The sequence below is a fragment of the Thermobia domestica genome, chromosome 1 (genome assembly GCF_964235325.1).
Source record: "Thermobia domestica chromosome 1, izTheDome1.hap1.1, whole genome shotgun sequence".
Lineage (NCBI taxonomy): Eukaryota > Metazoa > Arthropoda > Insecta > Zygentoma > Lepismatidae > Thermobia > Thermobia domestica.
In genome coordinates, this window is record NC_137454.1 from 323,237,944 (window position 1) to 323,814,659 (window position 576,716).

Below are 576,716 nucleotides of genomic sequence, written 5' to 3' on the forward strand. Positions count from 1 at the left end.
CTCACTTATTGATACGAGCTCCTCAGCAATGGTACTAGATGAATTCATTACTTCCTTGAGATCTCTGTGGGAGTGAAAAATCATCAAGTGGGTTAAACTATATTGGATCATGGTACTATGAAGATAATATTTCATTCTTTGTAGTACCGAAAATAATTTTTTGATGTCTCTGATGTCATAGGAACGGTAAGGTAAAGATTATTAGCTTATTAACTTCCAAGAACATATCATGGATTATTTCTTTTTGCTTCAGATTTCAATAAGGCAACCAGATCTTGATGTTTCTTTTTGCTTCGGTGAAGCGACAAAAGCACCTTTAACTGTGCTTTTAAATATAAAAATGCATGTTCTTGGGTTACATTTCGATTGAAACGGGATATGAGAACAGGTTTTCTCTTAGCACTACTAATCAGGAACTCAGTATAGAGAAAGTATAACCCTCAAATAACCTGACTATGGTGTTTGAAACAAGTCGAGGGCTTCAAAGTATTTCTCATGGTAATATTCTTTCGGTACTTGGAATAATTGATTAGTGTCGGATTTTGCAGTGTCAAGTTCCTTTTTTTTTTTTTTTTTTTTTTTTTTAATTCTCTGCCGTAGTAATGTAGAGCTCAAAGTTAAATTTTCTGCGTTCTCCAATACTTTATTATAAACTTCATCAAAGTTGTTACTTTTCGACTAAAAGCCGTATTTTGTTATTTCTACTGCTCTATTCACCACTTCAGCACTGATATTACTTTTCTGCAATTGTTTGGAGTAATGTTCTGCCAAGGAAAATGTGAAAATATATACTATTGCACGTATACTTATTGTCTTCGTTAGTAATAAGGTTTCTTGCCAGCAAAGGAAATTACAATTTTTAGTATTCTCCAGTTTATTATTATTATTATTATTATTTTGAAGGCCAATGCAAGAGGTCCTATAAATCGACATAAAGTGTAGAAGAGAAGAACAGAAGCTTGTGGGGTAAGTAGGAGCTCTGTTCTAGACTATACTTGATTCTAGGGCGTCGACTCACCCAATGGACACTGAATTTTACAAGGTGGGGAAGGAGCAGAGAATCAACAAGGCGAAAGCGGAACAACATTGTCCATGTTCCTGTCATTGTACTCTAGTTAATTTGATAGAATGTAATACAGTGTTTTGCGTGGTTGAAAGTAGAAGAAAGAAATGAAAATACTATTTGGGGGTAGGGATAATGGCTGAAAAAACTAAAGCAGCACACATGGTCTTTGGAAATAGAATATTATTTTTATTGTTACATCATTGCCAATAACTGATTCCACGTAAAATTGAGAATGGTTAATCATTACATGATTCTTAATTATCATTCTTAATGCATTGTGATTTTAAAATTGATACTGCCTTAAATATTAACCTGGCAATTCTGTAATCTGGACAGCCCGGGCGGTTCTGCCGCCTCTGCTTCATAACATAATGAAAAGAAGGCTCCTCGATGGTTTTTCGGAATGCAAGATCTTAGTTTATTTTTTTGGAAATTAAATAACTAGTGAAAACAGGTAATTTTTAGCAGTACCCTTCTTCTCTGTTCTCTGGTGTTTGAAGCTCTGGTAAGTAATCAATAAATGACATATCTACACAATTATTTCATAGTTGATCCAGAAATGTTCTTTTGCTACTTTGTCTTGTTTTCCATTAAAATGGAAAAAAAGAAAAGTAGTATTCGGTTTACAGCTTTAAAAAATGGAAAGAAAGAACTTGACCTGGGCAGCATTTGGCTACGACATGAGTTAGAAAATTAACACTTGTGCGCACGGGCGGCGATTAGGGGGGCAAAGGGGGCAGTTGCCCCCTCACTTTTTTGAAGTGACCCATTATTGTATATCATTTGGAAATGTAAAGTTATTGTATATATTACTGATTCATAGAAAAAATGATGCCATATAATATTTGGCGTTACGGGAGTACGTATTGGTTGTCTTCCCGTGGAGTTATGAAAGCTGCACAATTACGTTTTAATTGCCACGGAAAATGGCCCAAAATTAACCTATTTTAGCTCCACAATTCCAGCGTATTTTCATTTCTTCTGACAAGGGCTCGATATGTTAGTCAGCCGCTTTGAAACTAATTGAGATAACATTTCGAAAAAAGAAAGAAAATGAAAAGGAAAAGTTTTCCACAAGTTATTCTTTAATTGCACAAAAATTGACAGTTCCTGAAATGTCTTTTCTTCTTTCTAATAGTAAGGAATATTGATTAAAAAGAGAATGACAAGAAACAATTTCTATCTTTTGTATTGTTTTGCAGTGTAATATACTAGTGAAGTGATGTGTTTAGGGGTGTACGAGTGTATATACAACTAAATTTAGTGAATTCAACAGAATTCTAGATTTTAGGATAATTTTGTATAATTGGAGTGTGGAGTAATTCTAAGATTGTTGAGTTTTGATGTATTCCAAGAAAGTGAAAACTGCACCTAATGGCAATGAACATGTTTCGGAAACTACAAATGTTCTTTAAATGTCGTATCATATGCTTGTAGTATTTACTGTCTTTCTAAGGGTAATAAAATGCATTTAACAGCATGTGTACAATTAAAAATATAAGATGTTCATTAATCCCCAGTTTCAATATAACTTTTGCAAAACAAGGCTCATTTATTCATTATTACGATTAATATTATCCTTTATATTTACTTGCTTTGCAAATTTGTTATTAAATAATTAGATTATACAATTTTCCAGACAGAATTTTAAGATGTTCATGAGCAATGAATCAAATTTCTTCTTACACCTTCGTTGTATAAGAGTACAAAGGGCTAGTACCTACTTGCGTTTTTCTTGTCAATTTACTTAATAAAATATGAAATACTATATACAGTATTTTAACTGAAGAAGATAGTATCCTATTAGTTATGCAACCTTTCGTCTAACGATGTGTTAGCATCAACCAGGAAAACCAACAGTGTTATACAAATATTCAGATCATGTCTTGCCCCCCCCCCCCCACTTTTAACGTCCAATCGCCGCCACTGCTTGTGCGAATTATGTTATTGTGTTTTGCCATAAAAATGAAGGTTCATTTTGTAGGCTACATAATGCCAATTCTCCGTTTCTTGTCGACATTACGGATTCCGAAAAAAAAAAAAAAAAAGGAAACCTGTAGACGGTTTGTATGTTATTTTATGTCCACTTAAAATAGTAAAATTCATAGATAGATAATTTCTTTCGCTCCCGAAAATGCGATACAAAAATTATAAATTATGATGCAAATTTAAATTCGATTTGCTAATTGCTACGTAAGAAGCAAAATCCAAAAGAAATGCTGATATGAAATTTATTTCTAGTAAACCCTCAACGAAATAATCTGGCTACGGATTTGGTCTGGGGAACAATCGGGAGAGAACGATACCATTGGGTGCTCTTGTTCCCTTGTCGCCCTCTAGCGTCATCATTGACAAAATGTGTGTGTACAAGGAGATAATTTACCCGGAACGCCGGATATTAGTGTTAAATTCATAGTTTTCAGGGTCGCTGAGATGAATACCAACACTAGCGTTCAAGTCCAGCTTTGGCCTCCATTGTCATGAAAAGTTGGAAGCATGTAAAAAATAAAATGTCAAAAATGGCCGATATTATAATAGTGCTAAATTCATAGTTTTCAGGGTCGCTGAGGTAGATAGTAACGCTCCCGACGCCGTTCTAATCAAACTTTAACCCCCATCGAAAGGGGATTTAAGGGGGCATAAAAACAGCATGTTCAAAATTATAGATATTATTCCTGAATCCATAGATCTCAGGATCGCTTAGCTGACCTGTGACAATCCTGATGACATTTTACTCCAAGTTTTGGTATCTACTTATTTCATTCACATGAGTGGGACAACACCGAAGGCGTTGCTATCCTTATTTATTTATTTATTTATATTGATACAGGCAGCGCCGAAGACGTTGCTCTTTCGTATTTATTTTACGAATTTCTTTACCTTCAAATATGATTCATTACATAAACCTTATCCTCCCCGTGCAGAGAATAGATAGGCCTGTTTCATCTAGTTAAAAATATAATATTGCAGTTTTCTTTCTCTTGTCTGACAGATTCTTTGGTAAAAAGTAATCTCGTACTAAGACATCGCCGCAAATTCTCCCTCCCTTCCCTGTCAGAGCTATGTTTCGCACCCCAGCATCGCAGAAAATTCTTTAAAAGTTGTGAAAGTTTAAAGCTAAGTAGATGCCAGTTTGTGTGTGTGTGTGTAATATTATTCCATTAGTGTCATTTCAGATTTTTCCAGAGGGGGGTCAAGATTCCCAACCGACTAAGAGTGTTTTAGTATTATGCTAGGCTTAACTCTCAGATCCTCTCATTTGCTCGGCCTACGGCCTTACACCTCATTTTTCAGGCTTTGCTTCCGTGTTTTACACGGTGAGAATTCGTTCAATAACGAGTTTATATACCAAATTTCATATCCCTAACATGCCACTTATCTTCGAGATTTCGAGATATGGTCATTTTACTATAACAGTTGTAACCCCAGGCACGTAGCCAAGGGGGGGGTCCGGACCCCCCCCCCCTTCGAGACCAGAAATGAAAAAATGAAGAAAGGATAAAACAAAATGAAATGACAAAAAGAAGGATCAGCGTCAAAAATTAAAAAGGAAACTACAGGAACCTTTTGCTTACTCTTTCTTATGAGGAGATTTGTATTACTTGCAATCTGGTAGCGAGGTAAGCGAGGTTTTCTGGAAGAGTCAGGGAATTCGAAATTTCAAGAAAAGTTATGGAATTCTCAGAATTCCTGCTACTAGTCAGGGAGATTTCAAGCTTTCGAAAGCATAAGTGCCGTTGTGTAACAGCGTGGACATTTTTAATCATAACTTTTCGTCATCGCATCTTTGCAGTATCAAACATGTTATTTCAAAGACAATTTTCTGTTGCTCCTTTAACCTGTCATTTGGAACCGACAGTAGTTGACGGAATAATAAAAACAAAAAAATTATGTTGAAAGAAAGTTGTGTTAGCATTTGATTCAACAGAGAAAGGAACGCATATACAGAGAAACCTCTACTAACGGACACCTCCCTTAACGGACATATTTTGTAATCTCCAAACACTGTAATAGGAAAAAACATATTGGCAAACCTCTCTAAAGCGGACACTCTCTAGTACGGACACGGACAGTCTTTTCTGTCTTTTATAAGTATTATTTACCTCCGTATTACGGACACTTTCTCTAGAAATAAGTTGAAAAGTGTAGTAAAAATACATTTTTAGTAATTGATACATGTGTCACCAAGGACGCATTGTGACAACATTTTGCATCCTCAACTGTCTGCTCAGCAATCCAGATGAAGCGTCTCTGTTTAACAACACTCTTATGTCCTTTGCTTGCATCCAACTCCCACCCAAGCTGTTTTAGACACAAAAGTGATTGACAGTTGCCAGACGTTAGGGATGACACGTTATGCTACTGTCCCGTTGGAGTCTCTAACCAACATGAAGACAAGTTTAGTATTTTTTGCCCTCAGGTATATATATTGTCTCAAAAAGGACACTTCAGGACTGCAATTACCCCACAAATTATAGCGCCATACTGAAAACGAAGGAAGTACTGATAAGTGTAAAGTGCAGAGAACTATAACATTTATTTCCATGTGTGTCCGAACATAGAGTATTGGATGACAGGGGATAATGCATGTAATATCCGTAAATACGTGATTGATGCAAAAAAAATTTTTTCTAATTGTATATTACCTTGCTCACTAATTTACATAACAAAATACTGAAACCTCTTGAAGGCGGACACCTCTCTATAGCGGACAATTTTTGATTCCCCACGGCTGTCCGCTTTAGAGAGGTTTCACTGTATTGTAAAACTAGTTGAATATACACATGCTTCGCACAGGGGCTGTATTTGGAAGTCAACGCCTGTGGGAGTATCACCATTGATCTCAGCGACCGCGAAAACTATGGATTTGATACTAATATCGGTCATTTTGAGCTATTTTTTACATGTCTCGGTATCCACCCTCCGCTGACTCCCGGCCCGCATACTTGCAAGTCATCACTAATGGAACTGTCACCATTGATTTCAGCGACCGCGAAAACTATGTATTTGACACTAATATCGGTCATTTTGGATTACTTTTATATGTCTTGGTATCTCACTCCCCCCCCCCCTACGGTGACCCCGGCCCGGAGCCGAATAGTGTGAATTTGAAAGTTAATGCGACTGGAGTTTCACCATTGATTTCAGCGATCGCGAAAATATGAACTCGACACTAATAGCTCAAGTGGTAGAGCGTTGGCTTCGGATTCGGGGGGTCGTGGCTTCGAATCCCGCTGCCTACCATCCTGACTGAGGTTTTCTAGGGTTTCCCTCAGTCATACCAGGTAAATGCCGGGATGGCACCTAACAAACAGGCCCTGGCCAATACCTTCCCAAATCCTTTCCATTGTTAATGTTGTTGGATATTCAATTTAAAATGGCCTCTGAGCTGTATCTGGTGATTGTTAAATAAATAAATAAATAAATATCGGTCATTTTCTACTACTTTTACATGCCCCGGTAAACGCCCCCTGAGACCCCCTGGTTCGAATTTCGACAAAAAGTTTAACTCTGGTCTGGAGCCTGGATCAAGGTATTCGTGACTAAAATTTGGTAACTCTCCGTCAATTTGTCTGGTTCCCAAGCCGGTTCCGGTAAACGCCCTCCTGAGACCCCACTGTTTCGAAATTTAAAAAGAAACGCTTGGTCTTGATCTGGGGCCTGGGCCAAGATACTCCTGAACAAAATTTGGTAACTCTCGGTCCACTCGTCTGGTCCCCATGCCGCACACAGTCAGACAGACAGACAAACACACAAACTCTTTATTTTATTTATATTAGAAGACAGTTTACAAGACAGTATTCAGTATGTACTTTTTAATAATAATTGAGGTCATAACGAAAGGAAAATTGTTATATTTGAATAAACAGGAGAAGGACGAAAATATTGCAAAATCTTTTTCGATACTTTTTTTTTAATTATTTTCCTCGAAATTTCTTCAGTTTGTTATTAAAATACCTGCCAACATATCCTCATTTTATTGTCTCAACAAACCAATATATGTTGATAGTAAAGTAGTTTAGATTGATCGAGCTCCTGGGCCTTCAGAATTTCATGTCACTCCCCCCCCCCCCCCCCGTTACGAAATCCTGGCTAAAGGAACCAATATATGTTCCAGTAAAAAGTTTAGGGTAATTGATCCCCTTTTGTGATGACCACAGTATTTCATGTCACGGACCCCCCCTCCTTCAGGAAATCCTGGCTACGTGCCTGGTAACCCCCACCTTTTCCTTTTTTTACTTCATGCCTTTTTTCTTCCCTTCTAAGGGAAACATCAGACAGAAAGTACTAAAACATGTCTTTAATATTTTAAATGAAAATCCCAATAACAAAATTCATGCCTTTAACCTTAACAGATTTCGAGATATGGCTACCTTATTTTAACAACTGCAATCCATACCTTGTTATCGTCCCGCCTTTTTTTTCTTCCCCTCTAGTGGAAATATCAAAAAATGCTGAATCACATATTTAATTACTTTAAGTGATAAGCATAAATGTCAAATTTCGTGTCTCTAACCCTAAAGGATTTCGAGATATGGCCATCTTATATTAACAATCAAAATCCCACTTTTTTATTCCTGGCTTTTTCTTCCCTTGTAGGATATATATATATATATATATATATATATATATATATATATATATATATATATATATATATATATATATATATATATATATATATATATACAGGGGCGGATCCAGGATATGATCAAGGGAGGGGCTGAACCATGTTTTGCCGTTTTATCGAGTGTAAAGCAGGATTGAAGCCAATTTTATCCAGTGTATATCTGAGCGTCAAGGGGGGGCTATAGCCCCTATAGCCCCTATAGCCCCCCTTGGATCCACCACTATATATGTATATGTATATATATATATATATATATATATATATATATACAGATGGTGATCAGAAAACTGGAAACATCTGAACGAAATTGCAACTTACCAGATTAATATGGTGTCGGCCCACCTTTCGCCTTCAGAACAACCTTGATGCGACGTGGGATGGAGGCATAGAGGTCGTGAATGGTAGCAAGTTGAATTTTACACAATTCCTCGTGCAGGGCATCGGCCAGTTTTGTGAGAGAGGATGGAGGTGGAAATCATCGCCGGAGTCGTGTTTCCAAGACGGACCACAGATGTTCAATTATGTTGAGATCTGGGGATTGGGCGGGCCAGGGGAGGTGTTGAACTTCATCCCGATGTTCCTCAAACCACGCTGCAACAACGCCAGTTGTGTGAATGGGTGCATTATCATCCTGGAAGATGGCGTCATTGTCCGGGAACAACATCCGGACCATAGGATGCAAGTGGTCTCCTAAAATTGCGAAATAATCGTTGGCAGTGATTCGTCCGCTAAGTGTGACCACAGGACCCAATGAAAACCATGATATGGCGGCCCACAGCATCACCGATCCGCCGCCATGTTTCACAGTTGGGCAGAGACACTGCAGATCATAAGATTCTTTGGGCGTTCTCCACACATAAACACGGCCAGTGGTTGGGAATAGGGTGAAGGATGACTCATCCGACCATATCACAAGTTTCCAGTCCTCAACGGTCCAAGTTGCATGGTCGCGGCAGCATTTGCGGTGTGCGAGAGCGTTATGGTCCCTGATGAGCGGTTTGGCCCGTGCAACACGACCCCGTAAATTCATGTCATGTAATTCGCGACGGACTGTGATTGTCGAAACAGGTTGGGGGAGTTGCTGATTGAGTTACTCCGTCACTTGTTCCGCAGTGGCAGGACGGTTCTGCGTGACAATGCGCTTTAATACCCGGCGTGACCTGTCACTCATGATTTTCTTTCGCCCACTGTTCCGCTTCCCCGATGTGGTTTTCCCGTGTGTTGTGTAGGCCTTCATCACCTTCGACACTGTCCCACGCGACACACCTAACACAGTAGCCACTGCCGTCACACTCACTCCACATAACCGAGCACCAACAATTTGCCCTCTTTGAAAATCTGAGAGGTCTCCCATTTTACACTACCTCCGTCTGCTGCAGCCACTGGACACTACTGTTCCACTGCGCCTGACGTAGTATGGAGACCGACCTAACACACCACCACCAGCGGTCCAGCGCTGCGGGCGCCACGACACCACTGCCAACCCATACATCTGACGTGTTGCCAACTACAGGTGTTTCAATTTTTCTGATCACCATCTGTATATAAAGCACTGAAACACATGTCTAATTATCCGGCGTTGTTCGATTCTCGGCTGGACCTTATGTGGTTCGGACCCCACGTTAAGCTGTAGATCAACGTTTCATATAGGCTCGCTTCTCAAAGAGACGCTAAATACAAAATCAAATCAAACGTGTCTAATTATTTTAAATGGGAAGTCCACATGCCAAATTTCATGACTATTGCCATCTCCATTCCCTCCTTTCGCGTCCGTTCACCTCTGCTGCTTGGGGTCCCGGGTTCGATCCCAGCCCCCGCCAAGTGAACTTTGTGGTGGACAAACACCGTGCTCGTGGGTTTTCTCAGGGTTCTCCCGTTTCCTCCCACTTTCTTCATTCCACCATTTCACTCATCTCTCATCATCACCGTCTCCTTTAGCCTAACTGGCATAACCGTGGGACGTAAAACTCAAAGATTTCATTTCATTTTCCTCCTTTCGCGTCGATTTTCTAAAAAAAAAATAATTCCTTAGTGTCCTTGCGTCAAAAACCGCATGCACTGTTAAAAGTTCCAGTTTTTAGCGGTTTAGCCTGGGCGTTGATCAATTACTCAGACAGTCAGAATATTTTCGTTTATATAGGCCTATAGAGAGAAATTCAGGGAGGGGCATTGTGGATCGGTGATAGAGTGCTTACCTCTGATGTGTTGGGTCCCTGGTTCGATAACCCGTTCAAGTAAGTTTGTGGTGGACAACATAATGTTGGGATACTCCCGTTTCCTCCCACTTTCTCCTTCCATCAAACTCGCTTTAATCATTGTCTCCTTTAGCCTAGAGGTCAAAACGTAGGACGTTAAACTGAAAGATTTCATTCTCAAATTCAGGGCGGAGGGCAAATGACCCCATACCCTCAACATATTACTCCACCGATTAGGAACACCGTTGAAGTTTACAACATAGCTAATCATGAGTGCGGGGGGCGAAAAGGTTACTTGGTTGTTGCTGGTGATTCATAAGTCTTGCCACTTCTGTGGCTAAATTATTGCGTTAACATAATTACAAACCAGACGACACTGGAGGTGGAAGGAATCTAGAACACGGGACACCGTCTGCCCACAAATATACTCTATTGTGTGTAGGTCAAATAATATATAACTTATTTTGCGGAGAACAAAAAATAGTAAATAAATAAAATAACTGGCCAAAATAAAATATTTGTGTGACCCCGCATAGCGTAATTGCCAACGCTCTAGTCTTTGGTGCGGGCGGTTCCAGGTTCGATTTCCGGTGGAGATAATCGATGGAAAAAGTGTGAAAGCATTTTCAGATCAGATACCCCGAGCGAGATTTTCCTAGGTTTTCCTCATTCACACCAGACAAATGCTGGTATGGTACAGTACCTAACATATAGGTTCCAGGCCGCTTCCTTCCTTCCCTTTTTTCGGATAGTGTGATCGCCGAGACGTCATCCTTCATATGTGTGTGACGGGCTAACATGGCATAGGTGCTGAAAGCCCAGAAATCTAATTCCTAATCCTAAGTCAAGAATATTTGTCCCTCCGCTTGCTCCTCCAAGTAATTAAAGTTGGGAGTCGTCACCATTACAAACCGATATAACATTAGTTCATATAAAATGTTTTTTTTTTTTTTTTTTTTTATTATTCTCTTATCAAAACTCAGGGGGAGCGAATTTTCGTGTATGTTCCGGGTGACACAATCCTCTTTGAGGATCTGTTTTGGTTTCTAAATTCTAGACACCATAGGCACCGACTTGAAGAAAATATTGAGGGGGTCCAAAATGAATAAATATATCATCATTATATTCAGCCCTTTTCCATCAACTGCTTGATGACAGTGGCGGATCCAGGGGGGATCGAGGCAATCGCCCCTCCTCCCAGAAGAGGAAAGTTTTTTTTTTTAATTTTATATATAAATAAAACCCATCCCAGAATTTGTAGCTCTTAAAAGTAGCTCTAAGTAGCATTATTACAACCCATCGCCGCCCCCCAGAAGTCCGTCCTGGATCCGCTCCTGCTTGATGAAGGCCCCCTCCCTCCCAGATCTCTGTCCGCTACTCCGCTGCAAAATTCACGTTGCATTGATCTTCACTTGTCATATGAGTGCTGCTAGTGTTACTTGAAGCTTCAGTGTTCTATTCAACACCGTTTTGAAAACGACGTTTTCTATCGAATAAAAAGGTTATTCCTAATATTGAATTAAAGGCACGATGAAGTTTACGACAGAAATTGTTTCTCATCTTTGTTAATTCTTCCTCGACCGGATAATATTGGGGGGCGAGGACCCCACGTTTAATATTGGGGGGGACAAAAGTGTTATGTCCCTCCAAAGTTGGCGCCTATGCTAGACACCATTAATTTACGTGATCATTTGGGTAATTAGACTAGAAACATTGATCCTAGATGGTGAATTGAACCAATCAAAGAAGCTGAAAACATTTGGAAAGGGGAAAAGCATGGGGGAAAAAGAAAGTACAGAAAAAAGAACTAATTTTAGCAGAGAATAGTGACGACAAACGTATGTTCCGGCGCTGGAATGATGGAAATAGTTGTATTTCCCGCCAGAAGAGGGTAGCAGTTGTCAGGCTCGTGTGAAAAATGAAGGGCGCAGGGGAGCGACAGAGTGAGTAGCAGACAGTATGATTTGTTTTGCTGAGTATGGCAGTGGAGCGTGTGTAACTGTAGTACATTCACTGCAGGACGTGCAAGTTTTGTGTAATATTTGGAAATGAGTAGCATCCGTAATAAGCTGGCAAGTTCGGAAACACTCAAATATCGTTAATTTAGGAGGAATCTCATTCGAACGTAAAAGGTGAGTTTGCTATCGATTTTAGTTGGTTGTCATCTGGTTTTCTTGGCAGAGGGAGTGTTTTGCCGCACAACAGTTGTTCCATGTATTCGAAAATCCTTGTGCAGGGGGTTTTAATGTAACAGTCAGCGCGATTGTTTTAACAAAGCGCATCTTAACTAGAAATTAATGTATAAATGTTCTAGCTTTTAAAAAGTAGCTCTATATCTGTTTTCGAAAGAAATTATTAGCTATTATTAAGAAAAATGATTTCTTAAAAGAAAAATCAAATAATAGGTTTAGCGACTGCAATAATTACCTAAAGCAGTAAGACAACAATGACCACGTTAAACAGGGTTGTATCAACTATAGAGGTTCTAACAATGGTAAGCTGTCTGCTGGTTACATGTGCTCAACAGGGACTCTCAAGTCACCTGAAAGAAAACAAAAATAATGAAGTGGAATGCATAAATCAGAACGAATTACCAATAGAAATAATGGTCTGGGTAGAATGTTGTTTATCAATTTTGACTCCTAACTTATTAATAGGAAATTCAACTCTTCTGTCGTCTCAGCAAAACACTGGAATATCCTTGCCGGGATGTCCAGCAGGCCCGTATCCACGGGGGTCTAAGGGGGCCGGGCCCCCCTAAAGTTTTCACAATATGCTTGAAAATGGACTATAATATGGTGATGAACTATATGGTTGGATCGCCCCCTTAACTTCTACCAGTCCCCCTCTATCGACCTGATGTCCAGAGATGCTTGTGATTCGTTCCTTCCAAGGGCGCCGATCCTGGGGAGCCGGGGGGACCGGGCCCCTATTGTATTTATGAATATACATTATTTGGCATAATTTGAATGCAATTTGTCTTAAAATCCTCATATATATGCCTTCTGCATCTGAATGCCCCCCTCCAAAAATTATAGAGAAATCGGCGTTCCTTCTTGCGCCCTTGCTTATGCATTGCAACACTTGAGGTTATAAAGGCCTCAGACAAAATATCAGTTTGGCCTTTTTATCCAAGGGATTCGTCTCCCAGCACAGTTTGAATCTGCAAGCTCACGCACTGTAAGCAAGTGTCATACGTATATTCACAGGGCCTGCCATAGGCAATTTACCGCCCCGTGCAATGACATTTTTCATCCCTTTTCTTCAGAAAGGACAAATCTTAAAAGCCACGATTATACTACCCCATTATGAACAACGAAGGGGGAAAGAGCACTCGCACTCAGAAAGGCCTAAACACCACAAATACAATCTCGTTGTCTGTTTTTATTTTCTTGAAATAAAAATGTTATGTTAGTTTAGATAAAGCAAACACACCTGACAGAGGGAAGATGGTAATCCCTTTTATATAGAATTCAGTAGCGAGCTTCACTCTGTCAGTATCAGTTTGTAATTCCAGTGTAATTAGTTCTGTATTTCTTGATTTTTCTTCGTTTAAAAAGTTTTTTTTTTTAACAAAAACTTGTTTCCACCTTCAATGATAATGAATTTGTTTGAGAAAAAGACAAAACTAGTTTTCTTATCAAAATAGTGATAACTAATTACATGGAATTGGTGTTCGTTCAAGAATTGAGATCTTGTACACAATCAAGCAATTCAGGCAGGAATATGTTTGAACATTTCCTTCAGCACTGCCTGTTTGACTTTAAACTAATGCGACCTAAACAAAATTTATGAATGTAGTGTTCAAATAGGTCAGCTTAGTAAATGTAACTACCATCATCAGGAAGTGAGTTTCCAACAAGAAATGTTTATTTTAAACAATATAGCTATGATAGATTTTGCCGCTCCGTGGAAATGCACGTTTTGCATATATTGTAGAACCTGCCCTGTATATTCACACGAGGCTGAAAGCACAAAGGGATTAAACATAAACTGACAAATCCATGACATTTATTGTAATATTGTCAGTATTTCTCTTCGCAGTATTTAAAGCTTGTTAATCGAACCGGATGTTCCATGCCAAAGGCCGCGTACGGTTTTCCACGAGGGAACTCGGGTGCCGGTTTACTGAGCGCCTAACATGTTCGTCTTGACATTACGTTCTATGTTATCAGTCAATAGCAAAATCTCTCTGTGAAGAACCTCTGTGCTTTCATCTAAGGTCTCCAATTGTTTGGACAGAAGTAGGCAGTGTTACAGGTTTCCTTTTGAATGCTATGACTGATGTCTTAGTAAGAATGGCAATGTACAGTGGCGGCGATTGGACATTCTCCTGTTTCATATATTTCATTGCAGAGTCAGAACAATTATTTTTTGCCCTTGTCTCCCATATCCTTAAGGATTTTGATTGGTACGTTATCTATCTTGGTTGCCTTTCCATTCCTAATCTGGGATATGGCTCTTTCAAACTCATCCCGAAAAATACAAAACCCTTTATCATCCTCACGTACTTCATTTTCTACTTCAGCACTAGGCCACATGGCCTATTGCTACTCTGTCCTCAACATATTCTTTCCATCTTTCTATGACCTCATTTCTGTCGCTGACGACCTTCCCATTCCTATTTTCTGCTACCATCGTAATACCTTTTTGCCTCCTCCGAAGTTCCATAGTAAAACTAAATGATATTAGTTGAACGTTCCACGATTATGGGCTTTAGGCTAAAGGAGACAGATGATTAATGGAAGTGAATGATGGTTACTTAAATTTTTGTGCTCTCACCAGGAATCGAATTCTGGAACACGTGCCTCAAAGGGACTATACCAGCGCGGAGTGTTTACCAGAATAATATTCGTGATCCAAGACTTGGAGGAAATAGTGTTACACATGAGACTGTTGAAATGTCTCGTCTCGTCTCTTCTCGAATTGAAAAATGTTCTCGGGCAACAGTAAGTCATGTAGTGGCAGTATTTATCTTGTTTATTGAAATTTTGAGTCTCTTTTCAGCGCTTAGGCTATATGAGACATGGATCTGAAGTTTAAGGCGGAATCCGAACCACTGTTCAATACTTTCTCGTCGGGACTTGAACCAGTATTGGAGGTATTGTTTCACTAGATAAAACGCAAACATTTAGAAAGCTGGAATGTCGTATCGGATTCGTTTACCTCGTGAAAGGTGAGATATCAATTCTTAAGTAACTTTTCCCAGTCTGACTCTACGAAATAGTACCTTTAAAACAAAAAGTTCTATGGATATTAGTTGTCACGATAAAGGGGATTGACAATTAGTGGTTACAGAAGAATTGATAGAAAATGAAAAGAAACGAAAACTTGCGGAGACTGTTGTCCACTACAAATTCGTGTGGTGTGGGCTCGAACCAGCGATCATCGCACTAGAGATGAGCGCTCTACTAACGAACTCTCTCTTTACTCTCCCCTCCCAAAAAGAAAGGGCATCTGGTCTCATACGTAGGGTTAGATGGTAAGGTTTTCCGTTCAAATTTCATGGCGTAAGTAAACTCTAGCTTTCAAGACGGAATCTTGTAACCTCCATTCAGCAGAAAATAGGTTGAGGGTCGTTGTTCATGAACCTTAAAATGCACAGTTATATATTTACAACCCTACTGTATATTTTTATTGAGTTTGATTGAGTTTGATTGAAATGGTAATGTGCTAATGGGCAAACATAATTATTCGCAGTTGAGCGAAGAAGTTGTGGTGGAATTGGACGTTGTGTGATTGTAATCAAACATTAGTATTCTTGGCAGCTGCCAGGAAGAAATAAAGGTGAAAAATAAGTGTCCAGAACAAAATATTAAACACCATTTTCAAGTTCCTATTCTGCATAGAATGATAATGTTTTATTTTATGGTGCCTAAGTTTTTAATGCATTCTTGCATTCAGTCTTAATTACAATCTTGTGTAAGAATTCGTATGGCATACAAATGCTAACACAGAGCATCTTAATAGAAGAGAAGTACAAGTGTTTGAGTTTCTTTGTACATATTTTAAACCTACTTGAAATTCTATCGAATATTCTTAATTTCTGGCACATAAATTTTCGGCCCATATCTACATTTATTATCTTTGATCAAAGCAAAGAGGGTAGGTTAGTGCTGTTAATTGTTGTTATTTACGTTTATATAATGGAGGGTTGAACCATCTTCCTATCAACGAGGTATGGCGCAATTTTCCTCTTGTAATCCGGGAGGTAATAACCTTTTCCAGCTCGCGGCATATAGATACGTTCCAAAGGTCACTCCAAATGTAATGTTTTACATTTTTTTCTATATACAGTATACATTTTTTTTTTCTTATAGCTGTTTGCTAATTCTTACAGGTATTTGTTTATGCTTCATAACATATTCATTTTTCAATTTATAATATCCATGTCAGCAGACTTAGGCTATTTTGGAACTAGAGCCTGTAAAGTTCTGGAAGAATGCGTCTGAGCCACTATGTATCACTGTGTAACATCTGCTGAACGGGATGTTAAACTCAAAATCCAACTGCCCGGCTTACGTCTACATTCTTTACCATTGTTTAACGTGCTAATTATTTCGGTGTAAATTGGTAGATTAGGCTATATCTAGATTTTTGTGAATAAAGAAACAGTCAGTGGATTTAAACTTCACAAATCAGAATTCCATTGATTCTAATCGCAGATGCTCTCGTCGGGTCAAGCATAGAAATTTGTCTTCTCGTAATTGGTTCGTTGTGTACATATATATATATATATATATATATATATATATATATATATATATGGGCTATATGTACAAAAGTTTTATGAAAATATTAAACACGAGACAGGCAAACGAGTAAATGCATGCTATTAAAGAGCGTGAAACTTCATAATACTTTGTCAAGGAACATCCTGCAGATAGTATAGTAAGCCTCGAGCAATGAGATCGGCGAAACATGTCGCTTACATAGGGAATATGCGCAGTGCATAGAGAGTCCTAATTGAGAAGTCTGAGAAAAATTGAATAAGAATGTAAAAGGATAATATGAAGATAGACCTTAGGCAACTCACAAGCAATAGTCCTGAGCTGGTTGGCTTAGCAAAAAGTGGGCCTCATTTGCGAAGTTGAGCTCTCTCGCGGCCAAGCGGTTAGCGTATGTGCGTTTGGCGTGGAAGATCCGGTTCAATTCCCGGCGGGAGCTCATATTCCGATTCCATGTTAAGCTGTAGGTCCACATCTCGTATAGCCTCGCTGCTGAAAAGGGACGGTAAAGTGAAAATCAAATCACTTGCAAACTTATTCATACTGTCTTCTGTCGTAGATATAGTGAAAGCAAAAGAAAGCGGAAGTTGAATAACAAGCTAAATTCATTGATCTCAAAGTCTTGAAATAGTACACTACAGTATACTCTTTCAATTACGTATTTTTTCAATATATTAATAATACATTATTTTTAATTTATATAGTTCCCTCTGTTACAGAAGTATAGAGGCAAAACGGCTAAATATGCTTCTACGAACGTCGATGGTGGCTTCGGGGAATTTTATCTGCGAGAGATCTGAACTTCTGTTCCTTTTCAGAGAATACACCACACAAGAGATTTCGGAATAAAAGAGATAGCTATTCGAAGTTTCACTTTGAATTCCTAGAAATCATCCCACTTCAAAGAAGCCTTAAAGGGACACTGTACTGCTCAATTCTTACATCTGCAGTGCAGGGAGCTCATACGTGTGATGTGTGCAGTGGCGTAATCAGACCCTTAGCCAAGCTTTCACAAACACTTGAAGTGGAGGTGGCCATTTTTTTTTCTCGAAAAAGTACTTTTCCAAAGAATTAATTTTTCGAAAAAAGGCCATCCATAACTTGAAGACCTTTCCCAAGACAGCAAAGTCATGTTTGCTAAACTGAACAGTATACAGATACGATAGACATTATTTAAGAACGTGAGAAATCACATATTCTAGACCAGGGTTTCTCAACCTGGGGGTTGCGAGAGTTTCATGGGGGTCGCGAAGATAAGCGGAAGAGATGAATATGATTAGAATCTAATATCGGAAAGTATTTTTAAATATTATTTTGACTTTTGTTCTGATAGGCATATTTTTATTTTTATACACTGTTAAGAACAACAAAAATAGGTATGTTACATATTTCAACAGGTGCAGAGTTGTTTACAGATCAATTTAATGAAAGAGGTACGATATGAAACTAATGAGAACTGCATATTGAAAAAAACTAGAAAAATACAAATGCAAGAAAACTGCATATTGAAACAGAATTAAAATTGGAACCTAATGAGATACCCGTGTTGTATTTGTTGCAAATAATTGTGTTGCGTTTGTTGATAAATCAACAATGGACAAATTATTCTGTCTGCAATAAAAAGGATTGGTTTTGTGTAGGATCCTTTGTTGTTCTTTGCAGAATTGTACATGTATGTGTGTGAGCAAATAGTCTTTTTTTTTTTTCTTTCTTTCTTTCTTCAGCAAACTGTCCATAGTGAAGGTAGAATTTTGATGTGGGATTTTGTTTGTTTCCTAGATTTTAAAAGTAAACAATTGCCTTTAGCAGTTTTTGGTGATATTGAACACATACACAACAATGTACCAAATTCACAACGATATGAGACAGCTCAGAGTGGTGACCTCTCGAAAATTAAAATACTCAATAACCTTTTTAACAACTGTCCAAGTTTTTTTTTTTTTTTTTTTAAAACTAAAATTAGAAATCAGTTTATTTTTTATCGTATGACCCAAATGAGTTTTAAAATTTTGAAACGGCAGCCATTTTGAAACAGTATGATAGTTCGCATTCGATATTTGTAATATGAATGAACTCAGGGGCGGATCCAGGGGGGGGCAATCGCTCCCCAGAAGAGAAAACTTTCTTATTTTATATGTATAAATAAAACCCATCCCAAAGTTTGGAGCCCTTAAGGGTCTTCACTACAGCGAAATTAAACTACCGCTAATTTTAATGTTTTTCTGTAATATCTTCAAAACAAATAAAAATATTCGAAAAGTAGAAACGTAGTGAACTAGACAATATAATTTTGCATGTGATACCTTTACCACAATTCACCTATCTGCTTTTCGTATGCCACTATTTACAGAATCCGCAAAAAATGCTAAATCTATCTACAGTTGCAAATCGAAAGCAGATAGATGAATTGTGATAACGGCATCACATGCAAAATCGTGTTGTCTAGTTCATTACGTTACTACTTTTCGAATATTTTTATTTGTTTTGAAGATATTACGGAAAAACTTTAAAATTAGCGGTAGTTTAATTTCGCTGTAGTGAAGACCCTTAAAAGTAGCAGTATGACACCCCCTCCCCAGAAGTCGGCCCTGGATCCGCCCCTGATGAACTGACCAAGTTTGGTTTGAATCCATTCGCTTTTAGGGAAGTTGCTGTATCCACTATATACAAGTAATGGATTTTACTGTTATAAAAATAGATTGATATCGTGAGATATCCGCAATAAGTATGTTAAAAAACCCACACAAGCTTATTACAACAAACCAGAAATTATAAGGGGGTCGCTAGCAAGAGGATGTGATAAAATGGGAGTCGTGATAGAAATTGGGTTGAGAACCACTGTTCTAGACTGAAGTGGACTGGCTTCAAGTGAAGGCTGATTTTACAGATACTGGGATTTTGGAAGGGTGCCTTACTAATAGTTCGAACAGGGAAGAATTGAGGAGGCTCAATTCTGTGTTTCTACTACGTGGGTTTGCAGCACAATGTGTCATTAGTCAAAGGTTGAACACAGCAGTGTGTGTGTGTGTGCGCGCAGTGATAAACCAGATAAAATTTTATTTTGAAATTTCGGAATTGGTTGGTGCCACGTTGGCTCTTGGGGTAGACTGATCATCTCTAGTACGTGGGGTAACTGATTAGATCCGAGCTTGTGCCATATGAACTTCGTGGTGGACAAACAACTTTTGCGTGGATTTTCTCGGTGTTCTTTCGTTTCCTCCCATATTTTTCGTGTCACCATTTCATCCATTATCATGATCATCACAATTTCCTTTAACCGCAGTAATAGTTGTAGGAGGTTTAAAAGAAATTTAATTTCGTAATTATTATTTTTTTTGTTAACTTTTTTGTTTGTTTGTTTGTTAGGGGCGAGGGAGGGTTTCGCGTACAGATATAGTGGGATGGATAAGTTTGTGGAATTGGTTAATGCCAGTTTCTGGTTTGAAACAGAAAAGCATATATTTTAGGTCACGACTAAGTTCACTTCGCGCGGAACATGACTTTGCTTTACAGAGAACCATTTCACTGAAGCATCGCATGCCATATGTTACGTGGATTGACAGGCGAACAGAAGAATGCAAGCGATTGCCGCTTTGTTACAAACACTTGCTTTAAAAAAAAAAAAAAAAAAAAAAAATGAAATATGTAATGTAATTTATAATTCTTTAGAAAATGTATTTCTTGTAATACGCCATCGCTGTAATTGGGCTTCTACCTGTTGTGATGGAAACCTAATGCATGAGTAATGACTGAGATTTTCTGATAATGAAAAACCTTCTTTTCAGTCCTTCAACTGCATTTTTTCTTTCTCTGGTCAAAAGGTTACCTTTGGCGAAAGCATGGAACAGTGGCGGTTTTAGCGAGTAGGCCGGGTAGGCATGGACCTACCCAAAAATTTGGAAAAATATATAAATGCGAAAAGAGTAAATATATTTTACACTATTTATATTATTATGAAATTGAAAGTGACTATGACTCTTCCCGCTTTATGCAGAGTCGTTTTGTAATTTCACCTTGACGGTAAAACCTAGGAGAGGGGGAGGAAAGGGTGGTTTTTATCGTATCGTTTTGACGGTAGAACTTAGGAGAGAGAGAGAATGGACGGGGAAATACATAAAAATAAATAAAATCTTATCACTCGTAAACCACCTGACTGATAATCAAATTTTCAACAAATGAAGTCCAGGACTGGAAAGTTTATATATATATATATATATATATATATATATATATATATATATATATATATATATATATATATATATATATATATATATATATATATATATATATATATTTCTGTTTAACATTAGAACGTAGGGTCGAGAGGGGAGTGGGAGATATATATCAAAATAAAACTTAATAACTCTTGAACCAGTGTTGCCAGATCTACTGATTTTGCAGATCTCCTGTTTTTTCTACGTTCTACTGATCTACTGCGAAAGAAAACGAAAACTGAACAATCTCCTGCTTTTTTGTTACTTCGAGAAGTTGAAGATTATTATTATTGAATTTTCAATGTTTCCTCACATAAAAAGATGAAATTTCTCTGTTAGAATACACAAAGCTCTGTAGAGCATATATGTGTAGTTATCGAGCTTTACTGTATATAATATGAATGCAAAGAATACAACTGTACGTCATCTTCTATAAGATTCGTCTATATTCTGACTTTCTGTAAGATTTACAAGTAAGTGTTGTTTAGATTGGGACTTGGGTTGGAAGAGTGGATTAGATCATTTCTCCACGATCGTCAGCAAGAAATCGTCTTACGCCACGATCACGTGTGACTGTACCATATAGCTACGTTATCGCTACGTGCATGAAAAGACATTTTCCCACTCCATTTTGCTCTTTCACTACGTTTTACTTCACACACGTGTGTATCAAATAATATTAATATAAATCGGAACTTTCCCTTTTATTTGCTCAACGTAGTTAATCGGAAATGAATTCTGGACTGCTTGTTTTGACTACTGCCCCCTTAATAATGGCAAATTTTATTGCCCCTCCCCCCGGATTTACATTCAAACGCCACCACTGTATGTGTCTACTGCTTTCTCCTGTTTTTTATCTTCGAATCTCCTGCTTTTCCAACTGATTGATCTGGCAACACTGTCTTGAATCACCCAACCGATCTCGATTAAATTTTCAACATAGACGATAGTTGTGTCTGGGATGATTTTTATCATTTCACTTTGACGGTGCAACTTAGGGGAGGGGAGGGGAGGAGGGAGATATATATGTATAAGTACAAATGAAAGTAACTGTCTTTCTAATTTCATCACTCTTCAATCACCTTACTGATATCGATGAAATTTTCATTATAGATGAGGTTCAGACCTGAGATGGTTTTGTCGAATCACTTTGATGGTGCAATTTAGGGGAGCGGGAGGAGAGGAATATTTATAAATGATTGAAAATTACCGATATTAGTGTCGAATCCATAATTTTCAGGGTTGCTGAGAAGAACAGTGACACTTTCGATGCTGATTAAATCCAAATTCATCATCGCAGCTTTGGGGAGGGGAAGAAAGAAGATATAAAAAATGGTCGAAAATGACCAATATCAGTGTCGAATCCATGATTTTCCCGGGCGCTGAAATGAACAGTGACACTTCCGGTGCTGTGATCCGCAACATGGGGAAGGGTGTATATATATATATATATATATATATATATATATATATATATATATATATATATATATATATATCATCGAAAATAACCTATATTAGTGCCAAATCCACAGTTTTCGTGGTCGTGAGATGAACAGTGACACTTCTGATGCCGTTTAAATCCAAATTGAGACCTGCAACTTGGGGGAGAGGGAGGGCATATAATCTTATATATATCTACTATATATCTTCTATATCTATATCTACTATATACCTTATATATATCTTCGTTGGCTCGAGTAAGGGAAAACATTACTCAGAAAGATAATAAATTTACTTCAGTTTACCTCGATAAAGAAAAATCAGACTTTGATGAGCGGTTAGTTCTTGTTTCGCTTGTTGGAATGGTGCCTTATAAGTATAAATCCAGATTGGTAGCTTCCTTCTATTCGTCTTTCCCATATTCTATTATTGCTCACTTCAGTTCCAATGTGAAATGTCTTCACAGGTGTTGACAGGAGCTATTGCTAAGTACAGATAACCAGAATGCGAGATCCAGGGGGGGGGAAGGAATTGAATAAAGTGACACTATTTTCAGAAGGTCGCAATTTAATGTCAAGAACGGGTAAACCACTGGTTAGTGTTAGGGTTATCATATATCATTTATACGAACATGTCTGCAAATTGAGAATAAGAATCTCCGTCCGCATACATTTGCCAAAATTCTGTGATTTGTCCGCATTTTGTAAACTCAAGTGGTCTATCGTATTAGTAATAGTGTCAAATGAGAAATGTAGGGGTTGGCTCTCTTGGAATGGCAATCACTCTCTTAGCACGTCGTGTCGGCTTTTTGTGTGTTGATGCTTTCGTTATTTTTCTGCCAAGATTTGCCGTTGTAGTGTTTTATGAACATATTGTCATATTAAATTGGTTAACTCCAGGGCACCGTGATTCTGTTTCTAATTACTGTCCTTGTTATACGGGGTGGGCACATACAACGTTTCTTTCCCTAAACAAGAAAAGAAATAAGCTAGCTGTCACCGAGCTTTCTTAATACTTGAACTTGACTACTGTGTATCTTCGAGTGCCTGGGACTGGAAACTGTTTGCATACGAAGTTGTGCAGAATAGTAGATGTGTTGAGCTGAATCGCAAATTAACAAAGCAACAACGTGTTTTTTAGCTACAAGCTTCCTGGAAACAACAAAAACACAAATGTGATGGCATCAGACCAGGGCCGGCGCTAGTAATTTTGCCGCCCTGGGCGGTGCTTTCCCATGCCGCACCTTTAATCCGCAAACCTTATTTTGACAGATGACGTTCAAGTGTCATTTAAAAACATGTATAAAATGGGAAAGTAAACAAAGAAAATGAACTACCTTTCTGGAATGCTTACGTAATATTTAAACGACTTTATACTGACACAATATTCAGAATGCTCGATTTCGCTGTATATCTGTAATATACAGAAGCGCATACAGAAAATAAAATTTTAAAAAATATACTTTAGTCATGACTAAGAATTTTAATTTTTAGGCTTATTTTGTATCAAAAGGAGTTTTCAATAAAGTATGGAGCAAGAAGGTAATTAGTAAATCAGATATTACTGTAAATCTAAGTAATTAGTCTAAGCCTTATAATGTACGAAAACACAATAGAGATACATAAATTTAACATACCTTAATTGAAAGAAACTTTTCTTGCTTTGATATAAGCAAATTCCTTTATCACATTCGCGTAGTCCAATGTTTTAGCCAATTTATGTTCTATTGGTATCATCGCTAGACCATTCAAGCGTGTTTCAGATATGGAAGAACGTAGATAGTTTTTAATAAGCTTAAGTTTCGAAAAACGCCTTTCTCCACTTGCCACTGTTACCGGTAAGGTTAACAAAATTCTAACTGCAATACTGACATTGGGAGCAAAATTATGTTCATTAATTAATTTTAAAGTCCCTTTTGGTGAACTTTTACGCTTAATTATAGCGGATAACACTTTCAGTTCGTCTTTCAAATCACTGGGGTTAATATCTTTCTATTCTTCATTTGTTAAAATGCTGGCAAGTTTAGTATACTTTTAAGACAAAAGTTCAGGTGGCATATCTTTAAAATTACTTATATCGTAAAGTAAATCGAAATACTCGTCGTGATATTTTTCAACCCTCTCTTATCAGCCTTCTCCTATAGCTAAGCGTTAGAACTTTGTAATAAAAATCGATCTTGTATCTTGTTTGTGGATCTTCAATAGCTTCATCCTCTGCCTCGCACTGAAACTGTCTCCTCTTCTTTCGACTTCGAGCTTGCACTGTATTACATATTCGTGGATCATCCATATCTAATGCAGATGCCAACTCTGTCGCATCAACTGAGTAAGATTGAATCTTTGCATCTTTTCTTCTCTCAAAGTACCCAGATACATTTTCAAGAAATCCTACTGCATCCAACATGAGAATCGATGCTTTGAAGATTTTTGCTTACTATGTTTATGTGGAGTAAAAAGTCATATCAGACAATGAGTGAGTAAAGGAAAGGAAAGTATCGCAGCTGGTTTGCTATACACAGAGCATCGTGGGCGACCATTCTATCTGTTTTATTGTCATTACTTGCTTGAAGTAAGGCATCATAAACTTCCCCTATTTGATAACTGAGTCAGAGCATCAATTCGTCTCTCCCACCTTGTGGTGGTTAATGATTTTAAAGTGAGACTGCTAATATGTTCCTTTAGTATGGCTCAACGTTGAACTGACGCAGAAAAAAAAGTCATAAACTTTTTTTTAACTATACAAAAATGAAACATTTCTCAAGAAAAAATGTGCTGCACGATTTACTATATTCGGAATGAACAATTTGTAAATTGGTCAAAAACTCGCTGTTAGAACCTAAATATGTCTAGATGCTACCGGCTAGAACGGCCTGTCTCAAGTGGGAGTGTACCTTTTGCATACTTGGAGCGGAGCAGTAGAACATTACCGAATAGGAAAAAAAAAATATAAAAAGACACATTAATAATCTTATGCACTCTAGCTCAAAATCTTGTCTAGCCGCTGCAAAGGAAATATTGAACGAGATACCTGTGGCTAGTAGTTTGATAATTGAAAATGAGGAGCAATGTTCTGAATTTCCTGAGTGAGTATTTTCTTGAATGTGAGTGAAGTAAGTTCAGTTACATTCTCAGGTGAACATAATTTTATTTTTCCATGTGAGCCTATTACGAAACATTATATTTAGATAGTATTCTTTTCTTTTTCAAATTTTTCCGCCCTGGGCGGTGGCACGGCTCGACCCCCCCTCGCGCCGGCTCTGCATCAGACTCCAGGAAAAGATTTCTAGGTGTGAAATCACCATCACTCTGTACCATGAGAAATCTGAACTAACGATTCGAGGCTATTGGAGTTTGTGTATGATCTATCGCGAAGCGGACGACCACGAAGTGTATCAAATGAAGGAAATTCTTAACTGCTCACACTCGCATATCTAGCCCAAAGAAGTCTACTAGAAGGCGCACAAGTGATTTGAGAATGACTCCTACCTCTTTAAGGAACATGTTAAATAATTTATAGATGTAGCCTTACAGACCAAAGCTTCTGCACTCATTGTTCAAATGTGATGTGAACCGGCGTGTTAAGTAAATGGTTTCTCATTCGGAACGAAGCTGACTTCGGGAAACGAATTTTGTAGACAGGTGAGGCCTTATTTAAGATAAATGATTGCGTTAAGCAGACACTAGTGTGTATGGTATTTGGAGTGGTGGTGTCATAGGACCATTCTTTCTTGAAGGAACTGGTACCAGATAACACACATCTTCAGATATTGTAGGAAGTTGTCATTTCAGAACTTAAAAATAACCCTCGTTACGAAAACATTCAATTCATGAGACAATATGATGAAGCAACTTGGGTGTTGGAAGGGGTTTCTTGGATCAACATTTCGATGTGTAGGTTAGCCGTCGTGGTGCGACAGATTGGTCACCCCGTTCATGCGACTTCTCCATGTGGGATATTGTCAAAGAGATACTTTTCCGGGCAATCGTAGGATTTAAATAATTTGAAACAGCTCGTTCGAAAGATTGGATTGTTATCATCAGTTTTCATTAAATTTTCAAATCAGTGCTGAAGAGAGAGACCTTGTGCATTGATCATAGTGGGAGACAATTAAACAGTATTTGTAAGTATAATAAAGATTGGCTAGCTTCTCTTATTGTTTCTTCACATATTCAGGAAAGCGACTTTGTGCCCCTGCTGTATGTTTTCAGTATATCACCCAGGTAAAGAGAACATTCTAAATAATAAAATGCTTATAAAGGACGAGTTAGCCAGGTGGAAGCGTGTCTGTATTCTGACATTACAGATTATAGTAACTCCAGGTCCGTAGCCAGACCGAAAATGTAGGGGGGAAGGCGGTCCAAAAAATATTAGTTCATCCCATATTATAGTTCATTTGCAAGCCTATCGTGAAAATTTTAGAGGGGGTCAGTAAAAATTTAGGGGAGCCCGACTCTCTCTAGACCCCCCTGAGTAACCCTAGCTAGCTATCGGTATCCCTAACTCCACATAGTTTTATAATATGGTTGTTCAAATACCTCTATGTGAACCCTCTATGTGGAAGCATTCCAGTGAGCAGAAGCTATTTTTAACATTCCTGTTTGAGTTGAATTTGAGTTTAACGTCAACTGTGATGATTTCGCAGACTGGCTACTACATCCCTTATTTGAGCCAAAGTCCGTAGACTTTTTTTTTTTCTTTGTATTGAATGGAATTTTATACAGTAATTAATTCTTTCAAGTGGTTGGCCACACGCCCGAGCGCCTCAGATAGATAGATATAAGTAATAATATCTCCATTGCGTCGGTTTATGTTCTTTCTAATGTTCGTTTAATTCGTGATTGGAAAATTCATCTTTGCAGTTATGACCATTCACAAGTCCACGGTATTCTTCAAGGTCAGACGACCATGGCGTCAATGTGGTTTCTTGCGTGGGACTGTATTTAATGTAGGAAAGATTTTAAGAAAACATAACGATGCCTTGCCTAAAGAGTGTAACTGATGTTACTGATTTGCTACGTTTCTTTAAGTGATTACTATTGATACCTTTTTTCTTAAATAAGTCAACACAAATATGCATTAAACGTTATCTAAAATCGTCTGAATGGACGATCAATGATAAATACATTTTCTCACATTTCAAAATTATGAAAGGTTGTTTTTGATATTTTTAAAATTTAAAATAGGATCATCCGAAAAGATTTCAGAATGATGTATAACAGCTTGATTTACCCCTTGAAAATTAATTTTCAACGTAGTCTCACTACACTAATACACTTCATCCAGCCTATAGCCTTTAAGCCATCGCGGGAAGCAAATTACTCCAAAACTGCAATATACTTCTCCACTGACGCTCTATACACTTCGACTGACGAAAATCTAAGTCCGAAGGAGCTGAATCTGATAAATAAGACGGATATGGCAATAAATCACATCGTTACATTGATTTTGGCCATTGCGATGATATCCATGCGAGGGCGACCGTGCAAGATGAGTTTCTTCTTCCATAAACTAGTGGTGCACACAACAGTTTTTTTTTCGGTTTCCGGTTTTTAGATAAACCGAAACCGGGTTTTGGAAATTTTAAAAAACCGGCTTTTCGTCGGAACCGGATCAGGTTCGAGTTTCTTCAAAACCGGTTTCAGTTTTTCCAAAACTGGTTCTCTTCAAAACCGGTTTCAGTTTTTTCCAAACTGGTTCTATTTCTGACCAGAATAGTGCTTCGTTGTTCTTCGGAAACCGATTCCGTTTCCACAGAAATAGTTTTTTTTTTTCCAGAACAGTTTTCACCGAAACCAGTTTCGGTGAAAACAGAATCGGTTTTGGAAAAAATCGAACCGGTTTTTGAAGAAGATCGAAATGTCGGGTTTTCAGGTTTCGGTATTTCTAAAAACCGCTTTCCAGTTTTTATAAAAAAAATCGGTTTTGCCCATCACTACAATAAACCCGGCCTTTTTACCGTTATTTTGTCATGTAGTAGTATTCAGCAGTGTTTTTACCAGTTGGAAGATAGAAAGGGGACCTTTTATATCATCTCTGAAGCTGTAATCTTTCTAGCACATTTCAGTGGATTTCACCTTTGCAGGTAGTGATTCAAAATGTTCCCATTGTTGTGATTATTCGTTCTTCGTTTGTGAAGTTTTTAGTACATGTTTCATCGATGGTTATGAATCGACGCGTAAAATCGGTTTAACAACAACAAAAAAAAAAAAAAAAAAAAAAAAGGTAGGGGCTTAGAGATTTGCATTCTGAATAGTTTTCTTTGGTCAAGTGTCAGCCCAAACTGTGAAATACTCGTTTACTATGTAGAAACTGCTACAACTTCTGCAGCAATTCACTTTCATGTAACGCCTTTGTGCTGAACTGCCATTCCTTTACAGAATTCCTATATTTGTTTGAGATATTTATCTTAAAAAACTTAATACAAGCAAGTCAAAAAGTTTTTCTTTTAGTTTAATGCCGCACAATTATGCTCCGAGGCCAAGGGAGAGTGTGATGATAATAATGAGTGAAATGAAGAAAGTGGAAGAAGACGAGGAAACCCACGGACACGGTACTTGGCCACTACAAAGCCCACTTGGAGCGAGCTGGGAGAGAACTAGGGACCCACGCACCAGAAGTGAGCAGTCTGCCACTAAACCACCGCGGCTTCAAATAATTTTGGTATATATGGTATTTGATTCATCAGCATGTAACGTTATTAACGTTAGTAGCTCAAGTGGTAGAGCGTTGGCTTCGCATTCGGGAGGTCGCGGGTTCGATTCCCGCTGCCGACCATCCTGATTGGGGTTTTCCAGGGTTTCCCTCAATCCTACCAGGCAAATGCCGGGATGGTACCTACTAAGACAGGCCCTGGCCGACACCTTCCCAAATCCTTTCCTTTGTTGTTGTTGGATATCCAGTGTAAAATGGCCTCTGAGCTGTATCTGGTGATTGTTAAATAAATAAATAAATAAATAATTTTTAACTCCTTTTAGTCTTACATCGAATGTCTGCCCTTCAGGATAAGACGATGAGAAATGAATGATAACGAAGTAGATGCGGAGAGAATAACGCATGACACTCATGCCTTGGACAAGATTCAAACTCGCGACAGACAGGTTTTGCGATCTCCAACCTAATACCTCGACTACTTGAGGATGTACTAGTAAGCACTAAGCAGACTTTAAGAACTAGTAGAGTGTGTATTATTTAAACAGTACATTACACAAGAAGTCACCGAAGTGTTTAACAAAGAATTTGCCTGTCTGAATAATCTATCTTTGAGCCCATTAATTTAGATGGCGGTTTCTTTATTTGTTCTTCTCTTCGAAAGGAAGTGGAATTCTAATGATTTCGTGTGCAGACATTTGTCCCTTACTGCGTAAAAACAGTTTAGAAGTTCTGCTTGTTCGTTCATTAAATTGAAAATGTTTCGCCATGTATAGTATCTTACTCTCCTTCCTCCTTGCTATTTTGAAACAATCTTTTCGACGAAGCTATCGAAACTCATTGTTTCTGATTTCCTGTCTTGGGAGCTATTGCATTTTCAGCAATGCAGTTTCGTGTTGAGTTTTATGGTTCAAAGTGATTTTCTAGTTTTCCACAATACTTGGATACTTCTTCTATTAATGTGATATTTACATTTTTGAAGTAGTCTTGTGCAGTGCCGCCTTTACTTACAAGCTATAGCTTAGGACTCGACTCCTTTGGGGACCCCAAAAGTTTTAAAGAAAACATTGAATGTAGGCTACATTCTCAAAATATAAGGTATAAAGACAAAATCAATATTAGCAAATGTTTTGTGGTGTGTAGGCTCCTATGATGTAAGTAGTGAGCCCCGTCCTGCTAGTCTACTCCCTAAAATATCGCTAATTTGCTAGTTTCTTTATATGATGTGCTTACGTCGTGCATGAACTGGTTGCAATGGCAACATGTGACATGCTTCTTGAGACTAGCGCAAGTTTCTATTGACACAGGACAGATGCCAAAGATCTCATTGCCATCAATAGCTTGAGGCTTCATCAAACCTAAAGCCGGCTCTTGTGTTGTGAGCCATGTTTAAATACAGAGGTTGTTTCAGTTATATTGAACTGAATTCAATGTGCATCTATACCGCGCATGCTCAATCCATCGCCGTGAAATTGCCACAAAGCAAGCAACAGCATCTAGGTAGTCACACAGTAGAGCAGTGTGGTCGCGCGTAGCCTGATGCTGCCGAAACTGAACAGACTATGGGAGAGGTTCATTGTGCTCCTTTCCGACTCTTGAGTTCATGGCGTCGCACATTGTAGGAATATGTGGAGGTACGTAGTTTTCGTTTAGGCCTGCCACTGTGAATTCATATCATACGGAATTAATGCGGCACTAAGTCCACCACGACTACACCGATGCGAGCAGCAAGAAAGCCCTACTTTGAGGAGGACTTCGCCGCTATTGCGTTTGGTTCGACGTGTGGCGACCTCTAAACCTCCTCCACCACCAGAGCGTGCGAGCCAGCAAATGCCGCATATCGCAGGCGACAATCAGCCACGCCATTCACAGGTATTTACTCCTTACAATTGTTTGCAAGAGCATTGTGCATGCCTTGAGACAGTACCATGTGGCTGAGCGAAAAAGGAACCAGGAGGCTGTATGAATAGGATTTTGCGGGTGATCGGTGGAAGTTTGTTGTTACCTTTGATGAGGCGTGGATTAACCTCAGACTATGGTAAAGTTCGTGTTATTACATACAGTAGTTTCCCAAAAGTGTTCGTGATTGCGAATTGTTTCTCGTACTGGGGCAAACAGCGTCTCTGAAAGGTGGCGCTAAACGTCAAAACCAATGCTACATATTACCCGACTCGTCCTGACTGAAATGTATTAGTATGAAATTGTACGGACAAGACGTGAAACAAGTTGAACTGCACCAGGACAAGCCATCCAACTACACGGCGAAAATATCGCTCAAATTCTATCACCGTATGGAATAGGAAACTGGAAATTGGGCAGTTTCTTTGACATCCCTGGCAAGAATCCAGGTTCGGTCCACTGGACTATTGTGCTTTCGGACTCTTCAAGTGACGCCTGTCCCATCGTCGAGTCCGCACTATCTCAGTCTGTCGAAAGCCTGTAAAGAAGTGGGATACAGTACTATGGTCCAGGTGCAACGCAAACTCCTGTAATGTAAACTTCATTACCGGGTAATACTCAGTAGAAGTTACCTGCAAATCGAACACAACCGGCGGTGGTGGGAACACGCCATTTACTAGGTAAACTTCACATTCAAATTCAGCTTCATTTAACTGAAACAACTGCTGTATGAACAGTAGTAATAAGGTATGTGCGATAACATCTTGTACTCCTAGATGTAAAGCATTTGGTTTCGAATCCAATTTTAATTTCTTTTCCCTTCGGTCACAGGTACGAATCTCGTTGGTAAGTAGTGCTTTCCTTTTTTTTTTTTTTTTTTTTTTTCCTTTCTTCATAATTAGATTGGTGCTTTAAATGTTACTTCATTGCTGAATTTCGTTGGAACTCATGTCTCACTTTCGGGTTATTAATGATTCTGGTGCAAAATGGTCTTCTGGCTGTATCTGAAACTTTCTTAAATCATATGTTATTTCTAGCTAGCTTTGAATTCCTATTAAACTACACATAGTTAAGTTTTGTGCTGTGACTATATGAATTTAAGATTATAGAAGGAAATACTGTATTGTTACTGAATTTTCAAACTATACTGCGCATAAGTATCGGAAGTCTTATAGAACGGCTATGTCCGTCCGTCCGTCTCTCGAGAGGTGTTAAAGCAAAATAGTGTCCAAAGCAGAGGGGCAAGGGGGCGGGTACCCCCAGACTACTACGTCTGCACCCACTTGAGATAATTGTAGTGTAATATAGGTCAAGTAATATAAAACTATCCTTTTCAGTGTAGTAGAGCTCCTTCAAAACTTCTCTCCTGCTCTGTTTACCGTCCCCTAAAGAAATTAAAGCTGGGGTCGTCACTGGTCGAACGGATAGGTTCAGTTTCCCTTAGCTCTCTATTAACATTTGAAAGAAGTAGAAATAAACTTTTCTGGTTACAGCGTTGATCATCATAGAATAGAACTGAGAATACAAGGCGCGTTCGGAAAGTAACCTCCAATTGGTCATTGTGCGTGAAGTAGTGGGGACAGCGCTTCATCTTTGCACAGACATGCGCAGTAGATCAGTCTGCATCCAGCTGTGGTAGAGCGAAGGTTGTCTGATCACTAGTATCACTTTTGTAGCGTCTCAAAATGTGTTCTGCAATAGGAAACCCCACAAAGTGCGAGGTGCGAGCTGTTATAAGTTTTCTTATGGCAAAACAATATTCGGTAGCATCTATTCATCGGGAATTTTGTGCCGTGTATGGACCAAGTGTGATGAATGAAAGAGTTGTCCGTGAATAGATTCGCTCATTTAAAAGTAGACGAATAAACATTCATGACGAAGTGTGACCACTGATGAACTCGTTCAGAAAATTGATGGAAAAGTTCGTGAAAATCGACGTTTCACAATCTCGGAGTTTTCTGAGCTACAGAACAGTGCATGGTGTACCATAAAAATTTCATGATAAGGAGCTGAAAGATGCGGTCACAAGCTGGCTTAAGGCACAGGCGGGAGGTCTTTATACTGACGGAAATTCTTAATCTAGTACTGAGATATGATACATACTTGAATGTTTACAGAAAATGTTGAAAAAATAGAGCAAAGCAGTAGGTTTCAGATATAATAAATTATTCTTATTTACTTTGGTATTTGCTTTCTAACCAATCGGAGGTGACTTAACGAACGGTCCTCGTAGAGAGCGAAAACAGTTTTATTTCTATTATTATTTTATTTAATGGATTTAGCATCCCAAGAATAGGTTTCAGCTCTATTCCTATTCCTCTATTCTAACCATAAGTGTAAAGATTACAAAACATTGAAGGAGGCAACTTGTGCACTCACGCATGCCCTTTTGTTCTTGAGATGTTTACGAGAGCTACAATTTAAACTAGATCTGAATCAATTTAACACGTTCTATGCCCTGCAATTGTGAATCATACCTGGGACTCCGTGCACGAAAGGCATGCGCGTACTAATTATTAACCCTTTCGGGATCCTATGGTACAATTTGTACCATATGCACTTTTCATGGTACATTGCGTTATTTCTCTTCTATTTGAGCTTTTTCGTCCGGTTTTTTTTTTTTTTTGTTTTCCAAGTCTAGAGTCCTTGTAGAAGACATTACATATGGTTTCAGACCGTCCTGCGTCCAGACATAGGTGGTGATGACGTCATAAGTCAAAAATTTCTCTTCTCATTTTTTAAGCCTATGTTCAATATTTTTTGGCAGGCTTATTTTTCTACGTAGAAGATTGAAATTTTGCACAAACATTCAGTCCACCGAGTAGTATTGACCAGATTTTTTGTTCCGATGTCAGTGCTAAAACAGGGGGGGAAATAGAGGGGAAAAGGGGTAAAAACAGGGATTTTTTTTTACCCCCAAAATCCCGTTTCTCGTCATTTTCCCGCCTCACATACATGATAGGACCACGTGAGTCATACCGTCTGAAAGGCCGTTCCATTGTAAAGAGAATGACGGTCGAATTATTATTCTAGGGTAATTAGGGACGTCTCAGGGATTTTTTGAAAAATATACTTCTATATAGGGAAATATGGGGCATTGTCGGTATATATATTTTTTGGCGGGCTTATTTTTGAACGTAGAAGATTGAAATTTTGCACAAACATTCAGTCCACCGAGTACTATTTACCAGTTTTTTTGTTCCGATGTCAGTGCTAAAACAGGGGGGGAACCAGAGGGGCAAAAGGGTAAAAATAGGGATTTTTTACTCCAAAAATCCCGTATTTTCTAATTTTCCCGCCAAAAAACATGATAGGACAACGCGAGTCATACCGTCTGAAAGGCCGTTCCATTCTGAAAAGAACGACGGTCGAATTATTATTCTAGGGTAATTAGGGCCGTCTCAGTGAATTTTTATCCAAATATACTTCTGTATAGGGTAAAAGTGGGGCATGGTAGGGAAATTTTTTCTGGCGGGCCTATTTTTTCACGTAGAAGATTGAAATTTTTCACAAACATTCAGTCCACCGAGTAGTATTTACCAGAAGTTTTTTTCCGATTTCTGCGTAAAAACAGGGGGGTCCAGAGGGGCAAAAGTTGAAAAACGGGAAATTTTGCCCCAAAAAATCCCTTTTTTCAGGAATTTCCCGCCTTAGATACATGATGGAGACATATGAATGGTACCGCCTGAAAGGCAGTTCTATTCTGAAGAGAATGATGGGCGAAACATGACCCTAGGGCAGTGTTGGGTAAGTTACTTGTAAAAATGTAACGCGTTACAAGTTACTTTACTTTCTCTTAAAATGTAACTCGTTAGTAACGCGTTACTTGCCCCCAAAAAGTAACTGCTACTTTACTTCGAAAGTAACGCGTTACTAACGCGTTACTTTTAGGTCCGAAACTTTAAAAATGTGAAAAAAGTTATGACTTCAATTTTCCGTACTGCTATTACTACCGCTATTATTATTATTATTATTATTATTATTATTATTATTATTATTATTATTATTATTATTATTATTATTATTATTATTATTGCACGTTCTGAATCGCTTTATGTAAATGCAAGGACAAATTTTTACTTGATATATGAACATTTTCATATAATGTAACACTGATAAAATGCCATACTGCGTTACTCGTAGGGATGGACACGAGCGAGTTCGAGCGAGTTTTCTTTGACACTCAATTCGACTAGAAACAGACATCTTTGAGTTCGATCCGAGAATTCGACTCGAGCCAAATCCGGTGTGTAGTTTCGAGTACATTCTTCAAGTATATTACATAGACAGTATAATTATTATCAATGACTACTACGACTACAACTTATTATTATTATTATTATTATTATTATTATTATTATTATTATTATTATTATTATTATTATTATTATTATTATTATTATTATTATTATTATGACAACATTGTATATAAAAAGAAAGATAGGTGGTTTGTATTTGAATACTAAAAAACTAGTTGATTGCCAACCTCGGTAGTCGTGAAGTCTAGGAGTCAAGGATATTTTTCACGAGCTTCTGAATTTGGATTAACGGTCTAGGTTGAGTATTCGGGCTCGAGCCAAACATTGTTAAAAGTTATAGGGCACTGGCCAAATATCTTCAAAACTGCTCGGCCCGGGTTTAGAATTGTCAACGACTGGAGCAACTCGGCTCACAGCTCATTCACTATCGACCCGAACCGAGAAGTGAGCCGAGCTAACAGCTCACCCAACCGAGTCGGCTAGAGCCCTCGGCTCTTTTGAGCCGAACCGAGCAAATGGCTCATCCCTACCAAGCCAGCTCGAGCCGATGGTTCACCCCAAGTGAGCCGGCTCGAGCCACCTTCTCAGTTGAGCCGAGCCGAGCTTAGCTTGTTATAAAAAAATCTCTTGTGGTCTCGCTATCGAGACGAGATGAGATGCGAGCAGTGTCCCCTCTCGTGAGCAACACTAAAAGTATTCCATGGCTTTCGTTTTCAAGTGTAATCAGGCCATGACTTCAAGACGACTTAAAACGAACGAGCCATTTATCAAACTCGACTGGACTCGAAACTCGACGCGAAAAACTGAATCGGCTCGGAACTCGACTCAAGGATATTACCCTTGACTTGACTCGAAGCTCGACTTGAATTCGAGTCTAGTCGAGTTTTAGCTTGACTCGTGTTCATCCCTATGCGTTAGAAAAAATGGTTGCCTATTATTATTCTGCTAAACTAATTATATAATAATAACAATGTTGCTATGCAAAATTAAAAATAAAGAATATAAAGAAACATTACACTACTCTATAATCAACGGGACTCTAGGATAAGCAAACTGATCTGAAAGAACTCCAATATTACATACCATCAGCAAACTATTTTCTAGTAATAAAGTAGACCTGCTCATCAAAACACAGTTTATTCATACACCTAAATAGTTAATTGTGGCACCCTAGTTGTTGATAAATATTTTCCGCCGGGGCAGTTCAGACACTTTACTTTTAAATTCTGTCCACCATCATCCTCACTCTTACCCAAAAAAAAAAAAAAAAAGTGTTCTTTTAAATGTTCGAACGGCAAAATATTTTCGTTCTCCATCTTTATAAAAAAAACAACACCAATCAAAGTAAAATAGACTACCGGTATCATTGCACTCCTAGTTCACTCACTGAATGTATTGATTTGAAGCTGTCAAAATCTACGACAAAATCTTCCAGGTGATGCAATCAGTGCACGTGATTTCCCTAAAGCTGTCCTCATCTTCAAAAAAACAGCAAGTGGCACTACAAACTTATCTGTTTTTCTGTATGTCTGTGACTGTCGGTCACTGACATACATAGTTCATGCTCGATTGTTTCATTCTGAGAAATTCATTTACAGGAAAGAAACATCTTTTTCCGAAAAAAAAATATACATATATTGTAGTTACTCATCCGAAATGTAACGCGAAAGAAGTAACGCTAACTAGGTACGTTACTTAAAAATTTGTAACGCGTTACCGTTACAGTTACTTTGGAAAAACTGTAACGCGTTACTAGGAAACGTTACTTAAAAAGTAACGCGTTACAAGTAACGCGTTACTTGCGTTACGTTACTTCCCAACACTGCCCTAGGGTAATTAGGGATGTCTCAGGAATTTTTTTTTGCCTGAGATCATAGTGTTTTATGGTACTTTGGGGCACTGTGGGAATTTTTGATAAAAATTCTCCCGCCCTTACTATTCAAGATAGAAACTTGAAATCTGGCACACACATTCAGTATACTATGTGCTATTTATCAGATTTTTTTTAGATGGCTACTATCACATAGGGGTGGTCCAGGGGGGGCCAAAGTTCGAGAAAAAAATTTTTCCCTCCGAAATTTTCACTTTGACATTTTTTTCCCGCTTCTGGTATATGGTATGAGCACGCAAGTTGTACCATTTGAAAGCCAGCTCTATTCTGAAGAGAATGAGGTATGAACCATGATCCTAGGATAAATAGTGACGATACAGTAGCTGCTTGACTGAAAGTCTAAAAAATGGCCCAAAAAGCCAGGATCCGGAAAGGGTTAAAGCAGTGAGAAGGATTGGTTGGGATCTCGCAAACTTTTTATATATTAGTACACAGCGTTGCTAGCGACAATCAAGTTGCTGAAAGTGGCAAATGATGGACAATCAGTAAGAAGTATATATATATTGAGTTTTATTTTAAGAGTGGGAAGAAATAGTTGCCAGTGTAATGACCAAAATGTCATTTAGCTTTTATCTTCAGTTCCACTAAATTATTTGCTGACCTTTCGCTTCGATTTTAGTTTTCTTTTCCGTTCCAAAAGAGCCAATTGGTTCCTTGGCGCTCTTTCGGCGGGAATAACAGCCTACTCAGCTTCTAATAAAAAATTCATTACCTGCTCTCATTAAAAAAAAAAAAGAAAAAAAGAAAAAAGTGGTCAAACACATTAGACCTCACCTCACCACTGATTTGCCATTTTGTTCGTGTTGGTCTGTATTATAATGGTTCATAATGAAAATTCGATATTAGTAAATGTGAGAAGTTGATGCGAGTTTTAAGGGATTCATATCAAATGAAGCAGCAGATTAAACAACTGTTGGATCTCATTGCAAGTATTTGCTGTGGTCAGTAAATCCCAAAAGTGTAGTTTCATTTATTGCGTAACTTTGTATTTAGAATATGTTATAACCTTCTCCGTTGTGAATTCATGTATCAATTCCAATATTTAAGCTCGTTCCTGTCACGAGCGTCTCTGGCGGAGGGGGGAGGGAAGAACGCCCCTATATTTTAAAGTACAAAATATTCAATATTTTATTGTAATTTAAGTTATTTGCTAATGACAGAATAACATGTAAATAATAATAATAATAATTATATTTATTTGGAGTATAATATTCAGGCTGTGAAACGATTATAACAGTGTTATTGATATACGTAAGGGGTCCGTGAAGGTAAACAGAAAGGTAAGAAATGGAATCAAAAATAAAAAAACAGGGTGGGCTAGGTAGTACCATTTAAATCGCTTTCTTTGATGCCCCCCCCCAAAAAAAAATTATATGCCAGAGCCGCCAGTGGTTCCAGTTATAAGATGTACTGCCAGAATTTTACAATATTGTTATTAGCATTTGCCGAGGGAGGATAGTCGAAAATGAAATGAAATATTTCAGTTTAGTGTCGCACGTTAGACGAAGGGAGGTGTTGATTAAGGGAAGTGAATGATGATGGAAGAATTAATTGGTGGAATGAGAAAATGGGAGGAAACGGGAGTATCCCGAGAAAACCCATGGTCACGATGTTGTCCACCATAAACTTGTTTGGTCGGCGATCAAACTATAGACTCCACGCACCAGAGGTAAGGGCTCTACCGCTGACTTATCGTGCTCTCCGAAAATAGCTGAAGATTAGACATATCAATCGATAGATCTAATCGAATTAAACAAAATGATACGGGTGATGTATATCCTGCTGCTTGTGTTTAGAGAAAATCCGGGGGGGGGGAGAGAAATGGTTAAGCTACGTAAGAATTGATGTTATACGTAACATACCGCTTACTACTCGTAAGACTAAACAGATCCCGAAGTATATACGGGTCAATCTTTTCGTTATGATAATTACAAGATGATAATGATTAATGAGATAGTCCAAAATTATAACTTCCTCCATGTTAACGTTACGTTATGGAAACTGTTACGAAATAATTTATTTTTAATAAAGAACTGCATACTCTGGTCAGAAAATATTAATTATCCAAAATTATGATTAACTCTTATACTTTATTTTTTTAGTTAACTCTTAATATTGCCCAAAGATGTCAGTTCAAAATCTCTTGTCCTAGCGTATGTTGTCAAGGAATTTGAAGCTTAAAATATATGAAACGATAATCATGCCTGTTGTTCTGTATGATTGTGCAACATGGTCGATTACTATAAGGAAAGAACAAGATCCTGAGACGAATATTCAGATTCAAGAGGAACGGGAATGGGGAATGGCAGAAGCTTCATAAGAAGGGGTTAGTTATCAAGGATACGATTAGTGGAGCAGAATCAAGGCTCAGGTGGGCAGATCATGTAGCCAGAATGGAAAAAAAGTAGAAATGATTCCAAAGCTTTGACTGGAAATACAATAAGAAAACTCCCATTAGGAAGACCTAGGCGCAGATGGAAGGACAATATTAAGATGGATCTCGCAGAAATAGGAATACAAAGTAGAAACTGGATCCAGTTATCGAAGGACAGAAGTCAGTGGACAGCTTTTATGAATGCGGCGTTGAACCTCCGGCCTCCATAGGTCATAGTTAGTTATTGCCCACAGGTGAGGCATTAGCCAGTAGAAGGCATCGAGCTGAACAAATGACATGCCTGAGGGCAAATTCCCATTCGTAGGTTTAACAGAACATTCGAGAAAAATCAATTTTTATAACGTTAAAAAGTATAAAAAATATAGCTCTGATGCATTTGATAGCTTTTATTCTACTGGAAAGTATTTTTTTTATTTGTTTATTTTAGCGGCTCTGGGGAAGATAATGTTAAGCGACATTTATTTAACTTTCGAGTATATTAAAAAAGAAAGTCCAACATTCCCCTGCAATGCAATGCAATGACACACGCCAAACAAACTTTCCCTGCCATTTGCAGGAATTTTTCCAAGCGTAAACTACGTACATAATGTTCTGTGGTTTAATCCCAACCCATTCCATCTAATAATTCAATTTCGCCCTAAATGGCGCTTACCATTATCTTTCTACCCCGAGCCGCTGGGGGCGCGGTGGATTAGTGATAGAGCGCTTACCACTGGTGCGCAGGGTCCCTGGTTCAATCTCCGACCGGTGGACAACATCGTGTCCGTTCCTCTTACATTCTCATTCCACCAATCCTTCAATCATTTACTTGCCTTAACCATCGTTAGCCTCAATGGCATAATTGTGAAACGTTAAATTGAAAGATTTAATTCCACTTCCTACCAAGTCGTTCATTTATAAGTACACTGTTGTATCTGTTGGTGTTCGAAACAATAGATACAACACAATAGCAGGGCTCATGGCGAGTCACTTTTTTAACTATAAGTTACATTTTTTCAAGTTGGTCACTAAAAGTTACTTTTTTTTTTTTTGGGAGGTAAAGTGACGTTTTCGTGTGATTTATGTTTTGCATTGGAAGTTTTGTGAGAAAAATATTATAAAAATAAATGGAAAAAGGCAGAAACTTGTTACTCATTACTTTTCTGTAAGCTTCAGTATTTGCTGCCACATGTGAAACAGTCAGCTTTATTCTTACTTCAGTTTTTATTCTTTCTAAAGCACAGTGGATGGTTGGTGGATGCTTAAGCTCTCAAGGTGGGTTTGAGAACCCTTCTATGTCTATTCTTTCTTCTATCATAATAATTAGTTTTCTCTCGTAACAGTTAACGTTCCGTTCAACGTTGTGTGGTTCATCATGTTCGTCTTGTGTTATGCTTCTTGTATGATGTTCTTAAGAGTAGGTGATGAATTTGAATATTTCATGACTTTGAGAACTCTCAATGCTAAGTTAAATATAATGTTTGGGATGAAGAAATTCGGAAATACACTACAACTGGTTCCACTTACTCAGAAGCTTCTTACATCTGCTATAAGTCTGCTTACCGTAACTACAAAGCATACTAAAAGGAGGAGGAGGAAGCCTAAACCTAAAAAGGGAGGAAGCTCAAAAAGAAGAAATAAAGGAGAAAAGATGAAATAAAACAATAAAGAAAGAGGTGATGGAGAAATTGACAAAGAGCGATGAGATTTTGGTCACTTTTTCATGTGCTTTTGGTCACTGTTTCGTATGCTTTTGGTCACTTTTCAACTATTTACAAGAGACTAGACCACTATGAGCCCTGCAATAGACATAACAGTAGCACGCATAATCCTAACAGTGATGCACATACCACCTGTAATAAGTCTCATTCATTCTTTGACTTAGCAATGATCTTAAGTCATCACCGCAGTAACTAAAGCGTGTTTTTTGACTGAATCCTGCCATGTTAATCCAATTAGGATTGTTACTTACGAGGTATCTCCACAAAATTCATCCGTACAATCCTTTCATCTTCTGGTTCTGTTCAGAAGTTATCCTATAGGTTTCCCAATTGGAAATATGTTCATACCAGCCTATCAGTCCCAATGATCGTAATAAAATTGATTGATTCTATCTGTTCAAACACGTAGTGTATCAAGGGGAGCGTGAAATCTCACATGCTTTTAAATGAAATCATCCGCGTTAGAGTATAGTGGGCACTTATACGCGCTTTGTCTTCATTTTTCTAAAGATACAACGGCGCAAATATAACGCACCATCACCTGTTTATATTACGCCAAGAAGTAGAAAAAGTACAACCTGCATTATTTACTGGCTAAGAATCCGTGCTGCATACTCGTGAGACAAGCTCAGACGGTGGAAGGGATCAACAACCTCCCCTCCTTCCTTAAAAATAATAAAATAAAATAAAATAAAATAAAGCCATGTCGGACTCGGACAGGAGAGAAACAGTAAAATCACTATGTCGAACAAGGACTGACATATGGTCGGAAGAAGTTTAATTATGGTATCATGTGACTGACATGTTGAATAAGGAATACTTTTCAATTTAATACAATAATTAATTAGTTGGTTCTTCGTACAATATTATTGCTGTGAATAAAAATAATTTGATTTTAAGTTGATCCGTTTCTGTTTCAAATGAATTCGAACTGTTGATGACTTTTAAGGCTTACGTATAGTACGACTCTAAGCTGAATTGTGAGGCAACAATGAAATATTTATCGATGTAGTATGTTATTTATTCTTTTGATAATTACTAAAGTGTATCATGTAAATAAATATTTACTGATATTCTTTTTGTTATTTACAGGTGTCATTGTGTTCGGGTGATCCATGTCATTTAGGATAGTGTAACAAGAGCAGAAGTCAGTACCTGTGAAAGACGCCTTATTCTATAAAAAATAAATAAATAAATAAAAATAAAAATAAAATAAAATAAAAATAAAGGCCTTTTGATGGGTTCTCGACTTTGTGGCATGGCTGATAATTCGTGATTACTAGAAGGACGATGCCAATTAGAATGGAATACTTTTTACCGTAGTGACTGTGTTCTCTTGGTGTCTCGCAGGAAGATATTAGAAGGAAGAGTTTACCAATTGGGACAGAACTGCCGAAATGCCATTTCCGTTAGTTAGTGCCTTGTCTGCTTCACTCATAGAAGGCAGTGGAGAAAGTGATAATCTGTGGAATAATGCTAATGTTGAAAATTACACTTATTCACCATTAACTTCAACCTCTATGAACGTTGCAGGAAATGACGATGACTCGCCAAGCGAATGGTCAGATAGAATTCATAATATTTCGTTTGTGAGCTCAATGTTTGGTGTGCATTATTGTACCGAGTGGGGTCCAGTGAACCATGTTTACTTTCAATTAGCGAATACGTTCTTCTTCCTGTCATACTTAGCGCCCAATGGGATGTATGGTATTTTGTACTTGCGTTGTACGCTGTTAGTTGGTTGTGCTTTCTTTGCTTTGTGGGGGTGGTCAGTTCACTGTTCATTTGACGCTTTTCTATGGAATGCAAACTTTGTGGGGATCAACTTTATTCACGTGTGCGTTCTTCTGTATTATCTTAGACCAGTGAAGTTTTCCAGAGAAGTAGAGGAGGTAAGTTAATGCTTTCTTTTCAACATTTATTATTATTATTATCATCACTATTATTATTCACAGGTTGCAGCAATTTTATCCTAAATTAAATTAACAGAATAAATAAATTTGCAAGTATTATGTAGTTTCTCTCCCAAATCACTTGATAGTGACTCTGGCCCACTCAGTAGAGGTTGTGGTTCTTTATTTGTAATTGTAATGAACACTGGCGCAAATCCCGGGGGGATGAGGGGGACATGTCCCGTCCAATCTTGGAACTGTATGGAGTGTCCCTCAATAATCATCCTATTTGATTTTTTTTTTTTTTAAAAAGGGGAAATGCGATTTGTGTCCGATTGCCACAAAGGAAAGTGAGATGAAATCGATGTTCTCCCAGAATAAGCCTCAAATCTGCCCGCCTCCCAATTTTCACGAAGACTCTGCTTCCCTGATCATCCACAGCATTGTTTTTCCTCATAAATATTTTGAACATCGCTTAAAAAAAAATTGTGGGAACGGTCTTACCCCCCACCCCCAATGTTGAAGATAGATTTGCGCCGCTGGTGATGAATATAAATACAGTGTGAACGTATGACATAAAAAAAACTACAATGCATAAAACACGAACAACTTGTGCTAGTGGCCACTAAAAACGAATGCTATCTAGCAGTCAGACAGGAGCGCTGCAGGGATGCTCGAGCCATAGCGAATGTGTCCCCCCCCCCCCCCCCGTGGGGAGCAGGCGCGTCAGCGATGGTATGTATACGTATAAACGAGGTCGTTTGCAACAGCTCACTGTAAGTCACAGTGCAGGCTCCGGAGCCGTTGATGGATTTGGGGAAGATACTAAATCCATCCGAATTTCCTAGCATGGGAAGATTTCAGTCACTCGTTATTCACAATTGAACCATGGTTTTACTAAACTTTTCAGCAATATTTTATAAAAGAGTGCATTGTGTAGAGTTCGTATGATTTATCTGTGTAGTGAGGGAATTACCCACAAGTGTCTATGTGGGCATAAGTCGCACAATAAATTAAGCCTTAAACCAAAAGCGAACGTTAACTTCTGTCTGCTGGACTGTCTATAAGTACTAACCTATATTATCCAAGTATGGTAAGATCTAAAGAGAAAATAGTTTAATTTGTTAGAAAAAACAATTTCTCCAGCTGTTACCAAAGACGCTGTCAATTGAAGTTTGGGAAAGGCTCAGAAAAATACTACTGGGTTCAAGACAGTATCGATTCTAAGTTTCGTAAGCTGTGGTTAACAGCTGTTCGATCAACTATCGACCAGATATTTACCATTCGCCAAATACTAGAAAAACAGTGGGAATACAATACCCCGGTACATCAACTATTTATTGATTTTAGAAAGGCGCACGACTCGGTTAGGAGAGAAACATTACACATCGTTCTTACAGAACTTGGAATGCCGAGAAAGCTAATTAGATTAATTAAGATATGTTTAAATGAATCCCAAAGTCAAGTCCGGGTAGGAAAATTTTTGTCCACGAGCTTTCACGTCGAAAATGGCCTGAAACAAGAAGATGCGTTGTCGCCATTACTATTTAACTTTGTTCTGGAATACGCTATAAGGAAAATCAAAGATAGCAACCAGGGTCTAGAGTTGAACGGTATCCACCAGGTTATGGCATATGCTGATGATGTAAATTTAATGTAGGGGATGATAGAAGAACAATAGAAAGAAATACAGAGATCTTATTAAACGCTTGCAGGTACATGGGTTTAGAAGTAAATGCGGAGAAAACTAAATACATGGAAGTGCGTCGGGACCGTAATACGGCAAATTGTGGATGCGTTAAAATATTAAATAATACTTTTGATAAAGTGGATACTTTCAAATATCTAGGATCAATATTAACAGACGAAAATCATATTCACGAAGAAATTAAATGTCGACTGAAAGCAGGTAATTCGTGATACTATTCGGTTCAAAATCTCTTGTTGTCGCGAATCCTGTCGAGAAATTTGAAGCTTAAAATATACAAAACGATAATCTTGCCTGTTCTGTATGGTTGCGAAACATGGTCGCTTACTCTGAAGGAAGAACATAGACTGAAGGTATTTGAGAACAAGATCCTTAGACGAATATTCGGACCCAAGAGGAACGGGAATGGGGAATGGTGGAAACTTCATAACGAGAAACTACATAATTTATACGGTTTACCCAACATTGTTAGGGTCGTCAAGTCTAGGAGGCTTAGGTGGGCAGATCCTGTAGCTAGAATGGAAGAAAGTAGAAACGCTTTCAAAGTCTAGACTGGAAGACCAATCGGAAAACAACCATTAGGAAGACCCAGGTGCAGATAGGAGGACAATATTAAGATGGATCTCGCAGAAATAGGAATACAAAGTAGAAACTGGATCCAATTGGCTAAGGATAGAAGTCAGTGGAGAGCTTTTGTGAACGCGGCATTGAACCTCCGAGTACCATAGGCCATAGAGTTAGTGGTTAACAGCTGTTACAGGAAGCATAAAATGAAGGTTTAAACCCAGATTTCATTGAGTAAAGAGAAACAGGTTGTGGTAAGAGAATGAAATAGCATTTAAGGACTCTAGCTTGAGTTGGGCTTGCTTGCTGTCGTGACCTGTTTATTTCCAAAATCCTGATTGGACGTCGACCGGAGTTCTTTAGCTAATAGTTTGTCTAGAAACGTGAAACCACAGGGTCTTGATGTTAGATCGGCTTTTCTTCTAGTTCTCCAACCCAATTTATGCAGATATACGTCCCGACAGTTCTGTAATACTTCTACTAATGGCCACGTAATCTCGGGCCACGTTCTATGGCGGTACGTCCCTGATTGTACACGTATTAGCAGATTCTAATCTTCTTCAGGTCTGTATAGTCCGTTAACAATTGTTCTGGGCCTGAAGACAGTGGTTCGGTATCTTCCAGAACTAATACTGCATACATTGTGGACTATTTTCGTATGGAAGAATCAACTGTCATTAGTCTCATTTTCAGTGTTGCTAACTTTCAATAATTTATTTTTCCTTGAAAAATTGTTGTCAAACTGTTGTGACATTTCAGAAAAATAGACTAGAATGTTTTTTATCACAAGAGAAGAGGAAAAATGAAAAAAGCAGTTGTGTTCGCTGTTCTTACTTATAAGTTCTTTATACATCAGATCATGCTCTTCATTAGAGATAAGGAAGTGATTAAAATAAATTAATAATAATAATAATTAATAATAAAGAGAGAAATTAAAAACTATTTCACTGATTCATCACGAGGTAGCATAATGTATAAGGTTATTTTTTCTTATACAGCGTGTCTCAAAAGTCCCCTCTATTATTATCAGAGTTACAACAAAATGTAAGAGGGATAACCGTCTCCAAATATGGGATTTCAATCTAAAATGAAGGGATTTTTTTAATCGGACGATCCGTTTGTTCTGTACACTCTTTATGCGCCCAATGTTAAATGAAAATGCAGCGTTATCATTTACCTGGATCCACAACATAGGTAAATGAAGTTACTGTCTTTTTTTACGCTAACATGTTGATGGCCAGCCCCCTTTGCTTTTCTTCTGCACTTCTGTGGCAGTAAGCTTTCGGCATATTTACTTTGATGCTGCAACATTTTAATTGTTGTTGGTCCAACTTCCAACCAATTACCCCGGGGGTAATTGGGTGCAAAATGATTGAAGTCATTATAGGTGCACATAAACCCGTGGGGGTGATTGTGTGTAAATGAAGATAAATCAGGTTTTCATTTGGTGTAGCTATACACCTGGTATAAAACTAACTAACTCCATGGCCTATGGAACCCGGAGGTTCAGTGCCGCGTTCACAAAAGCTCTCCACTGACTTCTATCCTTAGCTAATTCCATCCAGTTTCTACTTTGTATTCCTATCTCTGCGAAATCCATCTTAATATTGTCCTCCCATCTGCGCCTAGGTCTTCCTAATGGTCGTTTTCCTATGGGTCTACCAGTCAAGACTTTGAAAGCGTTTCTACTTTCTTCCATTCTAGCTACATGACCTGCCCACCTAAGCCTCCTAGACTTGACGACCCTAACAATGTTGGGTAAACCGTATAAATTATGTAGTTCCTCGTTATGAAGCTTCCGCCATTCCCCATTCTCGTTCCTCTTGGGTCCGAATATTCTTCTCAGGATCCTGTTCTCAAATACTTTTAGTCTATGTTCTTCCCTCAGAGTAAGCGACCATGTTTCACAACCATACAGAACAACAGGCATGATTATCGTTTTATATATTTTAAGCTTCAAATTCCTCGACAGAATTCGCGACGACAAGAGATTTTGAACCGAACAATAACACGAATTCCCTGCTTTTAGTCGACATTTAATTTCTTCGTGAATATGATTTTCGTCTGTTAATATTGATCCTAAATATTTGAAAGTATCCACTTTATCAAAAGCATTATTTAATATTTTAACGCCTCCACAATTTGCCGTATTACGGTCCCGACGCACTTCCATGTATTTAGTTTTCTCTGCATTTACTTCTAAACCCATGTCCCTGCAAGCGTTTAATAAGATCTCTGCATTTATTTCTACTGTTCTCCTATCATCCCCTATTAAATTTACATCATCAGCATATGCCATAACCTGGTGAATGCCGTTCAACTCTAGGCCCTGGTTGCTATCTTTGATTTTCCTTATGGCGTATTCCAGCACAAAGTTAAATAATAATGGCGACAACGCATCTCCTTGTTTCAGGCCATTTTCGACGTGGAAGCTCGTGGACAAAAATTTTCCTACCCGGACTTTACTTTGGGATTCACTTAAACATATCTTAATTAATCTAATTAGCTTTCTCGGTATTCCAAGTTCTATAAGAACGTTGTATAATGTTTCTCTCCTAACCGAGTCGTAAGCCTTTCTAAAATCAATAAATAGTTGATGTACCGGGGTATTGTATTCCCACTTCTTTTCGAGTATTTGGCGAATGGTAAATATTTGGTCGATAGTTGATCGATTTCGTCTAAATCCGCACTGATAATCTCCAATAATTTCATCTGCGTATGGGGTCAGTCTTGCTAACAGAATATTTGAAAGGATTTTATAGGATGTTGACAGAAGAGAAATGCCTCGATAATTATTACAGTCAGTTTTGTCGCCTTTCTTGTGAATTGGAACAATGATTGATTCTTTCCACTCTTGTGGCAATTCTTCCTTGTTCCAGATAAGGAGAATGAGTTTGTGTATCTTGTTCCACAATTTTTCGCCTCCAGCTAAAATTAACTCAGCCGGAATTTCATCTACACCCGGAGATTTGTGTTTCTTTAATTTCTTTATAGCGGCTTCCACTTCTATTCGATTGGGTTCTGGAATATACGGTTCTGCGGTGTGTATCTCCTTTTCTCCACGCACATTAGTTTTTGGCTGCGTGTTCAGCAAATCGTCAAAGAAATCTTTCCATCTATTTAAGAGGCTATCCGTATCGGTGAGAACTGTTCCGTCAGATTTCTTTAATATATAAGCACGAGGTTGATAGCCTTTCTTAAATTCGCTGATCCCCTTATACATGTCCCGAATATTTTTATTTTTACTATTATCTTCAAGTTCCTTAATTTTAGCTTTCAAAAAATCCCGTTTCTTTGTTCTAAAAGTTTTGGAAGTTTCCCGCCTGATATCTGCGAAATTTTGGGTAGTTGTTTCATTCGGATTTTGTAGCCACCGTAATTTTGCCTGTTTTCTCTTCTCTGCTAGTTTAATGCATTCTTGGTCGAACCATGGTTTGTTCCTACGTATTTCCGCGTGTCCCAATTTTTCTATTGCTGAACTTTTAATGCTATCTCTAATTTCACTCCAAGTATCCTCAACACTAGTGCACTCCGAGTCTTCAAAAACCGTGAATCTATTCGAAACTTCAATCTGGTATTCCTCTCTTACCTGGCTCTCTTCTAATTTCTTTAAATTAAATCTCTCCGTTTTCGGACATTGAATATTACCTTTATTCAACGATAGTCTCTCCCGTATTATCGCTACTACCAGGTAGTGATCAGTGTCACAATCAGCCCCTCTAAACGACCGGACGTCAATTATGCTAGATTGTCTCCTTCTATCTACTAAAACGTGATCAATTTGATTATGTGTTTTTCCGTCTGGTGATGTCCAAGTGTATTTATGAACGTCGCGATGTGGGAATTTTGTACTCTTCACGATTAGGTTTTTGGATGTTGCAAAGTTCACGAGTCTAACACCGTTGTCATTACTGGACGTTGTCATTACGTTGTCACCGCTGTCATACACCTGGTATTCCACTTAAAAACTAAGTGTTATGTGGCCCAGAAAAAAAAATACCTTTGTTTATGCAAAATAAGGAGTAACTTATCTCAAAAGTATTTGAATGCCGTTTCAAGCCTTCCAGTTACTGTTTCTAGCACAGTATAATATAAGTTGAACCTAATCCAAAATGTATTAGATACAAAAATAAATAAATAAATAAAATAAAATAAAAATAAACGGTCAAAACGCCGAAAACAAAAAAAAAAAAAAATCAAGAGAACAGGCCCTAATATTCAAACAAACATAGGAGAAGATAATAAGACTAACGTTAAATAACTATAAACTTGTGTTGGAACCCTGGATTGATAAACATATCCTATTTACAGTATCAGCACTATTGGCATACACAACGGCCGCTGGGAGCCCAAGTTGAACTTCATAAGCACAATGCACTATAAAACAAAAGTGTAAACCACAAAAGACAAAGATAGAACAAAATTTAAATGAACTCTAAGCAAAAAAATGTTCACTTAAGGCAATCCACCCATTTACCCCCGCATCATATGCCCAATAACCCCGTGGGGGTAATTGGTAGGTACAAATTTTAACTGCCTCACAGTGAGAATTCAAGATTGCTGCTCTTCACGGCACCATCCTTATGATGTTTCTAAGCAGCAGTAAAGAAATTGGTTCAAAATATCAACAGATGCGTGATTTATTGTGACTAAAACCAAACACACAGAGATCTGAAACTCGGTTTCAAATATGTCATTTCTCAACCAAATCAGGTTTTGGTTTTTTGTCATGATTACACCCTCTCAAAATTCATGTAATCTTTTTTCTTTTATCAACATCTACCCATCCAAACTTTTGATGTAATTAAATTCCTTAAAAATATACTGAAATGCAAAATATAACATTTAAGTTTTCCGCCCAATTCCCCTCTTCTACCCTTCCACCTGTGTTCGAACTATATTAACAATAAGGCAGTTGGTTTTCCTGTTTTTTGCTTTTCCGCTTTCTGTTGAGTTCATTGTGTCCATTCGCTAGAGTTTAGACATGAGATGTTTTTCCATGCTTGCAGTTTATCCGCCTACACCTTTCTCACATTGTCACGTGTCCACGCCTATTACGAACAAAAATTTGCAAGCGAAAGAACAAAATATTTTCTTTCGAGGAGTACAGGAGTCTCAGTTAAAATAAATGTCATATAATGTGTTAAGCGATATTTATGTCAAAAACAGAACTTTGAGCTTTGTTGTTTGAGTAACAGGGATATAGTAACCAGAAGTAACAATTTCAACCGGGATGAAAACCTTCTACATTTTCTGGATTGGTATTGGGGGACATACATTGGGGATGATCACAACCGAACACTGCGAATTCTTCGCAAAACAATGTGTTTTATTATTTATTTATTTTGTTCGAACATAAAATCTGTAACGGGAGGGGGAGGGAGAAGAGTTAAAATTGAATTTAGTTCATTGCCGATATAGATGTAAAACTTGAAAAATCACGATGAGTAAACATGTACCCAATGACTTCTTTTGAGTTTTTCCGCTAATTGTGCAGCAGCTGGTTATTTGCACTTGTATACAATGTTCTACTCAATCTGATTAGGGTTAAACGTTGAGGGAGATGATGTGAATGTACTGAGTATACTTTGCATTACTGTTTTAAATTTTCGAATAATTTTTAATTAATGCTTTATTTAAAAAATCATGGCTTCAATTTGGTAATTCATTCATTGATTTTGTTTTCACGTTCGTTCTGTTTTAAAGTAATCGAAAATATGGAAAGAAACACTTCTATAATTTGATTTACTTCAAATAAATTTTACCTGAATGTTTAAAGAATGGTTTTCTTTGTGCATACATTAAAAAATAAAAAAAAGTTTGGCAAGATATGTTCCTTCTGCGAAAATATTGAAAACTACCACATATTGCTATCATCATCATTCTGCCATTATTGGCAAATCGCTTGCCGCAACTGAGAAGCTTCCATGCTCCACGGTCTTCAGCTAATCTCTTCGTCTTCAATTAGATTTTTGTTTTGATATTGTCCTTTAATTTTAGTCTCCTTCGCCCCCTCCTCCTCTTTCCTGCCACCATACTCTCTAGCACATCCCTCATGATACGTTTATTTCTTAGCCAATGTCCCAACCAATTTCTCTTCTTAATAATATCTAAAATTATTTTCTCCTGCACCACTTCCAACACTCTCATTCGTTTTCCGCTCAACCCAGCTAATTGTCTCCGTTCTTCTGCACACCTACATTTCGGAAGCTTCCAGTTGTTTTGCGTAATGCCCATGTTTCTGATCTATACAGTACAATAATCTACATGAAGCATTTTATGAGTCTCTTCTCAACTCTTTATTCAAGGTCGAGCTACCTTGTGGCTAAGCGGTTAGCGTACGCGCCTTTGGCGTGGGAGACCCGGGTTCGATTCCCGGTGGGAGCTCATGTGGTTCGGATTCCACGCTAATCAGTAGGTCCACGTCTCATAGCCTCACTGCTGAAAGGGACGCTAAACTAAAATCCACTCCACTCCACTCTTTATTCAAGGTCCCACAAAATAGTATTTTCTTCCTCCTAAAGGCTTTATTCACCGCTCCCATCCTTGCCTAACGTTCACATTTCATATCATCTCTAATAATACTACCCAGGTATCGAAAAATAGTCACCTGTTCTATTTTCTCCTCTCCTACTTCTCTATTTGACACCGATCTCTTAGTTCCAATCACCATAGCTTTTGTCTTTCTAAGATTTATTTTCTTCCCATAACAATGCTTCTTAAAACGCTCGTAAATTCGCTAAAGATTAAAAAGGAACACGCGTATAAACGAAAACGGACGATATATAATATTAAATCTCAGATCAGAGATATCAAATCCATATAAGAGCAGCATTTCTACACACCCAGAGAAAAATGAACGAGATACACGAAAATCCAAATTCTAGTCCTTCTATTGAGTCACGAAGTTCGAGGATAATTGAAGTTGCGGTCGAACTTCAAGCATTTAGTATTGAATGACGAACATGAAAACAAAAAAAAAAAAAAAAAAAAAGTGTTGCAAAAACTGTTTTTTCTTATTTGCTGTTCGACATTTTCAAACTATATGTATGTATGGATACATCATTAAACCTTTCAAAAGACAAAACGAACCAAAAAAAAAAAATCTTCATTGAAAAGGTGTTCGTCATATAAATTGAAATATAATGAGCTAGCGTAATTGAAGTCTGTAGATCAAATCAACCTTGTGTGCATGTGTGCCATTTATAGACAGATATCGACCGAGAACAGTGTTTGTGTTCCGTCAATCTGTTCGCTGCACTTGCGCTAAATACAGAAATTGTGCAGATGACGTACGCAAAGGATAATTCGCACTTGTCAGCCTGTGGTAACACCAGTTCATTCAGTTTAGGTTCTCCTCTCTCTCCTTCTCTCTCTCTCTCTCTCTCTCTCTCTCTCTCTATATATATATATATATATATATATATATATATATATATATATATATATATATATATATTAGTACGGCTTAAAATTATATGTAATTGCAATAACTTGTAAGAACTACCAATAATTATTGGTGTAATATTATAGAAGCAGATAAAAGCAACGATCATTTTCAAAATTTCCTCACAAAGTTTAATAAAAGAGTTACATTGTAAATTTTTCATCTCATTATAATTGTTGTAACTTTTTAAAGTAATAAAAATTACTAAAACTTTGTGGGGAAAGTTTAAAAGTAACTAGCTAAACCTGCGAGCACATCATTCATATATGAACATGAATCTGTCATTCCTCATAACATCTGTACATGTCCCTTTACAGACACAAATGAAAGACATCTTGATAAAAATCGACAAGGGGTACCATAAACGAGATTTTTTTCGATTATTTCTTCAATATCACGCATCGTTTGCAAGATTGAGCCTATTTCTGGTTGGAGCTTACAATTCATGTATGATCAGTGTTTTCTTTCTTTTTGCATGTTGTATGTAAGAATTAAATACATTACATATAAATTTACAATTAATTATGTCACTGATATATAGTGTTCATTGGGCAAAACACTAAAAACAATGAAAATTCATCTTAGCGTGGAGAAATAGTTATCCTTCGTTTTTTATCATCATTTGGTGTAACGGACCGTTTCAGCGTTGTTCATTTTATTTTCAATGTTGACAGTTGAATGCTTGGTTTATGTTTATTCAATATGCTGACGTTATGTCTATCTGCGCTGTTGGGTTTAGGTTTTCTACTGCTTTGTTCATTTTATTTCAATGTTAATGTCAATATGCCGACGTTATGTATATCTGCACTGTTGGGTTTAAGTTTACTATTTGTTAAATACCTCATGTTCATATTGTAAACTTATTTTTCTGATATAAATAATCTTTGAACATTTTTTGTAATTAAGTTTAAAGAAGAAGAAAGTAAGTGAAGATATATAGTGTATTGTCGTAAAACAAGACTATTAAATAATTTTTAAAAGATAATTTTGTGCAATTTTTAAATCACAAAATAATTATCTAAAGATATAAAACTACAATTATTTATTCTTCTGCTTTCTATATTTTGTGAAAGGGATTTATTGCCAGGAAGTTTAAAGAAAAAAATGATGCATCTGTAAATCAATATTCTCCGGAATCTACAGGTAACATTAGTTGTAAGAAAATACATCGGAACACATTCTTATGAGGGCACACCGTCTTGTTTCCGAACCTGTAACCTATTAATATAAGGAGTAACACAACATTGGCCATGAAAGAAAAACGCCTGAGATATATACAACCCCTATATACACCTATGTTGTGTTGGAATATATAACTCATAGGGTATGATCCTTTTTTTTTTAATTTCAACACTTCCCGTGAGCCCCTAAAAACGTAATAAAGTAATAACTGTCACGATTTTTTAAAATATTCAATTAAAACTGGACAATCTACACAAAATTAGGAATCAACCAGCGAAAACGACGTTTCTAGCACTTGTGGCTTTCGAGATCACATTGTTGAAATGATTGGAGACAAACATATAAACCTAGCATTTAAATATACAGGGTGTTTCAAAAGAACACCGACAACACTTGGGAGGTGATTCCTGACACCAAGATAAGACAAAAAGTATAGAACAACTTGGGTGCACAAATGCTTCCTTTCGGAGTTAAGGCTGCTGTAAACGTGAAAAAATGATTTTTAAAGGTCCATAGCTCAAAAACTATGGGACCTACCGTAGTTGGGTCAAGACTTCACTTAGGAACTAGTATGTGCCCTATCCAAATACCCAAGTTTCAGAATCCTGCGGTACTTCCGAAATATTTTTATAGATATAGTTAGTGAGTACTTAAATTATATGGCCGTAGCCAAAGTCCCTCTATAAAAATTATTACCTGAGTACCTTAGGATTCTGAAACATGTATTTTTGGATAGCACACATATTAGTTCCTAAGTGAAATCTTGGCCCGACTACGATAGGTCCCATAGTTTTGGAGCTATGGACCTTTAAAGTTTTTTTTTTTTTTCATGTTTTTGGCAACCTGTAACTCCGAAAGGAAGCATTTATGTACCCAGGTTGGTCTATACTTTTAGTCTTATCTTGGTGTCAGGAATCACCTCCCAAACGTTGTTTGTGTTGTTTTGAAACACCCTGTATAGACTGCTGAACCTGCGCTCTCTACACAGCGCATCATTCACACATGCGCATGAATTTTCTTGTCATTTCTCACATCATCTTGTACATACCCCTTTACAGACACAATTGAAAGACGTCGTCTTGATAAAAATCGGTAAGGTGTACCATAAAGGGGAGATTTTTTTCAATATATCGCACCGTTTGCATGATTTGAGCCTACTTCCTATTCGAATTTCTAATTCATGTGTGGTCAGTGTTTTCTTTCTTCTTGCATGCAGTATCTAATAAGCAAATACATTACATACATAATTATAATGTCAGTGATATATGGTATTCATTGGACAAAACACTCCAAACAATAAAGATTCATCCTATACTGGAGAAATGGTTATCCTTCGTTTTTCATTATCACTTGGCCATGAAACTAACGCCTGAAAGATATACCAACCTCATATACAAATGTGTGGTGTTGAAATTTATAACTCGTAGGATATGATGCTTTACTTTTTTAAAATTTTAGCACTTCCAATGTACCCCTAAAAATGCAATAAAGAAATAATGGTTATGTTTTCTAAATATGCAATTAGAAGTGGACAATCTACACAAAATTTGGAATCGACCAGTGAAAACGGCACGTTTCTAGCACTTATGGTTTTCGAGATCTCATTGTAGAAAGCATTGGAGCCAAACGTATAAACTTTTCTTTGGGGACAAACATATAAACCTAGCATATTAATATATAGATCGTTGCTTTCATTTGCTTTTATAATATTACAGCAATAGTTTTTGGTAATTATTACAAGTATCCATAAGCAAGCGTTAAGCAAATTCGCGTTGTGCGTTGCTAGTTATTACCTTGCGAAAAGGTATCATATTGCCCTATGTTCGCAGTTTAGGGGGTGTTTACCCCCTTCATTCCCATACATTTGCCGATTTAAAAAAAAAAAACACTATGTCCTACTTTTGAATCCTTTTTTTTTTTTCCACTCCAGGAGTGTCAAGCAAATCGGAGTGTGACACTTGGAAAACCTCACTTGTCAGAAAGAAGATAGAAAGAGTGGGGGAGGAATATTGGCGCCATAATTAAGGTTCAGAATTACATATTTCTTCATAATATGCAATAATATCACCGAAAAGTTCGACCAATTTACTCTACCATAGTACTTACGTACGTTGTGAAATTGCGTTTAAGTATTGTATTGTCTTTGTAATAAGCGTTGCATTTCTATCACTTAGATAAGATGTGCTCATACCAAGGGAAGGATGTTGGTGTGATGATGACCTTTGCAGTCCAGGAAGCCTTAAGCGGAGGACAGAGGAGAGAGAGTAAAAAGGCGTTCTCTGGAGACCCATTTATCGAGTAATAAATGCTTAAAAGTCAAGAGTCAATATTTTAAAGTAGGGAGTCTCCTCCTATAATCAATCACGTAACCATCTTTCTGATGTCACGCTTTTATGGCGGCTAACGAAAATGAAGTGATTGACGAAATCTTCACTAAAACCGTTAGACATTTACATTAATGTAACTTGCATGATAAGGCAGTCATATAATTTATATATGAAAATAGATCAGATCAATAGTTACAGAATTGTTTAATTTCGTACTGTGCGTTGTCTTATAAAGTAGGCCTACGGAACGAGGCAGAGACGAATTTCGTGACAAATTACGGTTTAGGATTGCATTTGGGGTTTGATAATTAAAAAGTATCCTCTATATACCTCGCGAAGGAGTTTGGTATGTATTGAATTATATTTTCTCAATAGTTAATATTGAAACCGGAAATGCTAAGTTCTTTCACTTCCGGTTTTAGTAGAGAGAGAGAGAGAGAGAGAGAGAGAGAGAGAGAGAGAGATCAAAGAGAAGATGCAACATGTACTTGTTACTCTTAGGTGGTTGCAGAAAACAGCTTATCGCTATCTACTACGGTTTTATTCTAGTGACCAACGTTAAAACCGGAAGTGATTGATTTCCAGTTTGAAGAGATAATATGGTATCTCTATATTGTTTTACTGTTTTGAAGTTCTAGTAGATTCCTATCGCTTCCTGTTTTAGTAGTAGGAGTTTAGAGAGAAAATTGAATAAACTCTTGTTAACACTTAATTGGTTGCAGGAAAAGCCTCGTTACTTATTACTTATCCAGCTTTTCTCTATAAAACCGGAAGTAGTTGATTTCCGGTTCGACGAGAGGGTTAAGAAATGATTTGGTAGCTGTTCTTAAAACGCTAAATAGATACCATGGAAACTTCTTCTCGTTATCTTTTTTTCTCTCTCTCTGTGTGTAGATCAATATTGAAATAGGAAGCAGTGGTATGCTTCTGTGACTTCCGGTTTCAGTTAAGATTTAAGGATGGAGATAAAATGAATTCTTGGGGCACATAATCGATTGCAAGAATCCGCTTCTCGCTATCTATTACCGTTTTGGCTCTATAGTGATGAGTGCTAAAAGCGGAAATGGTTTGTTGTATTTCTTTCACTTCAGGTGAATGGATTACCATAAACAAACTCTATTCCTAACTTGTGTACATCTAAAGAAACTAAAAGAAACGAAAAGTGTCCGAGCGTTATAGTTGTGTATGATTGAATTTTGGATTTATGAAGATCCATAAATATGCAAATTACCGGTATGTGCTGCAAAAATTAGTACAATACACATTGGGCCTAGAAGAATTTTGTATTTGAGTACATTTTACACGAATTTCGAAAGGACACTTCGCTAATGTACACTAATGTCCAAAATGATTGTCGCATATCTATAACTGCCTTCTTGTAAGAATATAATTTGATAATGATTTTGCAGGGTACTTTTAATACTGATACTATGTGTATAATCGGGAAATGTATATTTGTAGTCAGGGGTGTAGCCAAGGGGAAGGGGCATCAGGGCCAGCCCCCCCCCCCAAATGACCAGCTTTTAAAACAACATAGTAAAATTATCTCGCTTCATCCATTTAAAAGTAACAAAGTTTATTGACAATTAATAATTTACGGTAAAATAGTATGGAGAAATATTGTTTTTCCATACCGATCGAAAAATAGAATAGTATCTCTTCCTTACACCGATCGAAAAATAGGATACTTTTTTGTGACAGCAGATTACACAATTAACTGCGATTTATATTTGACAGTTTGAAGACAAACGTTTTAACAAGGTACTATAAATACAGCCATAAAACAAAGGCACTAAACTGATTTGTAAGTACAGTATATTTTTGTATGCTTTAACAAGTGTTTTAAAAGGCATAGAGGATGGAAAATTTAGCGAGAAACAATGCTTTTATTCAATTTGAATTTCGCTCTCTTTTATTTCTACTCAGTGTAATAAAATAATTATTTTTTTTAATCACGAATAATAAATATTTTTTGTCAGGAAACCGTAAAGAAATTAAGTGAAATTTCAAAGAAAATCAATCTTGTGTAGATAGGTTCTGTCTACAAGGTCTTAAATTTAAATATAAAGGTAACCAAGAAAAGTTTTGTTGCTTTTCATCCACCACCTTCGATATGTCACCTATCCTGGAACATCGATATGTCACCTAACCTGGAAGATCGAAAATAGTCCCCATCAGCATCGACGACCTTCTGAAAACGTTCTGGAAGGCCATGGAATCCAATGCGGTAGAACTTGGTGGGCCGTGAAATGAAGAAAGTATCAGGTGCATTTTGGACTTTTAGTAGGGATTTGAACTGGCGTCCTCTAAGGTAATTGTCCAAAGAATGGAACAGGTGATAATCCGACGGAACAATACCCGGGGAATATAGTGGTTGCAATATTGTTTCCCATCCAAGGTCGAAAATGGTGTCCTGAGTCATCTTAGCCACGTGGGATTTAGCGTTGTCCCGTAAACGAGGACCCATTTGCAATTCAGAAGTGCTGGCTCCAGAGTTTTGAGTTTTTGTTGAGCACAGCTCAACCGCTGACAGTACACAGTTGCATTGATACTCTGACCAGCTGGTAGCAGTTCCCGATGCACGATGCACCAAACACAGAGAAGGACCTTCTTCTGGCACAGTGCTGTTTCGGCTGTTTTGAAATCGGTTCATGGGATGCTAACCAATGATGACGGCGTCGTGGAGCTTCGTATAGGACACTTTTTATCACATGTCAACGCCCTGTCCAGAAATGGCTCCGAAACAGTAAATAAACACAGGCGACTGCCGCGTTGCCTTCTGGCCCGGAGTCAAAATATGAGAGACCCATCGACCCAACTTGTAGTGCTTCACAAGTTGATGTGTGTGCTGCCGAATGGTTTCTCCACACACTGAATTGCAGTCCCAGTTCCTCTTTGTACATGTGTTGGTCTTCTGGCACGTGATGTTTTCGGGTGTTTTGTCATCGTCCTTAAACTTGTTAAACCATCGCTGCAATGTCCGCGTCGTCACGACACCCTCACCAAAGGCTTGGCATATCTTTGTCCCGCTACAGTGGCGTTTGACCTCCATTTGAACTCGTTCAGCATACATGCTCTTACTACGCTCTGTGGATGCCCCATGTTCCCTCTGTCTTTACCCAAGTTCACGGTGTGTCTGAATTGCCACAACCAGGTAGTATGTTGGATATACCCACACCAACAACTGACGTTCGCCTTATCTCCACTCGCATTTAACTTACGGTGTGAGGTCCAATTGAACACAGACCTCCACGAAAAAGGACAGAACTTTCTTGGTTACCTTTATAGTTATGCACAAAAGTATAGCGTTTGGTCCCGGGTAGTAGTTCTTGATTAAGCATAATAAAAACTATCTTGAATATAATTTATGGATAATAAAATAATAATAATAATAATAATAATCAGCAGGAGCTAAAATAGTGTTTTTAGTTTTCCAGAAGGAAACCAAAATTTTCCTTTCTTTCAGGCCTCAAAAACACTAGCAGCAACACATTTTTTTGGCTTTGTACATTGTAGCTGCCCCCCCTCAAAAACGACGGGCCTCCCTACACAAACCTGCTGGCTACACCCCTGTTTGTAGTAAATTTCATAGGAAAAGAATTATAAATACGGAAATTAGAATAAATAAAACAAAATGTTGCTAAATGGAAAAGACAGTTTTAATTTCGTTTTATTGTTCTTATTTACTGCTCTTTTGACATGAAATTTGCCACATACATGTCTTTGCCGATTATACACATGCTAACATAATAAGAAATGCCGGGCAAATTCCTTGTCAAATTATATTCTTACAAAAACATATTTATAGATATGCGACAGTAATTTTGGACATGAGTGTACCTTGTTAGACAATAGGTTACTTGCTCACGAAATACCGTTAAGATCCTGCCAGTAGTTACCGAGAAATATAGTAGTACATACAAGCAAGCAGAGCCAAGCCTGTCCCTGGTCGAATTCGGGCACCAAACATAGCGATCGTTATTCCTTAGACAAGGAGCTATTTGCCCAGCAACTTTGGTTTATAGCCAGCAAGTAGTTACCGAAAAATAAAGTACCACACACACTCACACCTACACCTGGAGTGAAACTACAAGCTCCCATATGACATATGCTTACACCGGAGCTAATAATGAAAAGTGTTTATGCCGAAATCGAAACTCCTAATGTATTATTCATTCCTCATCCTATTAAATCACTTGCTATCAAATAACCACAGTTCATACGCTTTCGTTTTTCGAACCCTGCCTGACCATTTTATTATCCCGATAGCAAAATATAATTTTATCCGTACATATGATGTTCCAAAATTTGGATTCTTCGCCGCTCTTCACATTTGACGGACGTGGGAGATCGATTAGAGAAATTATACAGAATATAATTAACATGGACACATCTTGCATGTACCCTGTACCTTCGTAGTACCCTGTACCTTCAGACATAAAGCAACAATCGACAAATGGTTGCTATTTATACTCGAGATAGACTTTGGAACTTACATGAAATGAACGCTTGTTCGAGGGAAGGGGGATGCCCTTAATTTGTTCCATTGTTTAATATATACATATACAGTTGACAGTAAAAGTGGATCATCACTTACTACTTTTCCTCAAGATCGTAAAAGAATCCTCGTTTTGACTAGACTGAAATTTTAGAAACTTCGTGTATAACCAACATGTATGATTATCGTTTATGAATGAATCAATGAATTTATGAGAGAAATAAGTTAAATACTCGAATAAGAGTCCTAGAGGGTAACATTTCTTTCTCAACTTCAAGGCTATTTGAGTCGTGGAATTACTTGAAACTTGGAGTTTAACAAAAGAACCATATAAGCTTCTCCGCTGATGTTTGAGTCCGGTACTACGCTGAAAGCATTCAGTTTATTATTATTATTATTATTATTATTATTATTATTATTATTATTATTATTATTATTATTATTATTATTATTATTATTATTATTATTATTATTATTATTATTATTTCGAGCCTCCTTTCTACATCGAGTCACTCTTTGTTTATAAGATTCTTTGCCAAACTTTTCGGCGTCAACTTTTAAAAATAATTAATATTAAACATGAATACCAGCATATTTATAATGCAATTATTTAAATATTTCTTAATACGAAATATGTATGTACAGTTGTAACGTCATAGGTTTCGGTAACGAGTCTTACTCTTAAATCAAATAACGGTTATGATGGAAGTAATGCACGTTAAATTAGAACTTTTATAGTAGCTAATTATTCCGCTGTTACTTCACGGTTATATAATCAGTTTGTTTTAATTGTTCTCATTCATATCCAGAGTGACTTTTGTATGTGCACGCTCTTATCATATTCTTTGTGTGTGATTTGATGTAGGCCAGTGCATTCACGACTCTAATAATTGTAATTGAAAAAGCTTTTCCTATTGGTTGGTTCTCACCGGCAGTTTATCGATTCACCTGTTGTTGAGATCTTTATGTTCAGTAGATTCGATAGATTAATTATATTACTGAATACGAATTAAAAATATTCGAAAGCTAAATTTAGAAATAAGATTGTTAGACTAATAGATTTTATGCAAAGCATATTTTTAATTCCCATATCTATAAACATACAACAAGCAAGTAGCAGTGTCATCGTGCACACCAGATGGAGTTTTCACAGTACCAAGTGAAGGAATTTTTACAATTTAGAAAACTAAACTCTTTAACAAGATAAATTTTACCAAAGCTAGACTTGAACATAACATTTTACCCAGGGGCGGATCCAGGACCGACTTCTGGGGGGGGCGGTGGGTTGTCATACTGCTACTTTTAAGGGCTCCAAACTTTGGGATGGTTTTATCTTATATATAAAAGAGAACGCACAAATCCTTTGTTCCCTCATCACGCTAATACGGCTGAACCAATTTCTTTCATTTTTGGGGGGTTATTAGGATTTGGACCCTAGATGGTTTTTATCATATCACTTTAATTTTCAATTACCAGTGTCTTGAGATAATTGACCATTCAAGTGTCCATAACGTACAAATCCTTTGTTAGTTCATCATAGGTAAAAATAAACGTATTTATATGCAACCCGCATGACCGTGTCACTCGGCGGGTTAACATAAATGACAGGCGATATAATGTTAACATTTACTGCAATCTACTATGGTTTTTATCATATCACTTGAAAGCGAAAAAGTAAAAATTATCTAAGTAACAAAGTTTATTGCGTTCCGGGGTGACCGCAGCGAAGCGGGGTGAACGCTGCTAGTTTATATATATAAAATAAGAAAGTTTCTTCTTCTGGGGGGAGCAATCGCCCTGATCGCCCCTGATTTTACCTCAAATACACTTTAAGATTGATGAATTTTTAATAATAGATTTCGAATATGTCATTTAGCTTCATTTTAGAGTTGTATTACACGGACAGATTAATATCCTATTATTATACTAACCCGCTAATCTAAACAATACTGCGGGTAGTCTATCAAATAAGGATGATATTCTCAATGACTCCCACAGGAATATGTGGAGAACCGTTTTTTGGTTACTCATATCTTGATGAACTGGATATGTCACATCAATCAACGAACTTTTTTCCCAACTTTCGAATCTCGACATCCTGGTCAAAATTTTTGATGGCAATCCCTCAAATAATGCTTGAGATTTTCCGTAAAGGATATAAACTTTTTTTCTGTAAACCAAACTTCTTAAAACTTCGTGTACGAGAAAATGTTTTTTAATTTCCAGTCATGTGAGTATGGTTAGCAGGCAAATGATGCAACTATAAATGGAAGGACATTATGTTGAAAAATTTGTGTGGTGAATTTTTTTTTCTTTTTTTTTTAAAGAAAAAGAAGAGATTATTTAGAAAATTACGAACATGGTATTGCCCATCAAGTATCGTCCTCGATAGTGAGCTAATGGATCATTTGCATCAGAAGTGAGTGCTCTTCTACTGAAAAATACCAGAAAGTACTACGAAAACGGGAAGAGAAGAACGTATTGAAGATAATGTACACATGTTATTCTTTGAGAAGTTTTCTCTGAGACATGTTGGAAATAGAGTAGAAGACGGAAAGACTACATTTATGGATATTACTAAAGTGGGGGATTAAATTATCCAATGTAATATTCTAGAATATTCTTCTGAAGACCATTCGAGACTTGTATGGCTCCATCCTAAAAGGAATCAGGGCTATTCTGCAGACTTACTTTGATCTTAACGCCGTATTAATCATGTAAGTTGCATCTTTAGATATTACCATTATTTTTATAACTATCTGTATGTATCAAACATCACTTTAACTTTCTGATAATCAAGTTACGAACAATATTATGGTTACCGTATATATCGACTGCATTTTGATTTTTTTTTTTTAATCAAATTAATTATTAGATATTGTATTTTGAAGGGAACAGTAACAGAGACGGGAAACTATCTAAAATCTAACGTGATATATTACTCTTCAGTTATTTATTCTACACACGTAGAATTTCATGTATAGCTTTTCAATTGGTTTCTATGACTCAGAAAGTACCAATAAAATTAGCATGGAAATTCAATTCTTTCCCATACGAATACGAGATTTCAGAAGTGTACAGCAGTCAATATTGCCTTTGTGGTCTATTTAGAACCCAACCTTGTTGGTATTCCTTTTGCGAAAATGGTCTGGAGAGCACGATTAAGAAGGTACAACTTTCCGAGAATTCACTGGAACGAGAGCACAGGATTCAAGGTTGAATTACAATGGTGGACTGGATGGAGCCAAGGAAACTAGAGTAACTTTTACAATTCCTTCTAACGTGCTCCACCCAATCAGTTTTCTCATTTCAGGTTTGGGTCGCAATGTTGCTGTATAGCTATTACTAAGCTTTGCGCATTCACCGCCATAACAGTATATCAAATAGACTTTTGGACTTCGGATAAGTATTCATGTTGTACGTATATATTTTTATTATTGTTAAAATTATTCTAGTATTAGTAGAATACCCGTTTCAATTTGGACAGAAACGGCTCCAAAACTGTCACATATCAACTTAGGGACACCAAAAACTATGAATTCGACATTAATGTCCGATCATTTGTAATTATTTTTACATGTCACCTCCCTTAGGAGTACTAATGGGGGATGAATTTGGAGTTAAATGGCATCGGAAGTGTCACTGTTCGTCTCAGTGGCCTCGAAAACTATGGATTCGACACTAATATCGGTTATTTTTGATTATTTTTATATATCTTCTCCCTTCCCCTCCCCAAGTTGCGGGGCTGACTTTGGATTTAAACGGCATCGGAAGTGCCACTATCCATCTCAGCGACCCCGAAAACTATGAATTCGACAAGAATATCGCTCATTTTCGATCGTTTTTTTATATCTCCCCCTCCCCTGAGTTGCACCCAAAAAGTGAAATGATAGAAACCATCCCAGGCCCGAACGTCATCTATGTTGAAAATTTGATCGAGATTGATCAGGTGGTTCAAGAGTTAAATCACAAACATATAATACAGATTACTTTCATATTGAGATAATTTTACTACAATTATTCAAGTAGTACCGGGTATACTACTTGTAAGTTTTCGTTTACTCACAGTTCTTTGTTATTTGAGTAAATACTAAAACTATTGTTGTTTAAATAATTACTCAAGTTGTCTGTAATTTTAATGACTTACTGAATACCGAGAGCATTTACTTCTGATGCGAGTGGATTCTGGTTCTATCAGATCATGTTTGTGAACTACATGTTCTAATCAAGACCTTTCGTTTAGTCTTCAACAGTTCTCGTCATAAAGTGGGTCTGTAAGAAAAGCTTTGGAAATAGTATCAACAAAATGCTATTAAATAAAATATCTGGCTTTACACACACTTTAAAATATTCCTCATTGTCTTCAAGAAAGTAACTTGAGATTACCAAAAATAATTTGTAAATATTGACAAACATTTTGGCAGTGGAAGAGTCTAGCACTAAAATAAATAATTAAATAAATAAAAATAAAAGCTTACGAGCTTACTAAGTGTAGTATGTGAAATGCCATACGTCTGTGTACAGTCCGCAGAAAAAAAAACTGCAACATGAGCATGTAATGTAAGTTTATTGTGAAGCTACGCCTAACAGCGCAGGGAATCAACATAACGTCTAAGTGCACGAATCACGCTAGGAGAAACCTCAGCGTCCTCCCCTGCACACTTACATTGAAGCAAAAGACTTCATCGTTTCACAATAAACTTGCATGCTCATGTTGCCGTTTTTTTTTTTTTTTTTTTTCGGACTGTATCAAACAATTATAGGGAGCATAATGAATCAGTATAGAGTTCTCACCTCTGGTGCGTGAAATCCCTGATTCGATCCCAGCTCCCACCACTCTAAGTCCAGTTTGCGTAGGTTTTCTTGGAGGTGTATAGTTTCTTCCTACTTAATTCATTCCACCATTGCATTCATTTCTCAACATCACAGTCTCTGTCAGCCTAGCCGGCGTAACTGTGGGACGTAAAACTCAAAAGATTTCATTTCAATTCTAGAGAGTGCACTGGATCAGTGGTAGAGTGCTCATCTCTAGTGCGTGAAATCCCAGCTCCCACCAAGAAGATTGGTGTTGGACAAACACAGTTTGCATGGGTTTTCTCGAGGTTCTACAGTTTCTTATCTTCATTCCTTCACGATTATGCATCTAGTCGTCGTCTCCGTTATCCTCCATGCATAATTAAACTAAACGAAGAAAAGAAGAATAATTTCTTAAAATTGGTTCTCCTATATAAATTTCTTCAGTCCAGCAGGTTGGAACAAAATCAAATTTTCCGAACATTGGAGCTGTTTAATTCGAATGTTAATCCACCTTCCCGTATTACCCTGCAAATACTTTTTGCCTTTTCTTTTTGTTAATGGGTGTAGGGGAAATTTGGATTTTAGAAACAATATTTGAGCTTTGAGACGGTGTAAGTTATGTATTCTAGCGCAGTTTATTATCCCTTGGTTTGACATCGTAATAATAGGGAGATTAGGAATTTCACTGACTAGCCTATCATGATTAAATAAGTTTTAATTGTGGTTCAACATTAAGAAATTAAATGTAACTATGCAGTATGCTACGTTCTTAGTGACTGGATGAAACATTTAAATTGCTAATACGCATGTAGTTGTAAATAAACAAGTGTGAGAGAAATTAAGTCATAACGGTGTGTATAATAATATTATGCATGATTGTGAGAGATTTTAAAATTAGAAAAAGAAAGATCTTCCTCGTTGTGTAATTATTGCATTGACCTTGACCTAGAGACACAAACGGTGCCTATCCATCCAGGAGCTCTATATTGTTTAGGTAGTGTAAGCAGCATTGCGGAAACTTGGGTAATCATGAGTTTGTGTCGGTGTTGTGATCATGCTTTCTGATCCGTGACGTAAGCACGGAGAAAAACTTCGTCGAGGGCCTTTGCCTTGCCTTGCCTTGCGTGGCGGTATCGACAAGTAACTAGCTTACTGAGCAGCGCTAGTAGTCAGTCGTTGGAAATTTATCTTTTTTTCTTCTCTGCCTATAATATATACGTGATATATTTTCTATATTGCCGTGAGCGCCACTTCCGCTACATTCAGACTCCCGTTGTATGTTTTCTTCAATATTGAATTGTAGACTTCCAAAAGAATTTTTTTTTTCTTTTAAGTTCGTAATCTGTGTTGGTAGGAGAGGGAGCTGGAAGAAACTAGCAAACATGCAACGAGGCGTCGCCAGAGATTCGAACAGTTTCTTCCTACTGCATTAAAAAATAAATAAATAAATAAAACCGTAGGAGTCCGAGAGAAACAGGAAACCTGTATCATATCTATTCAGAAATATTTTATAGAATTCTGCTGTTGTATTAATTTCCTTGTCTCATTGAACATTTTTTTTTTTTAAATAGAATAATTAACTTGATTTCAGTATTCGGAAAGATTTTTATTTTATTAGACTTGTGCTCACACTTCTCGTAGGTAGCCAACCTTTCATCCCGAGTTCCTGTGGAGAGAATACAAAGTTGAACTTCATTATTGTTGCTTGATTGAATCTATTATTGTACGTAGATATTAACTTCAACTCCTTTGAGATTCCTTAAAATGGTGGGTGTGAAGCTACGCCCATCGTCAATAGATGGCACTACGTTTTTCTGTCTACCGGACCGTAGTGGCTCAGTGGTGTTGAGCGCACACCTCTGGTGCATGGGATCCTTGATTCGATCTAAGCTCGCGCCAAGTAGATTTTGTGGAGGACAAATTTGTGTGCGTGGGTTTTCTCGAGGTTTCTGGTTTCCTCCCATGTTTTTCACTCATCCATTTCACTCATTACCATCCCGCATCTCCCTTGTCTCTATGCGTCGTTGTGGGACATAAAACTAGAAATTCCGTTTCATTTGTTTAAATTTTCTGTCTCTGTGGATCATTGTGGGACGCAAAATTTGAAATTTAGTTTCATTTTTTTCATTCCCTGTCTCTGTGCGTCATTGTGGGACGTAGAACTAGAAATTTACTTTCATTTTTTTCATTCCCTGTCTGTACATCATTGTAGGACATAGCTAGAAATTTTATTTCATTTTTTTTTTCATTTCCTATCTTCCTAAATTTCTAACGGAATAACAAATATTCACAACATACATTCATTTTATTTTGTTTCATTCATTTTTGAGGTTTTATTATTGATGACATGTAAATAAAAGTATTTTCTACAATGTCTGAAACGGGATAATTAAAAAGTACACACATTAATTTCTGATTCAATTTGCCTTCGGATGAAGTTTTTTAAGATCCATCTTTTGAATTTGACTAAATCATTCTTAATATTGTCACTCCGTCCAAAGAATAAGTTGGAAGCAGAATAATGTTGTGCCGTGCAAGGCCGTGCCGTGGAAAATCAGCGCCCGGGGCGAGAGTATACAACGGCGCCCCCATACAAATATTCCAAGCAATTTTTCCTATCTTTTTTCCTTTTTTCTCCCTAATTTTTCGCCCCTTACTTCGGCGCCCGGGGTCGTCGCCCCGCTCGCCCTTCCCCCCACGGCACGGCCCTGGTGCCATGTATTTGTAGTTGAGAAGCCTTTATTCATTTTAAAAGAATAAGAGCTTCCTTTTACCCGAATGGTTATTGTGTGCGTCTTTGACTACTCATGTAATGCACACATTCGATTCCATGTAGTGCACACATTTTACGGTGTTAATCCAGCATTGTGAGGGAATTGAAGCTACCTGAATTTACAGTTGGCGAGTTCTTGTGTTAAAAGACACACACTAGCGCATGAGAGTCGATGTGTTAACTACACGTCACGCTGTTGAATATTAACCATCTGCAAGCTCATTGTTCATGCGCTCTATCGGCAGGAAACTTTTATTTTTGTATTATTTACTTTATTAGTAGCTGAAATGCCCGTTCTTTGCAGGGGAGATAATGTTTTAAATAAGGTTTATGTAAAATATCTGGAAGTGAAGAAATGGATGAAATAAGAGCGTCTTTTTCTCTCCTGTTATGCAAGCTCCATAACAGATATATGTTGTTGATTGCATACATGCAAGGCGTAGTTAGAAACAGCCAAAGCCGTGAATGAATCTTAATCTTCCCGCCAATCCTCCTTCGAACCGAAAATCGAAAAAAAAACCTGCTTTGTACGCGCTATTACATTTTGCAAACTATCATGTACAAAATTTGGATACTCTAGGTAACTGATGCGAAAGTCTGATGATAAACACGCGAACATTAAAATTATTTTTATTATTCTTAAAGAAAAAGAGCTAATCAAGTCTAGGAGGCTTAGATGGACAGGTCATGTAGCGAGAATGAAATAAATTAGGTATGCTTTCAAAGTTTTAACTGGAAATCCAATCTAAAAACGACCATTAGGAAGACCTAGGTGCAGACGGGTGGACAATATTAAGATGAATCTCGCAGAAATAGGAATACGAGGTAGAAACTGAATCCATTTGGGTAAGGGACAGAAGTCAATGGAGTTCTTGAGGCCATAGAGTTATTTTTTTTAAAGACAAGAGCTAGGTACTGAATACCACGAGTTACTGATCAGCTTTGTGCTTAGCTTTGCACATTGTTTTACATAATGACACTGCTGTATTATGTGAAAATTAAATCATTATTCATGGGGGAAGGATATTATCCTAACCAAATTTTGACTTTTTACGGATGAATCAAATTTTTGCTTTTTTTTTCTTTTTATGTTATAAACACAACTACAACTAACTATGTCGTACTACCGCGTCATCGCAATAGTTTTGATTTGGAGGATAAATAATGTAGAGCAGTACACAATGATTTCTAAGACCGATGTTTTGCTATAGTTATTAAGGTCACTGAATTAACTATAGGGATGAAACAATGGGGGAGGGGCGGAATTTTGAAAGGGGTTCAGAAAAACGAACAAAATGGTATCTATTACGAACTCTCTTGGCTTGCTGGGACCGCGGTGCTCGGTGGTAGTGTTCACTCTAGTGCAGGGGGTCCCTGGTTCGATCCCAGCTCACGCCAGGTAAACTTTGTGGTGGACAAACACCGTGTGCATGGGTTTTCTCGGGGTTCTCCCGTTTCCTGACACTTTCTTCATTCCATCATTTCATTCATTTCTCATCACAGCCTTCTTAGCCTCAGTGCATAATCATGAGACTTTAAACTTTAAACACAAAGATTTCATTTCGTCGGCCTGACCTGTTTTTTTATTCCAGATAGGGATGGCCAGAACCGGTTCCTTGTGAAACCGGTTTTCGGCTCTGAACGGCTCCGGCTCCGGAACCAGTTTATCGGATGCATGTCTGGAACCGGTTTCCAAGATCCAGTTCCGGAACCGGTTCTGAAAACCGGATCTGCAACAACCGGTTCCGCCGGAACTTTGTGGCCGTACGCTAAACCCGAGCTGCTGGCAGGCTGTGAACAGTGTGCTAGATGAAACGGTGGAAGCGACATGCAGGCGCTCAGGTGGCGGCCGCTTGTCTCATTTGGCTAAACAAACTGGGTAACTGGCAAGTTCATTGGCTAAACTGGCAAACCTATTTGGCTAAACACCCACTGGTAAACCAAAACTTTTCTTCTGCGGGGCACAAGCGGGTCTGGGCGAGGAAGGCACAAGCGCGTGGTCCTCTTTGCAGGGTTTTGAAGGTGAACTTTGTACCTCCTTTACGGGTCTTAGGGGCTTTCGGATCCAGGTCTGGAACCGGTTCCTAAGATCCGGTTCTGGAACCGGGTTTTCGGATCCAGGCTGGAACCGGTTCCTAAGATCCAGTTCTGGAACCGCGTTTTCAGATCCAGGTTTTAAACCGGAGGTCTGGAACCGGCTTCCGGAACCGGTTCTGAAAACCGGATCTTCAAGAACCGGTTCCCCGGAATCGGAGCTTAGTGGCCATCCCTAATTTCAGATGCATCAATGAATTCTCACATCTTCAGTAATAATAATAATAATAATATTTATTTATTTATTTTAAGCAAAATTTTGGATACCATTATTTTGCAATCGTTGATAAATGCTCTTCATTGTGTTCGTACAATTACTTTATTAATTGACGGCTTTTATACCACGAATTATGTAACACTAAAACAGGGTTTAAGACTGGGGTGAACTAGTGTTGTCCACAAGACAAGAATAGTCATTTGTTTGTGATGTTGTTGCTGACGTCCCCATTAAACCTCATTCAATTTCTATCTAGGCTTGTCTCAAATTTAGAAAGGTATTTCGTCTCGTGGGCTAAACTATAGACTACTAATTTTTCCGTTATTTATCAACTATTTTTCATCTGCTAACTATTGTCTCTTTAAAATATAATCAAGAATTCTTATTCTCCAGTATTTAAATCACATACATTATAGCTTTATTTTACCTAGATATTTTGTTTTTAATATGTACGAAAGAAATTTGAAGCTTTCTTGTAATGTTCTTTATACAGTAATTTCCTAATGCAGCAGCAAGTAGGAGGAAGTTTTGACATCATTTCCATTACATATCCATTGAGAGCTAAGAGATCGATAACTGGAGCATCCTTCGAGTACTTCATCAGCAATTGCGTGTTCCTGTTATGAAATAACAGGGAAAAATCTTGTCGAGGTTTCCCGACCTCGACCTACTTTACTTACTGACTTAGATTGTTGACAGAAGAAAAATGAGCTTAGTCTTTAATACAGTCATTTGTACAAGTCAGGATACATATATACATCCCTAACCAGACGATAGTAAATCTTTTCGTGTGTACTGATAATAAATCTTCATGTACTCATATTTCACTGAAATTTTGGAAATACATATATACAGGAAGAAACAAAAGTTTTAAAATATCCAGCTGATTTATGGAAGGTAAATTTTAGCTTAATAGAAATACATTATGCCTATACGCAACGATTGTGATGTGGTTCAAGCTGACATATCGTATTTACTCGAATATTAGCGCCTCTCTAAAAAATTGTCGACTTTGAGAATCCTTTTTTCAGATACAAGCACCACCACCCCGTCGCCTCTATATATGTATTATTCACTACAAAAAATTTACACAACTGCAAAACTAAGGGCTCATTATTTGCTGCAATACTAGCGATTTGTTAGAAGTTTATTTGGAGATAGTTACCGAATATCTGTCCATTCTGAAAAACAATATTCTTAAACTTACATGCAGGGGTATAAAGTAAAATAAACTAACTTTCCTAAAAAGAGTAGATGGGATCATGCGATCCCATATCCTTTTATTTTTATTATAGACAACCACGTTTTCCTTGCTACCGTGCAGGTTGCATAGAAGCTAGGGAATGTTACAGATTTTAAACGAGACATGGATAACCACCGTTAAAGTCACTGTTTTCTGTGAATATGGTAACAAATTGACTCCCATTTAACGAACTCAGCCGAGATAAATGCGTTAGCTATCAATTGTAGATGGAAAAAAATTCAGAAACGGGTGGTCGGACGGACGGACGTACTGTACGTACATACTAGCAGGGGTAAAAGTGAATGGGAACGCGAGAGGACGTCGTCCTCCCTTTTCCAGAAAATATACATGGCGTCCCCCCACTTTCTAAATAAATTACAATGGGCAAAGATAGGGCATGCGCAGGAGACGGCGTGACGTCATGCGTCCCCCTACCTTTTCAAATCTACTTTTACCCCTGCATACTAGCAATACAATCGGATAACGTACTGAGTTATCCTAATAAACAATTGACAATAGAACTTTAAATTATCAAAACTCTCGAATGATTGTTGTTGTTTTCCTTCTCTTCTTCTGTATTTTGACACAATCGTTGTCAGTACTTCGGTATTTTATAGTGGCGTTAGCTAGGAATGCGCAGGAGACGAGACAAAATTTTCCGGACAAAATTCCAGTCGAAACATCACTTTTACAACACATTTTCGAGACGAGACAGCCTCAAATCTTGTCTCGTGCGCATTCCTAGGCGTTACGCCAAAGCAATCACTTCCCCTTCCTCTCCTTTTCGTCAACTTTATTTCTTGACTTGTATTTTGTCCAGAAACGTATGCGATCAGTTTCAAGGTTAGGATCTGTGAAGTTAAGTGGAAATCTCAAATTCAATTTTTTTTTCACGATTACCATACTTTTTCTGTCCTATCATCTCCCGAAAATAAAAATAAAAATTTGGTCTCGAAGCACTGAGCAGTGCGGCTTTTTAGACCTTTCCATGTAGAGATGGACGGATATTCAGAAATTAACTTTTCGATGTTCATGTATTATGAAACGCATAAATCATTGAAATTTTTGATGATTAAATTGAATTTTTTCCACAAATATACAGGGTGGCCCAAAAGTAGGTATACAGCCCTACAAAATATGTCATCTTAAATTTATTAAGATAATTAGTTTATTTGCTTCTGTCTGTTCCAAGTGTAAAGTATGAGTGAAGAGAGATTAAGAACAAATAATAAAGAAACTGAGTCGCTACCTGAATGGATGACAATAAGAAAATTATATAAAATGTCATGAGCCGGTCAGTACGGAACTGTATACCTATTTTTGAACCACCCTGTATAGATAGGACAGTCATTATTTTGGTCGCTGAGAAATAAAAGTAACTCCTAAGTGACGAGCTGAAATATAAGATATTCAGACTGATTTTTTTCTGTTTTATGAATATTATGGTAAAGTGCAGTTCTTTTTGTTGTTGTTTTTTGGCTTAGAAAAAAAAATCAGATCTTGATTATCTCTTTTTCTTTAAATGAAAGTTTGTAAAGAGTTTGGTTTTCTGTTGGGGAAGACTTAGTTTGCGGATGTAAGATTTCTTGGAAATGCTTTAAAAGTTTCTAAAGCCAAAACAGCGCTGAGCCGAAGTTCTCATTATTGTGCGAAATTTATCTTCGGAAGTTTTTTCATGAATTCATTAACTTTTCTTTCTCAAAAAAAAAAAAAAAAAAAAAAAAGTGAAATAAAAAAAACTTTAAACAAGGTCTTAATGAGGGAATTCCTCATGCGTTAACTTTTCGATTTCCCAAATTTTTCTCTTAAATCTTACAAACTAACTTTGTCGTTAACTTAATTTTGTTCTTTATGTTATAGTGACAGGTAATTTGTATCTTTGTATGCCTTTTAAATTATCTTGGTATTGCCTTTCATTCCTACGATGGATTACGAAGTAGTTTTGTTTAAGAGATAGTACGAAGCTTTAAGATGTTGTACTAGTTAATTTTTGGTTTAGAGCTAAAGATATCGTATAAGGTTTGAGGATTTCAAGTCGTTGACCATTGACGACTTGATGTACAACAACGGTCTTTAAAAGTTAATTTTAAGTGCTGGCTACTAGTAACTAATTGCTAGAGGTTTGTATGGATGACTGATAGAACTGCGGATGTTCGTGAAAAGACAAGAATTTCCTTAGCGTTCTAACAATATATTCAGTTTTTTAAAGTGCGGTTTCATTCCGATCAGTAGATGGGTGGGCCACAGAAGGTAATGCCTTCTCTTGGGCCAGTGACATCAATTTGTGTAGTAAAAAGGTATTAGGAGTGGCTATCAGAGATTGCTTATTTATTGATTGATTTATTTCCATCAATGCATAAGAATGCGATGAAAGACGAAGTAATGGTAGCAATCAAGTGTTGTTAACATAAGGACACAAGTTAACTAAGATGAGGGTGTTAATTTTCTGTTTTGGGGCTACTCAGAGTGAGTTGAGACAGTGGGAGTCCTCTTAGTGAGAACAAAGGAGTCAAAGGATGAATTTATGCACAATAGATCTGCGGATAGTGATGGTAGATGTGACTATGTGGTTCATGGCGTGCATTTCATGCAGTTTTTAATAATTTTCTTATTCGTGGTGGAGAGAGGTTTTCCTCTTCAGAAACATGTCCCCAATGGTGAAAGAAAACAAGATATCAAGAAACGGCACGGATTATTCTCTATAATTTGATCTTTTTTTTTTTCGCAGAGTTTTGACGTGCATCTCTTGATTTTGACTGAATTGTTGCGAATATTTTCGCTCATACCAAAGTATTTTGATGCTGCCATCTATTGGTGAGTAGCGACCCCATTAAACTCACCTGAATGTTCTTCATGGTCTACTTAGAGGTATCTTCTCCAAAGGGCTGGACACATTGCCCACGCGAATGGCTAAGTCTCACTCATTTTAAAGTCCCAATTTTATCACCCGTACGATACAGATTTGTAGTTTCGCATTACGAATGAGTATTTTCTTTCATTCGTCCGCTTGATGGTCTCTTCTCGCATCAAATATTTTCCTTAAACTTCGCTTTCGAAAATCTTGGATCTCGTTTAATGCGAATCAGCAACCAAAATTCACACTAATACAACGGTCACAATTTTATATATATATATATATATATATATATATATATATATATATATATATATATATATATATATATATATATAATTGTATAGTACTTGTGAAATCTTTTGGACCCTGATTCTACAGTGTGATCGTAAAGTTGTGCACATCAATGAAAATTCTTATGAATTGAATTGAAGTTTTAATAATCTATATCTTACGAATGCTAGATGACTTTGTAGGAGTACTAATAACGAGTATATACAAGTTATCTGTGGTGTTGCGGTCGTAAGAAGTTTTCTTCAGTTGATCTGTGATTGCGTTGTTAGGAGCATGTAGTTTTCCCGAGACAAACGAATTTTCATTGTTCAGCATCATTTCACCAGTCGTTTTTGTCACGTACGTGTGTTACGCACGTTTAGACAGAAATATTTGGATGCGACAGTGCCTAACAATCCGACGATAACGAGATTACTCGTCTGTTTTCGGGGATGCAATTCGGTTGTAGACATGAAGAGATTTAAGCGACCGGACATAGAGTAAACTGGCAAAATTTAAGGGAATGATGTATGATTCGCCTTGAAAAAGGCTGAGAAGGCTTTCAGCGTAATCAGAAAAATGTCATATTGAAGTGCTTAGAAAGTGATGGAGAAGTTACACCTTCATGTACAAGTATATCATCGTTGTTTTGCCAGAAGTTACTAACTCCATTGACTTAGGTACTTAAGGACAATATACAAGGTGTAACACGGTGTATATTACACCTTGCTATTGCTCTTCTACTAAAAGAAGTGCCAAACTCCATTTTTCTTTTTCTTTTTGGGTTAGTGACTTTTGGCAGAACGACGACAAAGTTATGTTCGCTTTGTGTAGGAACTGAAAGAGTGGGATATACAGTTTGCGTACAGAACATAGTTCCAATCATCTGATCCGTTGACAACCACGGAATAGCAGAGCTTGGATCAGGCTTTCTCCACTAGTGAAGCTTGTTCCACTTTAGTGGCCACATACAGCCAAAGCAGTAGAATTTAAACCAGCAAAATTTACTTGCTTACTTTGATGATCGCGATTTTTTAGTTACTCTGTATAGCTAATTAAGGGTATAACCGGATAAGTCGGTGAAAAGTGCCCTTACACGGATTGCTATGATATTTATACCAAAGGTACCTCACATCCAAAGATAACTTTGGCCACAAAATCAACTTCAATTTTCTTCGAATTTCGAAGTTATTGTTAAAATTTCGAAAATAAAGAATAGTTCTTATCTCGAAAACTACTCAAGTCACGAGAGTGAAATAAAATATGAATATACTTTGTTTGAAGGGCTTTACCGAAAGCGAGAAACAATGTATTTTGCTCTTCAAATTTCTAGCGAAAAGCGCGTCGAAAATATTCGAATTCAAATACGTTAGCTTTATGTTCGAGTGACCATTTCCAATTTCCCCCATAGAAACAGCACCAATCCACCTATAATAAATTTTGAACATGGTTTGATACTCGCGGTGCAACTAGGTGTAAAGTGAGAGAAAGCGAAGTCGGAGTCGCCTGGAAGATATGCAACCCGTATTACATCATATATGTTTTGGTCAGCACGAACATTGTCGGAAGTCAAAAGTGGCTGAGTTTGAATTTCTGACTCGTCATGAATGGTTCTACATGGAAATATAAATCATAATCGTACTTCTTCGAGAAACCGCATGAGGCCCTAGTGCCACTCATAATCAACTGTAATATAACTATTTTTACGTTTTTGTTTAAATTGCGAATTGTCTGACAATTCGAATAGTGTTAGTGCTGCAATTCTAGGGCTGCAAAGGAAACAATGTGTGCATCTGTCATGACGTCCTTTAAAAAAAAAAAAAAAAAAAAAAAAACTTGAAAAAGCTATTGTGACAACAAAACTTAATAATACTGTTGACCATTTGGTACTGGGCTTTGATGGAAGATATATTCGATACGGCAAGAGGTCGAATAATGAGTATAAACGAAAAAAAAAGAAGAGTTGCCTCTACAAAAATGCTCCTGTACAAAAATAAAAGTTGCCTCTATGTAAGCCATTTACTATTTACACTACGACTGGTTATATTGTAGATATGCTGGGGCCATATACTACTTGTACAATTACAAATGACGCAACAATAGTAAAATAAGTGTTTCAAGATCCAAACGGGCTAGCAATTTTCATAGCATAAAGTGATATTTATTAGAACTCTTCCGTGGCTAAGCGGTTAGCGTATGCGCCTTTGGCGTAGGAGACCCGGGTTTGATTCGCGGCGGGAGCTCATGTGGTTCAGATTCCACGTTAATCAGTAAGTCCATGTTTCATAGTCTCGCTGCTGAAAGGGACTCAACTCCTGCAATGATGAATAAAGACAATAGCATCATTCTCCATTTCCTAAAAGAAAATACCCACACCGTTATATTCGAGGTGCGATCTCGGCATATTAGTAGGAAGAAATGCAGGTGTTATATTGATTTTGTAAATACAATAGAGTATTCGGATCTAAAGCCATATTATTATGAATGTGCACATGGGAATCGAACAGTTTGATGTTGTTCATATGTCGTGCATACATTTGACTAAGATTGTTCAGTCTACACAGATTTTAAGCAAATTGTGTGTTGTCCGTCTTGTCACTCCAGTAGTAAGCGCATGTAATCGTGAAGATTGAAGGTTTCACATACCGTGTTCTTTGTTTTCCTTGTAATGTTTTCTAGTACAGGAAAGATATTGCAAAAACATTTTGAATATTTTTGTATTAATATCGTGTTGTGCATTATAATATTTTGTACGTTAAGTTAGGTATGAGTGTACATTATATATAGGGATAATCAAAATCGTTTTTGTAAACCACGATTTAAAACATTGGCATTCTTCTAAAGTAGACTGAAAATCAATGGTACTTTAAGGCGGTCTCTTGAAGAGTACGATTATCAATTATATTCCCATGTAGAACCATTCATGGCGAGTCAGGAACTCACTCAACCATCATTGACTTCTGACAGTATTCGTGCAGGCCAGAACGTTTATAGTATAACTAGGGTTGCATACTTTCGAGGCGTCTCCGACTTTGGTTTTTCTCATTTTACACCAAGTTGCACCGCGAGTATCAAACCATGTTCAAAATTTATTATAGGTGGATTGGTGCTGCTTCTATTGTGGAAAATAGAAGGTGGTCACTCAAACGTAAAGCTAAAGTATTTGAATTCGAATATTTTCGACGCGCTTTTCGCTAGAAATTTGAAGAGCAAAATACATTGTTTCTCGCTTTCGGTAAAGCCCTTCAAACAAAGTATATTCATATTTTATTTCACTCTCGTGACTTCTGTAGTTTTCGACATAAGAACTATTCTTTATTTTCGAATTTTTAACAATAACTTCGAAATTCGAAGGAATTTGAAGTTGATTTTGTGGCGAAAGTTATCTTTGGATATGAAATACCTTTGGTATAAATATCATAGCAATCCGTGTAAGGGCACTTTTCACCGCCTAATTCGGCTATACCCTTTAATGTCTGAGGTCAGCACTAGATGGCCAGCTTCAGATATTTCCTCACCTGTAAGATTGGGGAACAAAAGTGACGTAACGTGTGAGGTCTGAGTAAATATATAGGTCAACAACTAGCGTGAGGTTCAGTGAGCTATGGGGGGGGGGGGGAATGCCAATTCTGAATCGCTTTACTTCTATGCGTAAACTTCTTGCTTTATACGTGTAACCTTGTCTTGTTCTAATGTAAGTCAATTTTGTTCGTTTCTCTTAAAACAATTCTTCTTTTATTGTTTAATCCATTATAAGACATAAAACCCGTCTTGTGTGTGCCACAGGAGTAATTTTTGATTGGCTTAGTTGCATCAGTTACTGTAGGCACACAAAACAGTTACATCTTTCCTTCACCGTAAAGTGCAAGATTTCATTTTATGCGCATTAGATGGGATTCCGTGGAGAGATTAACTACAACACTCATTTATACCCTCACGTACGGAAGGGTAATATAAATCCATGTTGGAGAATGTCGGGAACGTTAATTTTCGCTGTGGCGGAAGCTCGGCTGTTACAGTATTACCCAGCACGTAGTCACGCGATCTACCTGGAAGGATTATTGCATCTTTGATCTACCTCTCGCTTCCCATCTATACAGGGTTTCTATCCATTCAAACGGTCTTGGCAGCTTCGATTTGCGTCCTAAATACACAAATATTAAACATTTTAAGCACAGTATTATCTCATTCTTAATGTCATTGCGAACAAAATATGTTACAAGTTGTAAAAATAATGTGCGATGTTGAACAGCATCTCCTAATTTTAGTCAATTTTCCTTACACATATTATTATGCTTAAACTTAAGTTTTAAAGTAGAAAAGCCACTCGAAATATTTGATGTCAATACAGAATATTCGATGGAAAAAAAAAAGTTCACATTAGGCCTACAGTACTACCTCTTCGTAGCTGAGCGGCTAAGTGCGTATGTTCTGTGAACATTGTCTAGGGCTCGATCACCGGTGTTGGTGCTTGCCTTGGATGCAAACCCTACTAGTGAGGGCACGGTAGCTCAGTGGTACAGCGTTCACCCGTGGTGCAAGGGCCTCCTGATTCCATTTTAGCCAATGAGATTTCGTGATGAACAAGATGGTGTCCGTCCGTGGATTTCTCGAGGTTTTATTTCTTCCCATATTTTCATTGCACTAATTTTTTCATAATTTATTTTTATTAATCATTAGTCTCCTTTAGCTTATAGAGCCAAACTCTGGAACTCAAAATCTAGAAATTAAAAAAAAAAAAAGTATTTGAGTTTAAAGCACATAATCGTGGGACGTTAGGGTTAGGGAGACTATGATTAAAGCAAGTGATGATGAAAAAATGGGTGGAATGAGAAACTGGGAGGAAACAGGGAAGAAAACCCAGGAGCACGATATTGTGCACCACAAACTTGGACGGAAATCAAACCTGGGACTCCATTCACGAGAGGTAAGCGCCCTACCACTGGCGTCTCTGGCATGTAAAATTTGGGGGGGACATCGAAGAAAGTGATTAAAATGGTGCTACCTAGCCCAACCTATTATCTTCGATTCCATTTGTTACCTTTCTGCTTACCTTCACGGATCCCCTAAGGTATATCAAGAACTCTGATAATTCTATAATCGTTCCACAGCCTGAATAATATATTCCAAATAAATATTATTATTTATTTATTTGTTATTCTGTCGTTAGTAAATAAATTAAATTAGAATGAAATATTGAATATTTTCTACTTCAAAATATTGGGGGGACGCGATCCCCTCGTCCCCCCGCCAGAGACGCCTATGGCTCTACCACTGAGTCACCGTGTTCCCCACTAGAAATTTAAGTTTACTATTAGCATATAATAAGAATAGATCTAAAACAAAGGAATATACACCTGGGAATATTGAATTGTACCATCTTACTCCCCCCCCCCCCCTATTTTGTGTTGAAGTCACATAGCTCCGTCCCTCGTGAGATTTGTAGTTAAATATATTGAGGATACAGATAAAACCTATATTGGCATTCTTTCTTTCTCATAAAGTATGGTGAGACAATGTAAAGGGCCGTAATGGGAGAGGTTATTCCATTCCCAAATGGGCGGATTTTAGCCTACGAGTCGTTGATTCCGATAGTTATCTCGTCCCTAATTTGAGGTAGGCAAAGCTGGGGTTGTAGTCCCCCTTCGTTTGAATAAGGTTCCCAAATAATCGGTTGTAGCCATACAGCTGACAGATTGTTGTAACCATGCTGTGGGATTCGGTACCATGCGATATCGTGAAACTATCTGGCACTAAAACTGGAGATGCTACTACAAGGTGTCTATCGGTCACACAAGTTATGAAAAAGTCACGAAATCAGAAAACGGTCATGAATGTCAAGGAAAAGTCGTGAAATTTAGCTTTTGGGTCACGATTTTTTGTCTGTATAAATATAAGTATAGACTGAAAAATTTTGTTCTATAAAATGTCAAAATTCACTACCAAAAATGTCTATGGTCGGTTTTAGACGCTACCAAATCGCAAGCAAACCACACTTCTATCGCATGCATAAAAATTCGGCCCAATTCGCACCTACATTCGCTCTTGAAAATGTTAAGAAATTTTGTTTGTTAAAGAAAAGGTCACGAAATTTCATTTTGGAATTTTAGTAGACCCTGTACTGAGACTCCGACAGGCTAGGGAATTTCCCTCCATTGGTAGGTATAACTGGGAGATTTCATTCCATCGTTGTTGATGTGGTAAGAAAGACCTTTCTTTTCACTACGAAGGTGTTTTCAAAGATTTCCAGCCTAAAACTCAAATAACGTACGTCTGATCATAAGCTATTTATAGCATATAATGCCATCTATGGAATAAACATAGTTTCATTTGCCTATTTTAGCTGCGTTATTGCGTTGGAGGCGATCATTTGAATCAGTCGCTGTGCGCATATTGCATGGCAATGCTCCAGTCCACACGGATGTTATTATTTTTCTAAGAGAGAAATCTAAGCTGTAAGATGGGTCTGAATCCAGTCTTACACTTTAGCCTTGGCAACAACAGCTGTGTGGACTGAAGCATGTCATGCAGTATGCAAGCTCAACCTCACTGCGACTGATTCAAATGACTGCTTTCAAACGCAGAATCCTAGAGGGAGCTTGGCTACGGGCATTTAATGTGAAATACTCACAACTACTACTATAAAAATTGTTGCAGAAGTACCACAGGATTCTGAAACTTGGACACTTGGATAGGACACATATTACTTTCTAAGTGAAGTCTTAACCCGGCTACGGTAGGTCTCATAGTTTTGGAGCTATAGACCTTAAAAGTTCATTTTTTCGTGTTTTCGGCAGCCTATAACTCCGAAAAGAAGCATTTGTGCACCCAGGTTGGTCTATACTTTGTCTTGTCAAGAATCATCTAAACGTTGTCGGTGTTGTTTTGAAACACCCTATACTTATGCTCAAGTAACCAACGAATCTGAGTAGATCTGAAGCCCGGGCGGCACTTTCAAGGTTGAGTCTTCATCCCGGCGAAATTAAAATACCGCTAATTTTACAGTAATTATGTGATACCTTCAAATAGATAAAAGATAATTGAAATATGGAACAAGAGCGCCCTAGACAATATTATTTTGCGTGAGGTACCGTTATCACAAGTCACCTAGGGGCTTTCGGTTTTCAGCTGTTTAGAAACGCGAAAATAAATGCCAATTTTCAAAATGCCTCCAAATCGAAAGCAGATAAGTGAGTCGTGATAACGGTTTCTTATGTAAAATAATATTGTCTAGGGCGCTTTTGTTCCACATTTCGATTATCTTTTATCTATTTGAAGATATCACATAATTACTGTAAAATTAACGGTATTTTAATTTCGCCGGGATGAAGACTCTTAACTGAAGTTCATAATATGGGGTGCTGAAGGTGAGAGCGAATCAGGGTTGCCTACTGTACGGGTTTCGCCCATATTGTACGGGTTTAACAACTCAGATACGGGTGTACGAGTTACTGTTCAATATGTACGGCCGGGTGAACTAATAATTTTGACTGGTTTTGACGCTTTCTTCGTTAAGGCATACATAAAGGGATGGTATGATTACGAAAATTCCGTATACAAATATTGGGAACCAAATTTGGAAAACTTCTAAATTGGTCTGATGTTACTGATATTTTGAATCATGTTAAAGTTAACGTAGACAATGACAAGCTATTTTAAGAAAAATGTAAAGAGAAATTGATCAGTCTTCTTCTGTTAGTTGTAAATGCTTGAAAGTTTTCCAAGCTATAACCGACTCAACAGAGTTGTTTAATTAGCTGTATTTAATTTAGTGTATTTGTCTTATCAATACCTGTATGCAATGCATTTTGTGAAAGAGTGTTTAGTATGATAGGAAATGATTGTCCTGCTGCAAGAAACTATCTGAAAATATACTCAAATCTGAACTAATGGTAAAAATTAGCTTTCACATGACCTGCAAAGAATTTTACTCTTATATAAAAAAGAATCCTGTTGTATTGAAAAGTGCTAAAAATGAAAACAAGTATAAGTTTGTCTGTTCAGAAATAAGTGTTAATTATTAATTAGTTTCAAATCAACCTTATTTTGTTTCTCTAACACACATTGTTAAACGTAGATTAAAAAAAAAAAACATAGGCCTACATGGGTGTGTTTAACTGAAATAGGTTCTAATTTAACAAAATTGAATTTGGACAACTCAAGCTGTGAATGTATGGGTGAGCACGTTTGAAAAATTGGCAGCCCTGGAGCGAATACTTTCCGCTCGACTGTCGTGAGAGCTCCGACAGTCTAAATATTGAGTTGCAGTCGCATATTGGATGAGACCTGCTTAAATTTTTCCATTTATGCAGCTCGTGTGTCTTGGCTACCAATGTGATATTTCATGCAGTCAATCGAGGATTCGAAGAGCTATCTACTGTTTTCGTTCACGCAATTTCTTGCCTCTTTCCTTCTTACCGGAGTTCCCTATGTCATATGACAACAAAAATGAAGAGTGTAAAAGACAATCCATGTGCTATACTAGACGAAAGATAGAGATTTTAGACGAAAGTGAGAATGCATCTTCAGGGGTATAAGTGGATATGAAAAGCTAGGGGGACGCTTGACGTCACGCCGTCTCCCGTGCCTGTCTTTGCCCATTGTATTTTTTTTTAGAAAGTGGGAGAACGCTACACATTTTCTGGAAGTGGGTGGACTACGTTCCTCGCATTCTGCTTCACTTTTGCCTCAGAGTCTGATAATGGAGGTATTTTCATTTGTGATGGTAATTATGAACCCCAGAAAACTGTAGATGAGAAATAGCGAAGTTTGTTTTGTCTGCAATAACAGGAAGTTGAAAGGAGGAAGAAGGGAAACTTTTTATTATTGCAAGACATGTTCCAGGAAGCCATGACTTCATCTAGGAGCGTATTTCAAGAAATTCCACTCCCTGAAAAAAAAAAAAAAAAAAAAAAAAAGTGAAAAGGTAGAAATGATCCAAGTGAAGAAGGATTACGTTTTGGAGGAAGTGCCTACCTCTGAGCGTAGCAAGCAAGGCCATTTAACTCTATATCGAACAGGGGCGGATCCAGGGGAACGATCGAGGCAATTGCCCCCCCCCCCCCAGAAGGGAAAACTAATCCCAGAGTTTGGAGCTCTTAAAAGTAGCTCTAAGAAGCAGCATTACAACCCACCGCCCCCCCAAAAGTCCGTCCTGGATCCGCCCCTGATATCGAATGAGTTAGATGTAAATTGAATGTCTTGCAGCTGCCATGAATTTACAACTATGTTTCTTACGAACAAAAATTTAGGAAGTGGTCTTGTCACATTGAAAAAATGAAATCTTTGAGTTTTACGTTCCGCGATTATGCCGGCTAGGCTAAAGGAGATGGTACACTAATGATGAGAAATGGAGGAAAGTGGGAGGAAACGGGAGAACCCCGAGGAAACCCACGCACACGGTGTTTGTTTTTGTCACATTGAAAACTGCACAGAAATGCACTACATGTTCATAGTCGTCAGATCATAGAAGTGGTGTGAAAATCGTAAATGAGTGACTACGAATCTCTTTTTCTGCTTTTATTCAGTGGCTGTCTGTTAGTGTAATCAGATGCAAGACAAACAGCATAAAAAACCATTAATGTTCCAGAATTGAAAACATTTTGTCCAATAGCCAAATGTATGTTTTAAAAAAGTTCGGAAATCGGAGAACTGGCTTTGTGAAGAACTGTATCTGAAACGTGTTTTATCAACCGTCGCGAAAACTGAAATTATAGTCCATAACGGATTGTGGACGAACATTGGCTTCATGAATAATGCTAAATGGAATTTGCCTTGGCGTACTTATGCACAGGCTAATAAACTTGTAAAACACATTTTTTAAAAAATGAAATAAAAATAAATAAATCACGATTCGCTCTAATTCAAATGAATTTCAGTGAAGCCTAGAAGTTAACAGTAGTCTATTTAAAGATTATTTTAAAGAAAAAAAAATGTGTATGTGGAACACCTTCCTTCGTTTAGCAGTAAGTATTGATTGCGTTTGCAGAAAAAGCTGAACTTGAACTTAGGGACAACACAGTACAGAGAAGGAGAAATCGAGTGTTAAAAAAAATACAATGTATGATTTTCCTCGGCTCCTTCAATAGAGGTAAACTTTATTCTCCATCCTGTTCCTTCACTGCCCAAAGACGAAGCCTTCGGAATAAAGTAGGAATCAAAGGAGATATTACCTAGGCTTCATGTGTGTCCCGTATTTTACACTATTGTCCCTTACTACGGGCGTGTGTCCTGGTGTCCCGATAAAATTCTTCGCAACGTAGAAGTATCCCGTAACATGTGGATTTGTGTTTTGCGTTCTGATTCTTAAACATAAAACATGTAGTTGTCAAGAAATCGATAGTTATCTTCATAAATATTCATACAAATTAGCAATGTCTCTTACATTGCAGATTAGTGCCACTAGCAAACACTAAGAGAGGGCACGGTGGCTCAGTGGTAAAGCTTACCTCTGGTGCGTGGGGTCCCTGATTCCATCCCCGACCAAGCAAGTTTGTGGTGGACAACATTGTGTCTGTAGGTTTTTTTTTCGGTATCCCGTTTCCATCCACATTCTCATCCCACCAATTTTGTCATCATTCACGTACTTCAATTGCCGTCTCCTAACGGGTATAATCGTGTGACGTTAAACTGAAAGATTTCATTTCATTTTGTAATAACTAAGTACGATTTACTTGATATGATACTGGTCTACTATGAATCGAATAAATTAGTTTTATTATTTCATGTGCCTTCAAAATGTGGAAAAGAATTTTTGTTTTCACAGAAACTCTGAAGACTAAATTCCTCTTGATTATACCATTTAATTATGATTGAAAAGTGTCCCATGTTGTTCATTTTTTTAATGTACGAACCCTAATCATACCAATCACTGTGTCAGAATGCTGACTACGTACATAAATGATCTCACAAGCTCCTCAATGGTGCTTTTCATTAGAGAATTTGGAACTAATTCATCAAATGTTTTACTTTGAGTGTTATATTCTGCAGGATAAACTTAAACTAACGCAAAAGCTGAAGAAAATGGCTTGAGGCTCTGAAAATGTTGGTTTGGAGAAGAATAAAGAAAATTAGGAAGATAGAAAGCAGTTAAGAAGTCCTAAGAAAGTAGGATAAAACAACATCATTGAAGATATTTTAAAAGAGTAGCTGCAGCTGGTTGGGACAGACGTTGACAAGAATTTCTATTCTTGGGAATGCGAAAGAAGATATAACAGAGAAGGAGGGAAACAAGAAAAAGATTAATAATTGAACGAAATTCAAACCGATAGCTAGCACACCAAGACAAGGAGCGTATTTCAAGAAAACTTTTCGATATTCAAATGGATAACTGCCATGTTAAAACGAGAAGCGTACTTTAAGGTATCTTTTTGATTTTAGACGTCAAGACGAGGAGCCTAATTGAAAGAACTTGATATTCAAATGGATAACTATGACAAGGATCTTAATTCAAGGGAAGCATTTTTTATATTCAAAGGGATAAGTGGTACGTCAAGGTGAGGAGCGTAATTCAAGACGAGCAACGTAGTTCAAGGAATCTTCCTGATATTCAAATAACTGGTACGTCAAGACAATGAGTGTAGTTCAAGGAAGTTTCTCTATATTTCAAGGAATGATCGCCACGTCAAGACGAGGAAAATAATTAAAAAAAAAAAAAAAAAAAAAACTCTCGATATTCCAATGGATAACGACAATGAGGAGCGTAATTCAAAGGAAACATTTTTATATACAAAAGAATAAGTGCTACGTCAAGACGAGAAACATAGTTTAAGGAAGCTGCTTGATATTCAAACTGATAACTGGTACGTCAAGACGAGAAGTGTAGTTCAAGGAAACTTTTTTGATATTCAAAGGAGTAACTACTACGTCAAGACCTGGAATATAATTCAAGAAAAATTCTGAAGTTGAAAAATGTCATTTTCTCGTTAGAGGAGATACTTAAAATTGCAAGTAGTATGTGCGTTACTGTTGAAATCAACCAATCGGCTACTAAATTGATCATCTAAAAAAAAAAAAAAAAAAAAAAAAAAACACTACATGAATTAATATTTAAAAATATTCCAGCAGAATAAAAAGCAAAATGTGCACCGTTTGGCTTATCTAGCTTAGAATATGAAATGTGGTTAATTCAAGTGCTGAGACAGTTAACCTGGTAATCCGGGAAGCAGTCAATCAGTTGGTTAGTTGGCTGCATTGGAACTTTGCAATAAGAAACGTAGATCTACAACTTAACGTGTGATGTGAATCCTATGACCTTACGTCGAGAATCAAACCTTGATCTACGCCAAAGGCGCGTACAGTAACCATATAGGCAGGAGGAAGCTAGGGAAACCAATTTACTATATGGATACAATAAATTAAGAACAGTTAATCAATGTGTAATGTGTTCGTTCTTTGTTGTAAATTCGCTCAGCTCAGTCATGAATTTGATCGGAGGCAAATAATAACGGGTATTATTTTCCTCTTAAGACTTGTAGTGACTACTAAACGCAACGTAGAAAACAAACTTCAGGGTGTAAAGTCATTATAAACACACATTCCTGTGTCTACTTCAGAAGATCTATATACATATTATTGCAATAAAGGCATATTATTATTGCCCCTTCTTCTTTTCTCCATACGAAATATATTCAATTTTTTTTAACACTGCTGTACCTTAATTCCCCAATCATAGTTACCATCTTCAATTCTTCATACAAGCATATTCTTTCCTTCTCGCGCGGTGGCTTAGTGGTAGAGCGCTCACCTCTGGTGAATGGGGCACTTGGTTCGTTCCCAGCTCGCGCCAGATGAACTTCGCGGTGGACAAACATCGTGTTCGTGAGTTTTGTCGGGGATCTCCTGTTTCCTCCCACTTTATTCATTCCACCATTTCACTCACTTCTCATCATTACCGTCTCTTTTAGCCTAGCCGGCATAACTGTAGTACGTAAAACTGAAATATTTCATTTTTCTTTCCTTCTCTTTTTATGTATTTTTAAAGAATAACTTGGAACACTTAATTCTAGTGTAACGATCCTTTTATACTAGTTTTTTTTTTTTTCGATCTGTATGAGTTTGATTGCTGCCACGTGGAGCTTTAATCACGATAGTTCCTGTTATCATCTTCTATAGCCACAGCGATTTGTAGTTGTGGGCGACCAGCTAACATTGATAGATGCGAAATACCCACAATACCAGTTCCCTGCGTTGTATTACTGAACCAAAATCGAATATCGAACTCGGGATGAAGGCTTACTTGTAAAGCGAGAGAAGGTATTCCACAGAAGAGTAATAGATTGAAGATGTTATGGTTGGAAGCAGTCTTATATGGGTCACGTTTCGCTAAGCATCGTATCTCCTTTAAGTAGCTTGATTCAGCGTATGGAAGCCAGATTTCAGATTGAACGTAAAGTTTAATGTGATGTAGAGAGATACTGCATGCGAAAAGACTGTTTAAACACTTCCTCACAGAAAAAAAAAACTTTGTTTCCTGTTAGATTTTTTGGTTTCTAGTTCAGTATATCTTTGTGTATATAATATATATACATACTATGTGATCAAAAGTATCCGGACACCTGGCTGAAAATGACAAGTTCGTGGCGCCCTCCATCGGTACTGCTGGAATTCAATATGATGTTGGCCCACCCTTAGCCTTGATGACAGCTTCCACTCTCGCAGGCATACTTTCAATCAGGTGCTGCAAGGTTTCTTGGGGAATGGCAGCCCATTTTTCACGGAATGCTGAATTGAGGAGAGGTATCGATGTAGGTCGGTGAGGCCTTGCACGAAGTCAGCGTTCCAAAACATTCCAAAGGTGTTCTATAGGATTCAAGTCAGGACTCTGTGCAGGCCAGTCCATTACAGGGGTATTATGGTCGTGTAACCACTCCGCCATAGGCCGTGCAGTATGAAGAGGTGCTCGATCGTGCTGAAAGATGCAATCGCCATCCCCGAATTAGTGAAAAGCAAGGTGCTTAAAACATCAATGTAGGCCTTTGCTGTGAGTGTCATGCAAAACAACAAGGGGTACAAACCCCCTCCAAGAAAAACACGACCACACCATAACACCACCACCTCCGAATTTTACTGTTGGCACTACACATGTTGACAGATGACGTTCACCGGGCATTCGCCATACCCACAACCTGCCATCGGATCGCCACATTGTGTACAGTGATTCGTCACTTCACACAACGTTTTTCCACTGTTCACCCCGTGCAATGTTTACGCTCCTTACACCAAACGAGGCGTCGTTTGGCATTTACCTGCGTGATGTGTGGCTTATGAGCAGCCGCTCGACCATGAAATCCAAGTTTTCTCACCTCACGCCTAAATGTCATAGTACTTGGAGTGGATCCTGATGCAGTTTGGAATTCCTGGTGATGGTCTGGATAGATGTCTGCCTATTACACTTTACGACCCTCGATCTCCGGTAAGGATAGGTGTACCCCTAGTCCAGTGCGACCTCCGGTAAGGATAGGTGTACCCCTAGTCCAGTGCGACCTCAGGGCGGTGTAGGTGATTTGATCAGTTGGACGACTGATGCTGGGTCTCTCGGTGGTCCGCCTTTTATCTGTCCTCTTCGGGTCCTTCCGTGAGGTCCGTCTTCTTTCGTCGATCCTCGGTGTCTTTCGTGTCGGTTTTTCTTCTGCTCTTATGTTTATAATCAATAAATAGCACGTATTGTATTGCCATCTGCTCTTGTCCTCTTGTGGGGATCCTTATATATATATATATATATATATATATATATATATATATATATATATATATATATATATATATATATATAATATCTTGCAATATGTGTTGCAATATCTTTTCTTCAGAGTATCTGATGTTTGTGGTGGACAGACACCGTGTGCGTGGGTTTTCTCGGGGTTCTCCTGTTTCCTACCACTTCCTTCATTTCACCATTCCATTCATTTCTCATAATTACAGTCTTTAGCCTAGCCGGCATAATGTGGGACGTAAAACTTAGATTTTCAAACATCATTAGTGTCTAATTGTTCAGTAGCCAGGAAGAAATACTATATGTTTAACCACACACATGGTCTTTTGCCATCTGTAATTGAAGTGAGCGCATCTATCCTTCTATCATAGACGTGAGTGGCATTTTGTGTCTGTCCATCTGTCCATCCTCTTGTTCCACAATAATTCTCGTAAAAGTTATCCGATTTTAATGAAAGTTGGTATGTATTTCCTTCATCTTGTAGTGCAATATGTCAGAGTGTAAGCAGATAAAAAGAGGTAATATCCACTCGATGTTGCAAGTTTGCACATATACACGCAACACGCAAAACAATTTTCCAGTAACCATGTCTTGGCGTGGGAGACTTGGCTTCCATTCTCGGCGGGAGCTCATCTGATTTGGATCCCACTGTAAGCTATAAGTCCACGTCTTATATAGCCTCACTGTTGAAAAGGACACCAAAGTGAAATCAATCAATCTAGTAAGCATGTAAAGATTATTCGATTATTACAGAGCATAGTATTATATTTCATTTAGGGCGTTCCGTTCATCCCCACAGCTTGTGACTGAAATATGCCAAGAAAGAAAAAATAATTTACCTCCTTCAGTTTTTATTATACATATATATATAATATAATATTATATTATATTATTGACATATCACCAACCTTAATTACTAACTTCATAATTCATATTAACTATTAGTAAAAAGAATGACTCCAGGGTGTATTATTTAAAATATCGGATGTTGTGAACACATCCTGGATAAAAGTCTGTGTACATCACTAGTATAAAATATATATTTACTTCTTATTTAGTTTACATAGGATGCTTACGTGTCGAGATCTGTTGATTTGGAGCTCAACTTCCTCTCAGAACCGACGTTAAAATATAAGGCGTAGACCTACAGTTTAATGTGGAATCAGAACCACATGAGCTGTTACCGGAAATTGAGCCCGGGTCATATGCTGACCATACAGCCACGATGCTACCAAGTGTTGACATCGAGTGAATATGCGTATGTCAGTACACCAAATACCGTATATTATGTTTATACGGTAGCACAAAATCAGGCGACACTTGCGACGTAAGCGTAGTTGCACCAATGTTATTTGTATAAAACAACTTGACATATCGTTTCTGTAACAACTTATGATCTGTGTATTCGAGCCGTAGGTGCTTATGAACCCAATTACCATTTTTTCAAAATAGTTCAGAAATAAAATATTACAATTCCTTTGTTTAATTTTCTAGAGAACACAAAATGCCACTTACTAAACTAACCAACAACGTTTTTGAGGTGGCCTTCGTCCTTGCTTAGTTAACTATCTTAGCCAGTGTCATATCCTTCAGAAAAGGGAACATACCGACATAGTCTACTAGAAGATAGAGAAATTATAGGATATTTTTTTCCTTCGCAATATATTGAAAAATGCGGAAGGGCGCAGACGAGACAGATCGCACTCAAACGTCAAAAGTCCACAAGGCATACATTCAGCAACTAAAAAAAAAACATAGAAATATATTCTCATCATTTATCTGTTTATCATTCGATTGTCCGTTGCTTCCGTCATAAATGACACTTGCTCAGTGTGTTGCAAATTTCCAACATTCTTCAGTTTTTCAATTATGTATTCGTACTTGTATTATTTTCGTTTTGTCGACACGAAGCGAGACGAGAAAGTTGTAAGTCTCGTCCTGTCTCATGCATTCGTGTAAGATACCCCTTGTATTCGGTATGGTTATTTATAATTGACTAATTATAAATTATTATATGCGTCACTTAATTAGCGATGGGCACGAGCGTTTTCTTTGAAACTCGACTCGGCTCGAAAAATTCCTCCAACTCGACTCGAAACTCAACTCAAATTCGGGTCGAGTCGAGCCAAATCGAGACTAATTCTGTGTAGTTTCAAGTACTCGCTTCAAGTATCCTACATAGACAATATGATTATCAATGATAGTACTACTACTACAAGTTATTATTATTATTATTATTATTATTATTATTATTATTATTATTATTATTATTAAGATTCATTGCCAGATTTTTCAGTGTCAGCGGTAAAAAAAATAATTAGTATTAAACATGAATAATAGCATATTTACAATACTATTATTTTAGTATTCGTAATACGAAATGTATGTATGTAGAGTTGTAATATCATAAGTTTCAGTATAAACATGAAAGAAAGGCCGTTTGTATCTGAATATTAAAAACTAGTTGACTGCCGATTTCGGTCGTTGAGAGGTCTTCAGTAGGCAGAAACTTCGTTCAGGGTTCTGGTTTTGAGTTCCGAAAGAGGAAGATCTCGGGCTTGACCCGACAATTGTTACGTTATAAGGCGCCGGCCAAACATGTTCAAAACTGCTCGACCCAGGCTTGAACAGCTCGGTTCACAGCTCATTCACCATCAAGCCGAACCAAGGCAGCTCGAGCCGATGGTTCATTCCAATCGAGCAGCCTCGAGCCAATGGCTCACCTGAGCCGAACCGAGGTGATGGCTCACCTGAACCGAGTCGGTGGTTCATCTCAACCGAACCAACTCGAGTCATCAGTTCAATTGAGCCAAGTCAATGGCTCATCCCAACAGAGTTGAATCTAGCCGAGGCGGTTGACATCACTACCCGGGTTGGGCTTCTGCTTGGGCTCAAAAATTCGACCGTGCAGTTTCAGCATTGATGGTAAGAACTACAGTATGTACCTACATTGGTGCCCATGACATTTGAGGCTGTCTCGTTATGAAAAATCTATTGTCTCAATATCGAGACGAAACGAGATGCGAGGAATGTCCCTTCTCGTGAACAACACGAAAAGTATTCCACATTACTGCTTACATTTTTAATGACTTTCGCTTTCATCTAATCAAACTATGATTTCAAAACGAGCTGAACGAGCGAGCCATTTATCAAACTCGACTCGAAACTCGACCTCAAAAATAGTGACCCGGCTCGGAACTCGACTCGAGAAAATTCCTTTGACTCGACTCGTGCCCATCTCTAAATATAATACAATTTCTGTATTGAGGTATCTAATTTCGGGATATGTGGAGATATTTTTGATAAAAAGACCATTGATTTTTCGGAGAAAAGGGTAAAGAATGACATTTAGATAGATACCATAATAAGATAGATTACAGTTGTTCTAAAAACGTTGTCTTTATGTAGAATATAATTCACTCAAAAGCTTTTGTTTCTGTGGCGATGATACTTCGAGGTCCTTAAATCACATGATTAAATCACAAATAATTAGCATTTTTGAAAAAAAAAAAAGTTACATATAAGACACTCCTATTAAGACACAATGGCATTATTCATTAATTTAAAACTGTTATGGCTTGTTGTGTGTGTGTGCGTGTGTGTGTATATGTTACACTTCCAATCGAAGGCTTTTATTGTAGTTGCACATCAGTGAATAAACGGAATTTTTCAGGGAGTGAGAAATGCATTCAAGGATCAGGACTTCTTTGTGTCGTCTTTTCTATATTTCACCGTCTGGCAAAGACGTATTGTTGTTGTTTCGTCCAAACTACGCTTTTCACAAGAAGTTCCTTGTCATGTATGACGACACTAACACTATCTCAATATTCTTTTCAGATCTGTCCGAAGCTTTTCTAACAACTATTTTTTTTTCTCATTTCATAATTCAACTTATAAAAAGAGAAACATTTTCTTTGAGTGGATTTGAACTTTCGATCTTTGGTTGATTAATTACATTTTCTGACCACCTTACCGCTGGCCTTTTTTTTTTTTTTTTTTCACTTGGTAGATTTTTTTTTTAATTTGTTGGTTTATACAAGAAGCTAGTTACAGAAGGTTGCTAAACATTTTTCAGTGCAAAATTTTCATGAACTACTTCTTAAATCTGTGAAACAATGTTTAGATACAATCTGTAGATATTTATAATAATTTTATGACAGGAAACTACTTGATATGATTTGATAACATTTTTCGTATGTAAGCCTGAATCTATAATAGCTTTGCATTGGGAAATGAACTTCCAAGCTTTAGTGCTGTGCAGTGTCATTTTCCCCCTAAAAAATTTCCTTGTAATACTATTGACAGTGGAAGAAATTAGCCCATATTTAATTTTTTGCGTTTAATTTAAGTATTTTACGCTTGATTGAACAAAAGTATTGAAAATAAATGTCATTATCGTTCCCTCCTATTGAAACCTTCAAACATGTCGACTATTATAAACAATGAGTGTTTCGACAAAATGTCATTTACAAGATACGCGATTTATTTGACACATAGTTGTATATGTGTACGTGTGCCAATTGAATTGTAAATAGGTATGATTCAACTTCTTCCCATTCTCTTGTCATCAGTTTGTTTTCGCTGAAGCTACATCTCCTGTGGGACTGGTACGCCATTCATTACTAACACAGAGAAGAGAGAGATTTGCAACTTACATTAAGCTTGGCTTGCCTCAGTGGTTAACTTGTTTTAACAGAGGCATTTCATTATGAATTAGATTAAGGATAGTGTGGGTCATAGCAAATGTTGTTGACTTACGAACTTGGTGTGTGATTAACAGACCATTAAACAACCTAGATGCCTGAAGAGAGACAGAGGCTCTTGTTCAATTACACGAGATACGATCTGCTTTTACCACAAACGTTCCAGAGGAAGTTTATCTTCCGCACAAATTATTGTTGAAATACTATGCATTAGAAGTTCTGAGCCCAAAACATAGTTTAAATGAACAAATATAATCGTGTCACAACTTTCCGCAAGGCTCTGGGCGAAAAGCAAATGAAAATCCCCCTTCGTTTTTTCTTCTAAATTGTAAATTTTCTAATTCAGTTGATCAAAGTTTGACAAAACTTCGATGAAACGTTAAAATCCTATTCTTCTTCGTGCTGTTTTTTTTCATCAGAGCTCCTTCGTGGCTAAGCGGTTAGCGTACGCACCTTTGATGTGGAGACCCGGGTTCGATTCCTGGCGGGAACTCATGTGGTTTGGATTCCACGTTAATCAGTAGGCCCCGTCTCATATAGCCTCGCTTCTGAAAGGGACTTTAAACTCAAAATCAACTCAACTCGTTCTTCATCATCATAATCATATTATTATTATTAACTAATAATAATCACAATCGTAATTTTGATCCTGGGAGAACCAAATCAAGTTGTACGTATTTTAAATATTTGTTACGAGAAAAGGTAGTTAATAGTTCCGCACTTGATAGATATATCCTATAAAATAAAAATAACTAAATAAGGATGGCACAGTAGAGGAGAAGGTCTAAATACGGACTGTGGTCAAAATATGGGCTAGGTGACATTCTAGACTTCAGTATGCTCTGTGTAGTACTACCACCTGATAACAAATGAATGAAGCCATTCGACGAGACGAAGGTGGTGGCGTGATTCAGTTGGCGACGAACAGTTGGGTCTGGTTGATCAACTTGGGTGTTTTGCTTATGTGCAATCATGGGAAAGTTTTATCAGGTATGTGTTTTCCATTATTTTTAACCATAAGAAAACTCAGTTTGAAAAATTGTAATACGCAGGGACAGCACATGTAGTTAGTAGAAAACAAAAGGTAAATAACTTCGTGTATGACTACTGTTGCGTGATAAAGCTAAATCTACGAATAGTCTAAATACAGGCTAACTTGCTAGGTCTAAATATAAGCTAGTAGCCCATATTTGGACAACAATTGTAGAATTCTCAAAACTATGTCTCTTTTGTTTCATGCGTATTATAGTGAGGAATTAAGGCAATGGCGTCGTCATTCGCATCGATCAGTTACACCTTATGACATGAAGATTTTTGGAAGAACATACCTTAAAGTCAAAACTGTGAAGATAGCTGTAAATGATTTTAAATCCACACGTATTTTCCCACTGAATATTTTTAGTGATGCAGATTTCATAACTTCTGAAATTGAAGCACAAAATATATGCAACCTAACCCTTTAAACCTACTGCAGCCAAAGATCCGAGTCAAAATAACAATTCCCCAGATCCTGTCCCTTCTAAATCTTCCTTTGAAGAGCTTCCCTGCCTTACATTCTCAGATACTTAAGATACAATACGTGGTACTTCAAATCTATTAAGTCCATTTCATATTTCAATAGATCCTGTAATAATAATAATAATAATAATAATAATAATAAGACCAGCAATCGAGATAGAAAACCAGCACGTGCTACTATTATAACTGGTATTCCTCACAGAGAAACAGTTCTTAACTTCCGTACAAACATGCAAGAAGATATTATCGTTGACTACCCTTGACCACAAATCCACAAAGGTAAAAAGGAAGATATCTGGACAGAAAAGAAGACAAGGAGCTCTAGAATTTGCAAGACAAGAATCGGATTCAGAAGAATCTAGGATAGTGCTTTCTGATTTAGATCTTTGTGATGATGAAGATACTAACTTAGACACTTCTGTTGGACACGAAAAACCTGACGACAAAGATGCGAATTGTATATTCTGCGATAGAAAATTCTCTGAAGATACACAAGGGGAGCTATGGGTTATAGGTGTATCATGTGTTCAATATGGGCACATCACGAATGTGCTGGTGCGGAAAAGGAAGACTATATCTGTGACTTTTGTAAATAGACAGTTATCATCTCTACATTATTATTTCATCTTAGTTTGTACTTTTAAGCATTTTTCTTAGTTCTTTGTGGAAAATTTTGAACCATATTTAGACCATAGTTTCAAATGGACTTTCTCAGAAAACAGTTATTATTATCAGTCGTGGAATTTTCAGCTATATTTGTAACTCTGTTATAAAGTAACATCTCTCAACATATTTACAGTTGTTCCTTCGTACATTCCTTCCTTTCCTTCTACCTCCAACGAGGGTTTTTTTTTTCTTAAAGGCACAGATCTTGCATCCTTGATTGCCTATATCCTGAAATTGAGATTATAAAATTTAGTATTAAGTAGGATGTTTAATTTTAAGATTGAATACTATATGATTGTTTTTTTTTTTTTTTCCTTTTTATCCATTTGCTCTTGACTAAATTCGCAGGGTTGTATGATAATATCTGATGAATTCCTTGATTGTTATTTTATCTGTCTTTTTTTTTTTTATATAAGTTTAGATTGTTCTGAATCATGAATTGGATGAGATAGCTTAATATATCAACATCTTTTGAATATAAAATCATACTAATGTTAACTGGCAGCGTTTGCATAGTTTTTACTATAGAACATTTTATTGATATTAGAAAAATAAAAATGGTAGCCCGTATTTAGACCTTCTCCTCCAATTGTCGCAACTATAAAAATATATGAAATAATGAAAATACTGTGTAATATACAATAATTGGAATTTGCTTTTGGAATGGGCTGGTCTTTGTTTGTTCCTTATGTGTTAGTGCCCATAAATATTAATAATGTCTAGTACAACATTAATGTGGGAAGTAAAAGAGCTGTTTTACGATATACAGGGTTAGCATAAATGATTAATCGGCTTTCAAAGCACTGTTTAATTAGTCAATACGACGTACAAAGACGAGTGATACATGAAAAGATAAATACAGTGTGTTTGAAAAAGAACTCCCTAGTTTTAATGTGTCCTAGAATCTGTGCAAAGTGATACACACTATTCTAGTTTGTGGTGGTTGATTCATCAACTCTCCAAGTCTGGCTACAGTGCAGTTGGGAGGTCTGCCTGAGACGGCAGCAGTGCTGTTTTTTTTGTTTGTTTGTTTGTTTTTCCTCTGTTTCCTCAGTTCAGTCCAGGCAGGCGTGCAGTGCAGAGCAACTCAGCAGCAATGTGTACTCCGCAAAATAAAGCGCAGTGTGTTATTTGGCTTGTGAAAACTGAGTCAGTTTAACAGTGCAACGTAATTTTGGACGTCAGTACAGCAAAAGCTTTGGGCGGTTGGGACAATTACACCTGAAATGTTGGTGAATACGTGGCGAGAAGTGGAATATCGTCTCGACGTGTGCAGGGCCACAAATGGATCCCACGTTGAAGTCTACCAACATTAAAAAAAAAAAAAAAAAAAAAAAATGAAGGAATTCTTTTTCATGATATGTACTCATTGATGTAAGTTTTCATTTCCCAATTAAACTTAAAACTAGGGAGTTCTTTTTCAAACACCCTGTATATTCACAAAGTTTAAAACGCCCGCATCGTGCCTCTCCTACACGCTAGATGGCAGGCCTATGACGGCACTATACAAGATGGCGGCAATGCAGAAGAAGAGTTTTTGTGTGTTAGAATATGTGGAGCAGAGGCGGCTCGTGGTTAAATAAATAGGTGAGGCACAGAGAACCAGGTCGTAGTGTTAATTGCAGGGCCGCAACTAGAGGTAGCAGGCCCCCTAAACTTTTCGTAGCCCCTCCAGACCTCAATACAAAATGCTATTATTAATACAAAAAACAATTTGTAGGAGAATTTTTAATGACTTGCCCCCCATGACTTGCCCATGCCTCCCCTAAAGCTCTGAGGCTGGTTGCAGGCTTGGTTAGGTGGCGGTGAATCGGCTCTTCACCCCCTGTTGCAGGATTTCCCCCCGATTTTCCCCGCTGCTAGTAATGTTGTGACATTCTTGTTATATTCTAATTTTCTTTGCTTTTCATGCTCATTTATCTGTTCTAAGATAGTTGCAGCTTGTTTGCTTATGTGTTTTAAACCAATAAAACTATTGATGTGCTCTTTCGATTTAGAATTTTTTCTAACCTCCGCGCCAAGTTCTTTAAATCAAAATAGCCTTCAGAACACCATACATTTTTCTTCACACTTAAAAGCAAGCACGGCCAACAAAACAATCTATCAACTACAGTACTACCGCATAGCCACTTATGAATGTCATACCAAGATTTCTTAAAAGTTCTAGCTTTCTTACCGTCTACCTGGATCAACGATAAATCAGGAGTAGGGTGTCCATTGTTAGGAATAGCCCGTTGAGCCACTTTACTTCGCCTAGAAAATGATATGTTTAACAACGAAACTATCACATCACAAGAACCAATGTCTTCCATCATGTACACATTAATTCAGCACAAGATCAATGTCCTAAACACTGTTCCAAACTCGCAAAAAGTACCCTACACCCACAATGTCGCTCGAAAACAACTCACTGTCCCAAACTCACGAAAAACACTACACGCGTAAACTTGTTACAAACGCACAGTGCCACTCGCTTGAAAACAAGATAAAACATGCAGAAAACCATGATGTTACACCCGCTATCCGTCGATTTTCGCGCTCTTACTACAAAAATGTGTTTCACAGTATTGTTATAACTGTTTTTTGGCTTTTGCCATCAACATTTTTAGCATGTTTACTAGAAATTAAGTGTAAACTACTATATATATTTTGAAACCATATATTAAAAATTCCCTTTAAAGGAAATATACTTCCTCAGTAAAACGTTCTAGAAGTTTAAATGTTGTTCATATGAAGGAAATAGTAAATGTAATTCATTACTTCTTTATAATCAAGCTTACGTTTAAATTTATTCAATTTGCTACACTGCATACCCTTGACTGGGGAACAACGGAGAGTATGACAAGTGTCCCTCTCTGGTTCAAGCATGCGCAGTGCGTGTCAGCGGCACATTTTCAACAGGCCTCCCTTGAAACACAGAACATTGGAGTAATTCCGAACCCAAGATTTTTCCCCTAAGGTTACCCCTCTCCCCTTTCAAACTGCAAGAGGGATGTTTTCGTTGCAACTGCTTCGCTGCTGAGGAGGCTCAATCTGTTTCAGGCCGCACTACAGGATTGGAATTTTTAAAACTAAAATTATCATGCCAAAGAATATAAATTTTCTCTTTTGCATTTAATTTCTCTTAAATTCTGTAATATTTTATAAACATTTTCTGCACTTGAGTAAATGAATTTTAAGAAGTCTGTTTTCTGTTATACATTAAATAATTTGAAATAAGTTTTATTTCAAAAACTACACAGTAATATTGAGTTAATTTGGAATTTATTGGAATTAGTTCATTTACTTTTGCTCAAGAATATAGGTGAGGCCAGGCCTCACCTGCCTCACCTGACGAACCGCTAGTGATGTGGAGTGTTCGGTTACGAGCGTTCAGCATGCATTCGTACGCAAATACTGAAAATTTGCACGTGGTCACCTTAAGGTGAAACTGACATTGAAATGTGCCCCCGTTACTTCTTCATTATAGCACTACCAAGACGAAAGTACACATTATATGGTCTAAAATTGTCATTAATCCGTAAATTTTAATTTCTCCTTAGCTAGAATATTGTCCAAGTGCAAGACATATATCAGTTGATAGGTCACATCTAGCTGAACAAAATAAGTTTGAGGGGAAATTCTTATGTCTAGTTTCCGAGAAAATAGAAAAAAAAACTCGTGGCGCTAAAATGTGTATAGTTTGTTACCAATAAAAACTGACAGATGCTATTTTACAGGAAGAAAATGTTATTTATGTGCGGAGCAATGGGGGGGCATGGAGGCATTGCTCCCCCCAACTTTTTGGCAAAAAATAAAAATGCCACCTATAAAATGGCCACTTACCAAGATTTGTCAACACAGGTCCGAGACCGACCAACAGATCTCCCCTCAGCAGACAATTCCTAACTTCGCGTATGATGTGCGGTATATGCAAAATACACTATTTACTAGCATAGTGTATCTATTGTTTTTTTTTCCTAACAATGACAGACATATTCTTTAAACGCATATTATTTGTACTATATCTTATAAAGCAGGTTCTTCAACTAGGGGCTAAATAACTCACAAGTAAACCTTACGTTTGGATGAATCGAGTTGCTGACTGAGACACATATGAGAAAGTAGTACTAAATGTGGTCAGTATTTCAGTGAAATTTTAGGTGCGAAGCTCCAGGGGTTTAGGAGATACAGCTACCAGAACATCACATGGAAGTACAGAATAGTCTTCATACAGTTGGAGATAAAAGCTCTGTAAGACCTCTTGTAACGACAAAAGGTGAATAACAAATATATGGGTACATATTAGGACTAGAAGAAAGTCATATAGTAAGGGTATACCTGACGGCGGCCATCTTGAAATCCACCATTTTGAATTAAGGTTAAGTTTTTAAAATAGGAATAGGGTCATGTGATACATGATTTAAGGCGCAAATTTAATCAGAAGAACAATGGTGACGTTAATTTTGATTTACGCGCAATTGGTTAAAAGTTACAGGGAAATTAAATATTGTTGCAGTATATGTATTAGTCCTTCACCCCACCTTGTAAATTTTGTGTTAATGATAATAATTAAATAAAAAGCGGATGGATAAATATTAGGTCTATGGTAAGAGTTGCCTTGATGGCAGCCATGTTCAAATCCGCCATTTTGAATCAGACAAAAGTTTTAAACAAAACGCATAACAGTGACACCTTATTAAAGCAAATTTTACCATAACTCCAACGGTATAACCATTTTTGCTTTATCATTAACCAGCACAAAATTAAATGGATCGCTCATTACGACTACTGCTTTGACGGAATTTTAACGACAAATGTGTAAAGTGTAACTCGATTGCCTTTGTCAGGTGTGCTCACTGTGAGCAGAGCATTTGTGCAAGCCATGCACTCTTTTTTCAACTACATATTGATTGTACTAATTGAGAACTTTTCTGGAAGAAAGACCCAAGTTCAATTATGACTCAATTCCACTTTGGTCATTTTTCCTTAAATTAGCAACTTGTTTATACGATAACAAATGCTGGTTAATGATAAAGCAAAAATGGTTATATCGTTGGATTTATGGTAAAATTTGCTATTAATAACGTGTCACTGTTATGCGTTTTGTTTAAAACTTTTGTCTGATTCAAAATGGCGGATTTGAACATGGCCGCCATCAAGGCAACTCTTACCATAGACCTAATATTTATCCACCTGCTTTTTATTTAATTATTACCATTAACACAAAATTTACAAAGTGGGGTAAAGGACTAATACATATGCTGCAACAATATTTAATTTCCCTGTAACTTTTAACCAATTGCGCGTAAATCAAAATTAACGTCACCATTGTTCTTCTGATTAAATTTGCGCCTTAAATCATGTATCACATGACCCTATTCCTATTTTAAAAACTTAACCTTAATTCAAAATGGCGGATTTCAAGATGGCCGTCGTCAGGTATACCCTTACTATATGACTTTCCTCTGGTCCTAATATGTACCCATGTATTTGTTATTCACCTTTTGTCGTTACAAGAGGTCTTACAGAGCTTTTATCTCCAACTGTATGAAGACTATTCTGTACATCCATGTGATGTTCTGGTAGCTGTATCTCTTAAACCCCTGGAGCTTCGCACCTAAAACTTCACTGAAATACTGACCACATTTAGTACTACTTTCTCATATGTGTCTCAGTCAGCAACTCGATTCACCCAAACGTAAGGTTTACTTGTCAGAACACCTGTGAGGATCTAATTGGCAGAAGATAATCTCCATTGGCGGATCTTTATTTCCATAGACAGTAAATCTTTAGAATTTACAACTAAGCTAGTATTTGGAAACTAGAGAAAGGGGGCCTTATGCAGAATCGTTTTGACGCGTGATTAGTGCCATATTAAAGAGATCGAGTAACATATGTTTCCTACAGTAGTCAGGCCTTTAGTATGACGCTGATCATACGTCAAAACGACTCTGCATAAGGCGGAGGGTATCTAATATTATACACTGCAAGACCGCACTGAGAGGAATTCGGGAGGGCTCGTACATCTCCGAAAGTTATTTCCGTAGCATTAAATATGTGGGCTACATAACTCATCGAGTAATGAGTGTGAATTTTAAGTACAAATAGGGCCTATGTGAAATTTCAAGGAAATAATAAATATTAGTGTTGTACCAAGGACAAAGACTCTTAGTATCGAAAAATAAGTTTTCGTTTCTCTTCATTTAAACATATCTAATTTGTTCTTTTCGATGGTAAATTTCATGTTGCATTTTACAGCCCCTTCTGACAATTTTGTTGATCTTATAGATCTCGTAGCTGACTACGGCACTGGTAATAATACTAATACACGTATTTATGCTGGTATGATCTTCGTTAATGAGGACTTGAATAGAACATTTGTGATCTAACTTCCTTCGCAGTGTTTTCAGTCAAGAAGAGAATATTAGCATCGACAATGAATGCGAACTATTTACTGTTCTTAATCCGTTGTATTTGTGCAGAGGGGAAATTGCAGTGGAAGGAACAAGCATTTTCCTCATCCTTTATCGTGCTCGAGTGAATTTGAGTTATCCTGCAATCTCCTTTCGCTCGTTGCTTTGGCGTCTCGTTAATTCAGTCCAGAAGGTTTTTGTGTGTGTATGTGTGTGATGGAAGGAAGCTTTTCTCCTGTGAGTTTTAATTATTTTTGTCCTCTGCTCACTGGAATAGGATGAAAACCCGAGATATTTCTATTTTAAGTATATTGAGCGAGTATAACGCAGAGGCATTGTGGATTCTATACTGGGCAGCATTCAATTACACATTCCTATCTGCATTCGGACATTTCCCATTATATGAGCATTTGTTACGTGAAAAGCATTAATCACATATTTTTTTTTTTTTTTTTTTCATGGAATGCGGAAAGTATCTCTAACAGTATTTTGTCTTTTGGGTTTTGCTCTTGAAATCTCGTCAATACAATAGGGGACCATTTTAAGTAGAAGGATGAAAGGAGAAAACAATGTTAGGACACTCGAGATTCAGCTTCAAAATCTTTGTTAGAGTTGCCCGCGAGACGAAACAACAGTTTTACGACAAATTTCGAGATTAGACAGTCTTCATTCTTGTCTCTTACGTATTCTTAATCTCCAGTGTTATTCGAAGTACAATTCGTGCTAGTTGATGTTCTTCAATATTTGTAAAACAGAAAGCAATATAAAAATTTTGAACACTCTAAACTATAGCAAGCACTATAAATCAGTAATTTGAATTTGGACATAACCTTTTTAAACAGACTTAAAAATGTAAACGTATTCGTACATTTATTAATTACGAGGGTGATTCAGAAAGTAATGCCTCCAAGCCCACTACTTGGCCAATAGTACTACAACCATTCTAAACTGTTTATCATTAATGCACTGACGTTTAAGCTATAGAATGTCACTTGTTTCATCTTCCAGAGTAATGCAGCAACCCATGGCATCCAGTGGTGACGTCCAGTTGAAACACAGCAGGCTGTCATTGAATTTCTGACTGCGGAAGGTTGTGCGCGCAGGAACATTCATCGCCGGCGACTAGTCGTGGATGCACCATTACGACCTGGAAACGTCAGTCGATGGAATACCGCCACTCCCCTCTTCCGCCAAAAAATTCAAAGTTGCCCCATCTGCTGGCAAACTGTTCTGCCTCATCCTGCCTATAGTCCGAATCTTGCGCCCTGCGACTTTTGGCTGAAACTTAAGGATCACTCTCAGGGCCAACACTACAGTTGTGATGTAAAGATCGAAGCAGCAGTTCAGCAATAGTGTCGCCAGCAGCTACCACAATTCTTCGCCGACAGCATGAAAAACCTTGTTTCCCGTTAGCGCAAGTATGTTGCGAATAATGGGGACTATGTTGAAAAATGATGCCACCATTCGTAGCTGACATTGCAAGCTTTCCACTGATACTTGTATCAGTGCTGTAGGTCAAACACAAATAAAGGTATCTCCTTGGAGACATTACTTTCTGACTCATCCTCGTATATAACGAAAAAGATTCATGTTTATGTTGTGATAGTCAAATTGAAATAATGAACGTCTTTTCTAACCATGTCTAATTGTATTATCTCTGTCACGTGAACAAGATGCTCAATGTCGAGCTAATTGGGTTTTCTTTTAATGTTAATAATTGTAAATTTCAGTAACAATGTTCTAAAAACAGGTCTTAGATCAGTTTGACGTGTCAATAATTAAATAATAAAATAGATGTTGGTGTAGGGCAGGGTTATCATTCGTCACGGAAAATCCGGGATCGTCACGGAATCGAGGTGTGCATCCCGGCGTCGAAAATATTTCTTGGGACGATTAAATGTCCCGGATTTCAGCGAAGAAAAGAAGGGAATGTTTGCTTACAAGGGAATATAATATAACAAACGCCGCCAGAACATTTCCCATGAATTAACCGTTTTATACGTTAAAGTATACAACGTGTGAAAGGAAACATCATATCTTGAATGAGCTGAAACTGACTTTGAAAACCACGAAACAACAGAACCTGAGGGGATTTTTTTTCTTTTGCTTACTAGAGGGAGGGAGTAAATCATATGCTTACGTTTGCTTACCTAGGGAGAAGGTCTAGTGAAATGACTAAAAATATGATAACGTAATACTTGAGCAATTCTATATAATGGAAGAAAGTAAATTAGTATATCACTTCTTTAATTTTAAGCATTTCAAAGATTTCCGTAATATACTAGCGTCCCGGATTTGCATTTTTGAAATATGGCAACCCTAGTGTAGAGGAATTTATACGTTATTTGTCATCTTACATTCTTAAGTTCATGTACTTTTAATTCATTATACTACCAGTAATACCAGGAGTACAATACTAACTAAACAATAGGTTTATTCATGTTTCCTCTTAGCGTTTACAACATCCTCTATATCATTACACAATTTGATCTTTATTATCCTAATCAATTACAGTACACGTCATAGCTCTCCGGTAGGGAATCAAGCCCCGGCCTCCTGCATGACAGCAGAGAAAGGAGGTTGATTGAAAAAAACGAGGTTGTCTACCTCTCAGTTTCGAATGTTTCATTCTGTCTTTTTAGCTGTTGGTGGGATTTTTCGTTATTTTGATTTTGCTGTGGCTGTTTAACAGTCCTGCAACTCAATTTAGTGCATTCTATGTTGGCGACGTTTGTAGCTGTGACGTTTTGTTGCTTTGAATACAACAATGGTAATTATTATGTTATGATGGGCTTCACTAGCGTTACAACTGTAATTTTCGGAAGAGGGATCACAATACCTATTTTGGGGGTATTTCCTAGACTGGGAATGAAAAATGGGGCATTTCCTAGACTGGGAACGAACCTTTTTAATTCTAGACGTATCTCATGAGCGATCAGTTGACTGTAGTCTTTTGGAACGGGAAGATGGAAGGGCATTTCATTATCTCAATATAAAAATTAAACATTTAGTTTCCATATAGTTCAGTAACGTAAGTTGTTAGCAAAAAAGAGATACCCGTTCATATATAGGGGAACGTGGGGCATAACGGGGTAGGGGGGCATAACGGGGTATCGGTATTTTTTGAACTGTAATTAACTGCAATCTAGCGATAAGTACCTAAACAAAATTCTCAAGGACGAAGGGCTGTTGCGCTTGAGCAGCGTTCTTATCAGTTGAAAAGGAACAGTGCTGTGTGTCAGTTCTTTGTTTTCGCGCTATGGCATATAACGATTGGGATTTTACTTCGGTCAAGGTAAGGCAAGTTATTTATTACACACTTTTAAACTATTGATATGTTGAAAGAATATTTCTTCTGTGTTTGTTGTGTGTTTTTGAGGTTTACGGATTGTAAGTTATAACAGAGATACTCGTTGATTTAACACTACAACTCATCTGGGGCAAAACGGGGTGGGGCAAAACGGTATTGCAATCACCCCATATTGCCCCATTACCCCATTATGCCCCGTAAGAGTATCGATTGTGTAGTTTACTATCCAGCTCGAAACATTTCTTGTTAATGCTGGGATTGCATTTGCGCAGTTTTGTTTAAGTTCTTCATGCTGAATTTTCAAAATTTGGTTATGTTGATTTGATACCAGGAAATATTAAGATTTAACTGACAATAATTCGATGTAATCTGCATAAACTTTGTAGTACAATTCCCAATGATCACATTTTTTTCTTTTTCTTAATAATGCCTAATTCAGAATGTACCTTTTGAAGTAATTATCAACATTTTTTTAAAAAAAAAAGAGTACTCATCTTTTGTTATATTTGATTATTGAGTCTAATAAATATTTCATAAAATTCAAGTTGTGTTGTATAATAGTAATCATATATTGTTGTTTTATGATAAGTCTATATTAGATCTGGATATTATAGATGTAATAGTGTACGGGGCAGTATGGGGTAGGGGCATAATGGGGTTGACTGAATCCAATGTTCCATTATGCCCCACGTAGGGGGCATAATGGGGAAAAGAGCCATTTTTGGAATAAGCTAAGCAAAAAGGTGCAAAACAATATTTTTGAAAGGATTTGCTGGTTGAAATATCACAATGAATGTCCAACGTGTCTACCGCAGAAAAATTACTGCAATTGAGATATTGGTTACCAAATTAGAAAGGCAAATATCTTAGCTTCCCCATTATGCCCCACGTTCCCCTATATATATATATATATATATATATATATATATATATATAGACAATGGCGGATCCAGGATATGATCAAGGAAGGGGCTAAACCATAGTTTGTCGCTTTATCCAGTGTATACCTGAGCGTCAAGGGGGGCTACTCCCCTTGGATCCGTGTCTAATATATAATACTTTCGGCACTGTTTTTTAAATGAATATTTACATTTGAAATTTGTTTTTTTTTTTAATTTTTTGCACTTAAAATTCCTAACTCTAGTCATAATAAAAAAAAAAAAACTTGAAAAGGGTATACTTCACTATCAGTTTAGTCGTAATAGATGCTTTTTAGGTGTTCAAAAAATTAGTTTTTCTTGATAACTACGCATGAGGATTTACTTACTCGTATCATTTTGTGCAGCTCAGTATCTATCGATTGGTGTATATCTAATCTAATAATACTGTACAATTTGATTTTAGCATTAAAATTTTTAAATCACATTATAGAAGCACTTTACGTGAAACTTCCTTATTGTTTGCAAGAGTAAACATGTTCAAAGAGAAAATAACCAACAAGAAGCTAGTTCCCAACAAACTATTAACAGCAGGGGAAACTATCGCAGTACGAGGCTTCTGCTTTATATGTAATTAAGATGATGATACCCAAGTGAAACAAAACAAGTGCTAAAACTTTCACTTTGTAGCATAAGGAGCCGACGATGTACGATGGCTTGAGAATTAAAACACCAGGACAGAAGTCTATTCCGAGGACGCAGTTGCTTTAGAGCTTCTGAATGTAATTTCGACGTAATTGATTAATCCCGGAATTTCGGGATTAGGGGCTCAAATTACGAAGTCAAAATCCCCAATCATTAACAGTTATGTCGAGTAGAAAGTATGCAAATAAATGTTATGATATAGCAATTACATAGAAGACGGTAACTTATGTCCCGACTTCGACGAAGCTAAAAATAAATACTTTTTTACGACTATGTTTGTATCCTTTGTAAATTTCTTTATTGCTACGTGAAACTTAAACATATCTATATATATAAAAGAGAACGCACAAATCCTTTGTGAACTCATCACGCTAATACGGCTGAACCAATTTCTTTCATTTTTGGGGGGTTGTTAGGATTTGGACCCTAGATGGTTTTTATCATATCACTTTAATTTTTAATTACCAGTGTCTTGAGATAATTGACCATTCAAGTGTCCATACGTACAAATCCTTTGTTATTAGTTCATCATAGGTAAAAATAAACGTATTTATATGCAACCCGCATGACCATGTGACTCGGCGGGTTAACATAAATGACAGGCGATATAATTTTAACATTTACTGCAATTTGAAAGCGAAAAAGTAAAAATTATCTAAGTAACAAAGTTTATTGCGTTCCGGGGTGACCGCAGCGAAGCGGGGTGAACGCTGCTAGTTTATAATATTGAGTTATGGATGAATGTTTATCTTATTTTGTCATCTGGAAGGTGCCACTAGACACACTCATGTTCAAAATGATTGTCGCATATCTATTACTGTCTTCTTGTAAGAATATAATTTGATAATGATTTTGCAGGGTACTTTTAATACTCATACTATGTATATAATCGAGAAATATATATTTGTGGTAAATTCCATATGAAAACAATTACAAATACGAAAATTAGAATGTATAAAACAAAATTTTGCTAAAAGGACATGAAAGTTTTATTTTCGTTTCATTGTTCTTATTTAGTGCTCCTTTGACATGAAATTTGCCACATACATGTATTTGCCGGTTATACACGTACTAACATTATAAGAAATACCGGACAAATTCGTTATCAAATTATATTCCTATAACAACATATTTATAGACATGCGACAATAATTTTGGGCATGAGTGTACATAGTGTGACATAAAGTTTAATACAGTAAATGTTAATACTATAGCTATGCTGTTAAAACTCAAAATCAAGCGTCAGTGAAACATTTTGTGTGGTGTATCAAATGAATGTTAGTATGCATTTAAGTCTCCCTGTTATGGAAAAAATATTATTATTATTATTATTATTATTATTATTATTATTATTATTATTATTATTATTATTATTATTATTATTATTATTATTATTATTATATAAGATCTTTTTACTCATCATTCCATTCATAATTCATTAATTTCCATTTTGCGTAACGATCGTAGCAAGAAGAATATATCCCTTTACGTAGATGATCTTGACAGTATTTTCATATCTGTACTTATACATAAAAACTGACACACATACAGAAGGCCTTGTTAATAAGAAAAACAAACACGACTATTTCAAATAGCTATAACCATTTATAATACACAACAAATTACATACATTAAATAAATCACTACAAACGTCTTTACAGCTTGACACAAAGAACAACTAAGTCGTGTCTCGAAAGGAATACATGCAAGTAGCCATTATAAATATCTATAACACAGTCCTTTAGCAACAGATATAGTCGTATTCGTCCTTTGTCAAGAACACACTGTGGCATCACAAACTTATGATAGAAGACAGGGACTCGTTTCTTATGTATAAAATGAAAAGTATAATAGTTACTTCTATGCACTGAACATCTCTTAATCAGACATGTGTATTTCTTCGTTTCACAACCTTTCAATGCATTGATCCCAATTTTCACCCCCAATAACAGCCATAGTCCTCTCATTCTCATTCTCTACTTGCTCTCACTACACTTGCTAAATGAATGTGAAATTGTCTGAAGAGACGCTAGTTCTACTGATATTTGAAATGTCTACCGTCTACTTTCTGGTGGCCTTTCTTTGCTACTATGGAGCTGATTCCAAATGGTCCTGAGAAAGAAAGTGAATTCTTTATTCGCAATGTCATCCTTTTGTCGCATTGCCCTGAGTATCCTCTATGGTTTGGAAACGACATCCATTCAAAGTGATTTTAAGTTTGGGAAACGGGGAAAAAAGTGTGCTAGATCCAGAGAATAGAGTGGATGGAACACACTGGAGTCTGTTTTTTCCAGGTAACTGCGGATGAGGAGCTACGTGTGACTCGGTGTAGTGTTGTGAGGCACCATTTAAGTGTAGTTTTCCCACAATTCAGACCTCTTCCTGTGCACATAATTTCTAACACGCCAAAATTTCCTGGTATAACTGTTTACCATCTGACTACGTGGTACAAATTCATGATGGATAATGCCTTTCCAATCAAAAAAAATTACAACCGACATCACTGTGATCTTTGACAAACTCATACAGTCCTGGCCATAGACCCCTATGCTTAGTTAAGCCATTGAAATGTGTGAGAAAAATTTTTGACAAGTTTGTAGCTAATTTTCACACACCTTATCTTCAAGCTCTTTCATTGTCCCTAATCTGACGAACAGCACGTGCTTGCTTCATAGCGAAACGAGGCAAATGGTAGTTTGTTGTTTACACCTGAAGCTGGATGCCTTTTAGTAGCTACAGCGCTCTCCCTATTGTGCCGGTTGACGTGCTATTACAAAAGTTCGGTTTTTCTTTGAGCACAACTTTTGTATAGTTAGAAATGTGGTTTTCCAAAACTCTGAAAATATTATCTTTCCGGAAACTATAGGAACGAAACCCAAAAAGAAAAAAACTATTGTCATTGAAACTTCCATTACAAGTAGTCTGTACATCACCGTTAGGAGAAATCAAACAGTAGATACAATCAGGCCCGTATCCAAGGGTTGATCTAGGGGGGCTACCCCCCTAAATTTTTACGGGTCCTACCCCCCTAAATTTTTACGGGTCCTACCCCCCTAAATTTTTACGGGTCCCGCTAAAATTTTCACGGTAGGCTAGCAAATGAACTATAATATGGTGATGAAACATAATATGGTTCGATCGCCCCCCCCCCCCTATATTTTTGGCTGACTACCGGTCTGAATACAATCTGCTACTTAATACTGTATATTTTTCATATGAAGTGCATAAGCAAATCTATTCCAGCAGAGTATCAACTGTATCAGATATGTAAGAAAACACACACACCATAAAAGCTTACTTTCTCGATTTTCTCGAGACTTACAAAAGACAGTTCATCCTTGATTGATACCTTATTTATAGACAATATTATAATTGAATAAAAATTGCATGGTAAGTCTAGACCATATCTCATTAACCGTACTATGTATTGTCGTCTTCCTAACTTCATAATAGAGTGATGAGGATCTACTGCAGTATCGGTTTTACATTAATGGATGGCGTGGTTCTTGTACTGTACAGGATAAATTTTAAGATTTACAAAAAATCCGATCTTCTCAAACTACGCATGAGGTCTTAACACTAACGTAGTAAAAATAAAATCTTTGTTTTACGTCCTACGGGTATGCCGGCTAGGCTAAAGGAGACGGTGATAATGAGAAATGAAGAAAGTGGGAGGAAACAGGAGAACTTCGAGAAAACCCATGCACACGGTGTTTGTCCACCACAAACTTCACATGGCGCGAGCTGGGATCGAACCAAGGACTCCATGTACCAGCGGTGAACACTACCACTGAGCCACCGCAGCCCGCTACACTGACGTAGTGCGTGTCATTTTGTTCAGGTCAGTGACATTCATTGATTGGCATATCTCACCTTTGGACATTTGTTATCAGTATTTCTTCCAGACGTGTTTTTGGGGGGCAGTGCTCCCCGGAGCTCTGAGAGTGTCCCCCGGAGGAGACCAAAATAATATGTCAATAGTATAATAATTAATTATAGTACCTGCAGTGCCCCCCCCCCCCCGAAACACTTTTTGTGAAAGAACTACTGTTTGTTGTTGTTGTTTTAAATGCTAATTGCAATATAGTGTAGAATTTTTCGTGTAATATAAACAAGATATGCTCTGCGCCATTTTGCTTTATCTTAAGTATGAGCTACATCTTTCTATTTCAGTATACATGATATTCAAATGCGTGTGCTGTTTATGCAAGTCTAAGTAAATCCTCTTGGAACAGAGCAAAGTAGTCCCAAGTGTCCTGCGTTGTGATATTATTCTTTGTGTCACGAGAAAATGAGAGTTAAAAATCAGTCTTGAAACAATATTCTGTCATAGAGCCTCATTTTAAAAACGCTGAATATGGGAAATGATCCACAGCTGGTGAGCATTTGCTCATATCTTCTACCTTTTACCATAGTTCTTTTAAAAAAAAATCCTTATTCTGACATTCTGCTGACTTCAGTGCTTTTCGTCTTCATTATTTTACATAACTAGTAGTATTATGGCGAAAGTAAACCACACTATATATTTATTTATTCAGTGGTACTGGCAGTGAGATAACGCAGACAATTTCGTGCCATTTACAAACGATGCTCTAAAAGTTGCGATTTTTTTTTTTTTTTTAAGTTGGAGTCTGGAATGATTAAAGTAGCTTAAATTGGAAGGAGATTAGTCTTATTCTCTTACATACTGCTCGTACTATGTGGGTGGGTGTTCTACCCGAAATCTAGTTCCATCTCATATGTTTAGCAGAGTTAGAGAGCATGCTATCTTACTCCTTTAGTTTTAGACTTCCAAGTTCTGCTATCAAAAAAGTATCGTAACGCTTATAGAACACTGTGTCCGTCTATCTATAGATATCAGAGCAAAAGCTGTTCCGAGAGGCAGTTTTATTTTTTATGTTTTTATAATCTATTCCTTAACCCCAAGCATAGAATCTGTTTCCTCCGTTCCTCCCTATTCAAATCATAAGTGATCGAAATCAACCCTTTCTGGTTTAATCGTTAATCACCATATCACAAAGACACTAATATAGACAAAAGACTTTTTCCAATTGATTCAGCGTCTTAAGAAAATATATCATCTAAACCAGTATCTGTACTAAGACCGGAAGTGGTAGCAATTTGCTACTTCCGGTCTCAATACTGATTTCCATAAAGTAAAACTACGAGATGTTGTAGAGTGCTCATTCAGAACCGATAGAATGTCCAAGAATAAGTCTAATTTCGACCATTATCCCTGTGTCAACCGGAAGTGGTGAAAGTCTAAAATTTCCGGTTTCAACACTGATCACAATAGTACGAAACGTTAACAGATAGGAGAAGCATTTTTTAAATATGGATTTAACATCGTAAAAATAGGTTCTATCTCACTTTATTTCTCTATTGCAACTGGAAGTGGTAAAAAAGTATTGTACTTCCGGTTTCGTTATTGATTTCCATAGAGCAAAAGCAGTAATGGCGAGTAATGACTTTCTGATATAAATAAATTCAAAGTTCCAAGAATAAGTTTTGTCCATACCTTTGTTCCTTTATTGAAACTGGGAGTAGTGGAAATAAGCAATTTTCCGTTTCAACACTAATCGCAATAATGAAATACAGGGTGTCCCACTCGTAAGAGGCCCCGGAAAAAGTGTTATAATTTTTTTTTAATAAAACAGGATATGAAACCAAATTATGGTGGATGTTCTTACGTCACTCGTCAATAATGCGTGGATTGTTCTTGTACACATTACCTTTAAGGTGACCCCACAGAAAAAAGTCAGGGTCAAGTCAGGTGACCTGGGGCTATAATCCTTTTGGAAATCACTCAATCAGGAAAAAAATGATTCCATCGCAGCCATATTCGTCTTAAACGTGTGCCATGTTACCCCACCTTGCTGGTACAATCCGCGGCAAAAAACCTGCAACATGAGGATGTAAGTTTATTGTGAAACTACGCCAAACAGCACAGGGAATGGACATAACGTCTAAGTGGAACGAATCACGCCAGGATAAACCTCGGCCTTCTCCTGTGCACACTTATTTTGGAGCAAAAGACTTCGTCATTTCACAATAAACTTATATGCTCATGTTGCAGGTTTTTTTTTTTTTTTGCCGCGGATTGTACCAGCGAAGTGTCAGTTTCTAGCCATCCAACTGGTTCACAAATTCATGAAACAGTACTTGGTACACTTCAGTGGTGACAGTAATGTCAAAAAATTTAGCCCGATGATGCGCTGCTGTGATAATGCACGGAACACACCCATCTTCTGCGAATGAAGGGGTTTTTCAACGACTGCATGCAGGTTGTCACTACTCCGTAAACGTATGTTTTGTGAGTTCACGTATTCTGACATGTCTTAAAGGAACCACTTATCCAATACTGTTCCACAAGAAACGCGCGCTCTTCCCAAAATCAAACAGCACCGGAAGAAGCAAGTCGCACGAAACATCACAAACAGTAAGCCAGGCAACACTGAGACACGAGACCCATACACAGCTCGGGGAATCTCATTGTTGCCATATTTCACAATTTTCAATGCTGCCACGTAGAAGCACTTTCAGAAGTGGATTCAGTGCCGCAAGAATAGGTTTAATCTCCTACATTACTCCTCATATGGCAGCTACAAATGATAGAAATCTGCTGTTATTTACAGTTGTAACATTGGTCCCCATAGAGTGAAAATGAAATCAGAAGCGACGAACTGTTGACCCCAAAACTGACCACAAATGTTCAGTTATGTTCTGGTCCAAGGATTGAAAGGGCCACGGAAAGGTGTTCAACTTTATCCCGATGTTCCTTAAACCACACTGCAACAACTAGAACTATGTGAATGGGTGCAGAAACATCTGGAACATAGGATATGCATGGCCACCTAAACTTGACTAATTACGGGTAGTTTCTCAAGAGACTATATACATCATTCAAGTAACTGCGAAAATTGTTCACCTTGCTCAGTATAATAGTACTGATTTTTAAGAAGTAATAGCAAGACGCTTTGGTCTAAATATGTCAAATTGAAGCTGAAATCAAACTTGTACGAGGAAGGCGCTTCAACAATCCTCCATCTACAGTTTTTGATTGGTTAAAGTGGTTGCAAGAATCCGGAAGCAACAGGGTGTATGTGAATTTCTACAGATTGATGAGAAAGTTTTGAGTGATTCCTTTTACTAGTTGCTCATACGAACGGAGTTTCTCCAAGATGAATTACGTCAAGTTCAAACTAAGATTGACTATGCTTCAACAGAAACTCAACTCCATAATGTTGCTTTCTGTTGGAAAGTCGATTTCAGTGAGCATAGATATTGAAGATATCATTAAAGAATTTAAAGTCATGGTTCCATTCAACAGAAGAACGTTCCATTCTGATATTTCTTTGATAAATCCGTAACTCACATACACGTGTATCCATGTATGAAGTTTCTTTAAATATGTACATAGAAGATTTTATTGCGTACCATGTTAATATTTTTACTATATCTTATCCCTTCCCAGGCTGCAGCCACATTTCCAAAATTCTGGCGCCGCCTATGACTGCAAATATGAGAAAACTGAAAAACACGTACGCCATCATTTTAAATGGTTGCAATTGTGTGTTGTAGAAGTTCCACTCCAGATCCCTCCTCCAAATAGAGGTACGGGGGTAAATTTGAACATTTCAAATGGCAAAGGAGATGGAGTAATTTTGAGCAGTCTCGATAAAAGATCTTTCGCTGGAAGATCTATTATGTGCTAGTTTGCCGACATCTAAATTGGTGATGAAATAAAGTTTCGGAGTGAATGCGTATTATGACTTGGATATCTATGGCTTGTGAATGTGGTTCTACGTTTTTGTGATTTGTAGGCAGGGTGTAAGTATCGTAAATACGTTTGTAAAGCGAGAAAATGATGAGTTATTGTGTAGAGACTTTGTTTCTGTGCATGTTGCCCCCAGTTTTGGAAACGAAAGAGCATTTTTGTTGTTATACTATATTGTCATGAGAGTAAGGTTTTATGAAATGGTTATGTCAAAAGTGGGAATAAAGAGTGGCGAAAATATCGACATCAGGAAAAGGGATCAGTACTACCGGAGAAGTTTACACCCGTACCTCTATTTGGGTGTCTGGGGTGGAACTTTTATAGCACACAATTACTACCCTGCAAAATAATGTTTTTGCGTTTTCTCATATTCGACGGGACACCCGGTGGCAACGGATTTTATGCACACGAAATGTGAACTTCCGCCATTTTAGATGGAGTCAACATAGCGACTTGAAACATTCGACAAAATATTTCTCTTGTCAAGTCCCTTCCAACGGTATATTACTCGAGCCCCTTTGCCATTTGAAATTTTCAAGTTGACCCCACGTACCCCTATATGGGGGTGTCTGGGATGGACCTTTTATAGCTCAAAATTCAAGCTCCTCACAATAATGACGGATGTATTTTTGCATTTTCTCATATTCGCAGTTGTTTCGCAGATACACGGGGTGACAAGGACTTTATGGACACCTTGTATATAAGTTAAACGTCCCACGTTTGTGCAGCGAGGCTAGGAAAACAAGAGATAATAATGAGATAGATGATAATGTTGGAGTGTGAAAGTGGGAGGAAACGAAAGAACCCTGATGAGACCCACGCACGCGGTGTTTGCCCACCAAAATGCCCGTGGCAGTAGCTGGGATCGAACAAACGACTCCAGTCGCTAGAGGTGGGCAAGGGTTTTGATCTCATTTTTTGTTAGGTGTATTATATTCGCTGTTAAGAACTGAACGAAACTATAGAAGTAGATCATTTCTTGTAGGTTAATGATTAAACAGTAATCTTATCTAGAGCGCAATTCGTTTTAAGTGAGTTTGTGATTATGTATGCCATATAGAAAATGACCATTGAGTTCCTACCACCGTTGGCAGTCGAAAACGATTTGTAAAGTCTGGAAATTAGAACGTTATTTCTATTTAATTTGATATTTCATTAGAATATTACTAAACTGCTAATTAAAAAAAATAATCTCAAACTCAAGAATGGTAGCAATTGTCTCTTGCGCCATAAATGGTACTCATGGTTTCAAATAACTCAGAATTGAGATTGTACGAGTAATTTGTTCCTTCGTAATAAGTTGATTATCTATTAATTTCGATACCTTCAGACAAAAAAAAAAAAAAAAAAAAAAAAAAAAAAACTAATATTTTAAATAATGGTATATGCATTGTACGACGACTACCCTATTGCAGTTCAGTTTTAAAGGGTAAAGGGCTATTTAATCAGAACTGCAGTTGCACAGCTCGTAACGACTCTGTTGAATTAGGTGAAGGTCTCTTCAGAAAATTTGCATGATAGATAATCTAGTATTGCGTTTTCATTTACATTAAATGTTTTAATGGTTTAAAATGCAATTATGTATACGAAAGTGAACTGGAATTCTGACCTGCATTCCTAGAATTTTATATCAACACAATAATTTTGCATTAATTGAGCAGAGCACTGGTGAACGTAATTATTGCTGTTCCTCCATTATTCAGATCCCTCATGGGAATAAACGGAATGTGTAACGCTGTTAAGCGGCCACCAAGTGAATTGTCATTTAACATGAGAATATGTTTTTCCTTTTGAAAACGAGACTTTGCAATAATTAAAGTCCCTTGATGTTTTAAAGCATTAGGTAATATACATACCTATAATAATAATATATTTTAATCCAAATGAGCCACTGTGTGAAAACAATGAGAAATAATGGAAGGTAAACACTTTGTAATGAATTTAATCTGTAATGCCATACTATCAATGTGACAACTATTCCTATTAGTACTGTATAGGAACAGAATTTTAAATCTATTTCCTATATATTCTTTTCATTTTTATTTATTTTTTAAAATTTGAGTCATTATCACGTTTTGTTAATTATTCGTGGCACAACGAAAGAAAAGCAGTCGTTGGTTCCAAAATAGTATAGGAATACATTGTGTAACGTGGTTTGTGAACAAAGCGGATTTTAGTGTAACGTGCTTTTTTATTAGGATCCCGCTGGTGGGAATTACAAGATTCTAGAGCTAATATTCCACACGATAACTGCTGAACGAAATCGATTTTTTTCTTTTTTCTTTTTCTTTCTTTCTTTCTTTTCTTTTTTTTTTTTTTTTTTTTTTTTTTGCAATGGGCAGCTGGAACGATTATTTCGGCCGAGTTCGTTAATGGAGCCAATCCGCTAACAATTAGTGGTGACCAGAAAAACCGGTTTTTCGGTTTTAGGAAAAACGAAAGTTTTTTTTTTTTGAAAATTGAAAAATGTTTTTCACCTAAACCAGTTTCGGTTTTCTCCATAAACCAGTTCGGGTTTTCTCCGAAACCGGTTTCGGTTTTCTTCAAAACCGGTTCCGTTTTTTTAAATTTGTTCTATTTCTGACCAGAATAGTGTTTCGTTGTTCTCCGGAAACAGATTCCGTTCCACAGAAATAGTTTACCAAACCGGTTTTTGGAGAAAACCGAAACTGGTTTCGATGAAAAAATGAACCGGTTTTGGAGAAAACTCAAACCGGTTTCGGCGAAAACCGAACCGGTTTTGGGGGGAAATTTCGGCTTTTCGGATTTCGGTTTTTCTGGAAACCGGTTTTCGCTTTTTGTAAAGACCTGTTTTGTCCATCCCTATTAACAATATTGACGGGTAACTGTGACTTTAACAGTGCATATTCATATCCCATTCATTTATAAACGTAAGTTTCGGTTATGTTAATATGCAACCCTCAAAACACTGAAGAGATGCGGATTGCATAAACATCTAGTTATCTATAAAAATAAACGGAAGTAACATTGTTTGGCGGCTAATTCCTCCTAGACTGATGCACCGATTTTAATTATATTTGGTAAAGGAATGATCGAACTTTCGACTGAATGATTGATTTACTTTTATTAAAATACGTATTCTAAGAGGAAGAGGTGCTCAAATATACAGGGTGTTTCAAAACAACACCGACAACGTTTGGGAGGAGTACTGGTATTTGACGAAACTGGAATCTTTTCTCTTATTCTTGCTGTTTGAAATTCGGTATAAATTTATGTAAAAAGTATTATAAAATACTTTATAATATTATTGTCGTTGAACGAAAAGAAAAAATGTTCAAAGAGGAGAAAGATATGAACCAATAAACCTTATTGAGCTGAATTAATGTAAAAGCTTGTGTGTAGTTGTCGAGAAAATTAAGAAGGAAAAAAAAGCAAATAGTTCGTAAATTCGCATTTAATAAAAATAAATTATGTATAAAAACTAGTCCCTTACTGAGAAAAAAGATACTATATGAGATACTTTCCCATTCCTTTTTGCCTTCCTCTTTCCCCGGCTGATGTTCTGGCAGAGGGGAAATTTTGTGTTTACGCAAATATCGCAAAAATAATTTAAGTTCCTATCAAGCTATAGAAATGAAATCTTTAAGTTTTACGTCCCACTGTTATGCCGGTTAGGCTAAAGGAGACGGTGATGATGAAAGATGAATGAAATGGTGGAATGAAGAAAGTGGGAGGAAACGGGAGAACCTCGGGAAAACCCACCAGCACGGTATCAAGCTATAGAGAAACGACAAAAAGGTAAAACAATTTCCAAGAGCAATTCATCAGAATAATACAGCAAAAATGTATTTCGATGTTCAGTTCTATTTCCATTTCAATTTATTTCCCTTTTCAGTGGTCAATTCAATGTAACCACTTACCTCTTTCCTTCTCATACAATATTGGACAATATTTTGGTTAAACACGAATTAAAATTTGAGATTTTTTTTAATTCTGAATCAAAACTCTATAAAAATTAACTTATTTCTTCCACGAAAACTGTTTCGTTGTCTTCGAATCAATATGGAATCATGTAACGATATATATATATATATATATATATATATATATATATAAAACGTTTACCGCATTCCCTGCTATTCGACTCCTAGAATATTCACTCCGTACTTGCTCTCGAAGAGTTCCCACTCAGTACACGTGCTCGTCCCATGAACGTTTACACTCAGATCGTAGACTTGTACGGTCACGAACATTAATAAATGGAGGTTAGAGCCATAAGAAATAGTGGCTTCAGCCTTCATTTATTAATGTTCGTGACTGTACCGTACACCTCCCTATACCCGACACGTCTGGGCTTTTGAAATACGCAGCTTCCATACCACTATCTCGGCATTTATTGAGGGGTTACTTAGTAGACACGGTAGTCCTGCGAGATATACGCAATGCTATCTAATGATGACCTCTGGTATTTTTGGAGCCCCTACTCTGCCCAGGGTCATCCTTATAACCGTGTCTTGCCAGGATCTTGCGATTGCTCTGCACGACGACTCTTGAAAAACCAGTTCTAGGTATTCCTTACCAGATTCTTTGGCTGAAAGCTCTTGTCTTCGGACAGCAAGCCAATAATTCAAGTTCGTATCAAGTTATTGATAAATGACAAGAAGATAAAACAATTTCAAACACCTAACTCTTACCTCAAACCGTTTTGTTCACGACCTGGGATCTCTGTAAAACCTAATACCTCGAATAGTAGACTATCCCAGTCGTTTTGGACCTAAGCTTGGCTGTGCATCTCTCCTATAGTACCACTGCCTATGAATAGTATGAATAGTGCCACTGCCTATAGGACAGGCGTTAAGATCTAACACCTAACCTTTTACATACTTTGGGCAATAACTGAATAATCGTAGAAATATCGTAGAAAATCTAACTTAATGTCTGATCTTCTTATCCTCAAAGTCTCCCAGTAATAAAAGTAGATTGCATTTTTCAAATTATTTTCAAAGACGGTTACTTCATAGGCTTTTGGAACTTGTATAATTTTACTTAAGATTTTATCATAATAACCGCAGCCAATCTGCAAGGAAATAAACTCTTTAATTTGCTTGCCTGTGGGATATGGGCAAGGTTGATTACTATAAAGTCTTCAACATCAAAACTATTACCAGCTATCTTAAGTTTAGTCTTCGCCGAGGTTAGTGCTACTGGACTGCTACCCTGTGATTTTGCTGCTCAGATTACAATTAAGTTGCAGAGACGTTTAGTAATCAGTTTCCAAAGGAACAACTTTCGTTCACTGCTAAACTTTTTGTATGAGCGTTGGATTACATTGTCATTAACTCTTTAAATTTTTAATTTCTGTTTAACTAAAACATTGTTCAAATATAAAACAGATAATAGAACACGTCAAACTGAACAAGATAACATGCTGGAATGTACATCCTCATGTATGGTTCTCGAGAAAATAAGAAAAAGCGAACTTTTTGTGGCCAGGGACGTACGCAGGGGGTGGGATTTGGGGGTCTGGACTTTCCGAAATCCCTAATTTTCTATAAATGTCGTCTAATTTAAAAGTTTATATATATATACATACATAAATACATATATATATATATATATATATATATATATATATATATATATATATATATATATATATATATATATATATATATATATATATATATATATATATATAATATACAAATTTTAGTATATTTTTTTCTGATATTGAATTTGGATCTCTGAAAAGCTTTGGATACTCCTGCAAAATAAAATCCTGTTCGTGGTCCTAAAAATGTTTCTTGTTCGTTGGAAGTAATAGACAGTTTATATTTTTGCTTAAAGAAGTTAATACACAAAGCAATATAGTATATGTAGCAAAATACACTATTAACTAGCCGATTATTGTTTCTTTTCTTAACGGTGACACGCACACACTCCTTCACGCATATACTTGTAAATGTTCTCTTCGTTATCGTTTGGTCTGATGCTGTATCTGCGTTGATAATTTTCTCAATAAATAGATAAATAAATTAAATCGCTTGGAAAGACTTTTTGGACGATAGTGACCAAATGTATTTCATATTATTTCGGTACCAATCATGTAAGCTTTTGGGTTTTGACGAACACCATCTGAATAAATTTCGGCATTTCCTCGCCTTCTATTTGTCTGTCAATTATTTCATCACTATTCTTTGCGTAATATTGTATTCTTTTGAATTGTATTTTGGTATTGTACTAATTATTTTTATCTCGATAATTTCTTTTAATATACCGTTGGGAAAAGGAAAAAATATATTTTGTCTGTAATATGATGTCCTTCTAATTAATAATTCTTTTTTCTTTTCTAGGTAAGTTCAAAGCAGTTGGATTTTTGGATAAAAATATTATAAACCTATTAATGTAAGTTCTTTCTTGTTCTTTCTTGTTTATATATTAAAATTTGTTTATTGCATGACAGTAATGTTCCAAAAATACACTATAAGCTATAATATACAATTAAGACCAAGAAAACATAAAGTAATACAAATATAACAATATACGCAACAGGAAAAAGTAACATTACTACTATAAATTTATGATAACAAAAAAATAATTCTGAAAGTTCGGAAAGTTTTCTTTTACATTGATATTCCGAGTCCCAGAGGAGATCTACATTGCTTGCTGTCACCAACAATAGAATTACATATACACTCTTACATGTCTCTGTGTAGTGTCTGTCGTATACAAAGGAAACACAGACACCAAATTTTATCCATAGATCTTGTACGAAACCGTTTAATATTTCGACTCGAGGAGCTTGCGGAGTTCAGGCTTTATAGTACGTGTATGTATATTGAACTGTTTTACCTATGAGTTAGGCAGTCCACACTAATCTGCTGTCATACAGGTTGGTGACCCCGAGAATCTGTAGGATTTTCGCATTTCTTTACTTTCAGAGATTTTGTATAAATATTATTTATCCCTTTCGGAAAACGTACAAATCCGGCTTTCGGTGAATATTTATGGATGTTAATTCTTGAAGCTGATGGGCGGAAAGCATTTACATGTTTGAAATTCCAGGTTAATGCATGAAGGCATATCCTGTCCAATAAGCAAGAAGGACACATGATTTGTGATTTAAGTATTCTGCTGCGAAAGATCAAATAGTGTGTTCAGGGGTGTAGCCAGCAGGTTGATGTAGGAGGGGCCCGTCGTTTTTGAGGGGGAACAACTACAATGTACAAAGCCAAAAAACTGTTGCAACTAGTGTTTTTAACGCCTGAAAAAAAATGGTTCCCTTGCGAAAAACTAAAAAACAATTTTCAGATTATTATTATTATTATTATTATTATTATTATTATTATTATTATTATTATTTGCTTTTTCTCCATAAATTATAGGGGGCGCGGTGGCTCAGTGGTAGTGTTCACCTCCGGTGCTTGGGGTCCCTGGTTCGATCCCAGCTCGCGCCTTGTGGACTTTGTGGTGGACAAACACCGTGCTCGTGGGTTTTCTCGGGGTTCTCCCGTTTCCACCCACTTTCTTCATTCCACCGTTTCACTAATCTCTCATTATCACCGTCTCCTTTAGCCTAACCGGCATAATCGTGGGACGTTAAACTTACAGATTTCATTTTCATTTCATTTTCCATAAATTATATTGCAGGTATTTCTTACTATGCTTAACGAAGAACTACTGTCCCGGACCAAACGTTATTCCTTTGTGAATATCTATTTCGATTTAAGCTCTTCTACACAGAACCTGTCTATATAAGACAAGTTTGTTTGAAAGGACCCCGTACAATCCTTATGGAAATAGGATTTCGGTGAAATTGTTTGAAACCGTGATATGTTGTGGATATTTTGATCCAGAGAAAGTCTTGATGAGCACACCCATTAATCACTAACCGTTTGGCCACCACAGAGCCACTTTTTTGAAAACAGCCGAACATAATGATATTCTGAATTTCGCTGACAATGACTGAAACCATGATACGTTTGTAGATATTGTGATCCTGAAAATAGTGTCATTGGGCAGAACCACCAATCACTAACAGTTTGGCTACTACAGGGCCACTTATTTGAAAACAGCCGAAGATAACGATATTCTGAAGTTTGGTGGAAATGACTGAAACCGTGATATGTTGTAAATCTTGTCATCCCAACAAGAAGTCACAGTGGTCGCAACCACCAATCCCTGACCGTTTGGCCACTACGAAGCTTCTTTTTTCGAAACAGCAGAAGACAATGATATTCTGAAATTTTGGTGGAATTTCATGTCACCATGATTAGGTTTAGATCTTCTTTTCTTAGAACAACTCACGAATGGGCGCAACATCCATCAGTGCCTGTTTGGTGAAACGTATACATAGTGTATTTCACTAGCAAAGGATTGTGTTCATTGAAAGTAAGTATGATGATTACATCGACGTATCGTTGATGTTTCTAGACTGCTTTAGCAATTGTGATGGATGCACGCGTCAATTCAAGGATACAACAATCCTAGGTGAACCCTAATCCGAATATCAACACAGGGATGTTAATGACCAGGCCTGTCGTACAAGTACTATAAGGGCATTCGTCTGTGAAAAAGAACCTGTTTTAAAAAATGTGGCCCTGTAATGGCCAAACGGTTAGCAATTGGTGGTTGTATCCATTATGACTTTTTCCTCAGGATCACAATATCTACAAGATATCACGGTTTCAGTCATTTTCACCGAAATCAAGAATATCGTCATGTTCAGCTGTTTTCAAAGAAGTGTCCCTGTAGTAGCCAAACTATTAGTGATTTGTGATTGTGTCCATTACGACTTTTTCTCAGGATCATACTATCTACAATATACCACAGTTTCAAGCAATTTTACCAAAATCTTATTTCCATAAGGATTGTGGAGGGTCTTTTCCCTTAATTTCTTTAAGATTTCCTGACAAAAATATTTATTTATTATTCGTGACTAAAAACATAATTATTTTATTAACAGCTATATCTCACTTCCTGTTTTACACCAAGTAGCAAAAAAAAAAAAAAAAAAAAAAAAAGAGAGAAAAAAGAAACGAGAAAAGCTAATGAAATCCAATCTGAATAAAAACGTTATTTTCACCAAATTTTGCAACTGATAAATTTTTTTTTTTTAAACTCTACTTACACCATATAAAAAATATAATGTACTTAGGAATCAATTTAGTACAATTGTTTTAATGCAATATTTATAGTATCTTTATTAAAACGTTTGTCTTCAAACTGTCAAATCGCAGTAAATCGCGTAATCTGCTGTCACAAAAAAGTATACCGTACTATTTTTCGATCGGTATGGTAAAATATATTTCCATATCATTTTACCGTAAATTATTAATTATGTGTATACTTTATTTTGAAATTACTGAAGCGAGGTAATATTATGATAAAATTTTAAAAACTGGTCATTTGGGGAGGCAGGAAATCATTTGAGGGGCCTGGCCCCGATGGCTCCCCGTGGTTACAGCCCTGAGTTTGTTTTTCTATTGCTCAGTGTACTTACATTTGAGTCGTTTACGTAGACTTACATAGTTGACCCTGTGATTCTAATATTGTTCTTGAAGCAAAGATACTCCTTGAATTTTTTTTTTTTTAAACAAGTTTCATATACTGTGCTTTAGCTCTATTTTACTGTACTTTATTTACTTTATGCTTCACAATACATGGTACATTCCATAGATCGATATAGATACATAATATAGAAATAACTTACTTTCGTTAAACAGTAATTGTTCATTATGTTTGGAAGTGAATAGTAACTGAATATGTTATCAATAGAACTGAATGTAAACTTGAACCAATAAATATGAAAATGGAGAGTTTTTGGTGTCTTTTAAATATTGAAGTAGCGCTCGGAGGCAGGGATTGTTCTTGCGCGTGCGCACCTATCTTTGATATTGCAGCCGCAGCTTTCACAGGCCACGAGTCGCTACTGCGATAGAAAAATTAGTACATAATTTTTATGAGTGTAGAAGTCAGTGTCAAATAGTACTAGGTGTGGTTATAGAGTTCAGAACAGACTGACTTTTCATATTAGTTTTTATTTTGCGACGTTGAGATTTAAATTTTGACGAAGCGCATTGAAAAGATGTCATTGTTGTCTATAGGATCACTTAAATATGTTGCTCGAATATTCGCTTTTAAACAAAATAGTATTACGAAAATTCAGCGAAGTCAGTCTTTTTCTTAGGACAGAAAGGGTACATTTTGAACAACACTTCAGAACCTTGATTATGCATGAAGTCCTAAGAATTCAGTAAAAGAGACTTTCCTTTGGAAAAGTCTCGCCGAAACCAAGAGTGACATTGGGGGAACCATGATGTTCATGCCCAGGGCACTATTATTGTCAAAATTGTCTTGGATATATGCATACCCAGTATTATATAAAATTGGCTACGCTTTTTATTAGTATTGTGATTATATTAGAGTACTTCTTGTTTTATTTAAAGATCTGTTTTGATGTAATGTTTTGAGTAATTGCTCTTACAGTTATTCTAAATAGTTTGTACCTATTTAGACTCTCGTATGAAGAGTCTACTATTCTATAGGTTCTGACCGAGAATGTAAAATTCAGCTAAACGTTATTTTAAAGAGCATTTTGAAGATTTTTTCTTCTCCTTAATCTCAACAATCATTTGTTTTCGGCCTTTCAAATATGAAGCTGTCCTAATTTTATATATATATAAAAAATATATCCTATTCAGTTGTTCGCACTAAACGACCATTAGGAAGACCTAGGCGCAGATAGGAGGACAATATTAAGATGGATCTCGCAGAGATGCGAATACAAAGTAGAAACTGGATCCACTTGGCTAAAGATAGAAGTCAGTGGAGAGCTTTTGTGAACGCGGCATTGAACCTCTGTGTTCCATAGACCATAGAGAGAGAGAGTTGTAAGCACTTGTATCAATTTAGGAATAATTCTGTAAACTTTTGTTCAAAATAAAACAATTTCTAACTACTTATAATACAAAATCACTGTATACAAATACTTATAATACAGTGTGAGTAACTCTAATTCCTAATAGCTAACAATCGCCGCTCCACTCCGTTCACTCTCTGCCTACCTGCTTGTCTTTATTTGAAAGTAAATAATGATTATGCTGAACATAAAACCTGCTTTGCTGTTTAATATTAAAACAAGGCCGTATTAAGTGGAAATAAGGTTGTAACATCTTATATAAAATCCACAAGCATTTATTGCATGTCATGCGGAATATTAATTAAGCAACATAAACACAATATACCTAGACATAAATTACGGACAATTGTTATAGTTCGCCTTTAGGACAGTAGTATTTAACAAGCTTTACCGGCAACTCACATGAAGCAGATTACCATTAACAGGCCTTTACCATATTTATATTAGAGCATTAATATTTGTGTAATTGCAAGTTATTGGGCAAACTTACATTAAATATGAACAATTAGAATTTTTAATTAATCACGATTTTAACCTATAGCATACAGCGAGCCGAAGGCTTGGGAGGGAACAACTAGTTCTGGTTAATACGTAGATATAAACACTGATTTCAGATGTGGCCCAGGCTGATGAAACTATAGAAGTCCTCCTCGTCATGTTGAATGTGATTATCAGTGTATTCAATGATCTGACAGCTAAAGAAGTTTCAAATTTGTCTCATTTGGTTCCGGTTGTTGACAAGAATACTCTGCTTTTGAAGTGAGGTGGGTGTGACCAGTTATTTTTTTTTAAACATGTCTGTACATAGAGGACGCAACAGTACATTACGATTATGATCTTTGCGACCATGATAATTCTGCTTATGCACAGATTAACGTGTTCTTCATTTGAGACTTGAATCTGTAGAGTAACGTGCTATCTGATTTGCATGTAGGGTACTCCCACCGGGGATCAAATCCAGAATAGTGACATCTAGTCACGAAGGTGCTATCCGGCTGAGAGATGGTATGAGACAATTCAGCAATACCATGCTTCGATATTTTTCCATCTCTTCATGACTGTCAGCAACACTTTTTGTTTTGTTCCGTGAAGCGTCGTAGAGCCTGAACATTTTGTGTGGTGGAACCTTAGAAGAGGAAGTGAGAAATCTTACTCTCAGTTGGTTTTGATGATGAAGGTGGCTTCGGCGGAAGAAACTTTTATCCCAGAGTGCGTGACGAAGGAACAGTTGTCATTTTCTGGAGGCGTGGTTGCTGGTTTCGCGTTGGTTTTTACGATGTGAAAAAGGAAATGGCCTTATCTATGCACGGCATTACACGAGCACGGAGCGTTTCTTTCTTTGTTCATTGAGCTAGGCAGAAGATGCAGTGGAAGATGCGTCGACCTTTGGTTTATTAGAAATAGAATAGGAACACCTGAGGTGAACTTATTCTTGCACCGGCCATTTCTAGTTTTGCAGTATATCCTCCTACAGTTTATTATCTTCTGACGTTTTGATGGTAAGATTATTACCTTACAGGAAAGTTGAGAAAATGGTTTTCTCCTCTTCCTTTATAAGGGCTACCAGGCGAAAACATGAACAGACCGTGTCTAATAATATTGCTTGCAAGATTCCACGTTGTTTTATAGGAACTTTAAAAAAGTAATAAATTGAGTCGTCGCGTCTGTCATCTAATTAATTCTCTCCTTTTTTCTTGTTTCTCCAACGCTGAAAACTTAGAAAAATATTAACTGATACAGAAACCGGCGGTCTACTACTTAGTAAGTACAGTAGTATGAAGCACAGTGACCAGTGTCATTGATTTAGGCGGGGGTGTCCACAAGCAGACTTTAGGACGCAGCTTTCTAGTTTGGGAGACATAATTTTTTAATTTGTCATTGAAAATGGTACTATGAAACCTGGTAAATTTAGGAGGTAAAATTGTAACTTGGGAGCAACCTTCCACATTCACCCTTCTCCCTCCAAAGTCCTTGGAGGGATATATACCCCTGGATACAGGCTCCAAATTTCTTCGGGAGGGAATTCTATGAACCAAATGGAGAAACGTCCGGATAAACATGGGTCGACGATGTGCCATTTCAAGCTACAGGGTGGTCCAAAAGTAAGTATACACCTCTGCATTGATCAAGTATAACATTCTAGCTTATATGTTTATTTGCTTCGGTTGTTCCGAGCTTAAGGTATAAGTAAAATGACATTAAGAACAAATAATTAAGAAACTAAGTCTACCTGATGGATAACAATAAGAAATATTATTTTCACCATGTATTTCATTATCATCATTCATTCGTCATACTCTCTCTTAACGTAGGCGGTACGACCATGAGACGTGAAACAAAATGCATGAGCTTGATAATCAGTTGGCAAGTTAAGGTGTTACAAAAATCGATATTTTTCGTATTTCCTGCTGAGTTTAGTTCTTAAAGGAGTTTTCCGATCCATGTTCATTTAGAACTTCTTTTCATTTGACAGGAATCGCCTGTGAAAGTTAGTAAAGTTTTTCCAAAGTCTGCATAGTGTTTTCTCGTTACACATACGTACTTGTGTCATGAATTATTTTTCGATACAGGGATTCAATTATCCTTTCTCAAAGAGATCGCTATAAATTTCAAATTTTGAATGTTTTCTATTATTTAGATTATAAAATTTAAAAATAATGCAGTTCTAAATATCAAGCAACCATGGTTGGACGGTCCAATGTTCATAATCGGAACTTTCAAGGATCTAACCCAGCAGTCAGACATCCTTTATTTTACCATAGTCACAATTTAATACTCAGATACAATCTTAAAAATATATGTGGTGTTATTGCTTTTCTCCTACGTTTCGTACTCATGTTTAGTTATTGTTTCCAGTTTAAATAACTGAAAACTACGAGGGCCGTTCGGAAAGTAACCTCCGATTGGTTAAGAAAGACACACCAAAGTAAGTAAAAAAAAATTTTGTTATATACATCTGGAAACTACTGCTTTGCTCTATTTTTTTCAACATAGTTTCCATAAACATTCAAAGACTTATAATATCTCTGTACTAGCTTAGAAATTCTGTCAGCATAAAGACATCCCGCCTGTGCCTTGAGCCAGCCTGTGACCACATCTTTCAGCTCCTTATCATGGGATTTTTTATGGGTCCACACCATTCACTGTTCTTTAGCTCCGAGATTGTGAAACGTCGATTTTCACGAACTTTTCCTTTCCATCAATTTTCTGAACGAGTACATCAGTGACCACTGATGGCCTGCCACTCCTATCTTCATTATGTTTGTTCGTTCACTTTTAAATGAACGAACCCATTCACGAAGAACTCCTTCACTCGTCACACTTGGTCCATACACGGCACAAAGTTCCTGATGGGTAGCTGGTGCCAAATATTGTTTTGCCGTAAGAAACCTTAGGACAGCTCACACCTTGCACTCGGTGGTGTTTTCTATTGCAACACACATTTTGAGATGCTACGAAAGTGGAACTATTATCAGACAACCTTCACTCTACCACGGCTGAATGCAAAGATGGTAGCGCTGCCCCCACTACGTCACGCACAGTTACCAATCGGAGGTTATTTTCCCGAATGCGCCTCGTATATCTACAACTTCTAATAAATTAGTAATCCAGTGAAGTGCTTTTTCTTTTAAGACTCAAAAAGTCATGATGTCGGAAAGCAAGCAGACTAAGTGCATAATTATTTAAATTGATAAATTTATTATTTTTTTAAACGAAATAGTCTATTCCAAGAAAAAATCGTTTGCACTCATAAGCAAGATAAATGTCATTGTGTGTTTGTGCGCAGGTTGCCATTGCAAGGCACTCGAAAGATTCAGGTTACAAGTAGTAAGAACTTAATATAATTATATTGTGTTTGTTTCTTTATGGAAATTTTAGCATCTCGTTTCAGCACCGAAGCTGTATGAGACGTAACGATCTACGGTTTAAAGTGGAATCCGAACAGCGTAATATGTTAAAATTTCAATGCTCTGCTCTTCTACCAGGAGTCGAATTCAGAACCTCGTGCACCAAAGGCGCGTGCTAGTCTCGAGCGAAGAGAGCTTTTAAATTATAATTTGGTTCGATTAGTTTGAAAACAATTGTGTGTAATACCTTTCTTTGCTAGGGATTGATGCAATAGTATATAGAAGTGATTTGGGGTCTGTTAAACTAATGCCTTGAATAACGCAGAAAAACAAATGTGTATTGAATGACTCTCTCAAACTTTGTAAGAAGCTAGGAAAACTGCAATTTTGAGGACTGTAAATCTCAGCTAACTTGTTGCATTTTCTACGTTCTCCTTTAAGATTTATTATTCTTTCGGACCATTAACAGCAGTTTATTCTCACTATGTTACCCCATATTCGAATAACTCAGTCTCTGAAGCTGGTGCTAGAAAAGACTTTTTGAGTCTGCGAAGACAAGAGAGGGAGAGGAACGGAGGGAAAGAGGAAAAAGAAAACAGTCTATGATGTCCTCTGTACTATTATGTTTAAACAGCTCTTTCATATCTCAAGGCGATCCTTGAAGCGAGTAGTAAAGTTTCAATAGAAATACATTCTCTGTTGAATTCTGTGATTTTTTTTTTTTTTTCTTCCAATGTTTGGTTTCTCAAATGCATCACTTGAAAGAGTGAGTGCGAAGTTGTATTCTCCGACTCCCGGAAAGCAATTTTGTTACAGTATTCAAAGATATTCATCTTTGAGTCAACAGTTCGAGTCGTTTTAAAGCTTGTGGTCTATATTGAAGTTTTCTTTATTATAGAAGTAAGTCATGATGATACCATAAAGAGAAAGTCGTGGTTGTTTCAAAATAATGGGAAAAAATATTAAGAATATTTTTTTCTATCACAGTTAGTGCTTTCTGGCCTGTGAGACGAGACAGAATTTTCATGGCAAGTAGTGCACACGAGGCGAGTGGGGAGAATTTTGATGACGAGATAGCTTGGAATGCCTCGAGACGAAACAGCTCTTCCAAGGAAAATATGAATTTTCGATTACCGAGATGAGACAGATCTTTCAATTAGAACATATTAGAACATATTTATGGCTCTTCCAATGGAAACATTTTCGAGACGAGACAGAACTTTCCCAATAGAAACAAATACATTTTCGAGAGGACATTTTTGAGACAAGACAACTCTCCTAATGAAAACAGATACGTTTTTGAGACCGTAGTCTCACTTTCACATTTTCACGACAAGAGAGGTTCAATTCGCAGACAGACATACAAACGAAGTCGCGAATATACACACATTGATGGACACAATGTTTCATGTAAAATAATTATTGATACACATTTTATAGTATTATTGACTACAGAAAATATATTAAATAATGTAATGGTTGAGTAAGAAAATCTAATATATTTTGATATGTATTTCGAAAAACCAAACCCATTTTCAATAATCCAGAGGGTGAAATTGCCTCCTTGTGCTGGCACTCATGCCTCAGATGTTTCGCAATATATCAAGGACATGGAGACGCATACATTTGTGTATAAAGCACGATGGAGCACACGTAGATTCACTGAATAATAATTCGTATATGTAAGTACTCAAATATATGTCATCAATAGATACTAGTAAACTAAAATTACATTGACATTGCTTCTTGTGAAACCCAAACCTAGGTGTACAGGGACTTCTCGAACATCCTGTATGTGCTTAAAAGCCAAAAGACTACTTGTGAATTCTCATTTACACATAGTGAAGGAAGTGTAAAAGAGTTGCTTTAAATGTAAATGTGATGGCTTACCACACAGGCGATATCTTCGCTTATTTTGTTTCCACACACCACACACATTATTTTAATAGCCCGTTGCGATGACAACGACAACGCCCAAAGGTACGATATCGCAGCTACTCTTACATTGAACTGTCACAAATTGAACGTCAAAAACACTTGCTTCTGTGTCTCGTGTCAATGTCAAAAGACTCTTTAGTCCTTAATCATAATAACCACGACAATTAACTTACGTGGTTGCGTAGTGTAAGATTGACACCGAGCCGTTGGTTGTTCATTAATATTTATGTGCAAATTAGAGATTTTACGAGGTGAAAGATTGTTTCTGTCACATATTTTCGCATGCTTTTATACAGGGAGTGCATAAAATAATGCAGGAAACTAAAAATCCCATATCTTGAAGGGTATATATATATATATATATATATATATATATATATATATATATATATATATATATATATATATATATATATATCATATCGTGTTATTAAATTTATTAACATAAATCCTTTTAATAGGAATCAAGCTTGCGCTCAATTATTGTGTTCGAGCCCAGTTGAGCGCAAGTCTTGGACCAATGAGTGCTTGGCTCGTGAGTTTGGACATCTCTGACCCTGGAACCAGAAGTGAGCGCTCTACCAGTGACCCATTGGACGAGCAGTTTGAAATTACCTCAAATACACTAACCCGCGATTTTTCCTTAAAATACAATATGAGAGATGTGGTCGTATATAGAAAATATAGATGGACAACCTTCCAGGCCTGATTTTAACGTCACTCACTCCCATTTCTAGTAATGAGGTTGATGAGGGTTTAACATTTTGAAGTAAAAGATTTTGTGTGAGATACCTATCTCAATATAAATAGCTTAACATTTTGCCTTTCAAATAAACGCACGCTACGAAAAAGAAGCCAAGTCTTCTTCTAATTATAGTCATTTTCAAGGAAGTATATCAGTGTTACGAAGAAGGAAACAACATTGGATAAAATCTGCTACTTAATAGTGTAATTTTTCGTATATAGTACATAATATATTATTTATTTATTTATTACAGCAGAATAGAAACTATCTACAGATTGAGAACGAACGACATAGTTTTTAACTAAATAAAAAGTGGATTTTCTCGAAACAAATTATTTTGTTCAGCATCGACTGATACATCTTAACTTTTGGACAGTTTTTTGGTTATCATCATCATCATCATCATACGTATTCTGACATTATTGGCAGGTCACTTGCCACAACTGTGAACCTTCCATGGTCCGCCAACTTCTTAAGTTTTCACGTATGATTTTTGTGTTGATATATCGTCCATTAATTGTAGTCTCCTTCGCTCCTCCTCTTTCCTGCTCCATACCCTTTAGCACGTCCCTCATAATACAGTTCCTTCTTAGCCAATATCCCGACCAGTTTCTCTTCCTCTTCTTAATAATGTCTAAAATTGTTCTTTTCTTCCCCACCATTTCTAAAACCCTCTCATTTCGTTTTCCGCTCAACCCAACTAATTCTCTCCATTCTTCTTCACACCCACATTTCGAAAGCTTCCAGCCGTTTTTCATCGTTCTTGCTTAATGTCAGTGTTTCTGTCGCATACAGTACAATACTCCACACGAAAAATTTTATTTGAAGAGTTTGTCATAATTTTTTTGCTATACCTCATTAACTATACTTCATACTGTCGTATATATTAAAATGTTAGGTTTATATGTTTGTGGTCAAGAAAAGTTCATACGTTTGTGGACGTTTATATGTTTGTGGACAGTTCTTTTGACAATGATCTGCCGGAAACCACAAGCTCTAGAAAGATACCGTTTTCACTGATCGATTGCAAATGTTGTGTATCTTGTTCGGATCTAATTATTTTTATTTAAAATGGCAGTTATTTCTTTATTACATTTTAGGGCTACACTGGAAGTATTGAAATTTTGAAAAGTAAAGCATCATATCCTACTAGATATACATTTCAACACCACACATTTGTATATGAGTCGTTTGCTTCATGGCCAAATTATAATGAAAAACGAAGGATAGCAATTTCTCCAGTCTAAGATGAATCTTTATTGTTCGGAGTGTTTTACCCAGTGAACAGTGTTGAATTCAGACATGGGGGGAATGTAAACTCCTCGGGGGAGGGTTTTTTTCTGTACTTTTGCAAGAAAGCAGCATATTTAACAAATTCCATTCACATGCACATCTTACCTAATATTAAGACTAATTGCTGATAAATATTCAATGTAAGATTATAATTTTTAAAAAATCTAATTTTATCTAAAACATTAAATAAAGACTGGCAAAAATATAACTTTAACTGCTATTTACAGTAGCTATTTTCATTATTATTTCCTATATTCAGTAGTTGCTGTTTGTTACTAATGTAGAAGTTTTTAAGAAGATTTAAATTAACTCAAATATTTGTTGTTCTACAGGGGCGGATCCAGGATATGATCAAGGGAGGGACTAAACCATATTTTGCCGTTTTATCCAGTATAAAGCAGGATTGAAGCCCATTTTATCCAGTGTATACCTGAGTGTCAAGGGGAGGGCTATAGTCCATATAGCCCCCCCTTGGATCCGCCACTGCATAGGAATATCTTAACAAAAAGTTATCATTCTTTCTCACACCTGATTCTAAATCAAGCATATTAGCCTTGGTTTCTTCACTGCATCACATCAATAGTTTAGTTTACAAAATCTTCAGTAGGATTAGTACCGCGCCGTGGAAAATCAGCGCTTGGGGCGAGAGTATACGATGGCACCCCCGTACATATGAGTGAGGTCGACAGACCAGCCGCGAAAGGTGAGAACATTTTAAAAAGTAAACCCTGCTTTTCCTTGATTTTGAGCACTTTTTATTACTTTTTTCCTTTCATTTTGTGTGTCTACATGCCCACATGTGCAAATTTGTTTCATTCTTTTTTTCTTTCCTTCTTTTCTTTTCTTTTTCTCTCCCGAATTTTGCGCCCCTTACTTCGGCGCCCGGGCCGTCGCCCCGCTTGCTCCTCCCCCATGGCATGGCACTGAGCAGGATCTTCGTCACTTCACTTCACTGAGCAAGTGTGTTTACTTTAACAATCGTAAAACGCATTTACGTCTGTTACTTCCGATGCGAGAAATGAGATTTTGTCGCTCTATTTCAAATAATGCAAGAACTGTACATTTTCAAGAACTGAAATTTGCTGACATCAGATCATATGGAATGATCGAAAGATCTTCCCTATCTCAATCTGTGCTAGTGCTATCTACTAATATATAATATAGGGCGAGAGTATAGTACCTACTAAAATACAAACCTTTCTTCAACAGTTGGCAATTTCATGTTCTGCCAAACTCGGTCATAGTGTTAAGAAATACAGGTTTTATTGACTATTTGATATTCTATCTTAGATGTTAAATGTTTAATATTTATGTAGAATAAGTCTGCGTCATTTATATGTATATTGAGAGAGATCGGATTTCGTCTGCACGTGCACAGAAAGAAAAGCAAATAATTGGGTGAAGTAATTTCTACATTTTGTGACTGAAATTTTGGGAGTTTCTCCGGGGGAGAATGAATTTTCTTCGGGGGGAGATTCCCCCGGGCTTTCCCCTGAATTCATCCCTGCCAGTGAACACTATATATCACTGACATAATTAATTGTGTATGTAATGTAGGGTTATTTGCTCATTACATACTGCATGCAAGAAGAAAGAAAACACTGATCATACATGAATTAGAAAGCCCAACCGGAAATACTCAATCTTGGAAACGGTCCGAGATATTGAAAAAAATAATTGAAAAATACTCTCCACTCTATGATACCCCTTGCCGATTTTTATCAAGACATCCTTCATTTGTATCTGTAAAGGGATATGTACAGATGCTGTGAGGAATGACAAGGAAATTCATGCTCATATGTAAATGATGCGCTGTGTAGAGAGCGCAGGTTCAACTAGTTGTCATAATAAAAAACTTAATCGCAGTATACTTCAGTGGCACTTTCATCATAATAGGGTGCGTCGTTATCCTATATTTTCAGGTCTTCAAAAATCTCTATTTTCTCGATATGTATGCCATTTTTTCAGCTCAAAGGGATCTACTGATTGATGTTTGGAAATTTTGTTTCGTTAAACGCTAATAGTGTTGTAAAATCTGTAAATAATTAAAATTTAGAAGTAAGCTTTTGTTTCTTCTTTCCTTTCGCCACAGAATCCAGGGCCTCGGTTGGAAGTTATATAAGGGTGGATCTTGTGTGAGCTCTTGCGTCTATAGCCTCCCGGGCACAATTCGAAGGAGATAAATTCGTTTCATCAACTTTTCATTGCTATAACTGAAGGCGCTGCGAAGCGAGAGATTCCATTTTTCTGCTGCAGGGAGATAGTTGCCGATGCGAGTTAATATTTAAAAAGGATTAAGGAGGCTAGGAAGGATATGTATCCACCAGCTGCTTCGTTATTCACATTTTGGGAAGAATTTTTTTTTCCACATCTGAAATCGATACGAACAATATAGTCATATCCCAAGAATAGGCGCAATTGTTCAAACTTTATAATCGTAAACGTATTCTAGATGACTTGCCACTCACATTTCTTTAATGGAAGGTCTCACACAGATGTTAATATTTTAGTATGCGGTTGGATTTATTATATACTTGTAGATTTTGTAATAAAGGAACAGAATCTAATTTTTTTTGTTCTTTTTTTCCTGTTTTCCTGTCAGTGTGTTTATTTTTAAAAAATGCTGATCTTAACTGAAGTTTCTTCTAACAGTAGTTAACAGTGAAAGAAAAGTTTGTCCCATAGCCATGCTATGTGAATTAGCTATGAAGATGGATGATTAATGTAAGTGAATGAATATGGTAGAATTAGTGAAATGAGAGTGTAGGAGAACTGGAAAACCCACGGAAACAATGTTCTCCATAAGTTTACGTGGTCTGGGATCGTCTCAGATAATAATTTAGAAGAGTAAAAGAGAATCACCTTATCTTTTGAAACATTGTAGTTTGTAACAGAGAAGAAAATTTAGGGAGGCGTTCTCCTTATCCCTCTTCCAAGAGCCTGATATGATAGTTTTGTTTGCCGGTAGGAGCATAGAATTAACTGAAATTGATTTAGTAATGTTGGACTACGTACGGCCTTTACGTAAGACCAAAATATTTGGCAAAGGCAGGGGTAGTGGAGGGTTTAAAAAGAAAGAAAGAAAGAAAGAAAGAAAGAAAAACCTTTGCAAAATCAGACATAACGTGAAAAGGATCCGTACACATTTAAATCTCCACTCACCAGCTGGCATTGAAGATGGGTATTCTTAGAAACAATCGCCGAGGAATTAGTGTATTAGTATCAGGTGTTAGCACCATGACGTCCAATGTGGAAACTTCATTTCCATAGTCCAGCAGCTGCCCGTAAGCCACACACCACACTGATAAATGGTGCATGCACCTCCTGGGTGGTGCATCGAGCAACGCTAGAGGAACACGAAATAATGGAAGTACTTGGAGTAATAAATAATGGTATACCATGTGGCGTTCCGTTGGAAGAGTGCTTGTTTGACGAATGCCCTAGAACAGCATTTTTAACAGCCTCTGTAGTACCTATAGTGGAATGTCAAGATGGATCTCATAATGTGATCCTAACACTCGTTCATCGTGAAAGTAGGACAGTGGTTTCAAACAATAATGTACCGGCAATGGACTAGCCTGATCGAAGTTCTCATTTGAACACTGTTGAACATTTATAGTATATTTGGAACACCCACTTTGCACTAGACCACCCATAGAATGACCTGTCATTCACCAATAAGCCTTTTATCAACTGATCGATAGTATGCTTACGAAATTGGAAGCTGTCGTAAGAACAAAGGGATAGGCTAATCCCACACTAGGCTCTACTACTACGTAAGAAAGACTAATGAGTAAATTTCGACTGTAATTTCAGGTTAATGTCCGGACACGTTTTGATAACACAGTGTATAAAAATTTTGACTCTGATCACTGATAAATCTCTTATGACCCGGACCCGCACGGATAGCAGTAGGACCACGCCTAACGTACTCTTGATGCCGAAAATATACTTTTAAAAAATAATCTTTTAGTTGTGTTAATAAACAATTTACATATTTTGTTCGTACACATTTCAGTAAAATTTCTTTGATTTTTAACAAGCATAATGTCATTGGAATTAAAAAGAAGATATAATGTGTTGTACTCCTTCGTGTTCTGTCTGTAGCTATGCAATCATACTAAGTGTGTACGAACGTGAGGTACTAAATCGCGAGTTGACATTATTTAATCTATGCATTCTGAAGCATCTTAATTGAACTAATGGTTTCCTAAATCTATGTTGCCCTCCTTTTCAATCTCTCTCTCCTTCTCTCTCTCTCGTATGTTTGTCTTTCCCGACAATATTCCTGATGTGTTCACTGTTGCCACGTTTTCTGGCTCTCGTGCTTAATTAAATGAGTTGCAAACAGTTGGCCTTCTTCGACATGCAATTGAATGAGCTAAATAATGAAGAGGAACTTTGGCAATTAAATTTAAAATCTCGTGTCAAATGGTACAGAAAAATCCATTCAAATTGCATAGTATCTAGACTAAAATATATGTACATAATTTAACGTGATTCACGGGTACTATTAAAATTGTACTACGCCTTTAATAGATGTGGTATTATGTTGGTTTATCCTTTAATGTTTTAGCGGCGTGGGAGAACTGAAATGTACAAAATTTACAACTGTTTTGAGCAATCTTATGAAGTTACGAGGCTAGACAGGGGCGCCACCTGGTGTTACGATCCAGCTCGATACTCCCCAGGCAAGGGCGCCCATAAGTGGGGGCAAGGAGGCGCTTGCCCTCCTCTAGGAGAAATTGTACTTCGGAAGATCGAAAACCTAATAGAATTTTTAGAATAGTTACAGCAAAATTTGAAATGTCGCTTATACTTGCCCCCTCTGGAAACCACAACATGGGCGCCCTTACCCCCAGGCATAGTGTATGGCAGTGTTGGGCAAAATCAATTGAAATCAATTGTAATTGATCAATCAATTGAAAGTAATTGCTCTGAAAATCAATTGCAATTGATTTCAATTTGTAATTGACAATTAATTTCAATTGCAATTGAATTCAATCATAACATTTGCAATTAAATTTTTGTCAATTGTTAATTGTTAATTGGTCACCAGGCAATTGAAACTTTTAATTGTTAATTGTCAATTGCAAAGGGTGCAATTGAAACATTCAATTGTTAATTGCAATTGACAATTGAAACTTGTAATTGTTAATTGTAATTGTTAATTGCAATTGAAATCAGCAATTAAAACTGAAGATAAGAAGATGTGTGTATATTGTATTGTCCACTTGTTACTGTTTTACATATTTCAAATAAGATACTTATAAGAAATGCTGGATACCTACCATCCCTTTCCCCCCTGGGAAGAAAGCCGTCAAACTAAGTATTTTTTAAATATATTATGTTTATGGTTCTATCCCCCTCGAAAGAACTATGCCCGTCATGCATACAATAGGAATGAGCACGAGCGAGTTCGAGCGAGTTTTCTTTAAAACTCGACTCGACTCGAAGCAGACATCTTTGAGTTCGACTCGAGATCTCGGCTCGAAAAAATTCCCCCAACTCGACTCGAATTCGGATCGAGTTTCCAGTCGAGTCGAGCCAATTCGAGCTAAATCCTTTGTGTAGTTCCAAGTACTACTATCTTAAAGTATCCTACATAGACAATATAATTATCAATGATACTACTACTACTACTATAACTAATTATTATTATAACACCGTGTACGTGTATAAACATGGAATATAGGCGGTTTGTATCAGAATACTAAAAATTAGTTAACTGTCGATCTCGGTAGTCAAGAAATCTTCAGGAGGCAAGGACATCGGTCACAAGGTTCTTGGTTTGAGTTCAGGAGGAGCAAGTATTCGGGCTCGAGCCAAAAATTGTTAGAAGTTATGGGACTCCAGCCAAACATGTTTAAAACTGCTCGACCCGGGTTTAGGGTTGTCAACGACTCAAGCGGCTCGGTCACAGCTCATTCACTTATCGAGGCGAACCGAGAAGTGAGCCGAGCCAACAGCTCATCCAACCGAGCCAGCTCGAGCCGAACCGAACCGAGCTGATTGCTTACCCCAACCGAGCCGGTTCGAGCCATTGGCTTAGTTAAGCTAACTCGAACCCAGCCTATGGACTCGTTTCAACGGAGCTGGTTCGAGCCATTGGCGCCAATTGAGCCGAGTCGATAACTCGTCTTTACCGAGCCGGTTCAAGCCATTGGCTCAATTGAGCCCAATCGATGGGTAATCCCAACCAAGCCTGCTCAAGCTGTACGCTCAGTTGAACCGAGCCGGGCCGGTTGACATCATCACTATTCCGGTTGGGCTTCTACTTTGGCTAAAAAATTGGACCGTGCAGTTCTCAGCCTTGATGGTAAGAACTACAAAAAATGATATGAAATCTTTAGTTTTACGTCCCACGCTTATGTCGGTTAGGCTAAAGGAGACGGTGATGATGGGAAATGAATGAAATGAAGAAAGTGGGAGGAAACGGGAGAACCCCGAGAAAATCCACGAGCACGGTCTTTGTCCACCACAAAGTCCAAACTGCGCGAGCTGGGATCGAACCAGGGACCTCAAGCACCGAAGGTGAACGGTCTACCACTGACCCTCCGCGCCCCCTGGTAAGAACTACAGTATATACTTATATTGGTGCTCACGGCGTCATTAACTTGTTCCACTACCAACGAATTTCGAGGTACTTTGTTTTGCATCTTTTGTGCGTGTTTTGTGTCGCTTTGTGCGCCTATTCCTACATTTTGTGCATCACCGGAAGTGGGTCAAAATGGGCCTACAAATATGGCGGAACAAATTATTGCTCTTCCACCACCAATGAATTTCGAGTTCGTTTCCTTCACATCGTTTTGTGCCGTTTTGTGCGTCTACTTCCGTTTTGTGCGTCATGGGAAGTGGGTTAAAATGAGTCCCCAAGGTGGGACGAAAATGACCAAGAGTTCCGCCACTATTAAATCTCGAGGTCGTTAATTTCACATCGCGTACCCTTTTGTGCGTCTATTTCGACGTTTTGTGCGTCACTTGAAGACGGTCAAAATGGGCCTCAAAGGTGGGACGAAATTGACCCACTGCTCCGCCACTACCGAACTTTGAGGTTCTTCCTTTCGCATCGACTAGTGAATGTTTCGTGCCGTTTCGTGCCCTTATTTTCACGTTTTGTGCGTCACCGGAAGTGGGTCAAAATGGGCTTCCAAGATGGGACGAAAATGACCAAGAGTTCCGCTACTATCGAATTTCGAGGTCGTTAATTTCGCACCGCGTACCCTTTTGTGCGCCTATTTCGACGTTTTGTGCGTTACTGGAAGACAGTGAAAATGGCCTCGAAGGTGGGACGAAAATGACCCACTTCTCCACCACTACCGAATTTCGAGGTCCTTCCTTTTGCATCGACTACTGAATTTTCATGCTGTTTCGTGCCCCCATTTCCACGTTTTGTGCGTCACCAGAAGTGGGTCAAAATGGGCTTCCAAGATGGGACGAAAATGATGACCCACTGTTCCGCCACTATCGAATTTCGAGGTCGTTAATTTCACATCGCGTATCCTTTTGTGCGCGTATTTCGACGTTTTTTGCGTCACTGGAAGACGGTCAAAAGGGGCCTCGAATGTGGGACGAAAATGACCCAGTGCTCCGCCACTACCAAATTTCGTGGTCCTTCCTTTCGCATCGACTAGTGAATGTTTCGTGCCGTTTCGTGCCCTTATTTCCACGTTTTGCGAGTCACCAGAAGTGTGTCAAAATGGGCCTCCAAAGTGTGACCAAAATGACCCATTGTTCCGACACTATCGAATTTCTAGGTCGTTTCGTTCGCATCGTTTAGTGCCCTTTTTTTAAGTTTTCTGTGCCTATTTCTCGTCTTGTGCATCACCCGAGGTGAGTTAAACGGGGCTTTAAAGTGGGAGTTAAATGGCTCACTGTTCCGCCACTATCGAATTTCGGGGTTGGTTCTTTCGCATTGTTTAGTGTGTATTTTGTACCGTTCTGTTCGCCTACTTCCACGTTTTGAGCATCACCAGAAATGCGTCAAAATGGTCCATCAATGTGTGAGGAAATAGAGCCATTGTTCCGCCACTTCGAATTTGGAGGTCGTTTCTTTCGCATCGTATAGTGCCTGCTTTGTACTGTTTTGTGCTCCTATTTCCACTTTAGTGCGACAACAAAAATGGGTCAAAAGGGCCTACAAGTATAGCGGAATAACATAATGCTGTTCCGTCACCATCGAATGTCGAGGTCGTTTTCTTCACGTTTTTTATGCATGATTTGCGTCGCTTTGTGCATCAGTGGGAGAGGGTCAAAATGGACCTTGAAAGTGGAATGGATATGTCTTTTTCTGCCATATTGGTAGGTCGTCTTTGACCCACTTTTGATTAATTAATTGATTTTGAGTTTTACGTCCCGTTCAGCAGCGAGGCTATATGAGACGTGGACCTACTGATTAACGTGGAATCCGAACCACATGAGCTCCCGCCGGGAATCGAACCCGGGTCTCCCGCATTGACCCATTTTTGTTGGCATACAAAACGTGAAAATATGCGCAGAAACGGTAAAAACATGCACTAAACAATGCGAAAAAGCTACCTTGAAATTCGATACTGGTGGGAGAGTGGATCATTTTTCTTCCCACTTTGAATGCCCATTTTGACCCACTACCATTGATTCACAAAACGTGGAAATAGGCTTACAAAACGGTAGAAAACACGCACAAGATGATGTGAAGGAAACGACCTCGAAATCGTTCCTGACGGAACAGCATTAACTTGTTCCGCCATATTTGTAGGATAACATTGACCCATTTCCGGTGACGCAGAAAACGAGGAAATAGGCGCACAAAACGACGCAAAAAAATTCCATGTAATTAAGCTAAATTTCCATTTAAGTTTGTAAGCTTAATTATATGGAAAATTTTATACATTTTTCCTTTACGTTGATTTTGGACTTTTAAATTTTATTCAGTTTTCCACTGAAAAGTATCTATAATTCAACAAGGAAATAATTATTAATTATAATTATTATCTATATAATTGAATTCATTGTAATTTGTTCCATAACAAACACGTTACCATTTCGTACTAGCTGTTATGCCCGTTCTTCACATGGATCAGATAAAATATCAATGTAAACGAACTGAACAATGGGAGAACAATTAAAAAACATTTCTAAAATTGGATATATTTTGTGTGAATATATATCCAACAACCTTTCCGTACATGTGTTTTCATTGGGAAGGCCGATGGGGGCTGAATTTGAACGTATACACTATCGGGGGTGTCACTATACGTCTGAGCAACCCCAATAAATATGGATTCGAAACAAATTCTACTACTTCTACATGTCCCGGTGAACCACCCCTCAGATCCCCTTGGTTCATATTGTGAAAAAATCTCCTCTGGCCCCCACCAACCCCCAACCAATACCGCGAAAACTATGAATGTGATACTAACATCTGCCATTTTCTACTACTTTTTACATATGCCGGTAAAAGTCCCTATAATCCTCTGGTTCCAATTTTGAAAAAAACAATGCCTCTGGCTCACAGCCGATGGGGCTGTATTTGGAAGTCAACGCCTGTGGAAGTATCACCATTCATCTCAGCGACAGCGAAAACTATGGATTTGACACTAATATCGGTCACTTTCCATTATTTTTACATGTCTCGCAATTCCCCACCCCCGGTGACTCCCGGCCCGCATACAATGGTGGCTAAATTTGAAAATCATCGCTAATGAAAGTATCATCATTGATCTCAGCCACCGCGAAAACTACGGATTTGACATCGGCCATTGTGGATTATTTTTACATGTCTCGTGATCCCCTTTATAATGCCCCCTTTCTTAGCTGATGGGGGCTAAATATGAAAGTAAACGCGGTCTTGAGTTTCACCATTGAGCTCAGCTATCCCGAAAACTATGGATTTGACATTAATATCGGTCATTTTCGATTATTTTTACATGTCTCGGAATTCCCCCCTCTGGTGATCCAAGGCCCGCATACAACGGTGGAAGAATTTGAAAGTCATCGCTAATGGTAGTGTCGCCATTGATATGAGCAACCGCGAAAACCATGGATTTGACACTAACATCGGTCATTTTGGATTACTTTTACGTTTCGGTATCCCCTTCCCGTTGACCCACGGCCCGCAGCCGAATACGGTGAATTTGAAAGTTAATGCGATCGGAGGTTCACCATTGATCTCAGCGACCGCGAAAACTATGAAATCGACACTGATATCGTTCTACTTTTACATGTCCCGGTAAACGCTCCCCTGAGACCCCCTGGTTCGAATTTTGTTGAAATCGCTTTGCCTTGGTGTGGGACCTGGACCAAGGTATCTTTGACCAAAATTTGGTAACTCTCGGTCGACTTTTCTGGTCTCCAGGCCGGTCCCGGTAAACGTCCCCTGGAGACCACCTAGTAAGGAATAAAAAAAAAACTCTTCGTCTTGGTCTGGGGCCTAGACCAAGCTAGCCGTGACCAAATTTTGAAAAGTTTCGGTCCACTCGTCTCGTCCACAGGCCGCACAAAGATAGACACAGACAGACACACGAACAAACTCTATTTTATTTATATTAGAAATGTCAGATCCGCCGTTATTGTATTAGTGCGGTGCTTGAGCGATTGATCGTAGAAATTCAAACTCCGATGAGAGAAAATTTTATAGGCTTGTTTTATTACAAGTTTAAACTCTTTAGTCAGTAGAGAATAGGGCGTGAATCATGGGTCAGAGTTGATGACAATGGGTTTTCGTGAGTCTGTGGGTCACAGTGGGTAAGAGTGGTTTATGATGGGTGGTGGGTCAGAGTGGGTCACGGTGGGTCGTGGGTCACGACGGGTGGTGAGTCAATTGGTCGTGGCTAAAGTTTTCATTGCTCCACGGCCTCTCTGAACTACAGTGTTGAAAATTAATCAGTGAAAATCAATTGCAATTGATCAATCAATTGAAAGTAATTGCTGTGGAAATCAATTGCAATTGAATCAATTGCCAATTAATTTCAATTGCAATTGAATTACAGAATTCAATTGCAATTACTTTCCACTGCAATTACTTTCAATCAATTGATCAATTGCAATTGATTCTCCTTTTTCAATGGCCAACTGCAATTAACAATTAACCATTACTTATTTCAATTGTTAATTGCAATTAACAATTAAATTTACAGATTAATTGTTAATTGTTAATTCAATTGAAATTTGCCCAACACTGGTGTATGGTAATGTAGATCAAATAATATAAACTATTATTTTCGGTATGCAAAAAAAGTAACTCTTCACAAAAAAATCTTTGTCCTCCGCTTGATGCCCCAAGAAGTTTAAGCTGGTATCGTTACTGATCATATGGCTAAACAATACAAAACATCACCTTCTTAAAATATAATAAGCGTCCATGTTAGTAATTTCATTTTTCCATACCATAAACTACAGTAATCATTAGAAACTCTTACTTCTAAAATCATGAGTATATAGTTAGTGTACCATATAGTGCGGGAGACCCGAGTTTGATTCTTTGTGAGAGCTCAGAGTGGTTCATTCCGTGTTAACTTATAGGTGCACGTCTCCTATAGACTCGATGCTGAAAGAGATGCTAAACTTTATCAGCCATGCTACTTTCAAAACCAAATTTAATATTTTAAATATCAAATTGTCCAGAGTAAAATCCTAAAAACACGGCAACAATATGAGCGTATCTTGAAGTAAAATGACTGACGGAACAAAGATAGGAATTCAGCACAACTAGTTTAAATTTCCAGGAACTGAGTTTTTTCCTCTTTCTCTCTCATTGAATCTGAATTATGAACAGGCTTTAAAAAGAAAATAGAAGTCGCAACATAGTCATAGTCATTATTAGAGAGCGGATTTTTAAGGTGCAGCACCTTAGAAACCTTTGCAACGTCAACTGAACTTCTCGTCCATGTGTTACAAGATATGCACCATTGGTTTCTGTTGATGTCGAGTGAAGTTTCTACACATACAGGGATCTCCTGAGCTCCAAGCTTCAGAAACTAACATTCGGAAATATAGAAATGTTGTGCATAATCAGGTATAACCAGTTTTCTGAAAACCTAGTAGAATGTAACGGTTTCTCAAGCCACAATATAGCTAAATTAATATTCTTTTAATACACCAAGTTGTTCTTAACCACAATTTGATTACAAGAATGTTGAATGTTGTGCAAGTTTGAAATTAAATAAAACAATTTTGAAATTTATATCAAATGTTTAAAGCCAAGTTTTTAACAATATTTGCTGGTGTAATGAATACAGAATGTTCACGTAACTGTATACTATAGCACTTAATAAAGATATCCTATTAGCACTTTTTTTTCACCTTTTTTGAATGATTTTTTAGCACCTTTTATTCCCTTTTTCCTGCACAATTTTTGCACCTTAAAAACCGGTCCCTAGTCATTATAGTCATTTCTTACAAGGAACGTCAGCTTAGTGATACAAGCAGATTTCGATCAAATTTGGCAAGTAGACACAACACATGAAATAAACGGATGTGTTATTATTTTCTGTGGAAAAACGGTTCTTGGGAGCAAAACCCTCCACCGAAAAATTTATAACTCGATGTTAAAAGCGCAGGAAACAGTATACCAAAACGAATAAAATTGCGCTCATACATACTAGACGTAAAATAAGGAATTTGAGACGGCTACATGTGTGTCGCCTCCAATATTGGTTACAGCCAAATTAGTAAAAAGTGTATGACAAGGTATCCGTGTATCAAAGAAGGAATCAATGCTGTGTTGAATCGCAACAAAACGGGCATTTTTGTTATTACTGGACCCTCCAATATTGACCATGGTAAGGGCCTGGGGGTACCCTTAATGTAGTGCAAAAAGTGCATTTGTTGCTGCGACGTGACATCCCACTGGATCAGATAACAACTGCAAGGGTAGTACAAGTTTCCACCGTGACCATAAATCGCACCATTACGCAAGATTTACATCTAGTAAAGAAGCATAGGGTTTGAATTTATATTCTTTGTGAAGCAAATTAACAATCAAAAGAGGACGTTACCTTTCAGTGGATGGGTGGAAATTCGTAGTGACTCTGGATGAAGCATGGATGTTTCAGTCAGAACGTGATATATATATATATATTTTAAGGGCCATCTTCTATCATCTCCGTCATTTCAGAGGTATTTGTGACTGGGTACGTGAATGTGTGTATAGTTTTTCTCTCGGCGGTGTGGTTGTTGGTTACTGTTATCATGGCAAACTTACGTTTCGCAAAAGTAGACAAAAGACTAAAATCAATGCAGGTTATTGCCAGACAAAATTTGGAACTACTGTATCGCCATGGTATTTTATCCTGTATGGCAGTGACACATCTCGCGTTGTAATTCGCCAGACAAGGTATCAGTCGTACGACAAATACGACGAAATCGACGGTGACTTACATGAAGCTGTGAATGGCAAGTAGAACGGGAATTCATTATATTTCTTTTACATACATTATGGAAGTCCCCGATGAACCCACCATGGATGTGTGTGTGTTCCTAAAGAGGAATGGGACAGACATATTCAAACTATGTTTCGCACAGTCTGCTTCAATGGAAACTGAGATGTATGGCGATAGTTAACATACAAAGCTTGCTTGTCGACCACAACTGCTGGTAGCATCTCAGTATTTTTTTTTACCTGGTAAGAGTGCCAGATTTGTTACCATAAACCTGAAACTATCTTCTGTAGTTCTCTGAGAACAGTTGTCAGTGAGCTTAGTGGGGCCACATGAATCTTCGAATTTGGGCACACCTGCTTAAAAAAAAAAAAAAAAAAAAAAAAAAAAAAGAGTTGTTGTTTACTGCATGAGAGTTTATGACTATTTTTACACAGTCCAACTGGAATTGAATACGGACTAATGAATAAAAGACGATAACATTTACAGTATGTCGTAACTCACTAACCTAATTGCCAAGGAAAGCGCAAAAAGAGAAAGAAAGAAAAGAAAAGAAAAGATTCAGCTGTAATGCAAATAAAAAAACTATCAACAGTTGAAGCGTGAATTCTTTGTGGTCGTATAATGGAGGAATGTACTCTTCCTTGTGGTAATAGATTCTAGATAGCCTGCGGATGTTTTATTTCTACTACAGCCCCAGTGGCCTAGCTATTCGTCCAGAAGAAACTTCATAATCATGGATGAACCTTCTTAGTAATACTTTAATTCATACATATGTATTGTAACAATACGACGACATAAGTGTGCTTTTCAACAAGTGCTTTTTTTTTTTTAAGACAATATTTCATTAAAACAATGAATTATATTCTTGCTCAAGCTTTTATCTGTTGATAAGTAGACCATCTAACAGTGTACATGTGATTAAAGCATTTCCGTGTCGTGTTAAAAGGGGTAACTCCATTACAGATTTAAAGTGTCGTGCTAACTTGCGTTTCAAGCAGTATATGGTCACGCAACTGTTTCTAGTAAATGAATATGATGCGTGGATTACGGAGGAACGTCAGCTTGTTACGTGTAACAAGAGTTAATTTTATTTTATAGTCCGTTCTTAAAGGTTATTTCATTATAACAACATATGTAAAATTCTTGCTTTTTTACTGCGAAAACCATTAAACATCAGGTTGGAACGTTAGAATGGAATGCATTACATTAAAATGTAAATAAGATTAAAACAAGTGAGAGAAAAAGAATTGTCAATTTTTGTTACACACTGCAATGTTGGATTAACTTGTAGGCTAATATTATCGAGCAGAAATTTAGTTGCCATTCCACTGTTTACGTAGTCTAAGTGGTCGATTCGGCCACCAAATTAACACTTAAATATGATTCACCCTCAGCCTTCTCCCCAACCCCCGCGAATAAAAGTGTCCCAGAACTCAAGCTACAGTGGGATTCAATTTCATATTAGTTACGCCGCCGTCTTTGGTGCGAGCGGTCCCGGGTTCGATTCCCGGTGGAGACAGTCGGAAAGATGTAACAGCTTTTTCAGGTCAGCCATTCTGAGTGAGGTTTTCCTGGGTTTTCCTTGGTCACACCAGGCAAATGCTGAGATGGTATCTAACATAATGGTCACAGGGCGCTTCCTTTCCCCCCATTCCTTTCTTCCTCTCCCAGTTCCACGGTTAGTGCAATCGCCAGCGGACGTTATCCCTCATACGTATATATGACAGGCTAACATGGCCATAGATGCCGAAAGCCCAGAAATCTAATTCCTAATTCAGTTACGTATTTAAATATACATAGAACCACATCATCACCAGTTTGTCAAATGTTTTACTCTCCCTTACATTTCCAGAGAACAATTAGAATTTAAGACAGCTACACACTTTTCAGTGTTTTATTTCAATGATTAATGTGTATTATAGAAATGCAACAACAGAACTTGACTGTATATGCTAGTGACGAAACGGTTCACTTGGATCACAAAATAGATTACATTTTGTTGATAGTTAACATGGAACACTGAAAGATTTTACAGCTGATGTGAATATTTCTATTGTTTTAATTCGTTATAAACATATGGCGAATTAACATTTTAGTTGTAGCTACAAGTGGCTACTTTATTGGTTGAAGCAAATAAACCAAAACAAAAAAATTGACTCCAGCGGAAATTAGGGATGGTACCGAGACCGAGACTAGTCTCGGTCTCGTCTCGGTCTCGTCTCGAATTATCGAGACGAGACCGAGACCAAGACGGACTTTTATATACCGAGACGAGACCGAGACCGAGACGGACTTTTAAATACCGAGACGAGACCGAGACCGAGACAGACCTCTATAAATCGAGACGAGACCGAGACGAGACTTAGGTCAGTCTCGAAAGTCTCGGTCTCGTCTCGAATATTGATATTGATATATACTAAAATTGGCTTCACTCAAAATTTGTGTCGTTGCTGTGTTAGGTAATATGAGAACGGTTGACTGATGTACAGTGGCGTATTTAAGGGGTGATTATCAAGCTCAAACCTTTCCCGAAATAAATTTGTGATCATTTTTTGCATTGCACGCACAATGCAAATGTTTCTTACTCGTTCCTCAAGCCTCTCCCGAAACAAAATCCACTGCTGATGCAAATAGAATTCTCTCTCTCTCTCTCTCTCTCTTTCTCTCTTTCTCTCTCTCTCTCTCTCTCTCTCTCTCTATATATATATATATATATATATATATATATATATATATATATATATATATATATATATATATATATATATATATATATATATAGACTATATATATATATCTGATATGGTCGCGGTGCCACCCAGGGCCGCCCTGCATGGTTTCCCAGGGCCCAACTTTATGAAACAAAGTTATCTGAAATGTGTTTTTATAAGAGATAAATGTCTCTGTAATGGGATAAAGTATGTACAATTCTTGTTAAATGGTATCTTCCATTTTGATTGCAGGCAATGGTTTGATGCAAAAATGAATAAACTGAAATGCGAAACAAATTTGTCGAACAATGCAATTTTAGAACAATATTTACAAACGTTGGTTTTGTTCAACAGTCGTCTGCATGATATTGGTTCGCTTCTTTTCCTTCTATGTCTTCTTGCATGTGATAGAATATGAGTTTCCACAGTTACATTCCCTGAGATGTCCACAGTTACATTCCGAATAACTTGGTAATTTCAGTTGTGATCCTTAGTAACGAAACGGTACATACTCATGCAGATATGTCCCAAAAGTCTTGCACGCATTGCGTTAAATTAATAAGGGCGAAGGGGCGACCAAAATGTTGTTAAACTTGAATTTCACCTTATTTTTATTCACCTTATTTCACTTTATTTTTATTCATTATAGTACCAGTCATTTGTACACACAAGTGTTTCAGACAAACCATATCTATTGCAAATAAAAGTGAGGTTCTCATTTGAGATTTTACCATTCATTCCCGCTTCACCTACTTACGGACAGAGATCGGAAAGATAATTTTCTATCATTTGCTCTTTTGCATCTAATATTTTTTTTCCGTTGCATTGTACTCCAACCGTGGAATGATAAATATTCTCTGTGCTTTTTACTGGTACTGGACGTTTTATCTGATATAGGCACCATGTCTTAACGGCCATTTTGAAAACGTTGACCCATATGAAAAATCTTTTGTCACAACACTCTTCAGTGTTTCAACATTTATCGAAAGACGTATCACTTGACCCATATTTCGGTTTCAAATTTCTAAGTTTGGCCCCCTTGAAAGGCAGCCCTGGGAGCACTGCGAGAACATTACTAGACGCGCCCCGTGCCTTTCCTGTTTCACTTTTTGACTGTTCGTTTATCTCCAACTGCTTTCATATTAGTGGTACTGGACGTTTTATCAGATACAGGCACCACGTCTTGGCGGCCATCTTGAATACGGTGACCGATATGAAAAATCTTTTGCCATAAAGCTTTTTACTTTTTAAAGATCTATGGTACGAGGTATTACTCGCCCCATGTTTCCATTTAAAATTTTAAAGTTTGGTCCTGGGACCCCTGGGTGGCCCCGGGAGGCACCGCGACAACACCGTTCGGTGTGCTCCATGGCATTTCCTATTTGAGTTTTTGTTCGGTTCATTTATGTTCAATCGTTTTCGAGATATCTTCGTGGAAAGATTAAAATGGGCCATCCTCTCTCTCTCTCTCTATATATATATATATATATATATATATATATATATATATATATATATATATATATAGCCACGGATCCAGTATATGATCAAGGGAGGGGCTAAACCATGGTTTACTGCTTTATCCAGTGTAAAGAAAGTAGGATTGAAGCCCATTTTATCCAGTGTATACCTAAGCGTTAGGGAGGGCTATAGTCCCTATAGCTTTTTCCTAGGATCTGCGATATATATATATATATATATATTTAAAATGCAATATCTATCTAATATCTAATTTATCAATATAATATCTAATTTAGTTATTTAACAAAACCACAATAACCCATACATTATTTAGTGTAACAAAGGACAACACAGTATCATTAACATCAACATTTTGGAGATCTCTAATAACTCAAATGGTATGGACGGTGCAATTCGCATCAACTTTTCTTAGCATCAAATACTATGATCATGGTATAGTATATTTCGAATGAATGAAGGAACAAATTTATAAGAAATGGAAAATTTAAATGTTTCTAAAGACTTTACTTCGAAAACGCGCTGACATATCACGTCTCATCATGTAAATGCTTCCAAAAGACTTAAATGTTTATAACGCCATTTACAACAATTGTTATTTCAAATCGTTTCCGAGATACCAAACACATTGGTAGTGATTGTTATACTGCTTAAAATGACGTATTTTTATTAAATTTTTATAATGATTATTGCTTTCCTTTGCTTCTATAACATTACAACAATAGTTTTTGGTGGTTTTAATTACAACAAGTCGCAGTTACATTATTTTAAGCAGTGTTGTCCACTTAAATAAATTGCTAAATATTATTCTAAATATGTGCAAATAACGTAGATAAACTGTAAAATATTTTAGCATTACTCTAATTTGTTTTATGGTGCAAGAATGCTTTCAAGAGACGACGTTTTTCATAGCCTTTGGGCTACTTATAATGTTAATGTTTAAGTCTTCGTTCCAGCAATACATGTAAATGCAAATTGTAACTGAAATTAAATGTAACTGATATATTTTCAGTAACACTAGTTGTTACCCTAAGCTTTAGGCCTGATGTACACTTCAGATTAAGACCGTGCTTAATTAAAAGTTCTAATTACACCCTAATTACACTTCACTTGCTTTAGTTTGACCACCGACCACCTCAAATTCGATCCATACCATATAGCTATATGCAATTATTCAAGGACTTATAGTTAGTAATACACAGTGTTCATTTTTGTTTTGTTTTGTTTCACGTCCCACAGTTATGCTAGGGCGGCTAAAGGAGACGTGGAGCTAATGATTATAATGGAATCCGAACCACTTCGGTCGTTCAACATTACCCCTACCGGAAATCGAACACGGGACCACGCGAAACGAAATCAAGCGTGCTATCCGCTAGACCAAATGGGGGTCCTCATATTGTGTTGATTTAAATCATTTAGTCATGTTGCCAGATCCAATTATTAAAAAGTAGCGTGTCTGTCCTCCGAAAGTAGCGAATTCGAACTATTTGTAGCCCAAATATATAGAAATGAATATTGATGGTGCTAATGAAATAATTTAATATGAGCTGGAAAATGTGCTGGACGTATTGCAAGAAGAAATTATGACCGACGGACGAAAACAATTCTAGACTGGATACCACGAGACAAAAACAGCCTAGGAAACCTTTGCATACAAGGTGTGACGAAATCATGAACCACTGAGGGGTAACCTGAAAAAGAATTGCCCAAGTTAGATAGTTGTAGAGAAGACTTGGAAAGACCTTCATCCAGTAGTGGATTGATAATGGTTGATTATGATGATGGTGATGATTTTATTATATCCTGACCTCGGAGGTAAACTAAATCAAGTCATAATTTCGTAATTTTACTGAAGCGGAAAACCGGTTCCTCAACTAAGACCTATAGTACTGTTTTTCAAACTTATTAAGTAGTTACAAAGTAGTAGGATGCTTTCAAACTTACATTATTACACTACTAGAAAGAACATAGTCTATTAAAAAAGCATTACAAACTCAATTTCGACCAAAAAGTGACAGCATAGTCTACCTTTAAAGTTCATATATATATATATATATATATATATATATATATATATATATATATATATATATATATATAATATAAAACTTTTACTAGGTAAGGAGGTAAGGTAGGGTAAAAATGGATCCAAAATTTAATGAAAGTCGTAGAGCGAAAATATATTTTTGACTATTCAATCCATTATGTTGCAGCAAAACTACGAAAATTAATACAAAATAAAACTAGAAAATTAAGAATCACTTGTTTTGGCGAGTGAGAAAAAAATAGATACAGGTAACTCGAATTACCTATATACTTATATAATATGTATGTCCATGTTTCGCAAGTAATTTTCAATCAATATAAAATTTCAACGTAATGAACACACGATTAGTTTTCTCGAATAAAGATTGCATGCACCGCCGAGAGCTCAGAAATAAGATTAATCTATGTTACGGCACTGGATATGTGCTTATGTATTGCATTACGACTTTATGAACTTGTATAAGAAACAGAATGCACTAAAAATGAGACGCGAACAATGCGAAACATCGGACTTTGAATTTAACTTGTTTTGTGATCCAACTCGAGACCTCACATAGCAAAGATGAGTGTAATAGCTCCCACCACAAGGTTCAGGACATTCGTGTTATAAAGTGTCAATTAAACACGGAGATGTGAAACGGTAATAACGCAATTCATCATTTTGAAACAAAATACGTATATTGTAGTAATAATTTACCCTATTTGTTAAGATATGAACGTTATATTCTGTTTTGAAAACGAGTCAAAGCAGAATGTATTAAATAATAAATGAGAAATTATAAAGTTTCAACTTCTGTACGATTAAATACATTCGTGCTAGTATGTGTTGCGTTATTCGTTAGGAGGTATTGAACAATTCTGATTCAAAGGAAGGAAATAAACTACTGTATAGTACTGGAGTTAATTTAATAGAGTTTAATTGTATGGGCAGTACTGAGGCTATATGAGAGAAAGTCTATTGCTGAAAGTGAAATATGGGTTACTATTAGGGTTTTAGGGTGATATACCCACTGATCATTGATCCTGGAATACACGCATGAAAACATTAGGACTAGCAAATTAGCTATGAAGAGGTACACCATACCATAATTCTAAGTCAAAAATGAAAGGAAAAAATAAGCGGAAACGACAGATTGTACGAGAATAATACTTTCACTATTTTAATTTCACACTACTTATTTCGAGACTTTCGAGACTTTCGAGACGAGACCGAGACTTGGTACTCGAGACCGAGACCGAGATCGAGACAAGCAACTGTTGACCGAGACGAGACCGAGACCGAGACGGTGATTTTTTAGTCGAGACGAGACCGAGACCGAGACCGTTATTTATAAACCGAGACGAGACCAAGACTGTACAAAGTCTCGTCTCGTCTCGTCTCGATACCATCCCTAGCGGAAATCGAACCAGGGACCCTTGGCACGTGAGTCACAGTTACTACTGATTCTCCCACGCCGTCACTTGCTAAGTTTGCGCAACGTACGACATGCAGCGAGTCGAAAACTTGAAGACGCTTTTTCTCTACTATATTAGGCCTTTGTGCTCTCCCAGTGTGTAATATGAACACTTTAAATGTGCACTATCACCTTGCAAAAAATGGCCCCGAAGTTCATTTACCAAAGTCTGCTTTATCCTTGTAAGTTCAAACACGTTTTCTGATGTAATATTGTAAGAACAGTAAAATATTCAGAAACAATGTTGAGTATAATAATTTGAACACGTCTGTAGTTAATATCCTAAACATGTAGTGATTGGGCAGTAAAGTAAAACTAAAAGAACTTTGTTGGAAATTCAATATTATCAAAACTAAACTATTTTAAGTTAAGAGTCAATATCGATATTCGTTCCAGACTGTAACTTGCGTCTGTTCCTCAAATCGAGTTCGTAATTTCGTTGATCAGACTGTAATGTTCAATAAAATAAAGTTAAAACTTAATAATCTCAGTTTGCTTTAGAGGAATATTAAAGCGTGATTGCTGTCAATAGAAGCTCAATTTGGTTACTGCTGATGAGAAATCAGAAACTTAATTACTGTTGTAGTGGAGTTTTCTTTGTGACGCAAACTACAACGTAAATCATGTTTACCAGAAGGAAGAAAATCAACAGAAGTGGCGTAGATGTAGATGAATAAAACTCTCGAAACACTTTCCTTACTTGGTGAATACGCCCTCATTCTAGATGTAAACACGCCATTATTATTATTATTATTATTATTATTATTATTTTTTTTTTTTTTCTCCATTCCTCATCTGAGCAGGCGATTTAGTAATATACGAGTTATCCAAGTATATTACTGTTTTTCTGTTTTTTCACCTTTACTCTTGAGTTTGTAGGAACTTTTCTTAGAAGACAATAACTAGACTGTGTCCAGTATTTTATCCTTCCGTTTCTTCATAGATATATAATTTTCTTTTCTTCAATTGCAGTTGCTTTAAATGCTTTTTTCAACGTCTTGAGAACCTTCCAGTAACTGATATTATTGGTATTGTTTTCACAGTTTTGGTCATCTATTGATATTTTGTTTTGGCTAGTTGTTTGTACAGTATAACACCAATTATCTGAACTCAAGTAGTTCGGATGGAACAGAAAGTTTTAAAATATCTTCTTTTAAACCTTATAAAAAATCGAGAAAACTTAGTTGTGAACTGACGCATTGATCGTAAATAAATAAATAAATAAATAAATAAAAATCCTTCAAATTTCTATTTGAACTAACGTTGACATTTATGAAAATTTTGAAATTCACATTCGGATAATTCTAAGTTGATATTTCACTAATTTCAGAGATACATGCTATATTTCTATATTCTCATATTCCAAAGAAATCCGAAATATTTGCTTGTATTTTAGTAGTTATTTTAGAGAAATTTTCATTTTACATCATAACCCTTTTTGATGATTTCCCTTATTATTCGGATTTCTACATGTCTTGATCATACCCAGAACACATTAGTCTGAATAGCTAAAGATTCACTGTACTTAGCATTTTATTTTTCTCTGCATATGTTTTCTGCCGATTTGTTGTGGCTGGTATTGTGATGTCTATTAAATGTACCTCTTTTATTTGTTGCTTATTACTGTGATGTCTTATTTATGATGCATTTTTTTTTATCAGTTAGTATTGTTCTACCCCAGTAAAGTTTGCGTTTGTTCTAGTATGGTTAAGATAAAGATATGTTAGCGTTTATGCGGACGTCTTCGCATTTTGAGAGTTCAAGTTCCCGTTCGCATACATTTTCCGAAATTCCCTGATTTGTCTCCATTTTGTAAGCTCAAGTATAGCGATGGTCAATTCCGGAATTTTTACTTTCCGAAAAGTAAAATCGGAAAAATTCCAGAATTTAAAATATCCAGTTTTCAGAAAAGTTTGGCTATCCCTAGTCGAAAGCTATGTTTGTAATATATTATAACGAGTTAGTTAGCTAGAAGTGAAAATGAAATGAAATCTTCAAGTTTAACGTCCCACGTTATGCCGGTTAGGCTAAAGGAGACGGTGATGGTGGAATGGTGAATGAAGTGAGTGGGAGGAAACGGGAGAACCCCGAGAAAACCCACGAGCACTGTGTTTGTCCACCACAAAGTCCACACGGCGCGAGCTGGGATCGAACCACTGACCCCAAGCACCGGAGATGAACGCTCTACCACTGAGCCACCGCGCCCCCCTCAGCTGGAAGTGTATTTGCATTTTGGTATTTCAGAATATTTCTATTAAGTATAGTTTCCATAATATTTGATCTTTTTAATACAATACTTCTAAGGTATTATTTTCTGTTTCATTCTTTTTTGTAACCGCGTAATTTCGACCCACGATGTTCTGGGCTCATTTCCGATGGGAGATCCCTGAATGCATTACCGTGGTTCAGATCCCACTTTAAATTCTGAAGTCTTGTTCGATATAGCCTCGCTGCTGATATAGGACGTAATACAAATCAACCAGTTTTGTCTGTAAGCATTACACCACGTTCAGAAATGAAAATATAGTATTTTCACTCATCACTTATGCAGCTCTGTCAGAGTACTTACTTTAGTACGATTGTAGGAAACAAATCCATACAATATTTTCTCATCATACCGTTGACTATTTGAATCCTTTCTTGTAGGCATGACAAAACGAGCTTCTGTCGATTACTAGTATAACTTACAAAGTTATGTTCGATTTCTTTCAGAACACGACTGTACGTAAGAACTGAATGTGGCGTAAAATGCAGGCAAAATTTGATCAGCTCTTTTATCCGATGCCAGATATCAAACGAAGGAATTTCCAATATTAACTCATATAATTTACAATTTTGTAATACTAGGTGATGCTAATAGATCAAAAATCATGAAATTGTGTGAGATAAAACTCAGCAATATTCATCTTGAACTCGAAGAATGTTTCTACTTTCTACATAGAGGTTTTTTTCAAGAGTTTCAAATTGTTTCATTTTCAGTAATCAAACATTGTATTCGTAAGCTGGGATATGAACTATGGACTTGTCTAGCTCAAGCGCCAAAATCGACCGTCTGGCTATACCACAACGCTATTCAGCTATTCAAAATATCTGCAGAATTTAGGTCAAATGTATCTGTTACTTCCCAGCAGAGTCTGAAAGGCATGCACCGCAATGAGATGTAATATCTCTCCTTTCAAATTATATTCCGGTGACGGCAGAGTTAACAAAAGGAATAGACTGAATTTAGCTCACACCATTTTACATTTACATCCTGCAGATCCAGATAGATAGGGAATTTATTGTATGAAAGTTATGTATTCACAGGATTTCCGTTTATTTTTAAAAGTTCGTAATTTTTTTCCCCTGTGTTTTTATGTTCTTTAGTCGAAAGGAAGTGGATGATAATTCCAAGTTGACTTGTGCAGCAGGATGCGAAATCCTGGGGATGGGGAAATTCCCCCAACTTAATATTCGTGGAATAAAATTCTCTCTATTAATAAGTTATTGGAGGGGTTAAATAAAATGACACTATACAGAAGTTTGCAAATTAATTACAGTAGTAGTGTGTGTGCGTTTTTCAACGTTCCATGATTGTGCTCCGAGGCTAAGGAAGATGGTCATTATGTTAAATTAAATAATAGAATGGAAAAGTAGGAGGAACCCCTAGAAAATCCAACCCAGGGTCACAGTGCTTGTCCATCTGAAAACCCACTTGGGAAGATCTGGGATCGAACCAGAGAGCTCACACACCAGAAATGAGAACTTTACCATTGAGTAGTTTAATAATTGTGGATGTGCAAATGTACTATATAAATTCTCTATGTCGAAGCGTTCTTGGGCGAAGATTTTTTCCTCTTTGTTTTCTCCCCCCTTCCCTTCATACGTGCGCACTTCGACTATGATCATTTCGTACCCTGTTGTGCCTCATAAGTGAACTGTTACAATTTTTGATTCGCAGTATGAAGGCCCTGAGTTCGAATCATTCGTCCACTTACTTAAAGACATCAGGAATGTTAGAACTAGTATCATTTAAATAAAGCTAAAGATCACCCCATTTGAGACAGGTCATGGGCGAGGTGGAAACAAAATGTGATATAGTCAGCCCAGATTTTCTCATTTTACAGAAGCTTGGTGAACCTTATTGAAACGAAGGTAGAACGAGAAAAATGTCCCATCATCCGCGGCGATCGAACTAGTGCCACCCAGTTATAAGTAGATACCTTACTGAATACTTCACCGTAGCTCACCTTACTGAATACTTCACCGTAGCCCACCTTACTGAATACTCCACCGTAGCCCTATCTCATAAGTCTAGACTCTGAAAATGTTTCACGGGAATAATTGTATTTTTTCTTTTTTTAAGATTGGGGGGACCTGTATTTAAGTAATAATTTCCGTTAAATAAGTGAATTTTACTGTCTAGAAAATAGGTTCCTCAGAAAGCGGAATATTGCTTTGTGACTACGCTCGTATATGCATGTGTATACTTCGTTCTAGTAGGAAAGCGTGTGGAAACTATACCTTGGAAAACAATAAAAATAAAAGCTATATAAAGCAAGAATAGTGTTGCCCATGAGACCAAACGAGAAATATGGTTTCCTGTCTCGTAAGTTTTGTAGAGGTCTCGTCTCGTCTCGTCTTTCTTCGATTCTCAAAACAGTTTTTCTGTCTTGGTTCTTGAGAAAGTTTTTCTCGTCTGGTTTTGTAAATTTGTGTGAAAATGGTATGCCTTTCTCCCCCCCCCTTTCTTTCATGAGAAATCCTTCCGCGTCATGAGATATCCACGAAGGGTGTGGTATAATGACATTATTTTCAACCATATTTATTATTAGAGTAAATTATATAATGACTTTCGCTTCTTTAAGCGTTAATAAATGCTCTTACATTGCATTTACAATTAATTTATAGTTTGTATACTATGAAGCAATCAACACGGAAACTGTTTTAGATCTAAGACTATGCCCTTCAGGCTAAAGGAGACGGCAAATAAGTGGTGATGGAAAAATTGGTAGAATGAGAAGTGGGAGGAAACGAGAGTACCCTGAAATAACCCACATACACGATGTTATCCATCACAAATGTACTTGCCCGTAGAACAAACCAGGGACCCAACGCAGCAGAGGTAAGCGCTCTACCACTGAGCAACCGTGCCCGCCAAGTGTTCTTTATATATATATATATATATATATATATATATATATATATATATATATATATATATATATATATATATATATATATATATAATATACCAGAATCGTGCATAAGAAGACTATGGCAGTCAGTAACTGGTTTATCGGAGTAGTTTCAGGATATCTTATTCACATGCTTTTAACTTACATTAAATCTAAATTTTAGCCCTCTTTGGCCTTTTATTTTTTATCAACATAAAATAATCTTAGGAACTATCGTAATTTACTTTGATGAAGTTAGAGATATAAATGAACTAAATTGAAAAATGTTTTAATCTAAATAGATGTGCTGTTAAGATACTCAGAACTGACATATTTTATGATATCTAATTTCTTTCCGTGTTCATGGTCATAAGTAGCCAGACAAGGATCTTCATTGTGTGTGTATATAATATATATGTATGTAATACAAAGATTTCAACTTTGGCGCATACTTACTAATGTTCTTATACTCTTTATGGAGGAAACTCACCATTCCCATATATATATATATATATATATATATATATATATATATATATATATATATATATATATATATATATATATATATATATATATAATATAATATAATATAATATTCGTGAGTTTTTACATGCGAGGGAATTTGCTTTTAATAGTTTTAATTTTCTTATAAATAAATAGCAATAAAGTGAAGATAATTCGGTCGGTTTTAAATCACAAGAAATAGTCATAAACTGCTTTTATAAAGTCTGTCACATTCAGGAAGAGAAACAAAAAATGGGTGAAGTGGTGAATGTCAGACACAAGTATTTTGTCGAAGACTAATTGAGGACCATTTTGACAAAACTCAATAAACCCCATTTTTTTCGCGTAAAATGCGTTTTTTAACGGATTCGGGTACTTCAATACGAGCCTCACACAATGCCTAATAATAAAAAAATAGGACGTAACTCAATATTTGCCGTTGTAAAAGGCGCCTGAATATGTCAAATTTTCACAAAACTCGACATCTCCCTTTTTCAAGATTCTAGAAAAACTCAACTAATCGATTTTATACGGCATGGTTGAAACTAAGAACATAATTTTTAAAAGTGAATTTTAATACTACTGCATTATGTAAGAAGACCTGAGACCAGGGCACAATGCCTTGGTACTTAATTTGCTTCACCGATAGACGTTGAGGTGCTTAAACCTGGAAAGCGAAGTTCTTCAATAACTGAAACACCTCAACTTCCATCAGTGAATCGTTTAAGTAAAAAATAAACTAACGACATGAAGTTGATGTCTTATTTTGACAATGTTTCAGAAGAAAGTAGAGTTCTATTCAAAGTTGTACAAGGGAATCCTACTGACACTGAAGACAAAATTTTGTAATATGAAGAACCTTTACATTAAAGAAGATTGTGTTCCTGTATTAGTTTTCACACGGCATTAAAAATGTCAACATTGTATTATATACTATTGTTTTAGTTGTCAATTCAGTATATGACTATGAGTTTCATAATACGTTTAAAATGTGAGAAAAGATTTTGTTATTGTGGAAGCTTATGTTCATGAAATGAAATGAAATTTTTGAGTTTTACGTCCCATGGTTATACCGGTTAGGCTAAAGGAGACGGTGATGATGAGGAATGAAGAAAGTGGGAGGAAACGGAAGTACCACGAGAAAACCCACGCACACGGTGTTTGTCCACCACAAAGTTCACTTGGCGCGGGCTGGGATCGAACCCGGGACCCCAAGCACCAGAGGTAAACGCTCTACCACTGAGCCACCGCGGCCCCACTTCTGTTCATGTGTTAACTTAAAGGAAAATATAAATTTACTAATACATTGTTAACTTCTTATTCTGATATTATCTACAAAACGTAATATATGTATTTAAGAGCCCATTGAATTTAATTATTAATGTTTATAACATCTAGCTTAATAAAATCAAGAATAAACATACACGAAAAAGATGGATATATTGAGTTTTGTAAAAATTTGTAATTTGTAACTTTTTCCTCAATAAAGGCTGTTATTGATGAACTTCAATTATACCTTTATCAATTCTATCTATGTGGATAACAAGTATTAAATTTGTGTAATCTTTTGAATCAGCGATATTGAGTACAACTTAAAAATAGCTTTCCTGTAAAATTTTGTAAATTGTTTCGTTAAAAGGGTCCTCAATTAAGTATAAAAAGATAATGCAGATATGTGGAGTTTATTTTGAGAAATCGGGAATTAATGACATTTTCACAGCCTTTGAAAAATATGATTGTTTAGATAGATAATTTTTCATCCATTGTATTGAGAAGGTAAAAATTTCATTAAGTTTGTCTGGAATTTTGAACGAGAACTTTACTTTGTTTTTTACTGAACGATCAGTTTTAGAATTATTGCTTTGTTTGTTTCTCTCTCTCTCTCTCTCTCTCTGTCATTCATTCACTCATTCATTTATTGTGCTTCCTTTTTCTCTTTTATTCCCTCCTTTCTCTCATTCACTTTTTCTTGTAATCGGATTGAATCTTCAAAACGTGAATACGTATTTTAACAAATTGACCAAGATTCTAATCTAATTGACAATACTAATCTGGTTGACATTTATTCTGATTTTATACTGCATCTTGCCCCTCTCCCCCTTGTGAAACTATTATGATACCATGAAGTGCTGAATTCTTGCGTACAAACTAGTTATAGCTGCAATAACTGTAATAAATCTTGCTTCATGTCTGAAATTCAAATCAAATTATTAAGGAAGAAACAAATAGCATGTTTGATATTTCGAAGATGATTTATGTGAAATTTATTGGGGGCACTCTGCATACGGCTGTCCATACTCTCAGGATGTATTACAAAGAACATTACATCTTGGGAAACAAATAACATTTTATGACATAATCCAACAAGGCATGTGAAAATAAAACACGTGCAGTTTTTTTTGTTTTTGTTTAATTGTTGTTTTTCCTTTTGATGTTAACGATGTGTATGGGATATTTACTTTTGTTTCCGTAAATAAAAGCATCACTTTCGTTCGTACAACATCTCGTTGGCTATATCGCCATTAATTTAACATCCCGACGCATAATATTTGCTAAGCGTTTTCTTCCTCCAGTACTTTTCTTTTTGTTTAAATACTAGTATTAAAGGAGTCCGTCAGAGTTCAATTGTTTTAACTTTCTTTAAATGTTGCTTTCGGCTCTCTTTCCGTTCTCAGTATTTCTCCACCTTTTTTCCCTAATAAATGTTGTGGAAAATTTCCTGAGGAAGTAATTGGAGGCGTAAATTAAAAAGAAATCCAGTAATATCACTTAGTGTACACTTACAGGAAGTGTGTGTTTCATTTTGTATCATTCACAAAAATAAGGAAACTGTGATACGGTAAGTCGTAGATAAAATACATGGACTGTCTACAGGATATGAATTAACTTGTACAATCATCCGTTTACACAAGCATTTCTGTAAATCTATTACGTATATATAAAGTATTTTCGTCATTAAGCTATGAACACTCAAACAAAACTCTTAACTCATTTTCAGAAAGAAAGAAAGAAGGTTTACGTAAGTCAGGAAATGATGAGTCTGTTATTTCCGTGATGATAAACTGTTTTATCCGGACATCCGAATTTGTACAATAGTTCCTTTAGACGTAAGTGTAAGTTTTGATTGATATAAAGCCGCAGTTTTGTTACTCCTTTTCAAATGCGGGATCCATCTTGAAAGATCTTAATATTAACATGGCCCATAAATTAATGCTAGAAAATAAATAAGTTCGTTATTCCAAAACCGAAATTACTCAAGTGGTCGTATGGCAATCTAATTAACGTATATATATATATAATATTTTTATCACACAATAATCAAATTTAAGAAGTCAAAATTTGATAATTAAAAAGCCGTAGTGTAAGATTATTTAAGATGTTATATAACCGTGTAACTACACGTTGCGATTTGTAGGACTCAGACTACAATTTAAATATAGAAAAATATAGTGTGAAATAAATTTTATCTCACTGATGAAAGAAACCTAATGTAAATTCAGTTTCCAGTCTAGCTTCCGAAAACAGTATTTATCATCTATTATATAAAATGGAAAGGTTGTGATCTCACCACAAGAAAACAGCTGAACAGTTTGAAATAAATTTTCGGATATAATTACCAGCTACCTTGAACTGTATCGCGTATTACGTTTACTGTGATTAAAATGGGTATCCTAAGGGGAGGAGTGGTAAGATCAATATGCGTAAAATTGAGTTTCTCATTATTCTTTCAAATCCGAGATGATTTAGTATATAAACTCCTCATTAAAAATAAGCGGATACGTGTCCGAGCTTTTTTTTGAAAATTCCACTTTTGAGGGGGGAGGTGGAGATTTTCTACTTTTTCTTCACATGGGCACAGTGGCTCAGTGTTAGAGCACTTACTTCTTGTGCGTTGGTTCCCTGGTTCAATCCCCGGCCAAATAAGTTTGTGGTGGACAACATCGTGTCCATGGATTTTCTTGCGGTACTCCCATTTCCTCCTACGTTCTCATTCCACCAATTCATTTGCCTTTATTATCATCTCCTTTAGCCTAAAAGGCATATTCGCAGGATGTTAAACTGAAAGATCTGAAAAATGAAAGTGATGTATCTTGTTTGTCATCGCACTACGGGGAAACGGTTCAACTTCTTGAAATGAATTTTGGAATGTAGTTAATACCTACCGTGAACTGAGGTTTTATCATGTCATTTTAATTAAAGGGCGTATTCTAAGGGGATTTGGTGTTCAAAATTTCTACGAAAACTAGAGTATCTAATAGGTTATTATCGTTACACTGTCATTAAAATGCGTATCCTGAGGGAGTTTATTGGGTCAATGGGTCAAGTGGATCATTTATGAATAGGTCGTGAGTCAACAGGACGTGACCCACAGCTATCCACAACCCACCGTGACCCACAGACTCACTCTGCTTAGTGCATTGTAGACAGCATCTTCTGAACACTGGTGAATTTGTCTCCATTTTACTTTCAAGGCTTCCATTTTCTTCCTTTTTCATTTGTTTCTAATTACTTATCTGAGAGAGAAAAAAAGAACTTCGGACATTTTTGGATATTGATATTTATAATTGTAATAGTAGAAATAGGACTTACTACTTGGTTTTCGACACAAAGTCGAATTCCCTCCTTTTTTGTACCTTTACGTTAGTCTACTTCACCTTGATTTGAGACTCTTAATTCCATCCTATTTTCCACTGAATCCATCAGGGACATAATTATATATGATAATTAAATACAAATTTATCGTATGACAAACACTTTACCATTTTTATATCGTGAAGGTCAAATCCACTGGTATTGTAACAGAGCGGTGCTTGAGTTACTGACAATAGAAATTCAAACTCCGATTACTGATAATTTCACAGCCTTATTTTATTACAAGTGTGAACTCTTTATTCAGTTGAGAGGAAGGCGTGGATCATGGGTCAGAGTTGATGACTATGGGTTTTGGTGGATTGTGGGTCAGAGTAGGTTACGGTGAGTGGTGGGTCAGTGGGTCATGGGTCAAGTTTTCATTGACCCACATCATCTCTGGAGTTAAATACATTCTTCTCGTGAAGAACGAGCATTTCAGCAAGTCTGATATATAAAAGAGAAAGTGATCTTGTTCGCGTTCGAATTACGTAGAAACAATTGAACCTTTTGAAATGAATTTTTGAGTAGGAGAAGTCAGTTTAATATGAGCAGCACGAAGCTTAAACCCATACAACACACGTATATCTTGCGCAAAAGGAAAACAACGAAGTTCGTAGCATTGTTTGGAGTTTCATGAATTTGCAGAGAGTAGCCCAAGTTCGTTCGCTGCAGTTGTTGTGAAATAATATCCAAGTTTACAGGTACGTAGAATAAAAAAGTGTAGCTTTTTGGAGCTATAGTTAAATCAGGGTAATGCATAATAAGCTGAAACTTGGTATCTATGCGTTATATATAATTTGTCATTGGATTTATAGTCAGATCTATCTAGGAACACAACGCCAGTCTTTTGTTCACTTCATTTCTATAAAAATATCATTAACAGTCAGTGAAATATGAGCTTTTGAATTCAGTTTAATATGGGCACACACATTTTTTTAAAGTAATGAGAGAAATGGACGTGAGGAGCTTTTGCAGGTGTTAACTAAAGTCAGTGGCGGCTAATGTTAGTGTTGCAGCGTTGCGCAACGACCAAAATATTTCAAGAAAAAATATTATTAGCAATAGTAGTAAAGAACAGAAAAAAATAGTTTCTAATACTCCCATATATACTTTAAATAACATATTTTTTTACTTCTCTGTCCGTTTCGTTAATCCGTTTTAAAAAGCGAAAAATAATCCGTCACAGAGTCTCTAATTTATATTGTGTTGCAGCGAGCATGCAACGACCAGATTCCTTCAGGGCGGGAATTGGAGCAAATGTTAAGTCTCCTTTCCCCTATCTCACAAGCAAGGGGCGCGATATCGAGACTCAAATTGCGCAATAAGAGTTACATATACTGAAAGAACATCAGGTAGTTAGTAAGTTACCAAATTATTAGCTGCAGTCCGCCAGTAGGGAAAAAGTTATGGGACTGTAAATTCAGAGCCTGGCGTACGAAAACCACTCAACACTTAGCATTTGACTCTTTCCTCTTTGTATTGACAAAAGATAATGAACTCTAACGTATTCCCATCACAGAACATGATGTTTGATATAAGAAAATATGTATGAGAAGAATTGTCAGTGTTGCCATCCATAGGAATTACAGTGTTGCCAATAAAAATACCTCGAAAAGCTTGGTTTCCAGCGAATGAAAGAGTGAACACAACTGTGTTTGTGACATCATGTTTTCGTGGTACGCACGGAACTACGTTTTACATAATACGTTATTTAGTTTGTAAGAATCAAAGTAGTTATAATATACTTGTATTGACATTACAGAATATTATTTAAACAGAAATGCAAAAGCTATCAAGAGAACACTAGTATGAAGATGCTTCGCAAATTAGACCTAACGATAAACCTGTGAAAATGTCATTCGGGTTCGAATCAGTTTGTCCGTTGGGCATTTATCGTGAGTCATACCGACAGACAAACAACACAAATGCCGAGCATCGCGAATCGTAAAACTCGGTCGCTGGCTATCGTCCGATGTGCATATTGTACTAACTATTTTTGTTTGTATCATCGATACTTTCTGCTCTTCATATCAATTGTGTGACTTAACACTGTCATTTATATAGCTCCCCTTTACATAGCACAAACAGGTTATTCCTTCTGTTTGCCATAGTCTCTCATGTTCACTTTCCAGCCCCATAATTTTGCCCTACTGGTGGACTGCAGTGGTCACTTCATGATTCATGCTCTTTCAGAATATATTTTATAACCCGTATTGTGCAACGCAAGTCCCGATCACGTACTATTTGCTTGCAAGCTTTTCGAGGTATTATTCTGGCAACACTGTAATTTCTATGGATGGCAACACTGACAATTCTTCTCATACATATTTTCTTATGTCAAACATCATGTTCTGTGATGGGAATACGTTAGAGTTCATTATCTCTTGTCAATACAAAGAGGAACAAGCCAAATGCTACGTTTTGTGTGGTTTTCGTACGCCAGGCTCTGAACTTTACAGTCCCATAACTTTTTCCCTACTGGCGGACTGCAGCTAATAATTTGGTAACTTACTAACTACCTGATGCTCTTTCAGTATATGTAACTCTTATTGCGCAATTTGAGTCTCGATATCGCGCCCCTTGCTTGTCAGAAGTTAAAGGGTCTGGTCGTTGCAGGGCTTCTGCAACACAGCACGGTTTCGAGTGAACGAGAAGGTTTTCGCGCTAAATAAGATTTCTAAATTTTATTTCACTAGCAGTTAACAAATGGAATATGTCTTTATGCATTCATATTTTTATATTGCGGTACTAATACTGAAGCAAATCAATATAATGGCAATTAAAAAAAAAAGCGATAGCAGAATTACAAAATAAAAAAGAAAATATATAGTAGAGCAGAAATCAAATGAAAGTAGATCCGCATTTACAAGTTACCGGTAATTCTTAGCTTATATAGGTAATGAAAGTTTCTTCTACAGTAATTTGTGAACCAAATATTAATAAGTCAATATGCAGAATCCCCCCCCCCTGTGGATAGTATTTTAGTATATACATATTTCTTTTATAAAATAAGTTTATTTTATACTCTTGATAGAAAGAACTGTATGGTGGGGAACGCCACATTGAATTTGGGACTAGTTAGCAATGCTCAGAGGCGTAGCCACGAGGGGGTCCACCGGGTCCGGACCTCCCAAAATTTCGAAACTCGACTAGCATTTGTAGACTTTCTTAACGAACTATACTTGTTTAACAGAGAAATGATTGATGTAAGCTAAATATTTTATTTTACGCCTCATCATGTACTCTTTCTTTTCTTATAGAAATAATCGTTCTATCATTTTTTTCTAAAAATATAGGTGACAGTAATTAAGGATTACTTATCTTTTCGGGTACAGTAAAAGACAGGTTCGTTATTACGTAGACGTATTGGACCTTCCTCAAATACTTTGGACCCCTCCCAGCTAACATGTTGTTCCTATATCTGGCGGGTTTCAATGTTGCTTTCCAGAACGTTGATAAACATTGTTTCGCCTCATGTGGAAGTATATTGTGTTCATCGTGCATTGCGTAACAACCAAGACGGATGATTTGGAATGTAGTTCTTTTTCTCTTTTACGCACAAGTGTGTGTGTGTGTGTGTGTGTGTGTTGATATATGAATAGGGTTGCCAACTCTGTAAAATAAAAAGAACCGACACTTCCTCAAAATTCTCTGTGATATAGGTCTCAGGGTGAAGTATCTCTGTTCGGACCTATCCATGGAAAGGAAATGTACTATCGTGAACGAAAGTGCATTAACACATATGTTCTGTATGTCTTTAGAACATTCACTAATAACCTTAATAGATACATTGTGGTATAAATTAGAAACTGAAATTGATCAATCGGCATTGATCAATTTATTGTATTTACCAGTAACTACCATTCCTTTAAAATTATCGAAACAGATGAACAAAAGTATAATAATCTTTACGTGACAATTTTGGATTTGGAAAATAAAATTTACTCTTTAAACATATAGTCTCTACTTCAACTATAGGAAATTGCTTTAAGAAGTCCTTTTCCACTCTTAATAAATGTATAAAATTCCTTGAAAGTAAATTTCAAATTTTCCCTGATACAGTCCCTGTCATCTCTCTAAAATTTTCTAAACAGGTGAACAAAATATATTAATCGTTTATACATGGTGAAAGGTAACAGTTTTGAGTTTACAGAATGACAGCTACTTTTCAATATCTATACTTCGTCAATACTATATGACAGCTACTTTTCAATATCTATACTATATCTATCAATTCATATACTAGTATCTCTTTTGTATCAGCTGTTTTGGTTATTAGTTATTAGATTTAATTTTATTGTGTGTGCTTTAATTCTGTACATAACCTACAAATTCTGAATGAATTGCATATCATGACTTCTGTAAATAACTTACAAAAAAAATTGCCCAGCTTTCAACTGAGGAAAACTTACAATTAAGGCTTAGACAAAACAAGCAAATTGCAATTCAGGAGAGTGTTCGAAAAAAAAAACGGTTTAAGTTTACAGGACACCTTATGGCAGTAATGTTGTATGCACTAGGTACATTTCCACAATTTATTTGAAATTTTCCTAGATAAATTGTGAATAAAGCGTGTTCAATGTACATTTTTTTATAATATTAATCTCTGCTACGAACTCTCTTCAGTCTACACTGAAGAGGAATTCGGATCACTGTCAGGGACTGAGTTTGCTAGAATGAATTGTTCACAAAAATCTATTTGGTCTAGGAATTAATTCGTGCGGGTGGACAAGAGATGGCGCAACCAACGGAGCGTCCCACAGTTCCGTGTATCCACACATGTGTTGCAAACCCCTGTCATCGCGTATCGTTCGTAGTATAGGGCAGTGGATTAAAGCGTCAACAACACCAGTTTGTAGTTAAGTGAACATGGCGCAATTTGTGCCTGATAAAGTGTTTTTGCGGGGTGTCCTGCTGCATTACTTTAACATGCAGAAAAGTTCGACTAAAAGTCATCGTATTTTGGTGGAAGTGTATGGTGACCATGCTCTAGCTGAGCGAACGTGTCAGAAGTGGTTTGCACGGTTTAGAAGTGGTGATTTCGGCTTGGCAGACCAAGAGCGAGCTGGACAGCCAAAAAAATTTCAAGACGAAGAATTGACAGCATTGCTCGAGCAGGATTCGTGTCAAACGCAGGAACAACTTGCAGCAGCATTAGGCGTTGATCAAACAACAGTCTCCAAACGCTTGAAAGCCATGGGAATGATTCAAAAGATGTCACATTGGGTTCCACATGAATTGAAAGACAGAGACGTTGAAAGACGAAAAACCATTTGCGAATTGCTGCTTCAACGACAGAGCAGAAAGGGGTTTCTGCATCGAATTATTACGGGTGATGAGAAGTGGATCCATTACGAGAACCCTAAACGAAAAAAGGCCTGGGTGAAGCCAGGTGAACCAGGTCCATCACAACCAAAACGAGATATTCACTGTGCAAAGGTTATGCTGTGCATATGGTGGGATATGAAAGGTGTGGTATACTATGAGCTGCTGCAACCGGGTGAAACTATGAATCTAGAACGTTATCGACGACAATTAATGCGTTTGAAGCAAGCTCTGGCCAGAACACGACCAGAATGGGAGAACAGACATGATAAACTTATTGTTCAACATGATAACGCTCGCCCACATGTCGCAAAACCGGTCAAAACCTATTTACAAAATGTCGGATGGGAAGTTTTACCCCACCCGCCGTATTCACCAGACGTTGCTCCTTTGGACTACTACTTGTTCGATTGCATGAACAACGATTTGATTGGACAGCGGTTTACTTCTCCAGAAGATATCGAAACATGGGTCTCTGACTGGATCGCTTCCAAGGATGAGGACTTCTTTCGCCACGGAATCCGTACATTGCCTGACAGATGGGCGAAAGTGGTGGCTAGCGATGGACAATATTTTTCTTAAGGTATTTATGTATTTTGTGTTTGTACTACAGCTTCAATGTGTGCGTACCAACCGCACGAATTAATTCCTAGACCAAATAGAAAAAATATTTAGTGAATCTACAAAGGTTCTGCACTTAATATTAACTGTACCTATGGCGTCAGTAAAAGAAGAAAAGTTCTTTTTTACATCAAAAAGAATTGACACTTTCAAGAAATTGAATGTCCCAAGAGTTCAACCAGCATGTAGGTATATTAGGCAGATTTGTTCCAATCAAAGAGAGAAGAATGAACTTACTAATTAAATAAGGTGATTAATCGGATTAAATGTTCTCCACTTTTTATTTTTTAAAAACAGATTTTTATTTAATTTAACATGTCGCATAGCATTTGCATCTAAATTTATGCTGATTAGTCAATGAGTCCACTTTATATCTTCTGTCTCCGATCGTTCGTACTGCAACACCCGAAACCACAAACCACCTTCCGCCACTGACTAAAGTAGACATTCCGTAATAACATAATTTGTAATAACATGGATAATATAAATTCTACAATATTCAAGTTTATAATCAGCTTGGATACATTTCGCGTATTTCCAGTCTATCACTCCAGCCCTGTGTGGGATAGGTGTTATACAGTTTGTGTGTGGGAAGAAGGTGAACAAGCAGACACCCATAAATAAATCTAAAGCTTGCAGCCATCCATAAATACCTAGGTAAATCTAAAGCTCAAGTGGATAATAATTTTATTGAAGAAAATGCCAGAAATGTTACGCCAAGTAAGAGGACAGTCTCATCCACACAGTGTGAGGAGAATGAAAGTATTTGCCATATTTATGAAGGAAAGTTTAGTAAAGACTCCAAAGGGGAAAAATGGATCAAGTGTGATATGTGCAAAGACTGGTATCATGTCCTTTGTGTGAATGTTCAGTGCCCTGAGTTCTTTGTTTGTGATTATTGTAGCAGATTTAATGCCTAGTTATTTACGTCACAGCAATAGACAGGACTCTTACGTTATGTTTTACGTTATGTGCAACTATCTTTTGCTCGCTACTGTAATCATTTACGTTTTATTTCTTCTTTTGTACATTTTTTTTGTATCTGCTTTGTATTTCATGTGAAAATATTAGAAATGCTGCTCATATTTGCCCTACGAAGTGCTCATATTAACCTTGTACTACGGAAAATATGAGCACTGCGCATCTACCTTATTAACCTGTTTATTACTCACGAACAAAAGTATGTATAACCGTGTAGTTTTTAGTGTTTGTAGACAAAAGATCAGGTTTTCTTTTGGTAAGAATTTCTACTTTCTGTAGTACATATATATTTATGCGAAAAATTTAATATCTCACGAGTCCTTTAAGTTAGGAAGATATAACTTAAAATATAAACTCCTCATTGAAAATAAGATTGCATTAATAGGATTGATTGGATGTAATACTTATTATCTAGGCACTTTTCGAAATAATACCTTTTAAAGAAAGTAAAATTTTCACTCCCTGGTAACTTTGTCCCTACTTGTTAGATATGTCATATCATAGTGTCATAGTATTCGACACTAAGGGAATTCAGAGGTACATGAACGCATCCGTCTCACTTGGTTTATTAGTGTGGTAGAGGCCTCCAAACTTTGCAGATATATGAATGTTTGTGATATAATGTAGTGTCCTTAGTAAAATTGAATAACAAACGTGATCTTACAAGTTTTCGTTTAACATGCAGATTTGAAATACGTAATAACCTCATATTAGTTCCATTCTTAAAAAAAAATAGTTTGGCAACACTGTTTAATGTGGTGGTATTGAAAACCATGCCAAACAATGTACCTTTGTCGATATTTGCATGTTAGAAAATTTAATCGAAGTTTATATATTAGTTAAAAATTTACACGGGCTTTTCAAAGTGTATAAACGCCCTTCACAATAACCAGAATTTTTAGGAAGTAAGGGACATTTAAATAGATTTGAAGATGATTTTAAGTAAAAAATCATCTTCAAATCTATTTAAATGTCCCTTACTTCCTAAAATCAAACTATTAAAATTTTAGTTATATATATATATATATATATATATATATATATATAACTAAAATTTTAATAGTTTGATTTTTTACTTAAAATCATCTTCAAATCTATTTAAATGTCCCTTACTTCCTAAAAATTCTGGTTATTGTGAAGGGCGTTTATACACCTTGAAAAGCCCGTGTAAATTTTTAACTAATACATAAACTTCGATTAAATTTTCTAACATGCAAATATCGACAAAGGTACATTGTTTGGCATAGTTTTCAATACCACCACATTTTATATATATATATATATATATATATATATATATATATATATATATATATATATATATATATATATATATATATATATAACCGGTATATAAAGTAACTTTCCTATATAAACCATTGCGTTTAAAAACAAAGATTTAACTATGTTAAGCTTATCAGTTTTCTGCAAGTGACCTGTCAGTAATGGTACAGCATTTGTGAAGATAATGAAAACAACATGGACGCAACTCAATATTTTCTCACCTACATCAGTGAATTCCTCGTATTACTTATGTACTACCATAAGATTAGGTCTACTGTATACTACTACTTACATATTAGACACATCTATCGAGAAGGGGGCGCGGTGGCTCAGTGGTGGAGCTTTCACCTCTGGTGCTTGGGGTCTCGGGTTCAAACCCTGCTCCCGCCAAGTGAACTTTGTAGTGGACAAACACCGTGCTCGTGGGTTTTCTGGAAATGTGTGCTGAAATTTAAAGTGTTTTTGAGGTTAACAGATTTTTTCGTTAAAGTTCAAAAAATATTGGTGAGAGTAAAACGTTACATAGTTAAAATATGAAAGAAAGGCTGTAGAAAGCGTAGGATGGTAGTGATCTTTAAAGTGATGCTAAGCGAGTTACTTCCCTGAGGTCAAAAGATTTATTATTATTATTATTATTATTATTATTATTATTATTATTATAAAACTTCTAAAAAATTGATGTTAAAATCTCACGTACTAGTAATACATACCAAGGGTTTAAGAGTGTATATGGAAGAGTAGAGTAATATTGTTTGCCATGTTTTAACCTCCAATATAAGATTTGTTTGGATTGAACCTCAAAAAAATAGTGGTAGAGTTTAAAAAAATATCACACACTTTCTGTGTCAAACGAATGTATAATATTGACCGCTTCTGCTACCAGCATAGATTCATTCATAAATGTAAGTTTCGTGCGTGATCATCTTTACTGTCTTTACCAGAGATTATTACTGCTACTTCTACAAATTAAAAAAAAAAAAAAAAAGATTTCTAGAATGCAGAAATCTTAGTGATTGGCCATCAGGGAAATGTTCATGCTATATTTTGTCTTTTGGCTTAAAATACGAGAGAAAAAGAGTAGGAAGTCACTCGCACGACTTTTGACGAGAGAGAAACATCCAGGCGCCGAAATGAAATTGAAACTGTCAATTTCCGAGAACGGGTGGTAATTTCAAAGATTGATCGGGAAATATATTCACGCGCTTGACGCATACCACAAAAAGAGTTATCGTCAGTGAAAAGTATGTAGCAGCTCAACTTTTCACTTTTTTTTCCCTTTCAGACGAAAAACAAAAAAATGCTAGTATGATTATTCCGACCTTAAATGATTGATCATTTAGATTTATACCGTAAATCAACATTCTTGTTTTTTTCTTTTGAATTCTTATTTTGAAATATCTATATTATAGCAGCTAGCTATTAAATAAAGAGTTACAGAAAACATTAATCAAATGCTACAAACGGGTGTGCCGTATAATATGGTGAAATTAGGATATCTTTAAAGTCATTGAAGTGGTTTGAATAATTCTATACATCTTAAGTATGTCCTGATAACTTTTAAGAAGTTTGGTTTACAAAAGCTCCTTAATAAAATACTAGCAGAATACTCGTTCTTTGCACGGGGAGAATACGTTTCATTTGGGACATAAAGAGATAAATTTGGATTTAAACTGCGTCGGAAGTGTCACTGTTCGGGTCAGCTACCCCGAAAACTATGGATTCGACACTAATAGTGGTCATTTTCGATCATTTTTAAATATTTCCCCCTAAGATTTATTGTCAAATGATAAAAACCATCCCTGGCCCGAACCTCATTTGTGGGGAAATTTAATCGAGATCGGTCGGTTGGTTCAAGAGATATGAAGTCACAAATATACTCACTTTCGTTCTTATATAAAGAGATTTATCCTCTCTGTTCGTTTATGTGTGGGAGTGGAGAGAAATGTGTGTACGTGTGTCCGTCCGGAAGACAAAAAAATTCAAAAACTAGTGGTTCACTATCCATTTTGGCCAGAATGTAAAGTGTCAAAAGTTAGAAATAGTTAGTTCTTCTTGGTGGCGTTCCATCAACCGGAAGTGGTAGAAATCAAACATTTCTGGTTTTGACGTTAAGTAAAAACGTTACCTGTTACCTAGAGCAAAAATGGTAACAGGTAGCAAGAAACGGATTTATCGTTCTGAGAATATATACAATTTTCTCTCTCAACCTTTGATTCAAACCGAAGATGGCAGAAAATATTCAATTATCGTTCATCACTGTAGAGTAAAAGCGATAGTAGATAGCGAGAAGTTGTTTTCTGCATTATGTGTGGCTTGGATCTAAGGCCTCTTTCACATTATCCGGCGATTTGCCGGATCCGGTTTCGGCTGTTTGCCGGATCCGGTTTCGACCCCTTTCATATTATCCGGCGTTTTGCCGTGGATGAAAAATATGCGAGCAGGGTTGCTGTGCAACTGAAGAAACAAAACTCAGTGACTCTTGTCGTGTTGTGGTGGTTGTAATGGACAGACGCAAAATGTGTTTTCTACTCGCCTTGTTAAGACACAGGCAGAAAAAAAAAGTCAGAGACACGTATGGGTTCACCCTTTTTTAGAGAAGCGGTACTTGAAGGAGATTTTTCTATACTGTTTCCACAATTAAGGGAAGACGAAGTAAAATTCTTTAATTACGTTCGTATGTCTATCGCATCTTTTGATGAGTTGTTGGATCGCGTACGGACCCAGCTGCAGAGGCAGAATTCAAAATTTAGGAACTGTATTCAACCTCCAGAAATGTTGGCTGTAACATTAAGATAAGATAATTTGTATTTTTATACACATAGATAACGTTAAATTTAATGTAATTGAATAGATGGTTGAAGAAAGGATCTGAGTCAATTTCGTATAGTCATAAGATATTGAACAAAAAACATGTTAAAACATTTCACTACAATATACGAGACGAAACACTCAACACAAGAAGTTAATTCCTTTATCAATAGTACCTTACATATATTCGCAGCTGAATTTCCAAGGTGATGGATCCAGGTCCCTTCTGTAATCAATAAAATAGTGTAGCCAGTGACGGATCTAGCCTGCGGCCAGGGGGGCCTAGGCCCCCCAGTTTTTTGAGTGATAAAAATAATTTAACATATTATTTATATATTTTTGTAAGTTTATAGTAAACTCATGATATATCTATAATAGCCTGGGTTCTGGCAGAACCCCATGTTTTCCCTTCTAGATCCGCCACTGAATTTAGACTAAATTAGTAATAAAAATAATAATGTATGGCTAGGCAGAGTATAAGATTTCTATAACATTTTTCCCGGGGTCCCTTTTTCCTTGTGATAATTTCGAATTCTAAGGGGGGAGGGGAATAATTTCACGCCAAAAAGTCTTTTTTTTTCAAAGACCATTGAAAAGGGGACTTTTTTTCTTAGGTCTACTAATTCAAAACTTCGTGACCAATTCATCCATTTTGTTTTAATTCTAAATTTTTGATTTTGTTATTTTATTATTACTTTTTTTTTTTTTTTTAAAAAGATTGGCCAATATTATTTTCTCCCCAATTCGTATTTTTGAGTTAGAAATGTTAGGCTCGGCCATTTTGGATTACTCCTGAGGGCAAAATAAGTTTCCAATCGAAAAAAAAAGTTCAAATTTGTTGAAAGTAAGCAAATACTACATGATCCTCAGATTCGACCGTAAATTGACCTGCAAAAGGCAGATTGGAAAGACTAGCAACCTCTATTTTTTTTTTTTTTTTTAATTTTTGAATATTTTCTAGAAAGACTTTTTAACACATTTTAGGTCATATTTTTTCCCCTACAATTCATATTTTTGAGTCAGCACCGATTATTTGTCCCAGAGCTCAGGTTTGTCCTCCATCAAACTTATAAGTACTTCCGTGTATATATCTATTTCATCTGATTGCCCTTGCAACGACATTTCGAAATTCGCATTCGCGTCTGCAAACTCCGGTGACTTTTAAACAATTCACGACACAACAACGAGCATATTCACCAGAACTTCAATTCGGGACTCTCCCAAACGGAGTACCAGTGTTGCCAACAGATTGATACAAAAAGTCGCTAAATGGGAGATGAAATGACTCCAATTTTGGGTGAAAAGTCGCTAAAAAAATTATTCGTGCAGTTCTCTCTTTCTCTGTCTGTATATATATATATATATATATATATATATATATATATATATATATATATATATATATATATATACAATACGCTACAAAAACGTAATTGAAAGTGTCATATGTAACTAACAATAATTTTACTTTTAGTACGATATATATTCACTCCATGATCGATATCACTCTAACGAAGTAAAAAATGTAACTTCATCACCATATTATAGTTCATTTGCAAGCCTACCGTGAAACTTTTACGGGGCCAGCCAAAGTTTAGGGGGCCTGGCCCCCCTAGCCCCCCGTGGATACGGGCCTGTTTGTTTACCGAATGAGAGAACATGCCACATACAGAAAAGATGTGCACTTTTTATTAGAGAAGCGGTATTTTGGAAGACATTTTTCTATACTGTTTCCACAATTGATAAACTTGGGCAAAATAGCGGCCCGGTTCTGGATATTTAAAATACCGTTCCGGTATTCAACTGTTGTAACTGAGAAAACCAGGCTAAAGTCCTCTCGGGATAGTCAACCGTTGAGGTCTATCCGAGAATCTCAAGCCAACATTCAGCCACTGACCCCAAGACTGGTCTGTAGGCATTTTTATTATTATTATTAGCTGTTATGCCCGTTCTTCGCACGGGTCAGATAAAATATCAATGTAAACAAACTGAACAATGAGAGAAGAATTAAGAAACATTTCTAAAATTAGATACATTTTGTGAGAATATATATCCAACAACGTACGTGTTTTCATTGGAAAGGTCGATGGGGGCTGAATATGATCGTAAACACTATCGGGAGTATCAATATACATCTGAGCGACCTCGATAAATATGAATTCGACACAAATATTGGTCATTTTCTACTACTTTTACATCTTCCGGTAAACGCCCCCTGAGACCCTTCCCTGGTTCGAATTGTGAAAAAATCGCCTCTGGTCTTCAGCCGATACCACAAAAACTATGAATGTGACACTAACATCTGTCATTTTCTACTACTTTTACATAGAAAGTAAACGCCTCTGTGATCCTCTGGTTCCAATTTTGAAAAAACAACGCCTCTGGCTCCCAGTCGACGGGGGCTCTATTTGGAAGTCAACGCCTTGGGAGAATCACCATTCATTTCAGCGACAGCGAAAACTATTGATTTGACACTAATATTGGTCATTTTCGATTATTTTTACATGTCTCGCAATTCTCCAGCCCGGTGACTCCCGGCCCGCATACAATGGTGGCTGAATTTGAAAATCATCCTAATGAAAGTATCACCATTCATCTCAGACCGCGAAAACTGTGGATTTCACACTAATATCGGTCATTTTCTACTACTTTTACATGTCCTGGTAAAGGCCCCCCTGAGACCTCCTGGTTCGAATTTTGAAAAAAACGCATCGGTTAGATCTGGAACCTGGACCAAGGTACCCGTGACCAAATTTTAGTAACTTTCGGTCCACTCGTATGGTCCCTAGGCCGCACAAAGACAGAGAGACACATAAAATCTTTATTTTATTTATATTAGATTATTATTATTATTATTATTATTATTATTATTATTATTATTATTATTATTATTATTATACTATTTCGGGTTTATTCTTTTGTTTTAAGCGTTCCGACTATTGACTCAAGTCTCTTTAAAGCACTGCTCTAGTCTCTGAATTCAGAGGACTATTCAAGAAATTACAGCCAGATAATTATAAAATATATAAAGTACGGTATATTTATCAAATATTACATCATGAATTCTCTCTCGCTTTGCGTAGCAAAATAGTACATAAATATATAGCAAAAGACTGTATTGCTGAAATATTTGATAGTGTATATTTCAATTTTGGGCCACCACAAATTTATAGGTCATTTGTCCAGTGCTACACTGAAATCTCCCAATCTTCTATTACATAGAAAAATAATAATTTGTATTGATTTCGACACTTCGGTAGTATTGGTCGTTTCCAATTAATTTTACATGTCATCTTTCCCCATATATTGTATATACAGGTTTGGTTAATTACTCCAGATGTACTGGGCTAGAATATAACCACATACACAAACACACTCCACATAACACACAAAACCACACGCTCCCATATTATAGCAGCCACTTTCTGCTCTTTCCTGGCAACACTTGCTTCCTCCCCCAACACCCATCCGGTAGTTTGCCGCGTATATGTGAAGAGCGTCATTGCTTGTAATGTTCCGCTTGGCTATACACGGCGATTTGCCGCGCCGGATTCTAGCAGGGAGATCCGGCTGTTTTTGCTCGCCGGATGAATGTCCGGTGACCGCCGCACATATGTGAAGAGCTTCATTGCTTGCAATGTCTTTCTACCTCGTCCGGCAATTTGCCGGAACCGGATCCGGCAAATCGCCGGATAATGTGAAAGGGACATAAAGGGCAAATGTCACTTTTTTGCAAAAATGAGATGTTCGTCAAATTTTAATACCTATAAATGGATATTTTCTTGTGCAAGAAAAGCAAATGTTAATATGAATGGTATATATTCCAAACTATTTCGTGTTGACATTTGCTCTTCTTGCACAAAAAAACATCCATTTATAGATGTTACAATTGAAGAGTATCTCATTTTTGCAAAAAAAAAAAAAAAAAGTGACATTGGTCCTTTTAGACTCAAGCCACAGATCTATCTCCACTCTAATCTCCGTACTAAGATCGAAAGTGATAGAAATCTACTAGCACTTCCGGTTTTAATGTTAAGAAAATATCATGCCATACAAACGAAAATTCTTCACTTAGTGTACACATGACACTGGTAGTTTTTTTTTTCTTTTTAAAGCAAGATAGCTAATTTTAATCGCAAAATTCTTTCAAAGATCTTTACTATGTTCCCGTATCAATCTTTAGAGTGCATAAAAAATTCAAGTAAACCAGATAATATCCACAATATGCTAGATATTGTACTAAATAATGGAATTAATAACTGCTTCTAGGTCTTCATATATAGGCAAAAATGTACAGAGCAATTTGAAACCGTAATTGTTTGACACTGAAATCTACTATTAGAAGATCTTTCAAACAAATGTTAGTTTAATTTAATACATTTCGTAGGAATTAAATGTGCTACTTTTCAAAATTGTGGTATTTAATCGTTGTTATTTCGTTATTTACAAAATGAAAGAACATGAATAGAAAAGGGGCCACGATGGCTCAGTGGTAGAGCGTTCACCTCTGGTGCTTGGGATCTCGGGTTCGATCCCAGTCCCCGCCAAGTGAACCTTGTGGTGGACAAACACCGTGTGCGTGGGTTTCCTCGGGATTCTCCCACTTTCTTCATTCCACCATTTCATTCATTACTAATCATCATCGTCTCCTTTAGCCTAACCGTGGGACGTAAAACTCAGATTTCATTTTCATTTCATGAATAGAAAAGGAAAAAAAAAAAACTAATGAGCCCAAAGGACCGACTGGCAAATGTATGATGTAAGAGCATGCTTTTACAATCTGAGAAAGGCAGAAAGAAACACGCTGAATAAAGGAGAAGATGGAATTTGGTAGGCGAATGAAATAAGCAAAAATTGATAGTTACGCGCCAACATGAATCCACGAGATGTAAACTTCCGAAACCATCTAGAACACTTTGATATTCTTGCTTGTCTGTCAACACTGGTTAGGTTTCCTACCTGCTCCTTTCCCCTCTTGTGTGGTTTACACTGTGACATCACAGAGTATTCATTTCGAAATGACTGCAATAAGAACACCAAAGGTCAATAGTGGGTCCTTACGTGATCAGAAAATTATTATTGCTTTCCCCTATTGGTCCATTCTGTAGAACTGCTGTCGTGTTCATTATTTATAATATACTGAGTACAACGTGGCTAATGCACTTTCACTCAGCACATGGGTTCGATTCTCGGTGGAGCGTAATGCATCCCATGGTTAACATAGCATTATGAGGACAAATGGAATTAGCAGATTTTCGCTGCCGTCAATTATTCAGTGCATCACAATCCGAAATTGAACTCGAGTTAAATCCCCGAAGGTACTACAATAATAGATCAATGATGGGGCATGTATTAGGGTACGTTTTAAGGGGGTACCATATGAAAAAAAAATGTAAAGTAACAGTTTAGGAGGAAATTCCTTCTCTGAGGGCTTCTTTATAGATAATAGCAATTTATTTTTCGAGTAATGTTATAGCCACCGACCGTATGAGTGATTCGGGGCTTAAGTATGCAGTGGAGATTTTTCATGGATGCTCAACATCCATTGATTTTTTTTATTATTATTGAAATGTGAGCTTTACTAATGAATTAATTTGTTTACACGATCCAATCTTAAAATTGTGATAAGTCGATTGGTCAACTTCTTTTTCAACTTTCTGTGCTGTAATAATAATCCGTATTCACAGGCTAGTGTAATTTTGTTGAATTATTTTTTTTAAAAAAATATCTTCAACTTTGATGTCATTATTTTTATATTTTTTTAAAAAAAACGTAAAAGAACGTTTACAAAAATAGTTTATTATATAAATTACAGGACAGTTAAATTATTCCCAAATGTTTCAGAGGTTTGGTTGTAATCAACATTTTTCTTCCCTTGGTTAATATTGCTAAATATATTTGAAATAATAGAAAAAAGAAAAAGTTCGAGTTTTGTGTAATACATGTTTAGGTGATCATGGTTGAAACGATCTGTTAAAATCAGTTAATTTTATTTCAGTAGTCTGTGGCCCCTTGATCTTGCATTGTGAATCTCCCAGTTTGTGAATCGGTGATCTATTACATCTGCTTAAAAAGAATAAAGTAAAACATGATACCTGATGCATTATCTTGTATGCATTTGAAAATGCATTAATAAATTATTCTTCTCTAATAACGCTATTTCTTACTTTGGTGTAATAGTTGTTTTGACTCATTCGTTCAGAAAAATCACTCAGACATTATAGATCGAGGGCTAGTTCTGCAGTTTAGGACGTACTAGGAACTATACAATTACCTTAAAAGGGGGTGAGGTGGGGGCGAGAATAAATCATAGTGCGTAAGAATTTATGGCCATTTTCTCAATTAGTCGGCAACATTCGCTGTTAATACGATAGCTAATTAGAGCACTTTGTGCTTTGCATTTGTTCTGTTTCTCTTAAAACTTAGTGATCAGCGGACAAACTATACCAGTATTTCGCGCTTGCTGTCGTTTACTGACAAGTTGAATTTCAAATCCTCTAATCCAATGGTTCTCAAACTTTTCGATAACGCGGACCCCTTGTTCATTCGGAAAGTAACCTGCGGATCCCTTGCAATGCAGTCTGAAATTTCACATTGTATTTAAAAATATATACTAATTAGAATTACCTCTAACAAGAAAATGATCAAGAAAAATAATGCAATAAGTAATTTATTGTAAAGGTACGTGATTGTTTCCTAATGAACGAAATTTCAATTGAAAATACAGTAACTTTCAAGACTGAAAATCAATGTCTCTTTTTAAAACATTGTTCTCAAAATATGGAGTCACTAATGTAAGGAATGAAATTCTTTGTGCTTTTCCATAATTGCATTGGAATCTGGAACAAGTTTAGGTCCGATTCCACATTAAGACGATTTCGCTTTAAGGTTTTAATACTGCAAAGAGCAGAGAAGGTGTGCTGACATAAGTAAGTAGTACGAAAAGGCGTTAAATATTGCAATACCTTTTTAGACAACTCTTCATACTCAAATCGCACATGCAACCAAAAGGTACAAATTTAATTTTCTTTGAACATATTTTGGGAGGGATTTCTCATCGCCTCTTTAGAAATCCCAGAATTCGGGGAGGAGCAGGCTTGATGTTTATAAGCATATAAATGCCTAACATTTACTTCTTTTTTTTTTTAAAAAAAATAATAATAAATCTGGAATTAGTTGTAGTGATGGTAGCTTTCCACCACTTGAAGATGAAATCTATGAAATTCTGATGCGTCATGCAGTTTAATGTATACTCATGTCCAAAATTATTGTCGCATTATAAATATGTTGTTGTAGGAATATAATTTGATAACGAATTCACCCGGTTTTCTTATGTTAGTATGTGTATAGTCGGCAAAGACATGTATGTGACAAATTTCATGTCAAAAGAGCAGTAAATAAGAACAATAAAACGAAAATAAAACTTTCTTGCCCACTTAGCAACATTTTGTTTTACTGATTCTAATTTTTGTATTTATAATTCTTTTCCTACCACAAATAATTTCCCGATTATACACATAGTATCAGTATTAAGAGTACCCTGCAAAATCATTATCAAATTATATTCTTACAAGAAGACAGTTATAGATATGCGACAATCATTTTGGACATGAGTGTACAACTGCTTTTGGAAAAGTGCCCTAACAAAGAACGAATTTCTCTCACTTGAAGTAGCTCTATACAACAATTGACCGGCTTCAGGACAGACATGTAGTAAAGTAGGAAAACATTTAAATTTACAAACGAAGGTATAATTTCTAATTGCTTTCTTTTTAGTAACTGAAAAAAATACTTCTTGCATAACAGCTGTGAGCTCCATTTTATTACAACACATTTAAATTTTTATGCGTCGCAGACCCCACTTTAAGAACTACTACTCTAATCTATATGAATAGAAATGAAATCGATATAGATAGTGTTACATCACAAGAAAAAGTTGAATCGTTTGAAATTAATTTTTTTTTGAACAAAACGGATTTTATATCTTTTTCACTAAAATGGGTATCCTCAGGTCGTCAAATGAAGGAAAAAAACTTACGAGCCCCTCCAGTTAGGGAGATATAATTTGACATATGTACTCATTAAAAATAAGAGGTCACCTATCGCAGCGTTCTTGAAAATTTCATTTCTAAGAGGTAAAGGGGTAATTTCTATATTATAATGTTTTATATTCATAAGATGTTCAATGTGCGGAAACGGTGGAATCTTTTAAAATGGTTGTTTGAATATAGTCTAGCTGGGTTTCTATAATTTTACTTTGAAATGCGTATTTTAAGGAAAGCGGGAATAAAGAGGGCTCAGATATTTTCTTGTCAAAAATAGAGTATTTCAGGAGCCCTTCAAGGTAAGGATATTAGACTTGGTATTTACACTTCTCATTGACCTGTCCCGAGTTTTCGAAAATTTCGCTTTTAAGGAACGCAAAGCAATCAGTTTCTATATTTTAGATCTTAATTTTTTGTTCGTAAAAATCCCCACTGTGAAAGAATAACTTAACAGTTTGAAATGTATTTTTGAACATAGCACTTGAGCAGGGATCTGAAGAGATAGGGGGACGGTAGGTAGCGGCATGACGTCACGCCGTCCCCCTGCCTATCTTTGCACATTGTAATTTTTAGAAACTGGGGGACGCCGTGCATAGTTTTGGAGGTGGGAAAACGGCGCCCCCCGCCTTTCTCCTCACTTTTACCCCTGCAGTTGAGTCGAACTGGACTTTTATCATAAGGGGAGTTCAAATTTACCTTTCAAATGCTTCGTATAAACCTTATTCTTCCCTAGCGAGGAACGGGTATTCCAGTTTGTAATTGATACCGATATGTGTCTACAATGTCACTAAGTCAGTGACTTAAACTACATTTTTCTATCAAGGAAAAGAAATACACTGTGACCAGCATAGATAATCAATAGGTCTTCTATGATGGCCAGAAATTCATTGTAGGAGTTAGCTTTATATCATTAAACATAGCGGTCACCAGTGGCGTATTTAGGGGGGTGGCTTCCGGGCTTAAGCCCCCCGAAATCTTACTTATTATAGTAAAGTAAATGAAATATCTTGCAGAATTTTCACATTTTCAGGCAAAGCCCCCCCCCCCCGAAAGCTAGCAAAGCCCCTCCCGAAACAAAATCGTAAATACGCCACTGGCGGTCACAATCATATACATTAAATTACTTCAGATTGTTAGAATAAAATTAACTTACCGTGTAGTTGCAAAAGTATTTGTCATTACTACAAATTGAATGCGTTAATTTACGGGGAGATACCGAATGCAATTTGGGCTTTAAGTGGATTAATTGAGAACTGGAAATGAATCAAAGATGATTCAGCTACTCTTGGAATGTCTTCGAAAATTGGGATTTAATCCCACGTTAATCGTCTTTCTGTTGCACAAAGACCTTATTGCTGTGGGTTAGAGATTAAAGGAAGAGGCACTCAAACCCTCCCTGTCAATAGAAAGCGCAAATATAACCCCAATGAGATCTAAATGGAAAGAGCTATTTTCAATAGATATTAAATACAGATGTTGACTTCTTTTCTTCGTAAAGCAAACTGGAAACTGTGTCATGGTTTTATGAAAAAGAAGAAAAAAAAAAGGTTGAAGATCAAATAATTGACATACTGCTTCGTTAGTAACTTTTAATTGGTAACACAGAATTCAGAGACAACGCTTGTTGTGATTCATCAGAGCCAATTAGAGTTCGCAATAATGTTCTGTTTGTGCAAATTAAATTAATGAACACCATTCAGTGTATACAGTTAGTTCAATTTGTCATCCATGATAGAAAAATCTATCTGCGTATTGTTTTCTTATTCTAATTGTCGTGCATTATATAGCAAATGAATATGACAAATAAATGGATTAGTTACTTGGAAATTAACGGTTCGTATAAAGTTACAAAATGCTTGTGGAAGAAAAAGATATTAAAAAAAAAAAGCTTTATGGAAATTAAGTATTGTAATCTGAGCAGGCACTCATTTGGATAATTTTCAGTAATTTAGTTCAGTTTATTCCTAGAATTTATTTAGTATGAGATGCAAATTCTTTTAAAGTGAAGTGCTCCCTATCAGCGATAATTTAGTATTTCTTTCGGCATATACGAGGATCTCTAGGTTCAGTCTTCGAACCCATCCTGCGCCTCTATACCATGAGCATTCGGAAAATGTCTTTCATCCCTTTTATTTTATTTTTATTTATGATTAGCTGAAATACTCATTCTTTGCATGGGGGAGTATCACCATTCATCTCAGCAACCGCGAAAACTATGGATATGACACAAATATCGGTCATTTTGGATTATTTTTACATGTCTCGGTATCCCCCTCCCTTCGCGCAGGTGACCCCCGACCCGCATACAATGATAGCTGAATTTGAGTCATCGCTAATGGAAGTGTCATCATTGGTCTCAGCGAAAACTATGGGTTTGACACGAACATCGGTCATTTTGGATTATTTTTACTTGTGTCCCCCCATGAGCCCTCCTGGATAGAATTTTGAAAAAACTGTTCATCTTGGTCTGCGGTCTGGACCAAGGTACCCGTGACCAAAATTTGGTAACACTAGGGCCACTTGTCTGGTCCCTAGGTCGGTCCCGGTAAACTTCCCCCCTGAGACCGCCCTGGTTCGATTAAAAAAAATGCTTCGTCTTGGTCTAGAACCTGGACCAAGGTACCCTTGACCAAAATTTGGTAACTCTCGGTCCACTCATCTGGTCCCCAGGTCGCACACAGACAGACATACAGACAAACAAACTCTTTATTTTATTTATATTAGATTTTTAAGGAAACTGGATACTTATAGAGCGGGCAAATGACGTACGGTAATTAATCCTTTTAATTTCAATTTTTGAGTGCAGTAGTGCGACACCATAAGCCTGGTCGTATATCGAGTACAGGTTAGCCGAGAAACAGTATAAGCAGGAAACTGTGAATCAACCCAACTTTGTGTCCGTGCGTTTTCTCGGGTTTCTCCCACATTCTTATTCCACCATTTTTTTCATTTTCATTCACTCTTTATTAATCATCCGTCACCTTTAGACTAAAGGTTATAACCTTGAAACGTTAAATATTTCATTTCGTTTCATTTCCTTGTTTGAGGATGAGAAATTAGAAGGGGAAAGTCTTTTGCTTGTACTTTTGCTTATTGACTACATGGATATCTCCTACTGAACTTGAGCGAGCCCTTTTTTGTCCATCCGTGTCGTCCACAAAGAATCATACTCTCCAGTCTCTGTGCTATAGCCTCATGTGTACTAAGTACCAGGACTCAATTGGGAAGCAATATGATCATTGATTTCCATATTTCATGAGTACTCTATATATAGTTAAAAGTTAATAAATTTGTGAATAGTTATCGGGAAAGAATCTTGTTACAAATTACGCTTTTATTGGCTGTATTCATAAGGAAATTATTTCAGAGGATCGGATTGAAGGAATCGATCATATCTGCCGCTTGAATGCATTTGATGAAGAGACGTAATTTCTGGCGAAAGAACAGGTCGATAAAATGTTTTGAATGGACGTTGCATGTTCGTATGTAATTGGAATCGCAAGTCTAATTTCGCCGCATTGCAGGTTAAGAGGGTGGGGGTTGAGTCTTCCGACTTATGTTTTCGTAATACGTGGATGAAATTTTTCTAACTTTTCCAATTTCGTCTTCATTGTTTAATAGCTTTTATTTTTCCATCTTCTCTTCCTCTCATCCCACTCCACTTCTTTCTTTTTGTCTCTTTCTGTTTTACTCACTATATCTCCGTGTCTAAATTACTTATCATATCAAAGACAGCATATAGGTTACAAAATTAATTTATTTATAATTTAGTGTATTCAAACGAGGAAGGATTTTGTGACGCGTGGGATTCAGTCCGTAACCTTGACTAATTTCATCACCTAGCAATATTCTAAATTGTGTTGGGACACCCAAAAAAAGAAGAAAAAAACCAAGCCATGAATCATAAACATTACTAATTTTAACAAAAGTTGTCGTTAATCATAGATATTTTAAGACGTAACGTTTTAGGTTATATAGTAGCCCTGAGTTCGTTATACTAAAATTATGGAAATATTTCGAAAATAACTCTAACATCAACTATTCAAATGATGACACAAGAAATCGAATTTATTTGAACTACTGTACTTTTAATGGATTTTATGCATTTAACTTATTACTTTTATAATTAATCTTCTTTATAAACGAATTTACTTGTATATTCAAGATGGCTTCCCCTCATACTATATAAACAACTATCCAAAAAGAACAAGTTTCTGTATACATGCTTGGCTCCAAAAAAATGATACCATACGATTCAGAACAGAGGAAATAAAATCATAAGATACAGACCATTATTCTTAATAACATACATACAGGGTGGCCCAAAAGTAGGTGTACAGTACAGTACTGATCAGCTCATTGCATTTTATATAATTTCTTGTTATCCATCAAGTAGACTTAGTTTCTTTATTATTTGTTCTTAATGTATTATTAGTTATATCTTAAGCTGGGAAAAGCCGAAGAAAATAAACTCATAAACTAGAATGTTATACTTGATCAATGCAGGGATGTATACCTACTTTCGGGCCACCCTGTGTCTCTGCAAGTTATCGTTACAATATGTCTGAATTTTCTCGGGATTCTCCAGTTTCTTCTCACATTCTCATTCGACCACTTCCTTTCATAACCGTTCATTTTCAGTAATCATCCATCTTCTTTAGGCAACAGGGCATTTTCATGGGACGGAAAAAACAAATGTCATGACTACGAAAATTGGAAACTTTTTCTTAAGGTTGGTTTAAAGGGACAAGTTTTGCCGGTAGATGGCATTGCAGTCTTTGTATCTCTCCCATGTATTATTTACCTTTCAGGAAAATTCACTATTTCTCTTACAAATTTCAACCTACAGACTTCAAATTTTTAGAAAAGGAACTTCATAATCTATCGAAGGCAATATTTTATTTAGAATTTTTTTCATTGTTAAAATGACTTGATTGTTGAAAAATATATCCAAACTTTTAACAGTGGAACTGTTTCAACAATGAAGGAAATTCGAAATAAAAAATCGACACGGATTGTTCCCTATAATAGGTTATGAAGTTCCTTCTCTTAAAAAAATGAAGTGTCTAGGTTGAAATTCATGAGAGAAATTGTAAATTTTCGTGAATGGTAAAAAATACATGGGAGAGATACGAAGACTGTAGTGACATCTATCGGCAAAACTTGTCCCTTTACACCAACCTTAAGTGATGTCAACCTTACTTCGTCTTAATTTTAATGCAATGAACAACCGCTCTGCTTGTCCGCCATTTCAGTTGTCCTTGTCAGTCCTGTCATTGCTTGAAATAATAATAATAATAATAATAATAATAATAATAATAATAATAATAATAATAATAATATAATAACGGTACCTGCAAACAGACCCGATATCACTATTATCAATAAAATGGACCAAGAAGTAACCCTCATAAATGTAGCAGTACCATTGACTCATAACATTAAGTACGAAAGTAAGCAAATATAAAGACCTGGCTGACAAAATTACACTACAATCATTATCTGAAGTACAGTAATTGTTCCTAAAAGTACGGTGACAATTTGAACAGATAAACGCAAAACGTCTAACAAATATACAAGAATCATGTGGTCAGAAAGTTCTTTGGAGAAGAATTCTTAAAATAATCTGCACTTACCAGAGATGGTTGTTAGATTACTAAGCTGAAAGTGGTTTAAACCGAGATACAATAGTAATAATAATAATAATTGTATAGTTTTCATTCAACAAATGTGAAGAGATTATAAAATAAAATGCTGAAACTGGCATTAACTCCACAGATAAGCACTTAAAACGAGGTTTCGAGGAAACTATTCGGAGGAAAAGCGGGACAAAGTATTAGCAATCTTATCTTATACAATGTGATATTTCAGAATAGCTACAGGTCACCAAATAAAAGTATTATGCAGATAATATACTCGGTTTAAGACCGTAAAGAGAATCAAGTGAAAAATATCTAAATATTTGTCTTGATGTTTATGCAACATGTAACTCTTAAATGTTTTGAGGCTTGCATATTAGTGTTACGCAAAACGTACGTTTATTAACGAATGGGATATAGCCACAGTCAGTCACCGTTACCAATGAAGTTAACGGGTTGACTCCATTAACGAACCTTTGCCGAGATAATCGCTTTAGCTATCTGGCGCAGAAAGAAAACAGAATAAAAAAAAATTGGTTTCGTTAAAGAGTTATTGTGTGGAGTAACGGACGGACGTACTAACATTACAATCTGATAAGGCCCACTAGCATGATCCTAATAACATTACAATCTTAAAAGTTCCAGTAGCGTGATCCTATTAACATTACAAATGATAAGGCCCACTAGCGTGATCCTAGTAAAATCTAGACGCCTAGGAGAGTAGGAAACATCTATCATATATGAAATTCGCGCGATTTAAATGGTACTTTATAGATTAATATTTTAATTTCCAGATGCAGTCTGCGAAAATGTCAAGATTAAAGGTACGGGTTCGAACCCAAAACTCTATTGCGAAGTAACAACGCTAAATCACTTAAAAAAAAAAAAAAACTAAAATACCGAACGTAGGCTACCCGTATCTCAATCTTATTTTCAGTATGTCTTATTCATTTCCTTGTTTAATAGTGTTTTTTCTTTCTTTCTTGCATTTTCACAGAAACCAATCCCACAGGGATGCACATACTGAACTGAACTGGTATTGGACAAGTTAATGTTTGATGAGTACCGGATTACGTTTAAGTAATCCTTGCGTCATATCTGTGATAATGATATCCTGAAGTTTATGAGGAACTGGTGCTGACATAATAGAGAACAGGAACCATTAGTGATTTTATGTTTCTGCGGTAAAACCATGGAGGTAGTAAAATATATTGACAGTTTATTAAACACATCTTTTTAAAAAATATATTAAATATGCATTTTTTTTAATGTATCTAATTGTGCATGTCGTATTGGTGCTTTTTGTGTTCGCATTTAATCTACCACCTCCGCCAGTGTGATTAAATGAGAATCTGAAAAGTTCTCTCCAGACTTGAAATTCCACATACATTCCTCTTCCGCAGGATATTGTGCATACTGTGCGTTTCTCGCTCTTGAGTCTTGAAATTGTATGTCGTAGGATAAAGTGCAATGGCCACGTGATGACACACGCTTTCGTACGTGCGACTAATCCACTGCACTTGCTTGCTGTACAAGCTATTGTTGAGATGCGAGTGAAAACGCGGTGTGAAAGACCTTTCTTTGCTGTACTTTGTTGGCGTGGGAGGTTGAAACATTGACCTACCTACCTTTGGTTTTGTAGATATCCAAGCGTTCGAATTTCTTAACATTCCTGATAGTTCTTACAATTTTTAGATATGTCATTGTGCAATTTTCTGTTTCATTCACACTCATTTAATTCACATATGTTTCATTTCTGCTTAAACTTCACTTTACTTTGTGTGTTGTGACACTCATCGATCTGAATTGATGTGGTTTTTCGTCCCTTTCAGCAGCGAGGCTATATCAAACGTGGACCTACACCTTAGCGTGGAATCCGAACCACATGACATCCTACCGAGAATCGAACCCGGGTCTCTCTACCTGAATTGATTTTATCATCTACCGCTCTCGCTCATGCTGTGTGAGATTGAGGTTTATTAAGATCAAGAAAGGACCTTCGTTGTTGTTGAGGAGGGAGGTTGGCTCAGATTGAGGAATGAGATTGGATCAGGTTAAGAATACGATTGGTTTGAGGCTGAGGTTGCGGAATGCTGAGAAAGGAATTTGCTTGAGATGAAGGAATGAGGTCGGTTGAGGTTTTGTTAGTCTTTTGTTGGGAATGGCAAAATATTAGTCAAAATCCATAATGTCCACAACGAGCGAATATAATTATGAATAAATTGTTTCCGTGCATGTGATTCACAGTCAGACCCTTCCAGGGTCAAATCTCCTGACAGACCAGCAAAGAGCTTAATATCACCAGAAAAATGATGGGATAGTACTTTTAACTCTTGTCAGGTAGCACGAAAAAATTAACGCTAAAGGTACCATAGGGTCAATAAAATACTACTATACAAGTAGATTTACTTCAATAATAATACTTTTTTTTTTTTTTTTTGTCCCAACGTCTTTATTAAACAGTAACTTTTACACCGCGTTTCAATTTCCTTTTCATATTATCTTCTTATAAATATCTTAGCGCATTGCACATCATATTTGCACATTATATTAATAATTACATAAATGTGAACATAAGAAATATCGAGGAGTTAATTCAGACTCAGAATCGCGTAATAACATAAACATTTAATTAGAAATTTTCGACGGCGAATTTGTACTAAGCATCATGATTGTGAGAAATCAAAGTAGAAATACAGAAAAGGGCTTCAAGCTATTTCGCACATCGCAAAAACAATACAATGCCGAAAATTACGTTGGGGTCATACTTGACTCCATGATACCTGACGAGGGCTTTCTTGTGAAATTTCCTGTCAACTCTCCATTTTAAAGATTTCTGATCCAAAGTAACCTCATAGACACATTTGGATCTCAACCTATTAATTTATTAATGTGCATGTGCAACATCCCACACATCACATGGATGTCCAGTAAATACCCGTTTGACGTCCAGCATGACAATATTATGTCTCGTAGATGTTAGTGAAGGAACTTAAATTGAATACCAAGTTGAACATTTATAAAATAATTAGTTTTCTTTATTTTTTAAAATTTCAAATATTCATGAACTTGAAATTAACTTCTACAGATGATGTGGATGTTCAATGGATCTGTGGTGCTGTATGGGATAAGTTTTTTATTGCTTGTTAAGTGCTTACTTCCAGAATGTGAACTATCTTGAAACATGAGACTGCTAAGACATATGCGAAGATAAAGGTATTAAATCATTATACTTATTTTGCTGCTAAAGTTGAGAAGAAGTCTTCTGTCAACCTCTTTTGTCGTACGTTTAGCTCTCTTTTAATCTATCAATTAAAACACTTTATTTCTACCTTACTTCGTAAGATATTCCTTAGCTTACTTCTTCTCAAACAGTGTACTAACTTAACCAGTGTTGTCCACGAATCGAGAAATATATAATCTGGATGATTCATAATATAAAAGCAATAAATGAATGAATTGATTTTAAATACAATAAAGAGCATTCTATCAACGTTTAACATTTTCAACCTTAAGCCCGAGTAGGTCTCGGTTAACTTGTTAATGGAAATGGACAAAGCCCAAGTCTATATCGGTAATATTGTGCTTGTAGCAATACCAATAAATTCGTTGAAGCTTTCACGACGATAGTTCAATATTGTTCTCTTTCTGGGTTTCAGGTGATAAACGTCGTGTATTTTAGATATTTAACCGGCAATCGTTTCCTGGTCCTATTGACCCTAAGGCTGGCGATAGGACCAGCGAAACTATTATCGGATTACCTAAAATAACGACATTTATCACCTGAAAATCAGAGAGAGAGAGAGAGAGGAAGGTTAATGTTGTATTAATCTTAAAATACATGGTATTTCAAAATGAATTTCGGTTTTTAAAACTTTGTAGCATTTATTACAATTAACTTACAATTATAAATAACCTATCAAATGAAAGAGCAACTCAAACAGTTTTGTACGCACGCACTGTTTCCTCTATCTGCTGTTAGAAAATGCTACTAGCAAATATGGCGACTAGTAAGCAGAAAGCTTTTTGTGCTTTACATTTTGCAAGACTGAATCTGTAGCTTCAGTACGATGTGTTTTCCGCATTACGTTCAATTGCAATCCACCAAGTAATAATAATATCAGTAGATGGTATCTCAGTTTGAAAACACCGGCTGTGTGTGCAAAGGAAAAGTACGGGACGATCAAGACTGACTAAAGAACGTGTTGAACGAGTGAATCGTGTTTACGCGTAGTCCCAAGAAATCAGTTTGGAAGGCTAGTCGTCAATTAGCAATTCCAATGACATCTGTATGGATTTAAGGAGATTGAGCAATTTAAGAAAGACAATTGAAGCAGTTGTTGTAACAATTACTCAACACACTGCTCAAGATTTGGGAAGAAGTCGCTATTGACTTGATGTGTGACGTGGGATGAATGGTACTCATATTGAACATTTGTAGCAAAAACTGTTTGAGTTGCTCTTCCATTTGATGTATTATTTATAATTGTACGTTAAATGTAATAAATAATACGAAGCCTTAAAACCCCGATATTCATTTTGAAACACCCTGTAGAATGTTTAAAGGTGATTTTTCGTGTGTTTTCGTATGTCTACCTTTTTTTCACTCTCTGATACACAACTTTTAAAAATGCACTAAATTGACAGGGAGTTAAAATTTACTATACAAGTCCAAAAGAGAAAATGTTGAAAATATGCAAGTCATCACGATATATTCCAGCAATAACCATGGTTTAATTGTAGTGTAATTTAATACATTATAATTGTAACTCGATAACATAACTTGCAAATAGATTAGATAAGAAATGAAAAAAAGCCTGAGGTGAAACCCTCGTCGTATGTCCTTACATGACTTAATGGTATGGATTTAAAAGCTATATATACAATAGCCATTATTGCAGATCTAATAGTGACTAGCGCACACGGCTTTCGTGCACGAGGTTCCGACTTCGATTCCTGGTGGGTGGGCCGTGAGATTTGAATGCATTACAGTAGTTCGAATCCCACCTTAAATTATAGGGTTACGTCTCATATAGCCTTAGTGGTGAAAGGGCACAGTAAACTTCCACAACGTATTTTTGCAATACTATTTAACTATTAAACTGCTTAAAGTAGTTACGTAATATTCAGTTATATTTTGTTAAGGAAATTTTTTCCATATTAGAAAGTGTGAATTACATTTTTATGGAATGTTTTTTTTTCTAATTGTACAGTAATTGTATATTATTTCTGTTACATTATTTGTACCTGTAGAAGTTAGAAATGTAGTCAGTATCTTTACATTTCATAGACGTACACTCCGAGAATAAGTCTTGTTAAAATCAGTTATTAATAGTTCTGTACTTTGAATTATTTTTGTGTTTGTTTGGGTATGAACATCAATTAAGGAACATCGATAATATGTATCTTCTTTAATTAATGCTAATTACTGAACAGTTATCACAATATATAACATTTGAATTTCCCTGTTAAGTGGAAAATCATACTAAAACTACTTGGAAAATTTAAGTACGTAAATTTACAAAACAGGACAAGTTTTTGGACAGTGAAAATATTTTTCATTCAGTGTTTGAAGATAACGTCAGGTTGTTCAAGCTGTAACATTTATTTTAGTTTTAATAAATAAATAAATAAATAAAAGTATTAAGCTGTGTTCAGAAACTTTTAGTTTATGTAATGAGTTCCAGAGATGTAATGGATAGTTTCACTTTAGAAAGCTGTAGTGCAGGACAATTAGTGCATTAAGTAAGCTTTCGTCTTTTGAGTGCCAGTGAGTGTAACGAGCTTCTAAAAAATTATTTAAAAAAAAAAAAAAAAAAAAAACACTTACTTTTGTTTGATCCCCATAAATCTTTGAGCTCCATTTTGTTCCTATTCAGGATAAAGTACAATACTTCACTTGCAATTTATAATCCCTTTATATTTTATTTTAACGAAAATTACGTTTTTTATACTATGACGTCCTGAATAATCTTTCTTTGGAGATCTAATTCACAAAATGTATTTCTACTACGAGGGATATCATTTTCTTTTGAATCCTCTTCTTGTCTTTGTACGCGAATCTCCGAGTTAAGCTTCACGCTTCTATATCGTTGGAAGTTCCCTCCATTAAAATTGTAAATGAGGGCACAGCTTCAAAGTCTTCGTATAAACGGATATTTAAAAAAAATGTAGACGTGTCTTTTGGTCGCTAGTATGTGTGAGTGGATGTCGACCAGTGCTTTTGGAGAAGGATGGGAGCTGGGCAGAAAAGACTTTGTAAGAACATAAGTAAGGTAATTTCCAAGGAACAGTGAAATATTAGTCTCAAGTAAAAAGGACCTACATATATAGGTCCTCGCCCTATTTTCTGTATAGCATCAGAAATTTGAATATCTTTACTAGCATTCTATAAATCTTGTGGTGCAGACCTATAGATACAGTAATGATAGTTATAAACTTTTTTTTTTTTTCATAGCCAACCGTGTAAGTCATGTTCAGAAATACTTTAAACACTCAACTTCCCTTAACTATATTCGCATCTGTTAGTACACTCACGGAATTGAAATTAAATCTTTCAGTTTAACGTCCCACGCATATGCCCTTTAGACTAAGGGAGACTATGATTTAAAGCAAGCGAATGATGGAAGAATCGGTCGAATGAGGAAGTGGAAGGAAACGGGAGTACCTATGACTATCGGGAGTAGCCCGAGAAAAACCCACGGACACGATGTTGTCCATCACAAACTTACGTGGTCGGGTATCGAATCAGGAAACCCATGCACCAGAAGTAAGCACTCTACCACTGAGCCACCCTGCGTTCCACTCAGGGAATTAATTGGCTTATCCCCGTGATGAGCATCTTGATGGGACGGAAACATTGTATGTCCAAAGTTTGTCAACGATGTAGCAGGTCTTGGTATCTTGATATAACTAATGCGTGTAACGAAGGATGTGCAGGTTTCATTTGGGTTTATTCTCAAATATATTAAAGTGATACGATATTTACTGTATTGGTATTTATAAGTTCACTTACAAAGTGACAAATTCTTAATCTCAAGGCGTGATGAGAAATTTGAGGTAGAAGTTCTATCAAAAACATAAAATAGAAATTTCCTCACTCTAGCTTGTTTGTAAGGCCGCAATGACACAATAAATGCCTCTGAAGCGTGCGGATTTAAGCGTCGGATTTGTAATTCACAGATCCATGTTCGAATCCAGGTTGTGCTCCATTCTGTTACTTTCATTTCTACAATCAAACTGGTTATCATTAATTATTTTGTTCACTTGTTTGTATACAGCTTGTTGGTCTTAAAATTGTCATAAATAAGCACAACCCCTCTTGCAGTGAGTTGCAGGTTGAATACCACAACAAGAATCTTTGCTTTTTACATCAGTCAACTGCTAGTTTGACCTAATCACTTCTAATTTTCTGCATAATGAAAGTGTAGTGAATACAGCAAGAAATGCTTCACAAAACAAATAAATAATAATAAAACCTATGAAAAATCTTGGAACGAACGTTCATCGTTAATTATGTTAAAATTTGTCAAAAATATTCTCAACTTGAAATAACTTTATTCACAGTGTATCTCGATATTTGAAACAATATGATCGCAGTTCAGTAGATTTGTTTCAATATAATAGCTTAATTAAGTAAATTGTGCTGCCCCAGGTCCTCCTAGCTTCAAGCTTGGTCTCTCTTATGTGAGCTGCATTTAGATTAGTTTTTTCATAGAAGGATGATGGTGCATGTGGGGAAATTCTAAGAATGCACACACAGAAAAGAGCAAAGATTAAATATAGACACAGGAAATGTCAAAACAACTTCTAGATCTGATTGTGGGGAAAAGTTTGCCTGGACTTATTTACAAGCCAGCAAGAACATGCCAATTGTAGAAACCAAAGAAAGCGAATCATATGTGTTTTGTCATCCTCGTATTTTCATATAATTATAACGTAATGATTATGTTGTTTTAGCATTCTGTAGATTTCCAGTTAACTCCACTAAGATCATACGATGTGAGGATCTTCACGTTAATGTGGAATTCGAAGCACATAAACTCCTAGGTCACGCACATAAGGCTAGCTGGATAGAGTTTAGCGTTCTTTTCAGTAGTGAAGCTATGAGACGTGATCCTACACCTTAACGTGGGACCCGAACCAGATGAACTCCCGTCGTTAATCGAACCGAAGGCCCTGACTATATATCTACGAGGGAGCTTTAGGATGTATTTGGAGTTATCATTCATAGAATATTTATCCAAATGATATTCGACTAGTGGACTTTTGGTGCACGAGGTGTCGAGTTCGATTCCCAGCGGAGCAGCCTCGAAATTTGAACGCATTACGATAGTTTGGATTCGAGTTTAAATTGTAAGTCTACGTCTCGTATAGCCTCGGGCCTGAAAAAGCAGACTGGAACTAGTAATATTTTATTTATTCTAACAATGATACATACAATTCTAAGAGTGAGTTGGAAAAGAATTCTGAATAACATTACATAAAAGAACACTTTTTAATGGAATGAAAACTAGTTACTTTGTTACAGACTCAGAATAAAATAAAAACCGTTTGTAGAGTTGCCAACTGGTCGGTATTTTACTGACCTGGCCGGAAATATTGCTGTTATTTTGATTAAGCCGATGATCGGTAAAAATTTCTTACCAGTCCCTTTATGACCGGTATTTTGAAGTCTCAAAATTCTTCAATAGTGCCTTTACAAATACAAATTTCCATTGTATTATACATTAAGCGATATTTTTTAATCTATGGCAGTTTTTTTTCATTTATTTAGTACTAGCTGAAATATCCATTCTTCGCATTGGTCACATAAAATATCTATGTAAACAAACTGAACAACGAAAAGAAAAAAATATCGGTCGTTTTCAACTACTTTTACATGTCCCGGTAAACGCAATCCCTGAGATCCCCTAGTTGGGATTAAAAAAAAAAAAAAAAGCTTCGTCTTGGTCTGGGGCCTGGACCAAGGTACAGTGACCAAAATTTGGTAACTTTCAGTCCACTCATCTAGTCCCCAGGCCGTATACAGCGCATCAAAAGGGACCAAAGAACATTGAGTTTGTTTCTATTTGCATTCAAATCTGAACTTCCGAAAACAATGACAGGAAAACCATATCCAATTGTTCTTTGAAGAAATTAGAAGGAAAACGTGTCAAGGGCCTATTTAGAGGTGTGCTTGTCATAGTTCTTGTAAATACTGTGCATGATCCAGTGTAGTGGTGCTATGTATTTCAAATAAAACCACATTACGTCACCGCCCAGATGGTGATCTCATCATTATTATTCGTCTCAATAACCTTCGAACATTTGTGTTCCTGGAAAAGTTAACGTGGGTGTTGCAGCGTTTCATCTTAGTATATTTCTTTTGTTTCTGTTACGTTTGGACTTGGTGTGATTGGGTGTGGTGTAAGGGTGTTCGGAATTGAGATTTCAATTCCGGAATTCGGAATTTCGATTATTCCGGAATTTTTCGGAATTCCGTTTTTCGGAATCTCGAAATTTCGGAATTTTCGGAATCTTGGAATTCCGGAATTTTCGGAATCTCGGAATTCCGGAATTTTCGGAATCTCGGAATTCCGGAATTTTCGGAATCTCGGAATTCCGGAATTTTCGGAATCTCGGAATTCCGGAATTTCGAAATTCCGAGATCCCGGAATTCCGATCTTCCGAAATTTAGTATCATGTTCTGGATTTCGGAATTCCGATCTTCAGAAATTTCCGATGGAGTTTAAAAATTCCGGAATTCCGACCTTCCGAAATTTAGTATCGTGTTCTGGATTCCGGAATTCCGATCTTCCGAAATTTCAGATCTTGTTTCGAGATTCCGGAATTCGATCTTCCGAAATTTCGGATCGTGTTCAAAGAATCCGGAATTCCGAACTTCCGATATTTGCGATGAAGTTTCGGAATTCCGATTTTCCGAAATCAAATCTATTAGAGGCTTTATATTTTAGTATAGATATGTCGGAAATACCAACTGAAAATGTTCGTTGTGTAACAACAGTAGTGCCAATATTGTAAAGGCCATTGTTGACTTGAATGATTTCCAACATTTGAGCTGTTTCGGTCATACTTTAAATATTGGAGTGAACAAAGCCCTTGAGCTACATCCAGTCAATAAAGTTATTAGGAAACTTCGTAAACTTACACAAATTACGAGTCACAGCAGCAAAATGAGACGTGCGCTGCAAGAAGAGCAAGATGCATTAGGCCTCCCGCGCAAAGTACTTTCGTCATGCACGCCAACAAGGTGGTGGTCTACTCTTCCTTTGATACAGGTAGCTTTAAGAAATTAAGAAGCAATAGCAAAATTTCTGTCCCGAACAAAACATAAAAACCTTATCCTTCAAAACAAAGAAATAGAATTATTAAATATGATCATGACCCTATTATCGCCCTTACGAATGCTTTGTGACAGTATGTCAGCTGAAACATCGGTTACAGTGTCGGGCATATGGCCATTATATAAACAAATCTTAAAAGATTTTCAAATCGAAGAATCTCAACAGATAGAAGATACATCACAACAAGACGAAGCAAGTACACAGGAAACACATTTTTCGTTGTATGACTCTTTGACTGAAGAAGAAGATAGTGAACAGATGTTAGAAGCAGCACTCAAAGAAATTGAAAGAAGCATGAAAATGGAAATTTTATCTCCGTTGCAATCCCGATACGAGGAGGATGAAGAAAGCAGAATACTGTTGAAAATGTGTACATTCTTAGATCCCAGGTTTAAAGATCATTTGGGTGAAGATACTGAGATAATAAAAGGTAGAGTACTGAATGAGTTGAGATTTATTCCAGCAGGAAGTCCTAAAAAAGATGATCGAGGGAATGTTGGTTCTAAAGGATTTGACAGTTACCTAAAACGAAGGAAATTTGGTGACAGGAACGATAAAGAAGACAGTCAAATAGAAGAATTAAACCGATACCTAAGTCTTGGGGATGCAGATTTGGAGGAAGAGCCACTTGTTTGGTGGAATAGCCATTCCCACCATCTTCCAAGATTAACAAAATTAGCGAGAAAATATTTGTGTATTCCTGCTACGAGCGTGCCAAGTGAGAGAGTTTTCAGCTGTGGTGGCAATGTAGTGACAGATTATAGAGCATCTCTTACCGCTGAGCATGCTGAACAGTTAATATTTCTGTCCATGAACAAAGTTATTGTCCCAAAATCATTTTAAAATGCTATTTAATATAAGCTAAATGTTCTCATTGTTTCACATTATTGACTTAGTATAACAGGGGATTCATAAATCAACACCTGACTTTTAAAGATGCGATAAATTTAACTCTTTTAGGATTTCCCCTTTCTCAGCTAAATTTTATACTTTATACTTTATTTTATACTTTTACAGCTACTGGTTCCTTACTATTTATCGTAGGATTATGGTTCATACCTCGTTTTCTGTTTTAGGATAAAGCATACTTTCCAACGGTACCACTTGATTGTGCGTATCATACACCGGAAACGGAAAAAGCGGGAGACTTTTCGAAAAAAAATCGAAATTTTTGCGCCCCTCTGGCCCAAGCCTGGGTTCACGTAGGAATCTGAATTATTATTTTATAAAATACGTTCTTGTGTTCATAATACGTGTGCAAAATTTCAATCTTGTATCTTGAAAACTAAGGTCAGGAGAAATTTTTGAAAGTCTGAAGGAAATCCATTCTTTTCGTGTATATATATATATATATATACTGTACTTCAAAAATATACTGTTTATTACTACTTGACCTAGAGTCATGGTTCAAACGCCATTTTCTTCAGTATAATGAGCCCTTTCCAACGGTACCACTCACATGTTCGTATCATACACCTGAACCGTAAAATTCGGGAAAAACCCGCAATTTTTTTTTTTTGAAAAATCCAGCCAAAACACTTTGCCCCTCGGATCCGGGCCTGCGTTTATGTAGAGATATGAAGCTTTTTCTCTTATGTACATAATACGTGTGCAAAAGTTCAGTCTTGTATCTTGAAAACAAAGGCCGGAAAAAATTGTTGAAAGTCTGAATTTAGGCCCTATATAGACCTATATTTACACACACAGACACACACACACACACACACACACACACACACACACATATATATATATATATATATATATATATATATATATATATATATATATATATATATATATATATATATATATATATATATATATATATATATATATATATATATATATTGTGAAACAGTCATGGCTCATTTTCTTTAGTATATCGAACCCTTTCCAACGGTACGATTTACATGTCCGTATCATACACCTGAACCGGAAAAATCGGGGAAAACCGGAAATTTTTCATTAAAAAATCGCCCTCTCGGAACACTTGCTTCCCTTGGCCCCAGGCCCGGTTTCACGTAGGGATCTCAAAAAATATATATATTCAGAAATAGGGATGCGTTCGAGACGAGTCGAGACAGAATTTTCCTGACAAAATTCGAGTCGAGACACAGCTCTTCCAATAGAAAAATATATATTTTTCGAGTCGAGACATCCCTTTTACAGCACATTTTCGAGTCGAGACAGTCTCAAATCTTGTCTCGTGCGCATCCCTATTCAGAAATATGCAGAGGTACACATAATTCATATGTAAAGTTTCAATCTGATATCTTGAAAAATAAAGACGTGATTTTTTTTAAACTTGCCTTAAGAAAAAAGGAAAAACGCCCCTCCGCCCCCACTTGGCGCCGCCAAGTTGATCATCCGGTTCCAAAACGCATCTGGGGTGTTCTTAGGGCCATCATTGACTTGACCAATAAGAAAACGGCTTAAATACCTGTTATAGAACCTAAATAAGCGGTCAAAGGCGATACTACGCCATAGTAACAGAAGTCGCTATAAATCTTAAAAGAGTTAAGCTACTGAGAAAGGTATGGTTACTAGTGTCATAACTGTATAGATGTATCTACATATTGTTAAAATAACATTTTCTTAGGTTTCATAACGTTAATAATACAAAAATGTTTCAACTAATACATTATTTGAACAAATGTTTCAATTGATATAGTTCATAAGATTCATAGTATTTCGTATTTAAATTGTCGTTTGTACAGTATAACATTCCCTTAGTTTTCTAATGTTACATGTTAAATATGTGTAATGTATATTATTATTATTATGTTATTTGTATAAAATTTCCTTATGTTTAATAGTGATAAGTAGTTTTTATTTTAATTTGTAGTTAACGTACATTTTCATTCTATCTTTTATGTATGTCCAAGTAAAATAACCAGACTGAAAAATGCTATTTGAATTTATTTTTATTTTCAAAAGTAGAATTTTGTAGTAGAACTAATTTACACATACAATCAGATTTAATGGCAACCATCAAATATTTACGATATTATTTCGTTCTATAACTGAGTACCGTGTTCCGAAAAGTATTAAACAAGGTGTACAATGATAGTATTGGATTTGAGGTAATGCATATATTTTTACCTTTTTGTAAATTAATTGTAATAATGTATATTCTAATCAATGGAAATTTATACGAAATTTAAGTAGCATTAACCAATATCTTTAAACAGAATAAGGTTTTTTTTTTGTCTGTTTATTTGTTTTATTGATCATATGAACAGGTAGATTATAAGGGTAATAGTCCGCTACTATGTAAAGCTGTACAATTATGATAGTTTTTTTTTTAAATGTAGAAACTAAAATTAAAGGTTTCTTTAAATTAAATTAAAGAAACATGAGAGGATTAAAATTCTATTGATATGGCATTTCATTATTACTTTGTGTTGAAACCTAGATTGTCTATTTCTCCACTGTTTTTACAAATATTAATTACAATTATTATAAATATATTTCTTATATATGAATGTTTCTTATATTCTATTTTCAATTCTCCATAATTTAGATCTATTATATTTTTATTTCTTCTTTATAGTAATACAAAATACATTTAACATTAAGGAAAGTTTATTTTTTATGTATTAAAAAAGATAGCATGGCATAACAGTTAATATTTGTGTGTAATAGCATTATGCAAGGCTTACGTTATGAAAAACTATTTACTATCAGCTAGTTACGGAATCAACTATGTATGTGAGCTCCGAACCACGTTTTTATTGAAAAGTTTCCATTTTCCAAATACAAGGAATTAAAAACTAAGAAAGTTATGAGGGAGAAGAACTACATGCTTTATCTTATAAAAATGTATGTATGTATGTTTGTTCCAACATAACTCTGGAACGCCCGAAGCCATTTCAATTAAACTTCACAATTTCAATTATTAAATTAAACATATAACTTTACAACCTGGAAACAAATTGTGTGTGTGAGACCTCCTAGCTTCCCAAGGAGGCGAGTTGAAAGAGCGTTAAATGCAAAAATAATGAGAAACGACCGGTATTACTGTCGAACTCATAGTTATTTTAGGTCGCTGAGTTGAACATTGACACTCGATGTCGTTTAAATTGCAGTTAAGCCCTCAAGACCCCTTAACACCCCTATGGTTGGAGTGGCAAGAGGTGACATGTAAAATAACCGGAAACTACCGATATTAGTGTCGAATCCATAGTTTTCGGGATAAACCGTGTAAACAATCGTTGAAATGTGTATCGTAAGGGGAATTGGGGGTTCATTATTTTTCATAAACTTACTCTGACCGTGCGAAGAACGAGCATTTCAGCTACGTTTTGAGAACCTGGCTTCTAAACATCAAGGAGTACGAGGATGGAATAATAGCAGAGGAATGTCAGTTTAAGTGTCCAAGTAAATGTGTGGGTAACGAACATGAAACTCGCAACTTATGTCTTCACCGTGGTTCTAAATTTTCCATTTTCTATATATCATTTTGAAGCCAGACAGGGAAGGAACTAGTTGATACTCTTTCCGTATTGCACTGGTGGCCCAGCTAGCAACCATGTATAAATGTCATAGAACCTGCCTTTGGGGAACATTAAAAAGACAAGAACCAATAAATGAAGTGTTTAAATTTTGTTCAATGAGTATCATGACTAAGAACTTTCCGCTCCGCAGAAGGACGGTGTATAGCCACCACTGACAATATGTGAAAGGAAGTAAGTTTCATCATTATATCTGTCTGAGTTGATGTCTATCTCATAATCATGTTATTTGAAGATTCCAGTTTCTGAACTTTTGTAATTATGAAATCAAGGAACTCTAAAATTTTTAAATCCAGTTACTTGGTTCTACAATTTCGAGGGCATGACTCAGAAATTTCAACATTCCGAGATCCTGATATGCTGGAACAACGTACAGTCGTTCGGCATTCTGAATTTCAGATTCGGAAGTGCTAAACCAAAGTTCTCATTTTGAAATTCCGAAATTTCTAGATGAAATTCCGAGATTCCGGAATTACGAGTTTTCGAAATTCCGAAATTTCGGACTGAAGTTCCGGAATTCCGAGATTCATGCATTCCGAAATTTCGAGATGAACTTCCGGAATTCCGAAATTTCGAGATTCCGCAATTCCGAGATTTCGAATTTTTCGGAGTGAACTTATAGAATTCCGGAATTCCAAAATTCCGAGATTCCGGAATTCCAAAATTCCGAGATTCCGGAATTCCAAAATTCCGAGATTCCGGAATTCCAAAATTCCGAGATTCCGGAATTCCGAAATTCCGAGATTCCGGAATTCCGAAATTCCGTAATCTCGGAATTCCGGAATGAGTAAATTTTTAATTCCGATTCCGGAATTAAGATTTTCATTCCGAAATATTCCGGAATTCCGGAATCCGGAACACCCCTAGTGTGGTGGTGTTCATGGTACAGAACAGACATAGACAGCACAGTTTGAGAGAAATTTGAGTTAGTCCTTGGCTTACGGGAAAGAATGGAAATGATGTGTAACGAAAGAAAGGGAGAGGAAGTGTTTTTGTCACCTGACTGGTCTCGCCGAGTGAGAACTTTTTTTCCCTCCTAAAACCAACTCTTCGATTTCCAGATAAAGTGAGGTTAACCTACGTTAAGTGTAAATGACGGCATAAAAATACTTTTTTTTTCTTCTCTTGAATGTAGAGACTACCTTTGTTTGCTTATCCTGCATCAACATGCTAGATGTTTGCTTAGTGAAGATTAATAGGTGTTTGGAGATTCCATTCCAAACACCATTCTAATATTTCTGCTTTTTTTTAAGTTGTATTTTCCACTGCGCTACTCCATGAACTGAAAAGCTTGTCTTTATAAAATGATTCATAATCATCATATATCACTACTGACATTACTAAGAATGGAGAGGAAGATTTAAAGTAGGTTATTCGTAGTTTTGCCTATTAGAAAGACATTTTCTGGTTGAGATAGCTGACTACTGCCTAACTCTTGGAGAAGGTATTCTTTAAGTTTTACGTCCGGCTAGGCTAAAGGAAACAGTGATGATGAGAAATGAATGAAATGGTGGAATGAAGAAAGTGGGAGGGAACGGGAGAAACCCGAGAAAACCCACGCACACGGTGTTTGTCCACAGTAAAGTTCACTTGTCGCGAGCCGGGATCGAACCAAGGACCCCATGCACCACAGGTGAACTCTCTATCACTGAGCCACCGCGGCCCCTAAGAAGGTATTCTTCGAACCACGTTGCGTGTCTTATTGTGTTTGGTGCATTGAGAACAGTCCCGATTACTCAAGCTTTATGAACTCAGGATTTATCTCGAATAACTGAAGAGGCAGATAAAGTCAGATCGAAGTATGTTTTGAATTATGAACTACAGCGATGTGATATTTTGCCAGCTTGTCTATTCCCTGTTCGGCGAAAGCTCTAAACTGCGATAAACAAAGCCACGAGAAACTAAATCTAGCTGATTTGCTGTTGGCCTAACGACGATTGTACTCCTCCGCAAAATAGTTCATATGATTTGATTATTACTTTCACTATGAAGCTTCATATAAAACTACTTCATTATTATAAATGACAAAAATATAATACGGATTATCTAATAATACTGCAATCAAGTGTGTTTAATGATACAATAGAAATAAACACTAAGCATGCGCAGTAATTATGGCGCCAATTCAACTGTGGAGGCGTGTTCTGCTTTTACGTCTGAAAGATGTCTCACACGAATTCCAGTTCCGCGAGTGTTGTAGTGAAACACCAACAAGAGAAACCTTCCCTCACTAAGCAACAATTGCTTACCAGCTAAATTTAAACTTTTTAAAAAAAGTCAAGTATTTTTCTTTCTTTTCTGTTGCTGCTGTATCTGGACAACACGAGACAGTATTGTCAAAATGCACGTGTATAATTTGCTCCTCCCCGTGGGGAGTGGGAGTGAGTGATACATTACTAGCCAATCGTAATTGTGACAAGCGGAAGGATACAAATATTTTGTTTATCGGGGTTTAGAGCTTACGCTGAACAGAGATTAGTGCTCGAATGAATTTGGCTTACCAAAACTCCTTTATATGTTTAGCCTGACTGTAGGTGTGTCCATGTCCGTCCGTCTGCAAGGCAAAAAAGTCTTTTTCATAACTACTTGATAAATCATTATTAGTTTTGCCAGGATGTGAAGTGTCAAAAGTTAAAAATTGCGTTCGTTACTGAAGATATTAAAACTAGAAATTTACACTCATGTCCAAAATGATTGTCGCATATCTATAACTGTCTTCCTGTAAGAATATAATTTGAGAATTATTGTTGCAGGGTACTTTTAATACTGATACTATGTGTATAATCGGGGAATGTGTATTTGTGGTAAATTTCATACGAAAAGAATTATATATACGAAAATTAGAATGAATAAAATGTTGCTAAATGGACAAGAAAGTTTTATTTTCGTTTTATTGTTCTTTTGACATGAAATTTGTCACATACAGTAGAAACTCGATTAACCGTCACTCTCTGTTATCCGTCACTGCTCCGGACAGTACTGTACTTTAAATGTGCCGTAATTGACGCCGTGCGCCGTGCAGAGCACGAAATAAAGTGTAAGCGAAATAAACTGCAATAGTCATACGTCACTTCCGGTCATGCTAGTTTCCACACACAAACTTGGTACAGTACTGAAACCCTTATGGAGAAAAGCATGGACTTGAAACACTCAAGATGCCAGAAATTAAATTCCAAACTGTTATGATTTATTTTCAAGACGAACCTAGAGTAGTTTAACATGGAAGGAATACGGTTTACTCTGGTCCTGTTCAATCATTATAAGTATTATTCACTTGTATAAGGTTATTTATTTCTTCCAGAACCCTTAAAATCTACTTACTGTAGAGGTTTATAACGATATTTCTGTTATCCGTCTATTCGCTTAACCGTCATGGTCCCGGTCCCGAGGGCGACGGTTAATCGAGTTTCTACTGTACATGTCTTTGCCGATTATACACATATTAACATTGTAAGAAATACCGGGCAAATTCGTTATCAAATTATATTCCTAGAAGAACATATTTATAGACTTGCGACAATAATTTTGGACATGAGTGTACAATGAAGTCTCTCCAATTTTAACCAGTGTAAAGTCAAAATAGTAATAGCGAGAAGCGGTTTTCTGAAAGCGATTAAGGGGGACTCGATGGCTGATTGGTAGAGCGCTCACCTCTTCGTGCGTGGATCCCTGGTTCGATCCCCGTCCAAGTACTTTGGGATACTTTTATTTCCTCCCACAACCGCATTCCACCAATTCTTCCATTATCATTCACTTGACTTAATCATCCGTCTCGCGTAACCTGAAAGGCATAATCGTGGAACGTTAAACTGAACGATTTAAAATCGTTTAAGCGTCCCCATTCTAAACGTTGTACTAAATCCAGAAGTCAGAAATCCACCACAACTTTTAGTGTTAATATTAACCCATTTAAACCCAAATTATTTTTTTGTCGAATTTAATCTTGGTTCCTGTCAGATTGGTAAAAATAAATGTAACGAACATATTTAAATACATTATGGTTCACGAAAATGTCAAGGACCCCTAATTTGGTAATGTTCCATTTTTGGAACAACGGGCCTGAAAGGGTACAGGTTTCTGGAAGAAAATATTTCAATTTTGCCAGGCTAATGTATTATTTCGTTAAAGTTTTGGGATACAAATTTTACAATAATTTGCAATATTCATTAGATACAAAGTACAACATTGAAACATGTTAATATTATGCATATTCACATAACAGATTTTTTACATTATACGGTACTTATTTTCCAATACATCACATTCTTACTACTGATGGAAGTAAATGAAGCACTTCCATGTTGTGTTATATTCACTATCCAGATCTTGATTGTCTTTCTGATTTTACAATGAAATGTAATTCTTTGTCGTATCCCACTTCATTTATTGCTCGTTTGATGACCGGTCGCAATTGGTTCGAAAAAGATCTTCCAAGAATTGCACGTTGTTGGGATTACATTTCTTATGTGACTTTGCAGAAGGCTAACTTTCATTAGATGTACTAGGTTTCGGAGCTTCATCATCCAACAAACTCTTACCTATAAAGTAATTTCTCAGCTGGCCGCTTTGCGTTACTGTAAAAGAAGCTCCTCCCTTAGCGAACAACTGATTTCTAGATAGAATCTCTATATCTGCTTCATCTTCTTCCGAGAACTCTTCATTTTCTGGTGGTGTAATGGCAATATCTGCAGCAAGAGTATCTTCTCCGTTAGCAAGTATATTGATAATTTCGTCAAAAGTCAATCTAAAATAGGGAGGAAGGATTTAGGTTTCTGGGCTTTAGGCATCTGTGGCCATGTTAGCCCATCACATTTGATGAATGACGTTCCTCGGCGAGAACACTCTCCAGGGAAAGGGAAGGAAGCAAGTGTTGGGGAAGGAAGGAAGCAACCTGGGACATATATGTTAGGTACCACCGCGGCATTTGCTGGGTGTGAACGAGGAAAACCCAAGAAATCCTCATTCAGGATGGCTGGCCTTAAAAATTTCTTACTCTTTTTCGACCGAGAGCACGCACCGGGAATCGAACCCTGGACCGCTTGCACTCAATCTGAAGTAAAACAGTATTTCTTGAAATAAATAAAATCCAGATAAAGTTCTGAAATACACATTTAAAATACAAAACAACATAAAATAATTATTTATTTTCAAGCTACCAGATACAGCTCAGAAGCCATTTTACACTGGAGCAATCAACATAATGTTAACACTGGGGAAGAAACTGAAAGGAAGGCGGTCAGGGCCTGTAAAATTGTGTAGGCTGCTAATGATTCCCCTACAGTACCTATAAAATATAACTATATACTATGCCTTTATCTATGTCCAAAATTTACTGTTTTTATCTCACTGCAGTAAAGTGAACTCAATAATAAATGTTACAAAATGTAATCAGGCATTCCTAATAACTCCTATATATAGGTAAATAAATGTACGATCCAGTGAATGAGCGATCAAGACACCTGCAACTCTATTTGACTGTCGTCCCTTAACTGAAAAAGAGCTCCTTCGTGGTTAAGCGGTTAGCGTACACGCCTTTGACATGGGAGACCGGCTTCGATCCCTGGCGAGCGTTCATGTGGTTCGGATTCCACTTTAATGAGTAGGTCACGTCTCATATAGCCTCGCTGCTGAAAGAACGTTAAATTCACAATCAACTCAACTCAAATGAAAAGCGTACCGCGTGGGTGTAACAATTAAATCAATTTTTTGTGTATAAATTTCCCCTCCTCTATGAGACCAATAAATTCCGAATGCAAGCGCAAAATGCCCTCAAAAGCGGCACAAATAGTATCAAATAAAAATACGCTCATAAAATTTACGAAACAATTACTAATGCATCCATTAAAATTACCATATTATATAGTTTTATGGGTACATTTACGCCAGTTGTTCCAATAATGGAACAAACAAAATGCAAACTTCATGTACCCTTTCGAGCCTGTTGTTCCAATATTGGAACATTCAAAATTATAACCCTATTTTATTAATAACAATCATAATCAATTGTTGCATTTCACATGCACTGAAAACTTAATACTTCTCCTACCCAAAGAATATTATATAGATAGAAAATTCATAGACCAACATAAAATTCACTTACCTCCTTTGAGACACCATAATTTGTTCTTATTCAACGCAACTAATATCGACAGCACACATCGTTCGCGCCAATTCAAGACAAAGATACGTCATTTGCTAAACCATTGGTACCAAATGAAGAGTTCCATACAAAAATTGTTACCTTTATTCACGTTATATGAAAAACAAAAGTAAAGTAAAAAATGTTCCAATTTTGGAACAACGGGTTCAAATGGGTTAAGAGTCTCCATCCCGGCGAAATTAAAATACCGCTAATTTTACAGTAATTATGTGATATCTTCAAATAGATAAAAGACAATTGAAATATGGAACAAGAGCGCCCTAGACAATATTATTTTGCGTGAGGTACCGTTATCACAAGTCACCTAGTGGCTTTATGTTTTCAGCTTTTTAGAAACGCGAAAATAAATGCCGATCTTCAAAATGGCTCGAAATCGAAAGCAGATAAGTGAGTCGTAATAACGGTTTCTCATGTAAAATGATATTGTCTAGGGCGCTCTTGTTCCACATTTCGATTATTTTTTATCTATTTGAAGATATCACATAATTAATGTAAAATTAGCGGTATTTTAATTTCGCCGGGATGGAGACTCTTAATTAGCATAGAGCAAAAACAGTAAGAGAGAGAGAAGCGTTAGGCTGGCAGTAACAGGATCTGTCTGTCGGAGGTTCGAATCCCACTTACGGCAAGGCTGTTAAGTACTGTTTTTCACCATTAATTTCATTATCAATACGGTCAAATCAAAAATAAAATCATTATAATAAGTAGCCTAAAAGACACCATCGATGGATTAGAATTTAAGTAAATAAAGTATTCTCGTAATTGTCATTTATACTTAATTCTCTGTTTCGGTTGTGTTGCCAAAACATAATAATAATAATAATAATAATCGTTTGATCAGAACTTTCGGATAATAGTGACCAAATTTATTTAATCATCACCGAATGCACGCACAGTGTTGCAAGTTGGATGAAGTTCACGAGAGCTTTGGGTTGGATAAACACCATGTGAATGTTTTCCCCATTTCCGCGCACTTCTAAATTATTTCATAACCATTCACGTTTACGTAATATTGATTTATTTAGTTTTAAAAAATAACTGGCCTTAAATTAATAAAATATTTCGTCTTCTTTCAATAATTTTCAACGAGAGACCATTGGAAAGGGAAGTACGTCATTTTGCCTGTAATAAATACTTAAGCAATACATATAAACAAAAATCCGTTATCTCAAAAAACAAGTAAAATAGATTTAATTTTATTGTGTATGTTTAATTTGCCATTGTAGTTAATCATTTTTATTTTCTCTCTTTTTCTAGGTAAGTTCAAGCAATTGGATTTTCTGGAGAGAAATGCTGTAGATCTATTAATGTAAGTTCTTCCTTGTAAATGTTACAATTTTGTAAAATATTTGTGACAAAATGTACTGAAAAAAAAAAAAAGAAATAGTGTCGTGCTTTTGCTTGTTTTGTATTTTAACTATTGCCCAAGAGACGAGACTAGTCTTAAGGTTTCCTCGTCTCGTAAAAATAATGCGAGGTAAAACTTGTAATGGCAGAAGTACTAAAAAGTTACTGCGCTAAATTTACTCGCTCCCAACTCTGTGATGAATCCTATCGTACTACAAAATAACTACTGAATATTTTATGAAATGTATATAATATTTGTGTCATAATAAATAGTCCAAAAATGCTTTGTGTCATAGATAAGGTTTAGTAATTAAATATCAACAAAACTTGTGTAGAATCTTTACAAAAATCTCCTTTCAAAGTAATTCACAATTAAGATAACATTTCTGAGATAAATATTGCTAATGACTCATTGCATGATTGCTAATGAAAATGTGTTTCTGAAATATGAAGAACACCATTAGAGCCTTTTTTTGGGAACACCATTCGAACAAAATTTAACCCTACCATTAAAGTACCGTACTTCGAGAATTTTAGTATGCAAAATATGGTCCAATATGAATTTAAGAAATTAAGCATCCCGTTTTGTATGGTTTTTAATGAATCACTAGATCTGTTTTCGAGAAAATAGCTTGAACAAAATATCATTGCTAATAATGAACTATCTTTTAGAATTGTTAGGAAAATTAATTACGGTATGTCACATTGTAAGATATCTAATGAAATGTTGCTTTACAAAGTATGGACAGAATCATCCTGCTAGTAATTTATTTTCTGAATTTTTCTCATATATTCCTATTTTTTTTTCTGAGAACTGACTATATATTATAGTTCTTTGAATAATATGTAGAATCATTTGTAAAATATGAACATCATATTACCCATTCTCCAAAATCGTTCAAAATGAATTAACATACTAACTTTCCTTGAAAATTTTCAAGAGAAATTATATATACTAATTTATAGAGCGGCAATTCTGTATTTATGCGTTCTCTTTAACGAAGTCGGCTGAACAATTATATTCGTGTAGATTACCCGTTTTTCTGTAATTATTTAGATTTCGTTGAAAATGGATACAAAAAATTGTAAATCCACACAATCGTACACCACAATTCTCTACAGTACATCCTGTATAGTTAACGGATACAGTTTCTCATTAGAGTACAGCACCATGCAAGCGAGAAATGAGTGTGAAGCAACTAGTTTTACCCTTTTTACATTATGTCTCGCATTTTACTATCCTTTTGACTCGGGCAGGATTTAACTATACTTGAAAAGGAACAAAGTTTAAATAAAAATACAATAAAAATGAAAATGTGTTTTCATCATTGTTATTGTTATTCTAAAAATCAAGGTTACTTCTGGCTTACATGATTCATTTCTGTCTTTCTTTCTTCACAATCTTGCCGACTAATAATCTCACTGTGTGGAGGTCTAAATCTGTGTCTTACAATGCGGGAAGTTTTATGGTTAGGTTCCGTTCTCGCTTTTTCATTACCTCTGTCTCATCATTCCCACCCTCGAACCCCACCCTCTTCCGTTCTTAAAACCCTTCCCACGCTTCTTGGTTCGATGTTTCAAATTGCTTGGAACAAAGTTTTTCAAAGTAATACAAGTTAACGTCTATTAGGTCGCAGCTGTAACCAAGCGTAGAAGAGGGCTTTTATAAATTCGCTCCTATAAGTCGATGTCTAAGTCTTGAGTCCTCTGCGTTGTCATGGTGATGTAATTCCGAATGCAGAGGGAGAAGAAAGAAAGACCAGGATGGCTGTCATATGAAATATCGTCTACAGCGCTTGACAAATTATTACTTCATTTTATTCACTTATATATATAAAATCTGCACGAACGATAATGGAGTTTCTAAATTCAAATTTACTTTGTTGCTGTGGTAATTTTTCCATACCATAATAGAATTTAGCCTGAAAAATTGCCAGTGTGTCTGACTATTATGTAAAATGGTGGAATAAAGATTTAAATGAATTCCAGAATTGAATAGTGATGTATTTTTTCAAGATCACATTTTTTGTTTTCATAAAGCAGAATTGTGATATATGTAGAATTTAAATTTATTCATTTATCTTACTTTAAAATACAGTCTGTCAGGCCAATTCTACTGGAATACTTAATAACAGCAACACAACAACAGTGGGAAACAAAGTGGAAGTGAGTCTGCAGGGCATATACTCAAAGGAACAGTCTTAGCATTCTCCTGGTGGGTCTGATTAAAAAAAAAAAGAAAGAAAAAAGAAATATCAATTCGGAATGATCGAACACTGGATTCTACTGGATTCCATTCGAACACTGGAATGATCTTCGGGATTCAGTATTTACAACGACTTTATCAAAATGATAGTCGTAAACCTGGTTCGTTTGCTGAGATAAAAATCCGAAGTGGTAGAATTTCTTTGACATTAAAAACATTAGCTTCGATATTTAAATACCATTAATCTCACCTTTTTAATAAAACTGACAACGTCTATAAACGATGTTAAACTGGTTTATTATTTGATATAACTTATAATATCCTTTTCTTAAAACTGTTAAGTACACAAACTCACTGACTAGGTAACCTTAAAACATGTCCATATCAACAACTATCCCATAATAATCTTACATATATTAAAAACATTCTTCTTTTGTTAATATGAAATGAACATTCTACTAAGTATAGTGCATATGTATGAGTACTTTCTGCCCAAGGTACAGGTAAATATTACACAAACCAAAGTATTTTGTTGTATAAAATGTCGCTCGACAAAGGGACTGAATATAAAAGTCATGAGTAGGCTTGGCTTTTATCTTCAAGAACCACTGGTCCGTTTACATTAGTGTTCTTTACATTACATATGCCCATCATATTTTAATCGCACCTTGTATATCTATTCATTATATTTCACATATACATATATATATAAATACATTCGTAACAATTCTTTCATTTCATCAATATTTATCTTTAATTACATTAATTATATTTATTTCATTATTATCCACTATATTATTAATATATATTCTTATTAAAATATCGTCGCTCATTTAATTAATCGTCGAAGAGTGCGATTTCAAAAAATGTAAAGGACAAACGTGGGTTACAAATAATATTAATCTTTACGGGCGCATTAAATAATAAATAAGTCAGATATTGCATTTAAAGGTATACATAGTAGCACTAAGATGTTATAATAAAGAAGAATCTTATTTAAGGTAGTCGTTGAATAATTAATTTTATAGAATAGATTTTCTTCATAACATAATCTTTGACAATTAAATTTTCAACACAAATCAATCTAATATAAATAATCTTTGCTTTTAATTAATTATAAATCGAATTATGATTCTTCACATTAACAAGAAAGAATAAAAATCATTTGAAAATTAATTTTCCAGTCTACCTAAAACTCTATTTAAGCATTTCAAGTATTTTTAAGAATCGTTTTCATTATTGATATTAACACATAAACTTAAAAATGAAAATTTACAAGAATCTACAACTAACATGAATTTAACCTAATTTCAGTAACGGTAATCAGGTTACATTCGAACTTGCATACGGTTCTAATAACGTACACTGTACTGCGCTATCATGATTAGGTTTTACATCATGTCGTACACGTCTTTCATCGTGACTTTGATTTTGGTATGAAGTCCCATCTCTTGATCTCCAATTACTTCTATACACGTAGTTCGCTGTGTTTCTGGAATTTCGCTCAGTACTTCGATTATTTTTACTGCTGTTGAGTGATCTGACATCATAATTACCATGATTAGTTAGATTAGGCGGATTCCCTACATAACCTTGTTTATTTTGCTCATTTTGATTACTAGAGTATACTTGGCTTAGGTTAGATTTCGTATTATTCACACTTCGGATATCTAAATTCCGAACAGGCACCAAATGATCTAAATTATTCTTATTTTTACCCATTCCTGATCGTGGATTCATGGATTGTGGATTCATAGCATGGTATTGAGTTTCGTAGCATTGGACAAGCATCAATAAATGGCTGAAACTCATACACTGTGTGGAAAATAAGATCTGTTGCAGTTTAAATGGAAGCAAATTTCGAATCGATGCTATTATTCTCGATTCCGATTGCAAAGGATTAACGACCTTTAATTCGTTGTAGACATTTACAACAAACTCTACAAGAGATTTGTGCAATCGAGGATTGAAGTGTTGATTTCTAAGGGTGGCATCTCTATTTGCCAGCAAAAAGTCATTTTCATAATTTGCAATCAATGCCGCTTTGAATTCCTCATATGTACTAATGTGATCACGTATTGCCTTAAACCATAAGGAACAAGGTGGGAGTAATACATGGGGTATTAATTTCATATATTGTGATCGATCGATAGACATTATATTGCATTCGTCTTGGAATTTCTCTAAGAAAGAAGTAGCATTCTCATTACACTTACCACTGAATTTGCTCATAGCTCGGATTTCACTCATCTTAACACTTAATTTTACCTTCTTTTTCTCATTCCTTGTCCTTGTTGAGTGATAGTTCCTATCCGTGACATGCTGTGTCGTCACACCATCTATGTTTCGCTCATCAGTACTCTTCGGACAACTTTCTTCTAGTATAATATCTTCATCAGACCCCGGCGAAGGCGAGTTCGTCTCTGGTGAGTGGGGAAACTCAAAGCGATCACTACCCAGGTTATTACGGTAAATGTTGTCTTTAGCCTGTAACGTTCTAATCTCTTCCTGAATAGTAGCTAACAACTGTGTATTTACACGTATGTTATTAGAGTTGTTGCTGACCTGGATCTTTTGCTGTTTAATGGAAGATTCTATTACTTCTAAATCTTTTTTTACAGCACAGATTTCTTGATTTTGGTGATTGTGCTTTTCTTGACAATCATCGGATATCCTTTTTAACTTTTCCTCGAACTGTGAGGATATGTCGTTCACCACCTGGACAATTGTCTGTTTCGTTTCATCTGATTTCTGTTCTATCCGTCTACTTAATTCTTCATATTGCTTGTTAGCTTGGTCAAACTTCTGTTCCATTTCGTCAAACTTCTGTTCCATTCGTCTGCTTAATTCTTCATTTTGCTTGTTAGCTTCGTCAAACTTCAGTTCTATCTTCTGTTCCATTCGTCTACTTAATTCTTCATTTTGCTTATTTATCTCGGTAGACATCTGCATGAATTGTCGCTGTAAAGCTAACAAGAGTCGATCCTCTGATGACAAACCTGGTGTTACACTAGTTTCACCTTGGTCACTAGTATTTGATTCCTGCTGCATTGTTTCGTTGTCCATTTTTCTTATGATTACTTTACCACTTCGCAATATGGTTAAGTTCGTATTCATTAACTGTAATATAAAAGTAAATTCAACCTTACTCTTCTTCTTCGGGAACTGAATTTACAAAGTCCCGGGTTTCGGCACCAAATTTTTACAACGACTTTATCAAAATGATAGTCGTAAACCTGGTTCGTTTGCTGAGATAAAAATCCGAAGTGGTAGAATTTCTTTGACATTAAAAACATTAGCTTCGATATTTAAATACCATTAATCTCACCTTTTTAATAAAACTGACAACGTCTATAAACGATGTTAAACTGGTTTATTATTTGATATAACTTATAATATCCTTTTCTTAAAACTGTTAAGTACACAAACTCACTGACTAGGTAACCTTAAAACATGTCCATATCAACAACTATCCCATAATAATCTTACATATATTAAAAACATTCTTCTTTTGTTAATATGAAATGAACATTCTACTAAGTATAGTGCATATGTATGAGTACTTTCTGCCCAAGGTACAGGTAAATATTACACAAACCAAAGTATTTTGTTGTATATTGTAAAGTGAGACTGTTGCCTATGCAAATTAAGCCCACTAACTTTCGAACAATTGTGTTCACAACCGAACTATATACCTATACTTCATGTGTAAGTATTGCAAGAATTAAGGCGCTTCCATGTTTTAAACGTAGTCTCCTATACGTGCACGGGGGCGCGGTGGCTCTGGTAGTGCGTTCACCTCCGGTGCTTGGGGTCCCTGGTTCGATCCCAGCTCGTGCCGTGTTGACTTTGTGGTAGACAAACACCGTGCTCGAGGGTTTTCTCGGTGTTCTCCCGTTTCCTCCCACTTTCTTCATTCCACCATTTCATTAATTTCTCATCATCACCGTCTCCTTTGGCCCTCTCATCATAACCGTGGGACGTAAAACTTAAAAGCTTTCCTATACGTGCATGTCTACGTATCTCAACTACTAAAAAGGTTCACCATCAATTTTGGCCAGGATGTAGACAACCAAAAGTTAGAAAATGAAATGAAATATTTCAGTTTTACATCCCACGATTATTCCTGTTAGGCTAAAGGAGACAAAATGATGAAGGCAAGTGAATGATGATGGAAGAACTGCTGGAATGAGAATACGGGAGGAAACGGGAGTACCCCGAGAAAACCGACGGACGCGATGTTGTCCACCACAAACTTACTTGTTCGGGGATCCAAGCAGGGACTCCACTCATCAGAGGTAAGCACTCTACCACTGAGCCAGCGTGCCCCCCTAACCAAAAGTTAAGAATTCGTTCATGTAGGTGATCCATCCAGTTGATCCCAAGATATGGACATTCAAAAATTGGTTCTCCATGTATTCCTAAGAGACTAATTATGGATATTATTCTCGCTTAGTAGATTAGCTGCAGTGCTGTTGAGATTAGCGGGTTAGTATAATGTTCAGGATGCAAAGTACTAATCTCTTTGTGGAATAGAACGCTAAAATATCTATAATCCATTTATTTGTTCTACACCAAACAAGGTTGAATAAGAGTAACTCGTCTTTTTTTTTTTTTTTTTTTTTTTTTTTTGTTAAAAGATATTGGCTTCACAATGATAACAATACCATTAATATAACTATCATTGTAAAATCCATATACATACTAGATCCCGAAAGCTTCACATCTGTTAACCTCTTTATAACCCCTGTACTATAGATTCAAGTGGAACAATACCTTCTATTAGCATATGCTGCTATGCTCCATTCAAAGTATTCTAAGGGACAATGTATATGGCGTTACGTCGCTCTAAACGCTGTTAGCAAATGAGAGAGCTGCGGTGTTGCCACGTCTTTGTGCATATTGTCATTTTATGCTTGGAAGAAGCTCAACTGCTCGCGCTGTACTGCGTCTGCTTAGCAGCCTTAGGGTACGAACATGCCGAAGAGACCTCGCGATCGAAGTCGAGGTTTAAGAGGCGATCGCATCCTCGATACTGGCACAAACCCATTGATTCAAATGAGTAAGCGCATGCCGAAGATATACGCTACATCGCGACCTAGAGGTCAACCGCGAGGGTGAATTAGTGGTCGCGATGATAAACAACCGAGTTTGTTTTTATATCGATGTTCAGCGGAAGCATTGCTGTGTGGCCCGTGTTCTCATTGGTTGTCTCTGAAGCACTACACAGAATAATCTTAATTTGTTTAACATTTCGTCTGCAGAGGATTGTATGTGCCTATGCTCGAGAGGTTTTTCTGCTCTATTAAATTTGATTATGAAAGACATATTAACAGAACTAGTGAGGAATGTTCCAGCAATATGGAATAAGAAGCACAAACATCACAATAGGCATGTTTTAAATAGAGAATGGAAGAAAATAACAACTGAAATGGGAATGTCAGATAAGTTATTCATATTTATATGAGAATCATACTGTAGCTTTTTATTATATAAAGCAGTGACGGTTAAAGGTAGGACGCTTTCGGGTTGAAGTCCGTAAATTGTGGAATTTCTAAAGAAAAACAGAAGCTACTATTAATCATATCTATACTTAAAAACTCCACGCCTCCGTCCCCGAGATTAATAAAGAACGGTTTCTTCTAAATTCGTTACTGATATAAGGTAAAGAAATACCTGTAAAGACGCACATATCGATAGGGAAGAAACGTCGAATAATGGAACTGCAGTGATGAAACTTCATTTGCTGAAGTTAATACCCCCTTCACCTCGAAACCTGAAGACATGCCTGTTTTTAAAACTTACTAGGAAATGATTTCTCGCCTGAGTGCCGAAAAGGTAAAAGTTTTTGATTTATTGTAAGAGATGGACAAAAGATGAGACTCGAACATTTTTGCGAAACAAGAGACGATACTTAGGCATTTCTCATGTTTCCGTCTCGTGTCCATCCCTATTTATAAATTGTTTGGTCTTTCAATTTCAAAATGTCGTTTTGCAGTGGTTTTTATGCAATAATTTCACACACGTCACAATAATATTTCTCCTCAAACTGAGAACTTACAGCGAGGGTGCGACCTCTTCGCTATGTGCAACCTTCATCCATCTAGACCTAGACACCGTGACTTAAACCTCGACCTCGATCGCGAGGCCTCTTCGGTATGTCTTTACCCTTAGTTTTATTCGCCTAGCGCACACTGCATCCATTGTGTCTTACGCTGTAATTAGGAGAACTAATTGCCCTTTGAGACATGGCCGAATGAGGACATATATGTCCTTTCATGACAAATTCTTATTGCTATGTATTTTTCATGGATACGGGTTCGATTAGCTCGGGGTAGGAATGGCAAAACTTTATGTAGACCTGATGTTGTGAGTCCATTTGGAAACTATACTAATGCCACATTAACTTGATCCCTAGTCTTCCGTTGCAAGAGCTGCTATCGGCTGAAGGAATTCCACTCGCTTTCTCTCACCTAGCAACAGCTGAACCCTTATTAGCTTAACGCGTGGGTCGGTGGGTGTGTGAGGGTGTGAGCTTTAGTTCGCATTTTTTTGCCATGGCTCAAAACATTTTGGCAGACAATAGTTAAGTATGAACACCGGTGTATGAAGTCAGAAGTCGCGGTGATAAGAGCGGGTAACTCATCACATATCACTCTTAGATTGTGACGTCTGAGTTAAAATTCTTTCAAAAATTTAAGAATAGTATTAGATTATAATTAATATATCTTGCAGAATAAGACTTACAAACGAAAGACATAACTCCAGTGTGTGCCATTCAGTTTAGAGGGAGGTGAGAGAAAATATTAAAACCTTTAAATCAGTCAAAAATTAACACTGGTGTTGGAGTAATGACCTGGTGACATCCGGTTTCGCCTATTCAAGATACGGCTAATAACCTCTGGTAATAGAATTTTCATGTCGAACTTCGAAACAAAATGTAGATGAATCTTAAATTCAAGATTCACCTAATGTCAAATTATGTTGGTAGTTCTGGCAAGAAATGACATTATATATATATATATATATATATATATATATATATATATATATATATAATATATATATATATAATATATATATATATAATTATTATTATTAAAGTTTGAAAATATATTAAAAGTACATATCAAAACTCTTTATGCTCAATTATATGACTAGATAAGTCTGACACAGAGTTGTAATAAAGGTACACGAAGTTTAAAAGTTATAAAATATAGTTGAGGGGTGTAAACCGTAAAATAAAGTTACACTCTACTCAAGTCATCAAGGGGGTTTAGTGGTAAAGCACTCATCTCTTGTACGAGGGGTCCGTGGTTTGATCTCAGGCTGTGTGTGTTTGCGGAGACATTGTCCATTGGTTTTCTCGAAGTTCTCGCGTTTATTTCCACATTCTCGTTTCTACAAATTTTTCATAATCATTAACATTAATAATCTCCTTTAGCCTAAAGGGCATAATCGTGGGACGCAAAACTACACATTTAATTTAATTTATACAAATTACCAAGAATCACTAACCACACAGATGAAATGCACTGCATGAACGGTTGTACTGATGTCTTCTCTCAGGAGCCGCCACTGCTTTCTTTAATGTAGTGACGTGCCTCATCAGAAGTTAATACATTGTCATTTTATTCTCTACGTGTTCCTGCTTTAAAAGATCTATAAATCTGTACATGTTCAGGTGTGGATTTCCTGCTTTCTTGTTTATTTTGTAATGCAACACCCGATTTGTACTCTTACCCATTATTGTAGTACTCGGTAGAGTTCCACAGTTATCTGCAACAAATAAATAAAATACAATTAACAAGATCCTTCACAATGGTGAACCGAAACAAATATACAATGATCTCAGGTAATGAATTGTATATATATATATATATATATATATATATATATATATATATATATATATATATATATATATATATATATATATATATATATATATATATATATATGACTTGAATCCGTATAAAGGAACTATCCTCGGAAACCACTAATTGAGGTGATGACATGTGACATCTAAAACAAACATACATTCAACGCAGTTGAATCAGATTGATTTAAAAAGAAACCTGGATCTGTGTCACTTCATGTATTCTCTTTCTCTTATAAATATAGTTTACTTCTATCATTTTTTCTGAAAATATAGGTGGAAGTATTTTACAATTACTTATCTTTTCGGGTGCATAATAATAAATATCCGTTCAATACTACACAGACGTAGTGGCTTGTAAGATTGGATCCCCCCTCCCCCTCCACAGCTTGGGGTCCTCCCAACAAAAGGTACTGAGTGCTCGCCTGTACTGTATTCAATATGTGCTTCAAATACCCGATTTGTACTCTTGTTGACTGGATGAATGACAACATTTTTTTCATTGGCTAATATACTCTTTAAATTAAAGTGGCCCAACATATTTTCCAACTTTATTTTACAATTTCTAATTCTCAACATTTAGCCTATGTAAAATCTATATCCCTTTGTAGTGACTGTTTATCGTATTCCTGATTGTAGGACTAAATGGTCCAGTGATGCCAACTCATTAACCTAATACGGTATTTGGCTTAGAAAGAACAAAAGTTCTTCTATCTTATACTGTAAGAAGCCAAATCAGGCAGGGTTATTACTCACCTCTCTGAGATTCTGCTTTAAATTGTCTTCTATCCAAATATCCTTATTAATAACAGTCTACTTTTTGCAAGTATTTTCATTCGATAGACTTAACAGTGCTCATTGTTGTCCGTTGATCTTATTACCCGTATGATATTTGGTGGCTACTAGCTACTTAGATCGTTTTGATCTTATTATCAGTAGCGGCTCGTAGTCTGTACAAGCACCGGTTGCAATGTTGCAATATCAAAGGTATGTAGGTACGCGCAAGTGTTCCCCTCCCCCAACATTCTTGAGTCCTATCCAAGAAATATTCAGGAAATATGAAGAGGAAAGTCTTTTAAGCTCTATTTGTATATTATTGATTAAATTATTTCTCGAATATTAATTTAATATATAAGCTATTTCCTTTTTTTCAAACAACCACTATCAATGTACGTTTATACACTATTTATATACAAAATCTCTGCACTCATGTTATTGGACACGAGATAAATCGAATATATAGTATGTGCTGTAAGCCATGAATGATGGCGTTAATCCGAAAAGAAGAAAAAAAAGCAAGAAAATTGCATGCACGCAGTTAAACAAAATTATTTAATTATATAAACTATGCATTATTTTAGAATGGAAGGTCTTTCTTCGATCTTTCGGGCTTCAAATTTTTCTATGACTTTATTGAAATCTGAAATGCTGCTCGCCAAGTTTCTCTGAATAGAAAGTATCGCTACCGCAAATATTTTCCGCTTAATTTTCTTTGGGGTTCAGAAACACCTCTCTCCTCCGACAATACGCATTTTGTTAGCATTTCTTTGTACAGTGGAGTCTCGTTAATTCGAACTTGGTTAATTCGAAATATTGGATAAGTCGAACAGAAGTCCATTCCCCTTGAAAACTGTATTGAAAACAATATTAAAAATTCGTGGATAAATCGAACTTTTGAACCTATGTTTTGGATAAATCGAAGTAAATACAGTTGAAAATTTTTAATGTTGGACATGTAAACAGAGAAATACAGTTTTAATGTGTTTCCAGTTATCCAGATGCAGCCATAGGGAAGAATAACACAAAAGATAAATAGAAAATATTATGTAATAAATGAAGGTGAATTGGGGAGAAGTGTGCCAATCTCATCTTGTTTCAGAATTGATTGAAAATTTTAGATGAATTATTGATAAAGTCAACCAAATGTTATTGATATCGTATTCCACGCGATACATGAAATTCAAGATTTATTGACCGTACAAAAACAATCAAATTTAAGCAAATGAGGTTTACGACTTCTTAAAAGGAGAATAGAATATTCAAATTGTTACTGGTGTTTAACTGTTTGGGCTATTCAACGTATGTCGTAGTGTTGTACGTAAATATATTTTCCATTGTCAGTGGCGTATTTAGGGGGGATTCCGGGCTTAAGCCCCCCCGAAATCTTACTTACTATAGTAAAGTATATGAAATATCTTGCTGAATTTTCACATTTTCAGGCAAAGCCCCCCCCCGAAAGTTAGCAAAGCCCCTCCCGAAACAAAATCGTAAATACACCACTGTCCATTGTACACGTAGTTTGAATTATGTGGACTCAAAGTCGTTTGTTAGTTTGCGGTATTCGATCACGCAAATAATAAGCTGCTTTAAAGGTAAAATCTTCACCATATAAATATGTTTTAGATGCACAGTACCTTGGTTCGTTCGTTGTTATATAAGTGAAAGTGAATGTTGTTGGATAATTCGAATTTTGGATAATTCGAAGTTTTTTCGTGTCCCCTTGGACTTCGAATTAAAAAGAGTCCACTGTATAAATATACGGAACAAAAAGTCCATTTTCAGGAACCACGTATTTTTTGTCTGTAAAGAAGCATGAAATCTAAGATGTTTTCCTTTGAAAATTAAAAAAAAAAAATAGTTTAACATTCCAGCAAATTAGGCTAAAGAAGACAGATGAGTATTGGAAGTTAATCATTTGATATTAATTTATGCTCTCCGCCGGAAATCGAACACGGAATCATGTGCACGAAGGACACAGAGCTAGGAATTAGACCCGTAGTAAGACATTTTCTTCTTGGAGACTCGATTGACCCCCCTTCCCCCCAGAATAGGATTTTTTTAAAAAATAAATCTTATCCCAAGAATTTTCACCTTTGTATTATAAATGTTAAATAAAATCTATTGACTTCGAACGACCGCCCCCCAAACTTTCAGCCTGGATCCGTCCCTGCTACCACCAGACTTATATTTGTTCTTTGCGAGTTTATGTTTTGTGAATAACTTCGCGTCTGTATCTTCCTCACCCTATCAACTGAGTCAAGCGCTGCTAAGCGGAGGAATTCGTAACTATTACAGAAGCTGACCAGTTGCGGAAAAAATGCAACCGTAAGGGACCAATACGGGAAGATAGGAGCGTTGCAAGAATAAATCCACTTCCCCATGTTAAGAGATAGGAGCTCGCTGCCATATGCTCAATGTTACTGCTTCCAGTGGCAACGTTCGCTGCCACTGGAAAGGTAAATCTCTCTCTTTCTTTCCGTTTTTTAATTGACTTTTTTCAGAAATGCATCAATACTGTTTTGCGCTCAAGAGCAAAGGTTTATTTTTTACTGATACACTACTTTAACACTTAAAAATATTTTTAGTATTTAAAAAAAATATCCGGTTGCACAACCATGCAACATATAGTACCAGCCGCCACTGCTTATTATCCGTATGATATTCGGTGGCACCTAGCTACACAGCAAAAAATAATGTTAAAATAACTCAATTTGTCTACTGCTGTTAGCGTGTTATTTAAACACCAAATCCATCGCGTTCATACAGTATCATAACTATCTACTAACCAAAAGTGAAAATGTGTATTAGTTATTCTTGCAGTGGGCGAAGTTTTCTGTGGTATGTTTTTTTATATTACGTAACGAACAGTGTATATATCCTGTAATCCTTCACAAGATAATTTTGTAAACATATGAATTTAGAGACAAAATTTACATGAGTAGAAGTTTTGCCATCTGTTGTTCCTATATGCACTATGGTCCTACAGTTCCTGTTCTTAGGTGTTGGACATCTCTGATAGGGACAGGGTCCAAGTTGTAGACATTAGGTTTCTTCATCTTTGAAAAACCTTCCCGCGCTGTTGAATCGGCAGGTGAATGCCTAAAGTGATTGGTTTACTTGAAGACATCTATTTTATTGATAGACACAGATATTTTTTCTTCATTCAAAATGGATATTTAGAAGCAAGTAGACATGTAAATCGCAGTTGTCTCAGTTTAAAAAGTTCATTTCTTGCTGCCTCTGAAGTTGGACGACTTCCATGAGAGAGAGGAAAAGGTCTTCTTCATTGCATATTCATTATGCCTTTTTTGGCCGCCAGGGAGTCAACAAGAGTCGCATTTCTTTCTCACCCATAAACATTGCAGTTTGTGGAAGGTTTTCTTCTCTCGTTCTCTGTAAAACATAGAGAGTTTTCTGCCAGTAAATTATACAAAACAGCCCTTCTACGTAGGAAAAAGGCAAAGAACAAAATGCACCTGAGGTTCTTTTTTGTTGTTCTTCTTATAGCTTGTTTCCTCCAGAGATCAAACGCAACCCCTATTTGCTCACCTCTTTTTCATCATTTTATTCTGTGTCTTGTTTCTCGCTAGCTAACGGCACGTAGAACATAAAAATAACACCTAAACTTTTAAAATGTTATTTCCTACAGATTTTTTTTAAAACCCTTAATCCATTTTATTCTTCGCTTTCCAAAGTAGTACAACAGTTGAGGAACAAGTAACTCCTAAGCCTGGCAAACATTTCCGATCCTAACCTTACTTTCTAAAGAACGACCAATACTTTCAGTTGGAAAAGAATCAATTTGTAACATCCAACGAAACTACTTTCTGTTCAGTGGCATCTCCAGAGTTTTGCAAGAGGGAAGTCACACTGACAGTGGCGGCGAAACCACCTTCGCCTATTTCCTTCCGGCTTTGGGGGATCCAGTGATTTTTCTCTTCGAAGGTATTTTATTTTCAACACGAAGACCGACCTGTTCCTTGGCTACGACTAGGCCCTGGGACATCCCTAATCACTACTACTAAATTAAGAGACCCTATTTTTATTGATCTTCGTAGTACTCTTGAAATTATAGTATAGTGTATCATAAAAATGTTTTATAATAAAAACGGTTATGAGAAAAAGTCCAATCACACATACCATTATTTTGTCTTTAACAATTTGTTTTTCACAGAAGTTTACATGGTTGAGGCGTCGGAGTCAGTCTGACAGACTCGTTATCCCAAGAAGCTAGAAGAACTCATGAGAATATGTTATATAAGACGCTGCAACACCTTCGAAGGCATGAGTCTCCATTGGGACTGCTCACCTTACCTACTTTCTTTTAGCTGCACTGGGCCCTGAGAGCTCTAGATCACAATCTCTTGGGAGCGATGGGACCTGACATTTCCTACCACTTTCTTGGCTTCATGGCCTCAAAAACCTATCTTTTTCTCTTGTCTGCGTGTAGGCCCTAAAAATTCCTACCTCTCTGACTTCGCCTGGGCCCTGAGAAACACCACACACCCACTGTAATCCTCTGTGATGGTGCACAACTCCTAATCTAATTTTCACATGCCAGCATTGTAAGTTAAAGGAGACGGATAATCAAAGAAATCGTGAATGGTTATGAAAGAATTTTGGGAATGAGAATGAGGGAGGAAAGGAAAACCTCAAGAAAACTCGCGGATGCGACAAACTCACATGGCCTGGGATCGACCCACAGTCGAGCGATCTATCACTGAACCGCCGTTTCCCCAGAAGCACTTCCGGTAATAAGAGTTTAGGCTATATACTATGTAGGATGAGATTACGTAGCTTCAAAAAGAGAAACGTGGAAGATTTTACATGATTTTATCATACATTTAGACTATATAAGATAAAGATCATTTCTAAAACGAGGAGAAACTTGGTTTAATGAATTAACTTCGTATAAAACGGTATGTAATATGGGCGGGGGAAATAACAGAGTATGAATATGAAATAAGTCAATATTAAAACAATAGAGGAACTGATGCAGCATACTGGGATGCACTGCACACATAATCAGCAACTTTTTTTTATGGTCTTCGTGAGCACAAAATTCGTTCTGGATAATGTTTCTGACAGTGTGAGATAGAAACATCAACTCCTCTTTACTTCTCATCTGGTTGATTGTAAGCTCATCTGAGCCGAAAGCGAAAACAAGCATTCCTCGGTCAATTTCTCTTCATTTTCTCATTTTATGGGTACTAATTCTGTTCCCACTTAGTCGTAGTTAGAAATCGAACAACCAGGCTTTTAATGCTTGTTATCAATTGTGTCATTTACAGATTTTTTTCCTGAATCTACTTAAACATCAGCGATACTAAGTTTAATTTATCTTTAAATATTTAAAGCATAACTATTACAATTATGCAGTTAGGCTCATCAATTTAGGTAAGAGATTCTGCGGGAAGGGGGGAATTTTCGTCACTTAATATTTCTGAGATAAGATTCATCCCACTAAGTTACTGGGAGTGAGTAAAGTGATACTGTTGTAAAAGTTTGCAAATATATTACAACAAATCATATGTAATTAACGTTTTCATACGTAATTAACAGGTGAGCTATACTTGGCAGTAGCCCTAATACAACATGGCTTGTGAACTCTCAATGCTACGTAAAGATTTTTTTTTTTTTGTCTCCCTCTTCAACACTAATTGTGATCAGTACTCCCGCTTGGTAAAGTTTCTAACGTGTCCCGGGTTCGATTCCTAGTAGGAGACACTTAAAATTGATTATTTTTTACGGTGGTTCGAATTCCACCCTTAAACTGTTCGTCCACGCTTCGTATAGCCTCGGTACTGAAAAGATACATTAAACTCCAACGAACTACTTGTGATCGAATCATTTGAATAATGAAAAGTGTGTTTGTTATTCTTTTTAAGCTATTTTAGTTCGATTTATCGTCATTGGATTGAAAAGTTGAAGTGCCTGCAAACTGACTTGTCACCAGTGTAAGCATCTGTGATCTTATGGAGAAATCGCATGTCAAAGGAGTCGTTAAAATGTTCCTTTGCTATCATTTAATTGCACTTAGTGATTCCTACTTATGTTTATTTTTTAAGAAAACAGTGCGTGCATGCACGGATGTCAAGAATTTCGTTGTTGATTTGGTAAGTAGCTGCTCCTTATCAACTCACAGCTTGTCAGTTGTTTTGTAGATAAGTAAAACGCTTTCTCAAAAGATGCTGTAAGCGATGGCAATGACATTGAGTTTTTCAGATAATTCCCATAAAAGCTCAATCAAGACTAACCTATTTTCCATGAGAACTTTAAAATATCGAAACAATGACAATAGCTTTAAATATTTTGCATGAAGCATTTTATTGTAAGCGCCTGCGAATAAGATGTTGTATTTAAAAAGAAATCCATTTACAAGGATATTCATAGTGTAAGATTTCAGATAGATAAATGCTGTAAAATCAGTGTCAATGTACTGCTTGATGTTTGTAAATTGCACTCTTGATGATGATGTCAATTTTATAACAACTTATGAAGCTTCAGTAGCGCATTCTTCCAAAAATACAGAATATTTGAAATGTCCTATCTTCGCAAGGAATAACGAGTTTATGGAAGAGCTCCCTCGTGGCTAAGCAGTCAGCGTACGCGTCTTTGACGTCAGACCCTGGTTCGATTCCTGGCGGGAGCTTATGTGGTTCGGATCCCACGTTAAGCTGTCCGTCCATGTCTTATATAGCCTCGCTGCTGAAAGGGACTCTAAACCCAAAATCAAATCAAATCAAATTTATGGAAAATATTTGAAAGATACATTTGAACTCCCTTTCTCCCTTTAGAATGCACAGTTGAATCGATTTGAAATGATAAAAAGGCAGTTCGAGGTAGATACAATGTTCCATAATTTATTTCAAACTGTTCAATGGTGTGAAGTTGTTTAGCGGACATACGTTCCTCTTTATAAAAGGATTTTATGAACACACAGGACTTTTACAAGGCAAATGGTATCCCAGGCAACTCTCAACTTTTGAATCCTCATCTACTTATTTTCAAAGCATTACTCCGTGTGTGCCCCTTGCCATTTTTTCCTAATTAATATATAGTCAGAAACAAGGTATGTATAGGTTGGGAGTATAAGAAATGATAGCTTCAACCTATCCTACTTACTGTTGTTTCTGATTATTCGCTATGAACATGGAGTGGAGACACGGTGGCCCAGTGGTAGAGCGCTTATCTGTAATGCATGGGATCCGTAATTCGATCCTCGTCCAAGTAAGCTTGTGGTGGTCCACATCGTGTTCGTGGATTTTCTAGAGGTACTACAATTTCTTCCCCACATTTTCATTCCACCAATTATTCGGTACTCATTTACTTGCCTTAATCATCCGTCTCATTTAGTCTAAAGGGGATAATCTTGGGAGGTTAAACTGAAAGATTTCATTTGTATTAACCATAAGCTCTTGAACATCATCTCCACAGAAGGCGGAACAATTCGGAAAACGGCCATTTTACATCTCCTTAAAACTTTGTGGCTCTGACAGCACCTCCACTGTGATCCTTGCGGCTTGGTAGCTTAGTAGTAGATCGTGATCTTCGACACATTTTCAGCCCTCTTTCGATCTGATTATCTTATCAATAATATGCAAAACCTGTTTTCTTTAGCCTGTGGGTTGTAGATATCAGGCAGTTTTAAAAGTATTACAGTCTTTTATGCACAAGATTGCTTTAGTATCCCAAATCTCAGAATATTGAAATCGCAACGAGTCAGGTCTAACGTCATTTGACATCTCACAGTTGAAGCTAATAGAAATTGTTGAAAAAGTGTTCGATTTTTTTAATTCGACATACGGCATTGTGCTGTGGAGATGAGAACTTCCCGCAAACCTGTGCTACATTTTACAATTTTATTTTGATAAAAGCGCAAATGCTGCATAGACCATGAGGAAATTTTGTGTTGTTTATGGGCAAGATATTTTATCAAAAGCAGCAGCCAAAAGATGGTTCAGTCGCTTTTGTTCCGGAAATTTCGATGTCCAAGGTACTCCTGCCTATAGGCGACCAATCACAGAAAAGTGGACAATACTCGACAAAATCCGAGCAAGACCGGAACATAAGCTCTCGTGGCATCGCCAATGACCTGAACATCCATTACCAAACAGCGTTAAATCATTTTGAAAATGGTGGCTATAAAAAGAAACTATTTTTGGGTGCCACATGATTTGACTCAAAAACATTTACTTGATCAAATTTCTATCTTTGAATCTCTACTAAAACGTAACGAACTAGTCATTTCTGAAGCTGCACATGCTTAATATTTTTTAGACAACCCGGTAAGTTCGAATGGTGGCCAGTTTTAGTCATGCCAAGAAGTACAGGAGAGATAGTGGAACATTCGATGCATTCAATAGTCATCCTTCGCCTATTAATATGTAAGAAAAATGCGTTGCGAATAATTGAAATTAACAAATGTTGTTGACTATTGACTGATTAATTCCACACATTCCCCTATTCTGAGCTGCATTGAGAACCTATTGTATCATGATGTTAGAATGGTTCTAAAATGACCATATACCATATCAAATCGGTACAGTTAATGTAGCGTGATTTATTATTATTATTATTTATTTATTTATTTTTTTTTTTTTGTAAACATAAATCTGCTTGTTAAAAAAGCATAATGTCCCACGAGAGGACAGTGACAATCACTTTTCTTCTATTTTCTCCTTCCTTTCTTTCGCGATTGACAACACTGTTAAAATTCGAGCAGTTGCGACATTTAGAGGGGGTAGAAGGGGACAGTTGCTCCCCCAAGAGTTCGAGGAATACATATACTTTAAGCGATTGTCTAGTAATATACTAGTACAAAACGTGTCTTATGTCGGTGGTGCTCTTGCCCCCTCAAGCGAAGTCTGAAATGACGCCCCTGAATTCGAGTAATGTTATACTCTAATTCTCGAACAATAAATTCTTCGAACATTCCTTATCAATATATTTGAACAAAATTATTATTTGAATAATTGTTCGAATCATCATTCGAGACCTGAACTGCATTCGTGATGTGGTTCGGATCTCATATTAAGCTGTTAGTCCACGTCTTATATAACCTAGGTGCTGAACCAAGCACTAAACTCCACGCCAACCAAAATCGAATGATAATTCAAATTACGATCAAGTGTTCGAATCAATATTCAGATATCGATCAAGTGTTCGAATTAAAATTCAAATTGCAAGAAGTTGTTCGAATCATTGTTCTAATCATCAGTTATTAAAATTCCTGTTCAAATTAAGATCAGTTGTTTGATTTATTGTTAAAATAAGATCAATACCCTAATAATAAGCGGAGAGTTATTAAAAATCTGAATGTTCTAACAGTATGAATTCCCACAAACGGAAGAGCACTGTTCAACATCAGTTTTAAAGATAATAAATTATTGGCGCATGTCTATAAATATGTTGTTGTAGGAATATAATTTGATAACGAATTCGCTCGGTATTTCTTACAATGTTAGTATGTGTATAATCGGCAAAGACATGTATGTGGCAAATTTCATGTCAAAAAAGCAGTAAATAAGAACAATAAAACAAAAATAAAACTTTCTTGTCCATTTAGCAACATTTTGTTTTACTCATTCTAATTTTCGTATTTATAATTCGTTTCCTATGAAATTTACCACAAATATACATTTCCCGATTATACACATAGCATCAGTATTAAGAGTACACTGCAAAACCATCAAATTATATTCTTACAAGACAATTATAGATATGCGATGATCATTTTAGGCATGAGTGTACGTAAGAACAATTGTTCTTCTGACAGATACTCATAATAGATACTCAGTACAACAAAAGTTCTAGATGCCGAATATACTTTTCATGGGACTCTAGTGAATTGTACTCACTTTGTATTAATAATTTTTATTATTTTGTCCTTAGCATGCAACATTTAATACTCGTGAATAGTTAAATCACAAGTTGCTTTCTTCGTTACTGGTCGAGTGGAGAATATTAATTCACTCTAGGATTTTTTTAAAACCGAAAATTTAGTTTCAAACAAAGGAATGTAAAATTTAGAACAGCAAAGATTATAAAAATCTAAAATTACAGGAAAATGAGAAATAATCGGTTATTTTTAAAATATCTAGCTAAATGAAACTTTCTGAAGGTTGACTAAGACGTATTTCGATGTTTAAATGTTAGTGTATGTATTGTACAAGTAAACACACATCTCGTGTGAATGTTACAGATTCCGATGTAAAAGGTCGTTGTCAATGGCAACTGTTAGCATAGCAAAGAGTGAATCACACATAAATTATGTTTACCTTGTGGCACACTAGTTTCAGTTGACTTAGCCTAACCACACAGTCGATAAAAAAAAAAAAAAAAAAAAAAAAAAAAAAAATCACTGAAGTAGTATCTCGTTCTACTGCTAAGAAGAGATAACATCTTTTTTGGATTGTAAACTCCAAGAGCACGAATAATTTTTACAGTATGAAGAGTTTAAAAGGTATAGTACGTATTATTCGCAACGTTTCTCTCTGTTAAGAAACTGGATCAATAAAAATAACTGGTCTAGTGGCTATCGCGCGCGCCTGGAACCTGGTGCACGATGTCCTGAATTCGTATCGCAGTGTGAGAGGCTTGAAATGAATCGCATTACGGTGGTTTGAGGTGGCTCGTAACGAAAGTCACACTTGCAAAAAAAAACTGTAAACTGAAAGAAAGTTTCACTAATGCAGTAATAGCTGTATACAACAATTAATACATTAGTTAACCTTTATTCCCCGAGTTAAAGAAACGATAAAACTTTAAACTTGATCAGTGTAATTCTCCTCACTGACTGTATCAGTGTCCATGTGTAGCTGAAGTCACTGCACGTGGCTTTGACACACATAGTCCGACATTCGGTTCGAGGTGGAGGCATAACATTTTCAGTGTTAAGCTAGCATTGTGACGGTTTAAATTAATAGGTGGCAGACTATAAAGTACATAATTACAATATTGGCCGATGTATACTGACCACGCATCAGCTAACGAACTGGTTGGTCACATATCTTTGTGGACTGTGACGGCGGAGACTTTAGTGTTTATATCAATCCAGAAATTAAAAGAAAAGTAAGGATTAAGTAATAATTTTGCCAATATAGCATCTGCCAAACTTTGGTTACTCGGTTGGTAAAAAACGTTTGATTGCTCTGATGTATAATAGGTACTTTCTTTTCTTTTGGAAGTTTTGTTCTTTATTTTCGAAATTTAGGCCTTTTCCCGCTGTTTTACTCCTTTTTTATAGTGATACGGACACTCGCTTCAGCATGCTGATTTGGGTTACACACGAGACGAGACAGAATTTTTGTGACATACGAGACAGGATCGATCTCTTCCTATAGAAAAAAAAAAAAAAACTTTTACACATTTCGAGACGAAACAACCTAAATTGTGTTGCGAAGGCAACCATAATGCTAGTAGATGGAATGGGCAGATCCAAAATAATTTTCTTTACACTGAATTCAACTGGTCGAAGATGATGTGGCAATGAGGAAGAAATTTAAATATTTGGGATTAATACTACAGGAAAATACAAGACTAGAAGGTGTAAACAGCAGAATTAGCAGTGATTGGACAAAATAGAGAGTAACTGAGGAACATTGTGTGACAGTAGGGTACCTTAAAGGAAAAGTTTTAAAAACAGTAGTGAGATTGCTATATTATACGGAGCAGAATGTTGAACGACGAAGAGAGGAACAGAAGTTACATATTGCGGAGATGAAGATGCTGTAGTGGATGTATGGAGTGATGCGAAAGGACAAAATTAAGAATGAAGTGATCCCCAGTAGTCGATGGTAGTAGTGAAAGCTTCAAGAAAGTAGACTTCGATGGTTTGGACATATAAGATCATAGGCGCCGACTTCGGGGGAGCAGGACACTTTTGCCCCTCCCCCAATATTTAAAGGTGGGGTCCTCGCCCCCACCAATATTATGCGGTCGAGGAAGAATTAACAAAGAGGAGAAAGAATTCCTGTCGTAAACTTCATCCTGCCTTTCATTCAATATTAGGAACAACCTTTTTATTCGATAGGAAACGTCGTTTTCAAAACGGTGTTCAATAGAGCACTGAAGCTTCAAGCAACACTAACAGCACTCATATTGCAAGTGAAAATCAATGCAGCGTGAATTTTGCAGCGGAGTAGCGGACCGAAATATGAGAGAGAGGGGGGGGACCTTCATCAAGCAGTTGATAGAAAAGGGCTGAATATGATGATGATAAATTTATTCATTGTTTGGACCCCCCCCCCAATATTTTCTTCAAGTCGGCGCCTATGTATAAGATCATCTTTGGAATGCGTAGCTGACCGAGTGGATGCTATAGAACTGAATGGGGAAACGAGTGCGGGGCTAACCAAAGAAAAAATCGGGAGATTGTGTGAGGAACGATATGAGGATACGATAGTTCAGTACGATGTTATAGTGGATATGTCACAAGATAAAAACAACTTCTCGTATCGCTCTCCTCCACCTAGCTTCAGCTAACTGGGAGAAAGATTTAGAAGTTTAGAGAAAGAAGAGGAATATAGATTGGGAAGAGGAAAGGACCATCAAAAACAAAATTTATGATTCTCGGCAAACAGATTTGCATCTCGCATATAGACAGTCAAAAATCGTCAAAAGTATGCTATCTAAAACAAGAATCTAAAGTATTTGCACACGTACATCTTAATCGTTTCCAAGCTTCTCACCTTTTTTTATTTCTACATCTCCATTGATCATCTACCACTGCTGGTATCACAGAAAGGTAAATATAACTAGACTACAAAACTTGTTGAACTGGGGAAACAGGATTTGCAATTGTTCTTGTATTTTACATAGTATATGTAATGAATATCAGTCTTGGTAGATTTGTTTCCTACGTCCTTCGCTAGTTTCACACTTTTTAAAATCATGTGGAGCAGAATGAAGAAATGTAATATCTCGTCTTGAAGACATTGCATAATAGCCGTAAACTTTATATTACTGCAGTTATTAAAACAGATTGAGCATTTCCATCTGTCACTAGACCGTATGAATACAAGTTAGATTCAGCGCTATATCCGTATTTTACGTAGGAAATCTTTTAAACACCGTCTTCGTCCTTTATTTGTTCACAAGGACAGCATATATCGTAAGCAATCTAGTACGGAATGCCATCAGATCTTGTCCAAACTTGGCATGGACTTACTTAATTTACATTTAAAACATTTTCCTGGATGAGATCTTTAGATCTTGAGCTATAGACCATACAACTTTGGGTTTGGATTTCGCAGATATTTCACTAAATTCGGTGTGTTACCACAAGAATTAAAGGAAAATAAGCTCTGGTAAAGTCAGCACAAAGAAGAGCAGGCGAAAGGTAAAGGCTAATGAACTTTTGCAGTAAGAAACAGTTCCATATCCTTGAATCTTATGCAACCAAAAATGCCTTGCTGCGGTACAGGTTGCAGAAGCTAGGGAATACTCGTATCATGGATTTTAAGCGGTACAGGATATTAAAGTTAGCCATGAAGATGTTACTGGATTGACTAATTTACGAATTCGGTCAAGATAATCGCTCTAGCTATCTGTCCCAAAAAGCAGAATTCAACAATTCGCCTTCATTTAGTAGTTCTCGTGAGGAATAACGGATAGACATACTGACAAAAATCTTATAAGGACAACTGGAAGGAAACTGTTATCTTTTTAACATGAAACGAACCCGTTAAACTTGAAATAAGTCCAGTGTGTTTATATAAATAAAGACTTACTGACATCAGTAAAAAAAAAAAAAAAAAAAAAAAAAAAAAAGTAAATCGCAGTATCGAAACCTATTGGTAGTCAGGGGAATATCATTCTGTTACTCGCTCCTGCCTAATTTGTAGCATTCTTTTGAAGATGTAACGAAAAACTACGGAAGGCAGAGTACGATCGTTGTACGATGCTTATAATGAGCAGAAGTGTTGCCAAATGTGTAATACTTTTCTTAAAAAGAAAACTTCTGGTAATAAGAATATAACAAAATTAAGAGGATGGGAACCTATGAGTCACGATATCTGGTTTCAAATTTACATGCAAGATTAATAAAGTAGCATGAGATTCCCTTGAATATTTGAGCGGCTCGGGCGAACACAATGGTAAGCACCACTTCCGGTAAAATCGAGTTAAATGGGATGGGTTGTGATCGAAGTATGTAATTTTATTTTGGAAATGTAAAGAGTAGGTGATGCTTGTTTAGCATATTGCGTTGAATTGGAAAGGAATGGTCAGTCCTCTTTTCCAGTATATTCGGAAGTTAGCAAATGTAAGATACTATTATATTAGCCCGAGCCGCTGATTTATTTATTTAATTATTTGTTCTTTATTAACACATTTACAGAGATGGTTATTGCTTTTCACCAGATTCTACAACTTTTTGTACTGTTATCTTTCTTACGAAAAGTGTGTTCTTTTCAAGATATTTAGTTGGCTCCTCCCTCCCCACAAGTCTTCGGCTTGCTGTGCACTAACGGTTATAATCGCGATTTGTCTTATTTTGAAGTAATTAAGTTGAAACAATACAGTTTGTAAGTTGCTATTAAATCCCTGGTGAGCACACAATGCCGTAGAGGCAACCTCAGAAGAAATTGAAAAATATTGCAGTTACTTATTGACTTACCCTTGTAGTTGTGTAACCCCATGTTGGTTGGTGGATAAACTAATAATAATAATAATTGCAGCAATAATAATAATAATAAATTTGTTAAATATAAACAATTTAAGCGTCTTAATTTTAAACTATATCAGCGAGTCGAATTTTCGGTCGCAACGACTAGTTGATTTAATTTCCAATCACATACGTATATTGATGAGAAATATAAATGAGATTGGAGTTGAATCTTGGGAGGAAAGACCCTGATGGGACAACCTCTCCCTCTCTCCAATCAAGATTTTGAAATGCTAACGTTAGCTTTATTGTTCTTACATAACGCAAGATTTAATGTAGAAGACTATTTATAAGAAAAATCTTTAGACAGATGACGTCACAAGGCTGTCTTTGTGTAGAGATGAGCAATTCGATCATCTCCTTCTGACAAGCAAGCAGTTTTTGCAACAGAAAATTAATTCGATGAAGAACTCCAGATGCAACCAGTGAAGTAAATCTCTACTTAGTGCTTCAATAGAGTGCTTCCATGATAATTTAATTTGCATTTCGTTTCGTCCGTAAATGAGTTAAGTAATATTTATTTACAGTATGCGCTGTTCAAACTAATGAAATTTTGCATTTTAAAAAGATCAATATGTAAGCTTCTGCAATAATTGAATCACAAAAGGCATATCTCTTGGTTAATGTACTCAGCATGTAAAAAAAATAGATGTTCTTTTCAGCTAATTCTAATCATTTCTAATTTCTAGCTAGACAAACCATAAACTACAAATTTATGTACTTACTATCTGATCTTTAGAATAGAACTCAGTTCCAGACAAACTATATTATTCACAGTAGGGTGCAGAAAGTATGTTAAAGTATGCAGAAAGAGAAGTATGTTAAAATTTATTATTATTTGTATTTTTAACTAGATACATTGAGTATCTCAAACGTCAGTACACACGAAAGGAAGCTTACTTCTCCACACAGGCCAGGCTTTGAACAGAATGAGAGTATGGCCTTTTTAAGTTTAACGTCCAGTGGTTATGCTCTGAGACTAAGAGAAGTAGATGCGGTCTTTTGATATAATCTTTATCTGTAAGATTTTGGTAACATATGCTGAGCTGAATTTGTACAGTAGAAATAACTTATTATTGAGAATCACAGGAGTAAAGTCAAATAAGTTTGAAACGTACAAATTATGTCATTTGTCAGTAATCATCAATCGTTGTTACAAGATAGTAAACGATAATAGATTAGGAAGTTTATCGATCTTTGATCAAGTATTAACTTTAAATCAAAATTTTAGTTTTAAATCTGTAATTCATAATTGTTTTTAAAAAAAGGTAAATGATTTGAGGAAAACACGTAAAACACCAGTGTGCTTGTCATAATAAAAAAAGGTTAGTTCTATCTGAATCTTCAATCCTGACTGCGTTTCCTTGGCGTCTTTTTGCTTGTTGAAGTTTAACATTCTCTTTGAGCACCGGGGCTAATGAGATGTGGACCTACATTTTAAGATGGGATAGGGTATTCGGTTTTATGTTTACCACGGGGAAGCACATCGAATCGGCCACCTTCAATTGAAGGAGTTCTATGCAATATTTCCGACACTCGCATACAAATTGTTATGAAGAAAAGATAAAATACTTTATTAATTCAGTTTACAGTTTCAGAATATAAAGACATCTGAGATATGATAATGTAACTAACACTTATTTATGTTTTTCCAAGCGTTTAGGGAAAAAATAAATATTCGTGAGAGCCTTTCTATTTCACCTGTGCCCCTGCTGGCGCTGCTGTCGATATGTTTTCCCGCACCTCCTCTGAAAGAGAAGGGACAAGTTGCTGTGACAGAGATCCTTCAATAGTTCGATATGGAGAGGGTTGCAACATTGACAAGCTTCGATGTGCACTGTCTCGTTAGTCATTCTAACAAGGAAACCGATTCAAGTGTGACACGAAGTTGTAGACGAGTTTATGCGCAAACGAAGTGTCTTTGTGAGCAGTAAATTCCATTAGAGGGAAAAACCCTCGATCTCAACCATTCCGGAGATATAGAGAGGTAAGAGGAAAGATTGTGCTCTTATATTTTATGGATTTTCGGCTATTTTAAACGTTAAGAAAGATGCACCAGAGCGAATAAAAGTTGTATTGAATGTTGAGGTGAGTGGCATAGCTTTTACCCAGAGCCGGAAGAAGAAGAAGGTGCTATGAGAAATAACAAACGCCACTGACACGACCTACAAAATTGTATTATATTACTTGCTAATATATTATGTTGTTAGTTCGTAGAAAATGAGAAAAGGTAATATGAAAATGTATTAATTATATTGTCAAATTAACAGAGACGTTATTATGTGAAGAAAAATACAAGGTCACATTCTACGCAAAAGGTCCGATCGGTTAATAATTGTAGAAATTATAAATGTCTGGAAATTTCGGACAGACATCATTTTTACATTTTTCATTCTATCTGACCTGATGATGCTTTTATTCGATTCAGCGTACCAAAAAACCTATACACAGACACATTTCACACCTATTTCTGGCAACAATGGAACTTTGTTGTATTGGTCTTTCCCCTCCAAAACATTCCTCCCCTATAATTTTTATGGACTCTTCGGTTTTATAATCCTCATGTGTAAGGTAACGTATTAAAACTAAACTTCCGTGGATGAAGGAATTATAACATTTAGGACATTTTTAAAAGTGTCTTTTACTTGTACTATTGCTACATATTCAAAAATTAGCAAAATACCGGAGAACCAGCCTTCTCCTTATTCCTCCATATCTCCGGAACGGTTGAGATCGAGGATTTTTCCCTCTAATGGTTTTAATTGTGCACAAATGCACTTCGTCTGCGAATAATCTCGTCCACAATTTCGTGTCACACTTGAATCGGTTTCCTCGTAAGTAGCCTACGATCTTCGCTCGCCAAGACCAATCGACTGAATGACAGATTGTCAACATAGCCGAGGTCATTCATGCTTTCCTCAAAGCGAAGGGAAAGTTTTCTCCGTAAGAGGGGAACAGGAGTGCGGCCGATGTATGTTTCACATATTTTCCGAGGGCACACTTGAAACAGAAAGGCTCTAGCTACATTTTAAGTTAGTTTATCTCAAATGTGTTACTGCGAAAGCAAGTATACAAAACAACAAGCAAATACAAATATGTACTGTAAGTGTTACACTTGAAATTCAAATAAAAATTATAAAATGCCAAGAAGTAGAGAACAGTCAGTTGTTAAGTCACGTAGGGTAGGTTTAAGGTGGAGAAAACTCAAGGAAGGTCCAGTAAACTCGGTTCCCGCTGAACTTTGTGAATTTCGCGCATATATTTTTTTTGAACTTTTTTCGTGTGTATACGGTTACCAAACGCTCTTTCCGCATAGAATATCCGGTTTATACTTCTAGTAGGAGCATGTATGATTCAGATATTACATTAGACAGTAACTCTTGGTGCTGAAAATAAGTGATTGAATGAATTACTTATTTGCTTTAGAAACTATCAAAATCGAGTGCATTTGAATTTCAATGCAGCATGAAAATATTGTAGTGTCCTTTAAATAATATTACAAATTTACGATAAATGAATCTAGTTAAATTTTCAATTATTAATAATAATTATTCATTATAACTTTGAAAATATTAAATACTACTAATAAAACATCTGACAAAAAACACTAAATATATATTAATATTACTTTTATAATAGTTCCTACAATTTAATATTGCCCTCATCAGACACATTAGTTTTCTGTATCCGTATCAATCTTTCGTTAAGTATGTCTGTCTGTTAATGATGATGTATGATTTTTACAGAATCGATTGAATAATTCAAATTGAAGGAATAGTTTGAGCGCGTTGTAAACATCTTTTTTTTTTCCACATCTTGAAAAGCTTGAATTCTTCGCACAAGTAAAATTTGTAAAATTAAGTTAAATAATTCTATATATGAGACACACGAGATATATAGTTATCCAGTGACAAAATGAGTGTTATTTTTCCCGTAATATTTGTACCTTACATTCAGTGGTGTATGCAGAAGTATATCGAACACTCAAAACCTTACATCATTTCAGGAAAAGTAGTTTTTGTCGATATATATAGAATATGCAATATAGATTATTTTTTCATAATATCTCGCTTATGGGAATTAAAACCCAAAACATCTCTCTTGCGTACCCGTATATAGAAAACCAGCTTCACTACCGTTGCCGATGTGAGTTCCTTGTAGGACTCTGGAGCCGCCACCGATTGTAACTGATGATGAGTTTGCCGGATCAACCCGTAAGTAATGTATTTTTGCACCGTGAGGAAAAGAACGATAACTTACCTGAAACACTACCGTTAGTAAGGAATATAGTTTCCAATGAGTTTGACAACACTCTGCTACCTGTCAACCAGTTATCGAATTCCCCGCTGAAAGAGTCGCTGATTTTGGAGGGAAAGATCTGGACTACTGTTCGTCGCACGTCATCTTCATCTTAGTGTTTTCCCGAAAGTTTGGTTTTGCAAGGCGCGAATAAAGACAGTAGTATATTTGTGCAATAGCTGGTGAAACATCGCGTGGAGGATTTTCTCCCAGTCACATTACTCGATCTTAGCACAAGTCCTTCTTGTCATGTGTGGGCGTGTGTAATCATCGTGGATGAGCATACCCTTGTCATGTACCAAAGCAAGACGTTTCTCCAACAGTGCAGTAGACATCTGCATTGATTGTCTGATTATGTGACAAGAGCTCAAAATAGATTATCTCACGGATATCCATGAAACTCTCAGCATCACTTTGCAGGAATAGAGGTCCTGTTATGGCAGTTCCTGCGGCATTCTCTTTAGGTACCTCCTAACATTTGCATGTAATGTTATGATAAAGGACCTACTTTTCATTCACTGTCACCATTCTGTCCAGAAATGGCTCGCGTCTGTGATGGGTCAACAGGGAACTATAGATGTCCACTCGCTTCTGCTTCTGTTGAAGCGCTAACGCATGGGGTACTCATTTACCGAGTTCCGATGATGATTACGATGAATGGTCGAATGGTTGACGTGGAGTTCACTGGCCATTTCTTCAACAGTTTGCATTGGATATATTTTCACCGCTGCTCGCAAAGCATACTTTCCCAGCTGCACAGGCTCCCTTCTCATGGCTTATCGGTGAGGATAGTATCCACAAACCGAAATTTCTGGAAGCATTTTCGCATATACACAATACTCTGGCCATTAACAGTAATGATGTTTTGTCCCGGGTGCTGCCTATAGATTATACTTATATTCATATACTCAACATGGTATGCATTATTCTAATTTATATTCTTAATTCATACAGCATGACATTCTGTATGTGGTTCTCCGATACTGTCATGAGCAAACACAATAATTCCAAAACTTGGAGTGAACCGTTATCTTCTACACAGTGCTGCACAGTGAAGTGACTTATATGACACATCTATGGCAGCGTTGTCTACTTCACTATTCGCTCGTCAGGTGGCGTCATTGCAGCGGTCATCGAAAAAAGATTACTTCTCGCATGAACTGATAGAAAAATAAGTAAATCTGTGGCTTGGGTCTAAAAGGTCCAATGTTACACTTTGGCAAAAATGAGATGTTCGTCAGATTTTAACGCCTATAAATGGATATTTTCTTGTGCAAGAAAAGCAAATGTTAAAATGAATGGTATATATCCCAAACTATTTCGTGTTGCTATTTGCTCTTCTTGTACAAGAAAACATCCATTTATATACTTTAAAATTGAAGACTATCTCGTTTTTGCCCAAAAAAAGTGACATTGGCCCTTTTAGGTCCAATCCATAGTAATAATACTAATAATTTTAAAACACAGACAACTGAATTTCAGTTTCTAATTTCAGCAGTGGTTCATTGTCCGCTGAGAACCATGAAACACAATCCCAATTTACTCAGTTAGCGAAACACACATCATGTATCCGATATTATATAGTTTCTTTGCCTTGTTTCTTACACCGAGGATGAGCCGAGGGAACACTCAACTTTGGCCAGCTCGGTCACCGGACGTAAACCCATTGTGTGGTATAGTAGGTAACACATTATTGAAAATCGCTTAGTTATTCCAAACTGTTCTTAAACATATTACTAATTTTTCAGACACCTAGTATTTTTTAATTTATTCAATTCCTTTGCATTATTGTTAATGATGTTTATATTATTCATTATTTCTTTTATTCAAAACATGTTAACAATGAGGTTCCTTCTACTAAATTTCAGAGTGAAAAAATAAGAAGAAAAGTCCTGTATTCAAGCAAAACTTCTAAAATACGGATTTAAACGTTGAGCCTAATATGTAATTTCATATTATTTTGAAATATGGAACTAAAATTTTACACAAGTTACTGTAAATATCTAAAAGTTTCGCTACTTATGTGCTGTTATATTTCTTCTGAAATCCAAGTAATAACTAACTGCATTGCTATCGTTAAGGAAAAACATGAGAGTCTAGGGGAGGCTGTATAAGAAATAGGACATGTATATGGAGGAAACAGGAAAATATAGATGTCTCGGGAAACCTACTTCCTGCGAGGAACACATGATAAATTGACAAAGCGAAAGCTAAAGGTTTGCCATAAAACTCAATTTACGGAGAAAAGCTGGCTGCGTTTCCAGCTTCCAAGCAAAACAGAAAACATTTCTTTTCTTTACCTGTAGTTTTACAAAGAAAGCATGACGATTTTCATGGTCGTTTGGAACTAGAAAATCAGCATTAAACTTGTTACTGCACAATAATGTTATGTGAATCATAAAGCCAGATTTTAAAAGTATATTAGTTCATTCCAAAAGACTGAGAAGGGAATATTGTGTACTTTTAAGAAAATCTTTCTTACCTGAGCAAAAGTCATATTCAAACTTTCTACATACAGTGCTCAAGAGGTTACGTAAAAATAATCTACTTACATTATTACTAATCGCATGTACAGGGTGTTAATGAACTAGTCAAACAACTTGCAAGAAACGATACACCAGAAAATGAAATTAAAAAATGAAAAGTTCGTATTGATCTATGGAGGAAAATGCATAGTTTGTGCTGTCTGAAAGCGTGGGAAAAATATATCGCAGTACGTCTTATTTCGAACACGAGGAATCGTCGGTTGGCAGTTCATAAACACGTAAGTGAATTCATCTACGATATATAAGCATACGCAATGGATACACAAGGGATTTCCTGAAAGGCACAAAGGGTTCTCAATCATGCTTGGATGTAAAGGTTGGTCCAAAGTAGGCTGAAAGGAATCCTTGATAGCATATAATACTGAATATGTTGACAGCAAGTCGATATTGTAACTTCGTAGGCAAGATGTTAATTTAGGATGACTGTGTGTGATTGGAAAACAACACGTTGGACGACACCAATTATTATGACCGAGGATTCCTGGGGTTTCCCTCATTTACACCAGACAAACTACACTGAAATACACCTGACCATTTCGGACCCAACATGATAGGTCCCTTGGTGTATGTGAGTAACACTCTTATTACAGGGTTCCGATTGAAAGTTAGGGGAAAATTTAATGTTTCTTTGGATGTCTTTTGTGTTGGTAAGTGGAAAATACTTAAAAATGGCAGAAATGTATTTAACGTAAAACCACTATGAATCATTGATGCTAGTAGTGATGATTTAGTGTGGTATCCATCAAAAGACTTGCGACAGTTGATAAGAGAGTTTATCAATTGTTTAATTAAGGATAAGGGGAGTATCGAAGGAGGTGATGAAATTGGGTCAGGTTTTTTTTCCCTGGAGATAGATGACGAAATAATGTTAGGAAAGGTTGAATGACCACTACGAAGGTCACAGTGGATGCTCCCTATTGCATGGTCCCTGGTTCCCAGGACCACAGCGAATGACCCCTGGAAATGACCCCCAGGACCCATGGTCCCTATGCAGGACCCATACGAACAGTATGTGAGAAGTGAAAAATATAGCAAGCTATACTCATACACTATGTGTGTGAGCAGATAAAAGGAAATGGACCCTTCCCTGCCTTGCAGGGCCCCTGGAAATGACCCCTAGGGCCCATGCCCCCTACGCTTCATTAGAAGCTAACTTAAAAAGATGTGAACATATTTTAATGTTTCGTATGGCAAGCCATACTCCTTGCTAAAAAGGTGGGAGTAGATAAAAGGAAATGGTCCCTTCCCTGCCTTGCAGGGACAGTGAATGACCCCTGGAAATGACCCCTAGGGCCCATGGCCCCTACGCTTCATTAGAAGCTAACTTAAAAAGATGTGAACATATTTTAATGTTTCGTATGGCAAGCCATACTCCTTGCTAAAAAGGTGGGAGTAGATAAAAGGAAATGGTCCCTGGTTTCCAGGACCACACCGCATGGTCCCTGGAAATGGCCCCCATACAGGACCCAAGATTGCCCCTATGCAGGACCCATACGAACAGTATGTGGGAACAATAGAAGCTACCTGTTAAAAAGATATGAACATATTTGACCCATGCGAACAACATGTGAAAAAATTTAAAATAACCCCCCCTTTTACCCCCTACTACAAGTATACTATGAAAAGGGTAATATTTATTAAAATATTTTTCTTACTTGCGAGCTGAAGACTAAGTGGCAGACATCCTTCCTTGAGAGCCGATGAAATTGAAATGAACGAGCGAAAAGCCGTTTGGCTTGGCTTTAGTGACGTCAGGATTAACTTTGTACCGTATCAGAATGATAAAACTGATTAACCTATATCATTATAGACTTTACTTATTTACAAGAAACAGAGATTACTTGCAATCATCTACAAACATTTGTATGATCTGAACTTAATCAGAACTCTGAATAACAATCACGTGCAAGGTTAAAAACCTTTATTATCGACAAGCATGAGTGATATCTAACAGAGTTAATCACAGATGGATCACGAGTTTATGTGTCTAAGTTTAAATGATACTGATGATAGAGAAAAAATAAACCGATAATCACGAGAACTGATGGGTTATTGAACGCTTGTCCTATTACAAACTGAACTTGTATTTGTAAATATATATATATATAAACAATTTGGAAACGTTATTACTTAGAGATAACCAGAGAACGGCGAAAACATTTATTTTGTTATTACAATCTAATACGAAAAAAATAAACTGCAACTTTAGAGATTAATGCCTTGAACTGAACAATTATTATTATTGTATGGATTCAATGTCCACAGTGAGAACATTGAGCATGCCCCGCCTATATGCAATAAAGCACACGGATTTATGGGAAAAAATGGTTCCGCCTATACTAAATAAAGTACTTATATATAAATCCCTATGTTCCCTTTTTTCTATATATTATAATTGTTGCTACTGAGAGTGCCTTTTATAGTAATTAATTGTGTGACTGCGTGTGTGTGTGTTTGCGATTTCTCAAAAAGTTTGGACGACCATCAAAAATTGTAAGTTATTATTGTATTTGATGTATATATTTACACATATTCACTGACGCGCCTTTTGTACATTAATATTTAAACCTAGGGCTACCGAACAAATGTAAAATTGTAATTTACTTTAAAAGTATAACACATAATCGTTAACGTGCCCCCACAGGCATTTACATTGAAACGTGAGAAAAAAGTGATTATTTGTAAAATATTTTAGCATTAATGCCGCGCCTTTGTTTGAAATGCTATTAATGTTGCACGCTTACACAAAGATTTATTTTTTAAATTATAGCAAGCATTTACGGAAATAATTTTAAAATGCCATTCCCCCTAACACATGTTGGTTACGCCTTTGTTATAATTGCACGTACGCGAAAGCGAAATAAAAATCAATGTGTTCACCTAACACATGTTGGTTGTACTTTTTAAAATTGCACTAACGCGAAAGCGAAATAAAAAATTACTGTGTTCACCTAACACATATTGGATGCACTTTTTAAAATTGCACGTACGCGGACATAAAATAAAAAATTACTGTGTTCACCTAACACATTTTGCATGTACTTTTTAAAATTGCACGGACGCGAAAGCGAAATAAAAAATTACTGTGTACACCTAGCACATATTGGTTGTACTTTATAAAATAGTTCGTGTTATATATAACTTCCGCGGACAAATTAGTTGCCTAGCACAAAAATTAAATTGCCTATTTATTATAATATTTATTCGAACACTTTTTTACTAAGGTAACCTAAGATGTTTATAGTTGTTAACGCGCCTTTACTGGAAAACCATATGGTCCCTTAATAAACTAACCTAAGATGCATATAGTCGCTAACGCGCCTTTACTTGAAAACCATATGGTTCATTACTAAACTAACCTAAGCTGGATATACTTGCTAACGCCCCTTCCCCCCTTTACTAACCTATGGTAACGTAACCGTCGGTAACGCGCCTTTATTTTAACGCAGTAATATTCACCTTTGATAATAATGTATAAATTAATTATTATTTTGTTTTAACTTGTTGCTACGCGTTTGCTAATACTAAACAATTGCTTGGAAATGCACACCGGCTCTGCCCTCCCCTGAACCACTTGTTTGCGCGGTGGTTTTACCCTGCCCTGAACCACATGGTTGCGCGATGGTTTTACCCTGCCCTAAACCACTTGGTTGCGCGTATGCTTTACCCTGCCCTGCCCTGCACACTTGTTGCCGCGGATGTTTTTTTATATAGATTAAGCGCAACTGCTATGTATATACCCTAATTTTATTTGTGAAAATAACTTAAATGTATACTTGCTTTACACTGCCCCGCCGACATGATGGCGCGCAAGGTTCTTTTTTATATAAATGGACATCGACTGCCACGGCTTTAAAAACTAATTAATGTAATTATTGTACGCATGCTTCCGTATAAATGCAGGCACGTTTTTTCACATGTACACCGATTGCTACGCCTTAAACTATTTATTGTACACATGCTTCCGTATAAATGCAAGCATTTTTCCCGAATGGACTTTTACTGCTACACGTTTAAAACTAATAAATGTAATTAATGCACGCATGCTTCCGTATAAATGCAGGCACGTTTTTCCACATGGACATCGACTGTTATGCATTAACATTAATAAAGGTACGATTGCTTCCGTATAAATGCCCGCACGTTTTTCCACATGGACACCAATTACCACGCTTTTAAAATTAATCACTGCTATATTTTAAGCACCTACATTAATAAATACAAAATATAATTCATTTTTAAAACAAGGAAAACAAGAACAACCTGCAATCGGCTAACATTCACATGGCGGAAATACCTTTAAATAGTGTAACCTAACATCATTTGCTTAATACATACAAAAATTAAGTTTATATTTTAATAATAAATTAAGCACACGTAAAAAATAAATATCAAATAAATTTACGAACAAAAAAAAAGGTTCTGTTAAGAAACCTAACTTTAATTCATTTTTTGATCTGAAACGAAATCACATGCAGCATCATGACTCAGACAACAGAATAATAACTTACGATTATACCCACTATGAGGTACCACTAATGAGGCGTTGCGATACCGTATCTATCTTTTTGCGATTTGCAAGTGTCCTTAGTATTTGAAATAACTTATTAATAAATGAAATAACTTATTAATAATTGTGTTTTTTACTAAGAAATGGTAATTTTTATATAATTTTAGTATATGTAGGAAAAAAGTATATGTCTTGCCTAGTTTCTAAAATAAAAATAACTGAAAATATTGCTTTAACGCAAACCAAGATGGAAAGTGCAATACTGCATTGTGAATAATTATTGCGTTTAAAATTGCGAATGGACCCTTTCAGTTAACTTTATAGATTATTGCGATACTTATTTTATACACAAAATAGAAGACCACGGCTGTTATTATGGACCATTTGCCTTTGTGTCTACCATTTTATGGCCCCTTATGATTTTTGTACAATGTATTGCAATCCTTATAATATTTATTCAAACAGTATGTAAGACACATTGTGTTAGTTACAAACAAAATAGGGGCAAACTAAGAATAGTCAAGGGGGCAAACTAAGAATAGTTAAGGACTATTTAGGGGGTAATCAGGGGTTAGTTAAAGGATACTAAAGATAGGCAGGGGCTAATTAGGGTATACTAAAGATAATCAAGGGGTAGTTACGGAATACTAAATATGGTCAGCGACTATTTAGGGGATAATCAAAGGCTAGTTACTAAGGATATTCAAGGACTATTAGGGAATATTTAAAGACTAGTTAGCCCATACTAAGGATATTCACGGACTATTTAGGGGATACTTAAAGGGTAGTTAGCCCATAGTAAGGATATTTAAAGAGTAGTTAGCCCAAGCTAAGGATATTCAAGGACTATTAGGGGATATTTAAAGGGTAGTTAGCCCAAACTAAGGATATTCAAGGACTATTTAGGGGATAATCAAAGGGTAATTAGGGGATACTAAAGATAGGCAGGGAATAATTAGAGTATACTAAAGATAGTCAAGGGGGTAGTTACGGGATACTAAATATGGTCAGGGACTATTTAGGGAATTGTCACAGGGGGAATACTAAAGATAGTCATGGGGTATACTAAGAATAAAAAAGGACTATTCAAGGAATATTCAAAGGATATTCAAGGACTATTTAGGGGATATTCAAGGAATATTCAGGGGATATTAAAGGAATATTTATGGTATATTCAAGAACTATTTAGGTGAAGCTTAATTATAGAGTGCGGAATGAGGACTTTTTTGCGATACTTAGTTTGAGAATAAATATTGCGGTGGGGCGCAGTACAGAATGAGGGCCTTTTGTTTTGGTATATATAGTTTCAGAATAAATTTTTGCGGTGGGCCGCAGTACAGAATGAGGGCTTTTTCTTTTGGTATATTTAGTTTGAGAATAAATATTGCGATGGACAGAATGGGCTTTAGGATATTTTACAATTGGAACAAGGCTACATACAGGTGTACTGTTATTGGAAACACGTATAGAATGTGAATCGGAAAAAAATGCACAGAGACGTGTTGTTTTATGAACCCGTTTGCAGACGACTTAATACTATACTGAATGCTTTTGAATAAGGCCACTAGGTGGCAATACTTACCACATGATTGCGTCAAAACATGCGTGAACTTGTTTAATGTAATGACATATATAATAATATAATATCCCCTTTTAATATCATTTTATTGTACGCCGTTGGACGTAACGTGTTGTTTACCCCTGACTTATTATTAGTGCTAATAGTAGTATTGAATTGAAAATATAACATTTAGTGAAAAATATTATTACTGTTTTACAGTGTGTGGACCCTGCAGTTGCAATATATAAAAATTAGCGAGGCCATTTTTAACAATTTTTGAAGAACAACTAAGAATTAGGTGAGTGTATTTCATAATTATTATTATTATTAATATATTTATTGAAAGCAGTTAGTAACCAAGACTTTTTTAAAACCAATTTAATGAACATTTGTTTAGCTGAGCTTGTTTTTAACCATTAATTATTTAACCAACACTTAGTAAACAAGACTTTTTAAAACCAAGTCATGAACAATTCTTTAGCTGAGCTTGTTTTTTTAACCATTAATTAATAAACAAGTTTTTTTATAGTTTTTTCAAAGCAAGTTAATGATTATTGCCTGTTTTGCTAGATTTTTTTTATTACATAGAACTCAAAATCTTTTCTTTTTTTGTTTTAGATGGATTTCCTGTGTTCAACTGGTGAGTTCAATATGATTGATGAACTTTTCCTGCATGAAGTTTTACGCGGTCTTGATGACTATTCGCGTGTCTTCAGTACGTGGAAGGCGATAATGGAGCTGCAGCGATTAGGTCATCGAGCCAGTGTAAGATGTGAGGCTTTACTACACGCTCTTCGTGCTTTAGAAGTTAATGACCTTATACTTTTAAATCATTGCGTTTCAGCTGCCGATGTGCTTGAGTTATTTGTACATGGATTTTTTCGTAATAAGGAGTTTTACAATTATGCTCAAGACAGATTTATGTATTTAATGGCGTGCGGAGAAGGGCAAATAGATAGAATAAATAATACAGAGTTATCCAACTTTTTTGATTTTGGTTCGCGATTTGTTTTGGATGAATCTTTAATTCCATCTGAATCACCCATAACTGTAACCCCTCAAGAAAATTATAACTTGAGTGATGAAGACTTGGCATTTTTAGATGGAGTAAATCTAAATTCCGATGAAGAACGAGAAGTGAGGAGATTGGTTAAAAATGTGGATGATGCTTTGGTTAAACCCACGCAACAAGTCCAGGGACAAAATCCTGTATACAATCAGCCTTGTGTACAGGATAATCATGGTTATGGGGACCAATCTGATCCTCAACCTGGACCCTCACATGCTCCTGACCCCGTGTTTGTTGGATATGGGAGCAATAATGGGAAAAGTACAAATAGTACTGATTGTAGTACTAGTGGTAGTACTAGTAGTAGTGGTAGTGGAAATAATAATGAGGGGGAAAATCAGAGTAATAATAACTTCGAAGTAGTAAGAGAGAGCAGAAAACGGTTTCGTAAGTTTCATCTTACGGGCCATGAAATCGCGATTAGACCTGTGGATAATGAAAGACGTATTGATAATCCACAGGCCTATATTGAAAGCTTATTTAATTTTGCATTAGAACATGTGTTATCTAATGCTCGCCCCACAGATTATATTGGACTGTACATTGATAGTAGCAATAGTAGAAATAACATGTCTGTGTATGTTCCATTTAGAAGAAAACCCGATTTTTCTGCTCAAACTGTCCTTTCCTCAGTTGAACGAGTTTTAAATTCAAATGAGGATTTCCTTTTGGGGCATGAGGTATTGTTTCGCTTCCATGTAGCGGAGAGTATGCATGGAAACGGAAGAAATGCTGCAAGTGCTGTTGAAAAGTATTCCAAACATCAAGATTATTTGGAAAAGCGATTAATACGCATAGAAAACAATAATATGTACTGCCTACCCATGGCAATTGTTTGGTGAATTACGAAGCACACCGCAAGTAAGCAAAGTTTATATAAATTAAAAACAAGAGATTATGATACATGGGTTCTTAAAGCAGAAGTTCTCTGTGAGATGGCGGGAGTTGACGTTAAAGCAAAGGGTGGATGTGATTTTAAAGACCTGGATTTGATACATTCATATTTAAGTGGTGAGTATCAAATTGTGGTGTATGAGGAAGATGAAAATAATGACCGGGAATATATAGTACGTTACCCGGGAGAGTATGCAGAGAATAAAATTTTTATTTTCTATAAGAGAGGTGACACTGTTGGCCATTTTGAACCCATTCCATACATTAAAAAATTACTGGGTAAACTGAAGTATTGCTATTATTGTTTGCAAGCATATAATGGGTTAGCATATAAACATAAGTGTGAAACTCAGTGTTCTCTTTGTGAATGCAAACACGAACGAGATTATAATAGTAATAAAATATCATCATTGATAACAGGCGTCGAAAATCAAACCATGTGTGTGGTGAACATTTTTGCACGACTTGTCGTAAGCATGTTGATATCACACACATGTTTTGTACAACAAAAGCCTGTACATACTGATAGGTTTATGTACATTGCATATTATATAGAAACGATGTTAAAGGCACCAAATGCGTGCGGTGAAAGGGAACATGTGGTAGTACTGGTATGCTGTAAGCATATTTGCCACAACTGTATGAATAAAGGTATCGATGAGTCCTGTAAAACATGTGGTGATAATAATGGAAATCGTTCGTTTTCTTTTAAGACAATGACGGACTTTATTAACCATGTTTTGGCAGACCGACCTGACTTTAGACGTATAATTTGTATTGCACATAATGGTAGCAGATACGATGGTCTTTTCTGCCTTAGAAATCTAATAGAAGAGCAGCATCTTATTCCTAATGTGGTAATTCAGGGTCAGAAAATTTTTATTAATATTGGTAATCGTATTTTTTTAAAGATTTTTATTTATTGGATGTAAATTATCTAGACTTCCCAAAACTTTAGGCCTGCGCGGAAATTTAAGAAAGGGAGATTTCCCATATTTATTTAACACCGAGGAAAATCAAAATTATGTTGGTCCCTATCCCCCACTTGAATTCTATGACCCTGAAGGACGAAGCACCGAAGAAAAACAAGAATTAATAGCCTGGCACCAAGAACGTGCGGCAAGTGGCGAGGAGTTTAACCTCGAAAAGGAAATGCTGTCTTATTGCGAGAACGATGTTAGAATTCTAGCAGAAGCGATCATCAAATTTAGTGACATTATTGAAGAGAAAACGAATGGTTTGCAATGTTTCATGACATCATCCACCACCACATCATCCACCAATGCGTACATATCGTACTTTGTACTTGCCTGAAAATACTATTTCCGTAATTCCCGCGTTGGGTTTCCATCATAAGACAAAGTATAGTACTAAAGCTATGCAGTGGCTTATGTATATGGAAAAACAATTAAGGATAAAAATCCAACATGCTAGGAGAGGTGGGGAAAAGTATATTGGTAGGTACCAAGTTGATGGATGGCATGAGGGACTCAACGCTGCCTTCGAATTTTATGGTTGTTACTGGCACTCGTGCCCGCGTTGTTACCCTTTCAACCGTAACGACATTTTACATGACGCTCAAGACTCATGCAATACAATGGAAAAAAGATATGAACAAACAATGCTCCGCCGAAAGTATCTCAAAAGTTTAGGTATAAACCTATACGAAATCTGGGAATGTTCTTGGGATGAAAAGGTAAAGACGGATAAGGACGTACAAAGGTTTATTAAAGAACGTTGTACTAGCCTGCCTGATTTCCTTATTCCCAAGAATTGTTACAACGGCGGACGCACTGAAGTGTTCAAATCTTTTGTGAATTGTACGGGTAATGAGAAGTTATGTTACGCCGATATTACTTCGTTATATCCATATGTGTTGTCACGTAAACCTATGCCCGTTAAATCACCTAAGATACATACGGGGCCGGACTTTCCAGATGTGGAAAGTATTCATGGTGTAGTAAAATGCACTATTTTGCCCCCGAAAAACTTGTATTTTCCGATTATTCCGTATGTGGCTGGAGGCCGATTACTTTTTGGTTTATGCCGGACATGTATGGAAGAGGAAAACACTGATGATTGTACTCATAGTGACAATGAGTGTGCTATTACAGGTACGTTTTGTACTCCAGAGTTACACCTGGCTCTTGAAAAAGGGTACAAAATACTCGATATACACGAAATATGGGAATTCGAACTCATGGATCCTGAAGAGGGGAATTCAGGTGGTTTGTTCGGAACTTATGTGAATTCCTTCCTTCAGATGAAGCAGGAAGCCTCTGGTTTTCCTGCTTATTGTAAAAATGAAGGAGACAAACAAAAATATATCGAGGACTATTATGCTCATGAAGGCATACAGTTAAATTATGATAACATCAGGACGAACCCGGGATTGAGGCAATGTGCAAAACTTTACCTCAATTCATTATATGGCAAATGGGGACAGCGCACTGATATGTCACATAGTGTAATCGTTAGTGACGAAGTTACGTTCCTTAGGTATTTAACGTCGGCAAGGTATGAAATTCAAAGTGTGGTCCCAATTAATGATGATCACTTAATTACCACATATAGAGATAATGAAACTGAAAATGTCCCACTGGAATTTTCAAACGTCATATTAGCTGCCTTTATTACTTCGTGGGCTAGACTTGAACTTTATAAATTACTAACGACTGTAGGACCAGACAGAGCCATTTACTGTGACACTGACAGCATTATGTATATACAGAAAAAAGATGAGGAACCTTTGTTACCACTTGGAAACTATCTGGGTGATCTAACAGATGAAATTCCAGAAGGTTGGGAATTTACAACCTTCTACGGTCTAGGTGCGAAAAATTATTGTTATAGGCTAATTAATGCCAAAGGGGATGTTCGGCACATACTCAAAATTAGGGGAATAACACTAAACGATAGGACCTCTCAAAAAATTAACTTTGAGAGTTTCTATAAATTAGTGCCTGGACAATTAGAGTCCACAGTAATAGAAAACCCAAATAGTATTGTTCGTAAACCAGGGTTCCGTATCTTTAGTCGTACAGAGACTAAGACACACCGTGAGGTAAATAAAAAACGTAAACGTGTTGACGAAGATGACGTGACTGACGATATACCAATAACAAAACGGGCGACTTTACCTTACGGATATAGGCCCACGAACGAGTAAATGTGACTTGTGTGAATGTTTTTTTTCTTTTTAACCAGTTCGTTTCTTATGGAAACTCGGAACAAACTTTAGATTGTGATTATGTTAAAATTTCCAGTGGAAAGTCGTTAAGTATTTGTTGGATCGCTTCTTATAGAAGCTTATTCTTAAAATTTCCTATTGAAAGTCGTTAATTATTTGTTGGATCGCTTCTTATCGAAGCTCATTGTTAAAATTTTCTATGAGTGTAACTAATTTATTTTAACTCAAAAGCTTTAACTTTTTTTCCTTCGCTTCATTAGAAGCTCGTTGTTAATTATTTGTTCTTTCGTTTCATTAAAAGCTTATTGTTAATTATTTTTTCCTTCGCTTCATTAGAAGCTTATTGTTAATTATTTATTTGTTTGTTTGCTTCTTATAGAAGTTCAGAACAATCGTAGATTGTTTTCTTAGAAACCTTTATCTTTTTCTTTCTGAATGTGTGAGTGTATATAAAGCAAAAGCTCTATTGTATGCATTCATTTGAGTACATGTTAAAGTTTCAACATCCCTCTACCATTTTAATTGCGGGTCCATCAAGGGCAGGAAAAACATGTTTTGTAAATCGATTACTTAATGAACGTGATCAAATGTTTAGTATAAAATTTAATGATATTGTTTGGTGTTATGGTGCAGTAATACCAAACCTGGATGCACATGCAAAAATACGTTTTGTAGAAGGGATACCAGACATGAATAATTTTGAAATTAAAGAAAATTCATTATTAATACTTGATTTAATGTCAGAAACTAATGGCAATGTTGCTAATTTATTTACAAAGTATGCACATCATAAAAAGTTGACTGTTATATTTATTATTCAAAATTTATTTCCAAAAGGAAAACATGCACGTGATATTAGTTTAAATGCACATTATATTATAGTATTTAAAATCCTCGTGATAAATTACAAATACAATATTTAGCAAGGCAAATTATGCCTCGATATAGTAAGGAAATTGTGAATGTATTCGAAGAGGTAACACGTGAGTCTCACACTTATTTGTTATTTGACCTAACCCAAAAAGCAAACGATGCATTGCGAATACGTACAAATATTTTTCCTAATGAAATCATGCATGTATACGCCAACATAAAAGACATGCATACAGAAATTTTTATTTAGTTGGTATCAAGATGTTGAAGGTAAAACAACACTACAACACGCTCCGTGCTCTGTGCAAATGCAAAAATACAAAACGAAAACAAATTTTACAAAATGCTTCAGGGGATTTAATAAGAACAATTTCTCAAGTAGCTAAAAACACAATAAAAGGAAACATCCCTTTAAATCCTCGTCAGAAGCAACGATTACGTAGACATAAAAAGATCTTGCGCGCTTTATCTCAGCAGCGCACTGCATTAAAGAAAAAGAGGTTGTTACTACAAAAAGGTGGCGCACTTTTACCGTTAATTTTGGGTCCACTTCTAGCAGCAGTAGGCAGTAGTATTTTTAGTCGATAATTATGTCAGAATTACGTAAAATGATTTTAGTTCCTGAAAATGCAATACATGAAATTCAGTCTAATCTTAAATCAATAGATTCACATCAATCACGTTTAGATGAAGAAATGAATAATATTTTAAAACGTCATGATATTAGTGTACAACAAAAATGGAAATTATATCAACAAGCTTTGCATCGTTACTTACAGTATACATCATCTTCTTCACATAAGCCTATTACATTACCCGTTATTCAGGATAAAGAAAAAGAAGAAAAATGATCATCACTTGCTTTGCAACAGGATAACAATACTTCTATTTTACCATTTGTATCAGTCATTTTACAATCAGTACCAAAAACACTACGTAAGAAAACAGATCTATTATTAAAGCAGTTGACAAATTCTGATAAAATTCAGTGGGATAAGTCTGGTATAGTACGTATCCAAGGAAAAACAATACCAGGTTCAAATATTATAGATTTAGTAAATGATGTTGTTCGTACAAGAAAATATTCAAGAAATCCTATAGGTATTCATGAATTTAAAAATTTATTAGAAGATCTTAATGTTCCTAAAGAATTTATTCGCACACCAGCATCAAAACTGAATAGTAGTAGTAGACAACGTATTCGTAAAATAAAAAAATCATCCAGTCCTAAAGCAGTATCTAATTTATTTAAACATTGGAAAGAATATAGTATGTAAAAATGACAAAATTATCAAAAATATATTATGATTATTCAAATCCTAATTCTTTATCAAGTATACAAACATTACATCGTAAAACAAAATTATCTAAAAAGAAAATTAAAAATTGGTTAGCTTCTCAAGATGCATATACATTGCATGCACCAATTCGTAAAGTTTTTCAACGGAAAAAGTATTATGTTAGTGCACCAAATGAAACATTACAAATGGATTTGGCAGATATGCAAAACATTGCAAAGTATAATAATAATTATAAGTATATATTATGTTGTATTGATATTTTTTCACGTTATGCATATTGTGTCCCCTTAAAAACAAAGAAAGGTCCTGAAATGGTAAAAGCAATAAGAAAAATTTTAAAAAATTTCAAGTTACCCGTGTTTAATGTACAAACCGATTTAGGTACAGAATTTTATAATCGTCATGTAAAACAATTGTTTAAAGAATACGAAATTAATCATTATAGTGTTCATTCCGAAATTAAATGTGCTTTAGCAGAACGTTTTATAAGAACATTAAAAGAAAAATTGTATCGTTACTTTACTGCAAAAAATACTTATCGATATATTAATGTCTTAGATCAAATTGTTAATAATTATAACCATTCATATCATTCAAGTATTAAAATGGCGCCTGCAGAAGTAAATGATTCCAATGTGAATCAAGTGTGGGAAACATTATACGGAAATACAATAAATAAAAAGAATACAAGTTGTAAATTTAGTACGGGTGATTATGTTCGTGTTAGTAAGTATAAACATGTATTGGAAAAAGGATATTTATTTAAATGGTCACAAGAAATATTTATTGTCGATAAATGTATTAAATCTAATCCTGTGACTTATAAATTAAAAGATTGGAATGGAGAAGAAATTAAAGGAATATTTTATGCCCAAGAATTACAAAAAGTAATTATAAATTCAAAAAAATCTTATCTCATTGAAAAAGTATTAAAACGTAAAAATGGGTGGATGTATGTAAAATGGTTGGGATATCCGTCAAGTATGAATTCATGGATTAGATCCGATTCTATTCAGTCTGCAAAATGAATTCAAACCTTACACATGACTTTTACGTTACTCTTCCTTCAAATGCCAGTAGTAAACTTTTTAATAATAATACAACAGCTTCATTTCGCGTTAAATTAGCACAACCTATTGATTTAAGTGATGGGGAATGGGGTGTTGCATTAACACAAATTAATATTCCGTGGAGTTTTTATAATGTTGGTGAAAATGAAGAAATAATAATTACTACTGTTATCAATGATAAAGTTGAACGCCATCATGTTCGTGTAACACCGGGATATTATTCGTCTATCGAATCTATTCTTGAGTTAATTCCTGAAAATGTTCGTATGTTACAATATTTACAAAATAAAAATCAAATTGTAATTAAACATTCTTTAAAATTAGAAGATCAGTGTATGATTGGTATTACACCAGGAATTAGAAATGTTGATTTATTATTATCACGGGGTAAATTTCCATGTAATTTAGATTATAATATTCCCAATTCTATTAATGTATGTGTTGATATTGTAAAACATCAACAAAATATTGGACCGTTAATTCGAAAACTTAGTGTATATAATGTACAACACGGTAATGTAAAATCTTTTGTGTTTCATACACCCCATTATGTTAAAGTTGAAAAGAAATATTTTGATACAATAGAAGTAAACTTAAAAGATGAACACGGTTTAAAATTACCATTTCGTTTCGGGACTTCAAACTTGACACTTCACTTTAAACGAAAATGATTTCTGAAAGTATTGATGATAGTTTTTACATTACATTAGTTTCAAATGCTAGTACAAATGTATATCCTACAAATAATCCAACACATTTTATTAATCAGTTGAAAAATAATATACGATTATCAGAATCCAATTGGTACGTAGGGTTAAGTGAAGTACATATTCCATTAACATGTTATAACGTCACCGAAGGCGAAAATGTTGTATGGTACAAATTTAAAAATGCAGACCCTATGAAAAGTAAAGTTGTTGTTGGATATTATCCATCCATTCATCATTTAATAGATCAATTAAATACAATATCAAGATTTATACGATTTAGCTTTTCAAATATTGTACGTGTTGAATGTGATGAACGTGTAGAATCTGTTACATTGTCACCTACATTAGCTTTACAATTAGGTTTTTCTGAAAAATCAGATCTTGTAAAAGAACGCCGTGGATTCAAACAGCCATACGTAGATATTGGATATCCACATCAAATTTTTATTTATACCGACATTATACAATATCAATTTTTAGGTGATACAAAAGCTCCGTTACTACGTATAGCAACAATTTCAGATATTAAATATGGAAAAGTTCAAACAATTACCTTTGAAGATATTCATTATATGCCACTTGCAAAATTTTGTTTTAATACAATTGAAATACTATTAAAAGATCATGCAGGGCGAAATTTGCCATTCCGATCTGGGACACTGACCGTAACACTTCATTTTAAACGCTCTCCTGTTAAATAATAATAATAAAATGAGATCTAGACGTGTTACTTTACATCGTGGACGTGGAATACCATATTTTTCAGGACCTGTATATCAAAGGGGACATGGTATCGGGAGTTTCTTTAAAGGGTTATTTCGTTTTGCATTACCATTTCTTAAACAATGTGCAAAAACTGTAGGACGTCAAGCATTGCAAACCCGTATACAAGTTGCGGGTGATGTATTGGAAAATAAACCATTTAAAGAAGCGGTTCGTGCACGTGTAAAAGAAGCTGGTAATAATTTAAAGACAAAAGCTATTAATAAAGTTGGACAGTTGCTAACTGGTAGTGGTAAGAGACGGTCACGCAAAAGAAAGGCTCCTGCAATTGTAAATTTTGTACCACCAACAAAACGTAAACATATAAACGATATCTTTTCATAATGTCGCTCCTAAATTCCGATAGTTCTGAATGCTGTACCAATGAATTTGATTTCTTTTCAATACCAATGACACAAACAGCTATTGAAGCAACTATAAATGCTGAATATCGACCTATTTCTACATTAACATCCGAAGGACCAATTGAATTTGTTATTCCTGGAGAAACAGGAGAATTTATTCATCCAGCATATCTATATTTTTATGTACGTTGTAAAATTACAAAAGATGATGGTAAAAATTTAGTTAATGATGATGTTGCACCAGTAAATAATTTCCTACATTCATTATTTAGTCAAATTGATATTTCGTTAAATGATAAATTAATTAGTTCTTCATCAGGATCTTATCCTTATCGTGCATACATTGAAACTTTATTAAATTATTCTCATGATGCTTCTCAAACACATTTAGCATGTGCTATGTGGCATAAAGATACTGCAAAAAATTTTAATAAATTAGACAATACAAATGATGGTTTTCAAAAGCGTGCCAATAAAATAAAAAATAGTAAATCTTTTGAAATGTACGGACGTCTTCATACTGATATTGTAAGTTTAGATCGTATGCTTCCTAATAAAGTAAGTTTACGTGTCAAATTACATCGTAGTAAAGATAACTTTTGTTTAATGTCTCCTGAAAATACAAGTTATAAAGTTGCACTTGAAGAAGTTATTCTACATGTACGTCGTATTAATGTCGCTGCAGATTTAGCTATGCAATTAAATACACGAATGGTTTCAGAAACGGCCAAGTTACCTCTCACAAGAGTAGAAACAAGATCTTATACTATTCCTGCACAAGTCAAGTCATATAACCTTGATAATCTCTTTCTGGGTAATGTTCCTAAAGGTCTGGTTATTGGTTTCATTTCCAAGACAGCCTTCAATGGTAAATCACATCTTAATCCATATGAGTTCCGGAACTTTAACGTTAACAAACTGCAATTACATGTTGGATGAAAATCATTCCCTCCCAATCCCCTTACGCCTGATTTTAATAATGATTTATACCTTCTAAGTTACTATACTCTGATATCAGGTACTGGTATATATTATCAAAATTATTCACATACTGTTACTCTTAAAGAATATCCTAATGGATATACTCTGTATGCATTTATTCTATCTCCAACTGGAACTTTAGATGACAACACTTGGGATGTAGTTCGTAATTCTCCTGTAAATTTAAAAGTATCATTTTCAGAAACTATCTGAACCAATTACATGTATTGTCTATGCGCAATTTGATTCGTTAGCACAAATAGACAAAGATAGAAATATTTATACTGATAACACCTAATTTATTCAGTTGAGTAGAATGAGGGTTGTTGTACACTTCTCCGCATTCCATAATAATGATGAGGAATTTATTGTAAAGGAACTAGCAATTGTAAATCAGGACGTTCCGTTTTTACAAAATTGGATATTTAAACCACCATATCCATTAAATAAGCTGTCTGAGCCAATCATAAATACAAACAAATATCTAAGTTTAAATGTATATGGCATTACCTGGCACGAAGGCGATGTAGAGTATTCACTTCTTAAGGAAATAATTCAATCATATTGTTCAAATACCACCAGTATTTACACGTATGGATTAACTAGAAAGTGTTTTCTTGAAATTCTGCAAAGAAATGTTACAAATTTGGAAGAAATAGACTGTCCAAAGTATACTGCATTAAGTTTCCACGTTCACAAGTGTGCACATAATAAACATCGTTTTGGACAATATAGGTGCAGTATTCATGAAGCATTGCTATATAGTGAATATGTAAAAGTGTATGATTATGTTTTACATGTAAAAAACAGTGATAATTACATACCTACTATAATTAAGAAAAATAATAATCATGTATAGTGACGAATTGTTAAAAGTGTTAGTGACTGATAAAGTGACTAGTGCAAGTGTTACCGGGATTTATCCTATTGATAAACTTCCTGTAATGGTAGAACCACCTGCAGCACTTGTAATTAATCTTGATACATCTAATTCAAGTGGATCACACTGGGTAGCAGTGTACATTAATAATAAAAAACATGGATTTTATTTTGACAGTCTTGCTATGGACATTCCCAAGGAAATAAAAAAATTTTTATCCAAAAATACTAAATTGTATTTTACAAACACTGAACAATATCAGCACGATGATTCTGTGTTATGCGGATACTTTGTATTATATTTTTTGCATCATATTATTCGCACTCAATCATTTGAAAAGTGTTTAAAATTGTTTAACAAAAAAAATTTAAAAAAGAATGATGATATTGTTTACAAACATGTAAACAACATTTTAAAAAGAAAACACAAGTAATTTTTTATTTTTTATTATTGTATATATATTTTTTACAATAAAAATTTTTAAACTATATTCAGGCATTTAATTTACAAATCCTCGTTACAATCTTGATAATGCATTAGTTAATGCTGTTGATCTTTCATATTTCCACCAGTAATTCAACTGTTGTGCGTTACGATATGCACATCCTGATTTCTTTACAACATTTTTGTGAATAGAACAATATTCATTAAATGTATTTCCACACAAATCATTTAATGCTGGACATTGTTTTGTTTCTAAATCAATAACATTATCTAATGCAAATATTCTCTTAATCCAAAGAGATTTTTCTAAACCTTTACAATAAAAGGTTGAATTCATAGCACATAATTGATATACAAGGTTACGTATAAATGATACAGTATATCCTGTTTTACTATCCCAGTTCAATCCGTGTAAATTCAATGTCAGCCAATCAATTTGTTTTTGGCAACCTAATGACAATAAGTTATATTCTATTGGTGATTTTACCAAGCAATGAAAATTTACTGCATCATCACATGCGCTAAGACAAAACTCACGAATAATAAATTCGTTATCAGACATTTTAAAACCTTGAATATCAATAATGTATTGATTTACGCAAGGTGAAATTTCATTTGTGCGCTGAATGAAATATGGTATAATTTGTCCAACAAATTCTGTATTTTTTAAAAGATCACAAGTTTTACGCATAAAGCATATAAATGAGATTTCACTATGTTCTTGTTCATACAATTCAAAAAGTTCACCAAGAGTTTTATCAAGAGATAAATACTTTGCTGCAAATGATCCAATATCATGAAGAGTACTTGATTTGCAATCCAGCGGATTATTCTCACGTAAGTATACATTTATTGTTTTTAATACACAATTCACATTAATATTTTTAGCACTACATAACACACATAAAACACTCACACTATTCGGATACATTTTTCCTTCTGTCTTTTCTTAATAGAACCTCTAGTAATTCCGGAAAATAGTCTATATCATTTAATAGTTCCAAATATGCTTCATAAAATTTTTCTCTTGTTAGTATTCCAATAATGTGGGAGTTGCCATACAGGTAAAACACATCATCTTCAACACTAGGGCTTGCTATAACACTCCAAGCACGAACTTCCAATGATTTTGGGGGTAAATTCATACAATCATGCGCATACACATGATACGATCCTTCTCTGCAACCATCACATATTAACGTGTCGTTAAATTTCCATTTTTCAATAGCTTTCTTTATACATTCTCGGTCCACATTTTGACTATTACAAGAACAGTCTAAACTCCAAAATCTTGATGAAAAAGATGGTGATGATGCTGGGGTTTCTGAAACTGTTAATGCTGATGAATCTATTTCATCAATATCAAATTCTTCATCTGAAGATGATTCATATATTTCTGTTTCAGCATCAGATAATGATGCTGCAATATCGCAGTGGTCCTTCTTCTCATACGAGTGCATTGTGTGTCTTTATATATTTTCTCTCTTAGGACTTGTATTTAAAGTACTTTCAGATTTATCACGTGTTCATCTTATGCCTAATCAAATGTTAGTCATCAATCACATGCTACTTAATCATACGATTGTAGCTCCAATTACTTATCACATGATGTTTAGTCATGTATCAACGGTCAAAATTACTCATCGTCACATGATGTTTCGTCGATCAACAAGTTTATCTAATCGTACAAAGGTCAATTCATCCGGGTTTTCAAAGCGCGCAAAACCTCAGTTCATGTCTTAAGTTCTTCGGTGATGGATGTGCAAGAACAAGACTCCGTCTTTAGTACGGGCACCAAATATGGCTAAATAATGCAATAAAATAAAATAAAGTTATTTCCTATTAAAGGGGTTCCCGAGTTCAATTCCTGTGTCCACATAAATATAATTTCATATTTTTTAAAATTCATTAAACAGGGGCAGGGTGTACCTATACAGGGGTCAATCTTGGGTCCTGGGGGCCATTTCCAGGGGTCATCCACTGTGACCTTCGTAGTGGTCATTCAACCTTTCCTAACATTATTTCGTCATCTATCATTGTGAAACACATCACGTGTTCTTTATCAGTCAATTGACCTTTCCCCTTTCCTAATCCTATTGCATCACCTCCTTCGATACTCCCCTTATCCTTAATTAAACAATTGATAAACTATCTCTTATCAACTGTCGCAAGTCTTTTGATGGATACCACACTAAATCATCACTACTGATGCTGCAACGAATCGATGGAATGCAATATATGTAACCTACTACGTCACTTGTACTACTTATTCATTGACTCTCCTGTTCAAGAAAAATTTATTGAAATCACAGAATTCACAAAATCCTGTGAAGTTGTGCGGCTTCCGCTGGTTGGAAAATGTTTTCAGAGGACATTGGAAATTGGAGATTATGTAATTAAATTTCTACAACAAGCAAAGCTGCTGCCAAACAGGACCTGTAAAACTCTGAAAAAAGCAGCAAGGGATGCATTCATGATCTGCAAACTGTCTTTCTGCAAGATGGTAGCCATTGAATGCCAGATCTTTCTAAATAGATTTCAGACTTCAATGGTCCCATTCGGACTTGCTATAGGGGAAAACTTTTACAGGATCTCATGATTCAATGTGTGAAACCAAGGACTGCTAAAATGTACAGATATTAAGTATTGATGTTATGAAAGCAGGAGCAAAGATGATCTCGACATTGAATTTGCTGTCTGTTTCCTCGCACAAATGAGAACAGACCAAGGAGCAACAAAAGCTGATTTTTTACGATTGCTGCTGGATTCTAACTTCAATAATGACCAAAGTTTAACAGCATTTCTTCAGAAATTTAAATATCTATGTTCGTTAGATACTAAGATAATTCACCATTTACCTCATGTAAGTCAAAATCGGTTTTCTCTTCTTCTAGACGAATGTAATCGTCTGACATCATAGATGAAAACTTGTTAAAACTTCGGGAAAGGATACCTCTCTTTCTACAGTCTAAACTTAGCAGAACTTCGAGAAGTTTTCCAGAGTTCTAATCAATCAGGACTTGACGCTGTTTACAGCAGGTTTCTTGCTGGAACTGAAGAATACAAATGGTGAATTAATGAAAGAGGCTAGCTAACTATTGATAGGGAACTGAAGAGATAAACAAGAAAGGGTTTCCTTAACGTGAGTTCCAGTATCTCCCTGGCACAAAATTCAATGATCCGTCACCATTTTGCGTTAATCTTGTTTATAATTATAGTTTAATAATTTTAATTCAAATAAACTGCTGTTTTACTTGAAAGTTTTGATCATGTTTTTACGTATTTTATGTACAGATATAAAATCTTGTTTGTAGACAATTGAGGAATCTTATCAATAAAATTAGTGACAGTATATATGAAATTACAAATAAAATCAGTACAAAAAACTAGCTGAAGAAATGTTGTTAGATTGGTTAGGGAGGGTCGGCTGTGAAGGAGGGAAATGCAGATTTCAAACAATTTTATGTAGTCATGAAAATCGTGACGAAGAATCAGGGAAAAGTTAAGAGATTTTGCTGTAGTAGCAATAGCAAATATGGTAAAAGTATTACTGATCAGATACGACGGTTAATGTTACTGAGCGGATCAGACAGGGCCGAAACTATCACGTGATGATGCAAGAGTATACAGACATGTCTGGGAACATTAAGTACATTCTACACTGAAATCGATCCCCTACTTTCAAGTGTGAATGTATGTGATAAGTTAAGAACATGCTGTTTACGGGTGTATTCACATCGTACGCAGTGAATGAATGCTGTCACTCATCCCCTTCTAATAAACTTGAAATACTGTATGTTATATACATGTCTGCTACACGATTTGACAACACTAAAAGACAATATCTGTGAGTTATATTGTTTGACATTTATCCTCATTCGTAGTATGTACCTTATGAGTCACATTCAGTATAACCATTGTGCCAAGGGAAGAAGCAACTAAACTATTGTCTTAATTTTCGTATGTTTGTTACTGAACATCTTATATTCGGTTTTAGGTGCTTTCTCAATAATGAGATCATTATGTGTAAGGATAGAACCTGCAGTTTACCATTACTACGAACCATTTGCTTCCCTAAGAATCGAACCCGAGACCTGTAGATTACAAGGCAACGAGTCATAATCAGCACCACGGTTTTCCGTGTTCGAAAGAACATGTGTTGTGATATGTGTATTTTTTCTCGCTTTTTGACAGTCCGTAACTAGGGATTTTCCGACAGGTTCATTAAAATTTATTATTATTATTATTATTATTATTATTATTATTATTATTATTATTATTATTATTATTATTATTATTATTATTATTATTTGGGTGTGAGGAATCACCGCTTACAGTTGGTCGGTCTCGTTCATTGATACCCTGCATATTATAACAGAAATGACACTTGTAAGAATTACTATTATTTCGTTATAAGTTACTATCGAATATTCTAGCAGCTGTTGATGCAAAGCAGTTGATACGGGGTGTCCAATATACAATGCAACCCGGAGTTTGGGATAGTAGAAATTCTGAACCGGAAACGGTACACAAATAATGGTTATACCAAAATGAAACCTTGTTCATGCATATATTTTTAAACCAGGAAGCAACAATTGAAGTACACTAGGAACCACACAGTATTACCAGATGTAACCGAAGGTGTAAATCATTTTTTTTTTTTACAAGACACTTAAATTGACTCATAACTCATACGTATAGATGTTCTGTCGTTAATTTTAGTTTGTATACTTGGAGTAGCTTGGAAACTATGGAACGGGAAAAATAATTTTTCATTTCCACCGATAACTAATCAGATGAGGCCTTTGTAAGGAGTTACTAGGGAAAACGTGGTTTTCATAAATTAACATTCTGAATTGGCAACAGTGCTGATGTTTCAGTGCATCAAAAGATGTGTTAAGGAAATGTCTACATTATGAAATTCCTGAAAACAATGAAAAAGAAACTTTGAAATCATCATGATAAAACTTTTACTTACATGCACCCGGTAACACTGCTATTCATTGAATCCAAACGGGGGCACTTCCAGAATCTGCCGTAGAACTGACAATTCAGTTCGTGATGAATAGCAATGTTGCTGGGTGCATGTAAGTAAAAGTTTTATCATGATAATTTCAAAGTTTTTTTCATTGTTTTCAGGAATTGCATAATGTAGACATTTCCTTAACACATCTTTTGATGCACTGAAACATCAGCACTATTGCCAGTTCAGAATGTTAGTTTATGGAAACCACGTTTTCCCTAGTAACCCCTTACAGAGGCCTCATCCGATTAGTTATCGGTGGAAATGAAAAATTCTTTTTCCCTTTCCATAGTTTCCAAGCTACTCCAACTATACAAACTGAAAATTAACGACAGAACATCTATACGTATGAGTTATAAGTCAATTTACGTGTCTTGTTTTAAAAAAAAATGATTTACATCTTCGGTCACATCAGGCAATACTGTGTGGTTCCTAGTGTACTTCAATCGTTGCTTTCTGGTTTAAAAATATATGCATGAACAAGGTTTCATTTTGGTATAACCATTATTTGTGTACCGCTTCCGGTTCAGAAGTTCTACTATCCCAAACTCCGGGTTGCATTGCATATTGAACACCCTGTACTTAAACAGTATGCTTGCATTGAGCGCAGCGTGTAAAATACCTCTGAATCTAAAGCTGTAAATAATTCGAAGATACAACTCCAAACTTGATTTTTTTTACGTCCTACGATTATGTACTAGAGGCAACAGGAAACTACTGATAAATAAAAGTGAAGGATTGTGAAAGATTGGTAATTGAAAAAAGTGGGAGGACATGGGTGAATCCCGAGAAAACCTACAGACACTGTATTATCCACCACAAACTCACATGGCTTGGTATCGAATCAGGGAGCACTAGCACCAAAGGTAAACGCTTTAACCACCAAGGCCCTCCTTTTAAAAATTAAATACTCGGAGTGCATTTTATTATTTAGCAATGAAAATAATGTTCACTTTAATGCAGGAGGTATATTATCTTAACGAGTGCTCCTCGTGTATTTTATAAATTGATATGTTAACGCCATAGCTCTTTCTTCCAGTGTGAGTAGTAGTAGTGACAGGGACATTTAAGTTGTAGATGCTTCATTCTTACGGGTATTATAGATGAAAAGATTTTCCAGGAGAGAATCCCTTTTAAAGCATCCTTGAAGCGTATCCATTCCGTAATCCTCTCCTTTGAAGCTTCTATCCGTATTCCTTGCGTACGTTTGAAAAGGGATGCTCGCTTGCTTCCCTTACACAAAAGACTGCATGGAAGAATGATGCGTCATCCCACGATACGATGTCTTGACCCCATCACTTTTCGACACGCTGCATGAGTACGAAAATGTCAGGTATAAAATATTTCTTTTGCGTCATCAACAAAATAAGTTCTTTCCCTCCCCTTCAGACAAAGCATACCCGAGTAAGTACATTTATTTTTCTTCCTTCGTTGACATCACTATGGAAGAACTTCCGTTCCTTTTCTTTGATAGATTGCAACTTTCCTTACGGAAGAGAAAGATGTTTATATTCAAGTAAAATGAAGATCCGTACTTGTTAAAAAGCGCACTGAGTTTGTTTGAGAAATTCTGTTGGTATACCTGTTTACCGGATTCTAATGTAAAAATAGCTCGTTTTAATGAATGTGCATGGGTCATTCCATGTCAAATCACCTAATTTTAAAGCATGACCGTGCTTCAATGTCTCAGATTCAATGCTTCAAATTTTTTTTCATACATTAATTCCAGTGAAATTATGCTAAATTATTTTTTATCGATTTTTTGGATGAGAAATGGGCCGGGGAGAAATTTTTGAAAAATGTGAATTTTGCTTCAATTTTACTTTCCGGCACTCAGCATCATCGAACTAAATTACCATAACTTCCTTATTTTTGCAGTTATTGGGCTCATCCAGGTGTCAAATGAAAGCTTAATTTCAGTAGATCCTAAGCAACCTTGCAAAAAGTTACATTGTCAAACATTAATGGGCATACAAAGCAAATTTTAAGCTTTTTACAAATTGTGTCATTGCTCGTAAGTTACAACTATGAAACTTTTGAAACTTTTTGTGCATTCATCTTAACACGTACATGGTATGGTTAAAAATAAAGTTTTTTTTTTGTATTTTTGTAGTTATTTTATATGTACGGAAATATCCAGTTTTAAGTTTTGTTACAAATTGTGTCATTGCTCGAAGTTACAACTATGAAACTTTTGAAACTTTTTAAATAGAATTATCTTAGCACATAAATGATATGGTTAAAAAATAAAAAGGTGCTTTTGGTATTTTTACAGTTATTATTATTATTATTATTATTATTAGTAGTAGTAGTAGTAATGTTTTAAATGTACAGAAATATACAGATTTACTGTTGTAAACAGATTATGCCTTTCCTCTGCAGTAGTGATGGCCAATTTCGGAATTCGGAGAAATTCCGATTTCAGAAAAGTATTGAATTCGGAAAAATTTCGAAACGTGAAATTTCCGATTTCGGAAAATTTTGGCCATCTCTACTCTGAAGTGACAACTGTCACACACTAAAACTTATTTAAATAATCATCTTAGTAAATATTAGGTATGCTTAAAAATAGAGCGTGTAATGTGTACTTTTGGTATTACCTTAACATTATATTTTTGTACTTAACTATGACTTTCAACTTTTTTTTTTCAATTGTACCATCGCTTGCTGCTATCAACCATTTGTAACTTTTTATAGTATTAGTTTGCATTTACTAGGTATGATTAAATAATAAAAAGGGATACCTTCTTTTGTAATAATCTTGCGGGTTTTTGAATGGAAAATATGGGTCTAGCAATGTAAGAGGTTGAGTGATTATTACAAACCCTATCAACAGAAATAAGAAATAATAGACTAATGTACATAGATGGAAACAATAAACATACATACCAGTAATACTTTTTAGGATTACATAGATTTATATACAAAATGTTGTCCTATATTTCACAGTTCATTCTTTTCATTGATATGTCGTCTTCCTTTAATTTTGCTTTTAGTTGCGTAAGTCCGGGCTGATTGGCTTGTAAGAGATGGAACAATAACTTCCCAGATGATATTTCCAAAAGGTGTCCAACAAAAGTCTTCATTTTCTGGCCAGTAGAATAGCGAAGGCCCAGAGCGATTCATGAATTGCACTTTGACGTACAAAAATAATAATTATAAAAATACCAAAAGCACTCTTTTTATTTTTCCACCATATCATGTATGTGCTAAGATGATCCTATAAAAAGGTTTCAAGAGTTTCACAGTTGTAACTTACGAGCAATGACACAATCTGTAACAGAACTTAAAACTGTATTTTTCCGTACATGTAAAATACCAAAAAAGTAATAATTACAAAAATACCAAAAGCACCCTTTTAAATGTTTTTTAACCATAACTAATTGGCCACAAATCCGATGAGTCTGCCGACTCACTCGCGAAGGACTCCTGATAAAAATACGTTGTACTGATCAAGAGTCATTTCAGGACAAAAATAAATAAATACATAAATAAATAAATAAATAAAAATAACGAGTTGCACAATGAAACCCTAAAAACTAAACAAAAACCACTACCTTCATTAAAAGTAAAGACTGAAGTCGCACTGTAAGCTTGAAAGTTTCTAAACTAGAAGGAATGTCTTTTGAAGCTTTTTTTTTTTTTTTTTAAGTGGTGTGTTTTTAAAATAGTAAATTATGTTTTATTTTTTTTCTAGAATATTTTGAAATTTTTAATATTTCAACACCAACAAAGCTTCCTGTAGTCTGTGAGGTAAAGATAATGAGATGCATAAGACATTAAGTATTCAGAAGAGATTGAGTAGTGAGATATTCAACAAAAATTAAAGAAAAAAATAATCTGTGCTCATGTATTCAAAAGCTCAAATCCTACAATTCGGACGTTAGTTGAGTATGAAAATCTCTCTTGCTACAGAATTCCAACCTCACTCAAATTTTGCAGGTTCGATTTAGACTCTTTGCCCCAAAGAGAATTACACTCAACTGCCAACTAATCTAATGGATTGAGAATCGTAACCAGCTTCCCGATTGTTGTTTCAATATACCTTACACTCTTAACACTATAGACAGAATCCTGAAAAGAAGAAAGCACACAACCACATAATAATCAACATGCAATTTACATTTACCGAACTGGAATCAGAAAAGAGCTGAACAGATGAAGCCAAAGCATTCTTTCGGACGAAATTTTATTTAAATGGAAGAAAATTAAACTAAGAGAAAAGTGATTATTTATATATATAATATTAAAAAGATTGATAGGTAATTACATCTTAATTAAAATATAGATAGGAAAAAGAAGTGAAGTCTTCACTCAGTATTACACTTCTCAATCTTTGGGTCAGTTGCATTTTTCATGCGTGTTGAGATGGTTTACAAAATATAGCGTGACGCAGTTTAAGTTCCTCATCCGACTTTCATGAATAGTTCCTCTTGTACGGAAGACATATTGGAAATCTTTTGGTTTTAAAATAACTTTTCGTGTCTCACCTCCCGCTGCCATTCATTGGATAAACCTTAAAAGAAGCTGACAGGAAATCTTTTCTCAATGGTTGTTTTGAAATTTTCAATTTAGACAGAAAATACAAGGAAAGTTGAAAGTTTAAGAAAATGTCGGGAAACGGGAAATATTTTTTGAATGAGATTATGAATGTTGTATATAAAGTTTACAATTATTATTATTATTATTATTATTATTATTATTATTATTATTATTATTATTATTAGGTGTCTATTATTGTACTATATCCCCAAAGAACTCAAATATGCTATTTGTAAGAAAATTATCTATGCCTTAAGAAAATTACTTTATTATATCGGGTGTTCTACAAATGACGCCCACGAACTTGTCAAAATTGGTAATCCATCAAAGAGATTTTAAGATTTTTCGTCTTCCAAGCAGATGAACACACGTACAAAATAAATATATAAAGAAGTTTTGATAAACCAAACTCCTTCATAATTTATATATATATTATAAAAATTAGAGATGTCTTTTATTGGAGGAGTGTTAATTGACTCTGCAAGTGAATTTCTGCAATGTAGCTATGATTACTTAGTTATAGTGTATGGGTATTTCTAATTCTAATTCAAGCTATCTCTTCAATTTAGCTTCCTGATATTCAATTTCACATACTCTCTTTTGTGAACCACGACGGAAAGGACTGGTAATCCAACACCTGGTCTACTTACGTATTATTGCCCTTGCTTAACTGCTCAAAAGACATTTCAAGTGATCAACTGCAAATGATACTCCGTGCCAATCAATACTTTTCCCCTTTTCTCTGTCTGTATGTGTTAGCACTATCTTGAAAGTTAATTGCGACATCAGCGTCTAGGATTGAAGCTTTTATAACCTGGAGGAAAGACAAAATAACATTTAATTTTGAATTTTTTTATTTTTCGGCAAAGCGCGATAGTCCTTTGTCCAAAAGTTTTCAACAAAATGAAGGAATAATATAATAACTTCGAAAAAACGCTGGCGAATTTGACGTTAGGGACAACTCGTGTATTTGCTGGTAGCTTATGAATGAAGTCACATCGGTAAAGGGATTAAACTTACTTAGTGTCCTCATTCTTGTCACTGGTTAACAATAGAGGGAACAAATTTGAAAACCTCAGCTCTGCAATAATAAAGTTTAAAACAAAATCATTTAATTATCACTGCGTGCACATTGATTACAAAGTTAACCACATCGCCATAAATCAAATCAAATAAGAACATTTACTTAATCAAAAAATACATTTTTAGTATTAAGTTCTGAGTTATTCATTTGTAAGAAACATTTAAACTTCACTTGGAACATATAACTTTAAACTACTGTAGAGCTGATAACATAACTCAAGAGAAAGTGACTGACTTGCAGTATAAAATAGAACGAGTGCATACGCTTCTTATTACGGGACTATCACAATACTCGCAACCAGCAGTTTGACCACAAAGCGTAAAAACAGTTGGAAATGGTTAATCTTTCTTATTGAACGAGAGAATTACAGTAAATAACATGTAAATTATCTTAATAGCAGAAATGAACATTTGCATGAAGCTGATATTAAAATAAAAAGAAAGGAGAAAAAATTAAATGCTACAGCCGTGGCATCCACATGTCTGATATATTGGATTGCAGGAAGGAAGTTGTCAGTTTAGCTGAGGTGAAGATTTGCTTGCATGACCCACCATGATTTTTTTTTTTTTAAATCTAAATTTAGCACAGATTATGATGTACGTGTAATGTGTGTGTGTGTGTGTGTAACTCATTTCCGTACAGCAAATCTCTTGAACACGCTGTAGTTGTTGTTAGCGTTAAAAAGCCTTTTACATTTTGCTTAAATGGAAACATGAAGCTACATGCAGTTTAGGTCGCTGTCACTTAAAGTGCCGTGTTCGTTTATCTTGTAACATTTTGCTGTTACACTACGGGTTATATTTTACGTTACTTTTAATTATTCCTTCTGTTATTACTGTTATAAATTCGTTGCGTGTTATTTCTTAACTAGCAACGTCCAAACGTTGTTGTAAGATACATCTATTTTAATACTAGCTTCCAATATCTATCTGTAATATATACTTCTGAGAGAGACATACAGAATACCATCACTAATTCGGCTTTCCACCAATCAAAACGGTTTTTTTCATTTTGTTCTACATATTGTCATCAGTGATGCCAACACCTAGGGAAAATTCCATTTTGTGAGTTTTTTTTTGACAATTTTTCGAATAAAGAAAATTTTCGTGAAAAAAAAAAAGGCAACGTATATGAGATTTTTGATCTATTTGTTTTATGAACACTAACAAAATTCTGTATGAGTGGGAAGTAGACTAAGGACACTTGAATAAACGTAAAGTCAGTGCTATTGGTTAAAGATGGGATTTTATAAGGCTCCAGGTTGACATCAGTTATTGTCATTATCACTAAGGCAGTATTGTTTTTCCACCAACAATGTTTTGATCTTTGTTGAAGTGTAACGAAGGGAGAGTAGGAAATAATATAACTAAGACATGAGACTCATCTTATAATCGAAGTAGGTGCTCGACTGGTTGAAGTTCAGTGTCTCTTTTACAGGAGATGAGAATATTCTTACTTTAAAGGTTACTCCAATAATCTTTCAAATAACGAATATAATTCAACAGTTATTTAAGTAAAGCAAATAATTACTTCAACATTTATTCCAGTACAACTAAGAATTGCTTTCAGGACTCCGGATTAAGGGAGGAGCCAATGGAGCTCAGGCGCCCCCAAAAAATCCTTTTTAATACTGAAATATAGCAATGAACTCATTATACTATATTATGGGCTTCAGACCCATGCTAATTTTTTCCCGCTTGCTGCGCTCGCGGTGTTGCTAGAGTTAAGTCTTCTTCCGCCAGCGTCTACACGATAGTTATTTTGTGAGGGAGTGAGGCATTTTGGGTCTCTATTACAAACCAAATTATTAGCTTGTGGTGACAATTCCTTTGAAATATCTCTTGTCATTTCAATGTCATTTAATGACATAATAGAATCCTTTGCAGAGCGAAGATGTAGGAAGAAAACTTTTCTAACAATGTAGTCTTGTACAGCTTTACCTACTTATAGGGCCTATATGATTTTTCTCCTTCTACTCTATTAGTGTCTTTGCGTGGATTGTTGATCATTTAGCTTGTGTTTGGCATTTGTGTGTATACCGCAGTGTATGAACATTCAACTGTTAATAATGAATGTAATTAAACTAATTATTGTAAACTTGGATAACATTAAAATATTACAGCATGGTTCTCGGTGTTTCGATAAGCCTATGAGGCTGTAGAACGCAGAAAACAAAATTTATGTGCTGGAATTATTCGTAAAATAGGGCCCCCTTGAAATAGATGGCTGACGGCTCCAGGGTCCCAAAAGCCTTAATCCGCCCCTGATTGCTTTAACAATTATTCAAATAAATCGTAAGAATGGTTTGAAAAATTATTCAAATAAAACAAATAACTATTCAGCTGAAACGAATAGTCAAGTAAATAATATAATAATAATAATAATAATAATAATAATAATAATAATAATAATTGTTTGAAAAAATATTCAAGCAAAACCAATAATCAAGTAAAATGAATATCTAAATAATTATTCAATTGAAATAATTGTTTGATAATTATTCAAGTAAAACAAAAAAAAATATTTAAATAAAACAAACAATTGCTTGAATAATTATTCAAAGGAATTTGTGTTTAAATTATTCCAGTAACGAACATTAGATCAAAAATATTATTTCTGTGAACATTTATTATTAGAGTGATTTTAACATCAGTAGTAGCTTCATTATCTCCGCCTCCCCTATATATATTTCTATCTATTTTGTCACGAAAAGACGCTATTTACCAACTATATATTGTTCCTAACATTTCATGCCTTTTAGAAAATAATCATTGCAGCTTTACTCATTGTAAAAGTTTATTCTTCTGTCATATTCTGAACCATTGCAAGATATATTTGCATCAACATATGATGTTGTTTCTTGTTTGTAAATGACACGAAAGCGTGTGAACGCAACAGACAAGTAGATTTGCAACTGGGAACTGAAAATCTATCTGGTGTTGCACATATTGGTATTCCGTAGCATAGTAAACCCAGGAATACGTCCTTCCTATGCATGAGTAAATATCTTTGACTTTTAACATGATTTTGATTCAGATAATCTACAGGAAACTGCGTGACATTTGTAAGCAAGCGTTTTGTCACCGTTCTTGTGATTAGTTTGCGTGAGCGAGTGAAAGGAAGAAAGAACAGCATTTACAAATAATATTTGAAGCCACACTCGGATTGTTTTAACTTCCACATATCTTGACATAGTAATGAGTTTATGCTGTTTGTGCGGTGACCGCAACGACTCGTGAAGCCTAGGTTCTACACCAATCATAGAACTCCTTTCCCTCATGTGTGATGGATCGGAAGAATTCGGTACGATTCGTAGAGCTGCCTTCCGAACGTACACTTGAGAAAAAGAACAGCAGAAGTCCACTAACAACGTTGCCAAACTTAGAGGACTGGCAAACGAGAGAAAACAACATTTAAAGAACTACAGTGGAAACACTAAGAATTATTCGAATTAAACGGTAACGATAATAACAGCAAAAATATAAAACGACATAATCAATAACAAAATAAAGCTAAGCGGCAATCCGACAACGCTGTACTCTCAGGATATGTTTTCCGTACAGCGCGAGAGACGGCACTGTCAAAATTTCATGGGTGGGAGTTGACAACCGGGACATACCCTCGCGTTTTATTGAAATTTCTAGGTCAAGCTTCACGACTCATCGCGATCACTATAGTCACCAGAACATGAACTATTAAGATCAATTTGAGGATATTTTAGTATCGCACTAAATGTAAAGTTAATAATATATTTTATCTAATTTCATTAATGATACCAACGTGATGTCCAATTTCTGTCTGCTGAGTAGGTAATTTAAAGAAAAATGTTTGATTAATTCTTTTAAATTAATATTAAATAAAACTTAAGTTTACATTCTTCTGGAAATGGTATGTTAATAAAATTGGCTGTTTTGATTTCAACCTTGTTTTAAAATCAGGTTGAACCTTGGAAATTTGAATATTGTAACGTTCTGAGAAGGCCTGCTTAGTTGGCAATTATATTTCTTGTCTTATATATTTTTCTAAACTGTTGTAAGTGATTATATATTGATGTTTTACAAAGTGCTGTATTTTTACCTAAAGATCTATTCACAGCACTGAAAATAAAGTTATTATTATAGTAATAAAAGTATGATCATGATTTAGCAAAACAGGGCATCTTTCGGGAATTTGCCGGGCCTGAGAAGATGCCGATTGGTTGTACTTGTATAAAGGCCCTCAGCGCCATGGCCTGCAAATTACAAAGGAGAAAGGAACCTGAAGAAGATACCATTGAAATAAACATCCATCGAAGCTTCCTTTTTGAGAGGGTCTTCTTCCAGGGCGCTGTTTCCCTTCCCTTTGTTGTCACCAAGTAATCTTAACAGCCAAGTTACAAATTAGCATATTGATTAAACATTCATGCTAGCCATAATGCGACATAATTAGTAGTTAGCTAGCAGCGTTTTTAGCCTCAACGTCACTAGAAAAATGTTGAATGTCATAATTCACCTTAAATTCAGTGCATTCGATCACATGAATAATGGATACTTAATTCTTAGCAACTGCTTGATTGTTGGTGATGGTGAAATAATGAAATAAGTAACAATTACTCGTATAGTAGAAATTAACTTAGCAACATATTATTATGAATATAACCATAATTTTTCCATGTCGAGAATTTCCCGGCTCTGGATAAGTGACAATTGATTTTTATAATCTCAAGGCGTATGATCTCCATTGCAAAGGGTAAGAGAGGTGAGGAAGATATCATCAGTATAGAGCCATCGAAGATTTATTTGCAGCAGCCATAATTTAAGGCACTGTTCCCCTTCTGTCGATTCTCCCTACCAATTATTCGATAACCAATAATTTTAGACCTGTCTATAAAAAATGTTTAATACTCTTAATAGAAAGAAACAGTGTCTTCCTGGTCATGAAAAAGAACAGCACAAGTGGAATTTCAAACAACCTATTAAATGGAACGCCATTCGTTTGGAAGAGTGAGAAGACCTTTTTAATTATATTTATTGTCTTGTATTTTTGAGTTTTAACCCGCGAGTCTGCCTTTAAACCTCGAGCATTGTACGACGATAGTGAAATGAATGATGGAAGAACAAGACCTAACACCCGGACAACGAGCTAACGTCTTTTGATCGTAAGCTGTCTAACACGGCTTTAGCACATCAGGAGTCACTGAATTTTTTAAACGAGGCTACTATACCAACAATAAAATAGCAATATTAGAAAAAAAGAAAAGCTTTTAATATAGACTAACAAACATTTCCTTTTACCTGAACATGTCCTCTTTTTCAGACCCTAAAAGTGGTCCGGGAGGATTTGTAGAAAAATAGGGAAATGTCCCCTTTTCTTGGAAGTACTCACAACTACTTCAAGATTTGTAATTTTTCTATGTGTAAAGCTGAATAATAAGTGCGATTATATAGTCCTTTTTCTCAACTCTTTATTTAAGGATCCACGAAATAGACCTTCCTAAATGCTTATATTCTTGACCGCTTTTCCTAAAAATTTCCAACATTACTTGCTTTTCAGATTTCGCAACAAGTGCCATATGCGATATATAAAATTAAAATATAAGTTGGTAATCAAAAAATTCGTCAAAGTATGTAGTGCTCTTCCCCTCCCTTACACAAATACATCAATTTTGTTTTCGGCGTGCCTGGTTTCAGCCGACCTACAATCTAATTACTGTAACTTTTTTTAAATCTTTATAAATCTAGTCTGGCGAACAATTACTGTTGTTGGCAGGCTGGAGACTCGATTGTAAGCATGTGAAGAAACACATTTTCCATGTATTTATTATATATGAGTGAACCATTCCATTAACTCACTCACTTATTTAAACATTCAAGTACCATTAATCTGTGAATCATTACAACAAAATAGTGATACGTAATTCTTCACTGTTATGAAAGAATCTAATCTCTCAGTGGAATAGAGTTTATTTCAGCGGTATAGTAGTAGATAGAATCAGCATTGATGATGGATTGATTCAGCTTGGCAGAACCAAACATTAAAAGACAAATCTGTAATCTGTGTACGAATCGTCCAGAAGCATTCAGTTGGCGGATTGAGATTAGTGAAACCAGTCAAGTAGAATTAAATCAGTAGACTTACTAGAATTTCGTGTAATATAGTCCTATACTGAAGAAAAGTAATTTACTGGGTACCTACGTCTAGAAATTGTGTAGTGATTTTTACAAGTTAATTCTTTTCCTATAAAAGTACGACTTCTGAAAGTACAAAAGATTCAAATTGGTAAACCAAATAAAACTTGAACGTACAGCAACAAATCGTTATTTCGAATAGGTAGAAAGGAATAAATTCCGGAAGCGCGCCCTTCCAAACAAACACTTGGCAGGAAAGCTTTAAGAAATTACGGTTTCCTGAGGAGATTCAATAACATATGGGCCCCAAACAATAACATAAAACAGTGACCAGAAGAGCAACTGCTAAGAGTTCCCTAAGTATATATGAATTCAACGAAATGGAATTTCTTGTTTTATGTTCCACGATTATACCATGTTGGCTGAAAGAGGTAAATGAGCAATGAAAGTAAATGAGTGTGAAAGAATTAGTGGAATGAAAGTGTAGGAGAAAACAGATGGAAGCTGAGGAAACTCACGCACATTTGTCACCACAAATTCATATGGTCCGGGACCGAACTATGGACTACTGGCACGAGAAGTGAGCGTTCTACCACTAAGTCACCGCGTCCCTTGCACCAAGGTTCTTAATGACCGATAGGGCTGTGGTAGTTGTAACGTAGAGCGCTCACCTGAGGTGCGTGAAATCCCTTGTTCGATCCCATCTCGCAGCGAGTGAGATTTGTGGTAAACAAACACCGCGTACAGGGTTTTCTCTGGGTTCTTCCGTTTCTTCCTACTAACTTCATTACATCATTTCGTCCATTATCATCATAGTCTGCTTTAGCATCGGAACATAATCGAGGAACGTTAAACTTAAAGAAATTGACAGTGACAAATATTTCTAAAGGAATAATGAGATAATATCGCACAGTTCGCATCTTTTAATGGAATAATAATGATAATAAAGGGACAAATTACCAATGAGAATAATAGGCTTGAGATCTAATTAAAAACATTCTATTGATGGACTGACTATAACGACACCTTTTCCGTCAGGTAAAATTCATACTATTGAAATAAGAGTTGTTCCGTTGCGAACGACCAACTCCCTAATTAGAACTAAAACCAAACTCTCTGGCAGTGCATTCCATAATAATAATAATAATAATAATAATAATAATAATAAGAAGAAGAAGAAGAAGAAGAAGGCCGGTTGAGTAGTATTAGGATTGGTTGTGTGTTGTAAGTTTGATTCCAATCGCGTAGATTTTTTTTGACCATATATCGCTACAATTTCGTGTAATTAGCTTTCTAATTGCCTTAGAATGCTGGGTTGGACCTACATCAAAAACAGTATCCCACCGGGACTCGAACCCAGAACCGGTGCACCAATGGTACTCGCTCTATGCATGTAGTGACACATAAGAACTTCTAATTGGGATAGTTTCCCACATTAATATCTAGTAAAACAAAAATATAATTAAGTCGTCGTACAGTAAGCGAGATAACATTTTTAGACAGCTCGAGTGTGCACTGCATTGCAGAGCTTTAACTCGTAGTGTTGCATATATTAAGAGATAGATGCAGTAGTGTGCGAGCGTTTGATAATTAATTTTTTTGCTTTTCGCCCTCCCCCTTTTGCTTTGTCAATCGTGACACGAAGCAATATTTAATTTCTGTTGTAGTTGTTAATTGAATTTAGTGTAGAAATTGTGAACAGCCCGTGAATATTGATAAGCTTAAATGAAGTATTCATAAAATATGGGTGATCGCATCCGTTGCAAAGAAAGCAGTAAAATGGTTTTGAAAGAGTGGTTGAATATAAAACGTAACGGTAACATTAGTTTTATTTGGGTTACCCTTTAAATAAAAGATCGAAGGCATATCACCAGAAAAGATGATGTGGCTTCATTAACTATTCAAAAGATTTGTTATTCTTTATCTTGTAGGTCAGCTTTAATTTCTTGCGGACGGTGGGGGGCGCAATCGGAGAATTGGATCTTTTTTTGCGGGGCAGCTCTTTTTGTATACTGGGAGGATAGTATTACCATATATTGAAGTTTCTAGTGTTTTGTGGGCAATACTAATTCACTCAAATATCAAGCACTGCTTTACTGTTATATGATTCATATTGTAGAAGCTAGAAATTGATAAATTGATTGTACAAACATAATGAAGGTACGAACATCAAAGTTTAAAGATAACGCAAGTCATTACACAATTTACACACTATACTCCAATAATACCACACCCTTTGTGGGCCTATCGTGACACGGAAGGATTCTAATAACTTATTGATGAAGTTAAGAAAAATGGCATAAATTACAAAACGAGACGACTTATTTCTCGTCTCGTCTCGTCTCGTCTCGTGGGAAACACCAATAGTTACATTGAAATTCCATATATATTCACAAGAAACTTTGATCGGGATTGCTCAAGTGGAAAACAAAATCCAGATACATGAACATTAGTTTCAAAAATAGGGGTACATAATACAATACACAATGTATTCAAGTTTAAATATAATGACAGTCGACTAACGTAGTCCAGTGAGTTGAGTTCCACGGTAGTTTCATATGCAAGTGAGCAGTAGATTTTACCTTTCGAAATCACGATGACATGCTGTATCTTTTTGTTCGTATTAACATGTTAATTTGTTCCTTTGATGCAATATTTGTCACTTATAAAGCTAGAACCCTTGGAATAAAAATATAATTTAGAATCGCACCTTATATATATATATCCAGTACCGTCATTTCAGGTATTGCTTTGGGGGAGGGGGACCAGATATCTTCGATTTAGTTAAGTTCCACGTTTTTCATTAGCATATTATTATATTATTGATATAGTGGCTATTGCCTCCCTGTATCTCCAAATGCCGTCCTGCTTATCACAAACACACACTAATATTCTATAATACACTAACGAGGAGAAAGCAGGTTTTGGTAAATGAACTTTAGGACCATCTTTCGCCAGATATTAGTGCACATTTAAAGTGTTAATATTAGAAACTGGGAGAGCGCAATATCCAAAAATAGCCTAGAAAAAGCGTCTTAAAGTTTCCGACTCGCGACATATATGATACGACACGTAAAGTTATCAAGTAACGGCGTGACATCTGTGACTCATGTGCAAAGGGTCAAGGAGAAATGGCCTGGGACCTGTATATTAGGTAATATTCCGGTGTTTGCCTGGATGAATGAGGGAAACCCAGGAAAACTTCACTCAAGATGGGTGCCTGCAAAAGCTTTTTCATTTTTTTTTCGACCGAGTGTCCCCACCGGGAATCAGACTCGGGAACCGCTCGCACCAAAGACGAGAGCGTTAGTGACTATGCTACGTGAAGCACAAGACATGCTCGTATGTAAAGATTGGTCGAACGTAGATACAAAGAAGCCAGCTTAAAAAAAAAAAAAGTAAATTTTCGCTTTTTTGACCTTTTATGATTTTCTTATTCAAGTGTACCTTTGTTTTCTTGTAGTGGATTCTACATTTAAAAAAAATGTATTTACAACTTCATTACGTATTATTTCTATGTCCAGTCGAAGCTGTCCGTCTTTATTGTCTTTAAACTAAATTTCATTGATGTCCATGTAGTGGAAGTTATGCAACCCAACATACTACAACGGTCATGTTGGTTGCCTATCACCTTACAAAGTGCCTGAAGGTTAAACTGGTTGTCTAAACTCAAACTGGCAGACAACAAACAGATACAAACCCATTTTTGTTTTTGTATAGAATTTTGCTTACTTCTCGTTCTGTATACGGGAAACACTTCTTTGTAAGCTTCAGATATTCTATTACATCGTAATAATTTACAAAATTAAATCCATAACAGCCACTTTGGATATGATGTTGGTTTAATAGCAGTAAAAATATATTATTTGCAGATTCAATTCTTTCTTTAGTGTTATATCGAGTAAATATATTTGAAATGGAAAACTTGGATATGGCATCATAACATTATCCTGCTCGACTTTTCAAAAACCTCAATAAACGCTATGTGTCTAGATAAATAGATAGATGAACTTGGTCCGCATAACCTCTTACATAAAATGTCTTTAGCTCCAAAAACGTTAATAACTGAAATTGTAGTTTATGCATAAATTGTAAATGGCAGTTCCTTCCATTAAGTCTAACTACAGGAGAAGAGGGGCACGGTGGCTCAGCATTTACTTCTGGTGCGTGGGTTCCCTAGTTCGATCTCCGGCCAAGTAAATTTCTTGTGAACATCATCATGTCTATGGGTTTTCTCCGAGTACTCAGTTTCCTACCTAGGGATGGGCACGAGCGAGTTTTCTTTGAAACTCGACTCGACTCGAAACAGACATCTTTGAGCTCGGCTCGAAAAATTTCCTCCAACTCGACTCGAATTCTGATAGTTTCGAGTCGAGTCGAGGCAAAGCGAGCCAATGCGAGCTAAACCCTGTGTGTAGTTCCAAGTAGTCTCTTCAAGTACCCTACGTAAACGATATAATTATCAATGATACTACTACTACTACTACTACTACTACTACTACTACTGCAAGTAATAATAATAATAATAATAATAATAATAATAATAATAATAATAACACCGTGTATAACCATGAAAGGTAGGGGGTTGTATGTGAATACTGAAAACTATTAATTTGACTGTCGATCTCGGTCTTCAGGAGGCAAGGACGTCTATCATGAGGTTCTGGGTTTGAGATCCGGAGAGCAAGTATTCGGGGTCGAGCCAAAAATTGTTAAAAATTTTAGGGCGCGGGCCAAACATGTTCAAAACTGCTCGGCCCGGGTTTAGGATTGTCAGAGGCTTGAGCGGCTCGGTTCAGAGCTCATTCACTATCCAGTCGAACCGAGGAGTGACCCGAGCCAACAGCTCACCCGACCGAGCTAGCTCGAATCGATGGCTCATCCGAGCCTAACCGAACCGAGCTGATTACTTACTCAACCGAGCCAGTTCGAGCCATCGACTCAGTTGAGCTGAGTCGAATCAAGCCGATGGACTAGTTTCAGCGAAACTGGTTCGAGCTGATGGCTCACATGAGCCGAGTCGATGGCTTATTCCAACCGCAAGCCGGCTCGAGCAGTTCGCTCAGTTGAACGGAACCGAGCCGGTTGACATCACACCTGGAGTTGGGTTGCTACTTTGACTTAAAAATTCGACCGTGCACATCTCAGCCTTGATGATAAGAAGTACATACTATATTGGTGCTCAAGATATTTGAGGCTGTCTTGTTATCGGAACATTAAAAGTACCCCACGAGATGCACTAAAAGTACGAGACGAGATGCACTCCTGTCGTGAGCAACACTAAAGGCATTCCACATTACTGCTTACATTTCTTATGGCTTTCGGTTTCCAATCTAATCAGGCGGTGATTTCAAAACGAGTTAAAACGAGCTGAATAAGCGACCCATTTATCAAACTCGACATCAAAACAGTCACTCGATTCGAGAAAATTACCCTTGACTAAATTCGAAACTAGAGTCGAATTCGAGTTTCGAGTCGAGTCGAGTTTTAGCTCGACTCGTGCCCATCCTTATTCCTCCCACATTCTCATTCCATCAATTCTTCCATCAGCATTCACTTGCTTCAATTATTTGTCTCTCTTACCCTCAAGGACATACTCGTGGGACATGAAACAAATATTTCATTTCATATCAAGCCTAACTACCACATTTTCAGTATAGTTAATAGTTATTGCTAAAATCATTAAATTTTCACTAAAACATTGTTGTCGCAGAACACTACTCTAATAGCTCTACTCAAGATATGCCACATTGACTTGATCCCTAGTCTTCCGTTGCAAGGGCTGCTATCGGCTGAAAGAATTCCACTCGCTTTCTCTCGCTTAGCAACAGCTGAACCCTTATTGGGTCAACGCGTGGGTGTGTGAGGGTGAGCTTTAGTTCGCATTTTTGCCACGGCTCAAGACATTTTGGAAATACACTAACAGTTCGTTAGAACTAGAAAACTTTCATCTACCGATTTGTCCTTTTTTCCTTTCCTATCAATGACTGTTTATTTTTGATTATTGAATTTCTCATATTTTCTTTTCTTCAGATTAGAGTTATTTAATTTTTCCTGTTAGGTAGGTGGACCTACTGTTTCTTTATTGATGTTGAAATGTTCAAAAAGCCTAAATTTCCCACGCTAAAGTAGGCTAAAAAAAACTCCGACATCACTGAACACGGAGCGCATTGGCAGCAATAGTCAAGATAGAGACAATTTCGCGAATTGTGCTTCTTTGCATAACATCACGGGGAGAACAAGAATTCAATTCTCACGCCAAGTGGAATGTACTCAATAGTATATGCCAGACTTTATGGTGGACGAACACCGTGTGCGTAGGTTTCCTCGAGATTCTACACGACATAACCGTGGTACGTAAAATTAAAATATTTCATTTCATTTTAATTCAGCAATTCCTACTGAGGGCTTCCGTAGTTTCCCTCAGTCACACAGAAAGATGTACATCTAGAAAGACACCTGATCATTTCGGAAAAGGAAACTGGAATTTGAATACAGGGTATGATGCAAATTGCCCCTTCGAGAATACTTAAATACGTATTTAATTAAGAATTCATATACCGAACTTCACACCTTCCACGTAACGAATCTTAAAATTAGACTCTTCTTACGTAAAAAATGGGAAATTTTGAATAGAAAATACTTCCTTTAGAAACTGAATTGTCGAAAACACTAATGAGGAATGTAAGCTTATATATTGATGGATTTAATCTTCCTAACTTCAAGAATTCATGAAATACTCTATACTTGGCAGAAGAAATCATGCTTTATCACTATTTTGGTACATATTTTTATATACTTCCTTATTCCTTCGTTTCGTAACGAAGCTAGTTTTGTGTCCAAATTTTACGTTTTTACCAGTAGTGGTGTGGCCCACCATCACTTTTACTCTTTTATATGGGATAATGGTGTAGTAGATTAAAAACCGTTTGCTATGTGGAAATGTACTAAATAGTATATGCCAGTCATACGCTAGGTCTCTTGTGAAGTTTGAAACTCAATTCCAGCATTTGAAAATAAATTTGTCTTTATTCACCGACATGGCTCTGTGGACACGGGATTTGTGTAAGAAACTGTTGTGTGCAAGCGAGGGCGCTTTTTCTTCGTTTCCTTCACTCAAGAGTTAATGGAGTTGTGTGGCTGAGCTTTTGGGGTCAGGTCGTGTCGTCGTGCTCCAAGTGAAGTGGATCGATGGTAACTCACCTGGGCACCAAACCATGCATTGTCGTAACTTGTTGAACGTCTCACACGGCTAAAAAGAAAATCCCTGCAGCCTTCCATTTCTCCAACTGCAGATTGAGGAAGTTCTTTGCTCGTGAAGTTGAAAGGGACTCGGAAGAAATATTCTGCAGCCGAGAACATTTCTCAAATATTCCAATTTCTGTGGATCTTTAGTTGAAGAAAGAAAGATAGGAGGAGAAAGAATTCAGAATTCTGAAAACAGAGCTTTCTCGAGGGCCTTGGCTTTTGATCTCACATAGAAGAGTTGCCAAAAGTTTCAGTAGTAATTTTAGCTTTTCGTAATCTTTCTCTATAACGGAGGTGGCCAACCTTTTTATGGTTGAGAGCTCTGTGCCATTTCAGAAATCACTGGCGGTATATTAATAGGTAAATTTACTAACTCGATAGAGGAAATCATAAAACATTAACAATGATCGATACAGACAGTATGACACACCGTGGGCTGCGTCTTACGACTTACCGGTCAACTAGTAGGCGGGAGATCTGGATCCGAATCCCGTCACCCTCGCAGCAGACACATTAGATACGATAGGGGGAAACAATAGGTTAGCCAACTCTGCTTACGTTGAAATTGACCACTTTACCGAGCATTTGCGAACCGTTTCCATTTGTCAACGAAGCTCCTACGAGAGAAATACAATTGCGATTGGGAGTATGGAGTCGAAACTATTGGATAAAGAATACTTTTTTTTTTTTTTTTGGTTGGCCATAACTGTAAACTACAGTAGTATTGGCCCCACCCTACCGCACTCTTAATAATCCAATTTGGGGCCACATGGACCATAGTGAATGAATCAGGGATGCTTTGGCCCGGGATTGCGTCACCTATTGAAATTTTGCTTATGCTTATTCAGGGGCCATGCACGTTGGTGTAAATGAGTCAGAGGTACCTTGGCCCTGCTATGACGTCATTGAATTGGGAGTATTGGATCAGAGGTCATGATGATTCTTTAAAATTACTAAAAATATGGTCTTGATGATTCATTAAGTTATGAAATAGTTCAGGTTTACGAATGCTTTCGTTCCCTTTTATGGCATAAAATTTGGAGATTGTTATATCTTTGATGAGATGGACTAACACGGGTGCAAATGAAATCTTTAGTTTTACGTCCCACGCTTATGCAGTTTAGACTAAAGGAGACGGTGACGATAAGAAATGAATGAAAGTGTGGGAGAAAATTGGATTATTAAGAGTGCGGTAGGGTGGGGCCAATACTACTACTACGTTGGTTGGGTCAACGTATTTTTCAACTTTATTTTTCCAATTCCCAATGATGCCGACCGTTACCTTACGACGGGCGTACCAAGTGTGCTGCTAAGGTAGGATGATCTCATGTGATGTGTGTTAGGAGTCGAAATAGAAGAGTGTGTTCCAACAGGAAACATTAGCTTTAATTGAAATATTAGTTGTATTTTGTGTATCTATGGAGGACCAATTATGTGACTGAAGTCGTTGTAAAGATGGTGGTCGTCTTAAGGATTAATTTGTTCGTTACTGTAAGTGGTGTAATACTAGGGTTTTGTAGATACAATCTCGACTTTTTTTTTTAATAAATATAGTATATATGTTCGTTCTTTAGTAAAATTAAGTGAGTGTACGTTAAACTTTGAAATTTTCATGTCAGTATATGCCGTATAAACCCCATTACTTCCCTGGTAATTGATGAAGCAGAAATAGATTGTAATACGATCATATACCTAAGTTATAGTAAATTAACTTGCAAATTAAAATAATTTCTGTTGTCATTATTCCCAAGTAGTGGTTCCCAACGTGGAGCGCGAAGAGCAAGCAAGGGGGCACAAACTACTGACAGAAATAAACGGTCAAAAAAATAAAGCATCACTTGCAGTGACCATTTTATTAAAGGTATGTTTCCGTTGCGCAATAAAACGCGAAATTGGCAGTCTTGCGCGAAATTTCTAACAGTACGCGAAATTTTAAAAATAGTTTTCATTAATTTAAAAACGCCAGTTTTCCGCTGATGGAACGGTAGAACGTGGCATGAACGGTTCATTTTGGATGATTCGGAAACTTCTATAGAGAACGTGATGCGCATTAGTTATCACCATTGCAAACACTCCTACTGATAGTAAGTTTAGTTACTGATTTTCCTTCAGTTTGATTTTTTTAAAATATATAATTTTCTATTAAGTAAAATTTACAGTATCAAGTGAAATTTTCAGTATGTTTTAGTTTTAGGTAATTAGTGTTTTATTTTTGTAGTGATCTATAGGTAAATAAAAGGAAATTGTAACAATGTCATGTCAGGGGCTACAAAATGCGAAACTTTATTTAGAAAATGCGACGAAACGCGAAAATTTCAAATTCTTGGTGCAAAAAACTCTTGCCCCTAATTATGTTATTGAACCTGGACCCTCGCACCAGAATAGAGACTCAGTTGAGATTTCTTCATTTGCAGAAGATACCACTATTGCATTATGCACTACAATTGTAGACTGAAAATAAAATCCGTGCTAAGTGCCAAAAATGAAAAAATTCGGTTTATTGTATAAAAAAAAAAAGTGGCCTACAGTATGTGCCTAACACTGCTCAGTGAACAACGGGCTATCTAATAATAACTGTGGAAATAGTTCAAATAATCGCCAGAAGAATGCGCGTGCCTATTATGTCCCACCAGTTCTGAAGTAACATCTGGCCCTTTTACTCAATAAGTTCATTTAGGCACTTAGCACGGATTTGATAGTCAGTCTACATATTGTCTAGGAGTAAGATGGAAACTAACCTGTCTGGTCTCGTCTCGAAAATTCCAAAGGAAACTGCGATCGAGATAGAAGTTTATAACTCCACACGTAAGCTTTCAACTTCCCAACATTAATTTTCCACACAGTTCAGGAGTTATCCAAGGAAGTACATATTTAAATTTTTCTGGTTGATTTACTACAACCGGTCATATAAGTAGTTTTAGCAACTTCCTTTTAAAACTGAGTGTAGAATAATCAGATTGCAGATTCGGAATAGAATAGGGTAGGATCATGGAAAGAGGAAGAGCATAAAATTAAACCAGAGAATTAGTTAGAACTGTCAACCAGCACTTTACATTAAAACTGTGTAACAAACTGTAGATTGTAAAACTAACAACAACAACAACAAAAAGTGCTACATTCATTTTCTTTCTCTTTTATCTCTACGCGAACTGTAGATTGAAATATAATCTCAATGTTTGTAATGAAATTATGAACTCAGTGTGTTATGTGGGATTGAATAACACTGATTCAACATGAAGATTGTATGTAAACTATAGTATTGGAGTTGATTGATTGAAGTTTGTATAGTTAGTACTGAGGCTGAATGATAGAAGATGTATTGCTTAAAGTCGAATGTAGATCACCATTTGGGTTTTATCCAAGGCTTGGTACACCCATGCCCATCGAGGATTGAATTTGCGAACACACGCACAAAAAGCATTGGCATCAGCCACTTAAGCTGGCAGACTACGAAATATTTTTCAAAAGCTAACAATTTTTCTTTCGCCACTTTTTCGTAGGTGAAAAGAGAGATAATGAAATATAATTTACCTCAGTAATAGATAATGTTATTCTACACCCGGAAATACAAATCAAAAGAATTTTCAGTGTTGCCATCCATAGAAATTACAGTGTGACCAGAATTTGAATTACTCAATTATCTAGGTTATGGCAGCGACTAGAAAAATGAACTCAAAGGCAATTGATGACTTATCATGCTGTCTGTGTTCCTTGTTTATTACTTTTTAAATAATATTTGTATTTTAATTCTACTGATAATTAAAAATAATTTATTTTGTACTCTTTATTACAAAACAAATACAAACATTATGTAAAAAGTAGTTAACAAGGAACTCGGGTAGCATGATAAGTCATCAATTGCCGTTGAGTTCATTTTTCTAGTCACTACCATAACCTAGATTTTTGGGTAATTCAAATTCTGGTCACACTGTAATTTCTATGGATGGCAACACTGAAAATTCTTGCTATTCGTATTTCCGGGTGAAGAATAACATTATCTATTACTGAGGTAAGTTACATTTGATTATATCTTTTCACTTACGAAAAACTGGCAAAAGAAAAATTGTTAGCTTTTGAAAAATATTTAGTAGTCTGCCCCCTTAAAGGAGGCAGTTAGCTACGAATGAATACTCCGTCTACAATAACTCCTCTGTCAAGAATGAAGTAAAAATAAGAAAAGAAAAAGAACAAAACGATAGGCTGTAAGATGATACTACTTATACATATTTAATTTTACCCAATTTATTTCGAGGCAATCGAGACGAGGTCAAGACTTGGGTTTCGAGACAGATATCTCAATTTTAGACTCATACGAGAACGAGATCGAAACCGTTATTTGTCAAGTGAGAGTTATGAAATCACGTTTCTGTACCATTCCTAATTAAATAAGGTGGTATAAATCATAGAAGACAGAAGCTACGTTGTAAAATGGAAATGATGTGACTGCATCAAGTCTGATTGCACTAAAAAAATGATTATTGATGAATTCACATTACAGTTTCTGTGACACTTAACAAAATCAAATTAAAAGCTCCAGCGTAAATCAATGACTTTCTTTGAGGACCAACGGCAAGAGTTTCATTTATGAAATACTTTCTTTTGAAGAAAATAGACACTTTCAGTCGACTTATTACAAAAGAGGAATTCCTTTTGCCTTTTCATCTTTTCGTGAGTTACAGCGATATTAATCTCACATTTCAATTCACTGTCTGAAGAAAATAAGAGGAAAATTCACGCGACTAGCCCTATGTCCATGTATAAAACATCAACATATCGATTTCTGAAGTTTTTCTTTTAGTTAGAGGAGGCTGTGACTTCGACGTGAGCCAACGAATGAAATATCTTTTTTTTACTGTTTGAGGTGTTGGTGAAAAGCGGGAGTCGATCACAAATTCTCTGGCGACAGGAACTAAATTTCTTTAGCTGTTTAAAGGAAAGAGTGAGTGCTTTTGTTTCTCAGCAGACAGAACCTCTGGCGCCAACCAAATGAAAATGCAGTTTCAAAACTAGATCTCGTTTTAAAGGAGACCTACTTTTTCTCACATGCTTTTTTTTTTTTTTTTTTTTTTTAATCTTATGTTTTGAACATTAGTACTGTGAAAGGCCGTATATAACATACTTCAGTGGTGTAAGATTTCCTTTCTCATGTTCAACTTCACTAGTAATACAATATACAATAATTAATTAGACACATTCTCTTTGTTTTAATATTGAGGATTTCAGATTTGCATAACTCCAACATGGAGAAAATGAACCATAGTCATAGAATAGCCAACTACTGAAGTTTGGGAAAATTAAGTAGTACTGCAGGCAACCGTTCTATAGACAATAAATATATGTATTTTTTTCTATATTGACCGAGCCACGGTACTCTACCGGTTCCCGTGAAATTACTGAAGTTAATCAGCTCTTGAGTCTGGTCAGTGCGAATGATTATTTGGAATAGACTGATTGTGTTAGTGAGCTCATCCGTGGATAAGCGGTTAGCGTACGCGCCTTTGAGGTGGGAGACCCGGCTTCGATTCCCGGCGGGAGCTTATGTGGTTCGGATTTCACGTTAATCAGTAGGTCCACGTCTCATATAGCCTCGCTGCTGAACGGGACGTTAAACCCACAATCAACTCAACTGATTGTGTTGGTATTGCAACGTTCAGCCAACTTTTTGAGGATAATTGGCGAGTTGTGTGAATGAAAGAACTGAGATCCTGAAGAAAAACAATATATATATATTCGGCTGGGGGGTACGTCGTGGCATGGAGCTTAATTAGTGCAATTTCTTAGGCTTATAAGAATGCAGGTAAGTGTAAAATAACTTCAGAGATCTATTCTCCCTACCCTTAACAAGTTTCAAGATTCCTTGTGATAATTCCCACACATTAGTTCATTTAACAATTCTGGACGAGCTTAACGTGAGATTTCCAAATATAAAAACAATTATTGCAAATACAGTAGGGTACCGTTTAACCGAATTTGATGGGACCAATGGTGCTTTGGTTAAACCGGAATAAAGGACTTTTGATGTACAGTACTCTATATTTGCATATAAATCTCGATTTGCTGGTTTTTTGACCTTTTATAGTACAGTATTGTACGTGTGCTAAAAATAGAGATGAGTACAACTATGTTAGAGTGAAGTATCGTAACAATAAACTTGCCCTTTGAAAAATCGGTCCTAACTAACAGTTAGACCAATAGAAATACTATGTTCGTTATTGGTGTTTTTAAGTAAAGGTCGCGCACGAGTAAAGATTTTTTTTCTTTCTTTTGAGCGATTCGGTTAACGCAGAAATTCGGTTAATTGGGATTTGTTAAAGAGGAATGTAGTATGTAACAAGTTATATCTTTTTAGAGAGGAAGCTTTGTAGCACTGACAACGTTACAGGGGGTCAATGGAGCGGGTGCCTCCATTGGCATCGTCCACACCTCCCCGATAATCCTCCAGACATGTACTATAACGTAGATCAAGTAATATTTTTTTTAAAAAAAGCTTATTTTCGGTATAGAAAAAATAGCTGCCTTCCCAAAAGTTTCTCTGCCTTTCCGCTTGCCCCCTCCAAGAAATTAAAGCTGGCGTCGTCACGGCTTTATAGTTTTTTTTTTTTTTTAAAGCACCAGAAATCTTCCGTCTGCGTGGGGAAAGATATCATACTTTTGTTCTTAGAAAGTTATTCTCCTCCCTAATAATAATAATAATAATAATAATAATAATAATAATAATAATAATAATAATAATAATAATAATAATAAGTAATGTTTCTTTTCATAGTGTGAAACTACGAGACTTTTAAATGATAGGAATTCAGTACTCAGACTTGAAATAGTATATCTATAAGAACTGGTTACAATAGATTAATAAGATCAAAAATAGAACCTGTTCCTCGGACGCTTAATCCGTATCAAAAATTCATTACTTCCTATGCTTTACTGTTTTTGTTCTATAGCGATAAAAATTGAAACCGGAAATGGTTAATTTGAATCACTTCTGGATTGAATAGATGGTTAAGGGAGGACATAGGACTTACCCTTGGAAATATAAAACGACTGCAAATAATTGCATCTCGATATATCTTATAGTTTTTGCTCTATGAAAATCAGTATTGGAATCAAAAGTAATAGTAAATTTCAACCACTTCCGGTTTTGGTAGTGTTGCAGATTGCTATGGTATGTTCCCTTGTCACCCTGAATCGATTGCAGAAAACAACTTGTGGCTATATTGCTGTATCGATTTTAGTGAAAACATTGATTTTAGTGCTGTATCGATGTTTGTTCTATGGCGATAAATGTTGAAACCGGAAATCGTTAAATTGAACAACTTCGGGTTGAATAGATAGTTAAGGGAGAAGATGAAACTTATTGTTGGGACGCTGAATCAATTGCAACAGCATCAAGCAGAATCTCGATATCTTGTACCGTTTTTGCTCTATGAAAATCAGTGTTGAAACTGGAAGTAGTACAAGATTTCAACCACTTCTGTTTTTGGGAGAGAATTTGAGGTTTGGACGCTTTCCTATTTTGAATGAGACACTGAATCGATTGTAGAAATTTGCTTGCTGCTATCTGTTACTGCTTTTGTTCTGTAGTGGTAAGTGTTGAAATTGAAAATGGCTAATTTGAACTACTTCCGGTTTGAATGGAAGGTTAATGAGAAAGATGGGAACCTATTCTTGGGATGATAAATCGATTGCAGAAAACCGCATGTCGATATATCTTGCTATTTTTGCTCTGTAGAAATCAGTATTCAAACTTGATGTAATATTGAATCACTTCCGGTCTAAATAATGTGTTAACGGGGGAGGTGAAACCTATGAAACGCTAAATCAAGTGCAAGAAACTACATGTCGCTCTGGTTTACTATTTTTTTTTGCTCTGATACCTGTCGACAGACAGACTGACGGACTAATAATGCCGTTGCATAAGACTTCCGACAATTACGCGTATGGAAGTCTAATAAGTGGGAAGAGGAAACGGAATGAAGAACCCTAAGTTTTTATAACGGGTATTGCATATTACAGAATTCGTAGTAAAACCAAGGAAGTACTGAACGTCTCTGAATTCGCACTTGATTCTCTTCACAGAATCTTTCACTATTTAGTTTAATTTCAACGGGAAGGTAGCTACTAAAATCAATACATTTCATCCGTTACGAAAGTGTATATTATGTATTTCTATGTTAACTTTCATTTTCTGCGTGCTTTTCATTGTTCGTCTCAGTTTTCTTTTTATTATTATTATTATTATTATTATTATTATTATTATTATTATTATTATTATTATTATTATTATTATTATTATTATTATTATAGTTTTTTGTACAGATTCTACTTGCGCTCTAAACACTGTAATAATACGTTGGATTATTGCCACATTTGTCTTGTACTTTCCGATTCATCGTCAGAAAGTTATTTTTCACAAGTTTAAAGAAAAGTAACAAAATTGTGTGGATTTATAGAAGAGACAATTATTTCGGATTATAATCTATTTTTTCTGAGAAGTTCTTATTAATTACTTAAATTGCTGTAGATTGAGAGATATTTAGTTTCATCAAAGCTGTTTCTCTAGGATAATGAATTTCTACTTCTTACACTACACGTCTTACAGGCTATAAAATATATAGATTTCCTTAAACACAAAGATTAATATTTTCTCATTTGCTTTGTTTCAGGTGTATATAGCGTTGTTCCGGCCGCTGAAGGTGACGAGGCATCAGTTCAAAAAAGTGCTCAATTGTATGAAAGTGATCCGCCAACTCAAATACCAGGAGATCTACGCCCAGGAGAAGGTCACCAAAGTAGATAGTCTGTCCCTCGTCCTCTCTGGAAAGTAAGTCCATCTCAATAGCTCTTGGTTGATGTTGCGTAGGATAACTGGTTTATGGAGCAAACTCCTCTTTTGTTGTTACTTCCCAATAATTATATTTAATTTTGTACTCTGTCTTCGTGATGCATATTAAAAAAGAAGTCTCGCATCCATACTTCAGGATAATAATTGCGATTTTATGGCAGTGGTTTTCAACCTTTTTTTAAAAAATCTTTTGTGCTCATTGTTAGAACTCGTAACGCAAATTGTACTTCGATTTGAATAAATAAAATTACGAACAGTGTGGGTCATTGTTACAAGACAACCAACCACACATACACTCTTAGTTAACAGTGCGTTTCATTATATAATATGGCAACAAACGACATAGTTTTTAGCACAATTAAAAATAAGTTTTTCTCGAAACCTACGTATGAAAATTTACACCCAAGCATGCCATTTTGTTCAACTTGGTGTGATCTCTTTATTGGTATTTGTATCATCTTATGCACAATTTTATAGTTTAAAAATTGAAATTTTGCAGTTATTCGCAGCTATCATATATCTCATTAAGCTTATGGTGTACTGTCGTTTTCCTAGTGTCATAATTAAATGCTTGATTATTATATTACTTCAGTATTCGTTCCATATAAAAGTGTAATGTGGATATCGTATAGCATACAATTTTAGGTTCACCAAATATGTGTTTGCGTCGCTTTTCTGGAAACTTATACGCATGAAGATGTACACTTCACCATATTGTTAAGTTAGATTACATTATCGATTGGTATAAGTCTCATCTTTGGACAGGTCTTTTCCGTTAAGTGCTGATTCTACAGTTTTATTAGCATTTAACGAAGAATAAAGTCCAAAAATAAGACGTACTGGTCAGTAGAACTCATTGAGTTAAAATTACCGTAAATTCATATGGGTGAATGTAAATCCTATTTTCGTTCCCGCTGTTTCTTTTGTCTGTGATGTCAACAGCATATGGAAATCGGAAAATAAAGTGGAGTACTGAGATGAAATATTAGAATTAGGAGTAACCATTTTATACCAGAACTTAGTAATTATTGCATAGATAAATCACTTGCTCCGTCAGTCAGTTCCTCGAATATGGGGCACACCTGTTCTTAGTGCAAGATCTTCAGCATTTTTTTTTTTTTTTTTTTTTTTACTTATTCATAGGGAAACCAGAAATATATAGTGATTTTGATAAATCGTAGTAGGGGGTAAATTTATTCATATTTTGTTGGTTGATTTTGACCCCTGAGAAGAATATTCAGACCCAAGATAGACGAGAATGGGGAATGGCGGAAATTTCATAAGAAACTGCATTTATTTTTAATTCTGTACAAGAAACTACACCGAAGTCAAGAAGGCTCAGGTGGGCAAGTCATGTAGCCATAAGGGAAGAAAATAGGGATACTTTCAAAATTTTAACTGGGAATTTAATAGGAAAAAGATCATTAGGTAGACCTAGGCGCAAATGAGAGGACAAAAGATGAATCTGGCACAAATAGGAATATAAAGTAGAAACTGTATCCAGTTGGGTAAGGACATATATCAGTGGAGAGCTTTTGTGAACTTAGCATTGAATCTTTTCGTTTCATAGGCCATAAAGTTAGTAATTTGATTTGGAGTTTTATGCTTCAGCACCGAGGCTGTGTTATACTGGACCTATAGCTTAACGTGGAATCCGAAGTACACGAGTTCGGAAAGGAGATTTGATATTTGTATGTATGTCCGAACCTATATAGCTAGTATGAGACGATAATTTAAGTGGGATCTGAACCACTGTAGTTTGTTCGATGCTTTACCACCGGGAATCGAAGCAGGGACTCATACACCAAAAGGTACAGGTTTCAATCACTAAATTAGAGAAGAGTGCTTGAGATGGGGGAGATTATATAACAGTATGAATTGCGTCTGATTATGTTGCAAGTACAATAAGTTCAATTTACTACATACTGTTTTATTCATGAGTTGCCTAGAAAAGGAAAATATTAATATTGGCGTTTAATATTATTATTATTATTATTATTATTATTATTATTATTATTATTATTATTATTATTATTATTAATATTAATAATAATAAAGTCCAAGAATCAGGTATACACCAAACAGTAATTTTATTGAACTAAATAAAATGATATGCATGAGTTTAAAAGCTCCTGCATAATTTTAGTGAAAATAGAGAAAGCCAATTATTTTTTTTAAATTCTACAAAGTTATCAAATTTGCACAAATTTCTTAACTTTCTAGAAAAGGAAATGATATTGCAGTGCTAATATTGTGACACAAGAATATTATCATATCCAACGAAATATATGCATTTTAATTGTATATTTGGAATGAAGAGAATGGGCAAGGCCTAAACAACTTAATATCAAAAGATAATAATTCGTATAATGATATGATAAAAATAAGTGTTAGTTTTCAATATAAAATTGAAAGCTTGAAGAAAAAATGTTAGACCTTTTTGAGTCCCGTTTTAACACCGACACTATATTGGGACGTGGACCCACATTTTAAGGCTGAATCCGAACTAGTGTAAGTGTTCGAATCTTTAAGGATCTCCTATCGGGAATCGAACTCAGAACTCCGTACACTAAAGGTGTGCGCGCTAGCCACTAGACAAGCGAGGAGGGCTGAGGGGAAGGAAAACGCTTGTCTTATAAAATCTATCTCAAACCTTATCTAACGTTAAAATTGAACTTTTTCCCAAGGGTCTGCCCATATGTATCTTCATCCTATTAAATTGGTGAAGCCAAAAACAACCGAGCATCGGCATGTCTGATTGGCTACTTTCGTCTCCGCCATGATTGTTGGCTCAAAACATAGCGATCCTAGTGGGTGGAGTGGCCAGAGTAGGGGTGGCGAAACTGTGACGTATTGCTTCAAGAGTATTTTATAAGATCCTTGCTTTTCCCCAACAATCTATCTATTAAAATGCTACAATAGCAATTAAAAGCGCCTGAGCTCCAACCTATAACTTTGGCTTTCAAATCTTTCATTTACGGTTATGTGTGATTTCACGTTTAACAGACAAACATTTTGAGTATTTGTACTTTAAATAGTCTAAATTAGTTAACTATATCTTTCTCATAAAGTTTATGATATAGAATTATTGTTCAAAGCCTTTGTATTTTAATAAGCCTTCTCTAAAATCAATGCATGTGAATTGTGCTTCCCTCTTTCGAGTTCTTTTAAACTATGTGTATATGTTTGTGGTCAATCCTTTCGACAATGAGGCTCTAGAAAGATGACGTTTTCACTGATCGATTGGAAATTTTGCGTAGATTGCCCAGTTCTAATTGAATATTTAAAAAAAACCATGGCCATTATTTCTTTATTACATTATTTTTAGGATACGCTGGAAGCGTTGAAATTAAAAAAAGAAAAACTAAAGCATCATACCCTATGTGTTATACATTCCAACACCACAATGTTGTATATGTCGCAGGCGTTTGTTCCATGGCCAAATAATAGTGAAAAAGGAAAGATAACCATTTCTCGAGTCTTAAGATAAATCTTTATTTTTTGTGTGTTTTGCCCAATGAACACCATATCTAACTGACATTATAATTGTGTATGTGATGTATTTGCTTATTGCATATTGTATGCAAGAAGAAAGAAAACACTGGTCATACATGAATTAGAAACTCCAACCGGAAGTAGGCTCAAATCTTGCAAACGGTGCGAAATATTGAGAAAAAATAATCGAAAAAATCTCCCTTTTATGATACTCCTTGCCGATTTTTTAAAAATCAAGACGTCTTTCACTTGTGTCTGTAAAGGGACATGTACATATGTTGTGAGGAATGAGGAGATTTATGCTCATATGCGAATGATGCGCTGTGTAGAGAGCGCAGGTTCAGCTAGTATATAATGAAAATACTACTTTTAAAGACAAATCCAATTAAACATTTTATTTAGGAACAAAACAAACATAACTTTGGCTGCTCTTATCTAAATCCAGTAATTGTTGTTAAAAGTTTATTTTCCTAAAATCCATCAGAATTGTTGAAGGTTGCAGAAACTTCGTTATTTTATTTCCGTGTCCAAAATGTGTGTCACTAGAAAAATGGGACAAAAACGCGTCTGCTGCTCCTGCCTTTGCAAATGTTTATTGATCGACCTTTACGGGTTGGTGACTTGCGCGAATTATGCAAAAGGAGAGAGAAGTGTGATTTCAAGAATGATTTATAGAGAAATTTGCATATATCCGTCTACTTTGTATTAAAATAATTTTAATCTTTTGGAAATGTGTACACACTTTACGTGTAGCTGACTGTGAGTGGTTCGCGTTCATCCTTTTGCTCCGGTAGAGTCATGTTCGAGTCCCGACAGAAAGCACTTTGGATCCCACAATAAACCATAAAGATTTGTTCGCGTGATATGTAATGTACAGGTGATCATCAAAATAATGGGAACACCTGTATTTTATAGCATGTAATATGGTAACTCAAAGGACGCGTTAGTTACCCCTAGCCATGTCTAGTGGTATGTTAGGTGTAACGGAGGTATGTTGAAGTGGGCAGACGGTTCTTATGCAAAATTGAAAACCTCTCTGAGTTTCGAAAGAGGGTAAATGGTCTGTTGGCACAAGTGTTTGTAAAGTGACCCAGTGTGTTAAGTGTTGCGAGGGCCTACAAGCTGACATAGCTACAATCTTTCGGCGCAGGAGACCCAGATTCGATTCCCGGCAGGAGCTTATGTTGTTCGGATCCCACATTAAGCTGTACATGCGCGTCTCATTTTGTCCTGCTGCTGAAGAGGACACTAAACTTCAATCAAACCAACCAGCCTACCAGGGGTAAAAGTGAATCTGAAAAGGGATGGGGACGCATGATGTCACCGCGTCCCCCGTTCCAATCTTTGTCCATTATATTTTTTAGGGAGTGGAGGGATGCAATAGATATTTTTGGAAGTGGAGGATGACGTACCCCCATGTTCTTCAATTTTACCTCTGCATCCTACTCATGGCAAAAAAAAAAAAAAAAAAAGTATCGTGAAGTGTTATAATGGACGGAAGAGAAGCATCGGTAACAGGGATCACCGAGCATTGAAGAGAATATTGTTACTAAGAATCGTAGAGCAAATACGGCAAAAGTGACTGCGGAACTCGATCCGCACCTGCAACAGTCTAATGCGATAATAAGAAATGATCGCATTTCCGAAAGATTAAAATTAATATTTCTGGTTGAACGTCCCACGGCTGTGCAGCGAGGTTTAGGAAAATGGTGGTGATAATGATAAATGGAATGATGAAATGAAAAAGTGGAAGGAAGCAAGAAAACCTCGTCCTCGTACACAGTGTTTATGTGGTACAAAGTTTGCTTGTCACTAGCTCGAATCGAACCAGGACCCACACACTAGAGGCGAACGTTGTACTACTAAGCCACCGCGGCTCCCAGTGCGATAAAAGGACGGATGAGTTGCATTACCTAAGTACCTGTGGTGGGTTGCAATTTCCAAACCGTTCATCACCGCCAGCAACGCTTCAGCGAGAAAATGGTGGCGAGAACATACAGAGTGAACCGTGTAGGAATGGTCCGATGAGTTTTCCTTTACCATATTTCCAACAACAGGCTGCGTTTATATACGGCACACACCAAAGAAGCGTATGCTCCGAATTGTCTATTCCTTACTGTTAAACATGGCGACGGTTCTGTGATTCCGTAGCATTCCGTGGGTCTTGTAATTACGGTTGTTGGCAGTGATTATGTGGATATTTTAGGTGACCACCTTCATCTTATGGTCTAGATGTTGTTCCAGACATTGACAGTTTTACAAGATGACAATTGTCCAATTCATTCTGCTAGAGCTGTTGACTCATGATTTCATAAACATCGCGATGAACACCTTTCCTGAGTCGCCTACCTAAACACCAGACCTCAACATTACTGATCACCTGTGTGCAGTTCTGATCTTCAGAATACTCGTCCGTCTTTGCAGTGCCGTGCCGGTAAAGGAAGGGGGCGACGGCCCCGGACACCGAATTAAGGGGGAGCAAAATTCGGCAGGAAAAGTAATAAAATGGAAAGAAGAAGTAATAAAAAGTGCTCAAAATCAAGGAAAAGCCGAGTTTATGTTTGAAAATTTTCTTTACGCTTCGCGCCTGGTCTGTCAGCCTCACTCGTATCTACGGGGGGTTACATGCGTAGGATCGAAACTGCGTAGCATCGAAACTGCGTACGATCGAAACTGCGTACGATCGAAACTAAAACCGGCGTAGGATCGAAAACAGATAAGGTCTTATGATCGAACAATAAAAAAACAATTATTTTATAATCACAGAATATTAAGTAATAGTATTTTTTTTTTTTTGAAGTTATATAGGGAAAAATCGGAGTAGGATCAAAACTGTATACGACCGAAACTGCGTAGCGTCGAAACTGCGTACGGTCGAAACTGCGTACGATCGAAACTGCGTACGATCGAAACTGCGTACGATCGAAACTGCGTACGGTCGAAACTGCGTACGGTCGAAACTGCGTACGATCGAAAGTGCATAGATACGAAACTGAGAAATAAAATAGTGACAAATATAATTAAATAATCATACAGGGGTGTACCCAGGAAGTTTTTCTTGGAGGACTATGACTTATTCAGGAGGACCAAAAAAGCTAAGTCTTGTCTCAGCAGGGAGAAAGGAGAATCCTCCCCCCAAAAGCCACTACTTCTGATCAAGTTGGCAAATTCCTTGTTCAGAAGATTGCCGTTAAGTTCAATTGACTTAGCTTAACATTTTCTTAGTTACCTAGTTGCTGTGAATTGTCACTTCTTTTATAGACTTTGCAGGTGGCACAATCGAAGGTTCATGTAATTAGTTCAAGTTTTTGCTAGTTTGGGCTTCGTCCCAAATTTACTAACTTCCAGGGTTGTTTTGTTTAAAACAAAATATTTAAAACAAATGATTAAAACTTTTTTTTAACAATTGATTTTGTTTAAAACAAATTTTGTTTGTTTTAAACATTTTGTTTTAAACACGTTTATTTTGAAGACTTGTCTTAAACATATGTTTATTTGCATTTTATTTTATGTTCGTAAAAAAAAAAAAAAAAAAGAAATCTTCCAGAGCAAGAGAACTGTCCAAAAGTGCTCCCCAATCAGAAGACTATTTTCTTCCCATGTGAATGGTTTGATTTCTCGTGGTTACAGCAGGTCAATGTGGTGATCTACAATTTATTTTCTCTCTTTTCCCCCTTATTTTTAACGTATATTGTATTGTTTAAATGCTTCTCAGTTAACTTGCGAGAAAGTGTCGTAGTCGAAGGTTGGACTACTTATAGAACTGATATTAAAAAATAAATAAAATAATTATCACGGAAACAAACTGTTGTGTTGTATTCATTGCGACGTTGAGGTTCTGAAATTAAAATATCGCAAGCATTCGTTTGTACAGTACATGTTAGTTCTGTCTCCGTACAACATGGAATCGTTTAACATGGATTATGCTTGAAGAAAAGAAGGACATGATTTGATACAAATTTATTAGAGTAACTCAAACTCAATCAGGTAAGTAAACGATCAAACGAGTTTGTCACAAAACGTGTAAGAAAGAAATGGGTGGTTTAGTTCCAAGAACGAAAATCATTATGAAAAATGCAATGCTTGGTAAAAATGGAAACCCAAACAAATGGTAAAAATGTTGATCCGAAAATTGCTTCTGATGAATCTAACGTCAGTGGTGTGGCTGAGATGCAACTGGAAACTTCAGGTAACAACTAATTTTGTATCAACAATATCTTTTTCATTAGATTATGAAAATTTTATTTCGTACCTCTTCCCCACCACAGTTCTAAATTTTCTTTGAAACTTTACAACTTGGCATAGCTTGTATGAAGAGACCAGGTGAGAAACGCAAGGTATGGCAGTCGATCGTGTAACTAACCAAGTGTGATACTTATTATAACGTTAGTGCTGAACGTCAAGGTCTGGGACAATTTGATCTCAATTTGTTTGTTTGTATGTATGCACCACGCTACAGGGTGCAATATTCAGTCTTTTAACATTAATTTTTGAGGATAGAGACACGAGGCGTCGGAATTTGCTGTATAGATTTTGACTGCGATCCCACGTAAAATTTCAAAATTAGTGGGTCAGATCCCACTTTAAACAAAAAGCCCTGTCTAATATAGCCTTGCTACTGATGCAAGATGTAATCAATCAAACTAAACAAACTAATTTTATATGTTTCGAACAAACTTGGGTTGCAGGATAAATTTGGCTTCAACTCAACATTTAGAGCACAAGGGATCCAAGTTCATTTTCAGAAAGGTTCACTTTTGCTCAGCAAACGTAATATCTTCGTAGCATAGGGTATGAAATAAATGAAACAAAAAACACGGGAAAGCGTGTGGACCAGAGTTTCATAGGACAACCGCTAGACAAGGGCGTTGACGGAATGGGGAGGAGGGCTAATTTTCCCTTCCCCCTCCTTGCTCATACATTTAAGATATTAACATTATACTTGTATTGTGTATGTTGCAGCGTTGGAATGATTAACAAGTCAAGCTCCGAATGTCATAGTCAATGATGCATAATTACGTTACATAAATGCAGAATGTGTCCAAAAGAATACATCGACGTAAAATGTCATATTTTCACACCCACGAATCCGAGATGAAAGAAAGAAAAACTACCTGAAAAAAGGGAATCTAGAATTTTGTATGATTGCCGCTAGATAGGGGCGTTCGTTTAGAAATCATCCGTCTTCTACCCTGAATTTCAGATTTTTGGGGCAGTAATGCAGATTTAGAAACATTTTGCTTAGCAAAGTCCAACATTTAAAAATTGAAGTCCTTGCACCGAATAAATACGGATTTTGATCATTGGCCGTAAGGAGCTATAGGCCTATATTGCTTTCTTGTATATTTTTTTACCCAAGGATTTCAAAGGTGGCTCTACTTTCGAGTTTCGGGCCTGCTTAAAATTCAGGAAATTGGACCTAAGCAACTTCCCAGTTTTAATCATCTGTATGTTCTTCGTATTTATTCGGTGTAATTACCTCAGGCTTATTCTGTTGGACTTTGCTTATCAAAAGATTTCTAAAACTGTCTTACCGTCCCCAAAATCTGAAATGCAGGGTGCGGATGAGGGTGGTTGCCCTCCTGTTCCACTGACGCCCTTACTAGCGGCTGTCATATGAAACTATCCCACGCCTTTTCGCATGGTTTTAGTTACATTTGTTTTGGATTCTTGACTGCGAAGTATTATTTTTTGAAATAGAATTCATTTGCTGAGGAAAACTGAAGTTTATTGAAAATGGATTTGGATCTATTGTGCTCTGAACGCCCCAAATATTACCTTTCGTCAATAAATGTTTGACTCAAAAAACAACCAATTACATAGACTTGCAGAAAATATAAAGTTAGCACAATATGAAGTGTGCTTCAAACATTACTTTTCGAAAACGTAGCCCTATTATTATAAAATAATTTTATTAGCACCAGTGTTATGAAATAGTAATCAAATTTTGCAACAAAAATCTCACCCGCCTCCACGAAACGCTAGCTTAGCCCCTAAAGGCATAACTACAAAACTTTTAGAAGCGGTAACTCGAAATGATTTTCTTTATGGTTAAAATAACCGCACAACAGCATTTCTGGTAAAATTCTAGCCCTCATGTAACATGACACCATTTGCATTTGAAATTTCGAATACTAAGCACAGATGTTCGCCATGATGCTTGATAGCACCATCTGATGTGTCAGACCACTTCCAAGATTCATCATTCTCCCTCAACCCGTTGTCAACGCACAAGGATGGTGAGGACTTTTGTTTTGCCATGTATATTGATAGATTGTGTGAAACCTCTATAGTAATCCAGCAGCTAGGAAAGTCCTGTTGGGAGTTTGAGAGCCAGAAGGTTTGTTTATTTTACCGAGTTCTACTATCTTTAGTGTTTAAAAAAAAATTGGTCACATGTTCTGAATCATGGTCATTATTGCGCAATGGCCGCCATCTTGAATATTCCTTTTGTATTCATTACATTTTTCTTAAATACATCTAGCTCAAGCTGTAATGTCGCAAAGTTATCAGTTATACCTCGTTCGATTTGCAATAGTATAGGCTTTTAGGTGACGTTATTCACTTGTCAGTATTACACACAAGAGGGAAGTAAAGGAGGGGAATTTTGAAAATTTCCCTCAAAATTTTCCCTTTTACCGATTTTTTGTTATTGTTATATGGCAACGCTGGGTTCTAGGCGAGAAAGAAAAATTACATACATTTCCTGTAACGTGATAAATATATGCTGAAAGTTTTGTCTTGATTGATTCACTAGAAGAGGAGTAATAAAATATTTTGTATTTTATGATTTTGGTCGCTCTAACAATCTTTGGATTAAATGAAAGTACTTTTGTCACATAGAAAAACCTCCAGCTCAGACTGTAATTGCCGCAGAGATACAAATAATATCAAGACCTACTTTTAATAATATAGACCTTTAGGTGGCTTGCCAGAAGTACGTATGAGAAGGATCAAAATATGTGGAAAATACGCTTAAAAGTTTCTATTTTTCTCTGTAGCACAGTAAATACAAGAGGAAATTTCTTGGTGCGTAGGATGGCAGCACTGTTGGAATCTTACTATGACCACGAGTCGAGGTTAACGTCGAAGCCGTCAATAAAGCAAAGATTAATGATTTAAAGGTAAGTGATACAAGATTTTCTTCCTATGCGACAGTTATGATGATGTACTACGTCAAGATCAAATGCTAGCAAACTGGACTATTATTAAGGCTAAAGGACACCGTGTTCCCATACCTCCATCAATAAAACCCAACATTCCTGTTCGAGGTGCTATGGACAATTTCGACAGAGAAGAAGCTACATTTTCAGGAATGCATGGAACACACGACACAGTACTTATCTTGTTTCAAGACCATCATCTGAGTGATAAACTTAACGTCTCGTTAGAAGAACCTGATAGTCCAGAGAGATACCTGGGAACGTTTGGCATTGATGTTACTTCACGAGCTCTCACTAAAGATATAGATGCTCAAAAACTATTGTACTACTCAAAACCAAAAATAAGGTGCAGTATCCTCAGTACTTTCGTTCGTAGCAATGACCTAATTACAGCAAATGAAATAAAACAGCCAGGCAGAAATTTAGATCTCATTTGGTTTCTTTCAAGATTTCTTAAAAAATTCAATGTACCTCAATTAGATTTCCCTCAGGAAGTTGAAATTCCCTCTAGAAACGCTTTTATGAGTGCACTGTCTGAACATCCATCTCACAGGACCATTACGTGATATACTCCAATACTACCCTATCCTGCAACTCAGTATGACTCTATTTATACAATAATGTGTAATTTCCAAGATATCTTGCAGCAGTTAAATGCTGAAGAGAGTTGACTGTGGTGTGACGAAGACGTATATCATATAGCTAAAGAAATTCAGCTGCTTCAACCCGAAAAGTTTTCCAACATATTTCTTGGCCTTGGAGGATTTCATCTTCAGAAAGTCGTGCTTGCATGTATTGGTCTATACCTCAAGAGCAGTGGAGCTTTGGAAATTCTTGTTGAGACTGAAACCATGGGCCCACACACTGCTGAAAGCGCTTTAAAAGGGAACCACTATAGCAGGGAAGTTAGAGCAATAGGAATGCTTTGTGAAGTAATGGAAACACTGGAGTGGAAGGCGTTCATGGAACAGATTAACATAACTAAATACTCCGAATTGTTCTCAATAGTAAAACGCATACAGTTATCAGTGCAATCGAAAACCTGAGTGACATCAAAGTGGACTTTGAGAAATTTAGAGAAAGTGGAGCACAAAAAAGTGTAATGTCTGCTTATTGGGATCAGTTTGTCTCCACACTTGATCCTCTTCTCCGAGACTTAATTCGAACGGACAGAGAAAATAACTGGGACTTGCATGTGTGCAGCCTAAGAGAGTGTTTGCCACTTTTCTTCTCATTTGATAGAACAAATTAAGCACGGTGGTGTACTCTATATTACCACGATTGCTTAAAACTAGAACATCCTCTGATCTATAATGAGTTTAAGAACGGTCATTTCACAGTTCAACATAGTAACAATAGATTTAGCAGCGTTGCATTGGATCAAGCACTAGAACAACACTACAATAAGCCAGCCAAGGGATCTGGAGGCATAATCGGAGTAACCAGACGAAAAGAAGCCGTGACAAAGCACGATCTTATCAAACATGAGAAAGAAAACATAACATACTTTTTGAGACGGTTTTGTGGCCTTAATGAAGACGATATGTTCTTCACCATGAGTTTTCGAATTCTTTAATAATTCAATAGCAGCAAAATATTTCAAAGATGATAACTCTTGAGCTTGAGAGAGGAAATCCCTTTTCGAAAGTTGATAGTTGTGGAATTTCTAAGTGGAACAAAAATTGATCAAGTAATAGTTGAGTACTTACTCTCTATACAAGGAAAAGGAGATACTAGCTACAAAAACTTCGTTCAAGAAAGGCTTATTGACAAATCCAAAGGTATTCTAGATCCCATACATAAACAATTTCCAAAGACAAAGAAACACGTATCTGTAACTGAGTCGGCGCTCCAAGAAACAAATAATGCTATTCGGTTCATAGAAATAGCATGTTCAAGAAATTTCGATATTGAGACAGTACTAAAATACGAGCTTACATCTACATCGTATTATCTAACAGATGATGGTTTCTTAAAGAAAGCAGATAAAGCACAACTCAGCAAAGAACTTGAAAAACACTTTTTAAATAAGATGATGTAGTTAGTCATCTACCAACGCAGAAAACGAGAGCAGCAATGGTGGTTGACTTTATGGTGTACGCGCGAAGTCAAATGACTTATGTGTAAGACGTTTGGAGACTACTTTGACTATTTGTGGAAAATATCTTTAAAACTCTCCGAAGGTTGTTTGCGCACTGACATAATGTTTGACTTGTATCAAGAAAAAAGTATCAAAAACTGGGAGCGACTGAGGCGACAAAAAAATGTTGATCCTATTGATATGATTCCTAGTAACCCAAATGCACCCCTTCCTGTCAACATGGATACTTTTTGGGCTTCAAGCCAGAACAAAGCACGTTTGCAAGAACTCTTCATTGAGTGGATTGTCGATCAAGGAAATTCTATAAAATCTTTGTATTTGGGAGGAGGTCACAAACATAACCCAAAGCTATGCCTAAAATTAACCGAAGGATCTGTTAATTTGGTACCAGATCTTTACTGTGAATGTGAGGAAGCTGATAATAGAATCATGAAACACACCCAACACATGGTTGAAACTGATTCCATTGAAAGAGTTATGATTGCCTCAGTAGATACAGATGTTATGATTTCCACACTATATCATTTCAAAAAGAGTTATAAAAAATGTGACCTGAAAGAACTGTGGGTTGTCAAAGACACACGACCATCTATGAGGTACATACCACTTCACAAAATGACGGAGAACATGGACGACACACTTTTATATGTTCTTCCTGCTGTTCACAGTTTAACTGGTTGCGATACCACAAATAAGGTTGGGACAAAACTTATGGCACTTAAAACAGCAATGACATCAAGAACCCTGTTGAAGAATTTTGGGGTTGCTCCCTTGGATGAAGGAATGATACAAAATGCCGAGCTTTTTATCGCAAAAGTACTTGGTTCATCAAAAACAAACTGTGATATGGTATGATTTGAACAATACCACAAAGCAAAACCTATCAACTTTTCTCAACTATGTCCACCATCATCAACGATAGTCTTTCATATACAGCGTGGATATCTTCAGTGCTACATATGGATGACTGTGCTGGATGAAGCCCAACCACTGAATCCACTAGAGTATGGTTACATAGAAGAAGCAGGATATCTTAAGCCAATAATAACGACTGGGTATTTCAGACTTCCTGAATTTGTCTCTCCTTGTATGTGTAAGAAATGTGCAAAAGTTAATGTTTGTCCTTGCATAGTGAAACAAATACCGTGTTGTCCATTCTGAAAATGTAAAGTGAAGAATATGTGTGTAAATGTGGGATGAAAGTTGTCAGTTTATCAGACATTTGTGGACTGTTATGTAAGAAGAAGAATAAATTGCTGTTTGAAAATATCACTTGATATCAAATTTGGAACACATTTCTTAATTACAAAACATGAAATGTTACGATTTTTAAAAAAATCTCTGTCTTCACTTGTGAATTAAATATTGGGTATTAATGTTTAGTGAATTTCTAGTAGTTCCACTTCTATCTTTTAGTGTTTCCACATTATTAAAGGAAAATATTTCAGATTAATCCACACCATTTATTGCTCTAATCAAACAAATTATAAAACAAAATATTATTTGTACCTCTGCGGCAATTACAGTCTGAGTTGGAGGTCTTTCTATGTGACAAAAGTACTTTCATTAAATCCAAAGATTGTTAGAGCGACCAAAATCATAAAATACAAAATATTTTATTACTCCTCTTTTAGTGAATCAATCAAGACAAAACTTTCAGCATATATTTATCACATTACAGGAAATGTATGTAATTTTTCTTTCTCGCCTAGAACCCAGCGTTGCCATATAACAAGAACAAAAAATCGGTAAAAGGGAAAATTTTGAGGGAAATTTTTAAAATTCCCCTCCTTTACTTCCCTCTTGTGTGTATTACTGATAAGTAAATAACGTCACCTAAAAGCCTATACTATTGCAAATCGAACGAGGTATAACTGATAACTTTGCGACAATTACAGCTTGAGCTAGATGTATTTAAGAAAAATGTAGTGAATACAAAAGGAATATTCAAGATGTCGGCCATTGCGCAATAATGACCATGATTCAGAACATGTGACCAATTTTTTTTAAAACACTAAAGATAGTAGAACTCGGTAAAACAAACAAACCTTCTGGCTCTCAAACTCCCAACAGGACTCTTCTAGCTGCTAGACTAATAGTTGGTAAATTTCAAAATCTACCTTAAAAGCTTACTATATCCAAGAAAATACTTACTGTATGAGAGTCACTGGCAAGAGGGTGTAATAAAAGGGGTCGTTATATGAAATAACTTGAAAATTACTAATCTATACGGAAATGTTCTGTACCCAACACTGTGTAGTCTTAAAGAGAATAAAATAAATGAAAAGATCGGTTGAAAGAGCAAAAAGTCTTAATAAATACGTGATTACACGATTTTGAAATATGTTTAAAATAATATTTTAAACTGTTCAAAATGTTTAAAACATGTACTTTTTTGTGTGTTTTTTAAAACATTTTAAACACTTTTTTCATGTTTTAAACACGCGTTTTGTTCTTTTTTTTTTTAAACTGTATTCTTTCCAACCCTGCTAACTTTTGACCAAGTTGGAAAATTAGAATGCGTTGCTGCCAATATTTACTTAAAAGACTTCCGTTTCTTTCAATTGACATTTGGATTAGCATTTTCTTACTTACCCAGTTGCTGTGATTTTCAATTTCTTTATGAACTTGGCAATTGGCAAAATTGAATGTTTATATAATCAGTTTAGTTTTAAGTAGGTGGGAATTTGTTGCCAGATACAAAATTTCTCATCCTACGGCCTCGCGCCTCATAAACCTACTAACATACCAAAATTCCTAGTTTTTATTCCGATTTCAATTACGGTACCTAAAATATGAGATTTTGTACATCCAAAAAGTCTATTTAAATTACACAGTTTTTTGTCTCTTTAAAGCTGCTAAAAATGGAAAATATTCACTTTTGGAAATTTTCTATATAGTCCCAGGAGGCTACAATATAACACAAACAAGTGGTTAGAACAACTCACTCTCCGTTTGGAGTTGTGTGTCAAATGCCGCTAGTTGAAATGACACACAGCCTGTGTGTTAACACAAGTGTAGAATCTTCGGTGTTGTTTTCTGCGTGATTGCCAAATATGTTGGGTATCTAATTATAAAGGCTTATGAACTGAAGCTACAGGCAAACACAGTAGAAAGAAATACTTAAACAAATCCAAGTATACGCAAAATTTCAAAATACAAACCGCGCGATGTGTTTTCAATTGTTTTACAAAATGTTTCTGAAGAAACCCTAACAGCACAAGATGTGCTAGGCATGTACCATTTTGGTGTTCTAAATTCATCTCCCACATTTGATGCATTTATTGCTTCTTTTTCAAAGCGGTTGTGTACTAGAAGCAACAAACGCATCAACTTTATTAGATGGCAACTGGCGCCGATCATTTGAAAGTGAATATGGAAGAACTATAAAATAAAGTAAATAGACAGTCGTCATTTTGTAATAAAATTAGGTCTACATGGCGAGCAGATTTTATCCCGAACGGTTATCGTCGAATATACGCGGGTTAAAGGAGCACTCTGATTAGCCAAATTCAAAAGACCTTAAGAATTTATCCCTCTACAAGCGACGGTTTACGTGTTATAGGCTGCCAAAAACATGAAAAAAGGAATTTTAAAGGTCCATAGCTCCAAAACTATGGGACCTACCGCAGTCGGGTCAAGACTTAACTTAGGAACTAGTATGTGCCCTATCCAAAAATGCGTGTGTCAGAATCCTGAGGTGCTTCCACAACAATTTTTATAGAGGGAGTTTAACTACGGGCCTATGATACAAAGTATTCTCCAACTACCTCCATAAAAATTGTTGCGTGAGTACCTTAGGAATCTAAAACATGTATTTTTGGATAGAGCACATACTAGTTCCTTAGTGAAGTCTTGACTCGACAACAGTAGATCCCATAGTTTTGGAGCTATGGACCTTTAGAATTCATTTTTTCATGTTTTCGGCAGCCTTTAACACGTAAAGAAGGAACTGCCATTTCGCCCCGCTGCTACAACCGTCAGCGTCTTGTATCGTGTTTACTGTAGTTTTTCTTTCAGTGGTCGACGGGATTGCAATGATTGTTAGTGACTGAATAGGTAATTATTACTCTTTGTTGCACATTTCATGAGGACTTACGTAACACAAATGAACATACTAATACATACATAAAATAAACTATAAAATTGTATTAGTTTAGCGATCCCACGTTTTTCATACTCGATACATGTGGGGTGAAACCCGATTAGCATGTACACCTGGTCTTACCCCACCATTAGGGTACTTCCGGGTGATTTGCTTTTTTGTGAAAAACATATATGCAAAACAATAGACAGAACCTATCACATTTTTGTAGTATTCACGAATTATAAGTCAAGAGTAATTGTTCTGATCATCATTCCATTTTGTTGCCAATCTTGACTTTGACAACACATCAAACCTTAGTTACCCATTTCTATCCCACTTTCCCCTATATAAAAATTACTTTAATATCCTTTTTCATTCATACATTACAATATACGACTCAATTTCATTCATATAGTACTTTATAATATATATATATATATATATATATATATATATATATATATATATATATATATATATATATATATATATATATATATAAAGCCTGCCATATTTTTTCCATGATAATACGGGACACCTTCGATCTCTTCCCCCGATGATGAGGAGAATAAATGGAATGGTGAAATGAAAGAGTTGTGGGAAAGGGAAACTCCGAGAAAACCCTCACACACGGTGTTTGTTCACCACAAACCCCACTTTGCGCAAGTTGGTATAGAACCAGGGCCCCGCAGCATGTGTGAACCCTCTGTCACTAAGCCACTGCGGCCCGGAAGTCCTCGAGACGAGACACATAGGCGTATACCTAACGTGTAATTTGTTCGTAGCGGGAATTTCTGTTATGGTATAGTTAATTACATACAATGAAAAACCGAAAATGTGATGTGGACAATCGCGACCGAAAATGTAATGTGGACAATCTCGAACAAGCAATAAACAATCTGCGTGATTTGTTTTAGATTTCGGAAAATAGGTTCTGCCAGATTTACGCTTATCGACTGTAATCGTTTATTTATTTATTTATTTATTTGGAAGGGAAGCAAAGTATAATACATTTCAGTCATTACACATGCAAAGAGATGTTTTATGGTAATTGTTTTTTGCTGAAATATAACTTCGGTATCTTTTATACGTGTTTAGGAGCTGAGATTATTATCTAATAATTATAAGGAAGATAAAAGTTTTTTTTTTTTTTTTTTTTATACGAAGATACAAGTTTTTCACCTTCGTACAACAATTCATGTTTAATAGGCGTATAGAAGGGGCTCATGCCCAAAACATTGGGACTCCATTTCTGGGGCCCCATGTTGGGGGCCCGGTTCCTGACCACCACTGTGCTGAGGGGAATCGGATCTTTCCAACGTCACCATCTGTATGCAACAACTCCATGCTGAAACGAGAAATAGAGTGGACTCAAGCCCAACATTTCGGAACCACATTTTCTGGAGCTTCGAGGCCAGGGCCCAATTTCTGACATTACCGCTTTCGTTAATCGACCCCGACCTTTCAAACGCTAACACTATAGTACAACACCATGTTAAATAGGCAAATAAAAGAGACCTGAACCCAAACTTTTGGGATCTCATTTCTGGAGTCTCAGGTCCCGGAGCTTTCCAACACCACAATATGTATCCAATAACTCCATGCTTAAAAGAAAAATATAATGAAGCCAAGCTCAAAATTTCGGGACACCATTTTTGGACCTTTGAGACAAGGGCCCAATTTCTGACGTTAACACTGTGCTCAGACGACCCGAACATTTAAAAACTTCACCACCCACCCACATACAATTCCATGTTTAATAGGCGTATAGAAAGAACCCGCGCCCAAAACTCCAATGCCACCATCTGCATCCACTAACTCCATGTCTAACACGGCTTCCCCATTGTAGGAGGATTTTGACGAATTTTCTGCAGGTTCTTTACAACTATTTACAACGTTTCAAACTATTCATAAGAAATGAAATTTCAATACATTAGAAACTATGTTCTTTTAAAATGTTCAAAATGGATGACAGCATTGATTTCCAGTAATAGTTGTAAACTTTCGTAATTTTATTCTCTATTTGAATAGTAGTTTAATTTCGAATCTTTTACGGTTAAAAATATTTTTGTGAAATGTAACGGAATACATTGAAATGCTCCTACCCCCACGGGTACATGTTCCAATTATAAATCGATTTGAGGTTCAGCGTACAAATGAGAAACTCCCAAAGCGAAGTACAATATTGTAACGTTGTTGACATACATATGAATAACTGGTGATTAGGTCGTTAAGCTGTACATAAAATCATATAAATTTTCATTCATATTACGCAGACAAGTACACACAGAACAGCATATGAATCTTTATCTGACTTTTGTTTCTCTAACTTTCTGATAGCCTTTAGAAATAATATCTTTACAATCGAAATATTCGTTAAACATTATTATTATTATTATCCTTCAATATTCATTATACATCATATTCTTCATTACTTTAAATTCTTCATATTACATAACTATTTTACATTATATTCCGTCGAAGCTGTTTCAAAGTTAGTATTACACTTCTGACATAGTCATCATTACAAATCATAATTGATTCTCAATCCATACGCCTGTAACTTGTCCATCCTACCTGCAGTGTGGATCCTACGCAGTTTCGATCGTACGCAGTTTCGACCGTACGCAGTTTCGACCGTACGCAGTTTCGATCCTACGCAGTTTAGGTCGTGTGGAGTCCATGAATATAACCCTAATTTATAGCTGCACAGGTTAAACAAATTAAAGAGAGAGAAAAAAATATATATTTTTTGAGCGCATGATTAAAACTTAAATTATTTCAGGGCAACTGCGTAGGATCGAAACTGCGTAGCGTCGAAACTGCGTAGCGTCGAAACTGCGTACGATCGAAACAGGTTTTGAGCTGAATTTTTCGATCGTACGCAGTTTCGATGCTACGCAGTGTCGATCCTACGCCGCATTCCCTCTACGGGGGCGCCATGTTATACCCTCGCCTCGGGCGCTGAATTTCCATGGCACGCCACTACGTGTTTGTGAAGGAACTGAGTGCTGCCCTTCATAAGAAGTGGCACAATGTTTCTCTGAAAGTCATTCATGACTTGACGAATCAGAGCTGTTCTGTAGGCTATCTGTAATTCCACGACGTAGTAATCAGGTAAGATGATTTTTCATAAGATGTTTCCATTGTTTTGATAACAGCCTCTATGTGAAATTTAACAAACAAAATTAATGGTTGGATGATGTTGACGTTGTAATAGCTCTGCTTAGGCAAGAAGACTTCAACCTACTAACTGTGTGGCTCGGTTCGATCTCCATGGTAACACGATTTGTTATCGTTCTACCTTCATTCACAATGTGACTCAGGTTTCACTTAACCTCTTCCAGTTAGTTATTACCTGGAGAAAATTACGAAGATCAATGGTAGAGAGTACCTACCTCACATAGTGCTGATCATTTCACATCATCCAAGTACTGAGATATGGGCAATGTGCAGGCTACCATTTTATTGCCCATAGAACTAAAAGGATCTGCCCCACATTAAGGTACATTAGTGGTAACAGTAATTGTTGTTCTTGTTCTTGTAAGCCATCTGACTCTTCATATCTTTATTATGATATTTCATAGTCTGCCTTGTATGACTGGTCAAACATAGGTTCTCCCCGTTACCCTATCGCTGATAGGATCACTAAGCCACTAGGATAGGAATAGATGCATTTTGTGCTTTTAGATATACATAATGGGAAGAGCTACAGATTAAAAAAAATGCTTCTATGCAAGGGCGCCGATCCTGGTGGGGCCGAAGGGGCCCGGGTCCCTCAAAGCTAATGTGGGCTCCCTATTATATTTATAAATATACAATATTTGGCATACTTTGAGTGCAATTTGTCTTAAAATCTTCATATATATATACCTTCTGCATCTGAATGCCCCCCCCCCAAATTTACAGAGAAATCGACGCCCCCTTCTTCTACGGGAAGTATTTTGACGAAAGACGCGTACCGCACCAAAGAAATTAGGTCAGGAATTCCCATAGCCAAAGAAGCATTCAACAAGAAAAGATTACTCTTAACTAACAGCCTTAGTACTGGACTAACGAAGAAATTGGTCATGTGCTATTTGGAGTGTTGGACTTTATGGTTCAGAGACTTGGACATTACGGAAGTTAGAGAAGAAATATTTAGAGAGCTTCAAAATGTGGTGAAGGTGGAAGATAAAATGGACAGAGAGAGTAACAAACGAAGATGTTTTAAAATGGATAGGAGAGAAGAGGAGATAGAGTAAAGTAAGTAGAAAAAAAAACTCATTAGTCCCAGGACCTGCCAAAAAGCAGAACACTTAATGCTAATAATAATCTAAAACATTTATTTTCGCATTATGATTGTAGAACTGGAAAGAAAAAAAGCTTGAATCGTGATTATTGTTCTTCCTCTGTTAAGATTGACGGTTAAAATAGTTAAAATGTAGAGTTATTAATATTCATATATATTTTTAAGTAAATAAAATATGAACTGTTTAATGCATGACTATTTAAATCCAATATAATTTACAATCGTGCAAATATTGTTAATAATAAATAAACATGAATTTATAGCTGTTTTTACATTTAAAATGCACTTTTACTTTCACTGTGGGAAACCGTGTTGAGATCTTTTTTTAGTTTGCTCCCGAGGCTCGCTGGTGTAGTTGGAAATCTTTGCTGACTTGTTTTATTATTCATGAAGAAGACAACTTTTGTACTCTCATGGGATGCAACAGAGAGATTCCCACGGAAAACAAATGCGTAGCTAACTAGCGATGCCCAAGTCACACACACACTTCAGCAACCTTCCGTCGTCGGATAATCACATGAACTTGGTTCTTTCATTGTCTGTTCTAGTTCCCGATTTATTTATTTTTTTTAAACATGTTATTTATTTATTTTTCCAGATACTAACACAGGCTTTCTGCTACCATTTCGAAACTAGATTCATATTAGGAGTGAACACTTAAGGTGTACGTAATGTTATCGTAGATATTACAAGCAGGGATAAAAGTGTGGGAGAACGCGGGGCGACGACGTCCCCCCCCCCACCTCCAAAAAATGTGCACGTCGTCCCCCAATTCCTAAGAAATTACAATGAGCAAAGATAGGCAGGGAGATGGCGTGACGTCATGTCGTTACCTACTGTCCCCTACTTTTACAGATCCACTTTTACCCCCTGATTACAAGTAGTAGGTACGTCATCGTTAGGAGAATACCAACAACAATAGATGCAATCTTGCTAGTCAACAGTGCAATTTGCTACATAGGTAATATATAAATAATAATTCGTTCCAGCAAAATAAGAACTTCTAATTATTGTAGTAATCAAACGTCAAATTGTTTGGCGTCACAAAAGTTAGTTTAAACTACGCATGATAATATACCATCAAGCATGTTGTCTTGTTCAGCCAGATGCAATCTATCGACTGATATATTTGTACACTCAAGTGTCAAAAGTCATTGGGATTCCTACCTAATGACATGTAGGACATGGCGAAGTGCAACAGCTACACGTGGCGAAGACGCGACACGTCGCTTGTAGTCCGCTAGAGAAATTTGCAAGAAGGACGCCATGATTGCCGTCCACAATTCGGTGGTTGTTACAGGTGGAAGATCCTGGCCCCGAATGGTCTCCTGGGTGATATTCCATATTTTCTTTCATATCTAAAGATTTATGGAGGTAAATCATGTGTTTGAAGTGGCCGAAATGTACCTTAAACCACTTGCGCACTATAAAGGTCCGGTGACATGGCGCATTATCATGCTGGGAAGTCTCGTTGGTGAATGGACTTTGTGTATGCTGTCAACAAGTATCTGAACGTTGCGATGACCAGTCAATGCCCAGTTCTAGCGGATCAGAGGACCCAAACCATGCCATATAATCACACCTCAAATCATTACATAGCTTGCAGAGTGCCCTGTTAAAATCTGAGTCGGCATCACACTTGGACTCTACGATCCGCGCACGTTGCCAGCCATCTAAAGCCCAATCTACCATGCGCAGTTGCCCGGTTGTCTTCTAGAGAGGCTCATTGCCCTGGTTGCTGGTTGCTATATTACGTTTGGTATGTTTTATTTGTTAAGAAAATTTAATACATTTTCGTGAGCCAGGGGGGCCGCCTCCCGCTTCAGATGCTCATGCAATCTACGTATTCCTGAGTCCACGTGAGTCACCGCACTCGATAATAATTAATCATAATCAGCTATTAGTAGCGGTGCTTGTGTCGGTCTGTGGCTGCGATACTCTGTGGGAATTAAATTGCACTACATTGATCTCTGAGATACTTTGCTGAGAAGTCTTAGATGGAATTGTGCTGTCGGTTTACTCTCTGTTGCTTGTCTGTCTGTCCAGAGGAGTCTGGCCATTGCGTTGTCTCTGAGTCGTAGTGCTTTCAGTGAGGTACTCATGTCCCAACCTTGACACTGTGGAGCCCAGTGGTTCGAACGACTTTTGAAATCGAGTGCTCTATTTTTCTAACACCAACTACTTATCACGATACACGATGTTTTATTGCAATCAGAAAAATCCAACTGACGGTACAGAAACTGCTTCACGCTGTTCCGCGATGTTCTCGCGTCGTCAACTACGTAGTTTCCTACCGCTATCCCATGACTTTTGGCACTTAAATGTTTCACAAGTTTGGGCAATATTTAGTTAAATAGATATCAAAATTCAAGAATTAATTGTACTTTTAAGGGTATATTTCATTAACCATACTATGTATTGTTGTCTTGCTGGTATCATAATAATGAGCTAAATGAGGATATATTTCAGCATCAGTTTCATTCAAATAAAAACAATGGTATTCGTACAGCATCAGTTTTTTGATTTACAAAAGAAATAGCGTTTAATTTTCTCAAGAATTACGCATAAGATTTTAAACTCAGATATAACATTTTATTCAGGTTTCAAAGTTCTATTAATTGGTATATGTCTCATCATTGGAGAAGTTATTTTCTAAATCTTTTTTTTCTACGTTAAACGCTAATAATGTTCTAGAATAATTTTATCCTAAACTATAGGCCTAAAGTTTGACAAAGAAGAGCCTGCCTTACTAAAAATAATACAAAATTTGCCATTTTTCTTTTCCTCGTTTATTCATAAGTGAAAGGAGATAATGAAATGTAACTTACTACCACGATCATAGATAATGTTGTTCTACAAAAGCAAATATGAATCTAAAGGATTTCCAGTGTTCTCATCCATAGAAATTACAATGTTACCAGAATAACAACACCCCTAAAATCTAAGTTGAGGCAGCGACTAGAGGAACAATCTCAACTGCATTTGGTTACATATCATGTTTTAGTTTCCTGTGAACTACTTTTTAAATAATAGTTGTATTTAGTTTGTAATAAGCAAAATAGTTTTAACATACAATTTATTCGTCCATGTTTTGATTCACCGATTGGCTTTTCTGGCCCGTTTTTGCTCACTTTTCTCCTACCAAGTTTCCCAGTTTGATTTCCCTAACAGTTTTTCTGTCAATGTTTACTTAACAGTTTGCTAGAATTTTCATAATTAGCCGACGATTTTGACGCACAATTCGATGAACTTTTGGAGCCTTTTCGTCAATTCGGTACATTATGGCGTCAGATCGTTCTCCCTCCTCAGAAAAAAAAGGCTAAATTCATTTCTAGGTTGTCGTTTTATGCTTAACATTAGACTATTCCCAAAAGGTTTTACTAACTTTCTCAATCACACTATACTTAACAGGAAAATGGTTAATGTAGCATAAAAATTTGATCGTACACTTCATCTGTACTCATTTTCTTCTAAAAACAATCTAGTTCTATCTTTTCCCCTGAGAACGTAGGTGTAATTATTTTACAATTACTTATCGTATTTTAGAGTGCAGAATAATATCCGTTCAATACTACATAGACGTAGTCGCATGTAGTATTGGACTTCTCCACCGAAGCCTGGACCCCTTCCAACAAACATTTCTGGATACGCCCCTGCTTCAAGCAATGGTAATTAATAAATTACACATCACGCTGCTTCAAAGTATTAACCAGAAATAGCACCTCCCCCCCGCGCTCTGCCATTGAATTAGTGAAAGAAAAGTAATGTCCAATTAAACGAACTGGATGTCTACAATATTTGTGTACAGTCCGCAGCAAAAAACCTGCAACATGAGCATGTAAGTTTATTGTGAAACGACGAAGTCGTTTGCTCCAAAATAAGTGTGCAGTTGAGGACGCCGAGATTTCTCCTGGCGTGATTCGTGCCGCTTAGCTTTATGTTGATTCCTTGCACTGTTAGGCGTAGTTTCACAAAGTTACATGCTCATGTTGTAGGTTTTTTGCTGCGGACTGTACAATAAAAGTTGGAGAATTTGTGTGAAATTAAGACATGTTTTTGTCATAAAATGAAGGTTCAGTTCGTGGATTGTGCAATTCCAGTTCTCCCGTTTCTTGTCATCGAATATAGCACGTAATAAAAAGCCCCATATAAACACATTTGAAACCGAGTATATATCAACTTAGACCAGCGTTTCCCAACCGATGTGCCGCGGCACACTGGTGTGCCGCGAATGGGCCGCTGGTGTGCCGCGAGGAAATCGAAACAAATTATTAATTCTATAGGAATCAAATTGCAAGACATAGGGGAAAATGTATATTTGTATTTTACCTTACTATGAACCTCTACTATAAATCTACAATTTTAAGTTTCATACTGTGTTACTTTTCTGTACATTTTTAATGTTGGAAAACGTATTTATCATTGTCATGACCATTATTGCTTCTTTATTGTTGCAGACTATTTCGTAACTTGAAATTTTAACATATCATTCAATAACTTCAACAAAGCAAATATGCATACAAATTACCTACATTTGTGTTTTAAAAGTATAGGAGATTGTTTATTTATTCGTTATTTAGTGATCTTCCCTTTTAGTCAAAGGTTAGATACAGTTTTCGAAAGAGAAAGTGTATTTTTAAAAACCGGAATCCTATATTTCATTGCAATTGTTTTCTATTTTAAAATTAAAATGAAAAATAAGCATAATGATTTACCACGGTGGGAAATCAGTGATCCAGCTTTCTTCTCTGTAAGATCAGTAATCACATAAATATACCATGGTATTTTATATTTACAAATAATATATATATATATATATATATATATATATATATATATATATATATATATATATATATATATATATATATACAGTATATATATATATATATGGGTGTGCCGCGAGAATTCAAGTTATACCTATAGTGTGCCGCAAGTTGAAAAAGGTTGGGAAACGCTGACTTAGACTATAGAATGAGAAACTTCGTGTTCTTGTATTTTAAATGCAATTAAATCTCATTTTTCTTTCTTTTGCTTTTTATCAGGCATGTTTACATGTGTGTGATATAAAATATTTTATTATTTCTTGTCCACGTAAAACAATAAAATACAAAATAGTAATAATTATTTTCCTTTGCTGCTGAAAATGTTATATGAAATTTAGAAATTGTTATACAAACTTAAATTTGTTTAGAAGTTTGCTACGGAAAAAGCAATACTTACAAGCGCCAATTCATTATGTTTTGATATTAAGCTTATATCCGTATCTAGAGCCTCGATATTTATAAAGAACGTTCAGTAATGATGAGGCAACCTTTTTGAGGCTTACTGGTATTCTTCTCTTGAAGTTGATAATGAATGTATTGAGTATGAGCTGTGAGTGACACAAGAGAAGGAAATAAGATATCCATTGTACAGCGGACGAATACTTTAGCTAACATCATTAATGTTCATTGACCTTTTCAAGAGTGGATCCTTGAAAGACGGAACAAGATGAATGGCTGGAGAAAGGGTGTAGGTTAAAATGAAGTCGAAAAAGAATTTAAACTGCTGGATGCCTTGTGTGTTCTCAAAGATTATATTGATATATACTACAGTGTTTTAATATTTCCTGTTAAGTCTCTGCTTATGAATAGTCGAGAAATACGTTTCAAGAACTCTTTATTAAGTACCAAAAGGCTGTAATTACTCCCTCTTGGTTCTATTCTGTTTATAGACACACTTTCATATCTCTGCAAGCTTTTCTTCAAAACTGTGAAGTGTTATATTGCAATGTTTCAAAATTGTCATTAGCGTATAACGATAAAAATTGTCCAAAGATCATTATCATATACCAATCGATAATTCTCATTGAGCTAAACAAAATGAGTTATATCAGTGCAAATTCTCATAGAACTCTTACCTCTGTTGCGTGAGATCACTGGTTCAATCCTCGGCCAAATAAGTTTGCGATGGACAACATCGTGTCTATGTATTTTCTCGGGATACTCTCGTTTCCTCCCATATTCTCATTCCACCATTTTTTCCATCAACATTCACTTGAGTTAATCATTCGTCTCCTTTAGCCTAAACGTGGGACGTTAAACTGAAAGATTTAACTTTCTTATATAAAACTGTGATGGGAAACGCCACAATGAATTTGGAACTAGTTAGCAAGTTGCAGCATTAGGCAAGTGTATAGTAAGGATGCAATTAAGACTGGAATTAGGAATTACATTTCTGGGCTTTCGGCATCTATGTTAGTACCAACCCGATATCTACCTGGTGTGAATGAGGAAAATCTCACTCAGAATGGCTGACCTGTAAAAGCTTTTACTAGTTTTCGGCCGAATGTCCTCCTCACCAGGAGTCAAACCCGGATTCACTTGCACTTAAGGTAAGAGAGTTAGCGACTACACTACGCGAGGCCACATACTGGTTTCAACTTATTTTTTTGTAAACCTAGAAATTGATGCTGTACTCCAGTGGTCGCCGAACTTAGTGAAGCTTCTAAGCTACCATACCGTTTTTAAATCCTACTGTAATATGACTAAAGCATTTTGGTAAAGGGCAAATAATATTGATGTCAAAATTAATAAAATATTATTAACAGGGTGTCTACTAAAATTCCAAAATGAAATTTCGTGACTTTTTCGTGACCTTTTCTTTATCAAATCATAAAATTTCCTAACATTTTCAAGTGCGAAGTTGGGTACGAATTAGGCCGAATTTTTATCCATGCAATAGAAACGTACTTTGCTTGCGATTTGGTAGCGTCTAAAGCCGACTATAGGCATTTTTGGTGAAGTTTGACGTTTTATAGAACAAAATTTTCCAATCTGTACTTACATTTGTACAGTTTAAAAAAAATCGTGACCCAAAAGCTAAATTTCATGACATTTTTCGTGACTTTCATGACCGTTTTCTGATTTCGTGACTTTTTCGTGACATTCGTGACTTTCGTGACCGATAGACACCCTGATTAATCATATTACACTGCTGTGAGCTACCAACCAAAAGAACTACCATTAAAAAAATTCCACTTGTTTATTGCCTATAAACCTAAATTTCTAGTGAATATGAAATCAAACTATCCAAGTTACCAAACATCTAATTAATATACAACATAAAATGCACAACCCCACCAATATACAATCAACTGTGAGATGAGGCTGACAATGGCAGTTGCACAAGAAAAACAGCTCAGTGAAGGATTCAAGATTAGCCAACCGGAGCGTTAATGCGATCTATCGAAAATGTCGACGCTTTGGCAATCACTGCTGTACGCTAACCACGCCATCTATTAAGATGAAACATGCTGAAGTGTACTCAAGTTTTTCATCATGACAATAGTAAAACTACAGTGCATACTGTAGTTACCCCACAATTATGATTAACTCGTAAACTTTAATTTTTGTTTCTCTATAATAACATTCGAAAATAGTCTGGATAAATCATTCAATAAATGATACCTAGTGGAATAAAGTGACATCCTTGGGGATAAATTCTTATGCGTAGTTTTTGAGAAAATAAACAAATTCTGTAAAAGTATATCGTTCATTGTCAATAATAATCAGTAGATTATAGTCTGCTCGAATATTGAATATATAAAGATACACTGTTACGTAGAAGGTAATATGTTGTTGTTCGTCTTATTTTAACTCAGACACACACTTTCCTAATAGTAACACACGTACGAACAATAATCCACATTCTACTTGTACAAATATTTATCAATTTAATGGAAACACCTGGGGAAAGTGAAACTTTACTATATTAATATAACGTTGAACCACCTTTCGTCTTCAGAACTCTGATGCTACATGGAATGAAATCATATAAGTCGTGAATGGTAGTGAAAGGAATATTACACCATTCCGCGTCCACTGTATCACTCAGTTCCGTGAGAGAAAGAATGGAATCGCAAATCTGCGCCGGATTAATGTCTCCAAAACGGGCCACAGATGTTCGATTATGTTCAGGTCTAAGGATTGAGCTTGCAACGAAAAGGTGTTCAATTTCATCCAGATGTTTCTTAAATCACGCTGCAACATCTAGAACTGTGTGAATGGGCGCAGAAACATCTGAACAATAGGATGCTAGTCACGTAAAATGGTGACTACGAGCAGTGACGCGATCGGTAAGCGTCAGCGCAGGCCCCATGGAAACTAGAATGTTGCGGCCTATATTATCACAGCCACCGCCATGTTTTACTTGGCCGGAGACAATGTGGATAGGATCATACGCTTCTTTGGGCATCCGCCACACACAAACACAGCCCGTGGTTCGAAATAAGGTGAACGATGAGTCACCTAATCATATTACAAGTTTCCAGTCATCAGCGGTTTCGCCCGCACAATCCGACCGGGTACGTTTAGGTCTTCTAACTCGCGGTGGACGGTGATTGTCAACATAGGCTGCAGAAGATGCAGCCTGAATTCCTGCATCACTCTCATTGCAATCATACAATGGTTTTAAGTGACAATGTGCTTTTAATGCTTCGCGGGACCTGTCACTGTGGGTTTTCTTCTGACCTATAATCGTCTTCGCCAATGTATTTTAGTTATGATTTTTGTGGGCGTCATCACCTTGGACACAGTCCATCCCGACACACCCAACCCACTTTCGTCGCCTTCGCACCGCATAACAGCGCCAGCAGTTTGCCCTCTTTGGAAATCAGGGAGGTTGTCCATTTTACACTATTACTGTTTACTCTCTTCATTCCAAACAACAATTATGCTGCTCACGTAGATAGAGTTTGCCCTAACACACCATCACAAACAGTCTGGTGTTGCGATCGCCGCGCCGCCTGACCGTTGTCAACTCAGACATCTGACATGTTTCTAACTTCATGGTTTCCATTTAATTAATAAATATTTGTAAGTACCTGTATATTTTTGGATAACATTGAAAGAAAAGAAGTAAAATGTATGATTATAACGTTTTTCAACAACGAAATCGTAAGAATGCATTAATATTTCAGTTTTCTTTAAAGGCTTCTGTAATGTTAGATCAAGTTATTTTGAATTTTAACCTTGATTCTTATTAATCATGATTTGAAATTTATAATCGGTGTCAGTTTGTAAAAGTCAATGGAAATTCCAGTAAGATATTGTATGTATGTTCATATTTCAAAACTAATATAAATTACTAGAGGATGGCACGAATATATGATATAATTATTTGTAGTTACATAAGTGGTTGTAATGATAAATATCTAATATAATTCTTTCCTTAAGTTAATATGCATATCGAGAACAATAATTTAGTAGTTGTATGCTGAATGGTTGGGAAAGTTCTTTTATACAAGGAAACTGTTGAATGAGGATCAGTTTCAGCATCGTTGTTCTGAGCATACTTGAGACTTTCGTAAAAAATATCAGGAGGTATCTAGTCTAAACAAAACTATACATCTTCTGGACTTAGACACCGAAATCAGAAGATAAGACTGTATTTTGTAGAAAAGAACATCTATTATCAGTTTTCTCTTCCCTCATTTCGGCTATAGATACCTTCTTTATCTCCGGAAACTGTGAAAGTTTGAAATTATATGCGGAAAAGGTCGCTACTTCGAAATATAATTGATGTGCGTTACCAAAGTAGAATCTTTTCTGTTTTACGTTTACAAAAAAACTTATAAAATAATTCCGTATCATAGAAACTGCAAATATATAATACGTTGATCCATTCGACAAGCAAATATACAAGCTGATCGTACTGTCTCACGTTTGTTTGGATTTCAACAAAATCTCTGTTGCTGGGTAACCTGCCCGAGTACATGACAAGAGATGCGTTATAGCAAACATCTTCAACTCAGGACTTTGTGAGATCAAATACAAAATTGTTGCTCACGACTCTGAAGTAAAGAAATAAAATTCCACTTATTCCCCACCCCTTCAGGATCTAATTTCAATAATCGTGAAGGTCTTTGAGATGTTCGTACTCTATGTTGAAAGCTGAAAGCCGCAATATATCAAATCATGTGTATGCTCGTCCAGTGATTCTGAAAAGCTTCGTTCCCTCCTCATATGCCCAATATATTGAATTACCTCCTTTTGGTCGTACGTTTTAATGAGATTCTTTCAGAATTCTTGCATCTAAATGCGTTCGGATTTTGTAGATCAAAAAGATTCCATATATATAAAATTTCGTTCTTTTATGTCCAATGGTTCGAAGGAAATATGATTATAGTAAAATTCATCTTTCTCCCATCCGTTCTGCATAAAATTTTCAAAATTTGCACAGATGAATTAATGTTGGAATTCTGTGTATCGTAAAACTGCCCGTTCCCTATATCTATTACTAGGGATGGTATCGAGACGAGACGAGACGAGACTTTGTACAGTCTCGGTCTCGTCTCGGTTGATAAATAACGGTCTCGGTCTCGTCTCGAGTAAAAAATCACCGTCTCGGTCTCGTCTCGGTCAACAGATGCTTGTCTCGATCTCGGTCTCGGTCTCGAGTACCAAGTCTCGGTCTCGTCTCGAAAGTCTCGAAAGTCTCGAAATAAATAATGTGAAATTAAAATAGTGAAAGTATTATTCTCGTACAGTCTGTAATTTCCGCTTGTTTTTTCCTTTCATTTTGACTTAGAATTATGGTATGGTGTACCTCTTCATAGCTAATTTGCTAGTGCTAATGCTTTCCATGCGCGTATTCCAGGTTCAATGATCAGTGGGTATATCACCCTAAAACCCTAATAGAACCCATATTTCACTTTCAGCAATAGACTTTGTCTCATATAGCCTCAGAACTGCCTATACAATTAAACTCTATTAAATTAACTCCAGTACTATACAGTAGTTTATTTCCTTCCTTTGAATCAGAATTGTTCAATACCTCCTAACGGATAACGCAACACATAGCAGCACGAATGTATTTAATCGTACCGAAATTGAAACTTCACAATTTCTCATTTATTATTCAATACATTCTGCTGTGACTGTCATTTTAAAAACAGAATATAACGTTCATTATCTTAACAAATAGGGTAAATTATTACTACAATATACGTATTTTGTTTGAAATTGATGAAATGCTTTATTACCATTTCACATCTTCGTGTTTCATTGACACTTTATAGCACGAATGTCCTGAACCTTGTGGTGGGAGCTACTACACTCATCTTTGCTACGTGAGGTCTCGAGTTGGATCACAAAACAAGTTAGATTCAAAGTCCGATGTTTCGTATAATTCGCGTCTCATTTTAAGTGCATTCTGTTTCTTATACAAGTTCATAAGGTCGTAATGCATTACGTAAGCACATATCCAGTGCCCTAACATAGAATAATCTTATTCCTGAGCTCTCAACGGTGCATGCAATCTTTATTCGAGAAAACTAATCTTGCTTTCATTACATTGAAATTTTATATTTATTAAAAATTACTTGCGAAACATGGACATAGGTATTATATATGTATATAGGTAATTCAAATTATCTGTATCTATTTTTTTTCTCACTCGCCAAAACAAGTGATTCTTAGCTTTCTAGTTTACTTTTGTGTTAATTTTCGTAGTTTTGCTGCAACATGATGGATTGAATAGTCAAAAATACTTTCTTCGTTCTACGACTTTCATTAAATTTTGGATCCATTTTTACCCTACCTTACCTGGTAAAAGTTATATATATAGTCTTAGTTGAGGAACGAGTTTTTCGCTTCTGTAAAACTACGAAATTATGACTTGGTTTAGTTTACCTCCGAGGTTCAGATATAATAAAATCATCACCACCATCATAATCAACCATTATCAATCCATTGCTGGACGAAGTCTTTCCAAGTCTTCACAACTATCTAACATGGGCAATTCTTTTCCAGGTTACTCCTCAGTGGCTCTTGATTTCGTCACACCTTCTTGTATGCGGGGGTTTCCCAGGCTGTTTTTGTCTTGTGGTGTCCAGTCTAGAATTGTTTTCGTCCGTCGATCATAATTTCTTCTTGCAATACGTCCAGCACATTTTCCAGCTCATATTAAATTATTTCATTAGCATCATTAGTATTCATTTCTATATATTTGGGCTACAAATAGTTCGAATTCACTACTTTCGGAGTACAGACACGCTACTTTTTAAGCTTCGGATCTGGCAACACTGACTGAATGATTTAAATCAACATAATGTGAGAACCCCCATTTGGTCTAGCGGCTAGCACTCTTGATTTCGGTTCGCGTGGTCTCGAGTTCGATTTCCGGTAGGGGTAAAGTTGAACGACCGAAGTGGTTCGAATTCCACTATAATTATTAGCTCCACGCGTCTCCTTTAGCGTGTCCTTGAATAATTGCATATAGCTATATGGTATGGGTCGAGTTTGATGTGATCGGTGGTCAAACTAAAGCAAGTGAAATGTAATTAGTGTGTAATTAGAACTTTTAATTAAACACGGTCTTAATCTGAAGTGTACACCAGGCCTAAGGCTTAGGAGGAACAACTAGTGTTACTGAAAATGTATCAGTTACATTTAATTTCAGTTACAATTTGCATTTACATGTATTGTTGGAACATTAACATTATAAGTAGCCCAAAGACTATGAAAAACGTCTTCTCTTGAAAGCATTCTTGCACCATAAAACAAACTACGAGTAATTTTAAAATATCTTGCAGTTCATCTACGTTATTTGCACTATATTTAGAATAATATTTAGCAATTTATTTAAGAGGGCAACGCTGCTTAAAATAATGTAACTGACACTTGTTTTAATTAAAACCACCAAAAACTATTGTTGTAATGTTATAGAAGCAAAGGAAAGCAATAATCATTATAAAAATTTAATACAAATAGGGCCTACGTCATTTTAAGCAGTATAACAATCACTACCAATGTGTTTGGTATCTCTGAAACGATTTGAAATAACAGTTGTTGTAAATTGCGTTATAAGCATTTAAGTCTTTTGGAAGCATCTGCATGATGAGGCGTGATATGTCAGCGCGTTTTCGAAGTAAAGTCTTTAGAAACATTTAAATTTTTCGTTTCTTGTAACTTTGTTCCCTCATTCATTCGAAATATATTATACCATGATCACAGTATTTGACGCTAAGATACAGTTGATGCGCATTGCACCGTCCATGCCGTTTGTGTTATTAGAGATTTCCAAAATGTTGATGTTAATGATACTGTGTTGTCCTTTGTTATACTAAATAATGTATGGGCTATTGTGGTTTTGTTAAATAACTAAATTAGAAATGTGTAATACTTTACGTAGCGCAATTTGAGAAAATACAACTTTATTTTGCTTTTAGCAACATTGTTTATCTAGTGATATTGCAGAGTATCTAAAAGAATTTTCCAACTTGGTACAAAATTTCAAAATTTTTAATATATATATATATATATATATATATATATATATATATATATATATATATATATATATATATATATATATCGCAGATCATAGGGAGGGCTATAGGGACTATAGCCCCCCTTAACGCTCAGGTATACACTGGATAAAATGAGTTTCAATCCTACTTTCTTTACACTGGATAAAGCGGCAAACCATGGTTTAGCCCTTCCCTTGATCATATACTGGGTCCACGGATATATATATTTAATCTTTCCACGGAGATATCTCGAAAACGGTTGAACAAAAATGAACCGAAGAAAAACTCAAATAGGAAATGCCATGGGGCACACCGATTGGTGTCGCAACGCCTCCCGGAGCCACCCTTCATGGGGTACCAGGGTCAAGCTTTAAAATTTTAAATGGAAACATGGGGCTAGTAATATCTCGTTCCATAGATCTTTAAAAAGTAAAAAGCGATGTGGTAAAAGATTTTTCATATTGGTCACCGTATTCAAGATGGTGCCTGTATCTGATAAAACGTCCAGTACCACTAGCCCTCTAATATGAAAACAGTTGGAGATAAAGGAACAGTCAGAAAGTGAAAGAGGAAAGGCATGGGGCGCGTCGAGTAATGTTCTTGCAGTGCTCCACGGCTGCCTTTCAAGGGGGCCAAACTTAGAAATTTTGAACCGAAATATGGGTCAAGTGATACGTCGTTGGATAAATTTTGAAACACTAAACAGTATTGTACCAAAAGATTTTTCATATGGGTCACCGTTTTCAAAATGGCCGCCAAGACATGGTACCTGTATCAGATAAAACGTCCAGTACCACTAGCCCTCTAATATGAAAATAGTTGGAGATAAATGAACAGAATAAAACTCGTATAGGAAAGCACAGAGGGTATTTATCATTCCACGGCTCGAGTATAATGCAACGGATAAAAAGATTATTAAAGTATAATTATTATGATGCAAAAGAGGAAATGATAGAAAATTATCTTTCCGATCTCTGTCCGTAAGTGGGTTAAGCGGTAATGAATGGTAAAATCTCAAATGAGAACCTCACTTTTATTTGCAATAGATATGGTTTGTTTGAAACACTTGTGTGTACAAATGACTGGTACTATAATGAATAAAAATAAAGTGAAATAAGGTGAAAAAAATAAGGTGAAATTCAAGTTTAACAACATTTTGCCCGCCCCTTCGCCCCTGATAATTTAACGCAATGCGTGCAAGATTTTTGGGACATATCTGCATCAGTATGTACCGTTTCGTTACTAAGGATCACAACTGAAATTACCGTTGAAAGTTATTCGGAATGTAACTGTGGACATCTCAGTGAAACACGCTACATGCAAGAAGACAGAAGGAAAAGAAGCGAACCAATATCATGCAGACGACTGTTGAACAAAACCTACGTTTGTAAACATTGTTCTAAAATTGCATTGTTCGACAAATTGGTTTCGCATTTCAGTTAGTTCATTTTTCCATCAAACCATTGCCTGCAATCAAAATGGAAAGTACCATTTAACAAGAATTTTACATACTTTATCCCATTACAGAGACATTTATCTCTTATTAAAACACATTTCAAATAACTTTGTTTCGTAGATACAATTTGCAAAAACTAAGGCTCTCATTTGCAATTTCACCGATCCTTCCCGCTTCACTCACTTACGGAGTGAGGTTAGGATAAATTTCTAGGGGTTAGATTTCTTCCTTTCCATTATGGCACTTTCACTCTAGTAATCTTTTTGACTGTTGCAACATTCCCGAGATATAGAATGATAAATATCCTCTGTGATTTCCTATTCGAATATTTGTTCTGGTGTTTTCATATTAGTGATACTGGACGTTTTACCTGATGCAGGTACCATGTCTTGGTGGTCATTTTGAAAACGGTGTCCCATATGAACAATCTTTTACAACAGCACTATTCAGTTTTTAAAGATATGTTGAACGATGTATCACTCACCCCATGTTTCCATTTACAATTTTGAGGTTGCGCCCTGGGGCCCCATGAAGGGAGGCCCTGGAAGCCTCCGCGACAATATCAATCGATGTGCCACATGACATTTTCTATTTGAGTTTTGTTCGGTTCATTTATGTTCAAGCGTTTCCATATTAGTGGTACTGCACGTTTTAACTGTATCTGATAGAGGCAACATGTCTTGTCGGCCATTTTGAATACAGTGCCCGATATGAAAGATCTTTTGCCACAACGCTTTTTAGTTTTTAAAGATCTATCGAACGAGGTACCACTCACCCCTTGCTTCCATTTAAAATTAAAGTTGGGCCCCGGGAACCTATGCAGGGCGGACCTGGGTGGCACCGTGACCATATATATATATATATATATATATATATATATATATATATATATATATATATATACAGAGAGAGAGAGAATTCTATTTGCATCAGCAGTGGATTTAGTTTCTGGAGAGACTTGAGGAACCAGTAAGAAACATTTGCGTTGTACGTGCAATGCAAAAAATTATCACAAATTTATTTCGGGAGGGGTTTGAGCCCGATAACCACCCCCTAAATACGCCAATGTACATCAGTCAAACGTTCTCATATTATCTAACACAGCAACGAAACAAATTTTGAGTGAAGGCAATTTTAGTATCTATCAATATCAATATTCGAGACGAGACCGAGACTTTCGAGACTGACCTAAGTCTCGTCTCGGTCTCGTCTCGATTTATAGAGGTCTGTCTCGGTCTCGGTCTCGTCTCGGTATTTAAAAGTCCGTCTCGGTCTCGTCTCGGTATAAAGAAGTCCGTCTCGGTCTCGGTACCATCCCTATCTATTACATTGAGTACATTGATATATATCTACACTCATATACAGAAAAATTTCTTTCCCCCTGAAACTTTTTTCTGCAAAGCCCTGAATCACCGCAAGGTATTCAACGATGTAATATGATTAATAATTTGACGTACATTGTAATTTGTAATTTTAAATAGCATTTCAACTGAATTTTTTAATTAAATCTACTTAAGCGTATTAGCTAAAGCCGCAGTGGTAAGGTGTCTAGCACAGACAACATTTTTTGGTAGATCATGAAACGCAGATGATCACTTTGGAACCACTATTAATTAGCTTAATTATTTTTAAAATGAGTGCCAGTACTTAGCTGCACTGAAATGTCGCTTCTCGTGATATCAGTGAAATCAAGTAGTGCTGGATCTAGTCAGAGGAAACATGGGTGACTATTCATATTCGTTAGATTTTATTAGCATTGTGGCATCTATCTAGCCCGTTGTGAGGACAATTGGGGAGCTACTTGAAAAAAAGAAGCGGACACCGATCTAGAAAGCCAGGTATAATTGCGAGGAAGGCCGATGTGCTGAGCATGTAACTCCCCAAAGACATGAATGTCAGAATCACCGATTATTTCATTTTTTTTTTCCCCACCAGAACGAATAAACTGGGAAGGTGGGAGTTCAAAATAATTGCTAAAATAGTGGTAAGTCAAGTTGAGAACGATCGGAGGATGCCCCGGGGTACTTTTTCCCTGTGCCTTCATCTGAAATCATCATTGACCACAAGCCGGGCCCTGTGCCAGTCCCAGGAGTTTGCAGTTTTTAATTTTAAAGAGCAGCAAACTAGGAAAAACCTCTTTCTGTCAACCAACTGAGTGATGTAAAGAGACCAAAAATAAATCTGGTGAAAAAAATATTCTTGATACGTGCTTGGGTGAATCCATGGATAGAGTTGGTAACTTATCATTCCAAGTACATGTATGTTCAGTTCCACATGCGAATTTCGGGGAACTGCATGTACGAGGTTTGATGAACAAATATCCATTATATTATAAAACCTCTCCCTACTATGCAGTATCATTAGCGTTCACCTCTATACTTGTCATTTGCGTGTGAGGAATACGAATTGGTACGTTAGTGTGTTTAGAAATTTGGAGTGATTTTATATATAATATAAAATGAAGTGTTTATTTTGAAAGAACTAGTGTGTGTTTAGCTTGTTTTATAATTTGGAGTGTGTGTGTGTTATATACCCCCCCCCCAAAAAAAAAAACGTAGAACAAACCTAGCTCAAGCACTGGAAGCTCGTGATTTAAGGATACAAAGTCAGGAAATGATATTTCAAGTATATACGTTAAAAAAAGTGCATCGGAAAAAACAAAATATATCGACTTTTCCAAATGCCAAGAACTAAGAGCTCAAGCATGAGAAATTAACACGAAAATTGTATCAAGAATTTACGGTAAGCAAAGAAGTCATCTGAAGAAGGTTCGCTATTTGAGTCACCAAGGAAGCACATTAAAAGAAATAAAAGTAGTAAATGTTGATAATTTTCAAAAAGACATTATTCGTAGAAGCGTGCTTCAGTTTTATGACAACGGTGATTCTCCCTCTGCAAAGAAAATAATGCAGGTTTTGAAAGATGAAATATCTTATTCGGGGTCTGTAGCATGTACGCTGATGATTCTTAACCACATTGGTTTTCTCTACCGTAAGACTAAGGATGGTCGGAAGTTTCTCATCGACCGTGGGAATATAGACATCAAGGGCGACATTCTTGCGGGAAATGCATATAATCGAGGGTAACATTATTATTTCAGGCAACTGTAGCTCGGTGGTGGAGCGCTCACGTCTGGTATATGGGATCTCTGGTTCGACCCTAGCTCTCGAAGTGGGCTTCGTGGCGAACAAACACCATGTGTGTAGCAGTGTTCTCCCATTTCCCTACTTTCTTCATTCCACCTTCTTTCATTATCATCGTCGTCTTCCGTAGTCTCGGTGAATAATCGTGGGACGTTAAACTTAAAAAAAAAATACTTTAATTCAACGTACCGCGGCTCTGTCCTGTAGGCTAAAGCAGAGAGATAAATAAAAATTTATGATGGAAGAATTAGTGCAATTAAGATAATGGGAGGAAACAGGGGCGTCATTTAGGGAAGGCAGGAGGGGGCAATTGCCCTCCTCCCCAAGAGTTTGAGGTACACATACGCTTTAATCGATTGTCTACTATATACTAGTACAAAACGTGAAAATCTTAAGTCGGCGGTGCTCTTGCTCCCCCAAGCGAGGTCTGAAATGACGCCCCTGGGGGGAAATGGGGAAAATCCGGCGAAACCTACGAACATGTTTCCACCACAACTTGTAAGGGCTTTTATCGAATCAAAGATACTCATAATCAGAAGTGAGTGTCTTATCACTGGGCCATCGTGCATTCCGTATATGTGTAGTTTATGAGTTGGTGCACAACATATAATCGTTTTCTTGTTGCAAGATTTTCTTTGTCTCGGAATTTTAGCAAATATAGGGCTACTTACATCCACTTGCTTATCATTCGAACCAAGCAAAATATAGTATTCATACCACATTTGTAACAAAAATAGTATTACTAATATGATGCATACATTAATGATCCTATTAGTGTCGAAATTTTGTATTGTTACATTTGTAACATACTGGATGTTAGTAAGACGAGTACCTTTGATACATGCAATATATGCACGCTGGAAGCATTATTTGACTTGTGGATCGGGACTATATGGCCAAGACCTTCCAGAGGTCCAAGGATTACTCAGTAAACATTGCTGTTCATTTTTTTTTTTTTTTAATTCAATGAGCTTTATGGAATCATCCCTATATATTCATAAACACATTCAAATCAAAGATTTGTAATTAAGTGCATCCTGGAAGTGAGGCTTTAATCAATGAGCTTTTAGATAAGAGTTAATCATTAGGTTTTTCCACAAGACTATATAAGCATATTTAATCAAATTCCGAACTATTGTATCCGGTGATATGGTCTATGGTTGGGCAGATAATTTTCGGATTCGTCGTCCATTATTTCTGGCCTTCTAAATGAAAAATGTAACGGTCCTTAGCCTGAAGGAGATAAATGATTACTAAAAGTGAAAGACGGAAATAATTGAAATGAGAGAGTAAGAGAAACGGGAGAACTCTAAGAAAGACCACAAAGACGATACTGTCTAACCACAAAATCACATGGACTATGACTTCTAACATCAGAAGTGAGCGCTCTACGATAATCTGCCCTCAGCCTTTCTAGTAGCTTTCCAGTTATATCACGATTCTAATCAACATCAAAATGTCTGTGTCCTCAAAGGAAATTGATTCTTAGACCATCATATTCACTATAATGATGTTAATTCATGTTAGCAATATTTCAGTTCTAAAATTGTACTTCGCTATGCATCTGGTGATATGTTGGAAATACAAATTGTCAGGGATCTAGTTATTAGGAAGATCATTTTTTCTCCTTGTGAAAATCTATCTCTGGTTCGTTCTATTCAAAGAGAGTAGATCTTTTCTAAGTGAGTAATTAAGACTTTTCGAGAACGTAGAAAACTTTCCAAAAATATGCATAGGATACTTATCGTCATGATAGTCAACGATTTGCTCATATTCTGTAGGTCGTGTTAACGTTCCTTTGGCCTTGACTTACTGTACAAATTTTCTTTTTGGATTTCGTTCTCCGAAGTTTATCCTATATTCGAGCTGTTCCTAACCAGTGAGTTGCTCAATCTCATATGGCGACGCGAAATTTTAGAATTTAATAATCATGAAGCACTTTAATTTAAAATCTATTTTGAGACTACCAGTCAACATCTTTAGCGTCAGAATAATACTCAGTATTACAGTCACTACTTCATAGAAACTTAGTCTTTCACTATTATAATTTATATTCCTATTATTAAAAGTTAGTTGAGTCCGCAATACTGGGCGCGTTCAGTAAAGTGTATCGTCAGCAGTGGCGTAGTTACGATTTTGTTTCGGGGGAGGGGGTTATGCCTGAAAATGTGAAAATTCTGCAAGATATTTCATATACTTTACTATAGTAAATAAGATTTCGGGGGGGGCTTAAGCCCGGAAGCCTCCCCCCTAAATACGCCACTGATCGCCAGTCAGATAATGTTGGTAACCATTTCATCTTATGAAAAAGTCTCTAACCAAGGTCGCACTTAGGACAAATATTGTCCTGTTACACTTATTCTGGCGTCCACGTTAATTTTAATTTCAAGCTTCTGTTGTGGTTGAGGGTAGTGTGTGCTGTTCTGACACAGACAATGCTTGTGTAAACAGAGAGAACTAGTTGTAGTTTGAGTGAATCTACAGTGGTATCAGATCGAACTACTCTGGGATAGGTAGTTAAAAACAAGGTAATAAGTCTTTAATAGTATTGTTCCTCAGATGACCTTAAGAATGTGTCCATGCTTGGTCCAGCTTTCCGATCTATAAATGTAGAGTGGAACAGGAAAAATTGTGCTTTTGTGTAACTTTTTTTTTCTCGATACTAGCTGCAAGGATAAAAGGTTTTGTGATAGTAATATCATACGTTCGTTAATTATTGTTTTCTTAACTTGGTTTGTGTTACTAAAACGCTCAAATATTTAAATTTATTCATGCCCTCTGAAATTATTTCTGACAACATTCAGGAGTTAATTTCTTCTTCTAATTGTAGCGTTGATTTTGAGTCATATTTCTGTAAGATGTCTTAACTAGAATAAGAGTGATGTAATTTCTGTGTAAAGGGTTAATTTGAATGCTGTGTAAAAAGAAAAAAAAATCATTTAAACGGTAGTTCTTAATGAGTGAAGTAAACTTTATCAATTCATTAGCATCTTGACTCTCAAACTTACCCGTGCTCTTCTCTGATTACATGAATATTCAGCCGGAAGATATAAATGGAAGAAAAATGGAAAAATTATACAGAAAATTGCATTGAAAATTCGGATGAGAGATGGAAAGAGATGTGTGAACATTCTTCATAGTATTTCTTTGACTAGTGTTGTGTGTGCAGCTCTATCGATCAGCATACGTGTACACACACACACACACACACACACACACAAGGATAACAGTAAATCGCTGCGTTATGCATCATTGCTGTCAAACAGCGCCGTAACTTGGAACTTTTCGTAGCGTCAATATTTGCTCCCTAGAAGAACTTTAAGTTGGGCACCTAGATTTGAAACTTGAAATTTGGACCTTCAAGAATTTAAAACAAACATTTTTTAAAAAATAATTTTAGACGCTCCAAGTGGCGCTTCATGAAGTAGGGCCCGGATTACATTTATGCTTCATGTTAGAAAAATATATTTTGTTCAGATTATTACGTTAAATTATTTTGTTCTTTTGGAAATTGCATGATAGGGCGTTACGTATTTCATCAGTTAAATTAAGAGGACAATATGTAGCACACCTTAAAGCTTTGAGATCCGTATTATTTCGGGACCCTAATAGGAGATTGTTCTCGTCTTTGGTGCGAGCGGGCCCGGCTTCGATTCCCGGGGGAGACATCCGGTCGAAAAAGTGTAAAAAAAAAAAAAAAAAACTTTTTCAGGTCAGCCATCCTGAGTTAGGTTTTCATGGGTTTTCCGCATTCACACCACATGTCGGGGTGGTACCTAACACATAGGTTCCAGGCAGCTTCCAGTGTGATCGCCGAGGGACGTCATCTCTCATATGGGCCAACATGGTTATTAGATGCCGAAAGTGCAGAAATCAATATTCTAATCCTAATAGGAGATATTCTACTTAAATGGATCCAGATCATTTTAGTTTCATTTATTTATTTATTTTAATGTGGAACCTATTCCATGGTCCAATTATACATTCATGTTGGTATCGTATCGTGTGAACTAAGAAATTTTATATTGAAGTGGGTCCCCTTCGAACGGCAGGAAGCTTAAGTGGAGGGACAGTTGCCGGCCCACGACCAGTACAAGTTACGCCATTACTGTTAAATGTCACTTTTATTGTTTAGAAATATATAAATAGACATTACTTGTTTTATAGAATGTTAGATTTATTCCAGATTACCATAATTTAATGTTTTTGAACTGGAATTCAAAAGTTACATCAAGTATTGAATGTCCCCCTAGAATTATTATTATTATTTACTGTGACTATATGACAGGATGAGAGACTGTCTGATTATCAATTGAAGCTATTGTAGTGCTGATCGTACGTTAAGCTGCAAGTCTAATTTACATAAAATAGCCTTGGTGCTAAAAATTAATGGATAACGAATATCAACCCCCTCTTCCTCCTCCTCCTCCTCCTCCTACTACTACTACTAATGCTTATTATTCAAAGGTTCCCGATTCAGTACAGATGATAGGAGTGCCAATGGGCTGGATGAAACTGAGGCTTCATACTTAACTAGACTTCGGCACATACAGGAAGTGATGTAGACAGCACAATACTTCGAACAACTTTACTTTCTTCCACACTCCCCACCCCAGGTTCGCATTTTAAAGAAACTAGGTGGACCTCTTAGCCTTATTGGAACAAAGGTAGAATGAGAAAATTTTCCCGCCCCAGCCAGGAATCGAAGTCGGGCTTTGTAGTGGACAAACACCATGTTCGTGTATTTTCTCGAGGTTCTCCCGTTTCCTCCCACTTTATTCATTCTAGCATTGCAGTTATTTCTCATCATCACCATCTCCTTTAGCCTAGCCGGCATAACAGAGACGTAAAACTGAAAGATTTCTTTTCATTTTTTTCCCATTTAAGTTATTCTATGTTCTTGTTGAGAAACACTTGCTTCAAATATTTAATTGGCTTTAAAAATGTGTAAAAAGTGTGTAATTTACATAAAAACAGTACAAATTAATCAATAGTTGAATTACAGATTACAGTTTATCGTTTCTTTCAACACTGAGGCTATAAAAGAATAGATATGAACCTACAACTTAACGAGGGATCCGAACCATATGAACTCCCGCCGGGAAACGAACCGGGTCTACCGTGCTAAAGCAATGTGGTGTTGGTTAAAGACGCATACGCAAGCTATATTGCTACAAGGGAGCTCCACACTAATAAACACGGTACTCGAGAGAAAGGGAATTCTGTACGTAGATCAGAGGTTTTGGTGCCATGCTGCCATGGACCGTGAAAGGATGAGGATGCGTAAAAACTGAGAAGAGTAGAAAATAAAGTAGTAATTTATTTATTTATTTATTATTATTATTATTATTATTATTATTTAATTTTTGACAGTTCTTTCTCTCATTAATTGTTCATTTTCATTATAATCAAGTAGCTTCTGTGGCCTAAAGGCAGGGGTAAAATTGGATTTGAAAAGGAAGGAGACGCAGGACGTCACGCAGTCCCTCATGCCTATCTTTACCATTGTATATTTTTAGGAAGTGAGGGACGCCATAGATGTTTTTAGAAGTGGGTTAACGGCATCCCACAGCGTTTCCCCTCACTTTTAAACCTGCCTAAAGCATAACCATGGGACGTAAAAAGAAATTTCACTTCATTTGAAATTTCTGCAGAACTAGGAACCAGTTTTTGAGAAATTAAAAATGTTTGAGTATCCACTTAATGGAAGATAGGATCATCTTCACGTGAATTAAGGGACCTTAATTCAAAATGGGACTAATAATGTGAATTTTATTAGTTTCTAAAAATCTATATCTGCAATCGCTTAAAAGTTTAAAATTTGTGGTTGCTCGGAGTGTGTTTATTAATGAATAAAAGAGATCAAATATCAACGGTTTAGATCTGTTGAAAAGCGGAAAAGAATCCTCATATATTAAGCACTCATTGTATTTAGATATTCCCAATGCTCTATTTATTCACTAGACCAGAAGAATCAATATCTCGTATCTCTCTCTCTCTCTCTCTCTCGTATAGAGATCCATTCTAATTAAATCAAGCGAGAAGCCTCTCGTGATCTGTTTGCACTATTATTTCCTCCGTTTACCTTGTATGTTAATCTTCTGTAAATAAAATGGTGCTTGTCTGTATGTCAACAACCATTCTTGCTTCGATTTAAATTTACGGGTAAATGTCACCTTGAATGGCATTTATATTCGTTTTTTTTTTCTTTTTTTTTTTTTTTAAAAAAAAGCTAATGAGCATCTGAAGTACCTGAAATCTGTAATAATTGGATTGTCAGTGTTGCTGATAGTAAAGTTAAAAACGAACAAACAAAAACTTTGTAGCCCTGTACGAACGCTAAATGCGTTTCTTCTTTTTGTTCCCTTGGGACATTGACTTCCAAACTAAAGTTTGTGTAAGGGATTTTTATATATATATATATATATATATATATATATATATATATATATATATATATATATATATATATATATATATATATATATATATAACTGCTATGTTCATCTGTCTGTCTGTCAAAGGTATCAGAGCAAAATACAGTAAGGGCTAGCTTGAAGTGCGGTTTTTTTAAAATCAATTTACAGATCTCCTTTCTTAAGCCTCTATGGAAACCGAAAGTGGTAAAGTCATATCATTTCCGGTTTCAAAGTTGATTACCGTGGAGGAAAAACGGAATTAGATAGCGAGGAACGGTTTTCTGCAATCGATTCAACATCCCAAAGAATAGATTGCATCCGCACCGTTTTCTCTGTACTAAAACCGGAAATCGTAGAAACCAATTATAACTTTCAGTTTCAATACATGTTTCTATATACTCATTCACTCTGTGGCCCGGAGGTTCAGTGCCGCGTTCACAAAAGCTCTCCATTGACTTCTATCCTAAGCCAACTGGATCCAGTTTCTACTTTGTACGCCTATTTCTGCGAGATCCATCTTAATATTGTCCTCCCATCTGGAACTAGATCTTCCCAATGGTCGTTTTCCGACTATTTAATCAAGTTTTAGTCCATTTACTCAACGTAGTTTGGCAAAAGCACTAAGTCAATATGGCAGTAATAAGGAGATAATATCCTTTGACTGTATAACGTTATAAATTGTACAGAGATTTTCTGCCAATGGTACTTAAGAGGGGAAGTTCCACGTAAGGTCTGGTTATTTCAGGGTATAATGTTATAGCTATATCGAAAGCAATTTCTATTAAAAAGAAGTTTAAATTTTATTTTGATAGTGGCTGTATGAAGGTCTAATTTTAGATTATGTGATGCTCGAATTAAGCGTTACTCTTGACTATAGGCATTTTTAGGTTGATAAGCTGTTCTCTCACATTGATACACGATAGTGGAATGTTGAGAGCTGTTCTTTGATAGTCGTTGTTCTTTTAAATAATAAAACCAAAATTTCCGCCTCCTGAAATGTCAAAGCGTCATTATGTGCGTCGATACTGGAACAGCGAATAGCTCAATAAAAGAATTTGGACAACTTTATTACACGTGTATATTCACGAGGAACACAGCCGTCGAGATAGAAACAGGCGTTCGAGAATCGATCCAATGGCAGGAAAAACGACGTGTATTCAACCACTGTAGTCAGACTGGCCTGATTTTAATCGTGATTTGAGAGAGTCTAGTGTTGCCGCAGAGGGAGTTTTCTATTCAGTAACGAAGAAAGAGAGCCAAGCAAGCAAGGCAATACAAGGGCTTTAACTATGGAGGGCAGTCCGTATTGGCATTCACCCAAAATATCACACACAACAGTGTTTGTTACATGCAACACGGTAGCGCTGGTGATGATCAAACTTCATTGTTCTGAGAAGAACAGCTTCTAATAAATGATAAGTTTAAAAACTCGTGCCAGAATTGTCTTCACTCGTGGAACTTTTTTTTTTTTCTTCAACGGTTAGCGCATTGATTGCCATGGTGTTTTTTTTTTTCCTTTGAAATTAATTGGAATGTTCATTATGTATAATTTTACTTTTTCCTTCAGATCTACTGAAATGTTCCTTGCTCTTTCAAATTTAGTTTAATATTGTGTAGAATCAGGGGCGCGCCCACTTAGGGTGTGTACACAGAGTCCGGACCTCTCCCCCCACCCCACCCCCCCAAAAAAAAACACTTCCTAACTCAACATACATTTGTACACTTTTTCAATAAAACTGCACTTGTTCAACAGGAAAACGGTTGATGTAGCATGATAATTCGATCTTACATTTCATCAGGAACGTATACAGGAATTTGTTTCGGGAGGGGTCTAAAGCGTTTCGTGGGGGGGGTCCAAATACAATTTGAGGCTAAATTATATGAAAATTTCTTAAATTACCTCTAAAAGTAGACTACATTTACAAAAAAGTCGGGATTTCGGGGAGGGGGTCTGGACCCCAGGACCCACCCTCTGCGTACGCCCCTACATTTCATGTTACTCTTCCTTTATATATATATATATATATATATATATATATATATATATATATATATATATATATATATATATATATATATATATATATATAATATTTAAATATATAATATTTAAATATATAATATTTAAATATAGGTAGAAATATTTTACAATTATTTATCGTTTTTCGGGTGCAGAATAATGCCTGTTCAATACTACATAGACGTAGTGGCTTGTAGTGTTAGAACCCCCCCAGAAAAAAAAGCTTGGGCCCCTCCGAAGAAAAATCTCTGGGTGCGCCCCTACATTCATTTATCCGGATACTCCTCCGAGATGATTGAACCGTTCTTAGCCAAATTTGATATGGTGATTCGGGAGAGTGTCGTAAGCTGTCGCATATCAGAAATTCCTCCATATCATTGAGGAATAATCACCGAAAAAACGGAATGCCCATATTTAAGGTCTTGGAAAAGCATTTGACGCGCGAATTCTCATTGTAAACAATGTTAGAAATAGGGTGAACATCTTTTCCTTTTGCACTGCAAACAATTTTTTCAAAACCTTTTTTTTCTGATATGCCGAATTCAACTATTTACATGTGGTGTTCATTCACGAAAACAATTGATGCACTAAAAAAACAACAAAAAAAAACTGAATAATTAGTAAAGGTCGATCGCTTTGATCCAAATTTGCAATTAATGCATACCTAGTTATTAAATATTAAAATAATATATAGCAAAATTTAATTTTTTGAGAAGTAAGGGACATTTAAATAGATTTGAAGAAAAAATCAGTAAAATAGAACTATTAAGATTTTAGTTAATTTCGAAAAAAGTAGAAAATTAGTTCTTCATTTAAATCAATGAGCTAAAAAGTCGAACATAGCGCAAGTATTCAATGTCGTTGCAAACTCAAACGTAATGTATTTTAAATGTACAAAATAGGCACAAAAGCTGTGACAAGGGATAAACTTGGATAAGGGCGTAACTAGCAATTCTTCAATTTTGCAGGAGAGCAGGAAAACAAACGCCCTTATCCAATTATCCAACGTATTCACACACTATTTTTGGATTTTTTGGAAACAGGCGTTCACTACTGAGCAAAGATATTACCTTAAAACCACCTAGACACATACAGACATGCTCAAACTTGAAGAAAATATGTATAACTCATTTTACCGGAAATAAGTCGATACGCCCTTATCCAAATTACCCCTAATTATAAATGTTCGATATAGTGAAAATATATTCTCACTGGTCAGAGAAAAAAACAACTTTTTAAATCAACATTAAAATTAAGTAATTAAGTTACAGAATAATAGTACGATAAAATTTACAATAAAACCCCCCTTTCTGAAGATTATTGTAGTATTATTACATACTCTACACACAATATTTCTTCTGAGATTAGCAAAGGGCCTGCCCAGTTTGCCATAAGCACCAGACTGTGACACGTGATCAGGTCAAAAGTCATGTTGTGTGCTAAGTCGAGTCTCGAGATTCCAAATCAAGATGATATATTTCAAGCACATAACCTCCGCCGCACCCTCGGCAGTTCGAAGAAGATGCACATATTTCATCATTATTATTGATTTTATTCAAACAACTTTACTTTTGACAATATTCTATCCACATTTACCCTACGTTCTTACATCGTTCTTAAGCTCTTCATTATGTCTTTTCAATAAGCTTTCAATTTGCCATCTTACAGTTTTTGAAATATGTAGAAGACCTAATTTTTTCCACGGATTTTTCATCGACTGTAATGCTCATATTTCATGATTTTTTTGTTTACTATGTTCCACCCATTTAAGGACAATTTCTATTTTGAATGTAGATTCTACATAGTCTGTTCTATGTCTAATCTAAATTTCAGCCATCTCCCTCTTTTGGTTTTTGACATAAATGGAGAAATTTTTTGTCATTGATTTTCCAATGATATTAATGTTAATGTTTCGTGCATTTGTTTTGACTATGTTCCATCCATTTTAGGACAATTTGTTTTTCGAATGTAAAATCTACATAGTCACTTCTACATTTCAGTTTAATTTCAGCCATCTCCTCAAAGTCTGTTCACATCATTGCAACCGGAAGGCTCTTTCAGAGAAAAAGCTTTTTTTTTTCTCCAAAATACGCTTAAAATTATACAGTTACGAGACAGCAGCAGGTAAATTCCTAAAATTTGCTTCGTCAAAAATAATTTTTGCAATGAGCCACAATGCTGAATAAGTTCAAACCACATCCAAATGTAAATGGTACCGTGAATCAATAAAATAGTTTTATTTCGCGGATTTCCTGTCTTCCTTATTTCTCCAAATGCGAAACGCTATTAAAAGAATCTATCAAAGGCATTTTATTTTATTAATGTTTTTAAAAACACATTAACTTTTAGCAGTAAATTTATAACAAGAACTATATTATGGTATTTAAAGTATCTTAAACAGTTAGGGTTGCCAACTTTTGAAAATGGAAATACCGGACACCCTCCGTATACTCTTAAGATTGTGACATCATCGCTCGTGAAAAATGTGAACATCCTGGAAGTGGTTACTTCACATAGAGTTGAGCGATACGGAGTTCGAATTTAATAACTTTAGTTACTTTTGAAGCATTTATCAAACTTACTTATGGCAGTTTTGTAATTTTTGTAATTTACTATTAACAATACATCGTATTTAAAACAGAAAAGTAAATATAATTGGCAATATAATTATGGCATGCATAAAATATACTTAAAAAATAAGTCCTACCAGTCTCTCTGGGGCTGGTAATGTCTCATAATACCTACATACTTTTACTTAATCTGGATGGATTATGTAATCGGAAGATGTAGGTGAGGATGAAGCATGCTAGCTGCGATCTTGAAAATGTACTTTTGTTAACCTGTAGCAGTTTTGATAAGTTTAGTAAATTTTCCTCCCTTCGAATCTTCAGCAAATTCCATGCATGATAGGTTGATACAGTGGCGTAGGGAAGGGGGGGGCCCGGAGGGGCCGGGCCCCCCCCAAAGAGGTCCGACAATGTACTTTAGTACTTTGATGTATGTAATTTTTTATATATTTTTATGTTTATATATTTTTTTGTTTGTAATTTTTCTATATGTACCTATAACAGCACTTGGGCCCCCCCCAAACACACCTCCTGGCTACGCTACTGGGTTGATATCAAGACGAATTATAAGCTCTGCTGCTTTAACCATGTTCATCGACAAACGATTCCTTTCGTCACTCCAAAAGAATCTGAATAGAACAGAGACTAGGGCTAGTAAGAGGAAAACTTACCAAAAATTTAACATCCGGTTTTGAGGTTGTACCCGACATCGAGCAAGGAGGTCAAGAACTGAATTGTCCGGTAAAATACCGGACGATTGGCAACCCTATATACAACAACATCCACTAGTTTTTCTTATATATGTTAGACCTATAATACTACCATGATAATAGCTTACAATCAGAAATATTGTTCTTTCCACTACGATCACGACCTTAATAAAAACTTTGTGACCAGAGTAATGCACTTACTTGTTGAAACTAAAATAATGTGTAACAACTCGAATTAGTATTTAAGGAAGACAACGTTAGGAAAACAAGGCAATAAGTGTATTACACTGGATACAAAGCTTTTAACATTAAAATATTTACTATTTAAACGGTATTTCTGACCTTGATCATAGTTAGTTCAACATACCTCTTTCCTTTAATTCATTAGACTATGATAATCAATTTTTTGTTTCACTGTAGGAAAATAATAATAAAACAGCGCACGAGAGAGGTTATTGTATACTCCCAGAGGTATATTTTAATGTATGAAATTAAATTTCATGAAAACATAAAAGAAATTAAACAGGTTAAAGATTTATTGAGGTCTATTTTATGACTATCTCTGGAGGATAATTTCATGGTGGATTTCTAATTTAACCAAGAAACAGATAATTAATTTCGTTATGGATCTGTATAATTACTTCCACCTATCTGTTTCTGCAACCTTAGTTGTATTACAGCTACTTTTGCGTTGAACACAAACTCTGTTGGCAAATGAAGAAAAATGTTCTTTGTTAACATCCAGTGTAGCAGTTGCAGTTCTGTGGGAGAAGTTGCTCTCGCTACAGTGTCCAGTCACCGCAATCCCCTTTCAACTCTTATAAACATACATAGTAACTTCCGACTTAAATTGCTTCAGAAGCGAAACTAATAAAGGTTCTTACCTACAAGCCTGACAAACATGCTTGAAATATTATTATTATTATTATTATTATTATTATTATTATTATTATTATTATTATTATTATTATTATTATTATTATTATTGTTATTATTATTATTATTATTATTATTGTTATGCAAGAAATATAATTTAATTTTGTAAAATACAATTTCTTTAACTACTACTAATGGCCTATACTGTGTGAAAACGCTTTATTAGCCAATTATGTTTTAAAATTAAAATGTGATCTAATCAGTTATAAAGATTGGAATAATTATGCTTTACAAGGTTTGTCTGATAGAAGTCTTTGGAAATATGTATCAGCGTGGTAAAGAACTTCACGTTCAAGGTACTATATACTTTTTTCTGTTTATTTAGTTATTTAAATATTGGGAAGATTAATGTAAATGTCAGCATTGACACTACTTGCCTCATCAAGAATACTCGGTATTTGATACGATGTACAACTCACATTTGTAGAAAGCCGTTTGCAGCTCTGAAAATATAATAATAATAATAATAATAATAATAATAATAATAAGTACTATCCTAGTTTAGATATTTATACTTGAATTCATGAATTAAGACTTCCTTCTTCAGCAAATGGGCTACCTTGAATGTGCCTTATAAATGGTTTCTTCTAAGGGGAGCTGCGTTCATGGGTTCAAATTCACGTCAGGAAAGCTTAACCGTTATATTAAGGGTCTTCACTACAGCGAAATTAAACTACTGCTAACTTTAGAGTTTTTCTGTAATATCTTCAAAACAAATAAAAATATTCGAAAAGCAGAAACGTAGTGAACTAGACAATACGATTCTGCATGTGATACCGTTATCACAACTCATCTATCTGCTTTTGATTTGCAACTGTAGATAGATTTAGGGTTTTTTGCGGGTTCTGTAAATAGCGGCATACCAAAAGCAGATAGGTGAATTGTGGTAAAGGTATCATATGCAAAATCGTATTGTCTAGTTCACTACGTTTCTGCTTTTCGAATATTTTTATTTGTTTTGAAGATATTACAGAAAAACTCTAAAATTAACGGTAGTTTAATTTCGTTGTAGTGAAGACTCTTAAGTCATGCGGACTTACGCCGTAAAAACTACAGTAAAACAAAACACGAACCAATCTGTGCTAGGTCGACATTAAAGGCACGAATGCTATCTAACAGTCAGGACAAGGCGTGGCTGGTGGACCTGCGCGTTGGTGCGTTCGAAGGGAGCGGGTGCGTAGGCAACGGTGGGCGTGCGCGTAAGGAGGATAGTGGAAACATACCTTTAGTATATGTATATTTGTGATAAATTTCATAAAGAAAGAATTATAAATTCGAAAATTAGAATGAGTAAAACAAAATGTTGCTAAATGGACAAGAAAGTTTTATTTTCGTTTTATTGTTCTTATTTACTACTGTTTTTACATGAAATTTCATCTCAAAAGAGCAGTAAATAAGAACAATAAAACGAAAATAAAACTTTCTTGTCCACTTAACATTTTGTTTTACTCATTCTAATTTTCGTATTTATAATTCTTTTCCTATGAAATTTTCCATAAATGTAGATTTCCCGATTATACACATAATATCAGTATTAAAAGTACCCTGCAAAATCATTATCAAATTATATTCTTACAGGAAGACAGTTACAGATATGCGACAATGATTTTGGACATGAGTGTACGTGCGACGAACATTACCGTAAGTTTCACTTGGGCGATTCTAATAATGAATTTCATATGATACTTCTATGAAAAACAAACTAGAGCATGTAGCTGTACTCTGATCTACTAATTGCATCGTTAAAAAGAAATTGAACAAGTACAAAATAAATGTTTGTTTATAAAGTGTTTGTTTCAAAAGGAAAAGGAATCTAAAATCAGCTTTTTTTTTTTTAAAAAAAAAAAAAAGAACTATTAGTGAAATTTTAATTACATAGTTTTTAACAATAGAAGTTCTAATTGCACAGGAGGTGTGTTTGTACAAAATACTAAATCGGCTTATAAAATTTTAATTGCTTTTTGAGCAAGTAAACTGTAATATTAGGAGTAAAAGTGGGGGAACGCGGGGGCATGCCGTCTCCCACCTCCAGGAAATATGTACGGCGTTCGGCGTCCCCCAGTTCCTAAAAATTTACCATGGGCAAAGATAGGCAGGGGGACGGCGTGAGGCCATGCCGCTACTTACAGTCCCCTACCTTTTCAGATCCACTTTTACCCCTGATTTTAATGTATTATAATATTGAAAATCTCAATACTGTAACCTAATACTGAACCGTAGTAACTAAAAGACCATAATTTAACAGTTTATTACAAAATTTCATATTTTATATCTAAACTGTGTGTGTTATAGCTAAAATGTGTTAACTTTCTAAATTTTGTCGTAGTCAAATGATTAATCTGTCTACTTTGGTGCGCTTGGCCAGGAAAGTTTACATGATTTTCAGTGTGCAACCAACCAATATCACATGAAGTGATAGGATTGTTTGAATCAAGAGGCGTACCAGTTCTAATTTTCTGAAACCATTGTTGAAATTTTATATTTCATCGTTGTTTTTCATCGCTGGTAACAGAGGCGGATCTAGAAGGTCGAAACGGGAGGGGCCAGCCAGAATCCAGACTATGAAAATTATATGAGTTTACTGTCAACTTTCAAAAATATATAAATAATAGCTTAGCCTCCCCCCCCGGCCCCGAGCTAGATCCGCCATCGGCTGACAGGTTACTTCTGGTAGAGGTCTGCACGGGCCGGAATTTTTAGCCCGGGCCCGGCCCGGCCCGTGATTTTACAATGTGAGGCCCGACCCGAGTCCGAAATATGATTTAGCATTTAGGCCCGAGCTCGTGTGATAATCAAATGAGCCCGAAATAAGCCCGAATTATATACAGAAACTTAACGCAAATTAATAATTAACGCAAAATTGTATTTTTATTTACAGCAATTAGAGGTTTAATTTTGCAGTTGTACTTTAAAAGTTCTCCAGAAAGAATGGTGCAATATACACCCTCCATTCCAAAAGAAACCGAACTTTTGAAAACAAATAGTACCACTAGTGCCATCTGTTGTAATATTTTACCGGTAGATGGCGTAGTCCCTCATTGACAACTGGTATAAATGTCATGACATTTGGATGCACGGCAACAAAGTTGTTGCGTTTCAACTGTCAGTGTGTTGTGTACATCGGTCGGAAAATGAGTTTCAAACAACGAGCTGCAATTGAGTTTTGTGTTAAACTGGGTAAAACTTTTAATGAAACGCACCAAATGCTACAAAATGTATATGGTGATGAGTGTCTATCCCGTACGCAAGTTTACGAGTGGTTCAGGCGATTCAAATCGGGTAGAGAGACACTGGATGATGACGAAAGATCAGGCCGTCCCAGAACCGGATTATCGGAAGAAAACATCGAAAAAGTGCGTGAATTCATCAAACATAACAAACAATCGTCGGTGAAAGTTATTGAAATGGAATTAGGCATTCCTCAAACAACCGCATACCGCATTTTGACCGAAGTTTTGGGCCTTAAGAAGGTTAATTCGCGGTTTGTACCACACAAACTCACCGAAGACCAAAAAGTTGATCGAATTGCGCATTGCAAAGACATCGTTAAAAGTGCTCGGCAGGATCGAAACTTCTTGAAATCGATTGTAACTAGTGACGAGACGTGGTGTTTTGAATATGAGCCCGAAACAAAGCGGCAAAGTGCTGAATGGAGCGCGCCGGATGAAGGAACACCCAAAAAAAAGTCGCTTGGTGAAGTCAAAAGTTCTGATTCTAAGTTCTAAGGTGATGCTGATTTGTTTTTACGATTCAAAAGGAATTATCCACAAAGAATTTTTTCAGCCCGGCCAGACAGTCACTGGAGAGTTTTACTTGGGCGTCATGAAGCGTTTGCTGGCAAGAATTCGTCGTATTCGGCCCGAATATCGCGAAATCGGCAGTTGGACTCTTTTGGACGATAATGCACCATCACATCGTTCGCGACTTGTAACTGAATTTTTGGTCAAAAATCACATTATTCGGTTGCATCATCCGCCCTATTCACCAGATCTCGCTCCGTGCGATTTCTATCTGTTCCCGAAACTGCATTTGGCGATGAAAGGAAAGTGGCACACATCGATTGATGCCATTGAGAAGGCGACGACCGCCGTCCTAAAGACCATTCCAATAAAGGACATGGAGAAGTCGTTTGACAACTTGTTGGAGCGTGCAAATATGTGTATCGATGCAGAAGGGGAATACATTGATTAATAAAAATGATTTGTTCCAAAATGTACATTGCTTTTTTGTTTTTTTAAAACGTTCGGTTTCTTTTGGAATGGAGGGTGTATGTCGTTATACAGTATTTACAAAGTTAGGCCCGAAAAATATGGTTGTATCAGTATTTAGGGGGGGCTTCTGGGCTTAACCCCCCAAAATCTTACTTACTATAAAATCTATGAAATATCTTGCAGAATTTTCACATTTTCAGGCAAAGCCCCCCCAAAACAAAATCGTAAATACGCCACTGGGTTGTATATTTAAAAATTCACGGCCCGGGCTCGAAGTGATGTATGTTTTGTAGGCACGAGCCCTCAACCCGAACCCGTGCAAACCTCTAACTTCTGGTGAAAAAAGTATGCGGGTATGTCAGTGCCGGATCTAGAAATTTCGGGCCTTCCCGCAAGAAAATTTCAAAGGGCCCCCTCTGTATTCAATAATTTCTTTCAATAGTGCATTTTAATAAATTATTCCTAGTGTTCTATTTACTATGGAATAGAGATTCAAACACTTTTATGTTTTACAAGAAATCCTTCCTTCTCGACTTCATCTCCGCAAACTCCTGTATAAGATTTCTCTTTTCAATAGTCGAAGCCCTCTCATGGTTGATTGCCAATATTCCCAAGTCCTTATTCTCTCCTGTCATTGAACACGACCTTAAATAGCTCTTAATCCTCTTTAAGACTGAGAATGACCTTTCAGCGGAAGCCACAGTCATGGATAAAGTCAGGAATAAAGTAGGAGTAGACAGAACTTCAGAATAACCGCCAGTTCAAGAACAGTATTGATCTTAGAAATATGGTTTTCAAGTCCAGTGCGAAGGAAAATTAATTCCAATTGTACTTTTTTCGTGAATTTTCAGCCTTAACTAAAATGCCTTCGTCTGAAAGATTCACAAGTACTTTCGGAAATATAATTGAAAATTCATCAAGAATTGTCTGTAAAGATGTAAAACGGTCCTCTATTTCATTGTACGCGATATCTGGAAGTCCATTGTAAACATTAACCCTGAAGCAAACCTCTGTGTCAAAATACCGATGATCATGCACCAGTTCATCAGTTTTTTTTTTTTTTTGGGGGGGGGGGAGGTACTTTTTCCATACGAACACAGAGTTGACTTTCCACTTCGCAGCAACAACGGTGGCTTTTTGTTTTATTTGATGAAATTTTTCTCATTTTCTTCAATTCCTCTGGGCTCTCTTCAAGAGTTCGTAAAGCTTTCTCAAGGTCAATTTGCTTTGTTTGTGAATATCAGTCTTTTTTCAAGTGTTCTAAAAATTAGTACCTTATTTACAGGCAAGGTGCACGAGGACCTGTAAAAGCCCTTGGGCCCCTTAGGGTCCGCCCCCCTCCGCGCCACGGGGACTTGCGGTTTATAGATCCGGCACTGGGGTAAAATTATGTATAAAAACGGAAGTTCTTAGTGTATAAAACCATCTGTGTCCGGAAGCGATGACTGGACAATAAATACTTTATAGTCGGCGTCCTCGTTTGAGAAAGTTAAAATATGGTAATGCAAATCATACTCTAAATACTCTGAAATGTAATTAATGGCAGTATTAACTTATGTAGAGAACTGAGTGTAAAATTTTATATTTGTCATGCAAAATCTCTATTCAATACAATATGTATTTTTTTTTTTCAGACTTGTGGTATCGCAAAATGGCCGGGCTTTACATATTGTATTTCCTCATCAATTCCTTGATTCCCCGGAATGGTTCGGAGTTTCAACAGATGAATATTTTCAGGTAAATCTGAATTTTAATGTAATTTTACTTTATTTTTCATTTGTATAAGTAACATAAGCCTATATGAAATTTAGTGTGGGGCCTTTATGGCTTAGTGATAGAGCATTCATTTCTGGCGCGTGGGGTCCCTGGTTCGATCCCAGATCCCGCCAAATGGGCTATGTAGTAGATAAAATCCGTGTGGATGGATTTTCTCGAAATTCTCCATTTCCCATCTCTTATCATTTCACTGTATCATCCAATTCATCTTCACCGTCTTCCTTAGTCTCGATGCATAATCTTAGGAACGTTAAACTTAACAAAGAAAAAAGAAATTCAGTGCATATTTCCCTCCATCTAACTATTTCATTTATTTTTCTTTCTTCCTTGAAATCTTTCTGACAGACAGTAACTCAGTGAAGAAACCTTTAAAAAAAAAAAAAAAATCAGACTTTGTGGTGTATGTCATAAGTCATGGCAACTATTCCCCTCCCCCTCCCCCTTACGAATGGAGGATAACACGAAAAATCTACGATAGACATTGGAAAGTATATGACATGTGCTACCAAGTGGTGCCATCAAATGATGTAGAAAGTCCTCGGGTGATTCCATATCAATTCAACACAGTGACTTAACCTCATCGTCTCAGATTGTAATGAAATCTGGCATATAGAAGCCCTCGAGATAGACTGAGAAAAATACCAAATTTCAACTTTATATATCAACCAGTATTGAAGATAGGGCTATGTAAAGTTTGAAAAAATCCCCAAAATAACATGTTCAATGAGTTTTAAAAAATCCCCAAAATAACATGTTCAATGAGTTTTGAAATCAGCATTGCAGCTCTTCTAATTGAGCTAAAGAGTTGGTTGAGGTGTCATTTTACAACATTTTTCATGCCCTTTCCTGTGGTACACTATAGCCTAACACAGAATTGTTTTTCCCAAAATCAAAATTTTATTTTTAAACTTTTCGAAAAGTACATATTTTAAAATTTTGAAATTAATTCCATGAATAGATAGTATTGTTGTAAAGTACCTGGCAAAATATGAAGTTGGGATAGTAATGGCTTCATTGTTAAAATGATTCAAAACTAGCACTTGATTTTTCAAGAATACTCTGTACGTAGGGTAATAACGCAAGAATGCTACATTTTACACTTCTGTGAAACTAAAAATGAACACTTACTTGAAGAGAGAGTATAGATGAGTCCACAGTAAAACTTTTCAATAAGTAGTAGGATATTATTTATCATTTGAAGTTTGAAAAAGTCACATTTGTTCAGTATACATCACAGTCAAGGAGAACATAACTTCTTCCCGTGGGAGTTACAGGATTCATTTTAATCAGAATGTCCACTACTAACATCCATAGAACATCAGCATTTCTTGGATATGAGAATGACGGAGATGGTCCAGGGAAATGAAGAAGTTACTTTACTTCATCAAGTTCTCCATTTTTCTGTAAGACATGCCCGAGCCACCAATTTCCTTCATAGACAGCTGTGACATAGCCTGATATGTCTTCTAATTGAAGTTTATTTGGAGATTGTGACACTTCCTTTTCCCAACCCTGTAAACCATCTGAACATTTTAATACAATTTGCCCTCATATTGAATTTGAATCCCTCCCCTAAAAAAAAGCTGTGGAATACCCGAAATAAATTCTGCGTATGTCCCTGATAACCAGTGTGCTAAAATGGTGTTTATGCAAACAATGAATGCTGGAATTTGAAGATTAAAAATTTAGTATGAGATATTACTCAAGAAAATTAAAAAGTCCAATTGATAAGCTACAGATGTAGTTGAAGTTTGCCTACTTTTTATCAATATATTTAAACAAACTTAAAAACATTGATAACTATGAAACAGACATTCAGGCAAGCAGATAGATAAGGTAGAATTTGTTTCGTTAGCAGGGGCGGCTTCAGGATTTTAATTTTGAGTAGGCCAATTTTTTTGGTCAATTTTCTAATTTTATTTTTTTTAATATAAAAATGTATAGAATTTGTTCCTTTGCAGTAAATATATATTTATTATCTTATAGACGTTTATATTTTTCAAAATTTTGGGGTAGCCCCGGGCCTACCCGTTAAAGCTGTTTCAGTTCGTTTGGTTTGTTTAGGCTTAACGACCTTACGTAACAGCTAGGTTGTAAAGGATTGCACATATTATTATTTAAAGTAGCATCTGAACCACTACTCAGATTCCAGCTAGGAGAAATTTTGTGACTTATCGGGGTCCATTAATTACAAAGCAAAAATTAGATTCAACTAACACAGATGATTCGAGATACGTGAAAACGTCACTACAGTAGGGGAGCTTAGGGGAAATATCCTACACTTTGTGTTAAAAAGGTCCCACTCGGATATGTTGTTCCCCTGATCCAACTTAGCAGGAATCGAAGTGGCCCCACTCCGACAGGTGGCCAGAGTCCAATATGGCGGCTATCAAAGATGGCCGCCTCTGCGAATTCATAGTGTTGGTTTTAAAGGCATATATCTCCTTAACTAATAGTCTAATCTTCACGATTCAAAAACTAAACGACGTAGAAGACGTCTAATAAATTAACAAAAGTTTTTACCTAATACTGAAATTAACACCTACAGAAATTATTTAATTTGGAACTTTACATTTCTTATGATGGAGTTTACTCATATTTTTTAAAATAACAAGTAAACGGCTGGGATTATCGAAAAAGACGTCGTATAACTTTTTAAAGAGTGTTAAATTATCTTTCGTATGGTGTATATTTCAATCAGATTGGCTAATAAACAACGAAGTTATGACAATTTAAAGATTCGCGTTGAGTCGATTGATTTTCCCAAATGTCGAGCGAGAGTTCATTTACCGTAATAAAACTCCACTGATGGATGCTGCATTGTACAAAACAAATCATTCTTTTATAGTGTATTATTCATAAGTCCCACTTTTACCAGAAGCACAAAGTAGCCTGACCAACAGGCCCGTGTCCAGGGGGTCTAGGGGGCCGGGCCCACCCTAAATTTTTATTGGCCCCCTAAAATTTTCACGGTAGCCTTGCAAATGAACTATAATATGGTGATGAACTATAATATGGCTGGATCGCCCCCTTCTACATTTTTGGGCTGGCTACGGGCCTACTGGCAAGCCCGGTTATGAATCCAATATGGCGGCCATTAATTATGGTCCATAAAAATTAGTTTCTTGCGAAATATTGACCCGAGTATCTAGATTTGTAAACGAATACGGACAAAGTAATATCACCTCTTCTATTACTATTCGCTTTGATACATGAATCAAGTTTAAGAATATCTTAAGAAATTACGTGCGTAGCGTCACGATAGAAAAGTGTTATTGTTTCTTCTGAATTGAAAGAGAGCTGCACAGGAAGACTAAGAAGTAAATTCATGTCTTTAAACCATACACATTGGCTTTATATCCTTTACAATATTATAAGGAAATTACATAAAGCAATATATTGTTATAAATTAGAAAGTAAATAATTTCTTTCGTATTGTAAGAACAGAAACACAACACAAACACTTGGTTCGATAATTTGAAATTCACAATATATCTTTTGGATTTTCTATGTGTACAAACAGTTTTATGATTTCGACGAACAGTTAATATTACTTTTTGTACAAGCTATTCTATAAAGAATCATACATTTAAGTTTATCTATTTATTGGTACGTTTCCAACGTGGTGTAAATTTACTGTGGATCAACTGAATTTTCAAAAATAATGAGTGCTACTTACATGAAAGTTCTATTGGTCTAGATATTCGTTTTCAGTTTCCATCACCTTTCCACATGTTCCCTTACAAATAGAACAAAAAAGCAACACGGGACACTTGCACTTCTACATCTTGGGGTACATGTCTTGTAGGCACATTTCAAAAAGAGTTTCCTACATGCTTCGTATACAACTGGAATAGAAGTCCATGTTGGAGAAAGTTCACTTCCATTGTCAGTCCATCCCCAGTTTACTGGTGAAGGAATATGTGCTATCTTCTTTATTGCCTGGCCCCAGATTTGTCCAGTTTGGTATGCTGCACGCTTGGTGTGAAGAAGCAAGGCATCACAAGTTGGAGAAAGTGCAGTAAGAGGTCTGCCCTTTTCCAAAAAGAATTCTCGCTGGACTTCATTAACTTTAAATTTTTCACTTGTTTTTGAATATAATAGGACAACATATCGTTGCAGCGAATTAAAACAATTTTTGCCTATGTTGATTACAAGGTGTGAAATAGTTAGGAAAGCTGTGGTCACCTCTGGATACAAAAGCCGTGTTTTCCATGCTTATAATTTTCCATGTCCGAGAAAGTATGACACTGTATCACATCTTGTAAACGCGTGGAGGCCTCGTAACGCAGTTGATTTTTCTTTTCCTAATGCTTTTGAAATATGATGAACTGGAAAAAATCAATGATGTTTCTTGGTGCCGAAAGATATCCATAATTCTTCTAAACCGTGTCGCTCAAAGTCGTAGAAAAACGGTACAGCAAGTATTACAACATCTGTGTCTACTGTGCGGATAACTATCTTCTTGTGTGCAGTTAATGCTGCATCAAAGCAATGTAACATGATCCTACTATGAGCTTCTTCTAAACGATTTCCTGATGATTTATTTGAAAATGTTGGAAGATTTCTTGAAGTTTCTATGTGATATCCATTACTGGTTGCTACCTCAAAGTTACTTCCTTTTCACACATAGACTTTTCCAGAAAAAGGAACAGTTCTTTATTTGCGTCATTACGAAGGAAATCGTTCCACTTGCTAGGAATTGGTGTAGTTGGTGTTACTTTTGCCCTTACTCCTACACCCCTGCTTTCTCTTGTGGAAGATTTTATGCTCTCTGAACAGTATCTATCCCATATCAGATCCACTTGCTTTGCATGGAATGTGTCTGCTTCTCTTTGAACATATTTGAAGAAATTACACTGGAAATAATCACAAAATGTTTCTACTGATACTGGTGGCAAAATGTGAACCAAAATTGCTTCATCACATAACAAAACATCACAAGAATTAGGAAAGTGTTCTTCTTTGCACTAGAAGCATAACTAAGTCGGACTTTTTTGAGGATTGTGAATTATGGCAGAGAGACTGTGGAATTGGTTGACTCGCACTAGAAGCATAACTAAGTCGGACTTTTTTGAGGATTGTGAATTATGGCAGAGAGACTGTGGAATTGGTTGACTCTCGTGCTGAAAGAATTCATCCAAGTCAAGTCGTCTTGTTTTACTGACGCGTAATAAGCGAGAGAATAGCTTAACGTCCATCTTAAGTAATTTTATTTCATTTCTATTTGTTTTATTCTTTTGAAGGGAAGAATGAAGCACTAGAGAAGATTTTTTTTTTTCATGGGCGAAAAGAATGGCTTGGTATATTCTACTAATCTTTCTTGCACAAATTCCTTGTACAGACCCTTTTTCTTCTGTTGAATATAGGGATTCAATTATATCACCGCTATAGATAATTCTGGAAGCAACATTAACAAGTCCACTATTTTCTTCAAACGGATTCCCTAATTCGACTAAAACTTCTTTCATCTTTTCAACGGACGATTTAAATCTTTCTTGCATCTACGAGTAATCTTCATTGTGCTTATTATCAGGATCATATTCATTATATGATATTTTGAATTCATTATTAGTTTACTAATTTCTGGTCCCGTTGTCATCCATTTGACAAGAGCATTGTCGTCGTGTAAGAGACCAATCGCTCCGCCATCCCCTTTTATAATTTTGTTATTCTGTTCGCGAGCCGATGTAAAGCTATTGCAGAGAAAGTTTTTGATGTCTTTCTTATCACAAAGTAACCCATTTCGAAAGCATAATCTCAGGATGTGTTTCTTCCAACTTCTTCAAATCAAAAATACGAACGGGAAGCCAACGAGCATAGTTAAGGTGGTCAATTGCGAAAACAATTCTGCCATTAGTTTTAGTGTTTCAATGTAGAGCTTAAAATTTCCTTGACGTATGGCTCTGATGTAAATTAAGAGTAAAATCACGAGACGGAAATATATTATCCAAAACTTAAACATTGGACACGAAGATTCCTCTTCAGTATACTAGTCATTGAAAGATTGCCCTGATGAAGAATTCTTATATGCATCACGCAGCAAATGATGTAAAACTGTCAGAGTAATTTGATGAGCAAAACGAGCTTTGGTAATGTGAGTTACTTTCAATATACTGTCAGTGGTTCCTGGTGTTGCTACATCTGACTTGTATAAAATTTCTACCCAACCACTTCCATCTAACCATTTGCCTATAAGATGCAGGAAGGCTTGTTCGATGTACAATCCTCCCAGCATTAGAATTTGATGATCTTCGCCATATAACTCTGGCCAATTCCATTGAATTCGTTTCCCCAAGGCAAATAGTGGTTGATCCATTACAAGAACCGAAACTTGTCCTTTGTTGACTTTTTCTTTAAGTTCTCGTAGAACATTCATTTCGTGCCGTATCTGGCAACAGATTTAGAGTCTTCCTTAAACAACGGAAGCAGGCAGCATATACTTGGCATTTGCAGAGTTTCAGTTTTCGAGGCATGGTGTACAGACCAAGTGCAAATAGTGTCATTTTCTAAGCATGCTTCAAACCAACACTCCCAGTTTTTTTCTTCTGTGAAAAATCCATTTCGCGGAAGAACTTTCTCTACACACTGCGGATTCTGTTGAGGTAAAACTGGTTCCTTATTAGTGATATAAGCAGGAGGTACTAGAGCAGAGATGCAAATAACCACTCACCCGGGGCGAATGGCTCATCGGTGCGGGCGAGTATTTAATATCATAACCAAGGTAAGTAAATGATTTCTATTGTGGGATGTAGGCTAGTAGTTTTTTTCTTGGGTGAGTAAAATTTTGTTGCTTATTTGCATAGAACTAGAGCATAATTATCGGAGAGAGCAGGAGAAGTTCTCATTTTTATATTCACTTTTCCAGTGAGACATGGTCACGTCGAATGCCAGGGTATCTTTAGAAGGATGCTGGAAAATAGAAATGCTCGTACCATGAGAAGAATCCTTTGATGTTGTGCTAGGATTGTACTCAATATTATCTAATGCTGCAACGGTTAAAATACCTCGACGAAGATTGGAAGAACAAACCCATTTCGTCACTTTGATTTATCAAGCACTGAGAAAGACTTGAAGATATTTCCTGTACACGTGTAGACGAATTGCCTTGTGAATGCAGTTCATTTATGAGAGATTTTTTTTACGAGTTTTAGCATACACGCTCAGCCCAACATAGAGAGGAATAGGTGGCTCGCGTTTGCTTTATGCCTTGCTGCTTCTGTTTCAATATCGCCTGCTTTCTGATAGAAGTTGGCTTGCTATCAGGCGATAAACTTGAAGTTGCTTGACTTGCGTTGCTATCAGGGGTGACAGGTGAATCATAAGTAACATATTAACAGCAGTTATTAGTGAAGGAGGAACAGAATCTTCATGGCAGTGATTCTCAAATTTTCCTGCAAAATGACTCTTCTGGTTTACCATATCCTTTCGAAGCATCTTAACAACACGACTTAGTGCCATAGCATCTTCATCAATGTCTTTCTCCAGTTCACTTATTATGTCAGATCCTTCTGAAAGCAAAACATCTCTGCCGGACAGATGAGCTGTTAGCTCTGGCCTGTGACGAAGAATCCTTTCACGAAATCTTGTACTATGAACTTCTATTTCTTCTGATTCAGGCTTCTTCATAATCGTCATTAACCGTGTTTTGTACAATTTAAAAACATCGCTCATTTTGAATCGACTACTTCTTGGTAACACAAGAATTGTGGAGGCGCCACAAACTTTTCCTTTTTTGTGGGATTCCGAACTATTCCCGCCGAAACATTACACGGGAGTTACGCCGTTGTTACCTTCAATGGAAATACTTCGAGAGTAGTGCAGTTGTTATTACTCCAAGTTTTTAAACACTCAGTACTATCCGATTCTTTTGACGTATTTCGAAACATGATTTGGAGTTCATTCCTTCTCATACTTACTCTGTGAGGGATGGGGGAGAGAAACATGTTTGTTATTACTTTGTCGTACTTGTTTATAAATCTAGATACTTCAATAAATATTTCGAAAAAGACTTATCTTTATGGATGATAATTAATGGCCGCCATATTGGATTCATATAACCGGGCTCGGTCAGGCTGTCTTGTGCTCTGGTAAAAATGGGACTTATGAAGAACACATCATAAGAGAATGATTTGTTTCGTACAATGCAGCATCCATCAGTGATGTTTTATTACGGTAAATGAACTTTCGTTCGACATTTGGGAAAATCAATCGACTCAATGCGAATCTTTAAATTGTCATAACTTCGTTGTTTATTAACCAATCTGAATGAAATATACACCATACGAAAGATAATTTAACACTCTTTAAAAAGTTATACGACGTCTTTTTCGATAATCCCAGCCGTTTACTTGTTATTTTAAAAAATATGAGTAAACTCCATCATAAGAAATGTAAAGTTCCAAATTAAATAATTTCTGTAGGTGTTAATTTCAGTGTTAGGTAAAAACTTTTGTTAATTTATTAGACCCTGTTATCTTCTACGTCGTTTAGTTTCTGAATCGTGAAGATTGGACTATTAGTTAAGGAGATATATGCCTCTAAAACCAACACTATGAATTCACAGAGGCGGCCATCTTTGATAGCCGCCATATTGGATTCTGGCCACCCGTCGGAGTGGGGCCACTTCGATTCCTGCTTAGTTGGATCAGGGGAACAACATATCCGAGTGGTACCTTTTTAACACAAAGTGCAGGGTTTGGCCATTTTTTTGCCTTAAGCTCCCCTACTACTAGGACATTCACAGGATTTGTGGCATCTTTTTTGTTTACACTATTAAAAAAAAAAACATGGTTTAAACCAGCCAACTCTGCTGCTGTACCAGTGCTAGATGTATACTTTTTATAAACCACGTTTATTTACAGTAACATTTTTCTGAAACTTGTATTAATATTATTTTGTTAACTTCTATAAAACTGAAGTTCAAAAGTACCAGCATCTTAACTTAGCTTTAAGTTAAAGTTTTTAGAGCATGAGCTAATAAGTATTACCAGCAGATTACGAGTCTGTATGATACGTTTTAGATCCATTACTCTACTCTTCACATTTATTCCCACAAGTAAAACAAAGAACATTGCATACTTGTATTTTTCAGCTAGGTACAGGGTATTAATGAAAACTCTAGTGTTAGTTTTGATTTTTTTAAACAATGAACCCATTATTATCCCAAATTTATATTTTGCCAGGTGCTTTACAACAATACTATCTATTCATGGAATTAATTTCAAAATTTTAAAGTGTATACTTTTTGAAAAATTTTGAAGTAAAATTTTGAAAAAAAGCAATTCTGTATTAGATATATGATGTTAATGACACAACAACCAGCTCTCTAGCACAATTAGGAAATCCGCGATTCCAATTTCAAAATACATTGAACATACTATTTTGGGCAATTTTTTGAAATTTTATATAGCCTTATCTACAATACCGGTTGATAAAGATGAAATTTGGTATTTTTCTTAGTCTATATGAATGGTACCTCTGTACAAAATTTCATGACAATCTGTGATTGTAAGGTACCGTAAATTTTGTCTTCAAATTGTGTTGATTTGACCTGGAACGGCTCCCTCGTAGTGATAAATCAAAACACAGGTAATCGGTCGACTTGGTTTATTATGCTATGAGTAAAAGTTGTACAAAACTACTTAACACAGTATTGTATCTGCGGTGTTTAGCAGGCTTCAAAGTAGTCTCCAAGTTCATCGAAAGTTCATTGCCAGTAATGGGGAAGGCACTGAATACCATCCGCTACATGTGATTCGCTAACATAAACCTCCTCGCGTTGAAATACTGTCAAAATGTTCATTTTGTTAGCCAAATGTTTCCTACACAATGGCTGTTTCACTTTAAGGATGAGATTCTCATCACATGGACTGAGATACTGTGAATATGGCAGGGGTAGAAGCACTTCCTATCCCTACCACTGTAAGAGACTCTTCGTTGTGTGTTCCGTAAAAGCTGTCGCGATATTGTGTAGGATGATGATGATCAAAAGTTCTTGAAAAGTTTGATGCGTTACTACGCGGCGAAACGCCAGTAATACTGGGCATTCAGCCTTCCCTCACAGTGGATGGCACACAAGAACACCTTGACAGTCATACATCAGAATGACCATGACCTTTATTGGTGGACGAGTTTGTCGAACGTTCTGTTTTTTGTAGAGACTCAGAATGATTCCATTCACTGAACTGTAGCTTGGGTTTTGATTCATACGCACATGCCCATGTATCATCCATGACAACGAATCTGTTTACTCCACCTGGTGACTAAATTATGAACTTCGTGCAAAGATTCTTTTCATGAGATACTTTGTATTGTTGATAAATTCCAAAACTAATTTCAAACTTTTATATACAGCTTTTGCGTTTTTTAATATTAAAATATTAAAGAGAGTACAATTGAAATATTAAAGAGAGTACAATATTTCCATAGAGCAATCACTTAAATCCGTTGTTTCCATTGAATGTGTATTATCAATATCTTAGCAAATGGGAAAGTTTATGAAATGGAAATCCGAGGCTACAGCAGAACGTGAGGTCAAGGCCTGTTCGTTCTTTTGTGAACAGTATCTTTGTGTGCTGAGATATCGAAGTGGACGGTGTCCTTGAGAAATAGTGTTCAGTAATCCTTCCACTGAAATTAGTAAATTGAAATTTTCGTATTACGTGCGTTGCTGGTAAGTTTGCTCATTGTAATCTCACATTTCAAATATCATTTCGCCATTTGAAATGAGAGTTAAATAAATCTATCATCTAGTAATAGTAAAATTATACAACATAACTTGTCCATACTTACAAAATGATATAATCTAAAATAACTAGTCCTTCAAAACAAGTTATTTTCAAACGTTTGCTTAGTTTTGAAAAAGAAAATAATAATAGAAAAATAAATTATAAAATTCAATAACTCTCTTTAATTTAGAATATGAAATCTTACTCTGGAAATATTGTTGTTTGTGTTAATTTAGACCCCCCCCCCCCCCAAAAAAAAAATATGCGTAAATTAACCAAGTTCTGTATTTTATTTATTTTTGAAAACTAATACTTCTAGGTTTCCATCACTGCCATGGAAGAATCCAGAGTTTTAATCTGGCATCGGGATAAATTGAAGTTAACCATTATAACAGATCAGTTTCTTCAAGCAGTCTTCGATCATATCTTAGGGAGAGACGTAGTTAAAAAATTAATGCAGGTAAGGCAACAGAAAGTAAGAATATAGTATGCTAAAAATTGTATTTTTTCTTTCTTTTTTGTATTATATATTGATTTATATGTATTACAAAGTATAAGGGATAGTTTGCCTTGAATAAGAAGGATAAAAGTGCATATATTTGCGGAAACATATGTTCTATATTTATAATTTACAAAGAAAAAATTACCTAAACTTTAGTGCAGCTCTGATGGCAGGTCGTCTGCTATCACTGTGCATAGTAGCGGAGAGATACTTGGTCCAATGTTACCATATGAGTGGTTGCAGCTGTTGCAGAATAGCTATAAAATTGGTTTTACTAAGACACAAAATGGTATCCTATACTATTACGCATTCTCCTATCACCCGCCTTCCTAGGTGTGTACATTGTAAATCTTAATGAAACAAAAATAATTTCATGCACTTTATCACATTGGTGACCATCTCGAGCTTTTCTTCAAAAGCTTTTACGGAATGGTTAATTTTACAATAATATTATACTAATGCAATTACAAAATATCATGACAAATCGAATTAACTAGCAAGATAATTATACATTTTTAAAACAAATTTAAATTAGATTTACATTAGCGACATATGGCCTTTTTCTTTGTGTCTTCCCAGACTTATTCATAATAATTAATGCTTGTAATTTTAATAATATTTGTAAAGTATTCAGTGAAAATAATTAGTTTTTGTGTGTTATTATGCATTTCAGTTGTTTCTACTATAGAAGTGTTGTTACTGGTAGGAGTCATGTCCTCATTATATGTTGAAAAGTTTCAAACAATTTCTAAGTAAAACATAATTAGATAAAATGTGTTTCCGGTAATGTGGCACAATACAGCAGTCACATGGTTCGTGTCTTATAAATTTGTGTCTGATAATCTTTATTGGTCTATTAGAATAGTTGATTGCAATCTTAAAACCTTATCGTACATTTATTTATTTCTAACCTTGCATGGATAAATTACTAAAATCTTGATTAAATATCACCAAATAATAATAATAAAGAAAGCGTTTTATGTAGTTAGTTCATGCTAAATATATATATATATATATATATATATATATATATATAGGATGTTTTATTATTTTTTCCGGTAAAACAACCTAGAAAAAGACACAACAGAGATTTTCTTAGGTTATGGTGATGCATTTTCCAGATTTTTCTTGTACACGTTGATTTTAAGGTCAAGAACGATGCGAATAAGGCTGACACCGAGAAATACAAATATCAATATTGGTACTCAGTGGGATCTTTTATATTGACCATGTCGAATGAACTAGAAACTTAAGAGAAAAAGTTCCTAGTTTCTCGAGAAGCCTGAACTGAAATGTGTACTTCATTTCTTCCCTCATACTTAGAATTAAATGTTGACTATGCTGGGCAACACATGGATATCCATATGAATTACGGTAGATTAGCTTTGCAACAAAAATTTTTCACATTCAAGAGAATTAAGTTATTTGTCTATATACTAGCATACCTATAAAACTAAGAGAAAAATGTCGATATTTAAGAGCGTTAAAAAAATCTTATTAACAGTTCTTTCTGGGGTATTCAGGAATTCTTAAATGACAAAGATTTATTAAATTTGTGCAAAAACAAAATATTGGATACGTGCGAAATTTCTGCCCGTTTGTGACAGGTCGCTGGTGAAAGTGCTGTAACCGAATAGATGGCACTCCAACAGCTGGAGTCAGTGGTCACGTAAATGTGTACTAGTGGCTCGTGGCCCATCATCGAGCTACTCCAGGTTATGGATCGAGCTACTTCAGGTTATGGATCTGTCTGGGTTACAGGGTCTGGTGGGTTAGTGGTCTGAGTGCTTTTGGGTCATTGTAGGAGAGTCAGGAAATGCAGAGAGAAATCACATGGTCTAAAAGTAGTCCTTCTTCCTCATATCCTGGATTAAACTGTCCAAAAAAGAATGAAAGATTTCAGAAGTAATATAGCGAAACAAATATTAATTCCACATTAATTGTTATCAATATTGAAAGACAGTAAGTAAAACGTAACGCAAGGAAAGGGGAAGGAAGCTAGAAGCTAGTGTAGAATGTAGTAACACAAACCGCAGTAGAGTAATTTTGATATTATTTCTATAATATTGTCTTAGTAAAGCGTTTGACAATACTGGAAACAATAAACATATGATACTTCTCATTTGATGTATGCTTTTCCAATATGAGAAATATAGATTCAGAAAGTGTCTTTGTTAACTGGCAAATTCCGCGTGAGGGAAGTTTAAATCAATCATGAAATTTAAAAAAAAAAAAAAAAAAAAGAAAAAAAAGGATGAAACTCTAAAAGCATATAACTTTTTGATATTGACATTGGGGAAATAGTCCAGGACGCGTTTGATAGTAAAAATGTCAGGTGAGAAAAAATGTACTGATTTTGTAGATAGATAATGAAATGCAGTCTATATATCCACTAAAAGAAATTGAACGTGACCCAATAAATTAAAAGAAACTAGATATTTAAGTGACATTCGGTTTTAGTGTGAAGAATGTTATGCCTCGTTGAATGCCTTTTTTGGTACAGAAATTGTACATGACATCAGCATTTGTCTAAAGTGCTCTTTAGTCAAAATGTAAATTTCGAGAATACATTTAGCAATTACACATTGATAACTCCATTTACTTCTGTTCTTAGCCAATTGAATCCAGTTCCTACTTTATATTCCTACTTCTGCGAGATCATCTTAATATTGTCCTCCCATTTGCGCTAAGTCTTCCTGATGGTCGTTTTCCGATTGGATTTCCAGTTCAAACTTTGAAAGCGTTCCTACCTACTTTCATTCTGGCTACATGACGTGTCCACCTGAGCCTCCTAAATTTGATGATCCTAATAATGTTTGGTAAACGATATAGATTATGCTGTTTCTCGTTATGAAGTTTCCCCATTCCCGTTCCTCTTGGGTCCGAATATTCGTCTCAGAATCTTGTTCTCAAATACTTTGCCTACGTTCTTCCCTCAGAGTAAGCGACCATGTTTTGCAACCATACGGGACAACAGGCATGGTTATCATTTTATATATTTTAAGCTTCAAAATCCTCGACAGAATTCGCGACTACAAAAGATTTTGAAGTGAGTAACATCACAAATTCCCTGCTTTTAGCCACATTTAATTTCTTCGTGAATATGGTTTTGGTGTATTAATATTGATCCTAAATATTTGAAAGTATTCACTTTGTCAAAATTATAATTTGATATTTTAACGCATCCATAATTTGCCGCATTACGATCCCGACGAACTCCCATGTATTTAAGTTTCTCTGCATTTATTTCTAAACCCATGTCCCTGCGAGCTTTTAATAAGGCCTCTGCATTTCTTTCTATTGTTCTCATATCATCCCCTATTATATTACATTATCAGCATACGCCATAACGTGGTGAATACCATTCAGCTCTAGGCCGTGGTTGCTGTCTTTTATTTTCCTTATAGTGTACTCCAGAACGAAATTGAATAATAATGGCGACAACGCATCTCCTCGTTTCAGGCCATTCTCTATGTGAAAACTCGTGAACAAGAATACCCCTACTCGGATTCTACTTGGACTCGCATTAATAACACACAAATAGAAAGTAAAAGCAATTGCTTGTGTCAAAGTAAATATGGCCTTTTTAACTTACAACCGAAGCAGTCAAATAACCCTACTATGAAAATAATATCTCCAACTTACATAAGCCTCTTGAAAGTGATATTGAGCAAATTACGATAAGTATATGTAATTTTGTCTTTCCTTTTTGGATGACTTAAGGTGGTTAACTATCGAAATGGCTACTAGTGAGCCACCGTGCCCCACCTAAATTTAAAATAATAAGATAATTTGTAAATGATTTGGAACTTCCTTTTTTAATGACATTTCAAATGACTTCACTCACAATTTTAGGAAATGTCCGAATAAAGAGAAAAATATAATATTTTGTTTTTATTTATGTTACTACATTTTATTTTACATATATATATATATAATATATATTTATTGTACCCAAGGATGCATAACATTTCTAACTCTTAAGTTTTCCATAAGTTACAGAGAAAGCAAACTACTGAGGTGGTGTCATATGACACATTTAAATATTTTTTTTTAATTATGTTCAAATGTTGTGGGTAGATAATTCGGAAGATCATTAGATGAACTTCTAAATTGTCTGAATTGTGTTGGTGAAACTATGAAGAGAGAGAGAAAAAAAGAGAGAATTACGTACACTGTTCTTTGATATTTCTTTTCCATTCCGGTCACTTTTGAAAAAAAAAAGGAAAAAAAAAAAGAAACTCAGCACTTCAAACTATTAAGGCAGTGATTCCCAACGTTTTTTGACTAACTATTCACTTTACCGAACTCACTTCCTTGATTTTTATTAATTATATAAATTGTGATAGTGTAATACTATAAGTTTCCTATAAACTAATGACCCTATATGTATTGAGCATTGTTGCTGCCGCTTGTGTAGTCTTTTTTTAACCAATTGCTTAATTTTTAAATTCTAAAACTTCGTAGCATACCCTATGGGACTGCGTAATACATTGGTTGGAAACCACTGCATTAAGGTATTGAATTGTACTGAAATCACTTTTAGGAGTTTTCGCTGTACACTTTGTACCAGATAGAAAAAGATTGCCCACAAAATGGTAAATATTAGAGTACAAGTATTAACACGAAATGTGCCATTTGGTTTGTCTCTACAGTTGATCTGTTTACATTATTGTTGTAAGTAATATTAAAATTTGATTAGGTAATGAGTTCAAACAAAAAAATATGTTTCAACACATTATTAAAATCTCCCTGCGTTTGATCGCAGCACTGGGAAACACTTTATTAACAGCAACCGTAACGCCTAACCTACGAATAAAACAAAGGTATTGTGATAGACAGCACTAGATAATAGATTGTTGTAGTAAATTGTAGAAGACTCAGTGCATATGTGTTTTTCTCAGATAATCACTGTATTGTAACAGAACAAGTGATTGCATTCCATTTAGAATAGATGATGATAATAATAATGCATGGTAGTATTGTCTTCCAATAAGCATGTGTCTGAAGTCTTTTTAAAATAAACATGAAGTTCTGTATTATTATTATTATTATTATTATTATTATTATTATTATTATTATTATTATTATTATTATTATTATTATTATTATTATTATTATTATTATTATTATAATAATAATAATAATAATAATAATTAGAATTATACGATTTGATAATCGTAAATAATTGGGCTGCATTTATGTGGGCTCAAATTATACTCAATGTTTTTTTTTTCTCGCTATTTTACCTTATTTTCCTCATTACATATCTATTTACCAACATATCTATTTACCAGTTTCTCCTATTTAAAAAATGTGCTACGTTGATGCTTTCTTCTGTATAAGTCTGTTGATTTGTATTGTTATAAACAATCTGCTCATTTCCATTATTTTCAAAAATATTGCCCTTATATTCGCAGGAAAGATTATTACTGAGATTGTCTTTAGCCCATTTTAAGATCCTAACATTCAATTTATAAATGTGAATGGATCTTTAAAAAAATTGAAAAAGAGAGAGAGATGTGATCAGATGTACAAATATTAGGAGAAAATACATATATGAGTAAACATGAGCAAAATTTTGAAGAAAAAGAACAAGTGATGAAGGTTAGGATATGAAAATCGAGAAATGTTGAATAGAACTGTCAGAAAGATTGAAATTTAAAAACTAAAAAAATATAAAAGAATTAAACTACAAGTGAGAATAAATTAAGGACAAGTTAAAAAGTTTATAGCGCAAAACAGATAGACAAATAAACATAAGACAAAGTAAATAAGTAAATCCAGCTGATTCAAGTGAAAAAAAACAAAGGTAATAGAGACGAATAAGGTAATTTAAAAGGTAAAAAAAGAAGCTATTCAAATAGTGTAACAAGAGTAGGGTGACTAGACGTACTGATTTTCGCGGTACAGTAATTATTATTATTTTCAAAGAATTGTCCTGCGTGTTGCGAAGACGCCTCGAAAATCGAGAAATGTACTTTTTTTAAATGTCCTGCGAAATGTCCTGAAAATGTATTTGGAATATTTTAATGTTCCATTCTTTATTCACACCATTTTGAATCACAGGCACTCTTTTACTGAATGATGAACCGCTTTGTTTTTTTAACACTCCTCAAAAGATTAGGGAAGGAGAATAATCAACAAACCATTGTTTTGCAATATATTGTTTTTACTGAAAAGGGCTTGTTAATATATCGGTAAGGTAGGCAAGATTTATTTTTCAACTTACGACAGTGATGCTAATCAAGTTAAGCAAGAGTTCCCTCGTGTCGGTCTAAATTTTATCTCATTCCTTAAAATAATTCCATGCTCTGAAAATCGATTAAAAAAAAAGTATTTAGCCCTACACGAAGTTCCACTGTATGTTCACAATAAATCTAAACGACCCATCCATACAGCTAGTCAACGAAACAAAATTTTTAGGTATTATAATAGATGAGCACTTCAGATGGAGTAGTCATATTGAAGCAACTATACATAAACTAAATTCGAGGCTCTATGCTCTAAGAGTGCTAAAAGACACTTTAACTCTAAATAGCCTAATACAAATCTACTATGGGTCCATATACCCTATCATAAAGTATGACATTCTATTTGGGGTAACGCAACTAAAAACAAATCTATATATATATAACAAAAACAAGCCATCCGTACCATTGCAAACTTACATTACACTACAAGCTGCAAAACGTATTTTAAAAAGTTAAAGACATTGACAGTTTCATCTATTTATATGTATGAAGCATCCGTTTTCAATCTAACGCAAAATGAAGATAAAGTGAAACATCATCATTACAATACTAGAGATCAAAACAAAAAGCCTTTACTAGATTATCACTGGTGCAACAGGGCCCCAGACATATGACAAACATAAACCACTTTCTCATTCATCAAAACATTTGGAGTAATGTTGGATTACTTAAATACTTTTGTTCAATAAGTACTTTTCTTTTTAAGAGAAATAAATGATTAACTTCAGGTTAACGTTAAATGAAATAAGGACATGCGTATTGCCGACGCAGTAAATTATCATATAGTATTATATTTGTGTACTACTTTTCGCTTGTCAGAATCTGGTCACCCTAAAGAAGAGCATAGTGAATCCTTCTGATATTCAGTAACCTTAGCTTACCCATATTTAAGTCAAGCACAGGCGCCGTGTTTACAACAAATCTACACGTGGTACGGGAATTCCGTTAGTCTAAGAATAACTGGCCACGAATTTCTACTTTAAACGTATTTTATTTAATTATTTTTGCTACAGATACATTGATGTATTTTTCTTAAGAACACGAAAAAAAAAAAAAAAGTTCCTTAATTTCTATTGTAGGTGCCCCAAAAAAGCTTTTCTGAAGTTGTTGAATGTGGAACAACTGCTTGGAGACTTTTGAATGAAAGCACACGCGCTGACTGGGATTGCCCGTACTTTAAAAGCTTCCTGTGTTCATAACCTCGAGCACAGTATCTCAACCTCTATATCTATTCTGATCTCCAAATACGTATGCTAAAGAATACAGAACACACAAAATATATCGAAAGTAACACTAAACATATTTGGGAAACTGATATAATATTATAAGTACATTCAAACTTCTTGCTATGCATCATCATCATCATCTGCATTTGCTCCTCTTGAAACTTCTTCGCACTTAACCACTTAACTCGTTTATTCTCTGCAAATGCTATATCGGTACCGAGTACAAAAAGGCATCGTCTTCCTGTTCTTCCTAGATAGACCGAAGTCACATCTTCCGTCATAAGCATCTGCATCTTGTTGCTGTGGTCGTCGTCTTGTTACTCTGCTATTAGTGGTATAAACCTCAGTTCTACGTTGTATCGTGACTGGCAGTTGTGTATCATACATTCTCCTTCTTGCATTTTTCCTTTGTGTGTTGTGTGTGCCTGAAGATGACAAAATAATTTATTCCAACCACATTCAAAATAATTTTTTAAAAATTAGCTAAGAGACACTTATTGGCTTTAGAAGTTCATTTATTAGTGACATGGATGCGAAATAGCTGTTAGAGTATATTCTTTCTAGTATTATGAACATGATTTACAGCTTGTTGAAAACTACAGTCGTTCTTGTATTGCCGTTGTAAGATCCTAATGGTTCAGTCCGCACAAAAACCTCTAGATGAGATGTGTAATATATTTTAGCATCTGTATAAACCCAAACCTTGATCCCATATTCTCCAGGCTTGATTAGCATATAAACTCTGAATGAACAAAGTCCAGGAAAATCTGGCAGCATTTCATCCACTGTCACAAATGAGCTGTGTCGGAAATGCCATCAAAACGTAACGTTCGAGTGAGAAAAAGCGACTTGCGCCCATTATAGGTCTAAGTATCTCAACATCCAATTCGTCACTTCTCCATAAATCAAGTACAAGTACATTTTGCTTGCTCGATTGGCATACTCCTGCTAAATAATAATAATAATAATAATAATAATAATAATAATAATAATAATAATAATAATAATAATAATAATAATAATAATAATAATAATAATAATAATAATAATAATAATAATAATAATAATAATAATAATAATAATAATAATAATAATAATAATAATAATAATAATAATAATAATAATAATAATAATAATAATATGTAGGTATGCATTTCTGCCAGTCAGTTTTCCTTGCATCTCGTTTACATGCAAACTTATCTTAAACACTGCGTATCTTGATATTTGTGTAATCGACAATTTTTTGCACGATTTCATCTCTTTAAAAAAAATACTTACTTCCTCCTCCAAGTTTTTTGCTTCTCTTACTTGTCCTGGGAGCTTCCTTACAAAATATCAGTCTCGTCTTAATATAATGGACCAAGTGGAATATTAATATTATCCTCCTCCTCTGAATTCAAACTTCCTTTTGAGTCACTCCCGTCGTCTACGTTTTCAACAATTGCACATTCAACCACATCACTACACACGAAATCACAAGTTAGATCACTTTATGATCTTACAGGGGAAACGATGGTGGTTGGTGCAACACTGCCTTCATCTTCAATTTCTTCATCTCTTATTGATTCAAATAATTCTAAAACACGTCTTTGCCCTTCCTCATAACCATTTTGATCACAATTTATGTACAAAAAGTATAGTACGATCATAAAAAAAATACAAACAAATCCATACGCGGTTACGGCTTTCTCCCGCAAAAGTATTCTTTCCATAGCTCAGAGAACTGATATACAGTGATATACAGCGTGATATACGTGCAGAAGGAAGCAGAAGAGGAAAGGGTGCCACAGCTCCCAGTCTAAAGCTATTCTCAAGCAGTCAATATTTTTTCTTCAAAAGCGAGGAACTTCCATCAACGCATATGCTTGAGCGTGCGTTAAATGTAGGTTACGATTAAAAAAAAAAAAAAAAAAAAAAAAAAAAAAAAAAAAACTTAATGACTGTAACCATCGGTTATTTATAATTGAAATGTGTGCGTTTTTACGTTCACATATTGTTGATTGTTAGACATAGTGGCGTATTCAAAGGGGGTTCGAGGTTTTAACTGTCCCCTTCCATCGAGCAAGATATTATGCAGAAATTATACGAGTTGAAAGGCTGTGAAATTGAATGCCTCAACCCATCTCCTTGATGAAATTTTACGTACACCACTGGTTAGATATGCACACTGTCTCAAAATGTCACTCCCTTTTCCTCCGGATCCTCCGTATCCGAGTTACCACAATTTTTTTTTTTTTTTTTCATTAACATTATTATTATTAGGACGAGAAATTAACTCACTATTACTGGTGAAGCCTTTGACATTTTTAACAACCTGAAAATTGTGTAGTGCATTCATTTTTACACACAACATAGACACAAATATACAGAAACGAATGAGAATTTATGTAATAATTAATTAAAATAGATTTTTAAAGTTAATTCAGTCCTTACATTTGTTCTTATTTAGAGAAGTAGTTTATTTTGACATCAATTACTATGCAATACAAATATCATTCTGTCTCTTTCGTGTGTCTATCAACCTACTTTCTTTCTGATCCCTCTTTGCACTTTCCAGACAATTCCAATCTTGTCACACCCTGTTGCTTGTGGAAAATCACACGTATAAATTAAAAGCCTGATCTATGTTTGAAATTGGTATTAAATATATATACTAAGTCTTCTGCATTGGCCTTTATCATTTAACTTTTATTTGATTTATTATATAATTATGTTCAATAGTTTTAGTATTTGAAAAAGCATTACACTTGTTTATATTTGGTTCTCAGTGTGTTGCACTATTTTATTTATTTTTTTAAAGTATTTATTCTTGGAATTTTGTGTGTATGTATATAATCTATATATAAAGAAATTAGATTGACTAATAGTAGTAACTAGATAGCTTTAATTGTCACTGAAGATTTTGAAATTGATTTGTACAGAAACTTTCATAAATTCCCTTTTTTTTATTTTCAGATGCCTGTAGTTGGTTCCTCTTGTGATCAGGATTTTGCAGTTTTGGTCTGGTCTTAGTGCCTCTTTCTTTATTGTAGAATTATGGGTAGTGGCTTTTTGCAAATAGCTTTGCACTTTTTCTTTCCTTTTTTTCTGTTCTAAATATAAGTTCAGCTGTTTTTTGCATGTGATGTCACCCGTTTTTGACATGGTTTATTTTACTTTGTTATTCAAATTATTAAGTTGCTTTATTATGATGATGATTGTTAGTTGTGAGTGAATATCTGATGTTATTGGCTGTGGTTTGTGGGGTTTACTGCTTTTCTTTAGCCATATTTCATAATATTTAGAGGCTAGCATCGACGCTTGCGGCAAAGTTGCCTGTCCCTGGATTTTACCTTCTTCACTTCAACACTTGCCGCACATAACCGTGTAGGGATTATTATTATTATTATTTTTAATTGCGTGAATATTCGGCACTGGATGCAATGGGGGTAAGTAAATCTAGACTCTGCTGACCAAGGAGCGTCGTTCGCATTGGGGACATAATGTTAACTGGAAACTTGTTAGAAAAAACTGTCGGATAGGGCGAGAAGTAGATGGAATATTAATATGATCATAATCTAAGGAAACAATAGGAACACTCCTAAGAAGATTCGCTTTGCACAGAACGGCATTTGTTTTTGCGACAACAACCAACTTCCTTAAACCGTAGAGTTAGTAAACAGTAGAAACTCAGAAATTGGATCATACAAATTTTATAGGGGTGAAGCTTGAGTTAAATTATATTGTCTAGATTTAATGTAAAATCAGCTAATGAATAATGTCCATCACTTACATTAGTCTGTTGTCTCTCTCTCTCTCTCTTCTTTTTTAAATTTTTTAAAAGATTCATATGAAAAGAACCGCAGCATATGAAAAGAAGTCATCCAACATGAAACTGAACTATTTAATCGATCAGAATTCATAATAACACTTTTTAAGGGTAAGTTTAAAATATACAATGTTCAAAGAATGTTTGAAGAACGTATGCAAGCCTACGTGAACTGTTATTCATCTCGATGTCCATAAAACCACGCCACAGTAGCTTCAGCAGTAACTCAGGGATACACGTGCTCACTCATAATCAGACAGTAAACCGTCTTGTGAGAGTAGTTAGAACCCACAGAATACCAGGAAATTCCGGCCCATAGCATCACAGAGCCGCTTCCATACATTAACACGAGCTGCTGTTCGAAATGAAGAGGAAAGTGGACTCATCAGACTGCGTTACAAATCATCGACGGTCCACTCTGCGTGTTCCCCGCACCATTTTCCTACGCGCTAAAGTGTTGTTAGGGTTGATCAGCTGGGTAGAAATTGCTACCCGACCGCAGATGTTCAAATTATGCAAGTCACGTCGGATTGTGATTACCACACTAGGCTGTTCCAGGTGCTGACTGAATTCCGCACTTTTGCCACATTCATTCTACAGTCTTTCGCGACAATAGTTTTCATTGCTCTGCTATTTTTTCTCAGTAAGGCTGTTGTTTTACCAAGAGTTAAGTAGACTATTCCTTGCGACACATTGGCCACTGTAGATACACTTTCACCAACTAACCGCGCACCCACAATTTGGGCTCTTTGAAACTCAGAGCGGTCTCCCATTTTGTATCACCATCGTCTGCCGACTTCAATACACCCCTCAGTTCTGCCTTGTCTGACGTAATACAGACAATCGTCTAACACACCATTAACAACAGTAAGTGCCTTCACACGCATCTCAGTGCTACCACCTTACGCATCGTATGCGTTGCTAACTATAAATGCTTCCATTATTTTGATACTGTCTCTAGATGGATATTGTATAAGCTTGGCACAACAAGAATATAACGATATAATTTAATGTAACAGATCTCAAAGCATATGGATAGCCCCGAAGTAAGGAAAAGAAATGTAGGTAAAATACTTAATAAAAACAGACCTAATAAATTGACTCTTCATAATACTTGACTTATCTGTTGAAGACTGTGAACTTAATTGAATTACTAAAGTGAAAACTAGTGGGATGTTAATATAAATCGATCTACTGCTACAATCACAATGCGCAGGACAAATGAGGAAAATTCGCAGAATTGAAAACAGTAATAAGAAATATAGGCAATTGAAAACACATTGTCTACAATATTCTTTACACATACTTTGTATATATCTACAAGAAACAAATATTATTCCACGAAAGTAAATGAAATTAGACTACACCAATGGAATATATATGAAAATGTCTGATATAATACATTCATATCATACCTTGTACAGTCACAATTTCAGTGTGTAACCTCAAACTTTTGATCGTTGTTTGCATACCTTAACTACAAGTCGAATAGAAAAATACCATAACACATTGCACCTCCTATGGTTAAGAATTCATGGATTTGAATTACCCATATTATTACTGTTATTTAAACTATCATTTATCCATGTTCCCTATGTATAATAAGTAGAATAAATTTTCACTGGATACTAGTGACAAATATTTGGGCAAATATTTTCTCACGAAGTACAAGAATTACAAAGAACTGAATTCGTAAGATACTGCATTCCTGCGAAGTAAGTCACATATTCTAATGACAAAGCGTATATATAAATATAATTTTTAGATCGGGTGGAATATATAAATATTTTTCTTATTATTCATTGCTGTTTTTATAATTCTCAATGCTGATACCGCTGAATTTTGCATTTAGACGCTGGTTGCTAGTTCTTACTAAAGAGAAAGAGTCAGATAAACTAATTTTGCATGCAATACATTACGTCGATTGCAAAGTTTGAATAATAGCCAATTGCAAATACTTCCCTTGAATATGAAGACAATTTTGAAGGTGTATAAATAACACCACGCTCGACCCACTAACTTACATAAAGTGTTGCGAAATTATAATGACTCCCGAGTGGTCAAGCGGTGAGTGCGCATGTGTGCTTTCTTAGCATGTGGTTCTGGCTTCGATCTCCGGCGAGGGTAAATATTCAAATTCGACATTAAACTGTAGGTCCAGTTTTCACATAATCTCGGTGCTGAAGCATGACTTCAAACAAACAACTCTATAATACGCAGATGGATACTAGTGAGCAGTTTCAATCGCAGGGAATGTAGGGTTATGAACACAGTCATGTCGCAGCGTTTTCTTAGAATTCTCCGTTTCTTCCTACTTCCATATTCTACCAATGTCATTGACTTGAATCTATTAACTGTCTTAGGTCTACAAGGTGTAATAGTGGAATATTAAAATATCTTATTTCATTTTTCACACATTGCATTCTTTCTTTTAATTTGTCAAAGGTGCGCAAGAAACCATATTTTACGATATAGATTAAATTCAAATCTTCCATTTAGTGAGCTTAATGCTAGCACGTGCTGAAATTACTTTTGCTTTCAGATTCGAATTGACACCACGTCTTGTATATGCTTAATTTACTTCTTGGCTTTCCAGCTATTACATTATTTTTCTTTTCCAGTAGCCTTTGCCTTAAGATGAAAATACTAACTTGTATATATTTACACAGTTTGGTCTTCTTTTATCCGCAGCAGGCTTGATTTGCTGACGCATTTGATGAACTCAACAGATTCTGATTCATGTTGGAAGTAATGCCTCCCCAGTACATTATTCTTGGAAAGTATGTGTTTAACTTTATTTACGTTGGCAGCTTCGATGTATCGATTGATTTATTTTCGCATTACGTCCCTATATAACACTGAGGTTATGGATAAAGGGACCTACTGTTTAGATTATGTGAACTCAGAACTATGCTGGATGTTGTATAATGGTATATTTGGCGGCTGAAGTGACGTAATCATACAAGATTACGTACAATATACGTCCTACTCCACCACGTTATCTCGGCTCTAGAAAGTCAAATTATAGAACCACGTTATTACTTCAGCGTATTTAGTCGAAAGAGATAAAGTTAGGTTTATTCAAGGAAAGATGCAATGCAGAAGAAAGAAGAAAAGAAAAGAAAGAAAGAATAAAATTTAAAATCCAAAGTTATGAGTGTTTTAAATCTATGACAGCCACAATATATGATTGCAGTCATTTGCAGTTTCTCTGAAATTTTGTACACAATCGTACTGTATGATTCTGGTTGAGTCGTTGTCATATGACCGCAAATATTACTCGACAAGCGTTTCCTTTTATTTAGTTTCTTAAAATAAATAAATGAAAAACTAAATTTTGAAATGTGTAAATCTCATCCATATCTGTGCCATAATTTTCAAAATAGGAAGAGCAAGGTTGACGAATAAATATTAAATTCACTTCAGAACTCTATATTGCTAACAGTTAATCATTATTTCGTAAAATAGTGGGTATTTTCTAGATGTTGTTTGTTGTTAGATAAATTTGTTAGACGTCGCAGTCTAATCATCTTTGCTGATAGTATTTAGTAAGTGCGAGGAAAGTATTAATTAAATCATAATATTCTTTGATTTGAGAAGTTTAAAAGAATGAAGAGGGCTTAGAGAGAGAAATATGTCTCTAGTATTCATACGGGGTTTCAGGTCTTAACTTACAAATTTAAAACTTTCGAAAAGCGTCCAAGGCCAATAAGTTGAACGCTATTTCTCCAAGGATAAATAAATACATAAATAAATAAAGGTTGAGGTAATCAAGAATACTTACATATTATGAATATCTCTGGAAGTACCTTTAAAGATTTAATATATTCCGTTCAAGAGGACTTCGAAGTTTTATTAATAAATGAAAGTTCTTCAGAGTTTTGACGTCTCATACAGTGGCGTAGTCATGGGCATCCGCAGCTGAAGCAATTGCTTTCTCCTCCCTACAGTTTCGAAATACACGTCAAAATATATTAGATTTGTTTACTCACACACTGGAACAGTAAATAAATTTGTTGTAGTTAATATAGTTACTCAATATGCTTCAGTAATAATGTTTTTACATGAATTATGTTCATTAAGGTGTTTATATTTGCGACTTCACTTATGTGTCGATCTTTTGCCCTCCTCCCCCCCACTTGGAAAAAATCCTGTTGGCATTTCTGGGCGTAGCTACTATCCTCGCAGTTTTCGATAACAAACAAACAAACAAACAAACAAGAAAAAGTGGCTCAGATGAGATGTTTGAAGTCTTTAATGTTTTCTTTTTCTTTTTTCTTTTTTTTCACAAATGGATGCAAGGGAAATCTTTTGTAATAAAATTTAAATATTGAAGCAAATAGTCTCACAACAGATATTGTACCTGATTCGGATGAAGGGAGTATAAGATTTTCTTCCCGTTCCTGTGATATTTCCCCCAATTTCAAGCTTTCTGAAGTATTTTCTTTAGCCACTGTTTATCATGCCGTCATATTTGAAGTATTCTGGCCGTATACTATATCTTTCTCCTGTACTTTCTACTGAAATATGACGATTTGTATATTTAAAGCCAGATTAAAATAAAGCAGGCTCGGAGACAAAGGCATTTCTGTAATTGATGGCATGAATTTGAAGTTTCCTGTATGGTATTACCACCGATACTTCTAACACTTACCACCACTATTATTAACTACTAACATTACCATTACTATTAACCAAACGTATGTTGTACCAAACTAAATGAAAATAAGACTAAACATTAGGGATTATAGACGCCTATTTTATTATTTTTATTATTATTTTAGTTCCTTGTTACGTGAAGAGTCATATTTTTCAGAACCACTGTGTGGAAGTTTTGACAGGGCATTTTCATATTCATCTGAAAAGAAATTTTGGCCATCATAAGTTCTGTTGACATTCTGTTCCTATCATCTGATCATCTTTTGTTACACACATTCAACATGTACAGCAAGATTTGAATAGATTTGGTGAACTGCTTTATCGAAAAACGCATTCCATAATTTTACAATTATTGTTATATCTATCAATTCTTGATATTATAGATTTCAAAACAGAAAACTCAATGTACACCTCATTTCCATCGAAACTAAATTTAAACTTTGCAGCTGTCAAATCATCAAATAAAACAACGTTAGTGCTAGGCTATAATACAGCCCAACAATGAAAAAGAGTTTAAATGTTTCCTTTTGTTACAATAAAAATATGATCCTTGTAAATAACAACAACTAGGTATAACATACCTATAATGCATAAATGGCATAGATAATTAATTGTAGGTAGTTTAATATTGAAGCCCTTAGATTTACTTTGTTAATCCTTAGAATGTATTTTGAACCCGGCCGGTGCTCGGAAATCTGGAAAGCCCCAAGTGTAACCACTTAGTCATACTTATTTCATACGTTTCACTTTCTTCATTCTGTTTCTTTCGGTCTTTGTTTCTGCTTATATCTCCCTTAATTCGAAGGTTAGTGAAGTTTCGTCTTTATGGTAACTTTTCTGCTGGACTTCGAATATATCCGGAAGATTTGTCACCACTTCTTTTGCTTCATTTTTAGTCCTCTTGACGTAATTTCTGTATTTGATACTGAGAGCCTTAATAAATCATTGTTGTTCTTATTTTATTTATTTATTTACTTTTTTGTTTTGTTTGTGTTTCAATTAGTTCCCATGCTTTTGCTTTTGCTTTCACTAAATCCTTTGTTTCTATAATTGATTCTCTTTCTTCTTCTCTACATATACTTAAGATGTGCTTCCATCCCTTTTCGTATGTTTCATTAGTCTTTTTACCTCTTCATTCTATCATTTTGTTCTCTTTTACCTTCTATTGCCTTTCATTCACATTTGTAGGCTGTTCTCTTTAAAATATCTTCATTTTTTTTATCGATATTCGGATTATTGTTCTGTCGAAGTCGTTTCAGTTTCTCTCTTAATCTCTTGGAATCTATCTTTTCTTCGTCCTTTTAGTACTTCTGCATTTATTAGGATCAGGCTGTGGGACTTAAAAGATTGTACTGTTAGTACGTTCGTCCGTCCGTTATTTCGCACGATAACTCTCGAAAGTAAATTTTTGAATTCTGTTTTTTTTGCACAAGATAGCAAGAGCGATTATATCTGCTGAATTCATTACGGGTAACGGACACTCTAATGTACTATGTAGTTTAAAATCAAGGACATTCCATAGCTTCTATGCAACCTATACACCAGGAAAGCATTGTTGGTTGCATACGATAAAGAATATGCATCTTTCCTTACTGCAAAAAGTTCATTAACCTTAAGTTTCGTGTGATTTTCTTTATTGCCTTTACCACAGTGTCTCTTATCTACTTGGTTCGACTGCCTCTGCCTTTATGCTATAGAATATTTTATCCCTGTGGTCGGTATTGAGTTGTGTGCCCGTCCCTTGTCACTTTGATCTCTAGGACAGTATATTTAATTGGATTAGAGAATATCATATAGTCCATGATATAGCTTGCATTTTGTCCTTCTGTTTCAAGAGTAATGTTGTGTATCATTTTGTGGTTGTAAAATATATTTTCTAATATCAGTTTGTTTTCTATATAGAACTCCTGTATTTGATTTCAGTTGTCATTTCTTGATTTCTCGCCTCCATAACTTCCTATTGAACTACGTCCACTCCAAGGGTCGTCACCTATTCGTGCATTCCAATCTCTCGTTATTATTATTATTATTATTATTATTATTATTTGAGTGTTTTTCTTTGTACTGCTTTTTCCAGTGTTCTTGTTAACTCACCACATCCATTGCATCTAATTCCTCCATCAGGGCATATAATTGTATAGTCGTTATTCGTTTCTCCATTTCTAGATCTGCCTATGTTATTATTGAGTTGTTCGCTTTCCATTTGCTGTCTTCTTGCGAAGTCACGATAATTCAAACTACCTTTGGAGCTCCTTCGTGTCTAAGCAGTTATCGTAAGCGCCTTTGGCGTGGGAGACCCGGTGGGAGCTCATGTGGTTCGGGTTCCACGTTAATCAGTAGGCCCCCGTCTCATAGCCTCGCTGCTGAAAGGGACGTTAAACTCAAAATCAACTCACTTCAAACTACTTTTGCCTGCCGGTACTTCACAGTATTTCTTTATATACTCCTAGTCTAGTTTTACTTCTCTAATACTCTGTTTTTACTTCACTTTATACTTACACTTGAATATTATAAGCTTTCATCTCTTCCATTAGCTATACTCTTTCTTTCCAATACTTTTGCTCTACTCGTGTTCTATACCTAAGCTTAAACTAAATTTAATTTATCGCCGATATTATTGGTAGCTTCGGTTACAAGAAAGAATATAATGGTATCATGATATGATTTTCTTTCTTCTGCTAAAATTTTGATTAAAACAAATCAACGAATCGCAAACGTAACCTTCATTTAACTAAGCGAACTTCGTCTCAGTTTTTAAAAATATCACAATTTTCCAACAACACACCCTCCAAAGGAAACAGTTATGTGTTTTATAAACCTTCCGAGTAGCTAACATACCATCTGCATTGCTAACAGTTGTCAAGTTGAATGATGCTATGAGATTTAAAATTACATTGATATGGTTTACGATACGGGATAATGTGCAACAACTGGTTGAACTATTTTTTTTTTTTTTTTTTTTTTTTTTTTTTTTTTTTTTTTTTTACAGTATTAATAAAAACCGACGTTCTGCCATTGATCTCATGATACATTTATGACAGTTTAATCTGGAAAAAGTAACTCATCACTTACCATACGCTTCATTTATTGTTATTTCTATATCCGTTCGTTGCGCAGAAAAATAACGTTCCAAGGATAGCTTGTTTATCCCTTATAATAAACAGTGCAAGTATGCTGGATGTAAACTTGACAAAAAACCTAGTAGTACTTTTTTGTAGTTGACCTTTTGCTTCAACTCATCGCCATTGAATAAGCAGCGTAATAATTTTTTAATTGATATTATTAATGCAATATTATATTGATAAGAGAGAACATATTTGTTACTTAGGCCTTTCCTTTTAAATAACTCAGATTTTGCTGTACAATTGCTGAATTACATGTTTATGAATACAAGATTCACGATTAGCAAAGCATTATCGAATATAAAATCAAGCTTGCTTATTAAGTATGTAAATATGCTTTCAAATTATGTCCTGTATCTCGCATTGAGTTGCTACATGGATATTATTACTAAAGCATTATAGAATATGTTTCATACACTCCATTGTAGAGCATGAGAGTCGGGTTGTAGAAGCCATATAGAAAGCATTATTTAAAGAAAAATATTGGTATTAAATGTACCGAAACTCGTATTAAAGTTCCTTTTATCGTCGTACGCTGATCTAAATGTTTTGATGCGATTGGGGGCTGTAATAAAATAGATGCATACGAACGATACCAATTTAAAAGTAACATAATTTGAAATTATTATTATTATTATTATTTTTAAGACATGTTGAAAATGACAAAGGAAACGAATAAACAGTTAAATTACGTTCATTGGTTGGATATAAAAAAGTATCGTAAATTATATATTAAAAAAAAATACGACTGTTGTAAGATCCATAGAAATGCCATGTTTAAAAAATGGGATCAATGGATATGAAGAGCGCAGTTCACGTTCAGAAACCCAGAGCTAGCGAAAATGTGTGAACGATATATCACGTATAGTTACGGTTATTCTCGAAAGAACGAAAAACTTAACGCTGTTTTAGAGAGCACGAAAATATAACTTGTTTTTCTTTATTTTGCGTACAATAGGCCATGAGATGGTGCAAGACATGAAATTAGGACATACATATAAATCATACAATCAGCAGGCAACATAAATATACTAAGTCATGGATATACTAATACTACAATTTGAAATCTATTGTGTGATCTAATCTGATCTGACTTCAGTAACGGAACTAATCTGTAATATTTTTATTACATTAACTGTGTGTTATTGGATTCTTTGTATTAGTCATGTGCTAATACGTTTTGCCATTCAGTAAATAGATATATTATTTTATTTCAATACATTTTTTTATATTACATACACCGTGTATCAATATTTATGTTTATGTATACGTGTTTTGATTTTTCTTGTATTATCTTACTGTGTTGTGTAAAGTGTACATAATTTATCGCCCATATTATAGGTAGTAGTTTAATTACAACACGAAGAATGGAGCTAAACGTATTTTTATACAATATATTGTATCAGAATTCGTGACAGATAAGAGTATTATGTTCTTAAATTATGCAAAATTCAGTCACAAACATTTGTGATCTCTCTAGCTAAGACAGCTTATTACATTTAAGATAATTACTTATTTTGCCTACTAAGAAACAACAAATTTGAAGAAAAAGTACTTTTATGACCGATTAACAATATATTTCACATAAACTGAAAGTCTGAGCACGCACACATTATAGAACAGCAATGTCATTTACTCTCTTAGTTCCTCTTTGATCTTTAATCTTTAAAAGCTATAATGACCCAATGAAACCTTGTTTCATTCCTAAAATAACTTAAATACATTTTTCTGCTAATGTATAACAAGATAATGCTATTTGCTTTGATACGCTTACATGATACGCTTTGGTGAACGGTACGTAGGTATTTTACAGAAATTGACAGTCACCCAACAATGTTCATGTAATATTTTTGTCTTTGTGCAGTCACTAACAAAAGTCGATTCGTCAAAGTGTAAGTGTTTGTAAAGTCGTAATGAACACACATTTGTGGGTTATCACGTTTCTCTCCCGTATATTATTCGTATTATATTCAGACCTAAAGTCCCCATTCATTACTCAAAAAGATTATACTACAAAAGCAACTTTTTTATATAAGTTTATGAATGTTTCTTTTGAGAGTTTTTTTGTTTGTTGTTGTTATGCAAAATTGCAATCAAAGGAAAATGCTAAATATCGTTTCGTTTTAATAATATTTATTGTTGATAAAATACATCGAAATGCCGTTCTTTTTTTGGGAGGGGGTCATACAAACCCACGAGAGGCATTTATTGAAATCAGAAGTATCTTTGGTATCTATTTATGTATAAATGGGTCAGAGCCAAAGTGGGCTCAATTAATTCGTACCTTTATTCACTTTTCTTACTGATATGCAAATTAAGTCGTTGTATTTCTTTAACTTGGACTAAATTAGTTCTTCTGTACTTGCAGTATTTTGAAATTGTCCATATGTAATTCTGTATAATGGTTTCACTTGTGCAACTGTTTATCTTCTTGTCCTTCTTAAATGATTCTTGACAATTATATTAACAAGTAGTTCTATGTAAAGATCAGTACCACGTACTTTTATCAGGAGTCCTTCCTGAGTGCGTCGGCAGACGTATCGTATTTGTGGCCAATTAGTCCCGGTTTCGAGTTCAAGTGGAGGACAATTTCTCTCGGATATAAGCCGAGAAGCGGTTTGGATTCCGCTTTAAGCTTATGTGACCTCTTCCAACATAACCTGGTTGTTGTAAAATAACACCAAGGCGAAACAAACTTATTTTTGCCCATATGTGGTATAAATACATAGAGCAAATAATTTAAACCAAAAAAACCTGCTTTAAACAAAAAAAAAAAGGTTTAAACCAAAAAAACGTTTTTTTTTTGTTTTGTTTTGTTTTTTTCAATAAAAAACATGTTTTTTGCCAACCCTGGTCAATAACTTTGAAATGGAAAATACGTTTGAAAAAATATATCTGCAGCTCCAAGTTGGCATGTGTTAATGCAAATTATACCAAACATTAAATACATGAACATATTAATTTCGAAGTTCTTGAAGGAATTAATTTTGAAGGGGAATATAGGCTTTTGTTGGCAAATGTAGAAAATAATTGCTTAGACAAAGCGAAACAAAAGAAAACTAATGAATATTCCTAATATGTCAGTTATTTGAAATTGGATAGAAGATAGTTGCAAATAGTAAGACTAATTATGATTAATAATAACAACATATTAAAGAGAGACTATAAACTAGTCTTTTGTAGACTTTAAAAACTTTGTAGATTTAAATCAGGCTAATTCTGAACCAGGGTTGGCAAAAACCATGGTTTTTATTTAAAATAAAAACAAAAAACCCTTTTTTTTTTGTTTAAACCAAGTTTTTTTGGTTTAAATCAGGGTTTTTGGTTTAAATAATTTGCTCAATGTATTCATATCATATATGGACAGAAATAAGTTTGTTTCGCCTTGGTGTTATTATGCAACAACCGGGTTATGCTGAAAGGGGTCACATAAGCAAAGTGGAATCCAAACCGCTTCTCGACTTAGATCCGAGAGAAATTGTCCTCCATTTGAACTCGGAACCAGGACTAATAGACCACAAATGCGATACGTCTGCCGACCCACTCACGAAGGACTCCCGATAAAAATATGTTGTACTGATCTTTACATACATGTTAATGTAATTGTCAAGAGTCATTTCAGAGGGACAAAAAGATAAACAGTTGCACAAGTGAAACCATTATACAGAATTACATATGGACAATTTCAAAGTACTACAGAGTACAGAAGAACTAATTTAGTCCAACTTAGTTAACAACGACTTTTATTAGTCCAAGTTAAAGAAATACAATGACTTAATTTGCATATCAGTGAATAAAGAATAAAGATACGAATTATTTGAGTCCACTTTGGCTCAGACACATTTATACATAAATAGATACCAAAGATACTTCTGATTTCACTAAATGCCTCTCGTGGGATTTGTATGACCCCCCACCCACTCACACACACGCACACAAAAGTACGGCATTTCGATGTATTTTATCAATAGTAAACATTATTGAAACGAAACAATATTTAGAATTTTTCTTTGATTGCAATTACATAACAATAATAACAAATTATTTAAAAAAATCACAAACGAAACATTCATGAACTTAAAAAACAAAAGCTGATTTTGTAGTATAATCTTTTTGATTAATGAATAGGGAATTTAGTCTGAATATAATACGAATAATATACTGGAGTGAAATGTGATAACCCACAAATGTGTGTTCATCAAGATTTTACAAACACTTACACTTTTACGAACATTTTTCGTTTTTTGGTTTAAACCAGTTGGTTTTTTTGAAAAAAACCAGCTGGTTTAAACCAGCCAACCCTGTTCTGAACACTGTGAAATCTTACTGAAATAATGTAATTGTTTTGTTATATTCGTTAGGGAGAACAAGAATTACGAATAAACAAATAAAATTGATCTTAGTACTATCAAGTTACTTTCTTTTCCTTATAATGTTCGAGTTGACATCCGTTATTTTAATTTTTAATTTTGGGTTAATTTGTGGTCCCAATTACTAATGATATGTCGCATTAACCGTTTGAATTATTCTGTTTATCCTATAATAGCACCTATCATGATAAAAAAAAAAAATGTTCAAATTGAACTCATTTTAAGTAATGTAAGAATTAATAAATAAACGATATACTGAATTTGAACTTCTTCAACAGGTCAGTGAAACGATGGCTGCAAGTAATAACGGCCACTTGCCAAATAACATTGAGGACGGAGAAGATAAGCCAATGTTAATTGTAAAGAAATCAGGAGACGGACCTGGCATAACTGCATTAATTAACAGACAGCTTCAAGGTATAGTATTGTTCTATATAAATGTTTGCTATGCTGGTTTTTCCTTTTTTTCCACCTAAGCATCTCTAGTACTATTATTAATAACTTTCTGTCAGAAAATGTGTAGTGTAAATATTATTCCCGTTTTTCATGTATTCAGTAATGCCTTTTAATGTTGTATGATAGTTGAGAGGAATTACTAACCAAAATACACAACTAACAAACAAATTTTGATAGGATAAACTTGTTTTCAAAGTGTAAGCAGTATGCTTTGTGATTTAAATTATCTCTTATAAATTCAGTGAAAAACTTACAATTACATTATGCGAATAGTTATTGAGCACGTTAAAGAATTAAAATAATTTTGCTTATATCAGTGAAAATTACATTATTGAGACTCATACAAGCAAATATTGTACGTGAAATTCATAACACAACTGAGAATTATATATCAATAAGTTCGTGTAAATAAGATAATATTAATTTTACGTGTAAGTGCACATCCTGTATCACGGTGTTGACATCTTGTTAGTAAAGCGATTTAAGACCAATGATAAAACGTAAAAGACAGAAGTGAAGGAGGTTTCGAAATTTGAAGATATTTGACAAATAATGTCTTTTCGTAGCAAGCACAATAGAGTTTAGAAAGAAAGCGTAAGTGAAGATACATTTCAGATGTAAAAAGAACTATTATTAGTACAATAATATTGACAAATCGTAGATCTAGAATATTGTTTCGAAAAATATTAAATTTAGTAGCCTACGAAATTTTTGATAGAGATGTAGCTTCAAATAACTGATTAAATAAAGTACAAAATAGGGTCGATTGCACAAGAATGTAAGTACGATCAGAAGAGTTCCAGCTTTTAGTAGGAAGAGAAATGAAAATGTATATCGTGTTCTTGTCACCTTTTGATCGCAATAAATTTCTAGTATATATATATATATATATATATATATATATATATATATATATACGTACCAAATAGATAATTAAACAATATAAGAGATTGATATTATCATTATTATTATTATATTAAAATATTCATTGATAGAAAGGATATTTCTGAATTATAATCCTTATGAAGTTTCTACAACAGCTAAATTTTTTGTACCTTAATGGGTCATTTCAATAAGGATAATGTGATATATATATTTTTTGACAGTTCGTGTTACGTAATCTTGAATTTCTGAGTTCGCGTGATTTTATTTCAAATTTATGGACATGATAAACGCTTGTTACAAGACATTTAGGCTACTAAAATTGGAGAGATTACTATGAAGAAATTATCAGTTTTATTAAATAAGTTGGTAAGAATACCAATGTTGTAGGAAATAAGAAAATGGAGTATGGTAATTTTTGTACGAAATAATTCAAGTGCAGAAAACTGCAAACTTTTATTTTAGCCAAAGTATTCAGAATATATATATATATTTTTTTAAATCATGTCGAAGATTTAAAAATCGAATCGGATGACATTCTGTTTTTAATATTCGACTTCAAAATACTTTTTATGAAAGTCGGCATGTATTCATTCACAGGAACTTCTAGCTCGTTTGACTCTTATACAAAATTACGCATTGTAATTCTGGAACTAAAGGCACATCATTGCTTTGTAATCCTTTTGTACATATTACATGAACCAAATAAACTTAGCCAAGTCTGTTTTAAAAAAACCTATTATTAAAGAAAAGTCCAAATATAAGTGCAGTGTTATTAAATCATAAACAGTTCACATTTTAGATTATAAGTCAGTTGTTTATTTCAATAATTCATTACAACTTGTGCAACTGAAATAATTATCTAAGGTACAGGCTTTTAGTAGTTTTCAAGGGAAAATATTGTTTGATATTCATACCTTACTGGTTATTTAAAATTATAATGTGCAAAATATACCAAAACCTGTAAAAAAAATAAAAAATGAATGGAAGAAGATAATATGCGTTTTGTAAGAAAATAGAATACTGAAAGAAGAAAAGTGAGTTACACGAAATATATTAAATAACTTCCAATTCCAAACTTGTATGGAATTACTGACTACTTACAATGTATACTGATGCTATTAGACCAGTACTTTCTCTATAAGTACTAAAAAGAAAGCTAAATTGTTTATAGAACTTTGTCACAATCCTGAATTAGGGCGTGTCCGACAAACAGCTTACTGATTAAAATAGTCTTGTATATTCACTATAAATGGTTATTAAGTATTATCTAAACTACGAAAGGAAGGTTTATGAATTTTGTTGAGCCTTTCTAGTATATTTAATTTCTCGTATAACTCATAAATTGTGGCAATTTCTAAATAAATGTATAACTGCAAATATCGACGGGATAACTGCAAGTATCCTTTGTGATACCTTGTTAAATCTATTTTAGATTAATACTCGGGTAATCATTAATACAGTTGCTCCGAATTACATACATAACATTAATTTAAGCAGTAATGACATACATTATTCGTCGGTGTAAGGCTAACAAAAAAATCTGAGACTATATATTACGTCAAAGTTGAGCTTGAATTAATAAATACACAGAATTAAGTAATCAAGTAATGGTCTAGGACTTCTTTCTGTTTTTCCATATTCATGTCAATTATTTATGTACAGAATTAAATTTCTGCATAGGCACTTCATAATACGAAATTTTACTATATGAAACTTTTGAATGCTTATAATACTTTTTTTTTTTTTAAAAAAAACCTTTGAAAGTAATTTATTTTTTGAGAGAGTAAAACTCATTGCGATTCAATAGTATGTTCGTATATTTCATCATTCTTTTTTATAGTGGAAGCTAGATTTTACTTCAAATACAATATATCGTTTTTCTTTTTTTCTTTTTTTAATTCATGTTACATAATGAATTACTTTTCGGCAGTCGTATAACCAGTAGCTGCTTGCTTCGTCAATTATCTGCAGTATCGTTTGTACACACTTTTGAAACAATTATCAGAAAATAATCCAACTAACATTATAAATTTTAGAAGTTACCGCATAGCTTGTATCTTCCAGGCTATCTTTCAACACTATTTTGTATCGAAGAATATTTCGTAAATTAACTTCTTCTTCATAAGAGATATTCATGTATATTGTATCTTTCTTAATAGCTTTGTGTTAATCTTCAACTTTTGGTTTCTACGTCTGTTAAGAAGCGTCATAGACGGGCTTTGTTAACAGGAAACTATTTGTATTATATGTTAATATACTGAGGCATAGGTACTAGAGGCAGAAAAACTTTAGTTTTTAGAAAATATAGCAAATAAAACATTAACAATGTCGATTTCTATGACTATTTTTAAAATAATAATATTTTTAACATCGGCAAAAAATGTAGTTCCCTTACACTTCAGCATAGTCAATGAAAACTCATATTTTCAGACATTCAAACCTTGAAAAGAAAAGGTAACGTTGCATGCATTTTTCCTTAAAATCTTTTGCTTTTCTTCTTCGTTTTCTATAATAGGAAAACATGCCTATTTGCAACGTAGTTTATAGTTGTAAATTGTCATTGCATGCTCTTTCAGCTAGTCATTTAGCGTGCACCGCTGTCTACAAAGCATAACATGCATTATGAAAAATTAGAATAAAAAATCATACGAATCGACACATACATTGATAATATATTCCAAACAGCAATAAATACTTCAACAAGTTATTTACAGTTTTGTGTTCTGTGTTTTAAGAGTTTGAACGATTAAGACACCTATTAATTATATGTAGAAAGTGCATTAAAGCTCATTAATGTTGGTGAAATCTCACGAAGAAATGTCACGGGACAATGAGACAAATTGTCCACAGCACTACAAAAAGTATTATTTCATGTTTTGGTACTTCTAGAAAATTTTGTTTTGTAGCAATTAGTGTAGTACTTTTTATTTGTTTATTTATTTATTTATGTATTTATTTATTCACGTATTTATTAAATTCCTAGTATCCACAAACAATGATGTAACTTTTTAATAGTCATAAGTAATTTCCATGTGTTTAAATATAACATATGTATTAAAATGTTAATACTATTTGAATTGGTTTGTTCGTTATGTCTGGATTTACATTATGTTCATAATCGCTTGAGAAACACACCAAGCAGCTGTTATTTGTCATACTAAAAATAGGTCTGATCATTCAGTTTTCAGTGAGGTCTGTGTTTTTTGCGCCCATGAACATTTTGGGAACAGAGGAAGTAAGCACATATAAGAAAAGTTATTAGGTCACTACAAGATAAAGTGAACACACCTTTCTAAGTAACCTCCTACCGTTACAATGAATGTGCAAAATAATTTCCATTTGCACTAGAGTAAATATCAATAAAATATTTATCCCAAATATGTTAAAGTAGATCTTGAGTGGCTCTGTTTCATAAAGGGTGCTGGTCTAGTAGTTCTAGAATAAAGCTGAAAAAAATAAAACTTCGTACATTTGTGAGTGTATATACTCATTTACTTTAGAGTAGGTGTGCCAATTCCCCACTACGCATTATTTCTCACCGAGCTCGGTTCATTCACTTCAAATAGCTAGTTGAGATGTCGGTTGTACTTCTAGCATATTTTATTACATATTTAATATCTCTAAATATGCTAGAATCGGATTGTATTCAAAATATTGATAAATGCAAAATGTCATGCTATTAAAATAATATCCAATTCTTCTGATATAACAATCTTACGGATAAAGCTTAACAGTAATAAATAAAAATCATATATATATTTTAATGAAACATTTTGTTCTTATATTTTACTGTTTATAATCATGTATTGTCATGTTGCATGACGGATATAGACAATATAACATTATCATCGTAACAGTTGTCTGCTCCAAATGAAAACGTGTAGTTCATTAATTATTTCATTTATTTAACATTTTAGATCTTAATACGCGAAATACAGACGTGGGTGTCTAATGTAAAATGAGATAATTTTATTATATGAAAACCCTACGTACAGCATTAAAACGCGCCAAACAGGCTAGTGTACACTGGAGAAATGAAAGATTGTAGTAGTCGAAGGGTCAGCCGCATAGGCGTGTGCACGTGGGGGCGCTCGCTCCACCTGATGTTTTGGCATTGCGTTTTCTTTTCGATTTTTAAAATAATTTTCTCAGCTAACAAGGATTATATTTCATAAAAACGGACCCTGAAAGATGTCTGTAATAATCACTTCCTCCGGGGTAATGAAAATAAAAATTAAATCATAAAGAAAGTGATGATTACAAAAGTGATTGCATATCTTTACGAGTACCGCTACTGATTTGCCCCCCCCCCCCTAATCCAAGGGTCTACGCACGCCTGTGTCAGCCAGGTGCTACATAAGATGCCCTTGAGACACAAATTCTAAAATTCGGGATACTCACACGCTGTAAGAAAGGAAATAAAACGTACGATTCACCGAACTAAACATTCTCGCTCCTATATCTCAAATTAAATCATTTCAAGCTGCAGATTACGGAAACATATATTTGCGAAACATGAATAAGCTTCTGTTATAAGTTGTCGGAGAACTTCGTATGAAGAAAACTCACCCCCCAAGATAATACATCTTCTGGATATTTTCATGAGCAATGGCTTACGTAAGGATGTTAATGAGACATTTGTTTATGAAATATGAACAGAGTCGAATGAGTCATATTTGAAAAACCGCCAAAAAAAAAAAAAAAAAAAACTTTACCCCACATGTAAACTACCTCTTGTGAATTTTTAGGGAGAAATTACTTATACTGTATTTTGTAGGGATGTTGGTGAAACCTTTATTTTATGAAATATGAAGAAAATCGAATGAGGTCGTTCTTGAAAAAATCTTCCGAAAAGAACTGAATCCAAGACTAAGCACCCACTTCTAGTTTTTTTTCCTAGGAAGATGACTTATACTATATAGGGTTGTTAAGGAAGTATAAATAAAATTGTTAGAGACATTTTTGAGAAAATATCATTTTCTTAAAATTCTAACTCTCCAATAAATTACCGTAATTTTCGGAGGTGGGAAGAAAATTTTTAAAAAGAAAAAAAAGATTCGAGAATGCTATAAAAACCTAAGTTTAAAATTTACTTCGAACACATTAATCATTATGGCCTCCATGCGAGTGTATAAACCTACATCTGTTCGAACATAAAAAAATCCCCTTTTCGGTAAGATCCATCCGTCGAAACTTCGATTCTTCACAATCACCATACATGCTTCTTTCCTATCTTGGTCGAAATGGAAAATACCGTGAGGTAGTACAATACTTTGCGATCACTCTGTATAAACATCATTCATTAAAATAAATGCCCTTTGACGCGTGCATGCTGGAGCTAATTATAGACATCCATCCAGAAAATGTTTTATCTCATTGCCAGAGAGTAAGTTTATTAAAAAATGGAGAGTATACTTGCCAATTAAATAATGTTTACGAACATTCGGAAAAGCTAAACACGCATATAGTCACATAGTTTCGATGGTAGAGATTATAGGATAGATGAAACTATAGTGTTTTTAAAATACAGTGTGATTGCTTGTGTGGCAAGAAATAGAATAGCGTATTACAATTAACTAATTCTTTGTGGACACTTGGTATTTAATAAATTCGATCACTAGAAAGTTATTTTTAAAAAAATGTTGCACGTTTGTATATTAGATACAATGTTCTGCATTTTATATACATATTGTGTACCGTTTGGACACTTGCATGATATTTGATCTCGTAACTGATTGTAATTTTATTTTGCTATGCACATGGAATGTATTATATCATCGGTAGCACTGTTTTTTTTTAATTAGTTTATAATTTTGTAATATATATATTTGTGGTCTATCTGTTCTTTTTTCTGTTAAGCTTGTTATTATTTCTAGATGATGAGATTGTCTGTGAGCATGATCCCCTATTAACAGGTGGGGATAAACTTAGGGAAGCTAGTCACCTGTTAGGCAATTGTGGTTCCGTTACCCGATGTAGTCGTCCGCACAAAACTAATCCTAATGGAGTAGAGTTGGTAGAGAAATCAGTGTAATTGTTACATATTATATATATATATATATATAAACATATACATAAATAACATTAGTAGGTAAGTTGTGTAAGGACGTTCTTATTTTTTTTTTGTAAACTTAGTGTATTCTTAAAGGTAACTTCCTTTTTGTTACTTTCTAACATTAGTGCAAAAATTTTATCCTTGTTCTAATTTTTTTTTTGGTAGAGAAGTATATGGTAATGCACCATTTTCAGTAGTTTTATCCTCTTTTTTTCTTATAGTATGAAGCATCACGTAGTTATATGCAAAGTAATAGTATTAAACATGTATTTGTAACATTGAGAGTTTATGTGAGGGATGTTCAATAAAATTGTTTCGAACTTTGAAATAAACATCGAAATGTTAAAAAAAAAAAAAAAAGCGTAAACTCGGTTTATTTATCTATACATTATATATTTTAGATCGCTAATATTACTAAAGAAATACAATTTGAAACTTAATTAGGAGGCTCTCACTGGTAGTGCTTACCTTAAGAATGCAAGTTCGCCTGTTCGAAAACTGGAAGAGTCATTTGGACGTCTTTGGCTTTCTTGAGTATACTGGGTTACAACCTACTTCATAATTTAATAATTTCATTATCTTATGACAGTTGTTCAGACCGTTATAGGATTCTACAAACTAAAAGCAGTAAAGATAGTAGAAGCACTAAAGTTTTAAATATGTTTTCGTGTAGGTATCTAAATAAAAATATTCTTTTACGAATAACAATACAAGACTTAAAAGCAAATAATTATATTTTCTTAAAAATAATAATTCTGTAAAAAATTTATCGCTTAACGGGAATATTACTTTCCAAAAGTGTCAATAAAATAGTATGTCATACTGAAGATGTGTCATACTAAAGACGTGTCGAAATTAAGTTCTAAATTCTTCAGTGAATTGTGCCTCTTAACAATTGCGAATATTTGTGTAAATATAATTCTATAATTTACAATAAACAGCTTGAATACGGTCAAATCAGTGCAAAATTACTTTCAGTATGTCTTCTAGAAAAGGACAACTTTTTAATCTTCTACATAATTTTTTGGTATTTTACAAGAATATCTGCTCGACTTGATTAACCGATACGTAGAGTTGTTGATTTTATTGGCTTTATGGATCACGTTAAATGAAAGAATCTTTCCTGAATAGTTTTGTTTTACCAAAAATTGTTTCCAAAAATTAACTTTAATATTTCCAAATTATATGGTTACAAAGCTTAATATAAAAGCTAGCCTTTGTTAATGTCCACGACTTAAAGTTTTGAATCCTTAGAACTCTTTGGCATTTTTCAATGTAAAGGCTTGACGCATTAGAGTTTAATATGAGCAAAATTTTCGTTGCAGTGTTCATCGGGAATACAATAAAAATAATAATTACTATTCAACGAACATCTCTCGCATATATAGTTGAGCTATATTTGGTAACACAAAGTATTTACATTAATACTTGCATAATACTCTAGTGGAGCACATAATAGTAGTTTTGACTGTGCTAATTGATCTGAATGAGTTCAATCAGTTGTGCGATATCTCTCTTTATATATATAAACATTTATATATTTTTGTGTACAATGCTAAAGCCATGCCCAGACTAGTCTTCACTTTATTTTTGGCGTTAACATTTTTCTCTGCAGTTTCTTGTAATAGTTTTATTAAAAAAGGAGATGCTAGTCTTTTTATGCAGATCTATTTATATTTTATGAATACGTAATTTCTTTTTGCCTAGGTATGCCTAGGATTAGGTACTATTACTGTGGTAAGTGTCTATATATAAAAAAATATGCTTGTGAATTAGATGTATTGGGAGGTTACTTGGTGGCTGTATGTTCAAACCGTAGATGAATTAGATAGGCTGTTGTCCTTTAGTTGTGGCACTCTTTTTCAGTAATATATTATACAATATATATAATATGCTGTAGATTGTGATTATTAAGGATATTTTGTATTATATTCGATGTGCAAACGTTTATTAATGTAGCCAGCTGTACACTGATGGAGAAATACTCAAAATAAAGCAAAACAGTTGTCAACAGAATTGGTTGTTGAGTTGAAAACCAAAGTTCTCTAAAACAAGACTTTCGGTTTACATATATACTGTATATAGTTAATATTTAGTTTGTCAAAAAAAGTATACTTAATTCTCTCCATCCTTTCTAAGATATATACACTTTCCAAACCACTTGGAAGAAAGAATTGACGTCCCATATACATAAACAATTATCTTGCACAGATCTTTATAAATGGCACAGTGTTGCAAAATAGGAAGCGTGTAACTTTGTGTCATTTGAAGGTAGGGTAACTAACCGTGTAATTCAGATAACTAAGGAATACCGGAAGGAACACTCCGCAGTGAAATGGAACTAAAACCTTGTTCCACAATATATTCCAAATATTATGAATTGCAGACCTGGTTTCTCATTTCACTTACCTAATAACTGCGTTTAGTAACATTTTGCCATTTAACTCAACGTTGATGAATTGCGATTTATACTTGCTGTGTGTTAAATTGTGAGTAAATAAGTGTAATTGTTTTGATTAAAATCTCTACATGCTACAAGATCAAAATACTAAAATAATTATTGAAGGTAAAGCTTCTTTTTATTAAAAGGAAAATTCGTTTTTAACACCAAATCCTTGTGATGATAGATTCAGTGATATTCAAACGGCGAAAAAATTATACTGGACCAGAAATCAAACTGTACTCTCCGGGTGGTATCCCTGTTTCCTGTCGATGCTCTAACTCGGCCCTTTTCGACTGGTCAATATATAGGGTAGGAGTCGGTGAGTTTTTCTGTTCAGAACCAGGGCAGAGAAAACAGGTTGGGCAACTAGAATGCCTGCCACCACTGTCTTCTATCAACGATAGGTTTGTTGCCTTCTCCTTGCTCTGTGAGAGCGGTTTAATGACAATTCGAGCAACCGATTGTGACGTCACAGAGCATGCAGTTGGAAATGACTGCTCTAACTAGTAAGAACTATAATACCAGGGCCCAACAGACCGGGAGAGTCAGGGAAGCATATAAGTTGTCAGGAAAATTTACCAAATACATATCTTACGAATAAAGAAACTGAAAATTGTCTACTGTAGCTGCTAATAGGTAGGAAATGCATAATTAATAATAATAATAATAATAAATTACTTGCTGAATCTAGATGACCTAGCCTGTAGCTGAGGCAGTAATGTCAGACTTTCAATCAAACGATCAGTATTGAATCCTCGGTGGGTGTAGAAGTTTTTACTTAGGCTGTAAATCCCAGAGTTTGGCTGAACCTCGGAAAAAGACTTGTTGTTGCATAGAGCGTTTGAATAAGAAAGTCATGAAATAGAGGGGAAACAAAGGACAGCGTGCCATAAACACAGCCAATCGTTCAGTCCATTACAGGTGTGGTATACAAATACATCTGGACAGAGAGGACAGGTGTGTGTTTTATAAGCCTAATTTGCCTTTAATTTGTCAATAAGTCATTTAATACCCAATCATAAGTGTGTATGGCTTTCAAGGTAACAATTTTTTTTCGTCCGTAAAGGGTTAAAAAAAATGTGCAAGATAAGTTAAATGTGATGGTAACGGTTGAAATGTGAATATGAATTCGAGTGATAATTATAAAAAGTCATCCTCATTTGGTCTACATAAATGTTTTGCTTTATCTTGAACTTCTGTCAGTGTGCTTTCGCCCTTAAGTCAGAACACACACAAAGTAAAATATTATACATAATAAAAGTCAATAATCACTCTATTATAATACTTTTTGTAGTATGAAACATTAAATTATTCCTGCACAGTTTCAAAACTAATCAACTAAAATTAAATATTACTGTTAAAAATTTGAATGCATAAATAGATATTTATACATACTACAAATAAACACTTAACTAGCACGTGCACAGAAATAGATAATTAGTTGCATGCTTTAGGCTGATATACCCAGTATATACTTACTTTCACAGAAAAAAAAAAACATAATTTCACACTTTGCATGTTATATACTAACTACAGAATAGAATCACTATTAAGTTAATCAATATATAAAAGTCATCTTCATATATTCCTTGTTGTTTCATTAACGGAATAACTACGCAATTTCTGTGTTGTGTTAATTATGGACGTACCAATATCTAAAAGGTGGATAAAGTACTTTTTTTAGTATTAGGCACTGTATATATTTTAATACTGTTCATTTTCTTTAAGCACCTTAAAAATTTTGCAGGTATTGACTTTTATAATTCAGGGTCCTCGAATTTTACTAGAATATTTCATTTCAGCGTACTGTCATGTGGAATTTACTTTATTTCAGTGAAGATTGCTATTATACTATGTGGCAGCCAAATTGACGTTTAGTGTAAACTAGTAACAGTTGAATGTTTTATTGTGAAACGTCCAGTGAGGAAACATCACGAATATTGCAACATGTTGACTAGATTCTCGTTTCGCTAAGAACACAGCATACCTGCCGAAGCGAACTTTATCATAGCTTTGGCAACGCTGCTGTGACTAAGTTGGTCGTCGTGAAAGCAGCTTTCAAGATCAAACGTCGATTCGGCTACTGCGCATGATAATTACATTACCAAAAACAGATAACTCCACATAGCCATATTCAATAAATTATGGCCACTCACCTTTTAAATATTGTATTCTGATATATGAGAAAGGAATTATACCGAATTCTTTAACTGTCGTAGATCAGTTTCAAGCCAAAGTATCAAATTGTTCTCCATATGGTGGTGAGAATTCAGAGCTTGAAAGAGAGGTTAGTTGTCAGATTTTTATTAATGTGACTGTATGTGTTTTGATTCTGATCTTGAACCCTATATCAGTGTATATGGAATAATAGAGGAGAAAATACGTGAGAGACGGACGGTTGATTGCTGAGCTGACGAAGAATCAAATCTTGGTGTTCCACCTGCTATGAGAGAATGATCTTACCATTTAGTTATTAGCATCATGGTGTTTCCTGTCGAGCCTCAGCCAATGAGACAAAATTATTGTAGCTGCAATCTATTATTCCATGGATAAAAGTTGAAGACAAAAAAGCTCTTTGACACTTGTCCGTACTCCTTGTACAAATAAATTCAAAACTGTATAGACTGTTTGTGTAAAGCAAAAAATTCCTTATTCCAAATGTCTACAAAATAATTGGTTGTTCTTAAAAGTGATTGCCAGAAGCTATCTGGTTAATTTAAAACGGAAATAAGTAACAAACAGAACACTATGTCACTGCAAGGTTAGTTGTTGAGAACACGATAGGTGTGAGCCTGGTATTCAATTCTATGCAACTTAAGCGTTCACATTTAGCTGCTCTTTTGCAACAACGAGAAACTATTTTTAATATATATATATATATATATATATATATATATATATATATATATATATATATATATCAGCATTTAATTATTTTAATTTTAAATCGCTGATTTTCAGTCTCTCTTCAAATTCTCTTTCCCACATTTAATTCATGCCAGTACACATCTCGTAAAATTAGTCCTGAAGAAAATTAATGAAATGCACTCCTCCACAATTTATAAGAAAGACGGACATTGATTACGAGTACACCTTTATAGATAGGTATTAAAATAACCACGCTTGTTCCAAAAGCAAGGATAAGTGCTTTTGTGGCGTATCCAGTTTAATTGCTGTGACAGATTTTCTGTTTCTTTCAACTTACATTCTATGATTAGATGAGGTTCACGCTAAAAGCTTTACAATGATACATTAATTGTCCGAATCTCGCGAAACTTCACGAACATTTAAAGCAGTCCTGCCTTCCCTTCTGTACAGCAATACACTTATCCATTCCAGAATCAAGTTTCTGAAGCAATCTCTTAGCTATCTCAGTTCATTGCCTCATCTCAATTCGTTAAAACATAAGTAGTTGTGTAGTTCCCAGGTCAAGGAAACAGAAAGGGTGTGACAGTAGTTATACTTCGTTTTTAGCTAAGAAGCTGGCTGTCTGAGCAGCCCTATAAGACCTGGTGTTTATCCTGGTGAAGCAGAATTCCATGAAGCCCTGTTTTTTTGATCGCAGTTTGCACAATACCTTGAAAATTGGGACAAGGCATATTATTTCGTTCTAGACTGTAGTTACTGTTTCTGTTTTTCAATCACCAGACCTCGTATATTTATTCATTTACACGAATCCAACATGTCGTTTGGCATTTCTTTTTAGGATCATAGTAATAAATTCTTGTTTAGTGGCTTGTGATCAGACAGCATTTAAATTTTCTATCATTGTTTTTTTTATTTTTTTATTTTAATATAAATAGCCATTAAATATTTACGCATTAGTTACAAATGTTCAATCCACTCTTCAATTCCTACTATAATTTCTGATAGATGGATCTCGTGTTTTTCTGATTAGTTATTTCAGAGGGTCAATATTTTCAGAAGTCGTTACTGTTGTTTGCCATCCACTTCCGGCTTAATCACACAGATCTTGTAGAATTCTCTACCAGTTATAAACTGTACCTTTTTAAAGTCCAGTATTTCCAGATGCCTGTTGCAAACGTTCATAACAACTATTGACGTATAAGCCTACTTTGAAGTCATAAAATATTCATCGCACCAAATTACTCTTACATAGGAATCTCGCTAGATGCAAATCAGGTACCGGAAACCCAATTAGCTCGTAAAACAGCTCTCTCATCATATTGAAAAATTAAATGAAATCTTTGAGTTTTACGTCCCATGGTTATGCCGGTTAGGCTAAAGGAGACGTGATTGAGAAATGAATGAAATGGTGGAATGAAAAAGTGGGAGGAAACGGGAGAACCCCGAGAAAACCCACGAGCACAGTGTTTATCCACCACAAAGTCCACACGGCGCGAGCTGGGATCGAACCAGGGACCCCAAGCACCGGAGGTGAACTCTACTACTGAGCCACCGCCCCCCCCTTCCCACTCTCATCATATTATCATATCCAAAAAGATATATCTTCTGCGCTTTTCGTTCTGTTTTAGAGTTTGCAACGATATCTCACGACTTAGGCCAAAGAGAACCATTTTGAACATAGAATATGTCGTTTTATTATTATCTTTTTAAAAGACTGTTTTCTCCATGAGATAGACTTTGAAGTCAGACGAAACTGATACTCTGTTTTCCATTTACTTTTTTTTTTCGTCCTTCCGACATTGCATATCGTCCTTCCGTCGGAAAAATCAAAAGACATTATATTTCGTACAGGTTCAACAAACTCATCCGATCTGTATCAAACTTGGCCTTGACTTGCTGGACTAATGTGTGAAATGTTATGTTGTGAGGGCTTCCTGAGTTATGAGCATTAAATTTTGAGCCATTTTCGAAAACAGAAAAAAACATCAACCGAACTCGTCCGGTATGACAGTAAAGATTTGTTTCAATAAAGGACAAACTTGTTTTCCACAATTGGAAAGCTCAAACTGGACAGAGATTCCACGTTTGATTAGGCATGGAGGACGGCTAGGACCGACGCTCCTCGTGTTTCATTTTACCTTTTGATTCAGATTTGTGCGTCCGCTCAGATGTGGAAAGGTTGGGACAGATACTCTCCGATTCGGATTTTTGTTGTTGTTGTTGTTCACTATGTTACTCGCGCGTGCGGGCACGGAAGCCAGATTTTTAAAAGTGAATTATTACCAGATCGGATGAGCTCGGTTGATTCTCAGTTTTTGGAAATTCGGTTCCCTTAATTCGGGAACCAAAAGCTTGCACAACATTTCACACTACTGTATACCAGGTCATGGCCAACTACCATGCCAAGTTTGATCCAAATCTGATGAGTTCGGTTAAACTCGTAGGATATAGTGTCTTTGATTTTTTCAGGAAAAAACAATAAATGACGAAACATAAGGCAAATGAGGAAACCAATCCTGTCCTTCACATCCGCTTCATAGGAAAAAAAAGTAAAAGAATAAGTTAAAACGACAAATTCCATGTTCAGAATGCTTATGTTTGGCTCAGTTTGTGAGATATCGTTGCAAATTTTAAAATAGATTTTCTCGAAAACTCAACGATAAAACCTTTTAGGATATGATAGGATGATGAGGGCTAATTGGCTCTTCGGAAGAAAAGTCACGTTCAGTGCACCCAAAGGTATGTTGAATACTACAGCTTTATATACGAGGGAAATTTTCCTTGCAAAATCCGTAAAAATTATATAAAAGCTCTGACAGAGTTCGAGAACTGATGCTGATATTCTGTAACTGCTAAAGACAGAAGATAGTTCATAAGTTTATAATGTGACTGTAAAGAGAGTATCTATGCCCTTCTAAACATCAGAGACCCTGATTCCTATTCTCGTGGATTCTTAGAGCAGCTGTGTCCCGCCTATCGAAGAAACTCTGATTCATCGCCTATGATCAAGTAACTGTATGATCCAGCATTGAATGGTCCGAGTCCTTCAACTCTTTGCGGCAGTCGACTCACAGCATTTTGCTTTTCAGTCAATGAAGCACAGCTGTCCAGCAAATCTTCATTTTTCCCAGATCTTCTTTCAGAATGTGTCAGATCATTTTGCGACCTATGTGAAGCACATCCTCGATCATGCAGTGCTTGACTATAGAAGATTGTGAACACGCTCTACATTTTCTTTGGAACGACTGGTTGATGAACGTCCACTTGTGGGGTCATCAGAAACATCTTCACGTCCATCAAGAAACCAGATATACCATTCAAACACTAGGCTACGAAATAGGATATTCTCGCGGTGAACAATTCTGATCATCTCGTAAGTCTCTGATGCTTATTTCTCTAACCTAACGGAAAACTGAATGTTCTTTAATATGGTATCTTACGATACCGGGATGGTGGTTACGGTGGCCCAGTGGGAACTATACTTTAATTAAAATTAAAAACTAATTGACAGTTCAAAACCACGTCGAAATTAGTGTTGAGAAGGGAAACTACGTCATGGGGCTATTAAAGTCACCAAGAGAGGGACCTCTTATACACGTCGTGGTGGTAGTCACAAGTGAAGGGTTTCTGTAGAAAAGAACATCATTACAATGTTAAGCTTTGTAACACAGCTTCAGAAGTGCTTGTCAATCGAAGTAGGAGCACAGCGGACGCCTCAGAATACTTAACGATGTGTCAGGAGGGCAATACGTGATCCTCCAAATGTCAATTCATTTCTTGTTTTGATCAGAATGTAGGTAGTCTTCGATGGCCGATGTTTAGAAAAGTACATACAATCTCTTTATCAAATCCTCATATGCCCTGCAAATAAGTAATATCATAGCATAATCTCACATGATAGAGTACCAGCATCAGTCCTGGAACTTTATTGTTAAAGCTTTTAAACGAACAAATAAATTATTCATGATAATTACTTCCTTAAATTCTTTATACTACGATCTTATTGATTAAATAAGTTGGGGAAAGTAAGAGTAAGATAATAAAAGGCTTATTCCATGTGAAATGAACCAATGCCATTTGCCCTTTTGTCATGGATTTTCTTCATATTTTTTCTTTGGGTAGATACCCATGAGAAATGACCACAGGAATATTTGCAGATTTTTATCTCCTAAACGGACCTCAGGAAAAATAAATGAAAATCTGGCATTTTCCGAGACTTCTGCCGCGGAAAAATCGACATGTAATGTTAAAAATTACGTAACTCCCTTATTTTTCGGCCAGTTGAAGTGTTTCTGGTGTCAAATTAAAGCTAATAGTCTCTACTATTCAGAACTACTGTTGAATCAGAAAAAGTGGTTCATAGAAAAGAGATACAAACTCTGAAACACAATTTATATGATTTATATGTGATTTTTGTAAAAAAATCATATCTGCTAAATCACTGAAAACACAACCTCCACATTTTTACCTCAGATTCACCTAAATATGTATGTTCAATAGTGCAAAAATGAAAAGGGTGTTTTTTGTGGTTTGTCAGTAAGAAATTATAATGCAGGGACACGACTTATGGCACGTTATTAACATTTAACATTAACATGTTATTAACTATAGAAATGTTGCATTTTGTTGGAATGTTTACTACATTGGTTACATTTGGCTTGGTTGAGATGAACGCGTAACGTGCAAAAATTAATATATTGAAACATTATTTTATGAATACGGAAGGGTATCATAAATATTGAAGGAAGTCAATTGCAATGACATTCTCGCTCACTCACTCCCCATCACACATACCCACGTTACTATTACTAGTGGCTCTAAGGACCAGGTGCCTCACGTGAATTTCAAAAATTGCGCCGTATAGAGTGGATGGCCGCCATTTTGAAAAAGTTTGCCGCCATTTTGAAACTGTACATTGGATCACTTGATTGTTAGATACACTAAATTTTATGTCTTTTGCTTCTATTCTCAAAATTTCAAGTCAAAATACTGAAAATTACGACCTGGAGTGTAGATGGCCGCCATTTTAAAAATCGACCGCCATTTTGAAAGTTGACATTGCTCCACTTTAATGGTACGCACAGTAAATTGTATACGTCCCATGCTTCTATTCATAAAATTTCAAGTCGAAAACCCGAAAACCGCCCTATAGCGTGGATGGCCAGCATTTTGAAAATCTGGCCGCCATTTTGAAATTTTACTTCTGTTCTATACTATAAAGCAAATTTCGAGCGTCTCACGGTTCTTACCTCAAAATTTCGTGATATTTTGTAATATTTTCCTTGCTTTTTTTGCTAAATACACAGTGGTATTGAAATAAGACACTGTGTCTTGGATACTCCATGATTCAGGGACAAGGGTTAATATTTGGACTTTCTCATCAACACTGCTGGCAGAAAACTTTGCGCTAAGTCTCTCCATCAGACTTTCACAGTCCTTGCATTTTTTGTCTTCATCCACCTCATTCTTATAGGACTGGGGCCCTTCAGTACCAAAAGCGTTTGCTGCTAACCCTGTGAAACTGGCAGCAAGACGACTAGCCTTATGTGTTAAGTATGTGCCTCTTCTGTCCACTTTTCTTTTGGTAGCTTTCAGTGGTGAACAGTTAAGTAATTCACACGCTTTATTAGGTTGCTATCACTGCTTTCCTGCAAGATATACACAATTTTGTGCCAGGAATTAGTTCAAAATTTGTAAATCTTCTGGAAAATGCCAGCGAAATAGATTTTAAACTTTTCACTACCCTTTTCTTATGCTTTAGAAAAGGATCAATGCATGTTCTCTGCCTGTCTTCATAAAGAGATAAATACTGCTTTAAATGGAAATCACAAATAAATTTCAAGTCAGAACATTTGGCTCTAAGTCTGATAAGTTCCACATCACTTGCTTTCATATCACACACGGAAGTTACTTTCCTGTCTGGAACTTCCTCACATTCCTCATACTGCCTGCAAACCGAACACTGGTCACCTGGTTCCATTTGTAACATTGTTAGAGTAAATTCGAAATACCAAATAACAGTCACTGAGTAACATTATATATATATATATATATATATATATATAATATAAACTAATTGCTATTAAACTCCTGTGTCTGTCTGTTTGTATGTCTGTCTGTACCACGCTACAGGGCGCAATTTTCGGTATTTTAATACAAAATTTTTAGGATAGGACTACGAGATACCCTAAACTTGCTGTATAGATTTTGGCGGTGATCAAAAGTAAAATTTCAAAATGGCAGCCATCCACTCTTTACGGCGCAATTTCCAGTCTTTTAACACGAAATTTTGAGGTAAGAACCGTGAGACGCTCGAAATTTGCTTTATAGTATAGAACAGAAGTAAAATTTCAAAATGGCGGCCAGATTTTCAAAATGGTGGCCATCCACGCTATAGGGCGGTTTTCGGGTTTTCGACTTGAAATTTTATGAATAGAAGCATGGGATATATACAATTTACTGTGCGTACCATTAAAGTGGAGCAATGTCAACTTTCAAAATGGCGGTCGATTTTTAAAATGGCGGCCATCTACACTCCAGGTCGTAATTTTCAGTATTTTGACTTGAAATTTTGAGAATAGAAGCAAAAGACATAAAATTTAGTGTATCTAACAATCAAGTGATCCAATGTACAGTTTCAAAATGGCGGCAAACTTTTTCAAAATGGCGGCCATCCACTCTATACGGCGCAATTTTTGAAATTCACGTGAGGCACCTGGTCCTTAGAGCCACTAGTAATAGTAACGTGGGTATGTGTGATGGGGAGTGAGTGAGCGAGAATGTCATTGCAATTGACTTCCTTCAATATTTATGATACCCTTCCGTATTCATAAAATAATGTTTCAATATATTAATTTTTGCACGTTACGCGTTCATCTCAACCAAGCCAAATGTAACCAATGTAGTAAACATTCCAACAAAATGCAACATTTCTATAGTTAATAACATGTTAATGTTAAATGTTAATAACGTGCCATAAGTCGTGTCCCTGCATTATAATTTCTTACTGACAAACCACAAAAAACACCCTTTTCATTTTTGCACTATTGAACATACATATTTAGGTGAATCTGAGGTAAAAATGTGGAGGTTGTGTTTTTAGTGATTTAGCAGATATGATTTTTTTTACAAAAATCACATATAAATCATATAAATTGTGTTTCAGAGTTTGTATCTCTTTTCTATGAACCACTTTTTCTGATTCAACAGTAGTTCTGAATAGGAGAGACTATTAGCTTTAATTTGACACCAGAAACACTTCAACTGGCCGAAAAATAAGGGAGTTACGTAATTTTTAACATTACATGTCGATTTTTCCGCGGCAGAAGTCTCGGAAAATGCCAATTTTCATTTATTTTTCCTGAGGTCCGTTTAGGAGATAAAAATCTGCAAATATTCCTGTGGTCATTTCTCATGGGTATCTACCCACAGACAAAATATGAAGAAAATCCATGATGTAAGGGCAATCATAAAATCTGATATTGGTTCATTTGACATGGAATGAGCCAAAAGGGAAAGAAAATTACATCATACAAGCACTGTAAGCGCACAATGAAACTTACTTTTGTACATCATGAATTCAATACTTTTCTTCGTATTTCTAATGTAATATAATTATTTTAAACTATTCGTACACAAGAAGCTGCATGTTGTGCATTATTACGCTGCTCTGATTCATATAAAGTGCTGCATTCATTCATACTACGTTTTGTATGTATTTCGTTAATTGTCCAGATAACGAACAAAGTATATTGTAGTTCATATAAGATTTTCCATGTACATAATCTTACAAATTAATTTATCTCAAACTGCAATTTACGGCGAAACATACTCGTAAAAATTCACCCAGTTCTCTTTTCTTTGTAATGTAAGAGTGGCATATTGACATTTCATACTTCATCTGTTTTTAATTTCATAGTAGAAAGAAAACAATACATTGTAATGATGATATTTTTATATATCGATAGGGCTCTGCGACATTGTCCTTTACCTACCTACGGTGTGAGCCTTGGCCACCTCTATTTCCAGCCTCCATTTTTCTCTATTCATCGTCATCCTTCTACTGTTATTTATCTTCGTCTTTTCTAAATCTTTGTTGGGTCAATCAATCTGAAGTGGTCCAAAAATGGTGAAAATGGTTGCTCGACAATTTTCGAAAATTATAAAAAATTGATTGTGATGAACCGTGTGTATGAGAAGGTCAATAACAACATTCACGTTTTCGTATGTGCAAGTGTTCCTGAATGGCGGCCATCTTTGTTGTCGGTGGAGTGCCAGTTTTTGCATTTGCAAGCGCTTACGAAAATTACAGTTGCTCAGGACGTGCGAATGAGAATAACACCAAACAAACACAAATGTTTACAGGAGAGACTGAGGTACACGGAGAATATTAACTTTTGCGTCTAAATAAATATACAGGGTTGCAAACCAATACATGAAATCACCAGAAAAAACTACAGAAAATTATACTTTTAAAAGAGCTGTATTTTGGAATGGCATAGTGTGTGTGTGTGGGGAGGGGGTCATAATTGTTGTGCTGAATACTATTGCATGTAAAGAGTCTGCAGAGAGATCCACGACTATGATACTACTGGCACTGTAGATTTATGGGGATCCGAAATTTGAAGTTTGTGATTTTGATGCCTTGTTTGGGGAGTAATATCTCAGAAGGGCAAAGTGCTAGAAATTGCTGCTTACGCCACAAAGTAATTCTGTATGTGAATAAACTGTTCAAAAAAAATCATGACTGATATTACATGGATAAAAAAGTGAGGACATGGAAAAAATGCGGAGAAAGAACGTGCGTGACGATGGTCGCAGTCCGGTAACATTTAAATGTTTGGATATGTTTCATGCTAGATCTCAACTGTGCATGGTGTAGCAATTAGGCACGCTTTAGTTTGTGTTCAGTTGTGCAAAAGCTTGCGAGTGGTATTTGTTCCATCTTTTTAGCTTAATGATCATTGCCACGTCTATATGGTAAGGGGGTTAGCTCCCCCTTGCACCCGCGACACCCATCGTCGAACTGGACCGCGGTATTAAGGTACTTAATGTATCAACAAAGTGACATTGAAATCCACTCCGTTACGGAAGTTAATATGTTCAAAAGGTTGCGTTACATCTATCCTAACTATATATAAAACTACATGAACTGAAATAAAATATAGGACGTGAAAAGTCGAAATTTCGACTTTCCGGTTGACGTGGAAAATCGAAATTTAGCATGATTGTAGCTTTGAAGTACTAACCCCCGGAAAATTGCCAAAAGTTACTATTTTTAATTTTTAGGGGTTCTAAGGGAGTATGAAGAAATTCTTTACCTTACTTAAATGAGCCCTTGTTTGGACTTATAATCTCATATTTTAGGTACTTAGAATTGGAATAAAAACTTGAAATTCGATATGCTGGTACGTTTCCGTTAGCGTTACTTAAGTAAATCACCAAAAATAAAAAAGTTCAAACGTAGAGAGGTTTTATGGGGAACTGAAAAGTCCTCCCAATGTTATTTATATGGGATATCTACACCCCAAAATGTTTAGGCTTTTCCGGCAAGATTAGGACGATGAAATTTGGCATGATTGTAGACTTCCAGGACTAACCCACAGGAAAATTGCCAAAAGTGAATATTTTTAGTTTTTCAGGTATATATTGGGGGATGAATTAATTCCCATGAGAACACTGGTGTTTTCTTGAAATACAAAATCTTATCTTTTATTGAAATTTGGTAGAATTGTAGATTTTAGAGGTTCGAGGCCGTAGGCTGGGCAAACGTGGGGGTCTGGGGGCGGAGTCCCCAGCTTGCCAAAGACTATCCTATATAACGCAACTTTGTGAATACATTAACTTCTGTAACTGTGACTGGATTTCAATGATATCTTGCTGATACATTAAGTGCCATAATACTGCTGTCCAGTTCGACTGTGTGTGTCGTGGGTGCAAGGGAGAGCTAACTCCCTTACCATATAGACGTGGCAATGATCATGGAGCTAGAAAGATGAAACAAACGCCACCCGCAAGTTTCTATCTAACTGAACATAAACAAAAGCGGACCTAATTGCTGCACCATGCACAGTTTTTGAGCTCTAGCATGAAACATATCCAAACATTTATTTTTCCGGGCTACAACCATCATCACGCACGTGCTTTCTTCGCGTTTTTACCATATCCTTGCTATTTTCTCCGTGTAATATCAATCATGATTTTTTCGCAATAGTTTATTCACATACAGAATTGCTTTGTGGCATAAGCAGCAATTTCTAGCACTTTGCCCTCCTGAGATATTACGCCCCAAATATGGCATCTAAATCACAAACTTCTACTTTCGGACCCTCCCCCTCCCCCATAAATCATAGGTGCCAGTAGTATCATAGCTGTGGATATTTCTGCAGACTCTTCACATGCAATAGTATTCAGCACAACAATTATGAACCCCCCCCCCCTACTTTATGCCATTCCAAAATACAGCCCCTTGTGTAATTTTCTGTAGTTTTTCTGGAGATTCCATGTATTGGTTTACAACCTTGTATATTTATTTAGACGCAAAAGTTTATATTCTCCGTGTACTTCAGTCTCTCCTGTAAACATTCATTTTTGTTTGGTGTTCGTCTGATTCGTATGTCCTGAGTAACTGTAATCTTCGTAAACGCTTGCAAATGCAAAAAAAAATGGCACTCCACCGACAACAAAGATGGCCGTCATTCAGGAACATTTGTACATAGAACAACATGAATGATGTTATTGACCTTCTCATACACAAGGTTCAATACACTCAAATTTTTATAATTTTCGGAGATGGTCGAGCAACCACCTCTGGACCACTTCGTATGGATTGACCCTGTTGTCATTTTTCAACCATTTCTTTCTAGTTCTTCCTTTTCTTCTGTGTACTCGATTGAAAAAGTGTAAGAGCTTTCTCAGGCCAGTCATCCAGAGTGAGGTTTTTACTGGATTTTCCTTACTCACATCAGGGAAATACTGGGATGGTACCTAACTTTCAGGTTCCATACCGCTTTCTTCTTTCCCCTCTTCCTCGGATAGTGTGCTTCTTGCCGAGACACGTCATCCCTCATCGGCTCCGTGATCGGCTTAAGAGCATAGATGCCAGTAATGGCCAGAAATATGTAATAAAGTTAATAAATCTTACGAAGTAGAGCCTTTGTTTTATCACCTTTTCGCGTAGTTTCATCGTGCATTCTTTCCATATGTTCAAGCCATCATAGTCGAGATTTTATAATGTTTTCTTTTCCAGTTATTTAATCCAGTTCATTGTTATATCGGCTTCTCCATGCTCCATATACTCGTACATTTTCTTTATCGTCCTTTCGAATATTTTAGAGATATTCTCTTTGCATTTTGTTAATGTCGAGGTTTTTGTACCTTAGGTTGGTTTCAATATTGTGTTTGCAATATATGCAAATTTTTAATTATAAGTTGAATTGAAATGGCTCTTAATTTAAGATTTCTTCGTGTGTCAGACATTAGCATTGGGAATCGGACCTTAGGTCGTGTGAACTCAGGGCAAATGTTTATTATTTGATTACTCAGAAGACCATTTTTAGGTGCTATCAACCGATATTATAATAAAATAATCACTAACTTTAATGTGAATATTACTCAAAGAAAACAGAACTATTTTCACACTAAAACTAAACAGCAAAGAAATATATACGTAAGTTGTAGTAGACAGGTGCGATCCACACAGAAACTATTCAGCCTCAAGGTTCATGGTCAACTTTATCCCGATAAATAATGGTACAAATTAAAATATTGAATCATTTCAGTATTTGTATTACCGGGGTTGGGGGTGAAGGAGAAAGAAAGAGAAATATAGCATAAACTTTCTACTAACTACAGTAGTGTACTCCTATTACTTTTATTTTCTTGAATAATGCCGTGAAGTATTTTCCAAATTAAAATAGTTGTTCATCAATAAACATATGACAGAATCAAGTGGAATTAAACGACTTTTCAGATAGAGAAAGCGCATTTCACTGTAAAGGGAAGTTCTATAGGTTGACTTTACGAAATATGTTAAGTGTTATGGTTAAAGTACCTCGTAATTATAGAATATGTCAAAATATTATATTCATTTTTGGGAAACAACGACATGTAGTAACTAACAGTAACAAATTTCTACTCGAAATAAGCACAAATCTAATGTAAATAAAATAGTATGGACCGCGAATTACTAAATTTGGGTCACGGATTCGTTGGCCCCAGACCAAGACGAAGTGTTTTTACAAATTTCGAACCAGAGGGGACGTTTACCGGGACATGTAAAAGTAGTACAAAATGACTGATGTTAATGTTGAATTCATAGTTTTTCGGTCGCTGAGATCAATGGTGAAACTCCAATCGCATTAACTTCCAAATTCACCCCATTCGGCTGCGGAACGGGAATACCGAGATATGTAAAAATAATCCAAAATGACCGATATTACTGTCAAATCAACAGTTTTCGCGGTCGCTGAGATGAATGGCGATACTCCCACAGGCGTTGACTTCCAAATACAGCCCCCATGCGAAGAATGGATATTTTAGCTGGTAGTAGATAAACCTGAAGATGCATACGATTGTATATAAGGTGTGTGATAAGTGACTTCGTAATTCTTCCTTTGTGAAACGATTTCATTGCAGCTTGTTACTAGATTCTTAAATTTATTATACGTTCTATCCTGTTTAGATTTGAATTATGGAATCTATGTTAAGCGCGGGAAAGAGCCGAAATAACAGTTTGAGATTTGGGAATTTGTGGTACAAGTTAAAGTGCGGCGGAAGAGTAAAATTGATCCAAGTAATGTTATACAAAAATTTTCATCCTACCTTGTTAGCAGTGGGTAATGCTGGTAGAAGTAATAATGTGTTCGTGAGAACTCTTATTAGGTAAATTAACGAACTGCTGAAACTGGCATCTTACCAGAAATTCCTAAGCTATTGAAAATATGACTCTAAAATTTACTTCCTTGCGACTGCGACACAAGAATTAAATTTGCAGAAATTTCCTTGCGATTACTTTTCGGACTAGCTTCACTAACGTGGCATTCTGAGAGCTGGTACGGGGACATCTAAAATTGTCAATACAAAACTTAGGAATGGTTTCTGTATATAGTGACAGCTATCGACAAAATCAGTTAACAAAAAATTATAACAGTTAAATGGGAAGTCATTTACACTCCGCAGATGTAATAACATACTGTTTTAAACTGAGAAGGATGACAGAGATTTTTACTGTCGACATTTCCCGAAGATTTTTAAGGGAATTACTTATATTAATAATTGTCAAAGCAATAGAAACATCTTAATAAAAACGCAACACCTGATTAACACGGAGTTGCACCACCTTCATCTTATAGTACAGCTTGAATTCATCGTGGAGTTAGGATATATAACTCGTAAATCGTTTCCAGAGGAATAGTGGGCCAAGACGCAGTTTCATGCGGTGTGATACTCAGTTGTGTCAATAATTATGGAGAACGAAGTCTGTACCTGAGTCGCTGCTCTTAAACATTCTCCTTACTATAACGCAGAATAACTGCCATGTTTAACGGTAGAAAATAGGCAATATGGAGCCTACGTCTCTTGGCGTCCGCCATATATAAACGTTGGGGGGAAACAATGAGAAAGATGATTATCCTAAAACATTATTCTCAACTGGAAACTTTTATTTCACATCTCAGCCTCCAAAGTTCAATTGCTATCTAAGATGGTAATTTCGAAATCTGTTGAGTCCATCATCTACACGTGTTATATCATTTTATATTATTCGGCAAATGTTCTCCAAGCACATATTTTACATGGTACTGGTACATATTTTACATTTTCTTTTAATATGCAGCTTATGGGAGATAATGGCTTCCGAGTTTGTATATAGGCCAATTTCATTTTTAAACAATCATTTTCGTATCCCGACTATAGAATACACAGAACTGAAACAAAAAAAAAAAAAAAAATGTTTTGTACAACTTTTATTTAATATCTGTGCGAATAATTACAGAATAACCATCGAAATTCATTATTCATTTATGTAGTTTATATAAGTAAAATTTAAAAGCAATAATAATCCTGCAAATTAAAATTTATATATGTCATTTACCTCTTTCGTTTCGGCAACACTTTCCTTATACTTAATCATATATTTGGTAACCACAGTTACATTCAGAACGAAAGGTTAAGAAAAATGTTGTAGACTTAAAGGAATTATCAATGCGAATAGCATAGTGTTTACATAAATATGTTTCCGTGTGTTAACATGAAGAAAGTGGCCATTGACTTCTGAATACAAATAAATCAAGTTGTCTTTAACGAAAGAGGTGAAGACTATAACATACACTTAATAATAAATAGAAGATTCTTACATTATGATTATGAAAACAGGAAATAAAGTCTAAAAGGAACAAACCATTATAATTTGTTAGCTGCGTTTAGATATAAATACTGTGAACGTAGTTGTACAGGAATGTGGAGAAAACAAAAAAAGATAGGGAAAGTGTTTCCTTTTCTTATTTTTTTCTTCATTTCTCCTGTACATTTTGTTGTCGAACATTTTAAATCTTGGAAGATAAATGTGTATATTTACTCCTTTTAGTAAGTGTATCTGTCTTTTCGTAATTCCATTACCTCTTGTTTTGATGTTCATATGTTCCCGTATATTCCTTTGTTCTAGCCTTGTGTGTACACATCACGATTCCATATAAAATGTGAATACACTAATTGAAGTATTTTGTCATAAGATTCTACAAACTGTAACAAAGTAGCATTTAGGTTAAGTTCTGTGTGTTGTTGTTAGCATGGTTTGATTTTTTTTTTTTTATTTTATTGTATACTTTTATACAAATAATTCAAATTTTGCTTTGCAGCCGCTGACCCCAATGCCTGGCGACTAGGTCGCATTGAAGAAGCCGATCATGAGACTCCGGTATAATGCAGCTGTAAATGACATATGAGAGTTTTGTGCAATGTGAACTAGTCATACGTGAGAGGTGATTGTTAAGATATCCATAAATAATAAATAAAATAATATCCATGTGATGTTATTTTAAGGAGCTTCCTGCAATTGCATCGGAATCAGAGGCCTTTTTGTAATTACAAAAATGAAATAAGGTATAACATAAGCTGCATTTTGCATCTAGCACAAAGAGACTAGTACCGGTACTAATAAATTCCAATTTGCCTTTTTTAAAAAAGAAAAAATATTACCAAAGTTCTCCAGTTACACTCACACACTCACAAATAGTTATGTGTATTTTGAAATTACACGAGAGTCGAAATTGGATGTGTGTATATATATGCTAGTTATATTTTATGTAAGATATAAATAAAGAAGATAGTGTATGTGTTACCAAGTAACTCTCATAGAAGATTTTTGACTGTTGTGAATTTATCTTGTTGCAGAGGAAGAGATAATCAATAACCTTTCATTGTACGGAGAATAATAACAAAATAATAATTGTTATTATGAACGTTATTTGTACAGAGTTACCAATACGTATATTTTTTTTCTTTCTATTCCTATCTCTAATACTTACAAAAACAAAACCTGCCTTACTTTTCATGTTTAAAAAAGAAAGAGAGAAAGAAAAATAATCAAATTATTGCTTAATACAAAATCAAATTTACAATCTTTGAAAAGAAGGCAAACTTTCATATTAATATACAATGTATATATATATATTACATATATGTATACAAACACATACGGAAATTTCTGAATTAACTATATTACACATCAATTAACTTGATGTTTTGATACTTGCGGTACAGTTTTATGTGCTTCAATCGCATAATCTTGACATTTTTAAAGTTCAAGAATTCCGTTAAGAATATTTCTTGTCACATAACACACTTGTAGATAAATGTAAAAAAAAAATTAAAATAAATAAAAAAAACTTATTTTTCTTGTATTATGAATGCTATACTGAAAAATAATTCTGAATAGTTCTATATGTATAGATATTAATATACAATATTTGGATTGTCAGCGCTAAAATAAAAGCATATTTGAACCAAAATAAATAAGTATTACCAATAGGTAAGATCTCACATTAATTTTTGGGTCAGCTGTTTGTCTAAAACGTATAATTTTTGTTACCGTTTTTATTATTATTATTATTATTATTGCTTAGCTCTGACCTAAGATGGAAGACAAGTACTTAATAGCTTTATAGTGCATTTATCTTAATAATATTTTGTTAAAAGACATCAGAAGAAATACGTAGCATACGTTTTTTAGATAATCATATGGAAAATAGTCATAGTTATTTCAAAGAAGTTATGTAATGAAACTCATGTTCAATAAATTAGAAGCAAGTTGTTAAAATATATTTGTACCATATTTCATCATTCCTAACATTTTCTTTTTTTTTTAATCAAATACGAAATTGCATTTATTAACTACTAGTCTCTACATCTCAATATGTAAAATATTTTCCCCAAACTGTTTACTACATTATATTCACATGCTATGCAATTCGACTTGAAAAGGTACACTTATGAAGCTTAAATAATAAATGTATGGTATTGATTTTTCGATTGATTAGATATAATTTGTTCGGATGTGTTTGACAGTTCTTAGTTCTTACGAAAAATTCACAAATGCCATAAGGTTTGGAATCATTGTTGGTTTAGAACATTCACCTGAAAAATGCTCCCTATTATTTTCATGTGATCTCTAAAATACATAAAAACCTTTTATATATATATTTTTTTCTTTTTTTTTAAATGAAAATTAAGAGCATTCTTTACAACAGATACTTGGTATTTATATAATATTGATCAGAAAGCGCTTTTAAAATAAATGGAATTTCAAATGATAATGGAGTTTCTTTTAATGTACGTGAGAGTTTTGTGATATATATCATTTATTTTTAAGCATTTTTCTTATGGGACGTTATCATAGTCTCATCCTCAGTGCTGGAGCTGCAGCCCTCCGCTTGAAAGAGTAGGACGTCTTACTGACCAAAGAAGTACTATGGTATGGTTAAAGCTAACACAAATTATGTACTTCGGCTGTTTTTGTTTGGACACAATCAGTCGAACTGCATATCAAATATATTGAGGAATTTTCTTTAACCTAAACTCGATCACTTACCTTGACCGAAATAATGATCTGTGATAACAGGGTGGGGCTTCAGCACATCAGACAAGAATAACAAAAGCTTTGAAAACAATCTGGTTAGCATGGGAAGTAAAGTACGGTGATCAGCTAGAAGTCCTAATCTAACACCTTCTGACTCTTTTTAAAGTTTTTTAGAACTCCAATACTAATTCAAGAACTACGACGAAGTAGAATAACCCCACTTGGGACGGCTGAGTCAGCGAAATTTGATCCTGTTTTCCTAGAATTGGGAGGCAAGTTTCGACAAGCCTTTAGTTGCTATGGTCATAGCCTTTTACGGCTACCAGAGAAGTGCGTGGGAAAATTTTGGTTTATCTGAACGTGTATGAGAACAGTTTGTTGTTATGTTGCTAGTCTTGGATGGCTTTATCGTCTTGGGTGGTTATACTCTTGGAGGGATCATAGTCCTATCAGTTATCATGATCGAAGCTTCATGATTGATTGATTGATTTTTGCTTTTCGTTATGTATTGAATAACTAGATGCTCTTGGCCTTCATAGTCTTGGATGCTCATACTGTTGGACGGGTCAGAGTCCTATTAGTTATCATGATCGAAGCTTCCCAATGGATTGATTGATTGATTTTTGTCTTTTCGTTATGAATTTGAACCCCCAAACCCCTCCACTCTGTCCTGCGAAGAACGTAAGGGAACGTTGTTACTATGCTCATACTCTTGGACGGCGAAGCTTCCCAATTGATTGATTGATTGATTTTTGCTTTTCGCTATGTATTGAATAGCTAAATGCTCTTGGACGGATGAGAGTTCTATTAGTTATCACGATCGAAGCTTCCGAATTGATTGATTGATTTTTGTCTTTTCATTATGGATTTGAACCTCCCAAACCCCTCCACACCACTCCCTCCTGCGAAGAACGTAAGCGAACGTTGTTACTATGCTCATACTCATGGCCGGCTATCGAATCTTGATGAGAGTTCTTCCAGTTATCACGTTCGAAGCTTCCCAATTGATTGAATATCAAGTTCGAAGTTTCCCAATTGATTGATTGATTTTCGTCTTTTCGTTATGTATTGAATAGCGAAGAGCATACTTAATGTCTTAAAATATTCAATGCTTTCTCATCGAGAATCGAACCTGTACACTAAACGCAAGATCGGTGCTTCGCGATTTAGAGTTGAATTAATTCTTGCATGAAAAAAAAAGAATTTCATGTATTGGTTTTAGCGTAGCATATGATATGTACATTGTTCGAAGCTCTTCATTTCGAAGCACTATAATGTTTTCAAGTGTTCAATGCCCCCTTTCTCTCTCTTTTTATCATCGAGAATCGAACCAGGACCAAAGTGGTATTAAAACATAAATAACAACCATAAAAATTAATTTAAAAAATACAGCATCATATTATTATTATTATTATTTTGGGAGTGAAAGTGAAGCAGACAACTAAACTTGATTGTAGCTTCGCTAACTTATGAAATAAAGACTTTACACAAAATTCTACTTTGGTAGGGAGCTGGGATCGAATTTGGTACTTCATGATTTTAAAGTTGAACTAGTCCTTGCATGAAAAAAAAGAATTTCACTTCGTTTTCACGACAGAAAGGATCGAATGACTTTCATGTCTTAAAATGTGTAATGTTTTCTCAACGAGGATCGAACCAGCAGGACACGGGAATCAAACGCAAGACCTGAGAATCAAACGCAAGACCTGTACTTCACGACCATTGAGTTGAATTAATCCTTGCATGAAAAAAAAAAGAATTTCACGTATATAGCACATCGTTTCACGACAGAAAGGAACGAAATAGAAATATTTAATGCTCTTTCACTAAGAATCGAACTAGAGTAAAATAATATATTTGTCTTTATTTTTTAGTCTTTGTCTTTAAAAAAGAATAAAGTTATAAAGTGTATTTATTCATAGTTGTTTCGTGTGTGATAAAGAAACCAGATTCTACAAACAGACACAGACAGTCATACATATATATATATATATACAGCAGCGTCAAAGAAATGTGTTTTCCCAGTATCTTTTTTTTCTTTGTCTGTTGCTTCGTATTCAAGAGAAGAGAAGATTAGCTTATCGAAAAGCAAAACACAAACCTACCTACCTACCGCTTTATTAATCAAGCGATGATAAGAAAACGTTGCATTGAAGTGACAAAATGTCAGTGAACACCGGCTGACGTTTGTCTGTCTGTATGTAGCATATGCTAGGAAGAGGAATAGACCAATGAGTCATTGTGTCCCCCTAAATTTAGGAAAGGGAGCCACCATAAGACTGGTAATTAGGATATATGTATATCACTAGTAACGGAACTTCTTGGTTTATTTTTAATAATAATAATAATAATAATAATAATAATAATAATAATAATAATAATAATAATAATAATAATAATAATAATAACTTCCAATTTTAAGTTTCATGGATATATTGACTAGACTGAAGAAGACGGTGATGATGAGAAATGAATGAAATGATAGAATAAAGAAAGTGGGAGGAAACGAAAGTACACCGAAAAAAAACCACGCACGTGTTGTTTGTCCAACACAGAAAGTTCACTTGACGGATGGAGCTGGGGTTTGAAACCAGGGCCCCCCTCAAACACCGGAGGTGAACGCTGTACCATCAATCAACGTACACTCAAAAAGTGGGAGGAAACGGAAGAACTCCGAAGGAAATCCACGCATACGGTGTTTGTCTATCATAAAATTCATTTGTTGAAAGCAAAAGTTGAACACGGGGAAGGAGGGCTTCATTTTCAACTCGGAGACCTATGCACAAAAGATGAACGCTCTTGTTCACCAGAAATTTCACTTGTTGTTAGCTAGGATCGAATTAGGGATCCCAATGCACCAGAAATATTCGTTCGAGTCGAATCATAGTTTTACGTCCAATTTTTAATTATGTCTGTTAAACTAGTAATTTTGTCTACCAGAAAGTTCACTTGTCTGGGGCTGGATTACAACCTGGATACACCATACATCAAAGATGAGCACTGTACCATTGATCCACTAGGGTCCCCACCTGCGATGAGAGAGAGAGAGAGGTCAAATCATAGTTTGACAAGAGAGTCCAAAGAGAAAAGTCTTAGATACAATGTTGTCTAACACCCAAAGTGAGTTTTACGTTCCACGATTATGACTGTTAAACTAATGATTTTGAAAGACGGAACTTTATGATGTGAATGATGTAATAATAATCATAGCTTGTGTGTCTTAAAATTTTGATAATATGTCTACTTGTTTCTCCGTTTGTCTATGTATCTGTAGTACGTGGAGTCCAGACGAAGCGAAGATATGTGTGTTTTAGCAAATGAAAATAGTATAATCTGTGTGGGTGGGACAAGTGAAAAGTGAGTTTTACGTCCTACGGTTACGTCTACTAGGCTATAACGTCCCACGATTATGCCGGTTAGGCTGAGTGTACTATACTAATGGACGGCGATGGGACAAGTGAAAAGTGAGTTTTACGTCCTGCGGTTACGTCTACTAGGCTAATGAAGGAGAGGTGATAATGAAAAAATGAATGAAATGATGTAATGAAGAAAGTGGAAGGAAACTGGTGAACTCCGTAGGGAAATCGACGCATACGATGTTTGTCCACCACAAAGTTCATAGGGCACGAACTGAGATCGAACGAGGGACTCCCAAGCACTTAAGGTGAACGCTCTACCACTGAGTCACCGTGCCCTCTGGAACGTAAAAATGAAATGATAAGGACGGTTTTCCGGGGGGTCAATCAATAGCATCTTTTCGTTAAGTTGTAAAGGAAGCAGGGAATTTGTGGTCGCTAAAATTAATGACAGGTATATAGAAAAAAAAGACGTGATTTGAACACGGGACCTCATGCACCAGAGGTGAACACTCTACCACAGAGGCACTGAAGTTAATTTCATAATTTTCTAATGTTAATAAGAGTGAAATCTAACGTTAAATACACATACATAAGTCAACGAACTGATAGAGAGAGTTTCTGCATCTGCACTATCTACTTGCAAAGAGCAGAAAAATAAGATAACAGAACATGTTTTGCATTTCAATGTTGTTCTCCAGCTATCGCGTCAACATTATCTTAGGTCATGGTTTCAGACAACACGAAGCGAAGATATGTATGTGTGTGTTTTAGGTAATATTAAAACAGTGTTTGAGATCTAAAACTTGACAAAACTAGTGTTGCTTATACATCTCGGATGTCGTTACTCATGTACACATGATGTTGATTGATTTTTGAGTTTAACGTTCCGTTCAGCAGCGAGGCTATATACACCACAAAGTTCACACGACGAAAGTTAGGATCGAACCAGGGGCCCCCAATCACCGGAGGTGAACGCTTTACCACTGATTCACAGCACCCCACGATTTCAACATAAACACAAATCTTCAAGTTAAAACAATTGTCTATTCTCAAATAAGAGAACATTTCTCCATTTCTTTAAGTTGATCTAGGAAGTTGAACTTTGTACAGTTTTCTCCATATTATAGTCTAAGATGTGTGTGATATTACTTTAAAAGGACGAAAGTAGTTAAAATATTCCCTATTATTATCATCAATTTCTTTTAAAATGCTCAGAATCCCGTCATAGAATTCGTATACTAGCTATGTACACAGGCGTGCATCAAGATTTTTTTTGTTGGGGAGATGTCCAAGCTTTGGGCGACGGGGTTCAAACACTACAAGCCTCTGTGTAGTATTGAACTCGTATTATTCTGCACTCGAAAAGACAATAAGTACTATCTAAGTGTATATCTTTCTGTCTGTCTATCTGTATGATGAGCGTAATCGTGGTACGTTAAACTGAAATATTTTCTTACGTTTCGAACGTAAGAAATATGTGAAAGTTTGTGTATGTGGTTCAGTGATAAAGCAACGACGTATTCTTTCAGATGAATACTTAGTATAGTAGAGTATTGTTCCGTAACCCCAGTGCATGCGGCAGTGATAAAGCAATGACTTATTCTTTCAGATGAATACTTAGTATAGTAGAGCATTGTTCCGTAACCCAGTGCATGCGGTCCCTAGTTCGATCTCCGATCAAGTAAGCTTATAATTTTTTATTACTAATTGTCGTGCACTGTGGCAAAGTGCATGCAGTCCCTAGTTTCATCTCCGAACATCGTGTCCGTGAGGTTTCATGATCTACTCATACATTCTCATTCTACTAAGTATTCATTCATTCATTTGTCTTAATCATCCATCTCCCTCAGCAAAATGGGCATAGTCGTGGTACGTTAAACTGAATTGAACGTACCTCTAACTTGAGTTTTCGTATTTGCTACGAAATAAGAACATCATATTGTGTTAAGTAATAGTTTTCGTAATCATTTAGACATCAGACCCTTCGTAAGAGAGAGAGAGAGAGAGAGAGAGAGAGAGAGATGAAATATTTTTAGTTTAACGTTCCACCTAACAGAATTTCTTCGTTTTTCCACTCTTCAGTGAAAATCAGCATTGCCATTTTCTTTTAGCATAACATGTTTTTTTTTGAAGGTACATTAGTGACAATACTACGCGTCTCGGATGTTTGTGTTTCATTTCGAATTTGAAAAAATGTACTTGTCGATTTGCGACTTATGTCTTTTCGTACCGAAAAGTTTCTCCATTCGTTGGCAAATAAATCTAAAAGTAATAATTTTTTCTTCACGAACTATGAGAATTGTCTGAAACAAAAAGAGATGTGTTTATGCCCTTATTATTATTATACTGAACACCTATCATTAACATCATCATCATCATCATCAGCCTTGGAGAAACATGAATCTAGCAAATTCCGAACTCGTTATCTTTCTTTTTTTAGAGTAATTAACTGAAGGTGTGATGATTGCCAAATCTGAGGCACTGATCGCCATTAAGTTCCAGCACTTGCTTTGTACAGGATGCATACCAAGAAGCTTCAGCATTTGAAAAGCGAAGTAGTGATTGTAAATCCTTTACCAATGAGCCACCATACTCCTCAAACCTAAAATGTAATAGGTTTGTACATCATGTAAAGACCCCCGGAGAAATAAAGATACGTCCCCATAAATATACCCTTTCTCGGTAAAAGGACATATGATTAAGACGAAAAATATTAGTTGATAGAATGACAATGTGAATAAACGTTATATCACTGAGACATCATGCATCCTGAAATCCATTGAATTTATGAGTAGAAGAACAATACACGTACTAGAAAGAAAAGATACATGTTCTTCTAACCTGACATAATTGCTTTAGAAAAATAACAAAGTAGAAGTAAACAGGAGAACTAATGATCACAGTTTTTTTGTTTACCACAATTACCTATTAACATGAACTCGGATTGAGGCAGGAACCACAAGCACCAGAAGTATTCACTTTACCCATGCCCTTATCCACAGGGATGACGAGCGCCCCTAAAATTATCACGGTAGGCTTGCAAATGAACTAAAATATGATTGAATTGGGTCTTTCCTAACTTCTACTGCCCATCTCCCTACATTTGGGACTGACTGTTGCCAATCTACCAATGGGACTCAACCATTGATCCATCATGGCCGTTAAAAAATTAAATTGTGATTACTCATCACTCTTTTACAAAAAGTTACGAATACCGTCAGCGAACTTTCCATTGTGATAATACCAAGGAGACAGGAGGCTAATGAGGTAATGCTTAAAATTACTAATATTTGGCGATCATGTGAGCCATGATTAGCAACCAAAAATTGGCATGTCCATGCTCCCTTTTAGAAAATTTTGTTCCAACTGGACCTGATTCAAAACGTTAGTGGTTACATTAGATAGTATTTGCAAAGATGTGATGTGCACAAGAGTAACATGTAATCGTTTCTTAGAAAATTAATTACTTTTCAAATCGAAAGTCTAACATTAAAAATGAATCGAATGACTTCATTAAAAGATTGAAATCTATTGTACACGTTCACCATCATCATCTTTAAACATCACAAGTTTACTTTTTAAAAAAAAGAATGAACTACATACGTGTGAAGATAAATATTAAACCAAGACATTCGTCAACAAAAATGAGAAGTGTTAACGTGATGTTCTGACGTAATGCTGAACAGCAAAAGATAGCATATATCTAAAGAAACACTGACCTATCCTATATACAGAAGGAGTAGCAATGTAATATTCTGCGATATAATACATGTTTCATTTTTATATAACTCTGCACATGTCGACATCAGGTCCGCAATTTGAATTACTAGCGAAAAAAGATAGCAACACATAATGGCCAATAAGTTTTGATCTACATTTGTTGGAGAAACAGTAGATCATTATTACGTATAGTCATATAATCTTCCTGTACACACGAAAAAGAAAGTATTCTTCAGTTGACAAATTTTCTTTTTCGTGAACAAATGAATTAATTTGTTTTCACGTTATCTTTGGAATAGTTATAATTTGATAACTTGTCAAGTCGGTACTGTAATAGGAAAAGAAATTTTCTCAACTGTTTGTATGGGGCGCTAAATGATTATCCGCGAAGATGTATTGCTTTTTTAAGACAAGTAAGAAAAGGTAATTCAGATGACGAATTACAATAGTCTTGTGTTACGTTTTTTGAACAAATCTGAGAAAGTGGGTAGATCTAGCAATGTAGTATTCTGTGATATAATACATCATGCATTTTTACATAGCTCTGCACATGTTGATATTAGGCCCACAATTTGAATTACACTATTAAAGATGTACCTAGACTTATATTCTGTTAATCGAATCTGTAACTGTAACTGACCACTTACACTTCGAAAAATTGCACAAATCTGAAATTTTCAGATGAACCTTTAATGCGAAAAAAAGTTGCATCACGTAATGGTCAACAAGCTTTGATAAGTGATGCCACTACGGATAAAAAAAAATATCTATATCCTCCTAACTCTAGCAATTCCCCCAAAGTCACTGCTAACAGGGGTAATATAAATCAAAAATCATCGCTGATAATGGGCTTGCGTGTACAAATTTCTAATTTCGATATCGTTTTTTCTAAAATATATTGGATCTTGGATCAAGTTATCACAAACTTTTTTGAACGTACCTATGTTTTTGTATCATCTCGAATTTGAAAATGTACTTATTGAATTGAGACTTGCCTCTTTTTGTATCGAGAAGTTTCTCTCATTTTGTTGGCAATACTAGTTACCCTAGTAATAGTATTTTGAGGTTTCAGCTTTAGATCTTCATAATAAATCTTTTAATCCCCCTTCATTTGTACATTTTGTTTCTACTTTTATATCTCTGTAGTTATTAGATAAAACATAAAATGTGAACGTGATTTAAAAACAAAGATAGAGTAGGAATGTTGAAAGAAGCATTTAAATAAGAAATAACCCATCTTGTGAATCTTTGAATAAGAAGTTAGAAACATAAACTCTACTCACACACACACGATGTTTGTACACCACAAAGTTCACTTCATGGGAACTGTGATTAAAATCGAACCCACACACATCATTTGAGGTACAATTCATGTTCATTTCTGTTCTTTGTTTACTGTAATGAAAAGGTATGTTCTGGGTCAGATCATCAACATTCCTTAATATTCCGAATTTTCTGTAAATTTTGTCTAATGTGGACATCTTCCTCATCACAAAAACTTGGGCGAACTAGTATTGCTCATAAGTCTCGGATGTGTGTGAATTAGTAATGCTCATAAATCTCGGATGTTTCTGTATTGTCTTGAGTTTGAAAATACATCGTGTTCGTGCAATTGCTATATCAATTTAAAGCTTTTATATATACCACATGTGACATTAAAACAGTGTCTGAGGACTAAAACTTCAGTGAACTAGTATTGTCTATGAGTCTCGGATGTTTCTGTTTCATTTTGAATTTGAAAAAAATGTACTTGTCGATTTGCGACTTATCTCTTTTTCGTACCGAAAAGTTTCTCGAATCGTGTCATATTTTGTCAGACAGTGAAGATAGGAACAAAGGAACCACTGATGGATTATTTTACAGAGAGGAATTACAACCTGTGACGTTATCAAAGATCTAGATATTCTATGCTTGGTCGTCCTTCTACCTTTCTCTCTATCAACATGGATTTAATAAAAAAAGTCGTGAGAAACACTAAAAGTATTTCACATTATTGCTTATATTTCTCATGGCTTTCCTTTTCCAGTCTAATAAGACCACGATTCCAAAACGACTTAAAATGAGCTGAAGGAGCGAGCCATTTATGAAACTCAACTCGACTCGAAACTCGACCTGAAAACAGTAACTCGACTCGAAACTCAACTCGAGAAAATTACATTTGACTCGACTCACGCCTATCCCTAAGATTTACGCATGTAATCTACGATTTTACGTACGCTACATAGTTTTTTCTTTGTGGCATCAAGTCTGTATATAATTGATTCATATTGAGCCTCAAAGTCTTTCAAAATCCTCAACTTCAGTCCATATAATGGAAATTTAATCCATTTTGAGAAATGATGGATAGTGTTGCGTGTTGTGTCATCTTCTTTTTTTTTGTCCATTGACTTATAGAGGATTTATTTTTCTTTCTTCTTTGAAATGAACTGAAATGTTAATAATTTATTCTACTAATACCTTCTTAAAATATTCCTTACTTAATAAAAACTAAATTTTGGTAGATCTACATCAGTTGTCTGAAAAGCATTGTCCTTTGAAGTTCAAAATTTGAGAATACACTTGTGATTTGAAAATAACGCAATGAAACTTCAAATACAAATGATCTGCCATTTTTCCGGTAACAGAATTAACCTGTAACTGTAGAACAAGTATTTAAAACTTGTGAGTTGCATGTGGCCCTTGAATCATTTCTTTGTGACCCTCGGTTCACCTTCAGAAAACAAGAAAGAAGTACTCGTATATATATATATATATAATGACCCAAAAGTAGATATACAGCCCTGTACTGATCAGCTCATGGAATTTTCATTTACTTATTACAACACATACATACAATATATTGACTTAGTTTCTTCATTATTTGCTCTTAATTCCTTTTCACTTATGCCTAAACTCGGAATAGACCGAAGCATATAAATTCATTATCTTAATAAATTAAAATGTCATACTTGATCAATGCAGATATGTATATCTACTTTGGGTCACTTTGTGATACGTTCAAAGATAGTTCACATAGACAATGTTCATATGGCTTAAACCAGCGACAATTTGCTGTTTTCTTGGAAGGTTTTGCATAAATATTCTAGATTTCCCTATCGCAAAGAAGTGTGCTCGGTATCCTGTGCTCCACGGGTCTGAAAAGTTCCTAGAACTTGAGAGATGGAATTAGCAATTTTCTTCAAATCAAAGAACAAAGCACAAACTTACTGACAGATTCTTTATGGTTACAATATGTTTCTTTCATGGCAGATGATATTACGAAATATTTGTCACATTTTAATTTGAAGCTTTAAGGAAAAACATAATTACTGCAATCATTACGTAAATAAAACGTTAGAACACAAGTTGCAGCTCTGGGAGAAACTGTTACAAAACGAAGGCTTCATACATTTACCAATTTGTGTTAAGTATGAAACAAGTACAAGACATTTGCTTTGTACAGGTTGCATACCAAGAAGCTTCAGTAATGGAAAAATGAATTCAAAGAAAGATTTCGCGATATCAAAGATTAGCTGTCCCTGTATTCTGCTTCTTTCTGAACTGACATTAAGGAATGATCAACTCTCAGTCCTTTCGCGTGGGAGGTGCAAGTTCGATTCCTATCGGAAGCTCATGTGGTTCGGATTCCACATTAATCAGTAGGGCCACGTCTCATATAGCCTCACTGCCAAACGGGCCGTTAAACTCAAAATCAACTGATATATGCCACATGTAACATTAAAACAGTGTCTGAGGGCTAAAACTTGAGTGACTCTCTCTATCAGTTCGTTGACTTATGTATGTGTATTTAACGTTAGATTTCACTCTTATTAACATTAGAAAATTATGAAATTAACTTCAGTGCCTCTGTGGTAGAGTGTTCACCTCTGGTGCATGAGGTCCCGTGTTCAAATCACGTCTTTTTTTTCTATATACCTGTCATTAATTTTAGCGACCACAAATTCCCTGCTTCCTTTACAACTTAACGAAAAGATGCTATTGATTGACCCCCCGGAAAACCGTCCTTATCATTTCATTTTTACGTTCCAGAGGGCACGGTGACTCAGTGGTAGAGCGTTCACCTTAAGTGCTTGGGAGTCCCTCGTTCGATCTCAGTTCGTGCCCTATGAACTTTGTGGTGGACAAACATCGTATGCGTCGATTTCCCTACGGAGTTCACCAGTTTCCTTCCACTTTCTTCATTACATCATTTCATTCATTTTTTCATTATCACCTCTCCTTCATTAGCCTAGTAGACGTAACCGCAGGACGTAAAACTCACTTTTCACTTGTCCCATCGCCGTCCATTAGTATAGTACACTCAGCCTAACCGGCATAATCGTGGGACGTTATAGCCTAGTAGACGTAACCGTAGGACGTAAAACTCACTTTTCACTTGTCCCACCCACACAGATTATACTATTTTCATTTGCTAAAACACACATATCTTCGCTTCGTCTGGACTCCACGTACTACAGATACATAGACAAACGGAGAAACAAGTAGACATATTATCAAAATTTTAAGACACACAAGCTATGATTATTATTACATCATTCACATCATAAAGTTCCGTCTTTCAAAATCATTAGTTTAACAGTCATAATCGTGGAACGTAAAACTCACTTTGGGTGTTAGACAACATTGTATCTAAGACTTTTCTCTTTGGACTCTCTTGTCAAACTATGATTTGACCTCTCTCTCTCTCTCATCGCAGGTGGGGACCCTAGTGGATCAATGGTACAGTGCTCATCTTTGATGTATGGTGTATCCAGGTTGTAATCCAGCCCCAGACAAGTGAACTTTCTGGTAGACAAAATTACTAGTTTAACAGACATAATTAAAAATTGGACGTAAAACTATGATTCGACTCGAACGAATATTTCTGGTGCATTGGGATCCCTAATTCGATCCTAGCTAACAACAAGTGAAATTTCTGGTGAACAAGAGCGTTCATCTTTTGTGCATAGGTCTCCGAGTTGAAAATGAAGCCCTCCTTCCCCGTGTTCAACTTTTGCTTTCAACAAATGAATTTTATGATAGACAAACACCGTATGCGTGGATTTCCTTCGGAGTTCTTCCGTTTCCTCCCACTTTTTGAGTGTACGTTGATTGATGGTACAGCGTTCACCTCCGGTGTTTGAGGGGGGCCCTGGTTTCAAACCCCAGCTCCATCCGTCAAGTGAACTTTCTGTGTTGGACAAACAACACGTGCGTGGTTTTTTTTCGGTGTACTTTCGTTTCCTCCCACTTTCTTTATTCTATCATTTCATTCATTTCTCATCATCACCGTCTTCTTCAGTCTAGTCAATATATCCATGAAACTTAAAATTGGAAGTTATTATTATTATTATTATTATTATTATTATTATTATTATTATTATTATTATTATTATTATTATTATTATTAAAAATAAACCAAGAAGTTCCGTTACTAGTGATATACATATATCCTAATTACCAGTCTTATGGTGGCTCCCTTTCCTAAATTTAGGGGGACACAATGACTCATTGGTCTATTCCTCTTCCTAGCATATGCTACATACAGACAGACAAACGTCAGCCGGTGTTCACTGACATTTTGTCACTTCAATGCAACGTTTTCTTATCATCGCTTGATTAATAAAGCGGTAGGTAGGTAGGTTTGTGTTTTGCTTTTCGATAAGCTAATCTTCTCTTCTCTTGAATACGAAGCAACAGACAAAGAAAAAAAAGATACTGGGAAAACACATTTCTTTGACGCTGCTGTATATATATATATATATGTATGACTGTCTGTGTCTGTTTGTAGAATCTGGTTTCTTTATCACACACGAAACAACTATGAATAAATACACTTTATAACTTTATTCTTTTTTAAAGACAAAGACTAAAAAATAAAGACAAATATATTATTTTACTCTAGTTCGATTCTTAGTGAAAGAGCATTAAATATTTCTATTTCGTTCCTTTCTGTCGTGAAACGATGTGCTATATACGTGAAATTCTTTTTTTTTTCATGCAAGGATTAATTCAACTCAATGGTCGTGAAGTACAGGTCTTGCGTTTGATTCTCAGGTCTTGCGTTTGATTCCCGTGTCCTGCTGGTTCGATCCTCGTTGAGAAAACATTACACATTTTAAGACATGAAAGTCATTCGATCCTTTCTGTCGTGAAAACGAAGTGAAATTCTTTTTTTTCATGCAAGGACTAGTTCAACTTTAAAATCATGAAGTACCAAATTCGATCCCAGCTCCCTACCAAAGTAGAATTTTGTGTAAAGTCTTTATTTCATAAGTTAGCGAAGCTACAATCAAGTTTAGTTGTCTGCTTCACTTTCACTCCCAAAATAATAATAATAATAATATGATGCTGTATTTTTTAAATTAATTTTTATGGTTGTTATTTATGTTTTAATACCACTTTGGTCCTGGTTCGATTCTCGATGATAAAAAGAGAGAGAAAGGGGGCATTGAACACTTGAAAACATTATAGTGCTTCGAAATGAAGAGCTTCGAACAATGTACATATCATATGCTACGCTAAAACCAATACATGAAATTCTTTTTTTTTCATGCAAGAATTAATTCAACTCTAAATCGCGAAGCACCGATCTTGCGTTTAGTGTACAGGTTCGATTCTCGATGAGAAAGCATTGAATATTTTAAGACATTAAGTATGCTCTTCGCTATTCAATACATAACGAAAAGACGAAAATCAATCAATCAATTGGGAAACTTCGAACTTGATATTCAATCAATTGGGAAGCTTCGAACGTGATAACTGGAAGAACTCTCATCAAGATTCGATAGCCGGCCATGAGTATGAGCATAGTAACAACGTTCGCTTACGTTCTTCGCAGGAGGGAGTGGTGTGGAGGGGTTTGGGAGGTTCAAATCCATAATGAAAAGACAAAAATCAATCAATCAATTCGGAAGCTTCGATCGTGATAACTAATAGAACTCTCATCCGTCCAAGAGCATTTAGCTATTCAATACATAGCGAAAAGCAAAAATCAATCAATCAATCAATTGGGAAGCTTCGCCGTCCAAGAGTATGAGCATAGTAACAACGTTCCCTTACGTTCTTCGCAGGACAGAGTGGAGGGGTTTGGGGGTTCAAATTCATAACGAAAAGACAAAAATCAATCAATCAATCCATTGGGAAGCTTCGATCATGATAACTAATAGGACTCTGACCCGTCCAACAGTATGAGCATCCAAGACTATGAAGGCCAAGAGCATCTAGTTATTCAATACATAACGAAAAGCAAAAATCAATCAATCAATCATGAAGCTTCGATCATGATAACTGATAGGACTATGATCCCTCCAAGAGTATAACCACCCAAGACGATAAAGCCATCCAAGACTAGCAACATAACAACAAACTGTTCTCATACACGTTCAGATAAACCAAAATTTTCCCACGCACTTCTCTGGTAGCCGTAAAAGGCTATGACCATAGCAACTAAAGGCTTGTCGAAACTTGCCTCCCAATTCTAGGAAAACAGGATCAAATTTCGCTGACTCAGCCGTCCCAAGTGGGGTTATTCTACTGACGAGCACTAAAACGTTCAGTGAAACTTACAACTTCGAACAAACTTGAAAAAAGTTTCTACAAAGACACTTCGTTCATTGAGTGAATTTGTTTATCATAGAATAGCAGAAATAGATATTTGTAAGTGTCTAAAATAGAACTTCCAGATCTTTAACATCTTATCGCATTACTATTTTTTTTTTTACAAAAAAAACTATTTTTTATCAGGTAGTCTAAAAAGTAATGAGCCTTTTGTGCAAGAGGTAGCGTTGGTGTTCCAAATCTCAGGACATGAGTCGCAGCAAGTCAGGCCTAACGTCATTCGTCAGCTAAAACTAGTATATATGCAAAAAGTGTTGGAATTCTTGTCATCTAACCTAAGGTATTTGGCCGTGAAAATGAGTTAACTTTCCGGGAAACTGCGCTACCTTTTCAATTTTATTCGCTAAAGACTTAAATGCCGCACAGACCCGTGAAGAAATTTGTGCAGCTTATGGACAAGATAAGTTATCAAAAGCAGCAGCCAAAAGAAAGTTCCGCTTTTGTTCTGGAAATTTTGATGTTCAAGATCCTCGCAGAGAGCGACCAATCACAGAAAAAGTGCAGCATAATATTCAGGCAAAAGTCGAACAAGACCAGCATATAAGCAGTCATGACATCTTCAAATGACCTAACATCCATAACCAAACAGTGTTAAACCATTTGGAAAAAACATGCTACATCTAGAAAGTTGACGTTTAGGTGCAGGGGCGCCGGAACCGGGGGGGCAAGGGGGGCAGTTGCCCCTCCTGAAATTTTCAAAGGGGGCAAGATACTCGTTTTGCCCCCTCACTCTCAGACTGTAAAAACATCACACAACACTGATTATATGAACTAAGTTTTGCTTTTTATAGTAATGTAAAAAAAAATATCTATTCCAGATTCACCTTTCTCTTTGAAACAAGGGACCGGGCGCTTTTTCTGCCCCCATGTTAGACAGAAAGATTAGGAAAAAGAATTGAAAATTCTCTTTATTTCCATTGGTGTAATTCTCAAAATACTGTAAATTCTTTAAAAATTGTTGTTTAAGTAATCGTAAGTCTGCAATATGAAACGAGTCGTCAAGCGAGATTTTAAAGTTTAAAACATATAACAGTTTAAATGAGTAACAGGACATTTAGGGCCTAAATACATTTTCCATAAAGTTAAATTAATGTTCTTACAAACAATATGCAGAGTGCAGTAAGTTTTATAGTGAGGAGGAAAAATGTATAAGGTAGGATTAATAATTCAGAACATATGAAAAATGCGAAATCTATTGTCGTTTCGTTCGTTTAATCCTTTCACTACCATTTTTTCGGAGTGAGAGACATTAATATATGGCTATTATAAGTTGTTTTCAAACTTATAAATATATATATAAAAAAACATTTTCCACCGTTTCGTTTTTTGACGTGGGAAGGGTGGGACATTATGTACCTCTCTGATATTTTTACGTGGGACCTATATGTCCCAGTGGTATTGACATGAATGATCATCTTGTATTTTTAATTATGAAACGTATATTGTCAGAAAAACAATTGGGTCGTATTTATGATTACAAATATTTTACATTTCGGCATCCTTTTCCAAATTACAGTACGTGAAACCACTGCTTTATCACTAGCACATTGTTCCTCACTTTCATCTGTTCCATTATCACTTTCATTGTTCACGTTCACTTCCACTACTGTCTATTTGATAATGTTAATAAGAATTCTGTGAACCATTAGCAGGCTTCTCTTTACCAGTGGAACATCGATTCATAGCAATAAAATGTGGTAAATTACCAGGGGTCCTCTGAGAATGTATCGTGGGACACATATGTCCCAGTGGTAGTGAAAGGGTTAAGATATGAATGCAGAAACAGAACACCTGTTTCAGCTCTCCTTTCAGACCAAGTTTGTAGACAAGAATAAGGAAGACAGTCAATGTTTATAATAACTAGTAGTGTTAGATATTTAGCTCGCAGTGGTCAAGCAATCAGTGGACATTTGCATAGTAAGGATAATTTGATGTCACTCCTGGATGAAAGAAAAATGGATGTGCCTGTTCTCAACCAATGGATTAATCGACAGGATAACTGGCTTAGTGCTGATTGAAAGAATGAAATTTTAAAGATTATGGGACATGCAATATAGAGAGACTTGGTAGTAGAAGTTAAAGAGTCTCCATTTTATGCAATCATAGCCGACTCCACGACTGATATTTCAAAGGAAGAACAGTTGTCTCTGTGTGCGCTGTATTGACTCTGATTCATCAAACCCAACAAAATATTTATGGAAATGATCACCCCACACAGCGCAAAATCGGAAACAGAATTCAGGATCAAAGATATTTTAACGAAACCTAACCTGAATGCAGAAAATATACGCGAACAGTGTCATGATGGTGCAGCTAATACATTCATTGCAATAATCATGCATTAGATCTTCTATTGCAGGAAGTAGCACGAAAATGCGAACCTTTGTGTGACGTGTGGGCCATAGTGAAAGACGTTTGAAACATCAACCTGGATTCTGCAAAACGATGGACAACATACGCACGCCGACATTGTTCTTGAACCCTGTAAAACTATCAACGAAAGTAATCCTAAACATTTGCTGCCTATTTGTCCTACACGCTGGAGTGTTAGGCGAAAATCTCTAATCAGATTTCAACCTACTACAAACGAATTCAAATCACGTTGGGAAAAAACCATCAGTAATACAAGTGGTCCAAATGATGATCAAAAAGTAATTCTAAAAGGGTATTTGAAAATAATGAACAAATTCGGAATGATATTTTTTTCTGATAGTATACATGCTTTTGTACCTTGCGGACAACTGGCGAAAGTGCTTCAAAATTCTGAAGCTTCTGCTTCTGGAGCTAAAAGAGCAGCAGCGACTCTATCTAGAGGACACTCTGAGAAACCTACGAACGGACAGTGCATTTGAAAACATCTATAAGGAAGCAAAGGAAAATGCAAACAGACTACACTTAAAATTGCTCACTTCATCAAGATCAAAGAGAACACCAATTAGGTTGGAGGAGACTGATAATCCTTCTATAGCAGCTACTCTTCTATAGAACCTGTATCAGATGTTCCAAAAATTTACTTCGAAATCATTGACTATTTGTTGAATGAAGTGCAGCGTCGTTTCAATCAGCCAGGTCTCAAACAACTCATAAACTCTAGAATATACTTTCTGAAGGAGCTATATGTACTGGTGGGTCTCACTCAAGAGAATATTTGAAGCAGGAATTGGGAGTTCACTCATCGGATTTTAACCTGGATAGATTATGAGCTCAGCTCAGGCTGCTTCCACCTACTTTGATGACGACTGAGTCACTGACGACCACCAGAATATTAAAAACTATTAGTGCTGAAACCCCAACTGTTTGCAGCCTTCTCGACCAAGTTGTTCGTCTAGGGACTTTCGTTCTCACTATGCCAGCTTCTTGAGCATTTGCGAAAGATAATTCAGCTATTTGCGTCGTCTAAAGACATATTTGAGGACATCCATGACGCAGGAAAGATTGGCTCACCTGCTGTTGTTGCGTATGTGTAGCGACTAGACTTAGATTTAAACACCATTGCAAGAGAATTCATATCAAAGACAAGCGAAAGAAAAAGGTACTGTTGGTCAATTTTGAAAAGAAATAAATGTAGAATTACGTAAGTGAAAATATTATGCGTATTATAACCAATTATTTAAATTACAAAATAGCACTTAAAATTCAATATAAACTTGAATTATTTCTTATTAATTGTGTCGTGAAGTGAAGTGAATATAATGAGATTAGGAAGAGAGGTGAATGTAATAACGAACTGGATATACTGAATTAAGTGTAGTAAAAAATACAAATAAATCTGGATAATTAGTGTAATTGAATTTTCTGTATAAATTTTATGAAGTCTTTAGTGGAAATTCCATTTTTCCATTTCTGGTACGAAGTCAAGTACGTAGAAAAAATATTTTTTCTTATTTTTTTACTTAATTATGTGGCCTGTTTTATAATGTACAAATTACTTTCTACTACAAAGTGCTACAAAGTTTGTAGTTCTAAACAGCAATTTCTAGTATTACAGTGTACTGCAACATCAGAACTGGATTTTTAAAAATATAATTTATTCATTTCCAAGTGATTTAAGTAGCTTTAAGATTCTTTAATAGTGTCCGTGTGACTATGTCCAATACAGTTAAAAATATGTACCAGTATATAAAATGGTAAAATTTGTACTTACAGTCATTGTGAGCAGTACAAATTTTACAATTTTATATGTTTTTATTTGGTCTAGGAATTAATTCGTGCGGTTGGTACGCACACATTGAAGCTGTAGTACAAACACAAAATACATAAATACCTTAAGAAAAATATTGTCCATCGCTAGCCACCACTTTCGCCCATCTGTCAGGCAATGTACGGATTCCGTGGCGAAAGAAGTCCTCATCCTTGGAAGCGATCCAGTCAGAGACCCATGTTTCGATATCTTCTGAAGAAGTAAACCGCTGTCCAATCAAATCGTTGTTCATGCAATCGAACAAGTAGTAGTCCGAAGGAGCAACGTCTGGTGAATACGGCGGGTGGGGTAAAACTTCCCATCCGACATTTTCGAAATAGGTTTTGACCGGTTTTGCGACATGTGGGCGAGCGTTATCATGTTGAACAATAAGTTTATCATGTCTGTTCTCCCATTCTGGTCGTGTTCTGGCCAGAGCTTGCTTCAAACGCATTAATTGTCGTCGATAACGTTCTCCATTCATAGTTTCACCCGGTTGCAGCAGCTCATAGTACACCACACCTTTCATATCCCACCATATGCACAGCATAACCTTTGCACAGTGAATATCTCGTTTTGGTTGTGATGGACCTGGTTCACCTGGTTTCACCCAGGCCTTTTTTCGTTTAGGGTTCTCGTAATGGATCCACTTCTCATCACCCGTAATAATTCGATGCAGAAACCCCTTTCTGCTCTGTCGTTGAAGCAGCAATTCGCAAATGGTTTTTCGTCTTTCAACGTCTCTGTCTTTCAATTCATGTGGAACCCAATGTGACATCTTTTGAATCATTCCCATGGCTTTCAAGCGTTTGGAGACTGTTGTTTGATCAACGCCTAATGCTGCTGCAAGTTGTTCCTGCGTTTGACACGAATCCTGCTCGAGCAATGCTGTCAATTCTTCGTCTTGAAATTTTTTTGGCTGTCCAGCTCGCTCTTGGTCTGCCAAGCCGAAATCACCACTTCTAAACCGTGCAAACCACTTCTGACACGTTCGCTCAGCTAGAGCATGGTCACCATACACTTCCACCAAAATACGATGACTTTCAGTCGCACTTTTCTGCATGTTAAAGTAATGCAGCAGCAGTACACCCCGCAAAAACACTTTATCAGGCACAAATTGCGCCATGTTCACTTAACTACAAACTGGTGTTGTTGACGCTTTAATCCACTGCCCTATACTACGAACGATACGCGATGACAGGGGTTTGCAACACATGTGTGGATACACGGAACTGTGGGACGCTCCGTTCGTTGCGCCATCTCTTGTCCACCCGCACGAATTAATTCCTAGACCAAATAATTCTGATTTCAGTGGTTGAAAATTTCTGCACCAGACCAAAATCCAGCACAGAACTGACACGGAATTAATTAATCTAAAGATGTAAACTAAGATGCCTCTAATAGATGGAAATTTCACTCTCACGAACTGTTTACAGCTTCATTATATTATTATTATTATTATTATTATTATTATTATTATTATTATTATTATTATTATTATTATTATTAACGAATCAAATCAAATTATTGTTACATTACAAACATATATTCGTATTATCTTACCTATGTTACATTCCTATATCTTACCGTTGTTACAAAGACAACAGTTTGCCCCCCCAACTGAAAAATACTTCCGACGCCACTGTTTAGGTGTCACATGATCTGCCTTAAAAACATTTACTCGATTGAATTTTCTAGATGCAAGTCTCTACTGAAAAAGTAATGAACTCTAGTCTTTTTCTAAAGTAGTTAATCACGAGTAACGAAAAGGTTGATAACCTACAACAACAATGTGCTCAAAAGATCGAGGTCCAAGCGAGATGATGATTCACAGTCTGTGGCAAACCGCACACTAAAGCTCAGGAAGCTTATGTTGTGCGTTCGGTGGAATTGAAAGGGCATGCTGTCGCCAGGTAGAACGATAGATTCGGACCCGTACCGTCGACAATTTGTCAAGTTCATTTCTAAAACTGAGATTTCAAATGTTTTCCACACATTTTATCTCGTTTCAGATAGCGGGAAGTGTGAAAAACTTGAGCAAGCGCTATCTCAATTTTTGGCTCAAAATAGACTCTGTAGGTTTCAGAAACAACTTTCACAATTAACACGAATGCACTTAGCAACTCAAAATAAACAGAGTCGTATCATTTCTTTCAATCTCTGCAGAACTTAGTGAATGGTGTTCAGTTTCAAAAGAGGCCTGTGAAAGCCACATATTACAATTTTTTGACCAGAAATCAGAAGTTCTATAGCGACGGGATTGAATGTTATTTTCAAATTACAATAAATGTATTCTCAATTTTGATCTCCAAAGGCTAAATAGTTTTTAGACAATCTGGTATGTGAGCTACATTGCAGCTTTATTCGATATAAATATTATACATCATAAAGTACGATATTAGAGGTCAGAGATCAGTTTTTCAATTCTTCTATAGTGGAAGTGTTCTTTCATCAGTCAAGTATGTTGGAATTTATTAGTGCTTGAAATAGGTGTTATACGAGGCACATGTCGAAAAAAGGGGCCGGTATTTTTTTTACGCGGAGTTAGCAACACTGAAGTTGAGCATGTCGTAATATTCAGTGCTTTCAATAAAGATAGACTAGTCCAAGTGGAGTTGAATTCGTGCAAGTAGCAGTGAGGCGAAATGGCCGCCGTAATACAAAATTCCCGTTAAATGTGAAGTGAGATCTGTTATCGATTTCTGAACGCCAAGGACAGAATGCAGCTGATATCCATCAGGAATCGTGTGCCATTTACGGACCGACAGTAATGAGTGAAGGGAAAATCAGGCAATAGTGCGAAGAGTTTCGGGAAGAGAGTTGAAATGTTCCTGACAACGAGTGTAGCAAAATGCTTAGTGTTTAGACGGATAGTGTTCTATAGTTTCACCAGGTTTCACTTTCCTAGGTCTTATCATTTCTACGGAACACAAAAATGAAATTTACATGCGAAGTTTGGGACAGTCTGTACCTAGATTATTCATTATCAGTATTCTAAATTTATGCTTTAAACACACACTACGAACCAAAATGAGCTAAAATTACAACTTGCTAGGTCTCAGGAATATGTCGCTACATTGGCAACATTGAAATTCAAACTGAATATCAGATATTTCCTAGTGTAACATGAACAGGCAGTTTGATTTATCATCCTTTTGTGCTATTTCAACGAGACAAAAGCTTTTTTTTTTTTTTTTCAATACCAATTTTTTACTCTCAATCTGTTTGCAAGAACTAGCTGATCTTCCCAAGTATAACAGAGGGTAATATTTTGCGCTCCCTTCAAATCTACTATCGTTTTGTGCAAGAATGAAGAAATACTAATCTTCTGAGGATGAAAGTCTTTCTGAATATATATATATATATATATATATATATATATATATATATATATATATATATATATATATATATATATATATATATATATATATATATAATATAATATATTCGAGATGTTTTTGTGATGTGGTACCAAATGAATATAAACTTTTTCAGACACCCGAGATAGATATTTAAAAAGTAAAAGCCATCGACTTCAAACTGAATTATACAGAGCTATTTAACGATTTGTAGAACGGAAGTAAACAGTCAGTATATTATGAGCAAAACATTCAGTACTCCTTTCAAAATTTCTGGCGCAGCTTCTGCTTCAGCAGGAATATGTAGCTAAAAATACTGCCTGCAAGCAGCTGAACAGACTTGACAAAAAAAAAAAAAAAAAAAATCCGAGTGGGAGAGGACTGCACTGGAACACCAGTTGCTAAAGGACGTATCCTGCACTTAGCTCCGGCGAGAAGAGGGACCGTGACAGGTTATTTGCGTGGAAGAAACAATGCAAGTGAACTATTTAATGCTTGGCCCGTTCTTTTTCATCGTCCCCCATTTTTTTTTTCTAAATATATACACGATCTATGAAACTCGTGCGATCTTGACCCAAATCGGAATGGTGATAGAAAATCACGAGCTTAGTACACGTGTGAAATATTTTGATGCACAGATCTTTAGTTCTGAGTTGTTGGTTATTGATTTTGTTGTTCGACTTAGTGAACGGTTATTATATGTAGCATGCTATCGACAATACTAATTTGACTTTAACGAAATTTGAAATGAAATCTTTACGTCCCACGGTTATGCCGGCTAGGCTAAAGGAGACGATGCTGATGAGAAATAAATGAAATGGTGGAATGAAGAAAGTGGAAGGAAACGGGAGAACACCTAGAAAACCCACGCACATGGTGTTTGCCCATCACAAAGTTCACTTGGCGCGAACTGGGATCGAACCCAGGATCTCATGCACCAGAGGTGAACGCTCTACCACTGAGCCACCGCGGCCCCGTGACGAAATTTGGTATGGTTCTAGACCTTCTGTAGCTTAATTCGTACATGAAATATACCATACAGATCATTATTTCTCGACTTATTGGCACAAAATTTGGGTTTGAATTCAGTGAAATGAAGAAATTCCACTAAATCTCGATCCATAAAACCCATTCGATCTTGACCAAACTTGATACGGTGGTAAAGATTGACAAGATTTGTATACACTTCAGCATAGCAGAAATATTGTAGTGTACAGCTTTTTAGTTTCCACGTTATTGGCCATTGAAGTTGTTTGAGCTGAGTGAAGTCAAGAAATTTAACTGAAATGCAACTGGTGAAATTCATCCGATCTGACTAAATTTGACAAGGTGGTAGTTCAACATAAGCTTACTACATATATGAAATATTAAATTGTGCAGATCTTTATACCTCGAGTTATTTGCCACCAAAGTTGGCGTCCGGACTCTCTAGTCCTCGAGTTATTTGGCACCAAAGTTGGGGCTTGGACTCTGGTTCTCGAGTTAATTTCCAACGAAGTTGGTGTTTAGACTTACTTGAGTCCAAACCCCAAGTTTGATAGCCAATAAATCAATAATCAAATGCGTGCACACTACGATATTCGACATCATATTAAGCTTGTTAAGGTATACCAATGTTTAAAATTTTGGTTAAGTGAAGACTTTTAGTTTCCGACGTATTGGCTATCAAATTTCGGGCTTGGACTTACAAATCTGTTACAGTAAGTCAGTACAATGTGTATTTATAAACAAGATTTGCTAAAAATCAATGAAAGACGTCCTTTTTCCGCTAGAAGGAAATTGACTAGTTTAAAGCACAGAAGTTATGAGGGAGCAACAAGCAAGATCCGTGTGAAATGCAAATATTCCATTTTATTCTTGAAGTTGTATAAAATACAATTTTTCTACATTTCTTAACTTAAATTTTCTAACATGGAAAGATACAATTCATCTACAAAGTGCGTAGTGTATTCAAAATACTTTTTCTTCTTCAAAGTATAACAAATTAGGTGTGTCTGTCAATATACATTGGCAGCGCAGACGCGCACACACACATACACATATCATATATCTATCTATGGTATATAGTTTTAATATCTAAGTTGAATGTATGTCTTAACCGTCGTGTTACAAACCAGTATCTTTTGTTTACAGCTACGAAAAATGGAAATTCGGTAGTTTACCGCAATTAGCACATGCAATTTAGGATTCAATCTGCTTTGAATTTTGCAAAATAGTTATTCCTGTTTACACAGAGGAAGACTTGGCAACTTTACACATATGAGGTGATATGAAAAAGTTCGTGCAACCACCTAGAAGGTGACGAACTACGAACTCCCTCGGACATGTATTTTATATTAGGTCCTTGTCTGCTTGTGCTATCCATGCAAATTCTGAATTCGTTAGAACAACTCTTTTCAGGTAAATAACTGAAGATGCGGTGATTGACAAGCTTGAGGCATGTGTTTCCACCATCTTCAGGGGAAATCAGCAAAGCAGATCCACAGAGATTAAAAAAAAAAAAAAAAAAAAAAAATACGGAGGATGAACACCCATCCTATGAGATGGTATCCAAGTGGAAACGGCAATTCCAAACTGGACACATGACCACTACTGACGGCTCTAAATATGGAAGACCATCTTCTACTGATGATGCCATCTTGATGGAGAAAGTTGAGATCATTATGGAAGACAGGAGAATTACCATTGAAAGTGTTGTGTTGAATAGGTACGAGTTATGAGTCTGTCTGGAATATCATTCAACCAGGTGCATCTTCAGAAAGTGTCAGCACGGTTGGTGCCAGACTGCTCTCCCTTTTCCAGGAGAGAAATCGCGAGGACGCTGCAAGAGAAATATTGCATCGCTGAGAGATGGATGAAGAGGGCTTTTTCGACATACTAGTGACAATGCATGAAAGTTGGGTTTATTTCTATGACCCAGAAACAAAGGAAATTAGCAAACAATGGAAACACCTTACGAGTGTAGAAGTCTGGCGGCAAGATGATGCTTCCAGTTTTCTGGGACTGTGAAGGGGTCATCATGACAGATTACCTACCACAGGAGCAAACTATACTCGCCGTGACCTTATCCTGATAGCCGAGATACGCAACTTCAATTCTGGCGACTCCGCGCATGTTACATAGTTCTTCACGTTACACACGTAAAATTACTTAGGAGATCAAATCAAAGAGCTAATTGAGTTCAAGTATATAAAAATGTTAATACAGAAACAATATTTAAAATAAAAGGTACTAGATTTATTAGTAACGGGTTATGAAAATGACGTCACGACTCAGAATCGGAAAGAGAGAAGGAAAGAAAAGAGTGAAAAGCCGGTAGCTAAGATGCGAGTCTCTTACAAGTGTTGCAAGATTATAAATTTGAAAAATCTTATATCAAAAACAAAGACCAGTAAAATTAGTTAATTGATCAATGTTAGAAATCGTCCACGATGGATAGGAAATGGCTTAATATTTTTATATGATATATAAATTAAATAGAGTTTGCTATCCCGTAAGAAACTTCTATGCCTGCTGATAAATGAAACAAAAGAAAGAACGGGACTCACATGTAACTTCTGCAATTTTTGTTCAGAGAGTAACACTGCCAAATATCGTCTTCGCGCGTGCGTTAGTATGGGTACGTAAAGAGAAACTGAAACCATGGAGAGTGTTAAGCGCGAAATTGAAATCATGAATGAATCCGAATTATCTTCTCAGTATTATTGCAAACACGAGGAAGGGAAACCTCTTTAAAGTCAAGCAAAGTAAATTGTCAACAGTGTGTACTCTCGACTAAGAGAAAAATAGGCAGACAAAACTGTTGATATGATTGTTGCCGGTTTGCAGCTGGTTTACTCATTGCTAAAGTAGAGTTGCTGTGCTTTGAGGAAAAAAATCGTATTTTTAATTTATTATGTGGGAGGGTGGCTGCTTCTGTGTTTCTGTTTATGATTGACCTTTTCCAGGTAGATATATGAGAGTAACTTCATTTCTTATCCTTTCTTACCTTAACCAATTGAAATGAATAATCAAAATAGTTTTCATGCTCTCGAGTTTTAATTGTGAGGATTGCAAATACATCACGTGCGAATTTCCAATACATTTATTACTATTGTCGTGTCTTCATGAATTATTAAAAACAAATAAGCCAAGAAGCATTTTTCGTAGCGGCAGGAAAAGAACGAGGAATAACCGCTCCGCGCATATCAGCTGAGACCCAGAGCAGCGCCAGTTGGAACCCTGGCGAATGAGAACCCAACCAACACACACACACACACACATACAAAGGCTTCCTTGCGAAAAGGTTCGCGCGCCAACATGTACTAATGCGCTTGTGATTCGGCTCTCAAGTTAACATTGCGTTTAGTATATAACTAGTACCTTTGTATTATTTCCATCTCCTGACTCAGTTACGAGAGAAAGTGAAGAAGAAACATCATAATTGGTCACAAAAGAAATGCTGTTATTGGCATTGGTCACAAAAGATGTGCCGTTGTTGGCAGATAAAAATCCATCAGCTCATTCCGCCCATGCATCCGTGATGAAGGCAGTGGAATTAGAATATGAAATATTGTCCCACTCCATACCGGACCTAGCACCAAGTGACTTCTTTCCCTTCGCAGAAATGAAGTGTCCACTCAGAGGGCACCATTCTGACAGTAGAGATGACGTCATATCTGAGGTCGACCTGTGGTATCAAAGCCAAACTGCAGAGTTCTAAAAAACCTGCTTACGGAAAGTGAAGAACCTCTTCAAAAATGTGTCGTTAGGCACGGTTTCTACGTACAGAAGGACTAATACCATCATGGTGTCCAGAATGGATTTCTTCTAGATGATTGCACGAACTTTTGATATCTTCTCGTAAACTTATATATTTTTACAACCCTGTCACATGTATCTTTTGTTGAACTTGTCATTGCAACATACACCAGAAAATGCGTACCATATATTCGCTTTTCTATATTGGGTGGAAGTTTGGGTTTCTCTCATTTTTCTGAGAGGTGAATTTAGGATTCCTTCTGCATCTTTTGCACTAGATTAGCATTGGTTTAATGTACGGTGAGCAGTCTGTAAGTATTAGCTAATCTGAAGTTTATGAAAGGATGTTCTTTGTATCGAATCACATTCTCCCATTTCTCTTCTATCTTGAAACTACGTAGATAATAGTAAAAATAAAAACATTCGGAACATGTATAAGGGGATCAACGAATTTAAGAAAGGCTACCTACCTCGTGCTTATATATTAAAGAAAGCTGACGGAACAATTCTCACTGATACAGATAGCATCTTAAATAGATGAAAAGATTTCTTTGACGATTTGCTTAACACGCAGCCAAAAACTAACGTGCGTGGACAAAGGGAAATACACAACGCAGAACCGTATATTCCAGAACCTAACCGAACAGAAGTAGAAATCGCTATAAAGAAATTAAAGAAACACAAATCTCCAGGTGTAGATGAACCTCCGGCTAAGTTAATTTTAGCTGGAGGCGAAAAATTGTGGAACAAGATACACGAACTTATTTTCCTTATCTGGAACAAGGAAGAATTGCCACAAGAGTGGAAAGAATAAATAATTGTTCCAATTTTCTTGAACAAAATAAATTCTTTTCTTCATATCAATATGGATTTAGAAATTAAAAAAAAAAAAAAAAAAGATAAAAGTACATCAGATGCGGTATATAATTTAACAGAGATTGTAAAAATGTTGATAAGGCTGAAAAAGTAATTGCAGTTTTCCTAGACATAGCTAAAGCATTCGATATAATATCACACCAAATTTTCTCAAACAATCTAGAAAGATGTGGAATAAGGGGTATATCGCTATCTTGGTTTAGCAGTTATATGAAAGACAGAAAACAGGCCGTCCAAATAAGTAATTTTCAGAGCAATTGTTCGTATGTAAAACAAGAAGTCCTACAAGGAACTGTATTAGGTCCAATATTATTTTTAATTTATAGATATGATTTGCGTAATTTAAAAATGGACGGCCATATACAATCATTTGCTGATGACACCTCACTCATATTTACTGGTAAAACATAGACAGATGTAGGGTTGCCAGATTTTGTAAACGAAAAGCCGGGACACCAATCTCAGACTATATATAAGGTCAGGGTCCCTACTCGTTTGGTCAGAATCAATTAATTACCGGTACCTGTCTTTCCAGGTTACTATTCAGTTTTCCAGTTCATTCGATACACATTTAACACAAATGAAGCCCCATAAGGGATGTATAAAGAATGTGAAAAGGTAGCATAAGAAGAGCTGCCAGGCGTCCCTTATTCCGAATTCCGATTGGTTGTGTTTCACAGGTCTTAAATAATGTGTCAATGTGTTTATTTCTTTGTTGCGTCCTTGCCTGAGTCAGAAACACTACCCTAAAAGAAATATAATTTGAGCATTTACCAAGAAAAAAATATATATTTACGCTAATTTCAGAACGATAAACAAAAAGTAAATCTCTTTAAAGACTTACGCAGGCTCTCCAAAAGTTCGGCAGAAAAAAATCCAGTATCAAAATTAAAGAAGCCACACAACTTTGTGTGTTTAACTGCCATTGTGTGCTACAGTAAGTTGTTACGGAATTTTAACCTGAAGATCACTGAAAATTTTTACCAGAGAAAGGAAAAGTATAAATTCAAAATTATTGAATGCGTGCATAACATCTTTAGAAATACGGGGAAGCATATTAAAGACAACATAGTTCTGTAATTGTTTAAGTGTAATTTAAAATGGAACTTGGATGTAAGACTACGGATCTCCGTAAATGCGACAGACACAGGTAACCTTCCATATTATTCTTACAGTACTAGCAGTGAATTGTTCGAAAAATGAAGGAAATTCTTCACATCAAATGTATAAAACACGTAAGAAATCTTTCGGACTTTTAGATTAATTTGCAAAAGTAATATAGCGAGCAAAAGCTTAAAATATCCCTTTGCAAGAACACGGGTTTTGCTATTATGTAATATTTTCCTACTAGTGTAAATTTCTGCTGACAAAAATTATGGTTTTATTATTAAGGTGTTCTAAATCCCCTCCACCTTGCTACAATAATATTTCCAAACATCTTGAACTATTCAGTTAGATCCTAAAGTATATACAGGCGCAGTTAGTATGATTTTCAAAACAAAAATACCGAAGTTAATAATGAATTTTGTCACTGTAATCCCTGCTTTAAACTAATAAAAGTGGAAATTTAAAACCTCGAGTCGGCATCTCTTTCAAGTACATCTTATAAGAAATGTCTGATGTAGCAGAATGGAAGTTTAAAACAATACGTTCAGAGTATCTAAAATTACCCATCTTAGGCCAAAATAATTTTTCCTTCTCTGGCTGGAAGCTAAACAATCGATAAGACGAAGGAACGGATGAGATTTTCAAACTCCTTGTTGTTTATTTAGTAAAATTAACTGGCTAAACAAATCTTCCGAAAATATTCCGTTTTTAAGTGAGATATACTAGTTCTTACAGGTTGGATTTTGTTTTTAATCAGAAGAACGAAAACTGGGACAAACGCATCCCGAAAGGTTTTTCGGGGCAGTTAATTTTTTCATTGAAAACCGGGGCGTCTGGCAACCCTAGACAGATGAACATTCAAGAAAACTGAAACAGAAATTAAGAAAATAAATCAATGGCTTGATAATCATCAGTTAGTATTAAATACTGAAAAAAAAATCAGGTATATAACGTTCTCACCAACTTTAACAGGACAGCCAGAAAATATGTCACTAAAATTGCATTATTGTCATAATATTTAAAAATGTAATTGCAGTTCGGTTATTAGTGAAAATAAAGTAAAATATTTAGGTATATTTATTGATAAGCATCTAAAATGGTCTTCTCGCCACAATATTAAAAAAAAATATATAAACTTGTTCAATTACAATACATTGTAAACATAAAAATATTACGTATTGTATATTATTCTCTTGTAAATAGTATACTTACATATGGTATATTAATCTGAAGTGCTGCTTACCCTGCTCATTTAAAACCTTTGATGGTTCAGCAAAATAATATTGTAAGAATATGTTTAAAAAAGGGACCTGACAGTAGACTAGATGGACACTCTGACCAATTTTCAGTGTTACCACTTTCAAAACTATATTTGCGGAAGGTATTATATGTTGAATAGAAACAAATGGAACGAAATAAAATATTTGTAGACAACCAGAAATGTGACACTCAGAAATTTAGAAATTAAAACAACAAGTAAAACTAAAACTACAACTCAATATCAAACATATTACAAAGCTCCGAAGATCTATAATGAACTCACACTCCGAATTAAAGAGGAAAGTAATTTCAAAGTATATAAAATGTTAATTTTACAGTGGTTAAAAGAATCAAAAAGGTTTTTTTTTTTTTTTTTTTTTTTTTTTTTTTTTTTTTTTTTTTTTTTTTTTTTTTTTTTTTAAATTATAAAACTACTGTTAACTAAAGTAAGAATTATAAACCTTATATGTTATGGTAAGGAAACAAAGAAAATACGAGAATCAGGCTCACACACAAACATTTCCTTTTTTCCATCTTTTCTTTATTCTTTGCATAAGAAATACAAACATTTTCGCAATATAGAAATAAGTGCATTGAATTAATCTGTCCGGCACCGGAAGATAGACATGACTTCTGGAGGTCCGAAATCCTGTCATCTCTGAATGTCGGGTACATTAAGCTCTATTAATAAAGGGAATCTAGGAAGTCTGATTTCCTTTAGAGATGTAATAGCACATAAAATACAAGTAGAAAATTTGATTTGTCGATTTCTGTAGCAGTTAACTTATTCTTTTATTCCATTAATATTTTGTATAATGTTATTTTATAATTTAGTATGTTTAATTTTGTATGTATATTCTTTAATATATTGGATACACCCAACATATTAAATTTTCTTTTTTCTTTAAATAAAATAAATAAATTGCTCAGCCATTCCATTTGTAACGGAGGTTACACTTTTACTACTGCGAAGTGATATATTATGCAAATAAAGCTTGTGCTGCCCGTGTTGTTATAGACCAAACAATACATGCCCATGCCACCATTTATATGATAAAAGTACATGTGGAAATATCACATTGTGGAGAAAAAACGTTATTTGTTGCGTAACGAAGGTTACATTTTTTGGGAACAGGTTTGATTCGTAATTTTCCAATCAGAACTCTGGTTCCTTGTAGCACCGAAACTATTGCTGTTCGATTTTTCTCTTTATTAAAAGATAAAACTAGGAAGTAAAAGAAGAGTTGTGAGGACAAAAAATAAAATTTGCTTTATTTCTGATATGATTGTTGTGTAACGGAGGTTACAAGTAATTTGAGATCAATGACTGAACTAGTCCTGAGGTACTATATCATAATATAACTCTGTTTATGTTACTACAGTAATTATTTACATAATACATACAGCTGTAGGCAGTCTATAATCATATCTATATATACTGTATATTAGGGTGGTCCACCATAGAATGGTAAAGAAAAAAAGATCTCTGATCTAAACGCATAGTTGCCAATTTTGATCCATGTGGTCTAAATATACTGAATGAAAATTTCATTGCAGTAAAAAAATATTTAGAGGTCGCTCAAAGCCTTCAATTATGCTCCATACCTGTTATTTGAAATATTGAACGTATTCGCATTTAAGCGGTGATGCACAAATTTCGTTGTTTTGTGCAAATTTCAGCACAAAACAACATTTAAAGTAGCCAGGATTTCGTAATAGAGGGAGAAGGGGTCCGTGACATGAAATAATCCCGTTACAACAATATCCATTTTTAACTTACATCCCCCGTTTCCCCCACACAAAGCTGCTAATAAGAAAGAGCAACCAAACGCTTGCTGTAGCTTTAACGCTGATTCTTCTTTTTCTCGTTTCTTTTTGTTTAATCCTTCCTTAATCTTATCATCTTTTTGGTTTCGAAGGAAGGTTCATACCCCCCCCCCCCTCCTGGCTACGTGCCTGAAATGGCGTTTCTAGTGTAGGCATAAATATAAGACATATAAGTCCACGACTGGAAGAGAAACGGAGTTATATTTATGATTGGTATCGTCTAAAATACGGATAAATTTCACCTAATTAATTATGCACCTCCCACAATTTTGGAAAACATACTAGAGGTCCAAATATTTCACTTTTTCAACGTTTCCAAGAGTTTTGACCAAACCTTAAGCATTATAATTTTAAGGCGCTAGAAGACGAACGCCTTTCCATGCCATATGTACGAACACTGAAAAATGAAGTTGTTATATTTCTACAAAATTGTCTTGTACATAAGGAAGATAATAACTATGTTTCCCGTGATGACTATAATGAAATGATAGAGCTTTGCCTGTTGATACTTGGTGAATTTCCTTTCAAGTCACGAGGTGCTTACCATATGGCTCGTTGGATGGAGAAGGTAATATGCTGCTTCAAGATATAAATTTTCCGCCAAATGTTTAAGCTTACAGTCAAAGAGGAAAAAAATCTGCGGGAAGTGTGTTTATTTGCAAGTCTCATATACGTGAAAGCATGGATTTCGTGTCCCAAGACATGTGATGCCCCCGTCAACGACTTACTTCTGTTCAAGCAGATCAAACATACGCCATAGTGAATAAATCTGTGTCTGAATCTGCAATGAACAAGTTTCAAACTCACTTGTGGTATCTTGAAGCAGAGTTAGTTCCACTCTCATTGTTCTCTGAGAAGTTATCTTTCGAGGACAAGCGGAATATTATAAATCGTCTTAAGGCCTGTGAAGAAAATTAGGGTTCAAGAGGCATAAAACTCTCAGACTGCCACGGCTTAGAAACAAAGAATCTTCATGATTTGATTAATTCAGCCTCTCTTTGAGCTTTACGTTCTCTTCGAGTTGACATCAATTTCATGTTCCAATGTGATCCCGAGCACTGGAGTAACTCGGACAAATTCCAAAAGGAGAAAGGAATCGTCCACAGAAAGCGTGTTTCAGACGCTCGAAAGAGTACTTTGAAAAATTACCAACTTCGTTAATAACCTTATTTTTTCTGTTGAAAATGAACAGCAACTGCATATTTAGAGGTATCTCACTTATTTTGAAATCAATAAATGGTAATTTTGGTAATAGCTATTTGCAAGTTTAGTAATAATAATAAATAATTCATTTTGTAGGGCAAAAAGTACAATTTACTTTATAAGAATTGAATTTTTAAACCTCCAATATGTCTCGTATACGACATAATTATATGCATCCTATGGCAAAACTTCGTGTCGCTTGAGCGACCCCTAAACATTATCCATTTGAGTTGATTTTTTGCAGTGAAATATACTTGTAGGAAAGGAACAATATTAACAACTATGTGCAATAAAATTCGCAAAAAAAAAAAAAAAAAAAAAAAAAAAAAAAAAAAAAAAAATGATCGCCCTACTGTATATCTTAATGAATGTTCGTCTTATACTAGTACCAAACAGGACAAAGACTTGCAAGACGAGATATAATATCTCTGTAATACCAAATCGTGGGTGTATAGAAGAGTGTATTACATAGCACAAATAAGAGAGTAGTCTGTTGATAACTGATACCAAGCTCAGGATTTCCACTCAAGAGCAACACAAACTATTGTGTAGTGAAGTTGGAAAGTATTAACAACTATAGAACTTAAGATAGAAAATAACGGAAAGAGACAAATGAAACTGTTACTTGCGTAAAATAATTAACAGAACTAAATATACTCCATCAAGTTTCAAAGCTTGTTTCTAGAAGATCGGGGTACTTTGTTTGATTTTAATCAAATATTCACTTTTTATATACATCAACTGGACGCGAAAATTTGTACAGTATCCTGTTGCGTATTATATTCAGATTTGCAGGAGGTCTATTTGTTTGTAGCTAACTTACTTTTCATTATGTTCATCAAGTTGAAACAATGTATCGTCACTTCCACACAATTTTAGAAATACCACCCAAACTTTATCATCTTCACATCCAGTCTGACAGATGCCTGCATACTTACAGACAACTTTACTTGTAGCGCCACACTTGAAATCAAGCGGAACATAAGTTCCTTGATATCCGTATTGCAATGATATTAGTTGTCAACATCTAACGTTTGTTCAGCAGGAGGTGAACCATTTCATCATCAGCTTGAGATATAAAAAGCACAATAATACTTTTAGACAAATTGGCAGCATGTTCATAGAAGTTTTATCCAAACAATTCTTTCGATTTGAGCACCTATGGCATCTATCACTCCCTTTCGATGTCCTGGTGCGAAGGTGAAGTTTTTATGTAACTAAAAAACCTATTATTTCGATTGCATATGAATTTATATAATTATTTTGTGTAACGGAGGTTACATCGTGTCAGTGTCAATTCAAGACATGTAACCTCCGTTACACCTTTTAAAAAGGAAATATTATATTTATAAACCAGTTATTGTAGGTGGGACATTAGTAATGTCTTCATTATTACTTTCCGCAGGTTTGGTGCAAATAAGACACCTATGTTCGACTTTACATGAATTCATCAATATTTTTTGTAACGGGGGTTACATCGTGTTGTTACGCATCAAACAATGCATAAGTTTAATACAGTAGCTGCCTTGACAATACTTATTACTTTCTTGGAAACTACAAGTGTGCTTCTTTCGTTCCTCCCCAAAATATGTTACTTTACTTCGTCCACCAAATTGATCATGTTTGAACTGAACTTTGACAATGGACGACTAGTTTCATTCAGTGATACAAATATATATAACAAAGAGGTACAATAAATGCTCAAATAAGTTGTTTATATACAATATAAGGATGATCAATTCCAGTGCAGATAGCATTATTCTACAGATTTCATATCTATTTTTCTCGTGAAATTCCCACTTTTCGTGGAATGGCTGTGCTACTAACAAGGAAATTCACAAGAAAGGCGACAAAACTGACTGTAATAATTATCGAGGCGTTGCTCTTCTGTCAACATCCTATAAAATCCTTTCAAACATTCTATTAGCAAGATTGATCCATACACAGATGAAATTATGAGATTATCAGTGCGGATTTAGACAAAATCGATCAACTATTGACCAGATATTTATCATTCGACAAATACTCGAAAAGAAGTGGGAATACAATACCCCGGTATATCAACTATTTATTCATTTTAGAAAGGTTTACCACTCTGTTAGGAGAGAAACATTGTCCAACGTTCTTACAGAATTTGGAATACCGAAAAAGCTAATTAGATTAATTAAGATACCTTTAAATGAATCCCAAAGATAAAGTCCGGGTAGGAAAATTTTTGTCCATGAGCTTTCACGTCGAAAATGGCCTGAAACAAGGAGATGCGTTGTCGCCATTATTATTCAACTTCATCCTGGAATGTGTTATAAGGAAAATCAAAGATAGCAACCACGGCCTAGACTTGAATGGTATTCACCAGGTTATGGCGTATGCTGATTATGTAAATTTAATAGGAGAACAATAGAAAGAAATGCAGAGGTCTTATTAAACGCTTGCAGGAACATGGGCTTAGAAGTATATGCAGAGAAAACTAAATCCATGGAAGTGCGTCGGGATCGTAGTACGACAAATTATGAATGTGTTAAAATATCAAATAATACTATTGATAAAGTGGATACTTTCAAATATCTAGGATCAATATTAACAGACGAAAACCATATTCACGAAGAAATTAAATGTCGACTAAACGCAGGGAATTCGTGTTATTATTCAGTTCAAAATCTCTTGTAGCGAATTCTGTCGAGGAATTTGAGGCTTAAAATATATAAAACGATAATCATGCCTATTGTTCTGTATGGTTTGCAAAACATGGTCGCTTACTGAGGGAAGAACATAGACTGAAAGTATTTGAGAACAAGATCATGAGACGAATATTCGGACCCAAGAGGGACAAGAATGGGGAATGGTGGAAACTTCATAACGAGGAACTACATAATTTATATCGTTTACCAAACACTATTAGGGTCACCAAGTTTAGGAGGCTTAGGTGGGCAGGTCGTGTTGCCAGGATGGAAGAAAGTAGGAACGCTTTCCAAGTCTTAACTGGAAGACCAATCGGGAAACGACCATTAGGAAGGTTTAGGCGCAAATGGGAGGATAATATTAAGATGGATCTCGCAGAACTATGAATACAAAGTAAATTTGGATCCAGTTGGCTAAGGAAATGAAATGAAATGAAATCTTTGAGATTTACGTCCCACGATTATGCCGGTTAGGCTAAAGGAGACGGTGATGATGAGTAATGAATGAAATGGTGGAATGAAGAAAGTGGGAGGAAACGGGAGAACCCCGAGAGAATCCACGCACACAGTGTTTGTTCACCACAAAGTTCACTTGGCGGGGGCTGGGATCGAACCCGAGACCCCAAGCACCAGAGGTGAACGCTCTACCACTGAGCCCAGTTGGCTAAGGATAGAATTCAGTGGAGAGCTTCTGTGAACGCGTCATTGAACTTTCGGGTCCGGTAGGCCATAGAGTTAGTTAGTTAGTTATTGAAACTAAGAACTCACCAGCACTAATGCTGCTTGTAGACGAACCAAGAAAGCTTGAACAAGACCATTTAATACCTCAAATTTACACGTTCAAAGGAGCATTGTTCAAGACACTTGAACAAGTCTCTCGAATGGTCTTGAAAGAACTTTTACACGATCATAGAGGTATTGAACCATGTTTTATGTACTTGTTGATAGGTGGCAGTCCAAAGCAAGTGACTGAAACTATGAAAACAAATGAAAGCGAAACTGTGGACTGATTTAGTTCAGACCTGCGCATGAATAGCTATAATATTAGCATATCTTTCCTAACTTTCTGCAGGCATTTGGAATTTAATAGATTACCGATATATTAAATAATTTAGAAAACAGGTCAATTGATTTTGTAGCAACCCCCTTCGAATTTTCATCACCAAGTATTTTGCCCCTTTTACAATAAAAGCGGGTTAGGTTAGCTTAAGTTAAAAGAGTAAAGTGCTGCTCAAAAATGAAATCCCTCTACTAAGCTTTTTTAAAAATCTGATTCTTCAAATGGCGTACTGATCGCAGAATTACACTCAACAAGAAAAAATCGAACTGTTTCCCAAAATTGTATCACGAGGCAACGACTACCTTTTGATGTTATTTGTTATGACATCGAAGAATGTTTAAAGAAAAGGCTGAAAACGCAGGAAACCAAACGAAGCAATGATAATATATTTTTTCAGACACTGGACTTACTGCCCATGTCTGCATTAGACTTTCTTCACAAACCTATCCCATATTTGGTACTGGTTAACAATAACCTGTCAAACAAATAGTAATTTTACTGTTAAAATGTGTGAGTGTGTATGAAAGAGGATGTTTGGGATAATAATTTCCAGTGTCAGAACATGCCTGTATAGTGTAGGGAACAAGTATTTTATGTTTAGAAGTTTCATGTTACCAGTATTAAATCATTACAACAGCTATAGTTGAGTTCAAATGAGTGAATATTACGTCAAGGGTTTGTTGCACTATTCTTATTCTTATATTTTTACACTATAACCTCCGTCGATGACGCGCCTGCTCCCGTGGGCCCCTTTCTATGTTCCTGACCTGACACTGTTAAATAGCAGTCTCTATTTTAGTGTGTGTGTGTTTTTTTCACTTTCATATGTGGCGTATGTCTGGATGCGCATTGTAACTTACGGGAAAGTCCTCGTAAAATTAACCTGCACGCATGAAAGTAACTCCTACCGTAAGAAATAACTTCTGAAATACAACGTGTGAATTCCATAATAAAATAATTGCATATTTTATAATAGGATAACATGTAATAATTTCCAGTGTACTTCAGTTTGCGAGCATAATATTACTCTGTACGCAATTATTCTTTTATTATCTCAGATTAATAGGGGTACAAAACGTCTTATTAAAGCAAGAAAAGTCATATATATATATATATATATATATATATATATATATATATATATATATATATATATATATTATTTGATGAATTCTTCTTTCTTAATCTGCACCCAATGTTCTTGTATATTAAATTCTCAAATTAATACTTATGCCTATCATTGCCTCAAAATTTAACAATAGCTATGGGCATGCAAGCACTGTAACTACATAAATCGTGTATATTATCAACAAAAATACTAACAATATCTTCCATCCCAGATATTAGCTTTTGTTTATTATTATAAGCACACTTTGAACATCAGATAATTATGGAAAATAGTAATAAAAGACATTTATTCAACAACTGCCGCTCTGTCTCACGACGCCATCATAGTTGTTTTGTATTTTCCTGCACTCAATTCGAGCGCTGATTGGCTATTGAATGCTCTTGAATTGGATTGTTTAGAACAGAACCGAAACGAACTATTGAATTCAAGACAAAAATGACGTAAGTGCTGACGTCTTTTTCATCAAATAGTCTTGAATGGTCTCGAACAAGACTCTTGTTCAAGCTTTCCTGGATCGTCTACAAGCAGTATAATACAATGAAATCGAAGATCAGTCTTATTATCCAATTCTTTGTTCGATACATGGGGTAAATGAGATAAAGCTCTAATTTGAATTCACACCAACCATGTGTGTGTGTATTGTATTGGTGTGCATAATTTGGATGACCTACTTCTATGTAGGCCTAGAAGATTATCCTGATTCCTCTACACGTTTGCGGTTAGTTTCCCAAAGTTTTTAAAGTCCAAATTCTGGTCAGAACATTTACATCACTCAGGATCTTTTAATGATATCATACAAGCTGTGGGACTTCAAGTAAACTCAACTTTTCGTTTCCAATTGATACGAGTTGTTGAAGCATGTTCTCAAAAAACTGTTGACATCACTCCTTTCGCAGTCTAATTAATTTCCTTAACGTTCATTCTGCTCAGTTGGCAACCATAGTTCATGTGTCTGACCCATATAGGAAAAAAAAAAAAAAATTGTCATTGGTAAGGAGTTTCTTTCGCTTTCGAGGAGAACGAATAATGACTGAAGATTAGTTGAGAGAGAGAATTTCACGAAAGTACATACGAAAAGTTGGATGTAAGAAAAAAATTGTATGCAAGAAAATCCATTGATTGCACTTCCCGCTATGCTTTGTTTTTGAGGTCTTTCTTCAGTCTAACTGAATGAATATCGGGATGACTCCTTTCCCACATTCCCGACACCCTACTCAATGGCCCTGAGCCATTGAAGCTTCAGATGTCATAAAGGCTAATTCAATTCAAGAAAAAAATAATTCTGCATAAAAATGTATTGAGATTTCAACGAAATATAATGCTGCTTGTAGACGATCCAAGAAAGCTTGAACAAGACCATTCAATACCTCAAATTTACACGTTCAAAGGAGTATTGTTCGAGACACTTGAACAAGAGTCTCGAACGGGCTTGAAACAACATTTACACGATCATAGAGGTATTGAATATGTTTTATATTCTTGTTAATAGATGGCAGTCCAAAACAAGAGATTGTAACTATGAAAACAAATGAAAGCGAAACTGCGTACTGATTTAGTTCAGACCTGCGCATGAATAGCTATAATATTAGCATATTTTTCGTAACTTTCTGCAGGCATTTGTAATTTAATAGATTATATTAAATAATTTAGAAAACAGGTCAATTGATTTTGCAGCAATCCCATCGAATTTTCACTAAGTAGTTTGTCCCCTTTACATTAAATGCGAGTTAGGTTAGGTGACGTTAAAAAAGTAAAGTGCAGCTTAGGTATAAAATCGTTCCCTATACTAACCTTTTTTTTTTAAAAAAAATCTGATTCTTCAAATGGCGTGCTGATGACAGAACCACATTCAAAAAGAAAAAATCGAACTGTTTCCTAAAATTGTGTGTATCACGAGGCAATGACTGCCATTTGATGTTATTTATGCTTTGGCATCGAAGACTGTTTAAAGAAAAGGCTGAAATCACAGAAAACCAAACGAAGCAATGATAATATTTTTCAGCTACAGGACTTACCACCCATATCTGCATCAGACTTTCTTCACAAATCTATCCCTGTTTTGGTACTGGTTAAGAATAACACGTCAAACGAATAGTAATTTTACTGTTAAACTGTGTGATTGTGTGTTGGAGAATTATCTGAGATACCGTAATAATTCTCACTGTCGAAACATGCCTGTATAATGTAGGAAACCAGTATTTTATGTTTAGAAGTTTAATGTTACCAGTATCAAATCATTACAAGAGCTATAGTTCAGTCCAAATGAGTGAATACGATGTCAAGAGTTTGTTGCACTATTCTAATTTATACATGATTCTTATTCCGACGAACATCGCCACGTTCTTTCTCCAAAACGACGACGACCTACTGGACATGATTCTATCCAACCGGCTTCACAGAAACAATCGTTTATTCCAACCTCAACCAATTACTCTTCCTCAGAAGAACGTGCCTTACTAGATTCTACAGGATCCTCTCCGGTTAGACGAACTCGCACGTTCAGAGGAGATACCTTGTACACCAGCTCTTCGAAGCCAGTTTGGAACCAAGAACGTGATACTAGTCATGCCAAGAAACAAGAACTATTACAGGAATTGCATCAGTTAACTCCCAAACTTCAGTCCGACACCCAGCCACTTACCGCATTAGATTTACAGGCGCTACTACTACGAATTATTCGCTTTCTGGAACATATCCAAGAATGACTCAGTTGCAGCAGTTAAGAATACTACAATGGAATCTCCAACAATTTCGTGGCAAGGAGGTGTTTTTATCGCAAATATGCCGCTTTTTTACTCCGGCTATCATACTGTTACAAGAAACCTGGACCCGCCTTGAAGACAACTTAAGAATTCCTGGATACCGAGTTTATCACCGTCCTCGGGATGACCACTACGGAGGGATCGCCTTGGGTATCCACACCTCCTTACCGGCTCGTGTTATATCAACACTTCCACCAACCGGCTCAACCAAAATACAAGTGCTCGGAGTGCTGTGTGCTGGACTCACTTTTATCAACATCTACGCCCCACCAGACAGCCCTCCTACAACTCATTACTGGCAACAATTATTTACTTCAATCCAAGGTCCCTGTGTTATTGGGGGTGATCCGAACTGTAAAAGTGTAAAATGGGGCAATCGTTACACCAACGTAGCTGCTCGGAACCTTCTCGCTGCTATGGACCATACAACTCACCTCATTGCAAATGATGGGACTGCTACTCGTCTCCCGAACCTTAATGGTTATCCCAGTGCGCCTGACATCACCATCCTCAGTTCTGCTCTGTATGCAACCCATAGTTGGAGTGTATATGGATATACAGGTGGCAGCGATCATTTTCCTATTATAACTACACTTGAAGGAGTTACTTTTCCGAGAACGCCCAAGGCTCACCTCTCGCCATATGCTCCAACCGTTTCTCGCATTCTTCAATCATACAATCGTACAACATACCAGAATGCGACCGACGAACTTTTCCGTAATTTTTCAGTGCAAGTCACTCCTATCAACACCTCTTCTTTCATACATATTATAGAAGCAGCAGCATCAGAAGCCTCCCCATCTACTTCTCAAATTCCTGGCCAGACTCGAACCCAAGCATCCCGTTCCCATTTTCCTTGGTGGAACAGACGTTGCCAACAACTCCTAAATGATTCTAAACAGAAGCAAAAGGCATTTTTTAACGAAAAGAGTCAACAAACATATGTACTCTATCGCCAGTCCCAAGCGATGTATAAACGATACATCCAGCAATGTCGCAAACAACACTGGCAACAATTTTGTGCCACGCTCCACCCACAGGCTACTTCGTCTTCTATCTGGACGTTTATACGGAACCAAATTTCAGGATCTCCTCCACGCGCAGTTCCTACTGACAGTCTACCGCCTTGGATTGATGAATTTCATCGCCTTCTCACGCCTCCAGAACCACTGAATGACAGACGAACTATACAACCTCTTCTTGATCCGGAGTGTGATTCACCAATCTACAAGAATATCACCATCCAAGAATTGAATCTGGTGTTAACTGTTCGGCGATCCACAGCTCCTGGGAGAGATCAGATTAGATATCAACACTTGTACGACCTGTCTCCATATGGTCGATCTGTACTTCTTCAAATCTACTCTCAGATATGGAGGACAGGACATATTCCATCTTCATGGAAAGTTTTAGCGGTAGTCCCTATACTTAAACCACACAAACCTATCGGGTTGGCTCAGAGTTATCGTCCGATTACTCTTATTTCATGCGTCGTGAAAGTTTTTGAGAAGATCATCCTCTCTAAATTGAACTGGCACTTGGAATATTATTCAGTCTTCCCACCCACAATAACTGGTTACCGGAAAGGCATGTCATCTTTGGACTCGGTTGCTGCTCTTCTTCTCGATATCTGGAACACATTCCAACATCGACAGTATTTGATTGCCGTTAAACTTGATCTGGAACATGCATATGACTCTATCATTCTCGATCGCCTCATCACTCACATGGCACAACTCCACCTTCCTACACCTTTTCTCCGATATACTCATAATTGGTTGGTACAACGTCGCATCTGCGTCAAATACCATAACAGATATCCTTCTTATCGTTCAACATCATTGGGTATTCCTCAAGGCTCTAGTCTCTGTCCCACTTTATTTAATATATACACACTCTCTCTCCATCAACGACTCAGACAACTGGTTCGTATTCAACAATACTGTGACGACATGTTGTTATATGTCAAAACTTCCAACATAGTGGACGGGATACGCATTTTGCACGACGCTCTCTTAGAACTTCACTCCTGGACCTCTGAAAACGGCATGTCAGTCAACTGGGCGAAGTCTTCCTGCACTCTCTTCACCCGTAAACGTTTTCAACCTCCCATCCATCTCACGGTAAATAACACTCCTTTACCAGTTACACCTACTTTACAATATCTTGGTTTTCATCTCGATTCTAAACTAAATTGGAAGCATCATCTCAAAACAATAGCACTTAAAGCCCAACCTTATTTTAAGTTGCTGTCTTGCATCAGCCACAAGGGTTGGGGAACAGATATATCCTCCCTGCAACAAGTCAGTACTCAATGTGTGGATGCAAAACTTCAATATGGCGGAATATTACTTTCTCCATTACCCAAACGGATCAGCGAACATCACATCCGCCTTCAAGCCACAACACAGCGAATTATATTCCGACAACCAAAGACGGCACCTTCCTCCGCACTTTTAGAAGAAGCTGGAATAATTCCTTTCCCAGTGAAAACATATTTTATGGCTAAAAAATTCCTCCTGCAACGCATATGCTGCACCTCCTCCCTATTATTACCAAAATTACAATTCCTATACAATAGCAACCTTCATACCAGACTTCCATATTATAAACAGCTACCTTGGATATATCGAGCATTCGTTAGTATTCATAACTGGCTCAATCAATTACATCGAGGACCGAAATTACCATGTTATACTGCACAATACAATACTCTTCTATTCTCTCCCACACTTGAGCAACCGGTGGTCTCTTTCAAACGTCTTCGATCCAATCAGCCTCAGATAGTGCGCCATCTCTGGGAACACCACATTCAATCTCATCACTCAAATACCATTTTAATTTACACGGATGCTTCTAAACAGCATACCGAACATGGATCTGTGGTTGGAGCAGGAATTTATATACCAGCGCTTAATTACGCAGAGACTCACAGACTTCCACCGAATACATCCATCTATTTAGCAGAAAGCTGGGCAATTCGCACGGCATTGAAAGTCGCCCTACAACGAAAACTACCTAACGTGGGAATTTGTAGTGATAGCCTTAGTGCGTTACAAGGAATATGTAGAACCCCATGGGCATCTTCCAATACATGGTTACACATCAATATTCGCCAACAGCTTCGAATATTACATAATAATCAACAAGTGGTTACGTTAATTCATACTCCCGCACACTGCGACATCCCCGGGAACGAAGTTAGCGATATCCTGAGCAGATATGCAACACAACATGGCACACCGATAGATCTCCGGCTCCCAGCATCTTCTTTCGACGAGATGCTGCTACAGAAACGGCAAACCGAATGGCGAACCTACCAACAACAACAACGATCAGGACCAGGAATTTATTATTGGCAACTAGAACCGACTCCCACCACGAGAAAATGGGAGGCCCCTCATAATTGGACAAGAAAACATCATTGTTTATATTCTCGCCTGCGTCTTAATACTGCTCAGACTCCCATCCAGAAATATAAACAACAGCAGCGCCCCTCACGTTTGTGTTATTGTGGCATAAATGAGGGTTCTATAGACCACCTGACCTTTCAGTGCTCTCTAACGCCTGGCTACCGTCCGATACTCAACACAGTCATTCATTCTGTTTATTTCACAAGCCCCGTAACAGTGTCTTTCTTACTAGCTAACAAAAACCACCTTGTTCTGTATCATCTGCTTCAATATTACATAGTGAACAACTACGACTTGTAATGGTGTCAAAGTGATCAACAGTGCAGTGCTCATGTTATTCATCGCAGTCTGTAACATATAGTTTCTTCGACATAGTTAGTGTTCCACATGAAGTGATTGTTTCTATTGTGTTTGTTTATTTTGTGCCCAAATTGATCCTGGACCATTCATCTCTACAAGTATAGATACCCATTTAACCGTCTGTATTGCTCAGCGGACGAGTTCCTGGAGCATCAAAACATTGAGAGAGAGAGAGAGAGAGATTCTTATTCTTGTACTACAACCTCCGTCGATGACGCGCCTGCTCCGTACGGACTACTCTCCCGTGGACCCCCTTCAATGCTCCTACCCCAACACTGTTAAATAGCATCTCGATTTTATTAATTTATTATTATTTTTGCACAGTCTTGTATGTTGCATATGTTAGAATGCACATTTGTACCTTACGGGAAAGCACTAGTAAAATTGATCTGCACGCATGAAAGCAACCTATACCTTAAGAAATAACTTCTCAAATATTACGTGTGGATTTCGTGATAAAATAATTAGATTACAGTAGCATAACATGTAATCATTTCCAGGATACTTCAGTTTGCGAGCATATTATCAATCTGTACGCAATTATTTAATATTATCAGAGATTAATAACAGTACAAAACGTCTTAATAAATCAAGAAAAGTTAGTTATATAAATATATTTTTTATTTAATGGACTCTTCTTTCTAAATCTACACCCGATATTCTTGTATATTAAATTCTCAAATTAATACTTGTACTTCTCATTGCCTCAAAATTTAACAAAAGTTATGGGCATGCAAGCATTATAGCTATATAAATCGTGAATATTATCAACAAAAAATACTAACAATATCTTCCGGCGCAAATATTAGCTTTGTTTATTATAATACACACTTGGAATATCAGATAATTATGGAAAAGAGTAACGAAAAGATATTTATACAACTGCAGCTCTGTCTCACGACGCCATCATACTTGTTTTGTATTTTCCTGCACTCAAACTCGAGCGCTGATTGGCTATTGAATGCTCTTGAATTGGATTGTTTAGAACAGGACCGAATCGAAATTCCTTGAACGAAACTATTGAATTCAAGAGAAAAATGACGTCAGTGCTGACGTCTTTTTCATCAAATAGTCTTGAATGGTCTTGAACAAGAGTCTTGTTCAAGCTTTCTTGGATCGTCTACAAGCAGTATAAGTACCGATACATTCAATCGTTGAGGCATACTGTTTAAATACGTAAATAAGTAAATTGTAGCATTAAGAAAATGGTATTAAAGCAGTTTCACAATTATTTTATGAACTGAGTCCCGGTGGTCTATATATCGACCTCTAACTTTATTGGTTAACAAAACTATTGGAAAAGTATCATCTACTTGACGAACCTGATGTTCCTGGATTCTGAACTTCAGCTTGCCATCTAAACACAACCAAGTTGTAAAGTGTAATACCACTGCAAAGATATATCAATATAGATGTTGCACTGCGTCAGTCATATTGCTATGATTTATCTCAGTTGTTTCAAACGGGAAATTCTACTGGTGGATACATCAACCATCAGGTCTCAGGAGGATCATACCCAAAAATCTCCCCCCCCCCCACCCCTCCAGAAATATAGAAAACCTCTATTCCCAGAAATTTCTATATCATCTCCGGTAGACATCCTCCTCGTGTTATTATCAGAGCCGAACAGTTACTTACCATACTAGAGGTTAATGCTTAAAAGTTAGATTTTACAAGTAATGTTTTGATCCAAAAAGGAAAAAATAAATTCTACGTAATTGTAACGAGATTAACTCTCATTTCTGGCAGGCTACTCGCCGCACACTGCACAACTTTCATGTGGAAATTACCATAAGAATGAATCTCTTTCATGGTGTCTATATCAATTGCTTGGTAATCACAGTCCTGTCATTTTCCTACTACAATACCTATCGCATTCCTCATAAGACAATTCTAAAATATTTCCTTTTTGTAAAACCTATTTACCTATCTCCAATATCTCTCCCTACCCAAGTTTTGTGAAGGGTGGAAAGGGGTCGATTTCTATAATATTCTAATTGTGATTTTCATAAAATGCTGGAAGTGAGGGATTAAGTTGGAGAGTGAAATGCAGCATATAAACTCTTCATTAAAACAGAGCGAACACTAGTCTATATATATATATATATATATATATATATATATATATATATATATATATATATATATATATATATATATATATATATATATATATGAAATTCTGCTCGTAAGAGGCGGATTGGGTGATTTCTATACATTATATATATATAATTTAATTGGCCTCTGGTATGTAAATTGACGTTATACTTCAAAGCACAAACAATTGTAAGAGTTTGGAAAAAATATCTAGGAGCTGATACACGCTCGATTGATGAAGCTGTCCGTACGCTTTCATGAAAAACTTTAAAATGCTTTCTTTCTTACAAAGAGACTTATGGAAATGTAACTCACCGATTTGAATAAAACTTTGCATACTTGTAGAACATCGAAAAATAATCGACACGTATTTTTTTTTTATTTCGGCAATGATGCGGCTTTACGGGTAGAAACCATCCTTTGAACATAGCATAGACAGAAAACAATCACTTAATGCAGAAGAAAACATACTGCAGGAGGGGGATAGGACAGCTGATTCAGAATCTCACATCAAAATTACAAAATTCACAATGGCGGATCCAACAGGGTGATTACAATTACAAAAAGTCTTCTGGTTTGAAATGCTCTCTCCAGTTAGCTAAGAACAATTATAGTTGGCGGGTTACTGCGAGAATGTTGCAGACCGATTTGAAACACCTTTCTGTATTTATTTTAACGGCATGATTATTAAAGTGCGTCTCTGCACCTCTCACTATTCTGGGTGCTTATTGAAGTGAGTCCCTTCGCCTCTCACTAGTCGGGGTGCTTATTTATAGTGATTTATAATTTATTTGGGTCCCGTGTTAAATCTTCAAGAAGGCAATAGGCGCTAAACTGGGAAAATAGGTTTAATTCTGATAATACAATTTATTTGTACTTTAACTCTGATGCTCGAAAAGCGGTTGATTGAAAATCCTGTAAAATTTTGTTTCAAAGATCGTGAGCATTTTATGATTTGTGCACAGTTCTTGCCGTAATAAGGTATGTGTGGTGTAAACAATGTTTATTTATTTTTTATTTTTATTTTTTTGGCATCATTACTGTAAAACGTTTTCTCAAAGATTCATAATTTTAACAATTGAGGACATATGAAGTTCTGACGTAGTGAGAGGCGAGAGAACACACTATAAATAAGCACCCCAAATAGTGAGAGGCGACCCCGAATAATAAAAGCTGCAGAGACGCACTTTAATCAAACATCCCGTTAAAATGAGTACAGAAAGGAGTTTCAAATCGGTCTGCAACCTTCTCGCAGTAACCCCTGCCAATTATGATTGCTCTTAGCTAACTGCAGAGCATTTCAAACCAAGAGACTTTTTGTAATTGTAATCACCCTATTGGATCCGCCATTTTGAATTTTGTAATTTTGATGTGAGATTCTGAATCAGTTGTCCTAAAACCCCGCCTGGCAGTATGCTTTCTTCTGCATTAACTGATTGTTTTCTGTCTATGCTTGGAGACCACCCCTAACGTTCAAAGGGTGGTTTCAACCGTTAAACCCGCACATTGCCGAAATAATAATAATAATAATAATAATAATAATAATAATAATAATAATAATAATAATAATAATAATAATAATAATAATACGTGTCAATTATTTTTCGATGTTCTACAAGTATGTAAAGTTTCATTCAAATAGGTGAGTTACATTTCCGTAAGTCTCCTTGTTAGTCGGTCTTCTTCTACCATCAGGTATAAAGGTTTTACGTAGAACTTTATATTTGAGACGAACTTTGGTCAGGATTTTTCGTTCGTTTGTCGCAAGTTCTTTTCTCTTCAGATTTTCCCCCATTACTTTTCCCATCTTTGCAGGGATCTTCCTTTCGGTCTCTCTTCTCCTAGTCTAGCCACCCACACCTTTTTTTCAGGATCCTCTCCTCTTTCATACGGTAAATACATCTGATGATGTGATGTTTCTATTTGTTTTTGTAAAGGTGGTAATTTTGGTCCTGTTTTGATAGTTTATCTTCGATCTTCCTTAAATATTTCATTTCTGTTGCTTGTAGCTTATTGTAATGTTTGGTTGTCAGTAGCCATGACCCACATCCCTATGCTCCATTCTTCTTCATACTCAGGTTTCGTACCCTTCCAGTAATTTTTCATCGCTTTCTTGTGCTGTTAAGGACAGCTTACCTCTGACAGATAGCTGTATGTGCTGTAAACAAAACGAAGGGAAGAGCTGTTTGCCAATATTTTTTTCACGCTGTTGAAGGTAGTTGGATGTTTGAATATTCTATTAAATATTCTACATACTATTGTTTCTGTTATTTGGAAATCATAGGTTACAAATAATCCTGTCATATTATGATTTGGTAAAGTTTGTCGCCAGCGTTGCTGTCTGTTGCAGAACCTCCAATGAACCACGTGCTCTGTCCCACTGTCAGACGCCAGCTTTCATTAACACTACTGTCGTTATATCTACGTTTCTGCTTAGCTGTCATATATAGTTAGAAGAAGAAAAAAAAAGACATTCGTGAAGAAAATATTTGGTACAATGCACTTTCTTTTCAGTGCATTGTATGAGAGCCGTTCAGAAAGTAAGGAACGATTGTGTATATCAACAAAAACAAAAGATATCCAAACAAAACTTCATTTACAACAATAGTAAATCTAAGTCTACGGTACTTTTCTACATAATCGCCGATGTTATTGCGGCACTAACGAAACCCAAGTTTTTCAATGCCGATATCGTACTCCTTTGCTCCCAATAAATGAAGCCATGAAGTTACCTTGGAAGTGCGTTTCCCCAAGAAACCCCTTCATTTTTGGGAAAAGGTGAAAGTCATTAGGCGCTACATCGGGATTGTAAGGGAGATGATCAGTGCGGATTATACGCTTGGTGGCGTTTTCCATTGCCGCCACCATTTCGGACAACTGGCAGGAAACAAACGTGATCGTACAAGAACTAGACTCAGCAGAGAGGGGAGCTAACCCGGCAAGCATGTAATCACCAAGGTGGGAGGTCTACGCGAGGCGTATTGGCAATCGTTCTTTACTTTTAGGCAATAACTTCAAGGCTTCAATCATGGGCACCATATGAGTATAACATGACATTAAAAAACTTGTTTCGTTATTTTCAAACCAAAAATCCATTTACCCGGTTGAGAATCTGTTAGAATTTTGAAACTCCTACCAAATAAAAACTTATGAAACTTATGTACACCAAAAATTACTGCTAAAATGTCTTTCTCAGCCTTTGGAACATGCTTTTGGCTTGCTTCCAACAGTTATGATAAGTGCCTCAATAACAATGGCGCTTATCTAGAAAAGTAGTGTTAGGTTTAGTATTATTTTAAATGAGTTTTGTTTTGATATACTTAATGGTTCTTTATTTCTGGACGACCCTCGTATAAAAAAATCGGAAAATCACCTTGAAGTGTATGAGCTTTAACATTTTATTAAGATACACAACATCCTTAAGAATAAATTAATGAATAAAACGTTAACTAACTTACTGAATGATTTTGTGACGCGAATAAAATTATTCCACCTATTAAAAAAATGGTTTCCTTGTACCTACCTTTATCCACGTAACTCCTATTATTTTTTATGTATAGTAGCATCACATTTATAGTAAATTACATTTCACTTTTTCATAGAAATGCTTACAAACAATTCGAATCATGAACTTTTCTCTCTCTGTTTACGATACTATTGATGTCATTTGATTTAAATAATAATAATAATGCATTTTGTGATTACACGTAAAATACATTTTATTCTGTCATTTTTATAAAAATCTACAAGGACATGTCATATTGCATTAAATTAAATCACAAAGTAACAATAAATGAAAGGAACAACAGATGATTTCAACTTGACTTTTGAATAAACTAAAATTCACAGCACTAATATTGCCAGAGTTGACCGTTATAAATTATTACAATTACAAGGAAATTTACATTAAGTATTTGTATCACGGTTCGTATTCACTGGAGTAAAATCGAATCTTCTTTCAATACATTAAAAAACAAAATCATTTCACAGAATACAAAATAATTCCAAAATACAGCACATCAATAATGAAGGAATGGCAAATCAATATTGTTCTATTTTATCACCATGTTGGCTACGGAAGAAATCAAAAATATTTCCGTTTACGATTTTTACACGTGATCTCGAGTTTCTGAATAAAAAGAAAAATTGTTTTATTGTATTGTATTGTTAATGTTAACACTAAAAATACCTGAAAATCTCTCAAAGATGTTGCCCTCTCACACAGATTTTCATCAGGCGTGTTCTCTACTTGAAAAATGAATTTTCGCATGTTCATCACGTAAGTACCAGAGAAAACTAAGGATTTAAATATGTTAAGGTCAGATTACGCAAGGCTACTTTAAACAACGAATCTAGCGAAGTTAAGAAATAATGCTAACCGAAACAAGTTTGTCCCTCACAATGTACTTTCATTATGCCATTGTAATTAGCTATATTTTTAATTCTTCAATATCACTATCCTGACGCCATTTTACCAACATTATTTAAAATATGTTTAAAAATGTGTTCATTAATTGTCTGTTAAATAAATTAAGATAGTTGTATTACCGTTTAATAATTAAGTTAGTGCTAACAGACATTTTATTCAAACGTTTATTTCTTTTGACAATGCTTAATAGCATATAATGATATGTTAGATCTGAAAACTATTAATGCAAAAGTGTCCACCTTTTAGTACTTCAAACGAAACATTTTGAGTCATTTCCTTAATATTTATTCAGCATCATAAAAAATAAGTTTTTTTTTCTTTCTTTTGCCCAAAGGCTTCTTTCGACATTCCTATCTTGCTTTTGTTTCACTTCAATACTTCATCTATTTATTAGTAATACTGCCCAAGGACCATAAACTAGTCACCGGTTTAACAATAAACTCAAAAGATACTTACTTTTGCTTCTCCAAATTCTTATAGTAGGTTTAAAAATTTACATTAAACGTCGAATTCTCGTTCACAGCTCTCAGCCTTATCAAGATTTAGGTAAGGAACGGTTTTAGTAGGAATAAGTTGTGTGAAAATTAAATGTTTAAAATCGTAAACGAAAACATTTAACTGCTGTACAAAATACACATCTTAGGTCTTTCTTCTCGTCGATGGTTGGCGACGACGGTAAAGGTGTAGTGATCTTATTCCAACTTTTGTCCAAAAATTCAAATGAAAATAGTTTCGTACTTTTATTATTCATGGAAAGACAGGGATACGATACATTTTCATCCGAACTTAAGACGTTTTCGTTTACGATTCTAAACATTTAATTTTTCACACAATTCTTGCTAAACACCGTTCCTCACTTAAGTCATGACAATGCTGAAAGCTGTCGGCAAATATTCGACGTTTAACGTACATTTTTAAACATCTGTAATAATTTGTGGAGCAAAGTTGAGCGCTTTTTTGAGTTTGTTAATAGTCACCTGTTCTTGCTCCTTCCTGCTTCCTTTCTTCCAATCGCCATTGCCTTCTCATTTTCTGTTCAAATTCTGCAACGAAAGTCTTATCAACTATAAATTGTATACATCTAGTCTTTAAGGCTTCTCCCAGTACCTTCTCTCTTTAAAACGCTCTTCACTATTTCTTCTAAGTAGATATTAAGTAATGAAATTTCACCTAGTCGAATTAGTTTTGGGGAGAAATGTACTTGGAATTCGCAGTGACATATACTTAAATAAACCAATAGCATCTCTTGCGCCTTTGTCTTTAGTATACCCAAAGTGTGCCCCGTCAACTCTCTCCTTTGTTCCTCGATACAGCCTTCTGTTCAATACTGGAAAAAAACTATTTTTGTTGTATGATACAAATTATAAGACCTACTGGTTCTGTAGTCCTTACACTTCTATAGGTTTGATTTTGTAACCAATGGTATCACTGTTGTCTTAAACAAATCTGTTGTTAGTCACTTCTCTCTCTCATATATCTTATTACAGGTCGGAACAATTCTTTCATCACGCCTTCACTCTCCAAACACTATTAACAAATCAAACTGGTATATTATTTACCCCAGTGGCCTTCTATTTAAGGTCTTTTACATCTCTTTCCCAGTTCGTAGTCTAGAAGAAAATCCTTATTTTCAACATTTAGACTATGTGGTCTTTGCCTACAGTCATAAATCCTCAATACATTCATTCCATCTTTTCCTGAAATTTCGATTCGTTTGCGATCTTCTCAATATTATTACTACTGTTTTGTTATGCCCCTTTTTTTTATATATTTACATTGATTTCACTTCTCTGTACACTTATGTACTTACTGTTTTTAATTCCTCTATATCCTCTTATTTTCTTTTGCAGAATTCTGTGTGAAATATACAGAATGTTGTGATGCTACAGCATTTTGATTGAAAGAATATTATACGTGCAAAGGTAATGCACAGTAATACTTCGTATAATAATACAAATGGACAACCCAGCTATAACTGAATATTCGAAAATAAATTTAAAAAAGAAGTTTTATATTTTAGGTATAGTGTTTACAAATTACCCATATAAAATGATGATAATACAACTGGTATATCTTTCTTCTGTGATTAATTTCATTTCAGTAATCCACGGAAAGGTTTCCTTTTTTTTTTTTTTTTTCTTTCTTTACGTATTTAAGGTAATATTGGTTTTCCATTATTTTGAAAATAAAAGTGATAAATTAGCTAGAATTAACTTTCAACAGTAACAACTTAAAAGTCAGATTAACAACAAAAAATTCATTAATATTCTGTTTTGCCTTGCAATCCAATTTATATCGTACATAACTACGCAATATATATAGGGTGTTTTAAAACAACACCGACAACGTTTGGGAGGTGATTCCTGGCACCAAGATAAGACAAAAAGTATAAGACCAACCTGGGCGCACAAATGCTGCCTTTCGGAGTTATAGGTGGCCGATAAATTTAAAAGGTCCATAGCTCCAAAACTATGGGACCTATCGTAGTAGGAACTAATATGTGCCTTATCCAAAAATCCATGTTTCAGACTCCTGCGGTACTATCGCAACAATTTTTATAGAGGGAGTTTGGCTACTGGCATATAATTTAAAGTACTCACCAACCACTTCCATAAAAATTGGTACGGAAGTACCGCAGGATTCTGAAACATGAATATTTGAATAGGGCACATACTAGTTCCTAAATGAAGTCTTGACCCAACTACGGTAGGTCCGATAGTATTGGAGCTATGGACCTTTAATTCTATTTTTTCATGTTTTCAGCAGCCTATAACTCCGAAAGGAAGCATTTGTGCATCCTGGTTGGTCTATACGTTTTGTCTTATCTTGGTGTCAGTAATCACCTCCCAAACGTTATCGGTGTTGTTTGGAAACACCCCATATATATATATATATATATAAACACATTAAAAGAAGTACACAAAATACTCCAAAATAGTAATAAACCTAATACTCTCTGCCTCCTACCTCGTTTTTTTTTTCCCTGCAAAACGTTAGCTAGTTGCATATAGCATCCTTTTCAGCACTAAAATTATATGAAACTTCGACTTAACTCGCTGAAAATGAAATAAGAATATGCACTCTCATTGGGTATCGAATATCCAATGAGGCACGAGGAAGCTCTCAAAAATTTCAGAATGAATGGGACAACGTAAGTAGACAGTCTATAACTTAAAAAAAAATACAGTGAAACCTCCATTAACGGACATCTCTATAGTATGTTTTTTTTTTTTTTTTTTTTTTTTTTTTTTTTTTTGTATGAGCAAAAATATAATAGATGTATATTATTACGGGACAAACTCTCCCCTTTGTCCTGAGATAAAGACATTATCTTCTTTCCCTCCACTATGTTTTAGCAACCTCTTCATAATGAACAGGAACTTGCGCGCGCGCAAACACGCACGCACGCACGCACACACACACACACACACACACACACATATATATATATATATATATATATATATATTTAAAAGAAACTCTAATCCAATGTGAAAATCTCCGATGCAGTACAGTCGATAAAAAAAAATCCCTAAAACATGTTTTAAGTCAACGATCTGGTAAGCCACCGCACAGAGCAGCTGCAAAATTAACTTAAAATTACCTTTAACTCACTAACTAACTCTATGGCCTATGGAACCCGGAGATTCAATGCCGCGTTCACAAAAGCTCTCCACTGACTTCTATCCTTAGCTAACTGCATCCAGTTTCTACTTTGTATTCCAATCTCTGCGAGATCCATCTTAATATTGTCCTCCCATCTGCGCCTAGGTCTTCCTAATGGTCGTTTTCCGATTGGTCTTCCAGTAAAGACTTTGAAAGCGTTTCTACTTTCTTCCATTCTAGCTACATGACCTGCCCACCTAAGCCTCCTAGACTTGACGATCCTAACAATGTTGGGTAGACCGTATAAATTATGTAGTTCTTCATTATGAAGTTTCCGCCATTTTCCACTCCCGTTCCTCTTGGGTCCGAATATTCGTCTCAGGATCTTGTTCTCAAATACTTTCAGTCTATGTTCTTCCCTCAGTGTAAGCGACCATGTTTCGCAACCATACAGAACAACAGGCATGATTATCGATTTATATATTTTAAGCTTCAAATTCCTCGACAGAATTCGCGACGACAAGAGATTTTGAACCGAATAGTAACACGAATACCCTGCCTTTACTCGACATTTAATTTCTTCGTGAATATGGTTTTCCTCTGTTAATATTGATCCTAGATATTTGAAACTATCCACTTTATCAAAAGTATTATTTAATATTTTAACACTTTCATAATTTGTCGTACTACGATCCCGACGCACTTCCATGTATTTAGTTTTCTTTGCATATACTTCTAAGCCCATGTTCCTGCAAGCGTTTAATAAGACCTCTGCATTTCTTTCTATTGTTTTCCTATTAAATTTACATAATCAGCATACGCCATAACCTGGTGAATACCATTCAAGTCTAGGCCGTGGTTGCTATCTTTGATTTTCCTTATAACACTTTCCAGGATAAAGTTGAATAATAATGGCGACAACGCATCTCCTTGTTTCAGGCCATTTCCGACGTGAAAGCTCATGGACAAAAATTTTCCTACCCGGACTTTACTTTGGGATTTATTTAAACATATCTTAATTAATCTAATTAGCTTTCTCGGTATTCCAAGTTCTGTAAGAACGCTGTATAATGTTTCTCTCCTAACCGAGTCGTACGCCTTTCTAAAAATCAATAAATAGTTGATGTACCGGGGTATTGTATTCCCACTTTTTTTCGAGTATTTGGCGAATAGTAAATATTTGGTTGGTCGATAGTTGATCGATTTCGTCTAAACCCGCACTGATAATCTCCAATAATTTCATCTGCGTATGGGGTCAATCTTGCTAATAGAATATTTGAAAGTATTTTATACGATGTTGACAGAAGAGAAATGTCTCGATAATTATTACAGTCAGTTTTGTCGCCTTTCTTGTGAATTGGAACAATGATTGATTCTTTCCACTCTTGTGGCAATTCTTCCTTGTTCCAGATAAGGAGGATAGTTTGTGTGTCGTATTCCACAATTTTCTGCCTCCAACTAAAATTAACTCAGCCGGAATTTCATCTACACCCGGAGATTTGTGTTTCTTTAATTTCTTTATAGCGGTTTCTACTTCTATTCGGTTGGGTTCTGGAATATACGGTTCTGCGGTTTGTATCTCCTTTTCTCCACGCACACTAGTTTTTGGTTGCTTGTTAAGCAAATCGTCAAAGAAATCTTTCCATCTATTTAAGATGGTATCCGTATCAGTGAGAACTGTACTGTCAGATTTCTTTAATGTATAAGCACGAGGTTGACAGCCTTTCTTAAATTCGCTGATCCCCTTATACATCTCCCGGATGTTTTTATTTTTACTATTATCTTCAAGTTCCTTAATTTTAGCTTTTAAAAAATCGCGTTTCTTTGTTCTAAAAGTTTTGGAAGTTTCTCGCCTTGTATCTGCGAAATTTTGTGTAGTTATTTCATTCGGATTTTGTAGCCAGCGTAATTTTGCCTGTTTTCTCTTCTCTGCTAGTTTAATGCATTCCTGGTCGAACCATGGTTTGTTCCTACGTATTTCCGCGTGTCCCAATTTTTCTTTTGCTGAAATTTTAATGCTATTTCTAATTTCAATCCAAGTATCCTCAACACTAGTGCACTCCGAATCTTCTAAAGCCGAGAATCTATTCGAAACTTCAATCTGGCATTCCTCCCTTACCTGGCTCTCTTCTAATTTCTTTAAATTGAGTCTCTCCGTTTTCGGACAATGAATATTACCTTTATTCAACGATAATCTCTCTCGTATTATGGCTGCTACCAGGTAGTGATCAGTGTCACAATCAGCCCCTCTAAACGACCGGACATCAATTATGCTAGATTGGCTTCTTCTATCTACAAAACGTGATCAATTTGATTATGTGTTTTTCCGTCTGATGATGTCCAAGTGTATTTATGAACGTCGCGATGTGGGAATTTTGTACTCTTCACGATTAGGTTTATGGATGTTAAAATTCACGAGTCTAACACCGTTGTCATTACTCTCCTTATGAAATTTCGTTCCCTATAATCGGTTTGAAAATATCCTCTCGTCCTATCTTCGCATTGAAATCCCCTAATAGAATTTTCATATGGTATCGCGGGAGTTGGTCAAATATCCGTTCCACTTCTTCGTAAAAACTGTCTTTTATATTGTTATCCTTATCTTCAGTTGGGACATGTACATTTAAAACAATAATATCACACCACCGTCCCTGAAGAGTAATAAAAGGAAGTCTGTCAGTACCAAATTCAACCTAACTGCTGGTAATATTCGTTTGTGAACGAAAAACCCTGTTCCTAACTGGTAATTTTTATTTCCTTCCCCGTAAAAGAACGTAAACTTTCCGGAATTCACAACTCCATTTTCTGAACTCCTACTAGGTCCATCCTGTATTTCTCTAACTCCCTCGTTACGGATTTTAACGCGCCTGCCCTATAAAGACTTCTAATATTCCAAGTTCCAAGTCTCATGTGTATTTTCTTTTGCTGAGGTCGTGCCAAGTTATCAGTCCTTGTCCGAAGCTTTTGTGAATATTTCTGAACAAGTGCTTTTCTTTTTACAGGATGAGGTTGTTAGCCTTACTCAAACCCTCAAGCTGGAGGACCACTCCTAGTCGGCTGTCCGCGACTGCTTATTCAGTATATTCGCAGCTAACCTCTATATCTAGAGGCCTTCTCCTCGATCCGCAACCTGAGGGCGCGCCATGCCGTGGTGACAGGAACCCACGTTATAAAATTACCTTTTCTGTCCACAATTAATTGCTTTCTAGTGGTATTCTAATAAACCTCCAATGAGTAAGAACAATTCTGGGGATGCAGTTGTATAGCTAAGAATTCTAGAGCGCTTACCTCTGATGCTTGGGGTCCCTGGTTTGATACCCGGCCAAGTAACTTCGTGGTGGACATCGTGCCCATGGGTTTTCTCACAGTACTCCCCTTTCCTTCCATTTTATCTTGCCTTAATCATTGTCTCCATTAGCCTAAAGGGCATAATCGTGGAACGTTCAACTAAAAGATTTCTTTTCATTTTCTTTGCGAAAAATTTTAACTCTTTTAAATACTCCTTTTAATGAAAATGAATTCACAAAAGCCCAGGCAATCCAACTGCTGCTTATGTACAAAAATTCCTTTTAAACGGTTTAAACGTTTCCTCACTTAGGTCATTTAACGAATACAAAATGAGAATTTACAAAAACCCTGAGGCACGTGAGCACTTACCTTTAATAAGGAATTAATATACAGAGTTTGCTCTCTCACATGATAGGCTCGTAAGATACTGAATTTTTGACGTACACGTTTAACTCTTTTCCCTCTTAAGATACGCATTTTAATGAAAGTAGCGTGATAAAAACTCGGCTCGAGTCGGCTTTAGGACTAAGTATGTCCTAAAGTTCATTTCATCCGACTCAGCCGTTTTCGCGTGATGATGAGACAGATAAAGTCGATTTGAATGTCAACAAAAGAAAGGAAAATTTCTCCCCTTAAAACTTAAATTTCTAAAATTGTTAAATGCGTATTCCATTATTTTTTGTTAAAAACTTCACACTTAAGCGAACCCTTACCTTTGGCACTGTCTGAATAATTAGTGGGAAAATTTAATATTATAGAAGTGTAATTCTCAAAAACGCTGAAAAATGTGTTTTGTTATTCTTACTTGTACGTTTATATGCCGAATTTCATCTAAACTTCAGCGATTCGGGAGATACTGTACACTAATCTTAGGAGAAAAAAATTGAACCTTCCCCTTAACCCTTTTGGATAAGTATTTCCAAAAACTCCTTCTTTGTTGCTTTCATGATAAAAGGAGTATTCCGTCCAAATTTTAAGTTTCTTTACCGATACTGGTATTGCTTGAACAATGATGGATCAGTCACTCATACTCTTTTAATATAATAGTATAGATGTATTTTTGCATAAGCTGTGAGTATTCTAAATTTGTGTAACTCCTCTGTTACGGACAAATAATCATGTCTTATTGGAGTCCGTTATTTAGGTTTCACTGTATTGTGCATGTTATAATTTCGATATGACAATGATACTGGTTACAGCCTTATAAAATTAACACCCAAAAATCAAGCAATATGCATTAGTACTGAAACTAGAACGCAGATCGTAACTTCTACAAAGAAAAGTATTCATTTACATTACAAATCAAAAACATTGCTATAACACAAGACTACTAAGAAATAAATAAATAAAAACTATTTCCTCAAGAATCAACCACAAGATTTTCTATATAACATAAAAAAATTCTTTAGTTTTTATCTAGTTTTATTTCTTTGTTTCTGTCTTAAATGCTTTTCTTTCGGCATTGTATACATTAAAAGCTTTAATTAACTCATGCACATAAAGCGAATACCAACTATCCCGCACACTTTCGCATAACTCACAAGATTGATTTGATCACTATCTGACTTGAAATTATAGCTAAATATATGGTAACCACCAGTCACATAGTCCAATAAGGAAGACAATCGACAGAAATGATTCATTCTATATCAATTTTTAAATAGATGTCAAGCAATACAGTATTGTGTTATTTTATAACTACCTACAATTTCAACTTATCAGACACTGTCATTACTATCGAACTATACATCTTAAAATATACTGCTTTGAAAATCTTTGTAGCTTTAAAAGCAATAAATTGTCAGTTGCTCCTGTAAGCATTTGCTTTCAGTTTATTAAATTACAGAAATTATTTTTTTTTTTTAAATAAAAATAAAAATAATAAATACCTTAAAGGTATCTACTTTTTGAATTTGAGTCATCGATGTAGTTTATATACCTTGTCTTCCTGCTTTGTTTATCAAAATAAAGTTGATATGTCATCAAAACAGTTGTCAATTACATGGTTGTGCTGTAGCTGTTTGAGTCTATAAATACCATTACTGTTTATATATAATTTTGGCACGCAGACACATGAGAATTACGAGAATCCATTACTCACCTCTCCATAATTTATATTACTGTAGGTACTATGTTTGTTTAAATAGCGACAAAATATAACGGAGAAAAAATGTAATAATCAACCTGATTCTTAACTAAAACTAACACCGTTTCTACTAGTAAGTAAATACCACCACGCGGTTACCATACGAATGATCAGATATATATATTACATAATGTGGACAGAGGAAATATTAAGATGCGAGAAGGTATCAAATATTAGTTCTCCTATTTACTGTATTTGAAGCGGAATTTATTTGCTTTAATGGGTTTATTGTTTGCTGCCTGCAAGTGAAAGAAAACTCAACAACGCTTTACTGAAATTTATCCCACATTGTCAGCTCTACTGCGAAAGAAAGAAAATCTTGTGAACAACTGGAAGAACAATACGGAATCAGAAAAAAATTATCCCCTCTACATTGTTTCCTTAAACACGCTGCTCATAAATGTAAACTAATGGCTAAGATTGTTGCTTCGCAACTGGAAGATCCAGGGTTCGAAACCGGTGGCTGCATGATTTCCCCCGTAGTTTACTTTTTCTTTTTCAGCATAAATTTGCGGGTTGACACTCTTGAATACAGGTTCTGGAAGGATTTACCTTCCTCATTATTGTTGTGGTTATTTTTGCTGATTGTTAATGTTCCAGTGCAAATTGGCTTCACAAACTGTCTCGTGTAGTTTGTTAAATAAATAAATAATATATATAGCTTAGCAATTGCGCTCATAATTACAGACAAAATACCTTCTCCGGAGTTCAACCCGGATAAACTCATCAAGCTAGAAATCTGGAAACTTGTACGTGCTCAGAATCGTACTTACTTGCGGGGACTAATTCTCCAATTGATCGTTTAACATGGTAGTCACAATCATTGTACACATGAATTTACAACAATTAATCCAGTATGTTCATGTATCCAGATTATATTAAAATATTCACGTTTATTGTTTGTGACTTTACCTTGCACATATGTAGCACTGCAATTCGAGTCTCTTGCTTCCAAGCAATACTGTTCATGATGTATTTGTACAAAACTATGATTTTTCAGTCGTTTAAGCATTTTCTGTTTTGCTTTACTAGCTTATGCAGTTGTAAACATATTCAAACTAGAAAAGGTTTGAAAAAGTGAAAAATTCAGTATCGTATTATGCTATACTCTTTCTCCTGTTACAGCACTTAACATGAAAATACGACAACGAAATAATTTCCAAAGATATAAAACTTTCTTTGTATAACAAGTTCTTTAGTTTGTAATTTTCCAAAACTTCATTTAAAAAAATGTAATGCAGTAATATTTCAGTTCTGAATTAATTTATTTCCATTTCATAGGGACATTCACATAAGTTCATCGAATTAAACTGATCACCATCTTTAAGAAATTATTAAATCCCTCCGAAAATTCATTTTCTTTTATTTACTTTAGAATATCGAAAATAGCCACACAGAGCACAGCTGAAATATACAAATTACCCTTATTGAAAATGACAAATACTCCTTATTGAAACAACGTTTCTGTGTTTGTCAGCTGCAAATAAACGGTAGTCAGTCAGTCACACAAAAAGTGTCTGTATGTACAACGTATATAAAGCTGCACTAGTATGTTCAAAAATAAACTTTCATGGCCACGTTATTTTTTGTCGTTGTTTTTTCGGCGGAGACTCTTTTCCTTCACAGTTTTGGGTCGACGATACCTGGAATGAAAAGAGCCTTTAATTAATCGTTATAAATAATATTGGATTACATGAAACTACATTAATCGAACTTCATTAACGACAAATCATAATGGAATATTTGTTACTTCATTTCACATTTTGAATATTGATTTCCCTTCTTCAGCAATGAAACTATAAAACAATATACAAGGAATCTCATTTTACGAGGCGTGTTTTTATAAGTACCGTTTTGAAATAAATAAAAGAAAACAAGTATACTCTTCGAAACAATTTTATTGTTACATGAAAGCCTCTACCTTAATCTGCTTTTCTACATAGTTTCCACCAATATTAAAGCATTTATTGTACCGAACAACAGGCTTTTGAATATCATCCTCACAGAAGTCTGGATGACAACCGCTGCAATGGCCGTGAGCACAACTTTCGATAATGTAAGCGTTAGACAATTTCATAGAGAACACTTTATAAAACTTGAGGAAACTTATCATATGATGAAATCATAAAGCGTTTGTTCTCTTTCACGTTTTCGTCAAGTTTCTGCACCAAGTCTTCAATGATGACAAAATATCGCTACTCCGTTTCTCAATCATGAACATTTATGCGACCATTTTCACAAGCTCTAACCCTTTCTGTACTATTCCATCGCTTATAATGTTTTCACCATACATTCCACTAGCCTGGCGATGAATTCCAGCCGCTTTTACGCGTAGCACTAAGAACAAATCATAGCGCGTATTTCACAGTCGGCGAGATTCTCAATTGGTGGAGGCTCACAAACAAACGTAAACACGGTCGAATGTTTCCGTAATGGCGTCTGTGGCTTGCCAACAGCTGTACGTACATGGCGCGCATGCGTGGAATACCGACCGTAGCACAGCAGCGGACAAATTTCAAAATTGTATTTACTTAAAAAAAACACGCCACGTATTTTATTACATTATGCAAAGAACTAATATGAAAAATATTCATAATGAGTACAATATGTTATATAATCTAGTATACCATTATGTACTACGTATTACAGTAAAACCTGCCTTCAACGGACCCTTTATTAAACGGAAAACTGTCTTAAACGGAAATATTCCACGGTCCCATGAATTTTGGAGTGCAAAACGTGTAAAAGTCCCTTCATTAAGCGGAAACTGTGTTATGCGGACAACGGAAAGCAAAATAAACCTTTAACGGAAAATTCTGAGATCCGGACTACAGCGTTTAGAAAATGTTTAGACATTCTGTGAGAGGGTAAATATATATATTACATGTCTGGGATAAATTCTTCGCTCTTTTGTTATTTTTTTCTGAGCATTGTTGACCTTTCCCAAGCACTACTCATATTCACCCTCACAATTTGTCCGTAGTCCCCTCACCTTAATCAAGAATCAAACGGATAGTCGGAAGGAGAAGACGAGGTGGAAGAAGAAGAGGAATACGGTGTGTAGAATATAGAGGAATAAAAAGAGTGTAGAATAAAGACGTATCAAGATGATCTCAGAAGTTTAAAGAAACTGCAACAATTTGCCTTACGGAAAAATGACTCTGATTTAGTAAGTGTAGTTTCTCAGGCTAAAGTGTGTACGGAAAGTAGAACAGCCAAACAGCAATGTATACAGAAAACTCTGCTTGACAACTGAAAAAATAAAGAAAGCATGTGCATAGCATATTTTGTATTAATTTTAAACTTTTTGTGTATTAATTCGTAGAAGAAAGAAGCATTGTAATTGAAAAAGGTACGTAAAACGTACTTACAATATTTTCTCAGTATGTCCGTTATAAGCATGTGTTTTTTTTAAAAAAAGGCAACGTCTACCTCCATTAAGCGGAAACCTGACTTTAACGGAAATTTCTGCGAGTCCCGCTCGATTCCGCTAAAGACAGGTTTCACTGTATTTAAGTATCATATACTTTAAATAATTAAAAAGAATTTAGATCTTTGATAGAGCAAAATAATAGTGGTAGAGATGTTCGCTACCAGTAGAATAGTAGCAGAAATTTAAAAAAAAATCCTTTTTAGAAGCGAATTTTTCAATTATGAGTTTATATATCGAATTTCACGCCTCTAATTTTGTTTTAGTTGGCACTTTCACAATAAAGAGTCAAAATTTGTAAGACAGAAACTGCCCCTATCTACGAGCTGAATTTTCGAAAAATGCTGAAACATGTGTTCAGTTATTTTTAATAGAAAGCTCACGTAAACCAAGTATTATCTATCTAATGTGAGACAATTCATTCTTGGAAAAATATTTGAACCCCTCTTTCAGGGTTTGAAAAAACAGTTTTTTTCTGAAAAAGCCCAACCCACCTGGGCCCATATGGGTTTTTTCGGTGATTTTCGGGTTTAATTGGGTTTAACTTTTTTTTTAAATATGTCAATGTCTTTGGGGTAAAAGTGTTAAAATGTGATTTATACTACAAGATAATCATCGTCACAACTTGCAACAATTTTGTATTCACTGCTATTTTTTTAAATGGCCACCATTTTGAAATTTTACGCTGGATCGCCGCCAAAATGTATACAGCTAATTTAGTGTGTTTCGTGCTCGTACTCTGAAAATTTCAACCTAAAAAACAAAATTGCGATTTGTAACGTGGATACCTGCTATTTTGAAAGAAATGGCAGCCTTTTTGAAATTTTACGTTGGTATGGCGTCAAAATCTATACAAAAAATGTAGTGTCTTGTGCTTGTACCCTGAAAAGTTAAACTTACGAGACCGAAAGTGGTACCCTGTAGTATGTATGATACAGGCAGACGAACGAACGAACAAATGTATATTGAATCATCCCAGTAGCCTCAGTGCAGGGCCGTAACTTGTGGGGGTCAGGTGGCAACTGCCCCCAAGGAAGCTCCCCGCCGTTCGAGGGGGGACCCACTTCAAGACAAAATTTTCTTACTCCATATACGATACGATCATGAATTTATACAGGAAGCATCAAACAGGTTCACTACATTACATAAAACAGCACACAAAAGGTAAATAAAACAAAAATGAGTCATGGACCCATTTCAGTTAAAAAAAAAAAAAAAAAAACTATAAGGAGCCCTAGAAATAATATTTATTCCATGGCTTTGAAATTTGTCAATATTGTCCCCTTAATTGATTTGTCATGTATGGAACGGGCCCAGGAGCGTAACTAACGGTCCCGCAGACCTTGCCGTGCGGGAGGGCCCACAGGTTCCGGGAGACCCATAAAGAGTAAAGGAAAGATGGAATGAGGGGGCCCAAGAATTAGTAAAACAACTTTTTTCTAGGGGGTCAAAATACACGTATTAATGCTTGACCCCCAGAAAAAAATCTAAGCTACGGCACTGCCTCAGTGACGTTCGCCAAATATAAACACTAAATACATTAATTTAAAACAAAAATATAATTGATATTTATAAAATAAATGTTTCAAAATGTGTTATACGACATAAATATTTGCCAGCGTAAAATAAATGGTTTTATTGTTGAAGTTCAGTTCCGATACTTTGTGCGTTCAATTACAAGAATTTCCCGAGCACTTGTTGTAAGACGGTTCTTTCCAGAAAATTAGTTTAAAACAATTAACGAAGATATAATTCATATATCTTCCAGCGTAAAATAAATAGTTTTATTTTTGAAGTATTCAGTTGATGCTTTGTGCGTTCAATTGCGGAAATTTCCCGAGTACTTTTTTTGCGACTTTTTTTTCTTTCTTTGAAAATGCTTTCTTTACTATACATCGAAATTTCCAGTAGAACGGAGTTTCAATTCAGCACTTGAAATAGTAAGCGTTACGTAGTTTTCGGAACTCTGAGCATTAAGCTTCTTAAATTTGACATGGATTTTTAGGTTATTGCTGGTGTTGATTGTACAGAATGCTTATTCGAAGAGTAGCAACAAATAACTGAATTAAACTGTTGTTGTTGGAAAACCAAATTTTGCTGAAGAATACTCGTGTTACCATCAAAGGTAATCAAAAATAATACTAATAGTTTTACAAATGCACTATCGGTAGTACCGGTACCTGTGGCCTTAAACCCGTCAAACGTATGAGGGATAACGTCCCTTGGCGTCGCCGAGTTGGCGAGTACACTATTCACAGAAAGTATTTTCTAAAATATAAAATTACATATTTTACTTCAAATAGGCTATAAGCATAATCCATACATTAATTTGTTCTATAATTATCTCAGGCTAAGGTAAGTTTTTATTATTATTATTATTATTCATTCAGTGTATTCAGAACCTTACAAAGGTCTTATGTTTATTATTGTTGTATACCTTAACATAAAAGCACCTAATTCGCCCAAAGAAAGTATAAAATCTGATAACATTAACTTTCAATGTGATCACCTTAGTTGTACCAATAATATACTAACAAAAAGCTCAAAAACCCAGGTGGGTTTTTTCGGGTTGGGCCCACTTGGGCAAATCCTGCCCTTTTTAACCTCCTTCAGGATATGTATTTCCAAAAATTCTTTCTTATCCCTCATGGCAAAAGTTTACTTTCCAAATTTTGTTTCTAGGTATAGTAGTAGCCTCTACGCCAATATTATAATAATTACCAACTTTCCAGATGCAATAATTAGTGCAATACTGATCAGGGGCACAGCCAGAAACTTATCATGGAGGGCACTAATAACTGCCATAACAAAAACGTGCTCTTACACACATATATACACACATCAAGCATTATGTGGTGTCACCGGCTGAAATGTATGTAGTGTTTTCTTTCAGTACACAGAGGTGAGGTGAATTGCAGGAGAGAGACACAAGAAAGAAGTCACAGTTTTCTTTAGTTATACAGTATTGAAATATGGATGAAATTTTGTAAGACATACTAAATTAACCTTCCTTGCACTACAGCCATAAAAGGCAATGAGTAGCCAGATGGCTTCAGTTCAACTGATTGATGAGTGGCCAGTGCATCGGCTTTCAGGCACCATTACTTCTGGCTTTCTGGATGGGAGTTCGTTACCTCTTAATTCAGGTGGTTTTCGAATTGCCTCATGATGTTGGGTCAATATCAGAAAATTTTTGTACTTCTCGCAAGAACAGAACCAGGGAGCATGTACACCGAGGTCGCACACGCTAACAATGCGGCTAAACAGGAGCTAAATAATAATAATAAAATTTTAAAATCCATTTTCTTTTTTAATGCTCTCTATTCGCATTTGCACATGGTACATTCTGATCCATACGGTAACGAATAAGAATTGAAAAAGATGAAGAATACAGTATATAACTAATCTGCTGATATTTTGTACAGGGTTAACCTCTTCACGGATATGGCATTAAATGATGCCACATATTTATCGGAAAAATAATCCGTTTTTTATTATTATTTTTTTTTTCACGAAGAAGAGTGCGAACTGAAGGTAAGTAAAAACAATTGCTTCAGAATATTACTTCAGTTCGCACTGTTCTTCGTGAAAAAAATTTGGATTATTTTCCCGATAAATATGTGACATCATTTGATGCCATATCCGTGAAGAGGTTAAAGATAGAGCTCATGGAAAGTAAGTTTTTCTTTAAACATGTCTGTGTATGTTTGTTTTAGTGGCAAATTATATTTATAAATGTGTCGTAACATTAGGGTCACAAATGGAAGATACTACTACTACTAATAATGTGTAATATGCAATGTTGTCTACGCATGGTGAGTTATTAATACTTTCACATTCTGAAACAAGAATTTCGGTTCGCTTTTAGTATGTAAAAATGACTTCCTGGAAGTCCCCCCCCCCGTCCCTCATAAAAGCTTGCTGGGTACAAGCTTGGCCACCGTGTACCTGTAAGAAAGTTCTACGGGGAAGAGTGACTATTTTTTAATCCATATGCTTATTCTGCGTATCTAATATACATGTAACTCCCTTGGTGCTACAATTCATGAGGAACTGTGTGTGATTTGGCAGCTTTTTAGTCCAGTGACATGGGGTCAATACAATGACTGCTATCGCAGTTATATATGGCTTCCTTAGATGACTTCGCTACTTCTTAATTCAAATAGCTACCCAAATTCCTCACGATGCTGGGTTAACTCTGAAAACTTTTGTGCCCTCGCTGGGAATTGAATCGGGATACAAGAGATACTCGCTAATCATTCGGATTGATGGGATAGCCGTGATAAACAACTTGTCAATATTGGTTTGCAGAGAATAGAATAATAAAGTCTGGAATTGGTTCGTACATTAAGTACTTGTAAGACGATTCTACCATACAATGTATTCAAAGGTGCTGCCAGCACTTTCTCCACTTTCAGTTCTTGTTCGAAATACTGTAAGACAACATGTAGTACTTATTTATGCAAATAGAGGCTATTTTAAACACCTATTGCAACTTTACTATGTCGTACTATAGAATATATAGCCAACACCCTAGCTGAACTGGAATATCGCTTCTCGTGACGTCATCAAAGCAGTGATGGATCTGTTCAGAGGAAAGATAGGTGACCGTTCACACGCACCAGGTGTTCCAATGTGGTGTTCACCCAATGTCGTGACAACAACTGAGAAGCTAGTTGAAAGAAAGAAGTAGCAAACTCGAGAAAGCCAGTATTAATGGTGAGGGAAGCCGATGTGCTGACTACACATCACCCCAAAGGTCCCCTGAGAGCTATTATATATATACTATAGAATAAATATATATATACTATATATATATAAGGGCTATTATATATATACTATAGAATAAATATTTTACAACTGTGAAACATACTCTTACGAGTTTAACGTTCAGTTTCTTCTCACTCTAGTTCCAGGAATTTATTGGTGTAGTTTTCACCAACTTTTCAAACAAACGTTGTTTTCCAGAAATCCAAAATTTACAGTGCTGTTTGAATCTTTTGCACTAGACATCTATTTATATAAAGAAAAATAGTTACAAGAAAAAATGAAATGAAATCTTTGAGTTTTACGTCCCACGGTTATGCCGGTTAGGCTAAAGGAGACGGTGATGATGAGTAATGAATGAAATGGTGGAATTAAGAAAGTGGGAGGAAACGGGAGAACCCCGAGAAAACCCACGCACACGGTGTTTGTCCACCACAAAGTTCACTTGGCGGGGGCTGGGATTGAACCCGGGACCCCAAGCACCAGAGGTGAACGCTCTACCACTGAGCCACCGCGGCCCATATAGTTACAAGAAATTATTGATATATCTTACCTCTGTACCACTTGTAGACGGCCTTTTCAATTTGATTTTCCTAGCTATAGTAACAGTATTTGTGCTTGGAGAGCTTTCACCACTTGTTGCACTTTTACTACTCGTTACACTTCCACTTTTGACACTTTTTTCACTGTCTTCTATCGTTATACACTCAATTATCTTCGGTTCTTTCTTTTCTTTACTTCTGTCTTTGATAACAATATTATCCAAATTATCGCTCGGTTTACTCAATTTAATTGTTCTTTTGCTTTCAATGTTCGTATTATTCGATGGAGAACTGTTCAACTTTATTGTTTTCCGATTGTAATTTATCTGATCCGGAGGCGGCTTAAGACGATCACCTGGTGGAGGCTTCAAGCGATCCGTCGTTAGAGATTTCATTCGTTCCGACAAGGGTTCCAATTTGGCTGACTTGAAGGATTCGCCATAGGAGAAACTGTTACTGCAAGAAAAATTAACAAATCATCCACAAACTTCTTGAAGTCATTCATTATTATTAAGTATAATAACTGAAGAATTTGTAAGAAGTAGAGATTAAGTTAACTAATAACAGAAGCATAACAGAATCACCTTGTCTGAATAAATCTCCTGAAATTTGTTGTTTAATTCAGAATGCAGACACTACACCCACAAGGCGTAGTAAATGATTACCTGTATACGTCGAATTGAAAAAGGCACGATTTCATCGAAAATAAGAATAAGCAAACACTACCCCTTACAATTTATTTATTGAAGTCCCAAATCTCTTTCTAATACTGATACTATGAAACGGTACCAAATTTTTAAAGAGGGATTTCAACATCTATTCGGATTTTTTTTTCTTTTTTTTTTTAATCTGTATTTTTACGCTTCCATTCGAGATTGAACCAGGGACAACACGCGTTAGCCATTTGGCCATGAAGAAGCCTCCCGCACATGCGCGTTTCTGCTTGTATTACGTACAGTAGGCTTTGTGCAGTCAGTGTTACCAAGCGTAGGCAGCAATCTCTCGTCTAACGGGAAATTATGTATTGACGTGAAAGCTGAAGCATGTATTACAATGGATTTAAATCTGACATTTACGTCATTATTTTCTATTAATTCTGTGATACCATGATGCATTTATACTCACGTTGGAGCGTGTCATGAGACTCTTGTTAAAAGTGTTTACGCTATAGGCTACATCAGAAAAAAATATCGTGACATAAATACTTATAAACTTCAGATTTAGAAGAAAAACAAATTAAATCCTTCATCATCTCTCTGGGTCTCATTACGTGTTTGCAAAGATTGCGTTTTAGTTTACGATAATTGGCTTAGCAGTTATAACTGTTTATTGCATTTTTTTTTTTTTTTTGTGCCGCGATGCGATTCGCATATTTTACAGTGACTGATGCAGAATGAGTGTCTCTCTGTCTTTTGTGCATTTGTGGGAACTCTCGGGGTAAATAGGGAAATGTTAAAGATGCGAACTGCAGTAGAAGATTCAATCATAATACAGTACAATGTGTTTTTCCTTGTGTGTCTGATGAGTACTAATTTTCAAAATTTGCATGGTTGTTTAATTGGATTGGAGTTCCTTTCAGCACCGAGGCTATATGAGACGTGGACCTCAGCATGGGATTCGAACCACGTGAGTTCCCAGTGGGAAGCGAAACTGGATCTCTCACACCGAAGACAAGTAACCTAATCATATAACCACAAGGGAGCTCAACTGCTTGCGCAGTTTTTATATTATTTCTGTTCTTGACATTAAAGTTTGTGAAAAGAAGTAACACGAATTGTGTTCGTAAGGTTAAAGACATTTTTTTCTCATTTAACACTCGAAGAGAAAATGAAAATTAAAAACTACGGCGCACCAAAGCCAGTCGTAGACTTGATTCGCCAGTAACAGTAACTATGTCAAATTTTATGGAGCCTTTCATCTAATGCTTGGAGGCCACAACAAAATGCAAATTTTTTCGAAATCCGATTTTCATTGATTTCCGCAACTCGGTGGAAACACAATGGTAATCACCAATTCCAGCGAAATTGAGTTGTTATGTGGAATGGGTTGGGAACTGACCACAGAAGAGTATATAGGTAGTTTAAGTTCGGAATTGTACCTGCATACCGCATAGGAAGCTTGTTTGGTATATGTCATTTTGCACAGCATTGCATAGGAATGTTGAACTTTCTTTTCCACTTTACTCGAAGGTTAGAAAACGCTGCTTACCATTGTGTCCCCAGAGCAGCTCATTTTACCTCCGAATTAGATTCGGTGTTGAAAGACTACGTTAAGGAAGCTATTGTGTCTACAGAAACATATAAATAAATTAAAATGATATATTGCAGTGTAGGATTTACGTATGCCATGCGAGCGTATTACCTAACGTTTTGCGTCAACGGAAAGCAAAATTGGAGATAATCAGCATTATTGTTGTTAAGTATTCTAGCTGTTGGCAGCCCTGGGACTAACGTTTGTTATTTTCTTTCTTGGGTTTGGGCCTGGAAATGTTTCTTCCACGTTTTTCGATGTTTGGCTTCCTCTTTTAACTCCCAATGTTTTCTTCTATTTTTCAAATCATCAATCAATTGTGTTCTTCTTCCTACTCACTTTCCTTTCATCTTTCTCCCTATGGCGGTATGAAGAATAGAGATGGCCAGAACCGGTTCCTGGTGGAACCGGTTTTCGGGTCTGAACGGATCCGGTTCTTGAAGATCCGGTTCCGGAACCGGTTTTTCGGATCCAGGCCTGGAACCGGTTCTTCGGATCCAGATCTAGAACCGGTTCTTCGGATCCAGGTCTAGAACCGGTTCTTCGGATCCAGGTCTGGAACCGGTTCTGAAAATAGAACCGGTTCCTCGCGGAACCGGTTCCGCTGGAACCAAAACTTTGTTACCATCCCTACGCTAAACGCGAGCTGCTGGCAAGCTGTGAACAGAATGCTAGATGAAATGGTGGAAGCGACAGGAAGGCGCCAGGCGGCGGGAGCTTGTCTCATTTGGCTAAATAAAGTGGGTAACTGGTAAACTCATTGGCTAAACAGGCAAACTGACCAACTCATTTCGCTAAACACCCACTGGTGGACCAAATTTTTTTTCTGGGGGCACAAGCGGGTCTGGGCGGGAAAGGCACAAGTGCATGGTCCTCTTTGCATTATTTTTGAAGGTGAACATTGTGCTTCCTTTACGGGTCTTTGGGGGCTTTCAGATCCAGGTCTGGAACCGGTTCCTAAGATCCGGTTCTGGAACCGGATTTTCAGATCCAGATCTGGAACCGGTTCCTAAGATCCGGTTCTGGAACCGGGTTTTTAGATCCAGATCTGGAACCGGTTCTTAAGATCCGGTTCTGGAACCGGGTTTTCGGATCCAGGTCTGGAACCGGTTCTGAAAACCGGATCTCCGAGAACCGGTTCTTCGCGGAACCGGAACTTTGTGGCCATCCCTAATGAAGAAGGCAATTTCTTCACAAGATGTAGCCAATCCAATTGGACTTCCTACGAAGGATGTTTGCTAAAAGCGTCCGCTTCTCTCCTATCATCATTTAGATCATCATTTGTTACTCTTTCCATCCAATTTCTTCTCTATCTTCCTCCAACACATTTCGAAGTTTTCGGAATATTTCTTCCCTAACTTCCGTAATGTCCAAGTCCCTGAACCATACAGTCCAATACTCCATATACAGTACCCGACCAGCTTCTTCCTTAATCTAATATTAAGCCTGCCAGTAAGAGTGATCTTTTCTGTTGAATCCCTCTTTGCCTACGGCAATTCTTGATCTTATCTCTTTGGTGCAGTAAGAGTTTCTAGTCAAAACTACTTTCCAGGTATTTGAAATGATCTACCTCTTCAAGTTTTCTTTGTTCTACTCTGATCTGTAAAGACGCGTTTCTACGGGATATTCTGATGACTTTGAAGTTACAATTATTTGTGTTGAGATATGCTCCACCTCATATATATATATATATCTTGATACGCCTTTGTAACTATTAAACAAATGGGCAAAAAACGCTGATTTTTTTAGCATACAAATATCACCAGGGCGACATTGTTTAACATACCCTGTGATATCACCAGGTTAACAGTGTTGCCAACTCAACATCAAGTCGTATTTTCTCAAATGGCACTACGTCATGTTGTTATACTTTTCAAATTTATATGTTAAAAGAAAATATCCTCACAAAGCATTTATTATTCAGTGTTGCAAACTAAGGACGCTACAGCATTAAAAACATCCAAATTTTGGTGGTCTCTACAGCAGTAATAACGCAAAAACAGACGGGGAAATCCCAAGTACTTTGTCTCATACTATCATTATGATATGACGAATTTTGAATGAATACGAACAAAGTGACAAGGATTTTTTTTTTCAAAAGCCTGTATTTTTAAACACTGCTTAGATATACACCATCCAATTTCAAAGTTGGTTTTCAATAGATATGAAGAACATAATGCCGTTTACAGCAATCTCAAACTGTTCTGGAGATATGGTAAAAAAAATGTTAAAGTTAACAACAATGCTTAAAATTATGGAATTCCGACAATGTGATGTAATTATACCTAGCAAAAAAGTATTGCTGTTACGTCATAGAAGCAAATTAAGTCAAAAATTGTTTTAAAAAGTTCCCACAAATACGTCATTTTAAGCAATATATAAAAATTTAACTTTTTTTTTTCGTATTTCCTCAATGGTTTGAGATATTAAATTGATGTAAACGGCATTGTAATCTTTATGTCTATTAAAAACCACATACCAATTGGATGTGATACTTATCTAAACATTTTTGAAATAAGTCAAATCTTCCATCCCTTGTCACGTTGTTTCTAATTGTTCGAAATAAGACATATGATGACCATAGTATTCGACATTAAAGTACTTTGGATGTGCAACACCCTGGACGTCTCTCTTGTGTTATTACTGCTGTAGAACCCTCTAATATTTAGTTGTTTTTCAATGTTTATTATAGTGTAGCATCCTTAGTTTGCAACACTGAATAACAAATGTGGTATTCTAAGTTTTCATTTTATATGTGGATTTGATTGGGTTGGCAACACTATTAATCTTGTGGGATCAAAAGGTATACAAAACAACGTCTTCCTACCGATATTTCCAAGGTGTATATAGATACAGATATAGATAGTCTATTAGTTTGAAAGTTACAAGAGCGTATCAAGATAAATGGTCCACCCGATTATATATATATATATATATATATATATAATGGGAAAGACCAGAAGAAGCTAGATTAAAATTAATGAGTGTTACACACCCATCTGGCTGGATCATGGGCCGGTCACTGGCAGAACAAAACTATAAACTTTTTTCTTTTCTTTTTTTTCTTTTTATTTTATTTTATTTTTATTTTATTTTTTTTTTTTTTTTAGTTTAACATCCCATGTTTATGCACCAACGATGCTAATGAAGACGGTGATGATGAGATGGATGATAATGGTGGAATGAGGGAGGTGGGAAGAAACAGATGAACTCCGAAAAATTCACTACATGCTCATGCTACTTGTCCACCGCAAGGCCCGGGAGATGGCATCGAATTAGAGTCTCCATGCGACACATGTGAGGGCTCTAACACTGAGTCACTGCGGCCCCAAAAACTAGGACTTGTTAAGATTGTAATCATACAATGTAAAACAATAAACGCAGGACTAATACGCTGCAGATAGGAGTATTTTAGTCTTATATCTGAGATGAAAAAGACTTTTCCAACGGTCTTCGCTGAGTTGCTCTCTCGCAACTTTATCAAAGTCATTACCCACGCTGCTATGCTGTTAACATGCAGATTTCATTCTTTCATGATGCCCTTACTTTTGAAAAATACATATAAAGATGATGAGATTTACTCTTTCTTGAATTTCGAGTAGTATTTTCACGTAAGGGACTCCATGGAGATGAAGCAATCCACATACATATTAACACCCTAACAGCGTTGACGATGACACTGATTAAGTTGCCAGAGGGCAACGAAAACTTTTGGTAAAGAACCTTCTGGTATACAAGGTAAGGCAGCTCTATCTCCAATAATAAATCATCCTATAGCCATCGTATATTTGTACACAATTTCCCTGAAAGTCATTTTACAATAGATGTCACATCATTAATAATTGAATCAACACCCCTAAGGCAATAAACCTGCTCGTACGGTAGAACTCATGCAATGTTCTGTAGGACTAAGGAAAATTAGGGATAGCAAGCTTTGAGATTCGATCTTATAATGTCTCAATTACGACTATGTTATGACAACTTCATGCTAATGAAGTTTTGTCACACTGAAAATACCCTTAAACAAATAAGTCCCTCCAACCACTATAAACATCCCAATTATGTCAGAAAGAAACAAAAGAAAAACGAATGAGAGAAACTCTATCGTGGGGTACATTAGACTTCAACAGAACGGGATTTTTTTTTTTTTTTTTAACTTTCTTGATGTGTGGATTGGTTTCTTTCTACTTACTATTTCACTCAGCTTTCTTGCTTTGGGAATCAACAGAGGACCGAAATTCCTTAAGATAAAACTTTTAAGTATTTTCTCCTCTTGCGTACTAATTCTTTTTAACTTCCATACCTACATCTTATTTATAAAGGTAACCAAGGAAGTTCTGTCGCTTTTGTAGAGGTCTGGGTTCAATTGGCCCTCACACCGTGACTTGAATGCGAATGGAGATGAGGCGAATGTCAGTTGTTGGTGTGGATATATCCAACATATTTCTTGGTTGTGGCAGTTCAGTTGTATCGTGAACTTGCATAAGGGCAGAGTGAACATAGGACCTCCACAGAGCGTCATAAGGACGTGTGTGCTGTACGAGTTCAAACTGGGGTCAAACGCCGCTGCAGCGGGGCGGAAGATACGCCAGACCTTTGGTGAGGGTGTCGTAATTACGCGGACAGTACAGCGGGGTTTAAGAAGTTTAAGGACGTTGACGAAACACTCGAAGACGCATCACGTGTCGAAAGACCAACATATGTACAAAATGAAGATCTTCAGGCAGCAATTGAGGGGAGCAGTGGCCAGACATGTGAGGAACTGGGACTACAATTCAGTGTGAGTGAAGAAACCATTCGGCAGCACCTCCATCAACTTCGGAAGCACTACAAGTTGGGTCGATGGGTCCAACATGATTAGACTCCAGGCCAGAAGGCAACGCAAGCAGACACCTGTGTTTCTTTGCTGTCTTGTCTGAGGAAGAAACCATTGCTGGAGATGTGATGAGAAGTGCGTACGAAGCTCCACGGCGCCTTCACCATTGAATAGCATCCCATGAATCGGTACCAAAACAGCCGAAACCAGCACTGTCTCAGGAGGTCCTCCTGTGTATTTGGTGGACTGCTCGCGGTATCGTGCATCGGGAACTGCTACCAGCTGGTCAGAACATCAATGCAACTGTATACTGTCACCAGTTGAGTCGTGTTCAAGAAAAACTCAAAATCTGGAGCCAGCACTTCTGAATCGCAAAGGGATCCTCCTGTTACAGGACAACGCTAAGCCCCACATGGCTAGGATGACCCGGGGCACAATTCTAAGCCTTGGATGGGAAACACTATTGCATCCTACATACTCCCCGGATATTGCACCGATTATCTGATTATCACCTGCTCCATTCCTTGGACAATCACCTTAGAAGGAGCCGGTTCAAATTCCTAATAGAGATGCAAATGAAGCTTCTTTGCTTCACGGCCCACCAAGTTCTATCACGATGGAATCCATGGTCTTTCAGAACGTTGGCGCAGAAGGTCGTCGTTGCTGTTGGAGACTATTTGATCTTCCATGTAAGTCTTAGGTGACATATTGATGTTCGAAGATGGTGGGTAAAAAAGCGACAGAACTTTCTTGGTTATATTGGACCTAAAACTGTGTAAAATATAAATTTGTGTAAAAATATTAAACCGCCACTACAAACAACATGGACAATGCATTTTCAAGGTTTACTTTAGTATAAAGAGTATTTACCTATATAGAATTAAAAAAAAAAAAAAAGTATGGAAGAGAAGTACAAATTCAACTTTTATCCCATGGAATTCCATGGGATACCTACAGCAAAAAAATGTGGGCGAAGTGAAAGGAAAATGAAATAAATTCAGGCAGCAAGATTTTTTTTTCAATATATATACAAGTTGCACAATTACTTATCTATTTCAGAGTACTTTACTTTTTGACATTTTATAAGATCATTTTTGCAAGTAAAAAAAAAAAAAAAAAAAATGGAGAAATTGTGTACTTGAAAAAAACGTTAGATACAATGACTGAAATCATACCATTTTATAAGCTACGCAATGTCTACTCACTTTTTAGATTCTGGTTCATCTCGTCTCCTCTTTCTTTCTTGTTTCATCCTCGCTTTGACTAACAGCTTTCCTCTTCTGTTTTCTCTGTAGCTTCTCTGAGGCAGAGGAACCGCTACACGATTGAATATTTCTAATAACTGTGATTTGGACATATGCTCCATACCACGCACCTTCACACATCTCTGCAAAATTTAAAGATTAAAAACTTACATTATTTAGTTTACAATGAAGTATACTGTCCCGGAGATTAAACATTTCAAAAGGAGAGTACTTATCAATCAAACGCCATCTCGACTTCAGTCACAAGTGCTTTCATGAAATTCAACCCCACACCAAACGCCAATTCAGCGATATAGGGAAAGAAAATAGAAGTATCTTGAGTAAGGAAATGCAGATGATTTCACCACCATAAAACATACATACACGATATGATAACTGGTAGATGCTCCAGGATGCATATTTAACAGGAAAAACTCATTTTGCACCCGCTACTATTATATTTTTTCTTAGTTTGAACTATCAAGTGTTAAAACTTATCAATGCTGTTTGAATACTTCTTTCATTACAGGACCAAAACCAACAATAATGTAAATAATTTATTCCAGTTTGTTTTAGAACTGTTCATGTCCATGGGTCTAGGGTGGGTTGAAATTTTACGGAAAACGCAAAAGCAAACGATGTAAGGTGTGTTCTTTTCTACATATACGTATGTACGATCTTGGATTGAACTTATGATCCTGTGCTATAGAGATGTATGCTCAGCAATTTAGCCATGGTGCCAACCTAAAATTTTAATTTAAGCATTTAAAAATATCTTTAACTTCACTTATATTAATACCTATAATAATAATAATAATAATAATAATAATAATAATAATAATAATAATAATAATAATAATAATAATAATAATAATATCTGCTGAAGATTAGGTGATCATAAGTTCTGTTTTTAACAGGATTGTCCCTTTTTTTTAAAAAAAATCGTCCCGTGTATCTCTTTTAAAAAAGCATCCCGTTTCTGACTCGTAGTTACGTAGTATACTAGTAATTTCTTGTCTGGACTTCTACAGTTTTTCCAGCAAAGATGAATCCTTCTAGAAGAAATTCAGTCTTCGAAAAGAATATTAAATTCAAAGACAATCGATACCCCTAATCCTGATTCCTGTTATAGACGTAAAAAATTAAAATTGGAATAAGGTTAAATACATGAAACTCTGGCTACCTTGATAACCTATAGACTTCCTCACTGGCATGACTAATGACATAACAATGACTATACATAGGCGGCTTTTCAACTGACGGCAGTTTGCCGGCCTTTATTTTCTAAATCTAGTCATCCAAGCTTGAAGATAATTCGAAACCCTTAAGGTTTTTCTTTTAATTTTGATTAGCCTTTCAATGTTGAGAAAAAGCTCATAGCTTTAACATATGATGGCTAGTGGCTACCCGGCAATGATTGATGACTAAGGGAGTGTACAGACTCTGATGCAGAATTATTTCTCGTATAACAAGTACGTTCATTGCTACGCACATCTATTGAATTTGGTTGCAGAAATTCTTATTGTAAAAACAGATTGCGACGCGCACCAACTGAATTTGGCTGCACAAAATTCTTATTGTAAACACATAAAATCCGTTAGGTTGTTCATAGCAAATATAACTAGATTCACGTTTGTCTCTTCATCGCCTAAGCGAAGTATCGATCTGCAATAAGAGGATTCCTACAATTTCTTCACCAAGATATAACTCTCGGTCCCGGGTTGTAAGTAGCGTTCATGAAAACGAATCACATTTATTGAAATGTTTTGAGAAGGATAAGAAAGAAGATAGTTGGGATGCTATATCAATAAAGGAGTCTTTTGGTTTAAAAATCGTAACAATCTATACTTTTTCTACGAGCTTATGGAACATGTTGACATTTTGTATAACACAATTCTGATGAAGATGCAGTTACCGTATCTAATGCATTACAGCATTTTGAGTCAGACGTTTCTGAAATAAGAGAAAACACTGGAAGGTATCATGTTTATAAAGATGAATGTCCCGCTTCCTCAAGGAAAACGATCTAAATTAGCTCTGAAGTAAATTTGACAGCAGATCCCAAACAAGTGTGTGACAGTGATCAACGAAATGAAAGGACGATTCAAACCTCGCTGGCGCCATTTCTCACATGTGAATTTCGGCAAAATATTAAAATGTTCTATATTTGGAATGGGTGAAAATGTTTTGTTGCTTGTTTTATTTTAAAGATAATAATTTACTCAAATAGGATCCTCCATTTGAAAATATATGTTTAAGTTTTCATGCTGTAGCCTTCTAATTTATTTATTTCTCAATATTTTTTTCTTCAAAAAAAAAAAAAAAAAAAAAAAAAAAAAACCAATCCCAAACATTTTGATTTTGTGACTGCTGATCAGTGCCAACAGTACTGCATGCACTGAAAAGAAGAACTTCCACTTTTGGATTGTCTTTCAACTCAAAAGTCAAAAAGAAAATTTTGCCACACATTAAAATAGTTTCCGTCACGACATTCACATATATTGGTTTCATGAAATTAAAACCTAGTCTTATTTGCATGCTTGTTGGAATTTTCTGAAGAAAAAAAAAAAAAAAAGAAAACAATAAAACCCACCTCCAAAAATATACTTCAAAACTTGGATTGAAATGATAACCTTAATGTGATCATAATTAGTTTCTATAATCATGTTCCTAGTTTCAGAATTTGCTTTAAACACATATTTACCAAAAAGAGATCTCCAGCCAAAACAGAATACCACTGAAAAGACATAAGTTTGAGAATCATGCACAACTAATCTATTCCGAGTTCAATCGAACTCACTATAACGGAATTCAACTGTAATAAAATGTATTTCTTTATCTGTTAGTAAATTACAAATCGAAAATTGTTCACTTCAAAAGAATTTGTCAACAATACATTTGGATAATTACACACACATACACACAAACGAAAATGAGTTGCATGAAACAATACCTTCTCTTATAGTGATTACACATAACGACTTTAAAATTTTTAATACCATAATTTCAACCAAAGACACTACAAACGCTTCAGTTAAAAAAAGAAATTATTAAAAATCTACCTCTATTTTCTCAACACTATACGTGGATAATTACACACACAAAAACAAGAAATAGTTGAATGAAAAAGGAGATCGGGGAACTTCCGATTTCACCTTCAGCAACTGATGGAATTTGTGATGTATAGTACGATTATCCTATATTACAAAGGTTCATTGATTGTACAGGGTAACCAAAAAAGTTCTTGCCGTTTTTGATCTCCTATTAATCATACGCTCACATTTATGTGGGGCCATACAGCCTCGACGTCGACATTTTAACCCTAGTACAGTCTTCGTTATAGTTTGACACTAGTGACATTATACTTGTAAATGTAAGAAGCTGGTTTCCTACATTGTGCAGGTGTACTCCGACAGTAGAAAATTATATCCTAGACAATTCTCTTTCGTATGCACTCACTCATTTTAATTGTAAAGTTACTCTACGGACTATTCTGACTCAGTACCTTAAATATTGTAGGCTAAATATGATATCTACAATCCTCCATAAGTGCTACATTCCTTATAGTCCAACAGCTTATTTGCCTTGTCAAGTGTACTAAAAGTTCGGAAACTTCAAACATCGCTCGCCCCTGCACACTAATCCTTTGCGTTACGCGCCTTCATTTTCTCAGCGGCCTGCACTTCATCAATAAATTCAGCTAAAAATCTCGCGCAACCATATTTGGTTGGCTAGTTCGTTGTTTATTTGGAGTGTAGCATCCCGTTCAATATGAGTTTATGCGAGACATGGAGACAGCTTAACATGGGGTCCGAATTACATTAGATCCCACTGGAATCGAACCCGGCCTCCTTGCAAGTATATTTACCTAAATGGAAATAGCCTTATAGAACAAGACTACGTAAGGCATTAAAAGAAATATTTGGAAAAGGGTAAACTTTACAATACACGCGCCACCTGCGCATCGATAAGTAGGACCGCTTTACAAGGGTAGAGTAGGGTAGGGCAGAGTCGTGTAAGATAGGAATAAGTAGGGTACGGATAGGAACGGGTTAGCTTAAGGTTAGGGAAGTACTGCTCTCTTTCATAAAAATTAATAGAGTGTAATTTCTCGTTTCTGGGTATACAGGTATTGTAAAGTTACCCAAAAGTTATTTTTGGAACCACCATATGTATACAGGGCTATTCTAAATCAGCAAGCCTTCTTCCACCATGTACAGTAATCGAAAATATGGGCATATGCTAAATTTTAATAAAATTTCACAAAAGGATCTGCAAACGCAACCTCCCTTCTCTACTATACTCTATCTAAACTACACATTCTATACCTTTAACGTGTGTGCCCCTTATGTTAAATATTGACCGAAACTTTTCAAAAACAATCCACTATAAAGTGCAAGGAAAAATGTACCGGCTTTATTAAACTTCTCCCTTCTAGTTTATACTTTAACGAATTTTCCTTTAATACGGATATTACAAAGAATACATAACTTCGGTTGCATAGTGTGTCATTACTTAGTTAGAACGATCTCCATAACATCATGAAACGGTCATCATACGATTGCCACAGCTGTTTTGGTCAGCATTGGAACAGAACACGTCCATCATGTCCGTGTTTAGAAGTGTGTTCCGCAGAAATATCAATGAAATTAAGATTGCAACGAAAACTATTACTAATAATGCAAAAGACACTCACTGACTGTAACACTTCCAGAAGACTTTCTTGTGTTAATAGTTCAGGTTGTAAAAACCTCAATACCCCTAACTCTTTTTCCTCTGTTGACGCCATTTTCAAACATTGATGCCAACCTGAAGCGTTACGAAGTCCCAGACAGAGGGGCAAACAAATCTCATTTTACCTTGTAATTTCCCACGCAATATTATATTAATTGTGTATGAAAATGAATATATAATGTTACTTTTTCATGTGGCTGAATGACAAGTGTGGTATGCTGCCACGCTACAAGCACAGAGAAAATAACAAGATTCTTATTATTTTCCCTGTGCTACTAGTTACCAGTGTTTCTTCCAGACATGTTTTTGGGGGCACTGCCCCTCCTCCCGAGCTCTGAAAGTGACCCCCGGAGGAAACCAAAACAATACGTCCATAATATAATAATAAATAGAATGGCACCAGCAGTACCCCTCCGAATACTAAGTGTGCCCCCCCAGAACATTTTTCCTGAAAGAAACACTGCCAGTTACAACATACAGTTTTACTGCTAGAACATTTATTTTGTTTATTTATTTACGAACACAATTCCAGACAGGGGCGTAACTACTATGGCGCGAAACCTCACAATGCGTGGACCAACACTTCCAAGGAGGGGGGGTTCACTCTTGCCTCCTAATAGGTCGAATCAATACGCTTTTCAGTTTTGTACTAGTCGGCAATGTTCTTCAACCCTCTCCTTTTTTCGTTATCTTTCGAAGGCTTGATGTGCAACTAAAGCACCGCGAACTAGAGGTCTGCACGGACTCGGGCCGAGCCCGCGGGCATATACCCTTCCCGGCTTGCGGGCCGGACTCGGGCCTACAAAGCATATTACTTTGGGCTCGGGCCGGGTTCTGTCATCAATTTTTAAATATACAACCATATTTCTCGGACCTTTTCAGGCCTAACTTTGTAAATATACGTACGATATTTATCAGACCATTCTTTCTGGAGAACTTCCAAGGCACAACTGCAAAATTAACCTCTAATTGCTTTATATAAAAATACAATTTTGCATTATTATTATATTTTGATTTTTGTAATTCGGGATTATTTCGGGCTCATTTGATTATCGCACGAACTCGGGCCGGGCTCGGACCTAAAGGCTAAAACATATTTTGGACTCGGATCGGGCAGGGCTCGGGCTAAAAATTCCGCCCCGTGCAGACCTCTATCGCGAACAAACAAACAAACAAACAAAAACAGGTTCTTCGTTTCCGTTGAAAGTAGGTTTAATTTGCTTTGTGAAACAGCTGAAATCTGAAATAAGTGTTCAGAATTCTAAGTTTGACCTAACAAGGCTTTTAATTGTGAAATATAGGTAAGTCATTGGAGTATAGCTTTTTAGTTTTTATTACCGCTTATTTGTTGTTTTTGATGCTCCCTGTCTTTGTCAGTTCTGTGGAGAGATATCTCAAAATTGAAAATAATAATTAAAAAAAAATTGTGAGAAGCATAATAGGCCAAAATAGATTAAGTAATCTAGCACTGTTCTCAATAAATGCGGACGAAGCTATAAAAAAAAAGGGGGGGATCTACGGGAGTTAAAAAAGGATTCTGCTGACAGGAAAGCGAGAAGGGAACCATTCGATTAATTCCTGCTACACTTCATGAAAACTGACGTAACTGACTGCAAAGAGGTAAATACATCTTTCATTCTGAGCTTATTGAATAAGTTATACGTACTATTAAAGTGGTTTCCTTTTATGAATATTTAGGCCTAGTAGTTGTATGCAATTAACTCATTATTCAAAAGTACAGGAAAGTATGATTTATTTCTTATGTTATCTATAAGTTATACGTACTATTAAAGTGGTTTCCTTTTATGAATATTTAGGCCTAGTAGTTGTATGCAATTAACTCATTATTCAAAAGTACAGGAAAGTATGATTTATTTCTTATGTTATCTATAATTCCGCAAAACAAAAATGATTAAGGCAGGGGGCCCTCGTGTTCTCTTGAGTGGGGCCATAAAACGTAGTTACGCCACTGATTCCAGACACAGCTGAACGCCAGTTTACACTGGAATAGCTAACAAATTTAAGAGATGATATTATAATACGATAATAATAATAATAATAATAATAATAATAATAATAATAATAATAATAATAATAATAATAATAATAATAATAATAATAATAATAATAATAAAATCATCTAAGACAGGAGTAAAAGTGGATCTAAAATGGTAGGAGACGCAAGGCGTCAAGCTGTCCCCCGTACCTATTTTTGTCCATTGTAATTTTTTTTAGAAAGTATGGGGACGCACGGATATTTTTTGAAGGCGAAGGAACGACGTCCCCTCACGTTACCCCTTACTTTTACTCCTGATCTAAGTAATAACAAGAAAGATTGACAATAGCTTACTAGATTTCATCCACTAAAATGACGTCGTAATACCGAGTTACGTGCAGTTTTACAATACAGGTCCATAGTATAAGTAGTAGTAGCAGGCAGAGGCGTATTTTATGGGCAACCGAAGCTACCGGCGGTAGCCCTTCAACATTAGGAAAGAAAGTTAATATAGCATGTATAAATTAATTTATAATAATATGTTTACAGTTTATTATGTTCTTTTCATGGTGCTAGTTTCTCTATATTTTTCCACAAAACATGAATAGTACTAACTGGGCAAGAGACAGCTGTTAACACGCTAAACGCAATCCCTCTCGCTTTCTTAGAGACTGATGATGTGGCAAGTCCTAGCAACCCGCTAGCATACCACTCTCTACTGTCCTACTGCCAGCAGAAAGAATCGTATTGCTGCTTGCGTGTCCTCGTAAAAGTTATAGCCAGGTACGGGCTGGCAACCATGGTGGTTTCCTCTATATGAATCGGTTTCCGTAGGCGGAGCGACAGAGTAAATTGAAGTAATAGAACAATCACATAACTGCCATTTTGGGGATGTCTGAGAATTTTAGGACATCATTCCGTAGCGTTTTGGGTCAACACAATGTAAAATTAATGTTTTACTTTCCTATTATTGGTATTCTAGTTTCAATTACTTATTGCGTCATTTGAATTGTATTATAATACGCAAATTTTGCGCGAACTTTTACAAAATGAGGCAATAGAAATGTGAAATGAGGTATATTGTCGATTGGAGAAGATGTTAACTATTTACTCTTGTGAACGTTGTCTTTAATATTACCGGGAAAATGAAATACTACGAAGAAAACCGTCATTTTTTTCTTTTTGTTACAAAGTAAACAGATTATGGAACGTTTGTTTGTAAGCACAAGAGCGCCCATCAGGGGGGGCAAGGTGGGGCGCTCGCCCCCTAGAGGAAATTGTACTTCAGAATATCGAAAACCCAATAGTATTTTTACGTTAGTTACAGCAAAGTTTGAAACTATATTTGATACGTCGCTTATACTTGCCCCCCTTGAAAACCACAACATGGGCGCCCTTGTGTAAGCCTAAAATAAGTACAAATATAATTTAAGGTCAAATAGCAATATTACTACACATAATTCGTGATACAAACTGATGAACGGAAAATTGCTCTTGATTTGTTTAAACACGAGAAAAATATTGCATGGGGTAACCTAGCATTTTCTGTAACTGTTTGCGTTAACGCAACGCTAAATATATGGTTTAGTTTGTGATAATCGACATAGCAATTATAATCACTTTCTGCATTATTTGTGTTGCGTTTCTGTACGCAAATTTTTTTAAAGACTGGTACGGACAAGACGATGTTTTTTGACCCAAAAAATCCCTATTCAGTGTTCGTAGGTTGCCTTAAGAAAATTTCCCTCGACTGAAATAAAATTTTCCCTTTTCTTATTAAATGTTCCCTAGTTTGTTGAGTATCCAATTTCTATGACAAGTTATGTGATAATATTAATTTAGCTCATTAAAGAAAGTTCTAAATAACAATCTGTTCCAGTAGAATAATAATAATAAAAAATTACGATGTGCTACCCAAAATATTCGAGATTTTTTTACCGGTCAAACCAGTAGCAGTACAACATTCTGCCGCTAGATGCCTCGAGGTACATATATTAGCTCAAGGTTCAAGGTTCAAGGTATTTTCCTTCCTTCTCTTCGGAAGTTACTGCACCACAAAGCAACGGTGCAGATCTAGCATTATGATAGTAGATCTAGCATAATTTGCATGTTATTAGCATCTAGCATCTTGCTTTTAGCATCCTGCCCAAATCTATCATAATTTCAGCAAGTTCATCAAAAAGCAGCAAAACCTGGAGATGAGAAAGAAGTTGGTCCTGGGAATTAAAAGAACGGCAGAAATGTATCCTCTCCCATTGATTCAAACAGTCGGTAAACCATACAGGCAGTCTTATTGTTCGAAACAAGTTTGAAACGGCGGAGGTCATCAATTTACCGATACCTTTAGAGAAGGGGTGTGGGAGTCAAAACAATTTAGTGTTTCTGAAAATGAGTTCGAAAACGAGTTTTATTGGAGACGATAGCTTCTTGACGTTAAGATGAAACATATAGCTCACAAATCCAGGTGACTTAAAGGTCTCTCGCCATGTGTTTGATCCAGTCCACCCCAGAAATATATCTTTATTTTTTTCTTTTTTGCTTTTTATTTTTTATTACTTTTTTTGTAGCTCCACCCAGGGTTTTCTAGTCCTTTTGACTGTGAGGTCTTTTTCTTTCAAAATATGTAAACAGACACTTTGCATTCATTTATACGACATATTTTTCTTTCTTTGAAAACTCCTAAATTAGTAATTATGAGGATCTAACACAATTTGACCGAATCTAGCATAATTTCTATCAAGTTTTGCAATAATTCCGAGCTATGAGTCTGGCAACGCTGCCACACAGTTGCATTATCTTTGGCACAATCAGTTGTGAGTTATAGTTGTGCATGTCAGGATGTTTCAGTGCTTCTGCGATTTGTCAAATGGCTGGTGTTAAGGAGCAACGGATTTGCATCAATTTCTGTGTCAAGAAGAAAACTGCCACTGAAACCCACCGCATGCTCAAATAGGCATTTAGTGAGAGTGCATTGAGTCAAGCAACGGGGGCTGACCAAGGCAAAATTTTCATGCGGGCAAAGTGACTTTTTGGCGCCCCCCTAGTCTTAGCCTATATTTTATATTTTATTACAGTGATTTTAATATTTTAAACCCATTTTTCAAAAAGAAAAATTAATACTCAAGTACATGATATAGGTATATTTAGTACTTAATGATAGAACGTACACGCCTCTGTCCTGTCAGTCGTGCCAACATATTTTTTTCTGCACTAAAACTAGAGTTCATGTTCTTTCCACCAGGAGAACTTTCTGTCCTGCTGAAGTAGACAAAGTACTTTAATTTATAGATAAACATGGAAGAACGTTGTACGTTCTGTCATTAAAAATATACATATGGTATCAGTTACATTGTGTTTATTATATTCTTTATGTACTGATATGTATAAACAAAAACAATATGGGACAGTATTTATTGAATACTACTAATGGTGACATGATTACTGCTATATTGTAAATTGTTTTGTTATACACAGTATGTCGGAAAAATAACGGAATTTTTAAAATTAAACAAAACGAATTAGGTATTTTAACAACTGTAGTTCTTTTGATTCAAAATACATCCCTTCCGCATCAATACACCGCTGGGCACGTTGAACCAACGCGCAGTGGTCGAAATAGCAAGAAAAAAAAAGGACAAAATCACAAGAATGAACTCTATCACTGGAACAAACGTCAATAGTCTTTTAGTGCGGGAATCTGTTTTTCATCCTGGCATCACTCGTTTATGAAAAAAAAAAATAACTGTCGAAAGTGGATAATTGACCGTCCTTGTAAACATGCTTTTTGTGTGTGGTAATACGACGGAATTGTTACTTTTAAGTATGTTGATAGCTACGAGATGTTAAATATCGGTATTAGTAACCAGAACAATAGCAATCGTTTATGGCCAATGGCAGGCTCTGATGCAATTTGTATGCGCACTGGGAGCATTTTTACAACACCATAATCAAAATTAACGCTTTGCTATATATTTGTAGACTTAGAATTTTCCTAGCATGTCCATTTTCTTTTTAATATTTTCTGTGGTCTCTTAATTAATGATTTTTGTTAGAATTAGCTGCTATTAACTGCTACCTGGCAAACGAAACGAGCTTAAATGAATCTGGGCGCTCGCTCAATGCTCAGAGACACTGACTGCTAGTCCCGTTGTGTCGTGTCGTCTTGCCACCTAGACAAATCTTCGTGCACATGGTAAATCCCTGGAGGATTTACTATACTCGTAGCTCCTCTTCCAACAGAGATGCTAAGTGAGGAAGCTCAGATATCTCGAAACATGACTTTCGCAGATATTGCGAGAAATGGAGCTGGAAAAACTCTAGGAGAGATACAAACCTAGACTTTCTACACATTTTTTGTCATCGTGTGACCCGATAATTTCATCGCTCAGACCCGGTATCACTCAAATCATAACGATATGCTGAACGAAATGCTTCAACTTTTTAAATAGCCATCGCCAATCTCATGTTTGGGCACCAGAGACTTTTGAAAGGGATTAATTTCACAATCCTTTTCTGTGATTTTTATTGTAGTTGATTGGACAACTCCCACTTTTCTGTTTTCAAATATGCGTGTTGCGGGACAGTTTCGTTTCTGGAACTATTTCTTACACGGACTGACTTTTGATTAACTTCATTATTCTTGTTTATGAGATCCTCTCTGCAATTTTAATAAGAATAACGTTACCACAAGTCCTAAGTTATTTTTTCTTTTTTCATAACATCCTAACATGGTATTTATAAACATGATTTTGAAAACGAAGACTTTTTTCGCTACCTACATAGGGAACTGGTATCACTGACCATAAACGGTAAATTATTGTACACATTACAGCAGAACGATCGAAAATAGCCTAATGTTCTTTCAAAAAATACCATATCGACAAATCGCTTTCAATACGCCTGCAAATAATTTCGCCGAGTTTTTTCGTCATTCCGACCACTGTGCAAACGCTAGCAGAGTTTTCAATATCCATTTTCGGAATCGCCTCAATGACCCTCGTCACGGCAGACTGGACGTGTGTATTATTGTCATAAAATGTTCCTTTCATGGCCAATTTTAATTTTGGGAATAGAAAATAGTCACACAGCCATAAATCAGGCGAATACGGAGGATGTGGAAGTACACAGATCTGCTTTTTAGCCAAAAAGTCACGAACTGCGACGGTTCTGTGACATGGTGCATTTGTCGTGCAATAAAGACCAACTGCCTGGCGCTCGATACCAGGCCCGCAACCAGAGGGGGCTAGGGGGGCCTGGCTCCCCCTAAAATTTTCGTGGCCCCTCAGGACCTTAACACAAAATGCATTTATTAATACAGAAAACACAATTTAGCTATTTGTAAGAGAATTTTTAATGACTTGCCCCCCCTAACATATTCATGGCCTCTGTGGCTGGTTGCGGGCCTGCTCGATACTCAGGTCTTATGCGAAGAAATTGCGTTCGCTTCCACAAACGCTCCATAACAAACATATAATATTCAACATTAACAGCTTGACCCTGTGGAACGAATTCCTGAAGTGTAATACCTTTTGAATCGTAAAAACAAATCAACATTGTCTTCTCACGTGACTTTTGAAAACGCAATTTCTTCTCTTTCGGAAAACTTGGGAACTTCCACTAGCACTTTGGCGTTTTGTTTTCGGATCGTACTTGAAGCACCAAGTCTCATCACCAGTTACAATCGATTCCAGAAATGTTCTGTTCCGTTTGGCTGTTTTAATCAGGTCCTTGCAATGTTCAACGCGAGCGGGTTTCTAGTCGTCAGTTAAGGTGTACGGAACAAATCGAGCACAAACTTTCCGTTTCTTTAAATCCTTTGTCAAAATTTGGTGAATTATGCCTTTAGTCGTATTTAATTCCTCTGCCATCCATCTCTCGGTCGAATTCACATCGTGGGCGATCATTTCACGCACTTGTTCCACAACTCATCGCAATATTTGTTTTTCAGTCTGCCTGGCTGTAGGTCGTCTTCTAAGGACTCACAACTCGTCCCGGAATCACGTATACCACTCGCACAAGCGTGTACGAGATAAGTACTCATCACTATACATTTGTTTAATCATTTCCAATGTTTGTGTAAATGTTTTGCCTAGCTTGAAACAAAATTTAATATTGGCTCTTTGATCCATCGTGTTTTTGTGACGACGTGACACCAGATATACTTTCTTTTCTTGCTATAACTTGAAATTCCATTAATCGGTTCTCATGATTGTAACCTCGTTTTTTCTGAGCAGATATACAACTTTCCGATGATATGTTGCTTCAATGGATTGAGCTAGTGGTTCTCTGTAAAGAAAAAAAGTTCCGTTACTTTTTAGACATACTGTATATCAATAACACCAGGAGTCATTCTACCAGGCTTCATAGTAAAATACATAGTACACACAGCCTCACCACATTACACATACGGTATACTTGGATAGCATGGGCTTACTGGCTCTTTTGTAGTGGTGGTGGTTGTGGTTAAACTGATAAGTTTAAGTTTATCGGTCACTGTTATTAGTAGTAAAACAACGAAAACATGTGCTGGCGTGAGGAAGGATTCAAAGATAGTCGTTGATTTTTTTTTTTTTTTCATAGAGCTGCTTCTAACCTTCTAATAAGCTGTTGCAGAGTGGTATATTTGATTTCACAAATACTGTCGAAATGAATGATTTGGCAAGAACTGTACACAGCGGAACAATAACATGTCCAAGACGCTACTTTCAACAAAGGCTGACAGTTTGGCGCGCCGGTGTCTTTTCTAAGAAATCAAAAGTAAGTGCTGGATATACTGTTCCTCCTCCCCTACCACTTTAAAAGAGTAACATATATAAAATTCATTAACATTCATTGCCTGGGAAAAAGTTCACAAAGAACATGGCCCGCTATAAACAATGTCAACTCCCCCTCCACTCTTTCTTCTACATGGCATGTTTCCATTTGTCGATACAGCCCAATAGTACTTTCAAATTCTCTTTTTCCGTGGTGGAATGGAAAAATATGATGTAATTGACGCTACTTTACAAGAATATAAACCAAAAAAGTCAATAGAAAACACGTTATAAAATTTACATTTTTAGGCTCGTTTTGGCGTCCTGGGCAGTCTCCCGGGTTGCCCGGTCCTTGGTCCGCCCCTGTCAAGTAAGAACATTTAAATGGTTCAAGGCGTTTCAAAGAAAGCCGCTAATCTATGGAAGATGACAAATATTCTGGTTGACCGTCAACACGCACACTGGAAATGATCATGAAAGTGCGTGATGTGATTCGCGATGATAGAAGACAGACAGTTCACGATGTTTGTAACAGACTTCGACTGTCACACGGTACATGTCAACGAATTCTATCCGATGAACTGAACATGACATAAATTGCAGCGAAGTTTGTTCCTCGCTTTCTCAGCATCGATCAAAATAACCTCAGGATTCAGACGTTAGAGAGTGTTCAAACTTCTTATCCAGAGTCATTACAAGTGATGAATCTTGGGTCTCCGGTTGACCCGGAAACGAAGCAACAATCATCACAATGGTAGAGGCCATCCTCTCCAAGGCTGATGAAAGCTCGATAAGTTAGCAGCAACATCAAGTTTTTTTTTTTTTTTTTTTTTTTTGAGTTTCGAGGAATTATGCATAAGGAGTTTGTTCCACCTGGCCAGAATGTCAACAGGAAGTTTTATTGTGAGGTTTTGAAGAAACTGAGGGAAATTGAAACTCGCGATGCCGTTTTCACTCTATTGAAGACATCCAAGTGGAATTGCGAAGAATTCTGATCACCCTTTACCATGCGGACTTCCAGGAGTGCTATCAAAAGTGAGACCAACGCTTGGATCATTGCATACATGCTGGAGAAGACTACTTTGAAGGTGACGGAAGGCATTAGGAGGTAAGTATAGTTTTCTGATTTTTACAATGACAAATTTCGGTTATTTTGCGTAGCACCTCGTATTATTTTCAACAAATGACATACTTTTCAGTGCAATAGACATTTTGTTTGTCTCAATTTTCTCAAACAGTAAACATAGAAGAAATGAAGGATTCACACTTATCCATATTATTTTGATCAGCTCATTAAGATCTATCGATTACTATAACTTACTTTTGGCCTTTTGTTGTTGTTGTTGTTGTTGTTGTACGCAAATAATATTGGAGAATTTTTTGCTATTGTCGGCGATGCTAAACCGCCAAATTGTACTTCACTCAAGCAATGCGAGAACAGTGTTTGTATATTTTCTTAAGAAAATTTCCCCTCGACTGACACAAATTTTCCCTTTTCGTATTAAATTTTCTTTAGTTTCTTAAGTATCCAATTCCTATGACAGAAGTTACGTGATAAGATTAATTTAGCTATATCAAACGAAGTACTAACCACATTTTTTTTAATTTGCGTTTTGCTTCTATTTTTTACTTTATCCCCTACCTTTTTCTTTTACCAAAAAAAAAAAATCAAATATACCTAGCCAACAATGGGTACAAATTATGCTATGTTGTATAGTATTGGTTTATTTATAAAGAAGAAAGAAAAAAATTATATTAGTCAATTACTCAGCGCGAGAAGTTCTCTGTGTTTACACGTATTACCGAAAATTCCCGTTTTCCCCTTTGTGCGAAATTTACCTACAAAATTTCCCTAGATTACGGAAATTTCCCTTACACTACGACCACTGTCCCTATTTTGTTGATATTTATGAACTTGAAATTTTTGTTGCGGGTGAGTGAAATATTCCATATGACATAGGTCGCTATTTTCAATGAAAATTCTGATTGATCTTTTCTGAAAATGTATCATATTTATCTTCTTCTCTTCAATTAATGCCCTGGCGCCGAAATCTTTTGGGCAATTCAGTCGAAAAGTAGTATAGAGTACAAAAATTTCATAAAAATAAGTGTAAAAGTTCGAAATGTATGAGCAGGTGGAAAATGCGTTACGTAAGTAGTAATAGTTAAAAAGTGGGTAAGCGTCTTACAAAATCCGTTCGCTACTAATCGCTGCGAATGAAATTTAAAAAATGAAATGGGATTTCCCCACTGATTGGTTTCCAATGCCACGTTGCCAACCTAGGAATCCATAACATCTAATAACAAGTGCTCGAATTTCAATAGGTATCTTTAAAATTAATAAAACATCAAACAACCAATCTATAGGCATATTACTGCAACTTCTGGGCTATTTAATTAGTTATTTGCATGATATTGTTTAATTTACTGAACCAATTTTAATTGAATTCTAACTCTTTTAAGATTTCCGCTTTTTGAGGTAAATTTTAGACTTTCAGTCAACAGCTACTGCTTCCTTACTATTTATCGTAGGATCATGGTTAATACCTAATCTTTTTCAAAATGGAGCATCCTTTCCAACGGTACCACTCGTTTGTGCGTATTATACACCAAAAACGGGAAAATCAGGGAAAACCGGGAGATTTAAAAAAAATCAAAATTTTTGCGCCTCTCTGGCCTGGACCTGAGTTCACGTAGGGATCTGATTTCTTTTAAATTACGTAGTTATGTACACGATATATATATATATATATATATATAATTTACTGCGTCATTACAATGTGGCCTAGAGTCATGGTTCAAACGCCATTTTCTTCAGTATAACGAGTCCTTTTCAACGCTACCACTTGCATGTCCGTATCGCAGGGGTGCCCACAAAGGGGGGCTATGACGCAAACTGCGTCATTGAAATATTTGGGAGGGTAAAAATCTATATAAATTTGTTTGAGGGGGTATAAAAATTAATGGAAAAGATTTTTTTCATGGAAGAACACCTACGGATAGACAATTGGGGGGAGTGCGTCATGGACATAAAGGGGGTGGGCACCACTACGTATCGTACACTTAAACCGGAAAATTCTGGAAAAATCGGATTTTTTTCTGAAAAATCACCCCCTCGGGTCCGAACCTGGGTTCACGTAGTGATCTCGAAAAACTGAGAAATACTCAGAGGTACACACAACTCGTTTGGAAAATTTTAATTTGATACCATGAAAACTATCGGCGTGAATTTTTTTTTTTTTTTTTTGAAAGTTGCCTTAAGAAAAAGAAATAAAAGTCACACTCCTCCACCCCCACGTGGCGCCGCCAACTTGACCTCTGATTCCAAAATGCATCTGAGATGTTGTTTGGTCCATGCTTGATTTGACCAATAAAAAAAAAAAAAACGGCTTAAATACCTGTTATAGAACCTAAATAAGCGTCAAAGACAACACTACTGCATGGTAGCAAAAGTTACCATAAATACTTAAAGGGCTAAATTAAAGTATCACACACGATCTTTCATGAGTATATATGGTTAGCGTACCGGTACGCGTTCGGTTAGAAAGACCCGGCTTGAATTCCCGGCAGTAGCCCATGTGATTCGGACTCCACATTAGGCTGTAGGTCCACGTCTCGTATAGCCTCGCTGGTAAAAGGAAGAACACGGAACTTCAATACAATACAATAAAAATCGCGTACCTTTTTGTCATTAAACAATTAACTTAAGTAGAATAAAGTTTTTAGAAAGATGGATTAACTTTTCTATTCCCATCACTTTAAACACTCATTAGTCATCGTTGCTGCTTCTTGTTTAATCCTTCTTCTTCTCCCCCTCTCTAGCTCACTTTGTTCATGTCAACTTTTACTCTTTTCCTTATTAAAATGGACAATACGAATTTAGATGAAAGAGGAATATTGGTTTAAAGTTCCTATATTTTTTTCTAATGTTTTTAACACTAATCCAAAAGTATTGTGCGCTATTACTAAGATCAATATTAAATCTGAGGATCTTCACCTTGCATTTGTCTTATTAAATTAGTGAATATAGGCTATACAAAACTACGAAATTGTATTCAGAACTTGTTGTAAGGGTCGTTTAATCTCTGAACTATCGTCCCTGCAGCCAAAAGTCTCTTTTAAGGCTGCTAGCATAAATATCATGAAATATATTAATTTTGAAACAAAAAAATCCATCAGTAGCTCTACTGAAATATTAGTGTGGTTGGCAATGCTGTTCAAAAGGTCTATCAATGTTGCCATACAGAAAAGAAACACAGTGATCGTAGCTTCCGTTTGGTATGCTTTTATAATAAACCATTTTTACTTAAAGATTTTATACAAATTTGTATGTTTGGGTCAATGACAAGTCGTATTTATACACATTCTAAACTTATCGTAATTCTAATCATATCCCCGCAAAATTTCCGTATTGTAATCTTGGTTATTCTCAATTTGTTCTCTCTCTGCATAGAAATTAGTCTGCACATATTTTTTATAATTTTTTCCTAATATTTATTTACTTCGTAACAGTCGCTTACATTTTGTTTATGAGAGTGAAAATTTAGTACTGTCGATTTTAATATGGTCTAGTTAAAGGTAAGTGCTCTGATGCCGATGAGATTTGCGTCAACGCAACTCAAAATTTGCGTTTTAATTTCTGATAATCGGCATAGCAGTTGAAAGCTGTGTTTAACATCTGTTAAATGTTGGAACTTCTCTATATGATTATATGGCATATTTCTTTCTTTTTGCACATTTCCAGATTCGTAAATATCTGGGTTTTCATTAATACTATAATTATGTTCATTTCCGGCGGGAACTCTGTTTTCCTTTCTACGATAATACAGAACATGCTCCGTTTTGCCCCCGGAAATAAAGAAAATGATGAAGTGCAATGTATTACTGATAAGCCCAAAGGCTGTTTCTCCTCTCCGCTGATTGTAAAGGTTTTATGCTACGTAGACACTTCCGCGAAGAAATAAAATGAAATCTTTCCGTTTAACGTCCCACATTTTCCTGTTAGGCTAAGGGAGATGGATGATTTAGACAAGTGAACGATGAAATAGTGGTGGAATGAGAAAGTGGGAGGCAAAAGGAGATGTTTGTCGTGGGACATGTTTCCTCTATTAATTCACACTTTGTTCCCGAAAAAAGCTATTTCAAAACAGAGGCGGATCCAGGGGGCGATCGGAAACGCCCACCGCCCCCCAGAAATCCGTCCTGGATCCGCCCCTGTTTCAAAAAAGGACTGCCTTGTTTATGTCATACAATATCTACAACTTACGAAAAAGTTTTTGTTCCGCTGGTTAACACAAAACCATCCCAGACAGTTAACATTTAGATTTTATAAGATTTCTCGTTAGAATGATTTAGTAATATTTATACTCCACTTAATTTTCTTGAGTTCTTCAATTTCCTCTACTTCCCTTTAAAAAAAAAAAAAAAAAAAAAAAAGTGAGTGAAAGTTAAGAATCTTAACGTAAAAAACTTGGGATTCTTTTTTCAGCCAGCCGTTCCTTTTGAAATGACAGCAACTGATAATAATTATTAACTGAATATCGGATGATCAGTTTATATTAAGTTTATGGTCGTCTTAAACTTTTCATTCATACGTTACGCCACAGCAGATATCTATTGTTTACTTGTAGAAATGTATATCCCTGTTCATTAGCAAATTAACAAATATTTTTTAAATTCATATCGGACGAGACGAAAAGGATATGGAAATTCTTCATGAAGCGGTTAAGCACAATTCTTCGTTTTACAGTAAGTGATGGATATCTTTATTCGTGATAGTAAAGAAAATAAACTTACCTTCATTCCAGTGAGTGTACTTTATCTAAAATATATATAGCAGAAAGGTACATTATCAGATATAAGATTAGTTTTGCGTATAAATTTCTAATTACATGCTTATTTGCATTTATTTTAGTCTCTTAATTTCACACCGATCCACGTGTCACAAATTATTCTAGAGATTTTAAACTGAGAAGTTTTACAAGTATTTATTTTGGAACTAAAAGTGAAAACAAATGCAATATAGGCGATAAACACCAATTTTAACGCCAAAGCATTAAATTTGAAATTTACACGTGTAACAAATATTACACTTTTAACTACTTCATCATATCTTCATGTTTTAAAAAGAATTGAAAAAAAATCTGAAACCGAGTTTGAAACTCTCGAATTTCAAGTTTTACAAATTCTTTATGAAGACTCAGTGCATCACCACGCTCAGCTACTTCCCGGTGGGAGCTCATGTGGTTCGGATTCCACGTTAATCAGTAGGTCCACGTCTCATATAGCCTCGCTGCTGAACGGGACGTAAAACTCAAAATCAACTCAACTCACGCTCAACTACCTCACCAGTGCAGCTATTATCTATATCAAGGATGTTATAAAATAGGTCTATACAAAGACGGGGGGAAAATGTAATTTCCTCTGTATAGATCTGTGGGAATTGTGATGGATCTAAGCTCATTTTTTGAACTTAGTTTCTGAAAGGGATTCTAGGTTTTTGTGGACAAAAGTGTACAATGCGATGATGCGAGATGAGTTAGTTGTTTTAATATTTAAACGAGTTTTACTTAAAATCTTTCAGTTTAACGTCCCACGGTTATGCCATTTAGGCTAAGAGAGATGGATGATTAAGACAAGTAAATGATAATGAAATAATTGGTGGAATGATAATGCGGGAGAAAACCCACGGACATGATGTTGTCCACCACAAATTTACTTGGCTACGGGTCGAACCAGTGACCCCACGTACCGGACGTAAGTGCTCTACTACTAAGCCACCATGGCCACTAGACCAGTGGGGAGAGCGATTTTGGTATATGTTTTAGATAATGGAAATCCGTTTACGCATAACGTGCAAAAAAAATTCAATTCTGTTCTGGTAAACCGAATTCATTGAATTGTAATTTTGTGTCACGAAATCAGTATGTATCCGTGAGTGTAAAATAAGTACTGTACATAGATATTTTCTAGAACCTTGCTTCTAATTTATTCCTTCTATATTCGTGTAACCTCTGTTCACGTGAAAACACATGGAAGGAGATAATCGAACTTAAATAACAGCTGCCATTAAAAAAAAAATCAATTTTGTCATATCTTAACTATATATAAAACTACATGAACTGATATAAATTAAAGGGATACTTCCGGTGTTTCTTCCAGACATGTTTTTTTGGGGGAGACTACCTCTCTGGAGCTCTGAGAGTGCTCCCCGGGACGAGACCAAAATAATACGTCTATAATATAATCATAAATATAATACGTGTAGTACCAGCAGTGCCGCCCTCCGGAACACTTTTTCTAAAAGAACGACTACTTCCAGTTGACATTGAAAGATGAAATTTGGCATGACTATAGCTTTCCGGGACTAACCGACAGGAAAATTATCAAAAGTGAATATTTTTAATTTTTAGGGAGTCTAAAGGGGAGACGAAGAAATTCCCCATGTTATTTAAATGGGCCTCTTTTTGGACCTATAATCTCATGTTTTAGGTACTTAAAATCTGAATAAAAAACTTGAAATGAGGTATGCTTGTACGTTTTTGCTAGCATTACCTAATGAAATCAATGAAAATAATAAAAAAAAAAATCCAACGTTAGAGTGGTTTTATGGGGAACTGAAAAATCTTCCCCATGTTATTTATATGGGACACCTTTTACACCCCGAAATTATTGGGCACTTCCTGCAGGGCTACAATGATTACATTTGGCGTCATTGTAGCTTTTCGAGACTAACCGACATGAAAATTGTCAAAAGTGAATATTTTTAATTTGAAGGGATGATGAAAAAATTCCCCATGTTATTTAAATGGGTCTTTTTTGGACCTATAATCTCATATTTTAGGTACTTGTAATTGAAATAAAAACTTGAAATTTGGTATGCTTGTACGTTTTCATTAGCGTTAACTACGTAAATAATCCAAAAAAAAAAAAATCCAACTGTAGAGTGGTTTTATGGGGAACTGAAAAATCTTTCCCATGTTATTTATATGGGACGTCTGCTACACTTCAAAAAGTTTAGGCACTTCCGGCACGATTAGAATGATGAAATTTGGCATGATTGTAACCTTCTGGGATTAAACCACAGGAAAATTGCCAAAAGTGAATATATTTTTTAAGGGGTCTAAAGGTGGATGAAGAAATTCCCATGTTATTGAAATAGACATTTTCTTCGGATACAAAATCTTACCTTCTAGATAGTTGAAATACCAAAAGAAACTTGAAATTTTGTAGAATTGTGGTTTTAAGAGGTGCAAGGCCGTAGACGGAGTAAACACGGGGATCAGGGTGCGAAGCCTCCAGCTGGGTAAAATTCAGGAAATGTTAAGAGCAAATGATACAGAGCTGAGGGACGCGAGGCCGCAGGCCGAGCAATTCAGGGGCCTGGGGGCGGAGCCCCCAGCTTGCCAAAGGCTAGTTTTACCTATAGAATAGAACGATCTTACAAATATTAGTGTAACTAGAAATATTTTTAGGGAGCAGTAATGGGTCTTTAAATTTTGTGTTTAATGCGCTTTTCTAAATGAGCGACCGTGTGGTTTCAGTTGCTACATCATTGACTTAGCATTAGGATTTCCAGATAAATTAACTGCACTCGTGCACTATACGGAGTTCTATTATATTCCTAGGTAAATCTTATATTGTGTGTTGTAAAACTCGCACCGTACTCAACGGGAGGTGATACTAGAGGTAAAAAGAAGATGAAAATAGCATATAGCATTAAAACTCCGGGGCTTTGTTTCAGCTGTAGATTCCAGTAAAAAACATGACAATGTGGAGATCGCACAGCGGATGACAAAACAAGTGTCTAACAAGGATTGCCATTGCTCGGTGCGAGTAGGACCAAGTATGTGACTATCAACCAAGCAATCCATGTTCAAATCATTTCTGGATTCTTTTCTCCTTTATTGTGACAGTGTCTTTTCATCCAAGTGCAATCTTACATGCTGTGGTGTAGATAATGTTTGGCATCTGGAGACACTGCGTTCTAATGTACACTTCTGATCAAAAAAAGAGGAACTATCTTCCAGAGACTAAATCCGAAAATGTGATCCTAGATCCCTACAAATTCCCTTTAGATCTGTTCCTTTTCCCTGCATTTTTACCACAGTGAGCGGTGGACATTGAACGGTAATATTGCAGTGTGCATTATGATAACTTCGTTGTAGACAAACAAAATACCTACAATACAGAAAATTACGGTAACTTTAAGCCGCAAATATCATACATTATTTATATTTTTAATCTAGAACAATTAAATAAGTGATGGAAGTAGGGAAAATATCGTAACTTTAGACAGACTACAATGATCTGCTTTACGCGATTTGCTAATTCTTTGACAATTCGAGTGTCCCCAAAATACACCTTTGTCCAGTTATCTTCCTTGGAGTCAAAACTAACGTGTAATATAAGAAAGACTTTAAGGTGACCTCATAAAAAGGCGGGAACGGATAGAATGTTCTGAATGTTTCCATGTGAACAGTGGTTCCGTCTTGCTGAAAGTAAACAGTTATTGGATCAACCCCAAATCTTTTCAGTTCACCAATCACAAAGGTTGGTGACATGATAAGGACCTTCGAAACATAGTCAATATTCTTGCTTGTTTCCGTGCTGAACGTTGTGGGTTTCTGTCAAACAGTTCTCTCACACAGAGCTCCTTCGTGGTTAAGCGGTTAGTGTACTTTGGTGTGGGAGACCCGGATTCGATTCCCAATGGGAGTTCATGTGGTTCGGATTTCACGTTAATCAGTAGGTCTATGTCCCACATAGCTTCGCTGCTGAACGGGACGTTAAACTCAAAATCAACTCAACTCAACTTCTCTCACATAGGGGATTGTTACTCTTTTACTTAAACCATGTTTTATGTCTAACACAATCCCACTTGCGTCAAGCCCATGGACTAAATTCGTAATTGTTTTACATATTAGAACTGCACTGTGCCTTGCGACAGTAATTCTCTATCTCTGCATGGACAACACAGACTTCGTCTCGTAAAAGAAACGTGTGACAGTTTCATCATTACCATTTTTATTTAATTTTTAAATAAATCTTTTAAATTCAATTTTGCGTATAATTATGGACATTAGTGCATATAATTTTCATTTTCATTTTTGTTTGTTTAAAGAGCCAAAGAACATTCTCTTTATTTTCCCTTACTATCCGAGAGGTAAGATGTTTTATTTTTTTTCTGTATACCTGTCCGTGCGGCGAGGACAGTTGGAAGACCCTTCCATTGTCTCTCAATACCACTGCCTAAGCCACACACGTAGAAAATCACACACAACAGAGTTCCCGGCGTGAACGCAAGAAAGAAGAACAAAACAGCTTTTAGCATCTTTTTGTGAAATTGAGAAAAATAATAAAGTCCTAACACGTTGAATAGAATCCAAGTAGAAATATAATCTCTGCGAATTTGTCAAAATCACAGCATAGACCACATGTCGCCACTCAGAACCAAGATAAAATTTTAACATAGAACTGTGAAATGGTCCAAAACCATGCACGAGACGACTAGGAGCCAAATCAACTCTCATAAAAATTTTCGATATAACATGTGAAATTTGAAGGAAGCACGTATGTTAGAGAAACGACGCCCGAACACCGTAACTAGGCGGAGAACAAGAGAATCAAAATTTAGGACACCAAAATAACTTAACGAATAAGAGAGCAGAGACGAAATCGAAGACACCGTTAGAGGCGTATCCAAAAAGTTCGGCAGGTTAAAAATTCAAAACTCCAAGTCAGTCGTAAAATAATTCTTCACCGGGAAACAGCGTACCACCGCAACACAAAAACATACCCGGAACTTACACACACACTACATTCATAATCAAAAGTTAAGTTCACAATAACAATGTGCGGCTAAACTCACCGAAGCCGAGTGTACGAAATTACAATCTTTCCTTAGCATAGTAACCTACACATTGATCTTCTTCAAAATATATTTATATATATAAACATATATATATAAACTTTGTAACGCTGCTAATATATATATATATATAGATCGCGAAACGCCTACAAACATTGTTTTTGAGTGACAGAGTTTCGTACTTATAAACGTAATCACGAGCTATTACAGACAATTAGAATAACCTACATACGCACCGAAAGCACTTGAACTAGTTTTTAATCATACATAATCAGTTTTGAAGTATTATACACAATGCTTAAAAACAATAAACACTGTTTATCCGTGTAACACTACACTTTTAACACCGAGAGTGATGTTGGTGCAGTGTGACGTTTGAAAGTGCTTTTAGTGAGAGTGCATCCTATCAGAAATGGACCAACAGAAGCCCCACCTTGATGGATCAGGAGACGCCCAAGAGCGACGCCCCTTCCAGTTTGAGAGGAGGACGCAGCGGGAATCGAAGAGAGGAACTCCGAATCCAGGACACTTCTCACGAAAGAAGGAAGCCAGTAAACGCAGGGACATCTGTATGTGTGTTGTGAGCTTGGTGGTGAGAGCAGTGTGTACGGCGAAAGGTAGGACCCATCCAAATTATTTTTTGTTGATTCCAAAAGGGAAATTTTCGTCATTGAATAAAATGCAAGACGTTCGCGATATAAAGTCGGAACTATTTGAAAACTGTTAATGTATTTACACCGCGTGGAGAAAAGATTTTCCAACTCGAACTGTAATTGCTAAACAATTAGATTTTTTTTCTTTCTTTTTGAGCAAGGCTTATTAAAAATAGAGATACTTTTTAAAATGATACTTCTATATATATATATTCTGTGACTTTAGTGAATATGTCGTTGTTTTTATTAAGGAGATAGTAGTTTAGGCCATCACTCTATTTGTCACTTAGATTTTTTTTTATAACATATAAAGAAAGTTAATTTAAAAGTAAATCGAATGACAGGTTGTAGACCTTTAACGATGAAAGAAGTATTTACTTTAACATATGGAAATTTGTATGAAGTAAAAATGCATCATCTGCGCTATGTACATGTAATATGAGAACTTTAAGATAATTTTGAACAAGACATAATAGATATTCCTAGAAAATATATTCAAGACATTGCTTTAATTGTCCAGAGATTATAGTGTTTGTGAACGTACTAAATGAGTCTATTTCGATCTATATACTAGTAGAACTCTAATAAATAATATTGTAATGAGTCATCAAATGTATGTTACGTAAGAGAGCTAAAGGATTAATTAGTAACTATGATGTATATGCGACTAGTCTCGCAATTAATCATTTTCTTGGTTGGAGATACGTAATCCATAAATAAAGCGGAACCGACTTTAGTACAGTCAAGTAGAATACAGATGAAAAATACGAAGTAGGCTAAGTAAAGCCGCAATTATTACGTCAGTCTGATCCTCTAACAATCGAGCGATCAGACGTTTATGCGCATAAACTAGACGAACAAACTAGAGGAATACATGAAAATGTCCGGCCGTATACCAATCCTATTAATGATAAAGAGAAAAATCACGAAAAACTCAATATATTCAGATTAAAAATCTCGAGAGACGTCTTGACATTTATTATTAATATTCATATGTTACTTGATTTTTATGTATGTATGCATGTATTTACTTATGATTTTATATATATATATATATCTATATATGTTTGTGTCTATTAATTTTCTACTTGTGTTAATATGAGTATATATATGTAGCCTTTATGCATAACGAAATGGTAATGCTACGCTCATTGATTTTATGTACTTGATAGTGTATGCTTGTTTAGGTAAATGTCAAATTGCATATTTATTGCACTTATTCTCATTCTCAGTTATTAATTTAAATAATTAGAAATGGTTAACAGTCAGGCAGTAGGTTTACTTAACTCCTTTAAATCATTCTATGTTTCTTTCATACTTCCCACAAATCTCAAATCAAAGTCATGACTTGTTTCTCGATTTATTTTATTTCAATTCAAGTTATTTCAACTCATTTCCACTTACTTCAACTAGATTAACTTATTTTAAATCATTTCAATACTTAGTTTTCACCCGAATAAAATATAGGTTATTATATTCAAAATTCCGTCTAGCTATGTAATATCTTAATCTCGTAAATATTAAAAAGGTTATAGTCAAAACAAATCAGCTAATCAACGTAAACTATATACTTAGCATGCGATGTCAAATAATTAGGTATTTTTCAAATGCAAAATTGTAATTTAACCAGTTTGGTATGATATCTATGTAAATCAGGAAAGCTCTATATAGAATGTAAACAATGTAAGATTGCATCTAGCATTGGTTATAAACATCAATTCCACAATTTGTTTATTTGTGTCAGGTTAATGATAACAATTCATTCACTACATAGTTCAAGAAAGAAAGCCCAGATGTAATTTACTTAAATTGATTTCTTTTTGTTTAAGGCCTTATGCCTTATTCTGAACATTTGTGGTCAGAAAACTCAAAAGTCAATGTTAACTTTTGGCCTGCTTAAATTTTTTTTAAACATATTCTTGTTGTTGTTTTCGTTTGCTCATTAAAACTTTTATTACATTGTTAACCTCAAATTCGTAAGCTTTTTCTTTCATAAACAAGTTGTATCCCAAACCTCAAGCATAACATTGGTTTCCAAAGGATCTGTTAGGCAAATTAGGCAATATTAGCATTTCTCGACTATAGTGGGGATTAGACTGATTTTCAGAATTTTCAACTAAATTCTAAATTCTAGATATTCGTTTATTTTCTGGTTTTATTCTTATTACTACCATTATTATTCAGTCCACTTGGAAAGTGAAAGTCAGTCTAGTTCGTCCACACAAACCAAACATTAGAGCAAAATTCTCTTTCAGCGTTGCAGCACGTGAATTCAGGATACGTATGCGAATAATATCAAGTTTCATTTGCTTACACGGTTTTAGAGGGATCTTGTTTCCCTAAAGCCCTGGGACACCGCGGGGAGATAGGATTTCCTAACCGTGAGATCAATCCTTATCGAGTCACAAACCATTTTAGTTCGAGGAACGGAGACTTTAACGGTGGTGCACAGGGAATAAATAGGGACAGACGGAATATGAACCCAAAACCCGCCATCTCAATTTTTTTTCTTTTTATTATTACAAAACCTGGCGCTACAAGCGATCACCACCGGGATCTTTCTCTTTTCATTTTTCAAATTTTACAAACGAACACTTGCTATGTGACGTGGCACTGACCAGTGCTCCATGACTACTGATAAAATCACACTGCCAAACGAAATTGCAGCTATCCCTGCTTTCAGTGATTACTGATTACCCGTTGTGCACCTTACGCCATCTCTTACGCTCGTGACGTAGATTTTAAATTTTTGCGGCCAAAGACAGTGCAATGCTGCTGGAACGTATGTTTGCAAATTTCATGATTGCAGCAAACCATTGACTGTAATGGATGCCATCTTTATGACGTTGTATTCAGTAAGCAAGTTTGAGAGAACTATCAGGTAATTATTAGCAAAATATGTTTTCTCAACAGTACTTTTCTTGTTTTCCTAAATGCCCTTTGTTACTAGATATAAATCTTTAAAATTGAGGAACGCCATCCTATATTAAAGTCCATAATCAGATATGGTCAATGAGATGTATTTCAAACATTTGGTGTGTGGTCAGTACCAGGGGCGGACTGGCAACCATAGGGCCCACCCTGCTAAACTGAAATGGGGGCCCACTGTATAAAAATGTAAAAAATGTACTTGGCGTATTACATATAAAAGTCCATCTTCGAACCCATAAATAGTATCCCATATATTTATACAAAAGCAAAACATTAATTACAAAAAATCTGAAGTAGGAACATTTTAATAGTAACTCATACAGTATCATATGTAATTGGCATTATCATTTTTTATTGTAAACACAATACCGGAATTGGTGCTTTCAGTTATTTATATAGTGCTATTGTTTTTTTATGTAATGAATTTAAACCATTTATTTAAACAAATGAGTGTCATATTTTAGAAAACCCAAAATACTCTATATAGGTCTAAATGTGCAATAAGTAAAAACTAATCTCAAGTCAACTTTGAAACACTAAATAATTAAAGCACTGACAGAAATAATGTAAGTTTCTTTCCTCATAAACGCGGGAGACCCGGGTTCGATTCCCGGCGGGAGCTCATGTGGTTCGGATTCCACGTTAATCAGTAGGTCCACGTCTCATATAGCCTCGCTGCTGAACGGGACGATAAAACTCAAAATCAATCAATCAATCAATCTTTCCTCATAAATCAGTTCTAATATCAAATTGGTTGAAATTTTCTACTGAATTGCATACTGTAACCTAATATAACATAATGATAATATGAATGCCAGAAATGTATCCTAATATTAATATCTTCATTATGCCCCAGTTACACTCACAATTTCAAATATCTACCTAATTCTTTGGAGCTAGATACAAGATTGTCAATCACTTTGTCGTAATCAAACGTATATGGTCTTTCTATGTATAAAAGAATAAAGTCTTCCAACAAATCTTGTCCAAGCGATGAACGCAACCGATTTTTGATCACTTTCATAATCGAGAAAATTCTTTCACATGATGCTTGGGTACACGATAGAGTTAGAACATACTTATACGCTTTATACAACGATGGATATAATGGACCATAAAGATTTAATTCGTGAAGCAGGTGCAGTGCACAAACTAGACACACTTTACACTGTCTTGCAGGTTTGCATTTCCATTCATCTTCCTCCTCACTCTCAGTTTCATTATCTTCCAAACTCCCAACTTCTCTTTTCATATGAATACCTACTTTGCACATCACAAATAATTTTTACATTTTACTACACTTTTATTTTAAATTAACTTTAAATAACTAAAGGGAAGTTAACATTTACATGATATACACACTGATTTGACTGGCAGCATAAGTGTTCAGCACTTTTAGAAGTTACGCCAACGCTTACTGAGCCCAGTGCCGGCAGCTAGTGCTCTCAAACGGGTCAGGTCAGGCTTCATCGGGTCAGGGCTCGAGTCGAACCTCCTTGGGTCACAGGTCGGGTCAGGGCTGCTCTAGCCACGGGTCGGCTCGGGTCAACTTTCTTATGCGTCGTTTCGGCTGAAACCTATTCGGGTCATGAGTCGGGTCGGGTTAACGTTCAACTCGACCCGAAGATTTAGCCGAAACGGCGCATAAGAAAGTTGGCCCAAGCCGACCCGTGGCTAGAGCAGTCCTGACCCTAGCGTAGGTGACCTGACCCGACCCGTGTCTCAAGCAGGCTTGACTCAACCTCTGACCCATGAAAGCCTGATCTGACTCGTTTGAAAGCACTACGCGGCAGCAAACAGTTCAGTTAATTTCGTGTTCGCCTGTTAAAGTTGTGTAATTTCAAGTAAAAATAGCCATAAAAGATAAGCTACAATTGACTGAAATCATCCAAAGACGTGGTGTGTACATTATAATTTATAAACACCTTAGACAGAAAAAAATACCTGGCAACTGTCTTGCAGTATTCGAATGAGTCACATCACGCTCATTTGTTTCTTGGGCTTCACAGATTCAAATAGCCTACGTTGTTTTGGGTCAGATGCAGCTTTTTGTAAATCACATCTTTGTTTGTGTTCTCGCTTTTTAGCACCACTTTTATATTTTTTTCTTTACAGTAATCTTACAATCACTCCTACCATCCATACTGACACAACCATATCTGTCTTCCACGACAAACGACACGTAACTGGTGTTCCAATAATTGAATTGCTGCTATCGGATTTGCTATCGATAAAACAATCGTTGATAGTGGCGACTCATTTCTTTTCGCTTTAACGCACTGAAAAAAAAAAAAAAAAAAAACGAAGCCTGATCCGATTTCTTTCTTCGAAGCTTGGTCTGAGGACAATGCAGTTCAAAAGCGTTCCGGCTCCACCCCCACTTTCCACAATAACAATATCTACGAAACTTGTTTCTTTAAAACATCGCCACTCGCCGGCTTGTAAAAGGACCGTAGTAGGCAATGGTATCCAAATCCAATAACAGCCTGAAATCTACTGAGTAATTAACGTTCTCGTTTTTAACAGCTGCTGTATCGCAAACCCCGCAATGTTTTAGGGCCTGATTGTCTTATAGACGGAACCTTCTCAAGTCGATAAACGTGAAGAAGAATAAGGTCTGTTCATGAAAGTTTAACTTTATGTCTCTTTTATGCAAAACACAAGTTTGCGGGAGTTACCCTGCCATATCTTTGATGCTGGTAAGTTTAATTGAGCACATCTTTATAAAATTGGTAAAGGGGGCCCACCTGTTTGGGGGGCCCACCCTGCATTTGCAGGGTAGCAGGGTGGGCCAGTCCGCCCCTGGTCAGTACATTGTTTGCCATCATCTTTATTTTTTGAAATAAATATAATTAAAATATTTTTTTCTTAAGAAATGATATAGGCCTGTACATCTTTAGTCCTTAACAAAACCGAGCATAGTTTAAAATATCACTATGCCAATATGTTTCATTATATTGATTTGACTTTGAGGTTAGCATTCCTTTCAAATGCGAAGTTGTATGAGGCGTGGAAAACAGTCGAACGTATAATTCTAGCTACATGAGCTCCCCGCCGGGAATGCTTCAAAATGTTGACAGTTCGCCAAACATTATAAACAATTGTGTGATAAATTAAGAAATTGTTTACACTAAAATAAAGTGCAATGGAGTGCAAAGCAGGGTCGTAACTTTTGTGGGGGGAGGAGGGCAACTGCCCCTCAGGGAAGCTCCCCACCGTTCAAGGGGCCCATTTTAAAACCAAATTTTCTTACTCCATATACGATACAAACATGAAATTATAAATGAAGCATCAAACAGGTTCACTACACTATATAAACAAAACAGCACACAAAAGGTAAATAAAACAAAAATGAGTCGTGGGCCCATTTCACTAAAATGTGTACTATTTGGGGCTCTAGAAATAATATTTATTCGTATGGCTTTGAGATTTGTCAATATTGTCCCCTTAATTAATTTGTCATGTATGGAAAGGGCCCAGGGGCGTAACTAACGGCTCCGCAGACCTTGCCGTGCGGGAGGGCCCACAAAGTAAAAGAACTACTTTTTGTAGGGGTCCCAAATATTAAAGTTCTGAACATATTTCAGATTCTTTCGAGAATAAAATTTAAAATGTGTATTTCAAGGTGAAACATTACTTATCTATTCAAGAAACTGTGTTTCAGCATATAAGGAACAACATTTTTGCTAATTTCCGATTCCTTGCACCAGCGCCATAACTTATATTTTTTCTGGGGGTGGATGGGCAAACATTAAACCCTGAGGAGCTCACTTAAGTTTAACGTCCTGTGGCTATAATAATGTCTTTACAAACTGATTCAAGTAACGACAAAGTAGCGATTAAAGTAGTAAGGGAGTGGCTCAATGAACCACCATCTTTTTCCCGATTTGTTTATAAATCAAGATAACTAATTACACTTTCCACAGGGTTAATCTAGTATCATGTGTTAGTAAACAAATTTTTTACTTTTAACTTTTTTTTCCTTTTGTCGGTTGTTTTCTACATGTCACATGTATATTTGCTTGGAGGCAATGTCCAGATGAACATTTCTATTTGAGAGTATGCATATTGCACTGTAACAGAATGAAGGGAAAATAGATTTCCCTTGTATGGAGATCCGAAGGATGTAAGGATCTAGTTCAACTATTTGGACTTAGGATTATGAAGGCAGTCCAGTTTTTAGTGACCAACCTCGAGGCCCAAACCAAGTTTATCGCGCACTGGAGGTGAGCCTCATAATTGCATTCTACGCAAGTAACTGCAAACCATATATATGTATGTAACTTGTTTGTATGTTCACTTTGTAGCACAAATTAAGTAGGGCCTATGTTCAGACATGCGAGTGTACTATGCACATACATTCACTCTTTTTAAATTCATTAACATCAACTTCGTGAAGAAAGAAAACGAAACATCAAATTTTGGTTTTACAAACCGAAACCATAGATCGATTTTGAAAGCCAAAAACCGAAAGTCGGTTTCGAAAACCGAAACCAAAAATAGATTTTGGTTGGCCCAAAATTGAAAAATTTGCAAATATTAGACACACAGATAGACATACATAATTCAGTAATGAACTTTTTAAGTTCGTTGAAAATACGGAATCCTTCTCGACTGATTCTAAACCCAAGCACTGTAGATGATTGTGAAGCTTCAGTTAATATTTTTCTTTTTTTAAAAAAGGAAAGTTATCGTGAACGTTTTCCAGAAAAGAACATGATCTTTCGTTTCGAGGTGACTCAGCACACTACTGATGGGATTGTTTACTATGTAAAGGATATTTAAATTGAATAACAAAGAATGTTTATAATAAAACTGAAAGACATGATGTCATAATCAGGGAAAGCGTCATGCGTGAAGTCATAAACAATGATAAGATAATTTCCAAAGAATTATAATAGTTGTTATCAGCTTTTTGGGTTTTGGCAGCCATGATTATTGTGGAGATGAGTGAGACTTTCCTCCGACTCATTTGTTTCAACATAATGAACTCGTGCTGCTTCAAAATGATGTGTAATAAATAGAAAATAGATAAAAATATAAGTAAAAGAGTTAAGCTAGTTGGGATTTTAAGATCCTTGTGCTACTACTAAGGCTTGAAATTTTCAAATTTGGAACCTGTTATAAATGTCCACAGAATCACCACTAACGCAATGGTTGGATTGGAGTTTAGCATTCCGTTCAACACCGAGATCATATGAGACGCAGATCTATGGGATCCAAACTACTGTAATGGATTATTTTCAATGTTTTTTCCACCAGAAATCGAACCTGGATCCCGTGCACCAAGGCGCACGTGCTAGTTAGTAGACCAGCGGGAAGAGTACCATTAATTCCAATTTGTGGTGGCAAAGAAAGGCCTGATATGTTTTTATGAGAATTACAGTTTGTAAAGCTCAAGTAGTTCTAGCTAACATGTACGCTAGTTAGGGTTGCGCACGAGACGAGTCGAGACAGGATTTTCCTGACAAAATTCGAGTCGAGACACGGCTCTTCCAATAGAGAAATATACATTTTTCGAGTCGAGACATCATTTTTACAGCATATTTTCGAGACGTGACAGCCACAAATCTTGTCTCGTGCGCATCCCTAACGCTAGTGTTCAAAATTTGTGTCGCATGTCCTTATAAATTACGCAAACAGAAATATGTATATTCTCTTTCTTATGAAAGAAAATTTCATATGCCTTCTTGGAAATGTGCAGAAGAAAACCATATTTTCAAAAAGATATTTTTAAAAATAAGAAATAAGCAAATTATGATTTAAAAAAGAAATCTCCGAAACTTTCATCGCAAAATTCCAAGTTCCTTTTTCGTAAACGTGGCAAACGTGCAGTGAAATTTCCATGAAGATTTGATTGATTTGTTTGTTTAGGTTAGCGTCTCTTTCAGCAGCAAGGCTATATGAGACGTAGACCTACAGTTTAACGTGGAATCCGAACCACATGAGCTCCCACCGGGAAGATTTATACAAAGAAAGGAAATTTTATGTTTTATTAGAAATACAACGTGAATCTCACACAATGTTAGTTACTATACATATGACACAACCCTAATTACCATAGATGTTAAACATTTTACATATAAACAAACGACTAAATAGAAATAAGCCCCACAATATGCGAAGCGATCAGGTATTTTGTGGTAATGATTTTCTTATATATATATATATATATAAAACCACGTGGCATAACAGCCCATTTGAGGGCCTGAGCTGCTGCAACGCCATCTGTCAGCGACTCGTTGAACTACGTCCAGCCTAGCGACGAGCACGTGGTCAGTGCGGTGCGCCGCCCTGTCAATAACTGGCGTATCGGGAGCTTTCTAGACCCAGTGACCGCCACGTCTTTCATTCACATGACTCCCCAGTTTGCCTCACGATGCTGGGTAGACGCCAAATTTTGGGAAGCCACAGCCGGGAATCGAACCCGGGACCACATGGACGTAAGTCCAACCCTCTAACCACTAGACCGACTTTCTTATATACGTTTACTAATTTGAAAAGTTTAATTTGCCTTCGTAGAATCGTGTGTGCTCCGTCAGTGTGTATTCACTAGGTGTTTCACTTTTTACACGATTATCAATTCAAATCCCATAGCCTACAGTATCTTAAAAAAAACAAAAAAAAAAAAAACGATTCTATCAATTCGTTCAACAACAATGTTTTGTTCTAATAATATTTCTTAGTCTTCATTCTAGTTTATTTGAATATTTGCAAATAATTGAGAATTATGTCTTTAAAAGCTAAGAATTATCAAGACTTTTATAAAAACAAGAAACGTCATTTCTAGTCATTACCATAATTGGAAAGGGAAACATATAAATGTTTATTAACATATGACTAAACCTTAATGAAACATTACTAAAATAAAACATTTTACTACAAATAGTCTCGGCAACTAATATGTAGAAAATGGACAGAAATAATGAACATAAACTACAGTAGAACTCCAATTATCAGAATCAACTGGGACCGGATCCCATTCGGATAATTGAAATTTTTTCCGAAAAAGGGTCTATTTTAATTGTCCTGTATGTATGTTGAAAATGGGAAATGGGGAACATTTTCAGAAAGAATCGGACCCGAATCGTGTCAGGAATCGGTTTCCCATAGAACGTTCTACAAAAACCGCTTGAAAATGGCATCTTCTAGATCTTTGTTCTGCCTTCATTGATTTTAAGCACTGACGCTAAGTTTAAAAGTGTAGGTTTGCTCCTTTTAATGTCTGAAGTCGTTGATTGTCCAACATCGTACATCTCAGCCAACTGTTTACTCGTAATTCCTTTACCTGAATGCTCTTAGTTTATTAGTTTATCCGCTAATGATACCAACACGTTTTCTTTTAGAAGGCATGGTGAACGAAAAAGTCGAAACGAACTCAAAAACAAAACAACACACCGACGCGAAAGAGTACTGTCAAAGTAGCATGTCAAAGACACACTTACTGACTAATTAAAACAAACAGTGACAGGTGGGCCGGGCTGGCCACCTGGCTAACGGCAGCCAATAATAGAACTGCACTATGAGACGGTGACTCATCATCCCAATAATGTTCGCGCTGCATCTACACTAGCTTTGCGGAGGGTGCGTAGACAAAATCATTATTTTGCGAATCGCAGTACGTTTCCGTCTTAATTTTTTTCTAAAATTCTGAAAGCGATTCGGATAATTAACGATTCGGATAGTCGTAGTTCGGATAATTGAAGTTCTACTGTATTAGTTGTCGATTAAAAGTATAATAGGAATAGTTCTGAACCTAAGAAAAAAATACTCATTGTTTCATGAAAATAATAGAAAATTTTACAAAAATAATGATCTTTTTGTTGTATCGAAAATCTTTTTAGTAAATACATAAATAAAAAAACATATTATACTGTATAGTCTACAGTATAGATTGATGCAATCACCGTGATCCAATAGCTGATTGTGTGCGAAACTGGAGTTATAAAATACTATTAGAAGCCATTATGCAGATAAAAAATAAGAGAATGGCTAATATTATTTGGTGTAAGCAAACTGTTGTAAATAAATGTGAATACAATATTGTACCCTCAGATAGAGTACTAGTTCCAAGCTCTTCCCGTTGGTCTAGCGAGTAGCACATGAGCCTTTCGTGCATGTAATTCTGTATTCGATTCCCGTAGAACAACAAAAAAAAGTCTTTCATTTACTCTCATTAATTATTTATCACCTTTAGCCTTAAGAGCATAAACGTTGGATGTTAAACTTAATAATTTCATTCTATTTTTTATTTCAATAATTTCCAGTGATTTCATTGTCTCAATAATCAGTTCTTGCGATCGTGCTATGTACGAACATATGCTATCTTGTGTATACAAGTGGCTTGTCGCAATTGGCGCGAATTTCAATGTGGTATTTTCCTGGTTGTTCAACAGGATATGATACACAAAGGCAATATCGTATTCCAGATCATCAAGACAGGATACTCATAAGCTTAAGACACATGTAGCTCTGTAAGTTTTCTCTCTGAGGAGCTCTCTTAACACTTTGGGGAGTTGTAAAAGGCAACTCGCATACACATTTGTCTTTACGTTTTCTAGCGAAGAATCCGGTCACTTCTCTAGTACTTCTTGGTATGAGTATTTCGCTATGAGCTGACTAAAACATGACAGGTTGAACATCTCACCTGTATTAAGTATGAATGTTTCATACAACACGCACCAAGTGGATTTTGTGCTGAGCAAAACCGTGTGCGAAGATTCACAGGGATTCTCCCGTTTCCTCATGCTTCATTCCACTATATCGTTCATAATCATCATCACTATCTCCATTAATATGGGAGCATAATCGAAGATGCTAAATTAAACTTTAAAATAATAATAATAATAATTTTATCAGCAAAAATACTAAGATAGACGAACATCTAGATTTGTCAACGCATCTAAAGGTGAATTTATTAAACACAATAATAAACATACAAGTAGATGCATTTCACATTATATCGATTGTAGAAAAAATACCTTTGGCTTTGCCGACTGTGAGGTCCTGGCATCAAACATTGGATGTGTGTAATATTGGCCTGACGATCATAACCATCATGAGAGTGATCTTGAGATCTGCCATACTCAATTTGCCCTAATATTTTCCTTAAAAATAAAAAGTGGTTCCATAAATACTATAAGTAACAGTAGATAAAAGAAAAAATAACTTCACATTTGGATTTTTAAAATGAAGCCAGCCTAAAACGATGTGTCACTCGATTCCCTTCTGATGTAACATTTTCAAACTAAATTCAAGATTATGGATTTCAAGATGACCGCCATGATGCTCACACATCCCTATCACGTTGTACACCGTCTTTACCGATATCCACAATTTGATCTCAGTTCCTCAAACAATTCTCTAACTACAAGCGTGTTTCCAGATTATTTGTCTCAGAATGTTTTACAGCAGACCGTTAATAATGCAACTAATTATAGGTTCTTAGAAATTCAAAGCTCCAGTATTTTCATTTAATAGGACTTTTGGGCATACTTTCAAATTCATCGTAAAACAAGGAGTAAAAACAAAACTCTTATACCTTTTATTGATAAAACTTATTTTCTGACTCCATGTTACACACTCAAGCATTTCTGTTAATTGAAAAATATTTAATTTTGTTGTAGATCTACACATACAAGGTTGATTAAACTGCCTTCCGTACAAGCTATATGGTTTGGTTAGTATCTGGTAAAAATTTGACGTGAATAACTTCTCGTTACACATTTGCGATAAAAGTCGTTAAGGTCGTAAACGATATTTTATCGTATGAGTAGGCAGAGCATTACTTTATACGATGCAATACACACTCGTCGGAAATCGTCGCAAGCTCGCGACGACAAGAAAGTGATCGGCGGTTTCTGTCCACTCGCTGCGATATCGTTCGACAGTCTGCGAGGAAGCGGCAACGGCGTTGCATTGTTCCAATACACGGGGCCGCGGTGGCTCACTGGTAGAGCGTTCACCTCTGGTGCTTGGGGTCCCGGGTTCGATCCCAGCCCCCGCCAAGTGAACTTTGTGGTAGACAAACACCGTGTGCGTGGGTTTTCTCGGGGTTCTCCCGTTTCCTCCCACTTTCTTCATTCCACCATTTCATTCATTACTCATCATCACCGTCTCCTTTAGCCTAACCGGCATAACCGTGGGACGTAAAACTTAAAGATTTCATTTCATTTCATTTTGTTCCAATACACACTTCGCGAAGCGAGTTGTTACCGCAGCGAGGGTGGCTTCTGAGGTCCTTGTGTTCTCAGACTTGATTCTCTCGTAGAGTTTGGCATTAAGTTCGTCAAAGGATTTGATACTCATGCGAAAATAATTGAAAAACTTGGCTTCATCATTTCTTAAATCAATGAACATTGATTTAAATGCACCTTTCAAAGCATGGGAACTCACAAAAGAATGTACCCAGTACCTTCTCATTTTTCTTTTCAATAATGCACACAATATGCAAAAACAACACGCTTCTTTTGATACACTTCCATTGTCTTCAGAAGCTCAGCACCGACTGCGTGTCATTTTCCCGCCAAGTGTGTATTGGAATGAAACTCACCGCGACGATATCGCCGCGTCAAAAAATCGCAAATGTGTACCGAGCTTTAGTCATTTAGTAATGACGTTCTCTCTCCAACACTATACTAACAAGCAGGCACTCGTAATCAATATTTACGATTAAATTTAGGACTTAGATTTCTGGGCTTTCGGCATCCATGATCATGTTAGCCTGCCACGTCTGAGGGATGACGTCCCTCGGCGATCACACTATTCGGGGAAAAAGAAGGAAGAAATGATTGGGGAAGGAAGGAAGCGGCCTAGGACCTACATGTTAGGTGTCAGTCCGGCATTTGCCTGGTGCGAATGAGGAAAACCTAATTCAGGGTGGCTGGCCGGAAAAAGCTTTTTACACTTTTCCTACCGAGTGCCCCCACCGGGAATCGAACTCAGGACCGCTCACACCGAAAGGGAGAGCGTTAGCGACTACGCTACACGAGGCCACATTTACGAGTAAATTTCTCAAACTTTGACTACCTATAACTCCAAAACTGTACGAGCTATGGAAGAAAAACTGTACATGAGTTACTAATTTATTGGTCCTATCCTAACAACTGTACCAAGTTTGATGAAAATCTGAATCGGTGGATGTCATTTTGACATTTTTCTGAGTGATTTGTTATGAACCTACAGTTTAATATGAAATCCGAGCTATCTCTCGCCGTGAACCGAACATGGATCTCTCATGCCGCTCTTCAACTATAGTTACCAGGCCTTAGGCAATTTTTCACCCCATGCAACGGCATTATTTGCCCCCCTTTCTCCAGAAAGAACAAATCTTAAAACCCACGATTTACTCGCACTCAGAAAGGCCTAAACACTACAAATACAATCTCGTTGTGTGTTTTTTTCTTTAAATAATAATATATAATCTATTATGTCATGATAAAGCAAATACACATGCAGAGGAAAGATGGTAACCCTTTTTATAGAATTCAATATCGAACTTCAATTTCAATATATCAGTTTGCAATTCCAGTGCAACTAACTAGAGTTGTTCCGATAATCGAGTAATCGATAACAATTCGATAAAATTTCAAAACCGTTTCATCGATAAAGAATTTTAATTTTATCGAATTATCGAACTTTCGAGACTCCCGAAATGTTCGAGACTCTCGAAATGATCGAGACTCCCGAAATGATCGAGACTCCCGAAATGTTCGAGACTCCCGAAATGATCGAGACTCCCGAAATGTTCGAGACACTCGAAATGATCGAGACTCCCGAAATGATCGAGACTCCCGAAATGTTCGAGACACTCGAAATGATCGAGACTCCCGAAATGATCGAGACTCCTGAAATGTTGGGACTCCCAAAATGTTCGAGACTCTCGAAGTGTTCGAGGCACTCGAAATGTAAGAAACATTAGACAACTTCGAGACACTCGAACTCTTCGAGAGTCTCGAATTGTTTGAAAGCAGCGAATACAGAAATATATCAATATGATCGCATTTGTCGAGTCGCTTGAATATTTTGAAAAGTTCGAGATTATCGGGGTGTTCGGAAGAAACAATGAATTCGAGGTTATCATAGTTGTATATAATATGTATTACATATATGCAGAGTGTTTATTTTAAAACTTCTCTCCTTAGCAATGAAGTGAAGGAAAAGTTTTTTCCCCACAGATCTGTATAAGGTTTTAGCAGTCTGTCAGAAGAGAGAAAGAGAAAACATGCATCACCTGAATGAAATTGGAATCCAAGACACCATTATTCTACTAATAGTCACTTTGCCGATTGCGCCAATAACGGGGCAGGCAGAAAAATAATTTTAATATGATTTCGAGGGTTTAATTTAAAGTTCTGTATAGAGATAGGTACTGATATAGGTAGAGGTAAGGAAAGTCGATAAGGCTGAAGACTTATCAAACTTCCGTTTCGAAAATTTACTCTCCGGCGCTCGAATGCCTTCGAGTATTTGAGATTGTCGTGAAACAAACCTTGAGAATTTTGGGTGTGGAGCTCCCTATTACAGGCCGTCCTGTCTGTCTGTTTGCATGTGGCATCCGACGATAACTTTCGAACGGATTGTCCGATTTTGATGGAACTCATTTTAAAATGCTCTCTTTTGCTTTCACCAGACACCTATTGTTTTGGTTGCCATACCACAAGGGGATTTTTCCCGAATTGAAGTATTTGTTTTTGCTTTGGGCGTAGGTGTGTGAAAGCTACGATAATTTTCGAATGAATTATCCGATTTTAAAGAGGATTGGTCTAAATACATATGTCAGGTATCTGTTGCTCTTCGTTACTTTACGATATTTGATTTTGTGCATAAGATGCCATGCGGCTCTGGGTATTACCAACCTCAGATTCAATGCGTACCTGGGAGGGGGGGATGCGGTCGAAGCGTGGTGCCGACAACACCACATTCATCTACGACTGAGGGCACACTCCTTACATGCCCTCATGGCATGATGCTATGCTTTATATATGACAGAACGAAGACTAAAGGAAAATGAAATGAAGTGAAATCTTCCAGTTTAATGACCTACTATTATGTCTGTTAGGCAAAGGGAGAAGTATGATTAAGGCAAGTGAATGATGATGGAATAATTGGTGGAATGGGAATGTGGAAGGAAACGGGAGTACGCCGAGAAAACCCACGGACACGATGTTGTCCACCACAAACTTACTTGGTCGGGTATCGAACCAGGGAGGGACAAAAGGGATGAAGGGGAAAGGAGAAAAACACACATCCTCTTACTTACATTTCAATGGCTCTGATTCAATTTCCATATCAAATTAAAATAACTTCCGATCACTTCTTAAGGAAAAATAGAAAACATTATTTCCTCAAGAGTTCTTTTAGCTGCTTCGTATATTGTTGCAAACAGCCTTTCAAAGAAAGATGGTCGTGCAGTTACTTGCTTTGCAGTTGTTGAAAGAAATATTAGACCCTATCTCTCCTGTTGTGTCCTGCATAGAATAGACTACTTATCATTGTTTCTTTCTTTTAAGAAACAAGAAGCCAATGTCTTTAAAACCGATTACGATTACATTGCACTTCGGTTGTAATCAGATTTCTCTATGGGAAACAAGGTTATACTGCTAATTCAAGCTGAAACAGTACTGGAAAGTGTGTTCAAGTTACTGAAGTGAAAATGTCAGCGAAAAGATCATATGGGATATTTGGATCATTCTGAAACTTGGATATTTGGATAGGGCACATACTAGTTCCTAAATAAAATCTTGACCGGACTACGGTAGATCCTATAGTATTGGAGCTATGGACCTATAAAGTTCATTTAGTCATGTTTTCGGCACCCTATAACTCCAAAAGGAAGCATTTGTGCACCCAGGTTGGTCTATACTTTTTGTTTTATCTTGGTCTCAGGATAGGGTTGCCATATTTTGAAATTAGAAAAGCGGGGAATTCTAAACCGTAAGTACTGATGTGAATTTGTGTATTAGAAATACTGACGATTCTTCTGACCATTTTTTTTTTTTTTTTTTTTTTTTTAGTGATTTCTTTGTTAAGTGACACTTCCAATGTACTTTTCTAACAAAACTAAAGTAAAGAAAATTTAGTTTTTGCCTTTAATGTTTTATTAAGTTCAACAAATGTAAGTCTCGAATTGTAAAGTAAGTATTAAATAAGTATTACAGTAAAATATCTCTAATAAGGATTTCTCTAAGACAAGTTTTCAAAAAAAAAAAAAAAAAAAAAAAAAAAAGAAAAGAAAAGAAAGAAAGAAAGAAAAAAAGCAAGCGATATATGGCAGATGTTGTTCATACGGTTTTCTCTCTAAGGAATACAAAATAATTTCTAAACTTTTATCATAAGAAAGCTAAAACATATTTAGGAGTCTTGGTCCATCTCTTATAAAATTTCTGATCATTTTCAAAGATTTCTACTTGAAATCATACTAACATACGAAAATACCACAGTTTCACAATATATGAAATACAGTATAAACATTTTAAAAGAAAAAGATACTAATAATGAATCTAATCTAAACAATATGCTAAGGATCCGTAGGTTCAATTTGCAATCATTTCTGAATATATAAAGACTAGTTGAACATATAGATTACGTAACAACATAGACGTGTTCAGTTGAACTGGACAGAATGTTATCAAAGAAATACGCACCCATGAGATCATACATTAGTATTCATGGGTTGAACCAAAATGTGTATGATTATGCCAAATTTTTTTACATTTTTCATTCCCTTTAACTTCCTTTAAAAAATCTCGATGGCATAAAATCTTATCATAAAATTCTACGCATGATACGTCTTTTATATTGTACAAAACCAGTAGTAATAATTTGACAGTTTTTGCGTTCATCTTGTTTCTGTCATCTGTCCATTCGCGATTGAGATTGACACAGAAATGTAGCGGTTTGCGTTGAATATAACAACACTTTATCAACAAAGTCGTCTTAGATTTTTCTCCAATCCGAAAAAGCGGGTGGTTTTTCATGATTAAGAGATGATTAAGCGGGGGACCTGAAAATCTGGTGGTATCCGCTAAAATTAGGTAATATGGCAACCCAAACGTTGGCGGTATTGTTTTGAAACACTCTATATAAAATAATGCACCACGTTATTCTAAATTGATGCAAAAATCTTACGTTTTTAAAACCTACATTATTCGTCCAGGAAGCAATCTAACGACGCCAAACGACGCTTCTGGATCCGCTAGTGTGTGGATTCATCATAATGTACAAACCAACTGTATAGAACATATGGTACACTGTATATTCACTGTCGAGGAAATAGATTTATTTCCGTTTTTTACCTTCATTAAACTTAGTGATGATTTCAAGGTTTCCCCCGCGTAGTCTTATCATACGTCCTAGATTCAAGCCCGATCCGGAAAATTGTCTGGGATTAACTAATGCCCGAAATTTTAGGGAAAATGGAAGACTGAGAAATTTCGCTGTGTTTGGTCAAGTGCTTGCTTGGCTTGCAATTCTGTCTTGTGCTGATATTTATGAAAAAATCAATAACGATAAGGTGTTCTTCGCAAGAATACTTTACTCAGGAAAATAATTAAGACAATAATATAAAAAATATATTTTCAGTATAGAAAATGAGCATAAGCATTTTAGGAAGTTAAGATTAGACTTTTCTTAACTTCTCAATAAACAGACACACCATTCTTAAAAATATCCAGAAATTATGGTAATCCTACCCCGGGAGATTTTGAATACACGGAGGGTGAAAGTAGCAAAAATACTGGTAAACCACGGTGAACATGATCAGAGATATGTTTGTGTGGAAATATTCCTCCTAAACAACCCCTGAAATCACCACTGATTTGACTAACATTTATTTCACTGAAAGGCTAAAGGGAGAGTTTGCGCCCAAAGCATCATCATATCTGATTGCGGCAATGTGTGAACTAGTGGCCATTAAGGGAAAGCAAACACGACAGAAGATAATACATTTGGCTTAAAAATAAAATTTTGCTATAACATTTTAGCAACACCGTGCGTGATTAATATGGTTGAGGTGATGGGCATATACTATTTCGTATGAAGAGCAAATTACCATATTTGTACGTTTAAGACCATATCTCTGGCAACACTAATACACTAGCTGTTAGTAAATAACAAACAAGAGATAAAATTCAGGGAAAAATGAACGCTTTCTGTGTGGGGGGGGGGGACGAAAAAGCAATCCCTTTGTGCACGCTTTCCTTTCTACTCGCTTTCCTTTGCAATAACTTATCAGATAAAAAAAGTTGTTTGACTAGTTTGGCTGCAAGAAGGAATCATTGGAGAGGTGAAGGAACCGAACTGTCCATCACTACTTTGATAATACCCGAAACTTCGATAATACTCGAAATTCCGATAATACCCGAAACTTCGATAATACTCGAAATGTCGATAATACCCGAAACTTCGATAATACTCGAAATTCCGATAATACCCGAAACTTCGATAATACTCGAAATTTCGATAATTCCCGAAACTTCGATAATACTCGAAATTTCGATAATTCCCGAAACTTCGATAATACTCCAAATTTCGATAATACCCGAAACTTCGATAATTTCAAATACTCGAAAGGTTTCGAGTAACCGATGACAACTCGATAAATTTTCAGTCCCGAAGTTCGATAGGTCCTCAGCCTTATCGAACACCCCTACAACTAACTCTTTTATCTTTATTTCTTGATTTTCCTTCTACATCTGTTAAAAAAAAAAAACTTATTTCCACCTTCACTGATAAGGAACTTGTTTGTGACAGTAGTGATAGTCATATCAAAACTGTGACAACTAACTAAATGGAACAGGAGTTCGCTCTCTTCGAGAATTGAGTTTTTGTATTTGACAACACTCAAGCAATTCATACTGGATTTGTTTGACCATTTGCTTTAGTATTGTCTATGTGACCTTAAACTAATGCAACCTTAACATGATTTATGAATGTAGTATTCAAATAGGTCAGCTTAGTAAATTTAACTACCATCATCATGAAGTTTGTTTCCAACAAAAAATATTTATTTTAAATAATATAGTTATGACAGATTTTGCCGTCGCTCGAAACCTACCGCCCGGTGCAATGCAAATGCACATGTTGCACATATGGTAAAGCTGGCCCTGATTGTAATGTCCGAGATGATTTGTTTATATGCGCCCTATGCTTACAGAAACCTCACAGAAAAAAAATCCGAAATGCTCAGCCTCATGTTGGGGGATTTTGCAGGGCTACAACCCTTAAGAAATGCGGTTGAGGAAGAAATGCACTTCGTGTTCTTGAATTATGCCGCCACCTGTCGACATACATGTAGTGGTGTGCGATATCCGGATTTGGGTATCGGAAAATATTGAAACTTGGTCGATATATCAAAAAATATCGAAACTGTCAAAATATTGCAAAACCCAATATACCGATGGAAGACCAAGTTCGTCTTTTGAGAAGTCTAAATACAAAATAATAAAAGAGAAAGAAAAAGAAAGCAAGGAAACAAAAATACATGTAAATAGGGCGTCCAAGTTTTATCTCGCAACTAGTAGTGGACACAAAAATCGGTTTTTCGATTTCCGGTTTTTAGTAAAACCAAAACAGGTTTTTGAAAATTTTCAAAAACTGTTTTTCGCCGAAACCGTTTTTTTTTATCAAAACGGTTCGATTTTCACCGAAACCGGTTATCGGTTTTCTCCAAAACAGATTCGGTGTTTCACTGGATCTGGTTTTCTTCAAAACCGGTTCGTTTTTTCAAAAGTGTTTCTATTTCTGACCAGAATAGTGTTTCGTTGTTCTCCGGAAACCGATTCCGCGTTTACAGAAATAGTTTTATGTTTTCCAAAACAGTTCTCACCGAAACCGGTTTCGGTGAAAAACCGAACCGGTTTTGGAGAAAACCGAAATGTCGTTTTTTTCTAGAAACCAGTTCCCCGTTTTTATAAAAACCGGTTTTGCCCATCCCTACTTGCAACTGTGAACAAGCAAAGAGTACCTGCTGATCTTGTATGTATTTTCTTATTAATGGAATAAGGCATAAGTAGAGTAATAAGAAAAAATACGTTATACTTGTGCATTGTAAGTTATCAACGAATTAGCGCAAATACGTAAAATACTCTTTTAGATTTTGTCAACAATTGCAAATAACACAATCACATGATTACAGTAGGAGAGTGCTGTGCCCATTCATGGCCAAGGTGTTATGCTCTTTCTGTCTGTATTGTGATTACGAGTTCGATCTTCGGTTCGATACTTGCTTCGGATAAAATAAACCCAGTGTGATTAGGATTCCACTTTAACAAATAGGTCTAATTTTCTTAGCCTTAGTGGTGAAGAGGGCGTTCAACTCCAATCTATAAATGAATAAAACCAAAAGTAATCCAGTAGTGAAAGGCGTTTAAAATTATCTTTTCTATAGGCTACACTTCAAAGGGCAGACTATAATAAAAACTTTGAACACTTTGTAGTGATTTAGTCAAGAAATACACACACACACACGTAATATATATATATATATATATATATATATATATATATATATATATATATATATATATATATATATATATATATATATATATATATATATATATATATATATAGGGTGCTTCAAAATAACATTGACAACGTTTGGGAGATGATTCCTGACACCAAGAAAGACAAAAAGCATAGACCAACCTGGGTCCACAAATGCTTCCTTTCGGAGTTATACGCTATCGAAAACATGAAAAATGAACTTTAAAGGTCCATAGCTCCAAAACTATGGGATCTACCGTAGTCGGGTCAAGATTTCACTTAGAAACTAGTATATGCCCTATCCATGTTTTAGAATTCTGCGGTACTTGCGCAACAATTTTTATAGAGGTAGTTGGGGAGTACTTCAAACTATATTCCTGTAGCCAAACTCTCTCTATATAAATTATCGCGTGAGTACTTAGGATTATGAAACATGGGTTTTTGGATAAAGCACATATTAATTCCTAGGTAAAATCTTGACCCAACTACGGTAGGTCCCATCGTTTTAGAGCTATGGACTTTTAAAGTTAATTTTTTCATGTCTTCGGTAGTCTATAACTCCGAAAGGAAGCATTTGTGCATCCAGATTGGTGTATATATGGCGAGAATTTTTAGCTGTTCAGTCTATTACTGTATAAGCTAAACAGAAACTGAGTGATATTTTTAAAAGCTAGTAAATTTTTATGCACATTCTACAAAAAGAGAGCTCAGAAAGATTAAGAATATGGCATACAGCTAGTTTGCTGAAATACTGTACAATAGTTGGGTCATAAATGGAATATACAGCATGTAAGCAGAAACTTTTCTTAATCACTGCACTAAGGGCGGGCCTCGAGTCCGGTCATACCCCCTCGCTATACATCACTGACATATTGTGTATACATATACTGCTTGACAATTTCTAGGAAACAAACACACGTTGATCCTTAACTTTTGGTCACATGATCCGAGTATATCAATTGACTAATACAGTAAAACCTGTCTTCAACGGACCCTTTATTAAACGGAAAACTGTCTTAAACGGAAATATTTCACGGTCCCATGAATTTTGGAGAACAAAACGTGTAAAAGTCCCTTCATTAAGCGGAAACTGTGTTATGCGGACAACGGAAAGCAAAATAAACATTTAACGGAAAATTCTGAGTTCCGGACTACAGCGTTTAGAAGATGTTTAGACATTTTGTGAGACATATACATTAAACTGTCTGCGATAAAATGTTCGTTCTTTTGTTAAATATTTCTGGACAATGTTTACCTTCCCCAACCACTACTCATATTCACCTCCACAAATTGTCCTTAATCCCTGCAACTTAATCAAAAATCATACGGAATGTCGGAAAGAAGAAAACGAGATAGAAGAAGAAGAGGAATACGATACCGAGTTCGAAGAAGAGTGTAGAATAAATACATATCAATATGCTCTCAGAAGTTTAAAGAAAATGAAAAAAATGTCTTACGGAAAAATGATTCTGATTCACTTAGTATAATTTCTCAGGGTAAAGTGTATGCGGAAAGTCAAGCAGCCAAGCAGCAATGTACACAGAAAACCCTGCTTGGCTATTAGAAAAATAAAGAAAACGTGTGCATAGTATATTTTGTATTCATTTTAATTTTTTGTGTATTTATTCGTAGAAGAAAGAAGTACTGTAATCGAACAATGTACGTACAGCAATATATTTTCTCAGTATACCTCTTTATAAGCATGTATTAAAAAAAAAGGTCTACCTCCACTAAGCGGAAACCTGACTTTAACGGAAATTTTTGCAAGTCCCGCTCGATTCCGCTAAAGACAGGTTTCACTGTATATAAGTACAAGCTGGAATACCATACCATGTAAAGATTGATCTGATTTGATTTTCAGTTTAGTGTTCCTTTCAGCAGCGAGGGTATATAAGACGTGGACCTACAACTCAACGTGAGATCCGAACCACATGAGCTTTCCGTCTTCGAAATCCGGAATTTTTCCGAATTCTGAAATTTTCCGATTTTACTTTCCGAATTTCGGAAAGTAAAAATTCCGGAATTGGCCATCCCTAATCCAAAGTACATTTCAAATGTTTCAGATTTACTGCAAAAGCTCATGTAGTTCGGACCCCACGTTAACCTGTAGATCCACGTCTCATACAGTAGCAATGCTGAAATGTATGTAAAACCTTAACCCAACCATGATCAAACGGTTCAGCTAGTTTCGTATGATGCAATACTATACAAAATATCTTTCATTTTACTTGTATATACTGTATTAGATGGAAGATATCGAGAAGAAAATTTTTCGATATTTGAAAATATCGATTGTTCATCGATATGTCTAAATATCACACAGCTCTAAATACATGCACCACTTATCGGACCATCTATAGGTACATCATTCGACTCCACAAGGTCCATGGATTAAACGGTTATATAAATCGACTGCGGAATTACTAGGAAATACATCGCCAGTTCTTTAAGAATCTTTGTGTAATTCTTTCAGGTATATACTTCAATATAACTATTAGCTAAAGGAAGCAAAAAGACTGGATGTGTATGGTTCACATTCGTTTGAAAACGAGAAGTTTTCGAGATATTCTATGTACGTGATTCGTGACTGGTGAAGAACTAAATTATAAAGGGGAGTCAGAGTTTGCAATATGAGAAGAGGAACTTCCCATTCTCGATGGAACTTCTTTACTTTGCTGATATGTGATCGTACTCTAGTTTGTGTTCATTCTGTTCCAAACTATACTCATTACTTCATTGGGTGAATAATAGGAGGAACCATTAAAAGTTTATCACTTTGGCACAAATTGGTATAGAGGAAACTTAAACCAATTTCATCAATAATTCGTTGAGCTTAAAGTATCAGTTCTGAACACTTTTTTAAAGATTGTTAAGCTATATATATATATATATATATATATATATATATATATTGGTAAGTAAAAGGAAAGGTCCATTTTTCACTTATTTGTCAACCAAATGTAAAGTGGCTAGAGGCGGCTCGTGAGGAAATTCACATCAGTAAAAATTAAAGATTTTTTCGCTTCAAAGTAAAAGAAGAAAACTTTCCTAATGTATTGATTGTTGTATATAATAGTTAATACATTCAATAACCTTTATTCCATTAATTTCAAGCGGTGAAACGTTTAATTTTTAGCAGTGTGAGTTCCTCTACAAACCATCTGTAAAACTTTAACCGAAACACGAGTTTCAGAAACGTTATGAGAAACACAAGGTCTCAGATACCTATAAGACAATTTTGTATTATATTCACTTTGACATGTATTTAAGTTTTTTTTTTTTTTTTTTTTTTAATATACATTCTTTATGGAAGTATAAAATAAAAGAGCCAAATAAACTTTCACGAGCAACCAAGGGTGCTATCATTGTGTTTTAAAATTTACTACTGGTTCTCAGAGACCCATGTTTCGGTTAAAGTGCTAAAGTGATATTAAATATAAAGTTAAATTAACAGTTATTTGTTAAAACAGCTATAAATATACGTAACTTTTGTTAACATTTTGAGATTGAAGTGCTAAGGAGTTCTAGTTAGGGTTGCTAAATGTTCTCTATATGATCCAATGTTGAATGCAGAAGAGGGCATGCGCCTTCCTGCAGGGAAGATGTAACTCTTTTTTGTTATTTCAAGGAGATGAGGCTTTTTTGGACTATATTTTAAGTCAATAATCTACTCTCAAATTATGATTGTTAGTACAAACTAGGTAATATTTCCAAGTATTACAGCTGGTAATATTTGTGGCTCCTCCGAACTCCATGGCCAGTGGCGGGTCTAAAAAGGGACACGCGTCCCACTCAAGGGAAAATATAACTCTTTTTGTGTTATTTCAACTTGATGACTAAATATTTTGTGTCAATATATTAAACCAATAATCTGTTTTCAGTCTATAGTTGGTATAAATTAGCTAATATCCCCAGGTGTTACAGCGAATAGTATTTTGTTCCCTCCCCTTTCGAACTATTCATCCTCTTGCGTATGAATGATGAAATATTAACTCCGTTGCTCAGCGACGGATCCAGAAGGAATTGCAGCCGCCTCCAACAGGACATTTTTTTCTGGTTCTTCTTCATTTATAGAGCAGAAGTTATGAGGAAACAAGAAACAACATCCATGTGAAATGCAAATATTTCCTTTTATTCTTGAAGTCATAAAAATATGATTTTTTTTTTTTTACTGCGTTTCTTAACTTTAATTTGAATTGTGAGAGAATGAGAGGGTGTTAGAAATGGTAGGGGAGAAAAGAACAATTTTAGATATTATTAAGAAGAGAAATAGAAACTGGTTGGGACATTGGCTAAGAAGGAAGTGTATCATACTTTATAGAGGGTATGGTGACAGGAAAGAGGGGAGGAGGTGAATACCGTGGAGCATGGAAGCTTCTCAGTTGCAGCAAGTGGCATGCCAATAATGGCAGAATACCTGCGATGATGGTGATGATGATACAACAGCGAAGCTACAGTATATGAAATGTGCACCTACAGCTTCACGTGGGACACGAATCACATGAACTCCCGCCGGGAATCCAGCCCGGATCCCGCCGCAAAATAACAACAACAACAACAAAAACTGATAAGATCTTTCAGCATACATATTGTCTAGATGTCAAGCAAATATTGTTTTCTTTCATATGTAAGCCTGAATAAGCTTTTCAGACAACCGAAACCGATCATTGTCTGTGAAAGGGATGTGAGAGGGGAAGACGAAGACTTCAGCCGGGACAGTCTCGGATCCATCTCACATCTACCAGAAGTTGTTCGGAACTTCCAATGTCCCAGTTTTTCTAAAAAAACATAAATCAATATCATTCATGTGATATTTAGAAAATCCCACTTTTATTAGTCTCGATACTCAACTGATATAAATACTCATCACTTGGTTATTCGTTTTTGGTGAATGTCAGTGGCGGATCCAGCTTGGGGCCGGGAGGCCTAGGCCCTCCAAGTTTTTTTGAATAACAAAAATAATTTAAGGTATTATTTACATATTTTTGAAAGTTTATAGTAAACTCATGATACACCTATTATAGTCTGGGTTCTGGCTGACCTCCTCCCCCCAATTTTCACCTTCTAGATCCGCTACTGGTGAATGTTGATCTATTGGCTGATTAATTCTTGTATTTCAGAAAAAATCAAGTGCATAACTACTATACTGTAAATTTCCATAGAATGTCCCAGTTTTTGCGTGGGAGTTCTAGCTTCCTATTCGACGTGCACTTAATACTCGAGTTACGCTCGGGTTTTGTTTGCATTAATGAAGTACTCCGAGATTGAGGGTATTAATCTATTTTAATTTATTTCCTTATTAATTTCGTTCTTATTTAATACTAGTCTACGTTTAAATATTAACATTTATTCACACCTTCTACATTATTATTATTGATTATTATAAAGCCCTCCTTCCTGCACATAGATTGTAATGATGTACAGTATTTCTTAACTACATTCATTTCAATATCGATTTCCTTACACACAGACAGGAAGTAGTCATGTTCACTTGCAACATCTCTGTATTTGTGCATGTTTCACGTGTAAGTAGTTCAATCGATTCAACGCAAGTTGTCTGTTGATAAGTTTAGTCTTCTAACTGTATACTCTATGATGAAATAAAAAGAAATAAGGACCGCAGCAGCACATTTACATTTATTTATTTCGAGAGACAAGAGGCTATATAACCCAATTACAGTGCCCGTTACATGTATTAACCAACTATAACACACTCATACATTCTTATTATAATACACTTATAGTTATAATGTGGTTGCAATATCATTGTTGTTCTTTCATCTACAATTATTTCTTATTACATTACAAAGAACTGCCTTGAATTGACTTCTGTTCATATTAATATTCAAATCTATTATGTATTTTGTTAACCTAGTGTAAGTTGTACTCAATCTCCATACTGGTCACTTCTTGTTTGCATTTGTGTATAATCTGTTGCAGTATAAGAAATTGAAATTTTCAAGACAAGTTACAGGCTAATAGTCGGCATGGTTAGAAATTGGTGACTAAAAATAAAGTTGAAATATGGTATATATTGGCCCCAGGGGTCAACTGGGTCCGGATCTCTCAAAACTTGGTAACTCGACACATAGTTGTAAGCTATCGTAAGAAAACATATTAGTTTAACAGAGAAATTATTGATGGAGCCTAAACATGTTACTCTCGCACTTCATTTGTACTCTTTCTTTGCTTATAGCATGGTGTGTGTGGGTTTTCTCGGGTTTCTTCCGTTTCCTCCCACTTTCTTCATTCTGCCATTTTATTCGTTTCTTACCATCATCATTTCCTTTAGCATACACGCATAACCGTGGGTTGTTCCTTATTAAACCAATCTAGTTTTATCATTTGGGGGGGATATAGGTGGCAGTACTCAACGATTACTTATCTTTTGGGGGCGGGGTGTAGAATAACATCAGCTCGATACTACATACGTAATGTCTTATAATATCGGATCTCCTAAAAATTTGCGACCTCTCCCAAGAAAAAAAAAAAATCTGGGTGCGCGTGTGATTGGCTCAATGTAACTTGAAGCGTTATGTTGGTCTACCAACGATTTGTCATCATTTATCCAACAATTTCAACCTCGTATTTCAAATCATAAGGTCAATGTTGAGAAATGCTAGGTAAAGTAACAAATCACAACGTAGGGCAACGTTGGCAGTACCCTACGGGTCCTACGGGTCCCCCCTTTGGGTCAACTGTCTCTCCTGTCCTCTTGCTTAAGATCTTTGTAAATTCTGAAGATACCAGACAGTTATCTCATCCGGAGACGTAACTTTAAAGAGAACTATCTTACAACCTATCTTACAACCTTCCGGTGAATCGTTTACATCCTCACGTGTTTCACCGAATTACACAGCTTTTGTTAAAGTCTATAAGTAGCTTATTAACACTTTCTCTCCTGGACTTTGCCCACCAATTATGTACACTCATGTCCAAAATGATTGTCGCATATCTATAACTGTCTTCTTTTAAAAATATAATTTGATAATGATTTTGCAGGGTACTTTTAATACTGATACTATGTATATAATCAGGAAATGTATATTTGGGGTAAATTTCATATGAAAAGATTTATAAATACGAAAATTATGTGAGTAAAACAAAATGTTGCTAAATGGACAAGAAAGTTTTATTTTCGTTTTATTTTCGTTTTATTGTTCTTATTTACTGCTCTATTCACATGAAATTTGCCACATACACGTCTTTGCCGATTATACACATACTACCATTATAAGAAATACCGGGCGAATTCGTTATCAAATTATATTCCTACAACAACATACATATTTATAGACATGCGACAATAATTTTGGACATGAGTGTACATTTCAATTTCTTATCAGTTTTTTTAATGAGTATCATTTAGTAAAAATAGGGTAGATATACTGAATTTGTGGCAAATAAATATTTAATTATTCGATTTGAAGATAGGTACGTACATTTATTAGTATTCGTGGGTGGAATTACTACTACAATATTAGATTCAAACAAATACTTTTTCAATTTACAACATAAGGAATGTTGGAAAAGTACAAAAGCTACTTGTTATTGATCTCATTGATGATACTACTACAAAGTTACACGAAATAAATTGTTGACATTTACATTAAAAATATATAAATACGAGAAACATCAATAAGGAATAAATTTGAAAATCGTTTATAATTAGTTTTCTTTTCCGTGTAACAATGCAATTTGAAATATTCTCCCGGCCTATAAGACGTTCACAATTTCAACGCTAAACATCCGGAAAAGAACATTTTTCTAGATGATAGCTCGAGAAGTTTTTCGCACCACATAACCGCAGAAGATAACTGATAGACTCATATGTAAGATTGGTTAGTTCATTAAATTTGATTTAGCGTCCCTTTCAGCAGCGAGAATACATGAGACATGGACCTACAGTTTAACGTGGGATCCAAATCACATGAGCTTCCAACGGGAATCGAACTCGGGGCTTCCATACAAAAAGTGCATACGCTAACTATACAGCCACAAGCTATTTTGTATTAATAACATAAAATAAGGTAGCACGAGTCCTACATTGAAAGTGTAAAGCATGCGTGTTATTCTCACTTGTTTTCTAACATTTATCTGTTCTAGAATATTTAGTCTAATATTTGACCATTTACTTTTGAAGCCAAACTGAAGGCTTCCAATAGATTCATTTCGGAAGTAAAATGCAAAATCATAACATTCGAAGTGGAAGGAGGAGGGGAAACAGGAAATTAAAAAAAAAAAAAAAAACTCTTCGCTCTGAATAAACTACCATACTTATTGAACTACCTGTATGTAAGAAGGGTTATCACTAACCACTGGTTCTCCTATTTAATTACATATGAAATACTTGTTGATTACATATGAGTTACTTTAATTAGTTTGACAACTTCTAACAGTAATGCCACTTTATTCACAGCCACTAATAGTTTACTAGATAGAATTTATTCCAAAAATATTAAGTGGGGGTAAAATGAAATCTTTGAGTTTTACGTCCCACGCTTATGCCGGTTAGGCTAAAGGAGACGGTGATTATGAGAAATGAATGAAATGGTGGAATGAAGAAGGTGGGAGGAAACGGGAGAACCCTGAGAAAACCCACGAGCACGGTGTTTGTCCACCACAAAGTCCACACGGCGCGAGCTGGGATCGAACCAGGGACCCCAAGCACCGGAGGTGAACGCTCTACCACTGAGCCACCGCGTTAAGTGGGGGTAGTTACCTCCCACTCACCCTAGGATTTCGCTTCCTGCTTGGAACAGAATTAAACATATCATAGTACAAGAATGTTCGACAAGATGAGAAATAACGTCCTCGATTATGCACCGAAGCTAAGGGAGACGGTAATGATGAGAAATAAATGAAATGGTGGATGAAGAAAGTGAAAGGAAACGGGAGAACCCCGAGAAAACCCACGCACACCGTGTTTGTCCACCACAAAGTTAATTTGGTGGAAGCTGGGGTCTAACCATGGATCCCATGCACCAGATGTGAACGCTCTACTACTGAGCTACCGCGGCCCTTCGACAAGATGAACCAATGTTGATAGTAACGACGTTTTTCAAGAAATTACTGTTTCGTCGCTCTTCTTAAACATATCCACTATTACCATGTACTGTATATTTCTTAATTGATTACAGATATGCACTTTCTCATATATTAAGCGGATTCGTTTGTGATCTTTTTGAATGAAGTGAATCCCTCCACCTTAAATAGTTTGACTGGAATAGAATCAGCTCCCGGTTCTTTTTATTTTAATAGCTGATTCAGTCTAGGATGAATGATTCTTGAATGAATGGTTCTGCATTTCCTTTCCCTCGCTTTCCTCTACTATAACTAACACGTTATCGAAATACTGCTTCCGTTTATCTAAAACGTTTCCGGAGTAAGCTAGAGTGCTTCTGTTTCCATCCTGATCGACATGCCATCTCGGCTGATGCCCCTTCTGATTCCACTTCCCTTTTCTGCTATCGTATACATAAGAGAGTTGCTACTGTTGATTATTATAATATATGTATTTTAAAATATGGAGTCATTTTGACGTATGATTAGCGTCATACTAAAGACCTGACTACTGCAGGAAACATACGTTAGTTGAACTCTTTAGTATGGCACTAATCACGCGTCAGAACGAATCTGCATAAGGTCCATGGAGTTTCTTCCAGCTCACACACAATTCACAAAAATAAGCATCTTATAAAGTGAAGTTTGAGAATCTTATAATAAATATACTATTTGGCTATCAAATGTTGAGAATGTGATATCACAACAAAAGCAGTGACAGACTAAACTCTCTCGAAAACATTCTATAACGGTATCAGCGTAAAACTTCCGGTATGTAACTAGGACGTTTCCGATAATATATATTTAAAGTGATTAAAGTGTAGATTGATTGATTAATTGAATAAAGTTTATCGTTAGTTTTTAGCTCTAACACTAGACGAAATGGGACCGACTGCTTATTTTTTTCCTATTTTTTGTGGAACAATATGTAGACCTAACTGAATAAGATGGTTAGTTGCAAGGGTGTCATTTGTCTCTGTAGGTGGGCATTTGCGCCCCCCTGAGTTTGAGATTTATTTTTATTTTTAATCAATAGGATAATAATATACCAATAAAAAGCGTAAATCTCTATTTATACTGGAGGGCCTTTCCGCGCCCCAAGGAAAATATGAAATGACGCGGCTGTTCAATTGGTTTAGCAAATCGGACAATCACCTTCTAGCCATTCTAAAAAAAAAAAAAAAAAAAAAAAAAAAAAAAAAAAGTCGTCTGGGAACATAACACTAGAAATGGGGTAGCACAATCAGTAGCGTACGCAAGGGGAGTTCGGAGTTAAAATCCGCTCCTTGAGCAAGATATTGTGTAAAAATAAAAATTTTCCATATTAAGATGTCTATATTAAACCCTGAAAAAAAGAAAGAAACGAACCCTCCCTATGATGATCTGCGTACACTACTGAGCACAAATACAATATTTTTGAAATAACTCCAACAGATAAGTTTTACAACGTATTTTCGTTAATTTTGCATTACTCTCTCCGTCATTCTTTATTCACCTTTAAGCTACTGGGGAAAGAAGGCTAGATTGTCTTTAAAACAGTTTGGAAAAGAGAAGAAACAATTTTTTAAGAAGGCAATAAACTAGTATTCTCGATTGGGAGTAGTCATCTTAGTTTTTGCTTTTAAAAAATAGAAACAATAGCAACTTCAAATAAGGAAACAAGCATGTCATTCTTATTGTTCCAATTAATTTTGTGAACAGATTTCGCATAGTGGATGCATTCTGCTTCGAAGTCATGATTGTCATGATTGCCAATAACGGAACCAGCATTCAGTCGTGGCCAGTGTCGAATTTAGGTTAGATGGGGCCCTAAGCTATTGAAAGGGGCTCTTTATATGTCAAACTTTCTTTTCCACCGACAAATTGTCGCCGTTTTTTTAGGTTTGACTGTATGCTACATGATAATTTATGGACCTAATGGATATCTAAATTTTAACAGGGGCCCATTATAAGCAGAGCAGGGGAAAGGGGGATGCATTATAAGCAGGGCTGGATAACAGGGGCCTCATTAAAGTGGGACTGAGAAATAGAGCAATATTACTTGCTTCATAAAAGCCTAGTACATAATAATACAAAACACCATTGTTGTATTGTGTTTTATCTTATTTGCTTTTTCTTGTTATTTGGAAATTACATTACAACAAGTTTTTCCTTAAATTTTTTGGGCCCCCAAGCGAGTGGGGACTTAAGCTAAGACTTGTTTAGCTTATACGAGAATCCGGCACTGGCCGTGGCTACACAATGTCTTTCTGTTCAATACGTACTGTATTTATACATATATGGCAAGGCATTTGAAGAGGGAAGAGCCAGCCGCATAATGTAGCCAGAAACTTACCAACACGGTGCTCATACGTATATATATATATATATATATAGTGTTTCAAGCAGGGGCGTCATTTCGGGAAGGTGAGGGCAATTGCTCCCCATGGGTTTGAAAATACATTTAAAAAAAAATTGATGTACTAATTAAAAAAAGTGACATTCGTGTGTCGGTGGTCAATCTTGCCCCTCTGGCTAAATATGAAATACCACTACTAATTTCAAGACAGCATAATATCCGGTAATAAAAAATGCACTATGAACAAGTATGAATATAGTGGTTCTATGTATCGCAAAATCAACTGAGCTTAGGGTAATCTTTGGGAGGGCAGTCACCCTCACCGTCCCTCCCATTTCCGTCAATACCACTAAAGAATTATGTGGTTCAAATTGAAAAAATAAAATAACCTTGAGCCAGGATTGGAGAAAATGTAATATTAAAATTTATTACCATGTCCACTCAAAAGCATCTGTGTCTCTATATATAAAGGCCTATTTGGCCTTTACAGTAGTGTGTTGATCCTTGATTATTTCTGTGATCTCGAAATAAAAATTTCCATAAGACAGAACACACTACTATTTTTGTGAATATGGTGGTGGTACTGATGATTACGCTAATGCATTTTCTGTTCGTCTTTAATACACTTGTTTTTCGATGCAATATATTCTTCTTATCAAATCCAGATAAGAAGTTAAAGTTTATGAACGTTATTAGCTTTATTAAAAAGAATCCTTTGACAGCGCATATTGTGAATAAGTCACCAAGTTTGAAACGAATGTTTTCAAAATAAACTCAGTTTGCAAAAGAAAACTCTCTGTACATCTTGTTTTCAAAACATATGTAAACTCAATTCTTTAAAATGCGATTTTGGTATTGTTTCCTTTTCCTTTTAAGTTTGTTAATTCAGCTCTATTGTCTGTTAACGTCAACAACAGTCGATACTATGTCTAACATTTCAAATGCAAGGAAAAATGTCATAAATAAGCAAGAGCTTTTACCAATGCTTCATCAATAATACTTTGCCGGTAGGACTAGTTCTCTATTCTTTCTTTAACAATTTAATTCAGTAATATAAAGAAAATATGTAGTGAAATCTAGCAATATCTTGCATAATCCGAGTTTTACTCTACCGCGGTTTTAATTATTACACATAAGTTAGGCTATTTACATATTAACCATATTTGCCATTCTTTAAAAGATAACCAATTAAAAGCAGTAAATCAATGATGCTAACCCATGGGGGAAAATCCCATTTTGTGGGATTTTCTGACTAATTTTTAGAATAGGGAAAAGGGAATTTTCGTTAAAATTGGCAGCATTATATATATAGTATTTTTCATATATTTATTTTATCGAAGTCAACAAAATTCTCTAAATGAGCAACAAGTAGGCTACACATGCTTGAATAAACATAAAATCAGTGCTAATTTTCAGATTTTGTTGTTGGAAAGTGCATGTTAGGGTGAAAGTGATTTATAGGTCTTCAAGAACTTGTGAATCTCAAAAAATAAACACAAAGGAACATAGACTGTACTTTGGAATTTTGAAAGAAAATAATGAATGGAGGAAAGTAAATTACCATACAAGAAACAATCAATTTTTAAAATGTCCCACATGAAATAACTGGAGAATTAAGTTCTTTTTTCACTACATCCAGTAGAAAATTATGACACAAAAACGTGATGGAAATACTAAATTCTGATAACAAAATATACCGTACTTGTTTTTATCAACAACTTCAATCTTCTTCTTCTTCTCGCCTTAACCATAGGTTAGTGGGCAACATGGACATTTTAAAACTTTTCTCTCCCTTGGGAGAGCTGTTTTATACTTTGATAAGATCTCTTCTTCATAACTGCATCTAGATATTTTATCCTTGGTCTTCCTCTTCCTGGTTTTCCTTCTGCCTTTCTCTCTATCAACACGGTGATCCAATCGGAGTGCCGAATAAGATGGCCAAGCATGGTGTTTTCCTCTTATTTTCATGATCTGTCGTCCTTCATTAGTTTCTTTTAGTACGTCTTCGTTCCTTTGCCTTTCTGTCCATTATAAGCGTAGCATTCTGCGCCAACGCCACATTTCGAATGCTTCCAGCTTGGTTATTTCAGCTTTTCTCAATGTCCTCGTCTCTGACTCGTAAAGCATCACATTCCATACCAGTCTTAATAAATCATTTTCGAACGTCCAACAACACATTTATTGGTGTTAGCAGTCCTCTTTTCACATTGAATGCTTGTTTAACCTGTGCTATTCCGGAACTTAAGTCTTTATCACTTCTTCCGTCCGAGGATATTAGACTTCCTAAATAGCGGAACGTTTTAACGTCTTCAATTATCTCTCCAATCTAGCCAAGCGTTTGCCCCTTCCTGTCCTGCTCTTGTGCACTTTATCACTTTTGTTTTCTTCTTATTTATTTTCATTTTGCATGTTTTCCCAGTTGATCGTTCAAGTTTGAAAGGGCTTCCTGCAAGTTCTTTTCGTTCTCCGCTGTCCGTGCTATGTCATCAGCAAACCTTATTGTGCCGAAAACCTTGCCATTTACTTTTACACCTTTCTCGTTTTTCTCAAATAATTCTTTCATAGCCTCTTCTATATAGACGTTAAAAAGGAGAGGTGAAAGTTCACATCCTTGCCTTACTCCTTTACTTATTCTTGCTTCCTTCTGATCTCTTCCTATAACAGCTGTCTGGTTCCTATAAAGTTGGTATATTATTCTCCTGTTTCTGTAATCCACCTTCAGATTCTTCAACGCTCTGAACATGATGTTCCAATCTACGTTGTCAAAAGCTTTCTCTATATCTACAAATGCTATCATAATTGGTTTGTTTATTCTGATGTGCTGTTCCATGATCACCCGTAGACTCAGTATTACTTCCCTTGTTTCTCTTTTTCTCCTGAATCCAAACTGGTCCTCCGATAGTCGTTCATCGATTTTCCCGTCCATTCGTTGTGCGATAATTCTGTATTTTTGATGCATGGAAATGCAAATTTAACATTCTGTGTTCTTCGCTTTTTCGTGCGCCTTTTCTCTTCGGGATAGGGACCAATGTACTTTTCTCAAAGTATTTTGGTATATTTCCCGAGATGTACATTTCATTTAATAAGATTAGGTTTCTGCTTTGTTGCAGTTCCGAGATTCTTAATCACTTCTGTTCGTATTTTGTCTATTCCTGGGGCTTTACCCTGTTGCATTTTCTCCAAAGCATTGTCAAATTCGCACTGTAAAATTGATGATCTTAATTCATTTTCATCGACGTCTTCTTCCTTCTCTATCTCTTCTTCGTTCACTCTTTCTTTATAGAGTTCTTCAATATATTCCTTCCATCTTCTTGCTATCTGTTCCTCTTCTATTAGCGTTGTCCCATCCTTATCTATGATAATGTCTGTGCGTTTCATTTTCTCACCGAACTATTTTCTATAGTGATGAGCAAATGCAAGACCAAGACCAAGACTAGGGTGGTCTTGGTATTGTACTGGAACCCGTGGTCTTGGTCTTTCACACCCAGTTCTGGTCTTGGTCTTGGTCTTGTTTGCAAGAGTCTTGCAAATCTTGCTTTTAAGAAATCTTATGCTTTTCAGAGGTAAATTTTACTCTGGATATAAGGGATAATAAACTCTACAATACGCCAGTAGTAACGGAAATACAATGTATGCATCTAAATGTATTATAATTTACATTCCTGTAAATATGATGATAGTGTACAATATAGGTGATGACCTTTATTTTTTTTTTTTTTAATGGGTGCCCACGCTTCACTACTTATAAGATAAATCACAACGTTTCGTAATATTTTTTTATATTCTTTAACAGATCCAATACTCCACTGGTTCCCAAACTGGGGAGGCTACCCCTAAAACGCATGAAAGAAAATCAAGACGGCACAGATTACTGAAATACCATGAATCACAAAATTATTGTTACACTCTAAAGGTATCAGATTTTTTTCTTTTCAACCACGATTAGCTAATCTTTGTATTGAACAAAATTCCAATTAAATATTGAGATTTTGTTTTACTGATTCCAATATGTACTCTATGAGCCAGAAACATAGGCATTACGGACATTGAAGGAAAGTAGTAAAACAGAAAATTCTACGTCAAGACGAAGAGACTAGTTGAGGATCACCGTACATCGAAGCTTCTCAGTTGAAGCAAGTAACCTGCCAATAATGGCAGAATAGTTATAATGATGATGATGATGGTGGTAATAAGTTTAGCAATATTGACCAAAAAAGAGGAAGAAAAATTAAAATAATAATTATTATAATCGAACCTCTTAATATTTTAGAATAATTTGAGTGAAAACTGAAAACGATTCAACTTTCTATATCTTCTGTGTAAACTCAATTTATATAAATACTTTTGACTGATATTAGAAATACAAAATAACAGCATTAAAATCCAAGTTATTTGAAATAACTGTATCAAGTCAGTCTCCCTTGTCAATATGTATTACTAGCATCTATTACCCACTTCATTGGGTTAAGTTAAAAAAAAATGTTTCGTTAGTCAGTCACTTTTTACTATTACTAAACCGCTGTCTGATATTAGTCATTTTCGATAATTTTTATATTTCTCTCCCCCAAGTTGCGGAGCTGAATTTGGATTTAAATGGCATCAGAAGTGCCACTGTTCATCTCAGAGACCCCGAAAACTATGGATTCGGCACTGATATCGGTCATTTTCAATAAATTTGTATATCTCCTCCTCTCCCATGTTGCGAGGCAAGGCATCGGAAGTGTCACTGTTCATCTCAATAACCACGAAAAGCATGGATTCGACATTGATAATGGTCATGTTCGACAATTTTTTTATACCTTCTTCCTCCCCTCCTCCAAATTTTCAAATGGTACCCTTCAAATGTCTCCATCATGTATCTGGGATGGGTAAATCACGAAAAAAGGAATTTTCTGGTAAAAATATATATATTTTTTAATTTTTACCTCTGTGGAACCCTCCCCCTATTTTAAGATAAATCTGAAAAATACTGAGGGATGTACTGAGTAAATGTGCAAAATTTCAATCTTGTAGGTGCAAAAGTAAGCCCGCGAAAAATAATATTCCCCAAATACCCCAGATTCCCGTATAAAACAGGATCTCAGATAACAGTTTCCTGAGACATCCTTATTTATCTTAGGAGCATAGTACGTACATAATTTTTTCAGAATAGATCAGCCTTTGAAACGGTACAATTCATATGTCTCCATCTGAGACGGGAAAATCACGAAAAACGATATTTTTTTGTTAAAAATATATATTTTTTAAAAACATTTTTGCCCCTCTGGACCCCGCTGTTTCCATGCAGAGATCTGAAAACATCTGAAAATTATTAAGGGCTGCACTGAACGAGTGTGCAAAATTTCAGTCTTCTGAATACAAAATGTAACCCGCCAAATCATAATAATAATACGCATAACAAAAAATATCTTTTTAAATTTATGACGTCATCACACACTATGGCTCAACGCAGAAAGGCGTGAAAGCACATGTAACGTGTTCTGGAGTGCCTCCAGTCTTGAAGAAAACGAAGTAAAAAGCTTTATTGGTACTTTTTAAAATCGAATAATGAAGATTCACTGGCGTAGCAGCTGCCCCCGCAACCCCCGCAGTGCGGGGGGCCTCGAAGTCTTGCTATGAATAAAGATTTAAAGAAGTAGAACTTCAATCTTACTTCTATCAGCTTTACAACTAGGGCCCCTTCTCTATACTTTGCGGGGGGGGGGGGGGCGCAAAAGTGTGCTACGCCACTGTGAAGATTCTACCCTATCACCTAAAAATAGGTGATATAATTTAAAAGGTTAGCATACTAAGGAAAAAGTACAGCTATGTTTATCAAAATGACACTTCTTTTTTCACAGAAGTTACTTATATTTGGCAGGGGCCTATTTTTGAAAACTCAGAACTAGCTTGCAGCATGAAATATATAAATTGCGCCTAAAGTTATAAACAGAACAGAAACGGGATTTTACTTATTTCCACTTTAAATTAATTTATTTCGGAATTCGATTTAAATCAACGATTTTTACTTAAAAATCAAGTGATTTAAATCTTGATTTAAATCGTGATTCAAATCAGACTGATTTAAACCAATTCACACTGGAAGAAAGTGACATATATAATAGTTTCAATTTCCATATTTTATAAATTTTGTAATTAGTATAGCGCGTTGGAAATTTAAGAGCGAAACGGGAATTTCTGTCTTTCGAGATGGGATTTTATAAAGTTACAAGTTGGCATCACTGCAGTAAATAGCACACTAAATAGCCAATATACATATACAGCACTTACTGCATAATTCGAATTGAGGTACTGTGACTCAGTGATAAAACGCTCACCTCTGGTGGGAACCCAGGCCATGTGAGTTTATGGTGGACAACATAAAGAGATTCTCCCGTTTCCTCTCACATTCTCATTCTATCAATTGCTTTCATTATAATTCACTTTTATTAACTCTCCGTCTCATTTAGTCTACTGGGCATATTCGTTCCACGTAACACGGAATTAAATAAGTACGAAGTTATTGCGCCAAAGCCTTCGGTCCGCTGTACACTATAGGTAACAGTCGGCAACTGGCGGACCGCGGAAAGCCAAAAACTGAAACACCAATTTTTATTTTGGAAGTATAAATTATTCAAGTAAAATTATTTAAAAAATATGTTTCTGTAGGTAATAATACGTTTGAGCGTCATCCTTATTATTTTTATAGTATTTTGCATGTAATTGCATTACTGATTTGAGTTCTTAATGGTAAGTTGGTAGATTAAATACGTAGAGGCTATGCTTTGTAGCGCAGGAGAGTGAGCTGAAGAGCGGGGGCGCAAGGAGCAAGCTGGCCACCCGGCATAACGTTATCTCGATTTCCTTAAAAGCTCTGTACACCTGATACGAAGGCAACACAAGAACTTTTATTTAATGAAATAGGAAATGTTATACATCGATCTCTGCCTCTAGTAACCTCTGAAGCCTCTTTTAATCGGAGCAGGTAAATTCGTGTTAACACAATTTTTGTGTCGTAACTCAAACGAAAGCTTAACGGCATTTTATGGAACTTTGATGTGAAATGACAATTTTATCTTTCGGGCGGGTGTGCTCGGCAGTGGCAACCTGTGACATGGGAGCGGCTCCTTTGCGGTGCGTCGACATAGACCCCTACACTTTGACACAAAAAGAACTCCTTAGTGGTGCGTCGGCACGCGCTTTGTGTCGTGCGGCTGTATTTTTATAAACAACGAATCTAATCAAAATAGACAAATTTTATCGTCACTTTATCAGTAGTTGTAGCGATCTCGTACGGAGCTGTTATTTACAGTAGAGCGTCGATTATCCGAACGTCGGTCAACCGAACGACCGCTTAACCGAACTGTGTACTCGCTCGCACCTGTTACTCTCCCACCCTACCGTCCATCATCCCCCTCACTCCCAAACCAAGTTTCCCACAGTAGTCGCCGCACTGAGCCACCGCTGGCGGAACATTGCTTCTAATGGGGCCTTCATAAGGCGCCGCTGACCGGCCAAGCCACCAGTCGCTGTGTTTCAACAATCATCACACTTCTGTCGGTTTGGCACTGGCTGTAGAAGTACAGTCCAGTACAGTGCAGTACAGTATAGTACAGTACAGTTCGATTATCCGAACAAACCAGTTTTCCGAACACCCATGTCCCCCAATTACTTCGGATAATCGACGCTCTACTGTAATTTGTTTTGTTGTTGTCCAGGTTTGTAACCTTTTTTTTATTATTTATTTATTTATTTATTTATTTATTTATTTATTTTTGCATCGATATGGATCCTAAAAAGCGTATATAGTTGATAGTGAAAATAGGAACTTTTTGACTGAGTTGACTGAGCAATATTGTTTTGGTGCCTGATAGGCCTGGAGCTGTTCCAGTTTGCCTCATATGCAACAAAACTGTTGCTCTTGTTAAAAGTACCAATTCAAAGTAACACTACAAAAAACTTATCAGCAGTTCCATTAAAAAAAAAAATCCTGTAGGTAGTGAAGCTCATCAATAAAAACTCCAGGCATATCTAGCTTCTTACAAAAAAAAAAAAAAAAAAAAAAAAAACGGCCTTACTAAATTGCTCTATGAGCGAGCAACAAAAATCTCTAGAAGCAGCGTTGCGTGTGTGTTGGGTGTTGGACGCTTAATAAACACCAGAAGCCATTTTCAGACTCTGAGGCAGGGGCGCCCAAAGAAAATTTTTTGGGTGGCATCTCAATAGTTGTTATATTACGTCTGGCATTTCTGGTATTTAGTATACATTGTTTGCTATATTACGTATACATTTTAGTGAGCCATGGGAGAGGGCTTTACTCTGCTCCCCTTCGGGCGCTTATGCTCTGAGGTAGTAAGAAAATGTATGTTGGAAGTGGCCATGGTACTTTTTGAAGAAAAAAATTTATGTTGGCGCAAGCAAAGTATTCCATTGTCAGCAAGAAGCAATAAGAGAAGAACTGAAAGTTTGGCTGCTAACAATAGAAGTAGTTTGCTCGAACTTCTGCAGAAGGCAACTTCCTACGCCATAGTCATAATACTTGATCATGTGACATTGCTGATCAAGAACAAATATCTACTTTCGTGTGATTTTCGGATATTGAAAGTAAAGCATTTGAGGCGCCTAGTATCAAAAGCTGCATTTTTTTTAAAACCGAAATTGAGTTATATATCGCTTGTTATATGTTTGATCTAAAAGAATTCCGTGGAAACAGAATTTTGTATAAAAGTTTAATAAATCATACTAAAAAATAGTTCAAATATGGGACTTTGTACGCGTGTATATGGATCTTCACTGCATGTTTTGCGAGATTACTCGAAACTAAGCGAAATGGATGTGGCGGATTTTGATATAGTAGTATTTACGTTTAAAGGCAAGACTCGCGGAGATTTATTCAAGGCATATGATGACTTCACGAGATAATCAAACATTAGTTATGATAAAATGGTGTTCCTTTCAACTGACGTGGGAGACCCGGGTTCGATTCCCGGCGGGAGCTCATGTGGTTCGGATTCCACGTTAATCAGTAGGTCCACGTCTCATATAGACTCGCTGCTGAACGGGACGTTAAACGCAAAATCAACTCAACTCAACCTTTCAACTGACGGGGTCCCAGCGATGATCAGCAAAGAAAAGAGACTAGTAAAGAGAATCAAGGATAAGAATGCTGGGCTACTATCTTATCAGTGCATAATTCACCAGGAAGCCTTTTGTGGAAAACTTAGTGCTACTCTGAAAGAAGTAATGGACGGCTTGATCAAGTTGATTAGTTGTATGAAGTCTCGTTCTGCTCTTCAGTACAGACAGTTCAAAGACTTTCTGTCTGAATGTGATTCGGTTCATTCTGACTCACTGCAATACAACAATGTTCGTTGGCTAAGTATAGGTCAAGTAATTGAACGTTTTTGACAAATTAAAGAAGTAACCTCTTTCTTAGACAACTTGGGTACACAATAAGCCAGGAGGCATCTGAATTTCCTAGCCAACGAACGCAGCATGCTAGCTGTGCCTTTCCTGAAAGACATTCTGAAATATTTAAATGCTCTCAATGGATATGGGAAATTAATACGTGATCTGGTACAAAGTGTATCTTCTGTCCATCGCAAGCTGGGTATCTTTGAAAAGACATTGCAAGTCAAGAGTTTATTCACTTTCCAACAAGTCTTGAATATAATTCTGAAATAGATATTGCAGTATTTTCAAATTTTGTCAGATCTTAGGAAGGAATTTGAAGGAAGATTCGAAGACTTCGCAGAGATAGAGTTGTTGCAATTCTTAAAACCGCTTTTTGAAGTTTTTCCAGCAGCAGAATAGACTGATGTGGGTGCAAAGTTGTTCCGCCTTTCAAAGCCTTTACTCCAAATGGAGATAATAGACTTGCAGGAAGACATTTCGGATGGCATTTAGTATCTTCCCAATTCGTTTCAGATATATTTTATTCGCTCGGCTATATTTTATGAAGTAACAAACACTGGAGATCTTACATGTGCAAGATTGGGGAGATACTAAATATCAGCGGACATTTCCTTGCAAACGTATAAAACTGCATCCGTCGAAGAATTTTGGAGTAAACATATCCCAGAAAAATATGAAAATTGCAAAAAAAAAAAAAAAAAAAGCCATTTATCTGGCTACTATGTTTGCCCCCACGCTCCACATATGTTTGTAAAACTTCATTTTCAAAAATTAATTGTTTGAAGAACCAATATCACTCAAGATTAACGGCCGCCCACGTTGAAGACACTCTTCACATATGTAAGCTGCTCCCTGCGTGAACCTAAGATTAAGAAATTGGTCGAGACTGCAAATGCAATTTCTCTAATTGATTTTTGAATACAATTATGCCTAGCTATTAAATTTCATATTATTTGTGAGCGAAAATTAAAATTAAAAATTAGTAAGGATTTTTTTGACCTCGATAAAATTTTTTACGACTATTACCATCAGCGAGACAGCACGAAGAATGAAGACATCAAATACCAACATTCGAAGGATTGTTTCATCTTAAAATATACCGTAATGTATAGTACATCAAAGGTGTATCAAACATGTAAGAAATCAAGGAATTTTGAGATCAAAATTATTGTATTAACTCAATGTTAATCAATTTTCAAGTCTGAAGAGCTAATATGCATTAATAACTAGGGTAGTAAAGTTGACTACAAAAAGTATTTATTGGTCGCCAAACGATAGAAGCACTAGAAAGAACCTATCAGTTACTTGCTACGGCACAACTACGTATCGAAGTGAAACACATTATGAAAATCAGAAAACGAAACAATATTTTGTGAAGGGAGGCTTACCATAGTCAATAGCCTAATACTTCAGGACTAAGTTACGTACTGCATCCTATATTGAACATCCACAATAATTTTATAATCCCCAAAGAATATACTGTTTATCGGAAAGTAAATTAGTGCAACAATGAATTTACGACATGAATTTTAACATATATTCTATTAGGTAGTAATATTGCTCATTTACTTTCATTACTTCCTGAGATATCAGAGTTCGATATCAAGATTTAAAGGTAAAAATTTGTAACTGAAATTTGATTTTTTTAAAAAAATAAAGTGGCAGTTGAATGTAACTGTTATACCTTTTAGAAGTTTATTTCTTTCCCTACTTACTTGCTTTTAAATTAAATGAAAATATTTTCATTTTGATCCGAGATATGGAATTTTAATAAAAATCTATCTATTTAAGTTGGTTTTTATTTCGACTTATATCTGTATCTAAAACGGAACCGAATCGGTTCATGGTTCATACACACACACACACACACATACACATACACACACACATATATATATATATATATATATATATATATATATATATATATATATATATATATATATATATATATATATATATATATATATATATATATATATATATATTGTTTATAATGACTTGTATAGTCAGAAACAATATTATGTATAGGTTGGAGGTATAAGAAATGATAGTTCCAACTTATAGGGAAGACTGGGACTGGTTGACGAACTGCATATAACTCCTCGATTAACTAACATAATGCGCTGTCTGCTATCATAAAAGAGCGACTTGTGGATGCTGCTGAAACCTTCATACGGAATTTGTAACTTACGGATAAGGGCGTCTATTAGATAAAGAGTGATTTTGCCACTCTGCATTTTTTTTTTTTTTTTTTCAGTTCTCCGTGGTAACATCGCAGAATCGTCAATTCTTGGAGTACAGAGGTAAGTAATATAGCATTAGTTAGATCTGAACTTTGTTTTTATGAATATTTAAACAATAAAACGTAAATGCCAAACAATTGCTGAGTATTTACGACTTCGTTGCTTGGGGTTAGTTGGCGTTAGCATTTGGGGCTAGTTGGCAAGTGCGCCAACCAACCCCGTGTGGAATTGTATGTTCTTTTACTTTTATTGTTACGTTGTTTGTTTTATTTTTATGTTGTTTACAGTTCTATCAATCTTTCACTTCCATTTTATAGAATAACATGCATGTATTGGATAACTGTTAAAATTTCGAAATCGAGATAAGACTGGATTTGGGCTATACTACCTCTGAAACGCAAATGAAAACCATATCCGGCTTGACGTCTCTGTGTGTGTGTGTGTGTGTTCATAGATATTTCGCTAACGATAACTCGCGTAGAATTGAATCAATTTAGTTGAAATTTGGTTCATATGTTTGTGTTAGTGCCGACACAAGGCCTATTGTTTATGGTGAATTTGGACCATTATGCTACTTCCGGAAATAAAGAGAGCGTAAGTGTTATTAACATGGAAGCAACTGCGTGGGCTACCATACCGACTTTTTAAAATTACACCTATTTGATTTCTGTTTGCAGCAACACGGTCTAAAATGGTTAGGAATTATGGAAGATTTCTGCATTGTGTGCTTAGATGCATACACGAACAGCCGTCCAGGCGAGAATTGGATCCAGTGTGTGTCTTGCATAGCATGAGTGCATGTAGAGCAGAGCCCTGTACGGGCGGGCGCGCCCGGTTCGGCACGGAGTGTGCCCGGCCCGGCCCTGCCCGTTTCAAACTGGACCGGGCCCTAACCGGGCCGGCCCGGTTCGGAAACTAATGTTAGCCTATGCTAATCGTAATGGGTGATATTAATAAAACGGAAAAGTTACTCATTATTCCCAATTTTGTAGTAGTTACTCGCATTGGTATCAATAAAAAGAGAACTGAGCACTACTCGTCTCGGCTGACCTCGGAGAAGTCCCGCTCTTTTGAAGTAACCACACCTCTATTCTCGAGCGAGTAACTACTCCACGTTTGATATCAATAAAAATCAGACTCCTCTGTGATGCTAGTAACTTCTCCAAATTATGGAGCAAGCTAAATAGGTGACTCCGTGTTAAATATGGCAGAGTATATGATTGTTTTGCTACGTAGAAAAACTTATAAACTGCATAGAAATGTTGTAAATGGAGATTACAAAAAACCTTATAGGTTCATGAAAGAAAATGTAGAGTGGTTAGCACAACATTTTTTAGGAGAATCAACCTAAATTCGGGGTGGTGCACTACGTAATGAAGAAAAGATGCGGGTTTTCTTGCGTTACGTGAGTGATCCGGGATTCCAGTTCGGAATGTCAGGGGATTCTGGTGTGGCTCAAAGTACTGTGTCTATGACTACTACAAGTGTAATGGATGCGATTATTGCGATATCTGAAAATTGATTGTTTCCGGAAGTGTGCGTACTATGCAAACAGCAAAGGCAGAGTGGCAAGAACAATATACATTTCCGGGTGCTATCGGAGCACTTTGCTATACACACATGGCAATAAAGAAACCTAGTACTTTGGAGACGAATACGCTAATAGGAAGAGCTCCGTGGTTAAGTGGTTAGCGTACATGTTTTTGGCATGAGAGACCCGTGTTCGATTCACGGCGGGAGCTCATGTGGTTCGGATTCCACGTTAATCAGTGGGTCCCGTCTCATATAGCCTCGCTACTGAAAAGGACGTTAAACTCAAAATCAACTCAACTCAACGTTGATAGAAAGAGTTATACATGAGAATGTATTTTTTATGCCAAGGCGAAAGGGAACACGTAATGATGTGGAAAACGAAATCGGATGGACGTGCTTTATGATGTGACTGGTTGGACTTTTTTTTAAAAGGAAACAAAGGGACTGTGTCTGATTTCGTTCTTAAAGCCAAACAATCTACAAAGATCTTGGACAACACGTGATATGCGCTTGTCGTGTTAATCTTGATATTGTTGGATTTGAACGTTCTTGTTCCCTTTTTTTTTTTTTTTTTTTAATTATTATTATTATTCTCGCTCGAATATTAAAGATTCTCTTTTGGATTTGTGTCTCAGTCGTAGATGTATTTCATATTTCGTTGCATTTCACTGTAATTGCCTTCAAAGCTTCGGCTTTCCTTCGTTTACTTTCTGGTAACTGTGATCGAAAGTACCACTGGAAACTCTTTTGTAATATCCACAAATGCACTTTGATTGAAACTGTCGTTGCTACTAGTCCCTTCCATGGCGTTTAGGATATTGCGCCATAAGTTACCCACAACGAAATGACCGCCAAACAGATGGGAGAAATGAGTAACTACTTCTTTTATTGATACGACTCAGTGCTACGTGCAGAGGGAGCGCGAGTAAACGTTCATAAATCTGGAGCAGACTAGACCTGAGTAGTGGCTTGTTTTATTGATACGAAATTGAGGACGGAGATTACTCCAGATGTAGTTACTCCGATTCTCGAGCAGGACTTCTCAGGAGTAGTTACTTATTTTTATTGATATCACCCAATGTGTTTGGGAAACTGACTCTTTATTCAAGACTGCAAAGTACTGTAATACTACTATTATTACTACTTCTACTACTAATACTACTACTTCTACTATTACTACTACGACTGCTACGACTTCGCGTCAGAGTTGACATGTCTGGTGGTACCGAATTTACCTTCTAAGTACAGAAAAAAAAGGAAAAATACTAGTTACTATGGCCGGTCTGCGTAGAATGTGAAACGATGCTTGATCTACGAGGGACAACGGTGGCTCATTAGGAAAAGCACTCACATCTGGTGCTAGAGGTCGTCGGATCAATCCCTGCTCGTGCTATGTGAGCTTTGTGGTGGACAAACACCGTCCGCCCGCTTTCCGGGGTGGTCCCGCTTCCTCCCATTGTTTTCATTCCATCAATTCATCTCATCATCATCCATACGCCCTGAGCCGTAGTTACCTAAAGAACGTATGATAATGTCAAGTACTTGACCTACTAAGTAGAATTCGGTACGCTACCATTAGACCACGGAGGCCAAAACCGTGAACTGGCGTGCTCATAAGATCAGCGCAATTTGTAGTAATGTTCAATTAACAAGGGAAATACCAAATGGTGTTACATGTTCCTGTATTGTTTATAGTTTGGTATTACAAATATAACAAAATATAATAATCAAATAAATCACCAAGACGGCAGGGTCGATTAGGTGTTTCTGGAACGGTGGCTCATTGGTTGAGCGTTCACCTATGGTGCATGGGGTCTCTGGTTCGATCCCAGCTCTCGCCAAGTGAACTTTGTGGTAGATAAACACCATGTGGGAAAGGGGTTCTCGGCGTTCTCCCGTTTCCTCCCACTTTATTCATTCACCATTTCTCCTTTAGCCTAGCCGGCACAACTGTCGGACGTAAAACTCAAAGATTTCATTTTCATTGCTTTGTTTTCCTATTACTAGTAACAGCAATAGTAGTATTCGCTGTCGTCTTAGTATAGTAATGAGTAATGGCAGTAGTGGTAGTAGTAATAGTAGTAGCAGTGGCAGCAATAGTGGAATTAGCACTAGCATTCGTAATCGTAATAGTAGTATTAGCAGTAGTAGTTGTAGTATTAGTACCACATATGGTGTAGCAGTTTTACATATCTTCTCTGTTACTCGTAATGCACTAATGAGTGTAGTATAAGACTTTTACGTCCATAAGCTGTATTATTGTACCCAGTATAATAAACATGGCTCGACAGAGCAAGCACAGATAACACATAGACAGACAGAATAGGGATATAGAAAACAAACCTTGGGTAACCTTTCACACGATTTTCCCATTAAAGAAGGACAAATAGACATTGCAATATTATGACGATACATTTCGCGTTTTCCATTGTATATTGAAGGATTGACTTATCAGACTTGGTTGTTCTCAGGCCGGTTACGCCCGGCCAGTTTAGAGCCCGGCTCGTTTGTGGCCGGCCAGTTTAGGGTCTGGCCCAGTTAGAGCCCGGCCCGGTTACAGCCCGGCCCGTCCTCCGCCCGGCTCGAGATTTGGGCCGGGTCGAGCCGGGCACAGAATACAGATCCATCCGGGCCGGGCCGTCTTCGGGCCTGGGTTTGCAGAGCTCTCATGTAGAGTGAACGGATGATTCGCCACTTTACACATCCCATAACTGTGACTCTGAATTTTCTGAATAGGCCTAAAACATAGATGCTAACATAAAAAACAAAACAAAACAAAACAAAACGTAAAATACGAAGAGAAAGAGTGGACTTGGGATGTTACGCAATTCAGGTCTTTATATATAGAATTTAGAAAAAAATCACACACACACACACACACACACACACACACACACATATATATATATATATATATATATATATATATATATATATATATATATATATATATATAGGGTGTTTAAAAAGTCCCCTGACATAAGGTAACTGTTATTATCAGAGTTACAAGAGGGAAACCCATCTTCAAATATAATGTTTTCAATATAAAGTAAAGGAATATTTTAAATCGGACGAGCCGTACAATCTTTATGAGCCCAATGTTAAATGAAAATACAACGTTGCCATTTACCTGGGGCTGGGAGAGAAAAGGACAGGAGGTAGACAAATTTTGTAAGAGTATGGTGAATGGGGGGATGTTTGAAATGGGAAACCGGCCATCGACACGTTAGCATAACAGTCAGTAACTTCATTCACTTATGTTGTGGATCCAGTTTAATGGCAACGTTTCATTTTCATTTAACATTGCGCGCATAAAGAGTGTACAGCCCTAACGGCTCGTTTGATTTAATAAATTCCTTCACTTTAGATTGAAAACGTTATATTTGGAAACGGTTTCCCCTCTTACATTTTGTTGTAGCTCTGATAACAGAGTTACCCTATGTCAGGGGACTTTCGAGACGGCCTGTATATATGGGCGATATTAAAAAATATATGCCAACTAGCCCGACAATACCAGCCAACGAGCGCCTTGGTAGGGGCAGGTTGGCATACTCCGTTTTAAAAGAAAGAAAAAAATATTTCTCGAAAACCGTAAGCAACAAAACAGAAACAAAACTTAGATTTATCAGCAGAAGAAACCTTGGTCTGTCCATATAATATTACGTTCATTACATTGCAACATAGTGCACTATCTGCTCATAAAAAAGTAAAGAATGAAAAGTTCGCCTATCAGCCCCGGTATAGGCGCCGACTTTGGGGGGCAGGACACTTTTGGCCGCAATATTTAAAGGTGGGGTCCTGGGCCCCCGAATATAATCCGGTCGAGGAAGAGTAACAAAGAGGAGCAAGAACTTCTCTCGTAAACTTCATCGTATCTTTAATAAAACATTAGGAATAGTCTTATTCGATAGAAAATGCCGTTTTCAAAATGGTGTTTAATAGAGCACTAAAGTTTCAACCAACACTCTGGCAGCACTGATATGACAAGTTAAGATCAATGCAGCGTGAATTTTGCAGCGGAGTAGCGGACCTAGATCTGGGGGGAGGGGAAAGTTCATCAAAGAGTTGATAGAAAACAGCTGAATATGATGATGATATATTTATTCATTGTTTGGACCCCCCAATATTTTCTTCAAGTCGGCGCCTATGAACCCCGGTCTACCCTACTTCATATTATTTCTGACTGTATTATCATTTCCAAAAAGATTCCTATTTCCTCCTGGGACATCCTCAATCCAAGCCTTAATTACAACGATTCTCATTGTGTACCTTGTCTTTCTAGCGCCAACGTTACAAATACTTTAACCTAGGTTGTATAGCATTCTAGGATGAAGTGACGCACAGATTACATGTTTGTCCTTTATAATTGAACGTCTCGGTTGGAAATAATGCTAAGCGACATTTTTAACTTCTAATTTTTAAAACAGCTCTCTTAAGGTGATCTGGTACCCCTAGCAACCTTGAAAGTTAGTCCATTTAAAAAGCATTGCAAAGTTTTTCACTATTTTCTTCTTTATTATTAAAGTTACAAACGTCAAAATTTGAACAAACCTAGAGGAGACACATATCTATGCCTTGTGTGTTTTAGATTTTGAAAAAAAACACAGTAAAAAAGCTTCCATGTTTGATTTTAAAAACTTGGCAACGCAGATGTAACCCTCCCACTCAAATTTTGAGTTGGTGTGTCCTTTTGTTGAAATGTCTATTGACTCCTGTGTGAACCTCCCTGTCCGCGTTTAGCCGTCGTCTTTCTGCCTGTCCTTCGAGTCGTGGTTGCTTGAAATGTGAATATCGACGGATAATCACTTATGAGTGACAGCAGGAGGGATAGCAGTACAAATGTCTGTGCCGTGAAAAGACAACGGAAAGCGAGATATTCCTGCCGACCGAGGAAAAATATCGCACGACTTTCGGCTTCAGAAACATAAGAAAAGAGAAGAAAGAAGTGCTATTGTGTTTCATATTTCTGTGGTTATTTCTTCCGTTTCTATGTAGCTTTATTTCAATGCAGTATTTGAATGTTGAATGAAAGATGATAAATCGAACGGTTGATAGACAGGTAAACAGATAGAAGTAATATATATATATATATATATATATATATATATATATATATATATATATATATATATATATATATATATATACGGTATATAAAGAGAGAGAGAGAGAGACATAGATATAGATATAGATATAGATAGATAAGCATATAAATGCAGAAAAAATATTTTCTAAAAATGATAAATAGCTAGAAACGATGTATAGAACCTAACACATCAAACTGAAGTTCTTGGAAAGTATGTATACACGACTCCAAAAGTGCATTACCACTTGCAATTCTCCTTTTCCTGCAATAGCAGGCAACCCAAAAAGCTCGGCGCTTTGGTTGGTTGCGAATTCGAAAGGCGTTGGACCAAACCTCAATTTTGTAACAAATATATCAGTGTGGCAAACTGCAAATAAGAGAATAAAACAAATTATTAAGAATGACAATTTTATTATCGTAACAGATTTGGATCACATCAAAAGTTACAAAATGATCTTACTTAAGCAGTTCAAACAAGATGAATGGCAAGAAACAGATATAGAGGAAACAATTTCTCTCCTTCACCCCCAAAAAAGAATCTTATAAAAAGGAAAAAGAGTTATATAATGCAAAATTTTAATATAAAAGCCCCGATCAAAATTTTAAAAGTTGACACCCGAAAGGCAAAAAGAAGTGAACTGAAGTAAACGATATTGTGCACAGATATTGTAGACGTAAAATGACAAAAAATGGGTTTCGTATTTTCCTGGAAAAAACGGTTGGGTGGGACACGAAGCCCCCAAACTTCGATTACAAAATATCAAAAGTGCTAGTAACACCATGTCAGATGTTTGTAAAGGACATAGAGAATTGCAACATAACTTTATGTATCTATATATATAAAAGAGAACGCACAAAATCCTTTGTCCGCTCATCACGCTAATACGGCTGAACCGATTTCTTTCATTTTTGGGGGGTTGTTAGGATTTGGACCCTAGATGGTTTTTATCATATCACTTTAATTTTCAATTACCAGTGTCTTGAGATAATTGACCATTCAGGTGTCCATACGTACAAATCCTTTGTTATTAGTTCATCATAGGTATAAAAATAAACGTATTTATATGCAACCCGCATGACCCTGTGACTCGGCGGGTTAACATAACTGACAGGCGCTATAAATCACTTGAAAGCGAAAAAGTAAAAATTATCTAAGTAACAAAGTTTATTGCGTTCCGGGATGACCGCAGCGAAGCGGGGCGGGTTGGGGTGACCGCAGCGAAGCGGGGCGGGTTAACATAAATGACAGGCGATATAATGTTAACATTTACTGCAATCTTCTATGGTTTTTATCATATCACTTGAAAGCGAAAAGGTAAAAATTATCTAAGTAACAAAGTTTATTGCGTTCCGGGGTGACCGCAGCGAAGCGGGGTGAACGCTGCTAGTGGACAATACGCAAAAAATAAACGAACACGGGTTTTTTATGTTCTGATGAAAAAACATTTTAGGGGCAAACTCCCCGACCCAAAAGTTTGAAAGTTGACACCAGAAAGGCAAAAGCAAGTGAACCAAAGTGAATAAAATTGTGCACAGATATTGTAGACGTAAAATGACAAAAAAAAAAGGGTTTCGTATACTCCTGCAAAAAAGGGTTGGGTGGAGCAAAGAACCCTCCAAATCTTTGATCACGAAATATCGAAAGTGCTAGTAACAGTATGTCAGATGTGTATAAAGAACATGAAGAATTGCAACGAAACTTTGTGTATGAACAATACGCCAAAAATAAACGAATACGGGTTTTTTATGTTCTGCGGAAAAATGTTTTTTGGAGGAAAGAGCCCAAACCCAAAATTTTGAAAGTTGACTCCCGAAAGGCAAGAAGAAGTGAACCGAAGTGAATGAAATTATGCACAGATATTGAACTCGTGTAATGATTACACGGGTTTCGAATTTTCCTGGAGAAAAGGGTTGGGTGGGGCACAGATCCCTCCAAACATTTGATCACGAATAATCAAAAGTAGCAGTATGTCAGATGTGTGTAAAGGACATGAAAAATTGCAACATAACTTCGTGTATGGACAATACACAAAAACAAAAATGAATATGGTTTTTTATGTTCTCCGGAGAAATGTTTTTAGGCTTAAAAAGCCCCCATACAAAAATTTGAGTGTTGACGCCCGGAAGGCAAGAATAGGTAAACCGAAGTAAATGAAATTGTGCACAGATGTTTCATACGTAAATGAAGATACGGGTTTTGTATTTTCCTGGAGGAAACGGTTGTGTGGGCCACGAACCCCTCCAAAAATTTAATCACGAAATATCAAAAGTGCTCCTATCAATAAGTCAGATGTGTGTAAAGGACATGAAGAATTGCAACGAAACTTTTTGTATTTACAATACGCAAACAATAAAGGAATACTGGTTTTTATTTTCTGCGGAAAAATGGTTTTAGGTTCAAAAGAACCCAGACCAAAATTTTGGTAGTTGACGCCCGAAGGGCAAGAAAAAGTGAACCGCAGTGAATGAAGTTTTGCACAGATTTTGTAGACATAGAATGAAGGAACACTGTCTCGTATTTTCCTAAAAAAGATGGTTAGGTCGGGCACGGTCCCTCCAAACATTTGATGACGAAATATCAAAAGTGCTAAAAGCAGTATGACAGATGTGTGTAAAGGATATGAATAATTGCAACGTAACTTTGTATATGGACAATACGGAAAGATAACCGAATACGGGTTTTTTATGTTTTGAGGTAATATATTTTTAGGGTCTAAATCCTCCACCAAAAAGTTTGAAAATTGAGGCCCCAAAGGCAAGAAGAAGTGAACAGAAGTGAATGAAATTGTGCACAGATATTGCACACGTTCTGAGGATACGGTTGTTCATATTATCCTTCAGAAAACGGTTGGGTGGGACACCGAACCCACCAAACCTTTGATCACGTAAAATCAAAAGTGCTAGTAACAGTATGTCAGATGTGTGCTAAGGCCATGAAGAATTGCAACATAACTTTGTGTATGAACAATACGCAAAAAGTAAACATATACCGTTTTATATTTTCTGCGCAAAATCGGTTTTAGGGGGCAAAATCTCCCACCAAAAATTTTTAAAGTTGACGCCCGAAAGGCGAAAAGATGTGAACCAAAGTGAATGAAGTTGTGCACAGATATTGTAGACATAAAATGAGGGAATACGGGTTAAGTATATTCCTGGAAGAAATAGTTGTTTGGGGCACCGACCCCTCCAAACCTTTGATCACGAAATATCGAAAGTGCTAGTAACAGTATGTCAGATGTGTGTTAAGGACATGAAGAATTGCAACATAACTTTGTGTATGAACAATATGCCAAAAATAAACGAATACTGTTGTTTTTTATTTTCTGCGGAAAAACGGTTTTAGGGGGCAAAAGAACCCACCCCAAAATTTTGAAAGTTGACTCCCGAAAGGTAAGAAGAACTGAAGCAAAGTCAATGAAATTTTGCACAGATATTGCAGATATAAACTGAGGGAATACGGGTTTCGTATCTTCCTGTAAGAAACGGTTAGGTGGGGCACGGGCCCCTTCAAACCTTTGATCAAGAAATATCAAAAGTGCTAGTAACAGTATATCAGGTGTCTGTGAAGGACATGAAGAATTTGAACGTAACTTTTTGTATGAACAATACGCAAAAAATAAACGAATACGCGTTTTTTATTTTCTGTGGATAAATGGTTTTAGAGGGCAAAAGCTCCCACTCAAAAATTTGAAAGTTGACGCAAGAAAGGCAAGAAGAAGTGGACCGAAATGAATGAAATGTGCACAAGTATTGTAGAGGTAAGATGACTTTGAGGCTTTGAGTGGCGAGAGGGGTGGACGAAAGCGAATGAAATTGTATGTAGATATTGGGTGTATAAACTATGGCCTTTCGTGTTTCACATGTGTCGTTTCTCCATCCGATTTCTTTAAATTTTTCAGATCAACTACAAGCACAAACAGTATAGCGTTTTTTTAATAGTATTTCAGGAGGCACTTTTAACCCTTACAATGTTTTTGAGCATAAACAAAAACACGTGTTGATGTATTTCCAGTTTGCTCTTGATCTCCCAAATTTGAAGCAAAACGGATAGGGACACTTGAGAAATACGAAAGTGTTTATTTTACATAGGGTTTATATAATATCTACACACAATTTCATTTGCTTCGGTCCACTCCTTCCTGTGCTATTACGAAAATATTTCTTTTTTTTAAGGTGAAACACGTTTCATTTATTGTTTTGTAAATTGTCTCTATACGAAGTTTTGTTGCAATTCTAAATATTCTTTAGGAACGTCTGACGTATGCTTGTTTGCAATTTTGAAATTTAGTAATCAACGGTTTAGAATGTCCGTGCCTCACTCAACCACTTTTTCCAGGATAATACGAAACCCAATTATCTCATTTTGCATCTACAATATCTCTGTACAATGTAATTCAATTCGGTGCAGTTCTTCTTGCGTTTTGGGCATCAAATTTCAAAATTTTGGGTGGGCTTTTGTCACCCTAAAACCGTTTTTCCACAGAATAAGAAACCGTATTCGTTTATTTTTTGCGTATTGTCCCTACACAATGTGTGGTTCCAATTCTTCATGTCCTTCAAGCACTTGTGACATACTGTTATGAGCACTTTTGACATTTTACGATCAAATTTTTGGAGGGGTCTGTGTATCACCTAAACTGGTGTTTTTTTTTCAGGACAGTAAGAAACCTGTATTCCCTAATTTTATGTCTACAGTATC

The 576,716-nt window shown here is 35.9% G+C and overlaps 2 protein-coding genes across 7 annotated transcripts; one reads left to right on the forward strand and one right to left on the reverse strand.

Annotated features, from left to right (window-relative positions):
• The first annotated feature begins 11,810 nt into the window (after nucleotides 1-11,810).
• On the forward strand, nucleotides 11,811-418,423 carry LOC145662909 (popeye domain-containing protein 3-like). 6 transcript variants are annotated; one of them, XR_014127119.1, is made up of 9 exons: nucleotides 11,811-12,024; nucleotides 42,165-42,964; nucleotides 296,387-296,544; nucleotides 354,093-354,195; nucleotides 365,284-365,424; nucleotides 375,902-375,946; nucleotides 389,184-389,322; nucleotides 396,123-396,337; nucleotides 416,468-418,423. XR_014127119.1 is itself a non-coding variant. In XM_081728928.1 (9 exons), exons 2-9 carry the CDS (start codon nucleotides 42,470-42,472, stop codon nucleotides 416,530-416,532), a joined length of 1,176 nt encoding a protein of 391 aa, XP_081585054.1. In that variant the 5' UTR covers nucleotides 11,812-12,024; nucleotides 42,165-42,469; the 3' UTR covers nucleotides 416,533-418,423. The 6 variants fall into 6 exon arrangements, 3 of the variants coding, with proteins under 3 accessions (XP_081585054.1, XP_081585059.1, XP_081585069.1); XM_081728928.1 differs by lacking the exon at nucleotides 396,123-396,337 and adding an exon at nucleotides 398,009-398,038 and having other exon boundaries at nucleotides 11,812-12,024; XR_014127120.1 differs by lacking the exon at nucleotides 11,811-12,024 and adding an exon at nucleotides 31,491-31,507.
• Nucleotides 418,424-471,841: 53,418 nt separating this feature from the next.
• On the reverse strand, nucleotides 471,842-500,889 carry LOC145662930 (uncharacterized). Its single transcript, XM_081728956.1, has 4 exons — nucleotides 500,633-500,889; nucleotides 495,898-496,079; nucleotides 487,638-488,082; nucleotides 471,842-480,530 (listed from the first exon to the last, which is right to left on the reverse strand). The coding sequence occupies exons 1-4, from the start codon at nucleotides 500,723-500,725 to the stop codon at nucleotides 480,456-480,458; spliced, it is 795 nt and encodes a 264-aa protein (XP_081585082.1). The 5' UTR covers nucleotides 500,726-500,889; the 3' UTR covers nucleotides 471,842-480,455.
• Nucleotides 500,890-576,716: the final 75,827 nt, after the last annotated feature.

Bases quoted from the DNA above. Each gene is read 5' to 3' on its own strand.
- LOC145662909 (XM_081728928.1), top strand. From the start codon at position 42,470: ATGCCATTTCCGTTAGTTAGTGCCTTGTCTGCTTCACTCATAGAAGGC. The intron at 354,196-365,283 runs GTAAATCTGAAT...TAATACTTCTAG, and splicing joins CAACAGATGAATATTTTCAG to GTTTCCATCACTGCCATGGA. The intron at 365,425-375,901 runs GTAAGGCAACAG...TTTTATTTTCAG, and splicing joins TAGTTAAAAAATTAATGCAG to ATGCCTGTAGTTGGTTCCTC.
- LOC145662930 (XM_081728956.1), bottom strand. From the start codon at position 500,725: ATGGCGTCAACAGAGGAAAAAGAGTTAGGGGTATTGAGGTTTTTACAA. The intron at 488,083-495,897 runs GTGAGTAGACAT...TTTTTCTTGCAG, and splicing joins GATGAACCAGAATCTAAAAA to TAACAGTTTCTCCTATGGCG. The intron at 480,531-487,637 runs GTAAGATATATC...TTTTCATTCCAG, and splicing joins CGTCTACAAGTGGTACAGAG to GTATCGTCGACCCAAAACTG.